General features: G+C 39.4%; 3 protein-coding genes and 1 pseudogene across 8 annotated transcripts; 2 read left to right on the top strand and 2 right to left on the bottom strand.

The window, feature by feature from the left end:
- Positions 1–118,255: 118,255 nt before the first annotated feature.
- DTWD2 (DTW domain containing 2) lies at positions 118,256–287,707 on the bottom strand. Of its 3 annotated transcripts, none has more exons than XM_039244954.1 (6): positions 287,659–287,707; positions 197,114–197,204; positions 190,153–190,247; positions 187,752–187,944; positions 125,180–125,308; positions 118,256–119,380 (listed from the first exon to the last, which is right to left on the bottom strand). In XM_039244954.1, the coding sequence occupies exons 1-6, from the start codon at positions 287,661–287,663 to the stop codon at positions 119,210–119,212; spliced, it is 684 nt and encodes a 227-aa protein (XP_039100885.1). In that variant the 5' UTR covers positions 287,664–287,707; the 3' UTR covers positions 118,256–119,209. The 3 variants fall into 3 exon arrangements, with proteins under 3 accessions (XP_039100885.1, XP_039100882.1, XP_039100884.1); XM_039244951.1 differs by lacking the exon at positions 287,659–287,707 and adding an exon at positions 220,914–221,138; XM_039244953.1 differs by lacking the exons at positions 125,180–125,308; positions 287,659–287,707 and adding an exon at positions 220,914–221,138.
- A 281-nt stretch (positions 287,708–287,988) lies between these two features.
- Positions 287,989–418,156, top strand: DMXL1 (Dmx like 1). 2 transcript variants are annotated; one of them, XM_039244947.1, is made up of 44 exons: positions 287,989–288,500; positions 305,032–305,157; positions 307,734–307,805; positions 310,600–310,678; positions 315,805–315,937; positions 319,761–319,827; positions 321,141–321,319; positions 325,324–325,513; positions 327,511–327,679; positions 330,041–330,253; positions 332,342–332,595; positions 332,707–333,391; positions 333,483–333,604; positions 336,030–336,119; positions 336,204–336,306; positions 339,155–339,274; positions 339,585–339,806; positions 341,888–343,573; positions 344,882–344,989; positions 346,911–347,080; positions 347,624–347,721; positions 348,733–348,898; positions 350,420–350,681; positions 352,694–353,787; positions 354,240–354,431; positions 357,358–357,434; positions 360,586–360,713; positions 361,212–361,460; positions 368,874–369,052; positions 373,745–373,875; positions 375,981–376,066; positions 377,464–377,665; positions 379,146–379,263; positions 382,554–382,616; positions 392,435–392,521; positions 395,297–395,418; positions 395,786–395,927; positions 399,762–399,822; positions 401,357–401,484; positions 406,636–406,728; positions 408,499–408,590; positions 409,662–409,714; positions 413,322–413,539; positions 416,061–418,156. In XM_039244947.1, the coding sequence occupies exons 1-44, from the start codon at positions 288,414–288,416 to the stop codon at positions 416,283–416,285; spliced, it is 9,141 nt and encodes a 3,046-aa protein (XP_039100878.1). In that variant the 5' UTR covers positions 287,989–288,413; the 3' UTR covers positions 416,286–418,156. The 2 variants fall into 2 exon arrangements, with proteins under 2 accessions (XP_039100878.1, XP_039100879.1); XM_039244948.1 differs by lacking the exon at positions 382,554–382,616.
- Positions 418,157–427,921: 9,765 nt separating this feature from the next.
- On the top strand, positions 427,922–558,971 carry TNFAIP8 (TNF alpha induced protein 8). Of its 3 annotated transcripts, none has more exons than XM_039244965.1 (2): positions 427,922–428,042; positions 557,350–558,971. In XM_039244965.1, coding segments are annotated over exons 1-2 (567 nt in total). In that variant the 5' UTR covers positions 427,922–428,041; the 3' UTR covers positions 557,916–558,971. The 3 variants fall into 3 exon arrangements, with proteins under 3 accessions (XP_039100896.1, XP_039100894.1, XP_039100893.1); XM_039244963.1 differs by lacking the exon at positions 427,922–428,042 and adding an exon at positions 493,555–494,008; XM_039244962.1 differs by lacking the exon at positions 427,922–428,042 and adding an exon at positions 519,600–519,723.
- Positions 558,519–572,694, bottom strand: LOC120240240 (annotated as a pseudogene).
- Positions 572,695–576,716: the final 4,022 nt, after the last annotated feature.

Below are 576,716 nucleotides of genomic sequence, written 5' to 3'. Positions count from 1 at the left end.
TACCTCGGAATAAACCTAACCAAGGATACAAGAGATCTGTATGATGAAAACTATAGAAAACTTATGAAGGAAATTGAAGAAGACACAAAGAAATGGAAAAACATTCCATGCTCATGGATAGGAAGAATAAATATAGTTAAGATGTCATTACTACCTAAAGCACTCTACACATTCAATGCAATTCCAATCAAAATTGCACCAGCATACTTCTCAAAACTAGAACAAACTATCCAAAAATTTGTATGGAACCACAAAAGACCCCGAATAGCCAAAGTAATACTGAAAAATAAAACCAAAACGGGAGGTATCACCATCCCAGACTTCAGCCTCTACTACAAAGCTGTCATCCTCAAGACAGTATGGTATTGGCACAAAAACAGACACATAGACCAATGGAACAGAATTGAGAACTCAGAAGTGGACCCAAAAGTATACAGCCAACTGATCTTTGACAAAGCAGGAAAGAATATCCAATGGAAAAAAGACAGCCTTTTTAACAGATGGTGTTGGGAGAACTGGACAGCAACATGCAGAAGAATGAAACTAGATCATTTTCTCACACCATGCACAAAAATCAACTCAAAATGGATAAAGGACCTGAACGTGAGACAGGAAACTATCAACACCCTAGAGGAGAAAGCAGGAAACAACCTCCTTGACCTCCACCGCAGCAACTTCTTACTTGACACATCCCCAAAAGCAAGGGAATCAAGAGCAAAAATAAACTGTTGGGACCTCATCAAGATTAAAAGCTTCTGCACAGCCAAGGAAACAACCCAGAAAATTAATAGGCAACCAACGGAATGGGAAAAGATAGTTGCAAATGACATATCAGATAAAGGGTTAATATCCAGAATCTATAAGGAACTCACCAAACTACACGCCCGAAAAACAAACAACCCAGTGAAGAAATGGGCAGAAGACATGAACAGACACTTCTCCAAAGAGGACATCCAGATGGCCAACAGACACATGAAACGATGCTCAGCATCCCTCCTCATCAGGGAAATACAAATCAAAACCACACTGAGATACCACCTCACGCCAGTCAGAGTGGCTAAAATGAGCAAATCAGAGAACTCTAGATGCTGGCGAGGATGTGGAGAAACGGGCACCCTCCTACACTGTTGGTGGGAATGTAAACTGGTACAGCCCCTCTGGAAAACAGTGTGGAGGTTCCTCAGGAAACTAACAATAGAACTCCCTTATGACCCAGCAATAGCACTGCTAGGAATTTACCCAAGGGATACAGAAATGCTGAGGCATAGGAGCACATGTACCCCAATGTTCATAGCAGCACTCTCCACAATAGCTAAAACATGGAAAGAGCCTACGTGTCCATCAACAGATGAATGGATCAAGAAGATGTGGTTTATCTATACCATGGAATACTCCATGGCAATGAGAAACAATGAAATCTGGCCACGTGCAGCAACATGGATGGACCTTGAGGGTGTTATGCTGAGTGAAATAAGTCAGGCAGAGAAGGACAAATATCATATGTCTGCACGTATAGGAGGATTAGGAGGAAGTTAACTGAGAAACAAGGGGGGTTAAGAAGGGGGGAAATGGTGGGGGAAAGGGAGAGAGGCAAACCATGAGAGACTCTTGAATGCTGACAAAAACAGAACTGATGGATGTAGGGGGGAGGGGAGATGGGCATGGAGGAGGGCACTCATGGGGATGAGCACTGAGTGTTATGTGGAAACTAATTTGACAATAAACTATTTGTAAAAAAAATAAATAAATAAACTTTTCGGTTTTAAGTTTGGAGTGCAAATCCAGAACTAAGTAGCACATCAAGAGAGTCCTCTGAAAAACCAGCCCCACTTCTTATTGCGTAACACAACCCTAAAGTAGGCTGTAAGCTCTTTGAAAATGCATTCTTTATCTTCATGGTATTTCCTAGAATACTCTGCATATGGTAATTCATTTATAAATGTTTTTCCACAGTGCTTACATGGAGGAAGAAATAGTGAGCAAAAAATAAAATCAGAAACAAAGACAGAATTCATTGGCTATTCAACTTGTAACTCAGAGATGAAGAAAATATAGGTGGCTCAACTTACAAATAGGTGGCATTCCAATCACCTATTCCCATGTCAGTTAAGGTGCTAGGGAAAGATTCCTCCACACAAGACCCACAGCATTGATCTTTGGATACAAGAATAATTCGAGTTAAGTTTCATTGGAGTTTCAGAGGGAAGTTCTTCCATCCCACCTCACAAAGAATTCTCTAGCACTTAATTTCTGGACTGAGGATGAGGCATGAAATATTAAGAATGGAGCTCAGATGAAGAGGAGAAGGGGGACTTGAAAGTGAGAGAGAAAGGCAGGGTGCCATGGGTCTGGAGACAGGGAGAACAGTCAAGGGGTTTTCCTTTCTCCTCCTTCTTTCTACCCTTGCATCTTAGGCCAACTCTTCTGCCCCGAATCATTCCCACTAGAACAGGTGGGAAGTCAGAGATGGGATAGAGGGAAAGTAGAGGGGAATGAAAGGGACAGAGGAAGTACTATTAACACACTGAAGAAAAGGTGACTCCCTGCAGCCAGCCCTGGTGAGGGAAGTCTTTCTTAAGTGAGATACAGTCACTGAGCAGAGCTTGACTGAAGTCACACCCCGTCCAGGGTGGCCTACCTCCAATGACTGACTGATCAGTGTGAGAGGATCTCTGCCCAGCTCAGTATAATTCTATAGGGCCATTCCAGCTCCACAGCTCCGCTGAATGGCTGCCCAACTTGTCCCTCTGCCCACTCTGCTTCTGTCCCCTTTGTCCTTTAGGTGTGGATCGATAACACTCCAGAATAAACAACCTGCAGGCTAAACTCATCTCAGAGTCTGCTTCTTGGAAAATCCATCCTGGGACACTAAGTAACTTGCCCAAGTGCCCAAGGACCCATGCTAGGGATACAAACCCTGGCAGAATGGCACCAGTGTCTGAGCTTCTCACTGCTCCACTCCACTACCTTCCAGTGTTAGCCATTGCCTGAGATTTCTAGCACATTCTATACACCTCCTCATATCTAGGCCTTTTCAGTAGGCAGATGGTTTGGATCCAAATTTTGCCTCTGAATGGCCATAAATTTTAACAAAACAAGGGAGAAGCATGCAGCCCTCTTTTGGGGAGTAGATCTCATATTAATAGAATCCCTGCCAACTTAATCTACCTCCTCTTTTTCAAAATATTTTCAGTGGCATGCCAAGTCAGTCTTGCACCAAGCAGTTAAAATTTCCTGAGCTCCCCAGATGAAGATCAGAGAGAAAAAAACTGAGGTCCACAGAGAAAGCCCCCTGTTTGGTTCTCCCAGCTGAAAACTAGGGCCATTTTTAAATCTGGTCAAACACTGGCTACCCAATCTAAGGAACTAATGCTTAAAAGATTAATTTCTGTATAACACACAGGTCAACACAGTTTTCAAGTTAGGATTTCCTTCCACTCTTTTCCAGTTTGAATAGTGAGCCCAAGATCCATAATATAGAAAACCAAAATTGTCCGATGTTGATTTAAACAACTGTGCGTTCCCAAATATAATACCTTGTTTTGACTTTGTTTTCTTTCTGCTTCTGCTGTGGAGTTCACAGCCAGCTCTTCTACTGTACCAGTGTTTCCTTTACAAACCTGTCACGCTATCTGAATCTAACTTAGGAAGCCAGAGCACCTGATCCTCAGAGCATTTCCCTACCTCTGCCACCCCCATCCCCATTACTCTCAATTGCCCATGTAAAGTCATTTCAAAAACCACGAGGGGATAAATGGAAACTGGTCTTGACCACAGAGAAGAAAGTGGTATCACTTCCATTTTCTGGCATCTGACTTTTCTTTAAGGCTTTCACCTGTCATTAAAGAGTATACCAAGTTCCATGGCTATCAAGGAGCCCCAGGATAATCTAGCGTGATGCTTTTCATTCCACTTTCTGGTTTGTTGCTAGTCACGATGGGACACTACTGCAAACCCATCTCAGATCTGCTGCTCTCTGTGAAGTAACGGTGTTCGATCGTCATGCTTTGCATTTTCACCTCGCCTCTGATTGTTCTGCTCATGTCAGAGATGTAGCTTTGATGCAGACATTGCACTGGAGAAAAGAGGAAAAGTAGCAGAAAGGAGGGAGTGGAATTCGTAGCTCAAAAGCTTTGAAAATCTTGATCTCATTGAAATGAAAACATGCCTTATCTACCATTTTTAGACTTTTCTGATTGTATTAATTCCAGATAAGAAGTAAGTCAGTTGGTGTCATTTTTTTCTCCCCACACTGGTGAAGCTTTTCTACAGGGAGCCTGTAAAGGAAAATTGTCTTGCTCCTAGTGTTTCTCACAAAGCATTGAAGTACAATCCCACTGAAATCAAAGTGACAGCTAGAAGGCACTTCGAATCACCAGCTCTCTGAGTTCTTTTAGGACTTGAATACAACTGTCAATTATCAAGGTCTCTTTGTAGACCAGACAAGTAACAACACATGCAAGCTCTAAATCAAACTTACCCAAAAACAAATCACTTACTATCCTTTCACATTTGACAACAGTATCCAATGGCAGACCCAACATCCAATGGTAAACTAAGATATCAGGAAATGTCATCAAAGCAATTACAAAATAAAATATGTTAATTATTATGTTTAATGCAAAGTCACATAGCCATAGTTATCATATCTTCTAAACCAAAATGAATATATATCTAATATATGATCTGAACATAAAAATTACTTCCGTAATTCTGTACTGAGTGACTACCATGTGCTGGGCACTGTTCTCAGGACTGCAGATGAAGTTGTGAACAAGACAGGGTCCTGCCTTCATGGAAGTTACATTCTAAGAACACTTAGATATAAAATATCATATTCCATAATCAGAAGTGCTATGGGGAAAATGATCACCACTGTCACGATCACTGGAGAGAATCACTTTTTTTTTTTAATGTTTTATTTATTTCTAGGAGAGAGAGACAGCGTGAGCAGGGGAGGGTCAGAGAGAGAGGGAGTCACAGACCGAAACAGGCTCCAGGCTCCGAGCTGGCAGTCAGCACAGAGCCCAACGCGGGGCTCGAACCCACAAACCGCGAGATCATGACCCAAGCGAAAATCGGAAAGTCGGACGCTTAACCGACTAAGCCACCCAGGCGCCCCAAGAGAATCACTTTTAAAGGTCTTATGGAGCATTTTAAGGAGATCGAGCTCTATTGGGCAAGAAAAGAGGGCTTAATAAAATCATTTGGGCCTGTTAATTGAACAGAGGACCAGAGAGAGGTAATAAAAAATGACCAGACAAGGAGAAATTGAGTTAAGTCTCTTCCCTACCAAGCCTTCAAGGCCAAAGTTATTCCTCTCAGGGGAAGTAAGAAAAGAATCACGTGACTTACAAGCACCAGGGAGATAAAACACCATTGTTAAATATGTTTTTTTGGCAGCTACAAAGATGCAGAAATCAGATATCTGTGATTTTGCTCCTTGACACTAAGTACTATTTGTCTTAAATTTCCTTTTAATGTCTCACCCTCTCCTGTTGGCTGCTATGGCTTGTAATCAAAGTAGAAGTGGGGTAGGCAGTTTGGAATACTATGTCACTTGGATGATTTGTTATTGGGACAATACAAAGGAAAGGAGAACTCATTTTTCTCTTTCCCTGTAAATACATTTGCTAAGCATCTTTACCCATTCTGGTGGTTTTATCCATCATCAATGTGTAGTTCTAAATATCTGAATCCAAGTGCATTTTGTAGATGCCACAGGAATGTTTAAAACTCAGTAGGGCCAACAGTGGACTCATGGTCTTCCCCATGCCCTGAAGACTGCTTCTCTTCATGTATCCTGTATCTCAATGAAGGGCACCACCATCATGTCCCAAGTCACCAACCACTCAAGAAAAGCTACAACATGAATATGCAGTCACCTTTAACAACACTTGAGAGCCACAGAAAGACAATACTAAAGGAAATTTTAAAAGACAAAAATAAATGGAAAGACATCCCATGTTCATGGATTGGAAGACATAATATTGTTAAGATGTCTGTACAACCTAGAGTGATCTACAGATTCAATGCAATCCTTATCAAAAGGCAGTCATAACAAGTTGAGAAAGAGGATAAATTATCACAAAAGATCACATATCATCACAAACGATCTAAAAAAAAGAACTTAAAAGGTTAGGAGACTTGATTGGATGAGAGGAAATGAGCAAGAGTGAAAAATGGCTGCTGATCTTGACATGTGAGCCTCTCCAGCCCTTCTCTCCTGATGTCTGAGTTTGGGGAGGGCTCAGGTGTGGAAAGAGATTAAGTAGATCCACATCTACTTCCTTGCCCCACCCAATTTAAATCCATTCTCTTTAGCCATGCTACTTTTTGCTTTCATTTTAAATGACATTGATTTTTGTTATCTTCTGAGCTATCATCAACTCTGTTCAACAAAAAAATATAGTAATCAAGTCTCTGTTCCTAGTTATTTATAAATATATTGAAAAATGCAATCCTCAGAATTGATGTGTTCAACATGCACTTCCTTTATCTCTACTTTTTAAGCTGAAACCAATGTCCCATCACTAACCACCCAATGAGCTGTTAAACATTCCAGGCTGCACTTGTTTCACATAATGGGGAGAATGCCATAAAATGCCTTAAGAGAAAATGTACACTTCAGAATAATATGGAATATGGAGAAAGATGGAGAACGAACTCTTCCTACCCCCAAGGGAAGAAGCCATATAAGACTGCATTGTGCTTCCAGTAAACAACTTAGCAGGATCTGCACAAATGATTTTGTATTAACAACAAAGAGCTCCCCCAAGTATTTCCCTTAGTCCATTGAGCAATATGCCCCAAAGCATCCCTGACCTGGAAGGAGAAGGAAGAAGCTTAGAGTTAGGGGACCCTTGAATCTCTGCTTTCATGTAGTGTATTCCTTATAAATGACCTCTGCTGCTTTGGCTTTATATGTGGGCACTCATCCTTTACAAGCAAATACAATTGTGAAGCATTTTCCTCTGTGTATAGTTAGATAATGAATTCTTCCTGTTGCAAAGTGACCTCAAGAGCCCGAGACCTCATTTCATTTCAATTTGTGCCAATGAAACGCTTGACAAATTGCTCTTTTTAGACTCATGTATAACTTTGAATTTTATTCCTGAGCATTGCTGCTCTTCTGACAAGGACAGGCTGCAGGATTTTTTCCCTATCCTTTGCTGGGCTGGTGATTACAGGACCAGCTGGGGGGGATCAGCATTGAATATTTCTCTGTGATTCATTCACTTTGAGTACAGTATTACAAAAAATCACAAAGTCCTGGATAGGCTAAAATCACCAAATGATGATCAAAGCTTACTCTTAAATAAGTTAGCGTCCAAAAAATGCATACACATGAAGAGTAGTGTTTCAACAGTATTCTTGAAATATTAGTCATTCCTTATTCTCTAATACAAATAATTTCACGTTTCTTGTCAGACCTTCTGTTATATGAGAGACATAAACTAAACAATGTTTCTGCTGGTGCTCTTGGCAAACACTGAAGCTCTCCTGCTGGAATTCTGTCATCCCTTTTTTGAACACAGGTGATAAACCAAATTTGCACATTGTTGATCTAAAGCCCAAGTCTTTAACCTGAGCATAATGAAATCACATTAGGAGACATGCCTGTCCAAACACTACAGTAACTGCACCAGGGCCACTTGGAATAGCTGCCATTTGCTCATCTCTCCTCAGCCTGAAATTATTTGAGCTTCACCTGTTCCCATCTCAAATTATCCTATAATTGCCGTTCATATTATAAGGTTTATACCAAAAGTAGCAACTGTACCAACTGGCACTCAGACATCAGGGACATGGAATTGGCTGTTACTTTTTCCTCACCTCATATGCTCTGATTATTGTTCACGGGATCATCTAAGGAAAGACAAGTTTGACTTAAATCTCGAAATGTATCAAAGGGATCATCTAGCATGTTCTTCAATATGAAGTGCTCCTCAACGTCACAAAGCTTTCCTTTTAAAAACTGCCACATTGTTGACTGTCTAGAAAATATACCTGCATAATTTGCTTCTTGCTTTCCAAGGGGAAATACCAAAATTACACAATAATCGTCATGCATTATTTTGAATATTTCTGTCTAAATTATTTGAAAATCAAAAGCTACTTTCAAACTTTCCAAAATTGACATATAAAAAAAAAACCTGATGCATTATCCTAAGCTGGTTGTGAATTCCTGCTGTCTGTCTCCAAACTAAAATATATTAATGTGTACTTTGTTTTCTTCATTAAAGACTGTTTACAAATCAAATTGTGCAAAAAAAAAAAAAAAATGGGGCACCTGGGTGGCTTAGTCGATTAAGCACCCAGCTTCTACATCTCAAGCGCCCAACTTCATCTCAGGTCATGATCTCACAGTTCGTGGGTTCAAGCCCTGTGTCAGGCTCATTGCCGTCAGTACGGAGCCTGCTTCAGATCCTCTGTACCCTTCTCTCTCTCTCCCCTTCCTCTGCCTGTGCTCTCTCTCTCTCTCAAAAATGAAATAAATATTAAAGAAAATTTTTTAAAGAATGAAATTGGGCAGATGGGAGTGGGTTAAATAGGTGATGGGGATTAAGGAGGGAACTTGTGATGAGCACTGGGTGTTGTATGGAAGTGCTGAATCACTACACTGTGCACCTGAAACTAATATTATGCTGTATGTTAACTAACTAGAATTTAAATGAAAGCTTTACAAAAAGAATCAAATTTTGAGCATCTTTTCAAATACAAAAAAATCTTGAAAATCTCATAAAATGATCACTGTAATTGTATGTTTATTATGTGTAGTCTTTCAAACTGATGGTCACAGTTTTCAGAGGGCCAGGAAATGGCAGGAACAATTAGCATGGGGTCAAAAATCCTCCCCCTTGACACCTTCAAGTCCCATGTCCTGTGGCAAATATTTAGCCTCTCTAAACTTGAATTTCTTCATCTTTAAACATGGGAATAACTGGATTTAATTTCCAGCAGTATGGTGGAACAGATACTGTGAATAGCCTTCCTACTGACCACAAAAAAAAAAAAAACAAAAAAAACTGAATAATATATAATAAAGACAAAGAAAATCTTTTAAAATTCATCAATGATCCAGCAAGCAAATAAGGACTCTTTAGAGCAGGAAAAAAAGAAGTGAAAGCTGGAATCAAGAAAGGTAAGCAGAGCTCTGAGGAAGTTTTTCATCCTGAGGTCATCAATTTAATCCCATGACTGTAAGCCTCAGTTTTGAAAGAAAGGAAATAGTCCTACAGCTGTTTCATAGGAGATAAGTTGGACTCCACAGGCCTATCTAAGAGTAAAACAGAAATAAACATTCCTTTCAGAATGGGACGGAAAAGAAATGTAACATTCTCAACCTGGACATCGGTCTCCTCTGTTATTTCATAACCACCCACCACCTATATATGCTTCTAGCCTGAGTTCTAACACTACCTTTGTGATTAAAAAAAAATCAACCTAATTACTTAATTTCCTACCTAAGTAGCATCATCAAACATCCACCAAAAACAAACACAAATCCTTTTGGATGAATGTGCATTTTTCTCAGACTACAAAAACAAATAACTCCCATCAAGTAACTTTTTGAGGAATATAAGCTCACAGTCCATCGGATAATACAACAAAACACACAAGAAACAAGAACTACAAGAAATCAGACCTATAAAGATCTGAATTAAACTAAATTTATTCAAACTAAAATAAACTAAAGTTATCAAGTTTGGATTAGAAAATAAGGATATTTAATAAATGTAAAGACCAGGCTGCCTAGGTGGCTCAGTTGGTTAAGGGTCCAAATCATAATTTTGACTCAAGTCATGATCTCACACATTAATGGGATTGAGCCCCATGTCAGGCTCTACACTGCTTGGGAGTTTCTCTCTCCCTCTCTCTCTGCCTCTTTCCCACTCATGCAAAGTCTCTCTCTCTCTCTCTCTCTTCCTCCCTTCCTCCTTCCCTCCCTCCCTCTCTTCCTCTCTCTCAATAAAAAACATTTAAGAATAAATAAAACATGTTTAATAAATTTAAAGCTATGAAAAAAGAATGCCTAAAATAATGAGAAGAAAGTAAATATAAAATAAATTAAGCAAATTTGAAAAACTAAAACTTTGAGAATGAAAACTTTAATTCTTGAAATTTTAAAAGCCAGGCATGAAATCAATACAAATTAGACATAGATGAAGAGAGAATTTGTAAACTAGAAGACAGATTTGCAAATACTCAAACTGAAACACAAATAGACAAATAATCCCCCCAAATAAATTAGAGGTTAAAAAGCATGAAAAATAGAATGAAAAACAGTCTACCATATTCTAATAAGATATCCAGCAGGATAGAAATAAATAACGAAGGAGAAGAGATACGGAAAAAAAGAGAATGCCTGAGAGTCTCCCAAAGTAGAAGTAAGATAATAAATGAGGCTTAGGTAGTGCAGTAAATGCCCAGAAGGATAAGTTTTTAAAATCCACATCGAGACATATCATAGGGAAATCTGAAGATTTTAAAGAGGAATAATATATTGAAACAAGTAAAAAATAAAATACAGAGTATCTACAAAGAACCTAGCATCAAAATGATGCCAGATACTTTAATACCAACAATGGAAACCAGAAGACAGTAGAACAATATCTTTATAATTCTAAAAGAATATAATTTTAGGGGGTGCCTGGGTGGCTCAGTTGGTGAAGCGTCTCACTTTGGCTCAGGTCATGATCTCACAGTTCGTGGGTTCGAGCCTTACATTGGCCTCTGTGCTGACAGTTCAGAGCCTGGAGCCTGCTTCACATTCTGTGTCTCCCTCTCACTCTGCCCCTCCCCCATTTATTCATATTCTCTCTCCCTCCCTCCCCCCCTCTATCTCTCTCCCTCTCTCTCTCTCTTTCTCTCCCTCAAAATTAAACTTTAAAAACGTTTAAAAAAATAAATAGAACTTCAGGGGTGTGTGGGGGGGGGCTCAGTTAAGCGTTCAAATCTTGATTTTAGCTCAGGTCATGATCTCACAGTTCATAGGTTCAAGCCCCATGTCAGGCTCCATGCTGAGTGTGGAGCCTGCTTGGGATTCTGTCTCTCCCTCTCCCTCTCTCTGCCCCTCCCCTGCTCATATGCTCTGTCTCTCTGTCTCTCAAAATAAATAAATAAACTTTAAAAAAAAAATTGAACTCCAAACTAAGATTGTAGAGTAAATCTCCTTTTAAAAAAATCGAGGATGAAATATAAATATTTACAGACAAAGAAAAATCTGAATTTGGCAATATATACCCTCTCTAAAAGGAAATTCTAAACAACTAACTCCAGGCAGAAAGAAAAAACAAGAAAAGTCAGAAGATCAGAAATTTAAAATGGAATAGTACAAAAAGGACAGGGCACATATGTGGACAAATATCAAAAACTATATAAAATAACAATGTTATCTAAATTGAAAATAAAAAACTGAAATATAGTCCAACAATGGAGTATAAGTCATATGGGAGATAATCAAAACTGAAGTAGCCTCAGGTTCATGTATTATTCTGAAGGAGAGAAAAGATATTCATTTTAGGCAACATTGAGCATGCATATTGCATGCACCTACTAAAACAAAGAGACTATATAACTTGCAATCTAGACTATGAAGGGGAAAAGTGAAGGAAGGAAAAAGAGTGAATCCAAAGAAGACAAGAAAGAAATAAAAAAGAAAAAAAAGAAATACAGGAAAGTCAAGGCAAATAGAAAGCATGAAGCAAGTTGGTTGAAATAAAAACACAGCATCTATTATCACAAGGCCTTTACTCAAAGTATATTCTCTGACCATGATGCCATTGTGTTAAATATCAACAACAGAGTGCTAAAAGGAAAACTTCACAGGTGTGAAAATTTAAAAACATACTTTTAAATAGCATATAAGTTAAAAATAAATCATAAAATGTTTAAATTATTGTATATCAAAACACTGTGTATCAAAATATGTATGATGAAGCTAAATGGCACTTAAAAGGGATTGTATAGTTTTAAGAATTTATGTAAGAAAAGAAGAAAAGCTGAAACTTAATGAATTAATAAGCATCTAATTAAGGAATTTGATAAAAAGAATTACAACCACACTCCAAAGAATAGAATAAAAAATATATCAGATCAGAAATGAACAAAAGAAAAAACATAAAATCAACATAGCCAAAGTTGTTTTTTTAGGAAAGACATGGTGGATAAAGATCTGACATGATTCATCATGAAAAAGAAAGAAAAAGTAGAAACAATAGTCACCCAAATAAAAAGGGATATATAACCCCTGGAAAAATTACAAAAGAATACTCTAAAAATGTTTCTGCCTACCAATGTTTATCCATAGGTAAAACTTAAATTCCTAGAAAAAAGTGTAACACATCGAACTCAAAAATATGTAGAAAATCTAATTTACCACAAGGATTAAGTCAAATCAGTAAGTTAAAATATCCCAAAAGCATTTCATACAACATGTCATATCACAGACAAAGAAGCCCATGTAACAGTCTCACCACTTGTCTGAGGTCAACAGTTATAGCAACTCCAAGACTAGACTCCAGATATACAGATGCCAATACTAAGTTCAGGGTTAGTGCACTGCATATGTTTCATGAGTCTAAGCTGGAAGAAATCTCTGCCTTCAACAATGCTCACTAGGAAGATTTTCCAAAATATAACATCAGTATGTCCCTATGGGTATAGGAAAAGAACAAGGATGCCCACCTGGAATCCCCAGACAATTAACTATGGGGGGCTACACACAAGAGTTGCCCATGAACCTTGCCTTCGTCGATCAACTTGGGAAATTTTCCTCATACCTATTTTTTCTAATTTTGTTCTGTTTAAGGGGAAATTCTTTCTCTGTGGAGACCTATTACTTAAAAGGTATTTTTTAACATTTATTTATCCTTGAGAGACAGAGAGAGACAGGGCATGAGCAAAGGAGGGGTAGGGGGAGAGGGAGAAACAGAATCCAAAGCAGGCTCCAGGCTCTGAGCTGTCAGCTCAGAGCCTGATGTAGGGCTTGAACCCACACACTGCAAGATCATTACCTGAGGAAAAAGTTGGACACTTAAACTGACAGCCACATAGGTGCCTCAGGGACCTATTACTGTTAAAGAAGTTTCATAAAGGACACTAAATAATCTGACTGTGAAAAAAAAGAAACTCATAAGAAACACCAGATAAATTTATAGCTAAGCTATTTACAGCTATTTACAGATAAAAATTACATTCCAACATTAACTCTGCCAAATAAAGGGGGAAAAATCCCAATTCATTTAATGAGTCTAGAAAAAAACCTCAATGACAAAAGCAGAAAAGGACAGCACACCTAGTGAATGCTAGGCCAATCTCACTCATAACTGCAGATGATAAAAATCTAAAATAAGGATAATAACTAAAAAACAAAATCTATCAATGTATAATGATATGATAATGAAAAATTTGAGTTTATCACAGAAGTGCAAGGTTGGCTTAGTATTTAAAAAACGATAATTCATCACATGAGCAGAGTAAAAGTAAAAAAAAAAATCACGTTGTTTCAAGCTGAATTCTCCAAAAGCAACATTGCAGCTGAATTTGGGGTATTGAATGTGTATTAGAATGACACATCTGTGGACTTTAAAAACAAAAAAGAAGAGGAGGGGCCAAGATAGCAGAACAGCATGGAAGTTTATTTTGCATCTCTTGTCTCTGAAATGCAGTCAGATCAAGACTAAACCATCTTGCATATCTAGAAAACTTACTTGAGGATTAACAAAACTGAACCACAGAACTCAGCAGGTATGAGGCATGGAGAGGTGAACTGGAGGAGAGAGAAGCCAGGGAGGGCAAGGAGCTGTTTTTGCTTATGGAGAAAGGACAGAGATGGGAGGGGAGTACAGGAAAAGCACCCCAAAAGCAGCTGGAGAAAAAAAGGAAACAGCTGCAAGGGACTGAAAAAAAAAAAAAAAGGAGTGGGTTTAAATTCCGTTAAGACTCTATAAACAGTGGGAGTGCAGAGTCTGAAACAGTGCAGTTGATATCTGGTGTTGTTCTGGTGGGAAGGGTGAATCCCCAGGAGCAGATAGCAAGGTCGGAGGGGTCCTTAGGCTACCCAGAGAGTGGTGGTTCCCCTGCTGGGAGGACATTTGGTAGAGGCTGTGTGGCCTCCCCACAGGCAAAGGTCCCAGAGGACCTTGGAGAACAACCACATTCGCTGGTGTTGGAACAAGGATGTTAAGGTTGAAGCCGGGTGCCAGATGTGTGTTATGATTTACCATAATCCCTGAAATTCTGCTGCTACACAATTGCCTGAACTTTTTCTGCAGTGGGCTGGCACCAAGCCCCAGTCTCCAGGCATCATCAGTGTGGTCTCCTGAATGTTCCTGGGGGCAAGCTGGCACCCAGCCATTGCTCAGCAAGACCCTCCCCCAGAGGGTCAGAATGAGTCAAACTCAGTCTCTCAGAAGCAAGAGGTTGAGAGGCACAGCCCCATCTGTGATAAAATGGGAGGGAGGTGCTGCCTGGTGGCCTGATGGCTTGTTCAGGGACAATGTAGAAGAGGGGAGTGGATGGAAGCCAGAGACAAAGGAGGGGTGCTTGACTGCCAGTCAGTGAGAGCACAGATTTCTGATACTAAAGACTGAGTAGCTGGGTGATGCCATTTTCACCCTTTCCATGCATGCACATAAACATCTACATGTACCACAACAATCCACTCCAGTAAGCTAAGCAGCGTCACCTAGTGTAGAATGGAGCTTTTACACTAAGCCCCACCCACTGGGCCAATTGTGCTCTTGAAGAGAAACACAATGGTTTCCACATGCTTAGTTTTTGTGCTATAAAGTGCCTCATAGCCCAACTTCTAGGGGAAACTGGATGTAATTTCAAACGTATTTCATTCTGTTGGCTGGTCCATCTATGCATTTTTTTTCCTTTTCTTTGTTTCTTATTCTTGAATACAGAAAGAAAAAAATTATTTTTATTTTCCATTTGTATGAAAAAGACTTTTCTTTATTTTTTCTTCTATATTTTTATAAATTTGTAAAATTCTATTTCACTTTCATCATTTCAATTTATTCTACTTTGTATTTATTTTTTCAAATTTTCAAATGTTTTCCTTATTCTTTTTTCTTTTTTTTTCTTTTATCTTTCCCTTTTTTCTCTAATCAAGCTTCTTTCAACAACCAAACCAAAACACACCTAGGATCTATCATTCTTTATTTGATCTTTTTCTGTAGTTTTAAGTTTTTTAAATTTTTATTGTTTTTACTTTATTAATTCCGTTTCTTCCTGAGAAAATGAAAGAATTCACCCTAAAAGAAAGAACAGAAAGTAATGACAGCCAGGGGCTTAATCAACATAAATACAAGCAAGATGTCTGAACCAGAATTTAGAATCATGATACTAAGAATACTAGCTGTGATTGAAAATCGATTAGAACCCCTTTCTGCAGAGATAAAAGAAGTAAAAGCTAATCAGTGATATAGAGGGCAAACTTATGGAGAATAATGAAGCAGAAAATAAAAGGGAGAGTAAGGCAAAAGAGCACGATTTAAGAATTAGAGAATTCAATGACTCACTAAAAGGGAACAACATCAGAATCATAAGGGTACCAGAAGATGAAGACAGAGAAAAAGGGTTAGAGGGTTATGTGATCAAATCATAGTAGAAAACTTTCCTAACCTGAAGAAAAACACAGACATCAAAATCCAGGAAACACAGAGGACTCCCACTAGATTCAACAAAAACCAACCATCAACAAGGCATATCATAGTCAAATTCACAAAATACTCAGGCAAGGAATGAATCATCAAAACAGCAAGGGAAGAAAGTCCTTAACCTACAAGGGAAGACAAATAAGGTTTGTAGCAGACCTATCCACAGAAACTTGGCAGGCCAGAAATGAGTGGCAGGATATATTCAATGTGATGAATCAGAAAAATATGCAGCCAAGAATTCTTTATCCAGCAAGGTTGTCATCCAAAATAGGAGATAAAAGGCTTATCAGAAAAACAAATTTAAAGGAGTTCATAACCACTAAAACAGCTTTGCAAGAAATTTTAAGGGGGATTCTCTGAGGGGAGTAAAGATGAAAAAAACAAAAACACAAAACAAAACAAAAACAACAAGAAAAAAGACCAAAAGCAACAAAAGCTAGAAAGGACCAGAGAACACCACCATAAATTCCAAGTCTACAGGCAACACAATGGCAATAAATTCAAATCTTTCAGTACTTACTGTAAACATCAATGGACAAAATTCTCCAATCAAAAGATACAGGGTAGCAGAATGGATAAGGAAACAAGATCCAACTATATGCTGTTTACAAGAGACCCATTTTACACCTACAGTCACCTTCAGATTAAAAGTAAGATGATGGAGAACCATCTATCATGATAATAGTTGCCAAATGAAAGCCAGAGTAGCCAAACTTATGTCAGACAATATAGACTCTAAAATAAGACTGTAACAAGAGACGAAGAAGGGCATTATATCATAATTAAGGAGTCTTTCCAACAAGAAAATTGTAAACATTTATGCTCCAAACATGTAAGCACCCACATATATAAGTAAATTAATCACAAACATAAAGAAACTCATTGATAATAATAACATAAAAATAGGGAACTTCAACAGCCTACTTACAGCAATCAACAGATCATCTAAACAGAAAATCAATAAGGAAACAATGGCTTTGAATGACACACTGGACCACATGGACTTAATTCAGATATATTCACAACATTTCATCCTAAAGCAGTGGAATACACATTCTTCTCCAGTGCACATGAAATGTTCTCCAGAATAGATCACGTACTGGGACACAAATCAGCCTTCGACAAGTACAAAAAAATCAAGACCATACAGTGAATATTTTCAGAGCACAACACTATGAAACCCGAAATTGACCACAAGAAAAAATTTGGAAACATAACATACACTTGGAGACTAAAGAACATCCTATTAAAGAATGAATGGGCTACCCAAGAAGTTAAAGAGGAAATTAAAAAGTATATGGAAGCCAATGAAAATGATAACACCACAGCCCAAAACCTCTGGGATGCAGCAAAGGCAGTCATAAGATGAAAGTATATAGCAGTCCAGGCCTTCCTAAAGAAGGAAGAAAGGTCTCAGATACACAACTAACATTACACCTCATACAGCTGGAAAAAGAACAGCAAATAAAACCCGAAACCAACAGAAGACAGGAAATAATATAGATTAGAGCAGAAACCAATGCTATTGAAACCAAAACAAACAAACAAACAACAACAAAAAACAGTAGAACAGATCAATGAAATCAGGAGAGATCATAACCAACACTGCAGAAATACAAACAATAATAGAATATTATGAGCAACTTTTGCCAATAAAAGGGACAATTTGGAAAAAAATAGACAAACTCCTAGAAACATATAAGCTACCAAAACTGAAACAGAAAAAAATAGAAAATTTGAACAGACCCATAACCAGTTTAGGAATCAAATTATTAATAATAAAAAAAAAATCTCCCAAAAAACAAGAGTCCAAGGCCCGCTGGCTTTCCAGCAGAATTCTACCCAACATATAAAGAAGAGTTAATACCCATTCTTTAGAAGGTGTTCCAAAAAATAGAAATGATGGGGCACCTGGGTGGCTCAGTCGGCTAAGCGTCCAACTTCAGCTCAGATCATGATCTCATGGTTCGTGGGTTTGAGCCTGGAGTCAGACTCTGTGCTGACAGCTAGCTCATAGCCTAGAGCCTATCTTCTGATTCTATATCTACCTCTCTGACCCTCCCCTGCTCATTCTGTCTATATCTCTCTCTCAAAAATAAATAAAAATTTAAAAATTTAAAAAAACAAAAAAACAGAAATGGAAAGAAAACTTCCATACTCATTCTATCAAGCCAGCATTGCCTTGATTCCAAAGCCAGACAAAGACCCCACTAAAAAAGAGAACTACAGACTAATTTCCCTGATGAACATGGATGCAAATATCTTCAACAAGATACTAGCCAACTGGATCCAACAATATATTAAAAGAATCATTCACCACAACCAAGTGATATTTATACCTGGGGTGCAGGGCTGGTTCAATATTCACAAAACAAGCAATGTGATACGTCACATCAATAAAAGAAAGGACAAGAACTACATGATCCTTTCAATAGATGCAGAGAAAGCACCTGACAAAATACAGCATCTTACCTTGATAAAAACCCTCAAGAAATTAGGGATAGAAGGGTCATACCTCAAGATCATAAGAGCTATTTGCGAAAGATCCACCGCTAATATCAGCCTTAATGGGGAAAAACTGAGAGCTTTCCCCCAAAGATCAGGAACACGATAGGGATGTCCACTCTCTCAACTGTTACTCAACATAGTATTGGAAGTCCTAGCCTCACCAACCAGACAACACAAAGAAATAAAAGGCATCCAAATTGGCCAGGAGGAAGTCAAACTTTCACTCTTCACAAATGACATGATACTCTATGTGGAAAATCCAGGATTCCACCAAAAACTGCTAGGACTGAATAATGAATTCAGCAAAGTCACAGTATATAAAATCAATGTGGAGAAATCAGTTGCATTCCTATACACCAATAATGAAGCAAGAAAAGGAAAAATCAAGGAATCGATTCCATTTACAACTGCACCAAAATCCATAAAATATCTAGGAATAAACCTAACCAAAGAGGCAAAAAATCTACACAGTGAAAACTATAGAAAGCTTATGAAAGAAAATGAAGACACACAAAAAATGGAAAAATATTCCATGCTCCTGGATTGGAAGACAATTATTGTTAAAATGTCAATACTACCCAAAACAATCTAAATATTCAATGCAGTCCCTAACAAAATAACATTTTCTTCACAGAGCTAGAACAAACAATCCTAAAATTTGTATGGGATCAGAAAAGACCCCAAATAGCCAAAGCAATCCTGAAAAAGAAAACCAAAGCTGAAGGCATCACAATCCCAGACTTCAAGCTGTATTACAAAGCTGTAACCATCAAGACAGTATGGTACAGGCACGAAGACTGACACTCATATCAGTGCAACAGAATAGAGAACCCATAAATGGACCCACATATGTATAGCCAACTAATCTTTTACAAAACAGTAAAGAGTATCCAATGGAATAAAGACAATCTCTTCAACAAATGATGCTGGGAAAAATGGACAGTGATTTGCAGAAAAATGAAGCTGGACCACTTTCTTACACCATCCACAAAAATAAACTCAAAATGGATAAAAGACATAAATGTAAGACAGGAAACCATCAAAATCCTAGAGGAGAATGCAGGCAAAAACCTCTGTGACCTTGGCCACAGTAACTTCTTACTCAACACATCTCTGGAGGCAATGAAACCAAAGCAGAACTGAACTGTTGGGACCTCATCAAAATAAAAAAATTCTGCACAGCAAAGGAAACAATCAGCAAAACTAAAAGGCAACAGACGGAATGTGAGAAGGTATTTGCATATGACACATCAGATAAAGGGCTAGTATCCAAAATCTATAATCAGATGCTTCACCAGATGCTGGTGAAGATGCAAAGAAAGAGTATCTCCTTTGTACTGCTATTGGGAATGCAAACTGGTGCAGCCACTCTAGAAAACAGTATGGAGTTTCCTCAAAAATTAAAAATAGAACTACCCAAAACCCAGTAATTGCACTACTAGGAACTTACCCAAAGGATAGAGGTGTGCTGTTTCCAAGGGGCACATGCACCCCAATGTTTATAGCAGGCTATTGACAATAGCCAAAGTATAGAAAGAGCCCAAGTGTCCATCAATGGATGAATGGATAAAGAAGATGTGTGTATATATGCAATGGAGTATTACTCAGCAATCAAAAAGAATGAAATCTTGCCATTTGCAACTATGTGGATGGAACTAGAGGGTATTATGCTAAGCAAAATTGGTTAGAGAAAGACAAATACCATATGACTTCCACTCATATAAGGAATTTAAGATACAAAACAGATGAAAATAAGGAAGGAAAGCAAAAATAATATTAAAAAAAGGGAGGGGGACAAAACATAAGAGACTCTTAAATATAGAAAACAAACAGAGTTATGGAGGGCTGTGGGAGGGGGGATGAGCTAAATGGGTAAGGGCATTAAAGACTCTACTCCTGAAATCATTGTTGCACTATATGCTAACTAACTTGGATGTAAGTTTAAAAATAAATTTAAAAAAACAAGAAAGAAGAAGAAAAAGAATGACACACCTGTGAAAGGAAAGGAGAAAGTGGTGCCTGGGTGGCTCAGTGGGTTGAGCATCCAACTCTGATATGGGCTCAGGTCATGACCTCATGGTTTATGGGATGTAGCCATGTGTCGGGCTCTACACTCAGCCTGCTTAAGATTCTCTCTTTCTCCATCTCTCTCCTGCTCTCTCTCTCTCTCTGCCCATTCCCTGCTTACTTGCACACTCTCTAAATAAATAAATAAATATGTAGGAAGGGAGGAAAAAAGGAGGGAGGGAGGGATGGAGGGAGGGATGGAGGGAGAGAGGGAGGAAGGGAGGAAGGAAGGGAGGAAGGAAGGAAGGAAGGGAGGGAGGAAGGAAGGAAGGAAGGAAGGAAGGAAGGAAGGAAGGAAGGGAGGAAGGAAGGAAGGAGGAGGGAGGAAGGAAGGAAGGAGGAGGGAGGAAGGAAGGAAGGAGGAAGGAGGAAGGAAGGAAGGAAGGAAGGAAGGAAGGAGGAAGGAAGGAGGGAGGAAAGAGGAAGGAAGGAGGGAGGAAGGAGGGAGGAAGGAGGGAGGAAAGAGGAAGGAAGGAAGGAAGGAGGAAGGAAGGAAGGAAGGAAGGAGGAAAGAGGAAAAGCAGGAGTGGGCACAGAGACAATTCACACTGCAGTGTAGACCCTACAAAACGCTGGCTAACTAGCACAGTTATCTCACGTTAGAGGGAACTAGGCCTTCTTCCCTCATCTCACCCAGTCACTGGACACAGGCTGCTCTGTAAAGGAGATGAGCCTGGGCCAGGAGGCTGTACAAATCTGACTGACAGATGTCCGCTGCTTCCTGCACGCCTTTAGCTAGAGAGCAAGTCCTTCTGTGAAGATGGCTCTGGCTGCATTCTTCATGCCTAACACATACCTCAGTAGATGAAGAAAAATCTTTTCATATAGTTCAACGTTCTCTTTGATACCGAGAAAATTTAATCCAAGCAAATTGAGGAAAACTTCCTTAACATGATAAAAAAAAATCTACAAAAGGCCCAGAGGGGAAAAAATCATACATAATGGCAAAACTGAAAACAATTCCATTCAAATCAAGAATAATACAAGGAGGCCCATTCTCACCATTACTATTTTCTTTGCCATGATGTGCTGGAGGTCCCAGTCAGCACATTATGGTAAGGAAAATAAATAGATAAGGACTGGAAAAGAAGAAACAATCTGTCATTATTTAAAGATAATTTCATTTTCCATGTACAAAACCCAAGAGAATCAGATGAATCATTAGCTTAGCAAAGTAGCTAGACAGAAATCAATATATATAATTCTACCATTTTATTTTATACACACACAAAAAATCATTTAACTAATGTGTTTAAAGACACTATTTACGATAACAACAAAAATATAAGGTTCTTAGAAATAAATTTAATAAAATACATGTTAGATCTTATCTGCAAAATAAGTAAAACTATATTAAACGAAATTAAAGATCTAAATCAATAGGGGCACCTGGATGGCTCAGTCGTTAAGAGTCCTACTTGGGCTCACATAATGATCTCATGGTCTGGGAGTTCAAGCCCTACATTGGGCTCTGTACTGACAGCTTAGAGCCTGGAGCTGCTTTGGATTTTGTATCTCCCTCTCTCTCTGCCCCTCCACTGCTAATGCTCTATCTCTCTCTCAAAAATAAATAAACATTTAGAAAAATTTAAAAATAAAAAAGATCTAAATCAATATACAAATATAATATTTCAAAGTTAGAAATATATGAAATCATAAAGAAGTAAACTTTTAAAATGATCTCAGAATACTTAATTTCAATAAAAATCCAGGCTTTTTCCAAACCTTAAGAGCTGCATCTAAAATTTACACTCAAAAAACAAAGATCAAAAGTAGTGAAGATATTCCAGAATAAAAATAATGTAAAGGGATGCCCCACCTGGTATCAATATGCATTACAAAGGGGGAAATATGATCTTGAAACCCGAAGGATTTCTTTATTTTTAAAGATTTTTTTTGATGTTTATTTATTTTTGAGAGAGAGACAGAGTGCAAGTGGGAGAGGGGCAGAGAGAGAGGGAGACACAGAATCTGAAGCAGGCTCCAGGCTCTGAGCTGTCAGCACAGAGCCTGATGCAGAGCTGGAGCTAAGGAACCACAAGATCATGACCTGAGCTGAAGTTGGCCACTTAACCAACTGAGCCACTCAGGCGCCCCAGAAGGATTTCTTTAAAAAGGCACACGCGCGCGCACGCGCGCACACACACACAGACACACACACGGAAGTCATAAAAATATTAATGGATTTGAATAAATTAAAATTAAGAACTTCAGGCAGAAAGATACCATAAAGAAAATAAAGAGACAAGCTATAAACTGAAAGAGAATATTTGTAACACATGGAACTGAGGAAGGATCCATATTTAGAATGTATAAAGAACTCCAAAATTAACTAGAAAAACATAAAAAGTGGGAAAATGGGGGAAAGACGGGAGCAGTCGCTTTGAAGAAGAGGAAACACAAACATCTGAAAAGATGTTCAACCCGAACATCATTAAATGCAAATTAGAACCATAAAGAAAATACCATTTTAGGCCTGTTGGACAGGCAAAAATTACAAAGTCTAAAACTGTTAAAAGTTAGCAAGTATTTAAAGCAACATAAATTTATACACTGCTGGTGGAAAGATAAATTTAGGCAACTGCTTTGAGAAACAATTTGGCATTACTACATATATGTGTATTGTATATACATATATCCTATAATCCTAAGTCTCCACATAACAGTCCTCTCCTAGCTAGCTATGACAAGTGACCTATAGGGAAATAAAGGCAACCAGTTCCCCTATTCATACCAGTAGACAGGAAGACAAACTGTAGAAATTTTAATCAATGCTATAGAAATAGTACTAGCCATAGGAAATTCTATAGAAGTAGTACTAGCCATAGGAAATAATTAATTACAGGTATCCCCATCAACATAGATAAATCTCTAAAAACTACAAAACTCATCAAAACTATAAGCCAAGAAGACTACATATGGCATAATTTTTTATACATAAAATTCAAAACCTGCTACATTGAACAATGAACTTTTACATTTTCAAACAAAGCAAAAAGAATAACAGACACAAAATTAAGCCTATCAGCTTCCTCCAAAAGGCCAGGAAAGGTGGATGGGACACACAAGGGTCTTCAAAAGGACAGAAACATCCTGTATCATTTTTTTAATGTTTATTCTTATTTTTGAGAGGGGGGAGGGGCAGAGAGAGAGGGAGACACAGAATCCAAAGCAGGCTCCAGGCTCTGAGCTGTCAGCACAGAGCCCAACGCAAGGCTCGAACTCACAACCACGAGATCATGACCTAAGGTGAAGCAAGCTGAAGTCGGGTACTTAACTAACTGAGCTACCTGGGTGCTCCTGACAAATTCCATATCTTAAACTGAGCAGTGCTCATATACTTGTGTGATGGTGCTACTTTTGATATCTTCCATATATACTGTAGTATCCCTTTGTACCTACTCAGTATTTAATAAAATGATTTATATGGGGTTAACAACACTTGGCCACCTACAGGTAGGGACGCTGTGATACCGTCTGATGGTGTTGCAATGCTGGAATCTGTTAATTCTATCATATGTAAAAATTATGAGTATATAAAAACATGTACCTAATGTTAGATGCACAATACTACTAACAATGTATCTCATCATCTGCAATGGGAGAGCTTCGGTCAGGAATTGGAAAGACAGATTACAAGGAGAGAGACTGGTCCACGCACTGGAGAAATAAGAAATGTGAGCACAACAGACAACCTGGAGAGAAGTGTGCTGGGTTCTGGAACAGTCAGAGGCTCTGAGTCCTAGACGGGGAGAAGAGCCAGCTGAGATGAAAAACTCCAGCCACTCAGGAAATGTCCCAGTGTGGCTCTAATGGAGATGTGTTTCAGGCCCAGGAACCTACAGGAGTGAGCCTGCAGAGGGAGAGGGATCTGGGCAGACCAGGAGTAAACCAAGAAAAAGCTAAAAAAGTAAAATTAGGCTATACACAGAGGCAGGAGGGAGAAAAGCATACGGTAGAAAGGGCCAGAGTGCTGTACAGAGCCCCTCCTACATTACATGTCTGGGGTATTCTCAGTCAACAACTGACTGTCACATAGCCACATGAGAAAGGAATTTAAGTCTATTTTGAGAGAGGCAGAGAGCACAAGCAGGGGAGGGGCAGAGAGCAAGGGAGAGAGAATCCCAAGCAAGCTCTCTACCATCAGCACAGAGCCCAACGTGGGGCTCAAACCCACAAAACTGTGAGATCATGACCTGGGCCAAAATCAAGAGTCAGATGTTCAACCAACTGAGCCACCTAGGAGCTACAAAAACAGAAAATTATTATTAAAAAAATTTTTTTTAATATTTATTTTTGAGTGACAGAGACATAAACAAAGTGTGAGCAGAGGAGGAACAGAGAGAGAAAGAGACAGAATCTGAAGCAGGCTCCAGGCTCTGAGTTGTCAGCCTAGATCCTGATGAGCTCAAACTCACAAACTGTGGAATCATGACCTGAGCCAAAGTCAGACGCTCAACTGACTGGGCCACCCAGGTGCCCCAAAAAACAGAAAATTATTAAGGCAATTTCTCTTGATTTCACAGTTCGTGGGCTCAAGTCCCGAGTCAGGCTCTACGTTGACAGCACAAAACCTGCTTGATATTTTCTCTCTCTCTCTCAATCTCTCTCTCTCTCTCTGCCCCATCCGAATTTGCACATGCGTGCGCTCTCTCTCTCTCTGTCTCAAAAAAAAACAGAGGCAGTATACCAGTGATCTTGGCCTACAGAGTGTTCTAATTAGTCTGCTTTCAAGGTTATTTTCTTTCTTTTTTTTTTTAATTTTAATTTGGATTAGTCACCAACTTTTAATTTTTTTTTAATAGTTTATTTTTGAGACAGAGAGAGACAGAGCATGAGTGGAGGAGGGGCAGAGAGAGAGGGAGACACAGAATTCGAAACAGGCTCCAGGCTCTGAGCCGTCAGCACAGAGCCTGATGTGGGGCTTGAACCAACGAACCATGAGATCTGACCTGAGCCGAAGTTGGACGCTTAACCGACTGAGCCACCCAGGGGCCCCAGTCACCAACTTTTAAAACCCAGATTTCCAATCTGAGTTGAAACCAGAAGGTATGGCAACACAGGGTCTGGATTTTTTTTTAAATTTAAATCCAAATTAGTTAACATATAGTGTAATAATGGTTTCAGGAGTAGAACCCAGTGATCCATCACTTACATAGATCACTCAGTGCTCTTCCCAGGAAGTGCCCTCCTCAATGCCAATCACCCATCTAACCCACCCCCCACCCACTGCCCCTCCAGAAACCTCAGGTTTTTTTCTCTGTATTTAAGAGTCTCTTATGGTTTGTCTCCCTCTGTTTTTACCTTTTTCCTTCTTTTCCCCTATGCTCATCTGTTTTGTTTCTTAAATCCCACATATGAGTGAGATCCTAGGATATTTATCTTTCTCTGACTGACTTATTTCACTTAGCACAGTACACTCTAGTTCCATCCACATTGTTGCAAACAGCAGGATTTCATTCTTTTTGATCACCAAGTAATATTCCCTTGTACAGAGCCCAAATATCCACTGACCACGAATGGATAAAGAAGATGTGGTGCATATACACAAGGGCCTGGATTAGTAAAGGCCTACGGTCTGCTAGAATAGAGCAGCTGCTGCCTGCTTTGGGTCACCTGGGGGTCAAAGACACCCAGGTGATACCATTCACTCCTGTTCCCTGCTGTTCCCTGTCAGTATTTGGCTTTGATAACCTTGTCTGTACTTTTGGGAAAACAAGAGAGATGACTATAAGTACAAAAATGAGTCTCCCAGGGCATCTGTGTGAGCATCCGAGTCTTGGTTTCGGCTCAGGTCTTGATCTCACAGTTCGTGGGCTCAAGCCCCGAGTCAGGCTCTACGCTGACAGCACAAAGCCTGCTTGAGATTCTCTCTCTCTCTCTCTCTCTCTCTCTGACCCATCCCAATTTGCACACGCATGCGCTCTCTCTCTCTCTGTCTCAAAATGAATAAATAAACTTGAAAAAAAAAGAGTCTCCCCAGCTGGATGCTTAAAAGGAGGGAGGGCAGGCTTTCACTCTAAATGTGGGAGCAGTAAGAGCAGGTTATATTGAATTCTCTCAGCTTGTCTTAGGGTTTTAATTCTATGTGCATTCATTTATCATTTCCACTCCAATGAGAGCAATAAAACAAAAATACGTAATTACATAAGTTTCATTTTGAGACATTTGATGCCCCCGTTCAAAGTGTCATTTCTCTCATCATTATTTGTATTGACCTCACGAACATCAGCTCCTTGGGGAGCTGTCATGGATAGTCACAAGCTGGAGACTGGACACAGGGAAACACATAAGGCAACAATTCAGTGCACCTGTGGTCTGCATTGAAGCTAAAGACACTGCTAGCCCAGCCTAGCAGGCAGCCACGAAGAACAAGGAGGTCCTGGAGTTAAAACTTAGGACAGATCAGTGACTAGGACATGTTACAATACAGACTATAGCTGCATGTCAAAGCAGAGCTGCAGGAAAAACATACAGTAATGTTTGGGTTTTCCTGGATATACAAACATCCCCAGCATTCGTTGTCCCTAGAACCAGAGATAAGTTCGCTCCTTGAGAATAAATGCACCTAAGAAAATATCAGGGCTGGGGCGCCTGGCTGGCTCAGTCAGTTAAGCATCTGACTCTTGACTTCAGCTCAGGTCATGATCTACCGGTTCGTGAGTTCAAGCTAACAGTGGGGAACCTGGTTGGGATTTGCACTCCCTCTGTCTGACCACCCCCACTCATGCTGTCTACATCAAAATAAATACATTTTTTAAAATTATTAAAATAAAAAATATATCAGGGCTGAAAAGAAAGGAGAATGGAGAAGCAAGTACAAATTATTAGGCCTTGTTGATAATACCTCCTTGCTGACGTGGCATATTGGTATAAACTCAGACTTTGGGGGTGAACCAGAACCCAACAAGGTAGTTTTGATGGACTATTTGTATTTCAGTACATGTCTCCCCCTTGCTGGGAGACTCTCAAGTTTTTCCACTGGAGCCCATATCCACTTTGAGTGGCCCTGCAGAATAATACCATAAAACAAAGAACAAGAGAATGACCTTGTCCCACAAACTAAATTCTCCATGATTCTACATTAGGTACTTTAGAAAATTCCAAAAATTTGCATGGTCACTCATTACACTAAGGCAGTAAGGTACATGGAGCATCTTAGTCTACAGAAGCATCCAGGTCAAGAGGCATTTCTTCCTTTCCCTGCTCCCCCTTAGGAGTTGAAAGAATGCATCCACTGGAGTACACAGGCTACTGGTCAACCCAGTAATAGCATGTCTGTATTAAGAATATCTATGTTAAGAATCAGATGACTTAGGGGCACCTGGGTGGCTCAGTTGGTTAAGCGTCCGACTTTAGTTCAGGTCATGACCTCACAGTTTGTGGGTTCGAGTCCCACATCGGTCTCTGTGCTGACAGTACATAGCTTGCTTGGGATTGTCTCTCTCCCTCTCTGTGCCGCTCCCCTGTTTGATCTCTCTTTCCCCACAAATAAATAAACTAAAAAATTACATATTTAAAAAAAAAGGATCTTGCAATTCTTGAAGGCCATCATTGCAAACAATCAAAGGTGAGGGATGTCCTCAAGTAGGTGAAAATTGTGTTCTCACCCTCACTTTTGCTTTGTTTATCCCTTTCAGGGGCATATGAGTTTTAAAGTAAAAATGGCCAGATGAAGAGAAGCCTAATAAATCAAAGGAATAGTTCTCTATTGACAGCACTCAGATAACACTAATGGGCCAGGTGGTGAGATGTCTTTGCACAAGAAGTCCTCTGATACATAAGCGACTGCCTCATTCACCCGTTAGGAAAACGAAAAGTTTGTGGGCAAGAACTCTGTATGTGACACGACTCTAAAACTCAAGGTATCTTCACGTTTGAACACAATGAATTGAGAGTCAAGCTAAAACCAGACCACTCGGTCGAGTTTTGTATATTCCCCTTCTCTGCAGGGAGTTCTTTTCCAAGACCCCCAGGGCAGGCCTGAAACCACAGATAGTACTGAACCCTATATCTGCTGTGTGTGTTTTTTCCTATGGGTACATGCCTATGATAAAGTTTAATTTATGAATTAGGCACAGTAAGAGATTAACAACAGTAATAATAAAATAGAACTAATAATAAAATAGAATAATTACAATATATTGTAACAAAAGTTATGTGAATGAGAGAGAAGGGCTCTTTTGCTCTCTCAAAATACCTTACTGTACTGTACTCACCTTTCTTCCTAGGAAAGGGTGAGATGCTAAAATGCCTACAGGATGAGATGAAGTAAGGTGAATGACACAGGCGTTGCAATGAAGTGTTAGGCTACTAGCATCAACCCTTATATCAGACAGTACATCAGAAAAAAACATCTGCCTTCAGATCAGGGTCCATTGTGGGTAATTGACACTGAAGAAAGGAAAACCACAGATGAGAGGGGACTATTGTCTTTTAAAATCCTGATTTGCAAACTACTCTCCGTAAGAAAGAAATTAACACAGGGCTACAAGCTTCAGTAATTGACAGATAGATAATGCTAAGGTAGAACCCTTACTCTGATCCTACACATTGTCTTTGCTGAGCTGTCTTTGCTGCTCAGGTGTGGATAGCAACATAACTTAGGTCTTTTCTTAAAGTGAACACTTCTAGATCATAGGCATTGCTCCAAGAGGCTCTACTTCCCTTAACTGATTCACCAGTTCTAGCTCCACATAAAGGACACACCACTAATGCCATGATAGCCAGTCAGTACATATATCTTAGGGCAATAGAAGATCCAATAGACTACAAGCAAAATTCAGCTTGCATAACCTTGAGAAATTTATCATCCTCGTGCACTTTTCAATTTCCTCCTGTGAAACATGAGAGAACAAGACTAGGTAAGTTCTTTTTTTTTTATTTTTTTAATGTTTATTTATTTTGAGAGAGACAGACAGACAGAGTGCAAGTGGGGAAGGGGCAGAGAGAAAGAGAGAAACAGAATCTGAAGCAGGCTCCAGGCTCTGAGCCATAAGCACAGAGCCCGACATGGAGCTCAAACTCACGAACCATGAGATCATGATCTGAGCCAAAATCCATGGCTTAACCGAATGAGCCACCTAGGCGACCCAAGACTAGATAAGTTCTTAAGTCCATTCCAGTCCTAAAATTCTGAAACTGCTCTTGATTCTAACATTCAATCTATTTGTTAAAAGAAATGCTTTTATGATATACCACAAGTTCTACTGTGCTATCCTGAAATCTTAGAGGAAACAAAGTTTCCCACCATGTCTACCTTGCATCTATTCTAATTTAATCCTTCTCTTTCCTAAATTCCAAGGGGTCTGTGATCAGGTTGAATGCTACTGACCCTGAACTAATACCTAAAACAAAAAAGGAGACCATGGCAAGGAATCTAGCATCCTTATGACTAATTTTTCCCCAGCAGAAAAACAAAGTGCACCCTTTTTTGTTCCACTTGACAAACATACAGTCAATCAGTGCCTCTTGTGAAGCTTATCAGTGCGGTAAGACCACTTTCTACTAAGCCCTGTGTAAAACAATAACTAATTAATTCTACTCTCAAGGCCCTTCAAGTTGAAGTAATTTTATTCTACTAAGAAAAAATATTTCTCTTGAGTCTATTCTTAGGAGTGTCAAATCTTCTTCACAATGAACACCTTTAAACATGTTGCATATCAGAAAACAGACTTTAAATACAATTTACAGAATAGTTTCTCATTAGGTTTGGAAGAATGCATGTTATTCTGACAAAAGTCAAATGTCCCCTTCCTTCCTTCCCCATCTCCTTCTGCATCTCAACTAAGAAGTTCATACATATTATGGAGGAGGGTGTTCCCAGGGAGCCTCTGCTGCAGGTGGGAGGAGAAGACAGACCCAGCTAACTATAAACATTTCTCACTCGAACTTCTGATATTTTTATATCTGGAAGGTTTATCCCCAACCATGAAAATTCCAGTTCAGTTCACATAAACAGTGAGTTACTCATTAATAATAATTAGAAAAGGAAGATGAATCCAGAATAAAGGGGGTTGCTTCTCAACCAGGCCCAGCATGCTATCACATTCAGGAAAAAAAAATTAAATGTGAAACACATAAAAAAATGAAAGGCAATTTTAATCATTAATTCAGTCCCTTGAAAAACGCCAAAGGGATGACTATACATTATGCTCAACAGCCCTTCCAGCCTTCTGTGTATATGACAACCCTCAGTATATCACGGCACGTGCACCAACCACTCTCCCAGTTTTACTCTTGGGTCCCCCAACAAATAGTCCCTCAACTTCAGCCCAAACTGGGTCTTCTCTCCCTAGGAGTCAGGATTTCTCTGAGCTAAGCCTTTCTTCCAGTATTAACTCTTTATCCATTCCAGTGTAAATTTGATGCAAATTTAACCCTTCTCACCTCCTTTTGATTCCCGTTTCTATCCATTATGCTTTCCACCAAAGCCCAGACCCATTGCTGCCACTGACAGCAAAAGATCCTTTCTATTCAGGAGATGGGGGAGTGAGAAACTGTGAATATTCATAAACCGATGCTTTCAATCAGGTCCCAAGGAATGAACAGTGGCTGATTATGGTCTATGAGTACTTGGGATTCTTCCCATCCCTTTCTACATACTCCCTTGTTTAGATGGGGCATAAACAATCAAGTTATTACAATCAGATGCACTTGCAAGAGTTTGGGGAGTGAGGAAGCGGCCATCATCCTGCTGCTATTGCTGATGAAAAGGGACAATGGGTACAAGTGATAGTTAGGTAAAGAAAATATTTATCTATAAAATGAAATATTATTAAGCAATAAAAACAAATGAACGTACATGAACTTGAAAACAGTATGCTAAGTAAAAGAGGCTAGTCTCAAAAGACCACATACGGTGAGATTTTGTTTATATGAAATGTCACAGCAGGCAAATCTATAGATACTGCAAGTGGATTAGTGGTTGCCTAAGGATGGGGAGATAGGGACTCAGAGAATGATGAATAAGGGGCAGGATTTCTTTGGGGAGTAATAAAAATGTTCTAAAATTCTAATGGGGTATGCACAACTCTGAACACACTCAAGCCACTGAAGTTGCTGCAGGTACTTTGGGGATCCCAACATGGGAAAGCTGGGTAGGGGTATGCTTAGTTTGGAATCAGTTGGTTATAGTCATGTGGTTCACAGTCATATCCATGCATCACCTGTACCACTTACACAATGCCACAGTGCCTGGTGCCACAGGACACATTCCCATTGTCATGCCCTCTCTAGCCTTCTCAATTTATGTGTCCTCTTTCCCCCACAAACCTCTTCTTAAACAAAGCATGCTAGAAGAAGGACGGATGTATCTTAATCTCTCTTTCTATAGAAAGCTAGAATTCTTATAAATATGCAAGCAGAAGTATGCAACCAAAATAGGTCATGCAATTTATTAATAGCAGTATTGCATTATTCTCCAATTATGGGAGGTTTGGAGTACTGGTGGGCTTTTCTTAAATGTGTTATTTCCTTTGATTTTCTTTCTCTTGTTCTAAATAAGCATTCATATCTAATTAGTACCTCCTAGTGTGTTTTTAAATGTAAAACTACACTTTTCTTTTTTTAATTCTTTTCTTTAAAAGTTTATTTATTTTGAGAGAGAGAGATCATTCAGAAGAGGGGCAGAGAGAGAGGGACAGAGAGAATCCCAAGTAGGCTCCACAATGTCAGTACAGAGCTCAGTGCGGGGCTTGATCCCATGAACCATAACCTGAGCTGAAACCAAGAGTCAGACACATAGCTGACTAAGCCACCTAGGTGCCTCAATATATATTCTTTTTCTAAATGAGAGTCCCCAAAACTTTCTCTTCCTCAACCACAAATTCTTCTGCCATATATTCTTTTTCTAAACAAGAGTCCCCAAAACTTTTTTTCCTCAACTACAAATTCTTCTGCCATGAAACTTTAAAGAACATGGTTCATATGGTAGTAGATGCCATACACTTTTGTGACATCATCAGTCATATGTCTAAATAGCATATATAAAAATATTCTCAGAATTTTAGCCTGAAATTCCTACAGCATTATGGAGAAAATTTCAGTAGTAAAACTTGCAAATGAGTAAAGGGACTTAATTTTAAAATTACACTGAAAAGAATTTAGATAGATAGATAGATAGATAGATAGATAATGAATGAATGATTTGGATCCCCAACTCACTCTATACACAAAAAAACTCCAAACTGATGTAAAAGACTAAAATGTTAAAATAAAATAAATAAAATAATTTAAACAATTAAAAATTTCTAAACATCAAAATAAAACCTTAATAATGTTACCTAAAGACACTTGTAAGTACTTTCCAAATTTTCTAAATTTGACTCCAAAACTAGAAATCATAAACAAAAATAATTAGTAATTTGAGTACAGAAAACTTTTAAAAAATCTACTTAACCAAAATATAAACCATATAACAAGATTAAAAGCAAACTGTAGACTGAGGAAAATATTTGCCATGTATATGGCAAAAAGATAATCTCCTTAAGCTCCAAAAAAATGACCACAGTTTAAAAACTAAAAGACTAATGGTCCAAAAGATATATGAGCAGAGCATATGAATACGAAATTGACAGAAGAGAAGAATCCCAGGATACAGAGGAAAAAATTAATGCAAATTAAAGAAACCATGACATATCACTTTTCCCCCGTTAAACTGTTATTTTTTCCTAGGAGCTAAGAATACCCACATTTGGGGAGGGAGGAGAAAAAGGGACAGGCTCACATCTTTTTTTTTTTTTTTTCTAGGAGAGAGAGAGAGGGAGAGAGAGACAGCATGAGCAGGGGAGGGTCTGAGAGAGAGGGAGACACAGACTATGAAATAGGCTCCAGGCTCTGAGCTGTCAGTCAGCATAGAACCCGACGGGAGGCTCGAGCCCACGAACCGCGAGATCATAACCTAAGCGAAAGTCGGACGCTTAACCGACTAAGCCACCCAGGCGCCCCCAGGCTCACATCTTTATAGAGGGCAATTTCACTCTGCATATCAGAAGTTTTCATAGGTATAAGCATTTTGCTCCAGTAATTTCATTCCTAGAAATGAAGTCTAAGCAAACATAGTTTATTAAAAAAAATTGTACTATAGCTAAAAATCCAAAACTACGGTCCTTATAACGGAATATAATGTATGCTGGAACATCTGACATCCATAAATACTCATTATGTGTTTGGCATTATTTTAAATCCACTGCATATATTAATTACCTCATTTAATTTTCTTTTTTTTTTTAATGTTTTACTTATTTCTTTTTTTTTTAAATATTTTTTATTTATTTCTAGGAGAGAGAGAGACAGCGTGAGCAGGGGAGGGTCAGAGAGAGAGGGAGACACAGAATCTGAAACAGCCTCCAGGCTCTGAGCTAGCCGTCCGCACAGAGCCTGATGCAGGGCTTGAACCCAAGAACCATGAGATCATGACCTGAGCCAAAGTCAGAAGCTTAACCGACTGAGCCACCCAGACGCCCCTAATTTTCATAACAATGCTATGAAGCAGTTGCTACTACTCTCTGTGTTTTATAATTGGGGAAAGTGAGGCACAAAGAAAACAGTAACTTGCCCAAAGTGAAATCAGCACTTGGACCCAGGCCACCCGGACTCCACCTGCAACACCCTTAACCACAATACTAATTGCTGAGTTATACAATTATTGGAGTAGAGGAGTAGAATAGATTAACTGCCAGTTTTTAAGAAGAAATTCCCCCCAAATATTAATAATGTTTACTTCTGAAGAATATGATTATGGGTGATTTTATTTTCTTACGTTTATTACCTTTATTTTCTAAATTTTCAACAAGAAATGTAAACTTTAAAAAAGGGGAAGGAGATATGTGTTCTTACGACACATTCTTTCCATTCCTTTCCTATCAATAGGTAAGAAGATACTTGTCCTAAAAACCACTCCTATTTTCACCAAGAGAGAGACCATTCAAAGAAAGCCCTAGTATGATTTTAAGTATTTGCTACCTAATCTTCAAAGCACGGAAATCCACCCTTCTGGATTTCAATGTCCTCTTTCACAAAAAGAAGTAAAATTGAATATGGTGGGGACGGAGCTGGAGAAGTGAGTCGGGGACATGGTTTTAATCTGTCATGAGCTAGTAAAAAACTCCATCTCCAACAGAAGTTGTTTTATTTATTCATTCATTCTAAAACTTAAATTCAGAAGTTTAGAAATTCTATTAAAATCAAAATTGATCAAAGGGCCAGATGTTGCAGCTAGGATGACTAATCAAACAGAGCCTGGGTAATGTGCGCTCCACGCCTTGCTCGATGGGAAGTAATTACTCTAACATTAGCTTTACAGTGTTTAAACAACCATTTCATTATATTTTTTCTACCCTGATTAAATTTTCTCGGCATTTCTAATGCATCATTACATCTGCATTGCATTTAGATAATGCACAGCATTGCTACCCATTAAAAAGTCCCTATTTTCTTTCATCACCTTAATAAATCCAATTTGGCTTTATTTGCATAAAGTTTGAAAAAGAGTGATTAGTCCTCTTATGAATAGCATAACTTGGATGGAAACATCCCATCTATCACTTGGCCAAAACAGTTGTTCACAAAGTTATAAGTGGACCCCCAAGCATCGTCACCTAAAGGCATATGGGGTAAAAGAAAACTTGAAGCACAAATGTCATTGGAAAATTACTGTCCATGCTTTCTATGACTGATGACGGGTGGATAGGATCATCGTAGGACCATCTAAGACACTCTGCCTCTTGTTCCTAAATATAGAGCCCGAGGAATTACAATAGAGAACAACAACATTAAGAATAACAAACTCACATTTCTAGCCTTCTACTTCAATATTCACATTCACCCTCAACACATGGTTAGAGACTCAGGACATTTTAGCCCTTGCCCAAGTAAATGGACTGGAAAGTAATCTCAGGAAGATATTAGCCAAGATGAAAACCTCAGCTAGAGTATCAGATATGCAGGCAATCACTTATCAAAACTCATACTGTGCTAAGTTCTCAGGGGAACTTTTTTTAAGCACTGCAGATAAATGGATCTTGTTGGTGAACTATTATGTGGTGACATTGATTCCACCTTTTGAACTTAGGGTTTTGATAACAGAAACTTATAACCACAAAACAAGTACCCTTGGAAATCAAGAGGAAAGTAGGAGGTCCTAAAGAAAACAAGAAAATCAACTGAAGTCAATTCACCATATTCCACATGTGCAGTAGAGATGCTAATATTGGCAATGGAAGGGAGAGAAACCCCTCAGCTAATTCTTGTGACAGAATGGAGAATTGCAAAAGACAAATTCCACCAAGTGTTTGGATTCTCCCTCATGAAATAATGACTCACTGTTCAATTCTATGTTGCTATTCATTCGCCAAAACATAAACAACCAGTTTTCACTTCCATGGTGGGAAAATACTGTGTATTGCAGAGTTTACTAAAACCAAGTTCAGAGACATGTATTCAGAGCCCTGAACCATCTCCTCCCACACATCTCTCTCTTCTGTTCTCCCTTCTCCACTACTGCCCCCAGTTCTTAAGGACCCCCATGGGGCCTCTGTCTACAGCTCACTTCAGAGTCCACTCTTTTTATTCCACTTCATCCCATCCTTGCTGAACCAGGTATGAATTCTAACATATTGAGAGTAATCACAAAGTTCTCTACTCAGTTTTGTGGAACTTAATGTCTACTAGGCTGATGACCATTGATGGGCAAGGGAGTCAAGGACAGGTTCCATGTTCTTAAATGATAAAAACTGTTATATAGAGATGAACTTGGCTCTAAATCTAGCCAACTAAGGAAATAATAGTGCAATCTTTAAGATATGAGAAGTCTAAGAATTATGAGGGTGATATGATTGTTTTTGTTCTCCTCCAGGTCAGAAAAGCTAGAAATGCTACCTACTCGCTGTGGCTAATGACCTCTCCAGCCCCAACACTCCTGTTTCTCTGGGATGTGTGATGAGGTGCTCTGATTACAAGTGTATTATTTTCTTAGCTGTCTTCTCCCTTCTCGAATTGTCATCTTTTGTTAAAAAAAAAAACAAAACTTTTTTATCTGTTTCAATCAGCTAGAATAGTAAGTGCTTTTATTTGTTCTCACTCAAATTATCCAGTGGGCAAAACCCTCATTTCAACATAATTGATCTCATCTGTCTGTGAAGAGGAAAGAAATAGGATTGATCAATACACCCAGAGGTGAGATTGACTGATGGCTAGATGAATGTTAACTTCCTGTGAGAAACGCCATCCCTCCCACAAGTGTTAGGCTCTGTAACCATTCACTATTTCCATGGATGGATCCATTTTCAGACATATTTCAGATACACAAGGACATCAACCATATCCCTTTAACTTGGATCTTACCTTGCTCTTTTGATTCTGAAGGCTACTAAAGAGGATACAGGGATAAAAGAAAGGACGACTCTTCTTAACTTTACAATTGGGAATATAGATTCAATTTTTATTTAACTTTCATAATATATGAATATTTTGACTGAGCCATAGTTGAAACTTTACACTGACATTTGGCATTAGGTAATATAATTTCAAAGACGTCTTCAGTATGTTCCAGTCCAGTGGTTCTGAAACTGTGATTCAATGACCAGCAGCATTATATCACTTGAGAATTTATCAATTCTCTGGCTATATCTTAGGTCTACAGAATTAAAATTCTTTGGGGTGGGTCCAATAACCTATGATTTAAACAGCTCTTCAGATAATTCAGAACAAGCCAAAATCTGAGAACCAGTGTTTTAGGCTAACAAATCTCCCAGCTGTCATTGACTACTCAGGAGTTTCTTAACAGATTATTGATTATTGGCAGACACTAAAACAGATAACCAGCTAGACACATTGATTATCACAGGGTTTTTGAGTTCATGGAAGAGAGTAAGAACACAGTTCTTTATTGGATTTCAAGCCAAATAAAAAGTGTGATAATGGGAGCCTTAAAGAATATTCCCAGAAAGAAGGCCAGCAGCATGGGTCAGACTGAGCAGTAAGCCTGAATATGAGGGGAATCCGTGGCTCCTACTACAATCTATAAATCTATAAAGTCACTTAGGATGGATCTATATGAACAGAAACTGAAAAGCTGGTTGGTTGGTCAGAGAAAGAGCCAGCAGTCAACAGAACTAGAGAAGGTCAGCTTTGGCACATGTAGCATTGAGGTTAGCCACCATGATCTACAGAGGGACTGAGAGCAGATCACTGAGCATACTCTCATGCAAGAAGCTCTATTTTCCAAGGACCTTCAAAAGGAGAAGCAAAAAAAAAAAAAAGACAACTCCTTGCTAGTCAAGTCTCTAGGGGCTGAGCCCATTGATTTCTACAGTTTTGCTGTACATAAGGTGCCATTCTTATGACTGACAGATGAAGCCAAGGAACAGAAGAGGTGTACATTAGTGTACATATATCTAGTATACATAGGAGCAGAAAAACTTCCAGTATTTCCCACCTCCCATTCATTGTGAAAGATCTACATTATCTCTCCTAGGCAGAATGGTTTTGAAAGGCGTAAAACACAGATGTCCTCACCTTGCTTTTGATAGCCTCCTCCAGGCCACCACAGCCCTAGGGGCTACCTAGGAAACTTTTCTATGGAGGAGGACCTCACCCTTTCCCAAGCCACCCATACCACCTAACCTACAGGATGATCAGTGTCCAGTGTCCCAATACTTCCAATTTAAAGCAACCTCTACATTATTCCTCCTCCCTCTGCTTTTTACTCCTACACTGTATCTGTATGTGTATATGCTCTAATATGTCCTCAATGTCTCTTTCCCCAAACACCTACACCCTCAACTGTATCCCAAGAAATTCATAGTTAGTTATTCACAGACTCCCTTATTCCTTAGCATCTTCTTTCTCTGACAGCAACTTGACTAAGCCTCAAGAAGATTGCTTCTGAGGCCTTCTCAAGTGGTGGCTGTTTTTTCTCCCACAGCCCATGAACCCCTGAGTTGAAAATGTTTTATCCTTTCCTACCTACCACTGCCAAGATATGGCCTGTCTCCCCCTCTCTTTGCTCCCCCTGAAGCTCAAGACATATAGCTGTATCACCAGCTACCTGCTGACGTCATCTGCTGACCTTGCAATCACTTTTCTTCATTCAGGAAAGACCACATCTGGACCAATGTGTTTCTTTCTAACATACTCTTTCTACACTCTTGGGGATCTCATTCTCCATGTGTGCCAAGTTTCCTATACCCTGGACCATCAGTCCCTGAACTTCCTTCCCTCCAAAAATCTCTTCCGTATCTTATCCACTTGCTCCAGACCTTGCCATCACACCACCTCCAGAATCTTGATTTAAAGTACCCACTTTCTCTTGACTGTTACCTGCAGCACTCCATATGACTTCTGAGTGTGCCTTATTTCAATCACTTCTCCTCCCTACTGGGACTTCCAATCCACTGAGAGTGTTCACCATCCCTCCATGTTCTCACATCACCCCTAACCAGCTCAGATTCTACTGTGTAAAACTTTCATAACTTCCTTGAAAAGGCTATCCCTCTTTTGCCTCTCCTGGCATTGTATGTATCTGGCAAAATCTTGGAAAATCCTAACTCTCTAGATACCAGGTGACTATTTCCACATAGCTAAATATTTCGGGAGAATATCACCCAAAACAAGTCACTCTTTAACTGTATGTACACACTTCTCGAATGGGCACTTCCTCATTATTAACCAGCATCCTGCCACACCTACCAAGAAAATCTGCCTTCCTACTATTTAAGTTTACCATTTCATACCTTCTTGTCTCTTCAACAAACTTCTTGTTCTTCAGAGAGACAAAGAAATAAATGCAGTCAGATAAGAATGATCTATCTCCTCCTACCAAATCCATTTAAAAGTTTGCGCCTATACTTCCCTGATTTTCCTCCTAATATAAAGAGAATGGTAGACCTGACCCTGTCTAAGATGCTCTGACACCATCTAAGGTCAGCCCCTTCATGTGTATGGATTCCATTCCCCCCAACCCTACTCAAGGATTTTAATCCCCTTTGTTGCCTTAAAAAAGGGGGGAGGGGTGAGTTTAGTGCTCTCCCCTGTATTATTTCCATCATAACTCTGCATTATTTCCCTTGACCCATGTCTCTCTGTAGCTTTGGCCCATTACTCTCCTCCCTTCATAGAAAAGCTTTCCAGAGCTATTATCTATCTATCATGATCAAGTTTCTGTCCTCCATTTCATTAGAAAGGGCTTCTATCAAGGCAACCACCCTAACAAGCAAACCTGTCCTAACAAACAAACCCCTTTTTCTGCTCTCATTTTAGTCAATGTCACCTCTGACACAAGTGAATGCCCTCTAGATGTGAAGACTGCAGTATTTAGCTGTGGACCTCCTCTTCTCTGTCCACTCTCTCCCTGGTGATACTATCTCAGAATGTCCCCTGCTACAACACTTGGTTGTATGTATAGATGCAGTCAGTACTAGGTGGATTCCAGGGAAATAATGTAAGGTATTAACTTATAAACTTATAAATACTTCCTTCTCTTCAGTCAAGTTGTGCTAGGATATTATCTGAGTCTGGTAATACGCTGAACAGCATGTGGCCCACATGATGGGCCATCTCCTAGGAGATGCAGCCAAGACATCTCTAGTCTTCCTCATACTTTATGTTTTTTCAGAATCCTAACGGATGGACCACAACAACTCAAAAAGGCAGAAAGTATTAGTCTCCAGATTCAGTCCTCACATCTTTCAATTAGGAATACCCTTTATATAAGGTTCTAATAAAGATTAGACAAAGAACAGTCAAATCAAAAATTTTGTACATGTAAGAGTGCCTGGGTGGCTCAGTTGGCTAAGCATCCAACTTCAGCTCAGGTCATGATCTCACTGTTTGTGAGTTTGAGCCCCACATCAGGCTCTGTGATGACAGCTCAGAGCCTGGAGCCAGCTTGAGATTCTGTATCTTCTTCTCTCTTCGCCCCTCCTCTGCTTGCTCTCTCTCTCAAAAATAAATAAGCATTATTTTTTTCAATTTTGCACATATAGACACTCAAATGCTCGTTCCTTTGGCTCTTGAAAATGTGATTTTCAAAGAGAAAAATATCTGTGGCCAATGTGATTTGGAAAAGCTTTAAGAAACAGCTAGAATTAAGATGGGTTTTCAAAACTGGTTAGAATTTCAAAAGGAAGTAATAAAAACAAATAGTGAAAGAGAAGAACAAAATAAACATGGAGAGAGATAAATGTATGAGCTTGGTTGGGGCACAGAGTTGGAGATTAGTCTAATTTGGGAAGGATATATAAAGTGCCCGGGTTTGCTTTCATTGATCCCCATAGAACCTAGAGTCCCAATGCTGCACTCCAGACTTACAGTATCTGCTGACAGGACCCCATGACACCAACTTGCCTCTCTGATCTCAGCCTGTTGCCTGTGACCATGACTGCTGCCAACTCATCAGCTTATCCATCCTGATTTCCTCTTCTTGCCTGCTTCTTTTGTCTTTCCAGATCACCTGTCCTATTTCAGTATTCTACCATGCTCTAATCACAGCTCTCGCTGTGTCATTCCTTTGCCTCTTCAGAAAGTGGATCCCAAAGAGAAAAATATGTTTGGTCCAACAGCCCAGAGACCAGTAGGGAACAATGGCAACAGTCCATGTTTGAGGGAGAAACTGTCTGATTTAGAATGAAAGGACAGGGATAATGGCATGCACGTGTGTAGAAAAAGACTAAGAATTTATAATTATTCTAGCAGACTAAATAACTCCAAAAATTAGAGTGAGTCCCTGGCAGCAGAAAAAGGGCAACAAAAATAAGAAAATAAAGGGAAGAAACCAGAAAATGAAAATGAACTTAACTTGGTGACACTTTGCTCATCTTCCAATATCCAGCAAATATGCAATGAATATTTGTTGATTAAGTAAAACAGGTTTGAGCTCTGACTGGATGAGATTTTGGTTATTTGGTTACAATTTATCATAATCTCCTGGACTAACTTTTTATGTTTTTCATTTGAGCTTTAAAAAGGTTGTTATTTTTGTAGATCAAACACACTAACAACAAGTATTTGCTACATGGCTTTGCTCTGATTTCAACCCTTTTGGAAATGTACAAGAATATCCCATTCACTGTAGTGGGAATATCAATGAATGTAATTGATTTCACCTGGAATACAGAGACACTCTTGCAAAGCCAGAAATCTAAAACCACAAAGCCTAGAAAAACATCCATTTTTCAGTACTGAAGGAAAGGATTTCTAAAAGGCAAGGCTTCACATCTCAGAATAAAAACATCTATTCTCCCTAGGCTCAAGAGCTAAACTTGAAAAGGAATCTGGAAACATTTACCAACAAGGAATCCTTAGGTTTCACCAACTTTCACCATAGGTTAACTTTTATGGGGCCGCCTGGGCGGCTCAGTCGATTAAGTGTCCAACTTCAGCTCAGATCATGATTTCATTGTCAGTGAGTTCGAGCCCCGCATCAGGCTCTGTGCTGACAGGTCAGAGCCTGAAGCCTGATTCAGATTGTGTCTCCCTCTCTCTCTGCTCATTCTCTCTCTCCCTCTGTCTCTCTCTTCTCTTTCACTCAAAAATAAATAAAACTTTTTTTTAAAAAAGTAAGTTTTATGGTTGTTGTGGATTTTGGTTTGTACAGCTTTTTAAACTGTAGCTCAAGTTCTGGGCTGTATTTGAAGTGATGAGAGTCTCAAAATAATCTTCCTGTTAAGGATTAAATTTTTAAAAGCCACATGGATCCTACTGAAAAGAAAGAAAGGAGAGAAAGGAAGGTAGAAAGAAAACAAAGGTCTAATTAAACAAGGAAGCCATTAGACTGATGTGGCTATAATGCTGTGGTAGCCTATTTAAGTAACCAAAATCTATGCTTATAAATGGCTCAAGGTTAGGAAATCAAAATGCTAAGGACAACCAATTACAAATAGCCGACTAGGTTTTAAGCTATAGCCAGTCAATTTCCTTTCTTTCTTTCACACTTCTCTACATAAATATTTCCTCCTCACCACTCGAGGCTGTGGTTTGGCACTGGCCAATTCCAATTGATTTTTGTTCAAATAAACTCTTAAAATTTGTAATATGCCTCAGTTTATCTTTTGAAGCAAGGAAAAAAGGAAGGGAGAGAGAGAAGGGGAAGGGGTAGGGGGGCAAAAGGAAGAACTTGATAAAACACTGACTAAACCTGGGAAACACTGCAGGTCTGATTATATACCATGGCAGGGATGCAGATATCACAAAAAAGTGAGTCTAATGAATTTTTATTTTGTTTCCCACTTATGCTTACACTGTGTTGTAGACCTGTTAAGTGTTCAGTAGCACTATGTCTAAAAGACAATATACATACCTTAATTTAAAAATACTTCATTGCTAAAAAATGCTAACCATCATATGTGCTTTCAGTGAGTTGTAATATTTTGGCCGGTAGAGGGTCTTGCCTTGATGTTGATGGCTGCTGACCCAACAGGATGGTGGTTGCTAAAGGCTGAACGACTGTGACAGTTTCTTAAAATAAGACAAGAGTGAAGCTTGCTGCACTGAGTGACATTTCTTTCAGGAAAAATTTCTAATTGCACATGATGCTATTTGATAGCATTTTACTCACCTAAAGCTTCCTTCAAAATTGGAATCTGTCTTCTCAAACCCTGCTCCTGCTTTATCAACCAAGTGTATGTCATATTCAAAATCCTGTGTTGTTATTTCAACAGTCTTCATGGCGTCTTCACCAGGAGTCAATTCCATCTCAAGAAATTACTTTCTTTGCTCATCCATAAGAAGCAACTCCTTACCCATTAAAGTTTTATCATGAGATTACAGCAATTCAGTCACATCTTCAGGCTCCACTTCTAATGCTAGTTCTTCTGCCATTTCTACTACATCTGCAGTGATCTCCTCCACAGAGGTCTTGAACCCTTCAAGTCATCTATGAGGGTTGAAATCAACTTCTTCCAAACTCCTGTGAATTTTGATATTTTGACCACTTCTCATGAATCATGGATGTGCTTCATAGCATCTAGAATGGTGAATCCTTTACAGAGGTTTTCAATTTCCTTTGTCCAGATCCATCAAAGGAATCACTATTTATGGCAGCTATAGCCTTATGAAAGGTATATTTCAATAAGACTTGAAAGTCAAAATGATTCTGGACTGCAAAATGGATGATGTGTTAGAAGGCCTGAAAACAGCATGAATCTCATTGTACATCTTCATCAGAGCTCTAGGTAACCAGGTGCATTATCAATGAGCAATGATATTTTGAAAGACAACTTTTTCTTCTGAGCAGTAGGTCTCAACAATGGGCTTAAAATATTCAGTAAACCTTGCTGTTAACAGATGTGCTGTCATAGAGGCTTTGCTGTTCCATTTATAGAGCACAGGCAGAGTAGATTTTGCATGATTCTTAAGGGCCCCAGGATTTTCAGAAATGGCAAATGAGCACTGGGCTCAGCTTAAAGTCACCAGCCACATCAGCCCCTAACGAGGGGGTCAGCTTATGCTTTGAAGCTTTGAAGTCAGGCATTGACTTCTCCTCTTGAACTATGAACGTCATAGATGGCATTCTTTTCCAATAAAGATAAGGTATTTTCTTCTAATAAAGCTTTTACATCAGCACTTGCTGATCAGCCTTCTACTTGTTAAGGATGTGTCTGTCATTAAACCTCATGAACCAATCTCTGCTACTTCCAGACTTTTCTCCTGCAGCTTCCTCATCTCTCAGCTTTCATAGAATTGAAGAGAGTTAGGGGATTGCTCCAGATCAGGCTTTGGCTTAAAGGACTATTGTAGCTGGTTTGATCTTCTATCTAGACCACAAAAACTTTCTCTGTATCAGTAATAAGGCTGTTTGAACTTTCTTATCATTCATGTGTTCACTGGAGCAGCACTTTTAATTTTCCTTCAAGAACTTTCCCTTTGCATTTACAACTTGGCTAACTGGTGCAAGAGGCCTATCTCAGCTTTCAACATGCCTTTCTCACTAAGCTCAACCATTTATAGCTTTTGATTTTAAAGTGACAGACATGAGACTCTTCCCTTCATGTGAATACTTAAGAGGCTATTGTAGGGTTGTTAATTAGCCCAATTTCAATACTGTTGTGTTTCAGGGAATACGGAGGCCTGAGGAGGGGGGAGAGAGACAGGTAAGTATCTGATCAATGGGGCACTGAGAACACATACAGTTAAGTTCACTGGCTGAGATTAATGGAGTCCTCAAATAATTACAGTAATGCCCTCCAAAGTCACTGATTATAGATGACCACAAGGAATATAATAATGATGAGAAAGACTGAAATACTGTGAGAATGAGCAAACTGTGAAACAGAAACACAAAATGATCAAACATTGTTGGAAAAATGGCACCAAAGCCTTGTTTGATGCAGAGTTGCCACAAACCTTCAATTTGTAAAAAAAAAAAAAAAAAAAAAAAAAAAAAAAAGGGAAAAAAAAAAAAAAAAAAAAAAAAAAAAAAAAGGAGAGAGAGAGAAGAGAAGAAAAGCAATACCTTTAAAGCACAATCCAGTGAAGCAAAATAAAACCAAGTATGCCTATACTTCAAAGTGTTTTCCATCTGTGTTTATTTCCCTGATGATTTTACTCTCTTTCCTATTAGTCATATATTTCTAAAAATTGCAACCAATCTCTTTCAAAACAGGGGACTGTGTATCTCAATATTTAGTCTGATTAAGGTACTTAGTCTTACCTACCATGTCTACTACACACTAAGCTCCAGAAAGGAAGTTAGCACATGGCTTGATACATGGTAGGCAGTCAAGAAAGGAAACAACTTGGGGCACCTGGATGGCTCCATCAGCTAAGCATCCAGCTCTTGATTTTGGCTCAGGTCATGATCTCAAGTTCAAGAGTTCAAGCCCTGTGTTGGGCTCTGTGCTGACAGTGTGGAGCCTGCTTGGAATTCTATCTCCCTCTCTGTTTGCCTCTCTCTCGTTCAAAATAAATAAATAAACTTTAAATTTTTTTTAAAGAAACAAAACAACTTAATGTAGGAATAAAGAGATGAAAATGGCCGCATTCTAAGGCCAATGAACTCCAAAGGATATATCATGCATACTCCGAGTTTCCCAAACTTCAGTTATTTGCATTCTACCATAGTTATTTTTCTTCATATTGCTCACCAGTTGTACTAAACAAGATTTCTTTGAGAGGAAGTTTCACATGATGACAGAAAAGGGAAAACTAATATCAACTGATGTAACTAAACAGCAACTATGGAACAAACACAGTAAGTGTTCAATTTCTTTGTTTGATAGATGTTTGCACGAGAATTATCTTCAAAATTATTTTTTGTAACAGTTTTATTGAGATATAATTCACATACCATACAATTCTACCTTTTAAAATATACAAACCGATGGATTTGAGTATATTCACACAGTTCCATGCGCTTATGCACATAAAAGGCTCTCACACTGGGACTGGTTTGCTATTCAATCCAACAAATCTTGTACAAGGCATTTTCGTTAAAGAAGATGAAATTTAGATTGCGGCGACTGTCTGTGAATCAAATATTCCATAGTGTGGTTGTGCATCTTAATCAATTAAAACACGTTTCACTGGGGACCTGCAGTACAAGGTGGAATAAAGGGAAGAATCCTGCATTTTCTGCCCTCACAGTTTTTAGGTTCACACTGTACACATTTCCCTTTCCTTATGTAGAATCACAGGTGAGTGACAGTACCACACAATAGAAGCTTCCTGAACATCAGTCCCCAGTGGGGTCCTGATTAGAGTATTTCTTTCTTTCTTTCTTTTTTTTTTGTGAGTGAAAGCCAGTCTTCCTTAATTCAAGTATATGCATCAAACACCAAGCTGCTGGAGTCCACCTGTCAAGGATCACAAGTTTTCTGATTAAAAAATAAAACCCATTCATGGAACTGGCAGGGTTGTCTGCCAGCAGGCTCTTGGCCACAGCTATTATGAAACCTGGCAAAGAAGTGGGCAGGAAAATCATTCTTCACCTTAACAGATGAGTCCTCCCTCACAAAATAGATGAATTTAGAACACCTTCTTAGTCAGACTCATAATATAGGCAAAGGTACAACAGATTTTCTGGAAAATGGTGACCTCCTAAGAATTAGTTTTTAAATGGAATTTTCTACTCTTCAGATGTTTGATAAACCCCTTGTCTCTCCCATGAAAGGTCATGCTGAAAAGCAACATATATGATTATTTACACTGATCATCTACCTGGGCCATGGTTTACTCCTGCCAAATTTACATCTGAGGTTCTACCCAAATGTATTTAGTCATTATGAAATAACTTGCAAATCAGCATCCTCTCATTTTAAAAATGCAGTCTAATTTTCATTTTTCTTTGAAATTCCAAATAGAATATATTTTAACAAAACTCCCCAAAAATTGAAAGCGTAAGTGCTGCAAAAAGGGAAGAGGATTTTAGTAGCCATTCAAGAGGGCTAGCCATGGAGCTAGGTTCTCCTGAGGCAAGTCCTGTCTCTGTCATCAAGTGAGTGTCATGTAGGTTCCTGACATTGAGCTTTTGAGTGCCGAGGCATCCATTTCAAAGATATCCATCTCAGATAAACATACTGCCAGAAAGGGGAAATGGCTAATAGCAAACCAATTAGATATGGAACAAGGCCACCCCTACACATGAAGTTCCCTGTTTTTTAAAAAAAAATTTTAATGTATATTTTTGATAGAGAGAAACAGACAGAGTGCAAGCAGGGGAGGAGCAGAGAGAGAGAGGGAGACACAGAATCCAAAGCAGGCTCCAGGCTCCAAGATGTTAGCACAGAGCCCGATGCGGGGCTCAAACTTACTAACTGTAAGGCCATGACCCAAGCCAAAGTCGGACGCCCAACCAACTGAGCCACCCAGGTGCCCCAAAGTTTCCCTTTTAAAAACCCCTGGATAGCTTACATGGCTGAGTGAAAAATACATGTAAGCATACCTAAGAGATGCAACTTGCTTTATAAAATGTGTTTCAGGAGACAATACTATTTCTATACATTAAAGTATAATGGGAAACTACAGACACAACTTCAGAAAAAAAAATTGTGAGATTTTTCTGATCATCTCATGTTTGTTTTAAGGAGTGACATGACAGTCAGTCAGTCATGGGCACGTCTGGGTTCCTGAACGTCTCCTTCATCCTACTTACTCACCATCCACAAAGCCTGGACCTCAAAGTTACCATAATTTGTGGTTCAGTCTTAACGTCATTATTTCCAACATTCTGTCTTCTGATAGGAATTTATGATCTACTCATTGAAACAGCAGACAAAATTCTCCACACTTCCTGTTTTAACTCCACATTTTAAAAACTAGTTTAAGAGTGCCACACCATAGTAATGCCAACTAGTATCACAATATGGAACTTTGCAGCTCTATCAGTAGCTTTGGTCACTCAATATCTGTTTGCATTCTTTAAAATACTGTCTTGGGGCGCCTGGGTGGCTTAGTCGGTTAAGCTTCTGACTTTCGCTTAGGTCATCTCACGGTTCGTGGGTTCGAGCCCCACGTCGGGCTCTGTGCTGGCTGCCAGCTCAGAGCCTGGAGCCTGTTTCAGTCTGTGACTCCCTCTCTCTCTGACCCTCCCCTGCTTACGCTGTCTCTCTCTCTGTCTCCTAGAAATAAATAAAAAACATTTTAATAAAATAAAAAAATAAAATACTGTCTTCTCACATGTATGCTTGCTGATGGCTCAGAAACCAAATTATTAGCAAACCAAATCTTTAAAGAAACTAGAGATATCAACTGGTACATTTTCATAATATGAGCTCCACAAGTAATTTCCAAACCCCAAATTCTGAGGGTGACTATAATGCAGATTTCATTTTCAAGTGAATGAAATATGGGATGCTACCATTATCAGTTACCTACTTGGATAACTTTTCCAAGTATGAGAACCTTTAATTTTCCAGCCAACATTGTCCTATTTTTTCTTCTCACAAAAACAAGAGCCATAATTATATCCTGAATTACTAGTCCTTGATCCCATCATGGCCTCCAGCCTTTTGTCTTTTACGCGATTTATCCAATGAAACTCATCATTCTGACAAGCCTAGTCTCCGCTAAATACAAAGAGTTGGGGTTCAACTCTGAGCCACTGGGGTTCAACAGCCACAGCAATCTTCAGAACAGGAGGCCAGTCAGGGTTCCCTGGGAATCTTGGTTTCTGGAAGGTGTAGCCCTGTGTCTTCCCCGTGTCTAAGTAGGAAAGATCCCTTCCGATTTTTATGTACTTATACCAGATCATCTTAAAAGAAAAGTATTGGCCAAAGATCAAAGCAAAGTCATAACTAAAGACCCACGGTGTTGAAGTTTCACGTCACGCTTAAAAAATGAAAAAGATGGGGTGCCTGGGTGGCTCAGTCGGTTAAGTGTCCAACTTTGGCTCAGGTCATGATCTCACAGTTCGTGGGTTTGAGCCCCGTGTCGGGCTGTATGCTGACAGCTAGCTCAGAGCCTGGAGCCTCTTTCAGATTCTGAGTCTCCCTCCCTCTCTGACCCTCCCCTTCTCACACTGTCTCTATCTCTGTCTCTCAAAAATAAATAAAAACATTTAAAATTTTTTTAAGTAAAATTAAATAAATATTTAAAAAAAGAAGTGAAAAAGACTACCACGAGAGAGAGGTGTTCACGAAAGAATGCAAGATGTTAGAAAGTGTCAAAGGGCATACAGCCAAATGAAGCAAAACCAAAATTCATGGAGAGGGCCAGAAAGAAGTAGGTAGAACCTTGGAGCTACTCTATGTGGGCCAGTTATACAATCCTGGAGAAGGAATCACTGCTCTCACTGGCCAGGCCTGATTTTCCTACACTCAGCTGGCAATCTTCAAGGACAATTGTCCAGTTTTCTGTTCAAAGGAAATGTCCCTCGATCTAACTTCACCTCAGCTTCTCAGCCAATTCGAAAATACTGGGCAGGCAGCTTTTAGCTTTTGAAGAATGAAGACAATATAAAGCACATGCCATAATGGAAAGCATTTGGAAATGTAAGCTTGTCCAACTGGCAAAGGCATTTTGGAAAAAGGCAATTTTCAAGAGTGACACTGGAATTCAGTCTTGAAATTCTATTTAAAGTCTCAGCAATTCCACCCAAGAGCAAGTGCTTCTATACCACTGCACTGTATGATCATGACCTTCTCAAGCACAGCTAGTTCACACCAGATACCGTAGCCAAAGTCTAAGAATGTGAATTAGCTAAAACAACCGGTGAAATTGTAAAAATGTTGCAAACCAAATCAACAGTGCTCATTACCAGCTAAGTATATGTATTAGCTATTTGAATAGATAACACCTTTCTATTCACCAGCTCTCTCCATCTCTCGTGTAGGTAAGTTGGCCCTGTTGGGCATTAGTCACTTAAAGGCATACAATTCCTTAACTTCCATCTGCTGTTGCCCAGGGTGGCAATCACCCAGGGCAGTAGGATAACATAACTAGAGGGCAAATTCGGCTCTCAGGAAAAGAGCCAGGTAGTTTCCAACTCTTCATGAAGCCAATTTACAGCCCTGGAGGCAGGGCTGTAATAGGAAGGGGTAGGATGACCATTTGAAGCAAGCTGGCAAGAGAGAACCAAAAGCCTGACTCGTGACCACAAAAACCAAGACCCTCTGTCAACCTGCAGGTAAAGGAGCCTTCTGCTGCACCGAGTCTGTTAAGGCATCAGAAGCCCTGTAAGCAGCCAATACCAGAACAAAGTGCAAGCTACACCAGCCAACAGACTGCAAATTGAGGCAAATGGGAAAATGTAAGGCATCAGGAAAATCGGTGTCCTTAGGAAGACCAGCTGAAACAGATCAGAGCTGGAGAGGGTCTGGAGTCTGTACAGAAGATATGTTTTCCAACGTAGCCAGGGAGGAAGGTCCAGGGAAGACTCAGGCCTTGATATAGAGGAGGCCCAAGGCCTGAAAGATGAATAAAGGGGTACCAACCAAGAATGCCAAAAGGGGAGGACACACCACACATGCAAAACACTGGCAACAGAGAACAGGACCAAAGGTCACAAGGTCCCACACAGAGTTATTAGGTAGGTGAGGAATCTGGCTTCTAGCTGTGGGACCACATGTTCATGTCAAAGACTGAAATGAAGATTCTAGCTCTACTCCACGGACTCCATACCCTCATCTGTTTGTTTATCCTTGAGTCTGTTTTCCCAACCTCATAATGATGTAGAAGCTGCCTCACCATTTTCCACCTTCTCCTTCCTTCCTCCTTTTCTTTCCTCTCCTCTTATGCTTTCTCTTCACCTCTCTCCGCTTTGACTCTTCATTGCTGTACTTTCACAGATATTGAACTGCGACACATTATTCTAATAGGGACAGTAGGAGAGAAATAGAAGTAACAAATGAAGAATATTGAAGTGAGCACAATTTGTGCGACTCCTGTACAATTTCAAAAAGTCATAGAACTACAACAAAGTTATAAAGCTATTTGATGATGTTTTCCCAGCTCATAGTCCAGGGCATGCATGAGCCGCGGCTCTGAGAATCACACTCTTGAAAGTTTCAACACAGCAGCTCATCGACAGCTCAGAAAGTAGACTTCGCACTTGGAGGCCATTCTCCCACAGTTCCAAAGCAGGTCAAATGTTAATGTCCAATAAAGCAATTTTTCTTGCATCATTTCTTCTATTGGTTTTCATGCTCTGAAATCTGATCCTTTAGTTTAATAATGCAGTGGACTGAATGTTTATTTACCCTCCCATTCATATGTTAAAACTCTAGCCTCCAATGTAATGCTATTAGGAGACAGGTTCATTGAGAGGCAATTTTGTCGTAAAGGTGGAGCTCTCAGGAATGAGATTAGGTGCTATCATAAAAGAGACCTCAGAGAGCTCCCTTGCCCTCTCTGGATGTGAGGGCACAGTGGAACAATAGCCACCTATGAATCAGGAAGCAGGCTCACCAGACAATGAACCTGCCAGTGCTGTGATCTTGGACTTCCAGCCACCAGAACAGTAAGAAACAATTGTCTGTTGTTTGTTTAAGACACCCAGTTTGTCATAGCAGCCCAAATGAAAGAAGGTAATCACCTGTATTTCCTTCTGTTTGTTTTATATGTTCATATTTTACACTGAACTCTTTAACCTGTCTGAGATTTATTTTGATGTGTAAATACTTACATGATGTATTTATATGATGTAGGAGAGAAGGAGACTAACTGATTTCCCCAATACTGTTTGTGAACTAATCTATTGTTTTCCTATTGGTTTATAATATTCCATTATCATATTTGTAGTTTCACTGGGATTAGACTAATACCCTTTTAAAGAATGATCTAAAATAATTCGCTTACTCTATGGTTACTGAAGAAAATGAGAATTTTAGAGAACCACCTCCTGGTTTCATTGATGTGTGTGTGTGTGTGTGTGTGTGTGTGTGTGTGTGTTAGTTTCTATACCATTTATTTCTGCTTTAATCTTTATATCTCCTTCTGCTGGTTTTTTTGTTGTTGTTGTCTTTTTTCCAGCTCCTTTAGGTGTAAGGTTAGGTTGTTTATTAGAGATGTTTCTTGCTTCTTAATGTAGGCCTGTATTGCTATAAACTTCCCTCTTAGAACTGCCCATTTTTGTTTGTTTCCATGTACTTTCTGATTTCTTCTTTGATTTCTTGACTGACTCATTCATTGGTTAGTAGCACGTTATTTAACCTCTATGTATTTATGTGATTTCCAGTTTTTTTCTCGTGGTTGATTTCTAGTTTCATAGTATTACAGTCAGAAAAGATGCATGGTATGACTTCAATCTTTTTGAATTTGTTGAGGCTGGTTTTGTGGCCTCATATGAGATCTAGAATGTTCCATATGCATTTTAAAAGAAATGTGTATGCTACTATTTTAGGATGGAACATTCTGAATATATCTGTTAAATCCATCTGGTCCAGCATGTCATTCAAAGCCATTCTTTTCTTGTTGATTCTCTGTTTGGATGATCTGTCCATTGATGTAAGTGGAGTGTTAAAGTCCCCTACTATTATTGTATTACTATCAATTAGTTCCTTTATGTTTGTTATGAATCATGATATGAATTTGGGTGATTCCATGTTGGGTGCACATATATTTAGAATTGTTATATCTTCTTGTTGGATTGTCTCCTTTATTATTATATAATGTCTTTCTTTGTCTTTTTATACAGATTTTGTTTTAAAGACCAGACTGTCCAATAGAAGTATTAGTATTACAGCTTTCTTTTGACATCCATTTGCATGACAGATGTTTCTCCATCCCCTCACTTTCAATGTACATCTTTAGGTCTTTAATGAGTCTCCTGCAGGCAGCATATAGATGGGTCTTGTTTTTTTTTTTATTCATTCTGACCCCTTATGTCTTCTGACTGGAACATTTAGTCCATTTACATTCAAAGTAATTATTGATTTTTTTTTTCTTGTTTTGTGGTTGTTTTTAAAGTTTTTCTCTGGTCCTTTCCTCTATTTCTCTTTCATGGATTGCTGGCTTTCTTGATATACCTGGCTTCCTTACTCTTTTATTTTGCATATCTATTACTGTTTTTTTAATTTGTGGTTATCATTCAAGTCATATATAACATCTTCTGCATATAACAGTCTATATTCAGCTGATATTCACTTAATTTTGAACTCATACTTTACTCCTCTTCCCTTAACATTTCAGATAGTTGGTACCATATCTCATATCCTTTTATTACACCCTTATCTTTATAATAGCATTATTTACAATAGCCAAATTATGGAAGTAGCCCAAACTGATGAAGGGATAAGGTGGTATATTTATATACATACACACAAGGGAATATTATTCAGTCATAAAAAAGAATAAATTCTCACCATTTGCAATGACATGGATGAACTAAGGAGTATAATGCTAAGTGAAATAAGTCACAGAAAGACAAATGCCATATGAATTCACTTATCTGTTGAATTTAAGAAACAAAACAAATGGAGAGAGAGAGAGAAATCAAGAAACAGATTCTTAACTCTAGAGAACAAAGTGAGGGTTGGTGGGTGGGAAGATGGGGGAAATAGATGATGGGGATTAAGGAGAACACCTGTCATGATGAGCTCTGGGTGTAGTAAGGAATTGTTGATTAGCCATAGTGTACGCTTGAAAATAATATAACACTGTGTGCTAATTATACTGGAATTAAAATAAAATGATATAATCAAAAAAAGAAAATGAGAATTTCCGGGAGTTCATGGTATGACGGTGGTCACAGAGGTGATTATTAATAATTAATTAGTAGTAATTAATTATTAATTGTTAATTAATATTATTTATAGCTGTGCTTAGGAAAATGCATAAAGGATAGTATTCCTGTGGGCAGTTTAGTTGTTTTCAGATCTCTCAGAAGCTCTGGGTTGCCGCAAGTGGGATATGGAACAAATCTAAACACTCTCATTACTTTCTGGCTTTTATGTCCTATGAAGACCTCAAAGCCAGGTGGCTAAGATGATACAAAGCAACTAGAGAGAATCCTTCTCATTCTGCAGCAATTGTGTTTTTTGCAGAAGACGTACACCTGATACCCTCGCCAAAGGTTTTGTCTGCATTGCTCTATGCCTCTGCAATCTGCTTAAAAGAGACAAATTCTGTGTCAGGAGAGGTTGGGCTCAGCCACAACATGGTGCTAATTTCATTTAGACAGACAACAGTCGTCTGTCAAGATCCTCCTCCTAAGACCTTTGGCTATCTGGAAGCAGGGAAATGCAGCAGGATGTCTAAGGACCTGGAATATTAAACCATCCTCCCTTTCCAGTTTCTTTAATAGTTGGAGCAATTAGGTTATTAAATATACAACAAAGGGACTATCAGAAAGAAAAGGCAGCTTCAGAATACATAGAGATTAAATGAGCTTGCTCATATATGTTTTTGTTTTTAATAGAAACATCACTGTACTCTAGCAAAAAGATCTGTTAAAAAAAATAGGTTTTGACTCCCTGATAAATTCCCCTGGGTAGATGAAACATAAGAACAAAGTGATAGTACCAACTGTGCTAAGAGAATCCAGAGTCATTATGGTTTAAAAATGAAATTCACATTCCATCTAAAAAAAAATTGAAACTAGCTACAACTGAGAGACAAAACAGTCCCCAGAGAAGATTCCTATCAAGATCTGCAAATCATTTTGTCAATTATGACTTTCACTCTTCAAAATTCCTCAAGTTTCTCCATCTCTTTCAGCACTCAGAATTAATTAAACATTCCCTCTCTTGCTTCCACACTTCAAATGCAGTGTGATTTATAAGTATATTTATGTCACAAATGTGTGTGTGTTAGCATGTGTGACAGACAGAGACAGAAACAGAGTTTGATTGATTGATTAATTAATTCAGAGAACTAATTCAGGTTTCTACTTTGAACTATTGCCTCATGATTTGAAAATAACCCCCAGTGATGTGATAAGAACCCAATTCCAGTTTGTGCACAACAGAGTATCCCCCATAAAGATGAAAAAGCCAGAGACAGAGAGAGAAACTCTCTAAGCTCCAAATTCACAGAACAGTTTGTGATTATTTCTATCTTCAAAAATGGAGTCTTTACTTTCTAGAAGTCTCACTCCTGGATTCCTTTAAGTAAAAATTTCCCTTGGAGCCTTTAAAACATACTTACATTTCCAAAACTTCAACTGACAAATAATTTTTCACATAAACAGCTGTTGCACAAGGTAAAGCAAACTTTCACATATGTTTACCTTCAAACCATATCATTTAGACTTAAATGTGCTAAAATTCTGAAACATCATTTTCTCAGAAAGATTGTTGATCTAGGAGGGAGGTTTGGAGGGAGAGTCAACTAAACACTTAAGGGAGGGGTGGAAAGGAGGGAGAGGAGAAGGTGGCTTCATATGCCTTGTGAAGAGCAAAGCTTTTCTCCCTTACCTGCTGACCTTTATGTTGACAGTCTATGGTCTGACGATGCACAGCAAGTTGGCCAAGGGCCAGAACCAGCACAGCAATAACCCATAACTCTGGCCCACGAAGCCACGGGTCAGTTAGACTATAAATCACCATGGCCAGTGGAAGCAAGCACAATGAACCAGTATATTTTGTCTTAGGCAAGTGGCTTATCCTCTGGGGATGGTGCAGAGGTACCATAATAACAGAAGGTAATGTCTTAATCCAGTGGGGTTGTATGGACTAGTTATACCACCTCAAAATTCATATTTGAAGTCTAATCCCCACTGTGATAGTCTTAGGAAATGGGCCCATTAGGAGGCAAGCCTCTCATAAGGAGATGAAGAGACCAGAGTTGTGTCTTTCTCCCATGTGAGGAGGAAGACAACCATCCTTGAATCAGGAAGTTGGGTCTCACCAGATACCATATCTGCCAGTGCCTTGATCTTGGACTTCTAACCTCCTGAACTGTGAGAAATGAATTTCTATTGTTCCTAAGCCACCCAGTCTACAGTAATTTGTTATAGCAGCCCAAACTGAAAGATGGAGTAGTTCTTCCATTATGGAATTGTGGACCCTAGTGATCCAGAAGCGAATGGAGGGAGTAACCTCATTCGTTCATTAAATAATTCGTTAAATTATGCCAAGGTAGCAAATTATCCTTGAGTTGAGCCTAGAAAGTGGGGTGAGCAAAGTATGAGTTGGGGCAGCAGTTCACATTACAATCTCACTCTGTAAGCAAAAGGCTAATTGTGAACAAATCATAATGCTGAAACATGGCTCTTAGAACAAAGCATAGAAAACATGATGGCTAATGTGTCCAGCTCAGAATCAAAGAAAAGAGCAGCTGCTCTCCTAATTTATTATTTGGGGAAAACATAGAAAAGTGAACAACTAGAAAGCAATGAAAAAGCAATGTACCTGGTGCTGTAGGTGCCTGGAGGAAGATCCTCTATCCATACATGCAGCCTTTAGAAACCTTATATGTAATTAGCTAGAATTCATTTTTCTTTTTCTTTTTTTTTTTTTTTTTTCTTTAGGATTAGTTTTTCAAATACGGCATCTGTTTTTAAAATTCAGTCCATCATTCATCAAGTGCACAGTTAGCATGATGTTTGGTTTCAAGCCATTCCCAAGGCGGGTGCTTGCTGGGCATCCTGGCGGGGAGCACGGGGAACACCCAGGGTCCCACTCATTTTTCTCAGACCCCAGGAGACAGGTTCATACACTCAAAGATCAGGAGCATTAAAGAAGCAACCTACAGACTCAGGGTGTAGGGTGTGATTTTTAAGTCACTAGTCAGTTTCACAACCAGAAATCCCATGACAAGAGAATAAACCATGGAAAACAAGCAATTTTACAGTGATTGAGACGATACAAGTTCCTGGATAAGAAAACATTCCGTTTTTATAACAAAACAAGCTACAGTCAGATCGAGCACTGAGACAAAAAATATGAAAAAAAATATGGCAGCACACCCCAAGAACACCTTGGGTTTTTAAAAACTAAGTGTGTCAAGTAGTGGAGAAAGATATGCTCAAATAATTACCTACCCCCCCCCACCTCATTAGCATCAGTGATGTGAGCTCCTTGAGAGCAGGCACCATAGGTCTTTCATCTTCAAACACCAAGGAGCACCTAAAAACTTCTCTTCATATTGAAAGTGCAAAATAAAGGCCTGTTGAATTGAACAATATTGGTAAATTCTGTACTGTTCCTATTCAAACTGGAAAGAAATAAAATAGAGCAAACTAATTTTCTATCCCTCATTATACATCACAGAATTTGAAAACCACTACTTGAAAGGACAGAGAACTTACATTCCAATATATAATAGAAGGTCTGAAGTTAGGGAATAGATCTTCATATCATATAGCATTTCTATGACAAAACTAAGCAAGGAAACAAATCTATATACTAGGTTTCTGAAAGGACAATATAGACTAGTGAACATTTACTATTCTGGTATTGTTAGTTCCATGAAGGCACAGATTTTACTAGGCTTGTGGTGGCCATTTGGACTTAGAGCAAGCTGGCCAGTGGAAGTTCTTCCAAAGAATAAGCTTCACACAAGAAACAGTAGGTGTCCTGAGGGATTAAGTCAACCTTCTATAAAATAAGTTCAAATTTTACATGATATTACTATGTCTTCCCCTTGGTGATAATTTCTTAGCTGGCTCAAAGCTTATATCTATACTTTTTTAAAAAAAATCCAAATAAGCAATGATAGTAGTTTTGCACCCTGAACATGCAGGCTTATCATTTACCAAGAAGGAAAATCCATATTTGTGGCACTCACTGTTAGTTCTCTAGTAGGCTTTTGTCCTATCCTCCTTGATAAAAGAACCCCAATGTTGTTCAAGCAGTCATGTGCCCAAGTCTCATAGTATAAGCAATGATCCACCTGAAATCCGTCATGGAAACCCATTGCTCTCAATCAGTGGCTGGTCTACAAGTAGACATGTGCCCTCCTTCTGACCGAACAGACATAAAAGGAGTATTTTATTCATGCCACAGAGAATAATGCAAGGACAAAGATCTCTCATCTTCTGCCTTCCACTCCTGTTTTTGTATGGGGATATGCTACCTACCACTGTGGCAGCCACCTTGCAACTAGGAGGTGACAAGCCTGTGAAGGAATGCCAATACATGGAGGCCGGCAATGCAAACACATGAAATGGACCTGAGTCCTTGACAATATCACTGAGTCACTGGACCTATTCTCAGATGGTCTATCTCCATAGTTTTTCATAAGTGAGCAATAAAAGCCCTCATCATTCACAATCGGGCTGTCTGATAAGTGCCCCCCAAAGCATCCTAACCAACTTGCTATTGTCAATAATTCTTAGGTACTTAGGCAAGGATATTTTTTAATTTAGCCTGTTGTGCTTTTCCTCCATTTTCTCTAATCCAACCATCTTTATTCTTTTCTGGAAATTCCCTATTAGCTTACATCATATGACCCATCATTCAACCACATGCTTACTAATATTCTCAACTCTCTTGCACACAGGTCCTTCCACTGCACGTACCCAACAAAATCTCATCCTAGATCAACCAATCATCCACATTTCCCATCCATATCTGAGCTCATGAATATTACCAGAGGAAGTCATGGAATCAGCAGATTAGTGTCACCATCCTCAGTCATGTTCTTAGGAATAACCTACAATCCCTCTCTGCATCTTTCATTACTCTCTGACCAACAACTACTTGAAGCCTTCACCAACTCATCTCTCCCTGTACATGGACACCTTCCTTTCTGCCTGATAAGACTCCCTCAATTTCTCGGCAGCCTTTCACAGAGCTAAGTGCCTTCAATATCATCATTTTCTTTATTTCTTGAACTCATTAGGTTGCTCATCAAACACCTCAACTATCCACCTTTCTGGCACTTGTTAAGATCACAGTATCTCATCCCTTTGTACTTGGAGAGGGGATAACTAGTTCTTACCAGTGATATGTGAGGGGAAATGACACGTGTTGCTCTGGGGCCAGAGCACTTAGCTGACAATGGGAAACCCTCCTGACCCCATTTCCCCTCTGGTGCAGACAGAAACTAGAAGTATTTAGTTTGTTTGTTATTGCAGCATAATCTAGCCTATGTCACTGATACATTTTTCCTCCCATATCACAAAATGCATGGTCTCCCCTGCCATTGTACATATATCCTTCCACTACATCAATCATCCTCTCTCTATATATATATGTTAGATGTTTCCTTATTCCGTTCAGGAACAAAAAAGGTAAAATTACTTTTATATACTCAACCTTCCAAAAATGTCCTTTATGAAGTCTATATACTTCCTTTGGCTTCCTTCTTTTATTTCTTTCCTTTATATGCCAAGTCCTACTATCCTGCCAAAAATATAAAGTCTATACTGTGCTCACTTGTAACCTCCCATTCACTCCTCATTCCATTATAATCTGATTGCCACCCTACACCATTCTGCAGAAAGTGTTCTTTCCAAAATTGTAGGTGCAATCCAGTAGCTAAATCAAATGGACCTTGTACTGGACATGCTGGCAAATTTACCTGCTGAATGAATCTCTCCTTCTGATGTAAAGTAGCCAGCCCACACCCCTTTGGGATGAACCTGCTGTGCCATGGCCCACAGTCTCTATCAAGTAGATCTGCATGTTCTCCATACTACCAGCCTCCTCCAAACAACTCCCTAGCCCAGTGATTAACCAAGAGAAGACATGTGATCTAAAGACAGCCAACCCATAGGATAGGCCAGAAGTTCGTGATCTGTGTGTACAGGTTCAAAAAGAAGAGCTTGGCCAGGTCCTCTCTCCCATGAATATGAACTGAGATCAAAGGACATTTGGCAGTTGGTTAGGAGGCAACGGGATGAGGAGGCCACTGGGGCCATATACAAGAAACCACAGAGAAAGGAGTTGGCTGGGAACAGAGGACTAAGCAGCTGCATAGAGATGGCCCTTGGGGAAGGGGTGGAGGGAGCAGCTTTGGTCCCCAGTGGCTCTCCAGATCCCAGCAACTAGTCTCTTTGTTGTCCAGCTGCATTTGTGTTTTGTTCTTGAATTTACCTGAAACCCCATAAAGTATCCTTAAAACAAACCCCAATTACTATAGCTTGGGTAGATTTCTCTCTAGCAAAAGACCCTTTTAAAACCTTATTTTAGTCTGCCTCCTCCTTAGATTTTGCAGCAGCCACCACTCCCTCTTTTCTGAAAGTTTCTCCCTCCTTGTTCCCCTGCTTTGTGTTTCTTCTCAGTCTCTTTAAGGAATCCTCTTCCTCTACCAATGCTTTAAAATGTTAAAGATACTTGGGGTTTCCCTGCTGCCTTCTCTGCCTCCCCCACCTCCCCACTCTCTCAAGCTCTTACCCGTTTCCAGGTCTTCACACTCCACCCTAGCTGGGGACTCTCAGGACTTTTTTTAAATTCTGTCCAACTAACATGTCTTTTTGGAAAATCACATTTGCATTTATTAAAATAATCACTCAGTGGTTAGTCATAAGACCTTACATTTTTCATTTCAAAGGGTAATTTGTAACATTACACTGAATGTTCATGACCAAGCGGTCAACACTGTAGCACTTAATGTGTAATGACAACTCTTCAACAACCACCTGATAAAGACACTTCAGCAGAAAAATCTAGAGCAAATGCAAAATAAATACAATATAATACAATAAAGTAAAATAAAGTAAAGTAAAATAAAATAAAATAAAATAAATTAAACTAAAGTAAAATAAAATAAAATAATAAAACAAAACTTGGGTGAATCTGTTTAAATTTGCTCAAATGGTTTTCACTACATGCATGAACCTTGTAATGTCAATTTTTACAAAGAAAAGATTGTAAATCAAGGAGATTATTAGGAATGAAGTCAGCAATTATTTGGGGCAAAATATTACTACATACGTATAAGATCAGTATGATAAGAAGGGTGTCAGAAATGGACTGTTATCATAAAATTTTAAAGAAATTTAAGGCTATAACATCTTACTATCTCATTTTATAGATAAAGAAGTGGAGAACCCATGATTTTCCAAAAGGACAATGCTCTCTCACGGCAGGTCTGACAGTCATTGAGACCAAGTGATCCCTTACCTAGAACCCTTGCCAGTACAACATGATTTATGAATTACTCTCAAACTTACTAAGAGGAAAATGGCAAGAAGATCCTTCAGGATTGAAGAAGTCCTAATCAGGAGGGCATTTACCCTCTCAACAGAATTGCCCTCTCTTTATGACACTTTCCTCCCATTAGAGTCCTGCATATGTGAGAAGGGAAGCAGATGTTCTAAGACCGGATGGGGGGTGGGGGGGTGAGAAAGGCAAACTAACACCTTCTCTTTGATGCATTTGGAAGGACTCAAACTGCTCTCTCTAGAGTGGTGAAGACAGCTGCTGAGATGTAGCAAAGCTTTGATCTGAGAGCTTGAGCTCCCAGAGTCATGAAATCACCCCAGGAAGGGAAATAGGGTGAGTTTAAATCAAATGTGTTAATCCAAGTCTGGGTGTGAAATATATTAAAATTAGGAAAAGTGATGACAGATAAAAGGTTAGTGAAATAGGTGCCAAATTATTTAATTAGAAAATTGCTTTAAAGCACCATGTTTAAACGTACTGAAGTCATTTTCTTCAAAGTTCCCAATGTTCAACTGGTCTTTTAAAGATAGATATGTGAATATGTATGTGTATATACATAAGAGTGCATATATATCTCTGTATATATTTATGTGTGTATATTTACACTTTATGTTTTTAATGATTGAGAGAGAGAGAGAAGGAAAACTGCTTTTGGAGCTTGAACAGAAAAACTCATCTGAATTGGGAAAAATTTACATCCTATGGCTCAAACACCAAGCATCTGCTGCTTAGTGACAGCATTTCCAAACTGTAAGTTTAGCTGTTTAAAGAGTAAGATGAATCTTTTTAAAAGCACATGAAATGTTTTAAAGTTATGAAACATTATAGGGTTATATGTATATATATACATTTATAGTTATATAGTTATATATGTATAACATATAAAACATGTATATATACATATAATTTATATATAATATATAACTCTATATATTTCCCATCACTTTGTTTCATATATGTATAGTTATAATTGTATATAACTGTATATACTATACATATATACTATAGTATATAACTATACTATATAACTATAACTATATATATTCACATACTGTATAGCTTATAGTTATATATTATATATAACTCTATATATTCACACTGTATATTATAGAATTATATACTATATGAAACCATAACTATACATATTCACACACTATATAGTACAGAATTATATACTATATAAAATTACAATAATATATATTCACATACCACATAGCATATAGTTATATGCTATATATAACTATAACTATAACTATGTATATTCATATACTATAAGTATATAATTATAACACATATAACTATATATATTCAGACTATATAATATAGAATTATGTACTATATATAACTATGACTATATATATTTACATACTATAAGTATATAATTATATACCATATATAACTATATATATTCACACACTATAAGTAAAGAACTATATACTATATAACATATATATCCACACACTAATATAGAATTATATACTACATATAACTATAACTATATATGGTATATATGTACACTATATATAACTATAACACATATATACACACACACAAAATGACAAGAAAACAACATCTGTGGGTTCTAAATGAATTTTTCATATACTATGCCACGAGAAAACATTCTGATTTCTCAGTGGAGGACAAAATGGCAGGAAGTAACTGTAGCTTTGAATTCAATAGCTACACTGAATCCCCAAATCCAGAAATATTTAGACAGCCTACTCTGTGCAGTCAGCATACGTCAGATCATTTACATTCTGAGATACTCACATCCAGGATAAAGTCAACCTCTCTCTTTGGAAACCTGTACCACAGCCAAAGCATAGCACATACTTTATTTTACCAGCTAATTTTTAACCCTTCAGGCATGGATGAAAATGTCCTTTTATGGCAGTGGTCTGAGTCAGCCTATAAGCCTCAGAATCCCTTAAATGTTCTTTGTTATCCCTCCAACTCAGCCCTCGGTTCCAAGTCAAAACTCCCCCCAGAGCCACCTCCTCACAACTCCAAGGAGAGGATTCTCATTTCCAACCTTCCGTGAAACCACAAACCTCTTGAACCCTCTCCCTGGCCTGGCCTCGCTCAGCTCAGGGCATATTAAGTAATGCTTTTGCAGCTCTTGCCTTTACCAGCCCTTTTCTTCCATTTTGGAAAAATGGAGGCAATTTGAGGGACCCTTAATCCTTGTCCTGTATCCTCCCACCCTCAGGGGTTCTATCTTTCTTACAACATCTAGTTATCTGCTCTTTAGCCCCTTCTCTCAGGGCCACCTGCTGAGACAGACGCTCCAAATTCAGCAGGTCCGTCCCAACAGCAGCTGCCAAGCCCATCCTCACTCTGAACAGACCTTGACCGATACATAAAAGTCAATGCACAGCATAATCACTCTTAGCTTACCAGATGAAAGTGTTCTCAGTCTTCACACATTTCAGGAAGTTTGCTGTAACGGGAAAAATTTCAAAAGCCAACAGAAATGAATCTCTCTCCTTGGAGACAGTCACTAACAGCCCAGTTCACCACCGTCCTTAGCCTCGGGAAAGCAAGACATTCATTCATCTGTTGTATCTTTAATGTCTTTACCTCTTGTCAATGCGCTGCTCTGTTTATAAGCTGCAAAATGTTTGGGATCAGATGTCTGCTTCTCAAATCTGCTACTTTTGGCAGGATTTTCAGTAATACCTAAGGGTACTGTTTTGGACAATTTCAGGAATTCTCCATGTAATCTTACAAAGGGTCATTTTCTTAAAATGCGCTGGATTGTACTCTCTCATCTGGTACATTTTCACTAAGACAGACAGATTCACCTCTCTCTGGGCTTAATGCAGCCAGGAAACAAAAGTATGTTGTGTCTCTTCACTCTGAGATGCCTACTAAATCACGCTGTAGCATTCTCTATTTAGTAATGTATTGTATTTATTGTCTGTCCACCAGCTAGAAGGAAAGCTCCGAGAAGGGCAGGGATTTGTCTTTGCTCTCTGATGAATCCCAACGGCCTATAACAGTGCCTGGCACAAAGCATACATTCAATTTATTTGCTAATTTATTAAGTAATTAATCTCCTGCTGTACACGTTTATCCTAAATGCTTTATTTATACTTGGCATGTTGAAACGAGATGTACATTTTCAATGGAGAAACACCTTGTGGGCTTTCAGAAAATGGTAAAAGGAATCACGAACATTCCATCCTACACTAATGGTGTGAATTATTCCATGAAGGGCAAGCAACATAACATTTCATTGTGTTCCAAAATGAATCCAAGCTGACTCAATGTCCCGAGAGAACAAGTGTTTGGAGAAGTCCCAAAAAGTCACCTTCTTGGATTCCCCCCCTTCCATTCTTTGAATCAAGAAATCTAGAGCTATGGTGTCTAGAAAAAAATGGGACAGGGGCTGCTATTCTGTTTTGGTCACTGATGCTCTCGATCTGTGGTAGAAGAAATGGCACCACCCATGGTTCTCCCAACCTCAGGCACGGAGAGCTTCATTGAAGCTCTCAACACTAAAATATCTAGTGTCTAGGCTACATGGGCATCCACATGGTCACCTCCAGGTGGAATTCCTGTATCCACAAAGGTACTGCTTTTCAGTGAAATCAGAACCCCACTACTAACTGACACTGTAAACCCCAACTCATTTCCCAGCACTCAGGTATCCAGCCAATATCCCAGAATTCCTTTCATTTTCCCCTTGGGTCCTTCCTTTCACATCTATCACACAAATAAAAAAAATTGCTTATATCTGTTTGGTCGTAATAGTGTCTGATGGCTTGTCCTTATAGATGGATAGACACCAGGACCTAGACATACGAAAATATCTGGGTTGTCTTTATCTGGAAACAAATAAAATCCAGGCTTTAGGACAGTCATAACGGTGACAGGGTGGGAGAAATTCAGCTAGGATTGCGTTCAGCAGACTGTGACATAAACCTCAAAACAACAATGGCCATCAAAAGATTTATTTTTGTTTTATCCCCCTTAAAGGAAATTCTGTGATAGCCCCCAGCCTGGTATGGAGGCTTCTGTATGAATTCTCCACCAGCTGTCTTATGCCATCCCATGACCTAAGGCAACTCTGCTCCTGCACTGACCATATGGAAGTGGGTAAAGGGGGTGCGCCACATGTCTTTGGTTTTTAATTTTATTCTTGAGAGGCAGGAGGGGCATAGAGAGAGGGACACACAGAATCCAAAGCAGGTTCCAGGCTCTGAGTTGTCTGCACAGAGCCCGATATGGGGCTTGAACTCACAAATCGTTAGATCATGACCTGAGTCAACGGTGGCCATTTAACCGACTGAGCCACCTAGGCACCCCGCCACATGTCTTTTACGCTTCTCTAAGGCAGCTGTAATCTGCCATTACATCTCACTGGTCAATACATAGTCACACTGTCAGGCTACTTATGACAGAAGCTGGAAAATGTAGTCTTTTTCTCACATGACTAGGTTGGATATTGAGGAAGGCAACTAATAGTCTATGCCACAGAGAGTGAACATTCATTCTATTCTTTCATGAAGAGTTGGCAGAAGAGAAAAACAAAGTTCAAAGTTTTCTCAGTAGGTCATCAAGCTAGGCCATTTAAATATTGAAATACTGTACAGTGAAATATTGAAAAGTTGAAATATTCATAAATAATTCTTCAACTTTGCCAAGCTTAAGACACACTTCAACTCTCAGTTGCCATTTGTCCCTCCCTTTGGGTCAAGATTAGGAAAAGAGACAAAGTCATTTGTCAGAGAATCTTCTAAGTTCTTTTGTTGTCTGACTTGGTGTCGACAGGTGAGTAGATATTCACAAGATAAATAACAATTAAAGAATGGGATATAAGACAAGCTAAACCAATCCTGACTTCAATTCTATGAACTGAAGGGTGGGCATGAGAAACTGAAGTCACAGAGTAGGTGACATTATCCAGTCTCCGCCTCTACTCCCACCAAATTATAAGCTTGAAGAATTTGCATGTTTTGTTCCACAACCCCCAGAATTTTCTATATAACCAACACTCAATGGATCTTTGCTACACTGAGTTGAAAATGGATAATAATGTAAACGTACACAAGAACTGATGTGAAAAGCAGAAGATGAAGAGTTTAAAACACTTTCAAATGAATGGTATGGCAGAAAAGAACACAACATTTAAAGCCAGCACGGCCCACATTAACGGTCTTCAAAGTTATTGCTTATTTGACCTCTGTTTCCCCACATGGAAAACAAAGAACGTACCTTTGCCTCTGAACTCCTCCTCAGGGTTACAGTGTCAAATTAATAGTAATTTCAAAATCTTGTACACAATATTACTTGTGTGTATTCTTCCTCCTGCACAGGCCCAGCAAGTACACCAGAACAAGGAGTCTTAGCAACTCAAGGGATAATGCAGAACAAAAGCTGGTAAGGGAAGCATGTACTGTGAGGAAGAGCCAGGCTCTAAGGCAGTGGAAGCCTTGCCAGTAAATCTCCTTGAAGCCAGACAGACAATAGCCAGAGGGAGCAGCAACCGGGAATCACTCAGGTAAAGGTCTTCCATGGCAGCACTGAGGCTCTCCATGCACTGGCTCAGGGCCTCTGACCTGGTTGTTTCTCTGCAACTGTCATGATCATAATAAAGACAAGGAGCAGTTGTTCTCAGACAGCCTTGGAAGGCCCATGAGTTCATCTGGACAAGCGCTCTGACTTGAAAGGATGTTCTAACCACCATTTAAACAATGGCCACACACGTTTTACTTGAACAATCCATCAAAGATGTTTTTGGAATGTCACAAAGCGGTTGGAAGTAAAATTAAAACCCTATCACTGAGCCAGGTAAAGAGCTCGCCAAGACTGTATGAGAATATTAACTTGTATTGGTGGGGTTTTGAAAATTTATAACAGGGTTTCTGATCAAGTCTGGGGACCTAGGGAAGGTTCTTCAGAAGAAGGGCATTTGGTCTGAATCTGAAGAATGAAAACTGTCAAATAAAGAGGGAGAGGGAGAGATTTCCAGATAGGCAAAACAGCATGTGCTAAGGCCCTATGGTAGGAGACAGCTTATTTAAGGAACTGGAAAAGGGGAAGAAAAAAATGTGTGAGTGGACCAGGAAGAGCAAAGAGAAGAGCAGTGTAAGACAGGGTTGAGGAGTCAGAGTATCAGTTGGGGTCTTTGGTTGTGACAGCCACCGAAGTAAACTCTCCCTCATGCATCAAAATAAAGAGGAAGACGGTTTGGAAATACACTAAAGAAATCACAAAGCTGAAGGATGTTCACAGGATTTAGTGTCACTCAGGTGACTGGTGATCTTATTAGTGCAGTTGTGATAGATCCAGAGTGAAATGGCTAGAAGGGTAATCAGGAAGTAGGGTGAAGGAAGCAGTGAGCACAGGCTGTCTTTGGGGAATTTGGGCTGTAAATGGGGAGGTCAGTGGAGAATGAGTTGGTCTGGGATATAGACGCAGGATCCAGGAGAGCTTTTTTTTTTTTTTTCTTTTTTTTAAGATTAAGGAGTCTGAGCATATTTCAGTGCTAATGAAAGAGACAGGATGACTCCACAAGAGAGAAGGAGTCGTGTGGAGCACAGGTTTTCGAAAAGCAAAAGAAAGTGTAGCCTAAGTGGAAGAATTATCCTTACCAGGGTGGAACAGCTCTGCTAGGTCATGCCAAGAAGTCAGGAAGGCCATGCGGTACAAGAAGAGTCCCTTGCAGCGGTTGTGGTTGTGGAAAGACTCCGTTCCTAGCGGATGGCTTCCATTCTGTCTCTGCAGTAGGTCATTTTCTGAGACAGGGGAAGGTAAGAGATGAACGAGGAGGATTAGGCAACATGAAGAGAGTAGAGGAGGTTTTAAAAGGTCATTGTAGGGGCGCCTGGGTGGCTTAGTCGGTTAAGCATCCGACTTTCGCTTAGGTCATGATCTCGCGGTTCGTGGGTTCGGTCCCCGCATCCGGCTCTGTGCTGACTGCCCGCTCAGAGCCTGGAGCCTGTTTCAGTCTGTGTCTCCCTCTCTCTCTGACCCTCCCCTGTTCACGCTGTCTCTCTCTCTCTCTCTCCTGGAAATAAATAAAACATTTAAAAAAAAAATAAAATAAAAGGTCATTGTAAGGACCAGGAGACCGAGGAGCAACACACACAGGAAAGGCACCAGGCAGGCCAACTCAGGGGCCAGCTTTAAATACCCAACTATTGGGTGTGGTAAAGAAGGTCCTTTAGGTCAGAAGCCATCTCTGCATTCTGTGTAAACACACAGCGAGCATTTGACAAATTCTCATGGTTTGTGTAATGTGTGACCTCAGTGCTAAGGACAGCTGTGCCTCCCTTATTATTTTGTTTCTAAGGAATGCAGTAGGTCCTATAACATTCAAATCAACTGTAAGAAATGGGGACTAAGTTTGCAGCCCATCTACAGCAAGGGATGCACACGCTTCGGCACCTGCGGCATATATTTGGGTAAGGCATTACCCCGACTTCATCTTCTTGAAATAATCATGTTTTCTCTTTTCCCCAGCTTCCTCCTTTATGATCATATATTACCAAATAAATAGGTGTCAGCCATCTTAAGTCCTTTTTGTAAAGTGAAGATACAAATAATAAGTGAATTATAGAACAAAAAGTTTCACATGGAAGTTAATTTAAAAATAGCACCTCAGGGGCGCCTGGGTGGCTTAGTCGGTTAAGCGTCCGACTTTCGCTTAGGTCATGATCTCGCGGTTCGTGGGTTCGAGCCCCGCGTCGGGCTCTGTGCTGACTGCCAGCTCAGAGCCTGGAGCCTGTTTCAGTCTGTGACTCCCTCTCTCTCTGACCCTCCTGTGCTCACACTGTCTCTCTCTCTCTCTCTCTCTCCTAGAAATAAATAAGAAAAAAAAACATTAAAAAAAAAAATAGCACCTGAGTGGCTCAATCGGTTAAGCATCAGACTTTGGCTCAGGTCATGATCTCCTGATTCCTGGGTTCAAGCCCCAGGTCAGGCTCTGTGCTGACAGCTCAGAGCCTGGAACCTGCTTCAGATTCTGTGTCTCCCTCTCTCTCTGCCCCTCCCCTGCTCACACTCTGCCTGGTGCACACTCCCTCTCTCACACAAAAATAAACATTTAAATTTTTAAATAAAAATAAAAATATAATGATCATCACAGATACAGAGATAGAAATAGATAAAAATGTAGAGACATGGATATAGCAATGTTTGCTGACAATTCCTATGGAAACAAGGACTGTAAAACCTAGCTGAGATTCTATGCTGAGAGATAAAAAGTAAGAATCTAACCTTTTTGTGGAAAATAAAAATATACTTAACTATTAAATGCTTTCATGTTTTCTCTAAATCTAAAATATTTTAGTAGGTTCCTTTAAGCTATCAGCAAGAAAAACTATAATCCAAGATAATTTTACAAAATGGTTAATTTGAAAGAAATTGAAAGGGTTTTTATTTCTTACAAATCATTTACTGCTAATATTATAAATGTTAAGGAAAATATTTAAAAGAATAGTCTCCAAACAACTACTTTTAGGAAAACAAGTATTTTAAAGTAAAGCTTCTTAGATAGCCGAAGTTACTTATTTTCAGTGTACTTCACACTGGATATCAGTGCTTTCTCTGACTTTGGTTTTTAAATATCTAAAAGAGAGCCAAGATGGCCTGAAGGTTAAGACCATAGACTCATACATCCACTTGACTTGCTCTGCCTGTTTGCATCTGAAAGCCCCTAATCACGCTTTACCTCTAGATTGTTGAGGATTCTGTGAGTTAATATATGGGAAATTCTTAGGACAATGCCTTGCACATGGAAAGCATTTTACAAGCATTAGTCATTGTTAGTATTCTCTTTGTCACTGTCTCCATCACCCAAAAGATGTAGAAAGTGTCTGTGCTGGTGTTTCTCTTAAGTGCCACCAAAAGCTAACATAACACAGGTAACTAATTCAGCTTAAGCAATAATGACTAAGGTAGGTGATGTTGGTCCTTTGGCTTTAAGAACACACTAATAATGGGGTGCCTGGATGGCTCGGTTGACTAAGTGTATGACTCAGGTCATGAGCTCACGGTCTGTGAGTTCAAATCCCGTGTTGGGCTCTGTGCTGATGGCTCAGAGCCTGGAGCCTGCCTGAGATTCTGTGTCTCACCCTCTCTCTGCTCCTCCCCCACTCATTCTCTCTCTCTCTCTCTCTCTCTCTCTCTCTCTCTCTCACACACACACACACACACACAGTCTCTCTAAAAAAAAAAAAAAAAAGACTAAAAAAAAGAACACCCTATTAGTGAGACAGAGCATGCCTTCCTTTGTAGTCAAAAGGCAGAAGCAAAGAACTAACATCCCAAGTTCATGTGAAGGAGAATGAGACTGCCTAGGAGCCTGGATGCTCTCAAAGCCTGCAGGCAGGGGAAGAAAACCCCCTTCCCTAACCCATTTCACACTCTCACTACCCTTGACTCTAAAAGACACAACTTAGGCCTTGTCTGCCTAAAGCTCAGGTCTCTGAACGCTCGGGTGCTTTTCAGGAAGCTCAAGTCAACTTCCGGATGCCAAAGGGTTCCCCTTAATGAAGCCCTTCCCAGTCCCTCAGGAGTCATCCGTTAGTCTTTGTCCCTTCTGGACTTGCTGGTAATTAAAAATCAAACAACAAACAAAAACTGGCATCACACATACTGAAGTCCTATGCTCCACAGTTCTGCTTCAATAATCAATGACTTTTGCAAGTAACTTACACTGTCTGAGCCTCAGTCTTTTTAGCTGTAAAGTGGGAGTAATAACTGGAGAAGATTTATTTATACCTGCCCAGTGATAAAACACTTGGGTTCTGATGGCCTGGGGCGTTCTCTTCTGCTTCAGGACCCAAATCATACCAGAAGTCCTGACTCAGTCACAAATACCCATACCACCTGTATGTCACAGAATCCATACAGCGTAGCAGTACACATTAATGTATTCCCTGTATATCAATAGTCAAGTGTTTCTGATATCCGTTATCTTGCTATTCCTTCCAGGAATCTGATTTCCTCATCTTCAGCTCATAGCAAAGGGCTTTAACAGAAAAAGGGAAGAAGAAGAAACATTTGTAGGTGATAGGACTAAATGTTTCTGGTCAATTTTTATACTATCTACAAGAAAATCGTGGAGGAGAGTGAAATCTTTTGAGGGAAGACTACAAAATTAATTTTTAAGGATTTGATCAGCGATTACCCTGAGAATAAGAACATATTACAAATAATGAGGTCAGTGACAAACTCCAGGGCCATTTCATTTTTATCATAACATGTACTACAAATGGTTCTGACTGACAAACCCCTTGAAGCATATAAACTCGATCAATTTACTGACAAGTATTTTTTCCAGTCTTTGTTCTTGAACAGGAGTACTTTTTGAACTTGAATGGTACACCAGCAAAGAAACAGGTGCTAACACATTTTACTTATATAAAGCTAATTCAGAAAGGCTAATCTTCTTTTTAAATTTGTTAGAATTTTTTGTCCTAAGTTACTAAACAAAAAGCTATTTTAGTAGTTTTGAGTTCGAAGAATGCCAAACAAATCTAATTATTTATGTTATCCTTTATTTTGTAACTTGCAAGATTATATCTTAGTGTTATCTAGTGACAACTTAGGTAAGAAGTACATGTGCCTTTCCCTTAGCGGCTTCCCCCTTTCACTGGCTTTAAGCAAAGGACTTTGAAACCCTAGGAGAACAGTAGGGTCACAAAACAAGAAAACAAGAGGAGTCTGGACCCCCCAAATTACCACTGGACAAGTGTCACGTGGCCAAATTTTGCAGCTTGTTTGTTTTAGAAGCTGTTGGTCTAACCAATATGAAAGCTAAATTCTTTTTTTAAAATTGTTTTTAATGTTTTATTTTTGAGAAAGAGAGAGAAACAGAGCATGAGTGGGGGAGGGTCAGAGAGAGAGACAGAGAGAGAAAACAGAATCTGAAGCAGGCTCCAGGTCCCGAGCTGTCAGCACAGAGCCCGGCATGGGGCTCAAATCCACAAACTGTGAGATTGTGACCTGAGCTGAAGTCGGACACTCAACTGACTGAGCCACCCAGGCACCCCAAAAGCAATATTCCGAATGCACATACTTGCATGATTACAAAGCTTTCTCTAACACAGCTGAAACTGAAAACAAGATATAAGGGAGTGTCACTCAAGGGCAAATGTGGAGACAGTCCTAACAACCATCGTATATGAAGATGGTGATCTACTGACTCCAACAATGGGAATCTTATACACAAGTGGGTCTCCATTTTTTCCCCCACACTGAGGGCTAAGATAAATCCCTAGGTATAGCAGGGGCTCTCAAGAAAAGTGACCAACAGGTAATAATGATTCTTCTCATGAGGAAGAGGAGAAATGCACCCTGCATCCACAACAATCCCATTAAGAATCCTTCCCTAGGCCTGGCTATAGTACGTCCCTTCAGTCTTTTCTAACATCCCAAGATGCTCCCAGGAGATAGAGATCCAGCAGTAATCAGAGAAATCCTTTTTTTTTTTTAATTTTTTAGATGTTTTATTTATTTTTGAGAGAGAAAGAGAGAGAGAGAGAACCACAGGAAGTGGTGGAGAGAGAGAGACACACACAATCCAAAGCAGGCTCCAGGCTCTGAGCTGTCAGCAGAGTCCAATTCAGGGCTTGAACTCACCAACTGCGAGATCATGACCTGAACCGAAGTTGGACGCTTAACTGACTGAGCCACCCAAGTGCCCCATAATTATAGCAATCTTGCTTCAAAACCCAGTAGACAGCTTTATTTTGGCGTATATCTGCTTAAAGGGGTAATTTTAGGGGATGTGCCTCCATTTGGCAATCAAAACATCCCTCCCTTTATATATCTGCTTTGTTTGTATCTTTTCACTTTTTATTTCAAACTACTTATTTTAAGCCAGGACTATGAGAATTCTCTGACCATCTTCCTCCCATCAGAAAATTTCTTCAGCATCTGGTCTTATTAATTTGCTAGCCGTCTCTCCAGCCTCTGAACTTCAAAGAATCATATAAAAATAGTTACCAAACTCCTGGAGGTGATCTTTTAGGAGGTGGGTGCTAATTGGACCAAGCCCTTTTATTCCTAAACTTACATTTTAGACATATTTGACCAAATGGTCTTCAAACAAATAAAAAATAGTCTTGTCACATTCATAAACAACTTAAGTAAAACAGAATTCTTGTTCATTTGAAAAAAGATTAGATGCATTAAGGAACCCAGGATGAGATTCAGATATAAACTTAGCTGTTAATTATCCCCTGGGTTGGTTGTGTTTTTTCTTTCATTTTTCCCTGCATGAGGATTTAAGGCACAGTTTTAGATACTTAGGGACACATCACTCAATTTACTAGAAATTCCTGAGTGTTCTTTAAGGAAGCCAGCAGGACATCACAAAGGACATAACAACTTATATATGGAAAGGAAAAAAAAAAAGCTCTATTCTCTATACTTCCTGGGGAAGGGAAGGGCAGCATTGATAAGAGAGGCAAACACTCCTAACTGTATCACTGGCTTCTTTTCATTGCCATGGGTAATGGGTAATACCACACCAACTTTCTTTTCTCTTTCCCTCTGTTGAATGTAAATGCAGATTAATAAGCGTATGGAGTGTCTACTCTATGAAAGGTTGTGGAAATTCAAAAATGAGAAAGTCATGTTCTCAGCTTCCGTGGGGCTTCTGCTCCAGTGTAATAGATGCAATAAAGCAGATTAGATGTGAGATGAGAAAAAGTTCTGGAGATAAGTAGTGGTGGTGTTGCAAAAGAGTATAAATATACTTTGCGCCACTCAACTGTGCACTTAAAAATAGTTTGGATGTTTAATTCTATGCGATATATATTTTAACACACATAGAAAAAGAGAAGAAATAGAGACGCTCTCCTCCCCTTCTTCTGTCAGAGGTAGAATGCATCAAAATAAATCATCTGGCACCAGGACCATTCCTTGGACAAGGAAGAAGCAAGAAAAGCCACTGTGTGGGTTCCTCCTATGGGGAATCTATCAGCCCAGGCAGCCAGTAAAGATTCACATCTTGGGGGCACTCATCATGGGTCATGTATCAATCCTGGAGGGCAATGTCAGAGTCATGCCAGCAGGGAAATGTTCTTCCCTGGAGACGTACATGACTACATTATTATCACTGAGGAACATTACATAATGGTTATGAAAACTGTGCTCCCTTTATAGGTGACCCAGTGGGTAGCAACTGGGCTCCTGCTCTCCCAGAGGGCATGGCCCAGTCACACAGGCACCATGTGCTCAGAGAAGTCCTTGTGTTCGGTTTAATGCTCTGTTGTCACCATCTGGAAAATCTTGATAGTTTTTCAATAAGAGCTCCACAGATGAAGTAGATCACCAGTCCTACAGAGCAAGAAGGACACAGCCTCTTTCCCTCCACAGCCTGTGTGAAGGGCAGTTAATAAGGGTAATGCTCAAAAGGATGCAGTCTAGGGGCACCTGGGTGCCTCAGTCAGTTAAGCATCAGACTCTGGCTTAGATCATGACCTTTCGGTTCATAGGACATGAACATGCTGACAGCAAGGAGCCTGCTTGGGATTCTCTCTCCCTCTCTCTCTCTCTGCCCCTCCCCCACTCATGCTCTCTCTCAAAATAAATATACTTTATTTTTTTTTATTTTATTTTATTTTTTTTTATTTTTTAATTTTTTTACAAATAGTTTATTTTCAAATTAGTTTCTACATAACACTCAGTGCTCATCCCCAAAGTGCCCTCCTCCATGCCCATCCCCCTCTCCCCCCCACATCCATCAGTCCTCAGTTTTTGTCAGCATTCAAGAGTCTCTCATGGTTTGCCTCTCTCCCTTTCCCCCACCATTTCCGCCCTTCTTCTCCCCCTTGTTCCTCCGTCAAGTTCCTCCTAATCCTCCTATACGTGCAAACATATGATATTTGTCCTTCTCTGCCTGACTTATTTCGCTCAGCATAACACCCTCAAGGTCCATCCATGTTGCTACACATGGCCAGATTTCATTGTTTCTCATTGCCATGTAGTATTCCATGGTATAGATAAACCACATCTTCTTGATCCATTCATCCGTTGATGGACACTTAGGCTCTTTCCATGTTTTAGCCATTGTGGAGAGTGCTGCTATGAACATTGGGGTACATGTGCTCCTATGCCTCAGCAAAAATAAATATACTTTAAAAAAAATATTGAAAATAAAAGGACGCAGTCTAAGACGTTTCTCAAATTGCGAGAAGCCTAAAGGAATTCAGGGAAAGACATGTTCCATTGAAGGGAGTTGTCTTCTCAGACCTAGAGACCCAGAGAAAGGGTTGCATGATAGAGTGTGTGTGAGCGCACATGGTGCGATATGAAACTGGTCAGAGGTGGAGGCTGGATACATAGGACGTAACTTGAAATGGCTTTCCTTGAGGAGAACAAGACAGTATTTGAATTAACCAGAACTTTGACCTTTACAGTCTTTCTTGGAATACTTAACCCTCAAAAAAGGGCGGGGCTTATCTACTGGTATTAGAATGCATCACGTGAGTCTGGCGGAGATGGTGGGACAAAGGCCAGAATAGGCGAGTTGCCTTGGTTGCTTTCTTTCTGAGCTCCAGGGGTCACTGGTGCCACCCCTCCACCACCTCACACCTCAGGTGTGCAGGAGGCTTTCTGAAGTAACAGGGATTCTCAGAATGCAGGGACCCTGCAAATTTCATGACTCACCCATCTGTACTGAAGACGGGCCCATGAGAAGAATAAAGGACCCAACGGTCCCGCCTACCCCATGTTGTATTGAAAACTAGACTATGTCATTATTACATAATTCTTATCTCTTTCTGCACTGTTTGAAATTTTTGTCAGATATATATATATATACTGGCTTATTGGGGAATGTCAACTCTTTAGGATATAAACCTGATTTTTTTTTTTTTTTTTTTGCCAGTAACTATCTCCAGATATCTTATATAAGTAATGCCTTCCTTTATATTATCTGACCTAAATCCATAAGTTTTCAGACATTCTGACTTAATACAAACAGTATCCTTTGGGTCTTTAAGACTCGGCCCTATTTATTCTAAAATTTTAATATGGCATTTATTCCAATCTCTTCTCTCTAACCCACCTCCATCCCAAGCACATGTCACAGCTTTGACTTGACCGACCTGATACGGATAAGTGGGTTGCATGGTCTTTCACATGTCCCCTTTCCCACTCCTCTGCCCACTGCTGCTTCCTTCCCTGTCAGTGTAGGGCAGAGGTGGTAAGAAAAAGAACAACAACAAAAACACCCTCTTAACTGGACCAGGTCACATTCCTGCTGTTCTCCCTCACTGCATACACACTACTGCTGGCTGGTGTGGACAGATGGCGGCTCCAACATGGTCGGCTCGTAAAAAGCTCACTGGCCCCTTCTGATTGTCCCCAATTCTCTGGAAAAGCAGACATCCAAAAAGGGAATAAAAATGAAAGTTGCCCTTTTTGTATTTCCTTTTTTTTTTGAAGACAAGAATTCTTTTGGAACCACCACTTTGCCTTGGGGAAAGAAAGCATCTCCTCCACAGAAATGGGAGCGGAGGGATGGCTTATCTCTTCCTTGGCATAGAGCTGGTTTCTGCATGTGTTTCTGTCTCACACCTGAGAGGAGGTAGCCGAACCACCTCTTGGCTCTGCTCTGAACCAAGAGTGTGAGAATTACTCATTCTGGGACAACTGGAAGCCTGTTGGTTGTATCTGTAATACCTTTATTAAAATAAAATAAATAAAATAAATTTAATTTATTCTATTTAATTTATTTTATTTTAATAAAGGCATTACAGATACAACCAACAGGTTGTATCTGTAATTTAATTTAATTTAATTTAATTTAATTTAATTTAATTTAATTTAAAAAGGGGCATCTGGGTGGCTCAGTAGGTGGAGCATCTGACTTTGGCTCAGGTTATGATCTCACAGTCTGTGAGTTTGAGCCCCATGTTAGGCTCTGTGCTGACAGCTCAGAGCCTGGAGCCTGCTTTGGATTCTCTGTCTCCTTCTGTCTCTCTGCTTCCCCCACCCCCCTTACTTTCTCTCTCTCTGTCTCTCAAACATAAACATTAAAAAATTTAAATAATAAATAAAATAGGGGCGGCTGGGTGGTTCAGTCAGTTAAGTGTCTGACTTCAGCTCAGGTCATGATCTTGCAGTTTGTGGGTTTGAGCCCCGCATTGGGCTCTGTGTTAACAGCTAGTTCAGAGCCTGGAGCCTGTTTCAGATTCTATGTCTCCCTCTCTCTCTAACCCTCCCTTGCTCACGCTGTCTCTCTCTCTCTCAGAAATAAATAAAACATTAAAAATTTTAAATAATAAATAAAATAATAATAATAATATATGCCTTGTATAGTGATGGCAAAGGTATACATAGAGACCATTTTCATAATACAATGAAGGGGCACTTCACCAAGCCTAAGAGAGGCTTCAGAACAATTTGCTACACAAGAGAATGTCTCCCCTACATCATAATTGGAAAGCAGAAACTATCCTTCAAGGAATGTACAGGTAGAGCAGTTTCTCAGCCTTGGTGCTACTGATATTTAAGCCAGATAATTCTTTGTTGTAGGAGGCCGTTCATGCATCTCTGGCCACTACCCACTACATGACAGCCTTTAGCACCCTTTACCAAGTTATAGCACCTCCAAATGTCTCTAGACATTGCCAACTCTCTCCTAGGAAGGCAAAATCGCCTCTGATTGAAAACCAGTGCCACTCTTACAGGAAAAGGGGACTCATGATCTAAGGTTCAAGGTATGAAACAGATGACATTATGAAAACTATACATAGTCCCACATTACTGGAGTATGAAATTCAGTGCAGGGCAGCGGGTGGTGGGAGATGGGAATGGAGAAGCATGGGACACTGATAATGGAGGGTCTGGTAGAACATGCACAGGTGAAGGAACATCATCTGTTTGGTGACGGCAAGTCCCAGGAAGAGAATGACAGAGGGGATTTGAGATTCAGACAGATGGTAAGAGGACAGGGGAAGAATAAGACTTGAGGCAGGTGGATCACTCAGGAGCTATGGAAGATGTCAAGGCACAAGACGATGAAAAGCATCTGAACTGGAGGACAGGCAGGAGGGACAAAAGAGAATGGCATGTACGCAGGAAGCTTGGGGGAGTGGCCTGCAACTCACAGCAAAGGCACAAGGAGATGGACAATCACGTTTCCATGGCTGGAAAGGAGAAAAAAATTGCATATGTTGGGTTGAAGATGCCTTCTTTCTCTCCTTGGTTAATTTAAGATCTTAGCCTATGGAAATCTCTTTCAGAGGGACAGTTTTCTGCAATTCCCAAGGATGAGATGCCCTGAGATTTTAAGCAACCAAGATGCTTATATTTGACCCTTACCACCCCTAGTAACTAGTTCAACAAACAAAATGTCACAAACAACACAGTTGGGGTCTATCAGTGGTTTAGAATCCCTGTGTTCAAATACTACTGTGACCTTACCCCAACACTGGCCAAATTACCAGCAAAGAGTGATCATGGTTTGATATTATCTGTGGCAAACTATTAAAGAGAAAACATAAGAGAGGCCCAGGCACTATAAAAAGAAGAAAGGGCTCCTACCAAAGAATTTGATAAAAATGATTTTGCCCCAGGTTGGTACTTTATCTTAGAAGAAAACGTGGCTACAATTTTGATTTGATGCATTATGAATTCATTCCAATGGGAGCCTTTCTGAAAAGGAAAGCTTTGTAGCAAAAGTAGAGATACAAAAGCAAAGGGATGTTGGCTGTAGAGCTGAGCAAACATCAACGGCATTTTTAACGTATTATATGGAGGAAATCTTTGAAAAGGAGGTTTGGCTCCTGAATAAACTTTTCATGGTAAGCAACCAGGGAAGTTAAGCTCCCCTTATTAGCCTCTTTTTCTGTTCTTCTCAGTGGCCCATATCGTTTAAGTTAATAAGCAGCAGCAGTTGAAATACACAAAAAGCTCCTGATAAACAACAGCTAAGGGAGGGCAGAAAATGGGCAAAACTCAGCTCTAGTGACATAAATCTCAATGCAAATCCAAAGCCTGGCATGTGTGGCTACAACAGTGCCCCCAAATGACACAGAGAGGCATTTCCCTGATCTCTTAAGTACAGTTTTCACGTGTTAATGTTACAAGAATGTAAAAAAGAATTCCATTTCCTGCCTGATACATTCTCTCCCAATGTCTTCCAGGTCCAAAGATTTGGAGACTCTCCAAACAACACATAATAACATAAGAGGAGGAAGGAAATGAAGGAGGAGGGGATGGGGAGTGGAGGAAGGTTAAAAGCAATTTGCATTTCTCTTGTGTTCCATACTTGTTTAACAGGCTATCATCGAGATCACTACTGATTGGGTTTCAGTTAAGTTGCAAGGAGGCTCGGAGTCAGTACCAAGAAAGGTGATTTCCAGGTTAAAATAAGTAGGGGGTAGGGTGACGGTGTCTCCGTTTTTAGGCATCCCTTGGTTAATGGCATCTGCGTTTCTTTCTAGGTTGCCCAGGGCCAGCTGTCTCACTTCTTTAAGTAACATAGTCCTCATCAGTCAAGTGGGAGTCAAAGCCAGCACCACCGATCCCTGTGTAAATACCTCTAGAACAGTGACACTCCAAGCGGTATAACATCATCTTCAAGTTTGTTAGAAATTCTGAATGACAAGCTCCGGCCCAGATTTACTATATTAATCATTCACTTTGATGCACTTTGAGTAGCACCGCCCTAGAATCGTGCTGCTGGTCTGCAGCCTGCGTTCCAAGTCCACTGCTAGATAAATATAGAATGTGGGTGTAAGCATTTACAATGTTCACAGACATTTGACACTATGGCTGCATCCAAGCACATGAGCAATGGACTCATGTCCTTCAAAAGGAATGGACCATAGTGGGGTTTCAGCATTTGTGTGTTGAGCTGTATAAGGCACAATGTGCTACCAGTCGTGGATGGCAGAACCCCACATCATCATGACGGATTACAAAAAAGAAAAGTCCTTCATCATAGAGTCTGGAAAGTACTAGTCTAGAGCAAAGGCCAGCAAACTTTTTTTAAAAAAGGACCACACAGTCCATAAAGCTTAATATCTTAAGCTCTGTAGGTCATAAAGTCTCTGTTGCAACTACTTACCTACAATTATAAAGCAAAAGCATGAAGAAAGTGTAAGCAAATAAGCATGACTATTCCAATAAAACTTTATCTACCAAAACAAGTGAAGGGCCAGATCTGGTCTACAGGCTGTTCTGGGCCAACTCCTCTTTAAAGGATGACTGTTGGCCAACATGATGACTTCAGAAGATTCTGCTGAATCTGCTTGGTTTCGTGCAACCCTTACTTTTGAGAACTGAGGAGGAGATGAAACAAACCACCACCATCCCCTACTTTGCTAAGTAATTTTCCCTACTTACAGTGACCATAGAAATAGAAACTGTACCTCCTCCTTTGCTCCTATAACAGTGAGAAATCTGAGGACAAAGCCAAACACATCTGATCAACCTTCAACTACCACCTTAGCAAAAACAAGAGGATCAAAAAGGAAATGTCCACATCAGAGAAAGAAAAGTTAAGTCTCCCTTCCTCTAGTTCAGGGATCTACAAACTATGGGGCATTGGTGAATGGCATCTGCCAAATTCAGCCTGCCACCTGTTTCTCTAAATAAAGTTTTATTGGAACAAAGCCATGCCCCCACACAATTACAAATTGTCTACAGCTACTTTTGAAGGACAGTGGCAGAGTGGATCAGCAACCTTATGTCCCACAAAGCCTAAAATATTTACTATTTGGATATTTAAAGAAAAAAAAATGCAGCCTCTGCTATCATTCCTCCCATGCCTTGTTCCAGTCGAGAAAGCTCCAAGCAAGTAGGTAAGAAGACTGATGTCTACGACGCCATTAGCAGGACTTCTGCCAACTACTTTCTCTGGAAAGTTCTTCTTTTGCTAAACAAAGCAGCACAGTCAGAGGCTTCTTGCTGAGTTCCTCCCAAGTTTCTTGGTGGCTTTCAAGCTCCTTTTAGATAACTTCTTTTACTATTAAAAATATATAGGCAAGGTTACTTATTCATGAAGCAGTCTATTAGTCAGCATTAACTTGGTGTCTTTTTACACTAAATTCATACAAAGAGTATTAGAAGCCTTGACAAGGGAAAAAAACAAAAAGAAATTGACAAGATAGACAATAACATCCTTGCATCTAGATCTCTGGAACATTCTCAGAACCAGTGAACATGGGTTCTCTTATTTCCCAGAGAACTGGGGACTCTGCTTTTGTCAGAGCTTCAAAGAATACTAAGCATCATAAACACACGGAGCAAAGTTCAACAAACAAAACCTTCCGGCCTTTGAATCCATTGTAAGTAACACACATAACAAGAAGGAGAGTAGGCTGCAATTGTCTGGGTAAAAGTAGAAGTCCACCAAAAAGAAAAAAAAAAAAAAAAAGCTCTGTGTAACATGGTGCTAACAAAACACAGTTGTTTCACTGGTAGCCTGTTGGAAGGAAATGAGTGCCATATCAGTTACCTAATGCTCTGAGCCAGTGCCTTATAAATACTACTAGTGCCACCTTCTGGTCCTCTGATGCTACTGCATGCCCCTTAGTCTATCTTGGCCTCATTTCCCCCAAGCCAGTGAAAAATGTGTGTCCTAGAAAATCATAGACTAAATAGAAAAAGAGATCTGCAGAGTTCTCTACAGATCTTTACAGATTACGGAGACCCCCAGACCAAGCTGCCTTCGTGCTGACTTTTGAGACCACAGTGTAACTACGTTGGAAAGACCAAAATGGCTTCTAACCTTATTTTTTGGCTCCAAAAGCTTGAGACTTCTGTCAGCCAGAGAGACAGGATTATACAACTAAACTTCCACCCCCTCGCAGCTCTCTTCATGCCCCAAAGATAGCCAGGCAAAGGGTAGTCATTGGACAAGCTGAAGAAGAGGAGAGGTATGTTACTATTTGGAGCCACTTTTCCCTGATAATGGAGAAAAGGACTCTCGGGTTTGGGACCAGGTTTCTTTAGGCAGGCTGCCGTGCTCCTCAGGAGAGCATTTTAGGAGTCGAAGGTTGGTAGGAGAAGTAGTTGCTCTTCTGTTTTATAACACCTGCTGCAGAAATGAGTTTAAGTAAATAAACAGAGGAAGCACCGAGACCCTGCTGGGAAAAGCCCACCCACACAACCCTAGGATAGAGCTAGACTTGCTCTTCACAGAGGCGCCTTCACAAGGCGTTCTCTGCCTTGTCTGCCTTCATCCTCAGTCAGACTCTGGATACAGAGCAGCGCAAGGCCCAGCCACAAGGTTTCAAGGAGGAAGATCAGGAAGGGAAAGCTTAAAGCATGACAGGTGAGGCCTCGTGGGAAATACATCAGGGCCCGGCGGATGGGGAAAGGGGGGCAGTGAAAAGTTTCATAGTGTCTTCCTTGACCAAAATGAGAGCCTGGACTGCCTGCGCTAAATCCTTTTGCTTCTGATTTGAAAAACATTTGGCTTCCTGAAAAGTAAAAACTATTAAGGGCCTTTTCGTAATCCATCTTGCACATCTTCAGAATTGACGTCAGCAAATCACCAAGGGAGTTTCTACCAGTCCTCCCTGGACGAAGTGATGATGGCAATGATACAGGGCCACTGTGGCCCAGGATCCCCAAGGGGAGGGAGAGGAAGGATGTTCACAGGGATCTTCTGGGCTCTGTCAGGAAGAGGGAGAAACACATTCCTCTAAGGGAAAAAAGCCATTTGTCTCAAAGAAAAATGGCTGCACTGGGGAGAAATGTCATACTTAATGAAGCTAACCAATGGTAAAGGAAGCAAGCTGCTATCTCTTCAGAATGTTAGAAAAACAATGTTTATGTTTGGAAGACGTTGTTATGATTTACAATTACAGTTGCCATGTGTTGGTGGACACCGTTTTTCTTTAATCATAGAGGTGTTTATTACCCCTTTTCTACAGATGCTCCAACTGAGGCTCAAGAAAGTTCAATAGCTTTCTCAAGGTCAACAGGGGGTAGGTAGAAATAAACCCAGTTCTGTATCCAAGCCTGTGCTCTGTCCACTTTCCCCCAGTTTCCCTGATTCTAGCAGTTGGTTTGTTCTCACAAAATGAAGCCTGCACATGAGTACTTGTATTGAGATCCTCACATGTTGGAAACTAAAGACTTGAAAGACAGATTTCCACACTGAGATCATAGTTTGCAGAATCATGCTTCTGAACAGTTGGCCCCTCCAACCCCCCAGCTGAAATGGACCAGGGTGACCGGGGCTGCCTCTGTCCACAGTTCTTCCCGCAGTGGGAACCATGGTAGCTGTTCCGACTCTTGCCAAGTCAATGGCCTAAAGTGCACTGCCCCTTCTCAGCCCCACAGAGTCCTCATCTCACTGTTATCTTTTCTATCTCCTGTACTTTTTATTCGGATCCTTCCTGGGTGAGAAAGGGGGCTACGATTTATAGCAGGTAGATGTTTTACACTGAGCCTTGATAGGGAGTTTCACCAGCCACAGACTCCTCCAGCAGAAGCCAGCCAGGAAGACACTCGATGATCAAGAGATAAGGGACATCTCCCCAGTGACCTGAGAAGACACCAAAAAACAGCACAGAGACCCAGACAAAGACTGGCTTCCCCATCCCGATTTTCTTGAGGTCCCCCCTGCTGGTATGCACACAGCATCTCAGAAGAAAGTGAAGAGGCAAGTCTTCAAAAGGAGAGAAATAACCCAAGTTTGAATCCTGAATCAAATGAAGATTTACCCCAAAGACCCTGAGCTAACTTAACAGGGACTATTTGAAAACAGAAGAGACAGAGTTACCAAGATACTAAGAACTGCCAAGTTTTAGATTCATTTTTCTTGCTCCCAAATGGAATATGGGATTGAGGAAAAGAAGAGGTCACTTATGGAAAATAAAGAGTACTGATTTTTTTGCACATTTAACTTGTAATGTATAAATGTGTTGTCTCACGTGTGCTTGTGTGTTAGTGTGTGCAAACAGCCTAATTTCCCTTTTGACATGGCCAGTCCATGCAAGGATTTCAGCAAAGCATTTTTTATAGAGCCTCCCATGGTATCTTCATGGACAAGCTGGAGAAATGTGGGCTGGATGATGAAACACTTATATGAACTCTCAAGCTGCCTATATTTTGTTCCTTTTTGGACACCAAATTTTCAGGGAGACATTGACAAAGTGGATTTTCCTGTAACAAAATGGCCAGAATGACAAAGAATCTGGTAATCCCGTCCTAGGGGGGAAAGAATGTTTTATCTTAGAAAAATGAAGGCTCTGGGTACAGGGAGGGGAAGGAGTTATGCATTGGTGATAGAGTGGAATGAGAGCTTTCTTGGAGGTAACCGCGGTTCAAATCATGAATCTTCCCTACTACAAAATTTTCTGTGTCATCCACATGCACTTACCATGCTCTCTATTGTAAGTGCATTTTTTCCAACAATATCTACAGGGCAGAGTGAGCGATGCAGCTTACTGGACGACACAGAGCCAGGGCTAGAGAGAATGGGGTAGCAAAACTAGGAAACTGGGGAAAAAAAATGAGCAGCCCCAGAGATATCAGCCCCAGTTGATATTCATCGACTAAGTTCCAATTCTAGATAGGCCATTTCTGGAGCAATTCCAGACGTAAAGCAACAGACTTCTATCACCAAGATGCAGAGGGAATGTGGCCAACGGCCAAGTGGGATGGAGACAGTAGGAGAATTGAACCTGGAGTAGGGTTATATCCAAGGGAGATCCTTCCGAGAACGGATGGGGATGTTTACAAACAGGACTGGAACCCTGGATGTGGACATGACAGGAACCCAGCTGGAAACCAATTCCCTGTCAGCTTGGCCCGAATGAAAGATTTCTCAAAACCTTACAGAAGGAGTGAGATGTGGAGAAAGCCCACAAAGGAGAGGATCTGTCTGCCCCAAGGGAGATAGACCCACTGGACCAGAGACTTGCCAGAAATTCCGCTTTAGGATGATCGTTCCTTCGGCTTAAATGTAAGCGGTCCTTAAGCCGTTTCTTTATCAAAATGTCAGCATCCTTGGGAGAAATAATATATTAGGCATTACAGTGCATTACTATCTTAATGAGGCTTGGTTCGAGAAGTGGCACTCATTTTCAGTAGTAACAGCCAACGGGGATATAGGCTGTAAGATCAGGTGTCTTCTTTGTTTAGTTTAGATGATTGGGAGAGCCCAACAAGGGCATGAAGCACCGCCTGGGGCTAGAGTGCCTAGGCAGGCAGAGTGGGGAGAAGGCCTGCACATCCAGAGGCAAGGACAAGTAGAGTATGAGGATGAGCCCAGGAAATGGCAGAAGCACAGCAGAGGGGAGGTCTGAGGTCCCCTTGAGGCAAACCTCATCCACACCATAGTTCAGTTGAGGGCCAGGCCCATTTACTACTGCTTTATTTCACACCTCTTTGCCAACAGCAAAATAAACATGCACTGATTTGGTGAGTTTCTTCCATCAGTTGAAAAAATTCTGCTTAACAGAACAGCTGAAAGGAGGCCCATTTGTTCATTCACAAGGCATGACGTTGCGAAGATTAGACTGGTTTATCTGAGGACCTTCAAACTAAAACTCAGATATGTTCCTTTTGCAAAATGCAAAGAGCTGATCTCTCCTCACCTTTTTTCATACTCAGAACCTAAGAAAATAAGAGGGATGGGGGGGGACACCCAGGAAGCCAAAAGAAATGCTCCAAAGTCAGTGCATTAAACATATGCATTTGACTTGCATGCCAGTATTTCGGCTCTTCTCATCTTAGAAAGAGAAACCAAGAGGGAAGCCCAAGGGTCTCTTAGAAGCAGGTACCCTGACAGTTCTAAGAAGTGACAGTTATCAGAAATTGAGACATACCATAAAGTTAAGAGAGCTTAGCAACACGGGGTCATGTGCACAGAGGAAAGGATCTGTAGTTATTTCAAAGTCCTTGGGGACATGGAATGCTTAAGTTCACGGCCGAGGCAAAGTTAACTGGTAAAAGACAGAATGGGATGAAATAATTCTAGGAATACTTACCTCCAATTAAACCTCAAGGCCTTTATTATCTGGACATCCTATATGGGTGTCCTTCCAGTAATTGAAATTATTTAATATCCCAAATGCATCCCTACACATTGACAGAGTTAATAAAGATTAAACTGGCTCTGAATTTATTATTGGATTCATGAAAGGCAAGTCATCACTGGTAAGGGGCTACACCAGGGAAAACATAACGTGCAAAGGATCGATACCTCTGGGAAATTCAGACACGAATAGGACTCGAATATCTCTCGACAACACGAAGACAGACAGAGAATTTGCTGTAGAAATAACAGGACACAAAGAGATTCCGGAGAGAACAGATTGGAGAATCACCAAGCTGACATATCCGTGGCAGTCCCTCAATTTTAAAGCCTAGAGGTGTGTGGGAGAGCTTGGAGATTCTTGAGAGAGATCTGGTGTACCAAGGCTTAGATCTGGCCTATAGGTATTCTTCTCCACAGAGAGCACTCTACCACCTGTCTGACCAGAAGAGCTCATACCTCCAATGGGTTTGCATCAGAAAGGCACCCTAGCTCATGGAGCACCATTAGTGAGAGGTTGGTTTGCTGAGACTCCTAGGACTGAGATGGGGGGAGACAGAATCTAAATAGCACATTTCCTATTGAGTCCACTCCATCCCAATAAACCTTTTCAGAAAAGCTTATATGTAAAGAATATTAAATATGATTAGCCTTAGGCAAATCAGTATGGAAACTGGAAAATCTATCAAGTACTGAAAACAGTCCTATTAATCCAGGTAGGGCCTTTACAAAATATTCTTTTTTTTAATAAACTATTTAAGAAGACAAGAAAAGTACATGCTTTGAAATACGATGCATTTAGGTAGACATTTATCGTTGCCTTTCCAGTTCTCATGATGTGTTCTTATGACCTTGATTTTCATTTGAGAAATGAAATGTCTTTCTATCCACTGGACTCCTGAGGGTTCCACTGGCCCCAAGGGAAGCCAATGATCCAGGCTAAGTCAACCAGTGCATAGTATTTCCCTACATCACGGTAAAGGTTCAGAGGTGAGCATGTGATCTAAATCAGTTCCATCAGAATGAATCAAATCAGCTTTACAGGATCCACTGAAAAAGAGGCAGAGGGTAGTGAAGCTAAAAGCAGCAGCAATGAGGCTGACCATGGAGGGAAGACAATCTAGAGTAAGGAAATGAGAGATGGAGACAAACAGAGTCCTGGTGACACTGTTTGAGCTCCGTTATCAAACAGCCGGACTGAAACCTCTCATTTTTGACAGCCATTAAATGCCTCTCTTGCTAAGGCCATCTGTGTTGGTTTTCTGTTAATAACAACTAAAATCACTGGCTGTAATGATTGGAAACGAACATTCACAGAGCCAATATAAGTGTATATCAGTTAATACTTTTCATTTGTATCTCAAAATCGTGTTCTCCTTTTACGCTAAACCTCAGGAATTATGAGCTCTTCCTGAAGATAGGACTCCCAAGGTTTTGCAGCTGTAATCTACAGCACATTGGAATATTTCTTGTTGCCTTCTTTAAAAACCCTGAAATCAGAAATTTTTCCACTGAATTTCGCTTTTTTCCTCTTTCCCTTAATTTTCTCTTAAAATTTCCTAAACTCTTCACTGAAATCAACTATGAAACATTTCCCCTCCAATAAAAACTTTCTCTGAAAATTGCAATGACTGGGGCGCCTGGGTGGCTGAGTCAGTTAAGCATCCAACTCTTGACCTCGGCTCTGGTCACCATCTCATGGTTCGTGAGTTTGAGCCCTGCATCTGGCTTTGCACTGACAGCGTGGAGCCTGCCTGACATTCTGCCTCCCACTCTCTCTGCTCCTTCCCAACTTGCTCTCTTTCTTTCTCTCAAAATAATAAAAAATAAACTTTGATATAAAAAAGAAAATTGCAATAACTGAAAACAGTGGGGTTTTAATGGTGAATCATTCATATATTGTTCTTAGGGATCGTTCTCAAAAATAATTATTACACTCGGCCTACATAACATGAAATAATGTATAAAATGTACGGAAACTGTTTAAAAAGTGAGTAGGACCCCAATCCAAAACAAGCCAAAAGAAATAAAACATTAACAGAACTGTCTGCAAGTATAATAAACGCATTTCACAAATGTCCTTACCCACTGATACGGGTCTAGTGCAAAGGGTGAGTCAGCTAGAAACTCACTTTGCCCCACTTCAACCTCAAAGTCAGTCCTGGGACTTGTTGGCAAGGTTAGTCTAATTCCCCTTGGCTCAACCCAGGCTGGCTCTCTCTCTCTGCACAGCCGTGCCCACATGCCCTCAGATGGAAAAAGCCTTTGAAGTATTGCTTTCCAAAAGGGCATAAAGTGCCTATTGAAACCAAGAAAGTTTCCTCATTGTGGGGTGACCCCGCCACTCTGCCCACATTCCCCAGAGGTACTGACAGTAGCTGGAGCTGAGGAAATGCCATTCGGCGGTTTTGTGCAAATGAAATTTGAGAAACTCGCAGGATATGTGTGGAAGCCATTGTTCATATCTAAGCTTATTAGCTGTTTTCTTCCCGCGATCACAGAAGAGTTCCTGAGAGTGAAAGCGGAATCCCTTTGGAGGAGAGGAAGCGTGAGGGGCCTCCCTGAGGACCCTTCACTGCAGGCCTCATTTCATTACAAATGACTTCACCAGAGGCCTATTGAAAGGAGGTCACAGGTATTTACCTTTCTTCTCTGTCTGTTTCAATTTGTTTTATGGAGGAGAGAAAATGCCAATGCTCTCCTCATCCTTGAGCCCTCAACAAATTCATTCTGCAGATTTTTGCATGGAAAGGCAGACTTTTAAAACAACAACAAAGAAATGTCATAGGAACAGGCTTAAGCTTTGTTTACAGACTGCTTTCTTACCTGAGCCACAGCGGGATTACTTCCCCCCATGTCCTGTCATTTCTTACAAGTGAGGCTTTGTCAGAATGGTGCAGTGGCAGCTTTGATGGCCTAACACATCCTTAAATACCACCCACTTTAATAACACGGCAACATGTTTCATATAGAGAACTACACAGGAGACCGGAAGAAAACTGAGTAATAGTCTACAAACACAGTTATGGGATTATTAGGCTAACGTATGTAAAGTAAGGTATAAATAATCCAAAAGAGTGGATGTTCGAAAATCTAGCTATATTTGCCTATGTAATATTCATTACTTACTATTATATGTAATAGGTAATTAACCTCAATAAGGGTATTTGTTTTCATTCAGTAAATATTAATTAAAATGCATACTTTGTATCAGGCACTGTGCGAGGTACTAAATACACACCCAAAAAATGGAAAAGGAATATTTTGCCTTCAAAGGTTTCTCCCTCCAGTAAGGAAAACAAGAAAATAGGCAAGGCTTTATAAAGTTTAAGCGAAGAGTGGAGAATATTAAGGGAAATGAACATATTTAGGTACAAGTGTTAACAGAACAGGTCACAGGGTTTACTGCCAAGAATCTTTTCAAGAAGATTCTATTTGGGTAAATCTCCAGGTGTGAGGCCTGCCGTGCTCCCTGAAAAGCTAAGGCATCTGATTTTGCCAGCACACTGACCATGAATGTGTCTCTGGGACATTAAGTTTTATTAACTGAGCTGCATTGGGAATTCGAATTCTAATTAACAAGTTTACAGTGAAACTTGCATTGTCTTGAGGATCATGAACAGAGGGCTTGGGGAGGTGAACGGCCACCTTACTCTGAAGACAGCCCTTCGTCCACATTCTCAACCTTGGTTATACTCAGAAGAATGTTTATTATTTTTTAAAATGGTTTATTTACTTTTGAGAGAGAGAGAGAGAAAACATGAGCAGGGGAGGGGCAGAAATAGACCGAGACACAGAATCCAAAGCAGGCTCCAGTTCTGGGCTGGCAGCACGACGCGAGGCTCAAACCCACGAGCCATGAGATCATGACCAGAGCTGAAGTCGGACGTTCAACTGACTGAGCCACCCAGGCGCCCCATGATAATGTTTACATGTGTATGTAGTCAAAGCTACAGAAATTACGTGAATGTAACACATTTGTTGACTTCAGGCTATAGGGCATGAGGAATCCATGTCCACACTGGTGAGACAGGCTGAGAATACCTGGATGGTTAAAACAACAGTCACCTACCCCCGGCTAAGGCAATGGCATGCTCTTCCTGCTGACCAACATACTTCCTTACCAACTCTTTTTAAAGTTTTAATATACGTGACTTATACGTATGTAACTTTTATACGTAACATATTTCTCTGACTACAGATATATTAAGAATGAAACTAAAAATTACTGTAATCTCCTAGATTTTGGAGTGCATTTCCACCCCTCCATTCTTATAAGGGGTGTCTTAGTAGACAGATGATGGATGTATGTATATATCTGTACACATATACCTATCTACATATATTTACATGTTTCCCGTGGTAAGCTAAGTGCTCTGGAACATTTCATGTTAGCACAGTGTCACACCCAAAGATATTTCAGTTCAGCATCTAAAATAATTGACAAGTAACTGAAGTATTTCCAATAGACTTCTGCTAAAAAAGAAGAAAGCAAAGTAGGAATATATTTAGCAGAAATTCTTTAAAACCTTCTTACCTCATTTGATTGATTCTCTCAGTGTCTTACCCCTACAGTTCTCTCTCATTCCCCAAAAATTTATTCTCAAAAACTCACTTGGCCTTTTTAAACCAATATACTTTCTTACTTGCTCTGTCTTCTTCTTGGTCCTCTCACAGTGTAAATCTGGCTATTCCCCCATCCGCATCAGCACCAATCAGCATCAACTCTACCCACTAATCTGGAAGCAGAGTGAAGGAAGTGAACGTGTCATTCTTCTTTCCAACTGGGCGCCAGTGCCAAGCACAGTGTGTTTAAAACATTTGTTGGTCAATAAAAACAAACAAACACACACACACACACACACACACACACACACATGCATGCACACCCCTACACACATAGGGTTTTAACAGAATGTAATCAATCCTCATATACCTTTGAATCGCTTGCATTTTACCTTGGGAGCAATTTCCCAATCATAACAATTTCTTCTTGCAGACCCTTATTACTAGTTGCATAATATTCCATCACACAACTGCTCCATAATTTCATCATTTCTCAATTTGGATGTTTCCCTTTTCTCTGCATAAGTAATGCATCAGTAAACATCTTTGCATAAAATTGCCTCTGATTAGTCTTTAGAATGATTTTCAGCAAATAAAATCACTGGACTTGAACATGAACTTCTTAAGGTCTCTGCACAGACTGCCAAATGGCTTCAGAGAACAATTGCAATTTCAATTCCACAGCACACAATGGTGCCCTTCTCCCTGAACTCTTCCTGGCACAGGGTATTGGGGTTTTTTGGTTTTTATCTTTTCAAAATTGAAATTTAAAAAACAATATATTTCTTTTGGCTACATTAATACCTTCAGTAAGGACTGACTTGACCCAGGAGACAATACACATTAAATCTTACATGTCACACAAAGTTTCCAAGGTGACCCCATGTCCTCTATTTCCAAGCTGATGCCTCATATCTTTTTGGGAAAAAAGTGAAGTATAAATGAACACAGACTCCAAGTTCTAGAGGAACAGCTCACTGTTGCTCCCAGGGGAAATAACTGAAGACAGCCCCATGTGCAACAGAAAAATATAAGAAAAACCCTAGAGAGGTCATGGAAGGCTTTTAAGAGGAGAAAAGTGATCAAAAGCTTTGAACAAAAACTCCTCAACAGTTAGACAATGACTGTAAGTGCATACGCAAGACTGTTACGTTAGTGGCCCCCAACGTACCACACATCGTGGCATAGTCATTTCCCATTCTGACTCTGAGCTGGGCCATGTGACCTGCTTTGGCCAAGGGAATATCAGCAAATAGGACACCAGGAAGGCTCTCCAGGCACCTGTCCATTAGGACTTGCCCACCCTCGCATGAGAATTTCATATGAAACATCACAGAGAGGGGTGCCTAGGTGGCTCAGTAGGTTAAGCGTCAGACTCTTGATCTCAATTCAGGTCATGATATTGTATTCATGAGTTCAAGCCCCACATCAGGCTCTGCACTGATGGCACAGAGCCTGATTACGATTCTGTCTCCCTCTCCCTTTCCCTCTGCCCCTCCCCTGCTTGTGCTCTCTCTCTCTCTCAAAATAAATAAACTTTTAAAAAAAAGATCACAAAGAGAGAGATCAGTCATCCCAACTAACCCAACTAAGGCCCCAAACACCTGAGTAAGGTAATAGTGGAGCCTCTAATCCCAGTCAAGTTGCCAACCAACCACAGTCACAAGTAAAGCATAAGTAAGACCAAGAGAAAAATCGTGCAGACAAATCAGTGTTGCCTTCACCCATTAACCTAGGGAATGTGTTACACAGCAATTGATAACTGATCCAGCACATTCTAGGCATAAGAAACAGCACTACTTCAACATTTACTGAGCACTTAGAGTAGTACCTTATGGTCCTAAAGGAGAGATTCATGTGTTAATCAAAAAAACAAAACAAAACAAAACAAAACAAAACAGGGGGCACCTGGGTGGCTCAGTCGGTTAAGCTTCCGACTTTGGCTCAGGTCATGATCTCACAGTTTGTGGGTTTGAGCCCCATGTCAGGCTCTATGCTGACAGCTAGCTCAGAGCCTGGAGCCTGTTTTGGATTCTGTGTCTCCCTCTCTCTCTGACCCTCCCCTGCTCATACCGTCTCTCTCTCTCAGAAATAAATAAAACATTAAAAAAATTAAGAAACAAAAACAACACAAAACCTATACAGTGTGACAATGGCTGTAATATTTGGTAGGTGGAGGCACAATGGAAGGAGTTCTCTACTATACTTTGGTTTGTCAGAAATTTCATAGGCACTTTGCCTTTAAAAATATGACCAGGCAGTCTCGGAAGAAAAAGATTCTAAAAGCTGGAGGAAACTAAAAGCTGGAGGAAACAACGATGGTGCACAGATGAGAAACAAAACAGGATGTTCAGAAACCTGCACTTGATCTCCAATACGAGCGCAAGCAAAAGAAAAGCAAAATTAAAGTTCTTCAGACTCAGGGAAGGACTATGTAAATTCTTAGTATCTACATTTTACGGACATGATGTGGGAAAGTAAGAATAGAAGTGAGTCTATGCTCTTAAACCTACACCACTCTGCCTTTCTAGAATGCCCATGTATCTGGATCTAAACGTATCATGGTTTATTAATGTTACGTTTCAGCTTGACCTTAGATGTAAGGTATCAAGGTGGGGAGTCCTCTGCAGTATTGGAACACATCCCTCTTAGGACTGCCCTTTCGGCAGCTAGCTCATTCCAAAGGATTCATCATTCTGTGTCTTATGTCTAACTTATCATATACTTCAGCTAGATTTTAGAAATATTTTCTTAAAATTTAGAAATAATTTCTTAAAATTATTAATAGGAATAAGATATGACTTAACCCAACAAACAAATTTTAGATGATGTGGGGAATGGATACAGAGATCTGAGCAACAGCCAACAAACAACATAAAACCAGCAGCATATTTTCTATTTTCTGTAAATGTACTAATTGTTTACACTAATGAAGGGATTATAAACCACTAAACAGGCCACTAAATATTTTGATATGAAGAAGTAGAGACGAGAATGAAACAGCACCAGCTAACCCTTAGCTGGTAAGCGTAATTTATTTATTGAGTCACTAAATTCCATTTCCACATAAGGGCAGAATTTTACATTAGTGAGAATATGATGTAAAAAAATAAAAGAATAAAGTCAAGATGAAATAAAATCTTAATTTGTAAATAACGTAGACTGGTGTTGGCCATCCAACAATTTGTTGGATGTAGAAAAGAGAGTGCTATAACTTGTAATGTGGTCTCAGAAAATGCACTAGGCAGCGAGCTCCAGACCCGGTCTTCCACACCAGCACACACCGCGAGCACTGGCTGCAGACTAGAAGGAGCTCCCCCTTAACCTGATCAGCTGTTGATATTTACAGAGGAGTCTCCCTTGCGCTCCAGATAAGGAATGACAGCCCATGCAACAAAATTAGTGAGGGTCAATAGAACAAGAGTCAGCAGTTAATCGATTGCAGAGGGAAAGCTTCAGTGAAAAGAGCCAGACCCCTGTTTTCTCAGGATAATCAAATGCCTGACTCATGTAGACTCATAAAATTGACTTGTTTTTTCTTGGTCTAATTGACTGATGCCTGGGTATTATATAAACCTTAGGTGTCCTCCAGATAAGACTTAATACTATACTACTAAAGCCAGACATCTAATTACTTTCGTTCCACATGAAAGAGCCCGGTGAAATGGATGGATGCCTTTTCCTATAAGACAAGCCCTTGTTTTGAAAGTGGCAAGGGGCTCTGTGTAAGCCCTACTGGCAAACACCTTCTGTAAGTCATGTGAGGCAGATAAATTCACAGCTATAAACAGTAAAGATGAAGTTATAACCACAAAATACATTACACATATAACTGTTACTCTGAATTTTGTTTTGTTTATTCAAAACTGATTCCAGTAAAGTATTTTATAACTTTAGATCTGAGTTTAAATCATAGAATATTAGACTGAGGAAGGACTCGAGAACTTTTCTAGTCTAATAAATTGCCCCAAAGAGAAACCTCATGTACAGTATCTCTGGAGACTGGACATTATGCAGGATGAAAGGAAAAGGTTGGAAAAAGCAAATTATGAAAGTAAAAAATAAAATCTCAAAGCAGCATATTTCAGAGTTGAATAGATCTAATTATAAGAATTCTCCCATAAAGGGGGGCTGAATAGGATTCTTGAAATTTCCACCCAATGACACTTTTGGAAATTCATGTGATTAATCTCACACATTTGCTTTCGGGTGCATACAAAGCTATATAACTGAACTTTGTTATGTTTTGCTCTCGCAAGATTTTCAGTATTTCTGTTTTAATTTCTATCTTTATATACAAATATTTTTCAAAAAATTCACTATATATCCTTTAAATGTGTAGTTTCTATGTGTGTTTTGTCCAATATCTCCGTCAGTAACTTTTTAAACATACCTTCACAACTTTAGAATGTATAAATTATATATATGTGTAGTTTTTTACTGCTGTCCAAGAACTATATCAATATGAACTTTTAATAAGGTCATTTAGAAAAAATAAAGGATACTATATCACCCAATAAACATTGCCACTCTAAGTAGCCAAATGACTCCCCTCACACCTCGCCCCAAGCTACACATTCTAGCAAGACAATCGGTTTACTTTCTAGAAAGTATTGTGTGGTTGGGTGAGGCACTGTACTGGGAATGATTAAGTTAAATTCTACATACAGAAAGGGGAGGCCTCCAGCCCTCTTACTTTACTCAGCTACTAGAATACTAGACTTAACGTTAATTCCAACCATGCATGAACCTGGAGGTTCCTCTGAAGGAAAGGAACTGCTCACAGAACAGGTACAGGAGGGGAGCCTGGGTGGCTCAGTCTGTTGAGCATCTGATTCTTGATATGGGCTCAGGTCATGATCTCAAGGTTCCTGGGATTTAGCCCAACATCTTGCACTGCACTGAGAGCATGGAGACTCCTTAGGACTCTCTCTCTCTCCCTCTCTGCCTTTCCCCCACTTGCTCTCTCTCAAAATAAAAATAAATAAGCTTTAAAAAAAAAAGGAGTAGGTATACTATTTGGCAAATCCAGAGTAAAAAAACCTGCTCATTGCCTTATTATCCCATTATGAAGCTCACCAGCAGATAAACCTCAATCATAAATTTCATTAAGCTTGTTAGTATGTCATTCCTGACTGTAAACAAAACCAAAACCATCACAAATTTCAGAAAAATCTCGGACAAGAAAACCAGAGATCAAATCTAACAGGAAAAAAGGCACTCAGAACAAACAGAGCACAGATAAAAAAAATAAATAAATAAAAGGCAAACAACAACAACAAAAGGTGAACAGTAATCAGAGTTTAAGGGAATATATTATATCTGTGAAACAAGAATAATAAGTTATAATCAAAGAATATTAACAAAAAAGATATCTTGGATATAAAAATGTTAACTAAAAAATAATTCCATATAAAGTTGGGGGCGGGGGGCATTAGATGGTTCAGTCAGTGAAGTATACAACTTCAGCTCAAGTCATGATCTCACAGATTCATGAGCTCAAGTCCCACATCAGGCTGTCTGCCCTCAGCACACAGCCTGCTTCAGTTACTCGGTCCCCCCTCTCTCTGCCCCTCCCATACCTATGTGTGCACTCGCAAAAAAAAGTAAACAGTAATTAGAGTTTAAGGGACTATCTTATATCCATGAAACAAGAATGTAAGTTATAAGCAAAGAATATTAACACAGAAAGAAAAATATCTTGGATATAAAAATGTTACTGAAAAATAGTTACATATGAGGACTGGAAGAAAATGGTGACAAAATACTCCAGAAAGTAGAATTCAAAAAATAAAGAGATGGAAAAAGGAAAAAAAATAGAAAATTAAAATATAGAAGTTCTCATATCTTAAGGAGTTCCAAAAAGAGAGAACAAAGAGATGGAACTAAAACAAAAATAATACAAGAAAAAAGTCTTCAAATTGAAGGATATGAGTCCTTCACAATAAGTAGAGTGTCTACCTGAAATTTTAGGTCCTGGAGGGAAAAGGAACCTTTGTAAAAAGTTTCCAGAGGAAAACAAAGGGTCAGAAATCAAGCTGGTATTAGATCTCTTGATAGGAACTCTGGAAGTTACAAGTAGATGAAACAATTTCTTAATGAGGAAAAAAAATATATATTTCTAAACCATACTCAAGGTATTTCTAGATACATAAGTTCCTAAAAAGCTTTTCACTCACATGCCTTCTATCAGGAAACAGCTGGAGAATGGGACGAACCAAAATGAGAGGAAAAGTCAGAAAAAAGTCTTAAGAAACAGCAACAAAAAGAGGCAAGGGGAATTTCAAGATGAGATGAAAGGTAGGCAGCAGATCTTGAAAACAACCAATCCATTTCCATAATAATCTAAACAGTGACTATTATACAAAATATTTAAGTATAATCATACTGGGACAATGGAAGTAACACAGGAGCATGAGTAAGCAGAATACAAAATTCTCGTCTTTCATAATAGAAGTGAACAAATAATGTCTATGGCTGAAAAACGGAGAAATGGTGGTCTGGGCACACCATTCAGAGATAAGGAGGTAAATGGCAAAAGAAACAGCCCTTGGAGAAAAGGAATGAGGGTGGCTATGAGCATAACTTGAAAACACTATGTTTTTATTATAAACTTGTTTTAAGCTTTGTCTATGTATTTCATTCACATAAAAAGTAAGTTACAGAGGAAATTAAGGATTCTAACATCTTCTTCCTGGAAGCAAGAAGATTATGGACTCTGAGTATACACAGTCCACTTTGGAGACCATCATTTTGTACAATAAGACAAATAAAATTTTATTTCAGTATCAAGGTTCCTAGGAGCTCTGCAAGTGAGGAGTCACAGAAAAATGTAGAATTCAGAGAGACTGCTGCAGCCCACCTCAATCCATAAATGACATTTCATGTAGAACCAGTCTACCTAGACTAAACCAGTTCTAGGCATCCAGAAACCCGATTTCATTTCCCCATACAAAGCAAACATTCTCATTCGAAAGTGCTTAGAAAAAACAGTTGGAACACTAGTTAAAAATGTAGACTCTAGTGGCTGGCACCCCTGGGAGGCTCAGTCAGTTGAGTGTCCAACTTCAGCTCATGATCTCACAGTTCATGAGTTCGAGCCCTGGATGGGGCTTTGTGCTGGCAACTCAGAGCCTGCTATGGATTCTGTGTCTCCCTCTCTCTCTGTCCCTGCCCCACCCCTCTCTTAAAAGTAAACATTAAAAAGAATGTAGACTCCATAGTCTGCATGGCTCTGTGGATTTCTGATTAGTAGAAAGTGTGGCATTGGGGGCGCAGAAATCTGCATTTCCACAACTGCCACAAGTGATTTCATATCACTGATGCCCAGATTTTGAGAAATAACCTCAAGGTGTTCTTCCTGAATCCCATGCTTTAAGGGTAGGGATTGGCACACTTTTTGTGTAAAGTGCCAGGTGGTTAATATTTTAGGCTTCACCGACCATTCAGGCTCTATTGTAAGTACTCATCTCTGCTGTTGTAGCATAAAGGCAGCCACAGACAGTATGTAAATGAATGAATGTGGCTATGTGCCAATAAAAAATGTGGTTGTCAACACTGAAATTTGGATTTTATACAATTTTGACATGTTACTAAATATTATTCCTCTATTGAACTTTTCCCTCAACCATTTAAATAAAATGTAAAACCCATTCCTTAATTCCAGGGCCTTACAAAAACAAGCAGGAGGCCTGATTGGGTCCCTGAGCAGTAGTTTCACTGACCTCTGGTTTAGGGCACTCCACAGCCACTGAACAAGCAGAAATTCTGCGAGGAGCACACTGGAAGAAGGAAGCTGCAGAAAACAGCATTGGAAGAGTTTTGTGATTTGATGTACATCAACCGTAAAAGCCCTGTTATAAACAAAGCAAGCTGAGCAAAATGGGTGCTTCCTCCGTTCCATACATATTCTATTTGGGAGAATGACTGATGACTTCCTCTCATTGCCTACAGTCTTACCCCATTCTTCCGGACTTGCTTTGATGATGACATTCATCTGATTTCACCCAAATAAAAACACTAGGTGGGAAATGTGAAGTACACAGAGCAACTTCCTCAAAGTTTCCTTCTCTGATTAGGACTCCCTTCAGAAAAAAATAGACTACCAAAGGGTTTTTAAATTGTCTTTTTTTTTTTTTCTCCTTTTTAAGAGAGAGCAAGGGCATAAATGACCGAGGTGCTGAGACAGAAAATCCCACAAGGGGCAGAAAGAGAGAGAGAGAGAGATAAAGAGAGCGAGAAGGAAGCAGGGCTTACCCAATGCGGGGCTCCTGCTCACCTGAAGAGGGGCTCGGGCTCACCCAATGTGAGACTAGAACTCACCAACTGTGAGAGGATGATCTGAGCTGGCCAGATGCTTAACGACTGAGCCACCCAGGTGCCCCTTCTTTTCTTAATCATGTGAAATTTTTGGTTACATAAGTCAGAGTTTTGGGCATCCACTATCATAGTTTAAATTTTAAATTTCCCTGAATTATTAATGACCATCCCACTGAACCAGAATCTTAGCATCTAAATAAATCATTTATTGTTCTTGTCATTCACTTAATAATATTTGGGACACCTGGGTGGCTCAGTCGGTTGAGCACTCACTCTTGACGTCCGCTCAGGTCATGATCCCAGGGTCAGGGGATAGAGCCCCGCATCAGGCTTCACACTGAGCATGGAGCCAGCTTATGATTCTCTCTCTCTCTCTCTCTCTCTCTCTTTTTCCCTCCCTCCCTCTCCCTCCCTCTCTCTCTCCCTCTCTTTCCCTCTGTCTCACTCTCTCTCTCCTTCTCTCTCAGGACACCTGGGTGGCTCAGTCGGTTAAATGGCTGACTCTTGGTCTCAGCTCAGGCCATTTTCTCACAGTTTCATGATTTCAAGGCCCACATGGGGCTCTGCACTGGCAACACAGAGCCTGCTTGGGAATCTGTCTCTCCTCTCTGTGTCCTTTCCCCACTCATGCTGTCTCTGTCTCTCTCAAAATAAATAAAGTTAAAAAAAAAGATTCTCTCTCTCCTTGTGCCCCTCTCCCCCACTCAGGCTCTCTCTCTAAAATAAGTAAATAATAATAAATAATAATGTCATCCTCTGGGTGACAACAGAGGATGCATGGGTTAATACGATTATACCATGATACTAGAAGCTGGTTTAGTAAACAGGTCCTTATAAATGAATTCATAACCGTGATGATTTCTACATTGTTATGCCCAGATCGCGATCTCCCCAAAATCCCAAGACCACCAAGGAGTCCGAGTCACGTACGCAAAAGCAAAGGGCATTTATTCGGGCTTAAGCTCGGGCTCCCAAACCTCACCAATGCAGTGGATCCGTGCTGAGAGCCCGGAACAATGGAGGAGTAGGGTTTTTATGGGGTTTGTGACGGGGGAGTTACAGAAGTTGTGGCATGGGAACATAATTATTCAACATCATTGACAGTGGGTTTAACCATACACATTGTCTAGAGTATTCGTTACTGTTGGCGGGATCCAATTACAGTGTTTAGAGTACCTTTAAATTCAACCAATCACAGAGCGAGCCTAGGGTCTTGTTCGGAGACTAACAGGTTAACTTTGACATTAGGTAACAGGGTCCTATCTATAGTTTCTATCTATAGGCCTCTCCCTTAGTAATGTGAAGGGTGGTCGCTAGCCTTTCCTGATTGGGTGTTGCAAGGGTGGTTTCTCCTGCCTTGGGCAATGTGTAACTGCCTGATAGTTTTGGGGAAGCTGAAACTTAGGCCTTCTAGTTTAGAGGGGAAACTTAAAGCCTGTCATGGAGTCAGTTTGATTTAGACTTGTGTCCTTACAACATCAGTTGATAGGGTTTCAAAAAGCATTCTTCTCATCAGAACATTAGATGATTCACCTCTCAGATTTCATGCTTCCATTAAGATGATCTAGCACCTAGAAGGTTTCCTCTGTCTCAGATTTTTTCCCTTCAAGCAACCACATTTAGATGAACAATTTCAATTAAACATCAGCTTCTAAAATACCCTAACCAAGTCCCCCGCCCCTTAATGTTCAGTATAAAAATACAAGTACAAAAATACAGGCTCAATAACATATATTGTATTTATTACACTGTTTATCATTAATGTGATGTCATTTTAGATCATTTGGGGACTAACAAAATAAGCTTATCAATACATTTTTATATCTTCAAATGGGGATGTTTTGCAAGAATATAATAATTTAAAATTATTTTATAAAGTTTGCATATCAAGAGCTCAACTCTGATACCTTTGAGTTCACCACAAATGGCAAGTGATTCTAAAATGTAGTGCAACTTAATGGTTTGTTAGAAGCTGCAAATAAAAAGGAAATGGGTACTTCTGTGCAGTGTTTGCAGACTTCTGTTAAATAAACGTATAGCCTTGGAAATGAATGGTCTACAATCTGCCGGCAGCTCTGCCCTGTTTGCCTGTTATGCCACTTCAAATTTTGGTAAACCACTTTTCAGAAAGTCAATGAAACTGTGATTTGCCCCATCTTTTGAGTTATTCATAATGATCTGATCAATGAACTCTACCTCAAAATTCCTTAAAAGACTCAAAAATGAAAGGGAAGGGAAGGGAAGGGAAGGGAAGGGAAGGGAAGGGAAGGAAAGGAAAAATCAACAACTACAAATGGAAATGTCAGCAGCAGCAGCAAGGACAGCAGATATTTAGAAAAGGAGACAGGAGAAGGCTTTGGCATTTCAACTCTGTACTCAGCTGCAACTCACAGGCAACCTGAGTTATTTCTAATTCAGTCTGAATTCTTCTCTGAAATCCTTCACACACACATACATAGACACACATAGATACATACAGACACAGACACGCACACATTCCCTCCCTTTCTCCCCTCCCCTCTCCTTCCCCCATATTCTCCCTCCCTCAAAACTGCTTCCCAAGCCCCCTACTCTTGATTCTCTCCAGAGAAACTAACCACTTCAACACTTTCACATTCATCTTCCAAAATAGTCTAATGTAGAATACTTCAGATGCTTACCCTGTAACATCTGCTTTTAACACCTTGTCTCAACTTAGGAGTAAAAATAAAAATAAAGCATCAAGATCTCACATAAAACCTTTGCAGACTTACAGGAAAGCAACAGAAACATAACCACTTTGGCTTACGTCTCTGGCATGTGTCTTCACTAGCCCCCTACTCCCACCCAGATGTAAATAATTCTAGGAAAGTATAAAGAACAACCCAAAGTGAGCAGCTTCGGAATCTCGGGTGAGTTCGATCCAGGCTTTGTCGGACCCCACTATTTGCTGTTTCTTCACGTTGTCCCTTATGATACAGCTGATGAACCCTTAAAAGGCTTGTTTATTCTTAAATAGGTGACTATACGTTCTTTGGTGTCTCTTCCACACAGACACTCTTCCTTCAGAGCACTTTTTTCATCATTCTTATACAATAAAATTTTTCCACAAGGACTCTAGTTGGAATCAAAATCATGTAAAAAAAAAATGCAGGCAGAATGAACAAGCTATGTCCTATATGAACTGGCCCTGCCTCGGCTCCAAGGAGCAAAGATTCTGAGACGAACAACTCCGTTCATATTGAAATGTAAGTTTTTTCTACCAGAAACTTATACTAACACTTCTGGCAAATGTCCATGCCCAGAGAAAATACTGAAAAAAATAATACTGTCATGACTGTTCCTCTGTTCTATTTTTAATACCAGTTAGGTAGACATGGTGAGAGCAATAAGTCAGCAGCTACACCTACAATAAATAATCTAACAATACTACTGGGAACACGAAAACACCTTTCTTGGTATCCTGTTTGACTATAAGAAGTTCTATGTACGTACTCAGTGGATTTTAAAACAAAAGCTGCAGATTCAAAAGATACCAGGAACCAGAGAGGGAGGTAAAGTCACACAAGTGACCAGTAGGCCAGGGAGAAGTAGACACCAGCCTACATAAAATGGGCAGACCACAATGACCCTCCGACTGTTGTCATGAAGGAATATAGGCTCAATGAGGCCAAATCTTTTAAATTTTTTAAAGAAGCCAGAAATTTGGGTTTTTAAAGGAGATTCCCAATGTGAAATGTTAGCAACTGTTTTTTTTTTTTTTAAATGAAACAGTATGGTTATAAAAAGCATGTTATTTCATGGGCCATGAGTTTATCATATCAACGTATCTAAAAGAAATCATTAATCGTAGCCCCTCCAACTCTACCATCAGGGAGCAATTGTCTTGATGAGTCTGCGACAAAACCTAAGGAAGAAGTCCCACAAAATGATGCCCCATTGACCACCTTTAGTAGGACTACTGACTGGAAACTGTGGTATGAGGAATGGAGGGTCATGTTTAGAAGCCGACTAAGGTAACTTTCACTCTTTCAACAGTGGCGTCCTTAATGTGTGAGAGATCAAGGTGAACTAGGCTAAGAATGCAGAGAAGCTCTCTATAGAAAGATGCCTAGCCTTCTGTAGACACCTGCACAGAACACTACGGGGAGGGAACAAGGCTGGAGGCCAAGATTCTACCACATTATACAGCGGGAACCCTAATGGCTTTGGATCCAGCTCATGATCACATTGAAGGAAGGGCTGATGCTTCTCCCAAAAATTTATCTTCGAACTCTTACATTCCCTTGTCTAAGCCCCTAGCCCAGAGCCTGCCATTCAGTACCCATATTTCTGGGCTCTGCTCCAGAATATGAAGAACAATCACTTCTCCTTCTGCTCCTCCCCTCCTCCAGGTTTTCTCCAATAGACAGGCCTGAGTGTGCTCTGGTTAGTCACTCCTGAGAGGTTGTTCAGTGGACTTAGCTGAGGTTTTAGGGAGAAAGCAACATGTAGGCTTCAGATGAGGTAGATGAAAGGAGAGTGTCTGAGGTTTAAATATGGTACAGCCCAGCTCCCTAGGGTTGAAGATAAAATGGGGGTATAGAGAAGGCAGAAATCTAGCCACAAATGCATTGCTAGCAACTCTCCTTCATCAGAACTCTGGTCATCAGTTGACAGGAAAGGATCTGGTGAAGGACAGTTAACCCGGATTCACAACTTAGAATGAGAAGGTAACTACTTCTGTTACAGGAAAGACTGACTAAAACAAAGAATGTTGAGGGGCACCTGGGTGGCTCAGTCAGTTAAGCATCTGACTCTTGATCCTGACTCAGGTCACGATCTCATGGTTCATGAGATCAAGCCATGTGTCAGGCTCTGTACTGACAGTGCAGACTGCTTGGGATTCTCTCTTTCTCTCCTACCTATGCCCTTCCCCTTCTCTCTCTCTCTCTCTCACTCTCTCAAAATAAATAAATAAACTTTAAAAAAAAAAAAGCAAGGAATGTTGAAACATTACAATTTGCAGCTACACCTTCAAGATCAGCCAACACCATTAGTGGAGTCTTGCTATTGTTTTATAATACATTCCTACAGGTAGCTGGTTATAATATTGGTCAAAAAATAGTAAGTTTTTCTAGAAAGATATTTTGATGTGTTAAAAGTTTCACCTTCCTTTGTTAAGGGAGAGAGAGGTCTCTGGGCTCTTCCAAAGTTTTCAAGTAAGAAGAAAAGATAACCACAGTTTTATGTGCAATGGTAAATTGTCTAATTATCTGTAAGACTGAAAAGGTAAGACTTAGTTCATTAAGACAGAGTGCATTATTGAGGAGTTGAATTTAGATGAAAGGAAAGATAACTGTGAAGTAAAATTAACATGAAAAAGGTTTAGCAATTATTTTGTCACAGACGTTGAGCAAAACATGAAGACTTGATTTTTTTTCTGGCCAAAAAAATCTTAATGTTACAGAAAATATTAAAGATTAGTAATCAGACAAATCAGAAGAAATCCCCAATTCTCTGAAGCCTTACAAGGTCGAAGTGCCTGACTCGTAAGTAATGTAAATGTTGACTTTTTCTTTCAAATCACTGGAATCCTTCATGAAGAATTCATGCTACATGGGCAATTAGGCTTGACGTGCGGAAACGGTGAAGTGTTTGGATTTTCTTTTTAACTCAAAAGAAAAAAACTATAATTTATTCACCATAGCTTCACAGTAAAACTAGGTTGATTTCCACTTTCTTACTGTTCTGAGTTAAAATTCTGGGATACCTTAGGGGCACCTGGGTGGCTCAGTCGGTTGAGCGTCCGACTTCGGCTCAGGTCATGATCTCACAGTTCGTGGGTTCAAGGCCCGCGTCAGACTGTACTGACAGCCAGCTCAGAGCCTGGAGCCTGTTTAAGATTCCGTGTCTCCCTCTCTCTCTGACCCTCTCCTGTTCATGCTGTCTCTCTCTCTCAGAAATAAATGAAACATTAAAATTTTTTTTAAATTCTGGGATACCTTAATAAATCAAAAATTATTTTCTTATCTTTAAGAATCTTCCAGAAACATTTCTGAAACTGAAGAATATATATGCCTCCTGACCGGATTATTCTGATTATCTCCTTGAGATGTATATATAGGGAGGTGTTTTTAAAGACATCACATCAATAATTTTATAAAACCTTTCTACCATGAGTAATAAATTCATAAAGGAATCAGTGTGACCCAAGGAGAGGCTTAATATTCTCAAGACTGACGGCTATGAGGATAGCATCAGGGGGTTTGAACTCTTTCTCCTCTGGACTACCTTCCATGCCCCGCTTTTCTCCTGCTACCTCCAGTCTATGAAGGTCTTTATACATGAGGGGAGATTTCTTTTTTTCTTTCCTCATCACGTGTGCTTGGCCTTTTTGAGAGAGCACATCTGTTTTTCATCAGGAGCTCCAGAAATACAGTAAGGAAAATCCCCCATCTACAAAGGCAACCCTGATACAGACCACAGGATTGTTATGATCCCAGGCACCACCTCCACATCCAGAGCACACTTCATGTGTAAGGAGGATACGAGTGTAAGTCAGTCTGCTCCGGGGTCCACAGGGCTTCCTTTGTGTGCTCTAACTGCTAATCCACCTGTCAGATGCTCCTAAAGGCTCCTCTTCTCCTAGTCCTGAGAGTTTCACTCTCTAACAGCTCTCCTCAGGAGGGGTTGACCCTTGTACCCTAACACAATGACCTACTATTAGCAGGGACATCTTCGGCACTCGGCTGGAAATGGTCACAGTATAAAGTCAAGGGGGAGTGAGTGGGGAGTGAATAGTAAGGCCTTACGCATAAAACCCTTAAATAAGAAATTTAGCCCTTCTCCTTCAAAAGGCAGCACACACATTCTTAAATTCCACATAGTGCAGGGAACAGTGCTTCGCTTTGTGCATCCTGACTCTTGAGCAAGTCCAACAGTTTGAGAGCACAATACCTGATATTATGATATAGGTTTTGTCATGCATGTCCTCCTTAATGGGAGTGAGAAGATCCACTGTTGATATCATGCTTGAGGTGATGCCACGCAATCTGTTGCAGAATTTCTATTCGAAATGTTAAAGCCTGACCATCGCAAGCCTGGCTTATATTGAAATCAGGCAAAGCCACTCTGAGAATAGAAAAGAAAGAAAGAGCAAACTTCTCTACATTTTTTTTTCAAATATATGGGCAAATAAGTTGAAAGAAGATCAAGAAGTTGATGCAAGAAGTGTGGCTTCTAAAATACTGCAATTTTGTATGGTTGATTGGGAAGATCCTAGCAAGGCACAATGAGAATTTTATTTGTGAAGTAAGAAACCCAGATTCATATTTTAATCATTTGAGAAAATGTTTTGCAGAAAGTGGGGATGAGAGATCTATGAGCCACTTCTTACCTAACTTCACTTACTTACTCTATTCAGTCTAATATAAAAGATTTAAAGCATTTCTGTCAGACACATGATGCTCATTACTGACCAATTATTTTAGGATTCTTCCTACATCGCCCTATTTTATTTTCCATATTATAACAATATAGTTGAGAAGTGTTTACCTACGTGTTTCTTCATAGATTTTTTTATGCCTGCCTATTCATAAATATCTAAATAATTAAAGAAAAAGACCTCACCATTAGCCTTGAAAGATGTGTCGCTTCCTTTGGTGTATGTTATGTATAGAAGCAGTACTTCTCACCAGAAAAATATTTTTCTAGTCTCACCTTTCGGGGGAAACTCTGTATTCACATCAAGTAGTGCTGGAACAGCTCCAGATAACAAGCACTCAAGCTCCTTCTGATTCTATTTTAAAAGAGATTGTTTTGACAGCTCTAATTGTGGCATACAGAAATGCCAGTCAGGTAGCTGAACTTGCAGTTCAAAGACTACCCTGCAGGACTGGAGCTGCTAAATATTAAATGTGAGCATTAAGAACATCATACATTTTACATAGAATATTTTGGTTCCAACATGTTTTCCTCACTGAAATTGTGGGTCAGTCCAATCCCCTGCTACTGTCTTCCCTGAATTATGCACTAGGCAAGGCGTTTTCCTGTAGAAATCAGCGAGTTAACCAGAACAACCTCTCTACAGGAAGGCCCTGGCGACATATATTACAATCTTTTTTCTGAATTCTATTCTGATGATAATAAAGTGAAGGACATTAAGAAAAGAAAATTAATTTTCTCTGTAAGAAACATCTGATGGAGGTTTTATTCACTTCTGACAGAGAGGCACCACATGTGGGGAGCAGCAGCCTGGGCTCAGGAGGAGAAAATCAGATTCTAATCCCCATTCAGAGAGGAAGTGGATGTGATACGGTTTCTAAAATGATAAATCAAGGAATTAATGACCAGATCACAAGAGTTGAAGCAAATATTTTAATCGAACAAGATATTTAAAATGTTACTATTGTTGTAGGTTTCCTTATAAAGATCCAGACAGGATTAAAGAATTTACTAACAACTACTGATGCCCACCACTGTGATTAAGAGTATTCTGGGTTTTTTGGTCTGGTAGACATTTATAAATATAAAAAGAGAATTAACTGGCCAGTAGGGTGTACAAGCTGGCTTTTTAAAGAACAAGACTTTTTTTTTTTTTAGAAACAAGCATTTAGATCCTATAAATGTCCTATCAGTATCAAATTTTCCCATCCAAAATATTAGAAAACTCAAATAGCTAGATTTTTTTATGCATATCAATACACTTAAAACAGTGCCTGACACCTACTAGGTGATAACTATGTATCTGTTGAATGAATGATAAGGTGAATTAAAAAATGAATAAAGGCAAAGTCTGCACAGTAGATCTTTCTCCATCCTTTTAACTTTTTTATAATTTTTAAATGTTTTGTTTATTTTTGAGAGAGAAAGAGAGCGTGAGCAGAGGAAGGTCAGAGAGAGACACACACACAGAATCCGAAGACAGGCTCCAGGCTCTGAGCTGTCAGCACAGAGCCCGACATGGGGCTCGAACCCACAAACTGTGAGATCATGACCTAAACTGAAGCCGGACGCTCAACCGACTAAGCCACCCAGGGACCCCTCCATCCTTTTCATTTTAATCTTGTCTTTATATTTATCATGGCTGGTGCTTCTTGTAAAAATGCATACAGTTGGGTCTTGCTTCACTAATGACCACTAATGGTTAAGTGCAAATTGAAACCACAATGAGATACCACGTCACACTTGCTAGAATGGCTATCATCAAGGGAATAAGAGAGAAGTATTGTTAAGGATGTTGAGAAAAAGGAACCTTCTACACAGTAGGCAGGAATGTAAAATGGTACAGCCATTATAGAGAACAGTACGGAAGTTCCTCAAAAAACTAAAAATGGAACTACTACACAACCCAGCAATCTCACTCCTATGTATATATCCAAAGAATTAAAATTGGAATGTTAAAGAGATAGCTGCACCCCATGTTACTGCAGCTTATTCATAACAGCCAAGATATGGAAACAACCTAAATGTGCTTCAATGGATGAAGAGATAAAGCAAATGTGGTGGATATATGTGTACACATATGGATATATGTGTCCATATGTGTATGTATACGTATATATACAATATTATTTAGCCATAAAAAAAGGAAATCCTGCCATTTGAAAATAACATGAATAAATCTAGAGAGCATTAGGACTTATGAAATAACCAGAAAGACAAAGGCCAGGGAAGGGAGAAAGGCTGGAAGCTACATCAATAACCAATGGCCACTGAGTTAATCAATCATATCTACGTAATGAAGCCTCCATAAAAATCCAAAAGGACAGGGTTCGGAGAGCTCCCAGGTTTGGAGATACAGGGAGAGGGTGCACTCAGGGAGTAAGGAAGCTTTAAGCCCTTTACCACATACCCTGCCCTATGCATTTCTTCCATCTAGCTGGTAATCTAATAAGTAAAATGTTTCTCTGAGTTCTGTGAGCTGCTCTAGGAAATGACTCAAACCTAAGGAGTGGATCGTTGGAAATTCCAATCTACAGCTAGTTGGTCAGAAGCATAGGTGGTAACCTGGACTTGAGAATGGTGTCTGAAGTGGGGATTGTGGGGTGTGGTCCTGTAGGACTGAGACCTTAACCTGTGGAATCACATTATACTATCTCCAGGCAGTATTAGAATTGAGTCAAATTTGATGGGACACCAGGTCGGTGTCCACAGAGAACTGAGCACATTGCTCGGTAGTGTAGAAAGCGGGCGCGCACACACACACACACACACACACAGTGAACAAATCTTCCATTCTATCTTTTAAAATTCATGATCAGTCATTAATAGGGTGACTATGTATTCCAGTTTACACATTACTGTATCTCTTTACTGTTTTTCCAGTATCCCATCCATCAGATGGAATGATCTTCATTTATATAATAAATTAGATAATCATCCTAATTATCCATAAACTCTACCATCCTCTTAGGGTTTCCCTCACCGTAACTACTACCTGACGTCCTGTTGGGACACTACTTCACTGCTAGCCCTCTCAAGGGAAGCTGCTTTTCCTGTCACAGTCCTTGTTTCCTCTCTGATGGCCACTGTCACTTTCCATCCCAACTCTCTTGCTCCTTCCTCCTCTTTTCACTAAAAACCATCTGCAGTGTATTATTTGACTTTATTACCTCTTAGCCTCCTTATTGACATCATCTATTAACCTCCACTCATTTCTCCTCACTCACTGATGAGTTCAGTACCTACCTTCCCTCACTAGTCATATCCTTGGAGATGTCCATATCCCAAAAGTTCCATCCAATTCTATAGCTTCTTGATTCTTTACCTCATTAAGACCTCTGGTCAACAACCACAACAATGTTTCAGTATCCATGGTCCAGATGCCCTTCTCCCCACCATACCCACCCTAGACTCTATGGTCTAGCATTATAACACAGTACTTTATCTTCTCTCCTTCCCTCGTGCTTATCTAACAATACCCCAATCCAATGGAATGCTTACTCTGGGACTACATACCACAGCAGAATGTGGCATGTGCACACATACGTAAATCACATAACCATCCTGACCAGATCTACCTCAAATTCATATTCATGTATTTGAAAGGGGCACACCACAATCCCAAACAAACCTACTCCTTCCCCTGGTAAATCCACTCTCTACATAACTATTTCATGTCTTCTCTCTCCATACATCCACCTCAGTATCCCTCTTTATGCTTCCTTGAGAACTTTGCCACTTTCTTCACTGGGAAAAAAAAATGCAATTAGATAAAAACTGTCTCATTTTTTCCCCTTTAAACAAGTTTACCAATCTAGCAAGATAGCTATCATTAACACCCCATATATCTTTTAAAAATTCTTCTCCTTTGAGCCCTCGGAACTATTATTTCTCTTAAAAATTACTTGGGGTACCTGGCTGGCTCAGTTGGTAAAGTACAAGACTCTTTAATCTCGGGGTTATGAGTTCAAGCCCCACCATGCTGGGTGTAGAGATCTCTTAAAAAAATAAATAACGTCCTTAAAAAAAAATTCCTTAAGAGGTTAGTATCCAAAATATATAAAGAATTTATACAACACCAAAAAATATCCAATTAAAAAATGAGCAGAAGACATGAACAGACATTTCTCCAAAGAAGATAAACCCAAGGAAAGACAAATCAAGACCATAATGAGATATCACCTCACACCTATCACAATGGCTAAAGTCAAAACTACAAGAGTCTGGAGTGTCTGTGTGGCTCAGCTGGTTAAGTGTCCAATTCTTGATTTCAGCTCAGGTCATGATTTCTCTATTGGTGGGATCAAGCCTCACATGTGGCTCTACTATGAAAGAACAGAGCCTGCTTAGAAATCTCTCTCTCCCTCTCCCCTTGTCCCTCCCCTACTCATGCTCTCTCTCTTTCTCTCTCAAAATAAATAAATAAAACATTTTTTAGAAACCCACAAGAATCAACAAGTGTTGGTGAGAATGCAGAGAAAAAGGCACCCTCACGCACTGCTGGTGGGAACAGAAACTGGTGCAGCCACTAGGGAAAACAGTGTGAAGATTCCTCAAAATGTTAAAAGTAGAATTATCTACGATCCAGTAATCATGCTACCAGGTATGTAACCAAAGAATACGAAAACACTAATTCGAAAAGATACATGCACCACTACATTTATTGCTGCGTTATTTACAATAGCCAAATTATGAAAGCAGCCCAAGTGCCCAATGACTGATAAATGGACAAAGAAGAGGTAGTGTATATATACAATGGAATATTATTCATCCATAAAAAAAGAAGGAAATCTTACCATGTGCAACATGAATGAATCAAAAGAGTATAATGGTAAGTAAAATAAATCAGTCAGAAAAAAACAAATACCATATGATTTCAATCTTATCTGGAATTTAAGAAACAAAAGAAACAAACCAAAAAACAGACTCTTAACTATAGAGAACAAACAGATAGTTACCAGAGAGGAAGTAGGTGAAGGGATGGGTGAAATAGATGATTGGGATTAAGAGTACACTTACCATGATGAGCACTAAGTAATGTATAGAAATGCTGAATCACTAAATTGCACACTTGAAACTAATATAACACTGTATGTTAAAAATACTGGAATTAAACTTTTTAAAAAAACTACCTTAAGAATTATTTATGTGCTGCTTCCTTCTCATCATTTAGCACAGAACTGAAATGTCATCTCCTCTAGCAAGGCCTTTCCCAACTGTGACTAAAGTCTCGCTATATTCTACTCTAGGACCCTCTTCCATAGCAATTATCAATATATGAAATTATTTTATCATGATCTGTCTCCAACTACCAGCACTTCAAATTCTCAGACATATATACTCTGTCTTCCACATCCCTCTAATACTGAACACAGTGCCTGACACAGAGTAAAAGCTAAACAAAAATATCTACTAAATAAATGGTTTACTGGACTGAGTACTGAGAAATATGAAGTAAACAAAGATCTACTAATAGACATAAAAGACAGAGATTACAAACACTTTTACTATATGCCATTGAAACCTTTTATGGATCCCCAAGCCTATTTCACTACTAATATCATCATATCCATTATTCAGAATAATGGTAGATGCATGCAGAGATATATTGCCCAAAAGACTCTGCTCTTCAACAGTAGGAATAATTCATACATTTCAAATCAAATATTTAGGATATTTTAATAATGAAGTTATTGAGAATCACCAAGAAAATAAACATAGCAATTATATTTTCAAAAACATTTCAAATAACTTTTGCTACCAACAAAAAATAGTAAAATCATTATGTAAAATAACTATTAAGTCATTAGTAATTTAACTATTTCTTTAAAATGGAAATTAAGTTTAACATTGTATTAATAATTAACTGAATAATAGGTATTATAAATCACACATGTCTAGTTCCAAGTAAACACTATTATTTTATCCCAACAGTAAAGACATTAACAAACTTTAAGCTAAAATAAGTACTAATACTCTTAAAAATAATAAAATCAATTAGCACAAATGAAAAATCAAACAGTGACATCATAATCCATTTTTCCTACTTTAAGTTATTGAATAAACACTTCACAAATTAAAGGAACAGTCAATTTGTTAATGTGTTTTATCTTAAAGACATTCATTATTTCAACTAATCTTTATTTTTACCTTACTCATTAAATGAATATTTTTCTTTTATAAGAGACTATATACATCATGGATGAAAGTATGTGTCACATAGAATTTGCCACAAAGAATTTGCATTTATGAGAGTTCTGAGAGTTACTAAAAAAGTAAGTATTAAAATATGCTGTTAAAACATTTCTTTCATTTCTGTCAGATATTTGAGAAACAGAAAAAAGGGAAGCTTTTTGGATTTTGGATCTAAAATCAAGGTTTTTCATATACATTTAAAAATTTCTTCATTGATTTTAAGAAAGAAGCAACTTTAGAAGTAAAACTATATAATAAATCCAAAATGATAGGCAGTTATGTTTATAAAATCTGATAACATTATGTAAATTATTGCCTTTTTCATATCAACTGTTTCCCATAAAATTACATATAAAAATGTAGTAAGAGATTTTTCACCTTGTAAATAACATGTGGAGAGAGAGATGACTAAATGCTATTAGCATGCAAAATTAGTGAGGAGTACATGTGTAATGAAAAGAATCTTGAGGCAGATGTTCTTTTAAAAATGTTTCAAAGTTTCTTAAAAAAATTAAAAGTAGAACTACCATACAATCTAGAAATTCCACTTCCAGGGAATTTATCTACAGAAAACAAAAACACTAATTTGAAAAGATGCATGCACCCCTATGTTCACTGCAGCATTGTTTGCAATAGCCAGATTATAGAAGCAGCCCAAGGGTCCATCAATGGATGAATGGATAAAGAAGATATGGTATTATACAATGGAGTACTACTTAGTCATAAAAAAGAATGACCTCTTGCCATATGCAACAACAACATAAATGGACCTTGAGGATTTTATTCTAAATGAAGTAAGTCAAACAACAAAAGACAAATACCATAGGATATTACTTACCTGTGGAATCTAAAAAGCAAATAAAACACATAGAGAAAAGAATGGCGGTTGCCATAGAGGAGGGGGGTTGGGAAGTGGGCAAAATGGGTGGCTATGTTCAAGAGATGCAAACTTCCAGTTATAAAATAAATAAGTCATGGAAATGTAATGTACAGCATAGTGATTATAGTCAATACTGTATTGCATACTTGAATGTTATCAAGAGAGTATATCTTAAAGTTCTCATCACAAGAAAAAAAATTTTACAACTTCATATGATAACGAGTAACTAGGCTTATTGTGATCATTTCATGGTGTACACAAATAACACTCAAATCACTATACGTACACCGAAAACTAATTAATGTTATATGTCAACTATACCTCAGTTAAAATAAGTGAATTAAGAAGAATGTTTTAATTTCTTAACATATATTTAAATAAGAGCAAATTATAATTTCTTATTCAAACACTATCTACCTCAGTTTTTTAAAAATTCCTACATTTAAAAGTTTCTTTAAAAAATTCCTATGTTGTTGATTCAAGTGAACAAATACTAAAGACTAATAAATGATTACACGTTTCTCTACTGTGCTTTTAGCAGAGTAAGGGAGACAAGTCATAAGCACACAGTAAGTCATGGAGCACTGCCTGATTTTCTACACAAATTTTAAATATATAATTGTAATCTGTGAAGGCCACTACAAGACCTTTTAAAGAAATTACTTAGGCAAGGATACACAAATAATCTGTACACATAATAAAAAACAGTAGACAGGATAAGGATAGTAGAAAAGGAAAGAGGACAGGGAGAGTGAGAGAAGGGGGAGGGGGAGTCTGGGAAGAAGAAAGTATGAGGAGACAAGAGGGGGAACATGGCGGACATAGTTGATAACGCTGGAGTGTATAACTGAAATCTGCCATGACAGAACTTAAATGTTATCACACACACATAAAAAGTTTCCATGTGAGGTGATGGATGTGTTAATTAACTTTATGGAGAGAATTCACCAAGATTTCAAAATTCAAAAAGAGAAAATCCTTTTACAATCATTGTATAAGTATATTTTAAATACCTCACAATTTTATTTGTCAATGATACCTCAATAAAACTAGGAAAAAAAGAAAAAGGAAAGAGAATATGTTAAGCAAATCCAGTATATAAAACTTTAGGTTGGAACACATTTAGAGGTTATAATTCATTCTATACTATGGGACACAATTAAATGCAAAGTCTCATTCCATCTAAATAATACTTACAAAGATATCTACTCACACATACTTTTATGGAATAAATCTACATAGTAAAAGGCTCATTATATAAAACTTTTGAGTTCACCAAGTCAAATCTAGTTTTTTTTTACTTAGGGCATCAACATTTACTTCTATACCAATGACAACTGTATCTAAGGGTCAACAATTTACTTTTCTGAAATTCAACAATATTCAATGGAAAGGATTCTTTAATAACACAATCACATTTTTTAAACAGTCAATTTAGGGCAATAAATTTCCGGGAATACATGATGAAGAAACTGAAGAAGTTATGCAGAGGTACTCATCTATATAATTCAATATGGTGGTAGTGAAAAGCTTGCTCCTTTCAAAATCTTGGAGGAAAGCCTTAATGCTATAATGGTCATGGCTAAAGAAAGATGGGTTTGAAGTCTTAAAATAAGGGGAACATAATTTTTCTTAATATAACTCTCGTGTTTTCACATGAGAAATCTTGTAATCTAACCTAGAGAAATCTGCCAAGCACTGTGACTTGCTTCATATACTATAGCTCTCAAGCCTTCAACTCAAGTGCAAGAAACTGAAAATAACACCACTCATTATATGGTGATTTTCAAGCCAACACGCTGTGTTGCATAATCACCTTGTATATAAAGAAATACTATCTTCTAAATTACATGGTTCAAAAAACAATTCACAAAACAATCTACCCAACATCAAAGTATATACTTTGAGTAGGTATGTATAGACTACTGTCATCTATAAATCCATAAAAAAAATAATGGAACTAGTCCAGGAAAATCAAGTAAACAAAAAGCATCTGAATTTAAAAGCCAACTAACACAGTAAAAAAAGTAGCAACTTCTATTTATTTTTTTTAATGTTTACTTATTTTGAGAGCACATATGCACAAACTGAGGGACAGGCAGAGAGAAAGAGAGAGAATCTAAAGTGGGGTCTGCAGTGTAACTCAGAGCTGTGTGGGGCTCAGTCTCACCAAACGTGAGATCATGAACTGAGCTGTAATGAGGAGTCCACACTCAACAACTGAGCCATCCAGGGGCCCCTAAAAAAGTAATGACTTTTAAAAGCCAGATCAAATTTTCAGTTAAAATCTTCACATAATACTACATATTATAAGAATTTTTAATACTATACATTATAAGAATTTTTAATAACTAAACCTATTAATGATAGGTTTTTTTAATGTTTTATTTATTTTTGAGGGAGAGAGAGTATAAGCTGACAGCAACAAGCCTCATTTGGGGCTCAAACTCACCAACTGTGAGATTGTGACCTGAGCCAAAGTTGGACACTCATCCGACTGAACCTGAGGCACCTGAATAGTTTTAAAATTTATTTAAAACTGCCTGATGAGAACAAGTGACTAAAGAAGCACTGAATACCAGAGAAGAGTAAATGGAATAATCTTGTCAGGAGATCAGTAAGAAATAAAAAAATAATTTAAGAGGTCAGTAAAATAATTTGGAGAACTATATAAACTTTCTTTAAAAACGTTTATACATTTCCAAAAATACTGAACTTTAAGCTTTTGTAAGTGTTCAAAAATGACCCTACATGCTGTAGTTAAAAGATAAAGGTAGTAATTATTCTTAAAAAATCAATATAAATTAAAATACAATTTCAGGATTTATATGGGTCATATATCAGAATATCTTTTTTAAAAAGGCAATAATCGTGGATAAAATAAATTTATAAAATTTAATTTTAATGTGAAAAAATTACTGTAAGATTATTTTAACCCATTTGTTAGGAAACCATTATACATTACTATTACTATTTCTTTTCTATTATACCTAGATAGTCATTTGATAGTAGTGGGTAGCTCAGTTGGTTAAGCGACCAACCCTTGATTTTGGCTCAGCTCATGATCTCAAAGTCGTGAGATCACGTTCCACCTCAAGCTCAACGTGGATGGAGCCTGCTTGGGATTCTCTCTCTCCACCTCCTCTCTGTCCCTCCCCCACTCTCCCAAAGTAAACTTTTTTTTAAATGAGCCAACTTGTGTTTTAATTTTTTTAAAAAGTCCATAATACAGGATAGAAATTTAACTTTTGTTTAATATTTTAAAATATTTTCTGCATAGTTTCACCAAACATTTATTAGCATTCTAATTATGACTAGAATTAAAGCTCTTAAGAAGAGCTTAATCTAGGCCAACAATAAGAAAAAGATGGATGAAAAGGGTCAAAAATAACCACTCATGTATCACATGTGCGCATGTATTTACAGCAAGATTACTTTTAGGTCGCATGTTACTTTATCCTTACCTTAATACTAGATGCAAAAAAGTCTAGAAATCATAAATAAAGAACAAAATCCCCTCTTCTTGCCAATACAGGTATACAACTGCAGTAGATTTAAGTTAGACACAGGTCTATATTACATACATGTCTCTAATAGTATATAAAATGTCAGTAAGTATTTTCACAAAAGGGTGGGGAAAATTTTCTCTCTGAAATTGAAAGGTTTTGCCCACCAAAAAATATTTAAATAGCCCTAGTTAGAAAAATACATTCTTGAAATTATAGTTACATTATATTCTATTTCAGTTGTTTCCATATGACAAGTTTATCAAAGTCAATACACCTATTTGATGAATAAAATAAAAATGTGTACTATGACCAAATGACATGCACCTTTTTCAAAATTAGGGCTACAACCCAAAGCAATCTACAGATTCATTGCAATCCATATCAAAATTCCAATGGCATTTTTCATACATATAGAACAAACAATCCTGAAATTCATAATGAGCCACAAACACCCCAAAAGCCAAAGCAATCCTGAGAAAGAAAACAAAAGGGGGGGGGGGCGTCATACTTCCTGACTTCACATTATACTGCAAAGCTATAGTTATCAAACAGTATGGTATTGGCATAAAAACAGACACACAGATCCATGGAACAGAACAGAGTCCAGAAATAAGCCCACACATGTATGGTCAATTAATCTATGACAAAGGAGGCAAGAATATACAATGGGGAAAGGACAGGGTCTTCAGTAAATGATGTTGGAAAAACTGAACAGCCACAGGCAAAAGAATGAAACTGGACTGCTATATTATGCCACACATGAAATTCATTCAAAATGGATTAAAGACGAATGTAAGATGTGAAATCCATAAGACGAGAAAACAAAGACAGTAAGCTCCTTGACATCAGCCTTGGTGATGATTTTTTAAATCAGGCACTAAAAGCAAAAACAACAAAAGCAAAACTAAACAAGTGGGGCTATATGAAACTAAAAAGTTTCTGCACAACAAATGAAAGCATCAATAAAATGAAAAGGCCACCCCCAGGATGGGAGAAAATATCTGCATATCAGATACTGTAAGGGGTTAGTAACAAAAAAATATAAAGGACTCTTACAACTCAACCAGACACACACACACACAATTTGAATAAAAAGGAGGCAAAAAAAAAAGGGCAGAGGAACCGAATGGACACTTTTCTAAAAAAGGCATATAGATGGGCTAACAGGCATATGAGAAGAGGCTCAATATCACTCATCATTAGGGAGATGCAAATCAAAACTCCAATGAACTGCCTCTTCACACCTGTTTGAATGGCTCTAATGAAAAAATTGAGAAATAACAAGGGCTGACACAGATATGGAGAAAAGGGAAACCTGATGCACTGTTGGTGGGAATGTAAATTGGTGCAGCCACCATGAAAAACAGTATGGAGGTTCCTCAAAAAGTAAAAAATAGAATATCATGTGATCCAGTAATTCCATTTCTGAATATTTATCCAAAGAAAACAAAAACACTAACTTGAAAAGATGCACCTTTATGTTTACTGAAGCATTATTTACAACAGCCAAGGAAATAACCTAGTTAGACATCAATGGATGAATAAAGAAAACATGGTATGTATATATACATTAAAATATTATTCAGCCATAATAAAATGAAATATTGCCATTTGCAACAACATCGATGGACCTGGAGGGTATAATGGTAAGTGAAATACGTCACATAGAGAAAAATAATCATCATTTGATATCACTTATGTGGAATCTTAAAAACAAAACAAAACAAAAAAAACAAGCTCACAGACACAGAGAACAGGCTGGAGGCTGCCAGAGGCAGAGGGTGAGGGGTGAGCAAAATGGGTGAACGGGGTCAAAAGGAACAAACTTCCCATTTCAAAACAAATGTGTCATGGGGATGTACTATAAAGTATTGTGACTATAGTTAATAATTCTTCAAAATTACAAATACCGTATATTAGAAAGTTACTAAGAAACTAGATCTTAAAAGTTCTTATCACAAGAGAAAAATGTTGTTCTAAGTATGTACGAAGGATGTTACGTGGTGATTATTTTCGCGATGTATATAAATATCAAATCAATATGGTGTATACCTGAAAATAAAATGATCTTATATTCCACTTATATACCTTAATACAAAAAAATTTGGGCAATTAATAGTAACGCTTAAGTCATAATAGCTGAGTTCAAGTTTAGTACCAAAGGAATTTATTTAGTTCCCTCATTCTGCTGTATTATTCTATGAAAAAAATTCAATCTAAACTATTTGGTGATCATTATTATTTCAAACTATAAAGTTTATGTACAATATTGCATATTGATGTAAGTATCCTCTATTATTGGTCTATATCTAATTATCTCTAAACATTCATGAAAGCAAAACCGTACCAATCAGGTACAATAATTTCTCCCCATTTTATTTAAAAAAGAAAAAAAACTTCTAACCTCATTCAACAATTAATTTCAAACACATTTCAAACTATGGTTCTGGAAAAATGTATTAGAGGCACATTTTTTAAAAACAAATTCAGTATGAAACCTTGCTTTTTACTGGGTCAGCGAAATTGTTTGTTTGCTTGCTTTTTTTATGGCTATTGGTTGACTTCCTTCTGCTGGGCAAGTTTAGCGTGCAGCTCTCACTCAAGACAGTCAAAAACCCACAGATGTAAATTTTCTGAAAACGTCACCTGGTTTTATCAGCAGAAGACACCATAACTAGCACCATGGAACAACAGTACTAAATTTTAACACTGTTCATTAACAGTTCCATTTTCCTGAGCTTGCGTTTGTTCTTTGGCATTGGCTTAGGATATAATCCGTTTTTCAGAAGGTGTTCCTTGCTGAGGCGAATCTGAGCACCATGCTGCAGCTGGAAAGAGCACAAAGCTTGAAGAGGTCGAAGCAAAGTCTGTGAGGATAGAAAAAAGATACTAAAATAGCACCTGTAACAAATCATCACATTCTATCTAGCTTTTTCTTCAGAAACAGGAGTATGTTTCTTTTTATTATTGGCTTTTAACCATGAAAAGTAATAGGCATCTACTAAATATACGATGATATCTCAATATATAATTTCTTTTAACTTATTACATACTGCTAAGGAGTTCCAGTAAAAAGACACAAACAGTTAATTTTCCACAATGATGTTAAAGTCCAAATTTACATATATTAATATATTCAAACACCTCAAAAAACTGTTGCCATTATATCAATTTAATCTGTAATAAATAGAGTAAAATAGAGACCTTTATTTATTTATTTTTTTTTTTACAAATAGTTTATTGTCAAATTAGTTTCAAATAGAGACCTTTAGATACAAATTAGTTAACTCAGTTTCAATCACAGACAGATGCAAGCTTCCTGTTACCCTTAACAGTCAGATGACTGGCAGCCGTGGGTAACAGGTTTACCAATTCTCTCACCTCGGTCCAAGGACCACACACAAGTTAGATACCCAGGTTTGGGTGCATGTGAAATAATTCTAACTGTATCTGGACTTGTCTAAATTCAAATACCTACAGGGCCAACCATATAATATACACATGTAAGCCAGGTAGACCCATACGATAAAGTATGGTAGAAGTTAAAATCACAACTAGAGCAAATGCCCTACCTCAAGTTTTTCAAGGTAAAAAATAAAAATAACTAAAAAAAAAAAAAACAAAAAAGAAAACCACAGAAAACCCACTATGTCATGTGTTTAAAACATTTTGAGTTAGATGCTTTCCTTGGGTCTGAGACCCCTGATCTAAATCTTCCAAATAACAACAGCACAACAGCAAACCTAAGGAAACTGATTGTCTTTTTAGAAATAAAAGGAACAAAGAAAAAAAAAACCTGATAGATTTAATCTCAAAAATGTCACAAGGTCTATGTGAAAATGTATTCTCCCTCATATACAAAGTAAGTGGCAGCAAAGAGCCTCACAGTTTTAATTTTACAATGAACTCAGACATTGTGGCAACCACTGGTATTGCTTCTCCACACTCATTCTCTTCTTCCTTATTATTCCAAATGTTATTCAAGGTGCCCATGTATCCAGCTAGTCATACTAACTGGCTAATGACACAGCCCATATAACGAAAGGTAAGTGGAGGTCCTTGGGTGGGCCTCCAGAAATACTCTTTAAAGTGGGACAGACTCAGCAGGCAGGGGCTTCTGTGCATTCTGCTTGCCTGGAACAGGACTGTTTGAGGTGGGATAACCATCAAATGACTAGAGTGCAATAAACATAAAGAGTAAAGTCAAATACAATGATGGACAGAAACACAGAAGAGATGCCTGGCCCTGGACTGCTCACCTCACATTACTTATTTACAGGAGAAAAAGAAGCCTCTATATACATGGTTCAACCCCCACAATAAAGGCTCTGTTACATGCAACTAAATATAATCCCTAACAGATATAACCCAATAGCAAAAGACAAACATCGTGGAAAAGCTCTGCGTGGCATTATCTTGGAAAGCCCCCTATGTATGTTATCATAATTTCTTTTAATATCTTCATTTCTTCAAGTAAGAGAGGGAATGTGGAAGTGAATATATATATTTCTCTAGTGAGTAAACATAGTGGACTGACTGGATTCTGAAACGTCATTCCTAGAAAACATACCGAGGACTTTATACAGACTGAGACGACTGAAGTTTCTATTGGTACTTAGGACATCCATTAGATTTTTAATGGATAGAATGCTCATATTCCTATTGTTAAGGGCCTCCAACTTTTACCTCCTGAAAATAAAACTCTATCAATTCTCTGAGGTATTAAGAGAATCATTTTTGGAGATAGATCTGGATTAGACCCACACTCCATCTCTGTGGTCGCCAATAGGGCTGTTCACAAATAGACCGGTCCTTCTTGTTACATGGTCAGACTGTACTTTCCAACCCCCCTTTGAAGTTAGGTATGGCCACATGACTTGCTTTGGTTAAGGAAATGTGAGCACGAAGAAATGTGCCACCTCTGGCAGTAGCTTGGAAAGCATGTATGATTCTACCACCTCCCTTTATGCCTTCCTTGATGAAAGGAGAATGACGTGCCTACACAGTGCCCCCATCAGCCCAGGCTGCTCTGTGACTGCAGTGAGCATCGAGCCTGTCTTCACTGATATAACCACAAGCCATAGAACCCCTCCTCGTCTCATTTTCTTCCTCTATAAAATGAGGAGAACAATGTCAACCTTACAAGGTCATTTTTAGGTTATACTAACAGGATGCATTTAACGTGTTCAGCACACTGCGTGGTAATAAATGATAACGCTTCTGTATACGCTCACAACATTATATCTGAGGCAATGTGAAGCTATATGAGAAACAGAGTTTCAGAGGAACAAAGAAGTAAGTTTGTTTCTAAAAGTTTATTTGGGGGGAAAGCAGTGGTTTTTAAACCCTTTTGTCTGCAGGTATAAAGTGACAAGTCTCAGGGGCCCATTATTACAAATTACGGGCACTTAGTGCACAAAGCTTTACCACCTCTAGCTATGCAGGTTCAGAAGCAGAAATGGCTCTACTATTTAAAATATTCCCAAGCTCAAGCTTTCCAAGGTGTGAAAAGCCCTGGTAAATTTTATACTAGCTGAATGAAAATTACCAATCTTTAATTCAAAATTTTTGTCAATTTATGGGGAAGAACAGGAGTGTGGAAGGGGGGCAGGACAAGAAAGAGCAAAGAGGTTAACTCTTCTGGAGTCGCCTGGTGACAGGCGATTGACACACCGTATCCCACTCAGTTCCCACCCCAATATTAAGAGGTAATTCCTTCTGGTGTATTATAGATAAGCAAACAAGCAAAGAAGATTATAGGAACCACTCCCTGGCACAAAGTGGTGATGGTAAGTGATGAAACCTGCTTCAAAGCTCACACTGCTATTCTGAGTGTCAGAGAAACTGCTCAAGAAGAAAGACTGAAAGGGCTATTCCATGCCAAGTTCTTTATTTTGAGGAGCCTTACCTACCTCTACAGAATAAAGCCAGCTAAAGAATTACCACTCTCCCTCACTGTCCTAATGTTTCATTAGGAGTCCCCTAATAAAAGGTTACCAAGGGAAAAAAACGTGTGTGTGCCATAGCTTTCCTCCCCAGGAAAGAGAGAAAACACCTATGTTCAGAACAGCCGATAACTGTATTTCTCAGGGGAATGAACTGGTATATATTTTTTTTAATTGTAGCTAGATGTGAACATGCTGGACTTGGGATTCCCCCACTGAGAAAGCTAATCTTTGGTCAGCTGGAATAACAAGCAATGTGAGATGTTCCATTATGCATTTCTTCAGCTCAGGCTCCAGCCAATAATCTTATCAGCACCTTCCAAATCCCAAATCTGATTGCCCAACATGCTTTTTCTAGCCCTGGTCACTGAAGTATGACTACTCCTGGTGACCAAAGCAAACAGAATGAGAACTTTAGGACCTCACCATGAGTTGGGATTGATCCATAGACAACAATAACAAAAGCTGAAGGATCCTGTCACCTTTAGTATCTTGAACTTTGCCTGTTATCAGACATTACACTCACAACCTAAGATAAGCTTCCCTGCTGTAACAGTACACTGATACCAGAATCATATAGCTTATAAAGCCGGGAAGGGAGGAGCAGTAGCAGGACAAATCCCATCCCAAACCCCAGCCCTTACCGGATTACGATGTTATGAAATCCACCACCACTAAGAACATTAAAGCTTCTGTTTAGAACTGAAGAAATGGTCTGATTCCAATTGTAGGAATAAGACATATAAATCCACAGATCATTCTCTTCAGAACCCAGAGAAGGAGAGGAGATAAAGTTTCAAAGCCAAAGCCAAAGAATATCACATTTCCCCCGCCAAGATTTGAGCTTTTAATGGGTCCTTGGTCTGATGTCAGCTGATCCTAGAGCTTTAGATCAACAAAAAGCAAAATGCAGAGACTGTACAAAATGCAAGTTTAAACAACAGTGCTCAGGGTCACCTTTCTTTTAAGATACCTAAAAACAGTATATTATTTGTGCTCAAGAACGTATAAACAAAAGAGAGAAATTACTATAGAGGTATATTAAGTGCTGTGTCAATGGCTAGGTACATGGGAGCAGATGATTAAGGTTAGAACGGAGGGGGGAAAAAGACGAGAAACACTCTCTGCTTATTTGGGATAAAGATCTAGGGTTCCTCATGATTTTTTTTTTTTTTCTCAAAGGAGAGAGAACAGTGAAAGAGAAACTGCCTAGACCCAGTACAAAGTCTACTTAGACAGATATACACAGAAAAAAACCTACTCATGAAAGCCTACTTCTTTCAAAAAAAGGAAAGTCTCCAACTCTGGCATTTTCCATAGCTTAGGGTAGGAAAGAGAAAAAAAGCAATTCAAGGCTTGCTTCTGGCATTCTTTCACGCTCCTTGCTCTGGGGATCTTTTGTTCTTTTACTTGGTAACTAATTCAGTTTCTCTGACCTGAGCTTTTTAATCCATCAATGAAAATTCCTTTATGACCAAGGCACACTCTTATAATAATAGTAACCAGAGTGTATAATGAGAGAGAGCGATAGGAAGCAGCAATAAGTACTGTGTGTATGTGTGCGTGTGTGTGTGTAAGTCTGTGTGTGCATGTGTGTGCGTGTGCACGTGCACGCTCATCAGAAGGGAGAGTTATAAAAATCCATTTAGTTACGCTCATTATCTTCTGACTTATCTTCTTAAGTTGTATTTATCAAAAACCTTCCCAACCATTTTAGTGATTACTAATCACAAAAATCACTAACCATTTTAGTGATTAAAAATCTGTAACAATTTTTTATTTTGCTATTCATTTTTCTTTTGCCTTAAGTGCAAAGTTTCCTACATGTCCCAAAAGACTGAGATGTTTGTGGACTCACTGAACATTATTCTTTAGTGATGATTAATTATATATGAAATCATCAGGCTTTCATGAAAATTAAATAAAATGATGATTGCAGGTTATACCCTTTTCATATTCTGCAGGTGTTTTTTTCTCAAAAAATTATCTTCTTTATGCTCTAAGCAAGTAGTTAATAAGATACACAGTAAGTCGGTACATGCTCAAATAAAACCACGAATGCAAAATAAAAGTTGCTGTAAAATATTCTTTTAATTAAAAAGAAAAAAAGTTGTGTATAAGAAAACACAAAATCCTCAAAGAGAAATACAAAATAATAAAAGAAAAATCTAACCAAAAAAAAAAAAAACCCTGTATTTAATGTTGTGCTACTTATAAGCAATTTAGCTTATTATAAATGCTGTTTGCACAGCTTACAATGAATATTTAAATAATGCAATCTGGATGCTGAACTAACATGGAAAAACACCAGAGGAGGAAAGAGGTTGTAACAGTACACAAATTTCTATCACAGATACACTCTATTTGACACCAAAGCTGCAAATTTCACAGGTCATTATGCATTTCTAAATTTTCTAGATGAGGGGCGCCTGTGTGGCTCAGTTGGTTAAGCGTCCGACTTCGGCTCAGGTCATGATCTTACAGTTCGTGGGTTCGAGCCCTGCCTCCGGCTCTGTGCTTACAGCTAGCTCAGAGCCTGGAGCCTGCTTCAGATTCTGTGTCTCCCTCTCTCTCTGACCCTCCCCTGCTCACGCTGTCTCTCTCTCTCTCAGAAATAAATAAAACATTAAAATAAATAAATAAATAAATAAATAAATAAATTTTCTAGATGAAATCTAACCAAACTGCTTTCAAAAACTATATAACCTTCCAAAGACATACCTCCTGTATGTAATTATTTTTCTCCAAAATGGAAAGAGCAGCAGCTGCACATTCCAGTGTAGAAAGGCACCTATTAGTCGGTTGCATCCGAATGACATACTGACTAGAAAAGCTAGTTTTTAACTGCACCTGAAACCAAAACACAGAATAACAGAATGTAAGTTTTGTTTTAAATTTAAAATTATAAAGTCTGTGGGAGCTCCTGGTTGGCTCAGTCAGTTGAGCGTCTGACTTTAGCTCAGGTCATGATCTCATAGCTCATAGATTCAAGCCCCGCGTCGGGCTCTGTGCTGACATCTCAGAGCCTGGAGCCTGCTTCAGATTCTGTGTCTCCCTGTCTCTCTCTCTGCCCCTCCCCCACTTGTGCTGTCTCTCTCTCTCTCTCATAAATAAGTAAACTTAAAAAGCTTTTTAAAAATTATAAAGTATGCATTTTAAATACTAATTTACTTCCTTCCAAAATCTCCAGTTTAGAAACATTAAATATATCAGTATCGTCTATACATAATACCTTTAGATATTGTTACTGTTAAATAGTCAGAGGACAGTTACACATATATCTCACAATGAAAATATATTCAGAATATATGCAAATTCCTACAAATCAGAAATTAAAAGACTAATAACCCCTTTCCAGGGGGCACAAATGTGAAAAGACACCACACAAAAGAAAATATAAGAAAGGCAAATAGGTACATGTAACAGTGCAAATGCAACTAAATGTGACTAAATGCAAATCAAAATCACAATGAGATAACATTTCACACTTGCTAGAACAGTTAAAATCAAAAAGACTGCCACCACCAAATGGGGAAAATATGGAGCAAATGAAACCGTTATGCATTGTAGTGAAAGTGAAATTAATTTAATCACCTTTGAGAACTGACAATTGGGTTTGTTATTTTATGGTTTATGCTTCGATTGTTTCTTAATATAAACTGACAGGTGTATGTCTGCATGGGGGTGAATGTGTATAAATAGATGTGTGTGCACGCACACACATCAAGCTGAGTGACACCTTGATGACTGACAGTCAGACATGGGAAAAGCAATAGAAAATCAAATGTCAACATTCTGGCCTTCTGATTCCTATTTTAATTAAATGAAACTCAAGCAATCTCACACTCATAAAACCATATTCCTAGCCCACATTCTGAAAAGAATCACATTTAAGGATGTGTGGGTAGATGAGAACTCAAGTTTTTACTCATAAAATATGTAAGCATGTGGAATGAAGTAGTGGTGTCTAACTCTTACCAAATAGTTAAGTTAATAAAATCAAGTATTGTCTCTCATTTTCTAGTATCTTTGAAGTTCTAAGAGTCTTTCATTCCTTTACAGCATTAAAACTCTCCCATCCCTGGACCCTTGTCCTTCAGTCCTCTTCCTCCTTTGTTTCTCATGCAGTCACCCCATGATGAGAAAAATGGTTCTTCTAGTCTGAAGGCATTTTGTTTAAAGAATTCTCTACAACTTGTATCCTTTCTCTCCTCAGATGGGGGAAGACATGGAGGAGTGTAATAGAAAGGCAAGAGAAGAGAGAGGGAGAAAAGCAAAGGGAGGCATCATAAAAGATTCACTACATGGGCGCCTGGGTGGTTCACTCAGTTAAGTGGGTAAGTGTCCAACTTCAGCTCAGGTCATGATCTCGTGGTTCATGAATTCAAGCCCCATATCGGGCTCTCTGCTGTCAGTGCAGAGCCCGCTGTGGATCCTCTGTTCTCCACTTTTCCCTTCCCCTGCTTGCACACATGCTCTCTTTCTCTCAAAGAAATTTACATACATACATAATAATCATAAAAGATTCCCTACAGAATGTGTTTAATTTTGGAATACATTCTTTAAAACATTTAATAACATTTTAGATAAAATCATTTTAAAATTACTCTACATTTCTACCAATGTAAAAAGATGGAAAACAGATGCAGAGAGGGAAGGAGATGGAGAAAAATGGTTGAGAAACATGTGCAATGATCAAAGAAAGCCCATGATTAAACAACTGTAAGAATAATTCATAATGCTGATTAACCATAATTACCAACCACTTTGATATGCCATCAGGTCAACTAGAAAACCGAGCGCAGCCAACTACTGCTTTCAGTATTCAATTCCATCACTGGAGAAATTTATAATAAACAACTGATTACAACAAAATCTTTGGGAAACATGCAAAATTCACAGTGAATTTTGTTTATTGGAACAAATTTGATTTTTAAAAAAGAAGTCTGTAAAAACCAAAATTAAAAAATATAAAAATAAATCAAAAAGAAGTTTATTTCAGTGAGTAGCTTTACTTCTTACTGTGGCCCACATGACTGCATGAAAACTCAGAATTTGAAATTTATTAAATGTTAGAAGACTTCACAATGTCCTCACAAATTATCTCTCCAGGAATTATCCAGTAACTGGATAAGTTAAAAGAGTAAATACCCAAAATCTGTAATATGATTAACATACATGTTATTAGAGCATGTTAGTGGGATCTTGTCATGGTGTCTATTATGCATGCAGATGTGCTATATCACCTTCATCACACTTGATATGGTGAGTAAGAACAAAAATCCTGTCGATCCATCTGTGACTTGAGAAGTCACAGGCATTATAATAAATAGTTTGTCAGAAAGTGACTTGTCTTCTTAAATAAAAGCTCAAGGAAGGGGCACCTGGGTGGCTCAGCTGGTTGAGTGTCCAACTTCGGCTCAGGTCATGATCTCATGGTTCATGGGTTCAAGCCCCACGACAGGCTCTGTGCTGACAGCTCAAAGCCTGGAGGTTGCTTCAGATTCTGCGTCTCCTTCTTTCTCTGCCCCTCCCCCACTCATGCTCTCTCTGTGTCTCTCAAAAATAAGTAAATGAAATCCAAGGAAATCCAAGGAAAAAGTAACCATTCTCAGAAAAGAAAAAATTAATATTTGATGAAAGTATGAGGCTCTATTGAAAGACCAAGATTAGGGGAGCCTGGGTGGCTCAGTCGGTTAAGCATCTGACTTCAGTTCAGGTCATGATCTCACAGTTTGTGAGTTCAAGCCCTTCTTCGGGCTCTGTGCTGACAGCTAGCTCAGAGCCTAGAACCTGCTTCAGATTCTGTGTCTCCTTCTCTCTCTGGCCTTCTCCCACTCGTGCTCTGTCTCTGTCTCTCAAAAATAAATAAATATTTTAAAAATATTTTCTAGAAAAGACCAGGATTATTATATCAAACCTGACAATAGTCTATTAATTTCAATAAAATTATTTCATTTCTCAGTCCCTATTTACTGATAAAAACCAGATGCATGGACCTGAGAGTGTTAAAACCTAATCCTAAATTCACATATAATATATATTATTAACAATGGTTATATATTAATTACATATCACAATCTAATTAACTATGTTAATAATTACATGCCATAATATAATAAATATTATTGTTATATTATTAATATATCAAATAATTTTTATATAGAAATTTAATTTCCAAACATTAGAAGCCATGCTGATTCAAAGAATGCTTCAGTAATTTGGATCTTTCTAGAAATTGGTTCTCTGTGGGTTTAGATTGTTTGAGTACTCTTGATGTACCTTTTTCTTGAGGAACAGGAAAATCAGTGCTTGGTTTAGAATTCTATTAGTATGGACTGTGAGCCTATACTATAACTCCCATTTTAGAAACATCCAACTTGGGGCACTTAGGTGACTCATTTGGTTAAGTGTCTGACTTCATTCAGCTCAGATCATGATCTCACAGTTTGTGAGTTCGAGTCCCATGTCAGGCTTTGTGCTGTCAGCTTGGAGCCTGGAACCTGCTTCAGGTTCTGTATCTTTCTTTCTCTGTCCCTTACCTGTTCATTCTCAGTCTGGCTCTCAAAAATAATAAATAAACATTAAAAAATTTTTAAAAAGAAACTCTTCCAGTTCTAGATTCTCCATTTAGTCTATTACACTGACTCTCTGAATTGGCTAAAATTAGTATTTCTGGAAACTCTTGTTATTATAATGCCTTTCTTCTCTTCCATTAAATCTTAAATATATATACTTTACATATAAGAATACCAGATAACACGGGCACCTAGGTGACTCTGTAAGTTAAGAATCCAACTCTTGATTTATAGGCTCAGGTCACAATCTCATGGTTTGTGAGATCAAGCTCACATCGGGGTCTGCACTGACAACACAGAACCTGCTTGGAATTCTCTGCTTCCTTCTCTCTCAACCCTCTCCCATCCTCTCTCTCCCTCCCTCTCTCTCTCTCTCTCTCAAAATAAATAACTAAATTTAAAAATAAAAGAAAAAAATGGAATACCAGATAATAGTTTGATGGCTATAGTCACTGCTCAGATGCCTTCAGAAAGGGGTTTTCAAATGTCTCCTTCCTAAGTAGATCTTTAGCTCTTTTGTCATAAGTGGCTTATATCATTAAAAATCTGGGTGACATAGCATGTGCAGTGGTTTCGTAATGGCTTTTAGGGCCACAAAATAAGTAAACATGTTATCCAAGGAAATAACATGCCATGGCATCTCTGAATAATGTAACAGGCATTTTTAAAATAATTTACTATCATGTGTATTAATTTAATTCTTTTATCAAACAAAATAAGCTAAAATAAGACCTTAAAATTAAAACTTTAACTCATACCTCCCATCCCCACAAATGTTATAGTTGTATAATTTGATGGTGATTATTTGTTATCTGTGCTCAGGCTGTTTTAAGCCAAGTGTCATTACTCCATAAAAGTATTGTGCTTCCCAATTATTAAGAGTCACAAAACTTTCTAATCACTTGATCAGCTTGCTCACAGGTTTCTACGAAAAGCAATCTACTTTCCAGGCGTTCGGAAACACCTATAGTTGGGCAGAGGCCAGAACAAGCTCCCGTTCAGTGGTATCCTGAAGTCTTCACCCCTGGAAGATACACATAAACACCCTCCTTTCTGCAGCAGCCTTTCTTCTGTGACTTTCCACAAGCAGGATGCTTCATGTGAGCTTATGAGCAAACCCCTGAGATAGAGGCACAACATCTTTTCTCCTAGCCTCAATCTTTCAATCCCCTGTGTTCCTGTCATTCCCTCAGTTCATTTCAACAATGCGATCTAGTCACTGGAAGGGCCCAACTTTCGTATCAGACAGTTGCCAGGTCTGAGGCAGACTGAGCCACATACGTTCAAAGTTTTAGGTGTTTACTGGACACTAAGTGTCCTTCAGATAATGTACTCGCCTCTCTTGTAAGATTCACACAGACCCTGTGAAGTAAGTACTATTATGAGCCCTTCTGTACGGAGGAGGAAACTGAACTACAGAGGGTGAAGTTAAGGAACTGAAGGTTCTAAAATCAGTCATGGTGGAGCAGATAGGCAAATCTATAAAATCTTACTCAAGGGAGGAACTCTATCACCATATTTAAGGCTCATATTTAAGGTTAGGCGAACCTCAACACGTAAAACAAATAAAGCCATTCTTCTGTAAAGCAAGACTAAGTCACCCCCTCAGGAATTTTAGGGTTCTTCCGAACATAGTTTTAACAACACTGATACAGAAGGAGGCGTCTTCTCTGACCCAAGTGTGAAAGTTCCTCATGAACATCAGTGTCCACAATGTGATCCAGCCCCACCACATGTGAACCCTGCAGAACTCGTTCACAGGGTAGAGACTCCAGGATTCATGTTGAGACTCAGGAGATAGGATAAAAATAAGATCAAAATAGGCATTAGTTACAGATGAGATGGTATCATTAGTGTTACTTCCAAAATACATGATTATTGAAGTTATTTTTTCCCAGGACGGTTTGAGAAACTTCATTTTACAACAGAACTTCTACAGGAAAATCTATTTCCAAAACAACAACAACAAACAACTTGTACAATAGATTTGGTTTAAAACTTAGCACTTTCTTATACATCAAAATGATAAATAAAGTTTGTTTGTTAATTCTCCAACATACAAAAACTTTCATGTCAACCTAGAAAACTGCCCTCTGGTGGAACTTACTGAAATTTAGGCCTGGAGGGTTCTAATAGATACTTGTCTTAGGGTCAGGGGTTGAATAAAATTTCCTATCTTTTCTCAGGTTTCTCTAAAGCAGTGATAGAAATGGCAGTTTAAAGTAGAAGGAGCAGGGGCGCCTGGGTGGCTCAGTCGGTTGAGCTTCAGACTTCAGCTCAGGTCATGACCTTGAGCCATGAGTTCGAGCCATGATTTCAAGCCATGAGTTCAAGCTGTGACTTCAAGCCCCACATCGGGCTTACTGCTGTCAGTACAGAGATGTATCAGACCCTCTGTCCCTCTTTCTCTCTCCCCTTCCCTGGCTCTCTCTCAAAAATAAATAGACTTTTAAAAAATAGTAGAAAGAGTAAAGGTCAAATGTGACCCATAGAATATGCATCTAACGTTTAATTATTCTTTGGTTTTGGTTATCAACTCATATTAATTAAGACCTGTGTTTTATAAGTGGTTATAAATGTGTAAAAAAGGTGTTATAACTCAAAATACAATTTAAAAAAATAGAAAAAAAAACAAAAAATCTTGAATTGTACACTTTTAACAGGTGAATTATATGGTATGTGAAATGTATCTTAATAAAGCTGTTTTAAAAATACATTAAAGAAATTTTTGTTAAAAATGCAAATAAATAATTGATGAGCCTAAAAATTAAGCAATTACAAATTTCAAATTTGAGCAACTTTAAATAATGATACAAAACTAAAATTCTTTTAAGTGAATTCTCTTAATATTTAGCCATATTATCTTAATCACTGCTTTTCTTGTTAATAAACATATTTAATCTACCACTGTCTTTCACAAAGCTTCCAATTTTGCCAATATCTGAAGTCACTGGGAATGACAGACATGGAAATATATCCGAAAGCAAAGTACAAACACAGAGATTCATGAGATCACAGAATTGGAAATAATCTTTAGAAGTCGAACAGTCCATCTCCTTGTTCTGGGACATGATTATTCTTTAAACATTTTTTGAATTCAGAAAATTATCCTCAAGTTTAAAATAATGCTAAAATATAATAATTTCTCATAATTAAATAAAACAAAATTTTATTTGAATTTCTAAGCTTCCTCTTTTAAAAAAGAATTAATGGAGACACCAAAGCAAAGATTATTGGCTATAGTAACTTCAGAGTGATTTCAGTAAACTAATAAAACTTTAGCTACTAAACAATGCCAAAAAAGAATGTCACTATAGATAACAAGTCATTGCATTACTTTCTGCTGTCCCAATTCCTATTTTTTCCAAAAACAATTAATAAAGACAAGTCTCAGTTGAACATGCTAAAGAAAGTAACTTTTGTAATATCGACTGAAACTCAAATTATCCAACTTAAGGGGTACCTGGGTGGCTCATTCATTGGAGTGTCAGACTTAGGCTCAGGTCATGATCTCACACTGTGAGATCTCACTGTGAGACATGATCTCACATGAGTTTGAGCCCCATGCCAGGCCCTGGGCTGAGAGCTTGGAGCTGGAGCCTGATTCAGATTCTGTGTCTCCCTCTCTCTCTCTGCCCCTCCCCTGCGCATGCTCTGTCTGTCTGTCTCTGTCTCCCAAAAATAAATAAACATTCAAAAAATTGTCCAAATTAAATAGGCTTACAGTTATGTATTCTGTGTTAGGTTTCTATCTGTTTATATCCTTTATCAAGAAACTTACATTAGAAACTTATTTAGGATATGAGAAACTGATGAGCAAACTAGCCTTACCTAAATAATGTCAAGCTTATAATGCCTTGCTAGTCAAACATTTCTCACAAAAAATAAACTTCATTTAAGAATTGGCATTTTTGGGGTGCCTGGGTGGCTCTGTTAGTTGAGTGTCCAATTCTTGATTTCAGTTCAGGTGATGATCTCACGGTTTGTGGGTTTGAGCCCCATGTTGGGTCTGTGCTGGAAGTGAGGAGCTTGCTTGGGATTCCCTCTCTCTCTTTCTCTCTCTCTGCCTCTGCACTGCTTGCTCTCTCTCTCTCAAAAATAAATAAACAACAAAAAAAAAACAATTAGCAGTTCTATCCATTTCAAAAGCTGTTATGGCTTCATAAATGGATCTAGAAAAATGAATCAACAATTAGCCCAAGTGTGAAATAAAGCACACATTATATCATTACTTCATAAATTCATTTGCCACCTAACATGTTTATTTTAAAATTTACTGTGTTAAATTGTATAATATTTTATTGATTAAAAGCATTTGTCTCTCAAATATAATATGACTTCATTCACATGAGGACATTAAGATACAAAAAAATGAACATAAGGGAAGGGAAGCAAACTTAATATAAAAACAGGGAGGGGGATAACACGTAAGAGACTCTTCAATATGGAAAACAAGCAGAGGGTTGCTGGAGAGAAACAGGGAGGGGTTGTGGGAGGGGGATGGGCTAAATGGTAAGGGGCAGTAAGGAATCTACTCCTGAAATCACTGTTGCACCATATGCTAACTTGGATGCAAATTAAAAAATAAGTTTAAAAAAAGTCTCTCCACAGGTCGTGCTGGTAGAATTTGAACCACTTCTGGTTTAGCGCTCCTTGAATCTAACAGATTTTTACTGAAATGAACTCAAAAATTTTAACATGTCTCAGCTTATCTTTTTTTTAAATTTTTTAAATGTCTATTTACTTTTGAAAAGCAGAGAGAGACAGAGCACAATCAAGGGAGGGTCAGAGAGAGAGGGAGACACAGACTCAGAAGCAGGCTCCAGGCTCTGAGCTGTCAGCACAGAGCCCAATGCGGGGCTCGAACCCACGGACAGTGAGATCATGACCTGAGCTGAAGTCAGCCACTCAACCAACTGAGCCACCCAGGTGCCCTGTCACAGCTTATTTTTTAACAGATACTAACAAAAGAGGAAACTGAGTGCAAGGTATATGGGAACTCTCTGGATTATTTTCCCAATTTTTCTATAAATCTGAAACTCTTTCAAATAAGCTTGCTTTTTTAAAAAAATGAGTTTAAGACTCTATTAATTTACACAATGTTACATTTTAAGAGGTAGATTCAAGTTTGACCCAAGATCTTCTCTATTCCAAATTTATACTGTACAAAATGTGTTATTAATAAAATATTGAACAATTTATAAAAAAATAATGTGTATGAACTGGGAGGCAGGGAAGCACAACTAAAAGCATGAGATGGGAAGTCAGACACACCTACCTTTAAATCTACAGAAAAATTGTATGACCTCCAGCAGGTTTCTTGAGGCTTTGGAGCCTAAAACATTAACAGCTTTAAGGAGCTGCTATATATGAAGTGTTGAGCAATACCTGGATACAGTAAGCACTCAAAATAGGCACAAATGTTGATAAGGATGGTGCTGCTGCTGCTGCTGCTATTGATGGGAATGAGGATGGCAGAGCTGGTGGTGCCCAATGCTTCCTTCCTAATCTAACGAGTAAGGGTGAAGCTCTCAGCTTTACTACAGTAAGGCCACGTGAGTAGCCTGGCCAACGGTGAGGGATGAGATGGAATTTAGGACAGAGAGAGAAGTCAACTTTCATGGGATGGAAGAAGGAAAGCTATGGAACAGGTAGACAGAAAGTAGTCTCAGAAGCAGGAGAAAGAACAAGAAGAAAAGTTTTACTGAATAACAGAGAAGAACAAGTTATTTTGACAGGTAAATAAAATATTCCTAGAGTTATAAGCCTGTAAAAATAAAGAAATACAGAAATATTTTCACTAAAAATATATTTGCAGACAAGGAAAATATCTGAGTTTTACTCTTTCACCTTTTAAGTGCATGAGCTAAGCTTCATTAAAAAGTGCAATCACAGTCATCACTGAAGTTATTAGGTCTGGCACCCCATCTTTAAATATTTCTTAAAACATCCCCACACAACCCTACATAAGAGAAAAGACAGACCAGAAATTTGTAAGAATTTTTGAAAATCACTTTTAGGGGTGCCTGGATGGCTCTATTGGTTGAGTGTCTGACTTCAGCTCAGGTACTGATCTCACAGTTTGTGGGTTTAAGCCCCGTGTTGGGCTCTGTGCTGACAGTTCAGAGCCCGGGGCCTGCTTTGGATTCTGTTTCCCTCTCTCTCTGCCCCTCCCCCACTCACACTCTGTCTCCCTCTGCTTCTCAAAAATAAATAAACATTAGTATTTTTTTAAAAATCAGTTTTAAAAGAAAAAATGTCCATTTCTTGCATGATCTTGCATGACTACCCTAGCTGCCTAATGTTTTCAGCATATTTTCTCACCTTCCTCCACCTCTGCACACATGTGACTTATCTGTGATGTTTAATTGATTTTGCAACAGTGCAGACAGATATAAAAAAGACTTGGTTAACAACAGGATGCTATGTTCCTTTGAACAATATAGAGTACAAGATACCTAAACAGTAAGAAATTACAGGTTGCAGAGTATCAGAACTTCTAAGACCTGGGTTGATTTATAAATAATAATTTTGACATTTTGTGTACAACTGAACCAAATGCATTCTGTATTTTACTAAGCAACATTGCAGAAAAACCTAAATAAAAGGAGACATACACTATGTTCATAGCATGGAAAACTAAATATTGTACAGATGGTGATTCCCAAAATTTGACTTATGAGTCAACTAAACCTCAATAAAAATCTGAAGAAGTTTTTGTGTGGTTTCATAAAACTGATTCTGAAATCATATGTTAACGCAAAGAGGAAAAATACCACGATATTCTGGAAGAACCCAGCAGAAGAACATGCTCTACCAGTTAGATGTAGGCTAAAGCAACATTCATCACAGCACTGTGAAGCAGGTACAGGCATACCAACCAACAGAGAAGTTAAAGCCTAGACACATACTCTCACAGGGGTGCACAAGTGACACACGACAGAGGTGGCGCTCCGACACAGACAGTTTTGTACCGGCAATTTCAGTGAATGGTGTTGGGACAGTAAATGTGCAAACATCCAGGTAGTCACATGGGTCAGACCCATTTGTGAAATCAGACCCACAGCTTACACCAAACAGAAAAATCCATTACAGGTAGATCAAATACAAACATAAAAGATAAAACTCCAAACTTTTAGAAGATAACATGAGAATATGAGAGAGAGGTAAGAATGAATGTTGTAACACAAAAGACATCAACTTAAAAAAAAACACTGAGAAATTTAACAGCATTAAAATTGAATTATAAAATTTGATTTAACAAAACACAGTATAAAAAGAGTGAAAACACAATATATTTGCAATATACACAACTACCAAATGATGGTTCAGATCCAAAATATATGAAGAATTCCTTGAAACAAGTAAGAATGAGACTCAAAAAGCCAAGAGAGAAAAATAAAAATGGTTAAGAGATGTTAAGAAGCACTTCAACAAAACAACAATAAGATAAAAACGGAGAGGGAGACAAACCAGAAGAGACTCTTAAATACAGAGAACAAACTGAGGTTTGCTGGCAGGGTGTTGGGTGGGGGGATGGGCTAAAAGGGTGAGGGGCATTGACGGCAAACTTGTTAGGATGAGCACTGGCTGTTAGAATCACTAAATTTTACCCCTAAAACCAATAATACACTACATGTTAACTAACTTGGATTTAAATTTTAAAAAAGAATAAGAATAATAAAATTAATGAAAATTAAAAAATAAAAATTTTAAAAAATAAGCACTACAACAAAGAGGACATCTAAGTGGCTAATACACATATAAAATGGGGTTAAACCAAATTAATAATCATGAAAAAAATAAATCAAAACCAAATGAGAAGCTACTATATGCTCATCAGATTGGCAGAAAATTTATAACATGGACCTCACCAAAGTGTTAGAGAGAACAACTGCCAAACACCTCTGCTGGGAACATAAACAGTTACAGTCACTTCTTAACACTTTAGTTAACTCTAGTAAAACGGAAATCATGCTTAACCAATGACCCATACCTTTCATTTCTAGGTGTACACTGAGAGAACTCTTGCATATGTGCATCGAGTTATATGCACAACAACATTCAGGGCATCACTTCTCGTAAGAAATGCAAGCTGAAAACAACCCCAGAGTCCATCAACAATAGAACGCACAATGACAGGGGCTCCTGGGGGGCTCAGTCGGTTAAGCATCCAACTCCGGCTCGGGTCATGATCTCGCAGTTTGTGAGTTCAAGCCCTGCATCAGGCTCTGTGCTGACAGCTCAAAGCCTGGAGCCTGCTTCGGATTCTGGGTCTCCTCTCTCTCTCCGCCCCGTCTTGCTTGTGCTCTCTTGTTCTCTCGCTATCTCTCTCTCTCTTTCCCTCTCTCTCAAAAATAAATACACTTAAAAAAAGAAGAATGCACAGTGATATCGCCACATAATGGATTATATAGCAATGAAAATGAGCAAAGTACAGGTATGTAAAACAACATGGATGAGTCGTAAAGATGTAATATTGAAGAAAAACAATATATGAGAACATCTGTACTATGGTGTAGCTTATAAAAAGTTCAAAACTTAGGCAAAAATGTATCATTTAGGAACATATATATCTATAAATAAAAAACAAAGAGATAATTATGATAGGGGTCAAGATATTATTACCTCTGGAGGTAAGAAAGAAGAGTAGTGAAGGAGGTAGTGACATGTGGCAGAAAGTGGCCCTGAGGCTTTTGGGGTGCCAACAATGTTCTATTTCTTTTTTTTAAATTTTTTAATTTTTTTTTAAATTTATTTCTGAGAGAGAAAGAGAGACAGCATGAGCAGGGGAAGGTCAGAGAGAGAGGGAGATACAGAATCTGAAACAGGCTCCAGGCTCTGAGCTGTCAGCACAGAACCCGACACGAACCATGAAATCATGACCTAAGCCGAAGTCGGACACTTAACCAACTGAGCCACCCAGGTGCCCCAACAATGTTCTATTTCTTGACTTGAATGGTAGTTACAATAGGATTAAGTATTTCTTGTCTCTAAACATGCTTTATATGCATCTTAAAATAAAACATGTTGTTAAAAATTCTCATGATGAACTTTAGCTCAATAAATACTTCTCCCTTATCACTAGAAGTTTTCTCTGCTATACAAAACACTAAATCAATAGAAAACAGAGGATAGTAATTAGCTGCGTGACCTTGGGTAGGCTACTGACTTTATAGGGTCTCCCTTTCCTAATAAATAAAATAACTGATTTAAATCTATTTCTGAGATTCTTTCAAGTTCTAAAATTCTTGGATTCTCATTGTCTCCCACACTCAGGTAAACACTGTCAGGGCCCTGATTAAATCTCATGTATATTCTTTCCACTCTTCGTTGTACAGCCAAGTGAAAAAAGCTGCACATGCAATGTCAAATAGATATACACGCAAACATAGCATTATTTCACTATTACTTAGAGAACAATAATCAGCCAAACCTTGACCCTGAATCTCTATCTTCTTGTCAGTCTAAAGAGTGCCAGGATTATCCTTGGCTATTGATTGAGAAGTAAGTTTTTAAAAGTCATATATCAATGACCACTCTATCTGACAGCTGAAAGGGTGCTAAGAGAAATACAACACGCATTATATTTTGTGGTGTTATGGAATTTAATTTTATTAAGACTACTGTCCACTCAAGTGTAGTCAACATGTTGAGATGTTAGTTATAGCCTATACTTGCTCTGGTCATTACTTTCTCAGAGTATTTAAGAAAGCTAGTGAAATCCAAAAACTGAACTGGTATTTCTTAAATAAATCCATTCAAACACAATTTGGACAACATAAAGTCCTGAGTAATAGTCATTAATGATACAATATGTTCCCCTCAGAGAGAGCATAATTCTGTCAACTTGGTAGTGTGAAAAATATGTACATAAGTGTCAGATATGGACCTTAAGAAATGAATTCATTTTGGGGCTCCTGGGTGGCTCAGTTTAGTGTCCAACTCTTGGTTTTGTTTCAGGTCATGATCTCACGGTTTCATGGGTTTGAGCCCCACTTCGGGCTCCACGCTGACAGTGTGGAGGCTGATTGAGATTCTCTCTCTCTCTCTCTCTGCCATTTCCCGCCCCTCTCTCTCTCTCTCAATAAATAAATAAACTTAAAAAATAAATGAATGCATTTTCAGTGACACATATAAAGCTGAATAATTCACACCCCTAAAAGGAGTGAAACCAATGGCAACTGCAAGGGAGAATGAGGAGACTCTGGAAAAGTAATATGAAGTGGAAAATTCTCATTAAATTACAGGGATTTCTTTTCTACTCAGTAAGAAAAACAATTCTGATTTTAAATCAAAACTGAATTTTCCCAAAGTTTATCATTCATCTTTTCAAGCAATTTAAAAATTCTATTAGATGGTTAAGCAAAAACAGTGGCATGTTAATTCCACACTTCTTTGTGGAAAGCATTGGTTAAAATGAAAGCATCAACTATGATGATATGCAATATTTAACAAATTGTGCTTTACTGTTATGTTGTTTTTCACCATCTGCTTAGTGAAAGCTTCTCCTGTAGTTTAACTTATTATTATCTAATTAAGATTCCCATCACTTCCTCACTCTCTATAAAAGCTGTTTGTGTATGTTTAATTTATTGACAATATCGAGAGAACCTAACTCTATCTATATTAATTAGTTCTTTTTCTACTAGACAAGGTCAACATTCTAAGCCAGAAACATAGACACAAAATCTTTGTAACTATTAGTATGTCTTCTACATTTAAATGACTTTCTCTCCAAAGACAGTACTCAATTCCAAGATACCATTATTTCTAGCCTGAGTCTCTGCAAATGCCTATCTATATATCTTGTGTCTACTTGAGTCTTATTGTAAATCATTCTCTGTGTATCAGCCAAGTGATTCGTAAACACACACACACACACTGATCACATTATTACTCAGATGAAAATCCTCAGCTTGCCACAAAGCAAAACCTTCATGTGGTCTATAAGTCACCTATTACACAACACACCCTCCCCCATTACTCTGTCACTGCATACCAGCCAGACTAAGTATGGAAATTACTTCACTCCTCGCTTTGCTTGGCTAACTACAGTCAGGTTCAGCTCTTGCTGAGCTCCTTTGCTTCTCAAACGCTAGAGAGGTCTTCCTGAGTCCCCAGCTTCAATCAGACCTCCATTTTGAAGCACTCCTTATACTCCATTCAGAAAGTTTAATTTGCAATCATATACTGATCTAAGTTGCCTTTCTTTCCACACAATGTTAGTTCCATTAGGACATGAACTGTCTATTTAACTTACTACTATATTCTAATGTCAAGAACAGTGAGCCTCACAGTGGCTGGGGTTCAATTAATATTGACTGAATGAGTGAACAGTGATCATCATCATTAGAAAATAAACAACTATAGCTATGCATTCAAACCCAGCAGTAAATACATAAATTTAGGGGGATCTGTGACTTTACTAATGAAGTAGATGCAGAAATGAGAAATGGAAAGTAGATCTATATATACAGATTAGGGATTTGTTTCTGACTTAAACTTATAAAGCTAATAAACAAATGCTTTGGCCAATTATTAATTTTTACATAGAAAGTTGAAATTGGAAAACTAATAATAATCATAATTTATCTCCTTTGAGAGAATTTAACAAGTTTATAATTCAGAGAAAGCCCACGGATGACACATAAATCCTACAAAAACTAGAAATCTAGCCAATTGTTCATAGTGTAGAAAAAAGAATACACCTCCATTTAAGCTGAGAAATCTAAGGACTTTTTAAACCAAATATGAACTGTGTTTAATTATAAAATATGTGTGTGCTTATCCAATCCTTCTCTAGGAATATTAAAAGGATTACTTTCCTTTATTCTATGTAATTCTAACACTTTTCTATAATACAAAATCTAAGTCTTTTTAGTAATTTATTTTGGGATAAAGGAAAAACTCAACCAGAGTAAACTCAGCATGTTATTAAAATCTACATCAAGAACATAAATAAATTATTTCTTCCAAACATTATACTTTAATCCAAAGTGACATTTTTAGAGCACTCATTTGGAGAAAAAAGATTCTAAAGAGAATAAATGTCATGCAATTTTTTAACTGTTAGTCATATAAAGAAAACATGTCAGGAAAAACTTTTCTACAACTATTTGTCTAATCACCATATATATGTACAAACATACATATTTATTCTCTACCATAAAAATGAAGAAACCAAAAGCTTCTAAACTGTGAACCCAAGAAGTATGTGTCAAGTTGCTATCATGGAAAGCTAGTGTTATATGGTTATATCATTCATATGTTTCTAAGACACTGAACATTCTTTATAGAAGTTAAAATTGTTTTAAATATACATTTTAAATCATCATAAAGACTCTCTTTTAATAACCACAGAATTTACATTTTGTTTCCTTAAAATCATAATGTTCATAATCTTTTACCCTAACTTTTCATAATAACACATTTATATTTGGTTAAAGATTCTTTTAAAAAATCCTAAAAATAATCATGCCATGCAGACAGAGGATATTTGTTGCAAAACTTAGAAACTTTTACTTAGTGTGAGTGGTTTTTGGAATCATTTAATGATATTATATACGAGTGGATACTAAAGTATTATATCTATAACAACATAGCATACATATATGAATAGCCTTTTGACCACTCAGAGGTCATCATTATTTCTAAAATTAGCTATATGTTATACCAGTATAGAAAAAACTTCCTAAATTTGGACTTATCAAAATTCTGGGGAAAGATAACGATGCTTATCTGAAAGTCTGAAATGAAAATAATTACTGGGCTTAGTGATTTACAGAAACAAGAATCTTTAGTATTAAGTCTGCCATGACAGCTTAATAGCATAGCGTATAACTCAAGGTCACTATATTAGCAATATATTACAAAAATTTCGCATTTGAGCTTACTCTCTATAATCATTAGTGTCTTTTCAAAATATAAAAAATTACATGCTCATTATAAAAGACCTGTAAGATTTAGAAATGCATAATAGAAAAAGTGAAAGTACTCTGTAATTTCATGACCCAGAGACAATGACTATTTACTATATAGAATTTATTCTTCCAACACCTTAATTTTAACATGTAATTGTAAACTTTTAATTTCTACAAAAAATATATAGTATTTGAGTTATGAAGTAGAAGACTAAAACTGACATCCCTGAATCTTCTAATAACTTTTTAAGAAACAGAATGTAACCAAAATGACTGACGCTCCCAGGAGATTCTCCTCAGTATGCTCAACACATGCACCAAAATACAGACAGACTGACTGACAGAGAGACAGACAGAAAGATCCATACATCCAATTTCACTTAAGAATGTTCATAGTAAAACAGTAGAAGTTCTCCTAATCAACTTGACCTCCTCTGAGATAATCACTCCCATAAAGTTGTAATTCTCTTATTTTTAGGTATCCTAAATAAGACACTGCTCAACTTTCTTTCTGTATTTTCAGACTTTATAGAAAAGGCAAGTTTTCTTCTGTGACTTATCTTTTTTTGAGTATTTCAGGGATTCACCCATACTGATTGCTATAGCCGCAGTCCATTCATTTTCATTTGTCTGAAAGTATCCCTGTTTGCAAATCTGTCACAATTTATATATTCACTGAAACACCTGAGTTCTTTAAGTTTTTGCTATTATAAACAAAATAACAGTTTATGTGTCCCAGTACAAAAGTGCACAAACTTCACCAGAGTACACAGTCAGGAGTAAAACAAATACCAAAGTACTGATTATACTTTCTTCTTGAAACAATGACAGACTGTTTCAAACTAGTTATATTATATACACTCTTCACTAATAAATAAGAATCCCTTTTGCTCCACATCATCTCCAACATATTTGATGTCATCAGACTTTTTTAAATGTTTGCCAGTCTAGAGGGTAGAAGTTAGTTTCTCAGTGTATTTTGTATTTTTTCTTTCTTCTACTTAATTCGTCAGTTCAAAAAGCTCTCCTATATCCTTTACTTCCATTGCAATGAGGCTGAGAATTTTATTATCCATTTTACAAATAAAGAAAAGCATATGTATGCATTTTTTTTTGTTATTTAAAGAAAGTTTTTAAAAGCCCCAACAGAAATACATGTAGGGACACCTGGGTGGCTCAGCTGGTTAAGTGTCGGACTTCAGCTCAGGTCTGACAGCTCAAAGCCTGGAGCCTGCTTTGGACTGTCTCCCTCTCTGCCCCTCTCCCACTCACTCTCTGTCTCTCCCAAAAACAAACATTAAAAAAGAATTTTTTTTAAAAGAAATACATGTAGAGAAAAGGCTTAGAGGTCTCTAAAGGAAAAAAAAATCTAACTAAAAGGAAAAAAAAAATGGCACAAGCTTGGTCCAAAAAAAGAACTTGAGAGTTATAAGAAAGGAATAATTCTGGGAAGCTAACCAAACTGGAGAGCTCAGGTAGGGCGTCATTCAGGGATTTTTAACAAATGCCAATGGTGAATGATTTGCTGGTGACTGTGGTTGGACCTTATTAGGCAGGAGTAGGAACGAGTGAAACAAAGGTGATTATGACTAATAAGGACCTCATTTTGGATCCCAGCCCAGGATACCAGAGCAATCTTGGTTTACCGCTTGCCTGTTGCAACAATGAAGATGGGCTGGCTTGTACCTCTTAGCAAAGTCACCATCTGACATTATCTTGAAATAATGGGTTTGTGATTGTTTTATTTTTAAAAAATTTTTTAATGTTTATTTATTTTTGAGAGAGACACAGAGTGTGAGCAGGGGAGGGGTAGGAGAGAAGGAGTCACAGAATCGGAAGCAGGCTCCAGGCTCCAAGCTGTCAGCACAGAGCCTGATACAAGACTCAAACTCACGAACCGTGATATCATCACCTGAGTTGAAGTTGGACACTTAACCAACTGAGCTACCCAGGTGCCCCTTGTGAATGTTTTTAGAAAGATATACATGTGAAGTAGAAAAGGGATTGGGACAGGGATTGGACAATCCTAGGATCACCAAATACACCTTTATGACCCTGACCAAGATGTATAACTTCTGTGTCCGTTTCATCTGTTGTGCTTAGTAGAATTATGAGAAAGACCAAATGAAAATGAGTATGGCAATGCATTCTATAAAATGTAAACTGCTTTACAAACATAAAAAGTTAATAATACTGGCAATGCTGATAATGTTCAAACTTGTACATCTATGTTATATGATTTGTAATTTTAAAAGTCTGAAAGTTGATTAAAACTTCAAATAAAAAGTTTAAAAATTTTAAGAGATTTCAATAGTAGTCTTTACTCTGTCCCTAACTAGGTGAGTGACTGTTCCTGCTTTGTATTTATGTATTTATGTGTGTAAACTTTTTTTTTACCTTTTTTTTCCTTCTTGATAACCTGCTGTGCGTGCACACGTATTTGTGTGCACTCCCATTTTTATAACAGTGAGTATTCTTCCTCTTTCTTACTGATTCATAGGATACTTTATAACATATATCACAAATACCTTCTATCAGTTGCATGTTCACCCTAATTTCTCTTGATGACTACATGTTCTTATTTTAATGAAGTAAAATTTATCAACCTTTTACTTTATGGTTACTGTTTTCCATATTATGCTTAAGGAATTTTAAACACCACAGTCACCTAAAAGGATAAGTGATAATGGCTCCTGGCTAACACACTGGGCTGGGTATGTGTCTGCTCCGTCCAGCCATAAGAGGAAATCTCAGGACTCACAGGGTATTGAATAGAGCACACAGAAGGGTCTTTCCTCCATAACAGGGAATAAATAAATGAGCATCTCAGTACTTGCTTGCTTCCTCTTACGTATCTACCACCATCATCATGAGAATATGCCTAGAATAGATCACAGGGTGAGAAGCAAGTAGAGAAAAGCTTAATCACATTCAGGGACCTATCTATTCAAGAGCCAGCCAGCCAGCCAAGACCAGCAGAGCTGCCTAGCATACACACAGCTCACCCTGTGAGCAACAAACTTACTTTTTATATGCTATTAAAATATTTGTTGTTGTTTGTTTCACAGACTTATTGTGGCAGTATATATACACTTTGCTATTTTAAAGAAGATTTTGGATACTAAGGTGACCACAGAACTTTGCAGTATTTCAAAATGAAATCGTTTATTGCCATCTAAAATTAAGAAGGCTCAGTGGGTTAAGTGTCTGACTTCAGCTCAAGTCATGGTCTCACGGTTGGTAAGTTCAAACCCCGCACCCGGCTCTCTGCTGACAGCTCTGAGCCTGGAGTCTGCTTTGGACTCTGTGTCTCCCTTTCTCTCTGCCCTCCCCTGCCCATGCTCTCTCTCTCTCTGTCTCTCTCTTAAAATAAACATTAAGAAAATTAAACACTTAAAAACGTACACTTAAAATGATAAAGATAGTAAATGCTGTTATGTGTATTTTAACTCAATAAAAAATGGAAAGTATCTTTCCAGTATATAATGCCAGGCTTTAATCCCAATGATGCTGTTAAAAAGTCCCAATCCAAGCTCACTCCTACTCTCTGGCATCTTTTCTTGCTATTTCATTACTTGTACCTCATTTTCTAAAGACCCGGATCTGCCTATAGTTCCTTACATACATGATGCTGTTTCTCTTCTCTGACGCTCTTTTCCCACTTTCCCCTCTTTGTGGAAGTGCCCTTCCTTGTGCTGCTAACTCCTGGCTAACTCCTGACACATTCCTTAGGTGGGCAATACCGCTCCTCCAGGAAACCTTCCATCACTGCCCCTGCTGGGATACGTGATATTTCTCTTCTCCCCAAATACCTACTACAATGGTTCTCAGAGCACCGCAGTATAGTTATATTTATGCGCCTGCCTCTCCCACCTCAGTGGTGCTGCTCGAGAAAAGATGACTTGCTCTCTCCTCATCTTGTGCTTACGGTGCCTCACCAAGGACCGGACACATGAAGATTTGAATGAACTTTTGCTTTATACATACACCTATAAGCAAACAAGCAGACAGGCCAACCAGGCACATTCCCTTCCTAGGACAGACAGGAGCTCTGCTTCCTGGTTTCTTCTCTACTTCTTCCTCACCACTGAGGAAAGCCCTCTGGCGAAGGAGCTCTCTAACGGATAGAAAATGCCTAGGATTTAAGAAGGTAGCAAGTAGAGAAGTGGTTTCTATACGAGGATACTTAGTGACAGTTATGAAAAAAGTTTATATGACAGTAGAGCTTTTCAGAAGTGCTCTGAATCACACAATACCATGTGACTCCAAATAAATTTTGCATCTGTTATGAGGCTTACTATTGACAGTACAAAAAGGTCAAGGAATGTGGACCCCTAGCAGACTACTCAGTAAATGCTAATATGTAACACCAGCAAGGCAATTTCCTTATCAACAAGTCAGCCTGACAGTAAAAGAATTTAAGTAAAACTGCTTAAAACAATTTCAAGAAAAGACAGAACTGCTTCCCACGGTGATGCTATATATTTTATGGCCAAAATCTTATTAGCTGTTGAAAAGGCCACTTTTCAGGAACCGAAATACATGAAGGAGAAAATAAAAATCATTTGAATTTGGTTAAGAAAATGATTAAATGGCAACTCCTGTGACTTAATTACATTTGGCTCCTTTTTTTTTTCTTTATGAATCTTTAACAGGAGAACAGCAAGATGTTCAAAACCACAGAAAAGTGAAGGTAAAATTCCCTCACTGCATTAGGAAATGACTTCCCATTAATGAAAGACCTATACAAACAGAACACTCTTTTTCTTCATAATTCTCCCAACTCATTTTCTTTGTCTTTAATGTTCTATAAATCCAGGAAAGAATAACTTCATCTGAGAATAGCACTGTTTTCCTATTGTAGAAAAAATAATTATTAGCTGATCATATCTTTCAGACTTTAGGTTATATCTGGACTTTTAAATGTAGTAAACATGGGACGTATGAGCAAATAATTCCTAATTAAATATAAGTACTCAGAAAAACAAAACAAATACCTGTATTTTCTGGAAATCTTATAATGGATCCATGTTAAAATATTATTTGAAATAAAAGTGACAAAAGGTTTCTTACATATTTTTCTGCCAATATTTGAAATTATCATGCAATATATCATTATTGTATGCAGAACCATGCTGTGAATAATTAATGTTTAGAAGTGACATAAAATAATCTCCCTGAAGATGATGGGGAAAAAAGTGGACCTGACCTAAGTAACTTTGGAAAATGGTACTTTAACTTGATACTGTTAGGCTGAAGACAAAAAGAACTGCATATATAAACACTGGACTCTGGTTAGTAAATATATTTCTTATGAGGAAAGGAATTAATAATCATAAAACTAATTTGTATGTGTACTTCTCCAATAGACAAATGAAGTGTAGATAATGGGAGCCAGGTTTCTCAAGGTCTGAGAAAGTATCTACAAATCAGCAAGAGAAAAAGGCTGGAATGAATCCTATGGTGCTGGGTTAGAGTTGGAGACGCCACTGTGAACTCATCTGCAATATACACACGGAGATAGCTAGGTATGGAAATAGAGACGCGTATATAAGTGAGTTAGTATACATGAGCATCTTTCTTTAAAAGGGCTGTTAACTGACAGGGTCTAGAAAATTGATACTCTAGTAGCAGCAAGCAGACAACCCATAGCTTGGTTGCTAAACACAATGTTTCAACAACAAGAACCAGGGACACTAGGAGAAATGGCTGAGCTGGAAAAACTTTAAGACTGGGGCAGGAAAGCACCTTCTAGAGACAGAAAGTAAGGAAGTGCTTAAGGAAAGACAAGAATGATGGGGCGCCTAGGTGGCTCAGTCAGCTGAGCTTTCAACTCTTGATTTCAGCTAAGGCCATGATCCCAGGGTTGTGGGATCAAGCCCCATATCAGGCTCTATGCTGAATGTAGAGCCTGCTCAAGATTCTCTCTCAAACTCTCTCTCTCTTTTATTCTGACCCTCTCCCCCACTTACTCCATCTCTAAAATAAAAATTAAAAATTAAAAAAAGAAAAGAAAAGGAAAGATGGGGGAGGGCAGGGAGGGATGAGCCATGTCAAAAGGTCACAGGAACCAACCAGAAAGAACTGCTAATGGTCAAAGCTGAAATGCTGTGAGTAACAAATAAGGACAGAAATGGATTTTAACCCAAAATATAAAACAAATATCCACGAGTCAATACTGATATAAATAAATGACTAAGCAAGAAAAGCAAAATGAGGGAGAAGGGAAGACTGGTAGTTATTGCCTTACAGAAAATTCCAAATAATATATTTAGATATTCCTTCAAGGAGATGGACCTTAATTTGCCTCCCCTTAAACGTCAACTGAATGCAGTGACTGACTTGCAATGAAGAGGGAACAGAAATGGAAAAAGAGTCACTTTGCAGGAGAGAAAGATGGCAGATGCCAACATCAATATGCAAATGATCAAGGTTAACCCCATCACTGACAAGCATGCCCTCATAGAGGACATAAAGGTACTCCACTTTTGTTGTATTCTTTATCAAAATCCATAACCACGGTATAACCATAAGAAGACATCAGATAAACCCAAATGGAGCACAATATACTTGACCAGTACTCCTGAAAAGAATCAAAGTCATGAAAACAAAGACCACAAGAAAATGGTGACAACAAAAAGCAGTGGCTGCAAAACTATCAGAGTTTAAGGAAATGGTGGCTGCTTGCAACAGGGCAGATGAGGCTGGATCTGGAAACAGAAAGGACATGGGTGGAAAAACTGGTGATCTCTGAACAAAGTCTGCACTTTTAGTTAGTAATAATCTACCAATGGTAATTTGCTAGTTTTTACAAATGCACCATGGTTATGTAACACGTTAACATCAGGGAATGCTGGGTGAAGGGTGTATGGAAATTCTCAGTACTTTCTTTGCAAATTTCCTGTAAATTATTCCAAAAAAAAAGAAGTTTAAAAAAAAGATGATAGAAAAATTAGTGAAAGAAGTGAGAATAAAGAAAGTCACAGAGCGGCGCCTGGGTGGCTCAGTCGGTTGGGTGGCCGACTTCAGTTCAGGTCATGATCTCACGATTCGTGGGCTCAAGCCCCGTGTCGAGCTCTGTGCTGACATCTCAGAGCCTGGAGCCTGTTTCGGATTCTGTGTTTCCCTCTCTCTCTGACCCTCTCCTTCTTACGCTGTCTCTCTCTCTCTCACATAAATAAATAAAACGTTAAAAAAAACTTAAAAAAAAAAAGTCACGGAGTTTTTTAAATGTAATTCTATATGCTGTCATGCCACAAAACTTTAAAATTCAGAAGGAAAACCAACTGTTTTAATATCAAAAACTAAACCTATGGATTGGCACTATTCTCTGAAGGTTAAGAATTGGTTCCATCTTCCCTTACACTGGCTTTCTTTTTAATTTTTTAATGTTTATTTTTGAGAGAGAGAGAGAGAGAGACAAAGCACGAGCAGGGGAGGGCAGAGAGAGAGAGGAGGACAAGAATCCGAAGCAGGCTCCAGGCTGAGCTGTCAGCACAGAGCCTGATGCAGGGCTCTAACCCACGAACATGAGATCATGACCTGAGCTGAAGTTAGACAGTTAACCAACTGAGCCAACCAGGCGCCCCTACACTAGCTTTCTTTTAATGTTAACTTCATATTTATTTTAATTTGACAATGCTTTCTGAGATATTCTGTGCTTAAAGCAAATGCATAGATAGTTTCTCTCACAGGGTCTCCTTCTCTCACCCAACTCCATTCTTAAGTAAATAATACTATGCTAGACATTGTTTTTTGAGTTTGGTTTTTGAGCTTTCTGTCTGTGAGTTTTTTTTGTTTTTGAGGGTTTTTTCCCTACTTACAATAAATATAGTTGGGGGGGCAGGGCACCTGAGTTGCTCAGTCAGTGAGTGTCTGACTTTTGATTTCAGCTCAGCTCATGATCCCAGGGCTGTTGGACTGAGCCCTGCATGGGGTTCCACACTCTGCTTGTGATTCTCTCCCTTTCTCCCTTTGCCCCTCTCCCCTACTTGTGCTGTCTCATTCTCTAAAATTAAAAAAAAATTTTTAATAAATATATATAACTTAGGGATAATTGTACAGCTTTTATTAACTATCAGCTGTATAAAATGATGAAGCAATTCTGCAAAATGAATTGTGCTATAAAAATAGGCAAAAAGACTTGGGGATGAGGAAGAATTTCCTTATGCAAAAAAGTTAGTTATATGTTAGCAAAAACAAAGAGTTCTATAAATGTTAGTTTAAAATATAAATACTAAAACAAAAATATTCAAATTTAACATGACACTTCTGCTACTTTTTCAATATCGATAAATGTGGTGGAAAGGTGTCTTAGACCTTTTAAATTACGAAGAAAACATCACCAGTTAGAGGCAATAAATATTTCCATGAACCTTACAAAGCAAGTACGTAAATGCTGTCTGTGGATTAATAAAATACAGACTTGCTTATTGCCAAGGACCAGAACTCACAAGTATTTGAATCTTCAAAGACAGATACACAGATTTTCTCCACACTTAGGTCACAAATCATATGCCAGGAGCATATTCAAAACTAACAGGCTTTTCCAGTTAATCTAGTTAAAAAGCAAAGAAATTGGGTGATAAAAATACATTTGCTAACAAGGTATGTATGGGTGTGTGTGTGTAAACACTTTGGAAATACAGTAAAGAAAACTTGGAAAACACAAATACATCTCCATTCTTTGGCTAAATTAAAAACTTTATACTAGCATGATGTGGAAAAAATATTCAATTGAATCTATCCAATGTTTAGCCTTTGAAGCAAAGACAAAGTCTCTATTTGGTCTGATTACATTCTAATTATAAAGTTCCATATAGAAAATGGCAAGAAAATGCAAAATACTCTTCACTGAGGTTTTCTATGGTAGAGAACCTGTTTTGTGGAAAGGGACACAGCAATGGTATTACATTCATGACTTCGTAAGGACTGCATTTGAGGGCGGTAATTCCATGTGTAAATTTTAACACTTTACGATCTACCGATCTCGTGTGTGGATATACACCCAAAAGAACTGAAAGCAGGTTTTGAGCTATCTGTGCACTCATGCTCACTACAGCACTAGTCACAACAGCCAGAAGGGAGAAGCAACCTCAAGTGTCCATCAAGAGATAAAATGTGGTATACATACTGTGGGGTAGTGTTAAAAACATATATATAATGGGATAGCCTTAAAAAGCAAGGGAAATCTCCCACAGGGATGCTACAACATGGATGAACCTTGGAGGTATGATGCTAAGTGAAATAAGCCAGTCACAAAAAGACAAGTATTTTATCATTCTATTTTATATCAGGTACTGAGAGTGATCAAATTCATAGAGACAGAAAGTAGAATGTGAGTTGCCTAGGGTGGAGGGAGAAGGGGAATGAGAAGCTACTGTTTAATGGGTACAGTTTCAACTTTGCAGGAATAAAAAGAATTCTGGAATTTTAAAGGATTTTACCACAAGTTTTATTTTTTTTAAAAAAGAGCTATCCGTTGATCAAAAATTGTTAGGCCAGACAACAGCTAAAAAGTGGGCAGGCTGAATGACAGAAATGAAGTCAAACACTACTCAGAAGTGCTGGAGAAAACTACTGCAGACCCACAGACTCCCGACTCAGAAGTAACACAAAGATCAATGGGACTTAGATTTAGAGTAATCTTTAGGGTAACTCATCAATGCTGATGAGCCTAGGCCACTCACACCCATACTGGGAGCCTCCCCTCCACATCCTCACCTCTGGGCAGTAGAGCCGTTACTGTCTGCAACCTAAAACCCAGGAGTTCCCCTCTTTTAGAAATAATGACAATAATAATCATTAACAGAAAATGATGCTCATTCTGCAAAGTAAATTAGGAAATGCAAATCCTAACAGTGAGAGGTTATTTCCACCATCAGTTTAGGTAGAATGACATCTTCATTTCAGAGGATGTGGAAAACCAGATCCTCCAATGTATTAGCACAGCCCTGACATGGAAGCCTTATAGTTTCCATCAGATTTCAGGTTATGAATACTCTGTGACTTGGCCATTTCGCTTCTACTTACCCACCACAGATAAATACTCATGTATGCACATGCATTAGGATGTTTACTAGAGCAGTGCTTCTACAATAGCAAAGAGATGGACACAAATGAAATGTAAAGCTCTAGAGAAATGATGAAATAAACTACAATACGTTTATTCAGTGGAATGCCATGAAGCAGGAGGTTTTATTGTTGTTGTTTATCTTAGGCATTGATCTACAAAGACATCTACAGGTGAGGGCCTATATTTTACTGTTTAAGAGACAGAAATCTAAAGCCACATTACAGCTCAATTCGCATCCAGGCTGTTAATCACTTTTTATAATTTTGGATAAGTTCTTTGATCTTCTTCTGCTTGTGAACAATAATCTCGTATTTCACGGATTCTTAGAAACACATTTTCTTCCCACATTTAATATCTCTAAAATTAGGACATGTCTTATAAACAGAATTTTAGATTTCCCAACATCAGAAACAACCTGTATTAAAAATTAATGAGCTCAAAAGCACTTATCTTAATCAAATGGACACAGTTGGGAATCTCTCAAATACATATTTAAATATACTGTAGTATAGAGCATTCTATTAATTTACCTAACCAGGCACTGTATTACTTTAGCTAACCAAAAAGATCTTGGTTCTTGAAAATATCTCACTACTAAACTCTAGCCAATTAAAAGTTTTTAAAAATCATGGGCATAGGTTTTTCCTTTCACAAAAATTATTTCTTCAAATATCCTCTAACACTTTTTATACGATATCTCCCTGGGAAGTTAAAATAACATTTTAAAAACAAAGTTAAAATCCTAATAAGCCAGATCCACACAGCAACCACTTCTAGTCTGGTTTCTGTTTTATTTTATTATAGACTGTGTTTATTTAGTGGAATTACTATTCAACTAAAATATCATTGTCTATTCATCTCTGCTCCATAATTTCTCATCCATCCTTTAATATTTACTCAGCTCCTGTACATGACAGGCATTGTTCTGGACACTAGAGAAAATAAGTATGTGCCTTCTAGGAGTTAACAGTCATTGAGGATACAAGGATGAATAAGAGACTATCCACTTCTCAATTATCATGCAATGTAAAAAAACAAGGGCAAATAAGTGGGCAATTATTAGAGCATGTATTAGGTCCCTGTGACAGGAGAACTTATAGATCTTACCACAGGTTGCTATGGAAATACCTGGAAGAAAAGCCTAATCTTGCAGAGATGTGTCAAGGGAGTCAATTAGAGAAAAAAAGAAATTGAGAGCCAGACCTATAGGACAAGTATAAGTTAATTAGAGGAATGTATGGGGAATGAGGCCTCTAGATACAGAAAATGTCATGTTAAAACCAAGAGGTGAGAACATTCATGCAGAAGTCAGGGAACCACAAAGAAACCATTATTAGTAGACACAGAGTTCAGAGGGCTAGAGGACAAAAATGATGCTGTATACTATAAGTTCTATATCTATCCAATATTATCACAGCTATATTCAGTTAAAAATATTTTTTAATGTTTATTTTTGAGAGACAGAGAGAGAGAGACAGAGAATGAGAGGGACAGGGGCAGAGAGAGAGGGAGACACAGAATCTGAAGCAGGCTCCAGGCTCTAGCTGTCAGCACAGAGCCCGACACAGGGCTCAAACTCATGAACCATGAGATCGTGACCTGAGCTGGTCAGACATTTAACCAACTGAGCCACCCAGATGCCCCATCAGCTATATTCAGTTTATACTGAAACTATAAGGTTTAAAAAGCTGTATGTTTCTCTGAAGTATTTCTTACAACTATATATGAATCTACATAAAAAGCTAGATACAGGGTTCCAGTTATGAAATAGTTAAGTCACAGGAATAAAAGGCATAAGGAAAAATGGAATAATAATTTTTAAAGGCATTAAGGAACACACAAAAAAAAGCTAGTTAAGGATTATTTCAGAATTAAATTTTTAGAGCATTGTTATCAGTGAGAAAGTATAATCCTTTAATTTCTCGATTCTAATAATTTTATAAGAGTGAGAAAAATAGGTAAGAAGTTGGCATTAATCAAAAAATACATTAACAACAGGAAAAAACAATGTTTCTCTATTTTCAAAAAGTGATCTATTCTGAATGCTGCTCAAAATGGACAAAGTAGGGAAAATGAATATGAGTGGCTTGATGGTATGGTGGAAAGCCTCAAACCCTGGATCTGTCACTTATTCAACCTCTTATATGGTTTTTTAATTTAAAATGTGTGACAACATTTGCTCTTTTAGAAGTTTGTGTAAGAATATGAGATACAGGCATGAACCTTAATAAAGCTAATCCAAGGGCCTGTTAAAATGATTCACGGAGATTTCCAGTTAATTTGACTCTTGTTCTGGGTGCCTGGCACCAAGTTCAGCCATGTGCTGGGATCAGGTTTTGACTCTCTGGGAAGGCTGAGGACGATCAATTAAGACTGTGCTCACATCCAAGTGTACAGATCTATACTATCACAGTACATACTGCTCAACGACAAGACAGATGGAGTATATCCAGCCGCGTGAGATAGTTCGCTGTACATATCCACATCAGTATCCTGCTCTGGCCTTTTGTAGATACAAAGGAGAAAAGAAGAACTTGGAGACGTTTTAATGGGGCTTTCATGACATTATCATCTGCAACTGGGCACACGCTGGCAAGAATTCTGGGGTCTGGGACCGTAACACTGATCACTTTCACAATGTATACTTTTGTCAATTTCACGGGGTTTTTTTGTTTGTTTTTACTCTGAGGTTAAATTGACATAGAATAAACTATAATATATTTATGTTACAAAATGTGATAAGCTTTGACATATGTTTATATGTATATATCTGTGAAACCGTCACCACAATCAAGATCATGAACTAATAACCACCACCCTGTTAATTAAGACTACGCAAATCTTTTCCTGTCCTTTACCTACTTCCCACCCCATCCCATCCAGGCATGCAATGGTCTCCTTTATGACAGTATACATTCACTTGAATTTCTCAGAACTTTATATAAATGGAATCACATAGTATGTGCTCCTATTTGCCTTCTTTCATTAAGAATAATTAATTTCAGGGGCACATGGGTGACTTAGTAGGTTAAGCATCCAACTTTGACTCAGGTCATGATCTCATGGTTTGTGAGTTCGAGCCCCGCATCGGGCTCTGTGCTGACAGCTCAGAACCTGAAGCCTGCTTCGGATTCTATGTCTCCCACTCTCTCTGCTCCCTCCCCCACCTCCACTATTCATGCTCTGTCTCTTTTTCTCACAAAAAAATAAGTAAACATTAAAAAAATTTTAATAATAATTGATTTCAGATCCACCCAAGTAGCAGTGTTTATGGGTAGTTTACTTGTCTTTACTGCTCAGGAGTTTTTCATGATATGGATATGATACATTTTGTTTATCCATGTGCCTGTTGATAGACATTTGGGTTGTTCCTAGTTTGGGGCTATTCCTAATAAAGCTGCTATGAACATTCATGTATAATTTTTATATAGACATTTATTTTCATTTCTTGTAGGTCAATACCTAGGAGTGGAACAGCTAGATAATATATTAGATGTATGATTTGGTTTTTAAGAAACTGACACAGTATTTTCTAAAGTGGCTGCATCACTTTACACAGCCACTAGGGGTGTCTGAGAGCTTCTGTTACTCTACAGCTTTGCCAATCACGGTGTGGAATTTCAGCCTAATAGGTGTGCAATAGTATCTCATTCTGGTTTATTTTCATTTCTTCAGTGATTAATGATGGTAAGCATCTTTTCATGTGCATATGTGCTATAGAGCTATCTTCTTTGATAAAGTATTCAAAAACTTTTGCCAATTTTATAATTGAGATGCTTGGGGTTTTTTATTATTCAGTTCTAAAAGTTCTTTATATATTTCAAATACTAGTCCTTTCTCAAATCTATTCTTTGCAGATATCTTCTCTCATTCAGTAGCCTGTCTTTTTGTTCTCTTAATAGTGTCTTTGACGAGCACAAGTTTTTAATTTTGATATAAGCCCAAGACAATTTGTTCTATAAATAGTGCTTTTGGTGAAATCTTAGACAAACCCAAGATAACAACAACAACAAAATTTCCTCCCAGGGCTCTGGCCCTTCCCTCAAAGGAGCTTCTTGTAAGTAACAGGCCAGGAAAAATTCAGTTCATATAAAGTTGAGTAAACAAGAGAACAAAAAAAGCAACCAGCACAGGATCTATACAAGGCTATTACCAGAAAATTGAGGGAGGAAATGAACAGAAAAAAGCAAATGGCAAAGGAATAATAACTTAACATCAAACAATAAATGACAGTACATCCATACATGAAATACAAGGCAGTTAAAAACGAATGTGAAGGCTCTTTACATACAGATACAGAACAGATCCTAAAATACCATTACTAATGGAAAAAGTCAAGGAACACATCAGCAGGTACTTACTACATATCTAAAAGAGGGGGGATATATGTATACATGTAGTTAGACATGAATAGAATAAATCTGGAAGAATACACAAGAATCTTGATTACTGTTCACCTCTGGGAAAGGGAACCGGGTCAACATAGCACAGAAGTGGGAGGAAGATTTCTCACTGTATGCTCTTCATATCTTTTGAATTTACAGCCATATGAGTATGTTACTTTCATGAAAAATTAAATTACAAGGATGCCTGGGTGGCTCAGTAGGTTAAGTGTCCAACTTCGGCTCAGGTCATGATCTCACGATTCGTGAATTCAAGCCCCATGTCGAGCTCGCTGCTGTTAGCGCAGAGCCTGCTTTGGGTCCTCTGACCCCCACTCTCTCTGCCCCCCTCTGGCTCACTCATGCATGCTCTCTCTCTCCCTGTCTTTTTCTCCCAAAAGTAAATAAACATTTTTAATTAAATTCCAAAAAACTGGATAATTATAGTCTTTTCAACAAGAATTTACTTATTGTGATGCAAGAAAGTGATTAAGTCATTGCTTTCTAAGACAATGTATCCCTTAAAAAATACAATTTTTCAGGAAAGAATGGAGAACTTTACTGAGCTTTCTATTGTCATTCAAGGCCTTTTAGCTTTAGGAATATACTCTTCATTCTGTTATTACTTGGTAATAATGTGACATAAAGTACAATCTATTAATTTAAAAAAGTGATTAAAATCATTTTATTCAGTTATCCAACAAAGTAATTAAATTTCATTATATATTAGCAATAAATAATATTTGGCAGGTACTCACTATAAGCTAGGAGCTATGCTAAATGTTTTACATCTATTATTTCATTTAATATTACAACCAACAACCTAATAAATGTTATCATTACTTCCATTTTCCATATGAGGAATCTAAGAGCAAAGAGAGAGTTGGCCATGTCAAATAGCAAATAAGTTATGGAGCCAGAAATAAAGCCAGACAATCTAATAGGAGGGCCCAGGCTCATATGCATTATGCGTTATGGCCTGTCCTACACATTTCACTGCACCAAGTACCATAAAGTTTTAGGAAGATAGTTTTGTATATATTCTTCAGTAATTTACATTTTGTAAACTCTAAAGTTCTTAGATTTTGAATTAATTCATTTAAATTTCTATGTATCTTTGAAAATTGGTGAACTTGACTTTTAGACAGCATGCGATCCTAAAGATATAAATCAAAGCAAGTCACCAAAGTATGAAAATCCTAATTTCACAAGATTTGCAGCCTAATTACTCTAACTCAGAAGTCAAATAAATGTATAGGTAAAAAGTGGTTTTCAAAATGTGTACAGCTCATTATTAAGCAGGTAAATGAGTGGAGCAAAAATATGCAATGGGCTAAATGTGAAATTTTGCAGAACCAAACATTCTTACACCTTTATATGACAATTTTTCTCATTAATGAGGTTTCATTAGTAACCGCTACATAAGAGAGATTTTTTTTTAATAAACCTCTTTCTTCTGACTAAACCTGGCTCAATTTTTCATTTGTATTCAGGATGTTTTCCAAATTTATAAAAATCTCTCCGGATTCTTTGAAGAAAAATTATTTTCATTCTTAGCATGGCAAGGTATTAGAAGGTCAAGTATTTTTTAGCCATCTGTTCCCACTACAAAATCCACATCACTCCATCAACAGAGGCAGTTTTACCCACCATGCCCTATAATTGAGGCACATAATCGTACCAGCTGCCAAACTATGCCAAGCATGCCTGCTATGCAAACAACTCTTCGTTCTCTGAATTAATTATGTCCACTGGGCCAATTTAATGGAGTACTTCTCCAGCAATACCTTTGCCAACAATGACAGCTGTTGCAAGGAAGTCTACAGTGCATGCGCCGCCGTTCACAGCCAACTCTCAATTGTGGCAATGCAAAAGATCTCTGAATAATGTACTCCTCTGAAAGGACACAAGCCATCAGAGCCTGAAACACCACCACCAGTATCTTAATACAGCTCACTGGAAGTTACAGTGATTAATATACACACACACAAATCCTGGTCATGTTACTACATTCTCATGTGCCAGCAACCCAGTAAGATTCACTGGATCACAGCATTCATATTTTATCAATAAAGTGCATTATTTATTAATAATAAAACACATTACCAACAGAGTGGCTGACTTAGCCAGGATAATCAAGAAATTAGTAGTGACTGAATTAAGACGAAACTGCCCTTAACTCAAACTTCTCTTAACCTCAAGCATCCAGGAAACATCCACAAACCTTCCTGCAAGCAATACAACAAAATAATCTAGCCTGGTGCTGTCTAATGAGAATATACTCTACCCTACATATGCAATGTTAACTTTTCTAACTGCCACATTTTAAAAAGTAAAATTAAAAGGGTGAAAATAATTTTAATAATGCATTTACCCACAAAGATCCAAAATAAAATATTATTTTAACATGCAATCACCATACATTAAGAGATTTTATACGCTTTTCTTAAAACAAAGTCCAATTTAAAATTTGTTGTGTATTTTGATATACAGAACATCTTAATTAGGAGGCTAAATTTTAGTTATGAATATTTAATTGGTAGATTTATCAAATGGAGTTTAAAAAGCAGTTCACATCATTAATTTGTTCTAAACACACTTTAAAGGTTTTGAATAACATACTCATGTACCACATAAATACATTCCTTCAATTATTTGTATCCACATTGACAAAAATGACTCACCTTTTTTAAATCTTTGTTTGAACTCAGAAACAAAAGCATATCAATTTAAAATTAGGGAGTAAACTCACTAAATCTTGTGTTAATTCAGTTTATTAATGTCAAATTCAAGGGGGTACTGGATAAATTGGAAAGTAACTTTAAATTTAATAATATCAACAAAGCATTCTTCAATTTTTTCCTGTTGTTTCCTCTCCTTGAGCTTAAAATTTACCTAATTCATAGAAACTATTACAATGATATAAAAACTTCCATTGTATTGTCATTCTTTTTGTTTGTTTTTGATTTTGGAGCATGTGGCAAACGTTTTGACTTGGAGTTAAGAATACAGAAAATTCCCTATAAAACTCTTCCACCACATAACCAACAAATGTTGGCAAGTAACACAAAATGACTAAATTCCTGGTCCTCTATTTCTTTTAATAGTTCCACAAGCCACTGACAGTTCATGACATTTATACATATACACAGAATTATTTTTAACAGTTGTATCCATGACACTTTTTAGAGAACCTACTTTAAAAAACCAAGGTACAAATATTTTCAATATGTATAATATGATGAAATGAAGCAATAAAGATAACCATTTCTTGCTTAAAAATTCTAAAAAATCTGAATTTTTTACCACCCATAGCTGGAGCACTGTGCATATGAAATACATTTTTTTCATATTTAGCTGAAATTCTTGATGGATTTTAAAGATTCAAAAATACCTTGAGGGTGTTATGCTGAGCGAAATAAGTCAGGCAGAGAAGGACAAATATCATATGTTTGCACGTATAGGAGGATTAGGAGGAACCTGATGGAGGAACAAGGCGGAGAAGAAGGGCGGAAATGGTGGGGGAAAGGGAGAGAGGCAAACCATGAGAGACTCTTGAATGCTGACAAAAACTGAGGACTGATGGATGTGGGGGGGAGGGGGGATGGGCATGGAGGAGGGCACTTTGGGGATGAGCACTGAGTGTTATGTGGAAACTAATTTGACAATAAACTATTTGTAAAAAAAAAAAAAATCTATGCTCTGAGTTCAATTTTTAGGTTACAAATTGATAATCTTTCTTCCGATACTTGAGCTTACCCAAAGTATTTTCTTACCAAGTGTATTAATTGGGCTATGTCTTCTTCATCACATGAAATCTTAAGCTAAAAAAAATTATCTGCAATTTATCAAAATTTGAATCAAATGATGTTTGCTGTCACAGGGAAAGTTGTCTATGATCAATTATATGGAGACTTAACTGAAAATGTTTCCTTTTGGAGAAAATATTTTCCTCATAATTTTCTAACAAAATTTCCACAACAAAAACAAGTTTCTTCTATCCTCTCACCATCAAAAATGACTTCCATGTGATCATGTCACATTTATTAAAGACCTACTGCCAAATATACATCTACACCAAAGACATTTATTAAAAACCTACTGCCAATGATAATTAAATTCAGAAAGATCCATGAGAAACAAGGTCAATATACTAAATTGAATTGTATTTTCATACATTACCAACAATTTGAAAACTAAATCAATAAATACAGTGTCATTATAGTAGCATGAAAACCAGGAATTATTTAGAGATAGATACAACAACATATGTGCAAGACCTAAACACAAGAACCACAAACTTGCTAAAATATAATAAGAAAAAAATGAAATAGTAAGATATACCATGTTTGTGGATTGGAAGACTCAATTTTGTTAAGCTATCAATTCTCTCAAATTGATCTACAGATTTAATGTAATCCAAATCAAAATTAGAGCAGGTGTAAATTGACAAGAATATTCTAAAATTTACATGAAAGTACAAATAATAAGAATATAAGCCAAATCAATGTTTTAAACAAAATGAATTACAACATGAGATTTACTGCATAAAGCTACAGTACTCAGGATGGTGTATCATGAGGGTAAGGGAAGGCAGAGAACAATAGAACTGAATATAACCTCCGAAATTGACCTATACATATGAATTTCATTGATTTTTTAAAAAGATACTCAGGTAACTAAATGAAAAAAAGATAATCTTTTTGACAAACAGTGCTGGCACAAACAGTGGATATTCCTACAGAAAAAAGAAATGAACCTCAACTCTTATGTCATCCTTATACAAAAATTAACTCAAAACTGACCATCAATCATATGGGAAAAATGACAGATGTTAAAAGAAAGCATCTCCAGAAAACAACACAGGAGAAAGAAAAACAGTAGACCTACACCTTGATTTCTGTCTAGGAACTGTACCAGACTTCTGACTGTCAGCTATAAAATAATAATAAATATTGCTTTCAGCCACTAAATTTGTAGTAATTTTTTAGGGGAACAACAACAACAACAAACTGATGTAGGTTTCAAAAACATGTACTTGTCTACAGTGAGTGCACCACCACTGCCTTTCTTCTAGTCTTCATCATCTACCAGCTGGACTACAAATTGTTGTATGCAATTCTGCTGGCTTCCAACACTCTCTTGCACTCTGTCAGAAGAGTGAGCTTTCCAAAATGTAAATGTGATTAGGAAAGGCCATTTCACTTTTTCTACCCATCTCCACTTGGTACTCTATACAATTTCAATCCAAACCCAGCAGGTTTTTGTTAGACAATAAAAAAATGAATTCAAACATGCACACAGAAATGCAAAGGAAATCCAAAACAATTTTAAGAAAGGAAAGGAAAGGAAAAAGAAAAGAAAAGAAAAGAAAAGAAAAGAAAAGAAAAGAAAAGAAAAGAACTGAAGGGCTCATAATCTCTAATTTCAAGACTTACTACAAAACCACAATAATCCAGGCAGGATGGTGTTAAGGTTAATGACGGACACATACATAAATAGAACAGGACAGTCCAGAAACAGACTAATATACACATGGTCCAAGTATTTTCAACAAACAAGTGACAGTAATTCAACAGGATAATGACAAAGCTTTTCCACAAACAGGTGCTAGAAGAACTAGGTATCATATTTTTTAAATAAAATATGACTCTTCATACCACACACACACACACACACACACACACACACACAATAATTCAGATAATAAATACCAGCTCAAAATTTGTCACTCAACTAAAGAAATAAAACTTCTATCAAGAAAATATAGGAGAAAATCTTTGTGACCTCTAGGTAGAAAAAGATTTCTTAGCACATAAAACACACAAACCTTGGGGGGGAAAAGACTGAAACACTAGATTTGATTAAAATTAAAAAGTTTCTAGGGGCTCCTGGGTGGCTCAGTTGGTTAAGCATCCAACTCTTAATTTCAGCTCAGGCCATGATTTCATGGTTCATGAGTTCAAGCCCCACATCAGGCTCTATGCTGACAGTGCAGAGCCTACCTGGAATTCTCTTTCTCCCTCTCTCTCTCTGACCCTTCCCTGCTTGTGCTCTCCCTCCCTCTCCCTCTCTCTCTCCCAAAAAATAAACTAAAAAAAAAAAAATTAAAAGCTTCTGTTCTCTTCAAAACCACCATTAAGAAAGGCAAAAGCAAAACACAGATCAAGAGAAAACCTTCACAACATATAAGTCTGAGAAAGGACATTTCTGCCTAATATATTTAAAACTATTGCAACTCAATAATAAAATAATCCTCCCAAAATAGAAATGGATAGAACCTACACTAAGTAAGAAATACACGTGGCAAATGAGAACATTGAAAAGATGCTTAAAAACATTAATCTCTGAGAAATGCAAATCAAAGCCACAGTGAGATACCACTACTCTTCCATTAGATTCGCTAAAGTTGAAAACACAAGTATTGGCAAGGATGTAGAACAGCTGAAACTCTCATACAATGTTGATGAAATGAAATGGTATAACCACTCTGGATAAGTCTTTGGTCTTTTCTTATAAACTTAAACAGAAGACAGAAATTCCATTCCTAGGTATTTACTCAAGAGAAATGAAAGAATATGAAACAAAAAAAAAAAACAAACAAAAAAACTTGGAAAAGACTGCTCAAACCAGCTTGATTATCCATCCCTTTTGCTTCTTTGGAAACATTATGTAGTATCAAATATCAAACAGCCTTTCTTTCTAGGACACATTTGACCTCTCCCTCAACTAAATTCTTTCTACTGGCCTGTAAGTATTTGTAAGTCTCTCCTAATGAAAAAAATAATAAACAAAACATCTACTAACTTAACAGTTCCACCCAGTTTTCATCTCCTTTCTCTTCTTGCCAAACTACTTAAGATAGTTTTCTACACTAACAGGATTCATTTCTTCACCTCCACGTGTCCCTTATGCTACGTAGTTTCCACCATCACTTGAAGAGTAAACACTCCTATTAAAACCAATAATGAGCATCGTGTCACTAAAACTAATGCATACTCCCCAGTTCTCATCTTAAACGATTTCACAATAACATTCTTTTTTTACCCAAGACACCCTGGTTTCCCTTCTCTCTGGCTACACATCCTCTGTCTCTTCTGCAGTTCCAACCTTCTCCCCTGGCCATTAACTACTTGAGCTCCTTAAGGCCCAACCTTACTCTTTTCTTTTAACCTTATTGTCTCATTCTAGATAACATATCCATAGCCTGGTTTCACTTAGTTCCTACCTCGAAATGATCCACAAATACATACCTCAGGCTCTAACCACTGCTTTAAATTCCAGATTGAAAATTATTACCTTAAAGAGATTCTGAATCATCAATTGCATTTTAATGAGACTAGTTCAGAAGACACTATGAAAACATGGTTAAGTGCAAAGATTCTACAGCTAATTAATAGCTTAGGATTATTCTAAGAAAGTAGCATACTCAGATGGAAACAAAAAGTCTTCACTATGGTATCGACTTCAATATATGCTAATGAGTAAAAGGAGGAAGGTGGGATGAGCAAGCCCCAAAAGAGTGTGACCTACAGTGTAAATTACCATGTCTTTAGCGGCATTGAAATGGGGGTTCAATAGCCAGAAGCACTCCAACTACTCAGCAAGACAAGATGAGCACCATCATGATCCTTTCTTCAGCGAAAGATTCCAGCCAGTGGGTGGACTTTTGTAATCCAATTTTTAAGAGCAAGAATTAGGAAGGTAGGAATTTCAGAGAGAGTTCTGTCCCACTGGGAAAATGGAAATTAAATCAGAAATCAAGACTGGAAAAAAAGAAAAAGAAATCAAGGCTGAAATTAAGTCATGTACAGTGAGCACTCTAAACGAGCAAAAGCACCGTACATGTGATCATATGTTTCAGGATTCACCCTAAGTATCCAAATATCAAGCTCAAAGCATCAACTGTCCAAACCTGATGCAAGTGGAGTGCCTAATATCCTCCCATACCCTGTGGAAGATTAACTGCTCTCCCCCCAAAAAAACTCAAACACCAAGACGAAGTATGGAAGCACTGGTGCCCCTAAACCTGAGTGGACACACATGGATAGTAAAGATGAGAATAAAAAACCTCCATTCTCATTCCAGTTGTAACCTACATTCCCAAGCTTGGGAAAACATCCTGAGCCTTGGCATGGGCTGATGATGTCGAAGATATGGGACCATTATTAATACTCATTCAAACCACCTCTAACATGAAATTCTGGAATACAAGCTAAATTATTTGCTAACTTGCAGTAATATCCCATAGAGATGTCATTTATTGTTAGTGCTGAAAAATAAACATGATTGCTGAAAATAAATAAATTAGAATTGAATAACATTAACTCAGGACTTCCAAAGGAACTCAAATGTGAAAATATCAAACTATGAGCTAAAATACAAAATAGGCACAGAGAGCTTTCAAAAATGTTTCATGTGATCCATGAAAAAAAGATTTCATGAGTTCTCCAGAAACGACAAACCTCTGGGTAAACAAGTAAACATTTCTCATCACAGGTTGAAAAATTTTCCATATTGAGTAAGAATAATTTCTACCATAAAAAGCACTACTATCTTCTGCAAAGGGAATTCATGTTTCCATAGTTCTTCTGGAAAACAAACATTTTGGTGCATCTGAGCCCATCGCATCACATGCAGGTCAGATTTTTCATTTTCAAATAAAAAAAAAAAGAATCTGGAAATGACTATGATAAAATCAACTAGAATAGTCTCTCTCTTAAGTGGATATAATAAAGACTACTCTCCTTAGAAAGATGAGAGCCAAGAAAAGATATTACATGTTAAGAAAATCACATAGAGTATGGCTAACATGAACACAGAATGATCTAGCAGAACAAAAAGACATTCTTTAACTTGTATTAGGTGGCCTGGGAAACATAAAAGGAATTAACAGCTCTATAAAATATGTGGTGATATATGGAATGCATTACTCCAATTATTCTAGCTAGGAATAAAAATACAGGCCATTCCAGAAGTATAAAATAAATGAATGAATGACCTGTCTACTCAGGATACTGTGACTTCTTAATTGGTATTTCAGGACTCCGATGGCAGAGGCCGCACATAGGCATGCCAGGAGACAGTTCCAGCTGAACTCAGTTTTTGTCCCTCACTGCCAAAGTGCTAGATATGTGCATGAAGCTCTCCAATCCAGACTACATATTAGATGAAAACCACCAAGTGACCTCTGCTAACACCAAGTCAAACCATGACTGAATTCCTCACCAATGAAACTGTGAGGTATAGTACAATGGTAAGTGTTTTAAGATACTACATTCTGTGAAATTTTGGTAAGCCGTGTGTCAGGCATCCCCAAAACCACACACAGGTTCAGTGACTCAGTAGGACTCACACAAGTCACCTTATAGTTGAACTTAATGGCTAAGATTTATTACAGCAAAAGAACACAAAGCAAAATCAGCAAAGCGAAAAGACACAGGTGGCACAGGACAGAGGAAACCAATCACAAGCTTCCAAGATGCCTCTCCTGGTGGAGTCACACGGGACGCATTTATGTCCTCGAGCACTGAACTGTGGCAACCTGTGTAAAGTGTCGTCCACCAGAGCAGCTCATGGCAGACACGGTGCTGGAGGTCAGTCATGTAGGTGCCCTCTGCCTGGCGCAGACCAAATTCCAGACTCTCAGAGAAAAGCAGGTGTTCACCATATACCACATGGCTTGCACGAAGAGTTTAAGCAGAGCAAGCCACTACCATTTAGGGAAACTTCTATCTCTGCATAGGAAATTATTTACCATCCATGTTCCTAGATGCCAACAACTCTTGGAAGCATGTTCCGAAGAACATCAAGTCTAATCTGTTACCTGCTTTCTGTACATACAGCAAAGGCGACTGGAACAAAAGCCTCACATCACTGTCACAAAGAGTGTACTAGGCTATACAAACCACTGGCCTGACGTGATCCAAGATGGCACATCTTCTGTTTCTATCAAAAACTTAAAAAGAGGTTAAAAGGGTTCAGGGCAGAAAACCAAATGTATTAAAAATATTTCTTTTTGAAATATGCATCACTGCAAATAACTTCAGAGTAAAATTACTACTTTAAAATTAATTTTTAATCTCAGTCTTTTGTACTGGTACATTTGAAGTCTCCTAATGGTTGACCTAAATAAGAATTTATTCTGAAAAATATATACTATGCCATTTGAAAATTAATAATCTACTGGTCAGTTGCTATTGGGAAAAAATAAGCAAATGTGAATGTTACAATGAATCTCTAATTAGTAAAGAATCAGAAGATAAAATACTCAATCTCACAAAGCTTGTCATCAAAAATTATGAGTATTATGAAAACTGGTAATCTGATGCAAAAAAGAAAATACTGAATTGGTCCAATTTTAATTACATAAATTTTTATTGAAAACATTTAGTTCAGGGGTGCCTGGGTGGCTGAATCGGTTGAGCATCTGACTTCAGCTCAGGTCATGATCTCGCAGCTCGTGGGTTCGAGCCCCCTGTCGGGCTCTGTGCTTACAGCTCAGGGCCTGGAGCCTGCTTCAGATTCTGTGTCTCCCTCTCTCTCTGCCCCTCCCCCATTCATGTTCTGTCTGTCTCTCAAAAATAAACATTAAAACATTTTTTTTTAAATTTAGTTCAAAGAGGCAAAAATTTATCTTTAGCCCTCTTGCATACCTGACCTAAAAACATTTACTCATGTACTAGCAGGAATCACATATAAACAGGCAATCCTTATTACTGACAGATTCTGTATCTGTAATCATCTGCTTGTTAAAGTTAATTTTTGAGTACAAAATCAGTATTCTGGGTGTCACAGTCATTTGCAAACACGCTCATGCATAGAAGAGTGGAAGACGCGAGTTGCCCAAAACACACATGACCCCAACGGAGGGAGAACACAGAGGTGCTCTGCCTCGTGTCTGTCCATTCTCATACTGTTCACGTATTCTTTTGCTAGTGTATTAAGTGCCAGATTTTGTGTGTTTTTGTGCTTTTCATTGGTGATTTCACGGTTTAAAAATGGCCCCCAGCATAGTCATAAAGTGCTGCCTAGCGTTCCTAAGCACAGGAAGGCTATGATATGTGTGCTGGATAAGTTTCACTCCGGCATGAGTTATAAGGCGCTGTTGGCCATGAGTTCAGTTCATCAATCAATGGTATGTATTAAATAAGGTGTCTGTAAACAAAAACACACATAAAACAAGGTCATGCACTGACTGACTGACAAAACTGATGTGATCAGAGCTTTGTAGGAAATGAATCCTGTATTTCCCCTAGGGCCAATAGCCTCGTGATACTCCAGTGTTTACAGTAATTTTACAAAACCGATCACAGGTATCAAGAATCAACTGTATATATAAACCTCTTCAAGTTTAATATATACAGACAGAGGTTGGTCCAAATCATAAATGCACAACTCCATCAATCTTCACAAAGTGAACACACCTCTGTAACCATTACCCCAGTCAAGAAACAATATAACCAGAAACCAGAAAAACCTCACATGTGCCTTTCCTTTAATTTTGCCCTCCCGCTCCCACAAAAAACAACAACAACAACAACAAAAACCCAGATCTTTATCCTGACCTCTAAACCAGCTTTTCCAGTTTTAAACATTATATAAAGGGAATCAGAAAGATAGTCTTGCTTCTTCTAACAATATTATGTTTATAAAATTCATTCATGTTGTTACTCATTGTTTAATTTTTATCCTTGTGGAATACTTCAATGAATATGCTACAATTTATCTATTCTATTGTTGATGAGAATTGAGGCTACTGTAAATACTGTTAATATGAACATTCTTATACTTTCTAGCCTACTGACTTCACAAATGTTTCACTTAAATTCTATTTTTTAATGTTTATTTATTTTTTGACAAAGACAGCACAAGCACAAGCAGGGGAAGGGCAGAGAGAGAGGGAGAGAGAGAGAATACCAAGCAGGCTCCACACTGTCAATGCAGAGCCTGATGTGGGCCTCGATCTCCCTGAGATCGAGATCATGACCTGAGCTGAAATCAAGAGTCGGATGCTTAACTGACTGAGGCACCCAGGTGCCCCTCCATTTAAATTATATTAAATGCAAATATAAGTTACTTATTGTCATATAAACATCCCTAAACGAATAACTGTAAACAGAATAATGCTGTAAAACTTCGGGCAAGTTTAGCAGATATGATATTACTCTGAAGATAATGTGGGCATAATTGTACCAGTGAACTGAATAAAGCCTTCCTCAGTTTGCAGAAAACTTTTTTTTCTTTCATAGTTTGTCAAGTTGGTTTCCATACAACACCCAGTGGTCATCCCAACAAGTGCCCTCCTCCAAGAAAAGTTTTTAACCACCCAGGAAGCAGAGTCACAATCCTGACATATAAAAAAGATAAAGTATTTTGCCTTAAGATAGACTGGACAACAGAGGTAATAGAGCAAACAAAAACCAATTATAGAAAAAAATATTCAGAGGGTCTCAAAATCATTATCGCTACTCAAGTATTTATTCACATATATTTTATATTCTCTCAAGATATAACTACATTATAAAATATAATATGCAAATAAAATTAAATTTATAATGTATAATTTATATTGTATAAATTTATTGTATAAATATAATGTATAATATTTATATATAATATATAATTAAATTTATAAACAGATTATAAATTTATATATTATAATTATATAATTATAAATTATAATTTATAATTATATTAAAGATTATTAAAACTTGTACCAGTTTCTATATTTTCCAAGATACTATGCCTGTATATTTTAATAGTCACAACATTATCAATAATCTGGTCTCTCTCTAAATGGCAAAATTCTAAACACTGAAAAAAAGGGGGTGAGGATTCCAAATGCTTGTAAGTACATATATTGCACCATAAGTATGCCTGACACTCTAACACTGCCAAATGTTAAGCTATGTTTAAATACATAAACAGTGAAGCAACAGAAAACAATTAAATTTGGGGAAAACCAGACACTAAATGGTTTTACAATCCTGAGCAGTTTAGTTTTTAATGATTTGACTTTTACTGAAATGATTTGATTTTACTGAAAATCAAACAGAGACAAAATAAAATCAAACAGAGACAAAAATGGGTGTAAAGCTTACTACCTTGCTTAAATCACACTTTTCCGGTAATTAGAGAAAACACTACATACATTGGAATGCATATACTGGGGTGCACCATGTGAGTCTAAACAGAAGTGATATACTGTATCTGATTAAGTAAGTATGGCAATAGCTTGCCAGTTGTGTCTGAGACCTATCAACATAAACTAGACAACTGCTGTAAGTGTGTCCTAATTATCCATAAAGTAAATTATCAATTCAGATCATCAAGAGAACAAAATGACTTCATTAGGAATATTTATTTTTAACACAAGCCAAACTCAAAATTAAATTAGATGGTTCACTATAATCTGAAATTCTTACTAAGGATTCAAACTTATTTCCCTTTTATTGATTCCATGTTATGGGCAATTTACCATGAAACATATTCTAAGAAATTATCTACATGATCACATATAATACCTTTTCTTACCTTATGCTATATCAATATATATCACTATATCCAGTGATCCTCTGAGAAACAAAATAATTCATAAAAAGATAATAATTTAACTTTATAAAGTACTGAATGGTGGAGAACTGCAAATGTGACACTTGAAATATCAGTTATCAAAAGTTCAAAGGCAAAAGGATTTTTTTTTTAATGTGTCCTTTGCTTTGAATAGTACCTAAAATACAGTAGGGGCTCAGTAAATATTTAGAGGATGGATGAGGTAGAAGTAGGTACCTCTGTGAGGATGTATAGCTAAGATTATAAAGCACATGCATATATACAACTATAATCCATTTATACTCAAATAAAAATCAAATCATGTATCATAAACCACTAAGAGTACTCAGACTTCCATAAACCAAAAAATTACATTTTCAGATGAAACTGAATGCTCACAGTTAAATTTATAGTTCTATCCAAACATTTATCACAATTTTTCTTCAACATAATTATCTCAGTGGATCTTATTCACACTTAGAGAACATACTGTTTGTATTTAAAACGTTTCTGATCAGTGTAGAGGGTAAAAACAAGAACTACAGATTTTTCAGGCACAATCACCTCTATAAGCATCCATTTGGGAAAAGTCAACCTGTTACTTTATATGGTAATCAGCATATTATTCACAGTAGACTTAAAATCTCCCAGAACTCATAAGTCTATAATATTCTTGAGCTATCTTCTTTCATGTATACACAATTGATTGCCATATGGATCTCGAGATTTGGACTGCATGCAAGGTTGTTAATGATATCAAAGGACCAGATGCTCTATTCCTAACAAATCGTCAAAAAGTTGTTTATATCCTTTTATGCCATATAAACATTTGCATTACTATATGATCTTTCTATATATTTGACATTAAATTATATGCTTTGGGTCCATCTATACATTATATCATATCATAATTGTAACCAGATTTTATTACTAATTTATCTTCAATATTACTCATTAAAAGTATCCTAATATTATTACACTGAAAATAATACATTGTAAAACTCTACTTTTTCAGCAAAAATCTGGTTACTGATGTTCACTGTCCAAAATGATATAAACTGAAGTCATTATTCTAACAACATAGTGGCAACAATATTGCCTAAAAGGTTTTTCTGGGAAACATAGGAGATAAATTTTAAATAGCTTTGAAAACTAATTGCTACATAAATAGTAAGGATTATAAATGTGTTTTCATAAGTACAAAGAATGTCGACAATATTTCTTCTCAAAAGATAAAGACAGAAATTATGAGAGAAATGGACATTGCACATCAAAGTAACTAGAAATAAACAGCCTTCTTGAAACATTAGTTATAAACTATAGTCCAATGGGAATACTAATCATTGTTAAGAGGTTAAAAGGGTTCCAATTCTACACAGTAAAAACCCAGTAACACTTGAGGCTGGCTTTAAAATACGTGGAGAATACAAGTATGATCTGGTCCTCTGAAGCTTATGAGAATTTTTAAGGACAGGGTTAGGACCTCCAAATCTCTGGCTAACTATCTAACAGAGATTCTTAGCACTCCTACATGTTCTTTTGAAGTTGAGTGTTAGAGAGGCGCCTGGGTGGCTCAGTCAGTTAACCGTCCGACTTTGGCTCATGTCATGATCTCTCAGTTTGTGAGTTTGAGCCCCACATTGGGCTCTGTGCTGACAGCTCAGAGCCTGGAGCCTACATTGGATTCTGTCTCTCTCTCTCTCTGCCCCTCCCCCACTTGCACTCTGTCTCTCAAAATAAACATCATAAAGAAAATTTTTTGTAATTAAAAAACATTTGACTCTTATAAACATTGTATACTATCATTATGAAGACAAAAATCCCATTAAAAATAAAATTGAGTTCCCCAGAAATGTAAGAAAAAGTTATGTACCAAATATTTAAAAATAAATTAATAATAATATTAATGATAGTAGAATCTCTACCAACTTTAGCATCACCATAATCTCCTCCATTAATGCATATTTGTTATTCAAATGAAATGAAAGAGCCAGAGAGAAATTAATATTTAGATAAATTTTACAATATACCAATATGAAAAAATATGTCACAAAGAATACAGGATCAAAATCTATTTCCTTATTCAGGATTATATTCAACATCACTTAATGCACAGCAGTAGCATCTATATTAAATTTGGAGTTACAGCAAGAATACGTGATTCAGTTAAAAAGACATTTGAAACAATAATCAGATACCACTTCATAGCATCACATCAGCAAAAGTTAAAATAACATAATACCCAGGATTGTTGAGAGAATGGGATGAGAGACACTTTCATAAACTGTTACTAGAGACTGACCTGGCAGGATCTTTCAAGACGTAAAATGTACATACTTTTTGACCCAAAATTCACTTCTATGAATCTAATAAAAATTCTCACATGTTCAAAAAGCTAATGTGTTCAAAGATGTTCACTAAAATATAGCAATCACACCTTAAATGTCCAGTAAAAGGAAGAGTTACATGAATTATCATACTTACGTACTGTACTGACACAGAAAAAGACCCACAAATTGTCACATACCAAACACACACACACACATACACACACACACACTAATTACAGAGTAATGTGTATAATTGTGGCAGGAATAAGCATTATTTTGTTTTTCTAACCAGGTAACATTAAGGCTTCTGCTTGTGTTCAGGAAAATTCCCCCACAAAATGAGATAGATAAGGAGGTAATGACTAAAAGACATACTTAAATCTCTATCAAATTTGTAAGCAGTGGCAAGTTGAAAAGGTAAAAGAGAAGGAAAAACAGAAGCAGCAGACATGCAGACATGCACAAAGAGAGAGAGACAGAGGGAGAAAGAATTATGTCAAAGGAACTAGAAGCATGTGTAGAAAGCACAGAATTACTGAACACTCAATTTTATTTATTTATTTTAATGTTTATTCAGTTTGAAGACAGAGTTCATGCACACACATGCAGGTGAAATGCAGCAAGAAAGAATACCAAGCAGTTTCCCCACTACGCAGAGCCTGACACGGGGCTTGATCCCAAAATGCGTTAGATCAGAACCCGGGACAAAATCGAGTCAGACACCCAACTGACTGAGCCACTCAGGCACCTCTTAATTTTTTTTTTAAGATTTTCTTTTTAAGTGATCTCCACACCCAACATGGCACCTAAACTCACAACCCTGAGATCAAGAGTCAAATGCCCTACTGACTGAGCCAGCCAGGAGCCTGTGAACATCCAATTTTGAATACTTCACCTCGTTACAACCCTCTGCAAGAGCCATGACTCCATCTAACGCAACATTCATTAGTCGATTCTGCATACACATGAATGCTCTGTTTGAGTGATGTGAGGTAAATGGTAGGAAAGGTGCAACCTTCCCCATCTGGACAGACACAAGGCTGAGAAAAGAGAAGGTAAGGGTAGGAATTCAGAGCAAGAGGTGATTATGACATTTCTGCAGAAAACTTCCACAGCATATTTGATATGGGACAGAAGACAATTTTACTCAAACCTCAAAAGACAAAGTAACCTCTGTGAAGAGCTACATCATATAATTGTGTGTATGTTTATGTGTCTATGCATGGATGTTACATATTTTGTATATAAAACATTAGTTATCCTTATTTGATTTGTTAATTTTTTTCTTTTTTAATCTCACACTATAAATATTTCAGTTTCTTAGTCTTGTTCTTTCCTCCAAGGGGTTAGTAACTACTGGAATTTCTGGTTTATCTTTGAGAACACGAGTCCTCCTAACTAGCAATGGCTAGTGAAAGGAATCTCAGGAAGACAAGAAGAGATGTTCAGGCTCTTTCTCCCAGAGCTGCAGAGGGCAGAACATTCTGAGTTGGAGGGTCTGTCCTGATAACGGGCCGAACCGGAAGCATTCACAAGAACACAAGTCTAGCATAGGACATGTCTGTTAAGTTACAACTGTAATCATGCTGTTCTATTTTCTGTGATGAAACCATCCTTACAAATGTTTACTTTTAACAAAGTAACAAGGCATCTGGTTACGGACTCAAGTCATCTGGAGTCAAAGAATCCTCCCATGTCCTGTGACTCTAGCTTTTACCTAACAAATCTGTTTTCTTTTGTTTTTTAATTGGTTGCCTTGCTTAATAAGTGATTACCCTGATAAGAGAATTTTAACAGTTCTATTTCTGAAGATTTATATACTTGTAACATACCTTGGTTAACCACAAACAATTTGAGACTTTATCTCTTTCCATCCTTCATGTATAAAGGTAACATAAGCTGACTTACCTGGCAGATTTTTTTTATCTTTAAAATCATGTACATGTATTTTAAAATTTATTAATTGTATTTCATCAAAATTGAGAAATTTTGTACTTCCAAAGAGACTCTATACGAAGAGGATGAAAAGACAAGCCATGGAGTAGGGCGAGTTATTTTCAAATCACATATGTAAAAAGGATGGGTACCCGGAATACATAAAGAACTCTCAGACTCAAGGGCCTGCAGCAGTACAGGGTAAGAAAAAAGAACTCTCAGACTCATTAATATGAAAACAAAGAAGCTGATTTTAAAATGGGCAGAAGATCTGATGTACACTTTACCAATGAAGCCAGATGGCAAACAAGCACATGAAAAGATGTGAATCATTAGGTAAATGCAAATTTAGCCAATTTAGTGAAGATATCTCTGCACAATTATTATAATGGCTAAAATTTAAAAGACTGTCCTTATCAGGGTGTCTGGGTGGCTCACGTGTTAAGTGTCTGACTTCAGCTCTGGTCATGATCTCTTGGCTGGTGAGTTCAAGCCCCACATCGGGCTCTGTGCTGACAGCTCAGACCCTGGATCCCGCTTTGGATTCCGTGTCTCCCTCTCTCTCTGCCCTTCCCCTACTCAGTCTCTCTCTCTCTCAAAAATAAATATTAAAAAATTGTTTTGAATAAATAAATAAATAAAAGACTACACTTATCAAGTGTTGTCAAGGACGCAAAGGAACTGGATCTCTCAGAACCTAACTGCAAGGATATAAAATGGTACAACCACTTTGGAAAACAGTCTGGAGGTTTTCCAAAACCGCCAAAAAAATTTTTATTTTTGAAGTTTAACATCTCCTATTATCTGAATCCAAGCATTCCATTCCTAGGTGAATTAAGGAAGGCGTATATCCATAAAAAGATCCGTAGTGAATGTGCACAGCCACTTTATTTGTAAACCTGAAAACAGCCCATCGACAGACGCCCGTGTAGACAAAGAATAGTGTATCCACATAATACAGAAGAACAGAGCCCTGCTATACGCCAACAAGAATGAGTGCCAAAATGATTATGCCACGTGACAGACATCATACCAAAATATGATTTAATGTATAATCATATTTGCACAAAATGCAAAGTAACTGAGAGTGGCAGGAAGATCACTGGTTGTCCAGGGATGGGGAAAGATGGAGATAAAGGAGGACAAAGCTTGAGAAAATTCAGTAAGTGATGGGCATATGTTTATCACCTTCATTGTGATGATGATTTCACAGGTGCACACATATGCCAAAATTCAGCAAACTAGACACTTTAAACATGGGCAGTTTACTGCATGGGAGTTACAGAATAAAATTCAAAGGGGAAAAAGGATTATACATTCACAAAATAAACACAAGGCAACGATACATGAAATTTTTAAGAGGCTTCATGGGAGAAAGGTAAGTACGTGCTGATTATTCTTAGAGGCATCTACTCACCACAAGGATCCCAACAAGGAATCTGTAGTGATGATGGGCTTACTGAGCTGCAAGAACAAGTAAAAAGTGCTAGAGTAGACCAATGCATCATGTTGAGGGCAGGATAATGCAAATGATAAAGGACAATTCAAAACATTACTGTTGGAGATTATGTACCTACTGCACTCTGACATAGTGCAAAAAAGAGAATGTGAGAAGGAAAATCAAGGACAGGGAGATGGAAAGTGAACTTCCACATCACACTCTCTCTCCTTTGGTATCTACAGAAGACACTGTAACAAATCTTCACAGGAAGTTATATGTATTTCTAATTCTAATTTTTTATTATGTTTTATTTTTAGAGTTGGGGAAGAGGAGTAGAAAGGGAGTGAGAGAGAGAGGGAGGGGGGAAAGAGGAAGGGAGGGAAAGAGAGAGAGAGAGAGAGAGAATGACAGACAGAGAGAATCCTAAGTAGGCTCCACACTGTCAACACGAAGCCCAAGGCAGGGATTGATCCCACAAGCCTGAGATGACCTGGGCCAAAACCAAGAGTCGGATGCTTAACCAACTGAGCCTCTCAAGCGTCCATTGCTTTATATTTATTTCTAAAAGATCAATAAGAAACTCCTGAGAAATAAAAATTCCAATTTCTGTTATCACTGAATGACTGTTTTTGCCATTCCTAATAAATCATTTGCCATTTTGCAAATGCCATTCCTAGTAAATCATTTTGCCATTCCTAATAAAACATAAATCTCACTGTTAATGTATGAATTCATAAGGAAAATGTATCTATTGTGTTTACAACTATAAGTATTGAAGATTTCATATAACCTGTGATTTTTCAGTTTTCAGGTTACCCTAGACAATGTTTCTCCATTAATGCAAAATAAAATACTTCATATATTCTTCAATGGATTCTCATCATATATTCATTTTAAATAAAAAGTTTTCTAAGAGAGACAGAGAGAGACAGAGCGCTAGCAGGGGAGGGACAGAGAGAGAGGGACACACAGAATCTGAAGCAGGCTCCAGGCTCTCAGCAGTCAGCACAGAGCCCAATGCAGGGCTCGAACTCACGAATGGCGAGATAATAATGACCTGAGCCGAAGTCGAACGCTTAACCGACTGAGCCACCCAGGCGCCCCTGCTTCAGTTTTTTCTTAATCCCCAAAGCCATGACCCAAGTCTTAAGACAAAGCTCCTAGGTACATTAAGACTGTTTGTACCATGTTTATCTCAAGAGAAGGCCCTGACAAGAATGTCCATATCTCAAGCAAAGTAAGCTGTAAAACATTCAAGCCCACTATAAACCCTACAGTGTGGGGCACAGGCAGGAAGACCACAATTATCATTGTTTGTGGTTACCTAATAAATTGATGTCACTGTCTATAAACTGCAAGTTCCACAAAGACAGAGATCAGGTTTATTCTAGTGCACCGATAAAACAGAGAACAATCAGAGCAGTAATAGAGAGCATTCAAGAGATAGGTGTGGCACAAATAGTTAGTGAATGAATGAATATGTGAATAAATGAACAAACATATAAACAGTTGACAAAGAGAACACATCAAAAGACTTATTTCAGAGGGAAAAAAATTTAGACTACAACTTTTCTGTCCTTTCAAGGAAAGGAAACATTAACTTTATAAAATAATAGGTAAGATAAAAGAAAAAGATAGAAGAAAAAATACTAAAACTATTATAAAAAAAGAATTAAAACAGTACTGTACTCTAAAAAGCAGAAATGAAACTGAAGAAAAAAATAAAATATGCATGAGAAAAAATGATTTAAATATGACATAAAACAATGAGATAGAGATGATCAAGAGATGAGGAACGGCCAGTCTCTTCAACAAATGAAACTGGAAAAACTGTGGACCCACATGGACCCTTATTTTACACCATATACAAAGATTAAATCAAAATGGATTCGAGACCTGAATAAGAGCTAAAATTAAAAATCCCTTAGAAGAAAACAAGAAAACAGCTTCATGACATTAAATTTGACAATAACTTTTTGCATATGAAATCAAAAGCACAGGTAACAAAAGAAAAAACAAAGTAGAACTACTTCAGTGAAAAGGTGAAAAAGCTTTTCTGGATGACAGTGTAATAATATATTTTACATTCCTGTTTTCCTTTCATAACGGCATTTCTCCAAGTTAACTGACAGAGAGGTGTCTCAGTCAGCTCAGGCTGCTATGATGCAATACTGTTGGCTGACAATTATCACCATCTTTGGGAATTCCCTTGTTATAAGCCTTATGTATGGAACTTAGAGCTCAGAATCTCCAGCCTTGGGAAAAGATAGTCTGTGAATATGTTCCTGTTTCTGCATACTCAGGGCTTACAGAGCTCACAGCACTGATACATCAGTTACAGGATGTCTGAATGGTGCACGGGCCTCGGAAGTGACTCTTCACTAGAAGTAACTATACCGTGACACTAAGTAACTATACAGTTCTACTGTATATGAGCACAACAACAACAACAACAACAAAACCCAGAAAGAAACACAAGATACTTTCAATTCTAAAAAGGTGCAAGAGGGAAATGCAGTTAGGGGGCTATCTGGAAGCATAGAAGGAAGGCAAGGGAGATTATTAACTATTGCCTGAAATGCTGATTTGCTGCAATAGTTAATAAGCCCTGTCTTACCACACATATCAGGAATCATCAGTTTTCCCTCTCCTACTTCAAAGGCAGACTATTTGATTCAGGAAATTATATCTTTTCATGGATTTAATGAGTCATACGTCCAAAAGATATCAACAACATGTAGACCATAATAAAATTTTTCAGTATCTCACTGACATTCAACACCTGTTAAATGAAAATGACACCCAGATATGAGTAATTGTGTGTGACTATTTTTAATCTCTCATAAGAAAGGTACATAAATATATGTAAAAGATTATGTATGTAAGTCTAATTTAAAATAAGAAAAATGGGGGCACCTGAGTGGCTCAGTCAGTTAAGCATCTGACTTCAGCTCAGGTCATGATCTCATGGTTCATGGGTTCATGCCCCACAATGGGCTCTGTGCTGACAGCTCAGGGCTCGGAGCCTGTTTCACATTCATCAGTTTGCACATACAGAGATATGCTCAACATCACTAGTTACTAGGGAAACAAAAACTTTCTTAAAAACGACATAACCAGGGTTAGCCAGATTATGGAGAAATTGTGTCATTCATACATTGCTAAAGAAAACGTAGAACAGTGCATCTGCCTTGGAAAACAGTTTGCCAGTTCCCAAAAAAGTCAAGAACAGAGTTACTAAGTGGCCCAACAATTCCACTCCTTGGTGTATACCCAAAAGAACGGCAAACCTATAGACAAATACTTATAATTGCATCATCCTGAAGAGATGAAAAGTGGCAACAAACCAAACGTCCACTAACGGATTAATGACAAAATGTGGCATGTGCACATACTGGTATGTTATTCGGCCAGAAGAAGGAGTGTGGCACTGACATGTGCTACAACAAGGATCAACTTGGAAACATCCAATTCCATCCACAGAAAATACCCTAGTAAGCAAATCTACGGAGACAACAAAGAGAGCAGTGAGTTGCCTGCATTTGGGAAAGGGTGAAGCAGGAAAGTGGCTGCTAATGGATACAGAGCATGTGGGGGGGGAAGGAAGTACAGAATCTGAAAACACTGTGGAGTATGATACTGGTGACAGGCATGCAACTTTGTAGGTACACTAACATCCGCTGAATTGTACACTTTAGAGGGCTAAGTTTTAAGGTCGTGAGTTATATCTCAGTGGAAAAATACCTAGTACAGCGGCGCTTCTCAAACTTAAATGTGTGCAAGAATTACCTGCGGATCTTGCTATCTTGCTGAAATGCAGATGCTGAGTCATTCGCAAGTGAGAACTTACATTGTGCATTTCCAGCAAACCCCACTGATGCCTGTGCTGCTGGCCCATGAAGCACACTCTGACGAGGAAGCTGGAGCGCACCCCTGCACTCCCCGCTACTATACACCTCTACCTGACTGATTTTACCTGAGAACTACAAGGTCTTCAGTTTAATTAGGCACTAAGTCAGACAAAATGATCTGTGACATAAAAGCATAAATTTGGGTTAATTTTACAATAAATGCAATCCAAATTTTTCTTAATTAGCATATTCGAGGGCTAGCCTGATATGCCGAGTTAGAATGCAGGAGAAGCAGAGTACACGCCTGGTTCTTCCCCATAACTAGCCGCAATTTCCAAAGGGTCCTTTGTTGACTGGCTTTTAGCTTCCTCCTTTCTGAAACACTTAAAGATTTGCAAATCTTTAAGATTTCTTCCGGCTCAAACTTTACAATTTTGGCTGCCAAGGGCTTTGAGAATTTCTTCCAGGAAGACAAGTATGTTCACCATTAAGAACTTAATGAGGAACAGATGGAAGGAGGGAGGCAAGGAATTTCATATAGAGATTTCTTTTTTTTTTTTCTTTTTTTAAGTAAGCTGTAGGCCCAACATGGGGCTTAAACTCAGGACCCCAAGATCAAGACTTGCATGTTCTACTGGCTAAGCCACCCTGGGGAATCCCAAGCAGGCTCCACGTTGTCAGCGCAGAGCCCAATATAGAGCTCAAACTCATGAACGATGTGATCATGACCTGAGCTGAAATCAAGTCAGACACTTAACCGACTAAGCTACCCAGGAGCCCCTCTGATAATTTTCTTTAAATTATCCTTTCACATATAGCAAGATCACGGTTCTCAGAATTCATGTTCTATTACCTGGAATCACACCACCAATAGAAGCATGTTAACTCAAGTTCTGTATGTAAATAGAAGGCACGAGCCAGAAGAGACCCAGAGGTATGGACATAGTCTGTCACCAAAATTATGAATGATATGCAAAATTATGAATTATCCAAAAAGTTAATCACTGACATAATAAACCTCCGGCATTCTGCATTTAACATTCAACTCTTCTTACTATGCCCCAACTCTTCTTACTATGCCCCAAGGATACTGCAGTTTCATGACATGAAATGTGGCACTAATTTAAAGCCTATTTATTGGAAGACACAGTACAAACGTCACTTAACAAACAGTAAGTAAAACAGGTTATTCAGAATCTAGATCTCAAGGAAACTGTCATCTGCCCTAGTTTTTTCTTTTTTAATGTTTTTTTTTTTTATTTTTTTATTTCTAGGAGAGAGAGAGACAGCATGAGCAGGGGAGGGTCAGAGAGAGGGAGTCACAGACTGAAACAGCATCTGCCCTAGTTTTCCAGAATCTTTTACATATTACAAAAAATTGTTTCTTTTGGAAAGAAACAGGGTATTAAAAAGTAAGCCAACTCCCAATGCTGGTGCTGGTGATAGAAGTAAAAGAACTGAATATTGGATAAAATTAAAAAGATAATCTGAAGGGGTCCCTAAGTGGCTCTGTTGATTGAGCACCGGACTCTTGGTTTCAGCTCAGGTCATGATCTCAGGGTTTCATGAGTTCAAGCCCCATGTCAGACTCTGCTGACAGTATGGAGCCTGCTTGGGCTCTGTCTCTCCATATCTCTCTGCCCCTCTCTCACTCGTGCTGTCTCTATTTCTCTTAAAATAAATAAATAAGCTTAAAAATATTTTTAAGATAATCTGAAGAAAACAGAGACACTAAACTTTAAAGGTGTCTGCACCCCCATGTTCCCTGCAGTCTTACTTACAATAACCATGATATGGAAACAACCTAAGTGTTCCCAGATGGATAAATGCATAAAGAAAATATGGTACGTATGTATACACACGCACACACATACACACACGTACACACACACACACACACACACACACACACACACAATGGATATTATATTATTCAGCCATTCAAAAAAGGAAATTGTAAGGCACCTGGGTAGAGCAGTCGGTAAGTGTCCGAATTCAGCTCAGGTCATGATCTTGTGGTTTGCACATTCGAGCCCCTTCTCAGGCTCTGTGCTGACAGCGCAGAGCCTGCTGTGGATTCTATGTCTCCCTCTCTCTCTCTGCCCCTCTCCTGCTCACACTCTTTCTCCCTCTCTCTCAAAAATAAACATTAAAAGAAAAATTTTTTAAGAAAATCTTATCACTTGCAACAACATGGATGGACCTTGAGGGCATTAGGCTACGTGAAATAAGTCAGACAAATAAAGACAATCACCATATAACTTCACTTATGTGTGCATTCTAAAATAAATTAATTTTTTAAAAATGAGCTCCCAGACACAGAGAACAGATCCTGGGTTACCACAGGTGAAGGGTGGAGGGAAGATGAAATGGGTGAATGGGGTCAAAAGGTACAAACTTCCAGTTATGAAATAAGTAAGTCATGGTGATGGCAGCTACACTTAATAATACTGTACTGTGCACTTGAAAGTTGCTAAGAGAATACATCTTAAAAGTTCTCATCACAAGAAAAAAAATTATAACTATTTATGTTGACAGATGTTAACTAGATTTAGATCATTTTACAATAAATACAAATATCAAAACATTATGTCATACAGCTGAAACTAATATGATGTTACATTATCACCTATATCTCAATAAAACAATAACAGGATAATGATGACTGAATTTGGCAACAGTTTAGACATGTACATAAACTAGTCTATAATAGGTCTGTGTAGACACAAGAAACAGTTTTCATGAAAATGTTTTAGTCCCTGAGTGGTCCCAACAGTGCTCTTGCTTATCAAATGAGAAATTCAGCTTTAGTGGAAGTTTTAAGGCAGGAGAGCAAGAATATGCAAATAATTCACTGGAAATAAGTTTATGAAGAAGGCTGGGAGCCTCCACAAACATTTCCATATTCACCTAGGATTTATTCCTAGTCAATGTCAAGAATGTCCTGTGTAAAATTCCGCTGAGGGAAGAGATTCACTGCCAAGTGGTCTGGGTATATAAGAAACATGGATTAAAAAGAGGCCAGTTTAATGGCAGGGTATTGCAATTCTTCATTCTTCAAATAGGTAAGTCTGAAGTTTACATATGGTTATTTTATTTGGGGAAAAAAACTATATATTTTTTCTGTAAAGAAAGCAATACTTTGGATTTTCATTCTATTTATTTTTCTTTCTGCCATGTTTTCTTATGTATTTACAGCAAAAATTTTATACTACTACAGAAACTAAACGGATCGACTAAACTAAGAGTAACCACAAAGACAAGTTTATCCAAAAAGCAGGTATGTGGATACAAGTGTACTGATGGGGTGATAAAAAAAAAATTGACAAATTACATTTAGAAATATAATCTAATCAACTTACATTATTCATAGGTTTGGGAAACTTAGGCAAGAACTGAATTTTCGTTTTACATTTTACATTTTTGTTTTCTACTTGGTGAACAAGACCACAAGAGAAAATTATGAAACTATTTCTCTACAGTACTATGAATGAACCAAAAAATGTATAAACAAACCTGCTTTTACAAGGAAACAACTGATGAATAATGGTCTGGTTATCTATAAGTTTTTTGGTCTGCCCCATCCATGCTTTTAAACAGTCCTGATAACAACATCCCAAGTCCTCAGAGAAATTTCCAGATTCATGTGGTTCTGCTGTCAACAGTGGTACCACCATTCACTCCTGCCTCAACAAGAGGGGGATTCCACTCTGGGAAAGAGAGATAATCTTTCTGTTAAGATAAATAAAGCCAAGGGGAGATCAATCTGCTGCTTGCCACAGACATCTTTCAGTAGCAGGGAGAAGTCCATTCTGTCTAAAAGGAAAATCAAGCCAACACAAAAGGAAGCAAACCTCCAAAACAGAAAGCTTCTTGAGAACCAGATCTAGGTAAGCCTGTAGCCACAACTCCCCATTCTGAGCCTCCCTGTTACATGACCTGTATACTTTCTTTTCCGTTTGAGTTAGAGTTGGAGTTCTGTCGTTAATTACTCATGAATGATGCATGTTACTTAGAGCATGAGTGTATTCACTTACTAAAGCAGGGCCCCTGGAAAAGTCTATTGTGTAATAAAAAAATTTTTCCATAAAAGCTGGGGAACAGTTACTTATTAAATAAAAATCATTACATATGAATGAGAAATTTTTCAAGAATGGGAAAATTTATTAAAAATAAGCAACTTAGTGTTACAGAAGGTAGTTGAGAACTTACTACAAGATCACTACAATTATAATATCATTTGACAGATATCTAAAGATATGTCTAGTTACTTTAAAAAGTCAATCCCTGGGGTGCCTGGGTGGCTCAGTCGGTTAAGTGTCCGACTTCAGCTCAGGTCATGATCTTGTGGTTCGTAAGTTCGAGCCCCACATCAGGCTCCGTGCTGACAGCTCAGAAGGCTCTGTGCTGACAGCTCAGAGCCTGGAGCCTTCTTTGGATTCTGTGTCTTCCTCTCTCTCTGCCCTTCCCCTGCTCATGCTCTCTCTGTCTCTCAAAAATAAATAAATGTTTAAAAAATTTAGAAAGTCAACCCCATCCATCTGTGTATATGTATGTATATGTACACATATAAAACTTTTTTTTTTTCTAGGAAGAGTAAATGTACAGATTTCACAGGTTTTTGCAACTTCCAGAAACATATTTTGTCAAACCAAGTCACACTTGTATATTTGGGCAGGGTACTGTATGACACTCTAAAAAGCCACGTGTATTATTATTCCTAAGATGACCCATACTTCCCGTGAATATTAAGATTAAACTATCTCAAAACATACACATTTTTATAAATTGTGTTGGGCTTTAAATTACTATTTTTTTATTTTGGGCAAAAAAAAATATTTAGGAAAAGACATTCTTGCTAGCGCTAGCAACTTTTCAATTTCAAAAAATAAATTTGGTTATCTATTCCTTACTCTCAAAGGGCTCAGAAAAGAACAAAATACACAGAGAGAGACTGATAAGGCAAATAATGCAAAATGTTAAACTTAAGGGCATTTGAGGGATGTCTGTATTATTTCCGGATAATACAGGATGTTCTCTGTACTTCTGAACTTCTTCTAACATAAAGGTTAAGTTATGATTTTTATAAATACAGTTATTTGCTCTTTTGTGAACTTTGTTACTTAGTTTTCACATGTATGGCCCTTTTTTTTTTTTTTTAGATTTTCACCTTCACCTTATTCATTTCTAAGAACTCTAAGCTTATGAAGCTTTTATTGGATTCATACTTTTCCAGAAAACCATTTGCCTTTCACTTTACTTTACGCTGATATTTTCCTCCATCTACTCAAGTCTATTTAGTGTTTCTTTTAAGCATTTTCTCTGATGGTTGTAATATACCCATTTCGAGGTTAAACACATATCCACCTATATTTGCTTCTGGTTTGGAAAAGCAAGAAAAGGAAAAACTGATAAAAACATACAGCGTAGTTGGACTGAAGAAATTATTTAATTTACCTATTTCCTTATCTGCTACTCAATTTAAAGAAGAAAATACATTTGGTAAATGATAAAATTTAAAATACCTCCTAATCTTTTTACTGTGACTTTGTAGTCCATTTCTACGAGACTCACATAGCTACCACTAAATGAAAGATGAGAGACGCAGGCATGGCATAAGCACGCAGAAAAACCCTTCAAATATTTTCACCAAGACATTTTACAGATACAAGACTTTCATTGACCTTTCTTTGTGTGTTGGGCAATATCCAATTGTAATAAGGACACAGATTTTGCTAAAATGTGCCACAACCTGAAAGCAACCATGCCTTTGAGGAATGGGTTCTTGTGGAACACGCCAGAGACACCTATAGAAGCTATCCGAGGTAAGTACCCTCAATGGACGTTCCCCTTTAATAAGCATCATGCCACATCGGTTAAAACCACAGTCTTTGGCTCAAAACTACATGGGTTGAAATCACAGCTCGCTGTGAAACAGTTCTCTGATCTAAAGCAGACTACTTAAGACATCTGCGCCTCAGCTTCCTTACGTGTTATCTAAGACAGTAACAATCCTTTGAGGAAGATTTAAACAAGTTAATGCATGGAAAGCACTTGGAAATTGGGACCAGCCCCTTCACAGCACTCAACAAGTTAGCTATTTTTTAGAACTATTTTTGCATAGTTGAATCTCATCTAAAAATCATATCTGCATTTTAATCAAAGGGAATGAACTCTACAAAGAATGTGAGATTATGTTCTCAGCAAATATTATTATTTTAGAATAAAATAATTTTTAGAATCTATATTCTTTTTCATGAAGTGCACATCTTGTTATGTATACAACAGAGCAGATAAATACACAAACTACGGGAAAAGTAGAGATAACTTCATTTAAAAGACTGAACAGAAGCTTTTCATATACTTTTTTCAGTATCAAACACCCCATATATGACAAAAGTTAAAGTATAAAGAAAAATGCAAATAACAAGCCTTAAAAAAGGCAAATATTTTCATCATTTCAAAACGTGAATTTTTTATAATCACAGAACAGATACAAAAATTTGCCATGTACTAACCCACATAGAAATCATAAACAAATGCAAAACATTGCAGGCAATGTTCTTTTATCACAATCTAACAAAATAAGAAATAAAAATAAAATAGGGACAAAAATGTTATAACGCCAGAGAATTAAGAAGCCATTGATAATCCATGGGTAGAAAGAAATCAAAACAAATTACAAATTATATCAATGCTATAAATACAAACATACAACAACCCAAAACTATAGGATACAATGAAAGTTATACAAGAAGAAATATGGCAGCCTTCTCTCCTTTTATAACTAAAGAAGGAACTCACTAATCTTAGTAGAGGAACATAGTACATAGTAAAATCTTACAAAAACAGAACAAGCTGCAAAAGATGAAAGTGATCAAGATAAAAGTACAGATTAAAGAAATAAGAAAGTATAATAGCCATTCAAATAATCTAAAGGTTAATGTTTTTAAAAGCTAAATAAAATGTAGAAACATCTTTTGAGTATGCTCAAGGGGAAAAAAAAGTGAGTGTATATGATTAGAAAGGAGAAAGGACATACTCAGATTAAATTAAAGTAAGTATTTAAGAATACATTCAGGTACATATCAACCAGTTTGTTAACTTAGGTGAAAAGAAATAATTCTCCCAAAAAGATAAAAGTTATTTAAAAAGTGAACCAAATAGAAGGAAAAAGCTTGAATAATTTCCGTAAGAGATTGAAAGAAGAATTTAAAGTTATAACTTTTAAAAAGACCAGGATCAGACGGTTTCTCCAATGAGTTCAATCTAATTTTTAAGAAGCAAGACATTCCAATATTACTCGAACTATTCTAGGTCATAGAAAAATACTAAAATCTCTCCAATTCATTTGGTAAAGTTAAAATTATCTTCATACCCAAACCTACTAATAAAAGTACAAAAAAATACAAATTATATAATTTGATGCCATTTATTTGCTTATTTATTTTTAATTTTTTAATGTTTATTTATTTTTGAGAGAGAGACAGAGGATCAGCAGGTGAGGAGCAAAGAAAGAAGGAGACACAGAATCTGAAGCAGGCTCCAAGCTCTGAGCTATCAGCACAGAGCCTGATGTGGGGCTTGAACTTAAGAACCGTGAGAGCCAAAGTCAGATGTTTAACTGATGAGCCACCCAGGTACTCCAAATGCCATTTAATAAAATCTAAGATTTGGCAATATGTCAAAAGGATAATATATATGATCAAGCGGAGTTCCTTCCAAGAAGACAAGAATGGTTCAATACAGGAAATGTATCATCATCCACAAACGGAGGGATAAACTAGTTAAAATAATGAATGATGAAAAAGTATTTCATAAAAACTCAGTCATTCCTAACAAGAAGAAGGTATTTAGTTACCAAACAGAAGTATTTAAACATAACACTTAACAAGAACATTAATACACACAGAAATAATTAATCCATAGACCTCAATGATTAAATATCTGAGATACTCTAAATATAGTCAAAGACTTAAACTATGGTGAAGTTTGGTGGTAAGAATTGAGAAAAAAGAATAAATTTCAAATTTTCTACATATATATATATATATATATATCAAACACACATACACAAGCATATACGTATCTATATACATGCATTCACACCCATAAATACTATCAAACACATACATAAAAATGTAAGTGTTACCCCTCACAGAAAGCATATACAACATACAAAATTATACAATTGCATTTGTTCTACGTTAAAATATTAGGTTACCTGTTTGGGCAGCCGGAACAAAGAATTCTTATAGAAAATGTCCTTAGCCTGGCTCCATGTACCATCGATGATGATGATTGTGGAAGGATAAATAGGAGAATCTAATATAAATTCTTCCAAATTAGCAGCTTCCGCCCCTGGATATAATATCAATGTATCAGATTTCCGACAAACAGTTGAAAGTTCAGGATCTCTAAAAATTTTAAAAGAAAAGCATTAGTAGACTGTGAGGGGAATAAAGTTTTATTTTCTTTCTGTGCTTCCTTCAAAAATAGACACCAAAGCATTTTGGTACTGGAGATGTAATAGTGAATGAGGCAGTCACTGTCTGCAAGCAACAAAACACCCTCGAAGGGAAGGAAACAAGGTAAAAAGTCAATTAAAGATAATTAATGGCATCTTCTTCAAACTGATAAATGGCATCTACAAAAATGTACAGCCAGTATCATATTTAACAACTTCCCTTGAGATGGGGATCAAGGTAAAAACGCTGGCTTTCACCACTCCTAATACATATTGTACTAAAACTCCCAGTTATTGCAATAAAACAAGAAAAAGTAGTAATAGGCATAAAGGTCAAAAATGATCTTATCTGCAGATATGCTATTTCCATAGAAAGTTCTAGGGAAGCCACAGAACAATTTCAATAAACATCAAATGAATTTAGAAAGTCACTGGGGGTTGATACATAAAACTCAACTGTTTTCCTGTATACTAGAGGCCAAAAACTGAAGACAAGCATTTTTAAATTCCATTCACAAAGGATACCAAAAGCAGTAGGTCTCTTAACCATTCCTCCATGGTTACATCATCTACTCTAACAAAAGCTTAAGTTAATCATTCAATTGCTAGATTAATATTAAATCAATAATCTTAACTGGCTTTAGTTTAAAAACTAAATTTTAGTTTAAAAAAATTATTAGTGAATAATAATTTCCTGAATAAGTACTATATGAGGCACTTAATATGGTTCAAAATGGGATGACCTACCCTAAAAATGGGTCAAGTTTCTCATCCACAAACAAATCTGTGTAGGGGTTAGATGGCCAAACGTCAGGGATGACCCAGATAGCTGCTATTTCTACCACTATAAATGCTCACTACTTTTGCGATTAAATAAATTAGATCCAAGCTGGTAGTTGGATCAAGTTGGGATATATCTGTATTTACCCAAGAATTATAGAGAAACAAACAATAATTCATTATCAAGAGTCTCTGTGTGAAGCAAGTGTTACAATGTAAATGATGTGGACACTTCCCCGGTGTGAAGAGCTCTGGTTCTCCTTCCATTCCCAACAAAATGGCAAAATTCTCAATAGCAGCACGAAGCCCAGAGCAAATCTCACCTCTGAGGGCAATGCAATGAAAAGTTTATAAGAGAAAATACTAGATGAGAAAATGTTCTTAAACAATAGCTTCAGAAAAGGGAAAACACAATTTTGTAAAGCTCTAACATGATGTTATTTTCATAATATGAAGCCAAATAATAAAGGAACCTAAAATAATAAAGGAGTGAAAAAGTTTGGTCAATTCCCTGAGCTTGGAGCTAGTACAAGTCTTACTTACTCTTTTGAAATCTCTGTACTAAATTCTGCATGTAAATATATTTAACTGTGTTAGATAGGATCAAATAATTTGTGAAGGCTTTGTGAATGTGCAGGAAAGCCAAAAAATATATATATATATATACATATGCTTCAAAGTTAAGAAGAGACTTGTAGAAAAATTTAAATATATAGTATATAAGACATATTTTATGATAATGGGTTATGTAATAGGATATGAAATAAGATCCAAGAACATTATAGAAGTGTCAGTGAAGTTATTACCTAATGGGCTACTGTCTATAAAAATACTGGGCTTCATCAAAAAGAATATTTTAAATATGAGAGAAGAAGGCATTCTATCCTTTAAAAAAATATGACATGCTGTAACAAGACTACTAAATATAGTACTGATCACTGTGCCTCAGGAAAGCTTTATTGGTCTAGAAATGGATATATATGTATTTATTTATATACATGTATATCACATATAATTGTTAATTTAAAAAATGAAAAAAATGTAACTAAACCTAATGCAAGTACTCTACCATCTTGAAGGCAGTTTTACGCAAAATGAAACAAACAGTAAATACAAGCCTTTAAAAGGGTCAACGAATATGACTATGGAATTGAGATAATTAATCTCTTTATTAAATTGTGGCTCATGTTTTTTGAGGTCTTTTTGCTTATGTTTTGATTTGTCTTATGTTATTTTGAGAGAGAAGGCAGAATTTAAATTTTTTTTTAACCACTTCCAATGTACTGTGTTCTGGGTCTTAAGGATAAGGTAAAGGAAACCATTTTTAAAGATCTGTGCAGCTAAGGGTTACTCTAAGTTGCCCTAAAAGGTAATTTACCTTTCTTCACTGAAGCGACGGCCAATCTTGACTTTACACTTGTCCTGGGGGAGACATGCTGCTAAAAGGGGAACGGTCCGCAACACTTTGCTTTCCTTTAATTAAAAAATTAATCAAAACATAGATTTGCACTTAGACAAACACACTTTTAAAACTTTCATGATGAACATCTGATTCATTACGTGATAGATAACTTTCACAAGACTTTTATCGCAGACCACAGTTGAATAAAAAGAGCTAGTTTCTCTGAGTTTTCAGTATTATAGAATACAAGTACATATTTTTCTTCTACTTTGATGCATTCAGAGGTTTACTGATCAAATAACATTAAGCTAAAAAATGGTTAAGATTATGAAAAATGAAATTTGTGTTTAACTAAATGGAATCATTTATTGTTTAGTAGTAATTATATTTTGTCGTATGTCAACTTGCAGATAATTGCCTAACTCTTTACATCCAGAAAAGAAGAAAGTGCTGAAAAAACATAAAATGGGGCACAGCAAAGGGACACAGAAGCCAATCTTAATTTAAAGAGTTCCCAATGACCAAAATGGAACAATGGGAGTAACAAAGAAAGCAGCAAAGTATTTGGATTATGACCCAAAACAAATAGGAGAGAAGAGACAAATCTTCCTTACAGAAGAATTCCAAGTAATAAACATAAGTACTCCACAGTACAGTGGGTGGAGCTTACTTAATCTCTCCTACCCACCTACGTGAGTGAGGACTGGATTTACGGCCTACTTTCAAACAATAAGGAGTATGGACAGAGGAAAAACATAGTAACTTTAGAGTGGGGAAATCTGGTGACCATTCCTATAAACTCCATTAACTATTATCAGTGGTTTTTTTCCAACATCCTAGCTTCCAACACTGAAAACCACCTCTTTGTCACAAGAATCCTATCCTTTGGAGCATGTGGGTGGCTCAGCCGGTTGAGCGTCCGAATTCGGCTCAGGTCATGATCGCACGGTTCATGAGTTCTAGCCCCACACTAGGCTGACTGCTGTCAGCATGGAGCGGGCTTTGGATCCTCTGTCCCCCTCTGTCTCCGCCCCTCTCCTGCTCATGCTCTCTCTCGCACTTTCTCTCGCTCTCAAAAATAAATATTTTTTTAAAAAAAGAATCCTATCCTTTATCCTAGTATACCCAACTGATTCACTATTTTGCCTGAGCCTCCCTCCTCTGGTTTCTTAGGTCTACAGTGGTCAGTCACTGTCTGGCACTTCTCCATGGGCCCATCTAGAAATGTTAAGCCTGATCAAATAAGTGAGAGAGCCCCTCTCTAACCAGTTAACCTACATACAGCCCCCTGTTACCTTTATCAATTTATATAACACTGCTTAATATAGCCTCAAAGTAAATTATTTGACCATGAAAGCACATTAATACAGAGAATATTAATACACAAAACAGTAATGTTATATATGAATTTACTAAAGTAACTAAAAATAACTTTAATTACATGACTTATGTTTCTAACAGAAACAAAAAGTATGGTTAGTAACAGTATTCATCAAACAGTCACATACACATACACCCTTCAGGGACATTTTTGTGTCAATTTGTTTTGCCCTTAGGTCTCTGAAGTGTTGATTAAAATCACACAAAACGGTAAATCTAGAGAAGCTGAGAGCAGTTGAATTCATCTACCAAAAAGTTGGCAAAATAGGATAGTCAGAATTTGCTGGGACTGTAACTAAAAAGAAAATGCAGCAAGCAAGCCAGAGCTGTGAGGGAGCCTGAAACCAGGTGGAGCAGCTCCTAGGACGAGGGGTGGGGTTGGGGAGAGCTCTGGGCCACCTTCTGTCCTGTTGTACTGTCTTCTTCCTTCCTTACAGCCCTTCAGATTACGACACACTCTTAAACCACTTTCCAAACTTCTATCAACATACAGATAAATGTCAATTTAAATAGTGCCAAAAGATCCATAATGTTCCCGGATACACTCCCCAATTCCACTTCCCAGAGGCAATCGCTTTAACTCTTTAAGCCATTTCTTTTGGTAGTTATCTCCATATTTCTATATGTGTGTCTTACTAATTTTTGATTTATCAAGTTTAAATATTATCTACAAACTACCATTTATTATCATCATAGCTGACTTTAACATACATAATTCTAAATACATTACAGATGGATGGACAGACTGATTCATTTAATGCTCACAGTAAACCAATAGAGAAGTATATCTTGTATCATGTCCATTTTACTAATGATGAAGCTAAAGCACAGAGAGGTTAATTAACTTGCCCGGGGTTACAATTTACAGAGCTATTAAGGCTTTAAACTCAAGCAATCTGGCTCCTGAGCCTTACTCTTAATTAATGCACTGTGTCGCTATAGTCTCTTAGAATGAATGAGGATTTACCTTTCTTCCATCATTCCTTACTCTTGTATCATCTAATATTTTTAGTTAGATCAATAAACAGTGATTACATCACTATGGCTACATATACAGTGTTCACAAAAGGCCATGTGGTTTCATGAACATGTCTTCCTTGTAAATATTTTTGTTACTTTTGAGGTAATGGTTTTATTTTATCCTTAAGTAACTTTCCACATACATACACCTACTCTTTGAAATGCTCTATCATATCACTTCTGTATTATCCACTCCACCAAATCTTCTTTTTCCACAGCCCCCCTCCTAAAGCCTACCCAAGTAGTCTTAATCACTTTTAAGGGGAAGTCATCAAATTTGAATACTTTTTTATTTTTTAAAAAAAGTGTGCTGCGATTAATTAAGCACAAGGCATTTCAGTATTATTGAGTCAGATTAAAACTGGAAAGCTCCTTGGATGATCAGGAAAAATAATATGGATGTATTTGCATATAACTGTATAAAACACACACAACTGTAGATGGATCACCTACACTATGAACTAACCATGAAAAAAAGGAAGAAGGGAAGGAAGCAAAGGAGAAGAATGAATAAATGAAGGAATGAAGGAAGGAATAAAATATTTGAAAGTACTGAAATTGCCACAAATCAAATGAATGAATGAAAACACCTACTTTACTGAACTTTCACTTCTTATTTTAATATTTACTATTGAAGTACAGTTGACACACAATGTTATATTAGCTTCAGGTATACAATACAGCAAATTGACAATTCTATACATTACACGATGCTCACAATATATGTAGTTACCATCTGTCACCGTACATTATGATATTAATAACTATATTCCCTATGCTACACTTTTCATCCCCCTGACTTACTTGCTTTATAACTGGAAATGTGTACCTCTTAATCCCATTTACCTGTTTCACCCATTCCCCTACAGCCCTGTCCTCTGGCAACCACCAGTTTGTTCTCTGTATTTATGAGTCTGTTTGTGTTCTTTATTTGTTCATTTGTTTTGTTTTTTAGACTCCATGTATAAGTGAAATCATACAGTATTTGTCTTTCTCTGCCAGACTTATTACACTTAGTATAATATACTTTCCAGGTCTACCCATGTTGTCACAAAGAGCAAGACCTCATTCTTATTTTATAGCTGAATCATATTCCAGTGTGTGTGTGTGTGTGTGTGTGTGTGTGTGTGTATACTACCCCTTCTTTATCCATTCATCTATTGATGGACATTTAGGTTGCTTCCATATCTTGGCTATTGTAAATAATACTTCAATAAATATAGAGCTGCGTATATTTATTCAAATTAGTGTTTTCATTTTCTGTGGGTAAATACCCACGGATGGAATTATTGGTCATATGGTATTTTCTATTTTTAATTTTTTTAATGTTTATTTACTTTTGATGAGGCAGAGACAGTGCACACAAGATGAGAAGGGACAGAGAGAGAGGGAGAGAGCAAATCCCAAGTAGATTCCACATTGTCAGTGTGGAGTCTGATGTGATACTCAATTCCACAAACCAGGAGATCATGACTTGAGCTGAGATTGAGTTGACCACTTAGCCAACTGAGCTACCCAGGTGCCTCTCTATTTTTAATATTTTGAGGAACCTCCATATTTTTCATAGTGGATGTACCAATTTACAGTGCCACCAAAAGTGTATAAGGCATCCTTTTTCTTCACATTCTCACCACATTATTTCTTGTCTTCTTGATAGTCATTCTGACAGGTATGGGGTGATATCTCATTGTGATTTTGCTTTGCATTTCCCTGATAAGTGATGTTGAACATCTTTTTGTGTGTTGGCCATATGTATTCCTTTCTTGGAAAAATGTCTGTCCAGGTTCAATGCCCATTTTTAATTGGATTATTTGTTTTTGGATGTTGAGTTGTGTAAGTTCTATATATATTTTGGGTATTAACCCTTTATCTGATTTATCATTTGCAAATGCCTTTTTATATTCACTACACTGCATTTTCATTTTGTTGATGGTATCCTTGACTGTGCAGAAACCTTTAATTTTGGTGTATTACTAACACTATTTTCTACACTATATTTTTTATTTTTTGTCCCTTGTTTGATGAGGCATATGCATAAAAATGTTGTTAACGCCAATGTCCAAGACTTTACTGTCTATGTGTTTTTTCTGGAGTTTCATGGTTTCAGGTATCACACTTAGGACTTTAAACCATTTGGGGTTTATTTCTGTCTATGGTATAAGAAAGTGGTCCAATTTCACTGTTTTGCATGTAGCTGTCCAGTTTTTCCAACACCATTAGTAGAAGAGACTATCTTTTCCCCACTATATATTCTTGCCTCTGATTAACTGACCATGTAAGGGTGGGGTTCTTTCTGGGCTCTCTATCCTGTTCTATTGATATATGTGTCTGTTCTGTTTTTGTGCCAGTGCCACACTGTTTTGATTACTATAGCTTTGGAGTATATCATAAAAAGTATGATTGTGATACCTCCACCTTTGTTCTTCTTTCTCAAAATTGCTTTACCTATTTGGGGCAGTTCGTGGTGATATAAAAATGTTAGGATTATTTGCTCTGGTTCTATAAAAATGCTATTGGTGTTTATCTTATCTTATTTATTTTTTTTTTTATAGAATGTATACAAGAGCAGGGGAGAGGCAAAGAGAGAATCTTAAACAGGCTCCATGCCCAGCACAGAGCTTGATGTGAGGCTCAGTCTCATGACTGTGAGATCATAACCTGGACCAAAATCAACAGTCTGACACTTAACCAACTGAGCCACCCAGGCACCCCTACTGGTATTTTAAAAAGTATTACACTGAATCAGTAGAATGCTTTGGACATTACAGACATTTTAACAATATTAATTCTTCCAATCCATGAGCATGGTATATCTTTCATTTGTTTGTGTCCTCTTCAATTTCTTTCATCAACATCTTAATAGTTTTCATACTAAAGGTCTTTCACCTCCTTGGTTAAATTTGTTGCTAGGCATTCTGCTCTTTTTGGTGCAATTGTAATTGAAATTGTTTTCTTTGTTTATCTTTCTGATACTTCATTGTTAATGTATAGAAACATAACAGATTTCTATATATTAATTTTGTATCATGCAACTTCACTGAATCCACTTATTAGTTCTTATAATTTTTGGGTGGAGTCTTTACGGCTTTCTGTAGTATAATGTTGTATCAAATAATGAAAGTTTCTCTTTCTTACTGATGTGGATGCCTTTGAAAACATTAAAATTGCCACACATCAATGAAAACCTACATTTTAAATGCCATATTAGGTCCAGAACCACAAAATAATGAAACGACACTATGCTATGTATACTACAGAATGAAAAAAGCATTTACCATCAAAAGTCAAGTTTGATCCAATACTGTTATTGCCAATAAACTCATTTTTTTTTAAATAAATTTGAGTTGCAGAGTGTTGCAGGTTTAAATGCAGCACAATGGGGCTCCTGGGTGTCTCTATCAGTTAAGTGTCCAACTCTTGATTTCGGATCAGGTCATGACCTCACGGTTCATGAGACTGAGCCCCACAGCGGGCTCTATGCTGACAGCTCAAAGCCTGCCTTGGATTTTCTCTCTGTCTCTCTCTCTCCCTCTCAAAATAAAAAATAAAAACTTTTGTAAAAATAAATAATTAATTAGAGCAAAATAATGCTAGTGACCAAACTGTTCAAATCCTGACAAAAGCATGTTGTTATTAACACTGAAAACAAGGCTGTCCAATAAATGGAATATTTAACATTTTTCAATAAAAGAATAAGTGTTTTCATCACCTGGAAAAGGAATAAGACTGATATCTTTTAAGCTTTTATTAAAGATTTAAAGTAGCATATGCTTCAGAAATTTAAGGAAAAAAAATCCCTTCTTAAAAAGTCTGATTCAATAAATGATATCCTGAGTTCCTAAATGCTAGAAGAATTTTAACTTCAGTTAATCTAAACCCATTTTGTACTCTGCATCAACTAGTTTTATAATGATTCTCATTTATGGTTATCAATCAAATCCTTCCCTCCCTTCTTCATTACTGCAGCTAATCGAGAGTTACAAACAACAGCACCCACATAGTTCTCATGTATATAGGAAAGTATTAATTAAAAAGTGTTTATACACTACATATGTACTATAATATATATATATTCTATTCATGTAAAGAAATAAAACATTAATTTATATGTTCATTTTCTAGCACTAAAATGCTAATAGTTATTCCTACTTTATCAAGAAACATCAAGAAATATAAGCTATGATCAAAATTTAAAAAGCAATGATTTTCTTAGTTCTTCACTCACAAAAATCTCATTTTTTCTTCATTTTTTCTTCACACAAAACTGTTGGAGTTCTAAATTTCTATGCTATTCAATTACAGTTTTTATGAAATAATACTGTTTTATGAAATAACTATTTTTATCTGTCTCTAAAACATATGACACTATACTATGATATAATATATAAGAGAAACTATTTTTCCCAAATACAAAGCATTTCTAATCAATTTATTTTCAAAAATGTTAAAGAGCTGGGAAGTATGAGGATATTCATCAGTGTGTTTTCTCTTATGTACTAATATTCTATTGGAAATTATGTATTTTATAAAAGCTTACCTCTGCTGGATGTTGAATTATGTACAAATGAGTAGAAATATGCAGAGGATGCAATGGTAGAAATGGACACAAACATACTTTCTGAGGCCGGCTAAAGGGCAGATAGAAAAAGAAAACCTGTAAATACTTAGGTACAATTATAAAAACAATAAGCCAAAGCTTGAACATAATCCCTCTTCTCTATGTAAAGAGATTTGCTAAAGCTGCGTTCTTTTAAAACAAAACACCAAGAATGAATTTAATCAATTAGACTTCAGATATGAGAATTTGGAAAAAGATTCAAATAAATTCTTTACCATCCATTTAGATCAAAGTAACTCAAAATTTCTGGCCTGAGTTATTAGTGAAGAATACTTATAATCCACAAATATGGTCTTTCTATTCATGAAGCAACACTTCTAACTTGCATTCCAAATCAAGAATACATCTGATGTCAAAGAGAAACCTGGCAACTCTTCTAAATCATCTGAGGGAACAATATGATGATAAAATATAGGAATATAATTACCACCTAGGAAAGAGTTCTAATCAAACTTGCCATCAACCAACACAAAGAGCTTACCCATTGTAAGAAAAAAGCCAAATGGGCTACCAGATTACATTTAGCTAGAATTATATCCACAGAATGTCTTCTTTATCCATTTATTTATTTTTATGGTTTGCTCTGTCATTTTTGTTTTTACTTACCTCTTAGTGCTTTACTATTGTTTTATTAACACTTAGACTCATTACAAAATTCAAATGGAATAAAAGTATTTATTTCCAACTCAGTCCTCCAACCTAGGGGATTCTCATCCCTAAGAGCAACCAAAGGTCAGTTTCTTGTGTGTCAGGAATGTACTACAGGAATATATGTGGATTTTTTACCATTAAATCCTGTATTTGATGTGTGTATTTATAATATGAAATTCATCAAATGGCCAGATACAGTATATCATGGGAGTAAATTTTCCTGACAGATCACTCTTGCAGGGCAGATGTTACATACCATTACAACAGTATACAAGGGAGTGTTATATTAAAAGAAATTCACAACAGTACACTATCACTACTACAAAACTGTATGTAGAGTTATAGCCTGAGGTAAGAAATGATTACATTAATAAACCATAGAGTGTGAGTAAATTGGTTCAATTAAATCTAGCACCTCATTCTGTTAGAAAGTGTCAAACCTATGCTCCTGCTGAAGAAATTGTCTAGCTGAGACCTCAGATGGAGAAACATCTTGTACAACATGACCAACCACACCTCCCCTCTCCACCATGGAACCTAGAATGGATGGTCAACCAAAGGAAAACCAATATACTCACTTTCCAGTGATGTCTGACACGATTCAGTATGACTATTCTGCCCTATGATGGATATCCTCTTAGGAATGTGAGCAGAGTTATAGGGATAGAGAGCATCTTTCGGGGGTCACAAGAAGAGTAAACACACGTAAATACAGAGAGGAGCAAAGATGGTTGATGGAACTAGGTATGCTGATAAAGAGGGCAAAGGCTGCAATTAGAAAAGACTTCTCACTGAGCAGAAAGATGAAGAGGATGAAATACATTCAAATTCTAAAATTTTAAGTTTCTGACTTTTTATAGGAAACCCTATATGACTGAAATGTACAATCAGATGTCAGTAAAATTCTTTTATAAGATGTAATTTATTATCAGATAATGGCAATTTAAAAATTCAGAATTTAAGTGGATATCACCTTAAATATTTGTAAGTCATATGACACTTAGACTATGAAAGAATGCAAAAAAAAAAAAATATCCTATATAAGAAACATCCACCTATCAGTAAAGTCAAAAAACTGTAAAATCCAGTCAAGGAAACAACCTGGGCAGAAGCTACAAATTTCTGTGGGAATTACAACACTAGGTAAAATAAACCCTAAATATAACATCTTTAGCTTATCACACATATAGTGATTTAAAAAGTCCTCAGCATGACACTTGAGATACTGCAAGGAACTGCTCTGCTTTTCATGTCTGACTAAAACCTTTGTTTACAAAAGAAAAAAAAAATCAGTTACTTGGAATGGTAGTCTCCTTCCTGGGAACACATCTTTGAACTTGAGGAAGATTTAGAATTAATTCATTTGGAGAGTTCCACTTCCAAGAGGACAAGGAAAGCTGCTTCACTGACCAAAAGTCCAGTGAAATAAGCAAAGCTGACAAAAACTATTTTAAAAAACAATCAGTGAAAAACAGAAATACCCTATGATCCAGCATTCACACTACTGAGTATTTATCCAAAGAATACAAAAACACTAATTCAAAGGAATAAATGCACCCCTGTGTTTATAGAAGCATTATTTACAACAGCCAACATACAGCCCAAGTGTCCATTGACTGATGAATGAACAAAGATGTGGGGGGGGGGGTGTGTACACATAAAGTTAAGAACAAAAAACAATCACTAAAAATCCGTGGTAATTGTTCTAGAACATATTCAAACAAAGAAATATTATTCAAGAAAATCTACTAAAACTTGGTATTGGGACCGTCTATAGCATCTGAGCCATAACCAATTTCCTACCCTGCCCCAGCTCAAGCTGACAAACTCCACTCCAAGTAGGTGTAACCAAGAGAACTGAGCTCCCTCTTAGTTCTTCTTTTTTAAATTTTTTTAAAATATTTATTTATTTTTGAGAGAGAGACAGAGTGTGAGCAGGGGAGGGTCAGAGAGGGAGATACAAAACCCACCACAGGTTCCAAGCTCTGAGCTGTCAGCACAGAGCCCAACATGGGGCTCAAAGTCATGAAGTAAAAGATCATGACCTGAGCTGAGGTCAGATACTTAGGGCACTTAACCAGTTGAGCCACCCAGGAGCCCCAATCTCTCAGTTCTTAATCAAGGCTTACCCCCTTACATCACAAAAAAGGCAGGCCACCAGCATTTCTCATTCCCTCCCACTCCAAGCAGGTGAGGCTAAATTCCTGGTAAGTGTGGTCAAGAGAACAGAGGCTGCCTTCCTCCACAAAGCCTTCCTCCTATAAAACAGAAGCTTTACCGCAGTGCAGGAGGCTGGCGATGCTGGAGCTCCAAACATCCTCAACCCAGTTTGCTCACAGAACTTAAGTTCCACACCAGAGCAGCAAGCTGCAGGCTATTATTGCTCAGTCTTGTCCCCAGAACAGTGGCTAGGAAGAGTCTGACCAGGAGAGGCAGACAGACTGTAAGAAAAGAGAGCTCTGAAGCTTTCCCCAAAGGGACTGACTTCATTTGAAACTGAGTGTGAGCAACTTTAAGCCTAAGGGTGCTCTCAAAGATTATTAACTCCTCTTAATAAAGACCAACAAGCTGTATCATAAGCCAGACAGGTGATCAGAAAGAACCATGGAAAGAGATAGCTTATGAAGAGCGCACCTGCAGTCTGAGCAAACCTCAAAGAGTGGCCTCAGAAACTACCCCTGCCTGCATGAAGGTGGATCAGACTGCTGAGAAACGTATAGCCCAGGGCATTGGATGCAAAAGGATAGGACAATCGGCTGATAATTAGTGCAGCCTAACAAGCTGGTTGTTTTACCAAAAGAAGGCAGCTTAAGAGAAAGATCTGGAAAAGAGACCTTCAAAGAGAACTCTGCTAAAACCACTGGGATAGTGGTCCCCTTTAACAAAAACCTCTGAGTTATATACCTTAAGAATGAATTGTCATGGTACATGAATCACATCTTAATAAGGCTGTTGTTTCTTAAAATGTAAAAATGCGGGGGGGGTTGGGGAGAAGAATCTTCAACCTAATTAAGTAAGAGACTGGCATTTTGCTACTAGTTGGCATTGTGTTAGTGAAGGGGGGGCTTCCTTTCCTACATGGCAGGCTGCAGGAAAGCAAAGACATGGCCTTTGCACTTTTCACCCCAACACCTAGCATAACAAGGTATCAATAAATGCTACGGAATACATGAAGGAATTCCTTCACATTCTCTTTTGCTTCCACTTTGGGATGCGTTCTCCTCCTATACAATTTCTCATCCTACCTCTCCCTTTTCTAATGTATCACATATCGATCTCTCCTTTGCTCCCTCTCTAATACTTAGGCAATTCGTTTGTATTATAAATGAAATTCAGATTCTCAGATCTCCCTTTGCTGTAATTCGTGACCATTCCTGGAAGCAGTAACACATGAGAGGCAAAAAGGTTTACTGAAGGAAATACTTATCAAAAACAAAAAAGAAAAACAGCATTTTATGTGTAAACATCATAATGGTGATTTAGGCTAAAACTAATTCTTTTGGCTTCTACTTTGACAGGCTCATAAAACATCATTACCTATTTATTTTAAAGCATGTCCCCTTTGGGGCGCCTGGGTGGCTTAGTCGGTTAAGCGTCCGACTTTCGCTTAGGTCATGATCTCGCGGTTCGTGGGTTCGAGCCCCGCGTCGGGCTCTGTGCTGACTGCCAGCTCGGAGCCTGGAGCCTATTTCGGAGTCTGTGTCTCCCTCTCTCTCTGACCCTCCCCTGCTCACGCTGTCTCTCTCTCTCTCCTAGAAATAAATAAAAAATAAAGCATGTCCCCTTTATTAACCTAATTCTAGTTTTATTTTTTTTTTAATATTTTATTTATTTCTAGGAGAGAGAGAGACAGTGCGAGCAGGGGAGGGTCAGAGAGAGAGGGAGTCACAGACTGAAACAGGCTACAGGCTCCGAGCTGGCAGTCAGCACAGAGCCCGACGCGGGGCTCGAACCCACGAACCGCGAGATCATGACCTAAGCGAAAGTCGGACGCTTAACCGACTAAGCCACCTAGGCGCCCCAACCTAATTCTAGTTTTAATTAGCTCTAATTAATAAAACTATAGTTCTTTAAAACATTTTGCATTCCAGTTGATCAAGCTGATGTTTAGCAAGTTACTTTACAATATAAATTTGTGCTTGTGTGTTACTTTAACAGCAAGTTCGCTCATAATCCCCGCCTCCACAATGGCTTTCACGCACTGCACTGGTGACTAGCTGCTCAACAGTTAAACCATCTCTTACAAACTATTGGATAAGTAGCAGAGGAATTTTTCTCATTCTAAAACTTTCTCTGACGAACGAAAAGGCTTCCCTACACCCAAACTTAACTCCCGAAGATTTAAATATTTCAATTTGATAATGGATTAAATATAAATTCAACAAATTTTTATTCAAATACTTATTGCATAGCTAACTGTGACAGAATGAGGCACTTGGGGCAATGTAACAGACACAGATTCCTGCTCTCGGGGAGCTTATTCTGTCTATGCCAGAAGGAATTTTTTAAAAGGTCTTTGCTTCCTATTAACTATTACAGTTGACAGGAAAATAAATACCAAATAACTACACATCAAAAGTGATTATTTGTAATGGTAAACATTCATTTTTATTTTTATTTTTTATTTTTTTTAATTTTTTTTACAAATAGTTTATTGTCAAATTAGTTTCCACATAACACCCAGTGCTCATCCCCACAAGTGCCCTCCTCCATGCCCATCCCTCCTCCCCCCAACATCCATCAGTCCTCAGTTTTTGTCAGCATTCAAGAGTCTCTCATGGTTTGCCTCTCTCCCTTTCCCCCACCATTTCCCCCCTTCTTCTCCCGGTTGGTCCTCTGTTAAGTTCCTCCTAATCCTCCTATACGTGCACACATATGATATTTGTCCTTCTCTGCCTGACTTATTTCGCTCAGCATAACACCCTCAAGGTCCATCCATGTTGCTACACATGGCCAGATTTCATTGTTTCTCATTGCCATGTAGTATTCCATGGTATAGATAAACCACATCTTCTTGATCCATTCATCTGTTGATGGACACTTAGGCTCTTTCCAGGTAAACATTCATTTTTAAATAAAAATCAAGCTACTTCTAGAATTTATGTAGATCTGAAGAAGAAATTTTAATGTCTGAGGAAATATCAACTGGCTAACTGGGTAGAAGTATGCACAATAACTATGAAGATAGGTCACTGACAATGTCATTCATTATCTTGCTAGATGACCTTGAGCATGTCAGGTTTTCAGTGTCTTCCTTCATAAAACTGTTCACACACCAAGAAAGTTCTGGGGAGTAATTCCTGAATCTCAGGCAAATATTATAAAAATATAGTCATTTATGACTAGTATTTTTCAGCAAGTTTACAATAGAATGACCAAAGGAGGAGTTGAGACTTTTCTTTCTTCTACATTTGCAATGCCTTGTGAATGAAGAGAGAAAATTTTACAATGCATTGCAATGTATTACAAATACTGTTTTCCATCATTGAGATTTATCTTCTTTCGAATCTAAAAACCCAATTAAGGTTAATTACATTCTTACAATATAAGTGAAATTTTCAAATAATTTCCCTGGGAAAATTTTATGAAATAAGCTTTTTCTTCTTTTTTCATGAAAGATGTAGTAATAAATATATGTAGGTTTCCTGTCAGACTAAGATTGACTGGCTTCCTCGGTGAATGCTATAATACAAGGGTTCTCTGTCATTCTGGGCGTGCTATTTCTGACAGGCTGTAGGCAAATAAAATTATATCTGACATATGACTAGAGATGCTAGGACTTACAAAAAACATCTTTCCAAAGTTTAATTAAATTCTTATATAATATTCACTGAAAGCTATTTTTCTCATAGGGCTTATTGTAATCAAGAAAATCTCACAAAGGCAAACTTTAAAAATTAGTGAATAGATTTACAAGAATTACTATTTTTAAAGGATTTCTTTCATCTACTAAACAAAAGCAAATGTAGAACGCAGAAAAATAGTGCACCTCAAAGTTTCTAATACTCAACAAAATTTTTATAGTCCCAACGGACTGAAAAGGCAAAGAACAAAGAGTTTTATAGCTTTTCAATAGATTAGTAGAAGAGATACACTGCATTACACAGAAAAATGCCAAACTTTCTAGTGTTAAAATAGACTTTGAAAAAGTAAATACCACAGTGCCCCCTACCGTCCCTTTAAAAAAACTTAAACAATCTATAAAAGTTCTTAAATTTCTGAAACTATATTCAATATAACCAATGAAAGAAGAAATAGCTCTTCATTATTAATATAATAAAATGTTAATATAATAAATACAATATTAAATAAATTTTCATCTCATGAAGGGAATAAAAATAGGTAACATGTCTGACTGCTACCAGTATAAATAACAATGATATTCTCATACCAACCAAAGTTGTTTTCATCATTCCATTACTTTATAACTTCTAGAGTAGATGAAGGATATAATCACTGTTAGAGGAAGTAACTCCATAAAGAGAATATCTTAAGATGAGACTTTCAGAGACCTGTGCCCCAGAAGGCATGTCTACAGCAGTAGTTTCCAAAGCAAATTAAGTAAAATGACTCAAAGGGCTGCCGAAATAAAATATTACCACTTTCACTTTGAATTAAGCATTACTACTTTTTGGCATATAGAATAACATTCCCTCCTGAGGTGGTATGTCATATGGTAATATGTTAGGATAGCTGGTATCCTGATATTTAAAAAAGAAAAAAGAAAAGATTTCCATAACAGGTAGTATTCACAATGGCACCCACAAAGAAACTTTACCCACTTGTAAGGAAACTATCCTAAAGTTCTACTTACCAAATCACAAGTAAGTTTATGGCAGAGCTGTTTCTTACCAATTCCTAGTTCAAATGCTTCATTAGAGTTAAGAAATTGGTATTTTTAATTAAGTTTTTTATTGTAATTCCACTCTTGTTAACATACAGTGTTATATTAGTTTCAGGTGTCCAATATAATGATTCAACAACTCTACCTATTACTCAGTGTTCATTATGGTAAGTATACTCTTTAATCCCCTTCATCTATTTCCAATGCTCCAGCCACTTCCCATCTGGTAACTATCAACTTGTTCTCAATAGATAAGGGTCTGTTTCTTGGTTTGCCTCTCTTTCATTTTCCCTTTGCTCATTTTGTTCTGTTTCTTAAATTCCACATATGAGTGAAATCATATGGCATACGTCTTTCTCTGAATAATACTCTCTAGCTCCATCCATGTTGTTGCAAATGGCAAACATTCATTCTTTAATGGCTGAATAAAATTCCATTGTATGTATGTATGTATATATGTATGTATGTATACATACACATAACACATTCTCTATACAATTTAGCTCCTGTCAGTAATGCTGCAATAAACACAGGTATCTCTTTAAATTAGTGTTTTTGTTTTGGGGAGCTAAATACTCAGTAGTGCAATTACAGATGGTAGAGTAGCTCTATTTTTAATGTTTTGAGGAACCTCCATATCGTGTTCCACAATGGCTGCACCAGTTTGCATTCCCACCAACAGTGCAAGAATTTGTTTTTCTCCATATCCTCACCAACATTTGTTGTCTGATTTGTTGTTCTGATTTCAGCCATTCTGACAGGTGTGAAGCGCTATCTCTTTGTAGTTTTGATTTGCAATTCCCTGATGATAAGTAATGTTGGGCATCTTTTCATAGGTCTGTTGGCCATCTGTAGGTCTTCTTTGGAGAAATGTTTGTTCATGTTTTCTGCCTATGTTTTAACTGGATTGTTTTTTGGGTGTTGAGTTGTATCAGTTCTTTATATTTGGATACTAACCTTGTATCAGATATGTCATTTGCAAATATCTTCTCCCATTCTGGAAGGTGACTTTTAGTTTTATTGATTATTTCCTTTGCTGTGCAGGAACTTTTTTATTTTGATGTAGCCCCAGTAGTTTATTTTTCCTTTTATTTCCCTTGCTTTGGGAGACATGTTCAGAAAAATACTGCCATGGCCAGTGTCAAGAAATTACTGCCTGTACTCTTCTCTAGGATCTTTACGGTTTCAGGTCTCACATTTAGGTTTTTAATCCTTTTTGAGCTTATTTTTGTGTACAGTATAAGAGAGTGGTCAAGTTTCATTCTTTTGCTTGTAGCTGTCCAGTTTTCCCAACACCATTTGTGGAAGAACCTGTCTTTTTTCTGATTGGATATTCATTCCTACTTTGTTGAAGACTAATTGACCATATAATTGAGGGTTTATTTCTGGGTTTTCTCTCTTCCATTGATCTATGTGTCTATTTTTGTGCCCATACCATAGTGTTTTGATTACTACAGGTTTGTAATATAACTTGAAGTCTGGAATTGTGATACCTCCAGCTTTGTTTTTCTTTTTAAAGACTGTTTTACCTATTCAGGTCTTTTGTGGTTCCATACACATTCTAGGATGATTTGTTCTAGTTCTGTGAAAAATGTCATTGTTATTTTGATAGGGATTCATTAAATCTATAGATTGCTTTGGGTAGTATAGACATTTTAACAATATGTGTTACATATTTGTTAAATGGAATGTCTTTCCATTTCTTTGTGCTGTCTTCAATTTCTTTTAACAATATTATATTGTTTTCAGAATACAGGTTTCACTTCTTTAGTTAAGTTTATTCCTAGGTATTTTATTACCTTTGGTACAATTGTAAACGGAATTGTTTTCTTAATTTCTCTTTCTGCTGCTTCATTATTAGTGCAAAGAAATGCAACGGATTTCTGTACACTGAGTTTGTGTCATGTGTCTTTACTGAATTCACTTATCATTTCTAGCAGATTTTTGGTGGAGACTTTAGGGTTTTCTATATATAGTACTATGTCATCTGCAAAGAGTGAAAATTGTACTTCTTGCTTACCAGTGTGGATGTCTTTAATTTCTTTCTCTTGTCTAATTGCTGTGGCTAGGACTTCTAGTACTATGCTTAGTAACAGTGGTGAGAATGGACACCCTTGTCCTGTTCCTAACCTTAGGAGAAAAATTCTGAGTTTTCTCCCACTGAGTATGCTAGCTGTGGGTTCTTTATATAAGGACTTTGTTGTGTTTAGGTATTTTCCCCCTAAATCTACTTTGTTGAGGTCTTGGGGATTTTTTCTTTGTTTTTGGTTTTTCTTTGTTTTTTGGTTTTTCAGTTTTTTAGTTTGTTTGTTTGTTTTTTGGATAGAGTGCACACACACATGTGAGTGGGGACAGGCAGAAAGAGAGGAAGAGAAAATCCCAAAAAGGCTCCACAATATCATCACAGAGCCTAACACAGGGCCTGATCCCATGAACTGTGAGATCACAACCTGAGCCAAAATCAAGAGTTGATGCTTAACCAAGTGAGCCACCCATGTGTCCCAAGGGATTTATCATGAATGGATGTTGTACTTTGTTCAATGCTTCTTCTATTGAGACAATATGTTGTACTTTGTTCAATGCATCTATTGAGACAATATGGTTTTTATCCTTTCTCTTATTGATGTGATGTATCATACTGATTGATTTGCAAATACTAAACCACTCTTGCATCCTGGGAATATTTTCCACTTGATCATGGTGAACAATTTTTTTAATGTATTGCTGGATGCAGTTTGCAAGTATTTTGTTGAGGATTTTTTGCATCTATGTTCATCAGAGATACTGGCTTATAGTTCTCTTTTTGTTTGTAGTGTCTTTACCTGGTTTTGGTATCCAGGTAACACTGACTTCATAGAATGAATTTGGAAATTTTCCCTCCTCTTCTAGTTTCTAGAATTGTTTGAGAAGAATAAATACTGACTGTTCTTTAAGTATCTGGTAGAATTTGCCATTGAATCCATCTGGTCTTGGATTCTGTTTATTGGGAGGTTTTTTATTACTGATTCAATTGTACTGCTGGTAATCAATCTGTTCAAATTTTCTATTTCTTCCTGCTTCATCTTTTGGTAGGTTGTATGTTTCTACAAATTTATCCATTACTTCTAGGTTGTCCAGTTTGTTGGCATATAATTTTTCATAATGTTCTCTTACAATTGTTTATATTTCTGTGGTGATAGCTGTTATTTCTCCTTTCATTTGTGATTTTGAGTCCTCTCTCTCTCTCTTTTTTTTTTTTTGATGAGTTTGGCTAAAGCTCTATTAACTTTGTTGATCTTTTCAAAGAACCAGCTCCTGGTTTCATTAATCTGTTCTACTGTTTTTACAGTTTATGCCAGTAACTTTAAAAAGCAATATAAAAATTACTTGAACTATAGATTCACATCTTACTGTCTTTAACAATGAACTTCACCATATGTGTTTATTATGTCTCAAAATAAATAATGATGGCATGACTCTATCATAATAAACGACATTTTTAAATGGTTTATTTCACCATTGCCTCTTCCATTTTAAAATCTTTGTGTGTGTATGCATGTATGTTTTATGGGACACATCATACATTAGTATCTAATAAATATACATAATCATAGATAAATACATATACCTATTAGAAGTTCAGCCTAAGTTTCTTTTTTTTTATGTTTTATTTATTTCTGAGAGAGAGACAGACAGAGAGAGAGACAGACAGACAGACAGTGTGAGCGGGGGAGGGTTAGAGAGAGGGGGAAGTACAGAATCCGAAACAGGCTCCAGGCTCTGAGCTAGCTGTCAGCACACAGCCCGACGTGGGGCTCAAACCCACAAACCGTGAGATCATGACATGAGCTGAAGTCAGATGCTTAACCTACTGACCCACCCAGATGCCCCCAGCCTAAGGTTTTTAACTAACTTACAGAATCAAAATAATTTAAGAATCACAAAATTAAGAAATCAGCTTGTTCCAACTACAGGTTTTATAATTAAGAAAAATCGCAGTAATTTTTATTACAATTAAAGAAGACTTAAGAGGAGCCAGATCCCCAGAAAACAAAGCCTTGGGTACAGAGAAATGACTATATAGAACAGCCATATAAAGCTCCTACTAAAATTGCAATGACAAAGTGACAGATCAACTAACACTAAATAATCTTACCACAAAAAATCACCTATATTTAGTTATCCTTTATTTACTTTATTCTTTCTCCTCTTCTGTAGAAATGTAAACAATTACAAAAAATAGCAAAACACCTTTCTTAGTAGCACATTAAGTCAATCACTCGTTCCTCTGTAAACTTTGATTTTATACTTTCATAATCTGTCTTAAATATTATTTATGCATATTTTCTCTTATACTCAGTTCACTACAAATTTTAGAGGAAACAATTTCTCAATCATTTTCTGTGACCTAAGCTATGCATTTATTGCATATTGGATATTGGATATTGAATAAATAATGACTGAATGAATAAAGAGTATCTAAATGATTTATCAAAGTGAGTTTCCAGGTCTGTGTGTAACAGAATCCTGTTTCTTATCCACTGGCTGAGGAGAGGAAACTTTTGAATAAATGTCCATCCTGACGAACAAGTAGTCACATTGAAATGGTCCTAAGGACCAGCTATCCTCATTAGAGATATTCTACAAAGAACAGTAGAGATGTTAGAAGCATCTGGGTGGCTCAGTGAGTTAGGCATCCAACTCTTCACTTCACCTCAGGTCATAATCGCATGGCTCATTGGATTGAGCCCCCTTTGGGGTCTGTGCTGGTGGCACGGAGCCTGCCTGGGAATCTCTCTCTCACCCTCTCTCTCTTCCTCTCTCTCTGCCCCCCTCTGCCCATGCTTTTTCTCTCTCTCTCTCAAAAATAAATAGACTTAAAAAAAAAAAAAACCTTTAGGGGCGCCTAGGTGGCTCAGTCAGTTGAGCATTCGACTTTAGCTCAGCTCATGATCTCACAGTTTGTGGGTTTGAGCCCCACATCAGGCTCTATGCTGACAGCTGAGAGCCTGGAGCCTGCTTCAGATTCTGTGTCTCCCTCTCTCTCTGCCCCTACCCCGCTCGTGCACTCTCTCTCTCTGTCTCTGAAAAATGAATAAATGTTTAAAAATAAATAAATAAATGAATAAATGAATAAAGTACTTTAAAGTACAGATTTTATATATGCTTCATTAAGGAAGTTTTCCTTCCTAATTTTAAATAAATTTATATGTAATTTTGTATAAATTCCCTGAATTTATACCGAGAATTTTCTTTGATGTAAGAGAGAAAATATAAGGTTTCATTTAGTATTACTTAAGTACTTTAAGAGAATATAATAATGCTACAGGATAAGTAGCATTTTTTATTTTGATGCCCCTAAGAAAGTGTTTCTCATCAATATAACATTATTTGTAGTTGCAAAGTGAGAACTTCTGAAAACCCCAAAATAACAAAATCTCTGTCAAGAGGCAATTTATTTATGGTGACCTACAGCTCAACACATGCAAAATTACTTACTTGCCCTTAATCCCCAAATCTAGAAAAAGGGTTACTCTAACATGGAAAAAGCTAACCAAATGCAAACTAGACCAATTTCATAAAGAATAATTATATTTCATGGAAGAGGCAAAGAAAGAGGGAGAAGAGGGAAAGAATAGGAAAAGGGGGTAAGGAGAAGTAAGAGGAGGAGAAAGGAAGAAAAAGAAAGAAAAGAACGAGGAGCAAAAGGTAAAGAGGAAGAGTTTAATGCAAGCCACACACTTTTATGTTACAGGCACTATCATAAATACTTTCCCTTCATTTAATCTCACAAAAATTGTCAAAGACAGGGAGTATTACTATCCTAATTTACAGATGAAGAAAGGAAGGCTTAGAGAGGTTAAGCAGCTTTCTCAAGAAATGAGAGCTGGGGCTAGAACTCAGTTCTGATTCCAAAATGCACACCATTAGGGCAATCCATTGTGTGGATTATGTATGAGCATTTAACGATCAATGAAAAGTTTTACCATATAATTCTACCTAGTTTCCCTAGGCCCCAGAAGCCCTAATGCTAGCATTAAAACATTTGGTGGTAAACAAACCTAAGAGTCTGAAAGAGATGACCAAGAAGCACACCACAGGAAGCTACTGGTGTCAAGGAGAAAACAGTCAGAAGTCAAAATAACAAACAATTCAAACTTAGAAGCCAGCAAAAACTATGGGAATGGGTCCGGGCAAGACAGGGTATTTGAGCTGGGCACTGAAACAGCATCTCATTTCAGGAAGAAGGGATGACAGAAGAGCATTTGACACAGAGGAAATAAGGAAGAAAGGCATAAACCAGAAACAAAAAATACCTGTTTTAGGGACAAGTTCCGGGTAGGTGGAGCAGAGGCCATGGGAAGGGTACTGTGAAGGAAGAGATGGACAAGGCTTTGGATGACACACTAGAGCCTGGAATCCACTATGTACCTGAAATACAAATATGGAAAGTCTCCAGGAAAGGAAAAAAATGAGCAGACCCAGATGTTAAAAATCTAATGATCTCGGGGTGCCTGGGTAGTTCAGTTGGTTAAGTGTCTGACTGTTAATTTCGACTCAGGTCATGAGCTCACGGTTTGTGACACTGAGCCCTGCATCAGGCTCTGTGCTGACAGTGCACATCCTGCTTGGGACTGTCTCTGCTCCTCCCTGGCTCATATGCACATGCACAAACACTGTCTCTCTCAAAATAAATCAATAAACATTTTTTAAAAATCTAATGACCTCTGTTTGAAAAGGAACTAGAAAACAGTTTGGCAATTCCTCAGAAAGTGAAACACAGAACTACCACATGACCTAGCAGTTCCAATCCTAGATATATACCCAAAAAAATTAGAACAAAAACATATTTGTGTGCCAATGTTCACGGCAGCCCTATTCACAATAGCCAAAAGGCAGAAACAAACCAAGTGTCCATCAACAAATGAATAGATAACAGATAAGCAAAAAAAAAAAAAAAAAAAAAAGACAGATCAACAAAAGTGGTATATACATACAATTCAGCCATAAAAAGGAAAGAAATTTTGATATGCTACAACATGGGTGGAACTTATATAAACATNCAATAGCCAAAAGGCAGAAACAAACCAAGTGTCCAAAAAAAAAAAAAAAAAAAAAAAACAGATAAGCAAAAAAAAAAAAAAAAATGACAGATCAACAAAAGTGGTATATACATACAATTCAGCCATAAAAAGGAAAGAAATTTTGATATGCTACAACATGGGTGGAACTTATATAAACATTATTCTAAGTGAAACGTCAGAAACAGAAGTTTAAGTATTGCATGTTATGAAGGATGTAGAATAAGCAAACTCATACAAATAGAAAGTAAAACAGAAGTTACCACAGCTGGGCAGGGAGGAAAGAGTATGGGAAGTGATTATTTGATGTGAATGGAGTCAAGTTGAAGATGGTGAGAAAGGTATGGTGTACAGATAGCTGTAATGGTTATACATCATTATGAATGCATCAACGACACTGAGTTTTATAGTTAAAAATGGTTAAAATTATTATAGTATTATATCATGTATATATTAGCACAATAAAAAAAAAAAAAAAGAGTAGCCTGTCAAGTAACACATCTACATAGACAAAAAGTCAGACATTTCTCTAACAGGTTAATCCCTCTCACCCTTTGCAAAGTCTGGAGACTCATTCAGTAGCTTCATGTTTTCCCCCTTAGTAACTCTGGAAGACTTCTACTTACTTCATTTCACTGTTAACCTTTTTCCCCACAGCCTTCCCATGAGGCTTCTAGGAGAGAAAACCGAAAGAGAAGCAAACAAACAAAAAGTCAACAGAAGAAAACAAAATAAATTCCTAATCGGTAATATCTTGGAATTTAACTTTCTGACTGAAAAATGAGGACCTACCGACAGAAATAAGAAACTGACCTTAGGCAGGTAAAGGATTCAATAAATAAAAGTTCAATCATTTAAAAAAAAGACAGTAATTAAAAAGCACGCATCCCAAAATAACTAAAAGTAGCCAGGGAAAAGGAAAAGAATCTACAGATTTGATGACCATAAAGAAACACCTCATTGGAAGCATTTATTCTGTGTAGCTGGAAAACAAGAGTAGTCATACTGTTCACTTTGATATAATCCTTTACTATATGGTGTTGTAATAAAAGTATGAAAGCCTCTCACTAGTCAGTTGGCCCTGAGAATCTACAAAAGGGAAAAACTATTTAAATCAGAAAGTTGTCTTATGTATTAAAATGCACACGTAAAGCACTTTGTAACCTGTGAGCCTCTTTAAATAACACCAAATTTTAGACTAGATTATTTCTGAATATTTTTCTCACTATATAAGCACGAACAGAATGATGAATTATTAATTTTAGGCAAACGAACTTTAAAAATTAATGTGCTTTGATGTTCTTTGAAGAAAACTTCTATCCACAGAGGGTAATGATATAGTTCTTATTTTTCTTGGGGAAAATAAATCATTTAGAAAATTCTAATGTGGTTTTTAAAATTGGTCACTCCTCTTTGGAGACTTAATTAAGATTAAGAAAAAAAATTCCCTCTTGACATATATCATCTTTGCTCAACTTTGAACATATGATTAGTTTGCACAGTAATTTGTAAATCAGTTAGCTTTCCACATACATTACAAATGAACTACTTCAAAGAATAAACATATTTTCTATACCAATAGGAAAGAACAAATTAACTTCATGCTTTTCTCTTGGGAATATGATACTTTGATATGAACAAAGAATTAAATTTTCAAATTATCTAACTTTTTACTCTAAAAATCATCATCAAGAATCTAGTTGATTTTAGGAGCTCCTGGGTGGCTCAGTCAGGTAAGCATCTGACTTCGGTTCAGGCTACAATCTAACGGCACATGGGTTCAAGACCCATGTCGGGCTCTGTGCTGACAACTCAGAGCCTGGAGCCTGCTTTGGATTCTGTGTGTCTCTCTTTCTGCCCCTCCCCTGTTCATGCCCAGTCTCTCTCCCACGCACTTCTCTCTCTCAAAAATAAACATTAAAAAAAATTTTTTTTAATCTAGTTGATTTTAAATTTACCAAAACAGTTTGTTTTCTAAACCTAAGTGTTGATACCAATTCAATACTCTTAGTGTATTCTAAACTTATTGCCATGGGAATCACCATTTTTCATTGCACCTACCAAACTTGCAGACTGATTCACCCCACTGCTTAAGCAGAGCAGTACACAATAGGGTTCATGAGATCCAGAAACAGAAAGCAAATCCCTACAAGTTAATACAAATAAATCAAGCAGGAATAGCTAAGAAGCCATGGTGCCCTGGACAGATCTTGCCCAAACCAAAGTCATAACCAATGCTCTGCTCAACCAGCACTGCCCAGAAAGGTGGTCCCTGAACTGCTACATCTTCCTATTCTCAAGGAAGCCAGATATCTGGATTTTTTACATAAAAAAAAATCTGGATTTTTAACCATTAGAACTAATTTAAAAACTGTTAAAATACCAGTTCAAAGCAAAACATCTCTTGGCTGCCAATACAGGGCTCTTGCATTCTTCTTAAACACCTGCAGCCTCCCCTCCATCCTTCTCTCATGATTTTATCCCCACCACTTTTTTCTCCAGACTATCCGAACCTAAAGAATAAGGAAAGGTTAAAACATGAAATAAAGGAGCTAGATGTTGTCAAAAGGTATAAACTTGGAACTAAAAGATGAATTAAGTTCTACAAATCAAATACACAGTATAGTGATTAGAGTCAACAATAATGTACGATATACAGATCTCTCTCAACTTATGACAGGGTTACATCCTCATAAATACATCAAAGCTGAAAATATCCTGAGTCAAAATGCATTTAATACACCCAACCTACTAAATACCATAGCTTAGCCTCGCCAACCTTAAACGTGCTCAGAGCACTTATCTACTGTTGGGCAAAATCATCTAACAAAGACGATTTTTAGTAATGTTGACTATCTCGCATAACTTATGGATTTTTGTACTGAAAGTGAAAGACAGAATGGCTATATGGGCACACAATGGTTTCAAGTGCACTGGCTGTTACTCTAGTGACCACACAGCTGACTGGGAACTACAGCTCCCAGCTGCCATCCAGCATCATGAGAATATCGTACCACATATTGCCAGACCAGGAAAAAGTAAAAATAAGGAATTCAAAGTACAGGTTCTAGTAAATGCATATTGCTCCCACACCATTGTAAAGTTGAAAAATCCTATGTTAAACCATCATAAGTCAGGGACCATTTATACTTCAAATTTTCTAAGAGACTAGATCTTAAATCTTCTTTTTTGTCATCAGAAAAAAAGATACAATAATTATGTAATCAAAGCTAATACTACCAGTGCTAGTCATACTGCATTACATAAAGGTATCAAATCTTACATAATGTTGTATGTCAATTATATCTCAATTAAAAAAAAAAAAGAGCCAGAGAATATTAAAGCACAGGTTACTAAGCTTGAAGTAAACATACTTCAGTTTAAATTCTTTTAAATGTTTTTCTTTATTTTTGAGTGAGAGACAGAGCCCGTGCACACAAGTGGGGGAGGGGCAGAGAGAAAGGGAAACAGAATCAGAGGCAAGCTCCAGGCTCTGAGCTGTCAACACAGAGTCCCACACAGGGCTCAGATTCATGAACTGCAAGATCATGACCTGCGCCGAAGTCAGACACTTAACCCACTGAGCCACCCAGGTGCCCTGAACATACTTCAGTTTAAAAAAATAAGAAAATCAGGGGTGCCTGGCTGGCTCTGTCCATAGTACACGAGACTTTACACCTCAAGGTCTTGAGTTCAAGCCTCAAGCTGGGCATGAAGCCTACTTTAAAAATAAATATATAAGGGACACCTGGGTGGCTCAGTGGGTTAAGCTTCCGACTCCTGGTTTTAGGTCAGTTCATGCTCTCACAGGTTCATTAGATGCAGCTCCATGTCAGGCTCTGCATTGACAGCATGGAGCCTGCTTGGGATTCTCTCTCTCTCCCTCTTTCTCTGCTTCTCCCCCACTGACATTTAAAAATAAATAAATAATAAATTAAAAGCATGAAAATCTTGCAGCCTTGGTGGCTTCACTTCAGCTAGTGACTACACCTACTCTACCAACAAAATCATAAGGTTTCCTCATCAAACACGGAGGCAGGTCAAGTGCCTGCTGAGCTCAGGAGCCAGGTGGACTGCAGCTGGAGATGGAATTGTTACCTAATTATTACCCCATCTCCTCATCATTTATCTTTAAATTGTATTGAAGTATAATTTACAGCATTATACTGGCTTCAGGGGTACAGCATAATGATTCAACAATTGTACACATTACCAAGGGCTCACCATGATAAGTGTAGTGACAACTGTCTCCATGCAATGTTATCATAATGTTACTGACTGTGTTTCAATAATGCTGGACTTTTCCACTCTACAACTTATTCATTTTATAACTGGAAGTTTGTACCTCTTAATCCCCTTCACCTATTTCACCCACCCCCTCCCCTCCCCTCTGGCAACCAAGAGTTTATTTTCCATAGTTAAAAATCTGGGGGTTTTTTGTTTGTCTCTTTGTCCATTTGTTTTGTTTTTTAGATTCCACATATAAGTGAAATCAGATGATATTTGTCTTTTCCTGTCTGATTTATTTCGTTTGCCATTATGCCCTTCTAGGTCCATGCATGGAGTTGCAAATGACAAGATCTCTCTTTTTTTGGGCGAGTAACATTCTATTTTACAAAAATACAAAAAAGTGTTTCACATATTATAATATTAAACTATATATACATATATATGTATGCACGCACAACATTTCCTTTATCCATTTATTTATAATCCTTTATAGAACCTTGGGTTGTTTCCATATATTGGCTATTAAAAATAATGTTGCAATAGACATATGCGTGCATATATCTTTAAAATTAGTGTTTTCATTTCTTTTGGGTAAACACCCAGTAGTGGAATTAATGGATCATATGGCTGTTCTATTTTTAATTTTTTGAGGAACTCCATACTGTTTTTCCACAGTAACTACACCATATATTCCCACCAACAGCTCACAAGAGTCCCCTTTTCTCCACATCCTCACCAATACTTGTTATTTCTTCACTTTTTGATTCTAGCCTTTCTGCTGGGGGTAAAGTGATACCTCATTGTGATTTCTGATTTGTATTTCCCTGATGATGAGTGATTTTGATCATCTTCTCATGTGTCTGTTGGCCATCTATATGTCTTCTGTGGAAAAATACCTGTTTAGGTTCTCTGCCCATTTTTAATCCAATTATTTGTTTTTTGGGTGTTGTACCTCCTCATTAGTCAAAAACCAATAATATCACCAACTCTAGAATGCTATTATGAGAAATAAATAAAATACTGCATGTAAAATACCTAGGCCTGATGGGTAACCTGCACATGGTCAGTGCTTTAAAAATGTGTGCAAGGGACCCTGGGCAGTTGAGTCAGTTAAGCATCTGACCCTTGATTTTGGCTCAGGTCATTATCTCATGGTCCTATGGATCCTGTTTAAGATTCTCTCTTTAACTCTGCCCCTCTACCCTGCTCATGCACACATATGTGCACTAAATAAATAAATACTAAGTACACTGGTGTGGTGTATTATAATCCTTACAATTTTGTACTTTGAAGGGAAAAAAGCACTGGAGAGAAAAATTTCTGCTTCGGGGCCTACCTGTGTCGGTGTGTGCATGCCCTTGCTGCCACTTCCCTCCCTCAGACGCATTAAAAATACTGTGTATTTTGATATTATCCCATTATTCCTAGGACCAATGATTTGCAAGTGGTTTCTAACTCTGTCCTATGGCCTTATCTATAGAAGATGTAAAAGTATAATTAAGATGCCTAGCATGTTTACTAGAATGAGGCCTTAACTCTTCCCAGTCAAAACTTTTACCACTGTATCACCAACCAGTTTGCCTTTTTTTAATAACCTAGAATATAAATTATTAGAGTTAAAAGCCACCTAATGAATGGGGCACCTGGGTGGCTCAGTCGGTTAAGCATCCAACTTCGGCTCAGGTCATGATCTCACGCTTCGTGGGTTCAAGCCCTGCATTGGGCTTGGTGCTGGCAGCTCAGAGCCTGGAACCTGCTTCAGATTCCATGTCTCCCTCTCTCTCTGACCCTCCCCTGCTCATGTTGTCTCTCTCTCTCAAAAATAAATAAAACATTAAAAAAAATTTTTTTTAAAAGCCACCTAATGAAGTCAAACTTGTGACAACCTTCTAAATGTAAAAAATCTCCAGGGGTGCCTGGATGGTTCAGTCAGTTAAGAGTCTGACTTCAGCTTAGGTCATGATCTCATGCCTGGTGAGTTCCAGCCCCGTATCAGACACTGTGCTGACAGCTCAGAGCCTGGAGCTACTTCAGATTCTGTGCCTCCTTCTCTCTCTGCCCCACCTCCTCTTCCTCTTCCAGAACCCTATGTTCTGTCTCTCTCAAAAGAATAAACATTAAAGGGGCGCCTGGGTGGCTTAGTCGGTTAAGCGTCCGACTTTCGCTTAGGTCATGATCTCGCGGTTCGTGGGTTCGAGCCCTGCGTCGGGCTCTGTGCTGACTGCCAGCTCAGAGCCTGGAGCCTGTTTCAGTCTGTGACTCCCTCTCTCTCTGACCCTCCCCTGCTCACGCTGTCTCTCTCTCTCCTAGAAATAAATAAAAAACATTAAAAAAAAATAAATAAACATTAAAAAATGTAAAAATAAATTAATTAATAATAATAAAATTAATTAAACCAATTAAAATAAATAAAATGTATACTGTGCCAAGGGAGAGAAGAACTTTTAAAAGGTACAAGAATTCACTAGGAAAAGCAAAGTGCAGAAATGTTGGAATGAATCACAATCCTAAAATATTAACCATATGTAACTGGAAATAAGTTAAAATCCACGTCATTTTCATTTTTCCAAAAAGCAGGCTAGGTTAAGGTGTAGGGAGGGAAGAAAGGGCAGAGCAAAGAGAATTTTCAGGGCAGTAAAAATACTTCATATTACACCATAATAGTGGCTGTATGTTATAATGAAATCAAAATATGTACAACACCAAGAGTGAACCCTAACTTAAAACTATGCACACTGAATTATTATGATCCATCCATTTTAACAAATGTATTTCTCTGGCAGGGGACTCTGATAACAGGGGAAGCAACCTGGGGTGGGGGCCGAAGATCGGTCTCTACTCCTTCCACTCAATTTTGTGAATCTAAGACTTCCCTAAAAAATAAAATGTATTAAGGGGAGCGGGAAGTGGATCGGAAAAACTATAAATCGTTGCTAAATGTAGGACACTAATTTTCTTTAAAAAAAATACACCTATATATAGCATTTATATTCAGCAGTTCTAAATAGACTAAAAACTAGATGATAAAGCTAACATGATAAAGTTAGCCTTGGATTTATGTTTGTAATACCTGTCTTTGAGCATCCTATTGACCTTCTGCAAGACTGTTAGGTGTTATCTTTTAACACCTTTAGGGAGCTTGTTTAAATAAATAGTATTTGCACACCACTTCCATTAATCTGCAGTCCCTTCTAGACAAATCATTCATCCTCCTCAAAAGTCTATAGTGAATATCTTACCCTCAATAGTACATTTAGGAGATATAAAAAGATCCTCACACTCAAGAGCCCTTCTTCTCAGGTCTTGCAACCCAATCGTGGGAGAAGGTCGAAATGTCCAACATAAGATACTCCAAGCAGTCAGGTGGTAAAGACATGAAACCAGTCTGGCCTTCTGTTCTCCTTCGAATGCTTTCCCCCTCCCTGGATCCTTGCCATCTTTCAAACTTCAGTATAAATGCTGTGTCTTCAGAAGTATTTCCTGACACCATCCCACTATTTTACGTCACAGCACCCCATTCCTTTGCTTCACTAATAATTTGTTTGCGTTTGCTTTCCGTTCCATAATTATGTATTTAGTTGCTGGTTTGTTGCCTGTATCCAGTAACAGACTGAATACCCATGTGGTCATAGACTGCACCGTATTACCATGAATCTGCAAAGCATTCCATAAACGCTGGTTAAATGAATGCACAGGTCTGAAGCTCGGGACAAAGGTCTGGGCTAGAAGTATTTGGGTAGAGGTGGTAATTTACGCATGAAAACTGGTAAGCTTGCCCGTAGAAAATGTGTGGGGTTATAAGATAAGAGAATCTAGAATCAAGAGCTGAGGAAGCCCAACATTTAGATTTTCAGAAGAGGCAAAGAAGACAAAAGCAGACAAATCAGATAAACCAAGGGAAACCAAAGAAATAGTGTTTCGGGAAGTCGGTATTCAACTCCAGAATGCCGCCAAGAGATCTAGTAAAGAGTGAAGAGACAAGGATCCACTGGATTTCATTTGAGGGAGATTAGTGGTGACTTTAACGAGAGCCGTGTCTGGGCAGGGCAGGACACGATGACAAACTGCTGAGCTATCCATCCCCAGGTGAGGAAGCAGAAGCACTATCTAACCGTTAAAATTGTGGAGGGCAACAGAAAGACAGGTGAAAGATGGAGACCTTCAGGAACCAAGCGAAACGATCCTGAACACCCATAAGGTAAAGAGCATCAAGTAGCTGAACAGCATGAGATGCAAACCTGCAGGGAAAGCAATCCTTGCAATCCTCACCACCCTGAAGGACACCAGCACAACAAGGTAATCCCAAAAGGTACTGAAACAACTGGGCATACTGGGGGCATTCAGTGTTAGTTATGGTTACGTGCTTCATAAATTGTCTCTTCATTAGACTGTTAAGTGCCCAATCAGGGCAGAGACCATGTCTGTGTTATCTGTGCCTGCATTCCCAGGCCCTAGCACGGTACCCAGCACACAGTAGGTGCTCAATAAATGAATTCAGAAGACATTTCTTAACTATTTTCCTAGCCACCCTGTCTCTCTCCTATAATTATTCTTGCTATTTTTTAACCGTGAGATAACTATGTCACTCAAGCATAAAAGTGTTCACTCCTATAAATATTACTGTCATCACCCTTTACTTCCCGTATCATACTCTTAAGTTTCTTAACAGCAGAGTTCATCCCATGACACGTTCAGTGTCTTGCAGGAAGTAAGGCTAAATGTTCATGAATCTGGGAAAACGGCTTCTTACTGAAAGGCTGTGACAGCAATTTCACAGTGATTCCAAGGTCACCAGCGGACACAAGCTCGGAGACACCAGAGGCAGCGCTTCCCTGGGTGGAGCCCGAGTAGCCGCCTTCCCGGCAGGGGGCGCTGCAGCCTCCCCCGAAAGCCGCCGCGGGCCTCTGTCCCCGCCCCCCAGCTCTGCGGTCACCTGCAGCGGCTGCACTCGGGCCTCCGCTCGGCGGGCTCCACCGGCAGCTCCCACAGCGCGTCTGCACAAGCGTCGTCCGCCTCCGCGCCCAGGGAGGTCGCCGCAGGTGCTGTGTCGCCCTCCGACCGCTCCTCGTCGTCAGGGGTCTGAGACCTCGAGGGCCCACGCGGCCACACGACGGGGTCCCCGGGTGTTCGCGCCTGTTTCTGCGGCTCCATGGCAGGCGCCCAGGTCCGGCTGTCACATTGAGTCCTCGCTGCCGCCGGGGGGCGCCACACGCTGGAGAAACCGCCTCGCGCCGCACGGCGTCACGCACGCAAGCCACGTACGGGGGGCGGGTCTCCTAGGCCCAGGCTCGAGGTCCCGCCCCCCGACGGAATCGGGCCGAACCTATTGGTCAGTGCTCAGTGAGCTAGTAGACCCGGAAGCGAAGTGTGGGTTGTCCTAGGAAGCAGGTGGGAATTAGGTACGCCTTTCTGGGACAAGAGAAAGGAATCCCCTCCGCAAACACCTCAGACAGCAAACCCATAATCACCCCCTTTAAAAGTGAAAATTAAATAGAATTCTGCATTTTTCACCGTAGGACGGCAGTTTGAGAATTAAACTGGTTGAGTGCACACCTCACTTGATACACACTTGATGTACTTGATAGCTAAAGACCAAAAAGGGAGAAGTTGTACCAACTGACAGTTGGTCCATTTCATCCAAATTCTTGATCTAGAAAGGCAGGGACTTGTGTCCTGTGTCTTGTACATCTTGATACTCCTTTTCAGTATCAAGCATACCATTATCCATGGATACCAAATGTTCAGTGAGGTTTTTAAATTAGATCTGAAGCCCCTAAGATCAGGAAACAAAGGGCTGAGATTTTATGGATGAGGGGGAAAAAAGGCCATAGAAAGATAACTACTTTGCCCAAGTATTTACAGCTCCTGAATAACAGCAATGTAGGCTGCAGGTGTTTTAAAAGCAAAAATGAAGTCCACCATGGAAGGAAAGCAGAAATACTACTTGCCCAAAATGGGTGCTGATACTTTTCATTTATTAATATTTTATGTGACTTCTACCAGTATTCAACAATTAAACCAAAAATTAGGGGCGCCTGGGTGGCTCAGTCAGTTAAACGTGGGACTTCAGCTCAGGTCATGATTTCTTGGTTAGTGGGTTCGAGCCCTGCATCTGCCTCTGTGCTGACAGCTGGGAGCCTGGAGCCTGCTTCAGATTCTCTTTCTCTCTCTCTCTCTCTCTCTCTCTGCCCCTCCCTTACTTGCTCTGTCTCTCGTTCTTTCTCTCTCTCTCAAAAAAAAAAACATAAAAAAAACTAAACAAAAAATTAAACTTGGTTTTCATCAGTTCTTTAAGTTTGGAGTCATAATTATTTGAGTCTAGAGCTATAAAGGATTAAATATAAAACAAAGTAGATTTACTACTAACAGTAATAGAGGAGTATTGTGTACTTCTTAAAATAGAGTGTTTATTTCAGTATGAGGTTTTCAGTCATCTTAAAACCAAGCTGATGAATAGAATATAGGGCTATTATTTTTAATTACTCTGCATTCTTTCCCACTGGAAACAGCACTTGTCTTAGAGTATTCTAAGAGAGAGACAGAAAAAGGCTGAAAGACCCATCTGGTGATGGATGTAGGAAGGGAGAAAGGACTGACACCTAATGCCATCTGAAATTGAGAGATAATGAAAACCTAGAGACTGTAGAGAGAGAGGTGAATCAGAAAATAAAGAAATATTGGCTGTAGATTTAGGTTGGAGAACCAATTCTTTAACTGCCAAAACGAAATTCTCATGTGACAACCTTTAGACACTTTTCTCTAGTTTCAAGATGTGAAATGTTCTCTTGAGCCATTTAAAGTTCCTCCCAACTGTGAGATATGTGAGGGCAAATCAGTCTTGACAAGCCTACTTATATTTGGCTTTCCGTTTAACCCAATCGGATGTTTGGCTTTACCCTTCAAACTAACAAAAATCCAGTCACTTACCTCTTCTATTACTTCCTCCCTGGTTTGAGCTCCCTTCATCTCTCTTAGATTATTGTCATAGGCACATAAATGGTCTCTTGTTCCATCCTTGCTTTTCTATAAATCTGTTCTCCCAGACGTTGACCAGAATCAAAGAAAACTCCCATGCAGCGGGGATGCAGCCAGAGTTGGGAGAAAAGAGTCATTCAGCTCTCTGGAAAGCAAGAAATTCACCTAATATCCAAGTGTGTTAACCCTGACCTTGAGAAGCCCAAGGAGATATATCACCTACCCAGCAGCTGCTACTTTATGTGAGGTCACCATCCTGGAATAGGCTCATATCAGAATGAAGACCATCAGTGACCCAATATCTGGGAAATGCCAAGACACCAAGAAGGAGAGCAAAAGTTCCTTTAAGGGACACAACCAATTTCTGAGTGCAGGAATGTTGCAAGATCATCTATTAAAACACTAACTTGTGTTTTGTTTATCTCCCAACTCCCAGTGGGTAACCTGGCTTCTTTGCCTCAGGAAAGTGTGAGTGGTAATAACTAAACAGAGACACAACAATATCTGGCCAGTGTGTGGATGTCTGTCTGTATGTGTGTGTGCCTGTGTGTGTATGTGTGTGTGTGTGTGTTAAGGTGTGGATTGATAAGTGCCCTTTGGGTAAGAGCAAAAACCGCTACAAGAAAGATTTCTCCTGACTGGGAGAGAGACAGAAGGCAACCAAAGTCACATCCCCACTCCCACCACTCTCCCAAGAGCTGATTTAACATCCAGATAGGACAAATGAGGAAAAGATTTCATGTGCCTAGAGGGGATGAACCAATTCCAGCCTTGTAAAGATCCTAATGCTCCCTCCAGAATCCATGGGACCAGGAAGTGAAGGACAATGACATCTGACTGTGGCAAATGATGACAGAAGGTTTCAGGAGCTTCCCAGAGGTTTCAACACATGGTAAGATCCTTGAGACCCTGAACGTCACCAGTGAGAGAAAGGCCCTCAGTAATGTCTGGGATTGAATATCCTGCCAGCCCAGCAGAATGAAGATTCAACATTGGATAAAGTTTGATTTGAATGAAATAAATATACATTTCCTGCTGTGTTCACTTTCTATCTATGCTGTAAGAAAAAATTATCACAAATTTTGTGGCTCAAAACAACACACATGTATTATTTTATACCTGTGTATATTAGAAATTGGCCATACATCTCATAGGGCTAAAACCTAAGTGGTGTCAGGTTGCATTCCTTTGGAAGCTCTAAAGGAGAATCCCTTTCTTTGCTCCTCATTCACATTCTTGGGGCCGAATTCAGTTCCTTGTGGTTGTCATTTTCTTCCTGGCTCTCAGCTGAGGGCTGTTCCCAGCTTCTAGAGGTTACTGATGTCCTTTGACTCATAGGAGAAGCAAACTGTTACCTTTCCTAGATCTCTTAGGGTTCTTTTTGGCCCTAGAATTAAATTTGCATAAGACAGATCAACAGATCAGGAGAAAAGCAAATAAATGTATTTAAGAGAAGTTTTCCATGAGCTTGGAGCCTTCATAAGGGATGAGGATCCAAAGAAGTTCTGAAAGCAACTTGCTTTTATTTTAGGTTGAACAAAGTGGCGGGGGGGGGGGGAGTGGTGGAAACGTGGCTCACCTATGCAGGCAGGCTAAAGCAAAGCAAATTATTTCAACATGGTCTGTTTGGAAGGAACTCTCTTGATCTAAACTTCCTGTCCTTGATAATTAGAATGTGCTTACTTTCTGGTGTAGAAAGGACATCTTTCATATAGGAATTTCATCTTCTTGTAAGAAAAAGAAAGAAGGTCCGTGTTTTTCTTGTGTTTGCTCTCTGTCAAGTGCCTTTCACCCCAAATAGTCAGTATGCCCACATTCCATATGTGTTGGGGTGGCATGTTCTGAACTTCTAAGCCTGTAATGGCAGGTTGAGTCTCTGTTATAATTCAAATCTCTCCAGCCTCTTCTTCCATAGTGTTGAAAAGAAAACCACAGGCCCAAAATGGTGTCACCAAAGCCAAGTCTACCAACCTGGGGCTTAACACCTAACAGTATTAGGTTGCTGTCATAGCTTCGCCCAGAAATGTAGTCTTAACTAGTCAGACAGGAATTTTCTGATCAGCGCCAATGAAGTAACCTGTCAGCCAAGCCACATAAAAGGATCCGTATATCCCCAAATGAAGATGATGTCCCCTGAAATAATCCTTTTTCCTTTTTTCTAATTTTTTTAATGTTTATTTATTTTTGAGAGAGAGAGAGAGAGAGAGAAACAGAGCGTGAACAGGGGAGGAGCAGAGAGAGAGGGGGACACAGAATCCGAAGCAGGCTCCAGGCCCTAAGCTGTCAGTACAGAGCCTGATGCAGGGCTTGAATTTACAAACCGAGAGATTATGACCTGAGCTGAAGTTGGAAGCTTAACCAACTGAGCCACCCAGGTGCCCCAATCCTTTCTTCCGTTTAGGACTTCCTGGTCCTGCCTTTACGAACCTTTCCTTCTCTGCAGCCCTTTGGAGTTCCCCTCTACTTGCTAGATGGGGTGCTGCATGATTAATGAATCAATTAATAAAGCCAATTATATCTCCAAATTTACTCAGTACATTTTCGTTGTTTAACAGATGCAGTGGCAGCCTTGGAGTCTGATGTGAACTTTTGACAGCATTCAGGGAAACAAGACACAGTTCACGGGTCCACAGGCCTGTGAACCTTTCTGACTTCACTGTCTCTCTTGCCATTTCTAAGGGCCCTTGGTAAGTCAACACCCCCCCCCCCCCCCCCCACCTCCCCCTGCCTTGGTTGGAGTTTCACTCTTGTTTGAGCTCCTGGAAGGATTTCCCATCCAGGGTCAGTTATTGGATCAGCCTAGGCTAACAAGAGGCTCTAACAGAACACCAGTCCTGTCCCCCTGGTTCAGTCTGCAGTTCTACATTGGAATCCCTACCCCAATTTACTGTCCCAGTTTACTGGGGTTTGCTGGTTTACTCCTGTCCCCACTTCCAGTCAGTCATCTCCATTAGTGGAGTCCACTGGTATGGGCCATGCTGGAAATTGCTAGTAGTGGGCGCAGCGCCTTCTCTCAGACAGTCCCCAGTAAGTTGTAAGCCCCAGCTGTTGTTTCCGTCCTCAGATTCCAGGCTGGGAACAGCTGATAACAGCTACACTTCTCTGTTGGTTTGGAAATCAGTCCACATGCTTGATGTCTGCTGGTTCAGTCATTTCCCCAGTCCCTAGTTCTTTGGTTCTGTCACCAGCTAGACCTCAAGACCTGACCTTTATTGCCCATCCGCTCATACTCACCAATCTCTGTCTCACATTCTTCCTGGCGCTCTTCTTTCCAGCTTATCCCTTAACCCAGACAAATGGAAAACAAAGCCACGCCTCCGGCAATAGAGACTGCCCTGAAAGGACTTCCAGCAGGCCCAGACCACCCACCCAAACCAGTTTGAGCTTAACCCCCTACTCCCTCTCTCACCTGCACAGATGGACTGTGGAGTCATCTCTAGAATGACCTATCACTGGGGTCAGCTAAGCGTCTGACTTTGGCTCAGGTCAAGATCTCACGGTTTATGAGTTCAAGCCCCATGTTGGGATCTGTGTTGACAGCTCAGAGCCTGGAGCCTTCTTCGGATTCTGTGTCTTCCCCTCTCTCTACCCCTCCCCGATTCTCACTGTCTCTCAAAAATAAACATTAAAAGAAATTTTTTAAATGACTTACCTCTACCTTTCCCTCATTTTAATACTAAAATCCCAGCTCAAGGAGGAGCATAAACCTCATTTATACAACATACTCTGTCTGTATAGGTATGTTTTCTTAAATTTATTTTAAGTTTATTTATTTATTTTGAGAGAGACAGAGTCAGCACAAGTCGGGGAGGGCCAGAGAGAAAGAGAGGTAGGCAGAGAATCCGAAGCAGGTTCTGCACACTCAGCTTGGAACCCGATGTGGGGCTTCAACTCACAAAACCATGAGATCATGACCTGAACCAAAACCAAGAATCAGACACTTAGCCAACTGAGCCACCCAGGCACTCCTGTAGGCATGTCTTCTTAAGTCACGTGCATGACATTATGCCACCTCTACATAGGATGACAAGGCTTCCCTATCTAAATATTCAACCTAGGGGCGCCTGAGTGTCTCAGTCAGTTAAGCATCTGACTTCAGCTCAGGTTATGACCTCATGACCTCTAAGTTGAAAGCTTAGAGCCTGGAGCCTACTTCAGATTCTGTGTCTCCCTCTCTCTCTGACCCTCCCCTGCTTGCACTCTGTCTCTCTCTCTCTCTCTCAAAAATAAATAAACATTAAACAAAATAATAGTAAATAAATAAATAAATAAATAAATAAATATTCATCCTAACCCCAAATAAAAGGAAACCACCCACCCTTGCTCTGAGAGTCATGGCTTTGGAAGCCATTCCCTGTCATCTCCTTATTTGCTGCTAATAAAGTTTCTTTGTGCCACAACTCAGCCTGATGCAGTTTGTGACTCACCAAGGAGCAAACTCACATTGGTGCCTTGGTTCAGTTACAGGTACCGCTGGTTTCCACAGTTCCATTTCCTCAGTACTGTTGGTTTCTGTTAATGTACACATGAGGTAAAGGCTTAGCCAACAGAAAAATCATAAATAATAATAGAATGGGACCCTTAAAATCAAAAGAATTAAGTACACTCCCCCTTCCAGCACACCCGCTTATTTTATATCTAAGAACCATTGTCCCAGAAACTACCAAAAATCTACAAGCTCATTTTGTGTCCAAAAGAAGTTTACTTGGTAGCCATCAGGTTGGGGGGCCTCCAAAAAAGGCTAGACAGAAGTGTGACTTGCACCCCATTTCCAGCTAGCATGGCTGGAAAGAAATGTGGGTTAACCCCATGGTCATCTAGGGTCTTACCAAATGGCTGTCAGCCCTCAGAGCAATGACAGCCTAGAAATACAATGGCCTTTATGGGGAATGTTCCAATTAGGAATGATCATTTAAGAAGTACACTTAGGTGCCTGAGTGGCTCAGTTGATAAGACTCTGACTTCAGCACAGGTCATGATCTCACGGTTTTTGAGTTCAAGTCCCAAACTGAGTGAGCTCATGCCCCATTTTGGGCGAGCATGAGCCCCACTTCTCTTTCCCTCTCTCTCTTTCTGTCCCTTGTAGGATTCTCTCTCTCTCTCTCTCTGCCCCTTTCTCATTTGCACCATCTCAATCTCTCTCAAAAAAAAAGTGCACTTAAAAACAAGGGTTCCCAAATTAAACAGAATATGATACCTCTTTTATTTTTTTAATGTTTATTTATTTTTGAGAGAGAGAGAGAGAGACAGAGCACGAGTGGAGGAGGGGCAGAAAGAGAGGGATACACAGAATCCGAAGCAGGCTCCAGGTTCTGAGCTGTCAGCACAGAGCTCTATGTGGGGCTTGAACCCACGAACCATGAGATCATGACCTGAGCTGAAACCGAATGCTTCACCAACTGAGCCACCCAGGTGCCCCAGTATACCTCTTTTAAATGACAAGCAGAAGTCTCCAAAAGGTTTAAAAGTTCCAAAATAGTGTCATTGAAAGATTCTTTGCAAAAAGCTAATGAAAAATTGAAGATGTAAGAGGTACCGGAAACAAGACTGTAAGACTGGCTAACTCCTAGGGCTCCCCTCTCTCCTCCATTGAGTACTTATTCTGCTAACTTTCTGCTGAATTCTTTTTCCACTCTGTAAAGACTAGACAACCATAGGGGCACCTAGGGGGATCAGTTGGTTGAGCATCCAACTTTGGCTCAAGTCATAATCTCGCTATTCATGAGTGAGTTCGAGCCCCCTAAGGGACTCGGTGCTGACAGCTCAGAGCCGGGAGCTGTTACGGAATCTGGTCTGGATCATTCAGCAGAAGAACCAAGTGCACTCGAGATCTTGGAAGGCAGGAGGTTTATTTTACACCAACGGACTCAAAGGAGATCACTCTCCAGAGGTCTGAGCCCAGAGCATAAGCAGAGGGAAAAATTTATAGTCTGTTACTTCTGTATCCCTCATTAATGCCTGCGACAAGCGGGGTGGGAAGAAGAACCCAGGAGGGGAGTCTTCAGTCAGGGACAGGAATTTCCCTATCAGTCCTGTCAGCCATCTTGTTACAGATTTTTCCCTATCAGAGCCTGCTTCCGATTCTGTGTCTCCCTCTCTCTCTGCCCTCCCCCACTGGCACTGTCTCTCTGTCTTCCTCTCTCAAAAATAAATAAAAACATTAAAAAAAAGGCTACACAACCATAAAAAACAGTCTACCAAGTTAATGACCTCGTAGAAACCCCCATATGAACCTCCAAAGAAGGGCCCCCATATGGGATCCTCGCAGACTTTATGAGACTGAGGGATTTTCTGGTAAACAGCTGAAGGGAAACCCTGGTAGATTCCAGAGCCTGTCAAGGGGATCCTGTAAAATCTGGCAGAAGGCAGCAAATGGTGAAAATTCATACCAGAATCAGTTCTCTGATTATCTCTAGTCCAGTAGAAAGAGGAAAATAAAATTTCAAGTTGCCTCTTCCTCTCCAATTCTGGACCCGTTGGTTATTGATCTTTTTTCTCCTAGAGATAGCTATTGTCTTACTTTATGTAAATGAGCTTAGCTTTTTGCCTGCTTGGGACAAGCTAATTATTGGTTCTTTCTTTTGGGTATCTATGGAATTGACTCTGGATCTTGGGAAGATAGTATCCTTTGCACTCTCTTTGAGGACCCCTCTCACATGTGAGCGGAGTTGTTCAGTACCGTCAGAAATATTTAAAATTAGAACTTTGTACCCAGAGGGAAGACAGAAAATTGAAGATAGTGGACTTGGATAGATGATGAACCTACAATGTTATTTCAATTGCAACCCAACTTTTTGAGGAATTGAGAATAATTGTCCTTATCTTACAAATCTTTAGCAAAGCAAAAGTCAGCCCTGGAGGGAATTCATAAGTAACCTATTCCTTTTTCCAGTGGCAAAAATTCTGTTATCTCAAAAGGCTTGCAAATTAGTGGCCTTGGGAAAGCCAATCCTTCTAGGAGGGATTTACCTTCTTCCACTGTCCCTTGAAGTTATAAATCTTATCATGTCTTTGAAATGTAAACACCACCCAAAACTACCTGAAACAGAAGAGGGAAAAGGAGGGGGAGAGGCCTTTTTCAAATAAGAATTATTAAGGGCCACCTGGGTGGCTCAGTTGGTTAAGCACCCGACTTTGGCTCATGATATCACTGTTGTGGGTTCTAGCCCCACATCAGGCTCTGTGCTGACAGCTCAGAGCCTGGAGACTGCTTTGGATTCTGTGTCTCCCTCTTTCTCTGCTCTTCCCCTGCTTGTTCTCTCTCTCTCTGCCAAAAATTTTAAAAATTAAAAAAAAAAGAACAAAGGAAAGGATAGAAAAGAGTTGGTTAAATTGTTAGAGTCTCCATCAGTTTATGAATATCTTAGTACAGTTAGCAAAAAAAGGGAAGTCTTATCCATAGCCTAAAGTCCAGGAACTCCTCCCTATAGTTTTAATAGTAATGCTTTGCTAGAGGGAAAAACAGCCTTAGCTTGACAATAGCTAAGCCTCCAGTAATCTGCAAGTGTTCTTTAGCATATGGAAAATCCCTTTAAGAAACTTCCTCCTGACTTTACCTCCCCAACTCCATAGTATATAACCAGTCACTCTTCACAACCCCAGTGCAGCTCATTCAGCCCACAGGTCCTGTCCCCATGCATTAATAAAAATCACCTTTTTGCACCAAAGACATCCTTAAGAATTCTTTCTTGGTTGTCAGTTCTGAACCCTACCATCACTCCCAAACCCCATCAGAACTAAAAGGGCTTTTGTGCCCAAACTGTAGCACAACGTCCTTAAAATTAATTCCAGAAACAAATACAAATCTCCAAAATTTTCACAAATATTAAACAGAAAAAAGTTTAGCCATCTAGACTAAACAATTGTAACTTATTCCATCCACCAGAAAAACTAATTTAAATTCAACTTCTTTTATATCCAGGGAGTTTTGTACCTATCTTATTTAATGACTTTAAATTTAAAACAAAAGTTATAAGGTCTATTTGCCTCTGTGTGTTCGTGTGTGTCTATATATGTGTAGTAGTGCAACGGACCACAGAGAAAACTTAATTTGCAGCAAATAAGGATACTGAGGGGAATGGCTTCCAAAGTCATGACTCCTGGAGCAAGGGTGGATGGGTTCCTTTTATTTGGGATTAGGATGAATATTTACACTTGTCATCCTGTGTAGAGGTGGGCATAAGGTCACACATATGCCTTAAGAAAACATGCCTATACACACATTGTATATGGTGTAAATGAGTCTTATGCTCCGCCTTAGAGATTTTAGTATGATAATGAGGGAAAGGTAGTGACACATTATTCTAGAGGTGACTCCATAGTCTGTCTGTGCAGGTGGCTGTCAGGGGTTAAGCTCAAACTGGTCTGGGTGGTCTGGACAGGCTGGAGGTCTTGTCAGGCCAATCACTATTGCTGGAGGGGCAGTTTTGCTTTCCACTTGCCTGAGTTACTGGATAAGCTGGAAAGAAGAGCTTAAGGAAGTATGTGGGGCAGAGGTGGGTGAGTATGAGCAGGTGGGCAGTAAAGGTCAGGTCTTGGGGTCCAACTGGTGACAGTAGATGTGTGACATTTTTTACCTCTGGATGGTATTACCAAAATTAATTTGTAAAAGAGCTCTGTGTAATTGGTTTAAATAAGTGGTTGTATACTTAGCATTCATAAAAATTATCAGAAATAGAATAGACACCAACCCAAATACGTTTCAGGTTCAAGTGATCTGGGAAAATAATCAATATGAAGGCTAGATTAAGGTTGATGGTTTAATTAAAACAGACATGCCTTTAAAGTTATCAACATTAAATATAAACTTTTTATTCTGAGTTTACTAGCTACATGAGCTCATTCAAAGTCTTAAAGGATTTAGGGGTTGTGGGAGGAGGGATGGGCTAAATGAGTAAGGGGCATTAAGGAATCTACTCCTGAAATCATTGTTGCACCATATGCTAACCAACTTGGAGAGAAATTTAAAAATAAATAAATTACTAATAAAAGTATAAAAATAAATAAAATGTATGAATAAAGTATTCATACATTTGCAAATCTATAGAATGTTGGTATAACAGTTCACAATTGCTTATAACTTAGTCTTCAGAGGAAACTAAAGTTTCTGAGGATTAAAAATTCCTGAAGTATGTAATTAAAACTACAAGACTTGCAGAAAAGGAATCTTTGGAAAGAAATTTTAATATGTGAGTTTATAGGTAAGAAGAGTTGGAAGTTTGAATGATACATATGGTAATGGATCAGAATTGGAGACATCAGTATAAATTCATGTTTAGCTTAAGGTGTATACAGATGAGGGGCACCTGGGTGGCTCAGTCAGTTAAGCGTCCGACTTCAGCTCAGGTTGTGATCTCACAGTTTGTGAGTTCAAGCCTTGCATTGGGGTCTGTGCCAGCAGGTCAGAGCCTGGAGCCTGTTTCAGATTCTGCGTCTCCCTCTCTCTCTGCCCCTCCCCTGTTCAGGTTCTGTTTCTTTCTGTCACCAAAGTAAATAAACACACACACAAAAGATGGATGTAGATGGTCGATAGAAATATGTATAGACATGTATTGCTCCATCATCTGACAGAGTTCAAGAGCAATAGCATTCCCACAGCAATAAACATACCTACACCCACATCTTGCTTTCTAATGCTATTCTAACAAAAGAAACCAGGGATCCTGGGAGAAATGGACAACTCTAGGACTGGAACAGGAAATATACAAAATGAACCTAGAGCATTTTATAGTGCCAGAAAGGAAGGAAGTGATAAGAATAAAAATAATTTTATGTTTTAAAGTGTTTAATTATTTTGAGAAAGACAGAAAGGGTGAGCACAGAGCACAGAGAAGGGCAGAGAGTAAGGAGAGAGAGAATCTCAAGCAGGCTCTGTGCTGACAATGTAGGGCTGGGTCTTACTAACTGAACTGTGAGATCATGACCTGAGCCTAAATCAAGATTCAGATGCTTAACTGACTGAGCCACCCAGATGCCCCCCAAAACTAACTTTAAAACACACAATAATGGGGTTATGTAAAAGGTGATGAGAGAGCATAAGGCAGGCTAAAGGGGAAGTACAAGCTAGCACACACCCATCCCCAGGTGGGATATGTTTGATATTCCTTGGACATTCCCAGCTACCCAAAAACAGGAAGGGACAAAAAACAAAAGGTTAAACTGATAAGAAACTCCACTGGTGTACAAGAAAAAGGCAATCCCATCAATAGCCTAAAGTCCAGGAACACCCTAGTGTCCTAATGTTAATGCCTTGCTAGAGGCAAAAACAACCTTAGCTTGACAATAGCTAGGTCTCTGATACTCTGTGAGTGTTTAGCGTACAGAAAATCTCTTTGGAAACTTCCCTTTTGACTTTACTTCTCCCAGTCCCATATTTATATATAAAGAGCCACTCTTCACAACCAAGTGCAGCTCTTTCTGCCCATAGTTCCTTTCCCCACGCTTTAACAAAATCACCTTTTTGCACCAAAGACGTCTTTCTTGCTCATCAGCTCTGAGCCCCACAAACCCCATCAAAGGGACACGGGAACCAACTGAAAGAGTACCTTCTGGCCCAACCTAGAACAATTTGAGCCATGAAACAAATAACCCAACATAAAAATAAAAACCTATGAGTTCATACAGATATACAGAAATAACCAAATAAAAAAGTAAAATCAGGGAGAAGACAAATGCTCCATGCAAAAAAACCCCAAATGGTGTATGTAGTTATGTAATAATGTATAGACATAACTTCTCCACTCTTTAAGCATAGTATGTGCCTGGGTGGCTCAGTTGGTTAAGCGTCCAACTTCGTCTTAGGTCATAATCCCATGTTTGGTGGGTTTGAGCCCCACATTGGACTCTGTGCTGACAGCTAGCTTAGAGCCTGGAGCCTGTTTCAGATTCTGTGTCTCCCTCTCTCTCTGACCCTCCCCTGCTCATGCTGTCTCTCTCTCAGGTAGAAAGAAAGAAAGAAAGAAAGAAAGAAAGAAAGAAAGAAAGAAAGCAAGCAAGCAAGCAAACAAGCAAGCAACTTTTGGTTTTAAAGTTGAAGTTCCATACTATGTAGAGTCAGAATCCTTCAGCAGAGAGAGGGGAATAGGTTTTGCTCATCAGCTTCTCTGTAAGCAATAACCCTGTATGTGAGCTCCTCTAGTAACCTGCAAGGACCTTGAGCTCAAGATCTGTGCCTTTCATCATGTTGTGATGTTGTGAACCAGGAGGCTCAAAATGGTGCTATAATTTAGACTGAGATGAAAATATGGAAGGAGAAACCATCATCACAGAATTGTGGAATTCTGAAACCAATGGCCTCCTCAAAGATAATCTTCTATAACCTACTTATATTACAGCTAAGGAAATGGGACCAGATAGTTTAAGTTATTAACGGGAGATCTGCTTCAAGGCAATGCTAGATAGAGCCAGGTCCCCACTTCCTTTCAGGTATTTTCTTAAAAGCATCAACTAAATAATTAGGAGAAATCAGACTATTATAGTGCTTTCTTTTTTTTTTTTTTAATTTTTAATGTTTTATTTATTTCTAGGAGAGAGAGAGAGAGAGAGAGACAGTGTGAGCAGGGGAGGGTCAGAGAGAGAGAGTCCCAGACTCTGAAACAGGCTCCAGGCTCTGAGCTGGCAGTCAGCACAGAGCCCGACTCGGGGCTCGAACCCACTAACCGCGAGATCATGACCCGAGTGAAAGTCGGACGCTTAACTGACTAAGCCACCCGGGCGCCCCTTTATAGTGCTTTCTACGGACCAATCATTCCAGGGAAGACAGAACACAGGACTTACCCATCTGCTGTAGATTTAGACAGTCAAATGTGAATCTCTCTTTTTAAAAATTTTTTTAATTTTTTTTTTTTTCTAGGAGGGAGAGAGAGAGAGACAGCGTGAGCAGGGGAGGGTCAGAGAGAGAGGGAGTCACAGACTGAAGCAGGCTCCAGGCTCTGAGCTGGCAGTCAACACAGAGCCCGATGCGGGGCTCGAACCCACGAACCGCGAGATCATGACCTAAGCGAAAGTCGGATGCTTAACCGACTAAGCCACCCAGGCGCCCCTTTAAAAATTTTTTAAATGTTTTTATTTCTTTTTGAGAGAGAGACAGAGTACAAGTGGGGAAGGAAGAGAAAGATACTCAAAACAGGCCCCCAGCCCTGAGCTGTCAGCACAGAGCCCGACCTGGAGTTTGAACTCATGAACCATGAGATCATGACATGAGCTGAAGTTGGATGTTTCATCGACTGAGCCACCCAGGTGCCTCAAACATGAATATCTTTTAATCAGACAACTAGGGAATTCTGAATAAGGTCTGTAGATTAGATAACACTATTTAGTCAATGTTCATTATCTTGTTTTAAAAATTGTATGTGGTTGGGGCATCTGGGTGGCTCAGTCAGTTGAGTGTCTGATTGAGTGTCTGACTTTGGCTCAGATCATGATCTCATGGTTCGTGGGATCGAGCTCTGCCTCGGTATCTGTGCCGACAGCTTAGAGTCTGGAGCCTGCTTCAGATTCTCTGTCTCCCTCTCTTTGTCCCTCCCCTGCTTGTGCTCTCTCTCTTTCTCTCTCAAAAATAATTAAACATTGAAAGAAAAATGCGTTTGTGTATGTGGAGTAGGGAGGAGGAGAAGAGAGAGACAGAGACCAAATGATAACAAACAGATGAAAAGAAATGCACAGAACTCTGAATGTGTTTTACAAGTAAAGTCAAAATATTGGCTGATGGTTTAGATATACAGACTGAAGGAATCATGGGAAACTCACAGATTTTTGTCAGAGCAACTGAGTGATGCTGGCATCATCAGTTCAGATAAGGAGGATTGGGGTGATAAATGAGTCTGTGGAGATGGGTGCCAAATAGAGTGCCCAAAATTTTGTTTTGTCCATGACATATTTCAAGCACCAATACTGCAATTACATAGAGATACCTAGTGTGTGGGTGGATAGAAGAATCTGGAATGTTAGGGAGAGGGCAAGGATGGAAATACAGATTTGAAGTTAATGCTGATACCATTAAATGTACTGTTGATTAAACAAACAAACAAAAAAACGGAGATTCAACTATATCTTAGAAATACCAGGGGTTTATCTGATTTCAGAAGCAGAAGCAAATAAAATGAGCCATCACTGTACTTTTTATAGCTTTTACTACAGCTAGCTGCAGGAAATCATCACAAAATCCTTTGATTGTGTCATATATTTCCAAAAGGTCTGGAACATTGGCGCTTCTAATATCTGTTTTCAGTTTATTGTTCGTGGGGGTAGGACTGGTGGAGAAATGAATGGGAAACATATGAACAGGGGAAATTGTGATATTTCTCAAACAAATGAGTGTCATTGAAATAGTATATAAATGACTTAACAAGAAATAGAATGCTAAAATAAAGAGCTTTGAATTCCATTATACTACAGACCTCACAATGTCTGCAGAGATGAACATGAGGTAGCCTCGCCAAATGACATACTCCTTGGAACAATTTGAAACAGAGCAGCACTACGTTGAATTCCGTGCTAAAGCAGATGGTACTCTAGCAAAGCCATGGTTTTATTTCTGAAACTATAACTTATGTTTAATATAGCACTTTGACCAATATTATTGTATTTTGTTCTTCCCTCCATCATGACAAGGTAAAGAAGATAGATGATAGATAGAAAGATAGAGAGAGAGAGAGATAGACATATGTATATATCTATTTATGTAATTTTTTTAACATTTATTTCTTTATTTTGAGAGAGAGGGGGAGGCAGAGAAAGAGAGAGAGAAAGAAAGAAAGAGAGAGAATCCCCCTTACAAACTGTGAGATCATGACCTGAGCCAAAATCAAGAGTCAGATGCTTAACCAACGAACTGAGCCATCCAGGCACCCCAAGAAGAGATATATATTATTGTCTCTGTTTGACAGATAAGGAAAAATGACAGCCTCAGAAAATGAAGTGGCTTATCTACATGAAGATGGCTATTTTAAGTGACAAAATTCTGCTTAAAAGCCATATCTTCTAACTCTGGGGATGATTCTCTCCCTGAGATACTATGAAGACTCTTTCATTTTTTCTACACTGCTGAGTGGGTACTTATTAATAATATACCCAATTTCATAATATGCCAAATTGAGATAAGTTGGAGTAAAATGAATGCCTTGACATCATGAAATTAGGTCAGAAAGAGCTAAAATAAGAATTTGGATTTCCTGAGTTGCCATTTCTTAACTAATCCATTAAACATTCACTAATCATTCAAGTAGAGATGTTCACCACTGTAAATCATTGTCTCTCCTACCTAAATACCTTGAGCTAAAACCTATGAGCAAAATATGCCCAGCACAACTTCTCCTCAGAATGCCTCTAATTATCCATTACTTAACCACTTTTACTACATTTTTTCCAAGCTTCCAAAGAGATAATGGTTATATTATACAAGCGACACGCATGTTTTAAACCCTTCTAAAGAAGGAAGTTTAAAAATCACAAAACTGCAGAAGCAGATGTGGTTATTGCCAAAAAAAAAAAAAAAACAGAAAAAAAGGGGGAAGTTTAAAGAAACGCTTAACATACAAATAATGTTAGAATATCAGATGTTAGAATGCTTGAGTGGACTCACTCTGGCAGTCACATATGGGAAATCTCACATTTTACATTGTGGAGACATGTTATACGCAAAGTCCCTATTCAGTGAAAATGCTGTTCTATGAGCGTGTGATGAATGATTTATTTTGTTTATTTTAGAAGAGGTGTGAGTGCAGTTTAAGACTAGCCCAGAAGATCTCAAGTGAAAATGTTCTCCTCTTCTCTTGTAAAATCTCTCTCCTCTTTCTCTCTCTCTCTCTCGGTAAAAAATGATTCATTCTTGCATTCAGAAACTACAGCTTCTGAATGCAAACTCCAGAATTAGAATTCAGTATGGTACCCTATCAGCTGACAATTAATTTGGGCCTGAGGCATATGGTTATAGTCCCAATTAACTTGTTACTGGTCCTGGAGTACTCCTACCCTAAAACACAAACGTTATATAAAACAGGTCACAAGCTGAATACCAAATAGATTTATACTCTTCTGTACACATACTGAGCCAAACCAGGATTTTTCTAAGACGATATAATCCACGATGTGAGCAATGAGTGGTGTACGTGATCCAAAATGGTCCACGTCTCCAAAAAGGAATTTAGAACACGCATTTTAGTAGGATACAAAATATTTGACATTCGGAGAGCTCACAAGTCCTTAAAAAAATGAATTTATATTATGAATATGGAAGATCCAACTAGATAAGAGTTAAGTTTGATATTCTGGTTCCTGACCGCAGTATTTTCCAACCAAAGATCTCCATGGATATTCTGAAATTAGTCCTGTTCTAGATAATTCATGAAGCCTGGCTAGCCCAATTCTAGCTCTTACCCCAGTTTTCTGCCCCTGTATCCCCAACTGTCTTCATTCAGACAGAAGCTCTAGTTCCTTGCCTGGCCCCCAAGCTTTGTCACAGTGTTGTCTTCCCTCCAGTAGGACAGTTCAGAAGTTCTCTGCATTATACTTTTCTGTGTTTTCTAAATAAGCAATTAAAAATGAGTTTTTTAAGAAGCAATATTTTTTTTTCTTTTCAAATATTTGTTTAAATTCTAGTTTGTAAACATACAGAGCAATGTTGGTTTCAGGAGTAGAATTCAATGGTTCATCACTTACATACAACACCCAGTGCTCATCCCAACAAGTGCCCTCCTTAGTTCCCATCAGCCATGTAGCCCACCCCCCACCACCTCCTTTCCATCAACCCTCAGTTTGTTCTCTATGGTTAAGAATCGCTTATGGTTCATTTCCCCCCTCTTTTTTATAGCAGCATTATCAAAAATAGCCAAATTATGGAAAGAGCCCAAATGTCCATCAGTTGATGAATGAATAAACAAGACATGGTATACGTACACAATGGAATATTATTCAGCCAACAAAAAGAATGAAATCTTGCCATTTGCAATGATGTGGATGGAGCTAGAGTGTGCTATGCAAAGAGAAATAAGTCAGTCAGAGAAAGACAAATACCATCTGATTTCACTCATGTGTGGAAATTAGGAAACAAAAACAGATGAACATATGGAAGGGGGGAAAAAAGAAGCAATAAAAATATTTTTAAGGGATTTAAAGATCACAAGTTCGGCATGCAAAGAATTCAGCACTAAGTGATGCCTGCTCTTCCATTGTTGCCTCCTACTTCCAAATTCCCGGGAGTGATCCCCACTCTCAGACCCTAGGTCTTGTTACCTCTACTATTGCAGAGGGTTTGGGGCCAATGAGACTGGCTCTTGCCTCTCTCATCTCTGCAACTGGGCCCCTGTTAAGTGCTGGCTGACTTCCCTCATACTGTGTGGCATAACAACACTTATGCTTAGGCCACTCCTTTTACATCTGGTTGAGCCTTCCCGATGGTGACCACCTTCCTGGCTCAGCATAATTACCTGTCTGTAGAGATCAAGTTCTTTAAGTCCCGGAGCAGTAACAAACTTGATGACCCACAGGGCAAATGTGGCCCTCTAACATAATTTGTATGGCATATCAGATATTTGCAATTTTCAGTTTATTTATATTGAGAGAGAAAACGAGCACGAGTGAGGAAGGGGCAGAGACAATGGGAGAGACAGAATCCCAAGCAGGTGCCACTCTGTCAGTGCAGAGCTTGACATGGAGCTTGATCTCACAACCATGGGATCATGACCTGAACTGAAATCAAGCATCAGATGCTTAATCAACTGAGTCACCCAGGTGCCCCTGCAATTTAAAAATATGAATATCAGGGCACCCAGGTGGCTCAGTTGGTGAAGCATCCAACTTCAGCTCAGGTCATGATCTCACAGTTTGTGGGTTTAAGCCCCATGTTGAGCTCTGTGCTGACAACTCAGAGCCTGGAGCCTACTTCAGATTCTGTGTCCCTCTCTTGTTCTGCTGCTCCCCCACTCATTCTCTCATTCTCTCATTCTCTCTCTCTCTCTCTAACCATCTCAAGGAGAAGTAAACTTAAAAATCAATTTTTTAAAAAATTGAATGTTTTGGGGGTGCCTGGGTGGCTCAGTAAGTTGAACACTTGACTCCTAGTTTTGGCTTAGGTCATGACTTCATAGTTCATGAGTTCAAGCCCCACACCAGGATCTGTGCTGGCAGCAAGGAGCCTGCTTGTTACTCTCTCTCTCTCTCTCTCTCTCCCTGCCCCTCCTTCATTTTCATGTGCTGTCTCTCTTTAAAAAAGAAAAAGAATGTCCTTAGGCCTAGAAGATGTCCTCCAGTTTGCCATAGTCTCTATCACTCCCTATTGTATTAGACCTACCTCTTTATTAATTTGCTTACCTGCCTGGGACTTGGAGCCATTTGAATTAGAGCTCTAGAGAGAGAGGCCATCCACTGACCCAACAGAGCTCTCATCAACATCTCAGCTGGTTCTGTTTACCCTGTACCTCAACAGAATGTCTAATTTCAAGTCTCAATTTCTCATGGTCTTTCTGGCTTGATGTCAGCAAGCCCATTGTGTGAAATGAGGACACCATCTCAGACGCCAAGAAAGAGGAGGACCGGGGGGCAATACTTGGATGCACTCTAGAATTACTGACTTATTTACTACATCCCTCCAAATGAAAAGGTGCACTCTGAAGAAATCTGAAAAGAAACTCACCAGAAAAGGGAAGCAAAGAACAGCCCAGATGCATGAAGACAAACATCTGAAGTGTGCTGCTGTGAGGGGTAAGTGTACTTTTTTGAGTTAACAGCAACTACCACAAAGATGGACGGATGTTCATTGTCCAACCTCTCCCTGTGTGGTAGGCATCACCACAAAGTACGCCCAGCTCTATGACCACAATAACCAAGGGTTCATACTCCTTGAAGCCTGTGAGGAATTTGTGGGAAGCTTGGAGGAGGAAAAGAGTCAGGAGAGGTGAACATAAAGAAGTCAAATGGCAGAAAAGGCAAATAAGGACGTGGAAGGAAGAAGAAAGGGAGGCAGGGAGGCAAATTAACAATTTAGTAAGCATATACCAAGCACCAAGAAAGTACTCAGTCCTATTACAGATATCATCTCATTTAAAACTTATACCATCTCTTAAGTTGAAAGAGTTAAAGATTTACTCAAGGTCATAGGGGCATGAAGGAACAAAGTCAGAATGTAAAGCCAAATCTGTGATTCAAAATTCTTGTCCTGGGGGGCATAGGTGGCTCAGTTTGCTAAGCATCTGACTCTTGATTTCGGCTCAGGCCATGATTTCATGGTTCATTAGTTCAAGCCCCACATCAGGCTCTATGTTGACAGCGCAGAGCCCACTTGGAATTCTCTCCCTCTCCCTCTCATCTACACCTCCTATGCATTCTCTCTCTCAAGATAAAAAGATAAACTTTAAAAAAAAAGCCTTGTCCTTTTCATGACACAAAAGCCAAAGGTGACTCATTTTATTTATCTATTTTTTAATGTTTATTGATTTTGAGAGATGAGGGGAAGGGCAGAGAGAGAGGTGGACAGAGGATCTGCAGCAGTCTCTGTGCTGACAGCAGCAAGTCCGATATGGGGCTCAAACTCGGGAATCGGAAGATCATGACCTAAGTCAAAGTCAGACCCTCAGCAGACAGAGGTACCCAGGTGCCCCCAGAGGTGATTCATTTTAACCTGAGCAGCAGATGTGTATATGGGTTGAACCAATAAATAAGTTCAACTTTCAAATAGTCCTGTGAAATATACATTGGGTTTTTTTTTTTTCCTGTTTCAGAGAAAAGTACACGAAAGGTCAGAGAAGTTGAATATCACACTGAAGGCCAAGGGCATTCATGAGCATCAGCACTATCATTTGGTGCATACCACAGGCAGAAGGGTCCCCAATTCTCTGAGCATCTTGCAAAGAGGTGAGCTAGGTAGGACCAGGGTGTAACTGGGTATGTAACTGGGCTGTGCTTTGAAAGAGGGATCCCACCCCTTGGTGCTCTCCCTTTTACAGGGCAGGATGAGACTGGACATACAAGCAAGAGACATAAAGTCTGGGTTTGAGCACTAAATGTCTGAGCTTGGGAGCCAGGTGCCTGTGAACACTAGTTTTACCTCGCATTGGAAGTTGGTTTGGGGTTTAGATCTTCCCGTCAGAGAGAAAGGAAACCACTGGTGTCACAAGAAGTTGTTTCGGACATGGCCCCTTCCACTGGTGAGGGGAGACGCATCCCCTGCTCCAGCTGGTTCCTCTAAACAACCCAGAAAGAACTTCTAGAATCTTTTATTGTATAATCCAGCTTCTCTTTACTCATTCACCAGAAATAGTGGCAGAACCAGGACTCCAATCCAGGTCATTTGACTTCAGAAGCCAGGTAGGAGTTGGACAGGAAGCCATTGTTGGGTGAAGGTGACAGCCAAAGCCAATGGTTATGGGAAACTCAGGGTTTTGTCACATGACTTATTTGCGTTTTCATGTGTTCAAATGGCAGGTGACAGTCAAGCAGTAAATGCCAGCATCCTCATCCCAAGTGATGGATCCACTCACAACACCCCAATACAGCTAAGGACTTGAGGAGAAAAATGTTTCCAACTGAGAAAGAAAGGATACCTCAGGTACTAACAAAGGAAGCCACAGGAAACCTTTTCCATTAAACTCATTAGCTGAATTAAAGCACAGCTTTATAAAGAACTGTATTCTCTGTTCTTCACCAGAAAGCTTCCTTGTGAAGAAATTTTTTGTACAAGTACAGAAGATCAAAGGGCGCTTCTACTTTAAGAGCTTTGGATCTTTCCTACTAATTTATAATATCATTTTTCTTGGTAAAATAGACTACATGTAAGGACTCCTATTATGAGGGCTTTTGTGAATAACTACCCCATGTTTTACTTTAATTTCCAATTAACTTTTAACTATAATTCATTTTTATGTATTTATTAATGTTTATTTACTTATCATTTTTTAACATTTATTTAATTTTGATAGAGGAAGCATGCAGGCAAGAGGTGAGGGGACAGAGAGAGAGGAGACACAGAATCCAAAGCAGGTCCCAGGCTCTGAGATGTCAGCATAGAGCCCGATGTGGGGCTCGAACTCACAAAACATGAGATCGTGACCTGAGCCGAAGTCCGTCGCTTAACCAGTTGAGCCACCCAGGTGCCCCTATTAATTAATTTTTAAATACAGGCTTCCTTATACTAAGTTTGCAGTTTTCTGTTAGGTTCTCATTTTATCTCTGTAGTAGATTTAGAGCAAAGACGTGTATTTCCTTGTATTCTCTAAAAGGTCGTGAAGAACCATTCTTACGAAGCTAGTACTGATCTGGAATGCTCTTATTTTCATTTCTTTCTCTCCTAAAACTAAACTAGAGATGACAGGTAAGAAAGAAAATAACTTTTTATTAATAACCCCCAAAATTTTTTTCTACAAATAACTCATTTGATGAAGTGATATTACCTCCTTTTTTGCCTGAGATCAAAATCCAGGCTTCAGCATTCATTTGTTCCTACATTTGATCCTTGAAGGCATGGATTGTGGGTCAAATGACGCATTGCTAATGTGTGTGATTCACAAAGGCCATTTAAAAATGGAACATTCACCCTGTAGACAGATTTGGTTCTTCTATCTTTATTTCCTTCCTTTTTCGCTTCCTTCTCTTTTTCCATTCTTTTTCCTTTGGATATAAACAACTTATAATTTAACTCATAAGTATACCTTATATTAATAGTAAATTTCTATTTTATGAAAAAAATGGAAGGTCTTAGTGTTAAAATGTAAATATAAAAATGAGGACTACTTTTGTCTCACTGAACTTGTACTCCATTTTGCTTTCTGAATACAGCTTACTACATTATTAATTTAACATTGTGCTTTGAACCTTTATTTTGGTAGTTTGCACAAGACCATTTCATGGAACTTGGGATCAGCAGAGAGGTAGGGAGTTAGATTAGGTTTCCCTAGAAGTATATCCTGAGACATGGATTTTGAATGCAGGCAGTTAACTTGGGAAATGAATCTCAGAAGCACGGGTGGGGGAGTGGAGATGGGAAGGTGAGACAGGGCAGATTTTATTAAGCAGATTACAGCTATGGGCAATTGAGGCTCAAATCTTCTAGGTAACACTAGCACACAGGTAGAATTTGGTTTTGAGTTGTCCCACTGAACACCTAGGCACTCCTGAGGGAGAAGGAAGATAGATATAAATATGAAAGGAGGTACAATAAGAAAGACTGTGGTATCTGACTGAGACTATAAGTATTAGTATGACTCAAAATTTGTAAACAGCACGTGTGTGTATGCACACAGAGTGGTCACATATCTAGTGGGAATTTGAAGTTTTGTCTACATCCGGGTAGACGGGACATTTTACAGGAAAGAACCTATATCTGAGGGAGCTAAGATATGTGGTAGCATTCTGAAAGAATATGAGAAATTCCCAAAGGGAAAACCCAGAGGAAAAGAGTTTTCTCTTCCTTTTTGGCCAGTATCCTTCCAGAGCTCTTCTCTGCTCTAAGCAGGAAATATTTTGCATTTTTATTTTTATTGTTATTTTTTACTTTTTTAATGTTTCCTTATTTTTGAGGGAGACAGAGTTGAGTGGGGGAAAGGCAGAAAGTGAAAGAGACACAGCAACTGAAGCAGGCTCCAGGCTCTGAGCTGTCAGCACTGAGCCCAAGGCAGGGCTCAAGGCCACCCAGAGACCGTGACCTGAACCAAAGTCCATAGCCCAACTGACTGAGCCACCCAGGTTCCCCATGCATTTTTATTTAATGAGGCGTTTGCCTAAGAAGTCAGTTCTCTATTAATCAGTTCAAGAAAGCGGGATAGCATTTGCCATAAAAGAAGCTTTTCTTTATTTTTATAATATAAACATGGGGGACTAATTACACAAACTCAATATTTGATAAATAAGAGAGCTGTTTTAGGAAGAGGAGGAGCATCAAGTAAAAGATGTGATCCTTTGTTTAAAAAACAGAATGAGGTCAGGGCACCTGGGTGGTTCAGTTGGTTAAGCATCCAACTCTGAATTTTGGCTGAGATCATGATCTTGAGGTTCATGTGATGAATCCTCCGTTGGACTCTGCACTGACTGCATAGAGCCTGCTTGGGATTCTCTCTCTCTCGGCCCCTCCCCTGCTCTCTCTCTCTGAAAATAAATAAATAAACTTAAAGAAACAAACCCCACACAGAATGAGGTCATCTTGAGACAGGGAAACTGAAGGGATCCCGTGAGAAAAAAAAAGTCACTTTTTTTTCCTTCCTTGTTTTACCAGCTTCTATTCTTGCTAGGACCTGTACCCCTCATCCAACTCTACACACCCTTTGTAATGCAAATAGATAAGTCCTCTCGGTAAGGGACAAAGAGATAATGATGCTTTGGAGTCTTCCAGCACAACGATAACATATAAAGAGTAAGCAGGTGGGGTCATCACAAACCTTCTCTAAGACTACTGGCCCCAAAGCCCTTGACACTGAGACGCCTGGCTGCAGAGAATGACTGACTTATGAAGGACACCTGGACCCTGTCCTTGTTCTGCCTGTTCCTGGAAGCCTAAGAGGACACAGGCACCAGAAAACAAGCACAACTACAAAGCCCAGACCCCAAGCAAAGAAGGCAGTCACGCTCTTATCCTTTCCGAGTCTCCCAGATGCTCTGTCCGTATGTCTCTCTACATATTTTCAGTAAACTCTGCTTTCACTTCCTACTGGCTCATGTTTGATTCCATCCTATGCGAAGCCAAGGACCCTCTTGGCTAGTCCTGCGGGACGCCCTCTCTGGGTCGTTGGACCTGGCCTGCCAGTATCAATATGATTCTATGAGGGGCAGAGAAGATCATTCAAATGAGCCCTTTCACTGAGCCTATAACTCTGCAGGAAATAGAAAACACCTGAGGGTGAGTATCAGCGTGCTATGAGTGAATGAAGAACTGGGTCACTATGGACACCAAGAACACTTCCGTGCAACAGTTACTGAAGAGGTAGATGAGAGTCTGAATATACTGATATTTATAAATGATGTGGAAATGTTGGGGTTCAGAGCAAATGGTCAAGAAAGAATTCCCAAGACATGTTCGGTGCAAAAAAGTGGTTTTATTAAAGCACAGGGACAGTTCTCGTGGGCATAAAGAGCTGCACTGGGCTTGTGACAGGTGACTGATTATGTACCCTCAGGCTGGGAGGGGGTTAAGGATAGCATAAGTCTCAAGAGATTTTGGAAGCCAGGTTTCCAGGACCTTGAAGGGGCTAGCTACTGTTAGGAAAAGGTCATTTACACTGTTTAGTAAGATCTACTGAGACCCTTTAGTAAAATCATGACAGCCTTCAGATGTATATCAGGGAGCCATAAACTTGCAGTATGATTGCCAACATATATCTTGGGGGATAAAAATAAAGAAAGTTTCCAAAGGAGTTTTTTCTTAATATTTTAATGTTTATTTATTCTTGAGAGAGAGAGAGAGAGAGCAGGAGAGAGGCAGGAGAGAGAGAGACATCAAATCCAAAGCAGGTTCCAGGCTTTGAGCTGTCAGCACAGAGCCTGACATGTGGCTCAAACTCACGAACTGCAAGATCACGACTTGAGCCAAAGTTGGATGCTTCACAGACAGCCACACAGGTGCCCCTCCAAAGGAATTTTTATATGTCAAAGTAGGTTTACAAGATCCTGGAGATTGGGATAATGTTAAGCTAAGATTGTCTTTTGCCCTTAGCAAAGTATTAATATCAAGGCAGTTGAGTTTCTAGAGGCAGGTCACTCTGCCTATCTTAAGAATGTGCCAATGGGCGTAAGCTGTAAGGAAATTTAATTACGGGCTATAAGTTTTAAGGAAATTAAAATTTTTCCTTTTGTGTTTGTTTTCCACACCAATAAATATATACTCGCTCTTCTTTCTCCTCTTAGCTTCTTTAGAAGATTTTACATTATCAAAGTAATAATTTTAACAATGTATTTATTGTTGCCTTTGTGACATTTATAGGATATGTTAATAGATGTTAATACCACAAAAGGTGGGAAATGGAATAGATGTCTATAGCAGTAATATTTTATATCTCACTGAAATGAAATTAGTATAAATCTGGAAATGATACTGATAAATTAAGATGTATATGGTAAGCCCTAGAGTAGCCAGTAAGGTGATACAACAAAAATAGTGGAAAAATCACTAATGAAATTAAAATTTCCACTTTTTATAGGCCATACGCATTTTGAATTAGGGCCCACCTTCATGACCTCATTTTTTAAAGTTTATTTAAATAAAAACTTAAAAAATTTTTTTTCAATGTTTGTCTATTTTTGAGAGAAAGAGAGACAGAGGGCGAGTGGGAGGAGGGGCAGAGAGAGAGAGGGAGACACACGATCTGAAGCAGGCTCTAGGCTCTGAGCCCAACACGGGGCCCAACACGGGGCTTGAAACCAGGAACTGTGAGATTATGACCTGAGCTGAGCTCGGACGTTCAACTGACTAAGACACACAGGCATCCCAAAACTATTTTTTTAGAGCAGTTTTAGTTTGATAGCAAAAGTGAAGGAAAGGCTCAGAGATTTCACATATACCCTCTGACCCTACAACGCATGACCAGCCTCCCCTAATATCCACATCCTCCTGTGTCACATGATTGATGAACCTAGATGTAACTACATTTTTATTTTCACGTTTTGAAGTTTATTTAATGATGTAAGAAAATACGCGGCACGTCATGAAATGTGCAAAACTGAACACACAGCAGGCAGGTTTCCACATCAGCTAGAAAATGTAGATGCTTGGATCATTTTAAGAATGGAAGAACTGGTGCACCTGGGTGGCTCAGTTGGTTAAGCATCCAACTTCTGATCAGGTCATGATCTCACGGTTTGTGGGTTTGAGCCCCGTGTCGGGCTCTGTGCTTACAGCTCAGAGCCTGGAACCTGCTTCAGATTCTGTGTCTCCTCTTATCTCTGCCCCTCCCCTGCTCATGCTCTCTCTCTCTCTCTCTCTCAGAAGTAAATAAACATTTAAAAAATTTTTAAAAAGGAATGGAAGAAAATGTCCCATAATATTTATCAAAGATTATTTCTAGGTGATGAAATCATATGCCATGTCCTCAATTATCTCCATAGATTTTTGTGCCCAATGACCTCATCTTAACCTGATCGCCTACAGAGACCCTATTTCCAAACAAGATCACATTCACAGATACCAGGGCTTAAGGGGTTAAGACTTCAACATCTTTAAGGTGAAATACAGTGCACCATAGCATAGTAATTACACAAATTAACTAGGTAAGACATGGTCTTTGGATCAAAGGGCCCTTTATGAACATAAAACAGAGCAATTTACCTGGTCCCACATAATCTTATCCTCATCAGCCTGGGACTGAAAAAAGAGTAACAGTCCAACAACTGTATTCCTCTGACTTGGGCTCTAACCACTTTGCAATAACTCCAGCCTTGGGGTGCCTGTGTGGCTCAGTTTGTTAAGCCTCTGACTCCTGATTTTGTCTCAGGTCGTTATCCTAGGGTCGTGGGATCAAGCCCCACATCAGGCTCCATGCTGAGTGTGGAGCCTGCTTAGGATTCTCTCTCTCTGCCCCCTCCCCTGCTCTAGCTCTTTCTCTCTAAAACAAATAAACAGGAACACTTGAGTGGCTCAGTTGTTTCAGCGTCCGACTTCAGCTCAGGTCATGATCTCATGGTCAGTGGTTTTGAGCCCCACATTGGGCTCTATGCTGACAGCTCAGAGCCTGGAGCCTGCTTCAGATTCTGCATCTCCCCCTCTCTCTCTCTGCCCTTCCCCCACTCATGCTTTGTCTCTCCTTCTCTCTCAAAAGTAAATAAACATTAAAAAGCAAACCTTTCAAACAAAAAAACAAAAAAGAAACAAACAAGAAAACTTGAGCTCCTTAATGTCTTGCAAGTTTTAGGGTCCTCAGGGGGCAACTCTGTTCTATTGTGTTCCTTGGTATGCGTATAGCATCCATCATTTTCCTGTGCTGCTTCAGCTGATTGAAACAATATGTGCTGGCTGATATCCAAAGCTGCTGCCACTTACCTTCCCAAAGTATCACTGCTGCTAGAGGATATTGTATCCACCCTTTCTGCACCCCTGAAGAGTTCAACATAGTTCCCACATACTGCTATATATCTGTTGGTATATTTATTCAGCTATATGCCAATTCTACAGGGTCTTAATAAATACAGCTGTGTAATATGTCTTATTCTGTGATAGGGCAAGTATGTCCACTCTCACCTACTTCTCTTTTTTCCCCTTCTTCTCCAGGAATGTCCTGAGTGATCTTGGACCTTTGCTATTAGAATCAGCTTGTTAGATACAAGGAAAAGGTTAGAGTGAAGGTTAGACATTGAAATGTCTTTGAAACAATTGACTTTTTCAATATACTGAATCTTCCTGCCATGTGAGGAATTACCTTGATGCAACAGCCGCCAAGTATTCTACCAGACAAGCTATCTCAGACATCATAGGACAGAAAGGCTCGAGGCTAAATTAAAAAGCTCAGATCACATGCTGTATTAAACCACTTTAAAATACACAGTGAGAAATAGGGGAAAGATGAGGGTAAGTTAACACACTTAGAATAGGGCCAAAGATGATGTATAGTAGCAACAACCTGGCTCTTGTTCCCTCCCTCCCTCTCTCTCTCTCTTTCTTTCTCTCTCTCCCTGTCTCTCTCTCTCTCTCTCTCCATATATATATTCCCCATGTGGATGGATGGTGTGGTTTTGAGGATCAGCGTTGAGGTTTGAGCATAGTGGCCAAAGACCAACAATATATAATTGCTCTATTGGAGAGACTCAGGGGCAAATACACTTGGTCACAGCTTTAGCATTTCAATTTAATCTGTTGAATAATCTTGGGTTTTACTTGTATTATTGGGTGCAAGATACATCTGGCCACAATAAGGGTTAAAAATGGGTGGTTGGGGGCACCTAGGTGGCTCAATCAGTTAAGTGTCTGACTTCAGCTAGGTCATGATCTCCCAGTTCATGGGTTCGAGCCCTGTGTCAAGTTCTGTACTGACAGGCTAGAGCTTGCAGCCTGCTTTGGATTCTGTCTCCCTCTCTCTCTGCCCTCCTCCGCTCATTCTCTCTCTCTCTCTTTCTCTCTCTCTCTCTCTGTGTCTCTCTCTCTCAAAAATAATTTAAAAGCATTTTAAAAATGGGTGGTTGAATAAAGACCTCAAGAATATTGAGTGCTTAAAAAAAAAAAGAATATTGAATGCTTTCATACATTATGTATTACTATATCCTGAATATTAAGTGCCTCTTGCATAGTTAACATATCATGAATATTTAGGTCTTTAGTGCCTCATGAATATTAAGTACCTCTTGGTTCTTTCATCCTTTTCTACTTAACACGCACGTGTGCTACATATTAACTTCCCATACATACTTAATACATCTAAAGGCTTTCGTTGATCTCATTTGCTTTTTTTTAAATAGCAAAATGGAATATTCTCAAACAATACCACATTACATTAAGATCACTGTCTTTGTCATTTGGTTTAATTTCTTTAAATCACCTTTAATATACTTTATTTGTGTTTTTCCCTCCTCGAGGGACTCATGCAACATGTCTTAATGATTCATTCCCAAGGACCTCGTATCTTTCATAGATATTATAAATGCATCCTCTAAATCTTCAGTAACACATTTGCTGACCTTCTCTCACCCTACTCAGGCAATGCATTGGAGTTGAAAGAGTGTGATCTTTAAAGTCAGATAAAACCAGGTAGTCCACTTACTAGTGATGTGCTTGTGGGCTTGTCAACCTCTTGGAAGGTCAGTAGATTAAGCAAGAGCAATAATACCTAACCCATGGTGTTACTGTAAAATATGAGATACATTTTGTTGTGCTGAGCTGTGCCTGTGCCTTGTAAGCTATTCAGCAGCACTCATAATCTTAGGCACTGCATGCTCCCATTTCTGTTAAAAAACAAAAAGTGGAGGCGGGGAGCCTGGGTGGCTCAGTCTTAAGTTCCCAACTTTAGCTCAGGTCATGATCTCACAGTTTGTGAGTTCCAGCACTGCATGGGGCTCTGTGCTGACAGCTTGGAGCCTGGAGCCTGCTTTGGATTCTGTGTCTCCTCTTTCACTCCTGCTCACTTTCTGTCTCTCTCTCTCTCTATCAAAAATAAATAAAATATTTTTAAAAACTGAATGAGAAAATGTATACAATGTACATAAAACTAGCAAGTTCTCAGTTATTATTATTAATGGGCCATTCTGGGCATCTGGATAACTGAGTTTTTATATTTTTTGAGCCTAAATCTCGAATTTCAAACAGCGTAGAATATGTCCAATAAATATCCATGTCCAAAGAGAAAATACTTGGGAGTCATCATTTTGAATTCTTGTAATTTCAATAAAGAGGGTAAGGACTTTACACTCGGATGTCTGTAACATTCTGGGAAATTTATGTCCATTATAGGATTTAATCTGCAAAAGCTCTCAGAAGCAGGCACTATTTATCCCTACCTTGTCTAGGAGAAAGCTGAATTGCATAGAAAGTAATCTAACGAGAAGTCACTGCTCAGTGACCAGTCCCGTCTGATTCCAAAGCCCATGTCCTATTTGCCCTGCTAGGGAGCTACATCATATATCCTTCAGAATGAGTAACACATGTGGGGTATTTGCCCTTACACAAAATGGTCCAGACCACTGTGCTTTTGACGGTGTGTGTCTTGATTTGCTCTGCTGGAGATGTGTGCGGTAAACCCTACTGATTCCTTAGGCCATGCTTCTCTACAGCCCATACTTTAGATTTCTTCCTTGCTAAGAGAACCCCTGCTTGCTCAGGGCTAAAGTAGCTTTGTGATTTAAGGGAGGCTAGACTCTTCCCTGACCCCAGTGATTGTGATGAGTGCTGATGACTGTCATTCCGTTCCTCTTGTCAATGACTGGGTTAGGCTTGGGCAAGGGAAGCAATTTTGGACGAGACATGATAAGAAACCTAGTAGGGGGGTGTCCAGCAGCAGTTTCTCCTAGCTGATAATAATAGACCCGTGGAAGAAAATGACTCCTCTTCATCACCTTGATAACGTATCATCTAGTGGTCATAAGGAGACAAGGCTCCAAGCAAGAACAGGCATGCCGAAGGTGAAAGATTGAAAAATGAAAATATCCCGAGCCTCTAATGATATCATCGAATTAATACACAGCACATTCCTAGGAAGAACAGCCTGGGTCATGCAGGTGCTGTTTTGTTTTGCTCTGTTTTGATCTCCCATACACCATGTAATCTGCTGAACATCGTGTAATACTTTCATATGCCTTTTTTCCTACAGGTGAAAACATTTGGAAAATAAAATCAAAGCTAAAAAGGTAATAAAATGATTGAGGGCACACTGCACCCTTTTTCTTTGTTTTTGCCCTATGAAGTTATTTAGGAAAGAGCCCTGTCTCAAGGCTATTCTACACTTTTAAACAATGTTAGGGTGGACTGCTTCGTCATTATGGAAAAGGCAGCAAGGAATGAGGTAAGATGCCAGGTGTTGTGGAGAACACTGAAAAACCATTCCCTTGGCCTTAAAGGAGTGTGTCACCCAGGAGGTGGGTGGCAAAACATGAATCATGCTTCGGAGTCTCCCAGGCAGGTGCGCTCATGTGTTACACCAGAGCTCCTACTAGGAACAAATCGGGTAGCCAGGTTGTCTTAAGCATTTTAGGTGCAGGATAACACTACCAGTGCTGGTCATATTATTTTTGCTTTTCTTTCATTTTCCCCTTATCCTGGAGGCTGAGAGCAGCATGTACACATGTGCAAGCAGAGAGACACAGAGAGGGAGAGAGAGAATCTTATGTGGGGCTTGATCTCATGACCATGAGATCATGACATGAGCCAAAATTAGGAGTCCAAAGCTCAACTCACGGGGCCACCCAGGTGCCCCTAAAAGTATATTAATATGAGACACTGTGAGAGCTTTTGACATAGTTGTAATAGTTTGGGATCTACCCATGGGTCAAGTGGAAGGGCTTTTCCATTCTTACAATCTATCTAACTGAGATTCCCTTGTACATAGTCACAGACAGACACTCAATATATGAGTGAATAAATGGATGCTAGTATAAAACAAGTGTATATAAGTTTTGACTAACATATTCATTCATTTATTCTCCTTGCCTTTGAACAGCTTTTATAGAGTCATGATGAGGTACATGGATAATTACAATAAGGAATTGTAGGTATTATGCTAGAGGTGTACAAAGGGTACGATGGGAGAAGAATGACATTTTTAAGTTGTGTATTTCATGAAGAGGAAACCACATATTCAAAGGGAAAAGTTGTACATTGTCATTTGTGGAGGGAGTGAAGAGCTAATAATGATCTGTTCACACATAACATCATTCCCAGAACCACTCTCCTGATTATGTCAAACTTTATGCCTCTCAAACCTTTATTACGCAATTTGACTCTGGAAGCAAAATCAGAAAGATCACAAACTAGGAGAAGGACAGATGGGCATTAATGAGCCATGAGTGAGCTGAAATGATGTAATCCATGGGGTAAGGAAAATATATGGGCATAAAAGAATAAAGAGTATGTGAGCCAATTGGTAATTGGAGGAAGAGTAAACAGACACCCTGAAATGAATTCAAGGAAAGCAGTAGGGTCATATTAAGAGGGAGCCCATTATTCTTATAGACTTGGATTCCTGCAGTATCACTATTTTCCTTACTGATAATTACCTTCTTGAGAAAGTTGGCCTGAGTGAGTTTCTGTTCATTGCAACTCAAAGAGACTAATGAAAACCAACCCCTGTAATATGCATTCTTTCTGTTCCTGCCAAGTAGGATTCTTCCTTCATTTTCCCACAAACATGCCATTGTCACTTCTACCTGCTTCCGTATTTTGTTTTTTTATCTTACAGGATGTTGCTTTTCTTCTCTCCACCTAGTCATTCACCTGACATCTTGAGCCTGAACAAAGTGCCAGACACTTTGCTGGATGCTGGGGGCTACAGCCATGACTCACAGATGGTCCTAGCCTTCAAATTTAGAAGCAACCTAAATGTCCAAAGAGACACGGTCAAAGTAATTATGGTATGCCTAACAAAACAGACTACTTTACAGCCCTTAAAATCATTTTATGAAGGACACATGGTGACATGGGGAGATTCACACAATCTAGTGGCAAATGACAAAAGAAGGTCAGGATAATGGTGGAGAATATAGGGTGTGAGCTTTGTAGTCAGATTAGCTAACATTCTAGAGTCTGCTCAGACACCAATGAAAATGAAAAGGCAACTTTCAGAATGGGAGAAAATATTTGGACGTTGTATTTCTGGTAAGTGGTTAATATCTGAAATATATAAAGAAATCATGTATGCCAGTAGCAAAAAATAAACAACCCAATTAAAAATGGGCAGAGGGAGTGAATAGACATTTTTCCAAAAGGGACATACAGGGGCACGTGGGTGGCTCAGTAGGTTAAGTGCCTAACTCTTGATTTCAGCTCAGGCCATGATCTCGTAGTTCATGAGTTCGAGCCCCACATTGGGCTCTGCTCTGACAGCTCAGAATCTGCTTAGGAATCTCTTTCTCCCTCTCTCTGTGCCCCTTCCCCAGCTCTCTCTCTCAAAATAAATAAATAAATAAATAAATAAATAAATAAATATGAAAAAACAAAAAGGACATACAAATGGTAAACAGGTATACAAAACGGTGCTCAGCATCACTAATCATAAGGGAAATGCAAATCAAAACCACAATGAAATATCACCTCACACCTGTTAGAATGGCTACATCAAAAAGACAAGAAATAACAAGGGTTTTGAGGATGTGAAGGAAAGATAACCCCGGTGTGCCGTTGGTGGGAATGTACATCGGTGCAGCCACTAGGGAAACCAGTATGGAGTTTCCTCAAAAAATAAAAAACAACTACCATATGATCCAGCAATTCCTCTTCTGGGAATATATCCAAAGGAAATGAACACAGGATATTGAAAAGATATCTGCCCTCCTGTGTTCATCGCAGCATTATTCAAAATAGTGAAGATACGGCAACAATCTAAGATTCTCTCAATGGACAAACTGATAAAGAAGATATACATATACATATATATATGTATTTATGTATGTATCTATGTATGTGTACACCCACACATAGTGGAATATCATTCAGCCATTTAAAGAAGGAAATCCCAGCATTTGCAACAACATGGATAGAAATTAAGAGTATTATGCTGAGTGAAGTAAGGCAGACAGAGCAAAACAAATACTGCATGATGTCACTTATATGCGGACTCAACAAACAAACCAACAAACAAACCAATTGTCAAACTCATAGTAACAGAGAATAGAAAAGTGGTTACCAAGGGCTGGGTGCTGTGTGGGAAATAAGAGAGGTTAGTAAAAGAGTTCAAACTTTTTTTTCTGAGAGAGAGAGAGAGAGACAGCGTGAGCAGGGGACGGTCAGAGAGAGAGGGAGACACAGAATCTGAAGCAGGCTCCAGGCTCTGAGCTAGCTGTCAGCACAGAGCCCGATGTGGGGCTCGAACCCACAAACCATGAGATCATGACCTGAGCCGAAGTCAGACGCTTAACTGACTGAGCCACCCAGGTGCCCCAAGAGTTCAAACTTTTAGCAATAAGATGAATAAGGTCTGAGGATATAATATAAAACATGGTGACTATAGTTGATAACACCATTATGTATAATTGAAATTTGCTAAAAGAGTAGAACTTAGAGTTTCTCACCAAAAAAAAGATAAACTTGCAAGGTGGTGGTGGATGTGTTCACTGGGTAAGGGGATGAATCTTTTTACAGTGCATATGTTTATCAAATCACCATGATATACACTTTAAATAAAAGAAACAAAATATGGGCCCCTGGGTGTCTCTGTCGGTTGAGTGCCCAGCTCTTGATTTCACCTCAGGTCATGATGTCACAGTTCATGAGTTCGAACCCCACATATGGCTTTCCTGGCAGCTTGAAGCCTGTTTGGGATTCTCTCTCTCCCTCTCTCTCTGCCCCTCCCCCAAGTGCAGGAGCACTGGCATGTTCTCTCTCTCAAAATAAATTAAAACACTTTAAAAATGCCTTTAAATAGAAACAAGCTAGGAATTTTGTAGTTTACTAACTATTCCTATTACTGATTGACACAGGAGGCTGCCTTAAAGATTTATACTTAAAAAAAAAGACTACTATGTACTCATTTTCAATAGGGCAAATATTACAAGAAGTGAGTTAAAAAATAAGAAAGGGCAAGTGGGGGTGGTTTGCAATGGCCTTAATTTTGCTCCTCCTTCCACAGGGACAGAAATACTTGCAGAGTACTCTGTATGTGCTGATAATTTCCAAATTTACATCTCCTGAAAAAAGTCTTGTTTTCTCTTCATCCCAAACTTCCTCTTGCTTGTTCTCAGATCTCAGCTTACCAGTCAATTCCCAGAGAGCCTTTCGTTAGACCCAAGACTAGGCCAGTTGCCTAAGACAAAAGCTTTAAATCCTTATGACTCTTACCCACAGTAAGAAATATATTTCATATCATGACCTGGTGCTCAGACAGGCAAATACTCATCTTTTTAAATGTTTATTTATTTCTTTTGAGAAGTGGGGAAAGGGACAAAGAAAGAGAGAGAGGGAGGGAGGGAGGGAGGGAGAGAGAATCTCAAGCAGGCTCCACACTCAGTACAGAGCCCAGCATGGTGATCGATCTCACAACCGAGAGATCCAGACTGAAGCAAAATCAAGAGTGGGCCACTCAATCGACTGAGCCATCCAGGTGCCCCAGCAAATACTCATTCATGAATAAATCATTATTTCTATGTGCCAGTCACTGTTAGAAAGCACTAAGGATGCAAAGCAAGTAACACAGGGAAACCCTCTTGCCCTGAAGAGAGAGGTTATATTCTGTTGTTCCTGCTTGTCTCTGCCTTCCTTAAAACTTTTTTTAAGAGAGCAAGAGAGGGCAGAGTGAGTGAGAGGCAGAGAGAGAATCCCACAACGGCAGAGAGAGAGAGACAGAGAAGCAGGGCTCATGGTTTTCACCCAAAGCGGGGTTCAAACTCACGAACTGTGAGATGCCAGCCAAAGTCAGGTGCTTAACCAACTGAGCCACCCAGGTGCCCTGCTTAAAACTATTCTTAATGCGGCTAGAATGATCCTATTAAAATGTAAGTCAGATGATACTCTTGATCAATATCACCCAGTGGCTTCCCATCTCACTCGAAAGTCAAAATCAAAACCCCTGCTTCAAGCTACAAGGCCTTGCATGACCCAGAGCCCCCATTGGCCCTTTTTCCTTATTGCCTTTTCACTTCCCATCAGTCACATTGGCCTTGCTTCATCTGCAAATGCAAACCATCAGTCAGGCCCACTCAAGGCCTTTACACTGGCTATGCCTCCTGTCTGGAACATTCTTCCTCCAAACAGTGAGTATGGGTCACTCCCTCAATTCTTTTAGGTCTTTACTCAAAAAATACCTTCCCAAAGAAGTCGTCATTGACTGCTGTCTCTAAAATTTCAACTCCTACCCCTGACATTGATAGACTCCTCCTTGCCTTTTGTTTTTCAGTTCATCACCTTCTAATATATTCTATGTTTTACAGAACTATGTTGTTTATTATCTTTCTCCTAGAAAGCACACTCCTCAAGGACCTGGAGTTTTGTCTGTTTACTCACTGATAAGATAAACTGTCACAAAACTTTTACCATTCTTATCCTTGCTAGGTTTGATTTATTCTGATATTTTCTTTTATTTCTTTTGTTTAAAAAGGATACTGGTTTTAGGGGCACCTGGGCAGCTTAGTCAGTTGAGCGTCCAACTTTGGTTCAGGTCATGATCTCAGGGCTTATGGGTTCGAGCCCCGCATCAGGTTCTGTGCTGACAGCTCAGAGCCTGGAGCCTGTTTCGAATTCTGTTTCCCTCTCTCTCTGACCCTCTCCTGCTCATGCTGTCTCTCTTGTTCTCTCTCAAAAATAAATAAATATTAAAAACTTTTTTTAAAACAATACTGGTTTTACAGAGCACCTGGGTGGCTTAGTCAGTTAAGAATCTGACTTCTGATTTCAGTTCAGGTCATAATCTCAGTTCATAAGATTGGGCCCCATTCGGGCTCTGTGCTGGCAGCACGGAGCCTGCTTGGGACTCTCCTTCTCTTTCTGTCTCTCCCTGCTCCTTCCCTACTCATGTTGTCTCTCTCCTTCTCAAAATAAACATTAAAAAAAAATATTGGTCTTGGGGTGCCTGGGTGGCTCAGTTGGTGAAGCATCCAACTTGAGCTCAGGTCATGATTTCACAGTTAATGAGTTTGAGCCCCACATTGGGCTCTGTCCTGACAGTGCAGAGCCTGGAGCCTTTTTCGGATTCTGTGTCTCTCTGTCTCTCTCTGCCTTCCCTTCCTTGTTCATGCTCTCTCTCTCTCTCAAAATAAATAAACATTACAAAAAGAATACTGGTCTTAAGTCACTAGGTTGATTTCATGGCCCACTCATGGATCATGAGCTGCAGCTTATATTCCACTGACCTCAAGTAGGTTCTCATTGCACCTTATGTGTTTGTTTCATAATGTAAAATCCCTCCCTCCCTCCACCCCTCCCACCTGTCTAGCTCACTGGCTCTTGCTCTCTCGCTCTCTCTGCCTTTCTCTCTCCCNCATGGATCATGAGCTGCAGCTTATATTCCACTGACCTCAAGTAGGTTCTCATTGCACCTTATGTGTTTGTTTCATAATGTAAAATCCCTCCCTCCCCCCCCCCCCCCCCCCAGTCTATTCCCTGCCATACTGCAAGTCCCATGAGGAGTCAGGGTCATCTTACTCACTGCTGTATTTCCAGCACCCAGCCTAGGACTATAACAAGTACAAGTTATGTGCAAGCAGAAGTTGAAAGGTAGAAACCGTAAGCAGAAGTTAGCCACCACGCAGATGCTAACACACCCAGAAGGAAGTAGAAACTATGACCCAGTAGACAGAAACAGAGCTGTAATCTATTTCTAAGTCTGTATGTATCTTTACAGGAAACTTCTTTTTTTTTTTCTCATAACTGCATTTTATTTTATTTTTTTATTTTTTTTATTTTTACAAATAGTTTATTGTCAAATTAGTTTCCTACAGGAAACTTCTTTACCCTCTCTCTTAATTAAGGGGAGGTTTTGTTTTTTGAAAATAATGCTAGGGGAACCTGGGTAGCTCAACAGGTTAAACATCTGGCTCTTTGATTTTGGCTCAGGTCGTGATCTCGCAGTTCGTGAGTTTGGGCCCCACATCGGGCTCTGTGCTGACAGCATGGAGCCTGCTTAGGGTTCTCTCTCTCCCTCTCTCTGCCTCGCCTCTGTTCTCTTTTTCAAATAAATAAATAAACTTAAAAAAATAAAGAAAACAATACTACATAAATAGGTGAATTAAACATTTTGATTAATCAGAGCAAACAGTCTGAATGCTTCTCTAAAGTGAATATCAAGTTTCTAAATCTCACATGGGGGTTGATGGATAAACGGAGGAATTACTTTAAAGCCTGCAGATGGTTAAGGCAGGAGAGTAAGCCTGCTCCATTCAGCCCTCCTGTCCTTCTATCCCCCAGCTGACTTCCTTCTTCACTCTGCACTCTGCATGGCTCTGCCACACAGGAAGGGCTCCAGAGTGACTCTTGGCCCCGTAGAAGAAAGGATGCTCTAGATTTATTGGGAAGGTGCTTTCAAAGGTAAATACAACCACAGAGTCATCTCTCTTTGATAGTTCTAAGGGTTTAGGAGAAACAGGCCGGATCCCAGGAAAGCATCTAAGTTGATAAATAACTGGCTCACTCCAGTTTAGGTTCTGTCTCATTCTTTTGCATTCTGACATTTTGCACTGCCCTAGACCTGATTTTATGTAAGATTTATGAAATCTGAGAATCAAGTTTGAGCATTGAGGTGGTCCAGTCTAATGCAAGATTCTACACTGGAGATAGGAGGCAAAAATCCCAGATAGAAATAACATGTGCCTATGACTGTATTGTTTTGGGTTTTACACACACACACACACACACACACACACACACAATTTGAGGGTACATATTTGTATATATGTGACAAATTTAACCATGACGCTAACAAACGTTAAACTTCAGCGCTTTTCATTTGCATGGACCCCTTCTAAGAAATGAACCTAATTTTGTCTATTCTTTTTAAGAGGCCTTCAAAAATGGATAATCTTCCTGCCCCACAAAATCTGAATCTGCCCATGCCTTCAGGAATGCATGCAACTATACATGTTTTAGAAGCCCAGGTCGGCCCAGTAACACCAGCTGTGGAACAAGTTGATGAGTTGCTGCTGAGACATTAGAAGAAAAGAAAAGAAAAAGGTTGGAGCAACTTTTGGTTTCTTCTTAGCCACTGAGGTGAGTAAATTGGGGCTCATAGGAAACTATAAACAGAGCTGAGATACCATGCCTTAGCACCTGAGTAGAGAAGGAAGTGCCAATATCCCAAATAAATTTGGTATACAAAATATACTTGGAGCACCTGGGTGGTTAAGCGTTTGACTTTGGCTCGGGTCATGAACTCATGGTTCATGAGTTTGACCCCTGCATTGGGGTCTGTGCTGACAGCTCAAAGCCTGGAGCCTGCTTCAGAGTCTGTGTCTCCCTCTCTCTCTGCCCCTCTGCTGTTCTCTGTCTCTCACAAATAAGGAAATATTAAAAAAGTTTACAAATATTATATATATTATCATCATTATTTGACTTATAATTCATATAGGTCTTTAGTTACTCTTGTTATGTACAATAACACTGTTAAGATAACTCGATTTTTCTGTAAATCTAAAGCTGTTCTAAAAAAATAAAGTCTATTATTTAAAAAAAAAGGTTGTCAGTTATTCTAATAAAAGCATATCATTTACACACTGCATTATATTTTCTATGTAATGGAAATACTTTTTGTGAGACTAGTATTTGTTAATCTTAAAAAAAAAATAGGCTGCAGACAGGTTTAATTCTACTTAACCAAAGTGGAATGAGCAATTGATCTAATTAATTTAATTTATGGTAGGCTCTGGACATTGTGTGGATTTTTAAACTTAATTAGGAAACATTTTTAAATTAAATCCAGCACTGAATGTTTGTTTTTTTCCCATTTATTTTATTTAACCTAATGATCAGAAGCAGACAGAAGGTATAAAACTTTTTAATGAGATATTTCATTTGGAGGGGAGGTGGGTTGTTCCCCCCCACCAATATAAATAGGTTATTCTAGAAGTGGTCTATAATGAAACTAAACACCTGTTTGAAGTTTTATAAGACTATATTTTGAAGTAAGGCTCTCTAACCTTTTAATTTTCTAGCACCTTTTATATGTGCATTGGAGCATTTCACAAGCACCTTATGGTGCATTTATAGTGACATTTCCTAAATGAGAGAAGTAGATGAGTCAAATGACTAATACCAGATTCTCCATGAGTCAGAGGTGGAACTGTTCCATTGAGTCATTACCTGTCAGTCCTAAAGCAATTTCCAGGAGAATTATTTAAAGAAACCATCTGAAATCACCGCATTTCAATAGGAAATAAAATAGCAGCCATTTTCCTACCAGTTGTCAATAGTGGGTTGTTTGAAACTAGATTTGAGGAGATTCATTTACCTAAAGATACTGCTAAACTGAAACACAAAGATATACTTCTCTCTTTTAAAAACACATACAAACAGGGGCGCATGGGTGGCTCAGTTGATTAAGCATCTGACTTTGGCTCAGGTCAGGATCTTGTGTTTGTGAGTTCAAGCCCTGTGTCAGGCTCTATGCTGATAGTTCAGAGCCTAGAGCCTGCTTCAGATTCTGTGTCTCCTCTCTCTGCCTCTCCCTTGCTCATGCTTTGTCTCTCTCAAAAATAATAAGCATTCAAAAATTTTAAAAATATATACAGACAAATACCTTTTGCATTTATGCTATTCTTAATGGCAAATGGTGGCTTATGACACTAATATATAGGAAGTATATTAGAAAGTCAATAGCTCTCTATTAATTTTCTCAGTATCCTATCTCAGTATCCTAGCTTCTAAGATAACCACCTTAATAGTAACGTAACAACGTTGTAGCAGAAAACATTATGAGTTTTTTTAATGCTTTCAACGAAGAATATCTGACCACAGAGTTTTTGGTGCCCCTTCCTTTAGTGATGAGGTCTCTTATGAGAATACATACCAGAAATAGAACATCAATATTTTGTATACAATTCCAAACTTTTACTAAAATTAGTTCTTACTTATACCCCAAATAGGTTGGGCCCAGATAAGCTTGTTTTCAACTTACGAGATACAAACTTGTGCTAGTAAAAGACTTTATTTCACGTAACCCATTTAAAGCAGTATGGATTTTAAAATGAGTAATAAGTAGAAAAATACTTGATCTGAAGCACACTGGGGGAAAATATATTAACACAGATGATCCATTAGTTCTTGAACTGCTTGACATTGTCACAGGAGTTTCTAACCTTGTTAGCAGAGAACTTGAGGGCAGTGAGAATTGTTGTGTCAAGCAAATGGCAGATTCTAATAAAATCCCTGGTTGCCTACTTATGATAGTTGATAATGAAAAAAATAAAAGCACTGTTCCTATTAGTACATGTTCTGTTAGCATAAATTTATGGTATCAGAACTAATAAAAACCTGAGACCTTGCCCTAAGTCTGTATATAGTTTAGCATGAGGAAAAGCCTCTTTGAATCCTGCGAAGGTAGGATTAACTCCTAGAAATACCCAAAAACCCTCCTCAGAAAGTTATCTTATTGTGGACTGATAGCATGTGCCCTGAGAAGAATACCCTGCCTTATATCTTCACTATAACACCCTTCTCAAATACAATATTCCTTATGGGCCAGAAACTTCCTTCATGATAAGCTCATAAATAATCCACTCTAGTGGATTCTAGGAACTGCAACATCAAGGAAATTCCAATTTCACTAAAAATCTGACTCAAGTTTTCATTTAATTAACCAATTCCCATATCCAAGCAAATGACCCATTAATATTAAGGTGGGTGATACAGTTCAGCAAATTGCATTGAATGGAAAGCTCCAAATACAAGTATTGTTCCCGGGGGACACCTGGATGGCTCAGCCAGTTGAGCATCTGACTTCAGCTCAGGTCATGATCTCACATGAGATCAAACCCCGCATCAGGCTCACTGCTGTCAGTTCAGAATTTGCCCCTCCCCTGCTTGCACTCTCTCGAAAACAAATAAAACCTTTCTTAAAAATTAAAAAAATAGAAAGAAGTACTGTTCCCAAATGCAAATGTATCCAACATGACTATTACAGAGTTCTTTTTTCTTTTTTAATGTTTGTCTGTTTGTTTTTTTCTCAAGTTAGTTAACACAGTGTACAGTGTAGTCTTGGCTTCAGGAGTAGAATCCAGTGATTTATCTCTTACATATGACCTTCAGTGCTCATACTGAAAAGCGCCCTCCTTAATGTCCATCACCCATTTAACTCACCCCCAATGCCCCACCCCCACCAACCCTCAGTTTGTTCTTTATATTTAAAAGTCTCTATGGTTTGCCTCCCTTATAGAGTTAATTCTTGATGCTGTGACTGTGTTTACATGCTGAGATATTGATGGGCTCCAGAACAGAGGAGAGATAGGGAAGTGAGGCAAACATGGCTAGAGAAGGTATAAAACTTAAATGTAAAGCTCAGGTTAGAAGAAGTAGGCTAAGGACAAAGTTATCACTAAAAACATGTGAAAAAAAGGGATAGGTAACAGAGGGGACAGTATAAGAAGCTTAACATGACATAGGACAAGACTAACGACAACAAAAACAAGTAATTTCCTAACATAGAAGTCATCCTCTTTCCTGACAGACATAAGAAAAGACACTGCTTCTTTCTTTCTTTCTTTCTTTCTTTCTTTCTTTCTTTCTTTCTTTCTTTCTTTCTTTCTTTCATGTTTAATTTATTTCTGAGAGAGAGAGAAAGAGACGGCATGAGCAGGGGAGGGTCAGAGAGAGAGGGACACACAGAATGTGAAACAGGCTCCAGGCTCTGAGCTAGCTGTCAGCACAGAGCCTGACACAGGGCTTGAACCCACAAACCGTGAGATCATGCCCTGAGCTGAAATCGGACGCTTAACCGACTGAGCTATCCAGGCGCCCCTCTTCCTTTCCTTCCTTTCTTTCTTTCTTTCTTTCTTTCTTTCTTTCTTTCTTTCTTTCTTTCTTTCGAGTTGCTGTCTGGACTCTATAGCAATTGGTTTTCTCTTAAACAATATTTAAATTAATTAATCCCAGCAATCTTGACACTTTATCAAGGACATTCGAATGGGAATTTAATTATGTTAAATTTTCCCATTTTGTGAGTCAATTTATAGCAAATGGCCAGCAGGGAGAAACTCCTTTAGGAAAAACCAGAATTTGACGTTCAAGGGCTGAGCCAAATGTCTGTTTAGATTAAGAGAGATGTGTCAAAAATCACTATGAGGACATGTCTGGAAGAGTACCCAAAATGCAGTAGTTATCCCCAGGAACTGGGTGGCTGGGAGACAAGGGCAGGGAAAGACATCTCCCTCTATATCCTTTTGTACCTTCTGGGTTTTAAACCCTATGATTATATTATCGATTCAGAAAAGGAAACATGATTTTTTTTAAAGATTGATGTGTTTCCCTTAAAATATTAACAAGACTGACAAGAGCATAATCTAGTGAGAAGATCCTATTCTTGAAACAGTGAAAGACAGAGCAAATGTCATTCCATCCCTCAGGTTAATGAGTTCTGCTATCTTGCAGTCAGAAAGAATGCATTCAATCAAATGTCTTTTGGAGTCAAAAAATAGGACACTCCTAAAAGACATTTCAACAACTGTATTTCATTGTGTCATCATACATTATTTAATATAGTCTTGGGGGCAAAATATAGGTGTGGTTCCAAAGTTAATACTTTTAGCTACTATAGATAAAAGGGAAAGTTACAGTATATAGAGAAAGCAATGTTGAGCTTCTTTATTTTTCTTTTTATGTCTCAGAAGATTTTACAGTTCCTGGAGCTGACAAAAACATAAAAAATTAAACTTTGAGGTAGGAGAATGGACATGATCATATATGATAGACCTGTGAATTATTCAGTGTAGCCAATTTCAAATCTTATATTAAAAAATATTTCCAGTTGGGGTGTGAGGGTGACTCAGTCAGTTGATCGTCTGACTCTTGATTTTGGCTCAGGTCATAATACCAAGGTCATAGGATTGAGTCCCTTTTCAGACTCTGCGCTGAGCATGCAGCTTGCTTAAGATTCTGTCTCTAAAAAAAAGGCGGTGGGGGGGCGCACCTGGGTAGCTCAGTCGGTTGAGTGTCCAACTTTGGCTCAGGTCATGATCTCATGGTTTGTGAGTTTGAGCCCTGGGCCCTGTGTCGGGCTCTGTGCTGACAGCTCAGAACCTGGAGCCTGCTTTGGATTCTGTCTCCCTCTCTCTGCCCTTTCCCCGCTCATGCTCCGTCTCTCTCAAAAATAAAGATTCTCCCTGTCCCTCTGCTCCTCTTCCCCATTCACATGTGTGTGTTCTCTAAAATTAAAAAAAAAAAAAAAAAAAAAAAGATTTCCAGTTGACTGTATTACTACTGATGAGGGTCAAAGTTACTGAATCTCGGGGAGCCTGAATGGCTCAGTCGGTTAAGCAACCAACTCTTGATTTTGGCTCCGGTCATGATCTCATGGTTCATGAGTTTGAACCCCACCCTCCTCTCAGGCTCTGCCCTAACAGGGCTAAGCCTTTTTGGGATTCTCTCTTTCCCTTCCTCTCTCTGCCCCTCCCCTGTGCCTACTGTTTTCTCTCTCTCTCAAAATAAATAAACTTAAAAAAAGAAAAGCTACTTAATCTGTTCATGACAGCTAAGAAAACATCTTAAGATTACTTCTCTTTAAGACCAGGTTCATCAAGAAATTGGATAGAGACATAAAAGTGCAGCCACCGGGGTGGTATATAGAAGGTGGGAGATCATAATGATAACACTATCTTCCTAGACTTGCATCTCTGACTCTGGCTCCATACAAATGGCATCCTCCCTTCCTCTCTTCCTTCCTCCCCTCCTCCTTCCCTTCCTCTTCTCTTTCATTCCTTTCTTTCTTCCAAGAAGACATGATCCCAGGCGGTGGTAGTTCTCAGACCTATCTCCTGGATAGGTACACAAATAGTCAAACAAATTACATACAGCAAATCAATGATAAATGCCATAAACAAAGACCTATGGACATAGAAGTACAGATTCTGGTGTATTCTGACCTGGCCACGTTCTGGTGCCTTGAGTTCCAGTGCTGCCACAGCAACACCCTAGATCCAGCTCAAATGAACATTCAGTTTGGATCAAGGCTTCTGGTAAGGGAAAGGGGATTTAATACATGACATGTTGTAAGTATATGAATGGGTAAACACAATTCTGCTTCCCTTTGGGAATTAATGACCAATGTTTTCTGCTAAAATCATTTGTTAATCTGTTATAACAATTTAAAGTATTTATCAATTTAAATGATCAATAGTGGAACTTTGAATATTTGAGAGCAACTAATAATGTAAAACTACCATTTTGCTTTTGTAAGGCATTTGAGAAAATTGGAGCTACAAGTTTAGTGTCATTAAATTTTACTTCAGCTAAAACTAAAATTAATTTCACCTATTAAGAAGCTAATGAGCTTTAAGAAGAGTAAATTGCATGAAAGAAAATACTAACTAAAATTTTGCAGGAGTTAGCCCAAAGAGGAGGTCATCCAAGCTGCAATACACATGCCAGGCATTTAAATCCAATCTAATAACATCCTGTTCTTTTCCTGTTACTCTTAAAAACTTTCCCCAAACCCTTCATGCATTTTCAGTGAATGCCAACTAGCTATGGCTTCTTTTAGCTGCTTTGAACAGATTCAGATCAAGACCAGATTAGATACGGCAAGACCTAGTGATGGCATAAACAACCTCCCACAAGCTAAACTGACCTGAAATAGGACAGCAAAACAAAGAGTCTTAAGAAAATGATATGTGAGGTTCACAGAGGAAAACAGTGCAGTCACAGAGGTATTCATGTACCAGTATTTATGTAAGTGCCTACTATGGCCCAGGCATAGGATAGTTCTAGAATTTTTTCCAAATCTCTACATGTACAATGAGAAGCCCCTATTCTGACCACATTTAAATTTGTGACAATGGTAGTTACAACTAGGACTATTTGAATGGGACTTATATGCCTTGCTGTTTTACTTATAGTGACAAAAACCACTAACATTTATTGTTGATAATGTAATATAAAGTGTTTACAGTTGGTCAGAAACTGCTAATCACTTTATTGGCATTATCTCATCTAAACCTCACACCAACTCTATGAAGGAGGTACTCCATTTTACAAACGGAGAAATTAAAGCAAGGACATGCAGTGTCATGACTAACTTAAAAGCCCACGCACTTATTCTCTGTGCTGTACTAACTTGTAATACTAGTAATGAGGAAAGAAACCTGTGTTATTTATGTGACTATATAATGATTCACTTTGGTGTCCTGATGGTGTGTGTGTGTGCTCATATACATTATTTCAAGTTAAACCAGGGGTTCCTGGGTGGCTCAGTCGGTTAAGTGTCCAACTTCAGCTCAGGTCATGATCTCACAGTTCATGGGTTTGAGCCCCACGTCAGGCTCTGTGCTGACAGCTAGCTCAGAGCCTGGAGCCTGTGTTTGGATTCTGTATCTCTCTCTCTCTCTGTCTGTCTTACCCTCCCCTACTCACACTGTCTCTCTCTGACTCTCAAAAATAAATATGGGGCACCTGGATAGCTCAGTCAGTTAAGTGTCCGACTTCGGCTCAGGTCATGATCTCATGGTTAGTGTGTTCAAGCCCCATGTCAGGCTCTGTGCTGACAGCCAGCTCAGAGCCTGGAGCCTGTTTCAGATTCTGTGTCTCCTTCTCTCTCTGACCCTCCCCTGCTCACGCTGTCTCTCTCTCTCTCTCAGAAATAAATAAAACATTAAAAATTTTTTTAAATAAATAAAAAACATTAAAAAATTTTTTTTAAAAATTAAACCAACTTTGTCCTCCAATTTTACCTTTCAGGTAAACCACATTCCAGTTAGGCATACAGTTTTACCTGCAAAACTAAAAGGTAATATTAACTGAGCCTCTAGCATGGTCCAGGTGTTGGTCTAATTCATGAAACAGGTGCTCTTTTAAGCCCTGACAGGTTAAGTGCACATTGCTCATGAGCACCTGAGCCAGGATTCAAACCCAGGCAGTCTGGCTTTAAGGATCTAAGTCACTGCTCTATATAGCCCTCCCACTAAAGAGCTTAATAAGCCTACATACTGAGACAAATCTCAGTGCTTTGAGAAGGGTCAAAGAAGAGAGACTTAGAGGACCCAGGAGTTCCATTACTTTTACAGCATACGATTTCCTCCTTTGTTGCTAACCCATTGGGGGAGCTAAATTTTAAGTCAGAATCAGGCATCGAAAGGGGGAGGAATGGCCAAGTTTATTCAGGTGGCTAAAAATCCACAGAATCAGATCCCACTGAAGATCTTGCCATTAGCGCCACCCACTTTCTAATGGAGCAGCTGATAAGGCTCACTATTTACTGGAGAGGAATAAACATGAAATTCTTCAGAGAGGATAAATTTCTTGTCATTGTCCATCAGTTAACAGAATTCTGTTCCTCCTGTCTTACCGAGTCTATAACTTTGGGTAGGTTCAATGCTCTTTTGTTCATCTTTGAAATGTCTGAATAATGCCTGAGTGGAAGGCACGCTATTCATACAAAATACCAATTATACTTGTCTTCAGGATTATAAACATAACTACAGATTTTAATGAGGTGAGATAAATGAATAACATTTATTTAGTGCCTTAAATTTTCACAGTCTTATTTGCAAACAGTTGCAATGCCATTTCTATTCCCTAGGTGCAGAAATGGAAGTAACAGTTTGGCAAAGTGACTTACTTAAAGTTACATAGCATATTGGTAGTAGATACTACTATCTTGGATTGCAATTTGTCCAAATTCAAAGTTCTAATGCCATTGACAGTTCTTAAACAGTAGCAAAATAGTACTGAGCACTTATCATGGACTAAACACTGTACTAAGCACTCTAGGTGCATAATCCATTCTAATAATAACTCCACGCTGAGGTAGCTGTTATTATTCCCATTTTATAGATGAGAAAAAGGAGTCTCAGGGAGGTTAAATCATTTACCCAAGATTACATGCTTATTAGTGGCAAAGAGTCAGTATCAAAATCCTGATTTCTCTGATCCCTAGGACTCCCATTTCCTGGAAAATGGAAGTACATGTGTAAAAATGTCAACGTTACCTAAAATTTTTAAAAGTGAGGGGTTGGTGGAAAGGTTGCATAAATGATGGCAATGTGCCAAGAACAAGGAAGTATGATTATTAGCTTAAACTTACACACCTGAACTACAAAGAAAGGAAAAGAATGCAAGGATACGACACACTCCTGTGTCTGTCATTAGGTTATTTATAATATTGCTTATGTTGTAAATAAAACCCCACTGAGTGAGTACACTGAACTGTGGTTTAGTTTATTGTAATAGCTCTCTCCCTGTACAGTGTTTACTAACAACAATGTTACTTAATAATAAATAGGAAGCCATTAGATGATAGCCTAGAATGTTGGTTTTAGGTTTATGTTATAAAGGATACTACATAAGTAAAAATGATACATGTGGGTACACATCAACAGCTACATGCAGGTACACAGACACATATACGGATAGAATATTCATTGACCATGCTTGTAAATTATTTTCTGCACCCGAATATTAGAGCATGACTACTTTTCCAAATGAATAGCATCCAGTTAAAAGTAGATTCATTTGCACCAATTTATACCTAACCAGAATGAAGTTTAAAATATTTGCAGCGACTAGATTAAGGTAGGAGAAAGGGTGTTAGTAGACTTGAGCATGTAACATAATTTTTAAAGTCGACTTAGGGCAGTTAAAGAAATGAGTAAGAGTATCAGGATCAAGATACAATTGTGAAAACAGAAGCTTTGAAAAGATAAAACACTATTTTTTATTTTATTAAAAAAGGTTTTTTTAATGTTTATTTACTTTTCACAGGAAGAGAGAGAAAGAGCGAGAGCAGGGGAGGGTCAGAGAGAGAGGGAGACACAGAATCTGAAATAGGCTCCAGGCTCCGAGCTGTCAGCACAGAGCCTGACCTGGGGTTCAAACCCACAAACGAAACATTGAAATCATGACCTGAGTGAAGTTGGAAGCTCAACCAACCTGAGCCACTCAGGTGTCCCAACACTTTTTTTAAATAAAGAATTATGCTTTTACCAAATTACTTCTTTCCTCTGAATTGTTTTATTCGAGGGATCAAGGGATCACGATACATACATTTTCCACAATAAATTTATCATCTTTGGCCAAGGCACAACCTCTGCTTGAGCTTCTCACTTTGTCTAGAAAGCACTCCATGCTCTCTTTTCACCATCATCTTCCAAAGATTTAACTCAAGGGTACCTTCCCCTGAGCAACTGTTCCAGATCCATTACTACTCTACTTCCTTATTTAAGAACTAACCATTTCCTCCATATTCCATTTCCCTAAAATTTTATCTATGGGTTATTTTTCATATTTTCATGTCCCTTATTGTATTTACTAACTTAAATATTCTCTCACCTGGCTAGACTGTAAGCTCTGTTGAATGCTGGTTTGCTTTCTTTATTATTTTTTAATGTTTATTTATTTTTGAGAGAGAGATATAGAGATAGAGCAAGAGACAGACTGAGTGTGAGCAGGGGAGAGGCAGAGAGAGAGGGAGACATAGTCTGAAGCAGGCTCCAGGCTCTTTGCTGTCATTAGAGAGACAGACAGAGGGCTCGAACCCACAAACCAGGAGATTATGACCTGCGCAGAAACCAAGAGTTGGATGCTTAACTGACTGAACTACTCAGGGGCCCCTCTGTCTTTTACTTTTTAAAGTTTATTTTTTTATTAATTTTTAATTTAATTTTTATTAAAAAATTTTTAATTGTTATTTTCTTTTTTAAGTTATTTAATTTTGAAATAGAGAGACAGACAGTGTGAACAGGAAAGGGCAGAGAGAGAGAGAGAGAGAGAATCCAAAGCAGGCTCTGCATTGTCAGCACAGAGCCCACCTCCAGGCTTGATCTCAGGAACCCGTGAGATCAGGATCTGAGCCGATATCAAAAGTCTGACACTTAATCAACTGAGCCACCCAGGCACCCCCAATCTGCTGACCATTCTTAACTGGGCTCCTCCGAAGGTGAAGATCTCTCTGTCTCCAGAGCACTTCAAGGACTACCCCAAAGTTTATCTATTATCCTTGTAAACGTGAAAGCTTTTATCGAGCCAATAAGCTCTAGTGAGCACATTGAGTTCTGTCATCTGAGCATATTTTTCTTCTGGTAAAGGGTTATATTCTAGGACTAAAGTGACTTTGTTCTTTGTAGTTTATTTTACCTAACATTTTTCTGTTTTAGTTTTTCAGTATGACCCATCAGAAAAACCAAGGTGAAGTCGGCATTTTCTAGAAAGATTTCTCATAAACCTATTTAGGACACAGATTTCACAAACAGAGGTCAGATGGTCATGAATTTCCTCTTTTTTAGGTAATGGAAGGAAAGTAGCAGGATTTAAAGTATTATAACAATGATCAGAAATATGTAACAGAGCAGGTAATAGGATTTCATAGGAGGCAAGCCTCATTGCTAAGAAATGGGGTGTGTTTTTTAGTGAAAATCAAAGATTGTACAGCAGGAAGGAACATCAGATTTCAAGGAGGCTCCCCAGACAGGCTGCCTCTGGCAGTTTAGCCACTGTGGTCATTGTTATTACACAAACCACAATGAGAGGCTGTTGCAGGGCTCATTTTAACTTGCAAAAGTTTGGTTCATGTTTGGGTTCCCAAAGCGGAGGTTTCATTACCCAAGGACTTAATTAAGTCGTACAGCTGCTTTCAACAGACACTGTTTAAAAATATTGCTATTTGAAGAATTGGGAACCCACGATCTGAAAAAGAGAGCACCACTCAAGAATCTTCATGTGTCTTAGTTCCTGGCCTGATGAGCTTTTGAACAACCCATAAACTGTCAGAAGCAAAGGATTTATCTCTTCAAGATAAATCATATTGTAACTAAAGAACCTGACTGATAAAACTATAAATTCTCATTGGGAAACTTACAACCCTTCTGGTAAAACAGGAAGTAGACAGAAAGAATCACAGAAAAATTTACTGTCTTTGAGGTTTTGGTTGTAGAATTACGTTAAGTCGGAGTCTGACTGAGTCACATTCCAGGCATAATTGTCCAGGATAATTTTTGATTTTCCCTGGAAAAGGCAAACAAGCATTAACTATTTGGATATAAGGGAAATATCAAACAGTGGAAATTCCTGACTCTTCGATAGATATCAGAAAATAGCTCATGTCCCGAGACTCACCAGAAAATCCTTACCTTTTGTGTCCGCTATTTCTGAACTATAACATCCATGTAAACTATACAATGATTCATACCCAATACTAATCATCATGCCCCCTCCTGCTGGATGGAATTAAAAAAAAATGCTTTACGACAAACTTCAAAATCCCAATAAATATCTCAACTTTGCCCTTCCTTCTCCAAGACTGACTACAGTATTTTGAACTCTAGAATGTTCACCAAATTGGCAAGTCTTTCTGAGAGGGGGCATTTCCCACGATGAGTGGAAAACTATTGGGTTAGGGATGCCGGATTTCACATATAAAAATATAGGAAACTGTGATGCCTCGGTGGCTCAGTCAGCCTTGATTTTGGCTCAGGTTATGATCCCAGGGCTGTAGGGTTGAGCCCCATGTCGGGCTCTGCACTGAGTGTGGAGTCTAAGATTCTCTCTCTCTCTCCTTCTGCCACTCTCCTCTGCTCTCTGTCTCAAATAATAATAATAATTTAAAATATATACATATGGAACTACTCTCTAAAATACTATAATCCTTGATAAATGTCATTATACATTTGTCCATGCCCATAAAATATACAATACCAGGATGCCTGGGTGGCTCAGTAGGTTAAACGTCTGACTTTGGCTCAGGTCATGATCTCACAGTTCGTGGGTTCGAGCCCCGTGTCAGGCTCTGTGCTGACAGCTCAGAGCCTGAAGCCTGCTTTGGATTCTGTGTCTCCCTCTCTCTCTGATCCTCCCCTGTTCATGCTGTCTCTCTCTCACACAAATAAATAAAAAACATTTAAAAAATTTTTTTAAAAAGAAGGGAAAAATATACAATACCAAGAGTAAACTTTAATGTAAACTATCATCTTGATAGTTGTCAATGATAATGTGATAATGTGTCAATGTAGGTACATCAATTGTAGGAATTCTACTAGAAAGGAACATTCTGGTGATGGGAGAAGGTATGTATGTGTGAGGTATTGGGGGAAGAAATTCTCCTCTGTTTAAAGTTCTTCTGGCTTTTCTAGAAAGTCTGTCTAAATTGACATGAGACAGATTAACAAGAGAAAAAAACAGTTTAGTTATATGCACAGAGGCCTAATAATGAAATTAAGACCTAGAGAAATCACGAAGTCAGGCAGTTATACTTTTTAGATAAAGAGACAATCAGTGAAGTACTAACAAGACAAAGAAAACTGATGCTTGGGAGCTATTATTGTTAATGAATTCTACACAGTTTGGGCTGAGGTAGTAAATAGTAAAAAGCAGCAAGGTTTATTTATTATATAGCCTTCTTGGCACCAAATTCCCTGTCTCTGGTGATAAGGATGTCTCTTTACCTCCCGGCACAGGGAGGATACGTTTACATGGGAAGATTCATTTCCTACTTTACACTCTGATAAAGAGGGGTCAGAGTGTTCTTCTTGCACTGGCTGTTTGCTAAGTAATTTTTAATTCAAAATAATGAATATGCCAAAATGGCACATTTTGGGATGGCCTCCCCTTGGTCCCTATAGGGGAAGTGAGTATACGGAAAAACTCTATATCTTTCTCTAAATTTTGCTATATACCTAAAATTGCACTAAAAGAATAGTCATTAAAAAAAATACAGTAAGCCCTGTTAAATTTGAATTTCAGATAAATAACAAATTATTTTTTAGAATAAGTGTGTCCCACGTAATATTTAAAACATTCATGTACAACAAAAATAATCTGAACCACAGATTTAACTGGGCTTTATTTATTTTACTTGACAACCTTACTTCTAATACATGTAGGGTATTTCTGGCTGACATACTGTGAGATGCAGGCTCGTGGGTTGTGTAAGTACTACCGGGAAGAGCCAGGGACACTTAATGTTTAATTGAAACCTGCTCATATTGAAATTTCCTCAAGCAAATCTTTTTTGGGTTTATCATTCTTTTTTCCAGGGTGTAATGCAGCAGACAGCGTGGTTGCATACCCAAAGCCATTTCCAGCCCCCTCCTTTCTTGCACTTCTATCCTGAAAGCTAAAAAATCAGTTATTTATTTCCCAGCCTCCCTTAAATCTAGAGATTTGCATTGTGATCCATTTTTTATATTAAAACATAATAGGAAGTTTGCTTGGTAGATTGCTAGAAAGATTTTCTTCACTGGAAAAAGTAAATCAAAAGTGAGGAGAACACCTTTTTTTCCCCCATCCTTCCTGCTTTCCTGTTATGTTTTCTGATGAGGAAAAATTTGGAGCTGCTAAAACCAGCATGTGCCCATCAGGAGAATGCCTCCATTTTGGAACCCTATGACACAATTACGTGTCTTTATTATTTAAGCCACTGATCGTTGCATACTCTGTTATATACAACCTAAAAATCATTTATGTATTGGAATATTTAGTATAACCATCATGTTTGCATTTATTGATTAGGAAATGTGTGGTTACGGTCTTTTTGTTCCTTCCTGGAATGACTATAATAGAGTTGAATAGGTTTTGTGCAACCTAATATTTCGATGAGAAGTGAAAAGGGGAACACATAGACAATTGCAATGACTCCATATACAAGGAACATTCAGGGGACCTGTAACTGGAAACTGCCATGCAAGGGCACCTGGGTGGCTCAGTCAGTTAAGCATCTGACTTTTTTTTTTTTTAATATTTATTTATTTTTGGGAGAGCACAAGCGGGGATGGGGCAGAGAGATGGGGACAGAGGATCTGAAGAGGGCTCTATACTGACAGGCTGACAGCAGTGAGCCCGGTGTGGGACTCAAACTCACGAACTGGGAGGTCATGACCTGAGCTGAAGTCGGCCACTCAAATGACTTAGCCACCCAGGTGTTCCAACCATATGACTCTTGATTTCAGCTCAGGTCATGATCTTAGGATCTTGAGATTGAGGCCTGTGCTCAGCCAGAGATTCTCTCTTTCACTCCCTCTTTGGTCCTCCCCCTGAATCCCATCCATCTCTCTCTCTCTCTCTCAAAAAAAGAAACTGCCATGTTCATAGTATTAAACTCAATATTTTGTTCATCTTATCCCATTTCTTAGATTCACTCCTTTGTTTAGAATTACTTGTTCTAGTTCTATGAAAATTGCTGTTGTTATTTTGATAGGGATCACATTGAATGTGTAGATTGATTTAGGACATTTTAACAATATTTGTTCTTCCAACCCATGAGCATGGACTGTCTTTCCATTTCTCTGTGTACATTCATTCCTTTTTAAAATAGTTTTAATGATGGGGCACCTGGGTGGCTCAGTCGGTTGAGCGTCTGACTTTGGCTCAGGTCATGACGTCATAGTTTGTGAGTTCCAGTCCCACATGGGGCTCACTGCTGTCAGTGCAGAGCCTGCTTCAGGTCCTCTGTGCCCCTCTCTCTGCTCCACCCATACCTTGCGCTTGTGCTCTCTCTCTCTCTCAAAAATAAACATAAAAAAAGAATTTGTATCTTACTTTGTAGAAAGACTTGACGACTATCAAGCTGAACCTTTATTACTTCACCTCCACCCTCTCTAGGTCTCTATTTCTACACTTACCATTTCCAAGTCCAATCCCTCCACCCTTGATTCCTTATATCATTGGTCTTTGCTCTGTTAAGAATCTTTTAAGTTGGGGCGCCTGGGTGGCTCAGTCGGTTAAGCGTCCAACTTCGGCTCAGGTCATGATCTCATGGTTCGTGGGTTCGAGCCCTGCGTTGGGCTCTGTGCTGACAGCTCAGAGCCTGAAGCCTGCTTCTGATTTTGTGTCTTCCCCATTCTCTGCCCCTCGCCTGCTCACTCTCTGTTTCTCTCTGTCTCAATAATAAATAAACATTAAAAAAAATTTTTTTTTCAAGTCTTTCTATTTGTGTAAGGAGCTAACTCTTAGATGAGTCTTTCCAAAGGAAGCATCAGCAGAGGGTGTTGACACAAATGAGGTTAGCTAAGCAGTGTGGTCAGTCAGCAAGAGGTCTGGGCAGGGCACAATTGCTGACTACTTGGAGACTGCAGGGCTTGGCAGGCTTAGGAAACTGAACAGGCTTTAAAGCCTCTTTCCAAGGTAGCAATCAAGGTCAGAAAAGCAAACTAATTAGACTCTTCAGGACAGTGGTCCAGAGCTAGAGCTAGAAAGAACTTGTTACTGAGTGAAACCTAGGAAACTACTGCCCTCTTACCTACCTTAGCCCAGGTATTCTCTAGTCAGCACCTTTCCTTGTCAGAACCTTCTACATACCAAGGAAATTTAAGTACTTCTTAATCTTTAACAAACAAAAAGATTTTAGAAGAAGTATGGAAGGCAGGAAAGAAAAAAGAAAGAAGGAAAAAAGGAAAGAGAAAGAAGATACTCCATCTTCATCTATTCAGGAGCCCTCAGTACCCAGTTCAGGTTCAAGGCTTGGCTGGAGGACTGTCTCTCATGGTGGGCTAATTCTTCAGAGCCTTGTACTTTTCTTCATAGTTTTCCTCTTTCAGGACCCAGCTTGAGGATAGGACAATGAATAGATACAAAGGCCAAGACAATTTATAGATACTGCTGCCAGTCAGTGAGTCTTTACATCCTCTCATGAGTTCCTGCAGGTCACCAATGACCTAAATCCTAAATCCAATGCTCTCTTCTTGGACTTAAATATCTTTTTACACTCTGAGCAGCAAACTTTTTTTTTTTCCAAGCAGCACTTCTTCTTTTTTTTTTTTTAATGTTTATTTTTGAGAGAGATAGAGATAGAGAGACAGAGCACAAGTAGGGGAGGGGCAGAGAGAAAAAGGGAGATACAGAATCCGAAGCAGGCTCCAGGCTCAGACGCAGGACTCGAACCCAGGAACTGTGAGATCATGACCTGAGCTGAAGTCGAAGGCTTAACCGACTGAGCCACCAGGAGCCCCAAGCAGCATACTTCTAAAAGCTCCTCTATGGTTCCTATATGACCTTCCCACCACCTGACTATATTAGGGCAGTTGACCCCTGACCACTACTTGGTAGTCACTAAGCTTTAGTTCTTGTTTCTCCACTGCTTGCTGTCTTTCTCTTTTCTCCCGGGGAAACTACCTCATTTCCTGAGGGTAAGCCCTTGACATATTACCAGCTGTGTAATCATTCCTGAGTTACAATCCATCTCCTTCTTACCCTGGATGTCATATGATTACTTCAAATTCACTTTTTAATTTTATTTATTTATTTATTTATTTATTTATTTATTTTGGTGGGGGGGGTGGGTCACACACAGAGAGAGAAAGAGACGGAGAGAGAATCCCAAGCAGGTTCCATGCTGTCAGCACAGAGCCCAACATGGGGCTAGAGCTCACAAACTGAGAGATCATGACCTGAGCCAAAATCAAGAGTTGGTCACTTAATCAACTAAGCCACCCAGGTGCCCCTGATTACTTCAAATTCAAAAATCGGCCTTGGCCTTACCCATCTAAAAAGGCTTTTCCTGCTATTTTGTCCCCATTGTTTTACTATATTAGTAAAATGGCATTTCCTTAGTCACCCAACTCAGTTAATCAAAAGCCTGTCTCCATTCTCACTTTTCTACAAGAAAAGGTCAAAATCTAGCCCTTCTTCTCCAGGGCTAGAGAAGAATTTCCTAAGAAGAATAGCAAGCAAACAAATGTATCATTGTAGACACCAAAGTTCATTATCTACAGTAAAAAGTTAGAAACATGTAAAAATATCATCCTATATTTTTTAAATTTCATTTTTTAAAACACAAACTTGCTGAGATTTTTATTTCAGAAATATATGCAGCAAAAGTGACCTTTTCATGTATAGTGAAAAGGCACTTCTTTTATCTACCTCGAGTTTTCGATAATCAGAAAGCCAAAGACCCTATTTACTGAAAATCCATTATTGATTCAGACAGACGTGCTTTAATTAAAGTACTATTTACAACTGGGAGCTCACTCACTCTCTATGAATTCTTTTGATCCAAGAACTATAATCAAAAGCCTCTGCACTGAGAATATGGCAGTTTTTCCAGAGCACAGGGAAAGAAAGGTACAGTAGCCATTTGAAACTTTAGCAATTTCAGATACAGAAATAAGGGTTTGTAGGAAGCTGTTTACTGAATTTTCTTCTTAAAAAGGTTCTCTGTTTTTTACCTCTGCTATAAAGAAAAGTAAAAATCAGCAGGTGAAATATATTCCTCATCTCTGCTTTCTTCTATTTGTTTAGAGTTCTGCCAGATGCTTTTCTGTGGAATTAATTTTCTACCTGGTGTCTATAATTCTTTTATTTTTCCCCTAAATCCTACTGGCAGCAATTGTACCATGTTAGACTTATACAGAGAGCACTTTTCAGGAATGGTATTCTTTTTGGCTTTTTTCCTATCTGATGTTCTCTCTGCTAATTCACATGCTAAAATTTTCCGAAGATTCATGGGGGTTGGCACTCTTGTGTGGTTGGAGTGTAAGTTATTGTATATTAACATTGGGACTCAAAGTGACAGAAATAGAATTAAAACTCAACCCCACTTAAGGAAAAAAAATAAAGCAGGCAGGGAAGATTTGGGAATCACATAATTGGGCAAGAAAGGCATGACACTGGACTGGACCAAGAGTTCAAGTGAGGTTGTCATGACATCCTCAGAGTTCCTACCAAAAATAGCACTTAGCTGATGTGCCTGGGTGACTCGGTTGGTTAAGCGTTTGACTTCAGCTCAGATTGGTTCATGGGTTTGAGCCCTGTGTAAGGCTTTGTGCTGACAGCTCAGAGCCTGGAGCCTGCTTTGGATTCTGTGTCTCCCTTTCTCTCTGACCCCCTCCCTCTCTTTCTCAAAAATAAGTAAACATAAATTTTAAAAAACTTTTTAAATAAAAAAACCCCAGAACTTAGCTCTACTGTTCTTTGTTCTTCCCTAAAACACTCAGTCATCATGTATGCTCAGGGATTCTGGTTCTTTCTTTAAACAATGCAAGAGGGGCACCTGGGTGGCTCAGTTGGTTAAGCATCCGACTTTGGCTCAGGTCATGATCTCATGGTTCGTGGGTCTGAGCCCCGTGTCGGGCTCTGTGCTGACAGCCAGCTCAGAGCCTGGAGCCTGTTTCAGATTCTTTGTCTCCCTCTCTCTCTGATCCTCCCCTGCTCATGCTGTCTCTCTCTCTCTCTCTCTCTCAGAAATAAATAAAACATTTTAAAAAATTAAAAACTATGCAAGAGCTCTCTGCTACCTGCAGTGGAAAGACCCCAGAGAAGGATTTTGACCCACCCAGCCGGGGTCCGTTCCTAAGTCAACTACAATGGCCAGGTAACCCAAGGTGAGCAGTACTGCCCAGCAATTAAGGGCACGCAGTCTGGTAGGATTTTGTTGATTTCTGTAACCTATTTCCAGTGTATTCTCCGACACTTGCCAGGCTCATAATCCTGTTTTCCTGAGAACTACCACTACCAACCCCCACTTCAGGGTAGGGCCCAGGAGTGTAAGCATTGACCAGAGAGAGGCAATTTAGGTTGTGTTCCTTTCATCCATTTCTCTCTAGTACCTATTTCTATTTCCCTAGGCAGAAGGAGGATGGCAAGATGGTAAAAATCAGGGTACACATAGTCCAATTCTTTCTAAATTTGGGATTATGTTTGAGAGTTCTTATGATGTGTCTGGGAGAACCACACTAGGCATCAGCAAATTTTTGGACTTGTACACTTGGCCATCACTTTTTCTGGTTTCTCTCATGAGGTTGTTTTTCCTCATGTGGTTGTTACTGACAAAGTTGTGCTGTTTTTAAAAACATTTGGGGGGGGGCACTTGGGTGGCTCAGATGGTTGAGCGTCAACTCTTGATTTCAGAGTCCTTTTTAGGAAGGGGAAGAGAAAATGTTTGGGGAAGATGGTTCTTCCTAATAGAGAAATCACTGAAGTGACTGACTTAGAGAGGTCATCTCATCTCCCCTGTCTCTTCTTACCTTGTCGGCGAGGAGGGAAGTCGTAGACTCTGACTGTGGTCACTTTGGGACTCAGGGGTCTTTGGAAAATACTTACACAGCCTTTGCAGCCCAAGAAATCTGAGTTCAAACCTTTGGGTGGTATGATCCAAATCAAATACAATCTTGGGCAATATATAGTTTCTTTTTAAGTTTAGGTTTCTTCACTTGTAATACAGAAATATGACCTTTATAGAGTTTGGTGAGATTTTTTAATTTTCATTTTTAAAGTATGTTTGTGCATTGGAGCCCCAAGTTGGGCTCTGTGCTGACAGTGCAGAACCTGCTTGGGATTTCCTCTCTGCCTCTCTTCTCGCTGCTCCTCCCTTGCTCATGCTCATGTGTCCGAGCATGTGCACTTTCTCTCTCTCAAGATAAATAAATTTACCAATATATATATATATTATTATTTTGTTAGATATTGGTGGATGATGTATGACTCAGCTTCACTCATCTTTATGCAGAAATAGCCTCACTTATATTGTATAATTAAAGGGGCCACTTACGTGGTTCTTACTGAGACACAGATTGCTTCAAGGGCACTTAGCTACGTTGTCTGAGGAAAAGAGGCTGGTAGTTTCTTTTGCTGGAAAATTTTATGTTCTACCTCATTAGTTATTCCATAACACATACATGGTTGAGTGCAACCACGGTTCCTGATAAGTTTGTTTTCCCCTCCGCATGCAACTTCAGTTTTCTTTGCTCAGAGAATATTTCAATATTTTGTAATTATTCCTTGCCATGCTTGAGAAACATTCCCACATTTCTGTTCATTAATTTACCTTCCTTACCTCTTCTCACCCTTCTAGATAGAAGGAAGTGGTATGCTCTGAAGATTTCCAAATCTTACTCCCCATTCTTTCTTCTTTTTTTAAGGCCATTTTTTAAAAAGTTTATTTATTTTGGGGCACCTGGGTGGCTCAGTTGGTTGAGGGTCTGACTTCGGCTCAGGATCTCATGGTCGTGGGTTCAAGCCCCGCATTGGGCTCTGTGCTGACAGCTAGCTCAGAGCCTGGAGCCTGCTTTGGATTCTTTGTCTCCCACTCTCTCTCTGACCCTCCCCTGCTCATGCTGCCTCTTTCTCTCTCTCTCTTTCTCTCTCTCTCTCAGAAACAAATAAAACATTAAAAAATTTAAAAAATAAAAGTTTATTTATTTTGAGAGAGAGAGTGAGTGTGTGCAGGAAGAGGGAGAGGAAGAGAGAGAGGGTTTTTTTTCCAGGCTATTTTTAAGAGAAGTTTTAATTTCTCAGAAAAATTAAGAGGAAGGAACAGAGATGTCCCAAATAGTCCTGCTCTCACATGCGTAGCTTCTTCACTACCAACATCCTCCTCCAGTGATACAGATTTTTAAATGTCTGTTTAATTTTGAAAGAGAGAGCAAGCAGGGCAGAGAGAAAGAGAGGGAGACAGAGGCCCCAAAGCAGGCTCTGTGCTGACGGCAGAGAACTGGGGCTTGAACTCATGAACCACGAGATCATGACTGGAGCCGAAGTCGGATGCTTGACTGACTGAGCTGTCCAGACACTCCCAGTGATAAACTTTTTTTTACAACCAATAAAACTACAGTGATGCATCATAATCACCCAAAGTTCATAGATTAGGGTTCACTCTTGATGGTATACATTCTGTAGGTTTGGACATGTATCCATCTTGATAGTATCATCCAGAATATTTTTAAAGCCTTTTGGAAAAAATCTCTGTGCACCACCAGTTCATCCCCCACCCTTGATCCCAGACAATCACTGATCTTTTCATTGCCTTCCTAGTTTTGCTTTTTTCAGAATTTCATTAAGTTGGAATGATACAATGTGTAGCCTTTTCAGACTAGCTTCTCTTACTTAGTAATATACATTTAAGATGCCTCCATGACTTATCATGGCTGAATAACTCATTTCTTTTTAGCACTGGCTAACGTTCCAGTGTTTGGATGTGCCACAATTTACTTACCCATTTATCTTCTAAAGTACATCTTGGTTGCTTCCATGGTGGGCAATTATAAATAACATTGTTATAAACATCTGTGTGCAGGATTTTGTGTAGACATTCATGTTCAACTCCTTTGGGTAAATACCAAGGAGCCTGACTGCTTGGTCAAATGGTAAGAGTTTATTTAGTTTGTAAGAAAGCACCAAACTAATTTCCAATATGACTGTACCATTTTGCAGTCCCACTAGGAATGAGGGAGAGTTCCTGTTGCTCCATATCCTCACCAGCATTTGCTGTTATCAGTGTTTCAGATTGTAGCTGTTCTAATAGATGTATAATAATATCGCAAGTTTCTTGTTTTCTTATTGTTGAGTTTCAGTAACAGTCTTTTATCAGCTATGTATTTTTTGCATCTATTTTCCTCCCAGTGTATGATTTGTTTTCTCATTCTCTTGACGTGTCTTTCACAGAGCAAAAGTTTTTATTTTAATGAAGTTCACCTTATCCATTGTTTCTTTCATGGATCATGCCCATGGTGTTATATTTAAGAAGTCAACATCAAACCCAAGCACCTCTAGGCTTCTCATATGTTATCTAGGAACTTCATAGTTTTGTGTTTTGCACTTAGGTCTGTGATCCATTTTTGAGTTACTTTTTGTGAAGGATATTTAAGGTCTGTGTCTAGATTAATTTTTGCACATCGTTGTTGGTTTTTTGCATTTGTTGCAAAGACTATCTTTGCCCCATTGTATTGCCTTTATTCCTTTGTCAAAGAGCTGTTGACTGTATTTATGTGGGTCTATTTCTGGGTTCTTTATTCTGTCTCTTTGATTTGTTTGTCTATTCTGTTGCCAATACCACATTGTCTTGATTGCTGTAGCTTTATAGTAATCTTTAAAATTGGTTACTGTCAGCCCTCCAACTTTGTTCTTCTTCAATATTGTGTTTGCTGGTTGTGGGTCTTTTTCATCTCTATAAAACTTTAGAATCAATTTGTCAGTATCCACAAAATAACTTGCTGGGATTTTCATTGGGATAGTCCCTTTTCTTCATCACTTTTCCAGAGTCTATTCCCTCAAGTTGCTCCTGCCTAAACAAAGCTCCCTCCTGCTGTCTCCCATATGGCCTCTCCTTTCTATACGGCCCCCCCTTTTTTTTCCAAACAAAAGCTCGTACATATTTATTACAAAACCAACCTGTTAGTGCAGAAGCATTAAACAATAAAGAAGCATTCCCCCAATAAAACATGTCTAGCTGTCCAGATGGTAGTGATATTTTCAGTGATATAGTAAGATGTAAATGATCTTGAAACAGCATAAGTGAGCGTCATCTCATGTGACTCCTTAGAGTCCCAAATTAGTCTTCTCCAATGTCTCCTCTTTGAGTTATACCTGATTGTACTACCAGTTTTCAGCCAAATCCATTGGGAAATGGGACAATTACATTTTTTTTCTTGGCCAAGAATTGTTTGATCTTCAGTCTTGTGAGAAGACACAGCAAAGAACAGTCAAGGGCACACACCACAATGGCAGAGAAACGGAGAGAGAGCAAAATCACATCTCTCAACTTCTACTTCCCTCTGAAGAAAAGCCCCAATAGGCATGAGGACAATCACAGTCTGATTAAAGCCACAACTGATGTTATGTGACTTACTGGTAATTCCAAGATTTTCCTAGAACTATTTGCCTTTAACCAGGTGAGTATCTACCTAATTGCATGAGTATCAGGAGTCTTTTGGTTGGAGATGTTTATTTTACCTTTCAACAAAGCATGGTGTTTATAGTTTGAGAGTGAGTCAATGTAAGGTCAGCTTTTCTTCCATCTTTAGGAAGGGGAAGAGAAAACTGTTTGGGGAAGATGACTCTTCGTACTAGAAAAATCACTGAAATAATTGACTTAGAGAAGTCATCTCACCTCCCCTGTCTCTTCTTACATTGTCAGCTAGGAGGGAAGTGGTAGACTCTGACTGTAGTCACTTTGGGACTCAGGGGTCTTTGGAAAACACTTACACAGCCTTTGCAGCCCATGAAATCTGAGTTCAAATCTTTGGGAGGTGATATGATACAAATTGAATACGATCTTGGGCAATATGTAGTTTCTTTTTAAGTTTAGGTTTCTTCACTTGTAATATAGAAATATGACCTTTATAGAGTTTGTTGAGATTTAAAAAATTTTTATTTTTAGAGTAGGCTTTCATGCCCAGCATGGAGCCCAACATGGAGCTTGAAATCATGACCCTGAGATTAAGACCTGAGCTGAGATTAAGAGTCAGACATTTAAACAACTGAGCCACCCAGGTGTCTTGAGAGTTTGTTGAGATTTAAATGAAATAAAACATACCTATGACAGTGTAGAGTGGGTGTTTAATAAATAGTTGCTTCTTATAAATAATTGCCCTTTAAATGCTTATGGGTGGAGAACTCTTCAGCTGAGCTAGTGAGCATAAACCAAGAGTATTTAATGGCAATCTCCAAATTTTAGAGGTGTTATAATTAATTTTTCTATAGTAACACTATTATAAATGATGATTAGGGTCCTATTTCATTGCTCAAATACCTAAATAACCTGTAGTATCCCGGATAGACTCTGCTATAGCAAAGTTGCATTATCAGTTCAGGCAGGTTCCTGGAGTAGTCAGTATCTTAGATGCACCAGAGACCCTCAAATCATTGTGATGAAATAGTAAGTTCAAAATGCTTGTGTGAAATTCCAGCAACACAGTTCCCCTAATTCAGCCTTAGATATAGGATGTGGGACTCTGTTTACTTCCAACCTCCTTCATCAACTGAGTGTTGGCAGTGGGGACAGAGCCCCAGTTGGTAGCTTCCATGGCACAGGCATTAGGAAGGTAGGAAGTTATATTAAGGAATTTAGGATGAGGGTGGCAAGGAGAAGGGTAATGACAAGAATTTCAGGAAATCAGGCATGATTCCTTCTCAGTCTTAGCTGGCTTCATATGTATTCCTTTTTTGCCTCCAAGGTCTCAGAGATTAGCCTGTTGCTGTTTACACTGTCACCACCCACGGAGTCTAAATAAATTCTTCCCACCCCTTTAAGACTAGAACTTCTCCTGCATTGTTCAATGGCTAGGTACACTTAACTCTGCCTTTGTAGAGTGAAAGCAGCCATAGATAATACCTAAATGACTATGTATGGCTGCATCCCAATAAAACTTTATTTAAGGACATGTGAAATTCATCTAATTTTCATGTGTCATTAAATATTCTTAAGTTAAAATTTTTTTAATGTTTATTTTTTTTTTGAGGGAGAGAGACAGAGTACAAGAGGGAGAGGGAGAAGAGAAAGAGAGAGAGAGAGAGAGAGAGAGAGAGAGAGATACACAGAATCAGAAGCAGGATCCAGATTCTGAGCTTTCAGCACAGAGCCTGATGCGGGGCTCAAACTCACAAACCATGAGATCATGACCTGAGCCGAAGTCAGACACTTATCCAACTGAGCAACCAGATGCCCCAAATATTATTCTTCAATTGACTTTTTTTATATTTAAAAATGTAAAAAGCATTCTTGGCTCAGGGTTGTATAACACCAGACAGTAGGCCAGAGTTTCAGTAGAAGAAAAAAGATAAACTACAAGCATTTTGTTGTTTCACTGAAACAGTTCATCTGCTTTCTATCAAAGACAGGTTGTGTAATGGGCAATTTAATAAAGTAGTAGAAGTATTTCTGATGAATAAGAAGCTTTTTCACTTGGTATTGTAGGGCCATAGTTTTAAGATAGACTAGAATGTCCTCAGAACTTTGGTGGCAATCTTAAGCATCCCTAGAAAGTTTGATTTGTGCTGGGGTTTGACACTATTTGGAAAACCTTAGAAAGAGTAAGAATATGTCATAAGGTTAGGTTTATTTAATGATAGTAATAATAGTAATAATGGCTAACATGTATTGAATTTTATGCACCAAACACTGTTCTCACTTAATCCTCATGATAATTAAATGAAGAAAGTCTACTTTTATCTCCTGTTTATAGATAAAGAAAGTAAAGCACAGAGAGATTAAATAACCTAAGTGAGTGGCAAGGCCAGAATTCAGACTCAGGGAGTCTAATTGAAGGCTGAAGGAATTTAATAAAAAGTAACAGATGTACTGAGTTGCAGGAATGAAAATGTTGACTGATTAAACTTGCTGATTTTACAGATGAGGAAAATGCGTCTGAAAGTTAACAAAACTTTTCCAGGGTCATATAGCCAATGTGAAATTAGGACTAGATTTTAGATTTCCTAACTCCTAGGTCACTTAATTTCTTTTATTCTGCTATACTGCATGCCCTAGAAAAGGAAAAACTGGGCAGGACAGAATGAGTAAACATGCTGGGCCAGATATACAATTTATGTGGGACACAGAAAACTCCATTTAGAGTCTAAAATATAATAGTAACTTAAAGCCACTCTGAATATTTTAAATTAATCAAAATACAGATCAGGTTGTAAGTATGTCAGACCTCAATAAAATAGTTTTTTTGAAAAAAAAAAAACAAATTAAGTTTTAAGTCTCTTATTTTTGTAAAGAGACTGGGATAAATAATGGAATTCATCTACATCTTTCAAATTGAAAAAGGGAGATGGCTCTAAAACCTGCTTTTTAAGTAACTTTCTGTTGCAAGATAAACTAAATGTACACATTGCAAAACATGTTGGCAAAGCATAAATAAAATTAATGCTCCTCCCGTCCCAGTATTAGTGTGAAAGTGTTTTTTTACCCCAGAAAAAGGATATAAAAATCAATTTAGCAGTTTTTTTTAAAGAAACTACTCCTTTTAGGTGGAGACTTCTTATCTACATTGACTCGTATAACATTTACTCAACGCCTGCATTGGAGCCGGCACTGCGTCCCACACTCCGAATACAGAGGCGAACCGGACATTCTGTACTTAAGAGGCTTAAATATACGGAAGGAGACATATAAGCAGACCTTTATCAATAATAACACACAGCGGGGCGCCTGGGTGGCTTAGTCGGTTAAGCGTCCGACTTTCGCTTTCATGATCTCGCGGTTCCTGGGTTCGTGCCCCGCGTCGGGCTCTGCGCTGACTGCCAGCTCGGAGCCTGGAGCCTGTTTCAGAGTCTGTGACTCCCTCTCTCTCTGACCCTCCCCTGCTCACGCGCTCTCTCTCTCTCTCCCCTAGAAATAAATAAATAAATAAATAAATAAATAAATAATAACACACAGCTTGTGTCAAAATACACTGAGTATCTAGCAGTTGCAACTGTGACACTAGTCATTTTGGAATCCTTAGGTTTTTCCCAAACAAACGCTCAACGGAGGGCTGCTGCAGTATTATTATCAGCACCAGTTCGAAAAGTATGTTAAGGAATACATAGGTGAAAACGCTTCATTTGAACACTTGTAGAGAATTTAAGTCTTTCAAAATAACCCTGTTTGGCGCGCTGGAAATGCAAGTAGGGATAGAAAAACCAGACGCTGGGAAAGAGACGCTAGACCGGTCACATTTACTCAGAGTCTACACGCCCCGCCTTCAAGGAGCGGTGCCTGTTGGGACTTGTAGTTTCTACCAGGAAGGAGGACACTGCAACTCCATTTATAATGCACTTTTCCCTTTCAAGCTTTCTGGCCCGACAGATTAAGTCCTAACCTAAGGCAACATTTGACAACTCTCACCTCATTCTGGGCTCACTGGGTTTCTGCTAGGCTCCTTATTTAGGAACAGACTCACTTAGACTCACTCACCAGCCTCAACGAGATTGGCCTGTCCTCACCGGTGGGCGGGGCCCTACGTGGACTGGAGCTCGGGATTGGTCAGCATTTGACTAGACGAGGCATTTTCGTAGCCACTTGCTGATTTGTAAACTGTGGTAAAAAAAAAAAAAGCATCCTTTACCGCAGTACCTACCCTCATCCCGGGAAGTCTCGCGATATTTCGGCTGCAGGGTCCTAGCGACGCGTAGTGAGCGGCAAAGGCCAGTGGGGGTGACGGGCACCGGAGCCGGGAAGGGACAGGTCAGGGGGAGAAGGCGAGCGCGTGCTGCCTGCGCCACTGGGATCCGTCAGGGCCAGCCACTCGGAGCCCAGGGGAAGTGTGTGGACGTCGCGGCCCTGCTGGCCGGTGAGTCGGCCCGGGGTCTCGGCCCTTGAGTCGACCCCGAGCTTCACCTGGGCCTGCCGCCGGCTGTGACAGGTGCGCTGACGAGCGCGGCGCTGCGCCCCCTCGGCGGCCCGCCCCCTCCGGGCCTCGCCCGCCAGGGCTCGGGATGAACTGCGGGCCGCGGCTGAGCGGCTCCGGCTCCTGGCGCCTGTCGCTGCCGCCGTCGCCGCCCAAGAGCGGCCGCCGCCCCTGAGGGAAGGAGAGAGGGAAGCGGCCGGCGACCCTGGGCATGAGCCGGACGCGGCGTCCGTTGCTGGAATAAGACGCAGACATGAACCTGCACCAGGTGCTGACCGGGGCTGTGAACCCTGGCGACCACTGCTTCTCCGTGGGCAGCGTCGGCGACCAGCGCTTCACGGTGAGTGAGGGAGGCTCCCGCGTCGCCCGTGGCCGGTCCGCGCCCCTGAGTCAGCCGGCATCGGCCCAGGACCACACGGGGCCGAGGCCGAGAACGCCTGGCCCCCTCCGCACTGGGATCCGCGGGTGCGCGCCCCTAGGACCCGGCGGTCCTGGCTTTTGAGAGCGAAGGAGGTAGAAACATGTCGGTCATCGAGGTACTGGCTCGGAAGTTAGAATGTTTCGTAGGATTTTTAAAGTTTCTAGGCTGACGTCCTTACACTGGAATGGTTTCCCCAAATCGTTTATCCAGAAGTCGTTGTTGTAATGTGTAGGAAGGCTTTTCGCTACCCGACTCCGTAGGCTTAAATTGTGAAATTTAGAAGGAGTTGGGATTGGTTTCATTCCTTTATACTAAGTTAAGGTCAAATATCTTGGTAGTTAAAAAAAAAAAAAAAAAGGTGGGCGTCTTAATCACTGATTGCTTGCTATCAACATCTAGCGCCGAGTAATACAGTGAAAACGGTGTTTTCATTTACTTTTCTTCAAATTCACCGATTAATAAGTTTGGAAAGAAAAAAGTATTTTTCATGAATAATTCGCACCCGCCATCCTTTGAATTCCATATATAGCAGTTTAGAAATCCTGGGAAACTTTTATTTATTTTGGATTGCTCACATCAGTTACTAAAAGTTTCGTTACAGTTTTTCAGTAAAACTTACCTGGTATGTATGTAGTGGTAGTTCCAGGTTAAGGTTGACTGAAAATGACTCGTTTTTCATTTGTCTTCCTCAGATATGGGAAGGAAGAGGGCCCCAAACTTAAGGCTGCTTAGAAGTATAGTGGCATTTTCTGCTTCAAAAAAAATTTTTTTTAATGTTTATTTTTGAGAGAGATAGAGACAGAGTGTGAGTGGGAAAAGGGCAGAGAGAGAGGGAGACACAGAATCCGAAAAAGGCTCCAGGCTCTGAGCTGTCAGCACAGAGCCTGATGCGGGGCTGGAACCCAGGAACCACGAGATCATGACCTGAGCTGAAGTCGGACGCTTGACCGACTGAGCCACCCTGGTACCCCGGCGTTTTCTGTTTTAACTGTAATTTTTAGAATAACTTCAAACTATAAGTCGGTATTGGATATGTAAACATGTATGTATATATATATAATGCTGAGGATATTTGCTACAACTTGTGTCACTATCTCTTGGTTGTAATGAAGAGTAAAACTTATTTTTACATAAACAAGTGACACAGAGTAGAAAACTTCACAGATCCCCCCAGATTTTCTTCTCTTATGAATTGTTACGGGATCTTTGTCGGTCAGAATAAATATGAGATTAAATAGTAGTCATGATTTAACATGGTAACAGGTATTCCAAACCTAAATTGTGCTTTTAGATCTGAGGCAACTAAGTATTTTGCTCCTAGAAACAGTTTGTACCTCCACCCTGGAGATATTCGTACACACCTTAGCTTGCACTTGACACTAGCTGCTTTTAGAGATTCTAATTCTAAATGTTAACCTAGTCTTAATAACTCAGGAGGAGATTAAATTCTAAGGGTCTCCCTAAACTATAACAGACTCTCTGTAGCTGGACACTGCTCTCTGCTCTTGCTGTTTAGATACAGGAAATAAATAGCATCCTACGGAGGTTTTCCTAGTGGGAGATTACAGGATGGTAACATCTCCTAAAGTTTTATGAGCGCTTTATCCAGTGTGAATTCTAACAACTTTCTCTAAGACTTTCAGAATCTATATAAGCCATAGGGTGAACTTCAAAGCACATAAGATAGACTGACCTATTAGACACCCAGAAGATCTCTCTAAGTGTATATAATACCTTGGTGAATGCCTCCATGTTATTTTAAAGAAGAGGTGAGGTAATGTGCCAGAGACTATATATGATTATTCTATACCATCATATAGCTCATTGCTCAGGTCTGCGACCTTATTTTAAAATCTGTTTCTGGGGCGCCTGGGGGCTCAGTTGGTTGGGCTTCCGACTTTGGCTCAGGTCATGATGTCAGTGTTCCGGGATTTGGGCCCCAAGCCAGGCTCTGCTCTGACAGCGAGGAGCCTGCTTTGGATTCTCTGACTCCCTCTCTCTGTGCCCTTGCCCTGCTCACACTCGTATGCTCTCTCAAAAATAAATAAACATTAAAAAATAGGGGGCACCTGGGTGGCTTAGTTGGTTTAGCATCTACCTCTTGATCTCAGCTTAGATCATGATTTTAGGGTTGTGAGTTCAAACCCACATCAGGCTCTAGGCTGATAGCATGCAGCCTGTTTGGGATTCTCTCTCCTCTCTCTGCCTCTACCCAACTCGTGCTTGTTGGCGCACGCACTCTCTCTCTCTGTCTCAAAATAAATAAACTTAAAAAAATTTTTTTAAGTAAGAAAATTTAAAAATCTTTAAAATCTGTTTCTCTAAGCTAGGCTTTAATCATCGCCTACCAAGCATACTGCAGATTTCTGCCAGATCTAAAAAAGTAGTCTAGTAAATTTGATAAAAATAAATTTTTGTTTGTTTAGTATAAAGAGATTCCGGCTCTCTGGAATTTGGGTGGTAGTTTAAGGATTAACAGTCATCTTCCTTTGTACCCAATCCATCTCTGACTCTTTAACATTAAGTTGGCAGTTCTGTCATAAACTAAGTTTTTTGCCTTCAGTTTCCTCGACACCATGTTCTTCTTAAATTTATCTCAAAGTTGTCTGTTTCTTTATGTTAATAAGCAAAATCTATTTATTATTTACTCCTTGAATTCTGTTTTTAACATTTTCCAATTTGGACTTGATAGGAAGATAACATTAATGGTAGTTGGTATATATGGACTAAAAAAAAAAAATCTGAATTGCTAGAGGGAGAGACATGAGATCTTCCTCTTGTAGGCCCCCTTGAAGAATGATTTTATTCCTCCTGGTACTTTATGCCTTTTGTGAAGACATCCTGTGTTTGTAATTCCTCCCTTTGCATGTTTGCAGATAACTGTTCTTGTTTTGAAGAATTACAAGAAATGAGATCCTGTTTGCTAAATAAAGTCTGACAGGTTTTAAATTGAAATTGAATGCCTACTCTCATGAATTCTGGATTTTAAAATACGCCCTTACTAATGCAGTTTGTTTGTCTTAAGTATTAAGTACATTTTTACTGCTTAAACTGGCATTGAATATTTTGACTTCCTTCTTAGTATGAGAACTTCTAGAAGGCAGTGACCATGTCTCTAATGCTGTCAAAGCACTTTATTTGTACTTTCATTGTATCATTAACCAGTATTGCTTTGTGTATGTCTCCCATGGTTTCATTCTGATCATCTAGAGCAGTGATTAAAGAACTGGTGACTCCTATTAGTAGAGACATTACTTGGATTTGATTTCCAGACTAGCTCCTTCCAGTTCTTTGTATATCCATGAGCAAGTTCTTTTATACTCTTTAAATTCCTTTTTTTCTTATCTGTTAAATAGGGACAAAGTGGTACTATTCATAGGGTTGTTACATGGGAAGTACTAAGTTTAGTGTTTATGTAAAACCCTCAAAAATGTCAATGATTATGAAATTCAAATCATGCTCATTCTAATGCTTGGCAAATAAATACTGGTTGAATTGATGAATAAGAGATAAAGAAGACATTGGAATATAATTAAAAATCGCTGTATTTTAAAATAGCTTTAATAATTTATATTTGAGCCCAAATAAAATATTTCTGTTAAAGTTTCTTTAGGGGCACCTGGGTCGCTCAGTCACGGGTTTGAGTCTTGATTTGGGCTCAGATTGTGATCTCGCTGTGGTGAGATCTGCCTCGGGCTCTGAGCTGACAGTGAGTAGCCTGCTTGAGATCCTCCCTCTCCCTCTCTGCCCCTCCCTGACTTGTGCGCACACTTTCTCTCTCTCTCTCTCTCTCTCTCTCATATAAATGAATAAACTTTAAAAAAGTTTCCTTTAAATTTTTCTAAGTTACTTGTTACGTGTTTTACCCTCAATATCAGGTGAACAACGGAGAAAAATTTCCTGTGTGCTAAGCAAAATTTCTTTATTTTTTCTTTATTTACCTGAATGCTTCCCTCACTTTTTTTTCCTTGTTAATTTTCTACTGCTTTTAGAGTGAAAATACGTGAGCAACCTGGTCCTGATCTGTTGAAAACTTTTGTTTTTAGAATAAAAACTATTTTGTTTATAAAGGACAAGTGATAAGTTAAAAAGAGTCACAGTTAATTGGAATCTAGATTTTCTAGTATTTCTGTGAATACTGATGACATATGCACTTTGATACACAGTAGATTGTTTTTTTCTTTTCATTTCATAGCTTATCTATAGTTAGTATTGAAACTGTGTTTTAAATGAAATGGAAAGGGAGGTAATTTGTAAGGGACAGATTGTGTTAATATTTAGGACTTCCTGTCTCTAGTTTGGAATTTAAACATCTTTGCTATAGAAGAGAAAGCAAACATGTTAGAGGTCCAGGTTCCCTTTTGTATTTGACAACCCAGTGTTTACAGCCAAGGGGACCCAGATTAGAAGTCAAAAGACTGACTGCAGCTATCCGGAGACAGCTGTTAGTAGAGAAATGGAGGCTGAATTAGCCTTCTCCTTCCAACACTTTCTGTCATAGTAAGCATCCTTTAGCTTTGTGTTTTGTTCATTCTAGGGAAATCTTTATAGGTGGGAGGCTAGAAAGGGTTTTTTTTTTTTTTTTTGGAAGGAGCTTGTGGGTCTTCCAAAAGTAGAGAGAATACAGGAGAGGAAAGTTTGATACTATTCATATCTGGAAAAAGATTTTTGTGATTTTCATGTGGCACCGTATGAGAACTACATTGGGCTTCTTTTTAAAAACGGTCCATTTTTAAATATTATATTTTAAATAGTATTCGTACTGTTAACATTACTGAAGCAGTACTGATTTTTTTTTTTTTTAATGTTTTATTTATTTCTAGGAGAGAGAGACAGCGTGAGCAGGGGAGGGTCAGAGAGAGAGGGAGTCACAGACAGAAACAGGCTCCAGGCTCTGAGCTGGCAGTCAGCACAGAGCCCGACGCGGGGCTCGAACCCACGAACCGCGAGATCATGACCTAAGCGAAAGTCGGACGCTCAACCGACTAAGCCACCCAGGCGCCCCGAAGCAGTACTGATTTTTAACATATGGTTAAACATGAGAGAAATGTTAATTACAACATACCAAACTCAAGTCATTTAACCAGGAAATATACCAGGAAGAAATTCCTTGGAATATATACCTGGTATGGTTGGTTAAAGGGAATCAGTGAAAATAAAAAATCTAAGTGTTTTACAGAAGTCACAAGGTTTCCAGTTTGAACACTGGCTGTTACAGTCTTGGATAATTTTGGAGCTTAGAATATTTGAGAAGGTTCTCTGCCAAAATTTAAAGTTAAAAATCATCATTATATGCTTGATAGCCTACGTATGAACTCAGTTTTTCCTATGCATCTTGTTTAGCTTCAAAATCGGTAAGCCTCTTATATTTATACATTATGTAAAAGAATTTTCATTTGGTAATTTAATTTTCATTGGTTAGTAATAGATTGTTCTGATTACAGATCTCTTGATACAAGTAGCTCATGTATCAGTTGTAATATATGCATATTAAATTTGAAGACCAAGTGATGTTATAGTTTATTTGATAAATCAGTGTTGTTGTTATTGTTTGATAACTTTACACAGTATAGTCAGGGCACCTTTGAGGATAATTTATTTTATCGAAATTTGTCAAACTAGTTTTAGATTTTTGTTTAGAAATACTGTGTATTGTATTACTCCTTAGGTTTCTATTTAAACCAGGTTGATTGATTATTTTAAGAATTTAGTGGTAAATACATAGCCCACTTTAAAGTGGTTTCATTTTTTTGGTGGGGGGCGGGCCTGATATAATTCCATGCTTATATCCTCATCATGTTGTATATACTCTAGAGATTGAATTAATTTTATATTTTTTAAAATTTTTATTTAGATTGAATTAATTTTAATAGTCTATTAGAACTATTCCTAAGAAGATATGTCTATTCTAAGTGATTTTGGGATGATACCTTGTTTGGGTTATCTTTACAGATTCATCTCTTTTTTTCCCCAGCTTTATTGAGACCTAACTGACATACATCATTATTTAAGGTATATAGTGTGAGGATTTGGATACAAGTATATATTGTGAAATGTTTATCACAGTAAGGCTAGTTAACATACCCTTTACATTACCTCATGACCGTTTTGTTGTTATGGTGAGAACATTAAAGCTTTACTCTCACAGCAACTTTGAAGGATATAATACTATATTGTTAACTCCAGTCACCATGCTGTACATTAGATCCCTGGAACTTATTTCTCTAACAGCTGAAAGTTGGTGTCCTTTGACCAGCATCTACCATCTCCCTCAACCCTCAGCCCCTGGCGACCACCATTCTATTCTCTATTTTTATTAGTATAATGTTTTTAGATCCTGTGTAAGGAATACATGTATAGCATATTTGTCTTTCTCTGTTTGATTTATTTCACTTAGTATTATGCTGTCAAGGTTGTCACAGATGTAAGGAATCTTTTTTTTTTTAATGGGTGAATACTATTCCATTGTGTATATATACCATATTTTCTTTATCCATTCGTCCATTTTGGACACTTAGGTTTTTTCCATATCTTGGCTATTGTGAATCTTGGCTATTGTGAATAATGCTGCCCTGAATATGGGAGTGCAGGTATTTCATTGAGATAGTCATTTCATCATCTTTGCATATATACCCAGAACTTTGCTAACTTGTATGGTACTTCTATTTTAAGAACCTTCATACTGTTTTCCATAGTATATACATTAGTTTACATTCCCAACAAGAGTGCACAAGAGTTTCTTTGGTCTGCATCTTCACCAACACTTATCATCTCTTGTCTTTTTGATGACAGCCTTTCATTAGAAAGGTGTGAAGTGATATCTCCTTGTGGTTTTGCTTTATATTTCCCTCATGATTAGTGATGAAAACTTTATTATGAAATAAATAATTAAATAATAAATAAATAAATACCTGTTAGCCACTTGTATGTCTTTTTTTGAAAAAAAAAAAAAAGACAGATTCAAGTTCTCTACTCATTTTTAATCAGACTGTGTTTTATTGATTTATATGAGTTCCTTATGTTTTGGATATTAACTCCTTATCAGAGTTGCAAACTTTTGTCCCATTCTGTAGGTTGCCTTTTCATTGTGTTAATGGTTTCTTTTGCTGTGCAGAAGCTTTTTAGTTTAATATAGTCCCCCTTGTTTATTATTTCTTTTGCTCCTCGTGTTCTTGATGTCATATCAAAAAACTCATCAATAAAGCCAATGTCAAGAAGTTTTTCCTCTATGTTTCCTTTTAGGAATTTCATGATTTCACGTCTTCCATTCAAGTCTATGATCCATTTTGAGTTGATTTTTGTGTATAAGGGTCCAGTTTTATTCTTTTGCATGTGGATGTGCAGTTTCTCATTACCATTTATTGAAAAGACTACCTTTTTGCATTATGTTTTCTTGGTGCCTTTGCTGAAGATTAGTTGACCATATGTGCATAGGTTTGTGTATGATCTCATGATTCTGTTCCTTTTGTCTATGTGCCTGTCTTTATGCCAGTATCATACTGTTTGATTTATATAGCTTTGTAATATAGTTTGAAATCACAAGTGTGAAGGCTTGAGCTTAGTTCTTGCTCAAGATTGCTTTGGTTATTTGTTTGGGGTCTTTTGTGGCTTCATATGAATTTTGGTTTTTTTTTCCTGTGAAAAATGCTGTTGGAATTTTGATAGGGATTGCATTGAATCTGTAGATTGCTTTGAGTACTGTGGACATTTTAACAATACTTTTCCATTCTAAGCACACAAAAATATTTTTCCTTTTTTTGTGTGTCATCTTGTTTCTTTAATCACTGTCTTATAGTTTTCAGTATATCTTTCACCTTTTTAAAATTTATTGTTAAACATTTTATTCTTTTTGATGCTATTGTAAGTTGTTTTCTGAATTTTTTTGAATAGGTCATTGTTAATATATAGAAATGCAACTGATTTTTTTTATGTATTGATTTTGTATCTCACAAGTTTGTTGTATCCCACAAGTTGTATCCCACAAGTTGTATCCCACAAGTAGGGCATTTAGGGATTTCAATATATAATATCTTGTTAAGTGTAAACGGAGACATTTTTATGTGTTTCTTTCTGATTTGGATGCTTTTTTTTGTTTTTTTTTTCCACACCTAATTGCTCTGACAAGGACTTTTAGTGCTTTTTTTAATAGAAGTGGTGAAAGTAGGCATCCTTGCCTTTTTCCTAATCTTAGAGGAAGAAAGCTTTCAGCTTGTCACCATTGAATGTAGCGTTCATATTGCGGGCTTGTCATATATGGCCTTTATTGAACTATCCTTGAATCTCACTTGATTATGGTATATAATCTTTTTAATGTGCTGTTGAAATTGGTTTGCTAGTATTTGTTGAGAATTTTTACATTTATGTTAATCAAGCATATTGGTATGTAATTTCCTGTAGTGTCCTTGTCCAAGCTTCTTTTTTTCCTCTAATGTTTATTTATTTATTTATTTATTTTGAGAGAGTCAGCTTGTGTATGCAAGCTGGGAAGGAACAGTGAGAGAAGGAGACATAGAATCCCAAGCAGGCTCTATGCTATCAGTGCAGAGCCCAATGTGGGGCTTGATCTCACAAATCATGAGATCATGACCTATACCTAGATCTAGAGTCAGATGCTTAACTGACTGAGCCACCCAAGCTCTCCACCTTGTGTAGACTTCTAACAGCAGAATACTGGCCTTGCAAAATGAGTTAGTTTGTAAGTGTTTCTTTCCTCTTCAGTTTTTTGTAAGAGTTTGAGAAGGATTGGCATTAATTCTTTGTCAGATGTTTGGTAGAATTTACTGGTGAAATCACCTGATCTTGGGCTTTTATTTGTTGGAAGATTTTCATAACTGATTTAGTTGGTATATTATGTTTTCTCAGCTTTAATTTCTAAAAGAGAAAGTATTGGTAGTGATAACATACAAATACTAAAGCCCTTGAGGAGAAAAAAGGGAAGAGAGTTAACGTCAATATTTTCTTAAGAGTTCAAAGAATTCCTGAGACCAGGGAGTTTGAGAACAATTGCTTTCTAGTATTCCATTGTATGATTACAGCTTATTTATATTTTCCATTGTTGAAGGGTGTTTGAGTTGCTTCTACCTTGGAGTGTTGATGAATAGTTTTGAATGTTCTTATGCATGTGTTTTAGTATATAAACGTAGGAGTAGAATTGCTGAATTATTGGTTAGGCATGTGTTTAGCTTTCCAAAGTAGTTGTACCATTTTGCTTTTTTATTTTCTTTTAATGTTTATTTATTTATTTTGACCACAGGGGAGGGGCAAGAGAGAGGGAGGGAGAAAATCCCAAGCAGGGTCTGCGCTTGATGGCAGAGGGGGTCAGTCTCATGAACCATGAGATCATGATCTCAGCCGAAATCAAGAATTGGATGCTCAACCCACTGACTGAGCAACTTAGGCATCTTGAATTGTACCATTTTAATTTATATTCCTATCATCACTTATGGGAGTTCTGATTGCTTCACAATCTGAATAAGACATTTTTAATTATGGGAAGAAATTAGAGAAAAATTATTCAATTCATGCCAGTGTTTGTTTGTAAGGCATTGTGTGGCAGCGTAACAGAACAAGTAAGAGCCTGTCCTTTCCCAATAGTTATAACTTGGTTTTGGTCTCAGTTGTGCCTCCTACTGGCTCTAACACTCAGGCCAATTTGTCTAATCTTGTATTTGCTTATCAGTAAAATGGGGTGATTAAAGTGAGTACTTTACAGTATTTGTTGTAGGGATTAAATCTGTTACCAATGAAAAGCACTTTGCTTGGCCTTGCAGTATCCTGCCAAAGAGAAAAAAATAGGCCCAGAAGACTATGAGAGTGAAAGATAAAAGAAAGCACAAAGAAGTCACAGCATTTTTTGTTTTAAATTTTTAAAAACAATTAAATTTTAGATGTTTTTATCACTACATTGAAAATAACCATTTAGAAATAATTTCATACCTAAAAATAGTTATAAAATATATATAATACAAGGAGCACCCATACTCTCTTTACTTAGATTTGACTATTGGCAATAACTGATTACCATTTTATTTATCATTTGTGCTCCTTGGATACGTGTATGCCTACATAATTTTTTTTCCTGAACCCTTTGAAATAATTAACATATGTCGTAATTTTTTATCCTCAAATACTTTAGTTTTATTTCATGATAAGATAAGTATTCTGTTATATAATAACAGTACAGTTATCTGCTTCATAAACTTATATTGGTAAACTTTTAGCTAATGTGTTACCTATGTCCCAGTTCTGTTAGTTGATAGGACAACATTCTCTACAGCATTTATCCTTTCTAGTACAAGATTCAGACCATGGGATTACATTTAGTTATTGAGTCTGTTTAGCATCATTTCTCCAGTTTTTTAAAAAATTTATTTCAACATTGACATTTGAAGAGTATAGTACACATCCTTCCCACTTTTAAAAAACAAACCTTTTCTCATTTTGCATTTGTCTGATGTTTCCTCTTGATTAGAGTGAGGTTATGCATTCTTGGCCAAAATTCTGCACAGATAATGTTGTGTTCTCTAGTTGTACATGATACCTATCATTAGTGATGTTAATTTTGATGACTCTTGAAGGTGTTGCCCAGTATCTCCCCTGTACAACAAATTTCTCTTTTTCCTTCTTCTTGCAACTGATAAGCAGTGTGTGAGAGAGTTTTAAGACCATGCAAATAACCTGACTCCCCATCATAATTTGCCCCTAGGTCAAATAGCCACTGATGATGGCTCTTGCCTGTTTTGTTTTTTGTTTTTTTTTTTAAAGCATCTTCTTTCCAGTATAATGGTATTCTGTGACCTCATTGTGGCTACCCTGCGCCATTGCTGTAATTATTCAAGAGAACTTTTGTTTCTTTTAGTAGAGAATGCTATTGGACATCAAGATCAAGGTGCTAAGTGATCTCATTGCCTCTGGGATGTTTATGCTTCTTGGCCTTTTCAGTGGACAGAACCAGCACATAATGCATATATATATGCATATAGCATGCACATATGTACACATATGCAAACATATATTTACATGGATGCATGGAAATATGCATATTTTGGAAAGCACGGTATTTATACCAATATTTCCAATTCCAGTACAACCTTACTTGACTGTCTTGCATCTTATTTTGTATCTTTGTTCTTCCTTACACCATGAGATCCTTGGCTAATTTGCTCAGTTCTGTAATACATTTAAAATAGTTTCAGAATTGCATTGTCCCTACCAGTATAATTACAAAACAATATACAATAAGCAATCAGGATTTGTCTGTACTTCTCCCCACCCTGCCTGTGAAATAATAGAAAATACATATGTTGGTCTCTGTCCCCAGTTTCTGACACAGAGCTCCTGAAACTCTTCTAAGTTCCTAAGTGATAAGAACATAAGGAGCATCACGTCTTCTAATACTTGGTTCTTTTTTTTTTTTTTTTTTTAGTTTAACAGTTTTTTAATATTAATTTTTCAAAAAAGTTTATTTTTGAGAGAGAGTGTATGCCCATATGCTGCATGGGAGGGAGTAGAGAGGGGGGTGAGAGAATCCCAAGCAGGCTCCTCACTGTCAACACAGAGCCTGAAGCAGGGCTTGATCTCATGATCCTCAAGATCATGACCTGAGCCGAAATTAAGAGTTGGATGCTTAAGGGACTGAGCCACCCAGGCGCCCTAGATTTTCTTTTAAGTAATCTCTTTGCCCAGTGTGGGGTTCCAACTTATAACCCTGAAATCAAGAGTCATGTACTCTGCTGACTAAGCCAGCCAGGTGCCCCCTAATTTCTATTTGGTTCTTTACCCTGGGTCCTACCACAGCTCCTGAAACCCTTGTAAATTCATAAGTTGTAAGGCAATTAGGAGCATCTTTTGTTGTAATGAAACACCTCATTACATTCTCCTGTAATCCAGGAGCTTGCATGGCTCCTGGGATGGTCAGCGGAAAGATTAAGCCAAATTTAGAAGCTTGTGATTTTCAGCCCCATCTCCCATTTTCCAGAGACTAGAGAGGGATTAGAAATGGAGTTAATCATTGACATGCCTGTGTGAGGAAGCTTTTATGAAATCCCAGGAGTATGGCACTTGGGGAGCTTCTAGGTTGGTGACATATCCATGTACCAGGAGAATGATGCTCCCCGAGCTCCATGGGGCGGAAGCTCCTGGTGCTTGGAACCCCCTCCCAGATCCTGCTCTATACATTTATTTAGTTGTGCTTCTGTATCCTTCATCATATCTTTTAATAAACTGGTACATGTAAGTGTTTCCCTGAGTTTTGTTTTAGCAAGTAATCAAATCCAAGGGAGGGAGGTCATGGGAACTTCTGATTTGTAGCCAAATTGGACAGAAGTTATGGGTAATCTGGGGTCCTACTACTTAAGGTTAGCTTCTGAAGTGTAGGACAGTCTCAGTTAAGACTGAGCCCTTAACCTATGGGATCTGACACTATCCCCAGGTAGATAGTGTCAGAATTGAGTTAAATCGTCAGAGACCCAGTTTTTTGTGTCACAGAATTGTTTTTTCTGGTTAAAAGACCCCACATCTGTTGTCAGAAGTGTTGGGAATGTGGTAGTGGTGTGAGAGTAAAGGAGAAACACAGGAGGTGGACTAGTTTTTTCCTTTTCACTGTCCAAGACTGAAAATACACCATCACATTCTGTGTTCATAAGTTACTTAGGTCCTTTGTCCCTTCTTTCTTTAGGTGTGGATATGTATTCATTTGAAATGCAGTTAATTCCTTTGTTTCACTACCTGTCCCCCACTCTGATTTGTTTTTCAATATATATAATGTTAACATGTTTTCAAAAGTCATTTTTTTCCTGTATCTCTTCCACTTTATCCTCCCCATCTTTGTTGGTAATCAGCTTTATTATTGCCTAGTTTTATCCATCCTGTGTTTCATACTATAGTAAGTAGTTCCATGTATGTTTTCTTGTTTTCCTTGTTCCTTGCCCCAAATATAACACATATCCTTTCGTATGTTGATTTTTTTTACTTAAAAGTGTCCCCAAGAATCCACTCCATTTCAGTTCATAGATTGCTTCCTTGTTATTTTTACAGCTGTATTACACTCCATTGTAGGTATGTGCTGCAGTTTAACTAGTCTTCTATGGACAGCAGACGTTTTCGGGAGAGACATTTACAAATTCTTGAAAATGACTGAGAAATGGAGGGGCGCCTGGGTGGCTTAGTCGGTTAAGCGTCCGACTTTCGCTTAAGGTCGTGATCTCGCGGTTTGTGGGTTCAAGCCCCGCGTCGGGCTCTGTGCTGATTGCCAGCTCAGAGACTGGAGCCTGTTTCAGTCCGTGACTCCCTCTCTCTCTGACCCTCCCCTGCTCACGCTGTCTCTCTCTCTCTCCTAGAAATAAATAAAACATTTAAAAAAAAAAAAAAAAGAAAATGACTGAGAAATGGAACATAATGCAAATATGGTTTGTCTTTAATGCAGTCTGTATTTAGTTATGCAGTCAAATAAACTGAAAAATAAGTTCTGTACTCAAGAATACCAGAAAATCTTGATTATAAGCACCAAGCATAATAGTCACTAGTGAGGTATAGACTACAGATGGTTATATTCCTTTTTTCCTGTATAGTAGTTTATTGCCATGCATTACTTACAACTCTAAGAGAAGAAAGTGGGGACTGAAAGAGAGATACTCCAGATAAGATCAGTCATTTTCAATTCACTTAAAGTTTACCAAAAGTAGAGAGAGAAAGCTTTATATGTTCTAGTACTGTCACTCAGGGAAAGTCAAAGGACAGGGAGTAATAGTGTAATACAGCAGCAGTCAAAGAACAAGGGTAATTCAGGACTGGGTTAATCTTTGAATGGTCAAAGATTAATTGTATTATAAATTGGCATCTTTCTCTCTGTAGGGCTAAATGTTTATTTCTGGGATAATGATGCATTTTTCAACTCTGCAGATAAGATACTATTTGTATTAAATAGTAATTTTGTGAGGAACTTCAGGATTAATATAAACTTAATTCAGGATAGACTTGTGGTTGACAAAAGAGTTGCTATACAATATCTAAAAGAAGATAGACCATTTTCAGTATGGTAAAAAGAAGTCTAAGTTGTGAAGACATGTGTTTAAACATTCAGAATTCAACACAGTGTTTTGGGATACGGTGGCAATCAATACTTCATCAAAATTTAATATTGAGGGGGAAAGTCAGTTTCTAAAATATTAAGATATTTACTGTATTATGAATGAAAATTTTTGCTTAACATAAATTAGTTTTTGGAAATTATTCTTGCTAATAATCTTGTGACAAGCCATGTGTTCCGATTTGGATATTTATATAGGTGAACAGACCATCATGAGATTTTTTTTTGTTTGTTTACTGAGCCAAGTTTTTCCACTATGTGACACTAGTAGAACTGTACTTGATTGTCAGTCATTTCTTCTAGGAAAATTCCGGACAAGCACACTTAACTAGGGAAGTTAGTGGTGCTAGGGAACTAGCACTAGGTCAAGAATCAAAAGCAATCAGGATTCTGAGGCCCATTCTGCCACTAAGAAGTTATGTCAGCCTGTTAAGCCTCATTTTCTTATCTGTAGTATGAGCAGATTTATTTGCATGTTCTCTCAAATTTCTTTCCAAATATTTTTTCTGGAATTTTGGCTTTGATAGGAATTAAGGTCATGAAGTATATATTAAGTATAATATTTTTTACATTAAGTGAGGTAAATGTGCAGGTGCAAAAGTGATGAGAAAGTAAATAATTACTAATACGTTGAACTTATTTTTGGATGGGAAACAGTTTGTGATAGATGTTTTATTGTCAGTGTTATACTTCATGCTGGCTTATATAGGTAAATTCTGGGAAGACAGCCACGTACTTTGTAACACAAGAAACTCCTGTGATCTAAGAAGTTAAAGAAAAGGATACAAGGGCGCCTAGTTGGCCCAGTTGGTTAAGCGTCCAACTTCAGCTCAGGTCATGATCTCATGGTCAGTGGGTTTGAGCCCCACATTGGGTTCTATGCTGACAGCTCAGAGCCTGGAGCCTGCTTTGGATTCTGTGTCTCCCCTCACTCTCTGCCCCTCCCCCATTAGCACTCATAAGCACACGTGCTCTCTCTCTCCAAAATAAATAAACATTAAAATAAAATTTTTTAAAAGATAAAAAATGAATTCTGATTGGAAGAGTTCTGCTAATTGTAAAAATCAAAAAGAGCTATAAAATGCTTGCCAGCAAGCCTTGAACTATACCTTTTTATTTGTTTGGTTATGGTGGCTGTTTTATGAAGTTAAATACTTCTTTGATTCCATAGGTATTTATAAAGAAGCCCCATTATTTAGAATTGGAGGATAGAACAGAGAATAGGATATACTTGGATGTTCTCTTTTTGTCTTGGAACTTGCAGTAGTAGAAGTTGATAATAAGCAAGATACTTAAAAATTGTGATACGAGCTTTGAAGAAGTAAATAGTGATGTGATGGAAAGTAATGAGAGACAGAGGGTGTTTGGGAACTAAGACCTGAATATTGAAAAAAGGCTAGCTAGACAAAGATCAATTAGGAGAGAGGTGGATAAAACACACTGAGGTGGAAAAAGATGAGGTATGCCACAGGAACAGAAGGAAGGGCCCTGTATGGACTGGAGCCTATCCAAGGAGGGAAAGAGTAGCTTGAGATGGGTTTAGAGAGTTAGTATAATAATTTAGGGCATTGAACCATGGTAAGGAGTTGATTTATTCCATGTCTACTGGATAAACTATTGAGGTTTAAGCAGGGCAAATTACTTGCTTTAATAAACATTTTTAAGAGAGGGCACTTTGGGGAGCTTGGCTGGCTCACCTGATAAAACATGCAACTCTTGATCTTGGGGTCTTGAGTTTGAGCCCCATATTGGGTATGGAGCCTACTTTAAAAGAATGACTTTTTGTGTGGAAAGCATTTAGAGAGAAGCAAGAATGGAAGCAGTCTCTTAATAGTATTATATAGAAGGGAGGCGCCTGAGTGGCTCATTTCTTTGAGCATCTGACTCTTGATTTCTGCTTGGGTCATGATCTCACAGTTTGTGGGTTCCAAGCCTGGGTGAGGCTCTGTGCTGTCAGCACAGAATCCATTTAAGATTCTCTCTCCTTCTTTCTCTGCCCCTCCCTCGCTCATGCATGAGTGTGCCCAGTCTCAAAATAAATAAACTTAAAAAAAAAATAGTAGTGCAGGAGGTAGATAGCTTAGACAAGAGCAGTACCATTCATTAGCAATGGAAGAAGTGAACATTTTGCAGACAGGACTGGCTGAATTTGCTGATGGGACTGAATATCATAAGTAAAGGAAATATTCTCGTTACACAGATATTTTTTTAAACGGGTATTTAAAATTACTCTGTTAAAACATAATATTTACTTAAAATATAATATATAATGCCAGTATTCTACATAATAAATATGTTCTGACAAGTTTATTCTTTTTGTTTTACTTTGTTCTTTTTTTCTTTCTTTTTCTTTTTTTCTTTTAGGCTTATGCATCTGGATGTGACATTGTTATACTGGGAAGTGATTTTGAAAGGTTACAAATAATCCCAGGAGCTAAACATGGAAATATTCAAGTAGGATGTGTAGACTGCTCAATGCAACAAGGCAAGGTTTGTAATCTTATAATGTGAGATTTGTTTTGAATATGGTTTTTGTCAGGATAATCTCCAAAGTATGTATTTCCTATTGAGTGTGAAGCTTCTTTCTTTCAAGGACAATGTAGCTACAGATTTCTTTGGCTCGCTAACATGCATCATAGAGAACAAAATTCTGATTCTTTCTGATTTGTCTTAGAGATTGTCAGGAATTCTGTTCTTACATAATTTCAAGATATAGCATAAGTTTTTTTTTTTGTGAACATTACCTAGAACAAGTCTAAAGCTTACTTATTTAGAAATTGATTGGATTGAGGTAAAGAAATAACAAACTTTCAATCTGTTTACAAATAAACTCCTGGGGAGAAATCCTATGTTAGAGTCATTCTTCATTGTACACGTATCTCCTTGTAACTTCTGGATAAGCTTTGTACTAAAATGGAGATCAACTCTTCTCAAGTCTGTAGTTTTTTTTTTTTTGTTTTTTTTTTTTTATCAGTTTATTCCAAGTCTATAAGAAAAATGAAAGGTTTTGTTTGGACTTGTATTTGCATGTGGAAAGTAAAAAGTAACCTTGAAAGTAGAACAGCAACAACAAAGAAACAGGTTATGACTGTGTATCAGGTGAAATAGGGTTCTACATAGTAGCAGAATTGGTAGAGTCCTATCTAGTAGGCAGTATAGTATATACCTTAATATAACACCATGGAGGCCTAAGTGGCCAGTCCTAGGTTTATTTGTGGCCATATTGAGCTAAACTTTGCAAATTTATTTAATTTTTTTGCTAGATATTTAAATATGTTGTTTGCCTATATGATTCCACCAGAACATTTTGTGTGAGGAATCACATGGACCCAATTTTTTTTTCCTAATCATTTTCATGAATCTGCCAGTCCAAAAATTTACCCCTTAGGACCTAATTTAGAGATACTTACAGTAGAATAAGTTTTGGCTCTTGAAATCTTGTTTCTTATACTGTTCCTTCTTTGTTATTCCTGTGTTCCTTCTGTTTATAGTTACAAGTGTCTCTCGTGTATATTTCTTTTGTCATAACTTTTGTTCTTTTGTTCTCACTACATTACAAAAATGATCTTTATTATGGAATGCTGTAGATATTTGAGACTTCTCCCCTCTTCATGTTTGTTTGATTCCCAGCTCTATAGTTCTGTAATCTTCATTATTGTATAAAAACTTGCTTATACCATCTGTACTCACATAGAGCTGGTTAATGTTGGAAATCTCATTTTAATAACTTCCAATATGAGTTTTATTTTCATGAGATCATAGATTACATGACAGTCCATGTTAAAATAAACAGGTTATTTGGTTTTATAGTCATTTTCTTAAAGGGCAAATTTCCTTTGTGTCACAGATATTAGTACAATATCAGGAAGAAAATTTGCAGGTTATTGATACCTGGATATTTCTGTTTGCCTTTAAGAATGAAATGTTTCATAATACTATAGACATCCAGTATTTTAGCATTACTATTTTTTTTTCCTCTGTAGTACTACCAGATTAATTCTCATGAGAAAATTTATCTGCATTTATCTTATTCATTTGCTTAAAACTTTCTTTGCTTCCCAGTACCTTGGGAAAGTTCAAATTGTTTGCCTTGGCATGAGGCCCTGTACAACCTGGCTTAGATGTGCCATTTTGGATGCATGTCCTTTATTTTAAGAGACACTCTTCCATCTGGGCTAATGGTCATCTCCAAGCGTACATTGTCTTCTTCTGGTCTTTCACTTGTGTTCATATTTATGTTATACCCTGCTTCTACATTGAATATTCTCTGCTCTTTGAAGTCCTACCCACACTTAAAAGCCCAGACTAAATACTTTCTTCCAGACCAACTCATTGCAGATGATTTCTATACCCTTTGAACTTGGCAGAATGCTTAAAATAGCCATTGAAAGTTTTTTTTCCTGTTTATTTATTACATCCCCATTGCTTACTCCCCTTTTCTCTAGATTATATGTTCTTATATTTGTCCCTCATTCATTTTTTGTACATATTAATCTCATTTCTGATATTTCAGTGTTCTTCAGTCATGGCTCCCTCAAGCTGTAATAATAGCTACCTTTTTGAAAAAATGCATTTCTTAGAGAATTCACAAAGGAATAGATCTAAGTTTTATTTTTAAAAGGCTACACTAATATGCTGACAGAATTTTGAACTTTGAAGAGATAAGTATTTTTTAAGTCTAATTTCCACTTGACAAGGAATATATCAGTATATTTTTTTCTATGAGGAAGGGAATTAATATTTATCATACATCTTATAATTATGTACTAGATATTTTACTGATGTTGTTTTAATCCACAAATTCGACTAGAAAGATAGTGTTATGCATATTGTAAATATAGATAGAGACACTTAGGTACAAAGAGATTAATGCACTAGTTACCCAGTTAGTGACAGTACTGATTTGGGTATGGTGATCTCTTAAAACTGACATTTCAAGTATTGATGAGTGAAATTATGTTGGGGGAGGCTTATTTTTAAGTTATACTGTTAATTTCTTTTGCTCTTTTGTTTCATAAGTAAGTTAACATATCCATAAGTTTTCTTTCTTTTTTTCTTTTTAAAAGATTGCAGCATCCTATGGAAATGTTATCTCTGTTTTTGAACCAGTTAATCTACCGAAGCAAAAGAAAAATTTGGTCAGTAATTTATCATTTTTCTTTTAGGAATTGAAATGTCTTGAGTATTGAAAGACAATGTTTTTTAAGAGTATAAAATCGGAGTGATCATCAAATAAATCAGTATAAATTATACTATACTTATAGATATTAAATGCCACTTCCATATTTAAAATATGTTTTAAATCTTGGATTGAAATAGAATTAAACTAAATTGTGTTGATGAATTGCCTGAAAATACTCTTTTTCTTCTGACATTTTTCTTTTTTAATAAATATTTGAAGAGTTAACAGCTTTAAGTTTGGCACTTCATATATTGCTAGTGGCAAACACCATTATCTAGTCATAGGTGGCTCTTTGGTTTTGATTTTTATTACCTACTTTTATATAGTTCTTCTGCAGTTTCTTGTGTATTTTGTTCTTAAAGTTATGTTTTAATTGCGGAGTCTTAACATATCTCCAGAGATTATTTTTTTGTGCTTATTATATGGTGTAATATAACTGTTAACAGGTCAGTAAATGTTTTTCTTTATAAAGAAACTGTATTCAGAAATAGTTCTGAAAGCTGGTGAAAACACTAGTTCAAAAATATTAAGATTATATATAGTAAATGTCCTGGGTGCTTTAATGCCCTAAATATAATAGACAGGCCAGTTTATTTTACCCATTTCCACTGAAGATTAAGCTAGTGATTTAAACCGTATGAAAGAGTATCAGCATAGTATGGTCTTAAGAGCAGTGCTTTCTTTCTTTCTCTGCTGCTTTCTAGTCATTCAGTCCTAAGCAGGTCATTCTTATGAGGCCCTTTGCTCAATTCTGAAATTGGCTAATAGCAATTCATTCTTTGTGGGAATATTATAACGATGACATGATGTCAGGAACTGTGCAGATGTATGTTAAATGTAAAGAACTAAAGTGTTTTAGTAATAGACACACCTTTATATATATCTTTAATATTTTTCATTTTCTTTTCACTTAGCTCCTTAGTATCTTAAAAATTCCCTCTTAGTATGACAGCTGTTATTTCTTTTTTATAAGTAAGCCAACAGAGGCCTAAAGAAAATAGGTTAGTTAACCAGTGAAACAGCTGCTGAGCCACAGAACTAAGTAAAACTAGCTGTTTTGATTCCTAAGTGTGGAATTTCTTTTCCCTACCTTGTGTTAATGAAAAATATTTTCTCTAGATTAACTGATACTCATTTTAAAATTTCACGGAGAGTCCACAGTTCTCCCCTGATGTATATTTATGTTCTGTTACATAATGAATCCAATAGCAGGAGCCCTAATAACCTGTGAATTAGTAATTGAAAGTAGTAAAAATAAAAGTGCTCTGCTCAGAATGATGTATTTCAAATAATACTCCATAATACTTATTGAATGAGATAACTGACTTTTTAAAAAAATCAGTTATGGTAAAATGCCTTTATCAGTAAGGGTAGAATCAGGAATTTTAGTTTTTGCCCATTTTCTCATGTACTAGTTATAATTGTTTAATATATTGTTAAAAAGTCATTAAGAAGAGGCTGGTTTATTGGTAGGCAACCCTGACTTTGCAGAAAGGGTAAAATTAAAAAAAAAAAAAAAAAAAAAAGCTTGATGAGTAAAGGGAAAACTGGATCAAATAGAAAAATGGACTTTGGAAGGTACATAGAATCTGTAATTCCTGGGTATAGTCTAAGAGAATCTATAGATCCTCATAAAAAAGATACTGTTTCCATTTCTTTGTGCATTCTGGAATACTCTTTAAAAGTGGTGGTTCTTCATGAGAAGAAAACTTCAGAATCACTAGTTGGTCCATGTGTCCATCCTGCCCTCCGGATTTCTGAATCTGTAGGTGTGGGGTTGTGTCTAGGTGCTTCTGTGTCTAGTTCTAGACAGGGTGATGTGCATTGTGGTTAAGAGCCATTCCTGCAAGGTAGTGTTTCATAAAAGCATATTCTGCAGACCACCTGTCTCAGAATCACCTGGGGTGTTGATTTAAAGTACAGATTCTTGATTTTGGATTTTTTGAGCCCAAACCTTTGGATGTGCATCTCAGAAATCTGTATTTTAAGTAAATATCTCAGGTTATTGTACTAAAGTATGAGAACCACTACATTAAGAGATTGTTTATGGGTCTCAATCATTTAGAGTTTAGTAAAGTCAACTTAGGAGGCCATAGCCTGAATTTAAAAGGAAATGAAGTAAAATAGATGTTAGAATGCATCACATGTAGTAAGGGTAAACTTAGATTGCATTTATGTCTATTTGTGTTTTGGGTCCGACTGGAACTTGCTTACAGGAAAAAAGTTTGAAAGATACTGCTTTAAGAAATGAAAAAATCTTATATATATAATGGAAGTGTTAACATTTCTTACTCTGAATTTTCACACATATAATCTCAGGTGAGGATGAAACATTAAAAGAGAAGGAAACCTCAGCACAGGCACAGACACATTTAAAATTAAACCCTTGTAACTGTTATAATAATAAGATAAACATTATAATTTTAAAAGTCTGAGGTTAAAGAGAATGAATGTTATCCAAAGTGGCATATAGTTACTGGTTGTTTACACTGAAGCAGACTTTTTTGGATCTCCAAGAATGGATATTCATTCTCACAATAATCTCTTCAATCACGTATTTCTTATTGTTCTTGACTGAATTGAACATTTTATTTTCCTTAAAAATGACTGCATGGTCGATTGTACCTCAAAAAAAAAAAGATTTTATGTGTTACTATGAATAATAAGTGATAATAACAAATGAATGTATATATTTGACAGAAAAACGCTGCAAATAATAGTTGGCTAAATGACTTTTTTTTTAATTTTAGGAATTATATAGTCAGTGGCAGAAAAGTGGCCAATTTTTTCTGGAATCAATAGCACACAATATAACTTGGGATCCTGCAGGTAAGAACACAAGCAGGATTAACTGAAATGAAATAACAATGTCACTTGCATGGGCTGTTTCCTTTATTACTTTCATGTATTTCAGTTCTGCTCTGTGTGAGAGTATGGGGAGTAAAAAGTAAGTAAAACATTATGTTCTTTTAGAGCTTATACTGAAATGAACACAAATACTCACTGTAATAGTGTACACCTATGGTAGGAATACCTGTTGATTTGGGAAAGAGATACTACTTTTGTCTGGAGAATCAAAGTTTCATTGAAGAAGGAGCTTTTTGACCTGTTAGTAGATAGAGTTTTAGCTTTGAGAGTGGGGATAGATAGGAAGAGAGAACAAGTGAATTCTAAGAAGAGATCACATGTGTATGTAGCGCTTACCTATTCCTGCATTAAAAACAAAAACAAAAACAAAAAACCCATCCCAAAGCAATCTTTATCAGTTTATCACAGTGGGCAAAGTTACAGAGAAACAAAGCATAAGATACATTCTGTTAATAGTTGGGACTTCTTTGAAGCTGGGGTGAGTCTGGTGATAAGGAGATAAGATTGCAACATATTATGGAAGGTCTTTAAAGTCATGTGAAGGTATTTGAATTTAATTCTTTTTGACTATCTAAAAAACTGTGGGTCAAGAAAAGCTAAGATTTAGGGTTTTACCAGATTTAACTTGTAGCAGTAAGTTAGAAGGGCTAGGGTCTGGCAGAAGAGGGGGATAAATATTTTTATTTATAATGGCCTTTGCAAAGTATGCATTCACAGTAGTCTGAATGAGAAGTAGGAATTTATTTCAGTGTCTTTCATGTCATAGGCGCCTAACTAATGTTGAATGACTAATGAAAGGAATGCATAGATATGAAATGCATAGGGGGTAGAATTGACTTACTTGACAATTGGCTTTAGGATTATTTTGAGAATACCTGTGACCACAAGAAGAAGAGTGATATGTAGGAGTTACAGATGGTGGAACATAGGTTTTGTTTGGACATGTGGAGTTTGACATGCTTGCATGTCATACAGCAATATCTGAAAGATAGATGTTTCTAGAATATAAGAAAGAAATTCTCTTTGAAACAGAACTAAGAAATCATCAGTGTAGAGAAAATACAGTTTAAATTTTAATATAGTAGTTGAAATGGCTGAGAAAATGTTTATTTAGAAAACAAACTTTGGAAATTATTTTAGAAGATAAAAGAGATTATCTTTGAGATACTTTATTAAAATCACAGTGTTTTAAAATATTTTTTCTCATAAGGTTAGAGGATTGATGCTTACTAGCTGGTAACCTATATGTATATTTTATACATAAAGTGGAAAGAGAACAGACCTGGGTTCAAATTTGGCATTTGATTTAGTATAGCACTTGGTGTATAACTCTATTGTTACTATAGTGAGACTTATGTCCCAGTTAATGCCTGATGTTCTCTTATGATAATAGTGTAACCTTGTACTCTGAGAAAAGTTCCTACTTGAATGATATACTATATGGTTACTCTCTTATAGCCCTACAGTCTATTGTAATTATTTGTTTATATGGTTTAAATTTTTCATTAGACAGAGCTGAGATTCTATTTTATTTATTTTTAGGGGCTCATCATATATTAGGCTTTCAATAAATGTTCACATATTTGACTGTATTGTTTTCATGAAAAGAATTACTTAACAGATCAAGAATGGTTAACTCACTTATAAATTAAGGTAATGCCTATTTCACCAGGCAATTTTTTAATGATCAGATATAGCAGTGTATTTGAAAATACTTGGTATATGATAAGAGCCCTGTAAAAATACTGTCAGGTAAACTAGCCTCTTGAAGTGTCATACTAATAACTGCAGTAAAAGCATTTAACATTTGAATTGAGTGATATTTCATTAGTGATAACATAATAGTTGCTTGGATATTTTGTACCATTGGTTTATCAGTAGTAATGCTTCAGAGGATAGTATTTATATCAAATTCCTCTAAAATCAGCTTTACAAAGTAATATTAGAAGATAATTATTTGGGCGCCTGGGTGGCTCAGTTGATCTAACTCTTGATTTTGGCTCCGGTTATGATGGGGGGAGAGTCATGAGATTGGAGCCTGCTTAAGATTCTCTCTCTTTCTCTCTCTTTCCCTCTCTCTCCCTCTATCTCCCTCTCTCTCTCTCTCTCTCTCTCTCTCTCTCTCCTCCCACACTTGCCCTCACCCTCCCCATCTCTCTCTTCCTGACCCTCTTGCCTACGCTCTCTGTCTCTCTAAAACATAAAGAAAGAAAAAAAAAATAATTACTTATTTTCCTAACATACCTAATAGTGACTTGACAACAGCTCATGACCATTATCTTTTTGTGATTGACTTATTTTCTTTTCACAATTGAAAAGTTTAAAATTTAGGGGCGCCTGGGTGGCTTAGTCGGTTAAGCGTCCGACTTTCGCTTAGGTCATGATCTCGCGGTTCGTGGGTTCGAGCCCCGCGTCGGGCTCTGTGCTGGCTGCCAGCTCAGAGCCTGGAGCCTGTTTCGGTCTGTGACTCCCTCTCTCTCTGACCCTCCCCTGCTCACGCTGTCTCTCTCTCTCCTAGAAATAAATAAAATATTTAAAAAAATAAAAAATAAAAAAAAAATAAAATTTAATGGTTTGGTTGAGAAATGGGTTATTGTTGTAATAAATAATTTGGAGAAATTAGTATATTATTTTTTCAAATGAACTTTAGTTATTTACAAATAAATTTTAAATATTTTAAGTGAAGTATTAGCATTTTTGTTCTGACCAATATTTACTTACTATATGCCAGGTACTAGGATATAAAGAAATTTTTTCAGATGCCATTACTAAATTGACTATAGTGCTTTTGTGTTTTCTCCAGATCCACTATTGCTTCTGGCTTAAATCATGAGATTTTCTGTTAAGATTTTTTTTTATCTTTTTCCCCCTACTTTCATATTCATACCTCCACCCTTTGTGTTCAAGGTAATATACTGTATTATACATTAACTATCTTTGTATCATTCCATAACTGGAATTAATTATTTTGTATTTTATATTAATTCCTTAATCCTTCATGAGGTACCTTAATTTCAACTTCAGTTTATGTTAAAGAAAACGTGCAAAAACCAAACTCATAAATAAGGGGATTGGCAGTTGCCAGAGGCTGGAGTGAGGAGTGGATATAATATGTGAAGGTGGTTCCAAGGTACAAGCTTGGAGTTATAAAATAAAGAAGTCCTGGGGATGTAATGTACAGCATGGTGACCTTACTTAGTAATACCATATTGTATATCTGAAGTTGCTAAGAGAGTATATCTTAAAAGTTCTTGCATCACAAGAAAAAAAATTATAACCAATGTGTGGTGATGGATGTAGGCTAGATTTACCATTTTGCAATATATGTAAATATCAGGTCATTCTATTGTTCACCTGAAACTAATATAGTATCATATGTCAGTTATATATTAATTAAAAAAAATAAAGACTTGTGTTTTTTGGTAAACTAAGCAGTAGAATAATAACTAAATTTAAATGAAGTGTCTCTTTGGTGGTTTCTAGGCTTTTTTTGTCTGTGAGACCTTCCACCTTGTTGCTACTCTTTATTGAGCTCCTGCTAAGCCTGTTAGCCTGTGCTTCATGGGTTATACATATTATAGGATTATAGCTAATCTGTACACTCTTCTGATTTTACAGATCAGAAGAAAATTGAGGCTCAGAGTTTGCCCAACACGATTAAATTCACATGACTACTTAAGTGAACTTATTTAGGGTTTAGACAGAGATTTCTGATCAGCAGTCTGTGTTTCGTCACAAACTCACTTTCCTTGAAATAACGTGCTCTTCCAGAGAGACACAAATCCTTACTCCTTAATTGCCAAAGTGAATGCCTTATCTTTACCTTTTTGACCACAGTTGTGTCTCTTCCTGTCTTCTTTGTGTGGATGGCAGCACAGTCTTCGGCTCCACTTTCCAAGCCATAAGTTGGGAATTTTCCTTGAGACTTTTTTTTATCTCCTGTTTTTTAGTTGATGTCAAGCTTTGAAAATTCTGCTTTTGAAATGGCTTTCAAATCCTTGCTTCTTTAAATTTGATTCAGATCAGCGCGCCTGGGTGACTCTGTCAGTTAGCATCCGACTTCGGCTCAGGTCATGATCTCACGGTCAGTGAGTTCGAGCCCCACATCAGGCTCTGTGCTGGTAGCTCAGAGCCTGGAGCCTGCTTCAGAAATTGTGTCTCTCTTTCTCTCTGCTCCTCTCCTGCCCATGCGCTCTCTGTCTTCAAGAATAAATAAATGTTAAAAAAATGTTTTTGATTCAGATCTTCATGATTTCCTTTGTGTATATTATAGTCTGTTAACCAGGTCTCCCTGTGTCTTTGTTTTCTCTAATCTCATCTATATCTAGATTTTTTTTTTTTAAAGAATCTTTACCTTTCTTTGTGTATTGGAGCCTTTGAAAGCATGGTGAAAATTAAGGATTATCTCTCTAGAAAAATGTACATACTATACATCTAACTTTTGCATATTTTCTCAGTGCAGGGAGGTTTACAAGCCTCTTCAAGTCCATCTGTTGATATCTACCCATCCTACTTTAGACCCCTTCTAAAATACAGATCCACTTACATAACCCTCCCCACACTTGACACCCCCAATGCCTATAACAAGCTTGAAATTCCTTACAAACTTCAAAAATGCTTTATTCTCTGACCAGAATTGTTTCCACGTCTGCTGTCCACCTTATTCCTTAACCATAAACCAGACTATAAATCATACTTGGGAATATATATGAACTTGCATGAATTCATGCCTCTCTTTACGGATGTCTCTACCAGAATGTGAAATCATCTTGAAAAAGGGAAGTTTTCATTTGTCATTGTGTCTTCCCTCCAACCCAAGTGGTTAGCACAGTTCCTGGCACAAAGAAGATGCTCATTAAATGTTTGTTAAATGAAAGATTACATGATCTCTTCCCTTTTTTCCTAAGCTGCTTCAACAGAATTAAAATACAGCCTCACTCCCTCTACCCCCAGATGTTTTGGTTATTTAACTTTTTTTAGAAGTTGATTTGTTTTTATAGTATTATGTGAGACTCATAACCATGTAACTTAACTAACTAGTTAAATATCTAAATAATAAATGGTGAATAATGTATATATATTTTTAGGCAATCGTCTTTTAACTGGTTCTAGCTGTTTGCAACTGTGGTCCAATGCTAACTTGGAGAAGCCAACTGAAGATGAAAATCCAGATAAAACAGATCTTAATTTGGGGGACTGGAGATGCATTTGGCATTGCAAGTAAGCAATTAATTAGGGGATTAAAGTGATAAACCTGTTCCTGTGGGTTTTGTTATAAATGCATTTTAGTTTGTGTAAAACTATGCTAACATAAAAAGTATTGAATTTTTATTCTGCAGCAGGTCTTTTCATAAATACACAGGATTCACTATTTCCCATATTATACAGATCCAATTTTTAAAAAATTATTGAATAAAACACCTATGGAGAAACATAAAAAATGTGTTAAACCCGTATGATTATCATAAAATAGAAACTTGCTAAATTATAACAAAGGAGACAGACAGTACTTTCCATGCTTTTGACTGGAAGTTTTCCTATTGTGAAGAAGTATATTTTTCCTAAGTATAATTTCCTAAGTATTGAGTATAATCCTTGTTAAAATCTCATTGGAATTTCTACCTTTGATCATAGTTCTAAACTTCTTTTAAAAGATTAAATATGGGAAGATCAGGAAAATTCTGTAAGAAGTAAAATAACGAATATTACCATAATAAAATGAATTCTAAAGCTAGAGGTGGTCAGTTTGTTATTGATGTAGAAACAGATTAGGGTCCAGAATTGGGCCCAAATACACATGGATATTCAGTGTATTAGGTGTCATTTTACATCAGTAGGCAAACCTGGTAGCTTTGTGGAGGAAAAAATTAAATTAGAGTCTGTTTCATACCTCACTCCACAGTAAGTGTTAAGAGAGGGAAACCTTGAATTTCTACACAATGAAACAAATACTAGAAGAAAATACAGGCAGATTTTTGCATTTTGGAATTACAGTGTCCGTTATGGTAGCAACTAGTGACCTACCACTTTTGAGCACTTGAAATGTGGCTAGTCTGAATTGATTGGTGCTGTAAGTATAAAATACACACTGGATTTCAAGAACTTAGCACAAAGGAAAGAAATGTGAGATACCCAGAAAATTTTTTTATTGATTACATGTTGAAATGATAATAGTTTTGATATATTAACTTAAATACTTTCACCTGTTTTTTTGTTACTTTTTAAAATGTGGCTACTAGGAAATTTAACATTCAGTGTTTATGTTCTATCACTGTTGCATGGAAGATGCTGCTTTAAATTAGGGAAATACTTTCTGGTATGGTACCAGACTAGAAACTAAAAGAGAGGGAAAGGAAAACATCAATATTTGTGACCATGTCAATAACAAAATTCTATACAAAAAGTTGAGTATAGGATTTGCAATTTAGAGTTAATGCTTTTTTAAAAGGAGATCTTAAGAATTAATATCTCAGTAGTAAACAAAAGTAGACAACGAAGTGAAAAATTTTTAATGGTAGTACATATGAATAATAGGCAAATTAAGTAAGAGTTAATGGACTTCACTCAAAATCAAGAAATTCGAAATATCCAGAAAGAAGAGGAGGGATAATATCTACTATTAGTGAGTGTTTGGAGAACAGGTATTCTTAAATACTGTTAATAAGGGAGTGCAATTGGTATTTTTCTGTAGAGCAGTTTGGAAGTATGAATCAACAGGCTTAATTTTTTATACCCAGGAGACAGTAACTCCACATTTCATTCATTCATGCAGCAAATATTTGCTGGGCATTTATCATTTTCAGGCAGTGGTAGAAGTGCTTGGAATATAGAGAGCAGTGATGAGGTAGTGAGAGAAAGACTATAAACTAGTAAACCAGTGTGACAGAATGTTAAGTGGAATTCTTCCTGAGTCAGTTTTACATGAAACAGGAGTGGAAATCTATCAGATACCTATGTGAGAGTAAGGCAAACCTGGTATATAGAGTTTAGAAAGGAGATTTCAGGAGATCTGGTTCCATATACTTTGTATCCCTCGACTAGATTCTGAATTTTAAAAAAAGGTTAACATGTGGAGAGAGAGTAGGATTTTGCAAAGAATATCTTTAGAAAGAGTTGTCTTTGCTCTGGAGTCTTGCATGTAAAGTTGTGGAGAGGGGAGCCCTTCATCACAGGGCTTCCATGGGTTGGACTGAGAATTTGAAATGTGTTTTGTGCTTTGGGGAAAGGGGAAGAATCTTAAGTTAATTCAAGATTAGAATCTACAGTAGTAACTTGGACTAGACATAATTATTTATTTGGTATGATTATTTAATTAAGTGAAAAAGCCATGGGACTCAGGTTTCAATTTAGGAGCAGCTGATGATTACACTGACTGACATTGAACTTAATCACACTTCTTTTGTGATGTGTTTAAAACCCTTGTTAAACACATTAGATGGAGACCAGTAGTACCATAGAGAAAACTAAGTACGGTGAGAGGAAGAAGAGTAGAGATGACTTGAGTGTAGACCTGAAGGAAATGAGGGAGCAAGCTGTATGGGGTATCTCTGGGAGAAGAATCTTGGAGACAGAGGGAACATTCAGTGCAGACTCTGTTAGGAGTTTGGTTAGCTTGTAGCTGGAGTAAAGAGAACAAGGTCAGGAGTCTTATTAGAGGTTATTGTGAGGCGTTTTGCCTTTTGTGCTGAGTTGGGAAGCTCTTGAGAATTTTGAGCAGAGGGAGCATTGGGAACTGATTCCCTTTTTAAAAGGGACTGCCTTAGCTATTTTGAGAAGACCTGGACGGAGGTCACAGTCATGGAGATGATTGCGATGGAGATCGGACATTTTTAATGATTTGTTTTAAGAATATCCTTAGAATTAGCCAGATGCATAAAAATGTGTATACATGGATGTTCATTGCACGACTTTTTTTGTAGCAGAAAAAATGAGAAAACAGCGGTGAAAAGTTAAATTATTTTAAGGCAGTGCATATGTATGTAATGGAATAGCATAGCCAATAAAATAATGGAGATCTATACACATCGATATGCACATGAGTTCTTTACGTACTTTAAAATAGATAAATGTTACAAAGCAAACTGTAGTATGACCTCACTCTCCATCCTCTTCTCCCCTATACCCTCCCACAGAAAGTAGACAGAGAAGGAAGATGGAGAGATGGGTCTGGAAGTCTGCATTAGATTGTTGGTAGTGGTTTTACCTGGGAATGGGTGTTGTGAAACTGTAGATGATTTCATTTTCTTCTTTTCATACATACGTATCAATACTTTCTATTACGTAGCTATTACATTTAAGATACAAAAAATTACTTTAATTTGGAAGGAACTGTGACAGAATTCCTCTTTGGCCTGCTTTACAAATAAATTTAAGATGAATGTATCTAATCACAAAATTGGGTAAATAAAAGGAAAGCAGTGATAGTGAGGGTTGTCTTGAGATCAACATAAATGGGTAGCCAGAAGAGAAGGCAATGAAGTGAAATGCACCAAATCTCATTGGAGAAGAAAGGGAAGTGTGCACCACCAGGTGTAGGGGCAGAGCTGGCAGGCAGAATCCGCACGCATGCAAGTCCCCCGGGAACCCACGCGTAATCTTCAATGAGGTAAATGCTACCTTAAGGGAGATTTCATTTCAAAATATTGATTTATTGTCCATGAAAACGTATGATAGAATATGAAAAACAAAAAGGTTTCATTTTTCAATTTGGAAATCTAATTTCCAGAGCTCTCATTAGATATCTATATTCTAAGACGATGAGAGTTGTGATTGTTTTGTCTTGTTTTGAGGACCGAGAAGTCTTTCCTTGTATGATTCTTACACATGATATTTTCATATAAAAATAATTTTTGTACTTAATTTAAAAATGTATATTTTTATTCATTTTATATTTATTAGATGGACTTAAAATTGAGTGTAAAACTTGTGTTATCACAAAATTTTCCATTATTTAGAGCAAGTTCCTGAATATAGTTTAGAGAAGTAATTTTGAATTTTCTCTGATTTTCCTTAAAAATTATTTCTTAATTTGTTTAATTTACAGAACTGCTTCCCAAATTCACTTAATGAAATTTTCACCAGATGGAGAATTTTTTGCCACTGCTGGGAAGGTAATTTTGTGAAAATAGTATTGCTGTTGGTTTATTTTAAAACTTCAAAAACCTTAACTGACTTTGTTGTTATTTAAGCTGAAAATATTATCTATTAAAAATATATTCTAATAAAAATACTTTTTATTTAAAATATAGCAAAAATGGCCTATTATTTTAAAAGTTAGTACAGTATAATTGAAATATAGACTTAAAGGTAGATCTGGATGTAAATCTGCCATTTACCAACTTTGTGATTTGGGGCAAGTAATTAATTTTTTTGAGCAAATATAAGAATTTATAGACTTTCTAGGGGGACATTTATAACCATTTTCATGTTTTTCCCAGCTGATGTCACAACAGTATATTTCCTTGAAATTATTTTATTTGAAATCATTGGATCACCAAATAGTTCATACACATAATTGTCTGAAATTAATTGTTCTCATGGTTCAAACCTTTCTATAGACCAAAGATGTGACCTACTTTAAATCTTCAGTGAGATTTTTTTTAGGAGAGAAATAGAGTTTATTCTGATGGACTTTACCAGTGGAAGTGCAATTAGAGTTTAAAAGCAGAGCCTGGTACGTTGTAGTCCCCCTTGTTTTTCCCATGCTTCCCATATTAGCAGATGCAATTTTAATTATACTTAGAATATTTTGGGGCCCCTGGTGGCTCAGTTAAGTAACTGATTACTGATTTTGGCTCAGGTCATGATCTTGCAGTTCGGTTTATGAGACCGAACTCTGTGTCTGCACTGATGGCGTGGAGCCCGCTGGGAAATCTCCATCTCCTTCCCTCCCTCCCCCTCCTCCTCGGTCATTCTCTCTCTCTCTCTCTCTCTCTCTCAAAATGAATAAACTTGGAATATTTTATATAGTAGTAGCTACGGACTCATCATTACTGTCTTCAACATTTTCTTTGAACATCCACATGATACTGATGAAAACTTTTGTTTAAAAAAATTGGCAGTCTTCGTAAGCCTGCTAGGGGTAATGCTTTCTTATTTGATATTTGGCTAAGTGGGAAAATAAACCCTTTTTCCATCCATCTTTCCACAGTGATTCCTATATGGTAACTAGCATATTCCTTGATCCATTCCTTGCAAAATATACACATTCATACACCTTAATTCTCAGAGCACAGGTATGGAATGCTGATAGAGAAGTTTCACAGTCAGAGATTTTCTTCTCAGTTCCTCTGTGCCAACCACATCTCACACTCCTACATCCCTGTGCCTGGGGAGAGAATTCATACTTTTGCTGTTTGACTTAACCTTTAAATTAATTCTGACATGAATGTTTTTCTCTTTTTTGTTTTTGTTTTTTCATTAGGATGACTGTCTTTTAAAGGTATGGTATAATGTAGAAAACTGGCGGACAGCTGTTACCTCTCCGGATAAAAGTTCAGAAAAACAATCCCAAGGAGAAATGGACTTTTCCTTTATATATCTGGCCCATCCTCGAGCTGTAAATGGATTTTCCTGGCGTAAAACAAGCAAATATATGCCTAGGTCAGCGATTTAGTCATTTTATCTGTGTATTAAGAGAACATCATCTTTGTGACATTGACTGCTCTTCTCACTTTAAGAATCCACAGCTATGGGACTTTGGCCTATAAAGATTTTAATAATGTCAGATAATCCTTGGCCTGCAGATGTCTGGCCATAGTTCACCTATGATTGACACATCAGAGGAGAGCCATGGGAAAGGATAATTTATTCCATCTCACAATAGTGACAGAGTTGTACATCTTTTCTTTTCCTTGTTAAGGATCCAGTTCTTTTGTCCCTTAGTCCTTCTCTATATTGCCATTTACGTGGACCTTTTCATGTTTCAGTCCCTAATCTTGTACCTTCTCTGTGTATCTCCTCTGGTTTCCTTTTTGTTTTTAAACTGCTTTATTGAGGATATACCATGAGACCTCAAACATTTCTTTAACTGTATCTAACATCTTTATGGAAAAAAGAGTGAGTTAAAAGATTCTATGCCCTGAACTAGGTATTAGTTTCATCTATGCATGCATGCATAAGTACACCTGTTAATAACTTCTTTTCTTTCCTTTTATCCTTACCAGACCGGATAACCCATTGAATTTTTGCCTGTACTTAGTATGGTACAGAGACCTATTAGTTAAGTATTAGTAGAAATCCCTTTTTGTTTGATGGCCATTTTCAATTTGGTCACACCATGGAGCATTACAGTTTTTCCCTTAACCTTTTGTCACTGATCTGTGGTAGTGTACCTAGATCATTTCCTGACTTTAGTTTTGCTCTTCTGGGCCAGCAGAGTATATCCAGATTTTTGTTTTTAAAAAATGTGTATTAAGACTGATTTTTAAAGAGTAGTTTAAGGTTCATAGCAAAATTGAGTGGGAGGTATACATATTTCCCATATATCCCTTGCACCCACACATGGATAGCCTGCCCCAGTATCAGCATCCCCACCAGAGTGGTACATTTGTTAAAACTGATGAACCTGCATCAACACATTATTACCTCCATCACTGAGATGGTTCAGTTTTGGTGTTGTGCACTGTATGGATTTAGACAAATGTATGATGACGTGCTTCCATCATTGTTATACCTGATTTTTTCTTTTCTTTTCTTTTCTTTTTTTTTTTTAGCTCTTTTCTAGTATGGTAGTTTCCATTATTCCTACCCCATCTGTCCAGTCTAATAAAGCATGGGAGTAGGATACTGTAGGACCAGCAATGGTGGTGTTGTCAGGAGGATGTGGCAGAGTTTTGTGCTAAGGGAGAGAGTGACATGGACAGTCGGTATGGTTGGTAAAAGAGCTCACCCCAGCTTCACTTGGAGAACTGTTGCTCTGCAATACCTCTAGACCATTGCCCACGTATACAAAAATGTGTTCAGAATGTAATGAGCTGTGGCATGTGTTAATTCTCCTTTTAAAAGTTGCATATGGCCCCAGTAAAAATAGCTGTCATGGCAAACCGTGAAGATTACGTCATTTCAGAGGCTGATTTCTTGTAATACATCTAAATGTTTTCACTTGCACATGGTTGGACCACCAGAATACTGAAAAAGAGGCTTATGAAGTATTGTATCTTTTGAGAGAGGACAGTCACATCTGTACCTGACCTGATTCACTAGGTGTTGATAACAGGGATCGCGGTGGAGGCAGAGGCAGGTGCCTTGCACTGGGCTGTCACGAATGCCTAGTAACACAATGAGGCATAGCAGTTTCTCTTTCTGCCTGTGTTTGTTTTATCTCTTACCAACTACATTCTGCAGGAACTGTAGGCATAGGACTAGAATTTTCTGTTTGTTACAGTACCTTTCAGAGGTCTCAAGAATTTTTCTTTTGGTTTGTGTCATTTAAGAACCAGCTGTGCTGGTTCTAGGTTTCATTTTTCCTTACCAACTGTCTGCAGGTGTGTGGTGGGAGCCCTGAGCTCTTTTAGGTTTCATTTTTCCTTACCAACTGTCTGCAGGTATGTGGTGGGAAGGCCAACCCCTTCTGAGAATGACAGAGATCCCTTCAGAAACCACTGCTCTTTTGGATGGGGTATCTTCACTGGGCTATATAGGTGCTTTGTTTTCACACAAATTTCAGAAACTCAGCCAAATGGTAATGCTGTATCAAGGGTACTGCTGGATCTAGACCAAAGGGAAGTGTTTGTAATGAGCATACGCTTCTTCACTAATTAAACACTGATGGATATAGGATAGGTTGGAAGGTTTGTTATACCCTCCCCTAGATAACTAGTTTCAAAACCATCTTGGCCTGTTGTTACATGAAGATGGGACCCACTGTCTTGTTGCAGCTGACACAGGTGTTACAGACACTTAACCTGTCACATGTTTGCCTTCCATGTGGTTATACCTTTTCTGAGGTGGGGGTGGTTATACCTGACTGTGAGAGAATGTGGTACCCTGATACCAAGTGAGGAAAGGACGAATTGCTAGAGAAATGTCTCACACAGAGCAGAGGGTCTCTTCCAGTCTCTTCTTAGATTGTCTGGCAGCTTTTTATACTGATTGCCTGTAAGGTCTAGTATCCTGAGGAGAGTCACCTGGGGCCACCACACTCCTAGGTCAAAGACCTCTCTGTGCTCCTGAGTTGTGTATCTCTCTTGCTTGTTTCATTGATTTTTGTCTAAGTTCTTATGCCGCCTCTGTTGGTTCTCTATTCAGTCCGTCTACTATTTTCTCTTCTTGTTGTATAAGCCTGCACATTACAGACCAGCTTTGTGAAACTTTAACTTTCCCTGTTGCCTTTTAATGTATTTTCTTCTGTTCCTGATTGCCTACTTTTAATCCCATTGTCACTGCCTTTGTGGTTGTGAATGAACTAGAGGGAGTTGGAGAGAGGGAAAGAGGATAGGTCAGAGGAGGATGGAGAAAAAATGAAAGAAAAGGAGGGAGAGGCCTGAGGAGGGAGAAAGGAGTAGGAAACAGGATTCAGAACGGAAAGAAGGCCCGAGCAAATGGGGACAGGTGGAAAGGGAGAATGGCCTGGAGAGTCTGAAAAGCAGAGAATTGTGGGAGAAGGCAGAGGGCGGGAGGCTCCATAGTGGATGGAAAGGAGAGAAAGGCAGAGGAGTAGACAGAGAAGGGAGAGGTGAGAAAACAAAGGAGAGACGCTGAAGGGGAGAACAATCCATACAAAATACGTGGTTTTCCTTTTTGTTCCCCTTTGTAGTTGTTGTTTTTTTTTTAATCAAGCAGATACGTTTAATAAAGTGACCACTACAAAAGATTTTGATATCCTTTAGTCTTTAACTTACCGAGTTACTTGTTACTTGATAGAAGCCTTGTACTGATTGCTCTTTTTAATTCTGATATGTTTGAGTATGTATACTGAAACAGAATATCCTACTTCAGCAGGATATTGTGACTTCCCTTTCTTGAGCCCCTCAGGCTTATGGGGTTTATTAGTATATATGTAATTGATTTTGCTTTTATTTTGTGAATGGAAAGATAGCAAATTTACTGAAAGTCAAAAATAACTAAGGAGGGAGGTGGCTACTAATTATTTTATCATGATTTTTCTCTTCTTGCACTTCACTGCTTTTAGGATATGTTAAGCATGGAGAGAATAAGTATACTAAATATTGTATACTAAATATCACTTGTTAGTGACTAGTGTGCATGCATCTTCACAGAAAGTAAAAATAAAGCATTATGAAAGAATTCAAGTGGTAACCATTCAGTGGATAAACCAGAAAAATTTAAAAGAAAATGTGGGTTTTTTCCGTTGAGGGATTATGGCATTATCTCAGTCTTTGTTCTTTGGATAGAAGAGAATGTTAGATCTTGAAACAAGTACTACATCCTAAGCAGAAAAGAAACAGGTTAGCTGGCATGTGATGTGATGAGATCAAATACCCACTCAGTTTAATGGTTTTGACTAAATATATTGCATAAATGTATATGACATTTTCTTCATTTGGTACTTTAGTTGTGTGAATTTAAATGATTATAGAAACAATGTAGAATATTATACTGTGTGAAATTTATGTATTTGCTTCTAAAATCTGTTTACTCCTCAGGGCTTCTGTATGTAATGTATTGTTGACTTGCTGCAAAGATAATGTATGTCGTCTTTGGGTAGAAACCTTTTTACCAAATGATTGTTTGCTGTATGGAGGTGACTGCAGCCATTGGACCGAACCAATTAATTTAACAAATAACTTCAAAAGAAATGCTTCTAGTAAAGAACGAGTTCAAAATGCTTTAGATGTAAGTGTTCTTATTAGATGTTATTTCCTACAAGTTTTAAAACCTTTTGTATACATTACCTTTTTTGTAACATTCATCCTAAGTAATATTCAAAGTCATGGTTAGTTATGAAGAAATATATCTATATTAGGAAAATAAATCTGAGAAAGCTATATAATTTGTTTCATTCAAAAAATATTCTTACAGGGGCACCTAGATGGCTTAGTCAGTTAGGCGTCTGACTCTTGATTTCTGTTCAGGTCATGATCTTTTGGTTCATGGGATCAAGCCCCACGTTGGGCTCTGTGCTGACAGCAGGGAACCTGCTTAAGATTCTCCCTCTCTCTCCTTCTCCCTCTCTCTCTCTCCCTCTCTCTCTCTCCCTCTCTCTCCCCCTCTCTTCCCCCCCCTCCCCTGCTCATGCTCTTTCTCTCTCAAAATAAATAAATATTAAAAACGTATTCTTAAGGATTTGCCTGGAGCATAAAAGTACTTATAATTTATGAAGTTAATCTTAAGTTAACTAACGGTAACAAAAAGATTACACTTGACTTAGCTAAAAGAACAAAGTAAATGAAAATCTGAGAATGCAAAGATTTGACTATAAAAATAATTTTTATATATGTATATATACATATTTATATATTTTTGTTGTTCAGACATTGGCATGTTTGGTTTTGTCATAATTACAGGAATCATTAGAGTAGTTTATCAGAGGGTCCCCTGGGTGGCTCAGTCAGTTAAGCATCCAGCTTCAGCTCAGGTCATGATCTCACAGTTGGTAAGTTTGAGCTCTATGTCAAGATCTCTGCTAACAGAGCAGAGTCCAGAGCCCACTTGGGATTCTGTGTCTCCCTCTCTCTCTCTGCCCCTCCTCCACTCATGCTCTCTCTTCCTTCAGAAATAAACAGACAATAAAAAAAAAAAGAATAGTTTATCAGATCCTGCCTATTTTACTAAGTAGCATGGAAAGTAAAAGTAAATTTTTAATGTATAGATTAACTGTAGACTAGTAATACAGATTCTCATTTTCCTGATATTGAAAGCAAAGTATTCCAAACGTGATTAATCTTTGAATGCTTTGTATGATTATGGAATAACAGTTTTTCAAACTTGGAAAGTATTCTAAGGGCTCAGAATATAATTAAATTTATATTTCCGGGAGACTCAACAACTGATAGAATGGTTATGTGTAGTAATAGCTGAAAGAAGTTCTTGACTAGGAATCTGAAGACTCTTGTTCTATGTTTAGGTGACTTTAAGTTCTGTAGAAACTATTTTATCACATGAAAGATGTAAATAACAAAATCAGCACTGTCTGCCTTATGGGTCACATGAAGTGATATCTGAAAAAGCTTTGCAAATTATGGGGTATCATCCTAATGTATGATGGTAATACTATTCAATGCTTTGTGCTCATAGGGAATGGTACACATAGAGACATCATTATCCACAGATACATTATAGTAAAGTTCGATTTTATGAAAGTAATTAGTTGTCAGAAAATAAATCAAATAAACATCACAAAGTATTGTGTGATGGTTAAAAGAAGTTAGGCAGTTAAGTTCCAAACTTATTCTTCAGGTTCAAATTTGCTGCACAAAAGTACTAAAAGATATTTGTACATATAAACTCATCTGAAATAGGGCGTTATGAAATAAGGCAGATACCATATGATTTCACTCATGTGAATTTAGGAAACAAGAAAAGAACAAAGAAAAAAACCAAAAAATAGATTGTTATCAGAGGGAAGTTGGTTGGGGAATGGGTGAAATAGTTGAAGGGGATTAAAAGTACACGTAATCATGACAAGCACTCAATAACCAATAGAATTGTTGAATCATTGTATTATACACCTGAAACTCATAGAGCTGTTAATTATACTGGAAATAGGACTTAATTAAAATTAAAAAATGAAATAGGGTATATGTAATGTCTAGCAATCATCATGTAACTAGATATATGCATGTGCTTATGGCAGCGTAGCCATTGGTTTCCCTTTGTTTTTATTCACACAGGTAAATCTGAGACATTTTCGCAGAGGTCGGAGGCGATCACTTGCCCTTGTAGCACATACTGGATACCTGCCACACCAGCAGGACCCTCATCATGTCCACCGGAATGCTCCCCTGCATGCCAACGCACTTTGCCACTTTCATATTGCCGCCAGCATCAACCCAGCCACAGGTACTAGAGCGCTGTTCCAGAAATGTTCTTGGGATTGAGCAAACTGATATTATCACAGATAAGTTGTGCTTCTAGTTTTGAATAAGTAAAAAATTGGAGGTGACTTGCTTATCTATCTTTCTGTTATAGTCAGCTCACTAAAGACATAAAAATAGGTTTTTGTTTACCTGTTTGCTTTTATCAAAAAACATACACTGACAGTGCTTGTAATATCCAGAGGCAACTAACTCTGAGATCACTGGAATAGTTTTGAAAGTCTCTTCTGAATAAGGGACAACATGTTGAGAATAAAGAAAGCTTGGATTGTTACTTTAATCGAAAAGCCTGAGGGGTTACAGAAAAATAAACAGTAAATTCCAATGTAGCATCTCCTTGATGACCTTCCAATAAGAAAAACTCTAAAACCTTTCTTTAGGGGCACCTGGGTGGCTCAGTTGGTTAAGCGTCTGACTTCAGCTTAGGTCATGATCTCACGGTTCATGGGTTCAAACCCCTCGTCGGGCTCTGTGCTGACAGCAAGCTCAGACCCTGGAGCTTATTTCAGATTCTGTGTGTCCCTCTCTCTCTGACCCTCCCCTGCTCACGATGTCTCTCTCTCTCTTTCAGAAATAAGTAAATAAAAACATTAAAAAAATAAAATTAAAAAAACCTTTCTTTAGAGTATAGGTCCTTTATGAAAAGCCATATATATACATGGCAAAGCAAAATAATATTATTAGCAGCTAGATTAGACACCATGGAGATCTCCTTTCCCTACATTAGACCTTTTGGAATGAGCATTCTGGATGTTGTGTTTGTTTTTTCACGGCCAAACTCTTAGAGCTTCACTTATTTGCCCATCAGTAGATAGAGGAAAGGAGCTCATAGAGTATGTTCACTTAATACGCTTTCCCTGAAAATGGCTCCTAAAAAAATGGCTTTAATGAAATTCTTTGAGGTCAGGAGACAGAAGAAATGTTTCATTTTACCCGGAATGCTTCTGTTAAAAACCTCCATTGGCCCTTCCTTGTGTATTTAACAGCTAGGCCTCTGGTCTCCTAGAGGCATTGCTAATCTCTCTTGTGTTGATTGTAACTTGAAAATCAGAAAATCATACCCATTAGGATTCTTGAGGGCACTCTCACATTCCCTGGGACTAATGTATGTACACCTAGGGATAGTAGGCCTGGCAGTATAGTACCTCAAGACTTTGAGTGTTTGGTCTTTGCCAGTATAGCAACCAGAGATTGTAGGAGCTGGAGGTACAGGTGTGATAGAAACAGATGTGATCCTTGCTCTCATGAAGCATATCTAAAGAGGGGAGAGACAGATACTAATCAGATAATTATAGTAATGAATGTGCAATTAGAAACGGAGCTCTTGGATTGGATATATCTGTCAACTGTTAGAACTTGCCTGCAGCAGAAGGGATAAGAAGAAGGTTTTCTTATCCTTTCTTTTATCATTCATCCCCTTTAATACTGTTTTCATTGGTGTCCGACACAGGTAATTAATTCAGATTATTTATCTCTTCCTTAAAAAAGTCAATAAATTTGTTCTGTGGAAAATTGTTAACCTTCTCTGAATCCATTGTAGCCTTTATTGTTTAGCAGATATCTGCATGATCTGGACTAAGGTTTGATTTAATATAATAGACAAAATTTTCTTCACCTTTCTATTAATTAGGGACTACCATTTGTTACAGTCTGCTCTGAATTTGTACTTCAGTATACTTAATTTAGAAATTAGATGAAAAGTAATACCAAGAAAGAATTTTTTTTAGCTGAATTCATTTGTCTTAAATGCCTTCCTTGAGTATAAGATGGGGATCTCAGTTTCTACTTTACAATTTGAATCTTGATGCTAATAAATCAGAATTATCTAGCTTAGAGTTAGTTAGATATGTGATTTAAAAACTTACTGTCCATCTGTATGTTAAAAAGTTGATAAAATTGAGATAAATATATCCATTGTTCCTTTGACATCATATTGATGGAATGATTTTGGTAGATGAGGTTAAAAGAGGTTTCTTACCAGTTTGTACGTAAATTAAGGACACTTTCCTATTAAAATATCCAAAAATCATAGATTTATTTCTTAATGAGAATATTTTTTGAATTAAAGAAAATATCTGTAAGTGTATATAAATTATACTATAGGGACCTAGAATATATCATTGTTTTCCTTTATAATAGGTATGTTGAATTTATCACTTAAAGCTGTTACCATTAATAATGATAATGGTAAACATTTTATTGGGAATCTTATTTAAAATGTATTACAGAAGTGTAAAGATAAATGTAACAGTTAATAGTAAAAATATAAGACCTGAATATTTTGTATGATAGAAATATTGTGTGTGTGTTTTGTTGTTCTTTTTAGACATTCCACTTCTTCCTTCTATCACATCTCTAAGTCTAAGTGAAAATAATGAGAAGAGTGGGCCTTTTGTGGTACACTGGCTGAACAATAAAGAGTTGCATTTTACTTTGTCCATGGAAGTATTTTTACAGCAACTTAGGAAAAGTTTCGAACAGCCATCTTCTGAGGCCAGTGTAGAAGACTCTAATCAGGCAGATGTAAAATCTGATGAAGGTAAAGCTTTAACAAGGATAAAAATGTTAAGTTTTGTTGAAAATAGCAAAATTTTATAAAAAGAAATTTATATTTGGGTAGTACTAGCTCCTGTCAGAAACTCAGAATTGCAGTGGTGTAATAATAGATTTGGACTAGCTCATTTAATAATCCAATGTAGGTATTCCTGTTCCAAGTGGCTTTCTTTTATGGGATGATAGAGGCTCAGAATTTTCCAACTTACGCTCTTGTCAGCCCCCAGGGCCTTGCTATTTAAAGGACTACCTGTGGCCTAGTAGCACTGACATCACCCAACGCTTGTTAGAAATGCGCAATCTCAAGCTTCAGCTGGAGCTGCTAAGTTAAGAATCTACAGTTTAATGACATCCTCAGGTGATTGTACTAGGGCCTTAAACTCTGCATTCAGCTTCAGGCAGGTTGGGAGCTGGAAGAGTCTAAGGGGGTGGTGGGGCAGGTTTAGCTGTTTTTCAACATCTTTGACTCAGAATTGGCACTTACCACAAACCACTTCTATTCTGACTTAACTGGCAAAAACTAGTCATAGGGCCCTTGTGGTCCCTGACTGGGTGGTCATTACACTGAGTAGGAAGCACGAGTTTATGGTGAGTGGGTAGCCATCTCTGCTGCAGTTTGTAGTTCAAAATATTTTTGTTTTTAGAAAGTTTTGTTTCCATTTAACTATAAGTTTGTATGGTGTCACTAGAAAAAAGAAATCAAACAGTACAGTTAGGTATACAATTTATATATATGAGTGTACTTCCAGATCTTTAATCTGCCAATACAAACATATGCATATGGTTGTTGTTTTTAAGTTGTACTGTAGGTATTCATTTTTTAAACAAAACAGTCATCTGTAGCCTGCTTTTTAAATTCACTAATGGGCACATTTCCACCTTGTGATTTTTACCAGCTCTTGATTATTTCTTATCAAGAGAAAAGTTTAATAATTCCTCTTTGATAGACATTTAAATTGATCTAAATTGTTTTTCACTATACTGATCGTGATACAGGGACACATCTTTGAATCTTTGTGTGAATTTTTACATAAGACGCATTTCCAGATACAGGATTGGCAGAAAGTGTGAACATTTTAGACTTCAGTAACTTTTGTCAAAGTGCCCTCCAGAAGTGTTTATAATACCCTTTTCTAATAGATCCCCCGAAACTTTTTTCACATCCTTGCCAACACTGGATCTTTTCATTATGTTTCATTATATTTTTGCCACTTAATATGGGGAAAATCGCATGTTGTTTTACATATTTTCTTGAGGCAAATTGAACAGACTTATTTTAGCTCTTCTGTGGTATGCCTCTTCATGCCTTTTGCCTATTTTTCTTTTAAATTATTTTTCTTAATAATTTGTATATCTTAATAAATTTTTTAAATCTGATAAAGTCTTAACCATTTTTTGAGTCTCTTTTAAGAAAGGCTCTATTTTCCTAACCAAGAGTAGAGGCCAGGATTTTTGAAATAGAGGTCACAAATGTACCTGTATTCATAAGTTGGTAGAGCAGTTTATTGTTGGTTATTTATGTATTGAAGGGAATCTGGAAATTGGACTGTAAGTGTATTCCTTTAAAACAGTTTCTTCCAGGTGACCTATCAGTTGTAAGTATGTACACCTGGAGCATGGCTAGTATCGTGGACTCAGGTCTTTAAAAATCTAATATTATGAAGAAAGTACAAATTGCATTCCAATAATATGTTTTAAAATTTCATCCCAGAATTATATCCCCAATTCTAACTCCTCCATTTTACTGTGAAAAAACTAAGGTCCAAAGAAGTAGTAGTATGTTTTACTTCTGTGTAAGTTGTGGTAGAACCAGCTTCCCTATTTTCTAGTGCAGTATTAGTTCTCTACTGTCAATCCACTGAGTCAGTCCTATAGGCCCTCTTATTACCGAGTTAACTCTAATGGCCTGATATTCCTGGAGCAAAGTTATTTTTAAAAAGGAGCCACTTTCTACTTTCTTGTTTATAGGAAAGCTGTTATGTTTTTCACCTTGAATGCATTTACAAAGGTGTTTCTTAATTTATCGTAATAGCTTAATTGTATTTACTTGGTTCACGAATTCTTTTCCTCATAGAAATGGATGATGGTGTTGATGATCTGAAACCAAATCATGAGAAGAAGGAATTGGGCAGTGATAAAATGGTACCAAATTCAAGTTTTGTACCATTACCCTCAGCTGCCATTGATCATCAGATTGAAGTACTTCTGTCTGAATGGAGTAAAAATGCAGACATGCTCTTCAGTATTCATCCCATGGATGGTTCTTTGCTGGTTTGGCATGTGGATTGGCTGGACGAGTACCAGCCTGGTATGTTTCGTCAAGTCCAGGTACTATTATGATGATCTCGGGAAAGCTACTTCTTGTTAAATATGGGTACTGTTTTGTAATACCTCTTTTTATTATTTCATATGTTCTAATGCTTACTTTCTTAATTCCAGGTGTCTTTTGTTTCCAGAATTCCTGTAGCTTTCCCCACAGGTGATGCAAACTCTCTCTGTAAAAGCATAGTGATGTATGCCTGCACCAAGAATGTTGACTTGGCTATTCAGCAAGGGAAACAAAAACCTTCTAGTCTCACACGGTCCACATCAATGCTTATCTCCTCTGGTCACAGTAAATCAACTAATAGTTTAAAATTAAGTATTTTTACTCCTAATGTTATGATGATTTCAAAGCATGCTGATGGCTCTCTGAATCAGTGGCTGGTCAGTTTTGCTGAAGAATCTGCTTTTTCTACAGTTCTCAGTATTTCTCACAAATCCAGATATTGTGGTCATCGGTTTCATCTTAATGATTTAGCTTGCCATTCAGTATTACCATTACTGCTGACCACGTCACACCATAATGCACTAAGGACACCGGATGTTGACAACCAAAGGCAGCCTCATGATCCTGTAAATACTGAAGAATGTTCTTTGGCACAACAGAATAAAAGCAGCATTGATGTGACATTTCAGGATCCCAATGCAGTTTATAGTGAGCTTATCCTTTGGAGGGTTGATCCCGTTGGGCCATTGTCTTTTTCTGGAGGTGTTTCTGAACTGGCCCGGATTAATTCTCTACATGTTTCTGCATTTTCCAATGTGGCATGGCTGCCCACTCTTATACCCAGCTACTGTCTAGGTAAGCTTTCTATTTCTTACTTAAGAGGTTTGGATTTTCTTAACATTACTATTTAAGGGTTAAATTGTAAATGTCTGTAAATATTTTGTAGGTGCATACTGCAACTCTCCTAGTGCATGCTTTGTAGCAAGTGATGGGCAGTATCTGAGATTATATGAAGCTGTTATTGATGCCAAGAAACTTCTGTATGAGCTTTCTAATCCTGAAATTTCTGTAAGTAAATGGCTTTCAAAATTAAGTGTATAGTATGTTTTTAGATAAGTAATTTATATTTATTGGGCATGTTCTACAATTGTGACATATAATTTGTAGTAAATAGGTGCATATTTTCTAGTTACTTTATTTTTTTCACATTTGCAAGGTACCGTTGTAGTGGTTCAGAGCTTCTTTAAAAAGAAACCGTTTCTTTGATTCATTCCAAAAATAAGGCCTGGTTTCCTACAATATGTGTTTCTCTAAGGCTTCTTTGCTCAGAGATGAATGAGGATGACTGGCAGGATAAATGTGGAAGTTATGTTGGTTCATCTGCACTGTTTTCAAAGCACGGGGAGCTGGCATAGCAGCAGTGGAATTTTAATCTTAACCAAGAAAGAAAAAAGCTCTCAACTTGGTTGCAACTCAGTTATTGTCCCTTCAGCCCCTCGCAAAGCCTTTGTCTTAGGATAGGCAGTGCTTCTTCCTCGACACATCTAATAGCAGCCCAACATTTGCATTGTCTTTGCACCTCCAGCAAGCCAGCGTTTCCACTCTTGGTTTTGGTGTTTTTAAGTGACCCCTCTGCCCCCCGAGGTAACCTTCAGCCACACTGAGCTTCTTGTTGAGCGAATTCGAGCCATCTCCTCAGCTACCAGTTGATGTTCCCCCTTGTTAATGCTCTAGTTACACAATTGCATAGGCGTCAGTGGTCCGCTCCAGTCCTATTTTTTCCCTAAGTTATTTTTAACGCGTGGTTTTTCAGAATGCAGGGTTTTTAAAAACAAAAACAAAAACAAAAAAACATACAACAGTGTTTAGGAGAAACATGCATATTTGTTGAGGGACTTCTGTTTTTCAGGTATTATTTAAATGCTGGGAATTTAGATGTGAAGAGAATAGACAAAAATCTGAGTTTACATTCTAGTGAAGGGTTATAGAAAAAAAGGTAAAAATACATTAATAAATACAATGGAGAGAAACCATGTTGCAGAAGTAGTAGAGAATGCCAGGTAAGGGGCTGGTCAGGATAAACCTCACAGAGAAGGTACCATTTGAGTAAGGATCTAATAGAGATGAAAGAGCTAGCTATGTGAATATTTAGAGAAAGTATGTTAGGAAGAGGAACAGCCAATGCAAAAATCCTGAGGTCAGAACATGTTTGATTTGTAAAGGAGCAGCAAAGAGGACATTGTGGCTGGAGCCAAGTAAGTGAGGTGGAACGTAGTCAGGGATAAAGTTGGAAAATCAGCCTGGCCAGATCATATAGTGGGCCTTACGGCCCGTTTTGGTAACTTTGACTTTTACTCTGAAGAACATGGAAACCATTGAAGAGAATGACAGCTTGATATGATCTCACTTAGGTTTTGAATGGATCTCTCTTGCCATTGTATAGATTAGACATGGGAGCAGAAGTGGGAATCAGAAAAGCCAATCCAGGAACCTTTACAGTAGTCCAGGAGATGGTCTCAAAGGGGCTTATAATGGTAGTAAGTGGTAGTGATAAAGATGGTAAGAATTGGACAAATCTGGATGTAGTTTGAACATTGAATAGGCAAGATTGAACTGGATTGGGGTTTATATGAGAAAGGAGGATGATGTCCCACATTTGTGTGTGAGCACAAGGAAGAATAGAATGACCTTGAGTTGAGAAGAATGTGTAAGTAGCAGATTTTGAAGAGCATGGGTTTTTGAGAGCCTAGTGTTGGACTTGTTAATGTTGAGATGACTGACACCCACGAGACCTAGTAAGCTCTTCTGTAGTTGAGAGGGAAGCCCAATCTGGAGATACAAGATGAGTAGTTGTCAGAACATAAATTTAAAAGCATGGAGCTGAATGAGATCACTGAAGGGAAAGGAGAAGTGATAGGATTGAACCCTGGGGCATGCCATTGTTGAAAGTGGGGTAAATGTGGTGGACAGTGGAAGCCAAGTGAAGGCAGTTATTTCAAGAAGGGAGTGATCACCAGAATCAAATGCTGCTCATAGATTGTGTTGAAGATCAGATTTAACAATGTGACCTTAACAAGAGTAGTCAGGCCACCAGTAGCTTGAGAAATTAGCATATAGACATAGTATATCAGCTTGTTTCTTTAGCTCCATTGTTCTCACCTTAAAATTAATGCCCGAAAAGCATTGATTCTTAGAATATTTCCACGAGATTGAAGTCGGTCCTTCATATTTATAGATGTCAAATATTCTTCCCCCTAACAATCACGCACTGCTTTTGTTTTTCTCTGCACCAAATGAACCGAAACTCTTATTCATTCCTACTTAATGAACAGTAAGGTAAAGTCCTAGAATGTTTATGATAAGAGCAACTTATGGACTTATTTAGCCCCACTTGAACTTATTATTTATCTACTATGCCTGAAATTTCATATTATCTGTTGATTATTTTTAATTTAATTGTTTAATAAAGGAAATATCTATTTCTTTTAAATAGAAATATGTTGGTGAAGTATTTAACATCGTAAGTCAGCAGTCAACAGCCAGGCCAGGATGCATTATTGCATTAGATCCCATTACCAAACTTGTAAGTATTATTTTTCTGGCCACCTAGCATTAGGTAAATAACATATAGGTCAACTTACATATGTTGGTATTTATTTACATTCAGCAAGGCAGAAAAACCCAGCTGCTTCATGTTTTTCAAGAAGATTTCATTTTGAATAACCTTGAGAAGAAAAATCTGGGAAAAGACAGAATATTATCTGATGCAGGTAAAGAATAATTTTTTTATGTAATGAGAAATATTATGTAGAGTATATTACGCAGTTAATAAAGATAAGTTGATATAGTGTTTTGTTTCATCTTTGTGAACTTAAAAGTTTTCCTATGTAGGCTTATATTTACCATATAAATACCAGTATTTTTAAATTCTTAAAACTGGAAATAAACATGAAAACATTAAAGGGGTTTGGCAACTACATTTTGTAAAAAGCATATGAAAAATGATTTTTATGATTAATTTATGAATACTGTTTGCATGGACAGGGTCCCCCACTAACAATTTGGGTAATAGGGACACCTGACCTTTTAAAAACCTACAATTTAAAGTAGTAGTTTAGGGGTGCCTGGGTGGCTCAGTTAGTTGAGCGTCCTTCTTTGGCTCAGAGGGTCATGATCTCATGGTTGGTGAGTTCAGATGCCACATTGGACTTCGTTGACAGCACAGAGCCTGCTTTGGATTCTCTGTCTCCCTCTCTGCCCCTTTCCTGCTAGTGTTCTCTCTCTCAAAAATAAATAGATATTAAAACAAAAAAAATTTTTTTTTTTTTTTAATTTTTATTTATTTCTAGGAGAGAGAGAGAGAGACAGCATGAGCAGGGGAGGGTCAGAGAGAGAGGGAGTCACAGACTGAAACAGGCTCCAGGCTCTGAGCTGGCAGTCAGCACAGAGCCCGACGCGGGGCTCGAACCCACGAACCGCGAGATCATGACCTAAGCGAAAGTCGGACGCTCAACCTACTAAGCCACCCAGGCGCCCCTAAAACAAAAAATTTTAAAGCAGTAGCCTAAAACTTCAAATTATAAAGACGTAGCGTCTTAATTAATACTTTTAAAATTAAACATTTAAAAAATTATATTAAACTCCTCCATTTAGAATTAACTGTTACTTTGCATAAAGGAAAACAATGAAATGAAGCTAAACTCTCTTGGTCTTCAGTTTAACGTACAGAGCCAAACCAAACTCAGAAATGACTTTCCTTGTAAATGAACCATACAGTGTGTGCCTGCTGCTTTTTTTCTTGTTTTTTTCCTTGATTTGTTTTTGTTTTTCTTTTTGTACCTATTGCTTTTAAAAATCCATTATTGAGGCACCTGGGTGGCTCAACCAGTTAAGCGTCCAACTTCAGCTCAGGTCATGATCTCTGTCTAGCTACTTGGGTTCGAGCCCCCCCATCGGGCTCTGTGCTGACAGCTCAGAGCCTGGAGCCTGCTTCAGATTCTGTGTCTCCCTCTCAGTCTATGCCTCTCCTCCACTCATACTGTCTCTCTCAAAAGTAAACACTAAAAAGACATAAAAGTCCATTATTAAGCCTCAAGTAATATTATTTTCATTTTGTATCTGTTGGTAATTATTTTTCTTCTCGTGTGCATTATTTCTTAATTCCACCTTTTTCCGTTTTCCTTTTCTTTTGAGTTTTACACTGTTATATCAAATGCCTAATTTCTTACCACAATTTTCACTTAGTCTGTCATTTTCCCTGAGAATTTATGAAGTGTGAAACAACACAGTGCTTTGGTAAGGTCTGAATATAAGGATGTAAGGATACTAAAATTGGTAAATAAAGATGTCAGGTACAGGATAAAGGCTTATTTATATCAACAAAATGTTCTTTTTTATTTTTTTATATCTTAGAATATTAATAACATTAATATTGTTAACGATCCAAATCTCTTTAAGGTTTTTTAAAGAAATTACTCTCTTATGCTTGAGGTTGAGTTTGTTTGATCTTAATCTATTCAGCATTTTTTCTATGAGTCTTTAATTTTTAACTTTTTTTCTCTTTTTTTAATAATTTTTTTAATGTTTTATTTATTTCAGAGAGAGAGAGAGAGAGACAGCGTGAGCAGGGGAGGGTCAGAGAGAAGAGAGAGAGTGAGATACAGAAGCCAAAGCAGGGTCCAGGCTCTGAGCTAGCTGTCAGCACAGAGCCCGACGCAGGGCTTGAACCCACGAACTGTGAGATCATGACCTGAGCTGAAATCAGATGCTTAACCAACTGAGCCACCTAGGCATCCCTTTTTTTTTTTTCTCTCTTTAAGACTAAGGATTTTTTTTTTCCTAGTTTTTCTAGAAAAAACTGCTGCTTCAATCATGCAGTTTTGACTAAGAAAAATTTTCTTAAATAATATGATGAATACTTAATAAATGATGAAACTTTAATTTTGATTCTGAGATAAACATCATTAATAGTTGATTTCTTTATGGAAGTTATTTACTTTGAAATGTATTTGGCAACACAATTTTAATTGTGATAATGTTCATTAAAAATTTTTGTTTAATGTTTTTTTATTTTTGAGAGAGAGACACACATACACACAGAGCACGAGCAGGGAAGGGACAGAGAGAGAGGGAGACACAGAATCTGAAACAGGCTCCAGGCTCTGAGCTAGCTGTCAGCATAATACCAGACGCGGGGCTCAAATCTATGAACCATGAGATCGTGACCTGAGCCGAAGTCGGACGTTTAACCGACTGAGTCACCCAGGCGCCCCATGATGTGTTCATTTAAAGTATGTGTCACATAGTTTCCATCTGCTCAGAAATTTCCGTATTGTAGTCTAACCTTTGTGAATGGTATGACAGTGATGACTGTGATAGGTGATTTTTCAAGCCTGTCAATTCAGAAATGAAATTTAAGCGTAGCAAACATGTAGTTGTTAAACTTTCAAGTTAATACAAATTCACGTGGTAAAAAAGTTGTCCTCTGTAATGTTACTTTGTATATAGAACTTTAGGTAAGAGTTTTTAATTTTTTAAAATTCATTTATTTTAACTTGGTATGTTTAATAAGTTGTCTCATTTATCTGTATTAATAGTGAGATATATTAATACCAACAGGCAGCTCCCCCAATGGATTTTCTGAGAAATTCTACCTAATTGTAATAGAGTGCACCCAAGACAGCCGATCCCTGCTACACATGTGGAATTTACATTTAAAGTCCATCCCTGTCTCGTTGGGTGAGTCTTTTTAATTTTTTTCTTGAACTTTAGGTTTAAATTAATAAATTATATAGTTCTCTCCTTATATAAACTATATGAATTAGTTCAGTGCATATTTTTTAAAGCTATTCTCAATGCATGAAGATAATTGTAGTTTATTCAGTTAATTAAAAAAGCAAACTGATTCTCTGATTTTCCTATTGTAAAGAACCAGATTAGTATATTTTTAAATCTTTTATAAGGCTTTTAGATTATAAAATGTAGCAATTTTAATACTTACAGGGATCCACCTTCCCCTCGGGTTTGGGTCTTGTCTTATGTTTTATAGATGAAAAAGTAGATATAAAAATATCTGAAGCAGTTTGGCAGCCAGAAGAACATTACTCGTCTTCTCCAGAAAAGATCCTGTCTCCTTTTTCACAGAAGTATCAGGCTTGCAGAGCAAATCTCCAGAGTACCAGCAAGTTGACTCTGTCTTCAGAAATGGTTTATAGCCAAGAACTGAATTTGCCAGAAGGAGTTGAGATAATAAGTGTTAAGCCATCAGCAGGTTTGTAGAATTTATGAAAAGAAACTATTGAAACTTAGTAATCTGTGAACATTTAGTAAGGTATTCGAAAAGAGGCAAACTACCTGTTGTTAAGTACGCATGGAAGCAGGTATCTTTAAGTACCCTACACTGAAAATTTACATTCTCATTATGTTTTCACATGTCTGACATTTGTCAGTCACTTGTAGCCTTCATGACGCCTTTTTGAAGAAAAACCGAGCATTTCAAGGGCAGAGATGGTAGCAAATCTGTGTCTTATTTGCCAACCTTAATGGTGTTAGTCATGGCTGCCTGGAGCTGTGTGCTCGGAGGGATTCTGAGTGTGTTGTTCCGCGTAATATTTATCATCTTTAATCTAGAGCAGTGGTTCTCAAAATGTGACCAACAGCATCAGCATTATCTGGGAACTTGCTAGAAATAAAAATTCTTGGGCTACAGCTCAGGTGTACTGCATCACAAACACTGGTGTGCTCCTGGCAGGCAGTTTTAACAAAGGTCCCGCATGGTTATAATGCCTCCAGTAGATCAAGAACCAGGATTCTAGGGTATCAGGAAAACCAAGACAAAATCCGCTTTTTGTTACCCACTTCTTTGATTTTGATAGTTACAGTGTGCATTTGGCCTTCTACTTCTCTGTCATTTTTTGAACTAATGACTTTGAATGCTTTTCAATTTGTCATGTCATTTTCAAGTACCTAATCTTTTCTAATTGGTGAAGTTAGGAGCTGAGGTATTAACGTTGCTCAAATAACTTTTAATGTTGTTTCTTTGGATATGTCACTAAAAGGAGCATTAATGCAAAGAAAAAGTTTGAAAAGGAGTGATGCTTGTATTGACACAATTTTAAGAACCATTCCCTTAGCCAGAACAGTTTGATCTATACTACCGAACTCCAGTTAAAATAATATGGCAAATCTAAGAGAAATATTTCTAAAAACAGCCCTCTTATTTAACTTTGGCCCAAGTTGAGTTTGGCAGAAGAGGAGGAGTTCTAGGGAAAAAAAAGAAATTTGTTTTGTTTGGCAAAAACAGCAGGGAGCAAAAGCATTTTTCCTATTCTTATTTTTTTTATATCAAGATTATTAAGAAGGGCTGCTACTCTCTATTCAGCTCAGAAATGCCACCAGACAATGCTAAGTGTGTCTCGTAACACTGTTGTCCTCCTTGAGGACTTAGAAAACCTTTAGTTAGATTATGTTGAAATGCTTTTAAAATATGAAACATATCCTCTATAACACTTCTGTATTGCATGGGTTGGCAAACTATGGACTACCTACCTGTTTGATAAATAAGTTTGATTGAACATAGCCACTCCCATTTGTCTACTTTTGTGTATACCACTTTTGCTCAAGACTACTAGAGTGGAATAGTTGGCAGCAGATCTGTGGCTAGGTTTGGCTAGGAAACCTAAAATAGTCACTACTTTCTTGAAGAAAAAGAAGTTTTCTGATGGTTTAGGAAATTTTTTAAAAGAGAGAGTAATTATATTAAGGACGGGAAATGTTTTGTCCCACTTAGGAATGTTCTCAGCATCAGAAATAATTGTCACATACACCTCTGTTATGGAGGGCCCACCTAGTACTTCGGTAAGCATGGGCTGCTTACAGTATTGTAGTGAAAAAGATGAAAAAGAAGGACCCAAGAAATGTCAACACAGTTTTAAAAGTGTATCGGTATCTTTAAAATGAGATGTATAATAATGTATAAAATGAACATAGTTGTAAAAAGACTGCTGGCTTGAGAACCAGGACTAGAATTCAGGTTTTCTAATTCTGTCTCATCCTAGCTTGTTTGATTTAGTGTAAGATACAGCACACATTTGGTCAAAGGTCCTTACCTATAAAATGCAGGAATTGAAGTAGGCTACCTCACAGTTCTCTTCCAGTTCTAGGTTTTGGTAATATTGCCCTTTATGTATACCTTTTTGACATCATTAAAAGCTTTTTACTGATCTTGTTGACTCTTTAAATATAGGCTGTCATGTTGTTCACAGGTGTTCGTACAAAGACTAAAACCTTTAGTACGTGAAAACGAATATTTAACCAATTTGACATTTTGTTAATAGATCATTTTTGTTTTAGGACATCTGAGTTCTTCTTGCATATATCCTGTGTGCAGTGCTCCTTATTTATTGGCAACTTCCTGCTCGGATGAGAAAGTAAGATTCTGGAGATGCAGAGTAACAGATGAAGAGTCTGCCGCATCCAAGAACGGAAAAATGGATCTCATGTACATTTGGGAAGAGTGGCCGCTACTTATTGAGGATGGACTTCACAGCAATAGTAGCATAACCGTACCTGGTAGGCCTGTAGAAGTTAGCTGTGCACATACAAATCGTTTAGCAGTAGCGTATAAGCAGCCTGCATCTAATAGTAGGTCTTCTCAGGACTTTCTGATGCATGTAAGTATTTTTGAATGTGAGTCTACAGGAGGTTCATGTTGGGTCCTTGAACAGACAATTCATTTAGATGAATTAAATACAGTGTTAGATTCTGGCATTAGTATTGATAGCAACCTAGTGGCTTACAACAAGCAAGAAGTGTATTTATCCAGTAAAGAGAGTATCACATCAAACACAAAGCATTTAGTTCACTTAGATTGGATGTCCAGAGAGGATGGTTCTCATATCCTCACTGTAGGAATCGGATCAAAACTTTTTATGTATGGACCCCTGGCTGGCAAGGTGCAAGAACAGGCGGGTAAGGAAAGCCTCGCATTTCCTCTCTGGGAAAGCACTAAAGCTGTGCCTGTTTCTAAATTTGTGCTATTAAGAAGTATGGATTTGGTTTCTTCAGTAGAAGGCTCTCCACCTTTTCCTGTTTCTCTGTCGTGGGTCCGGGACGGCATCCTGGTGGTAGGCATGGACTGTGAAATGCACGTGTATTCCCAGTGGCAGCCATCTTGTAAACAAGAGCCTGTCATAACAGAGTCATACAATGGGAGCACTCCATCCATAATAAGTTTAATAAAACAGAGTAACTCATCAAGCTCTGGATTACACCCTCCAAAGAAAACTCTGACTCGATCCATGACCAGTCTTGCACAGAAAATCTGTGGAAAGAGAACTGCCTTTGATCCTTCTGTGGACATGGAAGATTCAGGTCTTTTTGAAGCAGCTCATGTTCTTTCCCCAACTTTACCTCAGTACCATCCTTTGCAGCTTTTAGAACTCATGGACCTTGGCAAAGTTCGGAGAGCAAAGGCCATCTTGTCACACCTTGTCAAGTGCATTGCTGGGGAGGTCGTGGCTCTGAATGAAGCAGAATCCAACCACGAGCGACGCCTTAGGTCTCTCACCATCAGTGCTAGTGGAAGCACTACCAGAGATCCCCAGGCTTTCAACAAAAGTGAAAATACAGATTATACAGAAATAGATTCTGTCCCTCCACTTCCTCTTTATGCCTTACTTGCAGCAGATGACGATAGCTGTTATGCATCTTTAGAGAAATCTAGTAATCAGAGTACTTTAAACAACTCAAACCAGTTGTCCAAAGAAAGTTATGATGAGCTCTTTCAGATCCCAGCGTTGATGACTGATAATCAGGTGTTAGAGACAGATGAAGAAAACACAAAGCCCAGGGTCATTGACCTTTCACAGTACAGTCCAACTTACTTCGGTCCTGAGCACGCTCAGGTTCTCTCTGGCCACCTACTTCATTCCAGTTTACCAGGACTCAGCCGGATGGAGCAGATGTCTTTGATGGCTTTAGCAGACACGATTGCAACTACTAGCACTGATATTGGAGAAAGCAGAGACAGGAGCCAAGGTAAAACTAAACTGGGTATGGGATTGGAAGAAAAACTGATCATAGTTTTACTTATTTACATAGAAAAATAATCTTAAGTAATTTTTACAAAAATTATGCCCATGAAGGTTTTTAAATCATTAGTACTATACCTTCATGATAGTTTTAACTTCAATAGATATTATTTATTCCATAAATCATAGTACTTTGAGAGAGCATACAGAGATTCAACATGCCAGTCATTTTTACCTGATGTCTGCTTAATAATGTTAAAGATCCAAATGAATCCTTTTGAGTTTGGCAAAAGTTAACATTCTTATTAAATAATCACTTCAGATACCTGAAAGTAAAAGGTGATTTCTGCTTTGATTTTTCTCCTGTTGTAATCACTGTTATTATTATTTTTTTTAAGTTTGAGAGGTCATGCACATGCAGAGAGGTTGAGGGGCAGAGAGAGAGGAAGGGGCAGAGAAAGAGGGAGGTAGACAATCCCAAGCAGGCGCCGTGCTGTCATTGTGGATCCCGACGAAGGGCTCAGTCCTACAAAATATGAGATCCTGACCTGAGCAGAAACCCATAAGTTGGATGCTTAACCAAGTGAGCCACCCAAGTGCCCCTGTTAATTGGGTTTTTTAAATATTGAGGTTTTTTAAAATTAGCAGTCAGGTATACTCCTGCTTAGAATAACAAAAATAAGTGTAATAAAATTAGGCCTTTTCCTCACCCAGAGAGCATTTTTTCTTCTTAATCTGAGTTATAAAAAAATTGGAATGTAGAATTCCCACCAAATCTCACTAAGATTTGAAATTAACAAGTCTGGCCTTGTGCATATAGGTCAGTAGGATGTACCCCTTAAACTCAACTTGAAAGGAATATATATATATATATACATTTATAACTATTTTTTCCCGTGTTAGCATATTATTGGGGTGGGTCTATGACTTGAATCAACAAGGAAACTGTTTTCACATTTTCTACAGTGAAGGTTAAGCTGTTTTAAAATTTGGTTACATTTTGATTTAAACAAGATCAGATCCGAGGAGGTTAGGTTATAAAAAATACCACTAATCCCGAGTCAATTCATTCTCTTTAATATTTTTCAAAATATTTAACTATACTACTTTTGTCTGTGATATATGTTTGTGTAAGTTGTAAATATTAAATAATAATTAGACTCATAACTTTTGTTTGGTTTCAGAATGTTTCATTCCTGTGTTTGGTGCTATGACATATGCTACATGCCTGAATTACTAACATTTACTTGGAGTTTGCTAGTGAAATGGTTTTCTTTCAAAAAAGTAAATACTTTGTTGTTGTTGTTGTTTATAGGTGGAGAAACTCTTGATGAGTGTGGGTTAAAATTTCTTTTAGCTGTTCGACTTCATACGTTCCTTACAACTTCCCTTCCAGCTTACCGAGCTCAGCTCCTTCACCAAGGTGATTTTAGTAGTAATGTATTAAATGGAAAGGGAGTAAAAGTCAAGAGGCTTGAGAACATTTGTTTGTTTTTGCCCTGATATAACAATGACAAATTTGACACATTCTAAGTTTCCTTTAACTTACATGTAAAAATATTTATATCCACTTAATTTTCTTTACTTAAAATACTGGAATTTTTTTTGGTAGATGGAAAGAGTGAAGAAATAGATGTTGGGCAGTTGGATAATCTGTGTTACATTTTCAAATGCATCATACACTTAAGACCAATTAATACTGTTTTATTCTCTTTAACTTCTTTGGGTTTTCTTCTTTGTCCTAATTAACATTTATTGAAGTTCAGTTTTTTATCCAAAATTGGAGTAACATTTTTGTTCCAGAAATAATACATAGTCAGGTTTTAATTGTCTTACATAGGAAGTAAAAATTTACTCACCCCAAAACTACTGTTAATATTGATGTGTATTTCAGATGTTATTTTATTAACCTTTCAGACACTCTTACATAACTTAGGCCTCGAAGTAACAGAAATCCTTCACTTAAAAAAAAAGTATAAAAAGAAAAAATGTAACGGAAGACAGGGCATTTCTTGGCTCACTGCCCAGGAAGTTCAGAGGTACAGCTGGGTTCCAGCATGATTGGACCTACAGGGTTAAACAGTGTTAGCAGGACAGAGGGGAGCCTCTGCTTATCGATGTCTGTCTCTTGCTTTATCTTTTCCTTTCCTTCTGTCTTTCTGCTTCTTCTTTCCTCTCATTTTGTATTTAGCTCAGACAAGTAGTAAAATTCTAAGTCAAATCATTTAATTATTTGTGAAATATTATTGAACTTGGTTGAGAGACAACAGACATCTAAAAATAGTTGAGAATAGCAGTCCATTTACTGCGTAGGTGTTGTTCTTTTTTTACATTTCTATATTCCTTTCCAAGGAAAGAATATATAGTGGGCACTTCAGATTACTTGGCATTTGTGCTATCAGATTTAAATTTTGAGTCCATATATGTCAAAGCTACATCTTATAATTAAGAATGTACTTCACCCAGAAATACCAAACAAAATGAACTATGAAGAGACCAAATAGAAGTTGAACAGTAAGCCCCAAACGGGCAAGTAGGTTAAGAGAATTGCTGATGTAAATGGTACTATATAAATAAAAAAGTATCTGACTAATGTGGTGATAAGGGGTAATAATAGTTCTTATTGTAAATATCTTAACTCTTATATTTTAAATGCTTTAAAATACTCTATTCTAAATGCTTAAGCTCTAGTATTTTAATCCTCACAACAATATAATAAGGTAGTGCCATGATTATTCGCATTTTATAAATGAGGAAATTGAGGAATCAAGAGTCTAAGTAACTTGTCCACAGTTACATAGTTAGGGATGGTGTTGGGTTTATTGTATCATTCTGATTCCAGAGTCTACAGTCTTAAGTTCTGTTCAGTGAGGTATCCTGTCTACTTGGTGCTCTTTTAATTCCATGGAATTAGATCCACAAAACAAACATTGACCAAACAAGGTGAGATTCAGCTGTGAAGGATAGTTATTCCAGCATAGACGAGTGCTTTAAGTGTTTCTCGTTTTCTAAGGAAAGATCAGGGGTAATAGGTAGTGAACAGAAGTACTCGGAACAGTAGCATTTGCCAGAAAACATTTTTCTTATCTTTTTAAAGATAGATGTTTTAATTATGGAAAATAATGTGCTTATTATAAAAAATAGTGAAATAATAGAATTGTTAGGAGAAGCAAGGAGGAAAACAAAACCCATATTCCCTCCAATCCTAAACACTTAATTGTAACTCTGTGAGTCTAGTAAAAAGTAAAGACATTTTTATGGCAAAGATGGCATGCGTATTTCTGATAATCATTATGTAAACATGTTTATGTTTCTTATGAACATTAGTTTTGACCTTTCTTCAGGCCTGTCTACAAGCCATTTTGCCTGGGCGTTTCACTCCGTAGCGGAGGAGGAACTGCTGAGCATGCTGCCGGCCATGCAGAAGGATGACCCCACTTGGTCTGAACTGAGAGCCATGGGCGTGGGCTGGTGGGTCCGCAACAGCCGTACCCTACGCAGGTGCATGGAAAAGGTAGGTTGTGTTTTATGTTGGTAGAAAACGGATTCATTAGTCTATTTTAGGTGTTTCTTTAAAGAGCATTCCATACTTCCTTTCTTGTTTCTATTTTGTTAATTGAATCAGTAAAATGCTTTTAAATAGCCATTATATTTCAACCTATCTCAATACAGGCTTTTAATGTTTATATTCTCATTCTTAAATTGCTGGTTGATACCTTTACTTAGTACGTGTCTGATTTTTACAAAATAGTGTGTATACATTTTGGGAAAAGTAAAATAGTACTGAAGAGCTTGTCATGAAGAGCATCGTCCTGTGTTCCCACCTCTCTGTACCTTTGGAGGCCATCGCTCTGGATTACTTTGGAAATTATAAAAAATGCATGTGTTTAAGAGTATAATGTGTGTGTGTGTATGTATGTACACATCCATGCATTAGTGTACATATTTTCTTACTGAACATTTCAATAATGTGTGCCAATGTTATATGTGAGAAAAATTATTTTGTTTTCTTAAAAATGGTTTCTTTGAAATTTTGACCAATATTTTCTAATTACAGGTAGCCAAAGCAGCCTTTTATAGAAAGAATGATCCTTTAGATGCTGCCATTTTTTACCTTGCAATGAGAAAGAAAGCTGTGATTTGGGGGTTATATAGGTAGGTAAGAAAACTGTGCTTCAGAATGGAAAACTTTTTATGAGAAAGAAATGTATTTTTAAAAAAGTCAAGATTTGTTATTGTTAATTGTGATTCATGTAAATTCTTAGTTACTTTTGTACTTAGGGAAAGATTCATGGGAAAGAAGCCCAGGTGTTTTCCAGAGCAGAAGAATCTTGATGATATCACTTTATTTGTTTTTAGGCTTATCAGCCCAGGAAAACATTTTCTTACTTATTTTAAGAATTCCTCATGATACCTCTATAGAACAAAGAACTGAACCAAAAACTTGCATCTTTAATGGGGAACAAGATGAATTGGTGGAATCTGGACCAGGCATCTACCCGCTGCTCTATTATAGGCTCAGGGGCCAGGCTCTCCCTCCCTCCAGACTCCCCTCTTCCTGTGGGCCCTGACCCCGCCCTTGAGCTAGGATCACTTGGAATTTTCTCCTTTACTTGTCCTCAGCAAGACTTGATAAACATGATTACCAAAAACAGTTCACCATCTATTTCACATTCAGTTCCTGGTGAATCTCAATGAATAGCAACTTTTGGGGTAAAATCATGGACACCAGTCAGTTTTCTAAGAGACCAGATCATTTAGGATTGTTTTGAATCAGGACAAATTGCTTTGGTTTTGATCACCAGTAATCTTCCGGTGGGCAGGCAGGGATAAAGGTGATTGATGAAGTTTAACTGGTAAAGTACCTCAAAAGTTAATATAAATTAAATATTTTGCATGGACTTAAAAATAATTTCTTGTAGTACTTCTAATGCCGTGTTCTTTATAGTTTGAAAGAAATTTTTTCAGTAGTCTCTGAGATTTATGTGAAGAAGTAGATGTTTATTATAAATGCTTTTTTGCTGGAAAGAAGCAGTTATATGGTAATTCGTAACACTGGCAGATGTTTCCTTTGAGTCTTAAGTTTTAAATGGCTGACTTATAAAACTGCTTCTGTTGGTGGAAACATTGTGCTTCAAAACTTACATAGATTTTTTTTCTTTATAGATCCCAAAAAGACACCAAGATGACACAGTTTTTTGGACACAATTTTGAGGATGAGAGATGGCGTAAAGCAGCTTTAAAGAATGCCTTTTCTTTGTTAGGCAAACAAAGATTTGAACATTCTGCAGCATTTTTTCTTTTAGCTGGCTGCCTCAGAGATGCAATTGAGGTAATGATGAAACTTTTTTAATGAAACTTTACTTTTTTAAAAAAGCATTGTCAACCGTTTAAGCTCTTCATGTAGGCTTAAATTTTTATTTTTTAATTTTGATTTAAGAATAGTGGAAATTGCATAAGGCTAATAAATACATAGTAATATTTAATAGTAACTTTTAAAAATTCTGTCATTTAGGCATAGGAGCACATGTACCCCAATGTTCATAGCAGCACTCTCCACAATAGCTAAAACATGGAAAGAGCCTAAGTGTCCATCAACAGATGAATGGATCAAGAAGATGTGGTTTATCTATACCATGGAATACTCCATGGCAATGAGAAACAATGAAATCTGGCCATGTGTAGCAACATGGATGGACCTTGAGGGTGTTATGCTGAGCGAAATAAGTTAGGCAGAGAAGGACAAATATATGTTTGCACGTATAGGAGGATTAGGAGGAACTTGACGGAGGAACAAGGGGGAGAAGAAGGGCGGAAATGGTGGGGGAAAGGGAGAGAGGCAAACCATGAGAGACTCTTGAATGCTGACAAAAACTGAGGACTGATGGATGTGGGGGGGAGGGGGGGATGGGCATGGAGGAGGGCACTTTGGGGATGAGCACTGAGTGTTATGTAGAAACTAATTTGACAATAAACTATTTGTAAAAAAATTAAAAAAAATTCTGTCATTTAGGAGCAGCTGGGTGGCTCAGTCAGTTGAGCATCTGACTCTTGATTTCGGCTTGGGTCATAATCCTATGGTTGTAGGATTGAGCCCCTTGTCAGGCTCCGCTCTGAGTGTGGAACTTGCTTGGGATTCTGTCTCTGTCTCCCTCAGCCCCTTTCCCATTCACGCTTGCTCGCGCGCTGTCTCTCTCAAATAAAAAATAAATGTTAGCTATTGAAAAAAAATAATAAATTTTTGTTGTTCAGTTTGAATGATATTTATATAGAATTAAGTTAATGATGTTGCACTGATTGGTAGAAATAGTTGAGATCTAACCTTTAAGAGTATCTTTGAACACATTTAAAAAGAAAAAAAAGTTTGTCCTAACACTTTAAACATGTGAATCTATATTTGGTTCTGTCTTACTTGATGAAGCTTAGAAAAATTTTAACTGGTTTCATAACCTGTCTATCTCAAATTGCCCTTTTACTCAGTTTCATACAAGTGATTCAAAACAACTTTTTAATTAGGAAACTCTATAGTCTGCTGAGGTGGATGAGGAAGAGTAAAAATTCAAGAAATAAAATGTCATTTGAGTTGAAGCTCTTGAGAATTTTTTAATATTTATAGGTTAATTCTTTTTGCAGGTATATGTTTAATACTAACAGGTAGATTTGTAGGTATTAATGTAAATGTTGTCAAGTAGATTTGCTAAAGCAAGGAGTTTATGTTTTGTTTGTTATTTGTTCCCTCATTTCAGATATTAACAGTGCCTTTTTTTCATCCAGTTTTTAGTAAGTCAGTTGAGTTTATTTTAAAATGAAAGATGCTTCTGCTTATTTATAATCAGTATTTCTTTTTTTGAAGGTATGTCTTGAGAAACTGAATGACATTCAGTTGGCTCTTGTAATAGCAAGACTCTATGAATCTGAATTTGATACATCTGCAACATATAAATCTATTTTACGTAAGAAAGTTTTGGGGATTGATTCTCCTGTCAGTGAACTCAATTCATTGAACATAAATATGCATTATGATCCTTTTCTTCGGAGTATGGCCTACTGGATTTTGGAAGATTACAGTGGTGCTCTGGAAACATTAATAAAACAGCCCGTCAGAGAGGATGATGGTAAGCTGCATGTTTCAGATGTGAATAACACTAAGTTGTTTTAGTACCTACTGGGTGCTAAGGGTAATACAAAGCAAGTGGAAAACATGGTCTAAGACTTTTAAGATTGAGTTGGGGACACAGAGTTAGGTATACAGTTTTTTGTATTTTTAGGAAAATCCTTTTTTCTGAAAAATCCTTTGAAAACCAAGAACTTTGGATTTTCTGTTTTTATAAAATCACTGCATTCAATATAAATATTATTATTATTTGAAAGTAAATTTTAAGGAAAATAGTGATATAAAATCCATTTTTCTCAGGTGTAAGTTTCTATATAATAAAAATTATTCTGTAATGAAAATTTATTTAAGTGATAGGATTAATTTTTTATGAGATGAGTGAGGTAGAGAATTTTTTATAATTTTTTAAAGATCTCCATCTCCCTTTTGTTTTAGAAATCCTTTTTTGCTTAAGCTTTTCTAGAAGTTAGTATAAAATGGAATCTTTGTATAAAATCATGTAAAAATGATAGGATATGCTTTTCAAATATTTCTCCATAGATAGAGTTGAATTGTTTCTGATAGCTGGCCTACTCGGTGACAGTCATATTAGTTGAAGTACTAATTGGAAAAGATTGTAGTTGATGGGTTTTTACATAATCAGGATTTTCATGTGTCTTACTGTGAGAGAATTGTGAGAAAGCCATGATCAGTGTTGAAGTGTCCTGGCCAACTGACCTGAAGATTTCCAAAAGTGGCCTCTGTGTAATGACGGGAAAAGAAAAGGCCTTTGCCAATCACTTTTTTATGCCTACATGTATTCATGTCAAAATTGTATTTTGATTTGGGATTAATACATGATTATATACTTTCAGAGTCAATTAAATTCCCTCTTCTAGAAGAAAATTTTAAGGGCGCCTGGGTGGCTCAGTCGGTTAAGCGTCCGACTTCAGCTCAGGTCATGATCTCCTGGTTCATGGGTTCGAGCCCTGTGTCGGGCTCTGTGCTGTCAGCTAGCAGAGCCTGGAGTCTGTTTCAGATTCTGTATCTCCTTCTCTTCCTGACCCTCCCCTGTTCATACTGTCTCTCTCTCTCAGAAATAAATAAAACATAAAAGATAAAAATAGAAGAAAATTTTAAAAGGTACTAGTGGCTTGAACTGGAATAACAGGAATGAAGGCAGAGAAAAGTAGTTGGATTTGGAATATAATTTTCACATAAACTAGATAGGATTGGATAGGATTGGATGCGACAGGATTAAGAGTCAAGAATAACTCCTGGATTTTTAGTTTGAGGTAAATGATATGGACAAGACCAGGAGCAGGTTTGGGAGAATGTTGTTTCAGAGAGAAGACTTCTCTGACAAGGTGACCTTTGAGCAGAGACCTGATTGAAATGAGTGAGTTATCCATATAGCTATCTGGGTAAAGAGTGGTTTAGGCTAAGGGCACACTAAGTAAAGAGACCTTGAGGCAAGAGTATGGGCATGTAGATGGAAATGTAAAGTAAGCCTTTGGATATAACAGTCTAGATGTACAGGGTGAAGTTGGGCCTGAAATAGATGTGCAGGTTATCAGTGTCTAGGCAGTGTTTGAAACCATAGAACTGTAGGAGTTCATTAATACAGTAGAATGTAGAAGTACATACAGGGAGTGTAGATAGAAAAGAAGCCAAGTACTGAACTCTAGGACACTCTTAGCATTCTCAAGTAGAGAAGAGAAGGAAGATTTAGCACAACAGACTGGGAAGGGATGTTGAGAGAAGCAGGAGAATAAGAACTATGGGTATGTAAGTGGATGTTTAAATAATCTTCTATTATTACCTAAAGAGCCAGGAATCAGTATAACTTCTGTTCTCCTTTTACGTTAACCACTTTCATGACAAATGTGGTGTTGTCTGTTCAGTGCTATGTGTCACTGTGATCTCTTAGTAAAATTCTGTCAGAAGACCAGGTGGGTAAAGGTGCCAAAGAGAAAAGGGACTGCATTCCAACTCTTGAATTTTTCTTAGCTGATAAAATTAATTTACTTTCAGATCAAGTCATGGTGTCAGCCTGTAATCCTGCAGTTTTTAATTTCTACAATTATCTAAGAACACATCCTCTTTTGCTGAGACGTCATTTTGGATCCTCTGATGTATTGTCCACACACATGAGTTTAACAGGAAAAAGTGGACTGGCAGGAACAATCAATTTAAGTGAGAGAAGATTATTTTTTACTACTGCCAGTGCTCATTTAAAAGCTGGCTGTCCTATGTTAGCTTTAGAAGTATTATCGAAGATGCCAAAAGTCATCAAGAAAACAAAACCCTTTTGTAGAACATCGAGTTTTCTGGATACTAGTAAAGACTATTCTCCTTCTTCTCCATTGAAATTGGATGCAAGGGAAGATAAGTCTTCTGCTATTGATTGGTCACAGTCCATGATGAATGGTTTTGGGTCTTCTTCAGAGGGTTCCTCAGAGAAGCAGTCAAACTCTACTCTTTCTTTTGACTGGAGCCAACCAAGTGTCGTATTTCAGGATGACTCTTTAGAATTAAAATGGGACAGTGATAATGATGAAGAAGGTGATGATCTCCCTATTTCAATGAAAGAGCTAAAACCTTTACAGAGAAAAATTGTGACAAAAATGGATGAAACAAGTTCTACTTATACAGACACTCTCAGCACACTAGATGAAAATGATATTTTGAGTCCATCAGAAGATATCATTGCAGTTCAGTTAAAATTTAGAGCATGCTTAAAGATTCTCACAGTAGAACTTCGTACTTTATCTACTGGCTATGAAATAGATGGTGGAAAATTGCGCTATCAACTCTACCACTGGCTTGAAAGAGAGGTAGTAGCTCTTCAGAGGACCTGTGACTATTGTTCAGATGGCGAAGAGTTACAGTCTGCCCTGGACGAAAGTGAAGACAGATTTGGATTAAATGAAGATTCTGAAGATTTGCTCCAGCAAACAAAAGTGAAACAACTGAAGGAAGACTTTCAGGAAAAAAGACAGTGGCTTTTGAAATACCAGTCACTCTTGAGGATGTTTCTGAGCTACTGCATACTTCATGGGTCCCACGGTGGGGGTCTTGCATCTGTGAGAATGGAATTGATTTTGCTTTTACAAGAATCTCAGCAGGTATGTAAGTTATACGATGGCCCATTGAAGAGAAATAAATGGTTTTTGATACTGCTCTTTTAGTGTTTAAATACTTAAGTTGTTGAGTTTCTTCATTATGGTTGCTTTAAGGAATACCCTTTTGTGTAGTAATTTGTAGAGTAGTGTGTGTGTGTGTGACGGTTTTAGGATCATTCGGCATCAGGCCCTGCGATCTGCTGTGTGGATACTCTGCATTCTTGTATGAGTGCCTGGTGAGGTGATGAGCTTCTCCTTAGGATAAGAGGAGATTGTCCCCCCTTTTTTCCCTATAATTGGTGGAACCTTAACCTCCTCAGGTCCTAACTCTATAATCTATTATGCTTTTAATTTTGAATTGTTTTGAAGTTTTTCCAAGAGACTTCTGAATTAGTTAAGTAATGGATTATCACTTTAAATAGTCAGTTAACCTTTTTTTCCCATTTGCTTTCAAGGAAACGTCAGAACCCATATTTCCTAGCCCTCTGTCAGAGCAAACCTCGGTACCCCTCCTCTTTGCTTGTACAGCCAGTGCCAAAACAGTAGTTGCCAATCCATTGCTGCACCTCAGTAACCTCACACATGATATTCTGCATGCCATCATAAACTTCGATTCACCACCCCATCCCGACATCCAGAGCAATAAGGTAAGTATGCTTGGTTCATTCTTTTACCTTCCCTGTGTATTATGGTAAAGCCAAAAGCTAAGTGCTAGGAAACACTTAGTAGAAGCAATTTTAAACATTAGACTATACATAGGGATTGTTACATTACTAAGTTTATATTTTTTGATCGAAGAGAACTTATGGTTGTAGGCCGGGCTGACCTCACTTATATTCTCATACCCAATAGGGTACTTCAGTTTTAAGTTTAGTTACTTAGTCTTATTTAGCCACTTTATTAAGATATGAGTAATAGGTGTGTATGCAGTTACATGAGTAATTCTTCTAGCATTACAATTAGCGAAAAAGCTGATTGCGTTTTAGAAATAGAAACGGAGTATTGTGTAAAATTAAAGTTTTCCTTTATCAATATTAAAACATTACATATTTCAAAGATAATGTGAGTCTTAAATTGACTCTAAACCTTAAATTGACTCCAAACCTACTGAATCAGTGTGTGAGAGTGAGTCCCAAGATTTTTAAGAATTTCCCAGGTGATTCTGATGCGTAACTAGTCATATAGTTATCTAGTCAAGCAGATCATCTTTTCATCATCACCTCTGTACTTTATGTACAGTTAATATCACATTTCATGTTTCATCTTTATTCTCCAAACATACTGAAATCTTTTAAAGTATGACCAAGTGTGACTCCTTTTCTCTTTTTTTCTTCATAGTCTGTTGTCTGGTTCTTGCCCACCTCTCAGCCTGTGATATCACATCAGTTTGACATTCTGCTTGCCTGATGGTGGCCTCTCCTACAGCTTTACCCTCTTTGATAACTTTAACCCTTGTAATTTAATTTTGCCACTTTTCCTTTCCTGCTCCAGTATAAATGCCCACATGGTATATTACACAGTAAGGGATGTAATTTCGTTAAGAATTTGCTTATTTTAGCTAAACTGTATCCCATATTTAACTTTAATAATAAGCATACACTTGGTATATCAGTTAGCTTTTGCTGCTTAAGAACCACCTTGAAACATTAGTAACTTCAAATGGCCATTATTTATTTTGCTCATGATTCACTGGGTTGGCTGCTCGGTTCTTCTGATTTGGGCCAACTGGACTAATGTCTGGATATTTTTATTTGTCTTCTCTCAGCTGGAATGTTGGCTGGATTCTGGATTAGGATGGCATTATTTGCATTTTTGGTGGTTGGCACACTGTTTCCAGGGCTGACAGGAGAATCTTGATCATATGTTTCTCATCCACTGTCAAAAAAGCCTAGTGTATTGACCTAGGTTCTCTAGAAAAACAGAACAAATAGGATGTGTGTATGTATGCGTACAGAGCAGTTGGCTTACATAACTGTGGGGGCTCAGAGGTCCCAAGATTGGCTGTCATCAGGGTGAAGACCCAGGGCCTATTGAGTAGTTCCAATCTAGGTCCAGAGACCTGAGAAACAGGAATGCCAATAGTATGAGTTTTAGTGTGAGAGTCAGTAGACATGAGACCTAAGAGGAGCATATTTCTGTTGTAGTTTAGAGTCAGGAAAACACCAGTGTTCCAGTTCAAAACAGCCAGGCAGAAGTTCCCTTATTTTCAGCTTTATTCCTTTTAGGTCTTCAACTGATTGGGTGAGGCCCACCCACATTAGGGAGGGCAGTCTGCTTTACTCATTCTACCACTTCTACCAGTGTTAATTTCATCCCATATTACTCTTAACAAACATAACCCAGAGTGTCTAGCCAAATGTCTGGCACCCCATGGTCCAGGTAAGTTGATACATAAAATTAACCATGCCACCTACATTATTTTACATAATGGTTACAGGGGTTTAAAGAGCAGCAAGAGTAGAATTTGCAAGGCCTTTTGGAGGACTAGGTTCTGAACTCGCATAATGCTTTTGCCTTCTCGGTCAAAGCAAGTCACAAGGCCAGCCCGGATTCAGTAAGTAGAGTAATAGACTCCACTTTTTGATTGGAGAAACTCAAAAATATTCTGATCATTTCTGTAATTTCCCATATGTGGTTTCTGTTATCTTCATTGAATACAATAATATCCTTGGCTTTATTTCATACCACACATCTTATTGATAACTGAGGGAGACATAGCAATTTGGTTTTAATCTATGACTCCCCATTTTTTATCTACATAAAAGACTCTCATACTTCATAATTCGATCAAGAGCCTAGTCTCTTTTTAAATTTTAAATCCAAGTTAGTTGATGTATAGTGTAATGATGGTTTCACGAGTAGAATTTAGTGATTCATCACTTACATCCAATACCTAATGCTCATCATAATGCCCATCACCCATTTAGCTCCTCCCCTACTCACCTCCCTTCCAGCAACCCTCCATTTGAAGAACTTAGTCTTTTAATAGTCTAATCTATTAGATTAGACTGGGTTGTGCTTCTCAGATCTACTTCTTTTACTGCTTGTCATGCCAACTTTAGAGCCTTCTCTTCCTCAGTACAAATGTTTACCCTACCATTGCTGTCTTTCATACCTTCTCCTTTCCCTAATAATTTCCCTCTCTTTAGATTGCTTGTTTTCTCTAGTAGCTAGAATATGTGGTAGCGTATTCTTCAGTGACCTATCCATAAATAAACTGTTATTTACCAGACTGAGCTTCTGCATAATTTGGTTGAAGAAGAAGATTGAGTCTTGAGGGGTTTTCTTTTAATACATGGCTCATGCACTACTGAATAGTGCCATTTGCTCTTGAAATAGAAATTAGGTAGCTAGTGTGTTTTTTTATGATATCTGCCCATAGCATAAGTGTTTTTAATTTGTAGTGAGATCTGTATAGGCATAAATGAGTGTTAAGGAAAAAAAAGAAATAGTTTATAAGGACAAAATAGTTTTTCTACTTTTTTAGAATGCTTATTATAGTAGGTTTTGAAACAAGTTTGATTTTTTAAAAGTTATACTTAAAGTAATTCTGTGGGTTTTTTTTTTTTTCAGGTATATGTAATGCATACTTTAGCAGCCTCACTTTCTGCTTGTATCTATCAGTGCCTTTGTGGTAGTCATAACTACAGGTAAATATCTTTTTGTGAAATTGAGGAATGCTTACAGTAACTGATGACGTTTCAAAATTTGTATGCTCTTGGTTTAGAAAAACTGTTTATGACAGTGTTTTAAATAGTGCAGAAAGCATTAGAAGTGATGAGTACTTTTTTTCTCAGCTTTGAAATTTTAGTGTATGCCTTTCTGGAAAATGTCAAGTAGACTCTTGTCAGTATAACTCATTTAGCTAACTTGGCTAACTTAGCCAGGCGTTGTGGTATGCAGTGAGATAAGTTCTCCTTTCTTAAGGTCATTCTAGTTAAAGACATACATGTGAGCTGGTAAATGATATATATAACATGACATTGTATTTGAGGGATAAATACAATGGTATAGTTAATGCTGTAATTATATACAACGATATTCTATATAATTACATATTATAATGTAGAATGTATGATATCATACAATTGTATATAATGTACGACAGTAAAAGGCTCAGGGAGCACAAAGGAGGGAATAAGTGACTTGGAATTGAGAAAAATTTCACAGAAGAGCTATGTTGGGTCACCTGGGTGGCTCAGTTGGTTAAGCAGCCGACTCTTGATTTCAGCTCAGGTCATGATCTCATGGTTCATGGAATAGAACTGAGCCCCATGTTAGACTCTGTGTTGAGACCATAGAGCCTGACTGGGATACCCTCCCTCCCTCTCTCCCCACTTCTTTCTGCTCCGCCCCCACTCACGTACTCTCTCAGCTCTCTCAAGTAAACTTTAAAAAAGAGTGATGTTTATGATTTTTCTCTGTATAGCTGAAGTTTCACTCTAATTTAGCTAGACTTTAAAAACATACTGTTTGACACTTTGGTAAGTTTCCTTAGAGCTTTGGAATTCTCTTTCTTTTTTCTTTTTAATTTTTATTTAAATTCCAGTTAGTTAACAACAGTGTAATATTAGTTTCACGCTTATAGTATAGTGATTCATCTGGTGCTCATCTTGCCAAATGCACTTCTTAATCCCCATCACTTATTAACCTATCCCCCCACCCTCCCCTCTGGTAACCATCACTTTGTAGTTAAGAGTTAGTTTTTTGGTTTGCCTCTTCTTTTTCTCCTATGATCCTTTGTTTTGTGTCTTTACTTCTTTAAATATTTTGTCTTTTCTGTTTCTTATTAGACAGGTATTGGAACATAGACATTTCTTTTATTTTTCTTTTAGCTTTCATCTCATTTTTTTCCTGTATTTATTTTTGCTTCATTTCAGGAGAAATCCTAACTTTATTTTCCAGACACTAACTCATTCTTCAACAATGTCCTCTTATTTAGCCCATCTGAGTTTGTGTTTTAGAAATTCTATTTTTCATTTTTAAGATCTCCTTGTTGATTTTAATAGCCACTTTATTTTTATAACTTACAGTCTTTATTTCTTAAGAGTTTTAACCTCTCTGATTATAAAGCACTTCTGTAATGTTCCGGTATGTCTGCTTCCTCAGGTGCCATCATTCACAGAGTTTGTTATTTCTTACATGATGTTAGTCTTCCTTGGTGTTGATTTTTGATTGTCTTAAGTGTTCGAATTCTCATGAGAGTCTCTCATGAGACTCTCAACTTACTACTCTGCTTATGTATCCCCAAGATAGCTTCCACTGGATTTCTTTGGCCTTCATCCTCCAAGAGTTCATTTTCTTGCCATTGAGTGTAGCTTTACTTCAGCAATATATGTTTAATTATTTTAATGTTTATTTTATTTTTGAGAAAGAGAGAGAGACAGAGCATAAGCAGGGGAGAGGCAGAAAGAGAAAGAGCAGAATCTGAGGCAGTCTCCAAGCTCTGGGCTGTCAGCACAGAGCTTGATGTGGGGCTTGAACCCATGAACCGTAGGATCATTACCTGAGCTGAAGTCAGACCCTTAACCAGCTGAACCACCCAGGCGCCCCTGTTTTCATCAACATATGTTGATCTTTTTCATCATTTCCATAGGCCTATTGTAATAGGGGATTTTTCTTGTTGGCAGGCTGCCATCTTAAAACTGGAAAGTAAAGCAAGGGAAGCTATTCTCGTATGCATCAAAATGTTATGACTGACTTGCCAGTCAGAACAGGTCTAAACCAATAAATGTGCTATGTTTAATATTACATTCATTTACTTAATATACAATATAGGAATTTCTGACAGGATTTAACAAAAATTTTTGTAGGATTCTCTGTCAGATTTATTTCATGGTTTATGTCAACCTGCAAGTTACTTTTTTCATTCATCTGTTTACTTAGTTGTCTTTAAAAATTTTTTTTTAATGTTTATTTATTTTTGAGGGAGAGAGAAACAAAGTGCAGGTGATGGTGGGAGGGGCACAGGGGCAGTGGCAGAGAGAGAAGGAGACACAGAACCTGAAACACGCTCCAGGCTCTGAGCTCTCGGCACAGAGTCTGATGCGGGGCTCTGACTTGTGGACTGTAAGATCATGACCTGAGCCAAAATCAGATGCTTAACCGACTGAGCCACACAGGCGCCCCTCTGTTTACTTTAAGTGCCATTTACTTGGAGAAGCTTACCCTGACTTCCAGATTGTGTGACATGCTCCTTAGCTTTGCTTCTATACCCCTATATGCATAGATTTTGTCTTTAAAAGCAATATAATAAAAAGATTTCTGTCTGATTCTTCCACCAGACTATAAATTTCATGGAGACAGAAACCACATTTTTAATTATATCCCTGGTACCTGGTGCATATACCTGATGTAACCTATCCTGGTATAGGGTTGACTAGCCATTAAATATCACACTGAGCCTACACTGACTTTGTTTTCAACCAGATAACCTTGTTTTGAACTTTGGTAGATAGAATACCTTGTAGTTTGTGGTTAATAGTAATTTAGTTTTCTCATTTGTATGTATTCTGTGTCTTTCACTAAATACTTAAAACTCAACACGTGTTTTAATTTAGAAAATTTGCACATTTACACTCAAAGGATACTTGGTTTTAATATAGCACCAGACTATAGAGAACAGTATGTAGATCAGTAATGGCAGTGTAACTAATAAAAATTTTTGTTTAAGATACCCTAGAAGTTAGATCTAAACTATTTCATATTACATGTGAAATTCATTTTACATCATCATATGTTATTTTTATTTTAGTATATTATTATTGTAGATTATTCTTATTTAAGTATTTTCTTCCTTAGTTCATTTCAAACAAATCAGTTTACGGGAATGATGTATCAGACAGTATTGCTTCCTCATCGACATTCTTTGAAAACAGGAAGCTTAGACGAAGCAATAACTCCTAATACAGCACCAGCACAATGGCCAGGTATAAATAATTTATATATATGTATATATAAATGTATATAAATATATATGTAAGTATTTGCTGAGCCTTACTGAATTTAATTAGATGAGAAAGAAGTATGTTTGGTATAGTTTCACTATATGATAATCACTGTTAAATCTTGTTAGAATTGATACCACTTCAGTATTTCCCATTCATTATAAATTATGTAGTTATCTAACATTGGTATTTCCTTAACCATTTTACGAAAATAACTCAAATGTTTTATTATATCACTTTTTATACTTTCATTTGTCATGGCAATTAAATTTCATCTGTCAGATTTAAATTATAGGTCTTCATTGTTTCTCTAAATTGAACAAATATCTCAGTGTTTGTGCATTAACTGTAATAACCTCTATTGGTCTGTGTATCTACAGAAGAAAATATCTTAATCCTGATGTAATAAAGTTTTTTATAGTTGATTTTTCTTTTTTTTAATTCATTGTCAATGGTAGCTGTGTTTGTTGTTTGTCCTAGGAATAACTTCTTTAATTCGGCTTTTGAATTCTTCTGGCGAGGAGGCCCAGTCAGGGCTTACAGTTTTGCTCTGTGAGATTCTCACAGCAGTGTATCTCAGTCTGTTTATCCATGGCCTGGCGACACATTCTAGTAATGAACTATTTCGGATTATGGCCCATCCTCTAAATGAAAAAATGTGGTCTGCTGTGTTTGGTGGAGGTGCACATGTTCCCAGCAAAGAACAGACACACTCAAAACCTTTACCCGGTTAGTTGTTCATCTGTTTCATTTATCTATTTATTTTTTTAGATTGGAACTTTATTTATTCATCTGATAACTTTGTCATGTGTAATTATGGTTTAATTTATTCACAGAAAGTTTTTGTTATGGACCATTTTCTTAAAGCATGAACAAATAATTCTGTGGTGAACATACAGTATGAAGTTTCTGGTGCAATTTTCAAACTTTAAGATACTCGTGCACCGGTGATTAGAACTGTCTAATGTAATTTTCTTAAATCTTTTACTATTAAAATTATCATGTGTTTTGAAATACACTGTAACTGTGGTCTTTGTTCTATCCCAAATACAGATTCTCTCTTCTTTCTTTGGCAGGAAGGCACTTTGCTATGCCTAGCCCCCACCAGGTAGTGGTATTCTCCATGGAATGTGTGGGCTTTACCAAAGCTCTTTCAGCCATCAGTTCTCATAGCCCTCCCAGTCTTGCAGGCAAGATAATAGCTTTAGAAATAGGCTTTTATAGTTCAGCTTGCTTTGTGTTGTTTTGAAGGGGTTGGGGTACCTTGGGCCCATTTTATTTTATTTTGCACTTAACAGTAGAAAATTAAGAAATTTCCTTTATTTAACCAAGCCATATTTTTGATTTAAAACAATGATTAGCCTTTTAGAATCTACAATCTCTGCTTTTTACTCTGCTTTTAAATTATTTGTTTTGATGTTATCTATTCCTTAAACTGTAACATATTTTTAAATGTGTAGAAATAAATGTCCATGCTAATCATGGTAAATCAGTCTATGGCTTGAAATGACTGGAAAACATTTCAAATGAGGCTGCTTTATGTTTTGCGTACTATGATTCTGGCCATTAGGGGTTTTGGATTTCTAAGTGTTCATAATACCAGGAAAAGTAATTATTTTAAACAACTATATCCCTATTTCTAAACTTTCTGAGAGTAAAACCATATATATTGTGTTTTGACCTGAAAAGAATTTTCATAATGTTTTCTACCTTTCTGTTAAGTTTTCTTTTTGTTACTTATTAGCCTATATATGATAGTCTTAGTTTTCAAATTTTTCAAAAAATATGTTTATTTTTATAACCCCTTTTCTAATTTTTAAAGAATAATTTCCTATACTTTATATATTTATATGGGCAAAAAAGAAAAAGACTTAACTTCTCATGAAACTTGCCTGGGAATACATATACTTAACTTCAGGTATCTGAATTCAGTTAAAGAAAAACTTTCAAAGCGTAAGAGGGTATAAGATTTATAGCTCTGCCGAGATAAGCATTAAGCAAAAATGGTAAACTTTAGAACTTTAGAACAGTTAATTTAGAACTAATATAATGTATTCTAAGAGAAAATCATTTAAAACTTTGATCTTGTTAATGTGAAATGCTAACAAGGGATAAATCCTAGCTATGGAATATCCGAAGACCTGTAAAAATTTAAAAATATTCTTACCAGTCACTGTGTCAATTCCAGCCACATCTGCTGAGCACAGATGTGTAAAGAACCTTACTCAAATACTGATAAGTTCATTGTTTAACCAGTAAGTTTAAGTTGTTTGTATACACAAATACCATTACTTAAATTGTCTTTGAGGTACCATCATAACCTGTATTCCACCAGTCACTGAATCCTAAATAATCAAGGTGACCAAAAATTATCTGCATCTGTACATTTTTAATCCCTTGGATTGGGACATGGTAGCCAAATAACACAGAATACTTAAAATATGTAGTTCACTTAGTAGTAGGGCTGGATATAGCCTTATCCAGGTTATGTGATCCCCCTCTGTCTTTGAGAACCTAGAAACTCTTCTGAATCAATCATAGTTGGAGCCTAGTTCTAGAAGAGGAATTTAAAAGTCACCATTTGTTTTCCTTGTTCTGGTCTACATTCTGATTTTAATTTTCTTTGCACTAGTGGTGTCGTGAACTAAATTATATTTGTCTCTACATGTCTTTTATATACTTATATACATATAATTTTTTTAGTGACAGAATTTAAAAATATGACTAAGTTTTGTAATATAAGAACATGATAGATGATTTCTACTAGACTAGCAGGTTAGAATTCTTAACATAAACATTAAGTAATAAATCAGTAATTTATTTTTTAGTCAAATTTAATTTTGTGAATTCCACATTATATGTTAATGATAGATTCGTTTTTTTTTGTGTGTTAAAACTAGTGTAGGTGTATGTTCATTGAATTAAGAATTTTTTTGTTACTGTTAATTTTTAAAGTAGACCATCAGGTAAGCAATAGCAAGTTTTGAAAAATGATTTTTTTATGCTAACAGTTAGAAATCCATACTTTTGCTTTTTATTGCATATGATAAAGCAAAACACTATTTTTATTTGAATATTTTTTATTGTATTTTATAATAATTGCAATTGTGAGGACTATAAATTTTTAGCCTGATATAATTATATTAATGATATTTTCTGTCTCTGAATTGAGGAATGAAATATAAAATGAGTATTTTATTTATAAGCATACTTTTTTTTAACTATGAGACTGCTAATGATATTTTAAAGTATATTTTTGGCATTTGATTATTTATGTTAAATACAGATCAGAAAATCCAGATGTTTTACTCTTTCCCCCTCAAACTTGTATAAAAATAAGCTTTGTATTCAGTAGTGATTGATTATACATGTCATTGCTCTCCTTCCTTTAGCAAAATATACAAAATAGCATCATTTCTTGACCAGAAGAGGTAGGACTTGAGCAATTTTAAAATAGAAAACAATCATCTATTTAAAATATAGGTGAATATGCCACACCCTTTTGATTGGCTGCTGAAAAGTAGTACTGTAGGACAGTTATCTCCAGATTTTTTATTGTATCACCCTAGCGACAAAACATGCTTAACCAAGTCCTCAATACAAGTGTACTTATTTATTTAAAATACATGTACTCTTCTTGATCCAGATATTAAATATTGACAAATTTTGTTTTCTTCTTCCTGTTATGACTTCCCTCCCCTTTCCGCACCCCTTCTCACCCCTTCTTTCTTTTCCTTCCCCTAGTGCTTCTCCTTTTCTTTGGCTTCTTTCTCACTCTTCTCCTCTGCTCTCCCTCTACTCCTTTCTTTTCCTTCTCCTCTTACTCTGTTTCTCTTCTCTTCCTTTTTCCCCAATTCTACTCATTTAAAAAAAATCAATCTAAGTAATAGATTTACTTACTATGTACTTAGTAGATTTTAATATTCCAGTGAATCACTTTGAACACCAACCACTTTGGTGACTACTACTTGCACTGTGATTTGGAGACAAATCACTACTTTCCACTAAGATAGTCATCGTTTCTTTTTCTTTTTTTTTTTTTTTAAAGAGACAGAGTGTGAGTGGGGGAGGGGCAGAAAGAGAGGGAGATACAAAATCCAAAGCAGGCTCCAGGCTCTGAGCTGCCAGCACAGACCCTGATGTGGGCCTCGAACTAAGCGAGCCTTGAGATCATCACCTGAGCCAAAGTTGGATGCTTAACCAACTGAGCCACCTAGGCACCCCATTCATTGTTTTATTTTTATAGGTACTTAGAAAGCAGGTGCCAGGTAATGATCTGAGGAAAACCTTGGGAGTCAGTCAGTTTTTTTTTTTTTTTTTAATGTTTGTTTTAGAGAGAGAGAGACAGAATGTGAGCAGGGGAAGGACAGAGAGAGAGGAAGACAGAATCCGAAGCAGGCTCAGGCTTTGAGCTGTCAGCACTGAGCCTGATGTGGGACTCAAACTCATGAACCGCGAGATCATGACCTGAGCCGGAGTTGGACGCTTAACTGACTGAGCCACCTAAGCTCCCCGAGAGTCAGTCTTTCTAAAATGTTGAAAATACCACCTGTCAGACATTTTTTAGCCATAATTTTTTTCTTTGAGGATTAAGAAGTGCCTTAAATTTACTGCTCCCGTAATCTCCTGTTTTGGTCTTTCCTTTTAAGAATCTTTGAAGTTTACTTGTAAAATCATGTTTTACAGATAATTTTCAGAATATTTGATATGTGTTGGCATATATTTTTACTTCTCAAACTTTTTGCCTACAGTGGATGCTAAAGAGTGAATACACACCTCTTACACTGAATTTTCTTGCCAAAAGCAAGAAATCGATTTGAAATCTATTTTATCTTGAATGTACATGACTTTTATCATATATATATCTTTGTTTCTTTGAAATAAAATGTTTTAAGTCATCATTTAAATTACTTACCTTCATCCTCCCACGCCTTAAATTTTGGAGCTAGATTTGAAAGTCCAGGGTCTTCAAGCCTCCTGATGGCTTCATTGCACTCTCTGGCGCACTTGTAGATAAGGGTGCCTTAGACTGAGGAGCAAAGAATGAGATCACTTTGCTGGTTATTTTGAGGTCAGGTTTTTAAAACATTAAAGCCTAGGTTTATAATATTAATTTTGTGTCTGATAAGCTGAAAAAAGTTAACTTATTAGCCTTATTCTGTTTTGATTTTAATCAAAGCAATATATGTGCATGGTAACAAATCTAGTAGTCCAGAAGAATTCATGATAAAAAGCAACATTGTCTTTCTTCTCTGAACCTCCTCTAGGCCCATTCTTTAGCTGTAACCTCGTAGCCATTTCTCTAGTTCTTTTGTGAGTTATTTTGGGAGTCATTTCCATAGTTCCAAGAAAACCACTGCAGAGTGAAGATAGGGTTCTTAGGAAGGAAGGAAAAGTATATTTGCATGTTCAGTCCACTATCTTACCTTTAAAGGTACTTTTTTCTTTCAAGATTTTATTTAAATTCAAATTAGTTAACATGCAGTGTAATAATAGTTTCAGGGGTAGAATTTAGTGATTCATCACTTGAATATAATACCCAGTGCTCATCACCCATTTAGCCCATCCCCCCCCACTCCCCTCCCCTCGATCAACAGTCAGTTTTTCCCTATAGTTATTAGTCTCATGGTTTGCCTCCCTGTTTTTATCTTATATTATTTTTTCTTCTCTTCCCCTGTATTCATCCTTTTGTTTCTTAGATTTTACTTAGGAGTGAAATCATACAGTATTTATCTTTCTTCTGACTGAGCTAAACATTTGCTTAGCATAATACACTCAAGCTCCATCCATGACATTGCAAATGGCACGGTTTCATTCTTTTTGATGGCAGAGTAATATTCCATTGCGTATATATATGTGTGTGAGTGTGTGTGTGAACACACCACGTCTTCTTTATCCATTCATCAGTTGATGAACACTTGGTCTCTTTCCATACTTTGGCTGTTGTGAATAGTGCTCCTCTAAACATTAGGGTTCACATGCTCCTTTGGATCACTGTTACTGTACTTTTAAAGTACTATGAATCCAAAACAGCCAAGAAATTTATTTTTAAAATTTATGTTAGTGTGTGATTCTTTTTTCCTATGGGTATGATAGTTTCGCCTTATCCGCTCTCTAGCCTCTTTGTATTCATTATAATTCATAAACTCCATATCCAAGTTCCTTTTCATTTCTCCCTAATACTGTATTTTCCCCCCTTCTGTAACTGGTAAAGTAACCATTTACTCTCTAAGTAACAAGAGTAGAGCCAGGTTTTATCCAAGGAGTGGCAGAGGTTCCTGATATTTATTAGCATTTTCAGATACAAGCAGCGCAGCACTCAGCCACTCTAGGTAGTCTCTCTTGGTACTTCACGACTACTCTAACCCCACGTGATAAAATATATAATTGCCTTAGGTCTTGCTGTAATTGAAGGGAAAGGAGGAGCATCTACAAGTTAAGGGTTGGTTTCTTGTTTGCTGGGAGGCATCACTCAGGTCCTTTTATTTCTAGCCTTTCAAATAAGATAACATTCAGTAATGTGAATCTTTTGCCAATTTTTTCTGTCCTTGTTCATCGAAAGTATTTTCAGAAGTAGTTTTATACTTTTGGCCTTAAGTCTGTAACTTTAAACATTTACCCCCAGTGTGGTGACTTTCTCATTTTCATGTCAGTATCTGGGTTCCCAGGCAGTACTTCTAAATTTTTTCTTTTTAAAAATCTTCTTAGGTTTTGCTTTTAAAACTCTAATTTCTTTTTTATCACATAGCTGTCTTGGCAAAAATGTATTTGTTTAGCATTATTTGTAAGTTTTATTTTTCCAGAGATCCTTTATGCTTGGATGTTTATTTGCATTCTGATCTAAAAACAAAACAAAAAGCCAAATAGTAATGTTAAAGTCAAATGATAAATTTATTTTAAACCACAGCATTAATTTTTGAAAGCCAAAGAGTACCTTTATGTTCTAAATTTTTTACTTGATCAGAATTTGGTGGAACCACTGTTTAAGTTTTAGAGTGTATATATGTATGCAACAGATACATTAGAAGCATGATCATTGAGTATCAATTGCTTATAAAAACAAAAAAAATTACACGTTTTAATTTGATAGTTTCTTTTAAAATCATTGGAAAGGTTATGTAATAATCATTGCACTTTTTAGCACTCTTTTGGAATTTTATTCATTTTAGTTTCCTTTTTTTCTGAAATAACTGAATAACTTTGTTAAACTCAGCTTGGCTGTAGCTTGATATAATGCATGAGCATGCTGTTTTTGCAAGCTGAGTAGCTTCCAACAATAAAACAAAATTGTATTACAGAACAAATATTTGCATTCCTTTGGGAGGTAAGTAAATTCTCACTGAAACCACTGAAGGAGAATGTTGGTGTGCCTTATTGTGGAATTGTTGTTGATTAGACCTCTGCTTCTGTCTAGGAGATCCTTAGTTCTCTACTGGTGATATGCATCTCGTGACTTGGTATTTGTCAAAGATTTGTCTAACTTGTTTTTCTTTACTAAGGCCCTTAATACTCTAAAGTAAAATACTAAAGAATACTAACTGTTAAATGTTTAGAAGTTAAAACAACAAAGATTGCATTTTCTCCCTTGTATTTGTTATTCCACTGACCAGAGAATTCCATATGGAAGCCATTTCCAAAAGTCTGATTTAATTTAATTAAGTTACATATTTGAATTTTTTTTATATTTTCAGTGAAAACATATAGTTTTGTTTGGATATAAAAGGCCAAGGGATTACTAAAGAATCTCCTAAGTGAGTTGTTGCTTTTAATTAACATTGACATCCCATTGATATTTTTTGTCTTCCCTGATAAACACAAATTAGAGGAATGTAGATAATTTTCTTTCATGATCTTAGTTCATTTGTGGACTCACTTATTATAAGCAGATACTATATCCCATTACCGACATATACGATAGAAAAGTTAACATTCAGGGAATGAGGGATAAGTTGAGATAAAAGCAAAGATTGCTGTTTATGGTGACTTTTGTTTCACTTCTACCTATTTTATTACTTCACTATCATAATAATTCACTTTTGTGTGTGTGCTAATTTGTAACCTTAAATCTTATATAAAGATAGGTGAAGTTAGTACAGTGGAAATAGTGCTTACCCGAATAACACTTTATTTTGTTTTTATTAGTTTCTTCACTTGTGGAAGAAGGAGAGAAACAGAACAAACGTTTTAGGCCATCCAAAATGTCTTGCAGAGAATCTGCCCCACCGACCTCTTCCTCACCACCAGTTAGCCAGGAGTTACTGACAGTCAAAGAGAAGTTCATCCCACCGGAGCTCAGTATCTGGGACTACTTCATAGCCAAGGTAGTGAAAGTGCCACACAGAAAAATATTTATGCAGTGAAATGGAAATGAGAATGTTTAAAATAAGTGTAATTGCTGCAGCTTCTAAGTGTTTTCCGGCTCTGATTTAGAAAATTTTTATTTTATCAGGCTACATAACACCCCCCCACACACAAAAAAAAAAAACCCCTCAAAAACAATTGGCCATTTTCAGCCAGTTTTTAAGACAGTTCTTTGGTAAGTTATGATTTCTTCATTTTAAATAAAATAAAGTTCTAGATGAAAAGATAAGTTGGTCAGTAGCTTCATGCTAATGTACATGACTGTAATGAAGGGATCAAGACTGCTAGAAGCACAGAGCCATTCAGGCTGCCGCCCCTTGTCTGTACTACAGACAGTCCTGCATTGTCCTCATGTGCACACATTACAGTTACTGGGTCCCTCAGCAACATGAGTCCCTCAACAACATGGCTTAAAGTTTCCACAACTTATTAACTGTGAGTAATTGCATAAAGTACAAACTTCCCTGCTTGCTCTTTAGTCCTCAGTTCACTATGTAAGTAACAGATGTACCTCGGGTTTAGTGACTGTCACAACAGTTCTTTCAAAGTCTATTGGTGATTGACCATTTAGTGCCTGTTACCAGTTCATATGCAGACCGAAGAGTGTGTTGCTGTCTTGGCTCCCATGATGAACTCAAGTGACATTTTATAGAATTGGATAATCAGAAGAGGGAACCACCTCACGAAGATGAAAGTGCAACAAAACCATGAAAAGTGGTAGCACTGTAAATGAAATTCAAATCACATATAAATGAAGTTGTAGAAGAAAGTAGCTAACTGTAGGACCATTGACAATGCTCTCATTTGAGAGACTCTAGATGTGCAACCAGAAGACTTAGTGAAGGCTAACTTGTTAACACGAATGAGGAAAGTGTGACCGAAAGAGGACCATATTCTAGAGAGAGTGAAATTGGCAAAAAACAAATCAAAACAAAACAAAGCCCTTCACATTAAAGGAACTCTGGGTAATATTTCACAACATTGAAGGTGTGAAGAAGAAAATGTTGGAAGCTGCTACAAACTTAGAAACAAATATGACGACGATTTGCCAAGGATTAGGAAAGATGTTTGCTTTGTATCCTAAATTATAGAGATAGAAGGCAAGGACTGTTCAGAGTACTCTTGCTAATTTTTTTACAATGACATAAAACACTTAATTCTCAATATTTATATTTTAATTACAGTGTTCTAAGTACTGTTTTTACTATTTTTCAATTTTCCTATACATTTATTGCTGACCATAAGAGTTTTTAATGTTTCAAAATATTTTTCATAGTCACAGAATATCTGTAAGTTTTCCTTTGCTTATTAAGATTGCCGTGGGGCCACTGGGTGCTCCATCAGTTAGGCGTCTGACTTCAGCTCAGGTCATGATATCACAGTTCGTGGGTTTGAGCCCTGCGTCTGGCTCTGTGCTGACAGCTCTGAGCCTAGAGCCTGCTTCAGATTCTTTGTCTCCCTCTTTCTCTTCCCCTCCCCAGCTCATGCTCTGTCTCTCTCTGTCTCTCAAAAATGAATAAACATTTAAAAAAAAATCGAAAATTGCCTTAGAGTGGCTTCAGCTTGCATGGTCCTTGTCACATTCTTGTGCTTCCATACAAAGCAGAAGTGGCATGTATATGTCTTCTGCTTTTTTTATGATCAGCCCAATCCCTCACATTCTCAACTTTCAGATGTTCTTCACATTTTCTTCTATTAATTGACACCAAACCATTTTCTGGTGACACCAGTCCCTCAGGGGGGTTAGCTTTTATTTTTCTTGTATTGTACAATGTGTGGGGTAAAGACAGGTATTTGTATCTCCTCGTTCCTCATTGCCTTTTACAGAGTCATACATTTATTCAGCAAATATTTATTGAGCATGTTGTTGATACGGGAATGTCTGTATGTCATCTTCATTTCTGAAGCACAGTTTTAACTGACAAAGGATTCTTCCTCAGCACGGCCTTCTTTAGCTCTCTCCGTTCCTGGATCTTGTTATATTTCTGGCTGCTCTGCTCTTGTCTCAGTTTATACCACAGCCTCCAGGCTAGTCGAGATGTTAGCCTTTCCTAGCTGTTAGGTAATGAGATCTCTGTCATTCTTGACAGGGCCATTGGGGTGGGGTTTTTATTAGTCAGCCCCTCTGGCCGTGCAGCAGCGTTCTCAGTCCTCCCGGATGCCCTGCTGGCTCCCGCGGACCCCTGTCACACAGCGTGGCAGGGAGGGGGTTGCAGAGGCGCTGGCCAAAATGCCAGGTGCTTCTCTGGGTGTTGTATGTAGTGATCGATTTGCAGTGTCTTTAAAAGGACCTTTTTCACAACTTTGTTCAGTTTTCCTGTTGCTTTCTGGTCAGAGGACTTACGAAGCTGCTCACTCAGCTCTTTTGGAAATTCTGCCATCCCCGCGTTCCTTCACCAGGCTGCCTTAAACCAAGGGCTTTGTAGCTTCAGGCTCCCCACATCTCCTCCTCTGTCCTCCCCGTATAAGAATGCTCTCATCTTACAGGTCATTAGAAAGGTAGGATCACACAAAACTCTCACCATCGTGTCATGAAGCTATACCTGCATTTGTTCCCATCTTATTCCTTCTTCCTGTCAGACTCCAGTTCTGTTCTGAATCCCTGTCATGCTTTCCTTCTCTACTCCTCACTGTATCTTCAGTTCTTTTGTCTCTACAGGCTGCTCCCCATCAAAACAGAAATGTGCTTTCCTGTCTCCCATTCCATGTGCTGCTTTGATGCCCAGACTTTTCCCAGTTATCATCCCATTTCTCAGCTTCTTGTTACCATTCAACTTTTCAAAACTGTATACACATTTTTTCCTGTTACTTTAGGTCCCTTTCATAGTTCCATTGTGCGACTTCTGACAAAACTACCCCTCTGCAACTGCTATTGTTGAGACTCAGAGGGCATCCATGTTGTCACATATAACTGAAGCCTCTCTATCATCATCCTTTATGAACTCTTAGCAGTATTCAACACATAAAACTATTTCCTCCTTTGAAACACTTTTTTGTCTTGCTCTCTTAATGCCAATTTCTTCTTTTTCCCTAGCCTTACTATTTATTCTTTCATGGTCTTCTTTCTTCATCCTTCCTTTTCTGCCTGACCTATAATCTTAATCTTCTTCAAGATTTGGGTTTTTGATACTTATCTTGTCCAACACCTCACTCTCACAACCAAAGTTCTCTCATGTTAGTAAATGGCACCTTCAGCCTAATAGTTGCTCAAGCCAGAAACCCAGAAATAGTCTTTTTTCTCTCTGTTCCTTGCTCTCCATATTTATTGGCACATCTGTCAGTGCTTTCCCTGAAATACACCATCAGTATGTAATTACTCTCCATCTTCATCACTGACACCTGTGACTGTGCTGTCGAAGACTGACCTCTGTGCTCTGCAGCCGAAATAGACCAAGAAGACAGAGTTTGGGGATAAAGAGGAACATTGGTTTTATTGCTTTGCCAGGTGAGGAGGCTGAAGCAGGCTAATGCCTTCAGATCTGCAGACCTTCCTGGGGTAAAAGGCTAATGGGATTTTTAGGAAAATACAGAATCTGGGCAGTTTAGAGAGCAATCTGGCCCGTGTGCCAGCCAGATTGGCCAGGTCTCTCGACTAGCACAGGTGCCGGCCATCCGAGTCTCATCACTGAGTATGCACTGAGGTCAGCAAGATGTCCACAGCAATACCAAGTCATGGAACAAAAGATTCTACAGAAGAACACACGAAGGGGAGAGGGAGGCTTTAAGAATGAGAAAGAGAAAAATGTGTTCAGTTTGAAGGCAAGCCTTGCTGAAGCAATAGTGTGTCCATCTTAATTTCCATCCACGTTTATGTTTCTGTAGCCGTTTCATCCAGACTGTCAACTCTTGCCTTACTTAATTACTAACATCTCCGTTTCTACTCTTGCCTTTTGAGTTTTCTCTCATAAGAGAGGAGGCATAGTAATAGTCTTAGGGTGCAAATCTCAATACCTGTCCTCTACTTAAAAATCACTAGTGACATCCTGTTGCCCTCTTGACTGTGACCTGGACACACCCTTCCCTACCTGTCACCTGCCATTCTCTTGAGTGTTCACCCCAACACTGACCCTCCTGCATTAGTGGCCTCCAGTCAAACTGCTTTCTTTGCACACCAAACTCTTTACCATGGTAAGGCCATTACCTGTTTCCACTGCTCACAAGGCTTTTCTTCCCTCCTGATCTGTTCCTTACTTTTCAAAAAGGCCTTTCATGATCAGTTCATCTCTGTTCTTGTTACTCTTCTCTAACCCAGCTGTCCTTTTTATTACAATAAAATATCTGTATACGTATAGAGATAGCACAACTGTGTACAGTTTCTATTTTTTGCTAGTTTTTTCCTCTAAAATGAAAGCTCTTTGAGTGCAGTGATGGTGTTTATGTCTCAAAAATTCTTATAGTAAGTATACTTTTTGGTGTGTTGACACTTGATTAATTTTTTGTTGAATGGCTGCATTAATAAGAGAATTCTGTCAAGTAAGGTCAAAGGCATAGGATGTCAAAAGAGCCAAATACTGATTACTTTACTTTCTTACAATAAAGTATCAGAAAATGAGATAAGTTGCTAATATTAGACTCTGTAATTGCATGTTTTAAATCAGGGAGTTGAATGATAAATCCTCTAACCTTTTTGTTTTTGTTTTTGTTTTTTTAAGCCTTTTCTCCCACCTTCCCAAAGTAGAGCAGAGTATGATTCAGAGGAGAGTCTGGAGAGTGATGATGATGATGATGATGTTTTAGCTTCCGATTTCCATCTCCAAGAGCATTCTAATTCAAATTCATATAGGTATGGAATATTTAATTTTGTTTCTTTTTAAAAATTCATCATGGCTTATATACATAATACTTTTAAAATAATGCATATGAAATTAATAGCTTGTTGAATTATAACACATAACTCAAATTTATTTAGATGAAATTGTAAGATTCCTTTCTTTAACAGTAATTTCACGGTTAATTTACTCTCTATGAATCAGTCCTCACAAATGCTATTAGACTATTCCTTGCCCTTTGCTCCCTGAGATAAACAAACCCCACTGTTTTAGCCTAAAAAACACAGTATCTTTTCAGTATATACTAATGCTCTAAGATGTCAGTGATTATGTCTTAAAAATGGCTTCCCCATGTTATAAAAATCATAAATGTTCAAAATGTTCACCCTCACCTCCAAAGCTGCATTATCCTTATATGCATGGGTAATGGTGTATTATCTTGTCTCTGTTGATAATGTTGTATATCTCTGAAAGGTGTACACATTTTATTAAGACATTGTATGTTAATGATATGATAGAAAAATAGAAATTTTTTATTAGTAATAAGTAGTATATTAGGGGAAATGAAGTAGTCCTTTATTGAAAGGAAAAATTAGGAGATATTTACTTACTAGTATACTGTTGTTTTCCTGTTGACTTAATTTTGTTTTTTGAATATACAAAATATTTACATGGCTCAAAAGTCAAACTGTGCAATTTAGTAACAACAAAAAGAAGACAACCCAATGTAAAAAACATGGCAAATGACTTGAATAGATGTTTTTCTAAAGAAGATATAAAAATGGCCAATCAGTAAATGAAAAGATTCTCTCTATCACTAATCATTAGGTGAATGCAAATTGAAGCCAGAGTGAGAGATCACTTCACATCCCTTAGCATGACTGCTATCAAAAAGAAAATAACAGTGTTGGCAAGAATGCAGAGAAATTGGACCCTTTGTGCCCTATTGGTGGGAATGTGAAATGGTAGCACCACTATGGAAAACATTATGGCAGTTCCTCAGAAATTAAAAACAGAATTACCACATGACCCAGCAATTTCATTTCTGAGTATATACCCAAAAGAATCAAAATAAACAAGGTCTTGAACAGGTATTTTTACAAACTATGTTCATAGTAGTGTTATTCCTAGTAGCCAAAGTGTAAAAGTACTGTCTGTTGACAGATGAAGGTAGTATATGCCTAAAATACTTACAATACCAACCTAAAGAGAGGATGGAAATCCTGATACCTGTTACAACATGGATGAACCTTGAGGACAGTATGCTCAGTGAAATAAACCAGTCACAGAAAGACAAATACTGTATAATTTCATATATGAGATACTTAAGAGTAGTCAGATTCATAGAGACAGAAACTCTCTATGAATGGTGGTGGCCAGGGACTAGGATAAGGGGGAAATGGGGGAATTATTAGTCAACGGGGAGAGTTCTAATTTTTCAAGATGAAAAGCCTTCTAGAAATAGACGGTGGTGATGGTTTCACAAGAATGTGAATATACTTAATGCCTCTGAACTGTACACTTAAAAATAGTTAAGATGGTAAGCTATATGTTATGTGTATTTAACCATAATTTAAAATAATAAAAAGCTAGTACTCTAAGAAATAAAAGTGTTTCACTTTAAGAGAAGCTGAAATTTCTTTTTTTAATAAAAAAGCAAAACTATATAAAAATGTGAAATTAGAAGTCGCACATTTCCGTCTTCCACTCATTTCCTCCTCTACATTCATTTTTATTAGTTTCTGTTTATCTATTTGCAAAATAATTGTGTGTGTGTGTGTGTGTGTGTGTGTGTGTGTGTGTGTAAAATCTTATTTCACTGCTTTCTTACATGGAAGGTAACAGGTAGCATACTATATATAGTGTTCTATAATTTGCTTATTAATACATACTGGAATTCACTTCATATTAATACTTCGAGATCCTCCATTAATTGGTTGGTTCTACTCTTTTGCTATTTTATATAAGACTGACATGAGTAACTACATGCATATGTTGTTTTGTTTTGGGAAAAGCATAGCCACAGAGTAGATTTTTGGTGGTTAAATTGTTGGGTTAAAGTGGTGTGCTCTTCTAAAACCCTAAGTAAATTTTTAACACATTCCTGTTTTATTTTTAGTTGGTCGTTGATGCGCTTGGCAATGGTGCAGTTGGTACTCAACAATCTGAAGACTTTCTATCCCTTTGCAGGTCACGATCTTGCAGGTAATGAATATCTTAACATGAACTAATATTCCGAGTGCTTTTGAATTACTATTTTTTTTTAAATAGTGGAGAAAAACTTTAGTAACTTCCTGTTGTAAAAGATAAGTTTCTTTTAACCAAACCAGCCATCTATAAATATTTTATATATGTGCCCTTATGAGGACATCATCCAAGAAAGCAGGGAATCTGAACCTGATGTGACTGACTATATTGAGACTTTTTTTTATAGCTATAACCAAGGTATTGGGGGATTTAATAGCAGTAGACACGTAGAAAACTGAGCACGTGCAAAAACTTAGTGATTATTAACTCCAGGGGAAGAAAAGATTGTTCAGAGAGGAAGGGGCATGATAGTATACCACATAGCTCAGCTATGATCTATATTTATAAATAGATATAACAAGGTAAACACGAAAACACCAATTTTACCAAAAATTATGTCACTATATTGCAGTGATGGAGATACAGGTTTATTTTCATATTCCAGAGTAATAAATTAGTACATCATTTCTAAAATTGAAAAATCATGAATTCACAGTATAAGCATGTATTTAGATCTTCAGAGGTAAACAGGAGTAGGGATAAGTTGAAAGTGAAATGAGGACTCATGTGAATGAAAGTGTACAGAACTAGAAAGCATTGAATTTACTGGTATATATTATTTAACTTTTTGTTTTTACTTTTGTGTATTATTTTGATTTTCTAAACAAGTTTTAAATATACCCACATAGGGGACACCTGGGTGGCTCAGTCTGTTAAGTGTCTGACTTTGGCTCAGGTCATGATCACACAGTTCGTGGGTTCGAGCCCTGCGTTGAGCTCTGTGCTGACGGCTAGCTCAGAGCCTGGGGCCTGCTTCAGATTCTGTATCTCCCCCTCTCTCTGACCCTCCCCTGATCACGCTGTCTCTCTCTCAGAAATAAATAAAATATTTAAAATATATATATATACCAATATAGAATTGAGTTGTGTGTGTGTGTGTATCATATAGAAATATATACCGTATAGAAATTAAAGGCTTAAAGCAATTACTTTCCCTCCAATATATCTTTGTAATATTCAGGTACATTTTTTCATGTGAAATTAAAGCCAGCAGCAGTAATTGATATAGCAGTACTTTGTATCATAAGTCATAAATGTTATTCCAAGTTGTACTTGTAAAGCTATGATATAATTTCAACTTAGATTTCTCTTCTTTTCTGTTTTTCAGGGCGACCTAATTATGTTGAAATACAGATTTCATTACATGTTTTTTTTTTAATCCTGTAGATTTCTGTGCCCACCTCTCTTCCACATCCCCTCTGCCAAAATGGGTCTCCTTTCAGTCATTCTTACAGTTGAATGTGACATTTTACTACAGAAGACAGATGTGGGTTATTTTTATTTTCTCTTTTTAGAACTTCCAGTTAGTTCACCACTTTGTCATGCGGTTCTGAAAACTCTTCAGTGTTGGGAACAAGTTCTTCTCCGAAGACTTGAAATCCACGGTGGGCCACCTCAAAACTATATCGCAAGTCATACCTCTGAAGAGAGTTTGTCTGCAGGTCCTGCAATTCTCCGCCATAAAGCTTTGCTGGAACCTACAAACACTCCTTTCAGGTAGGTTTTCCTATGGATACTGGTTTTAAATTTTTTTTTTTTTTAATTTTTTTAAAATGTTTTATTTATTTCTAGGAGAGAGACAGCATGAGTAGGGGAGGGTCAGAGAGAGGGAGTCACAGACTCTGAAACAGGCTCCAGGCTGTGAGCTGGCGGTCAGCACAGAGCCCGACGCGGGGCTCGAACCCACGAACCGTGAGATCATGACCTAAGCGAAAGTCGGACGCTTAACCAACTAAGCCACCCAGGCGCCCCTTAAATATTTTTTAATGTTTATTTATTTTTGAGAGAGAGAGAGAGAAGCACAAGTGGGATGGGGACGGGCAGAGAGAGGGAGACACAGAATCTGAAGCACACTCCAGGCTCCAAGCTGTCAGCTCAGAGTCCGACGTGGGCCTCGATCCCACGAACTGCAAGATCATGACCTGAGCCACAGTCAGATGCTTAATTGACTAAGCCACCCAGGTGCTTCCTATGGATACTGTTTTTTAAGTCAGAGTTTTACTAAATCAGAATGCTATCAATTAGTAATTTTTAAAAAATGCTTAAGGCCTTCTGTGTCTAATTTGCAGTTCTTGGCTCATATCTGTGTCTTTGGTGTATATAGCAGGCCAGAGGTTAGCAAACATTTCCTACAAAGGCCCAGATAGTAAATATCTTAGATTTTACAGACCCTTGAATCCTTGTTGCAGCTATTAAACTGCCATTGTAGAGTGAAAGCAACCATAGACAATAAGTAAACATGGTCATGGCTGTGATCCAATAAACTTTATTTTTGAAAATGAAAGGCAGGCTGAATTTGACCCATGGGCCAGTTTTATTTCTGCTCACTCGGGAACAGTGGTCTTCAAAATATTTAGTTAGCAAACTGTTGTACTGTCCACGGGGAGATGAAGCATTTGCACCAAAAGGTGAATCCATGCAATGCTTGTTTCATCAATAAAGTCTTGCTACTACAAAATGTTAACGGAATTAAACAGTGTACTTAGAGGCTTAGTTACACAGTTGACTTACATTATTTCACAGGTTCTTAACCATAGTGAGGAGCAGTAACAGTTCTTGCACTGTTGTGTGTTCACAGATACTTGGAGTAGCTCTGCCTCTAGATCTCTTCTAGGAAGCCTCATTATTTTGGTAGATCTTCTGATCATAGGGGTCAGAAACTGCAACTTGGAGCCAAATCCACCCCTCCTGCATTGTAAACAAAATTTACTGGATCACAGCCACACCCTTTCATTTTAATATTATCTATGGTGCTTTCCTTCTTTAGTGACTGAGTCGAGCGGTTGAAAGACAGACCATGTAGCCCTAAAATCTTAACAGTCAGGTCCTTTAAGAAAAAGTTTGCAGACTGCTGCCTAGATGGTGTGATCTGTTTCTAGTTTATTTATTATTATAAACATTCTTACAGCACCAAGGACATGTGGTCAAGTTAATCAGAGATCTCCAAAGTGTATAATTAAATATTCTGTCTCTGTAGATCTAAACACCATCTGGCACTGTCTGTGAAGAGACTTTGGCAGTACTTGGTGAAGCAGGAAGAAATTCAGGAAACGTTTATCAGAAATATATTCACAAAGAAAAGATGTCTGAATGAGGTATGTATAAGTTAAAACCTTTTTACTCTTTTATTACTGAAGTCTTGTATTATGTAACTATAAAGATTAAGTTGTATTTTATAACCCACTTTTATACCATAAACATATATTATGCAGTTAATAAATAGAAAAGGTAATTGAAAATGAGAGGGAATAGGTCACTATTTTCCTAAGTCAATTTTAAGTCATTCAGATGTATTTGGAACTTTTTTTTTCCCTAAAAAGTTTGTTTGAGTGAAGATTCTGTATCTTATTTGCTGTCTTTTAGTTGTCAAAGATTGCCATTTTAGGAAATAAAGTAGAAACTTCCCATGATTCTCATGTGATCATTAAAAGAAGTTTATCTTAGAAGTTTAACTGAAACTACGTTTGTATACTGAGAACATTACAAATATGTACATTTTCTTTTTATTCTTTTGATTATGCTTCTTAATTTTATAAATACAATTTATGTGTATTATGGCTAATTATGCTTTGATACTACCATTATAATGATTCTTTTTCACTTTTAGTTCAGTGCTTTAAAAAGTTCTATATTGATGATATGGGGAATTTGCACCTGAATGTAAATTAACATATTGCTTCCTTTTCTGTGACAGTATTGCTATTAAAAAAAATACTGGGTAAACTCAGTAGTGGACTTAGTGATGGTATTAATTCCTTACGTCCTCATGGACTTAAGACCCGCAGCTGGTGTGCGGATTGTATTTTGAGAAGCACTGAACTAGTCTGAAAGCAAGCTTTTGTATGGTTTTTGAAGTGGGAGGGGAAAAAAAGAAGGTATTTCACTTTTATTTCATTTGTATGGTTTTTGAAGTAGAATGGCTTCTTTCTCCTGATTTTATTTTTTTATTTTTTTTTATTTGAGTATAGTCACCATCCAGTGTTAACATTATTTTCAGGTGGACAACATAGTGACCCAACATTTTTATACATTAGAATGGCTTTTTAATAGACAGGTTAGGAAAAAGCAAGATGGCATATGATAACCTTAATGAAAAACAGAAATATTACATAGATCTCATGGTCTCTCGGTTTAAGCACTATTTTATAAGAAGCAACTGCGGGTGCTATTATTTAGTATTAACCTGATTATGTAACTATATTTGAATTAGCCACGCCAGGAAACAAAATACATAATTTTTTGTTAACTTAGAAAACTTCTAAAATGTGTACCTTAGGATAACATTGAAATCTAAACCAGAAATAGATAAAATAGATGTAATAAATAAAAGTATTTTTATTTAACCTTATGTAAGATGTATCTTAAATTTTTAGTATATGAATTACCATTAAACAGTTCAAGGAAATTTTTGGATAAGTAAAATTAAAAATAAATGTACTGAATCAGAGACTAATTAATTAGAATGTGTTTATTGATGAGGTAATGTTTCTGATTTTATTTCAAATATATCTTTGCCTAAAGTAATGTTTTACAAGTTAAAGCATTTTCATAATAGTGAATAAAACCCACCTGCTTTATCCAGTTCATACCTGCTTGCTGTGGAAAAAGTATGTTTGCTGTGCTTGTTATTCCTTGGGTTTCTCTGATGTACCTTGTAATATGAATATGAAAGTTGGCAGATCTGTTTCAAGTACAAAATCATTTTTTAACAAACATGGCCATATTTGATTAATATAGTTGTAAATATAAAAAACATTTCTCTACTGCTGATATAGTCAGTGTATTGGGGAAGTTAAATAATTCTCAAAACCAAGAACTGTTACACCACTAGATTGCCTAGTTGAATCAGGGAATAGAACCACTAAGGGAGGAGAGTAGCGTGACCAAGCCAGATACAGGAGGAAGGACAGCAGGTAGATGAGTGCAACTACACCTTTTAAATTCATTTGCTGTTTTATTTTGAGTTTTCTTCAGAGTTTGATAATACCTTAAGAAAATTTTAATTTTTGTGTTAGTAATCAAATGCATGCTTATGAATGTTGGACTGAAAAAAAGCTTTGTAAATAAGAGTGAACTAAATATTTTCTCTGAATTTTAGGGGTTTTTTTCCCCCCTGCGAAATGAGTATAATATAGTATTATTTTTGCAATATTTTAACCAGTAGATCTTACTTACTTAAAAACTGGCATCATTAATGGTAGATATTAGAAATTAATTGCTACTGCATTATTGTTTTATTCTTCATGGTAATAGTTTTTAAAAATAGTGACATTTTGATAAAGGGAATATGAAAATGAAAAATTTGGAGGGTGAATCACAAATGGAATGGAATTAAATAAAATATTAACCTTATGGAGTTACTATAGTGTTTAATCTTTACAGGCAAGTTGATTAGCTTGTTTTTGCTATTAACAAAATTACTTTCTGTGTCTTTTTTAAATAAAATGATGATTATATTTAAATAGTCTGAGTCCAAGTCATTGTGACTTTTCATATGATTAGGAAAATGACAGGCTCTGTATTTTGGATGTGAGGATTTTGAGATGGTTTCTTTATTCCTTAATTGTTGTGAAAATGAAATTTTCTCCATCTAATATTAAGATCCTGGTGTATCCTCAGGTCTTTTCTTTTCCTATATTGCTTTTTTAAAATAGAAGGTCTTTCCTATTTATACTTACTTGGAGTTTAAATACAGATGGCTGCAAATTGACTATATCTGAATGATTCCCAACCGGAGAAAAATACTTGACAGCTGTCATCTTTGTCCCCACTTTATATTTCTGTTTTATTTCATTTTCGGATTACCAAAGGTCTTGAACCAGTTCTTTCTTTAACAAATGCTAATATCCCCTTTTTAGAAGGATGTGTGCCTCCAAGCAGTTTATTATTTCTAGCTAAACCAAGAGAAGGAGAGAATTAAAAGCCTAGAAATTAAATGTTTCCAATCAAGAGGTTCTCCTGAGGAGCAAGGTACCATAATGGAGACACAGCATAGTAGTACATGTGAAAGACAGCAATCTGACTGTAGTTTTCAGGTGAGAGTACTGTGGCATCAATAGCTCTGAAATTTGTAATATTAAGAACTTGGGACTCAATTTTGCCTTAATGTCAACATTTCAAAATGAATTAGTTAAGATTTCTTGGGAGGGCAAATAAAATTTATGGTAGTGGTTAATGAATTCTGAAGGATTCAGTTTTGCCCATCCCCTAACCATGCACCCCCACATGTGTTTCTTTTAAGATGTATGAACTTGAAAAATAATAACTCAGCCTAGTGTTGTTTTCTAGTAAATTTGGTTAAAAATATTATAAAAATATCCCCAGTATTTTGCGTGTTATATCTCGTCTTTACTCTTTGTCATGTGGTTATTCTTTCTTGACGAAGTCATTAGAGGACAACTGTGAAACCATCAAAAATTCTATGATGGAGGAGCCAAACATCAATAAGGTACAAAATACCATTCAACTGAAATGAGAAATTGCATTCTTTCACAAGAAAAACACATTGTTTTTGTTTGAGTTTTGATCTGGACATTGTTTCCAATGCAATTAAATTATTGTTCCCTCAGATTATTCTTGTTTGATTTCAACAGCTTCAATATGCAATCTTAAAAATTGTTTCTGTTTTTGTTCCTAAGAGAATGCAATTTTAAAGGGAGTTGAATGTAACCTGTTTTGGCTACAGATTTTTCTGAGTAAATGCAACTGAAGTTCTTAATAAGGTATAATTACAATATCCATTATAGAATTATAGTAGTATTGTTCTGGTTTTGCAAGTGACATTTTGGAAGTTAACAGTATCTCCTGTGATGTTAATTCCTTAAAATATATCAGATACTATACGTGGCATTTATTGTGCTGGTAGGGATAGCACATAGCACATTGCCTTGTGTTCAGTAATTTCTCCTAACACTTGAGAACAAGAACAAGAATGGTAACAATTTGTATAATCATAAAATGCCTCTCAAATGTTCTATGATCATACGTTCAAATGTGAGTTTTATTAAATTGACATTTAACTCGTGTTTCTTACTCTGATTTTAAGACCATCTCAACAAAGTAATTTTTAGAGGAAAACTTTCTTGAAGATTTTTTTTAAGGTTACTAATTCGCACTGCTAATTCTTTCCTAAAGAAAATCTTGTGGTTAAAATAGGACAAATTATTCTATGTAATTAATAAAAGTAATTAATTAATTAATTAATTTTTTAATTAGCTGCCAAGTGTATATTATAACTCAAGCTTTGGCAAAATAAATATATTTAGTCCATCCTTTGAAAATGTCTCATGGCCCTTGATAATTTTGAAAGAATATAATTGAAACTTTTAATCAGTTAATGATAATTCCTTGCCTAAGTTATCATTAATTACTGGTCTGTACATTATCATGAAATCTTGTCCAAAGACTTTTTTTTGGCACTACTAACAAATATTTATAATCAGAATGTGGCATTTCTGGAGTCATCACACTACATTAAAAGATAGTTGTTCTGTGTGTTTAGTTAACATCAACCATTTTTGGCCAGGATTTTCCAAGCATCTGCTATAATTTTGTTTTAAATAGCTTTATCATGTATACCTGACTTAAAATAACTGCACATATTTATTAAAGTATAGTTTGATTAATATTGGCATATGTGTACACTGGTGAAGCCATCAATACAGCCAAGAAAATGAATATGGTCATTACTCCCAAAATTTTAATCTCTCTCTGACTCCTTTCTTTTCACCTCTGCCCTCTTCCTCTATAGGCAGCTACCAATCTGCTACTTCATATTATAGATTAGCTTGCGTTTTCTGGAATTTTATGTAAATGGAATCATACAATATATGTTTTTATTCCCCTAGCATAATTATTTTGAGACTACTCCATGTTGGGTATTTCATTAATTTATTCCTTTTTATCGCTAAGGTGTATTCGTTGTATAGCTGTGCCATAATTTGTTTATTCTTTTATGTATGGATGAGCTCTTTCATTTCAGAAATAAGAATGCTCACAGTAGTCATATACAGGTCCCTGGGGTTGGGCATATACTTTAATTTCTCTTGTGCAAATGCTTAGGAGTAGAATGGCCAGATTTTATTGTAGGTGTGTGGTTAACTTTTTAAGAAACTACTGTAGCATTTTCCAAGATGATGGTACCATTTTATATTCCCAGCAGCAGTACATGGTATCTCAGTTGCTTTACCTCCTCACCAATGCTTGGTGTGGTCAGCCTTTTTATTAGCCATTTTAGTAGTTGTGCACTGGTTTTAATTTACTTTGACCATCAGGTGCTTATTTATCATTCATATAATTTTGTGGTTTAAGCGTCTTTTCAAATGTGTCTGTTTTTGATTGGGTTGTTTTCTTAATAGAGTTTTAACAGTTCTTTATATTTTTTAAGTAAGTCGTGTATCACATTTACAAATATTTTCTCCTACTCGCATGACTTTTTATTCTCTACAATTTCTTTTAAACTGAGAAGTTTTTAATTGATACATTGGACCTCATCAAAATTTGTTTTGCGTATGGATATTCTGTTTCATGTCATCTCTAAGGAATCTTTGCCTAACCTAAAACTCACAAAGTTTTTCTCCATCTCTGCTCTAGTTTTAATTTAACAATTAGTGAAGACTACTTCCATTATTATAGATTTCCATCTAAAAAATAAGTCTAAAGCTCTGCCCTACAAGGAAATCATAATACAAAGGCAGTGTTTAAGTCCTACAAAAAAAATTTTTGAGTCATTTTTTTTAATATGGGTACAAAGTATAGATTGCAGTTACTTTTTTCCCCACCTGTGTATCAGTTGTTTGCCACTCTTTAATGAAAAGGTTATCTTTTCCTCCACTGAATTGCCTTTTCCTCCCTTTATTTTTTTATTTTTTTAATTTTTTTTTTAAATTTTTTAATTTATTTCTAGGAGAGAGAGACAGCGTGAACAGGGGAGGGTCAGAGAGAGAGAGAGAGACACAGACTGTGAAACAGGCTCCAGGCTCTGAGCTGGCAGTCAGCACAGAGCCCGACGCGGGGCTCGAACCCACAAACCGCGAGATCATGACCCAAGCGAAAGTCGGACGCTTAACCGACTAAGCCACCCAGGCGCCCCATCCTTTTCCTCCCTTTAAAAAACCACTTGACAGGGGTGCCTGGGTGGCTCAGTTGGTTAAGCATCTGACTTCTGCTCAGGTCATGAATTCATGGTTCATAAGTTCAAGCCCCACATCAGGCTCTTTGCTGACAGCTCAGAGCCTGGAGCCTGCTTCAGATTCTGTGTCTTCCTCTCTCTCTGTTCCTTCCCTGCTCGCTCTCTGGTTCGCGTACTTGTGCGCTATCTCTCTCAAAAATAAAGATTAAAAAATTAAAAAACAGTTGACGTATGTGTGTTATGAACTCTGTTTTGGACTATTGATCTGTTTCTCTTTATCTTAATCTCCCACTGTCTTACTGTACTGGCTAGAACTTTCCCCTATTGAACAGAAATGGTGAAAGCAGACATTTTTATCTTGTTCCTGATCTTGAGAAAAGCATTCCTTCTTTGTCCTTAAGTATGCTGTATTCTATAGGGTTATTATAGATACCCTTTATAAGATTCAGAAGGTTTCTTCTGTTCCTAACTTGTTAATCTGTAATAGTTGCTGGATTTTGCCACCTGCCTTTTTTGTTGTTATTGTTACTATTGAGATGTTCATATGGTTTTTCTTATTTTACTCTGTTAATATGACTAAATAGGTTGATGGATTTGTTTGATGTTAAACGAACCTTCCATGCTCTGGCTAAGTTTCATTTTGTCATGATGTGTTTATCTTTTTATATATTGGTATATTTGTTAAAAAGTTTTCTTAAGATTTTTGCATTTATGTTAATGAATATAACATTAGTTTCCCTATAATGTTTTGGGGTTCTTTTTTTGGTTTTAAACTAAAGCTAGACTCATAGAATGTGTTGGGAAATATTCCCTTTAATTCTTTGGAAAAAAATTTATGTAGAATTAGTATTATTTCTTACTTAAGTGTTTGGTAGAATTCACCAGAGAAACTTGGAGTTTTTTTACCTACAAATTCATTTTCTTTAACATATAGGGCAAGTCAGGTTATTTATTTCTTCTTGAATGAGCTTAGTAGTCCATGTCTTTAAAGAAATTTATCTGCTTCATTTTGGGTGTCAAATTTAGTGGTTTAAAGTTATTCATAATATTCCCCTATTCTTTTAATATACAAGAAAATTTCTGGTGATGTCACCTCATTTCTCTGCTAGTTTTGAAAACAAAATTATTTCGTCTTGAATATTTTTATTTCCTAATATTTAGGGTATTTATGTTCTTCCATATTCACTTGCCAGCTTCCCATCTCCTTCCAGTATGCCTTTGATATTCTTTAGATCTCATTTTACTTTGCTTCATTGAATTATATCATTAGAGCAGTGCTGAAGTGCAAGTGCCCTGCTTTACACTGTAGAAGGTGATAGTAACTGAAAATCTCTAATGAGACCTATAGCTCTGTCGTGGGACTTTAAGCTCTGTACATCCTTGAAGCATCATTTACTCTAATATATAAAATTAGGGTTGATAATTTTAAACATGCTCACTGCTCTAGTTAAAATAGTAGTGAAGCCCTCAACCCTGAAGTTAATGTTCCTTCTTCAGTTCTTAAAGGAAGCTCTGTGGAACCCAAACATTTTTTTAGATAATTTCCTGTATAAAATTTTTTCTTTTTTAAAATTGTGATAAAATATACATGTAAAATTTACCATTTTAATTGTTTGAAGTGTACAGTTGTGTAGCATTAAGTACATTCACTTTGTTTGCAACTGTCACCATCAAACATCTCCATAACTTGTTTGTATTCCCAAACTGAAGCAGTAGCTCTCCACTTTCTCCGTCCTACTTGGCCCAGCCCCAGCCAACTACTGTTCTTTCTCTTTTTGGTCTCTATGAATTTTACTATCCTGGGTATTTGTGTAAGTGGAATCATAGAGTATCTACCATTTTGTGACTAGCTGATTTGACTTAGCATAACACCTCCACCCTTCATCCATGTTGTAGTGTGTATCAGAATCTCCTCCTGGTGTAAGACTAAATAGCATTCAATTGTGTATATGTCACAGTTTTTGTTTATCCAGTCATCTTTCAATGGACATTTGGGTTGTTTTCATCTTTTGGCTGTTGTGAGTAATGCTGTTGTGAACATTTATATATATAGATATCTGTTTAAGTCTCTGCTTTCATTTCTTCTGGACATATAGCCAGAATTGGAATTGCTGTAATATATGGTAATTCTGTCTTTTTTGATTTGCATAGTCTATTAAAATCTTTTAGTACCAATATTTGGATTTTTTTCTTCTCATATCCAACCCAATCAGATTTTATTTTATTTATTTATTTTTAAATTTACATCCAAGGTAGTTAGCATATAGTGCAGCAATGATTTCAGGAGTAGATTCCTTAATGCCCCTTACTCATATAGCCCATCCCCCTTCTGTTAACCCCCCCAGCAAACCTCTTTTGGTTCTTTATATTTAAGAGTCTCTTATATTTTGTCCCCTTCCCTCTTTTTATATTATTTTTGTTTTCCTTCCTTTATGTTCATCTGTTTCGTATCTTAAAATCCTCATATGATATTTGTCTTTCTCTAATTTCACATAGCATAGTACCCTCTAGTTCCATCCACATAATTGCAAATGGCAAGGTATAATTCATTTTGATTGCAGAGTAATACTCCATTGTATATATATCACATCTTCTTTATCCATTCATCTGTCAGTGGACATTTACAGCCCAGTCAGATTTTAAACCATGGCCTGAAACCTTTCATTAAGGTTTATATTAAACTTAAATTAAGTTTTACATTAAGACCATATTCATTGTGATTTTTTTACTGTGATTTTATATTGTATGGCCTTTAGCAAATTAAATTATGTTCATAGCTCATGGAAGTTCTGTTTTTCTTAGCTGACCTTATCATGTTTCCACTTCCTTTCCCACCTTAGATTTCGTGATCCATCATTATGAAAAATCCTCAATCCTTTATTCTTTATTCTCTCTATGGTGTATTTACCTGGAAAATTCCGAAACCTGTTTACATGCAACTTTCTGTCTATTCTGTGCCTTTGTAACCAAATATGAGTTCACTCCTTGGTGACTTATAAACTACATCAGGTTGAGTTGTCACACAAAGAAAACTATTAGCAGCAAATAAGGAGATTATGGGTAATGGCTTCCAAAGCCATGACTCCCGGCGCAAAAGTGAATGGGTTCCTTTTATTTGGGATTAGGATGAATATTTAGACAGGGAAGCCTGTCTCCTGTGTAGAGACAGGCATAAGGTCACACATGTAAGGAAATGTGCCTGTACGCACACTGTATGTTGTGTAAATGAGGCTGTGCTCCTCCTTTGGCAGAGATTTTAGTATTCTAATGAGGGAAAGGTAGTGATAGGTCATTCTAGAGGTCACTCTGTGGTCCATCTTTGTAGTCTGGAGTCAGGGGTTAAGTTCAGACTGACCTGCCAGTCTTATCAGCGGTTGCTATTGCCAGAGGGGTGGTTTTGCCTTCTGTTTGCCTGAATTAAGAGATAAGCTAGGGGGCACCTGGGTGGCTCAGTCGGTTAAGCCTCTGACTTCAGCTCAGGTCATGATCTCACTGTTCGTGGGTTCGAGCCCCGCATTGGCCTCTGTGCTGACAGCTCAGAGCCTGGAGCCTGTTTTGGATTCTGTGTCTCCCTCTGTATCTGCCCCTCTTCTGCTCATGCTCTCTCTCTCAAAAATAAACAAACATTAAAAATTTAAAAAGAGAGAGAGAGAGAAGCTAGAAAGAAGAGCTTAAGGAGAAAATTTGGGACAAAGGTCAGTGAATACAGCAGGCGGATAGTAAAGGTCAAATCTTGGGGACTAGGTGTGACACCTTCACCCAAAGAGGTGAACAGGGATGAAGAAAAAGCATAAACAGTGGGGGGTTGCCTTACTTAAAATTTATAGCCATAGTTCCCAAATTAAATTACCCAACACTCAAAATAAATTACTCTAGTACTTGTTTTCTTTTGTTTTACATTCTCCCCACTTTTACTTTTTTTCCTAAAGCTTCCAGTATTCCTTGGCTATTTCCCACCAATAATGACCTTGTTCTGCCATCAAAATAAATGCAGTCAGGGGGACGTAAACTAATATTCCCACCACCAAATCTTACTTCTGATCTATATACAGATATTTTGTTCTGCCTTCTCTTACAGTAGATAGACTTTCACTCTTTTGTCCAAGACCATATCTTCCATTTCTGCACTGATCCTACCTGCTCTTACCTACCTGAGGACTTCACTTCAGCACTTACCCCTCCTCCCCCACCCATCTTCCATGATAAGTATTTGCCTCTCTCTTAAAGTATTCTCTACATAGGCAGATATATTTCATTGTCTTTCTTTCATGTGAAAACCAAAAAAAATCTACCTGTGAATCTGTCTACTACTCCACTTCTCTAATCCCTTATGTAGGAAAATTTATTTCTAGAATTGCCTATAAAGTCATTATAGAAGACTTAAAGAGTAATGTTGCAGACACTCCCTGGAGGAACCACCCAGTTGAAGAAATAAAACATTATCAATTCATTTGAGTGCCTCTGTTAATCTTCCCCAGTGGATTTACCTCCCTGTTAACCATGTGTCTCTCTAATCTAGATAAGTGTTATCTCCAGCCCACTCTGCTGAGGTTTTACTAGTCAAAGTTACCCTTGACTCCCACTACTGAATTCAGTAGTTAGTTCTGTCTTTTTAGTTCACTCTTTTAGTATCTTTTGATACTGGTGAACACATCCACCTTTTTGAAACTCTTGCTTCACTTGTTTTCTATGATATCATATTTGATTATTTAGTATTCATACTTGGAGAATGTTCTGTCAGTTTATTTTGTCAATATTACTCTTTTTTAAAACTACTTCCATTTTGAACGGACCTTTTCCCCCTTTCTTGAAACAATTGGGTATATTAGGACTAAGTTCTGTAACATTTTCTATTCCCTGTTTTTACTTTCTTTTTGGTTTATCTCATGGTTTAAATATCATCCATAGGCTGATAACTCTTTAATCTCTCTAGCCCATTCATTTCCTGAATTTTGGACTTCACTTCTTAATCTAATAGCTACCTCATGCTGAATGTCAAAACAAGAATTTTCTACCCATCTTAATCTAAACACTACTTTTCCTTCACTTTTGTCTCATTAAGTGGTACCTTCAATTTTTAGATCTGAAAACTAGGAATTATCCTTGCTCTTTTTTTTTTTTTTTTTTTTTTTTACTCTTACCCTAATTTCAGTCCATTTGCAAAATTTCTCCTAATTCCAACCACTGATCACTACCACCATTGCTACTACCCTAATTAAATCCACCTTTACCTCTTGAGCACTAAAGTAGCCTGTTGACTGTTTCCCTGGTAGCCATTCTCGAACCCTTTATACTTTACCTCACAACATCCAGAATTATCTAAGCCCTGCACTGTCTTTCTAGCTCCAAAATAAAATCTGAACTCTTCATTTTGGCTTTTAAGACTCTTTGCAAGCTGAATCCTGCCTGGTCTTCAATCTGATCTCTTAGCACTTGTCATTGTTCTCAAAATTAAATACACAGAAGCTTTTGAGATGGTAAATACCATTCCTTCCCTCTTGCTCCACTTGATTCTAAAGCAGGTTATCTTGGGACCACAATATTAAGAAATAATGTTTTATTAAATCTAGATTTGGGGAGGACAGGCATGTATTTTCACTTTGAAGAAGGTTTTTAAGTTTATGTCTACAGGAGCCTTTTTCCCCATCAGGGTAAAGTTTGAAAGAGCTGTGCAGGTAAAACTAGTGTTTCCCTCACCCACCCTTTTAGCAGGAAGTAACATCCTCCTTACTGCCTGCAAGCATCATTTGTCTTTCTTTACAATTTCTTCAAAATCTAGTAGTAGACACTTAGTATACTTTAGATACAAGATACCATAGATAGGTGACTAAGTTGGGATTTTGTCATAAAATTACAGAATTTGAGGTAAGAGTTTTCTTAGAAGAGTTGACCCTGAAATCAACCAAATTTTTGGCAAACACTGAAAATCTTTGGTTTATTATCAGATTGCATTTTAGATTTGAATATGTTTGGCATCATTACATCTAGTGAATAGGAGTTTAGTTTCCATAAGATTATTTGGGTTTTTATCTTATTCGTCTCAACTTTGCAATTCAACAGTCTTTCTTATTTGCCATTTTAAAAAATACTGCTAACTCAGTTCTGTTGGTCAAACAGTGGATGGGCATTGGTGATGTTTTTATCTAAAGTTAGCAGGAATTAAATTTGTTATATTCTTATTTCAAATTACTAACATCTGGACTTAAGACGTTCTTATAGTTAAATGACATTAAATGGTGAGTTGTGAACCATATTATACTAATTCAGTTTAAAGAGTGAAGGTTAGGGATATAAAATAAGATGGAACAATATCCTGTGTTAACATTTTTAATTCTTAATAATTGCTTTTCTTTTTTACCTCTGTTTGTTTTAGTAAATATTGATTTTATGAGTTCAAAGACCTTGTATATACCTTCTTTGGAGTAAGCTAAAGGTCAGAAGTTTCCCTCATTTAAAGTACATTGAATTCTAGTTTATTCAGCTATTAAAATGACTTCTGACCTGGAGTAATTACTATGCCTTTCAGAGTTTCAGGTTGTTTGTCTGTTTGTTTGTTTTTATAAATTAAAAGCTGTTTAACACCTGTAGTCAGTAAACTGGCCATATTTGACCTGTTCTTCATAATAGGCAGTAAATTAAGAATAAGAATGGTCCTTAGATTTTTAAAAGGTTGTTTGAAAAAATGAAAAGATTAATAATATGCAACAGTGAGTCTCGATGGTGTGCAAAACCTAAAAATATTTATTTTCTGACCTAATACTTATTAAATATTATCAAAGGATTATAATACTAAGAAATAGAGTAAACAACTCTTATTTTAATAATTAGAATGTCTTGATCCTTTAAAGTTAATTCATTGCAGTTAATTTACTGGGAACATAAGCAATTAATGAAGTTGTATTTTGTATTAACTGCCTCTTTATATGTGAAAAGGCAGGCTTGAAAAAGTTTAAATTTCCCTGGTCACAGGAGTTTTATTTTAGGGATGATTAGCATGTAAAACAATACCTTTGGATATGAAATATGTTAAAAGTTTCTTTAATAATTTATGCTAGTATTAAATGATAGATTGGCATATATTATTTTTTCTGTGATTAAAATCACTATATTCTTATGTTTTATTTCCTTCCATTTAGATAGAAGCAGACTTGGGATATCCTGGAGGTAAAGCAAGGATTATTCACAAGGAATCTGATATCATTACTGCCTTTGCTGTTAATAAAGTAAGTACATAGACTTTATTTCTTTGATTATTAAGTTTTGTCAGTTTTTTAGTATTAGTATTTTTCTAATACTAATGTCCTGTTTTGTCAGTTTATTTAGTATTAGTAGTTTTCTCTCTGAAAGCTACCTCCATTGCCTAAATTGCAATCTGAATAAATTATTTTATTTTATAAAATGATTATATTGTTTGATAATTATATATTGCATATGTAGCACATAAAATAATGTTTGATTACTATACAGAGAGAATCTCAAGTATTTATATATGCAATAGCCTTGAGAACTTTATAACACATTATAGCATTTAATCCAAAGAAAAGATTTTCCTTATATGAATATGTTGAATGTGATTATTAATATTAGTTCAAATTTAAGCTTCTATATGACTTACAGAAATTCTCCTTCTTTGACTTACAGCTGTAGTAGCTGCCTAACTAGTGTTTCCTTTACATTCCTTAGTCTTCTACTCAACATCTTCCTTAAATCTGTCTGTAAGCTACTTATAGAAGAGGTATAACCTTAGATATACAGTAATCAAAGGTCAAAACTTACTTTAATCATTTTCTTCTTCTGTCTTCCCTAAATGCCTTACTGTACAATTTTATTTATACACACACACACAAATATATATATCTAATTATGTATATCTTCTTTTTCAAGTATTCCTAATTTTAAAATAATTTTTAAGTATTATTTAGGTAACTATTCTGTGGCATTACCCATTCATTATTCATTTCACCAGTTGTTTCTCCATCCTATTCTGACTTTCTTTTTTTTTTTTATCCTAGATAGTTCCTTTGTTATTCTGTCCTCATCTTTCCCTGTGTCCTTCGTCTCATCTCCCTCTTATACACCCCCCGGAACAGTGACTGGTTCTATTGAAGATAGGCAAGTTTGGAATCAGCCCCTTAGTAGGCAGTTCTCATGTTCTAATATCTATGTGTATATATATATGTCAGATACAAATACAAAATTATTGTCTATACCCAACAAGTATCTTCCTTCCTCTGAAGAAAATATGGTTTTAAATATTCTTTGCTATAAAACAAATTAGCTTCTTTTTATTTTCTTTTTTGAATGTATATCAGTAACAAGTAATGAATAATCAGTCATTCAAATATATAAAATCCTTTGCTCGCTGTGTATGAAGAGTGTACCTGTTTAATTTTTATTTCTCCAGATTCATTATTGTTTTACATCCTTGCTAAATTTGTAGTTAAGAAACAGTACCTTTTTTTTTTTTTTTTTTTACAAATAGTTTATTGGCAAGTTGGTTTTCATATAACACCCAGTGCTCATCCCCACAAGTGCCCTCCTCCATGCCCATCTCCCCCCTCTCCCTCCCCTCCCCACACCCATCAATCCTCTGTTTGTTCTCAGTATTCAAGAGTCTTTCATGGTTTGCCTCTCTCCCTCTCCCCCACTATTTCCCCCCTTCTTCTCCCCATTGGTCCTCTGTTAATTTCCTCCTAATCCTCCTATACGTGCAAACATATGGTATTTGTCCTTCTCTGAAGAAACAGTACGTTTTGCTTTAAATTGCATTATTTTAAAATGTTGATTAGATTGAACTTTTTCCCATTTCCCATTTGGATTATCTGTGTCAAGAACTGAGAGAGGTCTGAGATTTTCCCCTGCATTCAAGCCAGCAAATTAGCTTTCTCAGTATAATGGGTGCTGTAAGAAGACACAGGATTCCTGGACCAGAAACCACTGCAGTTTATTACTAATAGCAGAAGCAGTATCCACATTAGCATTTATGCTCTGGTTCCCTGTGTTAAAATTACCACACAGCGGCAAGGAAAAGGTCAAATGCTAACTGCACTCAGAGTGGGTTGCATTATAGGAAAGGAACACTGAGTTTAGGAAACTTCAGTCTTTCTAATGGACATTAAGTATACCTGCCCTTTGATCTGGAGGGAGAGACCATAGGTTTGTAGCCATCCTGCAGAACAAACACGGTTGGTAAGTCACTTAGAAGACATGCAGAAATGGAGATGCCCGTGGAGAATTATTTATCCATTTAAGTCTGGGGTATTCATTTTTTCATTTAGTTTGTATAAGCATTTTACATAATGGAAATATTAATCCTGTTTTCTCTTTGCTGTCATTATCCTTTCATTCTCTATTTTAGAGGTATAAATTTTCAGTTCATAGATATTTAAATTTTTATGTCATTTAATCTCACCAGCTTTTAATTTATGATATATTCTGGCATACTTCCTCCACTCCTTTTCTACCCCTGCACTTTTTCTTTGTGATCATTTCTCACATTCTGTTTTTATTGTCTAAGACTGATAAGCTTTAGGTGAAAATGATAGAATCTTATTTGAATGATGCACCATTATTTCTTTAGTTTGATGTTCCTTATCTCCCTCACCTTTTTCTACCTTCTAGAGCTCTGTTCTTCAACAACTCCTTCATGTTTCTGAACTGTGTAAAAACCTTAGGGACATTGTACCATACCAGCACACTCGAGAGACCGTGCTGGGAGAAGAAATAAAGTAGTATATGCCTTACCATTTAGAGGAGGCATTCTGTTAGGTGCTCTTAAGTTCTTTGAACATACCTCCAAGATCAAGCTGATCATTATTACACTCAAGATTTAATTATTAAAATTAATTTTAAATATTCATTGGTGAAAAGGCTGTCTTTTCTGTATCTTAAAGTTATCATTTCTAGGGGCTATTTTATAGTTTCCATTTTCAGAAATAGCTCATATGCATGTTATGCTGCTTTTTTATTTAAAACTTACCATATGATTTGTTTTTCAGGCAAATAGAAACTGCATAGCAATTGCTTCAAGCCATGATGTTCAAGAACTGGATGTTTCTGGAATTCTGGCTACACAGATCTATACTTGGGTAGATGATGATACTGAAATGGAGAACAAAGGGTACTTTTATACTTTGTTTTTATTCAGTAACATTGTGTTAAAAATCATGATATCCGCAGAACTGTAGCTTTCAAGAGACATTTAGAGGAATATTTCTAGATTATAAATATAGTGGATACCAATATGCAAAAGAGTGAAGACGGGGTGGCAGGAGCTTTAAAGAAAGGAATTGAAAGTTAGAAGAGTATAAAGTGACAGGATCTGAAATTGCTCCTGTATGAAGTTACTGTCTCTGAGTTGGGAGTTAAGAGCTGAAGAAAATTAATTTTAGAGGGAAATAGTACATTATTCATTAGAACTTTCAGATATAACAGAAGAAATGAAGAACCAGTAGGTTGCTTTCATTCCACTTGACATTCTTTTGTAGATCAGAAGATTTCTTGGTTATACATGCTCGGGATGATTTAACAGCTGTGCAAGGTACAACCCCATACACACACAGCAATCCCGGCACTCCAATCAATATGCCGTGGCTCGGAAGTACGCAGACCGGTCGAGGAGCCTCTGTGGTACGTCTAGTTAAAAATATGGTGTCTAAATGCCCCTTTTTTCCTCTCTAGCCTAATAGAGAAAGGATGATCTAAACATATTTTTGAGAAATTCATAACTTTTTAGTTAGTCATACTTGCTGGAAATTATAAATTTGGATTATGAAGAACAATGCATTTCCATTTGAAAAAGATAACAAAATTATTTTCAATAAGCAAGTTAAAATACAAAGAGCTGTATGTTAAGTAATGATTATTTGAAACTTCTTGGTACAAGTCAGGCCTCAGCTCTGACTTGTGGGTCAGATCCTGCTCTGGTCTGTGGGTCAAATCCTGCTCACCAGCTGGTTTTGTACAGACAGCCGGCTTACAGGTGGTGTTCATGTTTTCAGCGCTACAGGAAGAGTCTAAAGAGTGGTATTTTGGGGCTCCTGGGTGGCTTAGTCGGTTAAGCATCCGACTTTTGCTTAGGTCATGATCTCGCGGTTCATGGGTTCGAGCCCCGCGTCGGGCTCTGTGCTGACTGCCAGCTCGGAGCCTGGAGCCTGTTTCAGTCTGTGACTCCCTCTCTCTCTGACCCTCCCGTGCTCACGCTGTCTCTCTCTCTCTCCTCTCTCTCTCCTAGAAATAAATTAAAAAAAAAAAAAAAAAACATTTAAAAAAAAATAAAGAGTGGTATTTTGTGACACATGAAAATTATATGAAATGCAGATTTCATTTTATATAAGTAAAGTTTTAATGGAACATAGACACAGTCATTTGTTTATATTTTGTCTCAGGATCTTCTTGAGCCCTGATGAAGATGTGATCCATGTTTATGCCTCTGAGATTCTTTTATTAATACTTTTTTTTTTAATTTTTTTTTTAATGTTTTTTATTTATTTCAAGGAGAGAGAGAAAGACAGCGTGAGCAGGGGAGGGTCAGAGAGAGAGGGAGTGACAGACTTTGAAACAGGCTCCAGGCTCTGAGCTGGCAGTCCGCACAGAGCCCGACGCGGGGCTCGAACCCACGAACCGCGAGATCATGACCTAAGCGAAAGTCGGACGCTTAACCGACTAAGCCACCCAGGCGCCCCTCTTTTATTAATACTTAATGATACTCAGAATCAGAGAAACCCGGCAGTAGTAATTCTTTCAGTGGCTTTCTGGTGGTGAGGTTATTTTAAGTTTCCTAATTCCTACAGAATTCTTTCCTTGGCCTCCCCCACCAAATTTTTTTTACTAAGGGTAATTATTTAAGTAAAGTCTTAATATTCTTTAATAATACGTGATAGTATTTTATATTAATGTAGTTCTATTACTCAAATAACCTTATTTTTTGTCACATAACCCTTTTATTATTCGAGGTATCTCTTGAGCTGACTGTTACAACCACCACTTACATTTTTCAGATGAAGTTTGAGATCCAAAAAGGTCTAGTGATTTAACTTAGGTTATTATGTCAAATTTGTGGTAGACCTTCTTATATTAAAGTCCTCCATACCTTTTAGCTCATGGATTTCAGTAGGAATGTTTTAAGTATTGACGAAGTTGAAAAGCAATATAATAATTATTCAAATGAAATCATTTGGTCATTTACAGTTAATTTTTTTCCAACTGACAGATATATTAAAATTCATTTCTAAAACCTACTGCTATTATCATCTTTCAAAGGGAAATTTAAACAGATATCTTGCTGGTCTCTGCTTCTACACTTTGTTCCCTCTGTTCTGTATATAATGACCAGAGTTGCTATTTCCTAAGCATCATTTAGGTTATCACTCCAGTGTTTATTTTGTCTGTTTGATTGATTGATTGATTGTTTTTTAAGTAGGCTCCATCCCTGATGTGGGGCTTGAACTCACGACCCTGAGATTGAGAGTCAGGTGCTCTATCCATCCAGTGTTTAAAATTTTTAGATTTCCTGGTACAACTTTTAAAAAACGTGGCCTACTAACATGGCCCCTAAGGTCCTATGTGATTTGACCCGAGCCAGCTTCTGCAGCCTCATCTCTGTTCACTCCATCCTGGATTCATTTACTCTACTTACAGTGGCCTTTCTGTCTCTGGAAACATGAAGCTCATTTCCCTGTCACTGCTTTTGCCATGTTTTCTGATTCAGATGCTCTTTTTTCTTTTACCTTTCAGATCTCAACTCACATTCTTGGAGATTTCCTTTGCTTCCTTAGTGACAGCATCTGCCCCTCTCTCACCTTCCTGTAGTCACTCTGTATTATCCCACTTTATCATATTTATGACCTTTATCAGATCATTATTTAGTTTTCTTTTTTTTTTTTTTTTTGGTAATGTTTATTTATTTATTTTGAGAGACAGTGGGCAAACGGGAGGGCCAGAGAAAAGAAGAAGACAGAGAATCCCAAATAGGCTCCACTCTGTCAGTGCAGAGCACGGATGTGGGGCTCAAACCCCTGAACTGTGAGATCATGACCTGAGCCAACATCAAGACTCAGATGTTTAGGCCATTGAGCCACCCTGGCACCGCTTTCTTTAGATGTCTTTTTTAATGATGTAGGCTCTGTGGGAGATTACATTATGTCCCACTAGACACTGATGATCTCTAACCAAAATAGTGTTTAACATATAGTCAGTGCTCAGAAAATACTTGTTTATACTCCAAAGCATGATAATACAGAAATTTACTATTGTCATTCCTATGAGGACTGAATTTTCTTTCCATTTCCATCTTCCGAGGACACTTTTTAAATGGAGATCATTGTAATTTGTAAGCATAATTAGCTGAACTGGCCCCACTCCATCCTTAAAAAAAGACCCAGTGTAATACGATGGTTGTTTCTTATAAGGATCTTGTAATATATGTAACAATTTCTTTCCTTTATCATGTTCTGAATATGCTCTTAGAAACTCTTTAAACATCTGTTTATGTACTTTTTACTTACGGTTTTTTCTTTGCTGCTTTAGTCAGAAAAGAAAGAGAACAGGAATATTTAAGCATTTTTTAATTAAAAGGAACATGAAATTTCACCATGAAATTTACTAACTAAAAGAAACATTCAGGTTTTCTTTTTTGTGTGAAGAATTAATAAAATATTTTTTTGATTCTATTGATTTATTCAATTACAAATTCTAACCAAAAAGAATAGTTGTCATGACCCAACTTCTGCTGTGGGAATATAATTACAGCCATAAACACCTTTTGGTGTTTCTGTCCTTCAGCGCCTGTGCTGGCTTGCGGTCTTCCCTCCCTACCGATTCCCCTTCTTACTCACAACTGTAGTGTAATGGGCAGTTTAAACGTCACAGGAACAAATCTACTTGAGACTCACGCTACAAACCTAGGGTAACATAATTATACTTGTGGTGCTATACAAATAGGAATTGTTCTACTAATTAAAATTATCCCTTTCGTTTCACGTATTTATTTTATTCTTATTTGACAGGCTACTTAAATCATTCAAAGCATGATGTAAAAATGGATAACTAAACAGTTCCAAACTATCAATTAAAAATTTATACATTTTCTGTTTACCTCTCTTTTTTTCACATGCTTCTGCCTGTCTTTTTAACCTTAAACTATTCAGGATTATTCCAATAAATTTAATGGGATCAGAAAAGAATTGGCAAGAAAGGAGGTAAGAGTAAATTCTCAAGGTGAATTTGTTCTTAGAGCCTAGTCAATGATGCTGAAAATGTATGTATACTTAAATGTAAGAGAGCTGACCTATTAAATTTAATTTCTGTGAACCATGTTTAGTATTTTTAGCACCCAAAATGGTAGTTACGGAATCACATAAGGATAAATAAATAAATGTTATCTTAATTTCCTGTCACAGTTTGTATTTTTAATACTACTTTTTTTTTATCATAACTATAGAAGAACAATTTTTTTCTTAACAGATGATTAAGAAAGCCATTAATAATGTCAGAAGAATGACTTCTCATCCAACTCTTCCTTACTGTAAGTTGATAGTAATCAGCCAGTGTTCAAAGGAGTTTAAATGAAGCTTTTAGCTTCAGTTGAAAGATAGTCAACTATTTTACTTTTCTTGTAGAGAATGTTTACTAGTAAATAAAATTTTCATTTCAAAATTAGATAAAAACAGAAAAAGAAATTTTCTGGAATTAATAGAAAAGGCTAACTTGATGCAGTAAACTTTTATCATTTTGATTGCATGTTTCTAAGTTAGCACATTTTATTTTTGAACATTTCTGGTTATTATTTAATAGGGTCACTCCCATCTTTTAGTACAATCTGAACGATATTATGGTCATTTATTGCTTCTTCGTAATGAGTTTGTATTCTGTTAATATTTTGTCAGTTTGCATTTTATCAGACACACTAATAGTAGGCATAGGAAATGGTTATTAGTAAGTTCTTACACTCTCAGGCAGGCTATATTATTTTTGGTTAATTATTTCAGTTACAGTAATAAGCACAGTGTGTGTTAATTAAGAGGTATTCATGTCCCTTCAATTTAATAGCATATCAAAAAATTGTACCGCTTTTTTTTATGAGAGATACTCTGATAACATACAGTTAATAAATCCAGTGTCCTTTTCTTCTTCACTGTCGTATGTGCCATAGCACCTGTTTTCACAGTTATATTCCAGTAGCCAACAACAGCATTCAGGGGTTTATATTTAAGATGAAGAGAGTAACACAGTTGTTACTTATACTAAAAGTATAAAATAATGTAAAAATCAGCCTTTTAATACATTGAATGCCACCTTACTACTGATAATTATACTTAACATAAATTGAACCATGAAAATATATGTTAGGCATATTTCTAAATGATTTATATGGTTTATCTCATTTACTTCTAACAACTGTCCATCAACTTATATATTATTATTCCCCTTTTACAGGACAATATGAAATAAGCTCAGAGAGGTTAAATAAGGTTCCTAATATCACCAAATTAGTAAATGGCAAATAAAGAATTAATATTTATTTAGCTTGTTCATATTCCTCAGTGAAACATACAACATATACTTGAGATATCCAGTCAATTAGAATAAGTATTACAAGTGATATTTTTCTTTATCATGCATGATGTTCAAGACTTCCTATAATCTTTTTCCCCCCACAGAAAATGTATAAATTCAAACATTAATAGTACAACTGGTAAGAATTGGCTCATTTGTACACCCAGGAATTTGTTAATTGGTTATTATGCAAAGTATTTATTAAAGGCCGTTGAAACCTCTTTGAGATAATTACAAAAGGAATAAAATTCTTAGCGGTCTGATTTAATTGCTTCTGCCAGATAGTGTAAGGATATGTTCTTAGTCAAGTCAAAGTCATCATAAAACTATCTGTTTTTAAGATTTAAAATATTCATTTGAAATTTCATAACAAAGATCAGTTCATGTAAATTGACTGTGATTCATTCATAGGTGTTTCTGTCATACAGGTTTTCACATTGGATTCACAAATAAACTTTCCAAAGATTCCTGCAATAAGTTTGCCATATTTGTCCTTCTTGCAGATCTGACAGGAGCTCAAGATGGAAGTGTCAGAATGTTTGAATGGGGCCATTCTCAACAAATAACCTGTTTTCGATCTGGTGGCAATTCAAGAGTTACAAGGATGAGATTTAACTATCAAGGAAATAAGGTAGCTTATAAAAATGTAAATAGGAATGTGGTTTGATTGTGTTGGAAGTTTATAAATGTTACTAGTCTGGGTTTCTGAAGAGAACAGCTCAGTGAACTTAAGATAAAATATTAATCCATATGAATTCTTTTGTATAAAATTCTTCTCTGAGAACACTTAATGTTCAGTTGGTTCTTCCTGGAACAACATATTGGGTGGTGTGTGTATGTGGGTGTATGTATGTGTATATATGTGTGTGTGTGTATATATCCATTAAAATTCACTTAAATGATACTTATGGACCAAATGGTTATAGGACCACCATATATTACACATTTTTGATTAAATACTTCTACCTTCTTTGTCCTCTGGAGCCTAATCAACGTACGGTCAAGTAGTAAAATCTGGGAGCTTATTAAAAATCCAGATTACTTCCTGACTCTACTGCAGACCTCCTGAATTACTATCTACATTTTAATCACATACTTTTGTGATTTGTACCTACATTAAACTTTTGAGGACTGCTTTAGAACAGGGTGTCAACAAATCATGACCCAGCCGCATGTTTTGTAAATAAAGTTTTATTGGAACATAGCTACCTCACTCATGATTTATTTTCATGACTACTTTTCCACTACAACAATGGAGTTTAGGAAAGCAAAGACTTCATAGATGACAAGCCTACTCTATGACCCTCTAAGATAAAAAGCTTGCCAACTTGTCTGCTGTAGAACTTCTACTATCTTCACTTCACACAGTCTTCCTCAGACTGCCTCTGCCCCCTTTGCATTTCCCTGTCAACTCAGAGAGCAATAAAGGAGAAATCAGGCTGTTTTTTCATCTTTAGAACCATGCTTCACTAAAAACACACAGAACCCTCTCAGATGAGCCATCTTGCTTTTCCTTTTCTCTCAACTTACAAACCTTCAACCCCTATCATGTGTTGTTTATATCTTGGTGCACTGCAACCTTTTTTGCCTACCATATTTATCACTTAGCTATCTTACTGTTGTTTCATAAAAGTCAGTACCAATTTTTTCATGTAGCTATGAAACAAACTTTTGAGAGACTATGGTTTCTCCAGACCAATGAGCAACATTCTTTTCCCTTAAATGGGAAATTGAGAGGACTTAATCTGGAAGCTTTTAGAGTACTACTGTAATTTCATTTGTGTGATGTATCAAAATATACTTTATGGCTCTTGCTTTTTTACTTAGTTTATTAATATTATAGTGCTCCTTAAGTAGTTCCTATACCTCAACCCTTACCATTCTAATGCATCCTTCATGTTGCCAACACAGTTCTATAACAAGTAACATAGTTATATAACTACACTGTAAAGGAGATGACATTGTTCAAGAGCCTTTAAGGCTCCTTATCATATATAGAAGCCCGTGTTCCTTAGCATGTCGTTTAGTATCTTCTACAGTCTGAATTATTTTATAGACTTAGCATTCACTATAGCCTTCTACATATGCTATTTTAAAGCACAGGAAACTATTCTCCATTGCCTGCCTAAGTATATTAAACAGGCAGTCAACTTGCTGTTCATTCACTTTGGCCATGATGGAGCCAAATAGCATAACAACTAAGCATGCTATTTCCCTTAGTAAGGAAGCCTATTAGGGTAAATAGAACAGATGACAGTAATTTTGTCAACGATGAACAGAAATGGGCTCCCAGATGTCATTGAACCTAAGAAGAGTCATTAAGCAGAGTAAATGACCTGTGAGGAACAATTTCTCAGATTCAGGAAGATACTACATTCTTTTTTATTATTTAAAAAAATTTTTTTAATGTTTATTTATTTTTGAGAGAGGGAGAAACAGAGCACAAGCAGGGGAGAAGCAGAGAGAGAGGGAGACATCCAAAGCAGGCTCCAGGCTCTAAGCTGTCAGCACAGAGCCTGATGTGGGGTTTGAACCACAAGGTCGTGACCTGAGCCAAAGTTGAATGCTTAACCGACTGAGCCACCCAGGCGCCCCAAGAAGATACTGCATTCTAAAACAAAAACACAAGCTGCTGTAAAATAAAGGCAGTGGACATGAAACGAATTCTTGGAAATGTAAAACATATGATTCCCTAAATTCGGTTCATAGAGCACCCTCATTGTAAGGGCTGAATTCTAGACTTTTGAAAATAGTTGAAAATCAAATTTGTAACTGGGAAGAATTAGGAAATTATTCTATGATGAAAGTAATGCAAGAAATAAATTGAGACTGGACCCAAGAAAATTTATGAAAGAAATTTAAAAGATATTTCAGAAGAAGAAAAACAATGATGGAATAGAAGGAAACTTTATATTCAAAGTACTTATTAAAATAAAAATATTCCTGGGCGCCTGGGTTCCTTAGTCGGTTAAGCATCCCACTTTCGCTTAGGTCATGATCTCGCGGTTCGTGGGTTCGGGCCCCGCGTCAGGCTCTGTGCTGACTGCCAGCTCAGAGCCTGGAGCCTGTTTCAGTCTGTGACTCCCTCTCTCTCTGACCCTCCCCTGCTCACGCTGTCTCTCTCTCTCCTAGAAATAAATAAAACATTAAAAAAAAATAAATAAATAAAATAAAATAAAATAAAATAAAAATATTCCAGGGATGCCTGGGTGGCTTAGTTAGTTAAGCGTCCGACTTTTGCTTGGGTCATGATCTTGCGGTTCGTGGGTTCGGGCCCCGCGTCAGGCTCTGTGCTGACTGCCAGCTCAGAGCCCGGAGCCTGTTTCAGAGTCTGTGACTCCCTCTCTCTCTGACCCTCCCCTGCTCACGCTGTCTCTCTCTCTCTCTCCTAGAAATAAATAAAACATTAAAATTTTTTTTTAAAAAATATAATAAAATAAAAATATTCCCAAAACAAAAAATTACAATTTCTGAAAAGAACCTACCAAGTACTGAGCAGAAGTGTTGAGAAATATCACATGCCTAGACACACCCTGATTATTTGATTTTTGATTTTTAATCCAGTTATAAAGAGAGCTTCAAGGAAGGAGTTAGGGCTAATATGGATTAAATGCCATTTTAAGTGGCATTGGCCTACTCAAAAGTAGAGTTTACAAATAGAGCAATATTCATGGAATTCTGATGGACAGTGAATGGGAAGTAGGTATCATTATCTAAACTGTCATTCCTATTTGATGGCAAAAGAAATATTTTTTTAATGTTTATTTTTGAGGGGGAGAAACAGAGACAGAGTATGAGTTGGGGAGGGGCAGAGAGAAGAGGGAGACACAATCCAAAACACACTCCAGGTTCTGAGCTGTCATCACAGAGCCTGCCTGAATTAGGGCTCAAACTCAAGAACCATGAGATTATGGGGCTCCTGGGTGACTCCGTCGGTTGAGCGTCTGGCTTCAGCTCAGGTCATGATCTCACGGTTCATGGGTTCGAGCCCCACGTCAGGCTCTGTGCTGACAGCTCAGAGCCTGGAGCCTGTCTTTGAATTCTGTGTCTTCCTCTGTCTCTCTGACCCTCCCCTGCTCAGTCTCTCTCTCTCTCTCAAAAAAATAAATAAAACATTTAAAAATTTTTTTTTAAAAAGAACCATGAGATTATGACCTGAGCCGAAGTCAGACACTTAACAGTTTGAGCCAGCCAGGTGCCCCAAAACAAATATATTTTTAACTGTGCAGAGATTTAACACATTCCAATATATCCTTTCTGAAGACCATACATTGGTCTACTCCAGAAAACATAGTATAAATCACAAAAAGGATAGATCTTGGGAAAGTATCTATAACAAACTTAGTAAGCAGTGGGTTAATTTTCTATTATTCACCCTATCAGTCAAATTTTTTAAGAGACAATAGAGAAGTATATAAAGCATATGAACAAGTCACTTTACAAAAAAAACCTATGTGTAGCCAACAATCCTCACTAATAAGTGAAGAAATGAACATTAAAATTAGCCCTTATTTTGTATACTAACAAATATATTTAAAATTTTAGTAGTATGCAGTGTGGACTAATGTATAAGAAAATGGATGTGTAAATTTATAGTACCACTTACAACTAAATTTTGGCTTCATCTGCCAATTTTAAATGATGCCACTTGATAAAACTTTCCCATTTCTCAATATGTATTGTACATAAATACTCAAAGGTATATGTACCAGAATATTTAAAGCAGCACTTTGTAATCGGGAATATTGGAAACTGTCTATAAGGGAGAAGTTTTCAAAAGTGCTAATACAACCATATACAACACACAGCCAAAGAATGAAGTAGATTAAATGAACTGATGTGAAAAGGTGGCTATAATAAGTAAAAAGTGTAACTGTGGAACTGTATATTATTCTAATTTTTTTTTAAAAGCCCTATATGTGTGCATATTTGAATAATCATAGAACTGATTTGAAATGGGGCACCTCAGATTGTTAATAATTGCCAGGTAGGGAGATGGGAGAAGTTCAAAGTAGACATTTATTTTATAAACTGTATGTAAACAAACATTATTTTTGTAATCTAATTTTTTTAATGTTTTTTTATTTATTTCTGAGAGAGAGAGACAGCGTGAGCAAGGGAGGGTCAGAGAGAGAGGGAGACACAGAATCTGAAACAGGCTCCAGGCCCTGAGCTAGCTGTTAGCACAGAGCCCGATGTGGGGCTCGAACCCACAAACCATGAGATCGTGACCTGAGCCAAAGTCGGATGCTTAGCTGACTGAGCCACGCAGGCACCCCTAGTTTTGTAATCTAAAGATCATCCTTTTCGATCTGTGACATATACTCCCCCATTGTGTAATAACTCAAATTACCTTGAGTTTCCATAGTGGGAATTCATTTACTATAATTATCTGTGTTTCATTTTACTTTCTCCTGTTGTTTGCATGTTTTACTTATTGAATATTCTGGAAGTCCTTAAATGAACAGTTTTCTTTTTTATATATACTAAATGTTTATCACATGTCTTAATGTGTAAATCCAGTATCCTGTTTTTTGAGTACTTTTAGAGAATACCTAGACTGTCCTGTTGGTGAGTGTAATACAATATGTGTCTGATGTGTGTTTCTTCTGTGTCACCTGGAATTTGTTTAAGCAGCAGCTAAATGTTATTCTGAACTAGATCCATGCATAGGTGAAGTAAAAGTCAATTTATCAATTAAATGTTTAAGATCAAAATAAGAGATTCACAGTGAGGGTATGGGTAGATATATGCTTAAATACTTAATTTTTTTTCCTCTCAGTTTGGAATAGTTGATGCTGATGGATATTTAAGCCTATATCAAACGAATTGGAAATGTTGTCCAGTGACTGGAAGCATGCCTAAGCCGTACCTGGTAAGCCAAACTTTCTTATCTTTAAACTTTTTTGAATTTTTATTTTAAAGAAAACAGGAATATATATTTGAGGCAATAAATATTAAAGCCAAAAAATAAAATCTTTTAGTTCTCTGTATTCAGTTGCTTTACTATAAGCTCCTGTCCTTGTAGTAGAAAATTACTCTGTGAGATATAAACTTCTTGGTCTCTAGTAACTTGGAAAATTGACCTGTATAGAACAAACATGGTACCTCCAGAGACCCATGTGGCCTGTGGGTTACTCAAGCCCTTTTCCAGCCTTTGTTCTACTATGAACAAAGTAGAAAGGATATGTTACAGCTGGTACTATTATTTTCTTGTCTATGTCTTAAAAAAAAAAAAAATGATGGTCTCTATTCAGGACTGCACAGGCTTCATGAACCTTTTGCTGCTTCATAGAAAAGTGAGTTTGGGGCAGGGGGTCAAAAACACTGAGTTTCTATTTAATTTATTCTTTAGAGAAGCCCTTTATAGGACTAAACAGCACCTATTTAAAAAGTTAAGAAATGGGTTAAGGTTCTGGTAATTCACTCAAGGTTAGATTCTGGAATATGGTACTGAACTAAGTGAAAGCAAGCAAGGCAGGGATGGTTGGGGAGATTACTGTAAAAGAATATTTTTCCTCATGTTTTCACTAAGCCAAGTTAAGATTTAAATATGTAGGTTTACATACCCTAAGGGTCTGCCTTTTTTTTAACATCTAAAAAGATAAATTGGATTCAAAATGTACATTATTGGCTCTGTGGGGTTAAAGTGCATTTTGTTCTCTTTAATGACATACCATCGTCTAGCTCCACTGGTGGTGAAATGGAGTGGGGAAGTGACTCAAAGGAAGAATCTTTGATATGATAATTTTGACATACTTAAATCATTTTTTATTGAAGAAAAAGATCTAAACAGCTATAACTTGGAAATGTTTATAATTTGCTAAACCTCTTATATTTAAGAGGAATATACAGAAACATTGTAAACTTTCTAATTTTGTTGACTATTAATAATATGTTTTTAGTCACATATTTGAAAAATTATTAAGGGGCACCAGGGTGGCTCAGTCTGTTAAGCGTCTGACTTCGGCTCAGGTCGTGATCTCACAGGTCATGGGTTCAAGCCTCACGTCAGGCTCTGTGCTGACAGCTCAGAGCCTTCATTCTGTCTTCAGATTCTGTGTCTCCCTCTCTCTCTGACCCTCCCCTGCTTACACTTTCTCTCTCTCTATCTCTCTCTCTTTCTCTCTCAAAAATAAATAAAATGTATATAAAAAAATTTTTTTAAATTATCTAAAAACTTAAATATTTCTGAAAATAAATAACTCATTTTAAGATAATCTAAAATTCTAGTTTTTCTTAAGAGAAAAATTTTCACAAATATTCTAAGAGAAATATTTAATGTTTAACCTCCGTTTGTTTTCTTTTGAACTTTTAGATGAACTAAAGTAAAAGGTCTCATAAGGATTTATAATGCAGCTTGTTTATATGGTCCAGGGCAAGTGTGTGTGAGAGAGAGAGAGGGAAAGGGAATGAGGGACAAAACAAATGTGGCAAAATGTTAAAGATAGGTGAATCTGGGTAGAGAGTACAGGAGAGTTCTCTGTTTTGCTCTTGAAACTTGTCTACAAGTTTGGGGTGGGAAAAAAGACAAGGGGAGTTAAGTAAGCCACATATTACATGATCCCTTATTGATTAATGCATCTACTTGGTTATAAAATGGTAAGTGACAGCAATAACATTTGTTTCTTCATAACCATTCCAGACCTGGCAGTGTCATAACAAAACAGCCAACGATTTTGTTTTCGTTAGTTCCTCCTCTTTGATAGCTACAGCTGGTCTTTCAACTGACAATAGGTAAGAGATTGTAACGGAAATGTAAGTGTGTGTCTCTACAGCTGGGCTTTATTTCTTACTTGCTTTATGTTCTTATGTCTCAACAATGTTTTCACAGTTGTGCTTTTCAATATTTTTATTATAAAGACTTCATTCTTAGAGCGTTTTTAGTGTTCTAATTGTAAAGCTAAGGAAATTGTGGTGACGTTAAAATCAATTCCTTCTGTATTTTTAATATTCTGATGTCTTTTACTTTAAGACTTTCAGAGAAAAATGATTTGATAGTGAAATTAATTTTTCTCCATATTATTCCTTATATGTTAAGAAGGCTTGAGGGAAAGAAAAAATGTTATTTACTGACCCTGCTCTTTCATTAATCCTCACAGTGGCTCTCTTAGATATTATCAGTGTTTCACAATAAGAAAATGAGAAACTCAAAGACTTCTTAGGTGTACGATAGCTAGTAAGTGGCAGCCTATCCCCATCTCCCCCCAAACCTTAAATATGTAAGAAAATATCTCCTCCTTCCTCCATCTCCACACCCCCATGTTTTACTTCTCTCACACAGCTGAGTTCTGAGGTAAATGTCTACTGAAGTTACTGAGTTTTTCTTTTTATCTGTGAGGCCTCACTTTGCACTAGAAATTGGATTGTAGGAATATGGAGTCTTCAGCCCATCTTCCATAGAAATCCTTATGTATATTGGTGCCTCTTTTGTAACTGATTGAACCGGAGTAGAAGGGCTCCCATTCATAACAGAAACATGTTATTTGTGCTCTGGGAAACTCAGTGTCTCCTGCTATTGGTATATGTCAGTCCATTTGTTACGTTAAAGAATGAGAGGATACAAAAGGTAGTTTCCACATTCAGACTTCATATAGTATTATTTGTACATACATGTCAATCTAGAGTTATTCCGTTTTGTAAGTAGTTTTTTAAATTTTGTGTAAAAATTAATCATACATAAATAGATGTTACTTGTATTTGAGGTTTTTGTTAGAGCAAGATTTGAATGTTATGTAAGTATATGAAATAAGCTTACTTGTTATTCTGTTAATTTTTGTGTTGCTCAAGAAATAATTTTTTTTTCAGAAACATATGTTTGTGGGATACTCTTGTAGCACCTGCCAATAGTTTAGTCCATGGTAAGTTCTGAAAGCATTTTTCAAATTTTGAATGTCACAAATATCATGAATAAATTTTTAATGGATTTATCTTTAATGACAAATTTATTAGCCTGTGAGGTTTATTTTGCCCACAATGGCCCAGATTTTAAAAGCAGAAAAATACAATGTATATAATTGACTTTTCTCTGTACTTGATGAAGGACAGTTTACTTTGAATCTGATAGCCACAAGTCATCTCTGTGACCAGTCAGTTACTGTACAGTATTATGTCCATTCTCTCCACTCCTATTCAGAATTATACTGTGAGTCCTAACTAATGCAGTAAGACAAGAAAAGGAAATAAAAGGTATACATTTAGAAGAGAAGAAATAAAACTGCCTTTATTCACAAAGGACATGATTATGTAGAAAATCTTTATTTTTTAATTTTTTTAATGTTAATTTATTTTCTGAAAGAGACAAAGTGTGAGCAGGTGGGGGGGTGGGGGTGGAGGGAAGTATAGAATTTGAAGCAGGCTCTAGGTTCTGAGCTGTCAGCCCAGAGCCTGATGCAGGACTAGAACTCACAAACTAAGAGATCATGACCTGAGTCGAAGTTGGATGCTTAACTGACTAAGCCACACAGGCACCCCAGTTGTGTATAAAATCTTGAAGATTATTGACAGAAAAAAAACCCCAAAACAAAAATAAAATAAAAGTTTTTGGAACTAATGTGCAAATGTAGCAGAGTTACAAGATACCAGGTCAACGTACTAAAGTCACTTGCTTTCATATACACCAGCAATGAACAATTGGAATTTGAAATAATAGCACCCAAAATAATGAATCATAAATCTAACAAAATATGTATAGTCTCTGTTGGGGAAACCTATAAAAAAAGATAAAAGAAATCAAAGATTTAAATGAATGGAGAGATAGTCCATATCCACAGATTTGAAGACTCAGTGAATGTTATTAAGATATCACTGCCTCTCAACTTTGGAGACTAAATGCAATCCCAGTAGAAATCCCAGGAAACTGGTTCTAAAAATTTATGTAGAGGGGTCACCTGGGTAGCTCACTTGGCTAAGCATCTCACATTGGCTCAGGTCATAATCTCGCGGTTCGTGAGTTCAAGCCCTGCATCGAGCTCTGTATTGTCAGCTCAGAGCCTCTGTCTCCCTGTCTCTCTGCCCCTCCCCCACTACTTTCTCCCTCCCTCCCTCCTTCTGTCTCTGTCTCTCACTCTCACACAAACACATAATAAACATTTAAAAAAATAAATAAAAATAAAAATTTCTATAGAGAGGCAACAAACCTAAAATACTGGATACTGAAGAAAAACAAACTTGAAGAAGTCATACTACTACTGATTTCAGGACTTACTATGAAACTGCAGTAATAAAAATATGTTATTGACTTTAGAATAGAGATCATGGAACAGAATAAAGAGCCCAGTTATCAACCCATGCATATTTAGTAGACTGATCATTAATAAGGTACAGAGGCAATTCATTGGAGGCAGATGCTGTTCAAAAAATAGTGCTGTAACAATTGGATGGCAATATATAGAAAATGGAACCTAGGTACAAACCTCACCCCTTTCATAAAAATTAATTCAACATGAATTATAGATCTACATGTAGATACAAAGCTATAAAATTTCTAGAAGGAAATAGAGGAGAAAATCTAGGTGACTTTGGGTTTAGTCATGAGTTTTTAGATACAGCACTTGAAGCACAAACCATGAAAGAAATAATATATTCAAGACTTTAAAAACTGACTCTCTTCTCAGTATCTTAATGACAAGTAAGCTTATGAAAAAGTGTTTAACATCACCATAAGATCCCGCTCTATAAAATGGCCAAAATTAATGATTCTGGAATACCAAGTATTGGTGAGGATATACAGAACCTGAAGCCCTCATGATTTGCTGAGCCTAAAATGATACAGCTGCTGTGGAAAATTGGCATTTTCTAATAAAGTTAAACATGTACATAGCATGACCCAGCAGTATATATTCTTACATATATGCCCAAGAGAAACGAAAACGCATGTCCACAGAAGGACTTGTATAGGAATAATATACAAGATATATTAATATATTAATGTAATAAAATTTAGCAGCTTTATTTGTAACAGCCCCAAACTAGAAACAACATAAACACATCCAGAAGGAAACTGGTTTATTTATGTAATAAAATACTATTAAGCAATAAAAAAAAAAAAAAAAGCATAGTCCACTGATACATGTGACAACATTCATTAACCTCTTAAACATTATGTTGAAGGAAAAGAAGCCAGTCACAAAAGAGTATGTACCATAAAATTTCTTTTATGTGAAGTTCAGGAATGGGTAAAACTAATCAGATAGAATTCAGAATAGTGATTGCCTTTGTGGGAGAGGGGGTTGCCTGCAAATAGGCATGAGGGAACTTTCTGGGATGATGAAAACATTCTGTGTCTTGACCTGAATGATGGTTATACAGATGTATCCATTAGTCAGACTTCATCAAGAGTGTACAGTTAGAATTTCTGCATTTTATTCTGTGTAAGTTATATCTCTAAGGGCTGGTCAGATTCAAAGAATCCTTCCCCATAATTTTTTCTTTAGATTCTTAGAGTAATTATAACCAAGTTTTATTGAGTACTTAGTATATTCTAGGTACTGTACATGTTTTAAATATATCAACTGATTTAATCCTTGCAGAAACCTGTTAGGTGGCCTGGGTTCTCTCTCTCTCTCTCTTTTTTTTTTTTACAAATGATGAAACTGAGACATAGGTTAAAAACAAATTCACCTAAGGTATTTATTGAAATCCATGCAGAAACCAAGATTTAAATCTTGACAGTCTAACTCCCAAATCTTCACTCTTAATCAGTATGCCATTGTCTTTGAGCTATTTACAGACTTTTTTTCTTTAAGATTTGTTAGGATCAACTTTTTTAAGAAAAAATTTTCATTGTATTTTTGTTTTTTCTGATACTTATTGATATGTCCTCAAGTTTCACCATTTTCTTTTTTGTATTGTGTAATCTCTTAATTTCATATAGTGAATTTTTCATTTTAACATTGTAGTTTTTAATCTCTGCACTTTTTATTTGTATCTTTCTTTTGATGACTTGATTTCTTTATCTACTAATTCCATCACCTGTGTAATTTCTGGGTTAGTGTTGGTGGATGGATTTTCTGCCTTTTATGGTTTGTATTTTCCTGCCTTTTTGTATGCCTGTTGAGTTTTACAAATGCCTGCCAGGCATTACAAATTTTACCTACTTCTGAGGCAAAACCACCTGTGCCTTGTGAATTAAGAGATTTTCCATTATGGCTATTGGAAAAAGGCACCCAGACCAACTCGGGTTCCCCTTGTGCCATGGCCAGAAAACCCTCCATGGGCAATCACGGGAGCAGTTGTATGGCTCTCTCCCAGTTTGCTTCCCATCTCTTAGAGATCATTTTTCTTTGCCTGATGTCCACTGTCTCAAACTGATGTTTCCTATATGTCATTTAAATTTTTAAATGGTTTGAGGTATGTGGGTAAATTGGTGATCTCTCATTCTACCTTGGCCAGAAGCCAGAAGTCTGTTGCTTTTACTATTAAATGGTTTTACTTTTAAATTTCTTTCACTTTAATTTTAATTTTCAGCTTTTACTTGCCATGATAGTGGAGCTACTGTTTTAGCATATGCTCCAAAACACCAGCTGCTGATATCAGGTGGCAGAAAAGGCTTTACATGTGCATTTGACCTTCGACAACGACAGCAGAGGCAGATTTTCCAGAGCCATGATTCTCCTGTTAAAGCCATTGCTGTTGACCCAACAGAAGAGTACTTTGTTACAGGATCTGCTGAAGGCAACATAAAGGTAAATACGGTAACGCCACAGTGTCTACAAAATGAAGAGAAGTCTTCAAAAACCTTAAGTCTTTAGTTGTATTAATGATACCAGTCTATTTAAATATGTAGAAATATTTAAATATTATTTCTACATATTTAAATATGTAGAATATTTAAATATTCTACATGCTTCTTTGTAGCCAGCATGTTAGTTCCTATTTAATAGATCTTTTAATGAATGTAATATTTAACTTGAAATTGTCCGTTTCTCAGTTGTTTTCAAATATGCTTAATTAATTTGCAAAAGTACTTGATTTTCCACAGATATATATTTCATACATTAGAATTACTCTTAACTCCCATTTTGAGAGTTACCAAATTCAGTTTCAGATACTGTGAAATACAGTAATATTTTCCTTTATCCTGAGTTACTCTCCCTTTTTCATTTACATAGCATTAGCATCCAGCCACTCAGTGTCTAATTCAGTTATGAATGTACCTAGATAAGCCCTGTGCTTCTCAAACTCCACTGTGTTTAAATCTTAGAGGTTATTTAAAATGTTAAGCAGCTTTTTAACTGCATCCCATCCCAGAAATACTGTTGCTAGGACCCAATATGCATTTTCGTATTACATACTTGGCAGTTTTGTTGGAGGGTCCTCTGGCTGCACTTGGAAAATCTGTAGGGGTAAGTCAGTTTAGACGAGTCCCTAAGTTGTTGTAATGGCCAGCAACCCACTGAACGAGTCTACATTCTTAGAATCCATTAAGTTAACCCCTAGTGACACTATTAAGTAAGAATAAGTTGGTGGGCGGGGTGGGGGAAGCCCGGGTGGCTCATTTGGCTAAGTGTCCGACTTTGGCTCATTCGGTTGGGGAGTTCGAGCCCCACGTCAGGCTCTGTGCTGAACCTCAGAGCCTGGAGCCTGCTTTGGGTTCTCTGTCCCCCTCTGTCTCTGCCCCTTCCTTATGCTGTTTCTCTCTCCCAAAAATGAATAATAATAATAATAATAAATAATTTGGGCTACTTTTTTTAGAACCTGCATATTATTTTCATAATTATCAGCCAGAAAAAAATTAACTAGAATTATGGAATTTTGAAAAGGCTTTTTTTTAATGTTTATTTATTTATTTATTTTTGATTTGAGAGAGAGTGCAAGCTAGGGAGGGGCAGAGAAAGAGAGGCAGACACAGAATCCAATGCAGGCTCCAGGTTCTGAGCTGTCAGCACAGACCCCAACGTGGGGCTCGAACTCACAAACCACGAGATCATGACATGATCTGAGCCAAAGTTGGACACTTAACCAGCTGAACCACACAGATGCCCCGAAAAGGCTTTTCTAAAAATCAGATACATACACTAACTTCCAAATAAAATTATTTTTCTTCCATTTGAAGCTAGTTTCTTATTTGAACTGCTTTCCATTTAGAATAAGTTGTATTAGGTTTTAGTTGTTTTAGGTTTACAATTAGTTGTATTAGGTTTGTTTTTTAGATTAGTTTGTGCTCTGATTCTGAGGATTATTATTTAATCAAGTAAAAAGAGATTTGAAAGTATACCACATAATATTCAGAAGTCACAACTTGGGGTCCCTGGGTGGCTCAGTCGGTTAAGCATCTGACTCTTGATTTTGGCTCAGGTCATGATCTCACAGTTCTGACATCTAGCCCTAAGTCAAGCTCTGCATTGAGTAAGGAGCCTGCTTGGGATTCTCTCTCTCTGCCGCTCCCCTACTCACACCTGTGCTCTCGTTCTCTCTCTCTCTCTCTCTCTATCTCTCTCTCTCTCTCTCTCTCAAAACAAATAAATACTTAAAAAATACATGTTTAGAAATCACAACAAGCAAGTCTAGAGTAATATGTACTAATGAATTTCTTGGGAAAAAGAAAGTTTTAAAAAAAGGAATCTCAATCAGGACTGTTTGAGTTTCCCTAAAGTTAAAATGAATGTCCCAAAAGCATTTAGGTTCTTCACATATGTGAAGATGCTTATAAGTTACTTTGTAATAATTTACTTTAGGAATAGATGCATTTATTTTGGTAGGGGCTAAAAATAGAAAAGCTTATAAATTAAGTCTGCTGAAGTTGTGATAATTTATCCTGCAGGTGGAACATTGTTTTTCCTTTTCTGAAGCCCTCTTTTCAGTGGTTCTAATCCCTTGCTGAGTGTTATAAAAGATTACCCCGTTATAAGCTACACAGCACAAGCTTTGTTGAGAGATAAGAAGTCTTGTTATAGTCCCTACAATATTACAAGTTTGTTTAGCTGTGTACACTTAACCTCCTTGTGCCTAAGTTGTCATCTCTGATGCAAGGTTTAAATTACCTTCCTCTTTAAATGGATAGATTTTGAAGAATGTGATAATAATTTGGGAAATTGCAACATAGAATCAAGAGGTTAAGACCTTAGGCCTACACAGGGGTTTTTTTTTCCCATACTTGTTTTAGAAATTCCTTGTTTGCATAAGAAAACAGGCTTAAATTTTTCATTTGGATTTTTAAAGTAATCGTCAACCTCACTTTTTAATTTTGTTTCTAACATCTTTCAGATTTGGAGTCTATCTACCTTTACTCTTCTCCACACTTTTATCAACGAACATTCCCGGCAGTCTATTTTCCGGAACATTGGAACTGGAGTGATGCAGATTGAGACAGGGCCAGCAAACCACGTGTTCTCATGTGGGGCCGATGGCACAATGAAGATGAGGATACTGCCAGATCAGTTTAGCCCACTAAATGAAGTGTTGAAAAATGATGTGAAATTTATGCTCTGACAGTTTGACAATAGGATGTGTAATTGATTACCTGTTCCCTGGAAGTGGCCAACACATACAGTGTACGCTGATCACTCTCTCTCTCTGCCACAGATAAACTAATGCTTTTTTGGTTTCATACTTATTTTATGGAGCTTTGCCCTTGATGCACTGATGCCTTAAAAATTAACAAGGTCATTCAGAATTAGACTATGTCGCCTAAAGTAGAATGTATAAGTAATACTGTAATAGTACATATTTATAATATGTTATACTGAGTACGTCATAATGTTAAAGGACTTTTGTTTCCTTATTGTTGATAAACTCTTCTGCAGATATCTCTGTATGAATTTCTTTAGCAGTAAAAATACCCTTTATGTAAAGGCAGTTGACATCAGTCCTCACTTGACTCAGCACACTATTACTTCTTTTTTCATACATATGCATCTCAAACTCTTCTATTAATTAATGGTAGATGATAATTGGGTAAGAATAAAAAACATAATGAACATATTCATTAGGAACTGTCATTGGGACTTCAGTCTTATATAAAGTTCTCCTCAGTGTCCTGTCTGGAGCCCAAGTGTGAGTGTATATATGTAATATATCTTAGACATCTTATTTGAACTTAGTTTGTGTATATATCAGAGAAAACTACAAGTCTTTTCATGTGTTTTTGTGCCATAACAATTACTGCCACTAGAATAGCAACTTTTTTTGCAGCTGTTTTTTTGTTCTTAGGTTTTGAATTCCCATCCTAATTTTCAAATAATTTCAGGAAGACATCCAAGATTATTATTTAAAGTTATCTTGAGTCACTTAAGTCTTAGCAGGCAATAATGATTCTGTGTTGGCATATATGAGACACCTAAAAGTAAGTTTTTGAATTTGTCAAAGACTTTTTGAGCACCAAACATTTTACTTACATTTCTTTTTCCTTTTTAGGTGCTTTTAGTCTCAAAGTTCTAAACACCATATAGCAGTGTTTTTAGAAACAAATGTGAAGGCAGTCAAATTAAATAGATAATATTTACAAATGTAAAATACCCGCCAGATCTACCACTGATAGAAAATAAATTAAACCTTCTATTTTATTATTTTTTGCCAAAATATATTATTTTACTATAAAATATGACCAAAATATTAAAAATGCACAATGCTTTTAACTTAAATATGCTAACCCTATTTCTGTCTGTTCTGTGCTATACCTTTTTCTGATTAAAAATTACAGAAAACTTGATAAATACTTGATTTTAGCCAAGGAGACTGGAAGCAGATGGGACTAAGTGTTTAAGGGACAATGATATACTATTTAGCTTAAATATATTTTGTTAATAGTAACTATAAAAACATTTTTATGTAACAAAATATGGACAACTATTACCTGGGAAACTGAAGAAGAGTCAAAGTGAAGAAATGAAGGGCTGGTAAAATGAATTTTGTAATATCCTCAGGATACTTTTATCTTAAAAGTATATTGTTAAAGATTTTGTAAATTGTATTCATAATTTTAAATGTGTTAAGCTAGTTGCAGTGAAAACACTGTCATTAATTATGTAGAGAGTTTATGTGCACATAATAACCTGTATCTTTAATTGTGCAATAACAATATGTGACTATTTTGCAAAGGATAAATCTGTGATGGCATTGCAAACAATAACTTTGATATAGGTAAGCTTAAGTTATTTTTCAATAATTTCACAAATCAGGATTCAAAAGGCTTTAAACACTTTCAATGAGATAGAAAATTTATTATGCTTATTAGAAAAAAAGGCATTGTGGATGAACAATGAAGCATTTTAATTGAGGGTTTATACGAGTAATAAATTATGTAAGCCCATATGTATTTACATCAGAGTCATAATATTTTAAATAAACAATCATGCAGTGACTTTTTTTTTAGCATGGTACTGTTTTAAGTAATATTTATGCAACTTTAGTTGACTTAAAGTATACATGACATTTTAAAATAGAGAATTTCTGTATTTATATTTGGTAAAATATAGGAAGGATTAATTTTCCTAAATACCTTGCTTTTCCTTTTCTATAATCTTGTTAACTTAATAGGTAAGCATTATTCAAAACTGAGGAGAATAAAAAGTAAGAATGTATATTTAAATATAAAATGATGTACATACATGTAAAATTTCATCCACATTAATGGAATGGATACATCAAGATACATTTTTTAAATTGTGTTTTTTCTGAGAATGTGGCTTTGTCATGATGGAAAAATTTACAACATTGCAAGTCTCATTTTCTGAAATGTAGGATTTTTCTTTTGTAGAATTATGGATGATCAATTCCTTCTTACTATCTTGCTCTCTTTGTTTTGCCCAAACTCGTTTCTCCTTTTTTTTAAAAATTACTTTAAAAAAATTGCAAGACTTTCTCACCCTGGTCTCAACGGTGAAAACACATACAAACATACCCATATAAGAAATTTGTTAGATGACCTTAAAGTGATGACCACTTTTTTTTTAACAGAGTTGCGAATGCAGACAGATATATTTTACTAAACCAAAAAATTTAATGTCATGGCAGGGGACAACCGTCAAAGTTAAAAGAACAGGTAGACTATAAGAAATACTTGTATAGTAATAGGGAAGTTATTAATAAGAAAAGAACCTTAAGATGGTAAGTTGTTGGAGAAATCAGCTCATAAAACAGGACATTGAAAAAGTCAGCAAGTATAAAGTATGTCCATCCTCATAATGGTTAAAGGAATGTTGGGGGGGCAGGGAAAGCAACAGTGTGATACCACTTTTCATCGATCAGATTCATATAAAGTCAAGTGACAACATCAATTTTGGTCAAGATGCAAGAAAATGGGCACCCTGAAATACTGCTGCTAGAAGTACTTTCTGACAGTGTTACCTAGATTCTTGTCAGCATTGAATACACATACTTTGACTAAGCAGTCTTGAGCAATTATCCTATAAGGATAAAAGCAGCCTTGCACATATATATAAATACACAGATGTTCATTGAACTATCTGGAGGGAAAAAAAAAACAACCCTGGAAATCTAAATGGTAATTTGTACATAAATGGTTGAATAAAATGTCAAACATCCATGCAATAGAATATCATCTCAACACTAAAGTAAGGTTAAGTTTGTATCTGCCGACCTGAAAAGTGGTTAGTGAGAAAATTTTCTAAGTAAAAGGTATAATATCCCATATTGTCTTCAGGGGTGTTTTTTAGTCCTGTATGTATGTAGAGATAAATAACGTATGGAGGAATACAGAAAAGTTTACATGGGAGAAAGGAAGAAGGAGGTAATATTTTCCTAAAACTCCTTTGAACCCTACGGAGCAACAGGTGTGTGTGTGTGTGTGTGTGTGTGTGTGTGTGTGTGTGTGTGTGTGTTAGACAGACAGACAAGCTCTGACTTTAAACCATATAGAACTTAATGGCTTTGAGAGCTGCTCTGTTGAATGAAGTTCTTGTCAGGAATACTCTCTGAGCTCTTGAGATATTTTGATGCTTGATATTATTAAAAGTAGAAAAGGTAAAATGTCACCCTTTGGATTACTTGGAAAAAGTTGAACATACATTACTTAAATGTCCTTATCAGTCTTTTAGAAATGTGTATAGCTTTTGCTATAGTTAATTTCAAAGCTAAACAGTTTTTCATGACTTTTTTCCCCTTCTGCTTGCTTGGTTGTCTCTTGTATGTATTTGGCCAGTAATTCAGAGAGAGAATGCAGTTATAGTATCAGCATGGTTTCACAAAGCTCCTGGAAATAAGAAAAATTCCTTAGGTTCTCCTACAGCAAATACAGATGGGTAATAGAAACAATTGGTGTGACAGCCCGTTTGCTCAGTAGAGATACTTGTGTGCAAATGTCTACTCAATGTATAGGTATCACCTGTGTAGTAAAAATTAAGCACTACAGTATATGAGACCCGGATAAGTGCTAAATGCATTTTAAAATCTGTATTCCTCGGGGCGCCTGGGTGACTCAGTCAGTTAAGCGTCCGACTTCAGCTCAGGTCATGATCACATGGTTCGTGGGTTCGAGCCCCGTGTCAGGCTCGGTGCTGACAGCTAGCTCCGAGCCTGGAGCCTGCTTCCGACTCTATCTCCCTGTCTCTCTGACCCTCCCCTGCTCATGCTCGCTTTCTCTCTCTCAGAAATAAAACATTAAGAAAAAAATTTTTTTTTCAAAAATCTGTATTTCCTCCCACATGCACAATACTTCCCCAAACTCCAGTATTTTCATCCTACTATTGCTTCCAGGTCAGGCTTGAGCCCCAGGATTCCATTGTCAAAATCAGGTCCAAGTGTGTATTTGACTCCTTGAATGAGGGTCTTTGTGTAGAGTACTTCTCAAAGACCTATGAACCAATGAGACATGTTATGTGCCTTGCACACAACGTATATACAGTTGTGAGACAGATCATATGGCTATCTCCCATTCTAAAAGGAGAACTTGCAGATATGGTAGTACCTGGTCCGTAGAGATTCGGAAGTGTAACTGGGCACCAGTCACCATTCCCTTGAGTAATCCTCTTCCCTGGAATTAATTCTCCACTGCTCTTGCCTCCACCATTGAGCTGATTTTTTTTTTAAGCACTGAGCCTTTTCCTACAAAAGTGGCCCTTATTTTTAACTGAAAAAGAGTGTCTGCCTATTTCTTGACAAGAGAAGTTTCAGGATTCAAAGTCCTCTTTACATTTTATGGTATCTATCCCTGTCTCTTACAGTTGAATCTAATAAATTTGCTTTTAAAAGCTTTCTGTGTTTCTTATATATTAACATATAAATCCGCTCGGAAAAAAACCACACGCATACTGTTTTCTCAAACAGGCTAACTACCTTGAGCTACATCCAAAGTTGCTGTAGTATACCACATTAAGATTCTTAGAAATTCCATGATCTAAAAAGGATCTACATGGCACACCATGAAATCTTTCTGAGATCTCCACAAAAGGAATATAAACACAATGTTGGCTATGTCCCTACCCTGAGGCCATCATAATTCACTACAATATTGAATAATTTTTTAAAAATAAAACCATTGTTTTATTTAAACAAATTAATAAATTTGTTTATATTTGTTATTTGTTTAGCTAATAACCATTGTTAGGTAGAAAGACCTGTGTGTACACATATACACACAGATAATTCACACATAGAAGGAGCTAGCACATCAACTCTTTACTCTGAAGATTGGTAATTGGAGGGAAAGTGAAGTGATTGCAGGAGAACAGCATGGGAGTCATAGCCCACCACGTGGGGGTGCTGTGCTGGCAGTATTCCAGAAGTAAGGTGGGAGCCTTTCTTGTTCATTTTTTAATTTAAATTAAAAAAATTTTAATGTTTACATATTTTTGAGAGAGTGAACATAAGCAGGGGAGAGGCAGAGAGAGGAGATACAGAAGCTGAAGCAGGCTCCAGGCTCTGAGCTGTCAGCACAGAGCCCAACACGGGGCTTGAACCCACAAACCATGAGATCATGACCTGAGCTGAGGTCGGACACTTAACCGACTAAGCCACCCAGGCGCCCCAAGACTTGTTTAAAATCAAGTGCAGGCCTGCCAACTTGGACTAGCCATTTCATGGGTAAGTATACAAGAGAACTCCATAAATAGAGCAGGAGTTTTATACCATATTTGTAGAAAAAATCTTTTCAGAGTAGAATTGTGTGGCCAAAGACAAAACAAAACAAGTATTTGGGATAGGCACAATTGAGATTTGAGATGTTCAAAAAAGATAAAATAATTGAGGTAAGGAAGAAACCACATGGATAAGGAGTCCAGTCATGCAATCGCAGAAAAATAAGGGTTCTAACAAGGCGCAGCAGTTTCATTTCTATACAGAGTGGCTCAAAAGTTGAACATCTGGAAACATGCAGAGAACTTGGTTTCATGGGGACGGTAGGTGATTGAATTGGCTAAGATTGTGGATAGTCATCCTTTGATGCAAGCAATAGTTCTAGCAACCCTTCTTCAGAAGCAGTGTGTTTTAGTTACTATGTTATAGGAGGTAAGTAATTCTGATTAAATAGTGAAAAATACTCCATGATGAAGGTATAATCACTAGTGATCTATACTAGCTGTCAGTGGAGATTGTGGTCTATGGAAGTAATAGGAAAGATCACTGATCCCCAAATTTGTATTCTGTCCTCGAGTTTCTAGTCTGCATGACATGGACAATTACCCTACCCAATCTGCACCTCGACTTTTTTTGGGAAAACATATATACTCTTTACTCATATTATGACCTTAGGGACAAGATTATGTTATTATAATGCTTTGAAAAGAGAAATAGTACTGGAAAGAGTTGAAGCAGTGAGTAGACAGATACTGATATGGGGGGATGGTGAAGTTGTAGCCATGTTTTGAATCAGGTACATTCATTGACGAACTTCCATGAAATTATAGTTAAAGCACAAAGGATACATAGGTATTATTCCCATGGCTGCGTTTGAGGTGCACATCCTCACTTCAGTGCTCTTAGCATGCTGGGAAATGTTAGATCATATCTTCGTTCTCTCTTCACACTTCCTGAAATGTCCTTCTCTCTGCCTGGAAAATTCCATTCATCCTTTCTGACTTAGTTGGATGGAAGCTCTTTTGTGAAATCTTCCCTGTTCACCCAGGGAATATGAGTCACTTCCACTCTCCTCTCAGAGTATTTGTGTATACCTTTAATTTTTTAATTAACTTTTTAATTTTTTTAAATGTTTATTTTTGAGAGAGACAGACACACAGAGTGAGAGTCTGGGAGGGGCAGAGAGAGAGGGAGACAGTCTGAAGCAGGCTCCAGGCTCTGAGCTGTCAGCATAGAGCCCAATGCAGGTCTCAAACTCACAAGGAGTGAGATCATGACCTGAGCCGAAGTCAGACTCTTAACCAACTGAGCCATCCAGGCACCCCTATGCATAGATTTTTGTTGCACAAAACCATGGTTCTATGCAGTTATTTTCTTACACTTAAAAAAGGGGGCTGACACTGAGTAAGGAAGAGTTGGGACTTCCAACAAGAGAGAAGAGTGCAGGAGAACTGGATCAGAAGATTTTTAAAAACCTACAAGTTTGTCTAAAGTTAGTTCCTACTTTCATCTGGGCAGAAGCGAAACCAGATATGCATAGAAGTATTTCCAGCTACCCCTACTCCATATATTTTATAGGGTGTTGGGATTTTGGTCTGGGAGGATTCATTAATCCAGATGGAGCTGCAGTTATTTAAAACTATGTTTAGGCACTCAATAACGGACTAGGGATTAGATGATACCTAGTTTGTAATACTTTTTTTTTTTATGATCCCACATTGGAAATATACAAGAGCTAATTTGAAAATGAAGTGATTCAAGTGTCTATTTGCTCAATTAAGTGAATTACGTTGTTAATTTCTAAATATTATTACACTTGAAGTAAGATGGAGTCCTCAGTCTTTACCAAAGATAAAGGGAAGACTAGTAGTTCTCAGAAGACAGCAATGCAAGTTGCCTGAGATTGTAGAGTCCCCTTCCCCAGCCCCCTAAAGTCAGCCCTGAGGGTGATGGCCACTCTGCATTGTTTCTACTATTAGCACCTGTGGCCTGTCAGGTCTAGACAGCCCTAGTAAAGTGGGTTGCAGTGACAGAAGGTGGCAGAGTCCATGGAGAATTTTTAATTTTATGTCATTTAAAAAATCTTAGCATTTTTTAAATGTTTTTTTTTTTAATTTATTTCTGAGAGAGAGAGACAGAGTGAGCAGGGAAGGGGCAGAGAGAGAGGGAGACACAGAATCTGAAGCAGCTCCAGACTCTGAGCTGTCAGCACAGAGCCCGACGCGGGGCTCGAACCCATGAACCGCGAGATCATGACCTGAGCCGAAGTCGGACGCTTAACCGACTGAGCCACACAGGCGCCCCTAAAATCTTAGCATTTTTATGTGTTGCAAGGAAAGTCTAGAACTTGAGAGGTTGAGGATAGAAGAGAAGGGATAGTTAAGTGAATGTAGCCCATACAGATAAAAGGGAGAGCTCGCAGGGGATGGGGGTGGGGAGAGAACTATTGAGAGGGTTTCCGCTCTGATCCACTGCGATGAGAAGAAAGTCAAAATGAGTGGATGCAGATGGATGCAGTTGCTAGCACCAACAGAAAGCTGAGAAAGTTCCCTCTTGATGATCTGTATATATTGTACTGAATAGGAAGTAGTAAGATGGCATATCAAGAGCAGGAAGGGTGAGGGGTGGGAAAGATGTCTCAAAGAAAGGGGTAAAGATTGAACCCTTTTCATTCTACCCATGATGTAGGAGGATATCCAGGCTGCACGCAGACTTAGCTGAGATTACAAGTCATGAGTCTGTAGAGAATCAAGTTTCACTGTTGAGTAGTTCGTATGGAAAATGAGGATGGCTAGAAAGATTTGCCAGCTGAGCACAAGGAGAGGACTTGAGGTACTGGAACAGGAAGCACTAGCACTGAGTGGCTGAAGTGCTGGCTATTGGGGTTAGGCTGGGTAGGAAAGGAAGACGAATGGGAGAAATACAAGTCTATGTGAGGTTAAAGGAAGAGTCAAAAGTTAGGAAAAGGATGAGAGACTATGGTTAGAATATAGAATAGTGAAGACAGATGATAGAATCTTTTTATACAGATAAAGATAGAAGGGGCTCTGGGCATTGCTGTTTTAGGGTGCAGTTGGGAACATGGGAGATTATAGAGAAGCAGTGGTAGCGGTTACTGGGGTCGAAGTTGTAGACACCACGACATCCTGGCTGACTTGCGGCAATCATGGAGACGGTCTTCTCCTCCTGTCTCATACAGCTGGAGCAGCCAGGTCTCATTAAACACTTTGTGCTTTGTCCTAAATCATCCAGTTTACCCAGGGCAGATACAATACTAGAATTCTGGGTGGGTGGTGACAAATATCACTGCCCATGGGGATTCGTGGATTGTTTCTAATTATTTGGAGGTGTGGAAGGATGGGAGTGTACGAAGTCTCCATCTTAATTTCGTTGCATCACTGCAGACTCAAAAAGTGTTTAGAAAGCAAGTGCCTTTGTCCCTCCCTCTATTAGGCAGCACCACCAAAGACTGAGCCTGCCAAACCAGAAATCCTATGAATCAACCTAGATGACTCTCCTTCCCTCAACCCCCACATCTCATCCATTTCCAGGGCCTGCATGAGCCGCCTTCCTTCCAACCACTTAGTTTAGGCCTTCAGCATCCATATTCATTTCCTATAACTGTCACAACAAATTACCACTAATATAAGGTTTTAAAACAACATGAATTTATTATTTTATGGTACTGTAGGTCAGAAGTCCGGTGTGGGTCTCAACAGGATAAAATCAAAGTGTCACCTCAAGACCTGAGTTCCTTTTCAGAGGCTCTAAGGGAGGATCCCCTTTCCCTGCTCATTTGGTTTCCTCACAGAATTCACTTCCTTGTGGTCCTAGGACTGAGGTTCATATTTTTTGTTGGCTCAAGTACAATCCCAACTTCAAGAGGCCACCTGTTCCTTGGCTCCTAAACCAGGTCCGGTTACTTTCATACTTTGAATCTCTCCAACTCACTCCTTCACGTTATAGAACTCACATGATTATCTTAGATCCACTCAAATAATCCAAGATAAGCTCCCCATCTCGTCGTCTTTGAACTTAATTACATCCGCAAAGTGTTCCAGAGATTAGGGAGTGGACGTCTTTCCTAGATTCTTTATTCTGCCTACCACAGTATCCCAACCTGACGTATTTCAATAACTTCACAAGCAAGTTTCCTGGCTCTGAAATTCCCTATGCTGTTTTCAGATTAATCTTTCTAGAACAATCGACATGATTAAAATGCTTCTGGATTTCTACGAACCCAGGGTCAAATTAACGCTCTTTAGCTCCCATAGGAAGAAAACAAAACAAAACAAACAAGCAAAACAACCAAAAAACACTTGGATTTTTGTCGTCTTTTGTTATTTTGCTTTCAATCCAATCTATACTTCACTTTTCCCCAACCCTTCTTAATATTTGAAAAAAGTTTCCTGTGCCCATTTCTCCATCTGACTCATATTCCTTCTTCTAAACCCAGCTCAGACATCAATCACCTTCTTCAGGAATGTTTTCCTGACACTCCCTTCCCCATAGCTATAACCACAGGATAGTGTACTCTTCTCAATACCCTTGAACCTTGCGAATATTCTTATTTGGGCCATTAAACACAAATGCGTTGTGATTTTCTGGTCTATTTCACCTACAAAGTGTTTACATCCCTGTCTCCCAACCATACTGTGCCACCTCCTAAATGTGTAACATTGAGCAGTCTGTTTTATTTCACTATGACTTCTCTTTGCAAAATTAGGTAGCTATAGGATTTGTACACTTGTTGTGAGGATTAGAATGCTGACTTGCACATAATAAGTTTTGCTAGTATTAGTATTCCCAACCCTCTGCACAGAGCCACCTTATAGCAGGTGTTTAATGGAGTTTGTGGTATAGATGGATTCATTGTGCTCCCATGAAGGTCAGAAACTTCTTGCACCACTACCGTGGGTCGTGCTTCTCAGCAGAAGTAAGGCCTAGTTCTGCCCGATCCCCAGGCGGAGAGCTAGCCTTTGGCCCCAAGCGCAGTAGAAGTCATAGTGAAGTCCACGGAAGGGACTGAGACCATGCTAACTCCCTAGAAACCAATCAGCCTTTAACTGCAACCTCCGCGAATGGAAAGCAGGAATCATGAGTGGGTGAGTGCATCAGACACCGCCGGGTAGGCTTGATGCTAGTATAGGCTGAACCTCCCCTCCCCAGGAAAAAAAAAAAAAAAAAGGCAGGTGGGGTTGTGGGATTTGGGATATAGGGGGTTATATACAGGGATATTTCTCATCAATACTAGTGACAACAGACACCAACAGTCACGCGTACCTGTTTCGTGCTAGGCACGGTGTTAACCATGCATGAGCTCATTTAACCGTCTCAACACCCTATGAGGCTAGTATTTCATTTTTACAACTGAAGATACAGAGGCCCAAGCGTGTCCCTCAAGCCATCTGGCCCCTCGTGCATAGGTCTCTCATTCCATTCGGGATCCAGCTTCCAGACCGCTGCCTGGCCCTCTTCCACGTCCTATGGAGCACCTGCCGCCCCACCCGGGGTGTCAGGTTGGGTTCGCCCAGTCCAGAATACCCGCCTCCTCCTCCCAGCCCAGAACCTCCTAGATCATTCACCTAGCTCTGCCGCTCTACCTCTCCCACGCCTTCTCCACCTTTCGTCTGCTTTTCCTGCTGGCTCAGTCCGGGGACTCCTAGCCCCTCCTCCCAGCTCCGCCCTCCGCCTTTATCGCTCCTTCTGGCCCCGCCCGCGGCAGCACAGCTCCTCCCACACCCTGCCTCGGCTCCTCCTACCTGGCGCGTTCTACCCGCAGCCTCCTGGCTCCGCCTCTCAGCTCCGCTCCGACTTTTTAGCCACGCCCACACCCCCGCCCATGGCCCTCCTCCATGGCCAGCTCTGCCCCCACTCCCTTAGCTCCTCCTCTCAGCTCCGCTCCGGACTCCTAGCTCCTTACGGCCCCGCCCCAGACCCTCTAGCTCCTCCTCCTTGCCCCGCCCCTACTTCCTAGAACCTCCCGTAGCCCCGCCTCTGGCTCCTCCTCTCCCGCCCCGCCCCGGCCGTTCCGCTCCACCCCACGCCGGCCCGCCCCGCCCCCGGCCCCTGGCTCTTTTCTCCCGCCTGGTCAGGCCCGCGCTCTGCTGATCGGTCCGCGGAAGCCCGCGAGCGTTCGAGCCGCTAGGGAACTCCGCGCCGTCAGATCACCAGGTTCGCCTCTGTGTCCCGGCGCCACCGCGCCCTCCCTTCCGAGTAAGTGCCTCCCGGGTGCGCCGGTCTCTCACACACCCTCGCGGGGCTTCCCTGGCCTCTGGGCTGCGGGCTGCTCCTGGGGGCGCGCTTTCCGCTCCCCCAGACGTTCGGGAGTGAGTGGGTGTGAGTGGGTGCATGTGAGCGAGTGTGTGTAAATGTGTGTGGAGGCGACCACAGCTCCGGAAACTCCCCGGAGTTTTACCTAGTTTCTGCGTCGCAGCGACTCATCAGACCTCCAGCTAGCAGCCCTGACGACTTGGGCCGACCCCTTAGCGTCCACCTCTTGCCCTGAGCCCCACTCGCGATTCCTTCCTTCCTTCTGTAGACGCGTTCCCCGCTGTGTTGTCACGCCTGCCTGTTAAGAGCTCATGCTGTCCAGAGGACTGACCGGGTTATCACGATGCCCCAGATTGCAGACCGAGATGCTGGCCTGAGATTGTAATCCTACCCTGCATTGTAAAACCGGCAGACTAGAGTTTTTGCCTTGAGATCGTTTGGTGGAGACTTCCTTTGAATAAGAAAGTTTGTGTGTGTCCCTGCGCGCGCTCGTGTGACACTTCAGCCCAAAGCACCTGATGCAGGAACACCTGAGGAGTGCCTTCAGACCCGGGGAGGCTGACAGGCATGCTCAAGGCCAAGCTGACCAACCAAACTTTGACATTTCGAAAGGATGTTTATTGATTCAGAGACACAGTAATGCTAAAGCCAGCTAATTAAAACACAGCTTTCGGTAAAAAAGGCAATATCCTTCGGGATCATGGGAGGAAGGGAACAGTAGCTGAGAGCCCGTTCTTGCAACAACAGAATCCTTGACTTACTTAAGACTGATAATTACATGCCTCTGTAAATTATTTTATGGGGGGGGGTCAGTACTATCTCAATGTAGGGTACATTTCTGCATTTAAGAAAAAGTTAAGGGCGCCTGGGTAGCACAGTCAGTTGAGTGCCTGACTCTTGATCTCAGCTCAGGTCTTGATCTCACAGTCCTGTGTTCGAGCCTGATGTTGGGCTTCTCACTGGGCATGAAGGCTACTTAAAAAAAAAAAAAGTTAATTGATAGCTGCTCTGTACTTGATTCCGACCATAAAGTGATTCCCCGATTGCTGCGGTTTCATCCATCTCTAATAGTCTCTGAATTCTCTATCTCGTTTTATTCTTGCCGTGAAAGTAAAGATCCCCATAAAATCTCCCCACTTCCCTAAGACTTCATTCAAGACATGCTGATATGGAGATGACAAATCGACAGAAAATTTTCATTGAGGTGCAAGGGTGGCAGAAAACTTTGTGGCTAAAAGAAATCGCTGAAACAGAGCAGCCTTTAGGTGCCATTGTCTATTGGCATATGCATGCAAGAGTTGATAAATCACTCTAAGTGCTGCTTATCACAGCAGATATTTTTGTCCTGGTTTCAATCCTGTGTTAACACAAAAGTGTTTCCACAGCGTTTTAACTGAGGAAACATTATGCTGTGAAATGTAAACATATGACTCCATCTGTCTTTAAGGAAAGAAATAATTATCACACTTAATTAAACACCTGGAAACATTTAATGCCACCTTCTAATTAGATTTGTCATGGGGAGTTAAGTCAGCAAGTTATTGCTAATATTCTAGCTGGTAACACATTTAGCTTTTCTGTAGATTTTTTGGACGGCTGTTCCCCCCTGGCCCCCATACACATTAATTGCCTTCTTCCATCCCTTGCCCACCTTTTGAGTTTTTACCTGTAATCTGAGTGAATTGTTTAGGGCAGTGAATTCCACCTACCGTCCCGTAAAATGGGAAAGCTTTAGATTTTAAATGTTTTGTATTAACAGTTTTGCATGAACAGATGTAGGCCTCCTAACCCATTATATTCATCGAGGTCATGTGATAATAAGTCACTGAATAGAAGAAGGTGTCCCCAAAAGTGTAGTGACTCTGCACAGATGGGCCCTTAACATTTTTTTCTTTAAGGGAGGCTTTTCATCTAGAGTGCCGTTTGGTCTAGTGTGTTTAAGTTGAATGAGAAAAAGGGGTGGTGTGAGCTGGAAATTCTTCTCATCTTCGCTGTCCCTTCTAGTTTGTGACTAGATTGCAGATAGTCTTCATCTTGGTAGCCATGTTTTGTGAGCACAGGCCGTTGCGGGTTCCCAGAAGAATGGTGGAAACTGAGGGTTTCCTGCAAGGACCCGAAACAGAGTTGTTTTATGAGGTCTGTTCTCTGCAACCCTTCGTTCTGTTGAAACTGGAGGAAAGGATGTGTGGAGAGAAGTGATTGCATCCAAACAGTGCTCATTAGGAAATGCCATGTGGGGAGGAGCGAATTTCTAGATGGTTTATGGTTCGGGTGGCTTCACAGAGCTGATCCTTGCAATGGAGTCTGCCCCGTGGCTGGGCGCTGTAATTGATCCAATTAATCCTTTTCTGCTTGGGGAGGCTCTTGGAACGAAGACATTTCCTTCCTGAAGATCTCATTGGTGCTCAGTCAGAACTGAGCTTTGTTTCTGCATCTCAAAGAATTGTCTGTTCCCCATCCGCTCCATCATTGTACACGTTGAGAAGTTGGACGTGGGGTCACCTTCAGAAGGCAGGGGAGGATCAGCGATGACAAGTAAGGGCCACCGCTTTTCTCACGGAGAGGAAAGGAAGCCGTTAGTGCCATCCCAGGACAAGCAGCGCTGACTTGGGCAACGGGGCCATGCACGGGGCCTACCTGGATAAAAGAGTGGCCAATTTACCCCCATGGGGCATTCTCAGAGACTTGAGCTCTGATACAGAAGTTAAGGGAAGGCACTGTGCGTGGTGACAGATTAACTTTTATCACCTCACCCTTCCTCAGGCTGCCCACATCCTGCATTTCATACCAAACGCACACAGTAAGAACTCAACAAATACTAGAAAGGAGCTTTGAACAGCCCAACCTTTATGTTTCCCTGTGGGTATTCTTTCCACTCTCCTGTCCCTGGTTTTGATGACTGTGGCCGACTGCAGTTTCTAGACTTTTGTCCATCAGTGGTGCTTCCCAACAACTGAAGATGGATGATTTTTGAGGGGAAAAAAGAAAAAAAAAATCAGTGAACCTTGTTGCAAAATGTAGTAAGGTCAGATAGTACGCAGTGGACATCAGTTTTCATTCCACATTTTGGTGTAAGAGGAGGAAATGAGCTACAAGCGAAGAGTAAATTCTAGAAACGACTGGCACCAGGCCCCTTAGAAACCATCTGGCCTGTGAGTCTAAGACTATAACGTTTGCTGTTATACAAGTCTGGAGGTGTATCCCCTCAGGCCAGTTTGAAGGAGGGGAGCACCATGGCTTCACACATCAGGCATTTATTCAGTTCCTTCTGTGTGCACAGCACCGCACAACCCTCTCATGTTCACTCAGCGAGGTCTAGGACTGTTGACCACTTGCAGGAAAATGTTGGTAGGAACAGGCAACTCCCCCGGGTCAGCTGACAGTGGCAACAGTGGGTTTGGAATTCTTCTGTTTCACAAAGATAAGTACAGGCATTTCCTTAGGATAGAAGAACCATTTTCAAAATATTTTTATAAGAAACTCAGGGACGCCTGGGTGGCTCAGTCGGCTATGCATCCAACTCCTGATTTCAGCTCAGGTCGTGATCTCACAGTTCGTGAGTTCAAGCCCTGCATCCGGCTCTGTGCTGACAGCCCGGAGCCTGCTTGGGATTCTCTCTCTGCCCCACCCCCGCTCATATGTGCTCTCTCTCTCTCTCTCAAAATAAGTAAACATTAAGAAAAAAAAAGAAAGAAGGAAACTGAAAGAAGCACGTTTCTTCTGATGTCTGATTCAAATAGCCAGCGGTATAATTGCCGTAAGCCTGATTCCATAGGATTTTGTTTTCTTGGCCTTTTATGTTGGGCAGAGACATTCCCTGAGAAACTTGTTATAAAATGTCAGAGGCTCTGCAGTAATCACTGAGCAGGCACCCATCCTATTAGAGGGCTGCTGCTTTTTCTCTAGAAGCAAGTATTTATGGTTCCGAACCATCTGCAGGGCTGGATGGGCATTGACAAGTTTGCTTGCCTAGGGTTGTGCTTTTTTATGTAGCATGAGAGGGGTCGTAGACTGACAGGACGATATTTCTCCCGAGGTGGGAGGGGGGGAGGGGCGTGCAGTAATCTTCCCCACCAAAAAGAAAAGAAAAATGGGTAACAGGTCACAGGAATGTGCCTCCGCTCCAACACCCCTGGCTGACTTATAAACAAATTGAGGTTTGTTTCTTTAATAACAGAGAATGGAATGAAATCCAAAATTCCACTTGTTGTAGTTTCCGTAAACATGGGGAAAAGGATGACTTTTAGTTTAGTCACGAAGTGGTTGGTTGGTTCACATGACTCTGCGAGGATCAGCTGTTCATGTCTCAGCCACACTGGCTGTGTTACTTTGACGATCCACTTAACCTCTCTGGGCCTGTTTCTTCACTTAAAATCTGGGGATAGTATTTACATCATAGGCTGGTTTTGTGGATTAAAAAGCACAGTGTTCCTCTCCTGTTGTCCGTGCACAGAAGGCACCCAGCAAACGGTGGGCTTTTCTGGCTGGGCCAAATTGGTCTCATTTCAAGAGGATGATATCTGTACCAGGTTATAGCAGAGTGGAGAGGGAGAGTGATAACTTGTACCACATGTGCTTTTCGCTGGAACTTTTTTCTTTTTTCTTTTTTTTTTTCCCCCTGTATCAATGCCAGAGGAGCCCAGAGAATGGGGTGAATATAGTACTATTTCAATGATTCCCAGCTGCAAGTTCATGTGATTAAAGAGTGAAATCTTGCTGCTTCTGCTCATGCTAAAGAGAAAGGAGCCAGAGCAGGGCATCTGGGTTTTATGTGTCTGAGCATGAGAAGAGCCACGACATCTGGAAGCCTCCCTGTGCATGAGGGAAGCTTTAAAATACCTGTTGCAGAAGCGCCTGGGTGGCTCAGTCTGTTGAGCGTCCGACTTCAGCTCAGGTCACGATCTCACGGTGCGTGAGTTCGAGCCCCGCATCAGGCACTGTGCTGACAGCTGGGAGCCTGGAGCCTTCTTCAGATTGTGTCTCCCTCTCTCTCTCTCAAAAATAAAGAAACATTAAAAAGCTGTTGCAGTTAAGAAGTGAGCCTTGGGTTGGTCTTTCATCTCTGGATGTCCTTGTTTAAAACAGGTAACGGATGAAACCAGATTATCCAAGACAGACCGGAAGGTAGATCTCAACGGTCCTTGATGTTGCAAAGGGACTCTTGCTAGTATGTCCTGAAGGGAAATTGTGAGGTTTCCAGACAGCAGAGACACATCTTCGGGGTTGGCCACTGGGGCAAGTTCTGCTGGGCACGCTGCTGTCTCTCTCTCTCTCTTGCTCTCTCACAAGAGCACGCAGTAAACTCACATGTGTTTGAAAGGAGCCAACTTTCTCCTCTCCTGATCATTATTAAAAAAAAAAAAAAAAAGAATGGGGGGGTGGCACCTGGGTGGCTCAGTGAGTTCAGCATCCGACTCTTAGTTTCACAGGTGCCAATCTCAGGGTTTCTTGAGATCACGCCTCACCTTGGGCTCCGGGCTGATGGTGCAGAGCCTGATTGGGATTCTCTGTCCCCTTCTCTCTGCCCCCATCCCACTTGAGTTGTCTCTGTCTCTCTCAAAATAAATACATAACTTTTTTTTTTTTTAATTTTTTTTTTTAATGTTTTATTTATTTCTAGGAAAGAGAGAGAGAGACAGCGTGAGCAGGGGAGGGTCAGAGAGAGAGGGAGTCACAGACTGAAACAGGCTCCAGGCTCCGAGCTGGCAGTCAGCACAGAGCCCGATGCGGGGCTCGAACCCACGAACCGCGAGATCATGACCTAAGCGAAAGTCGGACGCTTAACCGACTAAGCCACCCAGGCGCCCCTTTTTTTTTTTTTTTTAAAAGGAGCTTCTTATAATATCACTGTCCGCCAGAGTGAAGAGGGCCGGGGTTGTGGTGTGTGCTTTTGGTGCCCTCACTGTCTTCGTCCTTCCCTGCCTCGAGCCCTGAAGCTGTCTGTTCAGGCTCATACACACACACACACACACACGCACACCACCGAGGAATTCTGCAGAAATGCCAGTCTTCTGAGAAAACCTGCAGATGCAATGTTGGCAACAGATTGCAGAGTTCAGATCAAGCTTTGATGACTCAGACTTTGATGACTTCAAGAGGTCAAGTCTCCCACTTGGTTCCAACCACTCCGTGACCAGGAAATAACTCCTTTGTTTTTCTTGCTCCTCTCTTTAAAAAGACGAGGTCGTTTTCTGGGAAACGGCTGCTGTTTGATTAAATGCTATCACCTCCCTAGGGCAGAGCAGACCTGGCTTAGGGACGGAATTGGTGAAGGGAGAGGCTCCCAGGAACCCACAGAGGGTACCTGGGACAGGTGTGTGAGCTCACGCCTACCCTCAGCCACTTGGCTCCTTTGCTTTTATGGCCTGGAATGGTCAATAGTGCCTCAGACAACGGCTGGTGTCACTTGTCAGGTACCAGACCATCTGTCAATAGAGGGGATGCAGGGGGTCCCTGCCTGAATGCCCGAAGATGGTTATCTGCGCAGCCACAAAGGTGATACACCACATGAAACTTTGACCTTTTCTAGTATGCTCCCAAGCTGACTGCCAGTTAGAGTCGCCTGGAACCCTACATCCAAAAGGTGCAGATTCCTGGGCTCTACCCACTATGGTAACACAAAGGCTGGGCCTTGGAATCTGTATTTCTTATTTATTTTTGAGAGAGAGAGAGCACAAGCTGGGGAATGGCAGAGAGAGAGAGAGGGAGACACAAAATCTGAAGCAAGCCCCAGGCTCTGAGCTGTCAGCGTAGGGCCTGACATGAGGCTTGAATCCACGAGCTACGAGACCATGACCTAAGTTGAACTTGAACGTCCAACCAACTGAGCCACCGAGGCTCCCCTCCTTTTTTTAATGTTTATTTATTTCTGAGAGAGAGAGACTGAGAGCGGAGGAAGGGCAGAGAGAGAGGGGGGACAAAGGATCGGAAGCAGGCTCTACACTGACAGCAGAGAGCCTGAAGTAGGGTTCGAACTTATGAACCACAAGATCGTGACCTGAGCCCAAGACAGATGAACTCCCAGGCACCTCGAATCTGTATTTCTTGACTGATGCATAGCTATCTGAAAACCAGTGGTCTAGGAGCCCAGTTGTAATGTCCTGTTCTATAAAGAAGGTTAGTCAAGCAGCAGATAACTGAAGGGTTTTTGTGTGTGTGTGTGTTTGTTTGAGGGCAGGGGTTGGTTTTGGCAGTGGAAAGAGCAAATCTCTTGAAACTACAGAGAGGCTTTAAAGTTTAAAGAAGATTAAAATGAACTCGCCCCAAAGCAACACCTGTGCACCCATCCTGACAAATAGCAAAGTGGTTTTTCTAGTAGGCCTTCCCGGGGTTGAGAAATGTTGACCCAACGGTGAGGTCAGAAACAAAAAATAACAACCAAAACCAGTAGTGGTGTCCCACGATCAGATCTAGGAATTGAGAGCCGTGAAGCAGAGACACTGGGGAACGGGCTCAGTGTTCATTAGTGAAAACTCCAGATGCAGAGTCGGTGGCTCTGCTGACGTCATCGGCTAGCGTGCCGGCCGACCGGAGGCCATCCACGCGGCTTTGCAGATCACTTATGTAGGGTCCTTTTTGTCAGGACTGGCAGGTGCCGGGGGGAGCTCCAGGCCCAAGTGGACTGTTAGGCCTACCCTAGGTCTCCTCCCTGTCCCCAGGCTGGGGGAGGTCCCCTGGCACCTCCCCAGGCTGCGCTGTTCTCAGTGCCCCTCTGTTTTCAGAATGGCGGCCAGTGGGAAAATGGAGAACAGGCTGTTTTATCTCTTTGAAGCCATCTTGCTGTAACTTCCTCCTCTTCCTCTTCCTCCTCTTCCTTTTTCTCCTCCTCTTCTCCCCTCCCCTTCTTCACTTCCCCCTCCCCCTTCCTCCACCCCTTCCTCTTCTGATTTCTTTTTTAAATTTCTTTTTCTTTTTTGCATTTTGAGTTGGGCCGGTACTTGAGACTTTCTTCCCTCTTTCTGGATTCTGATCACTTTTCAGTGTATCATTCTGATAACGGCCGTGGAGAATATTAAAGGTCTGTCACTGCGAATACATAATATGAATTTTAGCAGAACCACCCACGGTCTTTCCCTCTAGGTTTAGATGTTTGACCGGAGACCCACAAGGATGGAAATGGACTAAATCTGAGTCACGCTTGAGCCGTCCTCTCCAGGCGGCATGCCAGGGGGCCTTCATGCCTAGCAATTTGGGAAGAGGGGTAGGTGGAGGAGGCTGGGCGTGGCTTGTAGAGACCAAGGGCACGGGCAGCGGATTAACCAGCCCAGTCGGTCTTCCCCATGCCCACCAGGACTCTGAGTTCCCTCCAGGCACACACCCCTAATTTACCTTCAGTCAGTCTTTTGTCAGTTCTGCTCTCTTCAATGGTACCCGTAGAGTTTGTATATCCATGATCATAAATAGCATGCTGTATATCGCTGTATCCGTTTCCTGGCGCTGCTGTAACAAAATACTAGACTGCGTGGCTTTAATAGCAGGTATGTATTTCTCACAGTTTTGGAGGGCAGAAGGCCAAGATCAAGGTGTCGGCAAATCTGATTTCTCCTGAGGCCTTCTATTGTGGCTTGCAGGCTGCTACGTTTCTATTGTTTTATCACACAGCCTTTTGTTTTTTTCTTTTTTTCTATGTGCTTGTGTTCTTGGTGTCTCTCTCTCTCACTTTATATAAGGACACTAGTTCTATTGCATTATGGCCCCACCCTGGTGATTTCATTTCTCCCTAATTACCTCTTTAAAGGCCATATCTCCAAATACCCTTACATTGGGAGTTGGGGCTTCAACATATGAGTTTTTGGGGAAACAGTTTTATCTATAACAATCACCTTTGCAAAGGATATTACAAATAATATGATAGTGTCAGAGTTTACATCTACTATGTACCATGTTCAGAAATCATGGTGATTATTTTTTACTTTAAATGCTCACCTTTTGAAAATATTAAAACATGAGGGGAAAAGGTGTGGGTTTTTTTTTTTTTTTTTCTGTTTATCAACTTATTTACTGTTTTCGGGGCTCTTCATCCTTTAGTGTTGACCCAAGTTTCCATCAGGTATATTTTTGTCTTCCAGCCTAAAGTACTTCCTTTATTATTTCTTGTAGCTCAGATCTGCTAGAACACATTCTCTCAACTTCTTTTATGTTTGTGCCTGTCGTGTCTGTGTGTCCAGTTTCCATCTTAAATGTTAATTTATTTATTTTTGATAGAAAGAGAGATAGGAGAGAGAACACAAGTGGGGGAGGGGCAGAGAGACAGGGAGACAGAATCCAAAGCAAGCTCCAGGCTCTGAGTTGTCGGCCCAGAGCCTGATGCAGGGCTTGAACTCACAAACCATAAGATCATGACCTGAGCCAAAGTTGGATGCTTAACCGACTAAGCCACCCAGGTGCGCTCAATTTCCTTCTTAAAAGGATGCCTGTCATATTGCCTTAGGGCTTACCATAACAGCCTCATTTTAATTGAATAATGTTTCTAAAGATCCAGATCACCTAATACAGTCCTGTTTTGAGGTACTGGGGTTAGGGCTTCAACATGTGAATTTTGGAGGCTATAACAATCAGGATGCTTTAGGCGGCATGTAAGAGAATGTCCCACTAACAGAGGTTTGAACAGTAAAGTCATTAACTTTATAAACAGAGGGTAGTCTGGGGGTAGTCCAGTCCCAGTATGAACCAATGGCTCAAACAGAACCACCAGGAACCAGGTTCTTTTTGTTCTTCCCCCTCCCATTCTTAGCATGATACCTGTTCTTCTACAGAGTTGCTGCCTCATTGGCAGAAAATGGCCTCCTTAGCAACAAGCACCACACGCTGTCCCCATCCTCATTCAAAGGCAGGAAGTCTGTGTGTATGTATGTGTGGAGGGGAGTGATGGGGCACAGAGAGGGTGGCGATAAATCTGTTCTGTAGTGTCTATCTCTTCACATCCAGTGGTGAGATCTTGAAGTCTCCTCAAGCCTCACGGGGCAAAACTGAGTCCATGGCTACAAAAGAAGCCATGAAAGTGAGTAGCAGTTGTTGAGGGAAAACTCCCCGGTGGGAGGTTGGCCGTGCCAATAGGAAGAAGGTGAAGGACATGATGAGCGGGCAGACTACACAGCACCCTCACTGGCCCCAGGTTCCCACACTCTAGAAACTGTGTAGCTAAGGCCATCACTATTCCTGATAATAATAAAACCAGGTTTTATTGGAATTAAAACGAAACACCCATGATGAGTAGTTGGGAGAAAAACAGAAGATGCGGGAGGTGGTGAAAATCACATATACTTAATTACTATTGGCAGTGACTTTTTAATGCTAAGGGTCATGAGTTTATAAAAATAGCCCTACTTGCTTTGGCGACAGCACCCTACATTCAAACCTGGAAGATGTTCATCAAATAGAGAGGTCTTTGTGTTCCTGGAAATGCTCACTACCACAACAGCAGTGATCATGATCCTTTATGGAATACTTACACTGGATCACGGACCGTGCTGAGGGCCTCATACATTTTATTTCCTTTCATTTTGATAATGGCTCTGTGAGAATGGTCTTAGTGTTTGTTTGTTTTAATTTTTTAATGTTTATTTATTTTTGAGAGAAATAGCATGAGTGGGAGAGGGGCAGAGGGAGAGGAAGACTCAGAATCCGAAGCAGGCTCCAGGTTCTGAGCTGTCAGCACAGAGCCCAATGTGGGGCTCAAACTCATGGACCACGAGATCACGACCTGAGCCGAAGTTGGATGCTTAATCAACCGAGCCACCCAAATGCCCCGAGAATGATATTAGCGTTAATCTGCATTTACAGGTGAGGAATTGAGATTTGGGGAGGTTAGCAACCCTGCAGATGCCTGGCCGAGCTGGGATTCATACCCTGGAAGCTCAACTCCCTCCCTTATGCATGCACTGAGCTGCAGCAAGGCAGAGTCCTCCATAAAACTTACATACTTCCTCATTTTCTGTGAACTTGCAAAGGCTGTTACCTCTTCAGCCAGCCAGTATCTACTTCATTGACAAAAGTCCTGTGATTATTTCAGATGTAATTCAAATTCTAGAGTAAGAGTGTGGACATTTAGAACCCATGGAATTGCACCTCTCAAGTTGAGAGGATTAACTTGGATGGCCTATTTTGTATGGGGAAAATGGCAGACGGCTTTAATAAACCCAGAGAAATGTGTCTTCCATTGTTGGCTCATGCAGCAGAGTGCCAGTCTGAGTGTTGGTGAATCTGTCCTCGGGTTTATAGAGTGTTGATGTGATGCAGATTTTCTATTTTTTAATTTTTTTTAAATGTTTTATTTATTTTTGAGAAAGAGATAGAGACATCATGAGCAGGGGAGGGTCAGAGAGAGAAGGAGACACACAATCCAAAGACAGACTCCAGGCTCTGAGCTTGCTGTCAGCACAGAGCCCGACGCAGGGCTCGAACCCATGAACCATGAGATCATGACCTGAACCGAAGTCGTACTCCCAACCGACTGAGCCACCCAGGCACCCCGAGGCAGATTTTCTAAAAGCTGGGACAGCTTCTTGACAGTCTCGGTGCAGAGACTGCACCCTGGGGGATATCTAATTAGCTGGGGGTTGGCCGGAGTAGTTCTGTGTATGCTTCTCGTCCCTCTGGTGGCTCTGATGCCAGTAACATAGCAAGGTCACTGCTCCAGCGTCCTGTCTGCACAGCTCAGAACCACGCAGACCTCTAGAGCCTGTATTTCTTCACTCAGTTCCTGATCTCACGTTGCTAAAGCTCTAACAACACCTTGCATGTTCAGTTAGACTTTGGGATTGCTAAAGTTTGGGGGGAAAAGTTTTGTTCATTTGAATTCTGAAGCTACTGTTGCTAATAGCTTGCGTGGAGGGCTGAGTAAGGGAGAGAGTAAGGGATGTAAGTACTTTTGGGAACTGAAAGTGGTATGCTGAATGTTACAACTTTGAGTCAGGTGATGACTCTCACGTCTGTAAGAACCCAATTAATATCCAAAAGCTTTTGGCTATTCCAGTAGGCATCCAAGAGTTTTTTGCTTTGTTTTTTGTTTTTTCCTTTGCAACCAGGTGTTTTTATTAAAGTGTGGGGACAGGACCCATAGGCAGAAAGAGCTGCCTAGGAGTCATTTTGTAAAGTGTGTTTATTTATTTTTGAGAAAGCGAGAGCATGAGAGTGGGGAAGGGGCAGAGAAAGAGAATCGTAAGCAGGCCCCCTACTATCAGCGCAGAGCCCAATGTGAGGCTCGAACCTATGAACAATGAGACCATGACCTGAACTGAAATCAAGAGTCTGATGCTTAGCCCGCTGAGCCACCCAAGGCTCCTCCCCCGCCCCAGAGGTAATTTTTTAAAAAACAGTTTATTGTCAAGTTGGTTTCCATATGACATCCAGTGCTCATCCCAACAAGTGCCCTCTTCCCTGCCCATCACCCCCCTTCTCCTCCCCGCCATCCCCATCAGGCCTCAGTTTGTTCTTAGCATTCAAGAGTCTCTCATGGTTTTCCTCCCTCCCTCTCCCCCACTATTTTCTCCTTCTTCTCCCCCGTGATCCTCCGTTAAGTTCCTCCTAATCCACCTATATGTGCAAACATATGGTATCTGTCCTTCTCTGCCTGACTTATTTCGCCCAGCATAATACCCTCAAGGTCCATCCACGTTGCTACACATGGCCAGATTTCATTCGTTCTCATTGCCATGTAGTATTCCATGGTATAGATAAACCACATCTTTGATCCATTCGTCCGTTGATGGACACTTAGGCTCTTTCCATGTTTTGGCTATTGTGGAGAGTGCTGCTATGAACATTGGGGTACATGTGCTCCTATGCATCAGCATTTCTGTATCCCTTGGGTAAATTCCTAGCAGTGCTATTGCCGGGTCATAGGGGAGTTCTATTGTTAGTTTCCTGAGGAACCTCCACGCTGTTTTCCAGAGGGGCTGCACCAGTTTACATTCCCACCAGCAGTGTAGGAGGGTGCCCGTCTCTCCACACCCTCGCCAGCATCTAGAGTCCTCTGATTTGCTCATTTTCACCACTCTGACTGGTGTGAGGTGGTATCTCAGTGTGGTTTTGATTTGTATTTCCCTGATGATGAGGGATGCTGAGCATCGTTTCATATGTCTGTTGGCCACCCAGAGGTAATTTTGAATTGAGATTGCCTTGGGCATATTTTGGAGCACACTTTGCTTGTAAACTGTTTGTAAGGGAAGCTTTAATCAGACCATTAGAGATGCAATCACTTACCTTAAAGGTGAAAGTTTTATTGAAACAGAAATCCTTCCTAAGACACCGGCTCCCAGCTAGTTTGCTCCTGGGCCCCTTTGCCCTCTATACCTTGCATCAGTTGGCTCTTTATGTGCTGACACGCCTTGATTTTCTTTATGCTTTTTTTCCTTAAACCTTTGTGTTGTAAAATAAAACATAAATACCCAGACCCTGGAAAAACAAACACACACTTGAGTGACTTACCATAAGCAAACGCTCATATAACCATCACTCCAGGCAAGAAATAGTATTTGGCCAGCCACGCCCCAAGTGCCTTCACAGCCCCAGCCCTAGTCATGTTCCCCTTCGTCCCTCCAAAAGTAAATGCCATCCTGACTTTTATTGTAATCTCTTCCTTGCACTTCTTTATGGTTTTACCACCCAAGCGAACAGCCTGACCCAACAATAGTTTAGTCTTGCTCATTTAAAAAAACTTGATGTGTCTTTAAGGTCTCTTTTATTTTTATTTAAAAAATTTTTTAACGTTTACTTATTTTTGAGAGACAGAGCATGAGCAGCGGAGGAACAGAGAGAGAGGGAGACACAGCATCCATAACAGGCTCCAGGCTCTGAGCTGTCAGCCACAGAGCCTGATGCAGAGCTCAAACTCATGGACCACGAGATCATGACCTGAGCCGAAGTCAGACACTTAACTGACTGAGCCACCCAGGCGCCCCTTTAAGGTTTCTTTTAATCTACAGGTTCCCATAACATCCTCCCCGATTTAAAAAAAAAAAATATATATATATATATATATATATATATATGTATTTGTTGTTGTTGTCAAAGGAGCTGGGCTGTTTGATCTGTAAAGTTTCCCACGGTGTTGAGAACAAGAAAGATGTGCACTTTTGGTGAAGTTCAGTTTGTGCCTTTGCCCTCTATTTCCTGCATCTGGGTCCGGAGGCTTGATCAGACTCAGGTTTGATCCCTTTGGCAAGATTACAAGTGCTGTGGGAGTCTTTCACTGGAGGCTTCTTCCACTCTTTTCTGCCATTAGTGGCTGTTGGTTCTCAGTGTCCGGTTCCATTCGTTCATTGGCGGTAACAGAATGGTATATTCTCATTCCACCATTTTGATTTTATTGACTAGTTGGAATCATCGTATAAGGACAGACTCTCCTTTCGTCTGAAATCCATTTTTTTTAAATGAAATATTTCTGGACCGTAATCCCGGCACTAGGGATGCTCCTTCACTGAAGTGGTCATTGTTTTTAGGTCTTTTTACTCATCAGAGCTGGGAAGATACATCCACAGACATATATATATATATCTACGTACAAGCATATATACACGTGTAAAAATAAAATACATTGTGAGTTCATATTGATTGTTCCAAGGCAAGTTCAAGACTACAGGTTTTTGTTCAGCCTCTTTTATGTTACATTTGTATATTCTTTCTTCCATGCTTAGAAACCTGGTATTTTAGTCACAGGGGAGATAGAATGCCTTATAATTACCCCTTTTGATTGTCCTGCATTATACATCAGCAATCTCCAAATCATCACTTTTGATTAACAAAACAGTAAAAATAATTCTTTGGCATATGCCGTACTCATTCTTGCCCAGTTTTTTTGTGATTGTACTATATCTACATTGTCAGATCCTTTAGCTATTATATATTAAAATATTTCCCTCTTAATACTCATTTAGTTTTTATTCCTGCAGGTGACTTTGTATGTCTTGCTTATTATCAATGTCTCTAGACATCTTGACTGAAGCCCTTTATCTGATCAGTTCCTTAGGCAATTTCCTGATTTTTTGTTTATTTGTTTCCCTAATTTCTTCTTTTCCCCCGATTTCTTTTTATTTTTTTTTTAAAGATTTTTGTTTTTTTAAATAATTGTATTATCAAGTAAGCTAACATACAGTGTAGTCTTGGCTTCAGGAGTAGATTCCTGTGACTCATCACTTACATACAACACCCAGTGCTCATCCCAATGAGCCCTCCTCAGTGCCCACAACCCATTTTCCCCACCCCCTCACCCTACTCCATCAACCCTCAGCTTGTTCTCTGTATTTAAGAGTCTCTTATGGTTTGCTAACGGATTTTACTTTAAGTCATCTCCACACCAAGCATGGGACTTGAACTCACAACTTTGAGATCAGGAGTCTCATGCTCTATTGACTGAGCCGGCCAGGTTTCCCATTCCCTGATTTCTTTTTTTTTAACAATCTTTTTTTTTTAAGTTTTTATTTATTTATTTTGAGAGAGGAGAAGTCCTTGTACCATATTTTCTTTTCTTGAGAATCTTAAATACGTTTCTCTATTTTCTTCTAAGTGTTGTTGTCGAAATTCTGATGATAATTTAGTTTTCTCTCCCACTGTATGACCCGTTCTTTCAGCACTGCTGAGAGCCTCAGCTATGTGCCTGTTTCCTTCCATCTATTATCTACCTACTCTTCCAATACAGGGATTAGTGAGTTAAAATGTTACCAAATCCATGTTTATAACTTGGCCTACCCTGGTGCCAAATAATCGCTCTCTCCTGTTAACCCAAAGTAAGCCACTTAGTGTGAGTAAGTATAGCTTTATATCTTTGTAACCTCAGCTCTACCTTGTAAAGTGTACAGAGTTAGCGCTAAATATATACTTGTTTATGAAATAAAGGATGCGGAAGGATGTGGGTTTTCCCCCCTTCCTTTTTAGCCTGTCAGGAACTGCCCCGCCCCTTCAGCTCTTTTCCTCCAATCAGGCGCGGCTTTTGCCACACACCTGCGGCCCCCATCCGCCCTCGTTGTCCCTGTTGTCTGGAGCTCAGGTTGTCTGGCTGTGTTCTCATGTTATTCTATTTCCAAGACAAGCACACTGGGAACTCCAAAACGGGGTCTGGCCCTACCCCGCTGCCACTGTGGCCCCATGCCTGCTTGCCCTCCTGGTTGACCATAGCTTGACCCCTTATTGTGGTTTTTGAAAAAAACTTTTAATGTTTATTTTTGAGAAAGAGAGAGGTAGAGAGAGAGGGAGACACAGAATCTGAAGCAGGCTCCAGGCAGCACAGAGCCTGATGCGGGGCTCAAACCTACGAACCATGAGATCATGACCTGACCTGAAGTTGGAACTTAATGGACTGAGCCACCCAGGTGCCCCTCTAATTATTGTGGGTTTTAAGGCCCAGGCCCCTGGCATGTGGGGCCCAGACCTCAGCCTCTCAGGATACCTGAGCTACCACCTGTCCATTCCTTTGTTGGCTGACCTTTTTGTTCTTCATGGCATGGTTGTCAGAAACCATAGCAGGACAGTAAGATGGATGCCTTGGCCCACACAAGATGCCAGATGCCTTTTGTTCAACACACGTGCTGTGTTTACGTTTTTTTGTTTATTTGTTTGTTTGTTTTTAAGGGACAAACAGAACATGAGCAGGGGAGGGGCAGAGAGAGAGAGAGGGAGACACAGAATCTGAAGCAGGCTCCAGGCTTTGAGCCGTCAGCACAGAGCCTGACTCGGGCTCAAACTCAAGAACCATGAGCTCCTGACCTGAGCTCAAGTTGGACGCTTTGCCGACTGACCCACCCAGGGGCCCCTAGGAAATGCCAGTTAGTGGCCAAAGCTTCTACTGCTCCCTGCTGAATTCCGTGCCCCCCAAGCCCCCACACTGGTCAGTCACATATCTCATTGGTCTACCTGCCTCCTGTAGACCATTGAATTCGTAACCTCTTATTTCTGGTATCTAAAGCTTCTCAGAGCATTTGCCATATGGGCATGACGGTGGGCTGTCCAATTATATGCCTGGCTTGGACTTGCCTGCAACATCATCACCCTGGTTCTTTTTGTTAGGCCCTAGCCAGTGGGCCTTGCGGAATATTTTTTCCCCTCCCTCTTGAACCCCTTAGGGCCACGTAATTAACAGGAAAAAAAGTTGTAATATGCAGTTTTTACAAATATTTACCCTACGAAAGCAATAAGAAGGTTCCAGAAGCAATGGGATAGTGGCTCTTCTCCAATGGATGTGAACACTGAGGTGATCTCAGTGATGCAGATAGATTAAAACTCCACAGCCTGGAGCACGTCAGAGAAATCTCACTGGTAACAGGGAGCCGGTGATGTGGAAAACTGCCCATGACATGAGAAGTTACTCTGGTTACTCCACTTCTCTGTGCTCGGTCAGTGGCTCTGAGGTGAGGAAGTGCCCTCAGGCTCTCCACTCCTGTGGCGGGGCCCGCGGGAGGCAGCTCACTGGCCTGACCGACCTTTGTGAGATTTTCCCCAGATCTAACATCTCCAGTCCCCATCAGAACAATCCTGGGAATGACTCTTTGCTCCTAGCAGTGTCCAGAGATTAATAAGGACTTGTGTAAAAACATAAGCGTATTTTCTATAATGCTTTTATTATTAATTCAGCAGAAATTGTACTGAAGGCTTTTTCTTCTTTTCCTGCTCCTAGCTGCCTGTATGTTTGCCTTTTGCCTCTGGTCGGCCCATGGTGAACCAGCGATGGTGACATAGGCTTGACATTTACTGAGTGCTTACTATGTGCCAGGCATCATGCTACGCTTTTACGTACGTTTTCACATCCTAGGTTCTGGCATCGTTACCGCCATTTTAAAAACAGGGAAATTGAGACCACAAGCATCTAAGTCATTACCTAAGTCAAAAGCAAAGCTGATATTTAAATCTATTGGTTCTTAACCACACTGCTGCACTTCCTTTTGCAAAAACACAGATTTTACCTAAGCCGCTTGCAGGTGCTTGCCTTAAGTGACAGAGCTCTGGGCTCCAGGGGTTACAAGTTGGAGCGGGCTGTCCTGTGATGTTTAGATCTTGAACAGACTTTTCTCAGAGCTTTCCAAGATCCCTAATTTAGACTTGGGAGCAACAATGGGAGGGGCAGTGGGGAGTAATACAAATAAGGCTCTAGAGTCTCAAGGCCTTGGTAGCCCCAGATTTGAAAATTCTCGGTTGAGAGCTGCCATCTTGATGATAACAAGTCAGCAGTGTTACCAGCACCTCAATGGGGGACAGAAGAAGGAGGTGAAACTCAAACATGTAAATTCTGAAATCTGTTAGACATTCTAGTAGTGAATTTGGTGAGGGAAGTTAAAATGATCTAAAAATAAGGGCTTTGAATTTCTTATTAGTTGTGCTATCTCTATAATTGTTCTCAGATTGCCGTTTTTTAAAAAATTTCCCCTGGACGACCGTGTATGGTCACTTAGGCTGTGCACTGCACAACTGCAGGGGATACCATTATAGTTTTTTTTTTTAAATTTTTAAATGTTTATTATCATTGAGACAGAGAGAAACACAGCATGAGTGGGGGAGGGGCAGAGAGAGAGGGAGACACAGAATCCGAAACAGGCTCCGGGCTCTGAGTTGTCAGCACAGAGCCCAGCGCTGGGCCCAAACCCCGTGAGATCATGACCTGAGCCAAAGTCGGATGCTCAACCGATTGAGCCACCCAGGCACCCGCACAAAGGTTATAGTTTAAATGGTGCTTCTGAAGTTGTGCAGTGCGCAATTGGAAAACCTTATTTTGTAGACCTGTATTTTATTATTATTTTTTTCTTTTTTTAAAAATGTATATTTGTGTTTGACAGAGGTAGAGAGCGTATGCGTGCGTGAGCCAGAGAGGGGCAGAGAGAGAATGGGACAGATTATCCAAAGCAGGCTCTGCATTGATAGTGGCGAGCCATACGCAGGGCTGGACCTCACACACTGTGAGTTCATGACCTGAGCCAAAGTTGGAGGCTCAACTACTGAGCCACCCAGGTTCCCCTCTTGTTTTGAATTTTTAATTGAAGTGTGGTTGACATATTATATTAGTTTTAGGTGTACAACATAATGATTCGACAAATATATACATTACAGAATGCATACCATGTTAAGTGGAGTTACTTGCCATCTGTCACCATACAAAACCATTACAATTTTATTGACTATATTCCCTGTGCTTTACTATTCATCCTCATGATTTACTTATTTTATAACTGCAAATTTGTATCTCTTAATCCCCTTCACCTATTTTGCCTGTGTCCCAACACTTCTCCCCCGCCCTTTTTTTTTTTTTTAAATAAGGGTTACTTTTACTGAGGGATAGAAATATTATAGACAAATTTTGCTTACATCGTCTTCTTTTTCTAATGTTTATTTATTTTTGAGAGAGAGAGGCAGAGTGTGAGCTGGGGGAGGGTCAGAGAGAGAGGGAGACACAATCTGAAGCAGGCTCCAGGCTCTGAGCTGTCAGCCCAGAGCCCAAAACGGGGCTCGAACCCATAGACCATGAGATCATGACCTGAGCCCAAGTCAGACACTTAACCAACTGAGCCAACCAGGTGCTCCCACCTGGTCTTTTTCAACTAATGAAGAAGAGCAACAGATGTACTATCTACCGGGAGAAGCCCTGATTCATCTTGCTGAGATATTCAACCCTCTGGGTCAGAATTCCCACTTCTTCTTCTTTTTTTTCTTTCTAAATTTATTTCTGAGAAAGAGAGAGACTGTGAGCAGGGGAGGGTCAGAGAGAGAGGAAGACACAGAATCTGAAACAGTCTCCAGGCTCTGAGCTGTCAGCACAGAGCCCGACAAGGGGCTCGAACCCATGAACTGTGAGATCATGACCTGAGTCGAAGTCGGACGCTTAACTGACTGAGACACCCAGATGCCCCCAGAATTCCCACTTCTAAGAAATGTAAAGCGTGGACTATATAATCTTGAATCCCTCCCAGCTCTGAAATTCTCTGAGTCTGATTGTTATCACCGGCCTTGCCATTCATTGGCATTTTAAGCCTGTGAACCAAGGAGGCTGAAGCCAGTGGGAGAGCAAGGGGGTAGAGCCGTGGGACCCCCCCCCCCCCCCCCCCCCCCCCCCCCGCCGGAAATAATGCTGTCTGCCCCGTGTGGAACGAGGGATTCTGCCAGGGGCTGGAAAGCAGGACTCTGGCCCTGAGTCTTTCCATGAAGGCTCCAAGGCTGCAGAAAGTCCTGAGATACTCCTGCGAGTGACTTTATTTTTAGATTATCTTTATGCTCCCCTTCATTGCTAAGATAAGCGATTGTTAACGATATTAACATATGAGGAAATTTGCTGAATTACGTCTTACTCAAGACAGCCCATCTGCATCTATCCAAGACGCTGATACAAGTAACCATGAGTGAATTCATTCTGGGACAAAAAGAGTTCATTACAGTGTTGATTTTTAAAAATGGAAAAAAACCCATCTCTAAACAACTTAAATATGCATCAGCTGCTAATATATATTACAGCACTTCCTTGAGCTAAAACATGCGCTCTTCCAACAAGGCTGGCCTGTGTGCACTGATATGAAAAGATCTGCAAGATAGATTAAGTTAAAAAGCAAAATAATGATCTCATTATGTTTTTAGAAAGCATATTATATGTTTATGAGTACATCAGCATTTTTTTTACAAGAATGAACAATATACTATTAATAGTGGAACTGAGGGTTGGAAGATGGGGAAAGAGTCTAACTCTTCATTTGATACCTTCTATAGTGCATCCATTTCATAGTCAAAATACATGTAGTAAAGGAGGGTATTTAAATTTCAGGTGAGTTTTCAAGACATTCTCATACTTCTCTCACAAAATCTGTATAAAAGCAGGCTGAGCAAGCAAGATGTGGTCTGTAAATAAAGCTCTGAATGTTAGATAACTCCCCCCACAGCACCTCTGTACCTTTATTATACTGCTCTAAACACACAGCTCCTCAGTGATTGCATATATGCCTCTAGTGCAGAATCGTCAGTGGCTCCCTATGTCTATCAAAAACCAGCCCAGGAGAGCAATATGGCGGAGCGGCAGATCATGGGCCTATGGTTTGTCCTCAGTGCATTTGGGTGGTGTTTGTCGAGAACGGAGCAGTGCTTGCTCATAGACGTCGGTCAATGACGTGCTGTTTGGAGACCGGATGTGACTTCTTGGAGCCTCAGCTTAGAAGCTTCTTACTTGTAAAAAACACATTGTCAGGAGTAAATACAACAAGAAATGCAAGGCTCCTTGCCCAAGCCCCAAAGGGCAATATTTCCTCACTTTCCCACCCTTCCTTCCATGGTCAAGGCCCTGTCTGACCCCCATTTCTCTTCTGCATGTTTCTTTGGGTTCCCATTCTTCTCTGCTTTTTGTCTTTGCTGGCTATGTCCTCCTCTCCTACAATGCCCACCACATCTCCTCCCTGGACGGAATTAGATTATCCTTCAGGATCCAGTTCAGAACTTTCCTGGTTCTATTCTTTACCAGGGGAAAAAAAAAAAAAAAGCCTGATGTATTCTCTTCCTCTTAGGAGTAGCTCACCTCGTCTCCTTATCTTTGTAATGATTATGTCACTTATGACATCATCCTTAGTTTACAGCTGTCTGTGCACTACTAGATAGCCTTCCTGAGCACAGTGACTAAACCCTGGTCACCTCTAGAACTCATTTCATTCTCAGAAAATATGTGTGAATGAGTGACTTCACTCTGATGACTTGCCTAAACATTATTTTGCTTTCATTTAAAGGATTCTTTTAGTTTGATTCTAAAAAGGAGGACATTTCCTTGAAACCCACGATGAAGGACAGGTGAGATGGAGTTTCTTTCCCTTTGTAGGGGCTAAACTTGAAAGTGGTCGAGCTGCTCTCCCTGAAGAATGTTTAAAGGAGACAGGCAGGCATTTAGCCAGGGTGGTCTGGACAGTCCCCACCCTTTTACATGAGTAACTGGCTCCCAAGTTCTTGGCCAATGAGGTGAGATCTTATCCTGATAATTTTAAAAAGCAAACAAACTACACCCACTATTAAGACAACTCCCAGCTTGGGTAAAGGAAATTTAGAAAGAAAATACCTAGTAAGGTTGTAGATGTGTGGGAGAAAGACGCTTGTTTCGTTTTCCTGTTTCTTTCCATTTCTATTCATAGTCATATGGACCCATATTATAATTCATATTATAGTGGTGACCATAGGGCATACACAGCTTAATAATATTCTGCCTTTCTCTTAACATTATTCCCTACACATTTCCACATGTTTTTATGCATTTGATTTTGGTTCCCAGTGAGCCAGTTGGAGTTCAGTTGATCGCTGCCTTTCTCAAGCAGGTGAAGGAGCCTGTAAAACAAAGATGTAGCCTGTGGGGAAGGTCGGCATAGTATATTTTTTAAAAGATGCCATCTTATTCTGATATTGCCGAGATGTACTGGAGCAAAAATATTAACACAGGATTTGATTGAAGTTTGCAGCACAGTAAAAGAGATGAAGATCGGGAGCCACTTTAAAACGTTTTCTTAAGTACATACACATCTTTAAGGGATTAGAGGGAGTTTTTCCCAAGCAATGGCTTTTCATATTTACAAAGGCCTGTTGGGAACAGCTGGAAGGCAGCCTTCCCTTATCAGCCCCAAGTTGTTTGCTAATGAATTTCAGGGCTCCGGCACTAATAGGATGGAATAATTTAACATAGAAGAATCAATCTCTAGCCTCTTTTTTCAGAAGAAACTAATCTGGCTGGTGCCTGTAGGCAATGAGGTGTGTTCTACATAAGGAAATCATTAGGGCTAAATACGAGAATCTCTTTGAGGTCTGTGCATACAGTCTCCAAAGAGGGGGGGGGGGCATTTAAAATTAACTGCACAGAATTCTAACAAGCACTATATACGCCTTGTTGAAACTAATCTTGCTTTGGCCTTAGGCTAAATCGACTAGATTTGTACTCCCTTTGTTGACTTAAAAGCCACATTGACTCCTTTTTACAGTGTTAATGATTTTGTAGCTTTCCTGTAGGGAGGCTCTTAAGTATTTTGCGATTTCTATCATCAGTCATAGTCATTAATACAAATGACAATCAAGGTAAATTGATCAAGGTAAATTTATCGTCCTGGTCCCTTACCCCTTAGGAATCGTATATTTTATGATTATCTTGGTTTTTTTATACTTATTGTGTATAATCTCATAATTTAGCACACAGATGATGATTAGATTTCTGTGTGTTTCCTAAAGGAGTGACTGCATATTTGCGTGACTTCTATGGCTTGTTCTATAAAAGGACCCACAAAGAAATTGTTACTGGTTTTTTTCTTTCTATTTTTATTTATGGCTTAAAGAGAGGTCTTCAGTTCCGCCAGCCAGCCAGACCCATCTACAGTCAGTCCCACTAGGACAGACCTTACGAGAAGGACTCAGATCCTAACTTAGTTTGGAATTCAAGAGAGGACCTGCACTGTGCTGGAATCCTCTTTAAAACATTGGACGATGCAGAGGAAATCTTCTTAATTAGAAACCTGTGAAATGCCTTCAGTTCCTGGGACTGGGGCCAGGGTGCCTGCAATGGGGATCTTGCCACATTCAGGGTATTTGGACACAGCTGACAGCAAACCTTTTAAAGTGACTGCTGTTTATTATTGCCTAGTCTCCTCCCCTCATTACCTTCTCTGACTCTTGCCTGTTTATCGCTTGTGACCCTGCAAAGCCGCTCTTGCCCAGAGATAAGTTAGGGATATCAGGGTGGGAGGCAGGTTCAGAGGGAGAGGTGAGGTGAGGTCGCCCTGTGTTCCTGGCAGTGTTTCTTAAAAGCCCCGGCAGGCTGGGATCAGAGTCCAGACTACAGGTGTTACTACTTCCACAACTACCAACTACTTTTTAAAGTTAAAAAAAAAAAAAAGAAGAAAAGAAAAAGAAAATGTAAAATTACAGAACTATCCAAAGCAATATGAGGTCAGCCCAAGGCATAACATCCACCAAAGGTTGTTTAGTTTTTCTATTCTTTTATCATTCAATCAACTAATGATTACTGAGTGACTCACTAAAGCTTGCAGAGAATTAAAAAATCACTGCGAAGGTCCTTGCCCTCTGAGAAATGTTAATCTAGTTCTAAAAGGTTAGGCTACAAATAATTGGAATACAGTGGATACAAAGAATTAGAATGTAATGTAGACCGCCTCAGAGAGGTGCATGGGTTATCTCCACTGCATAACAAATTGCTCTACAGTTTGGCAGCTAAAAACAACAATAAACATCTATTATTACATACAGTTTCTGTGGCTCCGGAATTTGGGAGCCACTTAGCTGAGTGATTTTGATTTGGATTGTCTGAGGCTAGAGTCAGCAAGTTGGCCAGGTTTGCAGAGATCTGAGAATTTTTCCTGTTTTTTTCCTGTGCGTGCGTGCATGCGTGTGTGTGTGTGTGTGTGCGCGCTCGCGTTTCTTCTGAGGATCGAACTCCAAGATGGTTAGTGCTGGCTCTGAATGTAGGAGATCTCAGTTTCTCACTCTGGAGACCTCTCCATATCTTTACTCAAGTGTCCTCATGACGTGGTAGATGGCTTTCCCTAGAGTGAGAGACCCAAGAGAGCACAAAGTGGATGCCTCACTCCTCTTTCATGATCAAGCCTTGGAAGTCACACTCCACAACCTCCACGCCATCTCATCACTTACACGGCTCTCCCCATCCACTATGGGTGGGCGCTACACAAGAGGGGGAAGCCAGGAGGTGAGACACACTGCCCGGCATCTTGGAGACTGGCTCTATCAAGAGGCAGTGATCTTGTGTGGCAATGAGAAGACAGTGGTGAGGCACCTCCAGAAGCAGGCGGGATGTAGAATGGAGTGGATTTTCAGTAGCTGAGGTTGTGGAAAAGAGCGTTGAGAAGGATGGAGCATCAGAAGCAAAGAAGGTTAGACAGTGATGGGTGTGCGTGTGTTCAAGGAACATTTTCCAGAGTAAACCCCAGCAAGGTAAAGGAGCCAGAGGCTGTTAGGTGCTGAAGGCTAATAGAGGGAGTTTGGACTTTCTATGATTATCAGTGATGAGTCATGGGAAGTTTTTGAGCAGGTGAGTGACATAATCATTGGCCTGTTTTAACTTTAATCAGTGTGTGAGCTTTAGGTTTTTGGAGCCCTTACTTCCTTTTTTCCCCCTCTGTATTCTCCAAGTTGTCAACTCTCGAATTTTGAAAATTCTTTAAGACTCCTTTAGGGTGCCAAGTGGCTCACCCAATTAAGCCTCCAACTCTTGATTTCAGCCCAAGTCATCATCTCACGGTTCATGAGTTTGAACCCCACGTCGGCCTCTGAGCTGACAGCCTGGAGCTTGCTTGGGGTTCTCTGCCCCTCCCCACCAAAATAAATAAACATTTTAAAAAACGGTGGTGGGGTGAGTGCCTGGGTGGCTCCTTTGGTTAAGCATCTTCAGCTCAGGTCGGATCTTATGGTTCACAGGTTCGAGCCCTGCATCGGGCTCTGTGCTGACAGCTCGGAGCCTGGAGCCTGCTTCAGATTCTATGTCTCCCTCTCTCTCTGCCCCTCCTCCACTCATGCTATCTCTCTCAAAAATAAATAAACATTAAAAAATTTTATTGAAAAAATTTAAAAAGAAAAGTCTTCTCTGCCTGTGCCCCTTGATCACATACTATCTTGTACTGTTCAGCTTTTCACATTTCTGTCTTATCGTAAGTAGATTACAAAGGCCATAAGGGCCGTATCTTTATCCATTTCTGTTTCCTCTGCTGTGCCTAGCTCACTGGGTACCCAATAAATATTTGCTAACTGATTGGATAATAGCAGCCAATTACTACGTGTGTGTACAGCCACTGTTTCCGGCCTGCGGCACATAATTTACAATTAAACATTTTTCAAGAGAGTGAGCAGTTTGTGGTGGATGTGATTTCTCTGATTTGGAAAAAGTGTTCCTATCCAGTTTTGTGTACTTGGCATTTGCCAAAACATAGGAAACCGGGAATGATCGTTTTATTTTTAAAAACCCGTGGTTTATTTTCAGCTTCAAAGAGAGTTCTTAGTTTCCTAAATTAAGCAAGTGGAGTAATAACTTGCCACAGAGTGAAGTAAGGACTGCTTGTTTCTTTGAATAGTGAAGGGCAGCCTCTTTCATGCACATTTAAGATATTTAGGGAATAAAGCTCTTGTTCAGAATTTGGGACAGGGTTTTGTCTCCCTCCCCCTCCCTCCGTTTGAATGAAATGATCATTGTCCGTGTGCTTTCACTGAGCAAGTGAGTATTTCACCCTAGTCCCATGAAAGTTGGAGAGATCTGGTTTCAAGCTAGCAAGGACAGTTTTGTCTTGAAAAACCCCCTCAAACAACCAAAAAAGCGAAAATGCAGGGATGCAGACTCTATCATCATAATTCTAGCAGACATCTGTAACCCCGAACCACACAGGACTTGAAGAGAGAAAGCAGATGAAGTGGTGGCCAAGGAGTTTGCAGAGAGAAAGGAATCGAGAAGCAGATGTCTGCGGGAGGGTCAGAGGAGCAGACCGGAAGCAGTCCATGTGCTGGCAGCACCCCAGGAAGGCTCAGAAATGGGGACTCCCGCCCTCTTGCACTGTTGGTGGGAATGCAAACTGGTGCAGCTGCTCTGGAAAACAGTGTGGAAGTTCTTCAAAAAATTAAAAATAGAACTACCTTACCAAGAATTTACCCAAGGGATACAGGGGTGCTGATTCATAGGGGCACAGGTACCCCAATGTTTATAGCAGCGCTTTCAACAATAGCCAAATTATGGAAAGAGCCTAAATGTCCATCAACTGCTGAATGGATAAAGATGTGGTTTATCTATACAATGGAGTACTACATGACAATGAGAAAGAATGAAATCCTGCCATTTGTAGCGTGGATGGAACTGGAAGGTTCCATCTGAGTGAAATCAGTCAGTCAGAGAAAGACAGATACCATATGTTTTCACTCATATGTGGATCTTGAGAAACTTAATAGAAGACCCTGGGGGAGTGGAAGGGGAAAAAATAGTTACAAACGAGAGGGAGGGAAACTAAAAGAGACTTAAATACAGAGAAGAAACTGAGAGTTGATGCCGGGGGAGAGGGGAAAATGGGTGATGGGCATTGAGGAGGGCATTTGTTGGTATGAGCACTGGGTGTTATATGGAAGTGATGAATCATGGGAATCTACTCCTGAAGCCAAGAGTGCAATGTACACCCTATGTTAGCCAATTTGACAATAAATTATATTTTAAAAAAGAAATAGGGGGTTCTCAGTTTCCACAGAGGTGAGGCAGAGGGCCTCAGGATGGGAGGGGGTGAGGAAGTGTCTCAAAATGAGGAGGGAGATTTCTCAACGGCAGGTCTGGAACACAGAGAACAGCCATTCATTCCAGAGCAGAGCAGAAAGAAGAGGGCACGACGGATGTTTATGCAATTAACAATGAAATTGATTCAAAAAGAGGAAAAAAAGAAAGAATAGGAAGTTCTGGGTTTGAATCCTGTCTCTGTCTCCATGAACTGTGAATGTTAGCAAATCAGTTTGACTCTGTTTCTTCGTTTGTTAAAAAGAAGGTTGGAATACATAACGTTTAAGGTCCAAACTCTGATCTGTTCTGATTCTTCCAGGTAAAAGGAATAAAAACCCTAGGTCTACTCTTACACATCTACCTAAGAGAAATGAAAACGTATGTCCACACAAATTCTTCTATGCAAATATTCATAGAAGTGTTATTTGTCAAAGTTCCAGACTGGAAACAGCCTAAACAGCCACCAGTTGGTGAATGAATAGCAAAATGTTCTTTATTTATACAATGGACTACTATTCAGCAATAAAAAAAAAAAAAGAAGAAGAAAGAACTATATCTTCCATAACATGGATGAACCTTGAAAATAATATGCTAAGTGGAACCAGGTTGTGGGTGAATATATATATATTCATATATATATGTGAATTTGTATGTATGAAATTATATATTTATATATATGAAGTTATATGTATATATATAATTTCACCCCCATTGACACCAAATCCACAGAATAGTGAGTCACGTGAATGTGTTAGCTTTCCTCAAAACCTTAGCAGGCGCTGGAAAAAATCATGGTTGATCACATCATTAGGAAGAAGGTTAAATTTTGGTTGACACATTCTGTGTAAGTAAGTGTGATACATTTTAGAAAAGACAAAATTAAAGTAGGCTTTAGTTCTTTGCAGGAGAACTCTCAGAGAAGTAGCCCTCTTAAGACCATTAAGGAGGACACTTGCTGGGATGAGCACTGGATGTTACATGTAGGGGGTGAATCACTGGATTCTACTCCTGAAATCATTATTGCACTATATGCTACCTACCTTGTATGTAAATTTAAAAATAAATTTTAAGAAATAATAAAAATGTGCTAAGTGGAACAAACCAGACACAAGACCATGTATTATGTTTCCATTTAATTAAAGCGATGTCCAGAAAAGACAAGCGTATAAAGACAAGAAGTCGATTTCTGCTTGCCTGAAACGAAGAAGAGAAGGAAATTAACTGCCAAGAGGCACTTTGGGGATGATGAAATGTTCTAAAATTGGCTCGTGTTGATGGTTGTTCAACTTTCTAAATTTACCGAAAATCATGGCGTTGTACAATCACAATTGTATGCATTTCTATCGCACAGTTGTAATTATACCCCAATAAAGCCATAAAGAGAAAAATGTAACCAACAAGGAGTAGAGCGTGGAGAGGTATAAGTGAAACAGAATTAGCAGTATGTTGGTTGTGGTTGAACGTAGGTAGGGGGTAATGAGGGCTCCTTATATATTCTTTCTACTTTTGCATCTGTTTGAAATTTTACATAATACCAAAGTTTAAAAAACATAAGAATAAAGCAAAGAAGGCAATCACAAGCCTGTTATTGTGTGGAGGTCAGATCACTCTTGAAGCATATGTTTTGCATTTTACAGTGGGGACTGTTCTAGACACTCTTGAGATCTAATTTCACCCCCATTGACACCAAATCCACAGAATAGTGAGTCACGGTGAATGTGTTAGTTTTCCTCAAAACCTTAGCAGGCACTGGAGGAAATCATAGCTGATCACATCATTAGGAAGAAGGTTAAATTTTAGTTGACACATTCGGTGTAAGTGTGATATATTTTAGAATGGATAAAATTAAAGTAGGCTTTAGTTCTTTGCAGGAGAACCCTCAACGTTCGAGAAGTAGACCTTTTAAGACCATATCAGGGCGCCTGGATGGCTCAGTTGGTTGAGTGTCTGACATTGGCTCAGTTCATGATCTCACAGTTTACAAGTTAAGCCTCACATTGGGCTTGCTGCTGTCAGTGCAGAGCCCAGTTCAGATCTTCTGTTCATCTCTCTCTCTCTGTCCCTCTGCTTGCCCTCTCCCTCTCAAAAAGAAATAAAACATAAAAAATAAAATAAAATACAAATAAAATGATGTCATTTGTAAGAGCTCTGATAGCTGGATTTTTTTTTTATACCTGAAACTTAGAAATGACATTCCATTTCAGATGCAAGGAATTGTTAAAAGTGAGTATAACAGGGATAGTTATTTTCTTTTGCTTACTGTTTCCTTATACAAGAATCTGTTTTTGAATCTCTTATCAACATTCTGGAGAAAGCAGGTGCCCATTTTACAGTGAGGAATGTTGAGGCTCAGTGTGGCTGAATAACTTGCCTGAGATCAAGCAGCTGGTGAATGTTAATGCTGGGCCTGCCTATGGTTCTGTAGGCTGTGCTTTTACTGGTTTTACTCTCCTGGGTATACTGGAGCCTCTTTACACTCAAAATCTTTCTTCCAGAGAATTTGGACTAACATATGTGATCTATTCCCCCTATGGAATCCACAAGAGATGTATGAGAAGGAGGAGGTGGCATTCTGGAAAGAGGAATTGCAGGTGCCAGTTTAAGGCAGTGTCTGTCCCCAAGATGAGTCTTGGGCTGTCTGTCTCCTGCTAAAAGCATCACACAGGGGTCCTGGGGTTTGATTCCGAGATGATGGAGATGGATGTTTGGAATTTGGAATTCTGAAATCTGATACTCATCGATTGGCACAATTCTGAGAACCCTTCTAACCAGTCTTCCAGCTTCCTGTCCGTTCTTGGACTTGCCACCCAAGTATATAATGTTACTTCTAAGTGGAAAGGACATCTGTGGCCCCCACTTTGCCTACAAATTAAAGTCTAAACTCTCTTGACTTTGGTGTTCAGAGCTCCTCATGTCTTGCTTCACTTTGTATTTTCCCTCCCATGCTTCCCCACTGCTCATGCCATCTGGAATACTCCATAGTTCTCTGTGGATTGGTTGGTTCCTACTGACTGTAGTTCCCTGGTTCCCTTCTCTACTGGACCAGCTCATACTCAGCCTTCAAAGCCCCAGTGAAATACCCTTTCCTCTGGGAAGCCTTCCCTGATCCTCTCTCAGTAGTAACAGCTGCTTCCTTCTCTGGATTTTCATGACACTTTCTACACACCTCAGTTATATGTGATCTTGTCAGTTATTGAAGTGCCTTGGCTCCTTCAAGCTGGACACTATGGAGTACCGTCATTATATCTCATCACCCAGTTCTGTGTCTGGCATGGAAGAGGCCCTTGGGATTGTGGGCAGAACAAACTTTTCCATAGAACTCTCATGTATGATTTATAACGATCTTCAACAAACCGTCTTTATATGGAAAAGGATTGGAACTGACCTGGAAGTATTAAAGCACATATTTGTAACATACCAGAAATGTACCTGTTTCTTCTAGTAAAATATATTCCAAGTATTTATTATATCAATATATTTATTATATATGTAGCATATAATAAATATATCTAGTATATTCATTATATATAATATATGTATTAAATATATTATAGATTATTATATTAGCCAAGATACCAAGGATTTTCCCACTGTGCTCCTTCTCCAGTCCAGAATCACTTCTAACTGTTTTGGGTTGAGGGGTGGGGTCTAAGAAAATGCAAGTCCAGGAACTGAAGAGAGATAGATGTTCCTAGGAATTTTCTGGTTTGTCCTCAGGAAAGACGACAACACTTAGATTCCGTAATTTCTAAGATCTCATCAAACTATGAAATACTGTTAGTTGTTTTAGTCCTCATGTTAGCAAATAAGAGGAAGGAAGGGTTGATTATTTACTCTGTAGATATTTTGGATCAGAGGGCCAAATTTGGTGACCTATTTGGGATCAGGCTGGCCAGTGCATTGAATTTGACCTTCAGACTGCCTGTTTGACTCCAGGTCATTTGGTTCTGAGGTGTGGCTTTCCTACAACTGCTTGCTGGTGTCTTGTGCACTAAAGATCCCCATGATTTCAGGGCTGACAATGTCAAAAAGCCTATATAACAGGGGCGCCTGGGTGGCTCAGTTGGTTGGTCATCTGACTCTTGATTTTGGCTCAGGTTGTGATCTCCGTGAGTTTGAGCCCCACATCGTCCAGCTGTGTGCTGACAGCGCAGAGCCTGCTTGGGATTATCTGTCTCCTCTGCCACTCCCCTGTTGACTCTAAAGAAGTAAACAAAGGAATGAATAAAGAAAGAAACATTTAAAAATAAAAAAGAACAGTTTTAAAAAAGGCTTATATTCCGGAGATAATTCATAAATATCTGCATCCTTTTATCAGAGAAAATAATTTCTAGAGAATCCTGATAGTTTTTTTCCCCTGTCCTCTGCTTTTCGTATGTTTCCCGGTAGTCACTGGGTAAAAGTTAAAAATAAACATACGCTTTTCAGTAGGAAGGATGGGCTGAAAATGACTTGTGTTGCTCTTGAGAAATGGTTTTGCAGAACAGTGACATTATTCACCTCTGTCAAGGGAACAGCATCTAGTGGTCAGCAGTCTCTCTGAAACTTTTCCCCACAGTCTTTTACGAGCCCCCCCTGAGGATGTCGCTCATCCGACTGTCACTCTTTTATCAGGATTAGCTGGATCCATGAGATCATGTCTATTCCTTTTGTTTTTGATTTTTGTTTCTTTTAAAGTAGGCTTGGGGCGCCTGGGTGGCTCAGTCGGTTAAGCGTCCGAACTTCAGCTGGGGTCATGATCTCAAAGTTCGTGAGTTCAAGCCCTGTGTTGGGCCCTGTGCTAAAAACAGCTCAGAGCCTGAAGCTGCTTCAGATTCTGTGTCTCCCTCTCTCTCTGCCCCTCCCCCACTCACACTCTGTTTCTGTCTCTCAAAAATAAATTAAAAATGTTAAAAAATAAATAAATAAAATTAAAGCCCAGTGGGGAGCCCAGTGCAGGGCTTGAACTCACAACCCTGAGATCAAGACCTGAACTGATATCAAGAGTTGGACACTTAATCGATTGAGCCATCCAGGCAGCCCTACTCATGTACATTCTTTTTTTTTTTTTTTGAGAGAGAGAGAGAAACAGAGTGCAAGTGAGCAAGGGGTAGAGAGAGACAGAATCCCAGGAGGGGCAGAGGAAGAAAGAGAGAGAGAGAGAGAGAGAGAGAGAAGCACGGTTCACCTGAAGCAGGGCTCGTGTTTTTACCCAAAGCAGGGCTCATGTTCACCCGAAGATGGGGCTCAAGCTCACCTGATCTGGGACTTGAACTCACAAACTGTAAGATCACAAAGATGCTTAACGACTGAGCCACTCAGGCGCCCCCCCCCATTCTTAATTAATGTGATCTAAGATGGTTCACCTACAAAAATGAAAACCCAAAATAGCAAAGCCAAGCAAGTCTCCTGTCATACGCTGAAGAGGGAAGAAGAAAAGAAAAAATATTCCTGGACTTTCTTTCTACCCTAATTTTCCACCAGCTTTGAGAGAAAGAGAGAGATACCCCTAATTGGGATTTCCCACTTCTGGGTGGAGATCTAATATTGTAAGTTGTTATGCTTTGCGCTGTTAGGAACCATAATTTCTGTCTTCATTCATTTGGTTTTCTTATGTTTTAGAACTCTGCTTGAAAAGACCCACCTGTCTGTCCTGCTTCTCTTCTCTGAGAAGGGCCCCTCCTGCACACTCGAGTTCTACAGGGCAGAAACCGCAAACTAGGAAATTGGGGAACCAGAGGCTGGTTTCCTGGCGGATTCCTTTAGGGGAACAGCTCTGCAGCCAGAATAAACATTCCAGTTCGGTTAGAGATAACTTCTTGGTTTTCTATTACCCATGCCAGTGAGGTCATGAAGAATACGCTCACTTTAAGGAGCGTTGTGTTTTGTTTAAAATGTGTGTTGTCTGGCAGAAAATGCTCAAGAGTTCGGAAGCCTGTGGGCTGGGTCTCAATTAGTGTTTTGCTACTGATGGCATGTTATGCAGAAAACGGTTTGCCTCCTTCTTTCTGCCTCTGCTGTCCCCTGAGGGGTACAGTGTGATTTGTGTGCTCTGGGATGGGCTCAGTTAGATGTACCTGCGCCTCTTGTGGATAAATACAGTTGTGCATTTTGACTTGAATCCCAGATCCCTCAAAGATTGAAGACAGTACTTTCTCTTCCTCTATCTTTTGGGTGCAAGTGGGTCAAGTAAATCAAAAGCAATATATAACAGCACAGAAATCAGAAGGGTCGAATGCTTGTTTCAAACACGTAAAACAGAAAGGACAAATAAGTTGAGTTTCAGTAGAAGTTTCACACAGCGTGTGTTAAGGAAAAAAGAGTAACCATGGGCGGCAACAGGAACTGATGGGGAAAAAGGGTGAGTCTTACCCAACAGTGGTGCATGCATTCAAGAGATGGTCACCCTTCCCTCAAGCTTTCACTGTCACATTGTTTAAGTGAACCTGATAGTAAGAAGTAAATACAAAACAGCCATATTTATTTTCTGGCACCTTGTGCAATAGTTTCCCACCATTGTTAGGAGGTGAAATATTTCACTTAAGTAAATTTACTAGGTATAAGTGTCAACATTTCAACCAGTTGGAATGGAAATATTCTCAAGTTTTTTCTTCTCTGTCTTCTGAATATAAATAGAGAGACTGTACTTCCCAAGTCTTCCTTCCGAGGCCTCAAGGATTTTTCCAACAGACAAGTCCCATTCTGTCATTCTCCAGCTTAAAATTCTCAAAAGTGTTTTCAGGATCAAGTTCAAACTCCTTCACCTAACATAATGAAGGTCTGATGATCTGGTTCTAGTCCAACTTTCCAGCCTCATTCCCTTCCCCTCTTCCAAAGGCACTCTGTGCTGCAGCCGCTATGAACTATTTCTTATGGTTAAATGAATCTAAACGGTTACACCTATTGTTCCTTCTGCCTCGATTGCCTAATCTTTATTTGGCTGATTCCTCTGGACTCTACTTTGAGGTGGTGTGCCCAAGTGTGCCCCCCTCCCCTATAAATCCCTGGTGCCCCCAAATAAATTGTATGCTGCTTTTCCGGATTCCCCCAGGGCCTCTATCACTGTACTAGATTACTACTACTATGCTGTAATTGTGGGACTATTGGCCACCTCCCTTCTAACAGTAATCATAGTACAGACGATTCTTGATCTACCTTGGGGTTACATCTCAGTAAACTCATCATAAATTGAAAATATCATTAAGTCAGAAATACATTCAACATACCTAAGCTACCAGACATCAGACCTTAGCCTAGCTTATCTTAAATGTGCTCAGAATATTATATTTACATTAGTCTACAGCTGGGCAATATCATCTAACACAAAGCCTTTCGTTAAGTGGTGAATGTCCCATGTAGTTTATTCATTACTGTACTGAAAGTGAAAAATGGAATAGTTGTAAGTGTATCAGTTGTTTACCCTGGTGACCCTGGGGTTTCCTCCGAGCTTGGGCTCCCTTCTGCCATCCTACATCTCAAGAGAGTTTTGTACACATAATGCTAGCCCAAGAAAAGATCCAACTTCCAAATTTGAAGTACAGTGTTTACTGAATGCACATCGCTTTAGCACCATTGTAAAGTTGGAAATTTGTCTAGTTGAACCATCCTAAGTCGGGAACTATCTATAGCTAGCATTTATTGAGCAGTTACTAAATGCTAGGTGCTTGTCTAAGGGTTTTATTAACTCACTTAATCCCCATAGTAACACTTTACGTTAGAAGCTAACTGGCTCAGGGCACCTGGGTGGGTCAGTTGGTTGAGCCTCCAACTCTTGATTTTGGCTCAGGTCATGATCTAATGGTTCTTGGGGTTGAAGCCTGAGTTGGGCTCCATGCTGGTGTTGGGGTGCCTGCTTGGGATTGTCTCTCTCTACATCTCCCTCTGCCCTTACCCTGCTCATACTCTCTCTTTCTCTCAAAATACATAAATAAACTAAAAAAAGAAGAAGAAGAAGAAGCTAACTGAGTCACAGGATGCTGTTTAACTTGACTGTCACCTCAGAGCTGTTTGCCAGGTTTTGGTGTGATCCATATTAATCTTACTTTGGTTAGTAAGAAAAATCTTTTATTGTCTCCTCTTTTTTTCTAAATGTTTTTATATATTTTTAGAGAGAGAAAGAGAGACAGAATGCACGTGGGAGAGGGGCACAGAAAGAAGGAGACACAGAATCTGAAGCAGGCTCCAAGCTCCGAGCCCATCAGCAGAGAGCCCAACATGGGGCTCGAAACCATGAACCTTTGAGATCATGACCTGAGCCAAAGTTGGACGCTCAACCGACTGAGCCACCCAGGCGCCCCTGCTGTCTTCTTACCTAAACACAGACTGTATTGCAAAGAAAAAAGGACTTACAGGGAGGAAGTTAGAATGTGGACTGCCGCAGAAGGTGATGACCTTCTGGAAACTTCTGACCCTCCATGACCCACAGGGAAACCTGAGCCCTTTCTCTGCTGCAACTCATGATATAACCCTAGGCAAAGTCCTTAAAGCCTTCAGAATCCATACCAAATATGGTGTATGCTCATCACTGTTACTGACTTGTTGGGAATATTGTGAATCAAGGACCGTGATTACATGAATTCACTTCTATCAGATGAAAGTAGCATAACTACCCCTGGTTTGTTTGTCTGTTTATTTGGGAATAATTTCTTTTTTTAAATGTTTTTATTTATTTCTAAGAGAGAGAGAGAGACAATGTGAGCAGGGGAGGGTCAGAGAGAGAGGGAGACACAGAATCTGAAGCAGGCTCCAGGCTCTGAGCTAGCTGTCAGCACAGAGCCTGACGCGGGGCTCGAACCCACGAACCATGAGATCATGACCTGAGCCGGAGTTGGATGCTCAACCGACTGAGCCACCCAGGTGCCCCTGTTTGGGGAATAATTTTTCAATAAACTGAGAGTATCCTTTTAGAAATTAAGTCATCTTCTGTATAAATTTGGCAGCACGAGTTTCTCTTTAGAATGCATCAGGGAGCAAATCAATACATTTCTGTTTAATACAATTAAATTTAAGTGAATCATTTTCCAAAATTCTTTTTATTTTATTCTTTTTTTTTTAATATTTTATTTATTTCTAGGAGAGAGAGAGAGAGACAGTGTGAGCAGGGGAGGGTCAGAGAGAGAGGGAGTCACAGACTCTCTGAAACAGGCTCCAGGCTCTGAACTAGCAGTCAGCACAGAGCCCGACGCGGGGCTCGAACCCACGAACCGCGAGATCATGACCTAAGCGAAAGTCGGACGCTTAACCGACTAAGCCACCCAGGCGCCCCATATTTTATTCTTTTAAATGTTTATTTGTATTTGTTTTTGAAAGAGACAGAGTGAGAGCAGGGGAGAGGCAGAGGGAGAGGGAGACACAGCGTTCGAAGCTCTGGGCTGTAGAAAGGGCCTGTCCAACGCAGGGCTTGAGCTCGTGGGTCATGAGATCATGACCTGAGCCCAAGTCAGATGCTTCACTGACTGAGCCACCCAGGCACCCTCATTTTCCTAAATTCTAACCCTGTGTTTGAAGCTGCACTGCCACAGAACAGAAAAGCCCGTAAGGAATGATGAGGTGAAAATTATCTTTGAAAGATGATATATAATTAAGTCATTTGTAGGTAAGCCAATGCAATGTGCCTTTTGTCATGATGTAAGAAGAATAATACCACATGACTTTGAGGGAGTGAGGTAAACTTAAATCTTTAAACTTCAGCTAAAACGCAGAGGAGCCCTTTGAAGTATAAGATCTGGTGTTCTGAGCTCCCTGTTACAGGGTCATTCTGAGAGTGGAATCTTTTTTTTTTTTTAATGTTTATTTATTTATTTTGAGAGAGAAAGAGCATACCAGAATGGGGAGAGGCAGAGAGAGAGGAAAGAGAGAGAATCCTAAGAAGGCTCCACACTTTCAGTGCAGAGCCTGATGCGGGGCTTGAACTTGCCAACCAGGAGATCATGACCTGAGCCAAAATCAAGAGTCAGAAGCTTAAACAACTGAGCCACCCAGGAGCCCCTGAGCAGAACCTTAATAAGGTGATCTGCAGAAGGTAATGGAAGGTCTGAGAAAATGTAGTGTATTTAAAATCTCTTTTTGATATTCATATTAGGGGTTCCACCTCTTAAAAATGAACTGATTTTGGACGGCACCTGGGTGGTTCAGTCCATTGAGCATCTGACTTTGCCTCAGGTCATGATCTCATGGTTCATTAGTTTGAGCCCCACGTGGGCTCTGTGCTAACAGCTCGGAGCCTGAAGCCTGCTTCGAATTCTGTATCTCCCTCTCTCTCTGCCTCTCCTCCACTCGTGCTCTGCCTCTCTCTCTCAAAAAGAAATAAAAGTAAAAAAGTTTTGAAAAAATTTATTAAAAAATGAACTGATTTTTTCAGAGATCATTTTTCTTAATTGGATATGTTGGAGGGGGCATGTGTATTTTCTGGTTGTCAAGGAGGAGATCTCTCTAAGTGTTTGTTTCGGAAGATTTTCATCTCAAAAGATCTAGGTCCTTCCTATTTGAATGGTAGTATCACTTCTACTTTTAAAAGTCATGTGGAACAAAATTTGTTGAATTCAGCTGCCTCATATCTACTTCCCACGAATTCTAAAGGTTGCCCACCTTATGTGATAAATACAAGTACTCAAATCTTTTTTTGTGGATTCTATATTTTATTTTATTTTATTTTTTTAATAGTTTATTGTCAGGTTGGTTTCCATATAACACCCAGTGCTCATCCCCACAAGTGCCCTCCTCCATGCCCATCTCTCCCCTCCCCCCCCCATCTGCCCTCAGATTGTTCTCGGCACGAAATAAGTCAGGCAGGAAGGACAGATACCATATGTTTGCACGTATAGGAGGATTAGGAGGAAGTTAACGTAGGACCATGGGGGAGAAGAAGGGGAACAATAGTCGGGGAGAGGGAGAGAGGCAAACCATGAGAGACTCTTGAATGCTGAGAACAAGTACTCCAGTCTTGAGCTCAGACCACTGTTGGGCTGTTTGTGGCCATTACTTTGCCTAAGACTTGGGTTGGCCAGAGGGGTCTGCATTTTAACCAGCCTCCCTTGGTGATGCTGAGCATGGAGGATGCCAAGGTGGAAAACACTGGCCTAAAATCTTCACCTTCTGAGTGTTCTTCAGGGCTCCAGACTACCTGTGCTCAGGTCCTGGCCCCGTCCTCCTGGCTGCCATCCTCTCCAGGGTGTCATTGACCTTGGCCAAACACTAGCTCCCACCTCCCCCATCTGTCTTGGAGAAGAACACTTGCTCTGCTTTGCTGGCCCATCTTCCTAGAGGACAAGACTTAGCCTCTAAATTTCCAACCACCTCCCCGAGCACAGCACAGTGACTGGGCTATAGCTTTTTTTTTTTTAATTGTTTTTTTTTTTTAATGTTTTATTTATTTCTAGGGGGGAGAGAGAGAGAGCGTGAGCAGGGGAGGGTCAGAGAGAGAGAGAGTCACAGACCGAAACAGGCTCCAGGCTCTGAGCTGGCAGTCAGCACAGAGCCCGATGCGGGGCTTGAACCCACGAACTGTGAGGTCATGACCTAAGCGAAAGTTGGACGCTTAACTGACTAAGCCGCCCAGGTGCCCCTTTTTTTTTAATTGTTTTAATGTTTTATTTATTTCTGAGAGAGAAAGAGAGACAGCGTGAGCAGGGGTCAGAGAGAGAGGGAGACAAAGAATCTGAAGCAGGCTCCAGGCTCTGAGCTAGCTGTCAGCACAGAGCCCAACGTGGGGCTTGAACCCACGAACCATGAGATCATGACCTGAGCTGAAGTCGGACACTCAACCGACTGAGCCACCCAGGTGCCCCTATAGCTTTTGGCAAGACATACTGAATGATCAGGAAACAGAAAGGAAGCAAAACTCAACTAGGTGCCTAGGGTCCCTTAGTGAAGTTTCCCCTTCCTTGGTCCTTGCTTTTCATTTTTTTGTAAAGTAGAAAGTTTCATGGATGTGGTTTTCCAAAAAGGGATAGCCTGTTAATGGTTGTCCAAGCAGCTACCCTTTAGGAGCCTGAGACTACTTAGGCTTGGACTGTTTCATTTTTATTTGCAATCAATAGGTGTTTGATGAAACATCACAACCCTTAAGGAAGAATGTAAGGTGAAGTAAAATAAAACATTGTCCCTCCCCTTACTTTAGAGTTAGAAGTAGCTTTCCAAAATTTTCTCTGCATATATGTAAGCACATGTGGGATCATGCTACTGTATTTCATGGACTCTAAGGGACCATTGATTATATAATATACTACAGTTTCACAGATGTTAAGATATGAAGAAATGTGCATTTTACAGTTGATAAAACACACAAGTTACTCTTCGGAGAGTCACTTTTTTTTTTTAACTTCATGGTATTCCATACTCCAAATCTGTATTCAAATATATACTCTGTGTTCCAAATTTATGAAGGTACCATGATTTGTTTAAGAATGTCCTTATTGTTGAATATTCATAATATTTACAGGTTTTCATGTTCCAGATAACTGTGCAGTAAAATCCTTGTTTCTATGTCAATATATACAAGTGATTATGTTTATGGTAAGTTTCTGGAGGTGGAATTGCTGGATCAAAAAGTGTGCACAGAATACGTTTGTTTGGTGCACTTTTTATAAAACTCTTGTACTAGTTTCCTATGTTTTCAGTGTTAGAAAGAAACCAAACACACAGTTGAATAGCTTCTGCTAGAGTCCCTTGTAGAGAAAATTTCTGGAAAGGTGTGTGGATACATCTAGTTAAGCATCTATTTTTATCCATTCATACTACTGTCTCTCGGTACTGAGGGCCACATTTTTCATTTTGAAAGCAGTTCGCAACTGTAAATCCATTGTAAAATAGATGTATGCAGGTAATGTTTCAGTCCTTCCTCTAAAACACCTGCTTGTAAATTGTGTATCTTACAATCAATGGCATTTTGGAACTGATGAAATGTGACGTCTTTTCATAAATGTATGTACATGTATGGAGATGTCCTTCAAGACTTATTTGGAAATTATTCTATGAAAATAGAGTTTTATTATTTTCCCATTGAAGAGGTCTTGGAAACAAGCCAGAGTTTTGCAGATGCCCTGTTTTTCTCAGCAGCTACTAGTCTTCTTTAGAATCCTTACATGTAATTTGCAAGCAGGAATTCATTTACTGAAGCGTCCCATTTCAAGGAAAAATCAAGTCACAAACAGCACTTTGGCAAATAGGAACGCCATGTCACTTGGAGTTACAGAATTCAGAGGCTGATTCCAGTCCCCACCCCTAACTTACAGAGCAGGACACTTTTTGTTTTTTAAGTTTATTTACTTTGGGAGAGAGAGAAAGCTCGGGCAGGGAAGGGACAGAGAGAGAGGGAGAGAGAGAAGCCCAAACAGGCTCTGCACTTGACAGCGCAGAACTCGATGCAGGGCTTGATCCCATGAACCGCGAGATCATGACCTGAGCCGAAACCAAGTGGTGGACACTTCACCGACTCAGCTACCCAGGTGCACCCAGAGCAGGAAACATCTTATAGCTCAGCACATGGTATTTTGTGCATCTTGCCCAACTGAGAACAGGGATAAAAACAGTACTAGTAAGTAGGTAGAATCTTGCAGAGCTTACAGGCACATGCGAGTCCCAAAACGAGAGCTTTGGTGTAAATGACCGCATCTCCTCCCACCCTGCTGACTTCCTGGCAGCCTTGTGCCTGTGAACTCTCGTGGGGCAGTCTCCATTATTTGCTGGGGGCTTGGCGTTGCCAAGTCGGCCGCTCACATCTGCTTCTCCCTTGCTGTTTAATCAGGTTTGAAGTCTGTGTTTTTCTCTCTACCACTCTTCCTTCACCTCTACTTTTTTGTCTCCCAGCTGGTGTGCAATACTCGCCTACGCCTTGGCACCAAAAAGCTTCCATTACCTCAGGGGTGGCCCTGGTCCTGGTCTTAAACAGTTGGCACTTAATAGATGCCCTTGGCTGTGCCAGCTGTTTTGGTCTTTCTTCCGACTGTTCTGGCAGTGCCCAGCCAGGGCATCTGAGCTCGTGTGTGCCTCTCTGCCCCCACAGATCTGGACTCGTTTTCTTTCCGGTTATCTGACCTATGCCTGGTCAAAAACCAGCAGCGGTCGTGTGTGATAAAATAGTTGAATTGCTTCTCGTTAACGGTCAACTGGTATTGAAGGAGACAGTTAGATACATTTTCAGTTGCTTTTTTGTGAAATACAAAGATCAAAGACCTTCTCTGCAGTTTCCTCCTCTTCTCAAACCACAGCTTCCTTCCTCTCTATTCAGAGCCTCTGCAACATACGTTCATATTCTACTTTCTCACCGTGAGTGGCGAGTGTTATCTTCATTCGGCCAACATGAAATGTGGCCGCTTCATCTGTGGCTGCTGAGTGGGCGGGCTTGCAAGACACTTAGAGAGCTAGTTAGAAGCGTATTTTGTCCTTAGTTCTTAAAGGAAATAAGACTTGGGGCACCTGGGTGGCTCATTGGTTGAGCGTCCAACTCTTGATTTTGGCTCAGATCAATGATCTCAGGGTCGTAGGATCTTGGCCTGAGTCATAGGACCAAGCCCCATGCTCAGCGAGGAGCCTGCATGAGATTCTCTCTCTCTCTCTCTCTCTCTCTCTTTCTCTCTCTCTGTTACTCTCTCTCTCTCTCGCCCCCCGCCCCCCGTCCTTCTCCGCCACTCACACTTGTGTGCGCTCTCTCTCTCTCAAAAAAATTAAAAGTTAAAAAAAAGGAAATGAAACTTAATGGAGGTAGTCCTCACTAGTTTTTTACTTTTTTGGTTATGGACCCTTCTGAGACTCTGCAGAAACCTTGAGGGTGGCGAGGCAATGCTTGGTAACTAAGGACAGCCGTGGTTTGCTCTGGAACATTCTCTAGAGTGATTCCCCTTCAAGAGTTGTTCCAATAATTGTTAACAAGATGGCTCTTAAGACTAATGAAAAGATGACAGTAAAATTTCTCTGAAGTAGGTTAAGACCAAGGGTGGGTAGTTCTACATGTGACTGAGGCAGCAGTGAGAAAAGCAAAGGAGATGAACAAATGGGAATGTTTTAAATGACCCTCCCACAAAAGGCACAGCACTCCAGACTCTGGATATTTGGATGCCCTCAAAGCCTGCCCAGGGCCCCTGGGGGTCTGTGGGCCCCACCGTTGGAAAGCTGTACTCTCCAGCTTGATGGGAGTTACCTGTGGGCCCAAGAAGTCTCGAGCTGACCATTACCTGAATTTGAGCTGTAATACTTCCCAGGCTTGAGTACCTTGGCCAGTCAAGTTGCTTCACTTCTTTTAAGCCACTGTTTTTCCATTGAGAGTGGAGAGAAAGAAAACAAGGCACACAGGATTATGGGAGGCCTCAATGGGATTACCTGAATAAAACACCTGGCACATTGTGGGATTTTGGCAGTTGGCTGTTCTTTTCCCTTCCTCCCTCTTTGCTTTTGCAGGAAGAGGTTTTCTTCTCCAAGGAAATGGATTTCAAAACAAAAGAAATCACTAACTACACTGAGGCTGATCGTATCTCTCTGGACTCAGATGTTTTTGTAGACATTAGGAAATAAATGTCACTCTTTTTTTTAATGTTTATTTATTATTAAGAGAGATATAGAGGCAGAGTGTGAATGGGGAAGGGGCAGAGAGAGAGGGAGACACAGAATCCTCAGCAGGCTCCATGCTCTGAACTGTCAATACAAAGCCCGATGCAGGGCTCAAACCCACAAACTCTGAGATCATGACCTGAGCCGAAGTTGGATGCTTAACTGACTGAGCCACCCAGGGGCCCCTGTGTTCACTCTCAGAACTTGACCCCTACCCCCAGGAGAGTAACTCTAGCAGGGGATCCTGGGAAAGGCCTGAGTCTGGAGGACTACAGGGCAGCTATCTACAGCAGAGAAAAGGAAAGTCTCAGAAATCTTGGAGAAGAGAGAGAACCAGACTTGATCATGGCCAAAGCCTAGTCTTTAAGGCTGATGAAAATGCTTTGAGCCTTTTCCTTTTCTTTCCCTATTCTCCAAGATCCACTTAAGAGTTTTTGACCAAAAACATTATACAGTAAAACCTGGGATGGTGAGTAACTTGTTCTGAGAGTGTTCTGCAAGAGAACCAAACATTTCTAATCAACTTTAATGTGATAATCAAGCGATATCTTGCAATATGAGTAGTATATCACACCCAACATCACATCTGAACCAATCGTTCTCTCTCTCACTCGCACATTGTGGATGATTGTGAGGGATCATCAATGCAATGTCACGTTTGTGTGAAATCTTCAAAAGGAGGTAAAAGCAAGGGTCATTGCACAGGTTCCTTGTTAAAGTTGTATGAAAAGCAAAAGATTCCATTGAGCCAATAGACAGCAGTGATTCTGTGAGTGACAGTGAAAGTCGTCCTACACAGTAACCCTCCTCTCTTGTCTCCTTCACACCAGCTACAAAGATTTTCAAAGGTTAAGTGCAGGCTAATTTGTTATTTTACTTTATATTTTGTGTTTTCTTCATTTTGTATTATATTACAGAATTGTAATCATTTTTTTAATGTTTATGTATTTTGAGGGGCAGAGAGAGAAAGAAAGAGAGAATCCCAAGCAGGCTCTGGGCTGTTAGTGTGGACCCCAGTGTGAGGCTTGATGTGATCATGACCTGAGCTGAACTCAAGAGTCAGACACTTAACCAGCTGAGCCACCCAGGTGCCCCCAGTATTGTAATCTTTTTCTCTGACTGTCTTTCGGTTGTGGAATGAATCATCTGAGTTTCCATGATTTCTTATGGGGACATTCGCTTTGATATACAAGTGCTTTGGATTACAAGCATGTTTCTGGAATGAGTGATGTTCGCAAACGAAGGTGTTACTGTACTCCAAAGGCTTCAACATTTCTAGCTTTGTTTGGTGTTCATTTTAAAGGGAACAAAAGGGGGAAATGACAACATGAATTTTGAAAGGTGAAAATGAATATTAAGAACCTAATGAATGAACCCTTTTCTATCCATTGGATGGGATAGGAAAATAAGATGATTAGCACAATGGCAGTAAAATTAGTATGCAGTGTTCATGAAGGGACCTTGTACATATTCACTCAGGAAAGAGGAACAAAGGTCTGGTTTGTGTAGTTCAGGTATTTAGCAGAGGAATGACGGAGCTTTGGTCCATCAAAGGCTGGACAGAATGTTACTTCTGTTGTTTCTCCAAGGTGATGTTTACCAAGTATGGAACTGGCTTCCTCGTGGTGCACAGATTCTTATCCAATTTCCACCACATTTGTCCATAAAGAACCACTCCTTGCATCTGTGATTCTTTTTTTCTGCATCCTTGCTATTGCATTATTTTTCTGGGCTCTTTTTGTGGTGAAAAATAGATTTAGCATCATGATACGGGCTATTGAAAATAGCAATCGCTGATAACCTTGTAATTATAACCCAGGATCAGTTTAAATGTAATTCTTATCTAGAACATTTTCAATGGGAGCCCAGGCATGACGTTTATCAGAAGGAAAATGTTAGGTAACTACAGAGCAGTACTAGGTCTGTGTGCTTTGGGATATCGTTTTTTACTTATCTGATTGGCAGACTTTGACAAAGGTCAGGCTTAGAGGAAAAGTGGCAAACAGGGCATTGTCAATCTCCAACTCTAATGAAAAGATTGTATGATGGCAACTTTCCGGGAAGCAGTCTGGCAATACCGTAGTATCAAAAAAAATTTTTTATTAATGTTTATTTAATTTTGAGAGAGAGAGAGAGAGACAGACAGAGCATGAGCGAGGGAGAAGCAGGGAGAGAGGGAACCACAGAATCTGAAGCAGGCTCCAGGCTCCCAGCTGTCAGCACAGAGCCCAACAAGGGGCTTGAACCCATGAACTGCAAGGTCATGACCTGAGCCAAAGTCAGACATTTAATGAGCTGAGCCACCCAGGTGCCTCCAAGAAAGTTTTTTTTAAGTTTATTTATTTACTTTGAGAGAGAGAGAGAGCAAGCTGGGGAAGGGCAGAGAGGGAGAGAGAGAGAATCCTAGGCAGGTTCTACATTGCCAGGGTGGAGCCCGATGTGGGGCTCAAACTCAAGAACCATGAGATCACGAACTGAGCCGAAATCTAGATTCAGGCACATAACTGACTTGCCACCCACACTCCCCTGTAGTATCAAAATTCAAAAAACCCAGTGATTCCACTGCTGGGAATTAATTCTTCGGTAATAACTGGACCCATGCGTGAATGTATTATGCTCAAATGTATTCTGAGCTTAGCCACTGCAATAGTAATAGAAAAAAATTGGAAACAGCCTAAATAATCATCAAATTTAACCAAACCTAATTTAACCAAGGTTAAGTTAGTTGTGGTACTTCCACACAACAAAATAGTATTCACTTATGACAGAGAGAAAAAAACTTTGTATGCTTCTTTTAAATTTTGATATTGGGTACCTGGGTGTTTCAGTCTGTTAAACATCCCACTTTGGCTCAGGTCAGGATCTTGCAGTCTGTGGGTTTGAGCCCCACTTCGGGCTCTGTGCTGACAGCTCAGAGCCTGGAGCCTGCTTTGGATTCTGTGTCTTCCTGTCTTTCCCTGCCTCTCCCCCACTCATGCTCCCTCTCTCTCAAAAAATAAACACTAAAAATAAATAAATTAAAAGGTGAAGTGGTTTTCGTTGTTACACATGAGCCAAACTGATTAAGACCTGTATCCTCTGCCTGGAAGACAGGGCTCAAGCACATGAAACATGATCCTGTATCCAGTTCAACTTGTAAACTAAGTGCTAAATTGTACGGCATGGGCTGATTCAATTATTCAACTGACATTTGAGTGCTTACTATATGCTAGGCATCTTTATGTCAGATCTGGGATTAAAACAAGGAACAAAGTTTAGTGTTGCACACTGTAGACAGAGTAATTTCTTCTAGTGCAATTAGCACACAGCACAATAGAGGCAACGTAGCATAGTCCTTAAGAAGAGCCTGTGTCTCTTTTGTTTGCTTGTGAGTCTCCAGCAAATAGGACAGGGTCTGCCTGTCAGATTTTATTCTGCAGGATGTGTCATTGTGATTCATCGAGAAGGGTGCTGGATGTAGCCTGTAGCATTTACTAAAGTCCTTTGCCCATTAATGCGTAATGGGCAGGGCGTCTCTGGGAATGGTCGACTTGGCCTTACAAAGACCTATGGAAATCTGGAGAAGGAAGACTCCATGTGCACGAGGAGCTTTGAGTCCTTTACTCACTGGTATCTCTGGCACCTAAAGCATTGCTTGGCACTGCTTACCAAGTTTTTAGACGGAGAAGGGCACTCCAGATCCTAAAATTAGAGTGTCTCAGTAAGGTAGTTTTGCCTTAGACTTATGTATACATATATATACATACATAATGCACACATGTGTGCAACTAAATGAGTAAATGAACGCAATAAAGGATTGAAAGTGTGGGACGGGGTACTTGATTCAGATGTGGAGCGTGGGACCCTCAGAGCCAGGTCACAGAGGTTGGTGTGAGCAGAGGGTTTTTGCGGGAGACAGCGGACATTGGTCGGATTGGTGTTTTGCAGGTTTATAGTGGGAAGTAGTAAGGAAAACACTGACTGGTTCCTATAGGGTCTGAGCAAGAGTCAGCCCTCAGTGCTGTAGGCACGAGCCAGAAAGTGGAAACTGTTGTGGATTCTTGAGCAGAAGAGGGATAGCTTGGATAGGGGCACTTAAAGATCTGACATCTGGGTGCAAGGTGGATTGCAGCGATGTGAGCCAGCTGAGAGGCACTCGGCAACCCAGGAGTGAGAAATGAGAGTCCTGGCAAGGAAAATAGGACATTCGGGAGTCCCTTGAAAGATGAATCAGTAAAACGTGGGTAGTATGAGGAGACAAAGCTGAACTCTGGATTGACCTAAGGCAAGAACAGAGACATACACAGTATCTATCTTGTGGTGTCGTTGATTGAGTCTGGAACAAACTCTGGATAATTATGCATTTTCTCTATATTTGGAAACTTTTCTCCTAACCTAGCACTTCTTTTCTTTCCTTTCCTTTCCTTTTTTCTATTTTTAATGCTTATTTATTTTTGAGATAGAGACAGACAGAGTGTGAGCGGAGAAGGAGCAGAGAGAGAGGGAGACACAGAATCTGAAGCAAGCTGCAGGCTCTGAGCTGTCAGCACAGAGCCCGATGCAGGACTGGAACTCATAGACCACGAGATCGTGACCTGAGTCGAAGTCGGATGCTTACCGACCAAGCCACCCAGGCGCCCCTCTCCTAACCTAGCATTTCTAAGCCCAATTAGTGAGAGCTTGAAACATTCACGGTTGTTGGAGTTCAGTCACTGATTTGGCTTCTCTTTGGAGAAAATAGGAGCAAATAGGACAGGGTCTGTCTGATAGCAACATTTAATAATAGCTGTGCCTGTAGAAGTAGTCCATGCCCTTTGAACTTATAATCTAGTAGGAAAACTAATGGGTCCTGGTGTTGCCTTGGGTGAGTTTCTTAAACTGCCTAAGCCTCAGTAACCTTGTCTATCAAATGGGGACGGTGACAGCATGTCCTTTGAGGCGCTAGCAGGATTTGGTGAGATAATGCGTCTAGGGCTCTTAGCAAAGTACCGTGTGCACTGTCAGCCCTTCGGTAACATTTTCCGATTATTACTGCTCCTGAACTGGGAGAAGAATCCCTGTCATATGTGTTTGCATGTGTGTGTCTGTTTCCCCCCACCCCCCATGAAAGAAACGACAGTCAATTTTTTAACACAACCAGTAGGCTGGCACATGGTTGCTGGGGAAGCCGTAGCCAGCCTGCCACTGGGGGAAGTGCCCTTGGGGGCAGTGACATGCCATTCTTTGCAAACACTGGAACTGGTCCCAGTGTCACTGAACAGATTGAGGAGGCTGGCAGAGGATGTTGAGGTGTAACGGGGTGGAAGGGAGAATTCCCATGTTCATGGCCACGGAGCCTTTGTACGGGAGTCAGATGTTGCTGTCAGCTCCAGATGGGTCCCTGGTAATGTCAGCTGCTGTGAGGATGAACCCACCCTCCTCCCAGGAAGGGCTTGAGTTAGTCCCCATGGGAGCCCTCTGGGTGTCTTTCCAGCCCACACATTGTGCATTCGTGTATTATTCTTAACGAACTCAGCATTTCTCCAAGGCTGGTTTAGTGGTGCTCCTTAAAGAGATGAAAGTTCCAAAGTTGTCTTTATTGGATAGCTGGCATTGTCACCCTGTGAAGAAATAGTTCCATGTTTTCTGTCTCTGGGGCTTGCTTTCTAAGGCCCCCAGGACCGTGGAGTGTTAGAAGATGCAGGATAAGGATTCAGATAAACCTTTATGCTCTAGTTCCTATCCAATCAAAAGGGAGACAAAGTTTGCAGATCAGAGCTACAGTTAACCTCTTTCTGTTTCCTCTCCTTTTTTCTGTGTACTGTAATCATGTGGACCCTGATACCAAGATAAGGACTCTCTAATCTGGGGGGACTGTAATGCATTCGCTGCAATCAGGTTTTTTGAAAATTCCTCTGCTTCCAGTGTGTAACTAACAACCAGTACTTTAGAACCGCGGCTCTCTTAACCAGGGGCATTTTGCCCTTCCCCATCCCCACCCCCATGGGACATTTGGCAGTATCAGGAGATAGTTTTAGTCGTCACAACCAGGGGAGGGATCTTACTAGTATCTAGCGGGTAGAAGCCAGGATGCATCTTACAAGGCACAGGACAGCTCTGCTATAACAAATAATTGTCCAGCTCAAATTGTCAGTAGTACTGAGGGTAAGACACAGTGTTCTAGAATAATCAGACTAAAAAATGGTACTTGGGGCACCTGGGTGGCTGTATCCGTTAAGCGTCCGACTTTGGCTCAGGTCATGATCTCAAGGTGCATGGGGTCAAGCCCCGCGTCGGGCTCTGTGCTGACAGCTAGCTTAGAGCCTGGAGCCTGCTTCTGATTCTATATCTCCCTCTCTCTCTGACCCTCCCCTGCTCATGCTGTCTCTCTCTCTCAGAAATAAATAAAACATTAAAAAAATTAAAAAAAAAATAGGACATACCACAGGGTGCCTCTATGGCTCAGTTGGTTAAGCCTTGGACTCTTGATTTTGGCTCAGGTCATGATCTCATGGTTCCCGGGTTTGAGCCCCGTCAGGCTCTGCACTGATGGCACAGACCCTGCTTGGGATGGTCTCTCTCCCTCTTTGTCTGCCCCTCTCCCACTTTCTCTCTCTTTCTCAAAATAAATAAACTTTAAAAAGAAAAGGAAAAAAATACATTCATACAAAAAAAAAAAAAATAGGACATGCCAGAGCAATGTCTCTGCCCATTGTGAGGAAATAATAGTATGTAGAAGTTTACATTGCTGGCCTCCCAGCAAGATGAAGAGAGGAATCTGGTTTAGTAAGTGCCTCTCCCCCCTTGAGTGTGTCCTGTGCCTTCTGCCATGGGGGTCCGGTGATGTGGTCCTGGGCTGTTCTTGTAGCTGGTGCAGCTCCTGGTTCTGATCTGTGGGGACAGGGTCTCTTTCGGTGGTTTCTTATGTCGGTTGTGCTTGAGCGGCTTGGAAAAAGACCAAAGTTAAGAAAATTAAGCCCCGAAAAATTAGCCAAGATAAACTATTTTTAAATAAACTTGTGAGTTGCTTGTTTTCTAATATAACAGTTTTTTCAAGTGAGGGAGTGAACCATTTGAAAGTAGTTTTATCTGTTCTATAAAAAAGTCTGATCTGATGTGCGGTTAAGAGTTCTTTTGTTTTTTCTTTGCCTTTAACTGGGCTAAGAGGAGGCTAGGAAAGGCATTTTTATTTTGAGCCTGGTACAGTTTTCTTTGATTTTGAGACATTCAGGAACAACTTTCATGGGAGGTTTACTTTAACCTATATTTATTATATTGTATAATTAATCTCATGAACTCTCTCTCTCACTCTGGACACATCCGGGGTTCCTGAATGTGACACACTGAAGGATCTTTGCCATAAATAAGATGTTTTGGGGGTGTCTGGGTGGCTCAGTCTGTTAAGCATCCGACTTTCGCTTGTCTCATGATCTTGCTGTTTGTGAGTTCAGGCCCTGCATCGGGCTCTGTGCTGACAGCTGAGAGCCTGGAGCCTGCTTTGGATTCTGTGTCTCCATCTCTCTCTGCTCCTTCCCCGCTTGTGCTCTCTCTTTCTCTGTCTCAAAGATAAACATTAAAAAATAATTTTAAAAAGTAAGAGGTTTTGTGTGTGTCATACATGTGAAATTTTAACATGTTTAGTTGAGGCAGCAAGTTTTAATAATGAATATAAATATGACATATTAAATATCCTCAAACCTGTGTTTCCAAAAACTGACAAAAGTACATAGTTATGGGTCTTGAAGTTGCTCTGAATTCGCTGATCTGATTATGCGAGTGGTTGACAGCTTATTCTTTGCTGCTGTTGTTCCTTTAAAGAGATTTCAGGTGGTACCTTTAATGGTCTATATCATTACATCAAGCTTGTTGTCTAGAATTCATGTGTATGAATTGGCGGTTATTGCTATAATCGTTTTTCAGTTTTCTCCTGTTTTTTTTTTTCTTTTCCTCTTGCATTCACTGTGACTTCACTATAATGCAATTCATTCACTCAGTAAACATTTCAAGCCCTACTGTGTGTGTGCATTTTGTATTAATTACTCTAACAGATATAAAGGTTGTTTAGCCTAGCTTAGTGTAACTTGAGGCCCTAAGCCAATATACTTGTGTGCTGTGTCCCTTTTACACCTACTGGTTGGAATGTTTTAAATTGAGACTAGAAGAGTAACAACAGCTCATGTGATATTTGGCGTGAATATTCAAAACGTCAGTGTTGGAATAACGTATTCTTTTTCTTCACTGAGTCTTAGCAGTGATCCCCTAAGCCAAGCCTGGTTTCTGTAGCTGCGCTTTTGATTTAATTTATAACTGCATTTTTAAAAGTTCTCTTTGCATGTGTAAACATTCAAGTTTTTCCTCTGCCTTTGAAGTTTTTGTCGTATGAAGTATGTAGGAAATTAACCCAAATTTATGGTATAGAGATTTTTTCCCTAACATTCAGTTAATTGTCAGAGAACCTATATGAAGTTTGCTTCATATCAGGTGTGCTTCATGACAGGTGTGCTTAATAATAATTGGTCAAATATTCTCCTACTTGAGGATCTGAGTGAGTGTGTGTATGTGTGTGTGTGGGGGGGTGTTTGTCTGTGTTGGGGGTGCTAATGTTCTCCGGAATTGGGGTCAGATGGCTAAGAGGAGAATCAAATTAGTGCTTAAGGACTGAGTAGATGAAGCCCAAATCTTGAAGTACAAATTTTGGTTTCTTGAACAATCAGGGCTATTGTGGGTTATTCTTACCTATATTGGCATAACTTTTTTTTTTCAATATGTTTGTCTATACCTTTATCATAATAGAGACCATCTAGTTGGATTGGTAACCCCTGTCTACGTATTTCCTAGAATGGAAACCTGTTTGTCCATACACACAAAAAGAACCGATTTGGGGAATATGGGATTAACAGGGTGGGGCAAGAGTTCATAGTTCAGAATGTTTGGGAGATGCATTCTGTATCCGAAAGGCACATAGCCAGAACCAGTAGATTGGAATATGAGAAAACAGATTCTGGCTCATTTCAGGGAATGTCTATAGAGCTCATGAACTATGGCTTAGTGAATGCTAGGGAGGGATGGAGTAATGAAGTGGACGAAACGTACGAATTCCCCTCCAAAGGAGATTGTCAGAAAGACCATGCATGGGACAGAACATAGGAATTGGAACAGTGGACCTGGGAACGAAGATTGGACCGGATGATCTTTATGTTCCTTTCCGATCCAGCCACTCTGTGATGTTTTAGGACATATCATGTTCTCTGAAAAGTAAAGAGTGAAGACACCAGCATTTGAAGGGAAATTTCAGATTCAAGAGTTCAGGATGCCCAATGGTTTTTTTCTCCCATCTTCGCCTAAGATATCCCTTCCTCTTCTTAAAATGCCTTCTCGACTTGGCTTCCATTTTTCCACCTACCTCAATACCCTGTCTTTGGAAGTTGTCTACATTCTGCCATAGACTGGCTCCATCCTTGACTCTTCTCCACATTCTCTGGGCAGTGTTTCTTAACCTGGCTTGGGCTGCTGAAAATGTGGGGATGGGTAGATTCAGAATCCCCAGGGAGGGCCATGAACATCAGGTGATAAAATGTTTTCTTTGTTTGTTTGTTTTATTTTTGAGAGAGAGAGAGACAGCATGAGCAGGGGAGGATCAGAGAGAGAGGGAGGCACAGAATCTGAAACAGGCTCCAGGCTCTGAGCTGGCTGTCAGCTCAGAGCCCGATGTGGGGCTCAAACCCACGAACCGTGAGATCATGACCTGAGCCGAAGTCGGACGCTCAACCGACTGAGCCACCCAGGCGCCCCTGTTTGGTTTTGTTACCTGACTATGCCATTGTGTGGCCAGCATTAAGAATCCAGGTCATGTTATCGGGTCCTGTGGGATCAATACCAAATGCCAGGTAATGACTCCCAAATAAATATATTAATACATCTTTCCCAAGTGCCAGATTATTCGATTATTCTATTGTCTGCATTGCACTTCCTCTAGAAATAGTCACCTTGATTTCACCTGCCCCCTCTTGCCCTCCAGCCTTTTCCTCCCCTGTGTTTGCCCTTCTTATTCACCACATTGGATACACAGCTCTCAGGCTAAAAGCCTAGGTGACCTCTTGAGTTCCCCCTTCCCTCGGGGCTACACAGATAATCCAATAGCACGTCCTGTCCATTTTCCTTCCACATATGTCTATCCCACCCACTTCTTCTGCTACCTGCACTACTTCTCTTCTCAGTGACCTCAGTGCCCTCCACACTCCCCTGGTGCTTTTGCCTGCCCGCCTCTGCCTCTTCACCCCATGTAGTCAGAATGACCTTAGGAAGCCCTGTTGGGGCGCCTGCATGGCCCAGTCGGTTAAGCGTCTGACTCTTGATTTCAGCTTAGGTCATGATCTCAGTTCATGGGTTCGAGCCCTGCATCAGGCTCTGTGCTGACAGTACAGAGCTTGCCTAGGATCCTCTGCTTCCCTCTCTCTCTGCCCTCCCCTGCTGGCTCTCTAAACCAACCAACAAACAAACGTTAAAAAAAACCCCAGCAGCCTGTGTGATTCCCTTGCTCCCCACCCTCCTATGGGTTCCCATCACAATTGACGAAGTCTGCGCTCCTGAGCCACAGGGCTCCCTTGACATGGCACCACCCAACTCCCCAGCCTCGTCTCTTAACACCCCGCCTCCCTCAGTCCTGTCAGGCCACACTGCCTGCCTTGCTGCTCCTCACACTTTCCAAGCCTGTGTCTACCACAGAGCCTTTGTACTCCCCTCCTTCTACCTGGGGGGTCCTTGCTCCTCACCCCCCGTGCCTGTTGCTTTGCTCTCTTCCACTCTCTTCTCAGGCTTCCACTCAGATGTTGCCGCAGGAGAAGGCTCATCCAGAATCCTACCCTCTTCCCCTCCGTCTGTCCTTTCTTCCTTATTCCCCCCTCCCCCAACATTTATCTCTGTTTGACATGCTGTGTTTCTGGCTGTTTCACTGGAACTTTTTGCACTGCTGTGTCCCTAGCACCATAAACCGTGCCCGTACCTAATAGATGGCCAGTATACTTGGGACTGAAAAACAGAGCGCCACTCCTTGAGGCCTGGTCGCAGAACCCAGTGGTCTGTCCCCTTGTGGTTCCTGATGTCTTTTCCCACCTATGAGCGGGACCCTGCTGGCTGTAGCCAGAATCCACTGCTCAGGTTCCCTCAGAATGTACCCTCTTCTGCTCCCTCTTGTGTGGGTCCCTACCTGCTCCCAGGGGACTCCAGAAATACAGAAGGATGGGAGGAAGGTAGAGCATTTTAGTGATAGGCGGATGGACACCCTTCTGTCTCTTCTCAACTGTCCAGGCAAGTCCCTACTGCTCTTGTTTTCTACATACAGACGTTTCCTTGATGATCTGCCCTCCTGATTATCTTCTAGCATCTCTCTCTGTTCCCTTTCATCTCCTTTGAAGTCCCCTCCCTCTTCCTTGTCCCTTGTATGTTGATATATTAGGGCTTGGTCTGGCTTTTCTGCTATTATTCTGATTCTGCTCTCTTCCTCCGTCATACTACCCATTCCTGGGCCTTCAGATCCCCTACATGGCAGTGACTTCCAAATTTATATTTCAAGCCCAGTCTCTTGTCTAGGTTCTAGACCTGCGTGTCCAGCTGTAGAATGCTCATCAGCACTAGGCTATCTCCCAGACAACTCACTTCCAACTGAAATGAGGTGAACTGTCCTTCTCTTCCAGTTTCTTGCAGTAAATTATCCAGCTAACTATCCCGAAAGCTGCAAGGAATCCTCCTCTCCCACCCATCCCCCCACTGTGTCCCATCCATTGCCAATAATGATCAATATTGCCAATATTAAGTAGCTGTAGGGGCTGAGCCTGGGTGGCTCAGTTCGTTGAGCATCTGATTCTTGATTTCGGCTCAAGTCATGATCTCACGGTTTGTGAGTTTAAGCCCCACGTTGGGCTCCATGCTTATGGTGCAGAGCCTGCTAGGGATTCTCTCTCTTTCTCCCTCTCTCTGCCCCTCCTGTACTCTCTCAAAATACATAAATTAACTTTATACACACACACACACACACACACACACACACACACACACATATATAAAGCCATATATATCCATATATATACATATGGCTTTAGACTCTCTACACTGCTTCTCACTGTCTCCTGCCACCAACCAAGACCAGGCCACCACCATCACCTCTTACCTAGATGACTGCAAGGACAGACAGACTGTATGCCCCGCCCCCTTCCCACCCCAAAGGCAGTCTGGCCTACTGAGCTCACATTGGTTTTTATAAAATATCCATCTGATTGTGACATCTCCTGCTTAAGATGCCATATTGGAATTTTGACAGAGTCTCAATTTTTAAACAGTGCTCATAGGAAGGACCCTTAATAACCTGTTCTCAATGGGGCTGTACCTGTTAGAATTTCTTCCAAGTATTTGCCTCCCTCCTTCCACACCCCCATCCCCTCACCCCAGCTCACACACACACACACACACAACCTCCTCTGGCCCCTTGTGCGTCATGAATTCTCAGGGCTACCATGGGGCACAGGAAGACCTCAATAGATATTTGCTGAATTAAATATGGGAAGGCGGTAGCTCTGGGTGGTAATTGTTCTGATTTGTCTTGCCTTAAGAACTGAAAGGTTTCCACAGTAAAAAAAAAAAAAGTTCTGTTTTGGGGCACCTGGGTGGCTCAGTCAGTTAAGCGTTCAACTTCCAACTCACGTCATGATTTCACAGCTCATGGGTTCAAGCCCCACATCAGCCTCTGCTGACAGTGCAGAGCCTGCTTGGGGTTCTCTCTCTCTCTCTCTCTCTCTCTCTCTCCCTCTCTCCCTCTCCCTGCTTACTCTTTCCTCCTCTCTCTTAAAATAAGTAAAAGATTTTTTCTATTTTGTCAAATAGTCCTGAGTATGTGTTTCCCCTCAACTCTGTAGTTTCCAGGAGATTATTAAAAAATAAAGAAAGAAAGAAAGAAAGAAACGAAGAGAAGTATGTGAGTGTCTTCTAGCAAATCATTTGCAGTCTGTGCTCTTTGAATGGCCATCGAGTGCTGAGTTTCGGAGGCTACTAAACTGGGCAGAGAAAGCAAACCACCTTCATGCGCCAGCGACAAGTAGGGAGGCCGACTGGCCATGGAATGCATCTCTGTTGTGAACTTTTTGAACGTGAGCATGCGTAAGCCAGCCTCCGGCCTCTACGACTTGCTGTGACTTGTCTGAACTGTTTATTCAATTTTTCAAGCCTGTCTGGGAAGGAGGCTTGAACACAACAGTGTGCTTACAGCTTATCTTAAGCTGATCTTATTTAAAAGGGATAGACAGGAACTTAATTGTGTTTAACTTGTAGTAATATACATAGGACTTTGGGTCTCTGCTGCCATGAATCTAAAGGAGAACAGGAACAGGCTTTTTCCTTAGAAGACCCTGGTCTGTGTTTCAGATTTCACCCGTGGGGCTGGGAGCTACTGGGTGAGGTTTCCATATCTCCATCCTCTTCAAAGTCCTATATGGGGGCTCCCCGATGGCTCAGTTGGCTAAGCATCCAACTTGGACTCAGGTCATGATCTCACGGTTCATGGGTTCAAGCCCGGCGTTGGGCTCTGTGCCAACAGTATGAGCCTGATTGGGATTCTCTCTTCCTTCCCATCTCTTGGCCCCTCCCCCACTCACACTTCTGTCTCTCTCTGTCTCTCTCTCAAAGCAAATAAACTTAAAAAAAAAAAAAACAACTCTTATCTGTAACCTCTTTAGGATGAGGATTGGAGGGACTACAGTCAGTGCTGAGTCAGAGGGTAAGCCAGAAGAGAATGACACACTTCCTGCCCTAAGTTCTAGGGAGTTTTTCTGGTTTGTTTTCTGTTTTGCTTTGAGGATTCCCTAAAACGACAGAAGATTGCCCTGACCCGTCTTTGGATCAGCAGCCTCTGTTTATTTTTGTGATCTCCTAGGATATCCACCTTGCCCTACCTTCTTACCACTCACAGGTTTAAACACAACTTAAAAAAATTTTTTTAAGTTTATTTTTGAGAGTGAGAGAGAGACAGAGCGTGAGTGGAGGAGGGGCAGAGAGAGATGGCGACACAGAATCCAAAGCAGGCTCCAGGCTCTGAGCTGTCAGCACAGAGGCTGATGTGGGGCTTGAACCCAACCGTGAGATCATGACTTGAGCCAAAGTAGGCTGCTTAACTGATTGAGCCACCCAGGTGCCCTTACAAAAAACTTTTTTAAAAAAATCTTTATTACAAAAGTTTCACATGCTTGTGACGTATATATATCAACAACAATTTACAATTTAACCCAAAAAAAGAACTATGGTGGGGGGAGGGAGAAAAAAAAAAGATGCTCCTTAATTTCACCACCCAGAAAAAAGTTTGTGAATATCACTCCAGGCTTTTTCTGTATGCCTCTAGTTTTTCTCTACAAAAATTACATGGTACTTAATAAAATTTCTTTTATATATTGCTTTGTAGCCTTTGTGAAGAGTTCTCATGTTATTAATTACTTGACACGAACCTTTTGAAAGACTGTATTACATGCCATTATATGGACGTGCCGTAATTCACTTAAGCTGATCCTACATTTGGACAGCGGGGCTGTTTTCAGGCTCCAGCGTTATTACAACCCCACATGACTCCCTCGTACTACAGCTGCCCACACTTGTCCCTGTTTCATTGGAAGTATTCTTGGACGTGGCTCAAAGGGCGTGTGGAGTTTTCAGGTTTTGATCTTTATTGCTACTTTGCCATCCAGACATTTGTCCTGCTTTATATTCCCACCATATAATATAAATGTCTCACCGTGTCCTGTTTGACAGTTTCTGTTCTGGCCCGTGCCTGACTCCCATCTGCTTCCTACACCCTTCTCCCCCATGCTTCCCACAGGCGGCCATGCTGGGGCCTCTTTCCGCCCCTTTCCTTGCAGCGAGCTGAGTTTCTCCTGTCTTGGACTGGAGCACCTGTGCTTCCCGCGCCTGGCCAGCTCTTCCTCTGGCTCTTGGCATTGACCCGAGGCCACCTCTGCCAGGGTGGTCTCCATCACAGCCCCCTGCTTGTTTCCAGTCTGCCACTGCTCACCATCTGTCCTTTTTTTTTTTTTTTTTTATTCCATAGTCCAGCCATCCAGACATGCATTACGGTTATTTTTAAAATATTTATTTATTTATTATTTATTTATTTATTTAGAGACAAAGAGTGAGCATGAGCAAGGTAGGGGCAGAGAGAGAACGGAGAGAGAGAGAGAGAGAGAGAGAAAGAGAGAGAGAGAGAATCCCAAGCCGGCTCCATGCCGTCAGCGCAGATCCTGGTGTGGGGCTAGAACTCACGAAGCCCGAGATCATGACCAGAGCAGAAATCTAGAGTCGGACAGCTTAACCGACTGAGTCACCCAGGTGCCCCTCCATCTTGTCCTTTATTTATCTGTTTTTTTTGTTGCCGTCTCTTTCCCCTGTTGAAAGTCAGCTCTGTAGCTCAGGCAGCCCCACATATTTTCCGCCCCAGCATCTAAGTCAGGACCTCGCATGCAGTAGGTACTGGATGAATGCGGGTCGGTTCTGTCGAATGAATGGAGAAATCTCCCTGATGTCCAAGAATGTGCAGTGTAGTGTGGATGAGGAAATGTGCGGACCGGTGACTCTCCCTCAGAGCAAAACGTGCTGAACGCCACACAGAAGCTTCCAAGTGGGATAGGGAGACACAAGTGGAGCTGACCCGTGGCCCCGAGTGTCACCCAGGCCTCCGAGGAGCTGAGCCTCAGACCCCTGGCAGTGTTGTATACCTTATGGTCGTGGAAAGGGCCCGAGAGGCAGGGGGATGGGAGTGAGTGGAGGCCCAGCGGGAGGAGCGCGGGAGGCACTCTGCTGCCGGAGTTCGGGGCCACCTGAAACCCTGGCCCGCCCGCGTAGACTGTGACCCATGAGCAGCAGAGAAGCACACTGCATGTGCCTCTCCAGAGGACGACCCTCCCCAGAGGGCAACCCGATAAGTGAGGGTGTGGAGGCACTTTTTAAATGCACTTCTAGGCATGGATGGTGATATTAAGGTGACAGAGCTGCACTTTGGGAGGGTGTCCCGGGAGGGCGACTAAGTGGAAGGAGAAGGAATTTCAGGCCAGAAGATGACGCCTGGCGTGACAGGGAAGGCAGGAGGGGCATTTGCAGGTGGGAGGGGGCAGGAGGATTTGGAGGTAGGTAGGGGGAGTGAGGGGTCTGCAGTGACGCTGAGGTTTTCAGTCTGAATGACCAGTGGGAGGGTGAGATACAGAGCCCCCCAAGAGAGAGCTGTTCTGGTGCGTGGAAGCATCCGAATTTAGTTTGGGTCCAGCTGTATCAGTGAGCACTTTGTAGATTGAACCTGCTCATGTCCCCTCCTTTGCCCTGAGGAACCTTGGGTGATGAGAAGATCGAGCAGGGGGGGCAGAAATACATCACAGGGTAGGGGTCTTGGGCTCTCATGGCCCCCTTCTTATCTGACTGCCCAGTGGGAAGGTGAAACGGGACTCTGGCCTCTCCCCAGGGGATTAAAGGTGGTTTGTTGGCAGCATCTGTCCCCAGTGACACGTGCAAGAAGCCTGTTTGGTGTCCACTTGCCATTGGGTAAAGGTGTATGAGGCTGAGGAGGATGGTGCGGAGGACAGGTGTTGACTGCATGTGCACGGGCACTCTGCGGACATTTGTCACCCCGAACTGGGTGACAGATCGCCCTTTCCCTGCAACTGGGCAAACGCGATGTGTGTTTTTCCTGAAGGGGAAAATCTGGGAAATTTTACTCCACACATGGCTGTAGTTTCTGATGATTCTCTGAATTGAAGTTTTTGAAAGTTAGTGTTTTTAGGTTTGAAGATAGCCACGGGGGTAAAACTACATAATGACCAAGCTCTCTACCCTCTGAAGGAAGAAGGGTGAGTGGAACTGCATGCTGGCATCCCCTGGAAGGCTGTCTTTTCAAGAAACCAGTTTGGGGTGCCTAGGTGGCTCTGTCGGTTAAGCATCTGACTCTTGTTTTTGCCTCAGATCAAGATCTCATGGTTCATGAGTTCGAGCCCCGCATGGGGCTCTTTGCCGACAGTGTGGAGCCTGCTTGAGATTCTCTGTCTCCCTCTCCCCGCCCCTCTGTCTTCCATTCGCTCTCAAAATAAATACATAAACATTAGGAAAGAGGAAGGAAGGAGAAGAAAGAAGAAAGAGAGAGAAAGAAAGGAAAGGAAGGAAGAAGGAAGGGAAAGAAGGAAGGAAGAAAGAGGAAGGAAGGAAAAGAAAGAGAGAAAGAAAGGAAAGGAAGAAGAAGGAAGGGAAAGAAGGAAGAAAGAAAGAAGAAGGAAGGAAGGAAGGAAAAGAAAGAGAGAAAGAAAGGAAAGAAAAGGAAGAAGGAAGGGAAGAAAGAAAGAGGAAGGAAGGAAGGGAGGGAGGGAGAAACCACCTTGTCCCACCTCTGACACCTGGGGTTTAACATCATCGCAGTGGAAATGAGATGAAAACAGTGATGCATGGTGGGAAAGCAGCGGGATTTGGTGAATGAGTGACCATCCAAGCCGAGAGAGGAATCCGCAGTGACCACAGACAGGGAGGTGTTGGAACCCAGAGAGGTTAAAACAGAGAGGAAAATAATTGGGCTTGGCAGCCGAGGAACGTTGTGGAATTTCAGCTCGGGAAATATCAGATGTTGCCTATTAACTAGAAATGCTAAAAATTTTTAGAGAAATTGACTCGGCAATTGAAGGGGTTTTCCTTGGCAAATGGAAAGTTTCATTAGTTTAGTATTTTATCACTAGGGATCATGCTCAGTTTTACATATGGGTTTGCAGTGGAAGAATGCTATAAAGTGTCAGGACTCCGTTTATATGCACTTCAGCAGAAAGGAGACCTCATTTCAGTGCCAGTGTATTTATTGCAGCAGACAGTGTTTTTTGCCTTGTAAATGCTGATCCTAGTGTTTTTATGGGTGGTGCGGGTGCGAAGAGGGCTTTGTGCCTTAGGAAGACAGGCATAAATGCACATTCTGAAGTCCTAGGATCCCGTTCTCACTGCACCTGCACAGCTAACCAGCTAGGCATGTAATTTGGGGGCACAGCTTTCAGCTTCCTCAGGCTGCTTCATTTTTTTAAAAAATGTTTATTTATTTCTGAGAGACACAGAGAGACAGAGCATGAGCGGGGGAAGGGCAGAGAGAAAGGGAGACTCAGAATCCGAAGCAGGCTCCATGCTCTGAGCGGTCAGCCCGGAGGCCGACGCGGGGCTCGAACTCACAAACCGCGAGATCATGACCTGAGCCTAAGTCGGACACTTAAGCGACTGAGCCACCCAGGTGCCCCAAGTTGCTTCATTTTCTTTGATTGTGAAGAAAGGTTAGACAATATCAGAGGTCTTGCCGTGCCTGAAGTTGTATGAATTTTAAGAAATAAAAGAGAGGATTTTTTTTTTTTTTTGGCGAGGGTAGGGTGTCTCTGAGTACATTTTATAAAATTTATACTTGAAACATAGAAACTACATACGATGTGATAGAAAGGTCAGCCTTCCCACACTTATTTTTTTTAATTTTTAAAAAATACTTATTCTTGAGAGAGAGAGAGTGTGTAAGCGGGGCGGGGGGGGGAGGGGCAGAGAGGGAGGGAGACACAAAATATGAAGCAGGCTCCAGGCTCTGAGCTGTCAGCACAGAGCCCGACGCAGGGCTCAAACTCATGAACTGTGAGATCATGACCTGAGTCAAAGTCGGGCGTTTGACCGACTGAGCCACCCAGGCAGCCCCACACTTATTTTTTTTGTGCAGCTCATTTGTGAGGGAGGCTGTGAACGGCAGCAGACCTGAGAACAGATCTGAGAAATCTTCCCAGTCCTGTCTCTGATGCCAGCGCTGCCCCTCCCCCCACCACAGCTCCAACTCACCCTGTTTCACTTAATGCTTTCCTGGCTTTGAAAGGTGGGTTAGCAGGAGTTCTTTTTATTTTCTAGACACTGACCCATCTGTGCTTTCAGTCTGGTAGACCAAGGACACTTCCATGATATGATTTTAAGAGAAAGAAGCCAACAGACTTGGCGTTGGACATACTGGGTTCATAGGCTGGCGTTGCACTGAGCAGATATGTTACATTTACGGAACTCACTGTCCTCCCCTATAACGTGGTCATCAGCGTGCCCGCTTCCTGAGGTTTTGGTGAGGACTGGGTGAATGTAGGGAAAACATTGCACACACCTTCTGGCATCGAGAGGGTGCTGGACATCAATGAGATTGTCCCACCCTTGCCTAGGCATGAACCACATGCTTCCCTGCCAGCGCAAACCCCCTTGGTGAGAGCGGGTGAGTCTGACTGCCCTCTGTCCCGCGACAGCATCTGCAAGATGCTTCTGGAGTACTTGCCAAGCGCAGACACTGGCTGTCTTGGAACAACTCCCACCCAGCCCTGCTTTTCCATGACTTCTTCCTCCTTGAAGAGGAGCAGAGGGACACAGAGAAGCAAGTCAAATTGATCGTGGTCATGGCTTTGGGGGCTGGAGGGCCGTGGAAAAAGTTGCGGGGGTGGAGGAGGCAGAGGACAGGAGGTCTGGAGAGGGCCTAAGTGGACAGGATCATCGCTCTTTGTGGCACCCAAGGGGGTATATTCCAAGGACTAGGGAGCATCTGGGAAAGGCCAGAGCATGAAGGTCAAGGTGTTTTGCAGACATTTCCAGTTCTGTCTCTCGGGCTATAAAATCGGTTCAAGTCAACAAATGCAGGTATCTTTTTCACGCAGGCACCGATGGCCCGGATGCCCTGATAATGTCAACTGTGGTGTTGATAAGGATGTGGGTGATGGTCAGGCAGTCTTTTTCGTGGGGGTATGTAATGAGCAGTCGATGAAACTAGGCCAAAGAGAGTGTGTGCTCCAGAGATTTCTGCTCTGGGAGGCCAGGGCTTGCGACGCCCTGTAGACTGTGCTGCTTAACCTCTTTGGCTCCACCAGTCTCTTTGGAAATTGGGATTGCCACCCACTTTCACTGGGTGTGTGGGGACAGTGAAATGATTTCAGTGATAGTGCCTTGCTCTGAGTTGCCTAGATAGTGTGGGGCACATGTACACCCAAGAGGAGAATCTGGTTTTCTACTGCCACTGTCATGTGGCTGCAGATCGCGAGAAGAGGGACCCAGACTTGCCTCATGACGGCGCACGTAGGATCACCGTGAAACTCTGGAGCGCTTCTGTCATCGGCGGGGCCAGGAGTGGGTGACGGCGGGGGTTGGGGTGCTGAGGCGCACCTTGCTTCTGCTGCAGAGCCGTGCTCACCAGCAAAGACGGCCGTGTGCATTCTTGAGCACAGGTGGCCTTAGCAGAGCTGGATCTGGACAGATTCCTCCGTCCCGGGGCCACCAGGCCGGGTTTCCAGAGTGTCCTCTCCCTTCCCTGCCCCTGCTTCTGCGACCACCACAGTTGTTGATCCTTGAATGGATCTTGAGTGGCTTAATTTGTGAGTCCTAAGAAAACATAGAAGAGTTGTACTCATAGCTACAGAGGCAACTGAAAAGAGTTAGATATTGTGGGGGTTTTTAAGTTTATTTATTTATTTTGAGAGAGAGAGAGCAAGTGGGGAAGGGAGAGAGAGAGAGAGAGAGAGAATCCTAAGTAGGTACCACACTGTCAGCACAGAGCCTGACCTGGGGCTCAAACTCACAAAACCATGAGTTCATGACCTGAGCCAGAACCAAGAGTCACATACTCAACCAGCTAAGCCACGCAGGTGCCCCATAAAGCTTATGTTTTTTAAGTTTGTTTATTTATTTATTTTGAGAGAGAGAGAGAGAGAGTGAGAGAAACAGTGCAAGCGGGGGAGGGACAGAGAGAGAGGAGGAGACCGAGAATCCCAAGCAGGTTTGGTATGAGGCTGTTGTTCTCCATGAATCATCCTGATCTTTAGCTTCTTTGGCTCTTCTTTCTTCCCAAATGAAGGAGGATGAGCTGAATATTTTAACTGCAGCTGCTGGGACTGCTTGAAGCAGCAAACTTTGAATAGATCCGAGCCTGTAAGGTCTAGGCATTCTGGTTTCGAGGGAGAGAAGAGGGAGGGATGTGTTAAGGATATGCCCCCCTGTCTGGTTTGTAACTCATCCAGACGAGTTTTTTATTCTCCGTTACTGGAAAGCTTTCTCCAAAAGCAGGAATTGGCCCTCCCAGACTGTGCCTGGAGTGGGTGTGGCAGGGCCCCGCCGCCTTGCTGGTTGCTGTTTTCTGTGATGCTGTGAGCCTCTTCCTCCAGTCTTCCCTCCCCTTCATGGTGCTGCCCTATCTTCTCCAGCAGGAGCGGACAGGGTGGTTCCTGGTAACCACGTAGCCATGCAGTTACCACCAAGGTAGTATTTTAAGGAATCAAGAGACCCAGTTCTTCTGTTTAGATGTGATATTTCAGCTCTTTACAAGACCTGTGTAGCTTGGGATTGCCAATGAGGTAGTGTTTGCAAAGTCCTAGTGATTAGAATTAATGTCACAGCATTAACGGGCCAGTGAGAATTTGGGGACATAACACAAGGAATGCCAAAGGATGGTTTCTAAGGTATAAACTTCAAACTGCCATGAGGTAGTCACATGATAGATAATGTAGGTGATAAAGAAAATAAGTAATGGATAATGCGTCTGTAAATTGATATTGATCTGGTATCTCTTCCAGCCTTCTCTCTGTATTAGTAGTAGGCGTTTGGTTATAATTCAGGTCAAGAATAATGCTCGTTGCTATTTAATCCCTCACTGTACATCATGCCGTGTGTTATTTGCTTCACATGGTTCTCTTAACATGCTGATAGGGATTCTGCGAGGTAGATGGTGTTATTCTTATTTGACTGAGAATAAAATTGCTCAGAGAGGTGAAATAACTTGCAATTCTATAAAACCAGGAAGTGGCGGGGCACCTGGGTGGCTCAGTCAGTTAAGCATCCAACTTCTGCTCAGGTCATGATCTTATGGTTCATGAGTTGTGCTGGCAGCTCAGAGCCTGGAGCCTGCTTTGGATTCTGTGTCTCCCTCTGTGCCCCTTCCCTGATCGCACTCTCTCTCACCATCTCTCTCAAAAATAAATAAACTTAAAATAGAAAGGGGGAGAGGCTGAGATCATGGAGGCTGGTTGGGATGTTTCAAGTCTTCACAGAGGCAGTGCACGTGGAATTGGATTTTGTGGGACTGGTAGAATCTTGCTCAGTGGGGGTGGATAAGGGAACAATTTGTGGGTAGTGGTGATTATCAAATACACAGGAAAATCAATAAGCTTCTAAAGAGACTGTTAGATAATATAGATGTGTCACAGACACATTCTTTCTAATGACCTTATGTTCTTTTCAGGGTGCCTGGGTGGCTCAGTCGGTTAAGCATCCGACTCTTGATTTTGACTCAGGTCATGACCTCATGGTTCCATGAGCTCTAGCCCTGTGCCTAGCCCCACGCTGACGATGCAGAGCCTGACTGAGATTCTCTCCCTCTCTCTCTGCCCCTCCCCACCTCAAAGTAAATAAACTAAAAAAAAAAAAAAATCTTGAACAAAACTAAAGACCTTACATTCTTTTCAAAAGCATAAGACTAATGGTTTTAAGTTACAACAGCGTCCAAACTCTGTTCTCCACTTCTACCTAGAACAAGAATATGTCTAAGCAATAGTTACTATTAATAGACATTCATGTTTATACTGGCCAGGTAGGAATGAAAGTGGGTTGTTGTTTTTTCTTTTTTCTTTTTTTTTTGTCTGTTTTTTTTTCCCCCAGGCATCTAGCTGCTGCTTTTTTTTTTTTTTTTCCTTAAGTATCAGCTCCTCTTTCCTAGCGTGTTGAAACGTTAGTCTTCCTGTTTCTGCTTGATTTTGAAATTACCTCCTGGTCGCCTATCACAGGTAATCCCTGGGTTTCTGCGTAGACATGGTTTACGGGCAGCCGTGCAGGCTGCAGCCAGTCCCGTCCCAGTGTGGATGTGGGGACCGCTCCGGATTCACAATTAAAGGCTCCATGATGCATTCCACTACAGGTGACGAAACCCAGCTCCCAGAATAACAAGCAAGACAGCTTTGAAAGTGACTGTTGTCGTCCAGTGTCTTGTGTGCGTTCGTTTGGTAAACGTACGGTGGATTTATTTTTTTAAAGAATGGTATAAAGTCTTTGGAATTATTCTCGGGCGAAGGCTGACTCTTCCTGAAGGCGACACAGTTACCATAGAATCCCTATCAACGGAGTGGCCTTGTGTGTTCCTTGATTTCGTGTGACTAGCAAGACGCTGTGAAGCCGTCCTTCTGACCGAGGACAGGGGGCGAAATGCTGAAACTAGGTGAGTTACAAGTGTCCTCAGACTAACTTGGTATAATATGTTGGAATTTGGCGGAATGTTCAGATGACTAAGTGACACGGTGCTGCTGTCTGCAAGGGAATAATATTTGGTCGCGGCGTTGTTAAGTGGTTGTGTTGAACAAATCACTGCTTTTCTTTTTTCTGTGACTGGGTGTGGGGCCCTGGCATTAAGCTGAGGGAGGTACGAAATAGTGTAGGTGGAAAAAATGGCATCTTAAGTTTGCATGTAGATGGTTTCGTCTGTAAACAAATGAAGGATCGAAATGCTTCAGAAATGGGACCCTGAGAAGATTGCGTAGCTTTTTCGGTTCAAGTTTCTCCTTGCACCTTTTCCGTGTGCTTAACTGCAAGATGTCTCTGGTCCCAGTGCACCGGCCAGTGACCTGCAAACACATGGGTGTTTATTTCTGTTCTCCTGTTGTGTACATGTTTGTCAGACTGTTATTAGAGTCACCATTCTCTTTAACAGCCAATAAACAATTTTACCCAGCATACATGTGGGCTTGTGTCCTTTTAAAACACGTCTTAGGCTCGTTTTCAGCCATATTTAAAGCTTCTGCAAGTAGACTTAATTTGATTTTTGAGATAAATTGGACGTCTTTGAGCATTTTATATAGCCTTTAAAGCTACATACAGATTTGCACATTTGTTCAAGTCTGTGCACCATATTTGGTGAAATCTCTCTAAAATTTTTCTGCTCAAAAGACTTTCTGGAGCTTACACTGAATATGGGAAAGGAATCAGAAACTGGAAGACGTGGGTAGGCATCAGTGTATCTAGATTCTTGGTCCACTCATTAAACTTGGCAGCCAGTGCAGTTTCCCAGAGACAGGACTTGTTTTGTACGGAAGGAGGCCACCTGCACATCATTTACGTTCAGTGTGCATTTTCAGGTGCCCGGAGCTGTGTGTGTGATTCTCTGTCTCCCTTCTTTATATATGCACGTGGGCATAGGTGCGTTCTCTCAGATATATACATGCCTGTGACTGTGTGTCATGACATATATGCAGTTGAGATCAGAGCCAGAGTCAGTTGGGAAGGTTTTGTGGAAGAAGTGAGTTTTGCGGGGAGCTCCAAAGGGATGTAAGGAACACACTTTGGTGGAAGGAAGAAGCATACGTGAAACTTCCAGGGGTGAAGTGATTAAGCCAAATGTTTTCCGTGAGTGAGCGTGAACCATGTGCGAGCGGGTTGAAAATGACCAGCCTAGTAGGGAAGAGAAGGCAAGGGGTGAGTGTGGAGGAGGCCAGGAGAGGCTGTGGGAGCTGGTGTTGGTGTGTTGCTGGTCATTTTCACACCCAGATACCAGCACAAGGCTGACCATGTCGCCATCTAGTGGAGCTGGCCGAAATGCACCGCCGCCTCTTGTCACTTCAGGCTTAATTCATCCTGCCGAATCTTAGCAGTAGGGAAGCTAAGGAATTTTACTTAAAGAATTACAGAAAGGAGATGGATGTAACTGTGGGCAGCCCCCCTCCCCCAAATGATATTAATTTTGACTCTAGAAAAGGGAGCTGACCCGAATATAAAGAATTTTTCATAGACAGTGTCTGGAGGTCCTGGAGATGTTGCGAATGCACAGGGTAGGGCTGGCAGGAAGCAGCATTGAGAAGTTCTACAGCCAGTGAAAGCATGCCGCGTCTGGCCCTGGGTGGGCTTATTCCGTGTGGTTATAGAGTCCATCCTGGTAGAGCGGTGGCAGAGGAGAGCTCCCTCCCCAGACGCATCACAGAACTCAGAGCTGGAAGACACTATAGAGGGCCACACTCGCCCATCCTCCCTTCCATCCATCCGTGCCTGCATCCGTTCAGCAAAACGTCCTGAATCCGTGTCAGGTATCAGGCTCTCTTCCAGGGACTGGGAATATACCAGTGAAAGGAGCAGATAGAAACTCCTGCTCTTAAAAAAATAATAAAGAAATCTCTGCCCTTGGAATGCTGACACTCTAGTAGGAAAGACAGACAATAAATAAATAAGTAAAATACATAGTAGGTGGGACGCTGTTAAGTGCTAAGAGGGGAAAACATTTTTTTAGAATCTACAACAGGTGGTAAGGATTGTTGTGCCTTTTTGTGGGGTGGCAGGGGTGGAGAGAGGATTTGCAAATGTACATCTTTGCCAAGAATGTGATATTAATCTCTCCTAAAGGTGTCAGGAAGCCAGACATGTGACTATCCTGGGAAGAGCATTCCAGACAGAGGGCAAGCAGATGCAAAGGCCCTGTGGTGGGAATGGTCCTGGCATGTTCCTGAAATAGAGCAAAGGGACTGATCAGAGGACAGACGTGCCCAAGACCTGGGGAGGGACCAGATAAAGTTGGGCCATGGAGGCAGTTCTAACAAATTAGACTTTCCCTGGACATGAGAAGCCATTTGATCTAGCCTAATCTTTTCATTTGACAAATGAAACTTAGGACAAAAAAATTAGGTCAGGAGTCTGTGGTTATCCAGCTTCACAGAGCCAGAGTTGGGATGAGAACTGCCTCTTAACCCAGCCTTCTTCCTGCCACCCCGCCTGCCCAGGGGGGTTGTGCGACCACCCGCAGGCTCGGGCTTCCAGAGTGTAGCGGTGCTGAAGAAGCTGGGTGCTGTGGGCTTCTCCGGCAGCTCTGTGCCAACACATCCTGGTCCTTTCTCTCCGTGTCCATGGCAAACCCAGAAAGAAAGGAGCAGACCTCTTCCTTCAGAGGACCATTCTGCCAAATATGCCTTCCTCAGTTTCGGCATGGAGAGAATCGTTGGGGTTTTCCCAACAATTCAACCCCTAAAACCTCCAGTCTCATGAAGGCTCCCTATGTTCATTATGCAGCTACTTGGGTACAAGTTAGCCTAAGATTTCTAGAGTTCTGCGGTGTTGGATCACAGTTCTCGCCATGAGAGTTAGTAAGAATGAATAGTAGAAGTTATTTTAAATGAATTTGAAAATAGGATCAGCAGGTAGGAGAGTGCCACTGGCTGTCATCAAATGCAGCGGGACCTGGACACTTTGGCTCAATATTCTTTGCCTTCTGGCTTCACTGCGAGCCCGGTCAAGCCTTCCCCAGCCCTTCCCCCCTTCCTGCTCCTTTAGATCTTATGACCCTTGTCCAAATGGTCCAAATGCTGTAATCTCACTTTCTGACAAAGGTCAGACTAGTGCTAAGTATAGAGAATGACCGTGCTGTCCCCCACACCGTCTCCTCTCCCTTATCTCCTGTAGCCTGGATCCTGTGGACCGAGTAACAGGAGGTATAGGCACAAGGTCGGTCCCAGCATGGAAAAAACTCACTCAGGACCAACCTCTTTTGCTCCTTCCTTTCTCCCAAAGCAAAGCTCCCAGCATAAGTGATGCGAGGCTTACCTCATCTTATTTGGCATGTACACTTATTTGTGTCATACTATCTTTTATTTTTGTTACCTTTATTCATTTATTTTGAGGGAGAAGGGGCAGAGAGACAGCGAGAGACAGAGAATCCCAAGCAGGCTCTGCGCTGTCAGCACAGAGCCCGATATGGGGCTTGAACTTGCAAACTGCAAGATAATGCCCTGAGCTGAAACCAGAAGTCTGAAGCTTAACCTGCTGAGCCACCCAGGCGCCCCTTTGTATAATACTTTCATTTCCACCTTCTCTCCCGCCACCCCTTCCTTCCTTTGTTTCTTTCTGCCAATGGAGGTAATTTTATATGTTCATATGCCTACGTTCTTTTTCTTTTCTTTCTTAATGTTTATTTTTGAGAGAGAGAGACAGCCCAAGCTCTGGGGGAGGGGCAGAGAAAGGAAGACACAGAATCCACAGCAGGCTCCAGGCTCTAAGCTATCAGCACAGAGCCTGGTGTGGGGCTTGAACTCGTGAACCGTGAGATCATGACCTGAGTCGAAGTTGGACATTCAACCAACTGAGCCACCCAGGCTCCCCAGCCAATGTTATTTTCAAATGAGCTCTGAAATCCCACTACCTACAACCATCAGGATCGTTAGTTAAGTTCTTTGTTTCTCCCTGGAGCCTGAGGGCTCAGTTCCCTGGGGTCCTTTGGTTTGGGATCGCTAGGAGAGTGGATGCTCCTGGGGGTGCTTTTACCTTTTCCTACCTTAACAAGTCTTGCTCTTTTTGCCCATCAGAAGGTGGCCATCCCTTGTGGCAAGGATGTTCCCATATCGGTTTGTCCGGAGGCCCCATCAGGGACGGTGTACACTGGGAGGGGAGGCAGGAGCCTCAAGGAGCTGGGTCCTGCCTCTCAGACCCCTTCAGACTCCCTGTGTATGTCCCTGAGGTTTCTCAGCATGCCCCACCTTGGGGCTCTGTGCTTGGCCACCACTGCCATCAGACAGCCAAGGCCTGGCTCTGTGGGAGAGGGGGTTTCCAGACTGTACCCTGGCCTTTGTTAGGTAGCCAACTTGAGGAAATGGGGGAGAAAGTGTTGGTCACCTGTATATTCCGGGGCTCCTTTACTCACTGCTCTTTAGGGGCTGGGCATGTGGCCAAGCCAGTGGCCAGATTAGAAGTCCTCAAGCATGCTCCTCATTAGCCTTCCAGAATATTCTATCAGTTACAGACGGCTCTTATTGTGCAAGAGAGAGAAACCCCAGTTTAGATTGGCTCAGACAAAACAGAATTTTTTATTAGCTTACATAACTGGAAGGAGATTTGGTTTAGCTTCTCGGTGATGTCAAGAACACATTTTCTTTCCAAGTTGCCCTCTGTGGTTGAGTTTCATCCTCAGCCGGCTTCTCTGGAAGTGACTCTGGAGCACTCTAACTTCGTGTGCACAACACACCATCCAGGAAGAGAGATAGGACTGGCCATTCTGGGGGCTCTGTCAGAGGAGCGAGTGTGTAACTTCTTCCAGAAGCCCCCAGCAAATTCTCATGTGTCATTGCCCAATCTTAAGCCGGTTTATTGGCTGTAGAATGTGGTGTTGAGTAGCTTAAGTTTGCTTGTTGCCTAAACCAGTCGCTCTGTAGCAGGGGGGATGGGATTACCGGGACTGAGAATGGTCAGGACTGAACCTGAGAGGTGGGGCCGGGGTCAGTTTCTCCTTCAGACAGCAGCATGCAGGAAGGGGGGTGGAAGCGATGTCAAGTGGGCGCAGTGTCTACTCAACAGACTTCCTTTCACTGTCTTTTTTTTTTTTTTTTCCCCTGTTGCTTCTTACTTGGTGACTGGCTAGGGCATAGTCCAGTGAAAGGAACCCTGCATATTGGATTACCAGCACCCCCTGCGCCTGTGACATTGACACAGATGCTATCAGGGAGAACAGGGACCTCTCCATGAACCACAATAGCCCTGCAGGTCAGACAGGGAGGTTCTCAGAGGTGGGTCTTAAAGCATCTCTGCTGCATCACAGACCTGGTCTAGTAAGCATTGAACACTGAGAATAGGAACTAGAGAAAGTTAATTACAGGCAGGCCTTTAGTCTATAGTAATTATATGTCCCTATAATAATTGAAGTCCAATATAATTTTTCTTTTATTATTTATTTATTTTTAACTTTTTAATGTTTTTTATATATTTCTGAGAGAGAGAGAGAGAGAGACAGTGTGAGCAGGGAAGGGTCAGAGAGAGAGGGAGACACAGAATCAGAAACAGGCTCCAGGCTCTGAGCTGGCTCTCAGCACAGAGCCCAACGCAGGGCTCAAACCCACGAACCGTGAGATCATGACCCAAGCTGAGGTTGGACGCTCAACTGACTGAGCCACCCAGGTGCTTCACTCAGGGAGAGAGAAAATCTTAGGCAGGCTCCATGTTCGGCACGGAGACTGATGTGAGGCTCGATCCCACAACTGTGAGATCGTGACCTGAGCTGAAATCAAGAGTCGGATGTTTAACCGACTGAGCTACCCAGGCACCTTACGTGCCACTGATGTCTTAAATAGCTACCATGAAGCTCCACTGGCTGAGGGCTGGCTGCAAAGAGCTTCAGCTTGGGTGTTGTTAGTTGGATACCACAGATTCAGTAGCATAGCCACAGCTCACTGAATAGACGGCTTATTTCCTTTGCCAAGTGGGTCTTGGATACTGGCTGCTGGGCTTGTGTTGTGTGACTTCCAGACCTCAGGGGTCTTGCGGGAATAGTGTGCGTGAGGCGAGATCAGACGGTTACTGCTGGCAGATACTTCTGTTAAAAAGTGGTTTCAGAGTCCTGCTCACATGGCTTATCTTGGGACTGGTGAGCCCCACAGTGTTTTCGGTCTCCTGTTTTGTTAAGCATCTGATTACAAGTGGTATTGCACACTGTTGTGGTTTATTGTTTTTTAGAGTCTTTTTGCTCAATTATCCATGTGAGTGCTGCTATGTAATGGTGAAGTCTGGTGCCGTCTCTAGGAGAGAGACTGTTTGGGTTGGTTTTGATATCAGTCTGTGTGAACCAGTCGTCCCAAACTCAAATGTCTACAAGAACCAGTTAAGAAATCTGAAGCTGGAAATGCAGCTTTCCATGCACAACTGTAAGTCATGAGGCCTGGGACCATCTAGGAGAGAACCAGAGTTATCCCAAGGCCGTGCAGTTCAGATGCAAAATGAACCTTATCTGGTCCAAGAAAACCTTGTGAGGCAGGATCCAGCCCTCAGGTTGATTCTTAGGCTAAGAACCCACCAACTTCTGCTGTCATTAACGTGTGTGCTCAGCTTCAGCGAGGTCACATTTTCTGGATATCCGCCCTTCGTGATTGGGTTTTTAGGTAGATTTTAGCTCCTTCCCTTAGTTATGAGACTATCACTGGGATGTGTGTGCTACCCTTTTACTCACAAATTGGAAATACTTCAAAAGAAATAATGTCCTCATGAATATCACTCCTTTGGTTCAAGGCCTTTGGAGGCTAAATCCATTTAGAGAAGTAAGGATGGGCGTCTCATTCAAAGCAGTTCTGTGTATTTTGCATCGTTAAAAAGCTTTGCTTCACAAAAATAAGGAGCCCCAAGCATCTGAAACTCATACTCTTGCCTTGCAAGGTCTCTGCTCCGTATATGCACTCCTCTGCCTTTTCTCTGAGTTACGTCCACTTGGGATTGGGGACCAGAGTGGTATCTGGAATGGAACAAACTTGTGTTCACTCTTTCCCTCCCCTTCCAGGCCTCCCCACACTCTTCATCCTCCCTACCTCCCCCTACTGCCTCTCCACCCCCACCGGGAAGGAACAAAGAAACCAGTGAATTCATTTAGGCTTAAGTGTGAGTCATCCACCAGCCTTAAGAGACATGCATTTTTCAAAGAACCTGGTGGTACAACAGCAAATAGGACAAAGTTTAGCCAAAAGTCCTGCTTCTCTGATGAGAGTATTTCCTGTAGTGCTAACTGGATAATTTGGGGCTGGGGAGCCTCCCAGGCACCCCAGCAATGACACCTCATGCAGCCCCGCTTCAGAGAAGACCTGCGGGACCAGCACCAGCCACTGAGCATGGAGGGGGGTTGACTTTATCCTTCTTTATTTACATTGTTCAAACTCCTGTCAGCGCCCATGAAAATTCCTACAGATGTGTTTTTGCAAGAGATGGATGGTGCCCAGCTCCCCTGCTTCTGGCCAGTGGGAGTGATATGGGGATTTAAAGATAACTTCAGCAAAGCCACTCAGTGAATGCTGTGCTAAAATTGTGCTCTTTGGGGGCACCTGGGTGGCTCAGTCGGTTAAGCTTCCGGCTTCAGCTCAGGTCGTGGTTTCACGGTTCACGAGTTTGAGCCGTATAGAACCCCGTGTCAGGCTCTGTGCTGACAGCTCAGAGCCTGGAGCCTGCTTCGAGTTCTATGTCTCCCTCTCTCTCTGCCCCTCGCCCAGCTCATCCCCTCTTTCTGTCTCTCAAAAATGAGTAAACATTGAAAAAAAATTCTTTAACTGCTCTTTTGATAGTGCTTTCTTTAAAAAAAAATTTTTTTTAATGTTTTATTTATTTCTGGGAGAGAGAGACAGTGTGAGCAGGGGAGGGTCAGAGAGAGAGGGAAAAGCAGAATCTGAAACAGGCTCCAGGTTCTGAGCTAGCTGTCAGCACAGAGCCCGACACGGGGCTCGAACCCACGAGCCGTGAGATCGTGACCTGAGCCAAACTCAGATGCTTAACCGACTGAGCCACCCAGTCACCCCTGATAGTGCTTTCTCACCAGAGAATGTCTCAACTAATTCCTTTAAGTGAGACTTCATAAACAAATAGTCCCCAATTTTTCCTTTACTTCTTAACAGCAGTTTATTCCTGAACACCTTGCAGTTTGGCTTCGGTCTGTACTCATGTTACTGAATTACCAGGAACCTTCTTCCTTCTTTTCTTGCTCACTTCCCCTTCCTTGGCTGAATCCTTGACCCTCAAGTTTTACCTCAGGCATCACTTCTTTCAGGAAGCTTTCCTTGGTTGACTTTCTCCCCCAGGACTGATTTTTGTACTTGTCCTCTGAGCTTTTGTAGCACTCCATACTTTTCTGCTTTTGCATTTATACTGTGTTTTAATTAGTGCTTCCCCCTCCCCTTACTGTAGGCTCTGTGAGGATAGGCACCATAGTTGTTTTGTTTACACCATCTGCCTTGTAAATGTTCAATAAATATTTGCAGACAGAAGAACAGTATAAATGAAGACAGCGTCTGAACAGTGCCATCTCTGGCTTCCTCCAGAGCAGGCAGTGAACCCGGTTTCCCTCATCAATCTTTGGTTCTTCTCTGGTCCCTTGCACCTCCACATAGTAGATGTAGAGGGGTGGTTAGAGGCTGTCGATAAAAGTGAGATCTGGCTCTGAGGAAGAAGACAGGTGTCAGGAAATCCCGACCATGTATATTCAGCTACTTCATCACGAGGCAGTAACTCTCTGTGTTGCTTGTATTGAGCAAGTGATGGCTACCTCATGGTGACCCCAAGGGAGCAGATGAGTTTTGAGGGCTCTGACCACTAACAGAATAGGAAACATTGTTCAGGGATCCAGGCAAAGGGGCGGTAATGATTTCATCATGACCATGGAGGGAAAACTTGAATATCTGTTCGGAGAGAAATATAGACTAATTGTTAGGGGAGCTGGTAAGCATTGTGTAGACAGTACTGGACTTTTGGGACCATTTACAGAATTTCCCAGTTAGTGTTAACTCTATGCAGTTGTGCTTTACTGATTTTAGAACCCAGCTTCTCTCCTCTTACCTCTGAAAACATGACTTTGCTCTGTTGAGAGCATTACATCTGCTCTGTAAATCTCTATACTGGGATGGGCTTTCTAGAGCATTTAAGAACAGTGTGAGGAGCGCCTGGGTGGCTCAGTCGGTTAAGCATCCGACTTCGGATCATGTCATGATCTCACGATGCATGGGTTTGAGCCCCACGTCGGGCTCTATGCTGACAGCTCAGAGCCTGGAGCCTGCTTCTGATTGTGTCTCCCTCTCTCTCTGGCCCTCCCCTGCTCATGCTGTCTCTCTCTCTCTCTCTCTCAGAAATAAATTAAAAAACAATTAAAAATTAAAAAAAAAAGAACAATGTGAAATCATGATCACATACATCTTCTTCTGTGTTGAAACTGGGTGGGAATTGTTGATCTGGGTGTAAAGACAATGAAAAAGGACAGCTTTATTAGGCAGGATTTAGTCAGCAAAAGTAGGTTCATATCTATATTACAGAATAGCGTGATCAGCAGCAATAGTCTGCTTTGTAAAAAAATAGTAATAATAGTGCTGTTCTATAGCCTTTTAGTGAAGAGGAGATATTCTATGCAATATGTTTTAGAAATATCTTTATCAAAATCTCTGGCTTTTTCGAAGCAGAAGCACTTCTGGGAAAAGCCCTGGTCCTGTGGGAAATTGATTGGATAGAAGACGTGCAAGCACATCCCCACACTGGTTGCCCCGCTCAGAGCTCAGATTCAGAGATGTGAAATGGTACTCCTACCCTTCCCCCTCGCCATGCCTGTTCCTCTCTGGACTCCTCCTCTTCTGTTAATGTCTGGCTCCCTCTTCCTCCAAGGCAGCCAGGCTCAGAGCCTCCCAGTCAGCAGTGCTGTCTGTCCTCTCTTACTGCTCTGGACCCTTCTTCTGTTGCAGCATATGGGATGTTTGTCTTGAGATAAAATGACGGGTGCTCTGCTCAGTAAGAGATGCTATAGCATAGAGAAAAGTAGCGTAGAATGAGGGCAGAGGACCCATATTCCTGTCTCAGTTCATGCTCCGTCCTAGCTAAGCAACCTCAGTCCAGCCACTTCATTTCTCTGAGACTCTGTATCCTCATTAGAAGTAGATGGAACCAATAATACCCAGGATCCCCTCCCTATAGGATTGTTCTGAGGGTCAGTGATGGTTAGGCAGGAACATTTCAAGAACTAGAAAACACCACCTTGCTGAGACGGGGTAAGAAAGACTGAGATATGTTCCACAATGGTCATAAGTACATAGTACTTAGCGTGTAGTAGGTGCTTGATAAATTATACTTGATAATTAAAAAAAGTTTTTTTTCAGTTTATTTACTTATTTTGAGAGAGAGAAAGAGAACACAAGCGAGGAGGAACAGAGAAATAGAGACACAGAATCCCGAGCAGGATCAGCACCAGCATCGCAGAGCCTGACGCGGGGCTCGAACTCACGAACTGTGAGATTGTGACCTGAGCTGAGATCAAGAGTTGGACGCTTAATCGACTGTGCCATCCAGGTGCCCCCATGCTTGATAATATTAAGACAGTAGAATTTAAACACATGTTTCATTTGGTTCTAAAATGGGCTGCTTCCTTCAGAATTGGGGCGATGGCCAAGTGGAATATTGTTTCCTTCCTCTGGTCCAGATAACAGGATATTTGGGACACCCAAGGTTCTGCCTCTTTACTAAAGAAGTTAAGCTCATCCCTTAAGAAAACAGAGGGCAAAATTAAGCACGTATTGTGCAACACTGGACCCCAGATTGGCTTTAGAACACACAGCCTATTATAAACTCAAACAGCCTCTGAGGGGAAGCTACTCTGTTCCTGAGAGCCCGGGTTAATAGAATGTTTATTGCCCAAGAGACGTTCATGCCTTGAGTAGAGAGGTGCCTGGCATTCTCATCTGGGATTTATTAGTATATATGTATTCAGGGGGCCTGGTGCCGGATGTTAGTTCTTAACCTAAAGGAAACAAAACTCCCATCCTGAGACCGGCGAGGTTGCCTCTCTTTCAATGTGGGCAGCTGCTACTGGTGCCTCACTGGCCCTGGAAATTCCATCAACTGAAGTGGAATTGTGTCCCATCCATCTTGTTAATGGTTCCTAGGACAACCACGTTTGCTGGGTGGCTGGTAAGGAAGGCTGCCTCTGCAAAGATGAGCACAACCCATTAGTTGAAGCCTAGACTCCAGTGGCTTCTACAGGGGATGTTTGCCTCTGCTCCTCACTCTCTGTTTATGGGGATGTTAAAAGGAAGTGAGTCCATTCTGTGCATGTTGTAAAACAGAAGGTTTGCAGCTGTCAGAGTTATTTTCTTCTTGGCTCTTTATCTGATGGCCTTTTTGGGAAAACTGATGGATTTATGGATCGTTGCAGATTCCTGGCATCAGCTCTTCAGATGTATTGCGAATTTTCTTTTCGTGTTTCTTTCTTTGAAGATAACACATATTTATGTACACTTTTCCTCATAACATACCTTTGAGGCAAAGGGAAGTTAAAATTGACCTTATATGTTATCATAATTCAATCTTATGAAATGATTAAGTGATTATTTTATTAGTGATATAGTGCCTTCCAAGTGTCTGTGTTCTGCTCTCTAGAAAGGAGGGGGGAAAACCCTCAAGGTATAATCTGGTGTTTTAAACAGCTTACAAATCTGCCTCAGAAGACAACTAATATCAAAATTATCAACTTAGGGGGCGCCTGGGTGGCTCAGTCGGTTAAGTGTCCTGCTTCGGTTCAGGTCACAATCTCCTGGTCTGTGAGTTCGAGCTCCGCGTCAGGCTCTGTGCTGACAGCTAGCTCAGAGCCTGGAGCCGGTTTCAGATTCTGTGTCTCCCTCTCTCTCTGGCCCTCCCCTGCTCACGCTGTCTCTCTCCCTCTCTCAGAAATAAATAAACATTAACAATTTGTTTTTTAGAGATTATCAATTTTAACGGGCGCCTGAGAGTCTCAGTGGGTTAAGCGTCCAACTTCAGCTCAGGTCATGATCTCAAAGTTCATAGGTTCAAGCCTTGAGTCAGGCTCTCTGCTGTCAGTGCAGAGCCAGTTTCGAATCTTCTATCCCCTCTCTCTCTGCCCTTCCTGCACTTACTCGCACTTTCTCTCCCTCAATAAATATATAAATAAATAAACATTGAAAAGAAAAAATGATCAACTTCATAATAGAAGTTCACACTGGAAGCGTAAGTTCACAGTAAGCTTCAGTAGGCCTTATGGAGGAACTGAGACCTGAGCAGGGTTTGGGGAGGCGTTAAAAAAAAAAAAAAAAAAAAAAAGATGTAATATAGCAGGGAGCATCTGCTCCCACAGGGTGGCTTGTGGCTGCAAAGTGTCATGGTTCACGGTGATAGTTGTTTCCAGTAATTTCCAGTTAGTGAAAACAAGTGTCAGAGTTTCTGAATGAGTACGTCTCAAATCATTCATATTTGTATGGGGCATGGGGGGTGCATGTTCATGGCTCTGCCCCGGCGCTCTCATTCAGCCACACTTCATTGCTGTTGCTTGCTTTGGAAGAGAGAACTCGGTGTTCACTTGGCATCCCGGGTGCCTCGCCCACAGCCTGCTTGTCTCTGTGTCTCCGTATGGGTGTCGGGGGCTGAGGCAGCCAGTGGCGGGTACAGGTTATTGTATTTCCAGTCTCTGTGGACATTTGAAGTTTCTATGCCTGGTCTTGTTGAAGGGAAATCGGCTTAAAATCTTAAAAAATTAGATTATACCAGCTGGACGTGATAGTTGGACCCATCACTGTAGGAATGGAAGGAAAAAGGTCTATCCAGGAAACTTTCTGATGCTGGGACTTAGTGAGATTAGAAATAAAGGGAGACAGAGCTGTCTAAGTCAGAGACCATCACAGGATTGTAGCCAGCTTCGCCTAAGTGAGGAATAATTTAATATCGTGAAGAAGATCAAGACGGTGTGTGTGTGAGTCATGGTGGTAGTTGGTGGTGGTAGGGTCTATCTTTGCCTTCGGATGGAAGGCTACTCCTGGACAGGATGAACCTAAGGAGCCATCCAAGCAGACTGGTGCTCGGGGCAGCTGGAAAAATGTGGGTTGAAGCAGTTTCCCAACATGCTTCACTCATGAAACCCTTAGTGTCTCTAGTTATTTCATACCATTTTCTTAGACACAAGGAATACCTAACCCTTTCATTTGTTAAGGGCTTAGGTCTAAGTAACTTCATGTGTATCTCTATACTAATAACTTTGCAGCTAGGTGGAAAATATAATACATATGAATTGAAAGATAAAAAATAATGTTTTGGGAGTGCCTGGTGTGTCTCAGTCTATTCAGCATCCAACTCTTGATTTTGGCTCAGGTCATGATCTCACGGTCGTGAGATCAAGCCCGGCGTTGGGCTCTGCACTGAGTTTGGAGCCTGCTTGGGATTCTCTCTGTTCCTCTCTTTATCTGTCCCTCCTTTGCACCCACGCGTGCACGCCTTCACACACACACTCTTTCTCTTTTTCTCTCAAAATAAATAACCTTTTAAAAAAAAATAATGTTTTTCTTTCATTCCTCACAACATTTACTAATGGAATGTGTATAACTCTTGGTCCTTGCATGGTTCAGACAGGACCCATTCAGGAGACAGGATGATTTGAACAGGAAAGCTTAATATAGATAAATACAAACTAACAATATAGTAGGTGGCTCCTCAAAAAATTAAAAACAGAAAATTACTATATAATCTAGCACTTCCCCTTCTAGGGATGTACCCAGAAGAAGTAAGAGCAGGGACTTGAACAGGTATTTTTACACCCATGTTCAGAGCAGCATTATTCACAATAGGAGGTGGTAGCAACCTACTTGCCCACTGATAGATGAATGGACACACAAAATGTGGTATATACATGCAATAGAATAGCATTCAGTCTTAAAAAGGAAGAACATTCTGGGGCACCTGGGTGGCTCAGTGGGTTGGTGCTGACAGCTCAGAGCCTGGAGCCTGCTTTGGATTCTGTGTCTCCCTCTCTCTCTCCCCCTCCCCCATTTGTGCACTGTCTCTCTCAAATATAAATAAACATTATGTTAAGTAAAATAGGCCAATCACAAAAAAAGACAAATACTCTGTCAGTTCACTTCTATGAGACATCTGCAGTAGTCAGATTCAGAGACAGAAAGTAGAGTGGTGGTTGCTGGGGACTGAAGGGGGGAGAGGAGGGAAAGCTAGTGTTAATGGGCACAGACTTTCGGTTTTGCAGGATCAAGATTTCTGTAGATAGATGATGGTAAGAATTGCACAACAAGGTAACTGTACTTTGTACAATTGAATTATAGGCTTAAAAATGATTAAGATGGCAACTTTTATGGGATGTATATTTTACCACACTTAAAAAAATAATAATAAAGAAAAATGTAAATAATAAATATGTATTTTCAAAGTTTATTTATTTTGAGAGAGACAGTGCATGTGGGGGAGGAGCAGAAAGAGAGGGAGACAGAGAATCCCAAACAGGCTCCACGCTGCCCACTCAGAGCCAGATGTGGGGCTTGAACTCATGAAACAATGAGATTATGACCTGAGCCAAAACCAAGATTCGGACGCTTAACCAACAGAGGCACCCAGGTGCCGCCCCCACACCTCTCCCCACCCCCACAAAAAGAAATATTAACTTTGATGAGGACAGATTATGTACCCAATAAAGACAATTGTAAAGAATAGAGGAATGAGGAATAGCTAATATATGGAGCAACCACTTACTGTGGGTTCAAGATAGAGCGTCACACATGAGCTTCTCCCTCTTCTGTGTGAGACCTTGAAGTTGGCTAGCCATGGCTCCTTGGATGGGAGAGAAGTCCCTATAGTGTGTGCTGGTCGAACTTGCTGGAAATCCACTTGCTAGGAAGCCAAGGAAATCTGCTTATATGGGGAGGTTTCTCACAAGAGCACTCCGGAGGGAAAACCAGGAGGGAAAAGTTTTTCTTCCCATAATATCTCTGCAGTGTACCCCACCGACAAAGCTCTAGAATTGTATTTGCTGGCAAAAGAAAAAAAGCATTATTCAAAGTCCTGTCTTTATTTTCTTAGAGCAGGTGATGAAGGGTGAATTTGGGGCTGTCAGGCAATAAACTGAATCTTGGCCATCTCACAGCTTCTCAAACCTTGAAATCAGATCGGATCCCACTACCCCAATTTCCTGTCTTATGTACTTTTTCGTATAATACTCGCTTTTTATCACAGCAACTGCCAACAACCTAGCTTTACAAAGAAATGATGTCATTAAAAGAAATATAGCAAAGTCTAATGTTACACTGCAAACTAGCTTGAAGGAGTAGTTGGTACAGTTTCTGAGCGATGTTGAACACTGCTTTGTTTTCCTCCAAAATTTAAAATATCCTGCAACAGCCTTGTGGGCTTTCTGTAGTGTCATCAGCAGCACAGCACACAATTTGGGGACCTCAGGGCTAAAATTGTGAGTGTTTCAGGGCTCCTGGGTGGCTCCATCGGTTAAGCATCCGACTTTGGCTCAAGTCATGATCTTGCAGTTTAAGACCTGTGTCAGGCTCTGTGCTGGCAGCTCAGAGCCTGGAACCTGCTTCAGATTCTGTGTCTTCCTCTCTCTCTGCCCCTCCCCTGCTCACGCTCTGTCTCTGTCTCTCTCTCAAAAATAAACATTAAAAAAATTATGAGCCTGTTTCAACAATTCTGACCACACCACTGTAACATATGAAAATCTAAGGTGCCAGTTTGGTTAAATACAGAAGAGTCATATGTAAAGTCAAAACTGTCTGGGGTAATATTATTTTTGAAAGCGTCTTAGGAAATTACCAGGTTGGAGTATAGCAGATCACTTTCAAATAAGTATAAGACTTACTGTCTAAGGGTTTCCTCTACCATTGGAGTGGGTTGCTGTTTCTTGGGGACTAGATGAAATAGTGGCTTGTCTTTGGAGGCACTTTGATATGAAAAAAATACATAGCCCGAAATACAACCATTCACCCTCAGTGCAGGAGAGGCTCACAGCGCCAGGAGGCCATGCAGGGACAAAAGTCAGGGAGGGACCAACCAATTCCCAGCTCTGTCTCAGGCTTGCTTGCAGCATAAAATCATTAAATGAATGGCAGCGGCTGTACTATTTGGATTGTTATTTTTCCTCTCTCTCTGTTTTGGGCTGATCGTAGGTAGTTGAAATTGAGAAGGTGAAATGGCGTCTAATGGGAATTCAGTAGTAAAAATTCCAGTGAAATAGATTGCAGATGAAGAAAGCTACAGGTTTTAGCTCTCTTCTATTTCTGCTGGGAAATGTATGGGCTTAATAAGACCTTTTTTCGGTAGGCAGACACCCTGTTCGTATTAGCAGTTTCTCAGAAAATACATTTATTTCCGTGATGTCTCCAACTCGGTGAATCATAACACATAAACATATTTCTATAGCTCTTATTCAAGGAGAAGCCAAAAAGCTTTAGTTTTGTAACCTGACCTGTTCAAATGGAAAAAAACGATCCATGCCTTTCAGCCCTACATGCAAAACAGCCTCCCCTTCCCCACTGAAATGCTGTTTGGAGAAGTTCCGCCTTGGTTCACATTTTTACCACCTGCTGAATTGGTCTGTTGGGTTTTCAGCCTTGGCTCCATTCACCTGGCAAGCCTGTCCTGCCCTTTAGCTCCGCCTTCCAGACTTTTCTGTCTCTGACACAGCGACCAGTGGGCACAAAAGTTAATTTAATAGCCATTCTACCCGGGTCAGAAACTCAATGTAAAAATCAAATTATGCCCACTTGGAAAGGATTCCACTGCAGGGATCTGTGGTCCAGATTTCACACAGGAAGCCCTACTGTCATTTCTGTGTGGATTTCACATTTTCTTCCGAAACCGGAATAAAGCTGCTTAACTGCTCAGGTGCTAGCAAGGAGGGCCCATTGCCCCAACCTGTCTTGGCATCGTGCGCCTCCTCAAGAGCTTCTTGCTTCTGAATTCTTCACCGTAACCAACAACAGATGTGTGGCTGGCCCTGGAAAGCGGCACAACCAGCTGACGTTGCCTTCGGCTGCAACCCACTGGCCAGTACCAGGGGTGTTTCCCTGGGGTTGTTAAGAAAGACAATGGAGTTTAAAAAATCTGTTTATCTTGTTACAATGTTACTTTGTTGCTGGAGGGTGTAAAGTCAGTGCTTAGAGTGGCAGTCAGGTGACAATCCCTGCCCTTGAATTTCATTTATTATAAGGAGGAGCCTCCTAAGGATTCGAAAGGAAAGGAGGGTGTCTTTTCAAAGAGGGAGTTTCTGGGGGCGCCTGGGTGGCTCAGTCAGTTAAGCATCCAACTTTGGCTCAGGTCACGATCTCGCAGTTCGTGGGTTCAAGCCCTGCGTCGGGCTCTGTGCTGACAGCTCAGAGCCTGGAGCCTGCTTCAGATTCTGTGTCTCCCTCTCTCTCTGCCCCCCCACTCTGTCTCTCAAAAATAAATGAAACATTTAAAAAAAAAAAAAAAAGGAGGGAATCTCTGAATAGAGGGTAGCAAAGACAGTCCTTTTGAAGGCTTGCTGCCTGGGACGTGGGTAAGACAGTGCTTCACCAGCCAGGCAGAGAATTGGAATAGTGAGCTGCGAGGTTCCCTCCTGACTCGAGTTTCAGTGACTGTGATTGTGGATCATTTTACCTTCTGTGGTTTTCCGGAGGTAAGCCAGAGAGTCGTGGGTCAGACAGGACACGGTGACTTCCAGGCTCAGTCTCAGTCCTGCCTTGCTTCTTCCTGGTGCGTCTCTTCCGGAACCTCTCTCATACTATCCCCACGTTGACCCCGTTCGTCTGGGGATGGGAAGGAAGTCCAGTCCTTTTATGTTCACGTTCTGTCGCTGGACCGCATGCGTGAAATTGCCATTTCTGTCCGAAATGTCCGTAGGGCCAGCACTTAGGATGTCCAGATACATGTTCCACAACCTAAAACAGTCTGGTCTCATTCGTGAAAGTATTTGGGAAAGGGTCGAAGGGGGGATTTTAGAATTTTCTGTGCTTGGTCAGATTCTTGCCTCATTTCCTTATTATTTCTCCTCTGTTAAGTAAGTGGCCTTAACCCCATTTTACAGATGTGCAAACAGAGGTTCAGAGAGGTTAAATGGTTTGCCCATTTTTAGAAGGAAAGGGAGAGGAGAAGGAATAGGGGAAAAAATCCTTTTTCAAAAAATTTTTAATGTTTATTTATTTTTGAGAGGCAGAGAAAGACAGAGCGTGATCAGGGAGGGTCAGAGAGAGAGGGAGACATAGAATCCAAAGTAGGCTCCAGGCTCCGAGCTGTCAGCACAGAGCCCAGGGCAGGGCTCGAACCCATGAACTATGAGATCACGGCCTTAGCTGAAGTCGGACACTCAATGGACTGAGCCATCCAGGGGCCCCGGAAAAAAAACATCCTAATGTACAGAACTCAGTGCTTACCAGGTTTAAGGTCATCAGGTCCAGTTTTCCATATCAAGTCTTCCCTGCTCATGGCAGCCTCCTATCCTAGCAGGTTTAGTTAGGGTCCTGAGCGAACTGTTATTTAAAAAAAAAATTGTAGTGGTTTCATGTAACTGAATACATAGAAGCTACTGAACATATAGCTTATTTAAAGCATTGACCATCAGGAATGGAGTAACTTTCATCAGAGGCTGTGATCTAAGCATCAGATGGAGCGATTTGAGCAGTCTGTGCTAACACCCTAGTCAGCTCAAACTCTGGAAATCTCCCAATAGCATGGCCTTTGACTTATTCTTCTGCAAAATAAAGGATTTGAGTTTTACATGAGTAGTTTCATAGAGTGGGAAAGTCTAGAGAAGGACACAGGGAGCCTAGAGTGCATTTACTATGGTTTGAAGAACAAGACTACTTAGTTTTGTAATCATGAGCAAGTCATAGAGTTCTTTAATGACGTATCTGTAAAATGGGTATGATGACCAAAGGAAGCTAATTGGGAGCTAAAGGTGGCTCATTCGGCTCAGGTCATGATCTCATGGTTTGTGAGTTTGAGCCCCTCCTCTGGCTCTGAGCTGGTAGCTTGGAAACTGCTTGAGATTCTCTCTCTCTCTCTCTCTCTCTCTCTCCTCCTCCTCCTCCCCCACTTGCACTGTCTCCTTCAAAATAAATGAACTTGAAATAAAATCTATGTAAATGCAAGGCACCATCACTAAGTATTGTAAAAGAAAGACCATGCATCATATCTTCTTCAGATAATATTTTCAGGCCTGATTTGAGTGTGTGTGTGTATTTAGTCATCTGCTAAACACTTTTTAGCAAGGAAGGAAGATTCCTTAGAAGAAAAGTAACATGGACGATGAAAGCCGAGGTAACAGGTGTATCCCAGATGTGCTGTTTTCTCTGCCTGTGCTCACCTCAGATGTCAGCACTCTATTCCATCCCTTCAGAATTGTCTGCTCGCACCCAGAGCATTCATGAGACGTGGGATTTGCTGAAGGCATCACGGGGAGAATGAGGGGGTTTACCCATAACATACTTCAAGCTCCCCAGCAGGGTCCTGGGGGCCAAGTTCCCCCCTCTTCCATGACCACACTCAATCCCAGCAGTTTTCCTTTTTTCTTTTCATTTTTAAAATGAAGTTTATTTATTTATTTTGAGGGGGAGAGGCAGAGCAAGAGAGGGAGAGAGAGAATACCAAACAGGCACTGCTCTGTCAGTGGAGAGCACCACACAGGGCTTGAACCCACAAACTGTGAGATATGGTAACCTGTGCCGAAGTCGGGCACTCAATCAACTGACCCACTCAGGCGCCCCATAAATAAAATTTTTCTTAAGGCAAGGAGAGCAGGGCCAGGGTGGGAGGAGGAGAGGGCAGTGGAGAGATACAGTTTCACCTCGTTTTTGGGAGGTAAAATACAGAAATGTCCAAGAAGGATAACAAGGATGTACAAAGCCTGTGGCCTCAACCAGGTGAGTCCAAGAACACAGATCTTTCCCATGTGTGAGGAGAGAGGCTAAAAGCCAACTACCCTTTCAAGGGTATAGACGTAAGTCATACAAGAGTTGAGGAAAGCCTCAAAGTCAAATAGCAGAAATCCACTTTTTATGCTAAGTAAACTTTTTTTTTCCTGCCCTAAAATGTCCTGTGTACAGGTTCAGCCTCTTGTCAGCAGTTTAAAATAAAACATATTAGGGACGCCTGGATGGCTCCATTGGTTAAGTATCCCACTTCAGCACAGGTCATGATTTCATGGTTCGTGAGTTCGAGCCCCATGTCGGGCTCTGTGCTGACAGCTCAGAGCCTGGAGCCTGCTTCAGATGCTGTGTCTCCCTCTCTGTCTGCCCCTCCCCTGCTCACACTCCCTCTCTTTCAAAAATAAACAAATATTTTAAAAAACCTATTTAATACAGTGGATGTTCTTATGACGTGGGGTTCTTGTGTCCTGAAAGTGTGGGTAATATGACTAAGTTATACAGATGCTTAGTATTTTTCACTGCAGAGAGTGTACAGCATTGTTGACTGTGAGCTGAGTTGAGATACTTCCTGAATAAGCCTCTCTCCTCTTCTCAATTCTGCTGGTCTTCTCCTTTGTAAGTCTGAAAACTTGCTGACCTCCCTGTTCTTAAGGCACATCTGGACAGCCGTAAGCAAAAAGCCCCAAAGCCCAGGCTTCCTTCCTTCCTTCCTTCCTTCCTTCCTTCCTTCCTTCCTTCCTTCCTTCCTTCCTTCCTTTCTTCAGCTTCGCTGAAGTATAATTTAAGAGGAGATTTTTCGGGGTGTCCAAGTAGCTCAGTTGGTTGAGCATCCGACTCTTGATTTCGGCTCAGGTCATGATCTCACAGTTTTGAGTTTGAGCCCCACATGGAGCTCTGTGCTGACGTTGCAGAGTCAGCTTGGGATTCTCTCCCTCTCTCTGTCCCTCCCTCGCACATACTCTCTCTCTCAAAAATAAATAAACTTTAAAAAAAAAAGGATTTTTCTGCTGCTCTGTGATCAAATTCAGTTAAGAGATGGTGTTAGGGGCACCTGGGTGGCTCAGTTGGTTAAGCGTCCAACTTCGGCTCAGGTCATGATCTCATGGTTCATGGGTTTGAGCCCCGCATCAGGCTCTGTGCTGACAGCCAGCTCAGAGCCTGGAGCCTGTTTCAGATTCTGTGTCTCCCTCTCTGTCTGACCCTCCCCTGCTCACGCTGTCTCTCTCTCTCTCTCAGAAATAAATAAAACATTTTAAAAAATTAGAAGTACTTCTAATCAAAATAAGTTAAAAAAAAAAAGTTGGGTTGTTTAGATCTGTGGCCAAGATTGCCAGAATTATACCAGTAATCTACGTGAGTAGAGTCTGTTTACATGTGATACATACATATATTTGATAATGCCTGGATGAATGGAAAAACAACCAGAATCCTAGCCAGTATGTTAACTGTCCCATCTTGACACAGAAGGTGGAAGATCCAGTATTGGCCATGAGTAGTTCAACACAATGTGTCAGTGCAGTTTGGTTTTAATTGATCAGGGTTGCTTACTTAATTGCTCTTTTGTATCAGGTGGTCTATAATGATTGTTGGTGTAACTCCCAAGCATATTGCAGGACTAAAGCCTGTTGGACTATATATTTCTTAATTTTTTTAAATGTTTATTTATTTTTGAGAGAGAGAGAACATGAGCAGAGGAGGGGCAGAGAGAGAGGGAGGGGACAGAGGATTCTAACTGGGCTCTGTGCTTACAGCAGCGAGTCCGATGCGGGACTCACACTCAGGAACCTTAAGATCATGACCAGAGCCAAAGTCTGACCCTCAAACAACTGAGTGAGCCACCCAGGTTCCCCTGTTGGTGTATTTCTTTTCTTTTCTTTTTTAAGTTTATTTATTTTTGAGAGAGAGAGACAGAGGATGAGTGGAGGAGGAGCAGAGAGAGAGGGAGACACAATCTGTAAGCTGTCAGCACAGAGCCCTATGCAGGGCTCGAACCCAAACCACGATATCATGACCTGAGCTGAAGTCAGAGGCTTAACTGACTAAGGCACCCAGGCGCCCCTGGAGTATTTCTTAAACATCCATGAGTGAACACTTCCCACAGGAGGTATATCATCATGTCGTCCTGGAGCTTTATTCTCTGGTGGCTGAAAAGGGACTAATCCCCTTTTGAATAAAAGCAGAGCAAGATCAAGGTGAAGTGACTGATGGAGAATATATTTCCCAGAGAGTCTGCTGTCCTTTGGCTTCACTTTGCAGGCTTGGGGGATGGGACAGTGCAGTTTTCCCAAGGTTATACTGGTGACTGAGGGGTGTCCTTGTCCCCATACAGCCTTTTAAAGTTTCCTTTTAAAAAAATTTTTTTTTTAATGTTTATTTATTTTTGAGAAGGAGAGACAGTGTGAGTCGGGGAGGGCAGAGAGAGTGGAGACACGGAATGTGAAGCAGGCTCCAGGCTCCGAGCTATCAGCACAGAGCCGGACGCGGGGCTCCAACTCACCAGCCGTGAGACCATGATCACAACTGATGTGGTCAACTGAGCCACCCAGCCCCCCTCCCCCCGCCATATTTTTTAAAATTTATTTTTAGAGAGAGAGTGAGCAGGGGAGGGGCAGAGAGAGAGACAGAGAATCCCAAGCAGGCTCTGCGCTCTCAGCACAGAGCCCAACCCGGTGCTCAAACTCAGGAACTCACGAAGATAAGACAATGACCTGAGCTGTAATCAAGAGTCCGGAAGTCAACCGACTGAGCCACCCAGGTGCCCCTACACTCTTATAAAATATGCTGAATTCTCCTTGCTCTTGAACTGGATCAGAACATTCTTTCCCAAGGTGACTGCCAGATGGCATTTAAATACTAAAGAAGTTTTTCCCAGGTTTCCTGAGGATGGGGGCGGGGATGGGGGCAGGGCTGGGGGGTAGCGAGGGCAGTGTTCAAAGATGGAGCTGCTACAGGGACTCTAAATTGAATCACGAGGCTGACGTGGCCGCCCTTGGACTGTTCCCGCAGCTACCCTTCTCCTTGGCTAACTTGAGCAGGGCTGCAGGCCTGTTTGTGAGGCTGCTGTAAAAACAAGCAGAACATCAAGGGCATGGATTTTAAGACATCTCATGTGGCTTGTAGGTAATTGGACTTGCAAAACGACATTTAATAAATAATTCTTATGTGGGCACTTTCTGCAAGAAGGGGGTGAAAGGGAGCCCTGCCTGCAGGGGATTGGGCCCGGAATTTGGGCTGTCTGAATTTGTGTAATTATCACCTTGAGAAAGGTGTTGCATCTTAGTCCAGTTATAGATGAATGGGAGCTGCCTTATCTGCCTGGCACTCAGCCCCGATGAGATCCTGTAGGGCCCGTGGTGGGCATCCGTGGACAGCTGGGCTGTGGTGAGGGAGGGCAAGGACCAACGATGTGTGTGCGAGCAGAGCCTCCCAGAAGGATTCCCTGGACAGGCCAGGAAAGGTCGCTTCTTACTTGGCCGTAGGGAACATTTTTTTCTTTGGGTTCAAAATGGTCACGTCTCCTTCATTAAGTTTGAGGTTGCTGAGTGAAGGTCCACATCTTCGCAGCTCTTGACCAAGAATGTGTGGCCAAGGGGACCAGGCAGTGAACTGTGACTTTCTGAAGGGTCCAGACTGTTACCCTTTAGGTGGCGAGGTCACTTTTCAGGAGAGGCTCCCCCGAGCTGATGTTATCCAGATGTTTGTCCTCTTCACTCGATTGGCTGTCTGTGTCTCATCATCCTGCCCTTTCAGTGAAATTGAGATAAAAGTCTGCTTAGAGACTAGGCATGTTAGAAGAACTCAGCAATAGGAAGTGATTGACTATCTGGGCCTTATATTAATCTTTTTGATCACCTTTACTGCTCGTGACTTGCATCAATGCTTTTTTCCTGTGCAAATCCAAAACTGAAATAAAAAGTTCAAGCATCTTGCACAAAAATTTACTTTTAATGGTGCAATAGTTTGTAATTATCTCTGTAGGACTTTATGGCTTTCAAATCACTTTTTATTTGTATTACCTCACTTATTTATTATTTTTAAAAATATTTTCTAATTTGTTTCTGAGAGAGAGACAGAGAGTGAGCAGGGGAGGGGCAGAGAGAGAGAGGGAGACACAGAATCTGAAGCAGGTTCCAGGCTCTGAGCTGTCAGCACAGAGCCCTACATGGGGCTTGAACTCACAAACGGCAAGATCATGACCTGGGCGAGATCATGACCTGAGCGGAAGTACAATGCAAAACCAACTGAGCCACCCAGGTGCCCCTTGTATTACTTATTTAATTCCAGACATAAATCTGTCAAGTAGATACTATTTTTAATCCTGATTTTACATTTGAGGGAAGGGAGGCCCAAAGAGATTAATAAATCTTAATTCGGGCTCCTTAAGTCCAGATCTTTTGTATATTCTTTTCACCAAATGTACCTTAGTGCCTACTCTTGTGTTTTTGCCCATATAAAAATGGGAAAGGAGGAAAAAGCAAGCAGCTGGACAAGAAACTTATTAAAAGAATGTAACTTTTTTCACAGTTCACCAGTGGATCTTTCCAGTATGTTATTGGGAGATCTTTTGCCTTAGATTGGTGAGAAAACTAGCGCTCTGCAAAATACCTCCATTAAGGCAGGTACATCAGTGTGGGCTCCGGTCCTCTCCCCTGGGAAGGAACAACCAACGTTTCACAAAGTGAAGACGCCCACCTCTCAGCCAGTTGTAAAGAGTCAGTGGACCGGACCGGGGGCAGGACGGATTCGCCTCCCAGGCTCGGCAAGACTTTCTATTCTATCAGCATTTTAAAAGCCGGAATACCGGCCTCCCCCTTTGGCCTTTGGAAGGAATTTATCCCCGGTTGTCGTGAGGAGCGCGGGGAGGGAAGAGCGCTCTGCGTTCCGAGGACCCCCCCCCTTAGGGCCAACTTGCACTGGAGCTGCTTCTGCGCCCGAGCTGGGGTTTGAGTAAGAGTGCTCGCCCGGGTTACGCTAAGCCGCCTTGTCTGCGTTTCCAGTGCAAAGGTAAGGGGTGGAGGCCAATTCCACTTCCTTCAAAAGGCCCTGCTCTTGGGCTTGTGAGGTTGACGATGGCTGGTGAAACTGGTCCTTCCAGCCACAAGGACCAAGAGCCACGTTACTCTCCCCGCAAAAGTAACGTACAAAACCAGAGCAGCTTCAACATCCTTAGTTCTTGGCAGGTCAGACCCCAAAGCAAGGAAAGTGAAATGGGCGCCGAAAACTGTAACCCAAAGATCCAGGGGTATTTCTTTGACCGTATGTGCATTTCTTATTTCTGTGCAGTTGCAGCGCGCGCCGAGATGAGCCCTGTTTCTTTAGTTGCACACGTATTTCACAGGCGCAGCCGGTCCGGGTCACGTTTGCCCACGGCGCCCCTCGGCCCTGCCTGCTCCGAGAGAGTCGGGCTGCGGTGCTGGCCTCCGCCCCACCTGCCTGCGTCGGGGCCCCGCCAGCCGCGCCAGGTCGCCTCCGCCCTGCGACGGCCCGGTTCGCGCGGCCCCGGGGGCGGACTCCCGCCGCCCAGCTGAGACGCGATTCGTCACTCTTGCAGAAGTTTCCCCCTGAAAAAAATCCCTGCACCAGAACCAGCCCTCCGCCCCGGGGAGGTTTTGATTTTAGTGGCTTTCCTTCCTTTTATTTTCTGTCCTGCGCGGGGTTTTGGCCGCGGAGCAAACTTGCAGCTCGTCCGGGTACATGTCAGCGGTAATCGTCGCTGCAGCCGGTTACCCTGACACCATGCACTCTGAAGCCGAAGAATCCAAGGAAGGTAAGGACCGATTTCTTGGGGGTTGAGTGGGGGCGCGCGGGGGGGGAGCGATCGAGTCCCGCGGAGGAATGTGGAGGAAAGGGGAGCCGATGGGAGTTTCACAGCGAGCGGTGACTACTTTGTCGCAGCTCACTTAGAGCTGAGTATGCAGAGCCCTATACCCTGCTCTCCCCGCAGCCCGGCCGAGACTAGGAGAGGAAGAGTCAGATCTAGCGCAGGCAGCCCACTAAAGGCTGCTTTGTAGATTTCTCTGGAAACGAAACGGCCCCAGTATTGACTCCAAGAATGCTAAATGTGCTTTGGAAAGCACTTGCCTGCCTGCATCAGGGCTCCTTTGCAAGAGCCCGAATAGTTGAGGGTCCCTTGAAAAGGGTTTCAGAAATTGGAAACTCCGTGTGTTTCCGGTTAAAAGGGGAAGCTGAGTGAAGGGGAGAAGTGAAAGATCTTCATTTGGGGAATAGGTTAGTTTTTTTTTTCTTTGCTGAGTTTTCAGTAGTGAATTCATTTTGTTGGGGGCTTAAGGGAGCCCAGAGATGTGAGGGGCGCCTTGTGCAGCTTGTAACTGAGGGGTTTGTCTGTTTCTAACTTTGCGGAGGCAAAGGATTTCCTTTACTCTTAACAGAGAACGGGTGACAGGGCTGGAAAAGCTCCAAGGAAAACACAATTATACACTGGTGTTAGTTCTGGGAGTTTATTTGTGTGTGAGTGTTTGTATGCTTTGTTTCCTAAAACTTCGATGTATACAAAAGTCCTCTTGTAAGTGGGGGTGGAGGGAGGAGAATTGGGGGAAAATTAGAAAGTAGGAGAGGAGACTGTTCATGATTATGAAAATTCCTTTTCTTTTCGAGCAGCCTCTTGGGAAACTGGTAAATCTCAAGTTGATCACAGCAGCCCGCTGGGAGCCTGGGGAGCAGAAAGGAACCCCATCCTTTACCGTTTGTTAGACCTGAATTACTTAGGGAGATCCTTGTGCATGGCCTCCTCTGTCTTTTTAGTGATTCCCTTCCCAAAGTAAAGCTCTGTGTTTCATCATGTGGTCCCTGGGGGCTGGTGTTTACCTTATTATGCGGTGTGGGGGAACAAGTCCGTAAAAGAGGCTTGTTTAATAGAAATACGAGGCTGTTGTGAATGAAAAGTGACAGCCAGGAGCATTGTTTTTGAGCTTGATGCAGAGCGTGGGGGATTACTGTTTCCTGGCTGTGGCCTCTGTCTTGATGGAGCTATGTGCTGATGGGTGCTTTTTCTGTCTTTATAACAGCAATTTATAGTAAGTCAAAAGTAGTCAAAGGCAAATAGGAAACAGGCTGTGAGAATCCAGCCTGGTGAACTTGTGTATTGATTACAAGTAATATTTCAATTGGCATTTTTTCCTACAGGTGTGTTTTTTCTTTCTTTTGGGAAAGAAGGAGGAGGGGGAAAAGATGGGGAAAACGTTATCCCAAAGCGTAGAATATGTTCTTCTCGCGGCATCCACATCCACCCTCCCACCCAGCTCTCTGGATAGTAGCCTCAAAACTGAGGGTGAAGAGGTCGCTTTATGGCCCCTTCCTACACGGTCCCCACCTGACTGTCTCCACCTGCCATCGTTTCCGTTCTGCAGAACTGCAGCAAAGTATCCAATCTCTGCTTTTTACAGAAAGCCCAGAATTTTTTAAAAATATGATGTGAGGTGCTAGAGTTTTACAGCGATGGCAGTTAGGGTAGGATATGGACTAACTCTTCAGGGTGATGGAGCGAATACTTTATGAACAGAATCGTTGTAACTTCTGCCAGGAAATAAAGGGTGTGTGTGTGTGTGTGTGTGTGTCCATATCCTGGGCACTTCTTACAAGGCTGGGTATTATCTGCATTCTAGAACCCTCTGTTTGGCTATTACCCCTCAGATGTATATGAAAGGAGCTACACTGTGTAAATTATTATTATCTTTTCTTTCCTTACTAATCCTTTCCCCTCTCCTTAGCTTTTTTTTTTTCCCTGATGGACTTAAGTATCTCATTTAGTGTGAGATCACCATGGGCTCTTCACAATGTCTACATTGCCTTTGGACACTTGGTGCCTGGTTTGGTATAACGGGAGATACTTTTAAATCATTATTCTGAGCTTCAGTGAGAGACTTATACTTTCTTTGGGGTTAAATCTGAAAAAAAATATCAAGTCGACTCAAAAGTCCTTGGAGGCCAACATATTTGTGTATGTGAGTGAATGTGGAAGAAAATGACTGGGGATATTGTTAAGCCATCATAGCTTAGAACGCACTTGACCCTGTGCCAAGGGGGGCAGAGCCTGCATCCTTAGTCTATAGTCACCTCGTAAAGAATTGACTGAATTTTGCCTGCTTACAAATGAATAGGTGGTTGTGCTTGAGTATTAAATAGAAATAATCCAGGCCTGGCTTTATTAAAAGCTGAATGAATTTAAGATATCCGGGCATGATGTGAATAAGAAAGCAAGAGAAGTGAAGGAAGAAACCCAGTTGGCGAAAAAGGGGAAGGTCACAGAAAGGAAGATATCAACAGTTTCCAGTGGACGGGGGCTTCCTGAGGAGATGGGCTGACGGCCACATTTTTCGCGTTTAGGCGCATCCTGTTGGGTAAATTACTTAATTGTGAAATAGGAAAAAATGAAGGGCGGCTCTGATCTCTGAGGACCTTTCTAGTGCTAAACATCGTGAGTTGTGTAACTCCTTCGTCCAGGTTCTTGTAGCCTTCGTACGAGAAAGTGAGAAAGCCATTGTTTTTGATAGGTTTTTTTTTTGAATGTTTATTTATTTTGAGAACGAGAGAGTGGGGGGAGGGGCAGCGAGAGGGGGAGAGAGAATCCCAAGCAGGCTCTGCACTCTCAGCCCAGAGCCCAACACAGGGCTCCTTCCCATGAACTGTGAGATCAAATGACTGGAGTCAAAATCAAGAGTCAGACGTTTAACCCACTGAGCCCCCCAGGTGCCCTCTGAGGAAGCCCTTGTTCAGGAGGGGTTGCTGTGTGGGGACTTGACGAAAAGTCTCGGTTGAGCTGTGTGTGAGCTCAGCTCCTCCTCCGTGGCCCCTAAGAGCCTTTACCCTGCTAGCACCTCACCGGGTTCTCTTCCTGCCTCCTCACCAGGCCTGCTATTTCACAGAGAAAACGGTAGCCATTAGACCACTCCCTCAACTTCCTGCTCCCAGAGTGGCAGACTCACCTTCACGCACCCCCTCCCCGCAGGTGTCTGTGGAGCAGGTGTCCTTCCCACGGCACCTGGCCGCGTCTTCCATCTTAGGCTCCTCACCGTACCCAAGGGCCCCATGTCTTGCCTCATTCTTTTTCATCAGCTCCCTAATTCAGAGTGTTTGTGCCTGCGGGGCTCCTGCCCAAAATATCCTTCTCCCCACCTGACGCCCTTTTCACTTGCTTGGAGGGACTTAGACCCTCTCTTAGGCCCTCTCTTAGAGCACCTGTTCTAGGCCCCACGGGCACCGTTTAGCATCCCTTCTCCAGATCGCATGCTCTTGAGGGCAAGACCACATCTGTCTTCTTCCGCACTGTAAGTGGTAAGAGGTGATCATTTCCTATCTATACAGTCAATGGCCGAGTCCATTATTCTAGGTATCCTCAATACTTTGTCCAGTTTTAGGCATTTATGCCTCCTTTATTCTTTAATTTTTATTTAAAATTTTTAATGTTTATTTATTTACTTACTTAGATACAGAGCACAAGTGGGGGAGGGACAGAGAAAGAGGGAGACACAGAGTCTGAAGCAGGCTCCAGGCTCCAAGCTGTCAGCACAGAGCCTTATGCAGGGCTTGAACTCAGGAACCACAGAATCATGATCTGAGTGGAAGTTGGATGAATCAACTGAGCTACCCAGGTGCCCCCATTAGTCTCCCCTTTAGAAAAAACCTTTAAAAAATTACTTATTTTTGCATGGTTCCTGCTTTCTCAGTCCTTGACCTCTCTCATCCATTTAAGTCTTTTTTTCCACCGTTCCGCTGAAATTGCCAAAATCACCAGTGACCCAGGATTCATATTTTGACCAACCAGCGTCACTGTAATCCTGAACTCTTTCCTGGGCTCCAGTGAGATACTACACTGTCTCATTTCCATTTTCCAGCTGTTTGTTTCTAATCTCCCATTCCTCCAGCCTCGGCTCTTCCCAGAGCCACCTGCCCGGCCAGCTGCCTGGTAAACACCCTGCTTTGAATGTCACAGAGGGACCTCAAATTCAGCAGGTCTGGACTGAGCCTGTCATTTCCTACTCTTCACAAATCTGACCTGCCATTTGTATTTGCACTGAATACCATTGCTCTCTTTTTGGCTTCCCAAACCTCACATCTGCAAAGTGTCCTTGACCCTGCCTTGTCATTTATCTTCAGCTTCTACCTGGCCCTTCATCCTCCTCCTTACCTGTTGCGTGCATCTCCTTCTCTTGTCTCCTGTCCCTGTCTCGGTGTAAACCCTCGGCATTTGTATCCTCATGGTTACAATGACCACCTCTGTCATCAGGGTTCCTGGTTCTAAGAAATGGAAACCCGACTCCTGCTGTCATAAGCGGAGGAACGTATTGGAAGTGCATTGGCTAGTTCACACATCGACAGAAAGCTGAGAATCGGCCCCTGAAACGTACCTGCCAATCACCCAGTTAGGACCCCACCATAGCCTTTGTCTCTGCCTTTTCGTTTTTGTCACTCCCGGCACTCTGGTTGTGGCTAAATGTTTCTGGTCATCGTCCACACTCAGAAATCCCTGAAATAAGCTCTCTGCTTTGTCTGTGTGATGAGCCCCTGCCCCATGCTGCCCGTGGCGGAGGAACCTTCTGCTTCCAGCCCGGGAGATGAGAGTCTCACTTCTACCGCCTCTTGCGAAATGAGGACTCCTCCAGAGACAGGAAGGGAGTTCTGACGTGAATTACCAAAACAACAAATTTCTGCTACGTCCCTGGACTTGTTCTGTCCAGCCCTAGTGTTGCCCGTATATTTGCTTCCTTGGTCCCTCAACAAAGGCTATTACCCCCGTTGGCTTCACTCTCCTCTGGTAATATCTCCAGTTTGGAGTAGATGCTTTTTCAGGGTCTTCCCATAACACCCTCTGCGTCCCTCTGTCATACCATATTTTCACATATTACTGTTATTAGTTTTTTTTCCTTTGCCTTCACTTCATTATGAGCCTTTTTAAAAAACATTTTTCTAATGTTTATTTAATTTTAAGAAAGAGAGATGGGGTGGGGGGCGGGGGAGCCAGAGGATCTGAAGCAGGCTCCATGCTGAGAGCAGAGAGCCCCAGGCAGGGCTCGAACTCATGAACCGTGAGATCATGACATGAGCCAAAGTTGGACGGTCAGTCAGCTGAGCCACCCAGGTGCCCCCATTATGAGCCTTTTCATAGCAAGGTCTGTGCATGTTTTACTTCCTGAATCCCCAGTGGCTGACCTAGGGCCTTTCACATAAGATAGCCTAATAAAGCATTATCAAAGGTAATCATTTTTAAATGAGGTCACGTGATATGATGAAACCTTTTGAACGCTACTCCCAAGTTGTCTAAAGTGTCTTCCAAACCTAAAGGACAAACCTTTTGAGAGTTTTTTAAGTTCTCCACTAATGTACTCTGAATGGTAAAGTCAAAACAAGCACATGTCTTCGAATTCTGGGGTGTGGGCCCAAAGTGGCTTGCCAGCATGTCACATTTCCTTGAAGACTGAAGACACAGTTTTGTTTTTGTTTTTTAAGTTTATTTATTTATGTTTGAGAGAGAGCGTGCAAGTGAGGGAGGTACAGGGAGAGTGGGAGAGGATCCCAAGCCGGCTATGCACTCTCAGTGCAGAGCCCAGCGTGGGGCTCAAACCCTCGAACCACGAGATGACGACCTGAGCCAAAACCAAGAGTTGGATGCTTAATCAACCGGGCCACCTAGGTGCCCCTCTTTCTTTTTTTAAAGTTTGTTTATTTTTTTGTTTATTTATTTTGAGAGAGAAAGTGTGCAAGTCAAGGAGACGCAGAGAGAGGAGGAGAGAGAGAATCCAAAGCAGGCTCTGTCCTGCCAGCATGGAGCCCAACGCAAGGCTCCATCCCACGAACTGTGAGATCATGGCCTGAGCCAAAATCAAGAGTCAGACACTTAACCGACTGAGCCACCCAAGTGCCCCTGAAGACATAATTTTGAAACTAAAATGTACTGAGCCTTCCATGTGCCAGATGCAGTGTGAAGCAACTGATTGTGTATATTCTCTCATTTAATACTTGTATAATAATCCTTTGTGTTGACTCCACATATCACTAAAGCAATCTGAAGTCCAGAGAGGTTAAAAACCGTGCCTAACATCACAAAGCTAGAAAAAGTGGAATCAGGATTTGAATGGAGGCCAACTAACCATAGAACCCATGCTTTTAACCCTGACATGATAACTCCTGGGAATGTCCACAAGCTACTCCCCCCGACCAATCCTCAAGCCCCCGGGGGATGCTCTCTGTGATCTGTGTTCGTTTGTACCCCAGCCCGGGAAGTGAGGGGTGGAGAGGCCAGGTGTTTGGAGGAGGAAGAGGAGACCTGGGCTCTTTCTTGCCTCTCAGGGGCACAGGTAGCGAGCCTTGAGTGCATTCTTCTCCCCCTGATGAGGGGGCATCTAGGAGCCCAGCAGGGCTGGTAGGAGGGGCCTGCAGCCCACTGCCGTGGAGGGGGGGAGACCCAAGCACCTTTGGGACAGGAGAGGGACCTCATTTTTTTGAATGGCCAGCTTGAAACGGGAGTGTGGACTCCCCTGGTCACTGAGGTGAAACAAGTTTCAGTTATATGTATATTAGGTTATCATGACTTGGTGACTTTATAGCATCCACTGGGTTTCAGGTTTCTTCAAAATCTGCAAGGTGGGTATACACAAGTGAGTGATCCTCAGCTCAGTTGCGATCCACTCAGTTAATTTGTCATATCTCCTGATGATGATTTAATTTGTTGGCAATATCCACAGACATTTACACTCTCATTGGTAGCCCTCCTCGGTTTAAATGTCATTTTAACAGGTGACTGACCTGTTCCTCAGTGACTGTACAACAGTTTCTCAGGTTACCTATGCTGAATCCTTCTCAGCATGGTCTGCCCTCTGTGGAGTCCTCACTTCCCTGGTGGGCTTTCATGAAGCCTGTTTTGTGTGTATGTGTTTTTAAATTTATTTCAAGAGAGAAAGAGGAAGAGAGAGAGTGTAAACAGGGTAGGGGCAAAGAGAGAGAGAATCCCAAGCAGGCTCCATGCTGTCAGCACAGAGCCCCATGCAGGGCTTCATCTCACAAACTGTGAGATGATGACCTGAGCCAAAACCAAGAGTCAGAAGCTTAACCGACTGAGCCACCCAGGTGCCCCGCAGGAAGCCTGTGTGATCAGTCAGCTTGGCAGTCTAATGACTGAGGTCAGTCAAATGCCAGGACAGAGGTATGTCTGAGGACTGTCTCCACCCCCACCCCCAGCCCACCAAACCAGCAGGGTAGCTTGCGGAACCTTCCAGGGGCTCATCGCAGCATTGCCCTACCTCCTAGGGATTAGAACTCCTCAGGGAGACAAAAGGTAAAGACTTCACACTAGAAAGAACGGGACCAACACCTGCCAGAGTATTGGTCATAGGAGAGAAAAATTCACGTTTTCCATGGTGGTGACTTGTTCATCTCTTCTGTCACCAGAAAGCCACCCTGTGTAGGGTCCTCGCTGCCTTAACCTCATGAGGTGGGACAGCTTCTATAATAGCGTTCATTGCTGAGCATTACTGTACCATTTTTTCCACTCTTCTCTCCCTGTGCTGGCCCTTCTCTGCAGACAGAAAGAAAAAGAACGACCCTGAAGAAATGCATGGTCCTGGGTGTGGCTGACCTTGATGTCATATATAATGTAAGAGGTCCAGCAAAGGCTCTAAAACACTAGGCTTTGATGTGATTGTTTCCTTTTATGTAATCATTAGCCTTGAAGTACAAAGTGCTCACAAGGACTAAAAGTGGAAAATCGGTTTAGAGATCCATGCCATAGCATCTCCTGTACAGTGGACATCACTGATCACCTGCCACTGTCCCACGCCCCCGGCTCCAGGGCATCTGGGCCTTTTGCTACCTCACTTCTGGAATTTTCATCAGACTGAATATGCATCACGCTTTTCTGGTCCCAGAATAATGACGCCAGGATAACGTAGATGATTAAGTGCCCTGTTCCTGGCTGTGGGTCATCCAGGAAGTAGCCCAAAGGGTGGGCAAGTGCCAGAGCATGAAGTTAGGGCCAGAGAAATCTCTGGACCTGGTGATTGCATTCCAGAATCATGAAGAGTCCCTAGATCTGCCACAAACCGTTTATTTGTCAACATTTCCATCTATATGAGAAGGATGCTGACAACTTGGAAAAAAATGAGGTGAGCTTTGTTGTATACCTCTCTTCATTTAGTGGGTTGTGCCTAAAACGATAGTGTAAGCTGCATTAAAAAAAAAACAAAATCAACTCATTGGTTGGCTGGCTCCTGGATGGCTCAGTCATTTAAGCCTGGGGCTCTTGATTCAGCTCAGGCCATGATCTCACGGTTCGTGGGATCGAGCCCTGTGTCAGGCTCTACGCTGACAGCACGAAGCCTGCTTGGGATTCTCTCTCTCCCTCTCTCTCTCTGCACCCCCCCCCCGCCCATTCGCTCTTGTTCTCTTGCTCTCAAAATTCATAAACTTAAAAAAAATCCACTCAGTATGTCTATCTGTAATATTTCAGGAAGACCTGCAGTAAGGACACTTTGTAATTAAAATGATTCTCCTCCAGACACAAGTAGAATCACCATGATTTAGAGTTGAAGAACAACAGTGTACATTCTTTTATCTGACCTCTTATTTCAGAGGTGCAGAACTGAGGCCCCGAGAGGTGACATCCAGGCCCTCTCAAGCCCCACCCCCTCCCCCATTATGCCTGTTTGGCCAAAAAAGTTTTGCGGACATAGGTATTTTGCATCCTGGATTTGTGCATGAGAGCTCCTTGAGGCAGGACGGACCTCATCTGTTCATATGGGTGCCATTCGACAGATTTGGGGGGAATTTACAAAACCCAAAGGGAGTGGTTGAACACCTGAAGATTTCCTATTTCACCTTCTCATAAGCGGAACTCAGAAGAATAACCGATGAGGAAGATGAGGAGGCACCGGGAAATAAAACTGAGCTCTGCACATAGGTCTTATTCACTTCCTGGTTGGGAAAGTGGGAGAGACCAAGTGAGAGGCAATTACAGTGAGCTCATTTGTTTTCATTCCTTTGAGAAGAGCATCATTCAGGGAAATTCACTTTTGAGGGTGCCGGTTGGGCAGGAGTGCTTTATGGGGAGAACGTGTGCAGCTGTGTGGGTGGGAAGCATTCAGACACCGGACATGGGGCTGCAGGACCAGATGGGCGCCCCACAGCCTCGTTTTCCCCAGGGCACCACGGGCCTGGTGCATTCTGGGAGTCAGCCCACTGCTCCCGCGGCCGCTGAGCAAGGAACCTGCAAGAACAATTACTTCAGTCTTGTTCTGAGGGTTTAAAAGAAGCTTGAAGAGTTTAGAGTTTAGATGTAGCACTGTAGTGCGTCCTGAGTGACTAACTGCTGAGTGGGCAGCGACTGTCTCAGAGGTGCTGCTCTGGGGATCTGGAAGCCTGGGCAAAGCCTGTGTTATTATTAAGTGGTACCTTGTGGTATTTATGGTTTTAAAGATGTATGGGGGTGGGAGGTTGGTGTTTGTGTGTGTAGTACCGTTGGTGCGCGTACGTGGGAATATGCTCTCCAGTTTGTGGTGACAAGATTTGATGCTGTAAATAACTGGGAGCAACCTTTCTCCCAAGGAAATGGTGACATGTCCTAAGTGACCATGACAGCTTTAGACTTCCCGAGCCTTAAGAACCTTATTGCCTGCGGTACTTGCGTGGCTCAGTTGGTTAAGCATCCACCTCTTGATTTCCATAGAGCCTAACACAGGGCTCGAACCGTGAGATCATGACCTGAGCTGAAATTAAGAGTTGAACACTTAACCAACTGAGCCACCCAGGTGCCCTGAGAATCAGGTTTTAGAGGCCAGGAGACTGAGACAGCCATGTCTGAGGAGAGGTGCTGAAGGAGGCGCTTTACTGCCTTCTCTTTGGGGTCTTGGCGGAGGCTGAGAGCCCAGGATCTCATCTGCTAAGGGATGAGACCACATCATGAACATTCAGTCAGTACTGAGTGGGAATGAAGGAAGGTGTGCAGGCTGCCCATCTCCTGAGAAAGGGTGAATCTCATCATCTCCATTGGTGCACGCCTCCGAGTCTTAGTTGCCCCCTGATTCCTTTCTTGATCTCTGTCCCCCTCACCTCCACCCTGTCTCTCTCTGTGGCATTGGACACAGGCAGCATTGGGTGCCTGACGCTAACAAGTAAATGCTGGCAGGAAATTTAATGCAGCTCTTCACACCAGGAAGAAGCTTTGGCCAGTCTGAGAGCGAGAGAATGTTTCTCGCTTCCCTTTCGCCTCCGCCCCCTCACCCTCCCACCCAATACCATGCCTTTTCTTCCCGAGGGCCTGTCTCAGAAATCTACTGGTGTGTGTCTGCCCGGGACACCCTAGATTTGACAGGCTTTCATCTTATACATATAAAATAGGATTTGGGGCACACTAAGTAGTTGAGCCATCCTGAGAAATTTTATGTTTCTTCTGTTGGTCCCTGCTGTGGGAATAGCTGGTCCCTTGTGAGAGCCAATGAGAGGGTGCTTGCGTGAGTGATTAGATAGCTTCCCTCAGCAGGTGCTGGGTGAATAAGGAGGCTTAGAATGACACCCACACACGGAGTGTGACCGAGGCCTGCCTACCATATCCAACCTGATGAAGTCCTCAGTTCACATTCTGTAGAGAACACGGAAAGGTGGGCTTGTCCCAAGGAATTTTTATTCTTCTATGAAGTTATGGGATAAAAGTGAAATACTAGTGCACTGACTGTCCTCTTTATCGTAAAGCGCTTAGAACACCATCTTCTCCTTTTGAGGGTTAAAATTAAAATGAAGTCCGTTATGAAAGAGCTAGCATGGAAATGGACCCCTCCCCAGGATCCCAAGTCTAAATGTTAGACTCCAGTCCTCCAGAGAAAGGAGATGATAGTTAAAGAAGGAGCCTCTCGGGAGAGTTTTCAAGGAATTAGACGTGAGGGGCAAGTTGCATGTACTGAGCGGGAAGGAGAACCCGACTGGAAAACCAGAATAGCGAGGAGCCTTGAGGGAGTGTCCATTGGGCAGATTTCAAAACTTCAAGGCAACAATGAGGAAGAAATGGTGATTGGGAGCCGTGTGGGGAGGGAGGGGACGGTGGGTGGGGGCCAGGGTGGGATCCAGCCCTAATGCGAGGTCCAAGGGAAGGGGGAGGCATGTGGAGACAGGAAGGGAGGAGTAAGGAAATAACTGGAATGAGAAGGAAAAAAAGAAAAAGCAAAAACTTGGGCACAAGGAGAGAGGTGAGCAGCGGTGTAACTGCAATAATGGGATAAGACATTTTGGCAGTTTGTTTGGTCTGTTGGGTTGTGAGTTAACAGGAGAGAGGATGATGAGCTGATCTCCCAAGGAGGAGGCCCACTTGGAGGCAGCGGCATAGTGGCGTGTGGCCGACACAGAAGCTCTGTGGCTCTTGCAGGAGGGGAGGGGTGGTGAATGCGGGGTTGGGTGGGGAGGGTAAGAAAGGCCTTGACACTGAGGAATGCTGCTGCCTTTCCAGTTGCTGCACTGGGGCCGGTCAGAAGCCAGGGCTGTGTTGCGTCGGCTTGGATTTCTGGTGACGCTCATGCCGGGTTATAAAAATCATTTCCTCAAAAAGCTTGCAAATGGCAGATGATGAATTAGAAAAAGGCAGGGAAGCCAGCCTGTGGGAGTCGTTTCAGAGCCTTCTGCCGGATCGTGCCATTCCATTTTCCGGAAGGCCTTCGGGTGAATGGCTGTTGGAGGAGTAGAGATCTGCCACCCCCTCCCAGTAAAGCTGTCCCTCCCTTCTGGGGGGTTCCACGAACTAGCAAGTCTGATGGTAAGCAGGCTCACTGAAGAATTTCAGGCCGAGGGTTTTTTATGGGTAGAACTGGTTTAAATTATGTGGCCCACTCGACCATAGCCGACTTGATGATCTGACTGATAACCCTAAACGCACAGAAGTGATTACTTGATGTTCCTGCTGTGGCCTTCCATCCCAGCATGCTTTGCGGTTGCCCCCTTGGCACCTGGGGTGCAGGCGTGGGGGAGGGGAGCTGCGCCTCCTGTTTCTCCGCGGTGGCACTTCAGCTGGCTTGTTATGACACGCGTAAGGGTTAATCAGGTAAAATTACAATTGCTCTTGGGAGAGGCAGCCTCGCTGAAGCCTGACACAGCCGTCAGGGTAGGCGGGGATAAGGTCCTTCTTGCCATCTTAATCGTTTTCCTCTGTTTCCCAAACATGTGTTCTTTTTTTTTTTTTTAATGTTTATTAATTTTTGAGAGAGAGAGAGACAGACAGAGCACAAGCGGGGTAGAAGCAGAGACCGACACACACAGAATCCGAAGCAGGCTCCAGGCTCTGAGCTGTCAGCACAGAGCCCCAAGCAGGGCTGGAACTCACCGGGATGAGACCATGACCTGACCCCAAGTGGGACGCTTAACCCACTGAGCCACGCAGGGGCCCCGCTTGCACTCTTAATCTAAAGGGTAGGAGTGGGAGAGCTGTTATTTTTGGTAGCACTGCTAGAATAGCCCAGAAACTTCCAGCAAATAGCCTCTCAGAGTAATAGTGTCTGGTGTTCTCTTTCATTTTTTTTTCTTCATGGCTCCGTCTATCCCTCTTGTGTGAAATAGTCAAACCTGTTTTCATTGTATATCTTTTAAAGCTTCAGTTAGCCAGAATTTTTTTAATGTTCGACGCTGTTTTTTCTCCCATGAATAACTCAATTCAGTAAATGTAGGCAGCTACTAAACTTGGCAGATTGTTGCCATCATCGTGGCCCTGCACAGGAAGTGTTCTGTATAGATATGACTAACCAGTTTCCAGGCTTAAAAATAAAGTGGGGGATTTCTGGACAGAATAGGTCTTTGTCAGTCATTTCAACATGCCCGCTAAGTGTGAAGCTCTGAGCCAGTCACTTAGCTCTCTCATTTTTTCCGTGCTCTCACTTCACCTGACATTTTCTGTTATACAGATTGAAACTGATTTTTTGGTGTTCATTCATTTTTAATGAACTAAGAGGGTATTTGAATTGTCATGAGAATCAACTAGAGTCCTTATTCTCTCCTTGTTGCCTCTTTCATCTTGAGCTCCTTTTAAATCACCGCCCTCCTGAGGTACATAATGGGGAAATATCCTTGGTACCTGGACAGCTGTACATACTATATCACTTGTGTTCTTGAATCTAAGGCCTGACGGAAAGAGCACTTTTTTCCCCAAAGTTACTTCCAGTCAATGTAGTGCTTCTTAGATTTCTTTTGTCATTAAGCCTCTTAACTGCTCTGGAAGAATTGTACCATTTTAAAAAAATGTTTATTTTTGAGAGACAGAGCATGAGCAGGGAAGGGGCAGAGAGAGAGGAAGACACAGAACTTGGAAGCAGGCTCCGGACTCTGAGCTGTCAGCACAGAGCCCGATGCGGGACTCGAACCCATGAACTGCGAGATCATGACCTGAGCCAAAGTCCAGCGCTTAGCCGACTGAGCCACCAGGTGTCCCAGAATTGTAGCATTTAGACAGATACCAAAAGGCTTTTCAGCATCTTGTTGCCTGCAGCTCTTGTTTCAGGACTTCGCAGATAACTTCGTATCTTATTTTTTCTTGCTGTCTCCCTAAATAATGTAATTTCCCCCTCCCTTAATGGAAACATTGTTTTCTCTCCTTTCTTGCTTATCCTAAGCAGCTTTTTTTTTTTTTTTTTGGTCTTAATTCTTAACACCATAGCATTTCATAGAAATGCTAAATTAGATACGGCATGTATTAGATAAGATTCTAACCACAGTAGCAAAAAGTGTTTCTCTCTCTGAATCCTGAATTTTGAGCAAGTGTTAGTCTTCCATTTGAAGACTCCAGTTTGTTTTTCAAATAAGAGTGTATGCCAGGGAATGATGATTTAAAATACAAAACGCATGTAAATGCTTTTAATTTGGGTTAGGGTAAAGTCAGTAATGATTCTTTAGGACAATGAGGCCTCATTTGGCAAGTTTAGAAATAAGTCATAAATCCATAAAGAACAAGACTATGGTTACTATTCTTGGGTCCAATGTGGCTGTGACTCTGAAGTTCTTATTCTCCCATGCCTCCTCCTCACTGTCTCCTACTCTGTTATGAAAACTAAGGCAGAACAGCAGCACTTGGGTGGCTCAGCCAGTTGAGCATCCGACTTCAGCTCAGGTCATAATCTCACAGTTCACAAGTTCGAGCCCCACGGGCTCTGTGCTGACAGCTCAGAGCCTCGGATTCTGTGTCTCCATCTCTCTCTGCTCTTCTCTACTTGTGCTCTGTCTCTCTCTCTCTCACTCAAAGATAAATACACATTAAAAAAAAAATAAGACTAATGCAGGACAGAGTAAAAAGCCCCTGCTATGCTTTGGGTTAAAGCTTGATAAAAAAATCTAGCCTTTTGAAAATACAGGACTCTTGTATTTGCATCAAATACCCTATACCTGTTTTAGTAGGATGCTTTCAAGAGAAAAAGGGAAGTGTTTATACAAGCTGAATTTTCATTGAATAAAATCCTCCCTTAATTAAAAATGTTCATTTCCTGTAACTTTGTAGTAATCAAGACTCTTGTAGTGGAAAGAATCTTCTAGTTTTTATGATGATGGGAATGTTGTAGGCAAACAGAAGACGCCTGATGACTAATGGAGTGTGAGAATAGGCATATGGTCCAGGGGTAGAGTGTTTGGCAGAATTGAAATCTCTGCTGTTCTCGTGAGATTTAAGGATCATCCAAACATTGGTGATGATCCGTCATTTGTCCTTGCTTGCTGTCTGATTTTTATGTACTGGACAGCGTTGTCCTTCATAGGTAAGGTTATGCCATGCATGGTCCCAGCAGCCAGATAAAACCAAGATGGACCTTCAGAATAAATTGTGCATATGGGGGTCGTTTAAGAAGTCCTGGTAGGACCTTCTTCTTGCTGGTTTCCTTTGAGGCCATGTAAGTGATGTTCAGTTTCCTAGCTGCTCTTTTGAACCAATGGCTAGGACTTAGCTCAGTATAGACCCACAAGAGGGCTTTAACCAGCCCATGTCTGTTGAGGCTAATGGAGGCCCTAACAGGGTGACTGCTTACTCTATTGAAAAATGATGGTAACTGGAGAATTGTCTTTCATATTGGGGTCAGATGGGCTTTATTATCAAAATACTTCTACCACATCTTGTGGGGCAATGGGAAAGGAGTGATTTTTGGGTAACCCCTGGTGTTTGAAATGCCTGCTTTTTATTCCCACTGTTTATTTGTTTGTTCGTTTCACCACAGAAACCTCTTCTGTTTCAGTTTATCTGAATTGTGTGTATCTGTGGGGTTCTTCCTGGGTTCCAAACACTGGGACATGGATCAGCCCAGAGAAGCTTATTACTCTTAAGTCTACTTTAACACAAATAAATACTTTCTTGGGATAAATACTTTAAAATGAATACTTGACTGGGAGACAGGTAAAGAGGGTAAATTCGGATGTGAAATTCTTTAGGCTGAGTAAAGGAGGCCTTTAAACCTGATTTAATATTTTTAACAATTAAATAGTTCCAGCTTTCATTTGTTAGTTTATACCTGGAAGTTGAGAAATGGACTGTATCAGGCTTTGACAGCAGGTTAAAGACCTCAGCCCTTTTAAACCATCAACATACCAGCTCTGAAGTTCTATCAAATAATGAGTGAAAAAGGCAGGTTACTGGTGACAATAATCTGAAATGTGCTTGAAAAAAAATCTTGCTTCTAAGACAGAAGAGACCAAAGCAGTGGTCTTTCTAGGATTAAACCACCATTTTGCATTGAGACCAGAGACAAAGAAACAGCTGTTACTGAGACCTCTTCTGACCCATCATCAGCCTCCAGCCAGAGATTCAGGCCTCTCCTCAGTACCCCTAATGATTTAAAAAAATATATATTAAAATATTTCAGATTCTTTACTCTGCATCAAAATGCAATGAGCCATAAGCCAACTCAAGAAAAGATGACCCAACCCTGACTCCTCAATGCTTTATTAGATGCCATTAAAACCTCAGAGAGCTGGGATATTAATAGGGCCTCCATTTGGAACCTGGAATCTTAATCCAAGAATTCTATAGCTTTTTTTTTCCTTTCTTTTTTCTTTTTTTGAGTATATCTGAGACTGCTCTGTTTTGGGATAATACCAATTGGATGGAAGAAAAATACTCATAGATGCTACTTTCTGTTCAAGATTTAAATTCCTTTCGACGTTAGCTAGAATCTCTACACATTCATTTAAACATGGTTTCTGTATTTGGGTGGGGACAGCATGTCACATGGTTTTATTTTACTCTGTAGGACATAATGAAGAACATTTTTTTTATTTTGATTCATCAGCAGGGAAAATACAGCAGAATCTATTTTGGGTATTCGCTATAGAATGTGCCCTGTATTGGAATGCGGGTGGAGTTCTGGCATTTGTGCGTCCATGTGTGTCGGGGGAATAAAGGTACCAAGAAACACGTGTTCACTGCCTATATATATATATATATATATATATGGACCAACTGTACAGCTGATAGCTTTAAAATACTGTATGAGACGACATTTACCAACAATAGCATCTGTTTCCTTCATTCCAAGGTCAACAAATGGCCTTAAAGAGGGATTATGAAAATGTAAGAGAGAAAGCTTTCTTCTTCTTCTCCTCCTTCTCCTCCTTCTTCTCCTTCTTCTCCTTCTCCTCCTCCTTCTCCTCTTCCTTCTCCTCCCCCTCCTCTTCCTCCTCCTCCTTTTTTTTGCCAAATCCATTAACTCTACTCACCATCCTTTTCAAAGCATGAGTGTAGGCTTAATGGCATAAATGGAAAATTAACAGGAGATGAGTTCATGGGGGAAACTGGTTAGGGTAAATTTTCAGATTTAGAAAGTTAAGCCAATCATACAATTAAGATTTGATTCATCTTTTTCCTAATATCCATTGTCTCTTTATTTTATTTTATTTTATTTTATTTTATTTTATTTTATTTTATTTTATTTTATATTACATTGTCTCCCATCTTGGAAATAAATCCATTATTATTTTTCTACAAGATCTTCTGCCTTGGGGCTCCTGGGTGGCTCCGTTGGTTAAGTGTCTGACTTTTGCTCAGATCATGATCTCGCAGTCTGTGAGTTCAAGCCCTGCATGGGGCTCTGTGCTGACAGCTCAGCTCAAAGCCCAGACCCTGCTTCAGATTCTGTGTCACCCTCTCTTTCCATCCCTCCCCAGCTTGCATTCTCTCTCTCTTTCTCTCAAATAAACATTAAAAAGATCTTAAAAATAGAATATTTTCTGCCTTTTGCAGCAGTGAGGACATTAGAAATTATGTGAATAAGAAAATTTCGGTAAAGTGTGTTGCCTTTCTTCTTAGACACAGTGTTTTAATTGCAGGTTCTATTACTTATTGAAGAGCTTACTATAAAATAACTACTAGATATGATCAATAATATTTCCCAAAGACCTGACCATAAGCCTTCCTGATCAGTTAAGTCAGTAAAATTATAGCCACAGCTTTATAAACTGACCTGCAGTGGAACTCCTACAAGGCCTCCAATTTTTAGAAAATCACTCTAGATACCAAAGAAGTACAAATTGACCATTGTAAGTTGTCTTCTGTGTTTTTTTAAAGGTTCAATTAGTTAACTCTGCTTTTATTTGCTTAAGGGGATCTTTGTCCCCTGTCTCTTTACCGAGTTAACCCTGCTAGTGTGAATTGATTGGTGCCAGGCATCCATAGCTCTAGAGTCATCATATGAAGTGAGCGCTCAGCCCCTTTGCCGACTCCAGAAACAGAGCCTAACTGCCTACCCCCTGACCCTCAGCCCACTAGGCACACTTACTAACCTTTAAAACAAAAACTGGCCAGGGCATCTGGGTGGTTCAGTCGGGTAAGTGTCTGACTCTTGATTTTGGCTCAGATTGTGAGCTCATGGTTCATGGGTTCGAGCCCCACGTTGGACCCTGTGCTGACAGTGCGGAGCCTGCTTGAGATTCTCATTCTTCCTCTCTTTGCCCCTCCCCACTTGCGCACTCTCTTGTCTCTTAAAATAAATAAGCTTAAAAAACAAACTGACCTAAATAGAATGGCTCTTACTTATGAGCCTACCAAGAATGCCTTCCCGATTGTAGTTGTATTCAGTGTTAAAATACCCCCAAATTTAAGACAGAACTAGGACGTATTTCAGTTCATTTAGGAAACTGGTTTCCAGTTTTTAAAATCACTTCAAAACTCTCCCCACCTGGGAGTCAAAACCGCCTTATGCCAGAAATCTGACCAGAAATGAGTTAATGCCGGTAGCCTTCAACAGAGAAGGACACACTATGTGGAAAGTCCATTCTGTATTGAGCGGTTTTCAGTCTACAGGAGCTGGCGGACCCATGCATATGGAAGTACATGCAGGAAGACTGGCACATCCTCACTAGAGAGGTTGAGGGAGGGCTGTCTGTGGCTGGGATGGTGGGGCACAGCTCTTGAGACATGGATCGCAGTGGCAGGAATCTTTGGAAAGGAGGGGCAGGTGTTTGTTTCCCAAAGCACGAGTGTGTTCCATTGGTGGTGCTCCAGTGAATGATTTGGGGAGGCTACGGGCATAGGGTTAGGTCATCTTCAATCATATTGCAAGATTAGTCCATTTCAGTTCCCTTTGAATGCTTTGCAACATCCAAAGGGAATGCCTGTATGTGAGGCTCTCTGACCTTTGCCGCCTTACTCATGCTGACTCACCTCCTTTTGGATCATGCAAGTAGACATGCGGCTCGTGGCCTTGTACAGGCTCTGTTTAGAAATGAATAGTATTTTTTCCTCATCGAATTAATTTTTTACAATTAACAATTTAAAATTTTTAAATTATTTTTATCATGATGATATGTGTAAGGGAGGAGTACCAGATACCATCCACATTGTATATATGGTTCCCTTTTTAAAAATATTATTTTGGGGGGCCACCTGGGTTAAGCTTCTGACTTCAGGTCAGGTCACGATCTTGCAGTTTATAAGTCTGAGCACTGCATTGGGCTCTATGCTGACAGCTCAGAGCCTGGAGCCTGCTTCAGATTCTGTGTCTCCCTCTCTCTCTGCCCCTCCCCTGCTCATGCTGTCTCTCCCCCTCCCTTTCTCTCTCTCTCTCTCAAAAATAAACATTAAAAGGGGGCACCTGAGTGGCTCAGTTGGTGAGCATCAACTTCACTTCAAATCGTGGTTTCACCGTTTGTGGATTCAAGCCCCACATCAGGCTCTGTGCTGACAGCTCAGAGCCTGGAGCCTGCTTCAGATTCTGTGTCTCCCTCTCTCTCTTTCTGACCCTCCCCTGCTCACGCTCTGTCTCTCAAAAATAAATAAACATTTAAAAAAATAAATAAACATTAAGAAAATATTTTAAAATATTATTCTTTAAAAAATATATTAAGTAGTCACAAGGAAATAAAATACATAAATAAGTGGAAAACAAAAACAAGTTGTGACAGTGGTCCTCAAGGGACAGGGTTTCAGGATGTTACTCAGGTAAATATAGGCTGGCTTTCCAGATGAAAAGAGACTTCAGCAAATATCATAGGATGGGAAATGCAAGGCCTTTTGAGAAAGGGGAGAATAAAGAAGTTGCTGGAAGCCCATGGATCCCTTGGAGCTTCAGAGCTAGGTAGTCACGCTTGCTCAACCTTGATTGCCAGCTCAGGGAACACGGAGCTGTGAGCACTTGGGAATCTGCCCTAGCCACACCCTAGGCTCTCCTAAAAGTGATTCAGAATAGCTTGAGCCCCTGGTCATTTAAAGAAGGGGTAGCTAACTCATTTGCCTTGGGTCATTTCCTGGCCAGGTGATGAACTGTAGGGCCTGTTTCCCCCCACCTTGCGGCCCCACCCGCAATGTTGTCAGAAGTTCGGATTTTCCTTGAGAAGCTGGAAATGTGAATTTTTATGTCAATGCTCCCAACTGTTACATGTTGTTCACTAATTGCAAAAAAGATGAAAACATCATGAGGCCCCTTTTCGGGGGTGATGAAAATGTTTTGGAAGGAGATAGTGATGATGGTTTGCACACCATTGTGAATATAAAGAAAATCACTTTGTACACTTGTAAAATGGTGACCGTGGTGAAACAATATGTTATATGAATTTGATCTCCATTTTAAAAAGAAAGACACATTACAGAGACCCAACCAAAACACGTTACCAGCCCAAAGTGTGTAATCTCTTCTTTAAGTGGAGGAATTTACTCCATGGGCGGCTGGGTGGCTCCGTTGGTTGGGTGTCCAACTCTACATTTAGGCTCAGGTCATGATTCCAGGGTTGTAGGATTGAGCTGCACAAGGGCTCCGCGCTGGGTGCGGTGCCTACTTAAGACTCTCTCTCTGCCTCTGCCCCTCTCCCCTGCCCATGTGCACTCTCTCTCAAAAATAATAGATAAAGGAAGGAAGGAAGGAATTCCTCTTCGCAACTTGTGATAATTCCAGAATCACAAAGCAGCTTTCCATCGGGGATCCAGTGGCTGGGAGTTAAAGGGGTCATCTTGTAACCCAGCATTGACCTCCAGGCCTCTGTGTTTCCACCTGTAGTCTCATTCTGGAGCACCAAACTGTAGGGATGAAACAGCAAAGCTATGAAGGTGGGGGCTGCCGAAGTATTTTGGAGAAGTGATTTATTTTGTCATCAGTTGGCAACCAGTCGTAAAATTGATAAATTATGTTGTTTGCCAAAGTTTATTTTACCCAAATATCTACCATTAGGGAAGTAATCCATCTCTAGGACAGCCAGTTAGTATATTTAGAGAAACGTTTTTCAGTTCTTACAAAAGAATGACTGTATTGGTCTTTTTAGTTATTTTCTTTAACTGAAAAAATGGGTTTAATACACCAAGTATGTGTCATCGACATCAAAGGATTATAATTATCTTGGCATCACTGTTTTGTCTCCCTGGTTTTGGGGAGCTGTATTATTTTTTAATTCTAAATATAATCTTTAATTAGCTGATTTCAGGAAGGGTAAAATAGAAAATTTGAAGGCTTTACAATATATCCTAACTTAATTTTCTACTCTTTTCTTTCTTAATAAGCTACCAAAGACACATAGAGTTCATGCTTTTCAAAATTTCCAGTTTCTTTTACATTTTCGTAACAAAACGGGGGGAGGGGTTATCTTTAAAAGCACCCTCTAGCCTAAAAACAGAATTCTCTTACTATCTATGCAGAGTGTGGGTTATTTAGTAATTCTTACCGGTTCTAAATATTATCAAAAGATGATTGTTTCAGATGCCTATCTTTAGTTATTAATTGATTCATTTAGAATAAACTTTTCCCAAGGGTTTACATCAGAACACTTGTTCTTAGGTAAGAGTATTTGAGATGCGATACCTAAGTAATAGTAATATAATTCATTTATAGCCTCATAATTTGCTTAAGTCATAACAACAACCAAAAAAAAAAAAAAAAAAAACCAGTATCTTTTTCCCACTGCTCCTGTATCTTTCTTCCCACTATCTCCTTCAGTAAGACCTGGGAATTTTTAAATCCAGCAGATACATTGTAAAGATTAGTTGAATATTTATTACATGAAGAAATAAATAATCCCAAGGGTCTTACTTTCAGGGAAAATGGAAGCAAATAAACGTGATATAAAGCAGTTTGCAATAAGAGAGACAGCATAGAACATTTTTTAATAATTTTTTAAAATGTTTATTTTGCGTGAGAAAGAGAACCGGAAAGTGAGGAAGGGAGGGACAGAAAGAGAGGACAGATAGAGAATCCCAAGCAAGGCTCTGCACTGTCAGCAAACTCACAAACCGTGAGATCATGACCTGAGCCGAAATCAAGAGTCAGAGGCTTAACTGACGGAGTTACCTAGGTGCCCCCAGTACAGAATGTTTCTGACTGGGTTACTCAATAAAGGCCGCACAGAAGAGGTGATATTTGGGATGGACTGTGGGGGAATGGATAAGATTCCCCACCCCCACCCCCTCAAATGGCTGCCCCTTGCTTCCTTCATGTCTCCACTCAAATATTGTCCTTTCAGAAAGGCCTTCCCCAACTACCCTGGAGAAAATAGTATAGCTCCTCCCATTCCCACTCCCCTCCTATTCCTCTCCAGCACATGAAGACAGACAGACAGACACACACACACACACACACACACACTCACACACACACACACACACCTGAGATTTTCTTCTAGCCCCTATACCTACTGGACATTTTTATGCACTGTTATTGTACGTCTTAGGTCTCCTTGTACTAGAATCTGTGCTTCTTGAGAGCAGGCACTTTCCCTGGGACACCATAGGTCCTCCATAAAATGTGTTGAATGAATGAATGGATTAATGAGTGGAAAAGACTATTCTGCTAAAAGTCTGTTTTCTGTGTAGAGCTCCAAACAGGTATGGAAGATCCAAGTTCAGCTTTCTCCCAGGACATCTATAAATCTGGCAAATGCACTACCTCTCTGTGACCCAGTTAACAAATTCTATAGAAATAAGGGAGGGGGTGGGGATTATGGTGTACAGTTTTAGCTTCCTGGAGCTTGTGACCAAGTCACAAATGTTCGAAACCAAGTCATTATTACTCTTAACCTTCCCACCATTTCCCCCAACAAACACTCCTTAGGCATTCACTGGCTAGCCATGATTTATATTTAAATTCTTTCCAAAATCTGTAGGACTCACACATGCCCTTCACTGTCTGACACTCAGGCACACTGCTGGGCAGAGTTTCTAATTCCTTAAGAGCCAATAAAAGTTCTGTAGATTGGCTCTGGAATATAGTCACATTTATTTCTGTGAGGAAGGAGTCGTCCACACAAATGGTAGAGACCATGGAAAGTGAACAAAAATTTGTGGAGACGACCAAGGAGTCTGCAGCAAACTGGAATGGGTGGTCTCCTTCTCAAGGAGGCAGCCATAGTTTACCTCATGATCGTAGTTGCCATGTGGGAATGTGGGCCATTTTGGTCAAATCTTAAGATTGTTCCAGAGAAGATCGGGAACAGAGGAGCAGAGAAAAGATTAGAAAGAAACTTAGAAAGTACTTCATAGAGAGCCAAGTGCCAAGCTGGAAGTACTCTGCAATAAGCAGTAATGCTTCTAGAAACCTCTGGGGTTTAGTCAGGGTTTTATCCTAGAATTTCAAGGCGTCTGTGTATCTTGATACTTGGAATGAGACGAGTCTCCTTCAGGTTGGTTTACCATCAGTGGGATCTAGCCTCTAGGACACTGACTATAAAATGATTCAGTAGCTTAACAGTTTAATACGGTTACAGGGGAAAAGTTTTAACAGGAATGTTGGGAGACTGTGCCAAGAGGCATATTTGAGAGATGCCCAAGCTGAGGCCACGAGGCTACTCCTCCTAAAATATTCACACAGATGGGTTTGGGATATTTGCATAGAAGATTCCAGAACATTTGCTGTAGGGATTGAGTTAGCTAAATATGGTCACTTTTCCAAACCTAAGTGGCTGGTTATCCTGTATGTTTTGGCAAACGACAGAGGAGAAAAGCAGGAGACAGAAAAAGAAAATGCATGTCTTTTATATAGATAGATGGCTCTCCTTGAAAACGAAAAATATTTGACATCTCACTGGCCGGGCTGTTTTTGTCCATGGAGTACAAGTTGATTCATTTGTTAAGCGCTAGTATATGAAATTGAATTGATTTCCTGACACATCTTCATGAATTGCTGTAAAAAATATTGATGGATTCCACAGAGTCCACTCCATACCAGCTCGAGGGCACATTTGAAGAACACAAGATGAACAGACTTGCTATCTTAGTTGACAAGGATCATAATCAAGTAAGAGAAGACAGGAATTTAACTCTATCACAAGGCAGAAGAAAGGCACATTAAAAGGAGAGATATATTCTCTGCATTGGATTTGGAGAGATTATTCTATTGCTGGATTTTCAAAAGTTTCTTGGTAGAGATAGCATTTAAATTGACCATTTATTTATTTGTTTATTTTTGAGAGAAACAGACAGACAGAGCACGAGCAGGGGAGGGGCAGAGACAGAGGGAGACACAGAATCCGAAGCAGGCTCCAGGCTTCCAGTGCCCAACGTGGGACTTGAACCCATGAACCATCAGATTCGTGAGCTCGGAGCCCGATGCTTAACCGACTGAGCCACCTAGGCGCCCCTAAACTGACCTGTTAAAGGAGGAGCAGGACTTTTTAAGTCAGGGTTGAAGGGAGAGGGCGAGGGAGAGGAGACACGTAGCTTTTCTTAGTTGTCTATCGTGTAAGACCTGTGCTCCTTCTGTCTTTATCGATTCAAGGAGTTGCTTTCTCCTGGGAAGCAGACAAGCTGTAAGGAGTGGGATTCTATAGCTGCTTGAACCACATCATGGCGTTTGATAGAAAATTCATCAATAATGAAAACTACCCAGGGGCGCCTGGGTGGCTTAGTTGGTTAAGCGTCCGACTTTCGCTTAGGTCATGATCTCGCGGTTCGTGGGAGAACTCACTGCCAGCTCAGAGCCTGGAGTCTGTTTCAGAGTCTGTCACTCCCTCTCTCTCTGACCCTCCCCTGCTCACGCTGTCTCTCTCTCTCTCTCCTAGAAATAAATAAAAGATTAAAAAAAATTTTTTTTTAAGAAATAATGAAAACTACCTGAAATTCACGTTTCTTACGGAAGGTTGTGTGCTGTAGTCAGAAGCAGCGTACCTCCATTGCCAAGGCCTTGGACAAGTCATTTGACTTCTGAATCTCGCTCTCTTGTCTGGTCGCTCCAGGGTCCAGTAATAAGGACCAAACCAGAACAGACACTTTCATAAAACATAAAAACTGTTACAGTGAAAATATCTTATAAACTGTTAAGTGCTACACAAACGTCAGCTCTAAATTTATTGACCACTTGTCCTTATTATTTGACCAGGAACAACATCATGAGACCAGAACGGGTACGGTCTGCTGATGCCAGTTTTAGGGGCTGACTCAGTAACAGAACTGCACTTCTGTGTGCTGGTGTTGAAAATCTGTTACTGGTCTTCTGAGCTCTGTGTGTGTATACATAATCATCAGAGATCAGGGCCTCTCGTGGGGTAGTTTGGGAGGCGGAAAAGTGTAGAAAATCAGGGAACTGATTTATAGGATTTTCCTCTATATTTTGGCAGAAGATCGGATTATATCAACAGTGGAAAGGTTTCATGTCCTCAAGAAAATGTGTAAATAAACCCAGCTTAATTGAAAAGTCTTTGAGAGAAATGTAACATATCGTAATCCAACATAATTAATAAGGAAGAGCTCATTTAACTGAAAAGAAGAGCAGTTCACTAAAGTCAATTTTGTATAAATGCTTGTGGGACATTTTTATTTCATTTCAAACTGATAGGAGTGATAGAGTTAGGCCCTGTCCAAGTTTTGGGTTAAGTATCACGCAAGAGAGACTAACTTTTCTGTTCTCTTGGATACATTACCGAAATTCTCTGAGGTCTTAACGTAGTAAGTGCTATTCTTAAAACATTTTTTTCTGGGGGCACCTGGGTGGCTCAGTCGGTTAAGCATCTGACCCTTGATTTTTGGCTAAGGTCATGATCTCCTGGTTTTGAGCTCAAGCCCCGCATTGGGCTCCGTGCTGACAATGCAGAGCCTGCTTGAGATTCTCTGTCTGTCTGTCTGCCTTTCTCTTTCTCTCTCTCAAAGTAAATAAATAAACTTAAAACATTTTTTCTCTGGATTGTGTGTACAAGTTCACATCTACTTCTTGGCGAAACATTTTTGAGAGGTAGTTAAATGTATTCATGATCTACTTGGAGCAAAGCCCCCGACGGTATGAACATTTTCAAGTCCAGCTTTCTGGGAGGACATGTTAGTGCTCAAACATCCAAACCACGAAGCCTGCCTCATAAAATGCAGCTTCTTAGATAGTAGTCCCTGGGATTCAGATTCAGTAGGTGGGACAGTCTGTACTTTTTTTTTTTAATTTTTTTAAACGTTTATATATTTTTGAGAGAGTGAGCAGGGGAGGGGCAGAGAAAGAGGGAGACACAGAATATGAAGCAAGGTCCAGGCTCCAAGCTCCAGCACAGATCCCAACATGGGACTTGAACTCACTGACTGAGGGATCATGACCTGAGCCGAAGTCGGACGCTTAACCGACCGAGCCACCCAGGCGCCCCATGGCAGTTTGTACTTCTAAGAGGCCTCGAGATTCTTTTGACGCAGGTAGCCTGTGTCACAGTGCTGCCTTAGACACGTACGGTGCGTGTCTTCTCCCACTAGTACACTCTTGAAAGTGGAACACTTTAGGAACTTGACAGCATGCATGTTATACATAGTTTGTGTTTCATATTTTTCTAAAATGTAGGGCCCACAGATATCTTTGGGTTTCTGACATGTAAGTATGGTGCTGGGCAGAATTGTTCATCCCTTACCCGAAGGGTGAGAATTCTACAGATCAGCTCCGGAATATGGTCCTGTTTATTTCTGTAAGGCAGAATCTCCTTTTCCTTCAAGGTCAGTATTTTGGGTCAGCCTCCTTTTGTGATGCCTTTCACAAACCTAGTGTTGCTGCATCGCACCATCCAGCAAAACTACCGTCCCCTCTCTTTGCTACTGTTGCACGCCTACCCACTCCGATTATAGAACTCATCATGAGGCACCTGAGTGGCTCAGTCAGTTAAGCATCTGACTTCGCCTCAGGTCATGATCTCACTGCTGCTCATGGGTTCAAGCCCTGCATTGGGCTCTGTGCTGACACTCGGAACCTGGAGCCTGCTTCGGATTCTGTGTCTCCCTCTCTTTCTCTCCCTCCCCTGCTCATGCTCTGTCTCTGTTTCTCTCAAATATAAAATTTTTTAAAAACATTAAAAATCAAAAAGAGAGAGAGAGAGTGAGAGAGAGAGAACTCATCACAGTGCATTGTGGCCCCCACCCCCACCTGGCGTGAGTGCCTGGGGAGAAGGAACAGTGTTATCTATCATTGAAACCACAATATCTGATATGTTATAAACACTGGACAGAAGTTTTGTGGAACGATTCAGGTCTTTGGGTCAATGTTCTCATTATATATGGCTCATTCTCATTATAGCCTCATAAAAATCTCAGGTGTCCTCATTTGCACGTGAGGAAATGGAGACAGAGAGAGGTGAAGTAATTTGCCCCAAGGACATGGCACTCAGTGGCAGAGCCAGACTTCTGGCCAGACAGTATGACTCTTTAGTACGTGCTCACACTGTCTGGCTTTGCCTGACTGCCTGTCTTGCACTCTGCTATTTTTTTTTAACTTTTTTATGTTTTATTTATTTTTGAGAAAGAGAGAGAGACAGCATAAGCAGGGGACGGACAGAGAGAGAGGGAGACACAGAATCCGAAGCAGGCTCCAGGCTCCAGCCTGTCAGCACAGAGCCCGACAAGGGGCTGGAACCCACGGAGGGAGAGATCATGACCTGAGCTGAAGCCAAAGGCTTAAATAACTGAGCGCTCAGGCGCCCCAGCCCTTTCCTATTGAGTGTGGAGTGTGGTTAGTGCTTACGTGCTTGGGTGATCTTCAGGCACCACTTACACTTCCCTAGGGTAGTCACAGATCTCCTGTCCTGGTGAAATTCCCAGTAGTGCTCTTTTCAAAGGTATTTCATGTGGATGATAAGCTGTGGTTGCCCTACTCAGGACATTTGTTGGCCCTCATTAAATAAAGACCTGTGCTTCACACTCAGTACCTTCTCATCACTCATTGCAGGACTCAATGCTGTTGCGTGTTTAGGAAGAAACAAAGGTAACAGCCGTGTGTGTGCCTCTAGCATCTCACCGTGTGTCATAGTCTTGCATGGAACTATGGACATTTACACAGTTTGTCATCACTCAAAAGTTGCATTTCTTGGGGCGCTTGGGTGACTCAGTCAGTTAAGCATCCACTTCAGCTCAGGTCATGATCTCATGGTCTGTGAGTTCGAGCCGCACGTGGGGCTCTGTGCTGACAGCTCAGAGCCTGGAGCCTGTCTTCGGATTCTGTGTGTGTGTGTCTCTCTCTCTCATCAGCTCATGCTCTCTGTCTCTCAAAAATAAATAAAAACATTCACAAAATTTTCAGTTGCATTTCCTAAGCATTGCAAGCCTGTATGATTTCTTCACACTGCTCAGTATCTATTCATGTATGTGCTTATCTACGCAAGGAAAAAGCCCAACTCTGAAAAGATACCAGAAATCTAAGAACACTTGTTGCCTCTGGGAATCAGGAGTTGGGGTCTGGACTGTGCTGTGGGTGGCAAAACAGAGAGAGACTTTTCACTTTATATATTTACATTCTGGCTTTTGAATAATGTAAGCATTTCTTTAATTTGCTTTATAAGATTATATTTTAGAATGTTTAAAAACTGCTCAGGGTTTCCCCTGAAAATACAAGCTATTTCAAGCTCAACTGGGTTGATCTCCTTTCTACAGAATTTATTTCCTTCCCCGGAGGAGAACTGGTCTTTTGCTTTTGCTTTCTTTCCTTTCCTGTCTGCTCTTTTATTTTCCTTTCCTTTCACTTTACTTAGACAAATACATTAGGTCTTCCTATACCTTCAAGAGGTCTCTTTAAAAAAAATTTTTTTTAACGTTTATTTATTTTTGAGGGAAAGAAACAGCATGAGCAGGGAAAGAGCAAAGAGAGAGGGAGACACAGAATCCGAAGCAGGCTCCAGGCTCTGAGTTGTCAGCACAGAGCCCGACGTGGGGCTCGAACTCATGAACTGTGAGATCATGACCTGAGCTGAAATCAAATGCTTAACTGACTGAGCCACCCAGGTGCACCAAGAAGTCTCTTCTTAAAAGCTCTTGTAGGGGTGCCCTGGGTGACTCAGGTCTTGATCTCACGCTTCACGAGTTCAAACGCCGCTTCCTGCTCTCTGCTGTCAATGTGAAGTGGCTTCAGGTCCTCTGTCACCCTCTCTCTCTCTGCTCCTCCTCTGCTTGTACATGCTCTCTCAAAAATAAGTAAACATTTAGAAAAAAAAATGTAATTCTTGAGAAGATAGCTTGGAGTTGGGCATATGTGGGTTTGAGCTCATCTCTTCCCCTTATGAACTATATGGCCTTGAGAAAGTAACTTAATTTCTCTGGACCTCAGTTACCTTATCTGTAAAATGGGGATGATCACAGCTTCCCTCTGGAAATCATTCTGAAGCTTCAGTGAGACAATGCAGACTCTGCAGATTGTGGAGTAAATGTTCCAAATATGCTGGCTAGCCAGTGGGTTCTCTTGATTGTAAACCTCTCACTCTGGCTTTGGGTAGCCACAAAATTCATTCTTTTCTTTATCTTCTGCACTAATATTTACACGACTGACATTCTTTGGGGTCTACTTCATATAAATATCACCAGACTTTCTTCCAATCCTGGTACTGGTGATCCTTGGCACAGTTTATGCTCTGCAGAAAGCAGTCAAGGCATCACATGATTCTTGCAGCAAATTCATCTCTGCAGAGGGGCAGAGATGAAGTCTAATATGAAGGTAAAGGGGTTGAGACTCAGGAAATTACATTTCCAATGTTAAAATCATCACAAAACTAAGCCACAGGAATAAAGGACACAGAATGAATCCTAAAATCATGATGAAGAGGTTCCAGAATTAAAGCATCAGAAATAGCCCAAGATCACACAGGGAAAGGCTTCAGAGTGTTTTCCTTTAGGACATTGATTTCTTTTGCCTACAAATTTTGGAAAATAGGGAACATACAAGTAGAAAGAATACAGTGTGTGTAAATATTGAGTTCAAATCCCTGCTCCTCCATTTCAAGTGATATTAAATACGGGAACAAGGCTCTGTATTCATTTCTGATTGCGAGCCTGGCATGCTGGTGGGTGCTTTCAAATTCCTGACTCATTAATTCTCGCTCAAACCATGCTACCTTGAAATGATGAGAAAATGGAGGTTCAAGCAATTAAATGACACTCAAGTTTACAGCCCAAGACTCTTGACCTTGAGCTTCTGTCTCCTTCCATGCTGCTCTGGTGTGGCTTGCTGCCCTGCCTTTGGGTGTCTGGTTCTCTGGGAGGCTTCATGAACTCCCAGTGCGATGCTGTGAGTTTTGGGGGCCTTGCTAACTGTTACGGGTTTTCACTTTGGCTTTATTTTTGGTCCCATTCCACTGCATCTGTTCCCTGTTGCACAGCTTTTGCAAGGGTGTGGACGCCATCTCTCCACTTGTTTCTTTGTGGTAGCCTTCAATTCTGTTCTCCATTGACCAGTTTTTTTCTGGACAAAATACCCTTGCACTATCTATCAGCGTCCTTGCTAACAAGAGATTCAACACGTTAAAAAAAGAGATATTCCCTGATAAAGTTTTAATACATGTTAGATGGGGGGGGCGGGGTAAGTGTCATCATAGCAAAGAAAACGTAACTCCTTTTTAACTGAGGTCTCTGTTTTCACACGGCCATCTGGTATTCTGCATTTCTTAGCTACATATTTCTTCCAGAAGGAGTTGATTAATTTTGACCAAACGTGATTCAGTATTCGAAAGCAACAGAATGCATTCGAAGTTTATTTAGATTGTTGAGTTCTTTTTTTTATTAAAAAAAGATTTTTTTACATTTATTTACTTTTGAGAGACAGAGCACAATTGAGGGAGGGGCAGAGAGAGAATGAGGCACAGAATCCGAAGCAGGCTCCAGGCTCTGAGCTGTCAGCACAGTGCCCGACACGGGGCTCAAACTCACAAACTGAGATCCATGTACCTGAACTGAAGTCAGACGCTTAACCGACTGAGCCACCCAGGCATCCCAGATTGTTGAGTTCTTAAGGCAAGCCTTTAAAGGGGAAGGCTGTTCTGTGCCAGGCATTGTGGAGATACTGCCATGCGGTCTATGGCATTTAATTTTGGAACAGTTCCAAGAAATGGGCATCATGATGCTTATCGTATGGATGGGGAAACTGAGTCTCGGCTGTATCCTTGAGCAGTTCGACAGTTCCTGGAACCATTAGTTATAGAATATTTGGACCCTTATAAGTGCACTCTTCTTTTCCAGACCCCTGGCAGAATAATTTGCCACAGGAAATGTATATTACTTCTCACTAGTATACTAAAGGTTTACGCTGCCATTTTTCTACTTTAAATGGTTTTGATGCCAAAATTCTAATATGTACCGAAGGTTGTCTTGAAAGTAAACTCCTGACTCTCCAACAAATACAAAATGGGCATGCTAAAGATTTTACAGAGCTCGCTATGAATGAGGAACTAGTAAGCCCTTATCATTGGTTCAGGAGAATCCCCAGGGCAACACAGGCAAACAAGAAAATTAGTTATCAGCTGTGCCTCCACTCGACAAAATGTATTTGTGTTTCTATGGACAAGAGCCGTTTGCAGTACTGCCCAGCTTCTACAACTTACGGAACTGTAAAGGAGCTGAGTGCAGAACGAAAAAAGGAATCTGGAACAGGGTGATTTAAGTTGCTGGTTCTCCACTGAAAAGCCACCGAGTGTCTTTTTTGTTTTTTGTTCTTTCCCTTTTTTGGCCCATTTCAAAGTCACCATTTTCCCTGGCATTTGTCTTCTTTATTATGTTACCTTTTTTTTTCCTATGTTTATTTATTTGGCGGGGGGAGGACAGAGAGACAGGAACAAAGAATCCCAAGTGGGCTCTGCACTGTCACCAGAGAGCCCGATGTGGGACTGGAACCCACAATCCGTGAGATCATGACCTGAGCCGAAGTCGGACACTTAACCGACTGAGCCACCCACACGCTCCTATTATGTTGCCTTTTAAAGTGAGCCTGTATTCTTTTGGAAGTAGCAGGAAACCTCGAGTAAATGAGTTCGCCTGTCTGTGTGATGATGCATACCCTTGGTGTTTAGCCCCTTGGGGTCACAAAAATGCATAGATACCAGAATTTGCAGTTAGATTTAGGTGAAGGACCCCAGATGTACTGATTCTCTGAAGACTATGTTATTTCATGTCAGGTCCTCCATCTGTGTGACCGAAAGCTGATGTGCAGGATAAAGTGCCTGGCACTTGGCTCTTCCTCCCTGGGCAACGTTGCCTTGAGTTTACAGTCATGGTCCCTTTGCAGGGGCAGCCCCTTCTCAGAGCGGGAATCTTGGCGGCCTCTGCTGCCTGGGACACCCCCCCTCCCACTTCCCCATTCTGCCCTTTCTTTCTCTTTCTTTCTGTTTATGGTGTCTTCTCTATCCTGTTGATTTCCTGCTGTGGGATGTTGGAGTGTGGAAGCTGGCATCACAGATAGACCCCTGGCTGTCCCCACTGTTCCTTGCTTCTCCCCTGGAGCATTCCCAGATCCCAACAGATGGGGTCAACTCTTAGTCTGTTGAATTCTTCTGACACCGTTTACAGTTTACTGGGGCCACTTCCTTATCCCAGTGCTTTTTTACTAAGCCCCATTTAGATCTGGAGTTATTCAGGTGCAAGGGAACCAGGGTTTTATATGTTTGTTTAAAGAACTTATATTCACAGCCCACAACAGCCAGACACGCTCTCGAAATTGTTGTCTTTTCCATCTTTCCTAAGACTGGACCCATTGGATCACATTTTAACTAGTAGGGAATTAGACATGGCTTACATGTACATGTGTAGTCACTGCTTAAAAGTTCCAAGTATAACAAATTGGATAGGTGAAGAAATTATTTATTTGCTGGTGAGGTTGTACAGTTAGTTGAGTGCTTTACTGTATTAGCAATTTCTTAGTTGGAATGATGTTATTTGTTAATTTCAGAAAACCATGGTTTTTCATTAGTTAATTTTATGAAAAGTTTTGTTTTTATTTTTGCCTTACAAGCCCCTTTTGCCCCCCGTCCCTACAGGGGTCAATATACTTTTTACCATAATGTTTATCTCCAAATTTTTAACTGTTAATGCTAAAACCAAGATTCTCTGAATATCAGTTTGCTTTACAGCAAACATTGCTAAAATGAGTGAATTTGTTAAACCAAGAAAGCAGATATAGTGATGGAAAGGAAGGACAGGAAGAGAAGTAGGTATAAATGTTATTTTAAAATATGTAAAATAGGGGAGCCTGGGTGGCTTAGTCGGTCAAGCGTCCGACTTCAGCTTGGGTCATGATCCCATGGTTCGTGGGTTCGAGCCCCACATCAGGCTCAGTGCTGACTGCCAGCTCAGAGCCTGGAGCCTGCTTCAGATTCTGTGTCTCCCTCTCCCTCTGACCCTCCCCTGCTCACGCTGTCTCTATCTCTCTCTCAAAAATAAATAAAACATTTTTTAAAAATATGTAAAATAACAATTACAGCCTTCTACACAATGATCTTAGTTCTATACAACAATCTTAATAGGGGCAGTCCTTTGTATGTTTTTGATATATGGCATCATTTCTCTTTTTCTTTCTTTTTTTTTTTAAACATTTATTTATTTTGAGAAAGAGCATGGGGGATGGGTATAGAGAGGGGGGCACAGAGGCTCCAAAGCATGCTCTGTGCTGACAGCAGAGACCCCGATGTGGGGCTTAAACCCACAAACTGAAATCATGACCTGAGCCAAAGTTGGATGCTCAACCTACTGAGCCACCCAGCTGCCCCATCTTTTTCTTTTCTTTTCTTTTTTATTAAGTTTATTTATTTATTTTGAAAGAGAGACAGAGAGAGCAAGCAGGGGCAGAGAGAGGGAGAGAGAGAATCCCAAGCAGGCTCCATGCTATCAGCGAAGAGCCCGATGTGGGACTTAATCCCATGAACCATGATATCATGACCTCACCTGAAACCAAGAGTCAAGACACTTAAATGACTGAGCCACCCAGGTGCCCGGAGGCATCATTTTTCATTAGACAAAGATGTACGTGTATGTTTTCAAACACAGGCAAATTCATCTTGATAAAACATTGAAACCATATTTTCAGCACCTTTGCCTGTGAGAACACGTCCTATTAACCTCTTAGCTGCTACCCAGAACATACCTTTGGTCCATCCCTCTGTTACCCATTTAAACATAGGTCCCTCCAGAGGAAGAAATGGGCCTGTGTTTAATCTTCCTCTGTAGCCAGATGTAGTGGATGCAGGTGAAAACTACTGCATTGGCTTTTATGCTAAATATTTGTCTTATTGTCCTGCGGTGTTTTCTCATTGTGCACAGCAGATCTGTCCTCTTTTAAAAAGTGATTGACGACAGTAAGGGAAACCACACTCTAGAGTGTGAGAGGAGAAAACCACATGGTTAGCTAGGTAAAATAAGTATCTGTTTCTCTAGCTTGTAACACAAACAAACAAACAAAAAACCCCACATATGTATTTAAAACTCTCATTTTACAGGCCACCATGTTTTCATAGGGAAGTATTTAAGTGGAGTGAAGGGAGAGGGCACTTCGGCGTCTCCTTCTATCAGAAGTGTCATACACCAGGCCCCCGTATATACAGATGTATCACCTCGACTCTCAAAGAGCTTGAGTTCTAGGGAGGAGAGAGGCAGACAATCAAAATTTAGGCAAATAAGGAGGATTTCAGAAACAAGAGTGTGATGGTTAGCAAAGACTTGAAGTCAGCATCTTTTTCTAATTTCCATTTTAAAAAGCTCTGGCTGCTACGTGAGAAGTGGTTGGAAAGGGGTTTGGACGAGGCTGGTGTCCGTGGAAATGGAGGGAAGTGGGGGCAGGCAGAGCGGGAACCTCTTGGTAACGGACGGGACGAGAGGGAGGATGGTGTGGCCGATGACAGCCAGACCGCCGACTTGAGCAGATGGGCGGAAGGGATGCTGTTCGTGAAGACAGAAAAGAATGGAGGAGGAACACTTCAAGGCCAGCCAGGGAATCAAGGATTCAGTTTTAGACATGGTGCGTTTGAAATGCCTGCAAAACAGCCAGGAGAAAGGAAAACCCTGAATGCATTTGCAAAATGAGTCCGGGAAAGAGGTCAGGGTGAGTTATAAGTGTGGAAGTTGCTGGCACCTGGGTGGTTTCTGAAGCCACAGGAGGGGATGAGATCACACCGGGCTGAAGGTAGAGCAAACGAGAAAAACCTTGGTCCAGGACTAGCTCTGAGATACCCCAGGCCTTTAAGGATCTCATAGAGGATGTGAAACTGACAAATGAGCCTGAGCAGGAGCTGCTAAAGGCAGTTCATTTGCAAGGGGGGAAAATCATATTTCACCATTACAGACCACACAGCCCTGGCCAGCAGCTCTCAGCCACAACCCCCGGTTGGCTCCGAAGAAGCCTTCACTAATGCTAGAAAGGAAATTCACCGTGTGCATGTCTGCCCTGCATGGGCAGGGGAAACGAGCTTCAGCCTCCCTTTAAAAGAGAACTGAGCTGGATATAATAGCCCAAAGAATAAAATGAAAGTAGGAAGTGGCTGCTGTGTTTCTAGAACAGGGCTTGCAATTCCTCTGGGGCAACTAGGAAAGCTTTCAGAACTCAGCTTTTCTGTCTTGCTTGGGACTTGGTTACCAGTAAATGAATGGGGAGCAGTCTTGCTCCGCTGCCATTGACCTTGCTTTTCACACTTTCTCTTATGGGAGGTTCAAGTGCTACATTACAGAGTTTTGCTCTTTATGTTTGACATCAAATGGCACATTTACATTTAATAAGCAGAGTAGCTTAAAAGAGGTGCAGACTTTCAAGTCCAGTCTTGGAGAAAGGGGCGTGGAGGATTTTCACTTCTCTCTGTCTGGGTCGGGTGATTGAGTGTATACAATGTCTCCATCAAATAGGTATTGCAGTAACTCCCAGACAGGTAGCCCGTGTCACATTCTAATAGATTAAACACAGGGTAACCTTTCTACTTTATATAAAATAAGTTTCTGAAATCCTGTTATTTCCTGTGGATCTGAAGTTTGGGGCCTTTCCTTTCCAATATAAATCAGGTTTATTTGTTGAAGGTCCATATCATAAATTCTATAATGGAAGATGGGCCATGGTCTTGATGTGGTAATATTAACTACGTGTGTGGCATTTATTTTGATACAAACTCTTTAGTGTAGATTAACTCATACACTCTTTTGCAAACCTTTAGGAATAGAACTGGACTTACTTGATGAGAATATAACAAAGCTTGGAAACCTTCACATACTGGCTGTTGCTCATGCTTTTTCACTTTCCTTTTCTTTCTCCAAATATATTTCACTTCTTCTTCCACAGTTTCAGATCATGTTTCAGACATTCAAATATCGACATTGGTGAGGGCACTGTTTCTCGTTCAGTGAAGGCATTCTTTGAGCACTTACAGCCCTGTATATTTCTAAATGACATTCTGATGATTGGGAACCACTTTGTGCCAGAATGTATCCCAGAGCTACATTAGTCCAAATGTCAAATCTAACATGGCAGTGCCACACTGAGAGAGACACTCTTCTTATACACTGTCCCAGCCTGGATTAGGGAGTGGCCGCCTTTTTACTTCCTGCCACTAGTTATCCAAATCAGAAATAATTGTATATCACTGATGCCCTGACTCATCCCTACATATCTGTATTTTTGGTCTTTTTATCTTTCATTAACACATCACTGCTTTAAAACACCCAGTCCTGGGCTTATACAATGGTATATAAGAGAGAGTAACTGCTCTTGGCTCTAAAGTGGGAATGGAAACCCTCCTCCTCTCCCAAAACTCCAGCTCTGAGGACCTAGAGGGAGAGGGAGAAAGCAGTTTGGTGGAGTAGCATGCATAGAGTGGGGGAATATTTAGGGGAAAGACTAAACTTGGTTTGGGGAGTAAATATGTACTGAGCATTTTCACTGGCTGGCTGTAAGCTGGGAGCACGATACAGTGTTTTGTGAATATTTAATATGCACGACTATTGTTATGTGTATCTTACACTCCTGTCAAATTCAGTTATGGGCATTTCAAAAGCAAACTATAAGCATCAGCTTTTTCAAAGTGTGTTATTCATGGAGCACATGTCATTGGCTCATAAAAGTATGGTCATTTCCTCATAATGTATAAAAGATGTATAAACGTTTAAAGGGAACAAATAATGGCCCTTCATCAGAAATAACGAGTGACAATAAGCCTTCCAAGGAATATTCTTCTCTAAGACTTAACTTCCAGCAGTTGAAATTCAGGGCCCTTAAGATGAGCACACTGGTAGGGGCGGGCCAGTGTCTCAGGAACTTTGACTTTTTTGCAGCTGAAGTTTAAAATGGGCCTCTCCTTTTGATTGGCTTCCATGAATTTGCTGCTTTACACAATGTGGTTTTGCTCTGTATCCTTCTTACACGTAAAGGGAGTTCTTTAAATTGTTCTTGGTGACTGGTGCCCAGAGGACAGTTGTGGGTTGATTTTATATTTGAGGGGGGGAGGTATTATAAAACTAAACTGGGGGGAAATTACGTAAAAAATGACTCCCTCGTGAGACATACCATTTTTATAAACAGAAAAAGTTGTCTTTGGGAAAGCTGTCCCCTTCAACTGCTAAACAAAGTAGTGACTATATAGCAGAAGGCATAAAACACTTGAGTTGTCAGAGACCTTAAAGATTATGCACAACAACCCGTTCATTTCATGAGGACCTAACACCCAGAAGTGTAGTCAAGTTTTTCCTTCTTTTCTGAACAGAAACAAATGTGAGCAGATGAGAGCCAACCCTATCGTGGGCACATGAGAAGGAAAATACTCCTTAATATCTGTGTTTTTCTTTGCTTCCTTTCAGTGGCCACAGATGTCTTCAATTCCAAAAACCTGGCCGTGCAGGCACAAAAGAAGATCTTGGGGAAAATGGTGTCCAAATCTATTGCCACCACCCTCATCGATGATACAAGCAGCGAGGTCCTGGATGAGCTGTACCGAGTGACCAAGGAGTACACCCAGAACAAGAAGGAGGCAGAAAAGATCATCAAGAACCTCATCAAAACAGTCATCAAGCTGGCCATTCTCTACAGGAACAACCAGTTTAACCAAGATGAGCTGGCGCTGATGGAAAAGTTTAAGAAGAAGGTTCACCAGCTGGCCATGACCGTGGTCAGCTTCCATCAGGTGGAGTACACCTTTGACCGGAACGTATTGTCCCGGCTGCTGAATGAATGCAGAGAGTTGCTTCACCAGATCATCCAGCGCCACCTCACTGCCAAGTCACACGGACGGGTTAATAACGTCTTCGACCATTTCTCAGATTGTGATTTTTTAGCTGCCTTATATAACCCCTTTGGAAATTTTAAGCCCCACTTACAAAAACTCTGTGATGGTGTCAACAAAATGCTGGATGAAGAGAACATTTGAGCATGTGAATGAAGACTGACTGCTCATGATTTATTTGAAAATGGAGCACTGCTGATGTATGAAGGAAGAAAAAATTTTTTTTAAGATTACACATGGTTCAGAAAGACTTTGGCCAATTCAATTGTTAGACGTTAATGGTAATGTCTTATGCAACTCGTTTTATTGGAAGAAAAGCATAGTGCCAAAAACCCTACTGGTTAACAGATCGTGGGAGAAGTGTATGTATGATGCAAATACAGAGTTATACCAAGAAAAACTATGTATGGCTCTGAGCCTCAAGGCATCTGTTTAGGGCAGTTGATAGTACATTGGATATTTCTAATGTGTACAGTTATGTATTTTGATTCACTATTATTCCTTACTTTGTGTATGTACCCCTGTTAAAAAGCTGAGGTCTTTCTCTCACTGTCATTGCTCCTTTTGAAACAATTTCACTTTCAAGTTTACCTTTTGTTAAATACTCTTGCGTTAAAGATTGTGCCACTGACATTTGAGAATTAAGTTTTCATTGAGAATTAAGACATAAAGGAATTAAGGCGGTCAGATTGGACTCAGAAAAATGGAAAAACTGCTTCTCTGAAATCAATATTGTAGGAACCAACTTTAGGTGACATCACGAATACCGTTTGCTGTATGAATACACTTCTGGAGTCGAGTCCTGGTTTTTAGTACCAACAGTCCTTCATCCAAAACGTGGTAATTCTTAAAGATGTGCTGGTAGCGTCTCTATTTTTAGTATCGATTTCAAATGTAAGAGACACAGAGGAGAATCTAGGTGGTTCTTATAGAAGTAAGTGGTATTAACACAGTTACAACAATCTTTATTTTAGAGAGGAGCCCATCAAAATAATGTAGGGGCATAGGGACCTACAAGGAAGAAACCATATTGCTGTAGAACACAAGAATGAAAATAAGAAATGAAAATAAACGCATTTCCATGTTTAATAAGGTTTGATACGTAAATAAAGAATGTCACTTTTTTATTTAACTGTAAGGTTTTTGCTATTTTGTTATATGCTATTTTGATGAGTAAACCAAAGAATCTGTGCATTCTAAGCAGTTTGTGTGTTGTTTGTATATAATTTTACATGTAGGCATCATCTTATTTTAACATTTTTTTTAAGTTTATTTATTTTTGAGAGAGAGACAGAGCTTGAGCAGGGGAGAGGCAGAGAGAGAGAAAGACAGGATCCGAAGCAGGCTCCAGGATGGGGCGCCTGGGTGGCTTAGTCGGTTAAGCGTCCGACTTTCGCTTAGGTCATGATCTCGCAGTTCGTGGGTTCGGTCCCCGCGACGGGCTCTGTGCTGACTGCCAGCTCAGAGCCTGGAGCCTGTTTCAGTCTGTGACTCCCTCTCTCTCTGACCCTCTCCTTTTCACGCTGTCTCTCTCTCTCTCCTAGAAGTGAATAAAACATTAAAAAAAAAGAAAAAAAAAAACGAAGCAGGCTCCAGGCTCTGAGCTGTCAGCACAGAGCCCAACCTGGGGCTTGAACCCATGAACTGTGATCATGATCAGAGCCGAAGCAGAGCACTTAACCGACTGAGCCACCCAGGCACCTTCTTATTTTATAAAAAAGAAACGGAAGCCCACTGGCCAACTATCAGGAAATAACAGACTTAACTACCAGCCCTAAATATTTGCATTGTCACTGTGTCTGTGATTGAGTGTATTCTTTTGCCTTGAATTTCCCTGCCTCCCAGAACAGTGACATTAACATAGTAATTCACTGGGAAAGGTCCCGCAACTTAAAACTCCAGAGGTTGAGATCTGTTTGAACCCACTTCAGCCTGAAGGAGGAGGTATGTTTCTCTGGGTTCCTCATGTGCTTGTCCCAGACCAGCAATGGAGGCTGTGTGTCTCTTTGTTTGATATTAAATCCTTGACACCAAGATTAGAACAGAAATGACTGTTCTCACATCACCGCACAGGTAGGTGATTCTGAGATATTATAACTATAGCGTAACGGCAGCAGAAATGACCCCCTTCGCTTCATAACCTGCTAAGTCACCTATAAGTTTAGTTCAGCAGCCTTCCATGGCCTTACTGACTTGAGCTTACTTCTGGCCTCTGCTTTCCTTACATGGCAAGGCTGGGAGTGCGGTCTTAAGGAGCTTCAGATCTGGTGCTTTCCTGTTCTCTCCCAGGTCTCCCTCAGCAGAGGCGTGCAAAATGGACGCCCTTGGCCGTTGGAGGGTGCTTCTTGCTCCTCCCTAGCTATGGAAAGGACCCACTAGAGAGAGGATAAAATAAGTTTAGATCCGTCTGGGCACATTTTGGATCATAGAGTTGTGCCTGCAGGTAAGCCATCAAATGTGCTTGAGGGAGGGAGCAAGCAACCCTCAAGCTCACACAGAAGGAAGGCAGTGAGGACTCCCCGGAAGGAGGGAGTCCTGTTAGCTGCCAATTCAGCAGCATGTTCAGGAGAGAACCCATCTCCTTATCAATCCTGTGCTGTAAGGATGCCTTAGGGATGAGCTACAAAGTCTTTTTTTTTTAGATTACAAAAAATTTTTTTAAGTTTATTTTGAGAGAGAGCGAGAGATGAGCAGGGGAGGGGCAGAGAGAGAAGGAGAGAAGGGGAGAGAATCTCAAGCAGGTTCCGCACCATCAGCACAGAGCCGGATGTGGGGCTCAAACTCATGAACCATGAGATCATGACCTGAGCCAAAACCAAGAGTCCGGCACTTAACTGACTGAGCCACCCAGGCGCCCTAACTGCAACATATTGATCTGCAAGTTCATTTCTGATGCAATCAGACTCCCCTGCGCATGAATTTAATTTTGCAGGGACGGTTGGGAAAGTTGGAGAGGATCCAAATGTGCTTAGGATAGGTAATTCTGAGCCAAGTTAATAGTCATTTGGGGGCCTTAACATTTTCAAAAGTTGAGTCTTTGACATTTTAGAAAATAAATCATGACTTGTGTTAGAAATTGATTTTTTAAAAGTTTGTGCTGATGGCTTTTCTGCAAATATTATGAGTTAATATAATACAGGTGAGTGATAATATTAGGTGCTAACAGGTGACACAGAGTGGTTATTAGGTTCCAGACACAAAGATGAGGAAAGTATGGCAAGAAAAATTAAGGAATTTGCCCAAGTTCACAAAGCCTATTAAGTGTCAAAACCAGGATATCCATAAAACCTATTTTTCTTTAAGTGTGGTATGGATAAAGACACTTCAGACAAGAATGGGCATGGTGCTTCTGAAGTGGTTTTTCACACAGTGGCATATGGGACGGTACTTATACAGGTCTGATCTATTCTCTTAAGATCTGAGTATGATTTCATACAGAGACATTGTATGAACTTTTCAACAGAGCTTCTCATTTGGGGACTTCTCGTGGCTCAAATTTCAGTCCCCTCCAGAACTTCAGTTCAAGGAGCTCACAACCAGCAATGACTAGGAACACTGATGGGTGGGGCACAGTGTGCCCCTCCGCTCAGGGAGTCTTTGCATGGATGAGAAGGGCCCTGTTACATGCCCACAGCCAAAACAGAAGCAACCCTCGCCATTGTGTTCCCCAGCAAAGGTATGGCTTTACTTGGAAACATTACCATTATTTTGCCAGGTTTAGATGCTGGAAATACCTGAATGAGTTAGTTTAAGAGATGTTTTACTGTTTATTATTTTTGAAAGAGAGCAACACAGCATGAGTGGGGAAGGGGCAGAGAGGCTCCAGACTCTGCGCTGTCAGCACAGAGCCTGATGGGGGACTCAAACTCACGAGCCATGAAATCATGATCTTAGCTGAAGTTGGACACTCAACCGACCAAGCCACCCAGGTGCCCCAGGATTTTTACTGAGAATTTTGATTTATCCTTGAGATCCATGATGAGACCCTGTAATTATAACTTAGCATACCAATCTTGACAGATACTAAATCAAAGATTAACATCTCTAACCATTTGATGAAATATCTGTAGTGAATATCTAAGTGCTATGTAATTGCTAGAAAATTAAAGTATCCTAATAGAATAAATTTAATTAGCATGTTAATAAGATTTATAATATTTTTTCAGTTTTTGTCAAGCTTGCCTTTCCGAACTTGCATTATCTAAACTAATTGAACTTTGTAGTGTTTGAAAAAAAATCACTGTTTTATTTGATATAATGCATTCCTGGGCATAAAGCTTCTATGTAATTTGTCAAACTCAAATCAGGTTTTAGAAGCCAGTGATGTTTATGAGAGATAAACTTTTACCCAAGCTCTGAAAGAATTGTCCTTATGATGATTCAGATAAAGTCTTGGTAAAAACCCCCTAATGAAAACACTGAGGTACTAACCAGAAATGAGTCAACTTTTTGTTTCCAAAATGAAACAACAGGAAAATCTTCAGGAGCTTATAATCACATCGCACTATCAGGGCAAGCTATTGAAAATCCATTATTGCTTTTACGGAGGTGTTCTCATGGTTACTTACATATGCCCAGAGCCAGAAAAACACTTTTATCTCAGGGAATTTCCCAAAATGGAAACATTTGTGCGTAACTAGCCAAAGATGTGTTTTTATGTCTGTCTAGCCAAATACGTGTTTTCCATCCAGCAATGAACATCAGCCCCATGTTCTAGGGGACAAGACACTCCAAAAACGTCCCGTCTGCTGAGCCCTGAAAAAGGATACAGACAAGTCAGCCAGCGTTCACAGTTAAGAGAAAAACATCTGTGCTTTGGAAAATGTTCTTCAGTACAGAGAATTGTGCTCTAAATCCACCAAATTTCAATGAGATCTTTGCAAGATAAGCCAGCTGATCTCTATGGCCCCCTCATCTTCCTTCATGGGTGGCTGAGGAAATTCTCTGCCCGCCTCACTAATAGATGCATAACCATTTCTGCCTCGTGGAGATAAAGTGCTGATCTGGTGCTTGGCGTTGGTTGGCTTGTTTTTAATTCCAGTATAGTTAACATACAGTATTATATTAGTTTCAGATGTACAATTTAGCGATGCAGCACTCTCACATACAATGCCCGAGGCTCATCGCGAGTGCCCTCCCTAATCCACATCTATCTCACCCTCTTCCCACTCACCTCCCCTCAGATAACCACTAGTTTGTTCTCTCTAGTTAAGAGTTTTTTTAGTATTTTTGTTCTTAGCACACGGAAAGAATATGTGATTTATTTTTAAAGTGTGTGTTTTGATTCACAGAACAACCTTAGACAATGTGCTTCTCTGTACTTCGGTTTTTTTCATTTAAAAGCTGATGGATTGAGACACCTGGGTGGCTCAGTCGGTTAAGTCTCTGACTTTGGCTCAGGTCATGACCTCACCATTCTTGGGTTCCCACATCAGGCTCTGCGCTGACGGTGTGGATCTCGCTTGGGATTCTCTCCCTCTCTCTGTCCCTCCCCCACTTGTACTTTCTCTCTTAAAATAAATAGACTTTAAAAAACTTAAAAAGTAAATAAAAGCTGATGGATGAATTAAGTCACTTAAACCTGCCTGATGTGAGGTATAAATATAAGGCACGAAAGTGAAAACTGCGAGTACACATACCTGGATTGTCACCATTATCTGGGATGATCAATGTTGTATGAGAGAGAAATCCAGGTTCCATTTTCCCACAAATGAGCCACCACTCAACCGACCCAAGTGACAGTTCAGCAGCTCTTACTGCTCTTTCCTAAGACCATGTATTATCCCAAAAGGATAAATACTTGCAAAGCAAGTCATTCATTTTTATAAGACATTTAATGTCCTGGAAGAGGACTTGCTGATAATTAAATTGTTGATATTATTGCTATTCCCTAATCATACAGACTTTGTGTTCTCATGACCAATGAGTCACATTTTTAACTTGCTGAAAACACTCGCTGAGCTTGCAGTGAAATCGATGAGTGGAAATATTCCACAGTATTTTCAAACACCATGCGTTGGGAGTTTGGCATCTCTTCCTCCCGGGAACTCACTGGTGGGTGGTCAGGTGGAACCCTGCGGTGACAGAGGGCATGTGCAGATAAAGCCAACGTGTCTTGCTCGTGTCTGCCAGTAACCTCTCTACCCTTATCTGAACTTCAAATAGGATCAGCTACCTCACATTCTCATTTTAAGAACAAAACCAGGGGAGACTGGGTGGCTCAGTCGGTTGAGCGTCCAACTTCAGCTCAGGTCATGATATCACAGTTTGTGGGTTTGTGCCCTACATCAGTCTCTGTGCTGACAGCTCAGAGCCTGGAGCCTGTTTTGGATTCTGTGTCCCCTTCTCTCTCTGCCCCTCACCTACTTGTGCTCTGTCTCTCTCTGTCTCTCAGAAATAAATAAATAAATATATATATATAATAATAATTTAAATAAATTTTTAAAAAAAGAATAAAACCAAAACACGGTTTAAACCTGAAGGCTGTCCCTTTCTTTGTGAGGTATTATTTATCAATGGCCTTTTGCTCTTTGCAAACAAGTGGTGAAAATAAGCCTGGAAACTTACATTAAACAACAGACTTCCAAAGCCCGAGAGAATTTCATTAATTTCTGGATTCCTTAAAAAAGTTTTTTTGCTTTCAATTTAGGAAAATTCTCTTGGGTTGAGTTGTTGAAAGAAATGGTTTCCAGCCATTACTTATACATGATCTCTTAGCCAATTACGTTCGGAATCTCTTCAATTATGTTATCATTCCTGTAGGCTTTAGTTTTCTATTGCTACATAATAAGCCATCCGAAAATTTAGTGGTTTAAGACAACAGCCATTTTGGGGGCATCTGGGTGGCTCAATGGATTATGCATCCGACTTCGGCTCAGGTCATAATCTTATAATTCAAGCCCCACGTCAGGCTCTGTGCTGTCACCGTGGAGCCTGCTTAGGTTCCCTTCTCTCTGTCCCTTCCCAGCTCGTTCTCTCTCTCTCTCAAAAATAAATAAACATTAAAGAAAAAAACCCACAACCATTTTTTTCTCCCATGATTCTGTGGGTTGACCAGGCATAACTGGTCAGTGTCTTTAGTGGCTGTGGTCACATAGTGGCTCAGACTAGAGTCTTCTGGAGATTTGAATGCCATTGTGCCAACCTCTCCTCTTCTCCTGGTCTCGACTTATTAGTCAGGACATCCAAAGGTGTAGGAGTAGAAGTTTCCAGACCTTCTTAAGACAAACGCCCAGCACAGTCACACTCTTCCTTCTGTCCCATTCTACTGGTTAAAACAAACTACAGGCTATGTGTAGGGTCCTCAAGACGACCTTCAGATTTGATGATTTGCTAGAAAGACTTGCAGAACTCAGAAAAGCTGTTCTATTCACAATTAAGGTTTATTACAGTGAAAGGATATGGATTAGAATTAGCAAAGTTTGAAAAAAGGCACATGGGAGAGAATCCAAGAGGAATCAGTTGGAAGCTTCCAGTTGTCTTCTTCCAGTAAAGTGTTACAGATAACATTCAATTGTCCTGTCAAAGATGCTTGACAACAGGCACAGTGTGGCCAACCAGCAAAGCTCACAGGAGCCTTGATGTCCAGGTGTTTATTAGGAGTCACTCAGGTAGGTCTGGAATGCCCACATGACTGACCTTAGTTACTTAGTGTCTAGAACCTCTAGGGGTCACACCATTACAGGATAGTCCAAAGTCCCAGGCAAATAAAACAGAAGTTAATCAGAAATCACATTGTTAGCAAAAACTATCTGGCTCAGCCCAAGGCATTTGATACACAAAGACACTCTAATTAAAAGAGGATATATCAAGGATTTAAAGATTATCTCTAGCAAGTCAAGGGTCCATCCTTTCTTTGGATTCCATGAGGTTTTGTTTGTTTGTTTTTAAATTTATTGCAAGACTGAGAGAAAGCATGAGTCCGGGAGTAGCAGAGAGACAGGGAGAGAGAGAATCCTTAGCAGGTTCCGCACTGCCAGTGTAGAGCCAGATTCGATGTTCGAACTCACAAACCGTGAAATCATGCCCTGAGCCAAAGTGGGACACTAAACCAACCGAGATACCCAGGCGCCCTTGGATTGTACAACTTTTGATCATCCCAAGCCTTCTGAGTTACCCCTTTACTGCATGTAAAACCAACTACGATTTGGCATAAGAAGACCTCCACAGGGGCATGAAATCTATGATACTTGGCTTTCTGGCTCCATCTTTGAAAACTAGGTACCATATCATTATTTTCCCCCCTTGAGTCCAACAGAGGTAACAGAGTACTTAGTGCATCTTGTGTTCTTCACGGGACAGTCTGTTTTAACTGGAAACGAATATATATGAAAAAAAATACATGAAATAACAGTGGGCTAACCTGTTAATAACCACGTTCTTGTCCATATGCAGATGTGCATCTCATCTGTGCCTGGAAGTTAATCTACTCAATTCAAAAAATGATGCCTGGGGGCGCCTGGGTGGCTTAGTCGGTTAAGCGTCCGACTTTCGCTTAGGTCATGTTCTTTTGGTTTTTGGGTTCGAGCCCCGCATCGGGCTCTGTGCTGACTGCCAGCTCAGAGCCTGGAGCCTGTTTCAGTCTGTGACTCCCTCTCTCTCTGACCCTCCCCTGCTCACGCTGTCTCTCTCTCTCTCTCTCTCTCTCCTAGAAATAAATAAAAAATATTTTTAAAAAAATGATGCCTGAACATCTTTTTTTTTTTTTTAATTTTTAACGTTTATTCATTTTTGAGAGACAGAGAGAGACAGAGCATGAGTGGGGGAGGAGCATAGAGAGAGAAAAAGAGACACAGGATCTGAAGCTCTGAGAGTTCAGAGCCCAACGTGAGACTCAGACTCAACAAACCACGAGATCATGACCTGAGCTGAAGTCGGCTGCTCGGCCAACTGAGCCAGCCAGGCGCCCGTATACCTGAACACCTTCTTATGGTGTCCAACACCAGTCTGGGCCCTCAAACCAGACAAGAATATCTGATTCCTGTACCTGAGGACTTGACCGACACAAGGACACTACCCTTGCACAGGCAAGTTAGTTCAATATGGAGATTCCCGAGATGAGGAGGATCCCAAGAAAAGGTCAGTTGGCTCCAAATAGGCTGTGTGGCTTTACAATTTTCAAACTGTTCTTGAATTTTAAAATTGATGTTCTAAGAGCAATATACTCATAGTAATGGCAGATTTCTGTTTCAAAAGCAAGGACAAATACGTCTGTGTGTGCGTGACAGTATGGGTAAGAGAAAAATCTTTGCAGCCCTTCTTTTTCTTCATTCAAAATGATCAAATGATCGTAAACCAGTCCATGGCAAAATGTAGACTGCAAACTCTGCTGAATGGAAGAATCTAAGTAAAACCTAAGAAGTAACATTTTAGTTAACATTTAATGAATATTTTAATTCTTGGGAAAATATGAGAAATAGCAACGTGGAAGACTATTTACTTTTTAAATTAATTAATTAATTAATTAATTTTGTCTTAAAGATGAGGGGCACCTGGGTGGTTCAGTCAGCTGAGCGTGAGACTTCAGCTCAGGTCATGATCTCACCGTTTGTGAGTTCGGGCTCCTTCGGGCTCTGTGCTGACAGCTCAGAGACTGGAACCTGCTTCGGATTCTGCGTTCCCCCTCTCACCTCCTCCCCTGCTGATACTCTGTCTCTCTCTCTCTCTCTCTCCCTCTTAAAAATAAATAAAACATTAAAAAAATTAGAAGATGAAATTTATTTCAAAGGCCTTCATGTAAAGCAATCAGACATGGATAAACTTTTATAATAAGCTTTTCAAACACATCTTTTTAATATCTATCTTTTTTTCTTGAGATGACAATAGCAATACTAAGTATTATGATCTCTTTTTTATTCAGATGAACTCTTTTCAAGATTAATGATTACTACCAATACTTGACTTTTACTGCTCTGTGAAGGCAAGACAGAAACATGATATTTTCGAATTATTTTCTATTTCCTGTGAACTATTTTATAGTAAAAAAATTATTTGGTACTATGTGTTCTTTATGTTCAAATTCTTTTTTTTAATTTTTAAAAATGTTTTATTTATTTCTGAGAGAGAGAGAGACACAGCTTGAGCAGGGGAGGGTCAGAGAGAGAGGGAGACACAGAATTTGAAACAGCCTCCAGGCTCTGAGCTGGCAGTCAGCACAGAGCCCGACACGGGGCTTGAACCATGGGATCATAACCTAAGCCAAGGTTGGACGCTTAACAGACTGAGCCACCCAGGAGCCCCGGGAAGACATTTTAAAAACATCATTATTTTGGAAGTAGATTGCAGCCAAACTTATAAAGTTAGACAAACTCTGGCTTCACATCCTTGTGCTCAGTGGGGTGTATCTGCGTTCCCTGAGGCCTCAGGCCAGAACACAGAAGTGCATGGTTGAACTGGTCCAGTGAACATGGCCCTTCCATGTTTCTTGCCAGCCTAGCCAGTGAGCCAGATCCCAGTGGGTCCTGCCTACTGTTTGGGTCTGTCTGCTTGCTTGTCACTGATCACTGGCCAGCTCCATGAGTCTTCAAGAGGAAAACATTTAACAAGCAGCAATGTTCTCTTGCTTGCCAAGGAGCAGGCGTGCTGCCTGAGGAAGGAGCCCAATGTGAAGTTTAGACCTTGACTTTGTTTCATCCCCAGTGGCTTTTCCTGCGGCTCTAGACAGGGGTGCTTTTCCCTTTCATTGGATTATGTTCAGAGAATTGGTGTCCAAAGTCCTCTTTAGAGAAATCACAACACTTTCCTGATCCTCGGTGACTCATGGCAGGATTTTTTTATATCTCCTGATGACAAAAGATGGGCTTTTGAACTTTCAGTTTTAGTTTGTTCTATCTCTTGACTACCTGCATCATTTCAACCAAGAAAAATAATATAATCATGGCTGATTACTCAAAAACCTACCCTACCAGCTGAGCCGGTTTGGGTTTCATTAGCAGCCCAGGAAAGATGTCCCCTATAGTTTGTGTGAAGGGAGCGTTTGCTACATTTCTTTCTCCCAGATGTTAAAAGAAGCAATCCCGGGGTGCCTGGGTGGATCAGTCGGTTGAGCATCCGACTTCAGCTCAGGTCATGATCTCTTAGTCTGTGAGTTCGAGCCCCATGTCAGGCTCTGGGCTGACAGCTCAGAGCCTGGAGCCTGATTCAGATTCCATGTCTCCTCTCTTTGCCCTTCCTGTGCTCATGCTCTGTCTCTTTGTCTCTCAAAAATAAATAAACATTAAAAAAATTTTTAAATAAATAAAAAAATAAAAGAAGCAATCTCACCGAAAGCACACTGGCTTCTCACTCTCTTGAACTTAAGGAAAGAGAAAGTGGCCGTCTTAATAAGAGGCTCTAACTTCCTGGTTACTATCAGCAAGAACAAAGTTTAAAATGTAAGACAACAGGGGTGCCTGGGTGGCTCAGTCGGTTGAGCATCCGACTTAGGCTCAGGTCACGATCTCACAGCTTGTGAGTTCAAGCCCCGCATCAGGCTCTGTGCTGACAGCTCAGAGTCTGGAGCCTGCTTCGTATTCTGGGTCTCCTTCTCTCTCTCTCTGCCCCCTCCCCTACTCGTGCTCTGTTTCTTTACAATGAATAAATGTTAAAAAAAAATTTTTTAAGGAATAAAATAAAATAAAATGTAAGACAACCTAAACTTTTCAGTCTTTTTCCAGTGCTAATGTTAATACAGATGTTTTTCCTAAGTACTTTACCTTCGTGATGCCAAATGGACTAAGGCTCTGAGAGGAAAGGCCTCAAGCCCCTTCCAAGAGATTTCTTGGCTTTGCACAAGGAAGAATTCAAAAGCAAGACTTTCAGAGAAAGAGACAAAGATTTATTAAGTAGAGAAGTTAAAAAAAAAAAAAAAAGTAGACAAAGAAGTGGTCTCTACTCCCAGATGGGGAAGATGACCTCCCTTTGCCTCTAATAAAGTTTTTATAAGTTTACAAGACTTAGCCAACCTTATAGGGAAAGGCTTACTCTTTAATTTTTGAGTGTATCACTTACATCAGGTGGGTAGTTTTTTCATTGTCTTAGGGTTCTGAAATGACCCACAGGGAGCAATTTTAAGAATGTTCAGCCTAGGGGCATGTGGGTGGCTCAGTCAATTAAGCATGCGACTTCTACTCAGGTCATGATTTCATGGTTCTTGGGTTTGAGCCTTGCATCGGCCTCCCTCTGTCAGTTTGGAGCCCACTTTGGATCTTCTGTCCCCCTCTCTCTGCGTCCCCTGCCCCTCTCTCAAAAAAAATCATAAAAAAAAAATGTTCAGCCTATGTATCTTTTCTCTGCCAGAGGGAGTGGGGTCTTGGAATCTTCCATGAACTGGTTCTTACGACTCCTTTTATGACCTGCTGACTTGTAGGTTAAGGGTCAGCCTAGAACCAAAATGGCTTTACTTTGGTCAATTGTCTCCCTTCTCTCCTGCCTCCCTTCTGTTTAGTTTTCATGTATTTAAGAAAATCTTTCTACACATACATAAAGATTCCACTTTCAGTAAAAGAGTCTTAAATTCAGAGTTGATATGGAGCCCATTATGCATACCATACAAGCTCCAGAATCAAGAGACATGAACTAGAGAACCTAAGAAGGATAATTTGGTTTCTCCTCTCCCTCACCACTTGTGACTGTAGATGAGCTTCCACATAATACCGTGTGTTTTCATCTGACATTGCCTGATGGTAGGACACAGGAATTATGTGGTAACAACCTTGCCTGAAGGGAATTGGATTTGCAAAAAGCACATGGGGCTAATCGAAATGGCCAGGGTTTGGGAATGCCAACTGGTGCAGCCACTCTGGAAAACAGTATGGAGCCTCCTCAAAAAATTAAGAACAGAACTACCTTACAACCCAGCAATAACACTAGTAGGTATTTATCCAAGGGATACAGGTGTGCTGTTTTGAAGGGGCACATGCACCCAATGTTTATAGCAGCACTATCAACAATAGCCAAAGTATGGAAAGAGCCCAAGTGTCCAACGATGGATGAATGGATGAAGAAGCTGTGGTATATATATGCACTCGAGTATTATTCGGCAGCCAAAAGGAATGAAATCTTGCCATTTGCAACTATGTGGATAGAACTAGAGGGTATGATGCTAAGCAAAATTAGTCAGTCAGAGAAAGACAAATATCATATGACTTCACTCATATGAGGACTTTAAGATACAAAACAGATGAACATAAGGGAAGGGAAGCAAAAATAATATAAAAACAGGGAGGGGAACAAAGCATAAGAGACTCTTAAATATGGAGAACAAACAGAGGGTTACTGTAGAGGGTGTGGGAGGGAGGATGGGCTACATGGGTGAGGGGCAGTAAGGAATCTACTCCTGAAATCATTGTTGCACTATATGCTAACTAACTTGGGTGTAAATTAAAAAAATATATTGAAAAAAAAAGAAGGAAAATGGCCAGGATTGAAGGTTCTTCTTCTTTTTTTTATACTTTTCTTTTTAAAATAATTAAAGACTCAGAAGAAGTAGTAAAAAAGTATAAAGAGTTCTATGTACCCTTCACCCAGATTTCTCCAGCCATGACCTGTTGTGGAAGTGCAGTACAATATCAAAACCCGGAAGTGACATCAGTATGTTGGTACCAGACTATAGACTTTATTTAATTTTCACTAAATAACGTTAATTACTTTTTTTTTTTTTTAAGGATGCTCCACATGCAACATTGGAGCCAATGCAGGGCTTGAACGCATGACCCCGAGTTCAAGACCTGAACTAAGATCAAGAGTCGGATGCTTAACTTACTGAGCCACTTAGGTGCTCCTGATTCATTATGTTTTACAGCATTTGTGTGTGTAGAGTTCTATGCAATTTTATTCCATGTATAGATCTGTGTAACTACCACCTAAATCAAGATACCGAACTGTTTTAGGGGCGCCTGGATGGCTCAGTCGTTAAGTGTCCAATTCTTGGTTTGGCTCAGGTCATGATCTCATGGTTTGTGGGTTCAAGCTCTGCATTGGGCTCTGTGCTGATGGTGCAGGGCCTGCTTGGGATTCACTTCCCCTTCTCTCTCTGCCCCTACCCCACTCGTGCATGCTCTCTCTCTCTCAAAATAAACTTAAACATAATTTCAAAAAATTATAAAAAGATACAGAACCATTTGATTACCACAGAAGAATTCTCTTGGGGTGCCTGGGTGGCTCAGTCGGTTAAGTGTCCCGAATTCGGCTCAGGTCATGATCTCATGGTTTATGGGTTCAAGCCCCATGTTGGGCTCTGTGCTGACAGCTAGCTCAGAGCCTGGAAACTGTCTTTAGATTCTGTGTCTCCCTCTCTCCCCTCCCCCCCCCCCCCCATGCTCTGTCTCTCTCTGTCTCAAAAATAAATAAAAACATTTAAAAAAAATTCTCTCAAGTCACCTACCTCTTTGAGCTCACACTTCCACCTACTTCATCTTCCTCCCATCCTTAGAAACCAGTCATCTGTTCTCCAGCTCTGTGGTTTTATCATTTTGGGAATGTTGTATAAATGGGATCATAAAGTATGTAATTTTTTTGGAACAAATAATTTTTACTATTGTGTTTAGCAAAGACACCAACGAAACGTGCAATGCTGCCGGCATTGCGTGTAATACTTGGCTCCAAGTCCACACACTTCTTTGCAACTGGTCCAGTGAGGCAGAATCCTTCATTTCACCTTATATTTTACTATGACCCCCACCTTATCTTCAAAATAGAAAAATACACTGTCTTTCCCCCGGTACAACTTTCGTTTTCAAATTACCAAGGCTGCATGTACCTTCTTTCTGAGCTCTGCTATGCCTTTCTTTACTAGGGCCATCACCATGTCATCCACACCAGCAGCAGGAAGTCTGTTAAGCTGACCCTTGATCCCTTTCACAGAGATCATACAGAGATTTTTGTCAGCCTAGTTGATGACAGCTCCTACCAGAAGACCCAGGGAAATCCAAAACTTTGCACCAGAGCATTTGTGTACATGTTTTTGTGGGAAATACATTTTTATTTCTTGGAGATAAATGCCCAAGAGTGTGACTGCTGAGTCATATGGTAAATACTGCAAAATATATACATATATTTATTTTTCCCCCCAAAATATCTATGCCATTTTACATTCACAGAAGCCATGTATGAGAACCAGTTTCTCCAAATCCTTGCAGCATTGGGCATGGTCAATGTTTCTTACTTTAGCTGTTCTAATATGTGTGTAGTGATAGCTCATTGTGATTTTAATTAATGTCACATCTTTTCAGGATCTAATTATTTTACTTTTTTTGTTTTAAATTTCCAGCCATTGTCTTTTTTTTTTTTTAAGAGAGAGAGAGAGAGAGAGAGAGAGAGAGATAGCATGTGCATGAGCTAAGGAGAGGCAGAGAGAAAGGGATAGAGAATCCGAAGCAGGCTCCATGCTCAGCATGGAGCCCAGTGCAGACCATGATCCCACAACCCTAGTACCTCTCAACAGGTGATGTTCCTGAGATCATGTGGGTAAAGGTAGAGGCCGATTGCCTGATCTGTGCCCCCCAACCCCCTCTCTTGGTCCTTTCCTCACCACTGGTGTGCTGCTGCTAGTTACGGTTTGAAAACGGTAGTGTGGGAGTGAGAGTGGATCAGGGGAAACTTTGATGGAAGCTCTCACAGATGAGAAGGGGAAACTTTGATGGAAGCTCTCACAGATGAGAAGACATTTGTTCTTTGTTCCAGGAAAGAGGAAGTAGCACATTTGAGGTTATTCTAGTCAAGATTAGTTCTGGTAGAGATAGAATGGCTATCTCTAAAGTTGATCCTTTCCTGTCTTCTGAACTTTCTGTCCCTTCTGCACATATCTTATAGTGATCATCTGGGGATTCAAACCTTCCTACCCTGAGTATGATGCTATTAGAGTGAAGTGTACACTGTGGGCCAGCATGAGGCCGTTAGCTGTTTCATATTGTAGTCTGTACTGTGAGGTATGTGGTATCATTCTCTGCAGATGAGACTGAGAAGCCCAGTCTCAGTCTGGGAAGCAGGGGAGCTGGGCTTGAACTCAGGACTGATACTTAGTGCCCTATTCTCTGCATGGCATCCTACAGCTCCCAGAATGGGTAGGTGGCAGAGGTGAATTCTTAGTGTTCGTCTTCTCTGGTTCCAGATGTTCAATGACAGAATATTCTGTGGTGGGTGTAAGAAAGTGGCTGTCAGAGAGTGATCTCAATCAAGCATATCCAAGTCAGAAGGCTGACGATATTTTGATGTAACCATTAGCATGTTACTGAAAGGGAGACAATTGAGGTTTTTCTTATCATGTCCATAAATCAGATGGTTGGGTGAAAACAGGTGGGTGAGGAAGACACTCAATGGCTGTGACTTTGCACACATTACTTGTTTTCTCTGTCTCTTGTTATTTTTACCTGATAAGTGGAGATAACTGGGGTATTTCTATATTATCCATGGCAAACACTCAGGTAAAGAAGAGCAAGTGATTAATTCCTGGGAGCTGCCACCACCACCATCATCATTATCATTATCATTATCATTATCATCATCACTACCACCACCTGGAGGATGTGGAGATGATGGGGAGGTATTGAGTGTGAGCTGAACTCAGTTCTCTTGGCTGAGATCCCTGTGTAGTTGACAGCTCTCTTTTCTAAGAAAATGCTGTCTATTGAAGTTCAGATTTGAAATATACATAGGTATCATCCATGCTGTTTTTTGAAGAAGGCATTATTTACCTATTTTGAGAGAGACAGAGAGAGCAAGCAGGGGAGGGGCAGAGAGAGAGGGAGACAGAGAATCCCAGGCAGGCTCCGTACTGTCAGTGCAGAGTCTGACATGGGGCTCAAACTCACAAAACTGAGACCATGACCTGAACTGAAATGAAGAGTCGGTCAGTGGCCTAAGCTACTGAGCCACCCAGGTACCCCAATCTTTGGGGCATGTTAAATTAGCAGTTTATATTTGAGAAAGATTCAAATTCAGAGCTAAATGTTAATCTTCATTTTTTAAAAAAATATTCACTAGCTATCATGTTGCCCCTTTCTCTTTACTTTCGGAATATACTAACATATTCCATCAAGGGTACTGGGGCTGTGCTAACAGTTTCATTCATCCCAAGCCAAATTCCATCTTACCAGTCTGCAGGCTCCTCGAACAATGACCCCACTCATTCCCCAGTGCCTTGCTGAGCTCATGTTCTTGGCGGATTCCAGCTCCATCAAAGGTGATTGGTCAGTTCCTTTAGTATCACCCTTGTCTCTGGTTATAGGTTTGACATAAACTATGTATACAATATGTAAACCAGATGGATACCATTTGAGTAGAGACTTTCTCCTCTGCTAGCTCTTTGGGATAAGCTGAAAATTTTGGAACCTGCTTGCTATGGCTCCTTTAGTCCCTGTTATGGCTTCTTTGTTTTAAGCTGTGGAATTTCCAAGGTCATGACAATGTCAGTGTGGGAGAAGAGGGATGATTGACACTTGTTACTCTGCTATGGAAACACAGGTATTGACTCTGGCATAATTTAATTTTTGCATGAAAGTTGCTTTGTATTAACTGATTAAATCCATACGTAGTCGGAACATAGGACCTCCATCCATATGTTGGCAGTTTTTATCTGTGTTTTAGGAATTATCTTGATTTCTAATGTTATGTTTTCTTTTTTCTTAATTTTTTAATGTTTATTTATTTTTTGAGAGAGAGAGAGAGAGAGACAGGGTGCAATCAGGAGAGGGGCAGAAAGAGAGGGAGACACAGAATCCCAAGGAGGCTTCAGGCTCTGAGCTGTCAGCACAGAGCCCAATGCAGGGCTGGAACTTGTGAATGGCAAGATCATGACCGGAGCCAAAGTCGGATGCTCAACCGACTGAGACACCCAGGTTCTACTAATGTTATGTTTTCTTCTCATTCTACGTGCCAGGACTTTAGAATATATATAATTGAGTATCCCTAGGCTCATAGGGTATTAGGACCTATTATGTTGTGGTCATTTACATTTGCTGCTTGGCATTCATTGTCATTCTATTGTTAACGACACCTTGGTTTCTCTTTAGGGGTATCACCTGTCTCGAGCTCTCTATCCGGGTACTGATATCCACTTTAATGACAGTTGGGCACATGACCTGGGTCTGACCAATCAGAGCATTTCAACCCAGTCGAGTCAGCCATTGATTCAGGGATGAATATGTAATACAGCCAAGTGATCAGCTCAACTGTAGGTCATCCAAGGACTTTCGTTTGAGAAACAGGCAAAGAACCATTCTTTCATCCCACTGGACTTGAAATCATGAGGTGTTGAGTCTGGAGCTTCTGGAAGCCCATGTGTTTCCAGGAGGTGAAAAAGTGAGTCCTTATGCAATCTGAGGAGGTGGTTTGAGCCATGTCTGCAGTCAACCTTCTCTTGGACTTCTTAGTTTCTTTATTTCTTTTTTAAATTTGTTTTTTATTTCTTCAGAGAAAGAGAGAGAGATTGAGCAGGGGAAGGGTAGGGAGAGAGGGAGAGAGAGAATCCCAAGCAGGCTCTGCACTGTCAGTACAGAGCCCAGTGGAGGGCTCAAATTTGCTAACTGGAGATAATGACCTGAGCCAAAGTCAAGAGTCTGGTCGCTTAACCCATCAAGCCACCCAGGTGCCCCTAAACTTCTTCATTTCAAGAGCCAATAATACATTTGATCCTTTTGCTGAAGCCAGTTTCAGTCACATTTCTTTCCTTATAACTGAAAGAGTTCTGATTGATACAGAGTGACTGTCGGGTTGGTTTTATATTCCCTGTGGAATAGAGAAGGGAGAGGGAAACTCTAGTCCCGGGAAACCTTGCCAAGAAATAGACTAGTGGGGATCTACCATGGTTAGTGGACACACACCAGCTAGTATTCAGAATTAAAGTCTGTCCTTGGGGTGCCTGGGTGCCTCAATTGGTTAAGTGTCCAACTTCAGCTCAGGTCATGATCTCACAGTTTGTGCCCCTTGCCAGGTTCTCTGCTGTCAGTACAGAGCCTGCTTTGGATCCTT

Source organism: Hyaena hyaena, unplaced genomic scaffold (assembly GCF_003009895.1).
Source record: "Hyaena hyaena isolate Hyena2069 unplaced genomic scaffold, ASM300989v1 scaffold_250, whole genome shotgun sequence".
NCBI lineage: Eukaryota > Metazoa > Chordata > Mammalia > Carnivora > Hyaenidae > Hyaena > Hyaena hyaena.
The sequence above is the reverse complement of the archived record's forward strand: the minus strand, read 5'-3'. Positions and strand labels throughout refer to the sequence as shown.

What these genes read in the sequence shown, in the direction of transcription:
- DTWD2 (XM_039244951.1), bottom strand. Translation starts at nt 221,131, where the DNA reads ATGGAGCCGCAGAAACAGGCGCGAACACCCGGGGACCCCGTCGTGTGG. An exon ending in TAATTCAACATCCAGCAGAG is followed by an intron (nt 190,248 to 197,113) that starts GTAAGCTTTTAT and finishes TTTTAATTAAAG; the next exon opens with GAAAGCAAAGTGTTGCGGAC. An exon ending in TGTTCCGGCTGCCCAAACAG is followed by an intron (nt 125,309 to 187,751) that starts GTAACCTAATAT and finishes TTTTGGTTTCAG; the next exon opens with GTGCAGTTAAAAACTAGCTT.
- DMXL1 (XM_039244947.1), top strand. Translation starts at nt 288,414, where the DNA reads ATGAACCTGCACCAGGTGCTGACCGGGGCTGTGAACCCTGGCGACCAC. An exon ending in GCCCGTCAGAGAGGATGATG is followed by an intron (nt 350,682 to 352,693) that starts GTAAGCTGCATG and finishes ATTTACTTTCAG; the next exon opens with ATCAAGTCATGGTGTCAGCC. An exon ending in TGCCAATAGTTTAGTCCATG is followed by an intron (nt 409,715 to 413,321) that starts GTAAGTTCTGAA and finishes TTTAATTTTCAG; the next exon opens with CTTTTACTTGCCATGATAGT.
- TNFAIP8 (XM_039244962.1), top strand. Translation starts at nt 519,651, where the DNA reads ATGTCAGCGGTAATCGTCGCTGCAGCCGGTTACCCTGACACCATGCAC. An exon ending in AGCCGAAGAATCCAAGGAAG is followed by an intron (nt 519,724 to 557,349) that starts GTAAGGACCGAT and finishes GCTTCCTTTCAG; the next exon opens with TGGCCACAGATGTCTTCAAT.